We start from the raw sequence: 576,716 nt of genomic DNA on the forward strand, positions 1-576,716 counted from the left end.
TTGTTTTTTTGTCTTTGAAACTCTATCTCTCCCTCTGTTTCAAATGATAGCTTTGCTGGATAGAGTATTCTTGGTTGTAGATTTTTCCCATTCAGCACTTTGAATATATCATGACATTTCATTCCAGCTTGTCAAGTGTCTGTTGAGAGATGTGTGGTTAGTTTTATGAGCCTTCCCTTGTAAGTTAAGAACTTCTTTTGTATTGTTGATTTTAAGATTTTGTATTTATTACTATATTTTGTAAATTTAATAATATGTCTTAGTGTTAGCCTACTTTTGTCGATTTTGATGGGAATTCTCTTTGCCTTCTGGATCCGGATGTCTGTTTTTTTTTTAATCCAGAGTAGGGAAGTTTTCATCGATTATTTCCTTAAATAAATTTTTTGCCCCTTTATCCCATTCTTCTTCTTGTACTCACATAATACAAATGTTATTACATTTGTCCATGTAATGTTATTACATTAGTCCATTCTCATGTTCCATAATTTTTCTTTCTCTGTCTGGTTCATTTTAATTATTTTCTATTGTTTTGTCTTCTATATCATTAACTCGTTCCTCTGCTTCTTCTAGCCTTTTGTTCATTGCATCAAGCCTGTTTCCAATCTCAGTTATTGCATTCTTCATTTCTGATTGAATCTTTTTAAAACATATTTATCAATGTGGTAAGGGTCTCCCTGAAGTTTTCCATTCTTTCTCAAGCCGAGATACCACCCCAATGATTGTTGCTTTAAGTTTTCTACCAGGCATGTTACTTATATCTGTTTTTCTTAGATCTCTGCCATGGCCTTAATTTGTTCTTTCATTTGGAATGTTTTCTTCTATCTTGTCATTTTGTCTATGTCTCTGCCTTCTTCTCTGTGCTAGAAAATCCCATTATGTTTCCTGCTACTGAGCATAATGGCTTTATGAAGAAGAGGTTATACATTGTCCAGGGGACAATGTGCTTCAGAGAGAGTCTCTGGTGTGTGTTATGTGCACTCTTATGTTGAGATTTGGGTGCTCTATTCTCAGGCCAATTGTCTGCAGAAGGTCTTCTTGCCTGAAGTGGCCAGTGTTTGGTCTCTGACCTGAATGTGGTGAGTGTTAACTAGGTGTGCTCTGATTTGCTTGTTAAATGAGCTCCGACATACCCTCAATAAGAACTGAGGCCCTGCAAATATCTCTGGTCATGAGACATGGTGTAGGCAAGGGTTTCTGCTGGTCTTCTGGGTCAGGAGCCTGCTGTGCTTGGATTGAGGCAAGCCTGATCAAGAAGGTGAGTCTTGGACTTGTAGTAAGCAGGTTAAGTAAGGGGTTTTGGACTTGTAGTAAGCAGGTTAGTTAGTGTGGGTGCTCTGTTGTTTTCCACAGGTGGTTCTGTGTTCATACTGAGAGAAAGAGGAGGAAAATGTTGCCAGCAAGCTATTTTGTGCCCGGAGAGTTGTGTCTGGGAATGCTGCCTCTAAGGTATGTTCTCCAAGAAGAGCAAATAATCTCCCCTCTGCATTCCACAGGTGCTTTTAGATCACTGTTTCCATGCCGTCTACCCATGGGTTGTGTGCTTGGTTTCTTTCCAGGAGTAGGTCAGTGCCGTCAGTTCTCAATCACAGTCAAGCTCACTGACCTTTAAAACTCCAGGCTTTAATCCCTGCTGGTTGCAAGAACTCACAGAAATCATCCCCTCTTCTTTTCCTAGCCAATATATTTGGGGAAGTGTTCTTGTGCATTTTCTTGTGTGCTCCCCTCTCTCACCTTTCTCTGTGACAATGGCTCCCTTCTCTCCATAGCATCCAGGATCTGTTTCTTCCCGAAACAATATTTCCACACTTCCTACCTTTTTTATGTGGCTTTTTCTTTCCCTTTACGCATGGAGTTTGTTCTGTCCGTCTTCCAGTTGATTTCTTGGGTATTTAGAATTATTTGACAGGTATCTAATCTAATTGTGTTCATGGGACAAGATGAGCATAGGGTCTTCTCAGTTGTCTGTCATCTTCTCTCCCTTGTCTACCTAGCATTTAAAGAAGAGTCAATACCTATTCTCTTCAAACTATCCCAAAAAATATAAGAGGAGGAAGACTTCCAAACTCATTCTATGAGGTCAGCATTGCCCTGCTACCAAAACCATTAACAGACACCACAAGAAAGAGAAATAGAGGCTAGTACTTCTGAGAAACATTGATTAGAAGTACTCCACAAATTCTTGCAAACTGAATCCAACAGTACATTAAAAAATCATTCACAAATATGTTTTTACCTTTTTAATACTGTTTTGGATGCCTTTTTCTTCTTTTTGTTGTCTGATTGTTGTGGGTAGGACTTCCAGTACTATTTTGAATAAAATTGGTGGGAGTGGACATCCTTGTCTTTCTCCTGACCTTAGTGGAAAAGCTCTTAGTTTATCCCCACAAAGGATGATGTTAGTTGTGTCTTTTTCTTAGATGATTTTTTCTTATGTGGAAATATGTTTCTTCTAAACCAGCTTTGTTGAGGTTATTTTTTATCATAAATATATGTTGTTCTTTGTCAAATGCTTTTTCTGCATCTATTCAATGGATCATATGTTTCTTATCCTTTCTTTTATTGATGTGGTATATCATGTTGATTGATTTATGAATATTGAAACACACTTGCAACCCAGGAATACATCCCACTTGATGAATGATTTTTTTAATGTATTGAATTCGGTTTGCTAGTTTTCTCTTCAGAATTTTTGCATCTATGTTTATTAGTGATATTGACCTGTAGCTCTCTTTTTTGGTGGTGTCTATATCTGTTTTTCGTATCAGGGTAATGGTCTCATAGGATGAGTTTGGAAATTTTCCTTCCTTTTCTATTTTTTGGAATAGTTTGAGAAAAATTATTGTTAGATCTTTTATTTATTTATTTATTTATTTATTTATTTTATTGTTAGATCTTTTAAAAATGTTTATTAGACTTGGATGGTGAGGCCATCTGGTCTAGGACTTTTGTTTGTCAGGAATTTAAAAAAAATTTTATTGGAGTTCAGTTTGCCAACATATAGCATAACACCCAGTGCTCATCCCGCTAAGTGCTCCCCTCAGTGCCCATCACCCAGTCATCCCAATCCCCCTCCCACTTCCCCTTCCACTACCCCTTGTTCATTTCCCAGAGTTAGGTGTCTCTCAAGTTTTGTCACCCTCACTGATATTTTGACTCACTTTCTCTCCTTTCCTTTTATTCCCTTTCACTAATTTTTATATTCCCAAAATGAATGAGACCATATAATGTTTGTCCTTCTCCGATTGACTTATTTCACTCAGCATGATACCCTCCAGGTCCCTCCACGTTGAAGTAAATAGTGGGTGTTGGTCATTTCTAATGGCTGAGTAATATTCCATTGTATACATATACCACATCTTCTTTATCCATTCATCTTTCGATGGACACCGAGGCTCCTTCCACAGTTTGGCTATTGTGGACATTGCTGCTATAAACATTGGGGTGCAGGTGTCCTGGCATTTCACTGCATCTGTATCTTTGGGGTAAATCACCAGCAGTGCAATTGCTGGGTTGTAGGGCAGAACTATTTTTCACTCTTTGAGAAACCTCCACAGAATTTTCCAGAGTGGCTGTACCAGTTCACATTCCCACCAAAAGTGCAAGAGGGTTCCCCTTTCTCCACATCCTCTCTGGTGAGTTTTTCCTTCTAGTCATTTTGCTCAGTGCAGAGTGGCCAAAAATAAGTTGTACTTGATAGAAGCGCAAACTCTTCTTACTATAGCATTCCAGCTGTTCTTTCTTTAAATCTAAGACTGAATTCATAGGTTTTCAGGATGATTTGAAAGTTATCTAGGTAAGTTGATGGGGACAGGTGACTTAGGGACCCTACTCTTGGGCATGTCCCTTGTCAGGAATTTTTTGATTACTGATTCAATTTCTTTGCTAGTAATCAGTCTGTTCAAATATTCAATTTTGCCTTGTTTGTTTTAATTGTGTATATGTTCCTAGGAATTTATCAATTTGTTAGCATATAGTTCTTCATGAAACTTTCCTATGATTGTTCATATTTCTGTGGGATTGGTTATTTTTCCACTTTTGTGACTTTATTTATTTTTTTTTAAAGATTTTATTTATTTATTCATGATAGACACAGAGAGAGAGAGGCAGAGACACAGGCAGAGAGAGAAGCAGGCTCCATGCACCGGGAGCCTGACGTGGGATTCGTTCCCGGGTCTCCAGGATCGCGCCCTGGGTCAAAGGCAGGCGCTAAACCACTGCGCCACCCAGGGATCCCGTTTTGTGACTTTATATATTTGAATCCTCTTTTTATATTGATAAATCAGGCTAAAGATTAATGAATTTTGGGAGGAGTAGGGTCCCCAAGTCACCTGACACTAAAAACTTACCTAGATAATTTTCAAATCATCCTGAAAACTACGAATTTGACCTGAGATTTAAAGACAGAAAATCTGAAATGCTACAGAGAGAAGAGTTTGCACTTCTAACAAGGTAGGAAGGTGAGAAAAAAAGGAATCAAGTGGGGGAGGGGCCCCCACGAGGAGCTGGGCTAAGACCGGGTGGTGAAAGCCTCCTGGGACAGGAAAGCCCAGTCCCAGAGAAGCAGGAAATTAAAAAATTTACAACAGATTCTTCCTGGATGGAAAGGCACTTAGCAGGGAAACTGGGCAGAACCACAGGAGGGGTAGTGGAGCCTCCAGGTTCCCAGAGTCACTAACAGAGGAAGTGCACCCCATGGGAGAGCATGCCACAGATGGCAGGACGATCTTGGTAAAGGGCTGGAGCATGCACCCAGCGGGGCCTTGGGAGAAACTCTGGCAGTGGCTGCAGATGGAAGGGGCTGGACCCTTCTGCTTTTGAGAGCCACGGGCTCTGGGAGCTGAATTCCAGCAGCACAGGCCCTGGATCCCAGGGCACCAGGGGACACAGCTCAGGATCCTATGATACCCCCTGGACAGGCAGAGGCGGGGAGGGCACAGGACAGCAAGGACTCTCTTTCCTTGGGCTCCCCCAAACTGTGCAGATCAATGCCCCCAGCCCCCGAGAGCATCCAAGCCAGTGTGGAATGAGAGACTGCAGTAGTTAGTGCAGGAGCTGACTCTAGAGTTGGGGAGCTGGCCGCCGCCAATGTTGTTGTTCCTACTAGTGTCACCGTGCGCCTGGGATGGAGTGGGGCCAACAGAGAACAGGGGCCTCACAGGATAAATAGCTCCCACTGAGCCGTGCACCTAGCAGGAGGCAGGGCTGCTCCCCCAGGGGCACACGCCTGAGGCTCAGCACAGTAGGTCCCTCCCACAGAAGACAAGCTGGGAGGACAGGGGAAGAGCAAGTTCTTGGCCAAGCAGCGCTGGAAAGATCCAGGGGCTGTTGAGGAATTTACAGTATATAGAATCAGAGGATACCCCTCCTTGTTTTTTCTTTTTCTGTTTTTTCTTTCTTTTTTTTCCTTTTTCCAGTACAACTTGTTTTTAGCCACTCTGCATTAAGCAAAATGACTAGAAAGAACTCACCACAAAAGAAAGAATCAGAAACAGTTTTATCTGCCACAGAGTTACAGAATTTGGGTTACAATTCAAAGTCAGAAAACCAATTCAGGAGCACAATTATAAAGCTACTGGTGGCTCTGGAAAAAAGCATAAAGGATTCAAGAGACTTCATGTCTGGAGAATTAATTTTTTAAAAAATTTTTTTAAAATTTTTATTTATTGATGATAGAGAAAGAGAGAGAGAGAGAAGCAGAGACACAGGCAGAGGGAGAAGCAAGCTCCATGCATTGGGAACCCAATGTGGGACTCGATCCCGGGTCTCCAGGATCACGCCCTGGGCCAAAGGCAGGCGCCAAACCGCTGCGCCACCCAGGGATCCCATGACTGGAGAATTTAGATCTAATCAGGCTAAAACCAAAAATCAGTTAAATGAGATGCAATCCAAACTGGAGGTCCTAACAATGAGGGTTAATGAGGTAGAAGAAAGAGTGAGTGACATAGAAGACAAGTTGATGGCAAGGAAGGAAGCTGAGGAAAAAAGATACACACAATTAAAAGACCATGAGGAAAGGTTAAGGGAAAGAAATGACAGCCTCAGAAGGGAAAAAATCTATGTTTAATTGGGGTTCTAGAGGGCACCGAGAGGGACAGAGGGAAGGAGGCATATTTGAACAAATCATAGCTGAGAACTTCCCTAATTTGGGGAGGGAAACAGGCATTCAGATCCAGGAGATAGAGACATCCCCCCACTAAAATCAATAAAAACCGTTAAACACCCTGACATTTAATATTGAAACTTGCAAATTCCAAAGGGAAAAGGAAATCCTTAAAGCAGCAAGAGACAAGAGATCCCTAACTTATAGGGGGAGAACTATTAGATAAATAAGAAATATTAAGGGGGACACTGTAAAAGAAAGAGGACACTCAAAGAAATAATCCACAAAAACAGGGACTGAATGGGTATTATGAATACACTACAATCATATATTTCAATATTAACTCTGAACTCTAATGGGCTTAATGTTCCCATCAAAAGACACAGGGTTTCAGACAGGATAAAAAAGCAAGACCCATCTATTTCCTGAATACAAGAGACACATTTTAGACCTATGGACACCTACAGTCTGAAAATGAAAGGTTGGAGAACCATTTATCATTCAAAAGGTCCTCAAAAGAAAGCAGGGGTAGCAATCCTCATACCACATAAATAAAAGTTTATCCCGAAGACTGTAGTAAGAGATGAAGAGGGACACTGTATCATACTTAAAGGATCTATCCAACAAAAGGACCTAACAATGATGAATATTTATGCCCCGATCGTGGGAGCTGTAAAGTACATCAATCAATTAATAACCAAAGTAAAGACATGCTTAGATAATAATACACTAATAGCAGGAGACTCCAACATGGCGCTTTCTGCAAATGACAGATAATCTAAGCACAACATCTCCAAAGAAAGAGGGCCTTTAAATGATACACTGGATCAGATGGATTTCAGAGATATTTACAGAACTTTACATACAAATGGAAATAAATACACATTCTTCTCAAGTGCACATGGAACTTTCTCCAGAATAAACAACATACGGGTGGCTAATCAGGTCTTAACCGATACCAAAACATTGGGATTGTCCCCTGCATATTTTCAGACCATAATGCTTTGAAACTTGAACTCAATCACAAGAAGAAATTTGGAATAAATTCAAACACATGGAGGTTAAAGAGCATCTTGATAAAAAATGAAAGGGTCAACCATGAAAATAGAGCAGAATTAAAAAGATTCATGGAAACTAATGAGAATGAAGATACAACCATTTAAAATCCTGGGATACAGCAAAAGTAGTCCTGAGAGGGAAATACATCGCCATACAAGCATCCCTCCAAAAATTGGAAAAAAAATCAACAAGTTAACTTTGCAGCTAAAGTAACTGGAGAAAGAACAGTAAATAAAACGTACACCCAGCAGAAGAAGAGAGTTAATAAAGAATCAAGCAGAAGTCAATGAAATAGAGACCAGAAGAACTGTGGAGTAGATCACCAAAATGAGGAGTTGGTTCTTTGAAAGAATTAATAAGATAGATAAACCATTAGCCAGTCTTTTTAAAAAGAAAAGAGAAAAGACTCTAATTAATAAAATCAGGAATGAAAAGGAGAGATCACAACCAATCCCAAGGAAATAAAAACGATTTTAAAAACATATTATGAACAGCTATACACCAATAAATTAGGCAAGCTAGAGGAAATGGATGCATTTCTGCAAAACCACAAACTACCAAAACTGGAATAGGAAGAATTAGAAAACCTGAACAGGCCAATAACCAGGGAGAAAATTGAAGCAGTCATCACAAACATCCCAAGACACAAAGTCCAGGGCCAAATGGCTTCCCAGAGGAATTCTATCAAATGTTTAAAGAAGAAACAATACCTAATCTACTAAAACTGTTCTAAAGAATAGAAAGAGATCCAATACTTCCAAAATCATTCTATGAGACTAGCATCACCTTAGTTCCAAAAACAGACAAAGACCCCACCAAAAAGAAGTATAGACCAATACCCTGATGAACACAGATGCAAAAATTCTCAACAAGATACTAGCCAATAGGATCCAACAGTACATTAAGAAGATTGTTCACCGTGACCAAGTGGGATTTATCCCTGGGGTGCGAGGCTGGTTCAAGACTCATAAAGCAATCAAAGTGATTGATCACATCAACAAGAAAAAAACAAGAACCATATGATCCTCTCAATAGATGCAGAGAAAGCATTTGACAAAAGACAGCATCCATTCCTGATCAAAACTCTTCAGAGTGTATGGATAGATGGATCATTCATCAGAATCTTGAAAGCCATCTACAAAAAGCCCACAGCAAATATCATTCTCAATGGGGAAGCACTGGGAGCCTTTCCCCTAAGATCGGGAACACGACAGGGATGTCCACTCTCACCACTGCTATTCAACATAGTACTAGAAGTCCTTGCCTCAGCAATCAGACAACAAAACGAAATAAAAGGCATCCAAATTGGCAAAGAAGAAGTCAAACTCTCCCTCTTCACAGATGACATGATACTGTAGGTAGAAAACCCAAAAGACTCCACTCCAAGATTGCTAGAACTTATATAGCAATTTGTTAGTGTGGTAGGATACAAAATTAATGCCCAGAAATCAGTGGCATTTCTATACACTAACAATGAGACTGAAGAAAGAGAATTTAAGGAGTCAATCCCATTGACAATTGCACCCAAAAGCATAAGATACCTTGGAATAAACATAACCAGAGAGGTAAAGGATCTATACCCTAAAAGCTACAGAGCACTTCTTAAAGAAACTGAGGAAGACACAAAGATATGGAAAAATATCCCCTGCTCATTTTTTTTTTAAAGATTTTATTTATTTATTCATGATAGTCACACAGAGAGAGAGAGAGAGGCAGAGACACAGGCAGAGGGAGAAGCAGGCTCCATGCAGGGAGCCCGATGCGGGACTCGATCCCGGGTCTCCAGGATCGCGCCCTGGGCCAAAGGCAGGCGCCAAACCGCTGCGCCACCCAGGGATCCCTCCCCTGCTCATTGATTGGAAGAATTAATATTGTGAAAATGTTAATGCTACCCAGGGCAATTTACACATTTAATGCATTCCCTATGAAAATACCATGGACTTTCTTCAGAGAGTTGGAACAAATCATCTTAAGATTTGTGTGGAATCAGAAAAGACCCAAAACACCAGTGGAATATTGAAAAAGAAAACCATAGCCAGGGGCATCACAATGCCAGATTTCAAGTTGTACTAGAAAGGTGTGATCATCAAGACAGTGTGGTAGTGGCACAAAAACAGACACATAGATCAATGTAACAAAATAGAGAACCCAGGATGGGCCCTCAACTCTATGGACACCTAATATTTAACAAAGCAGGAAAGACTATCCACTGGGGAAAGGACCGTCTCTTCAGTGTATGGTGCTGGGAAAATTGTACAGCCACATGCAGAAGAATGATGGTAGAGCAGTCTCTTACACCAGACACAAAGATCAACTCAAAATGGATGAAAGATCTAAATGTGAGACAAGAATCCATCAAAATCCTAGAGGAGAACACAGGCAGCATCCTTTTTGACCTTGGCCACAGCAGCTTCTTGTAAGATACATCTATGAAATCAAGGGAAACCAAAGGAAAAATGAACTATTGGGACTTCATCAAGATAAAAAGTTTCGGGATCCCTGGGTGGCGCAGCGGTTTGGCGCCTGTCTTTGGCCCAGGGCGCGATCTTGGAGACCCGGGATCGAGTCCCACGTCGGGCTCCCGGTGCATGGAGCCTGCTTCTCCCTCTGCCTGTGTCTCTGCCTCTCTCTCTCTCTGTGACTATCATAAATAAATAAAAAAATATTAAAGTTAAAAAAAAAGATAAAAAGTTTCTGCATAGCCAAAGAAACAGTCAACACAAGTAAAAGAGAACCTACAGAATTGGAGAAGATATTAGCAAATGAAATATCAGATATACTGCTAGTATCCAGAAACTATAAATAACTTAGTAAAGTCAACAGCAAAGAAACAAACAATCCAGTCATGAAATGGGCAAAAGACTTGAATAGATATTTCACAGCAGAAGACATAGACATGGCCAACATGCACATGAGAAAATGCTCCACATCACTGGCCATCAGGGAAATACAAATCAAAACCACAATGAGATACCACCTCACACCAGTGAGAATGGGGAAAATTAACAAGACAGGAAACAACAAATGTTGGAGAGAACTTGGAGAAAGGGGAACCCTCTTGCACTGTTGGTGGTAATGTGAAACTGGTACAGCCACTCTGGAAAACTCAGTGGAAGTTCCTCAAAGAGTGAAATATAGAGCTACCCTACAGCCCAGCCATTGCGCTGCTGGGGATTTACCCCAAAGATACAGATGCAGTGAAATGGCAGGAGACCTGCACCCCAATGTTTATAGCAACAATGTCCACAATAACCAAATTGTGGAAGGAGCCTCGGTGTCCATCGAAAGATGAATGGATAAAGAAGATGTGGTTTATGTATACAATGGAATATTACTCAGCCATTAGAAATGACAAATACCCACCACTTGCTTCAACGTGGATGGAACTGGAGGGTATTATGCTGAGTGAAGTAAGTCAATCGGAGAAGGACAAACATATGTTCTCATTCATTTGGGGAATATAAATAATAGTGAAAGGGAATATAAGGGAAGGGAGAAGAAATGTGTGGGAAATATCAGAAAGGGAGACAGAACATAAAGACTCCTAACTCTGGGAAGCGAACTAGGGGTGGTGGAATGGGAGGAGGGCGGGGTTGGGGGTGAATGGGTGACGGGCACTGAGGGGGGCACTTGACGGGATGAGCACTGGCTGTTATTCTGTATGTTGGTAAATTGAATACCAATAAAAAATAAATTTATTATCAAAAAAATAAAAGAGTGAGTTTTTTGGTAAAAAATATACAAAAAATTAAAAAAATAAAGTTGCACCGTATAACATAAAAAAGGAATTCATTTTTCAGCTTCTTTCATAATTTCATAATTAAGTATGTATTTTAAATATATCAAAGTGGGAAAATAAAAGCAATCTTTAAAAAAAATTCTCAAAATGTCCAACTATATAATGACATGTGAAAGAAAATATTTGAAAAGTTGAAAAAAAGATTAATATATTTTATTGTTCTTTTTCAACGAACCAACTCCTGGTTTCATTGATATGTTTTTTTTAAGTTTCTACATCCTGTATTTGTTCTCCAACCTGTATTATTTCCTTCACTCTGCTGGTTTTATGTTTTGTTTGTTGTCATTTTTCTAGCATCTTTGTAAGGCTAGGTTTTTTGAGATATTTCTTTCTTCTTGAGATAAGCCTATTTTCTATAAATTTGTCTCTTAGAATCGCTTTTACTGTACCCTGGTGTTTTTGGACAGTTATATTTTCTTTTGTTTCCATTTACTTTTTAATTTCTTATTTTATTTCCTGGCTGAATCATTCATTGTTTAGTAGAATGTTGTTTAACCCCCATTTATTTGTGCTCGTTCCAGATTTTTTTCCTGTGGTTGACTTCTAGTTTTATACTGTTGTGGTCAGAGATGATGCATGTATGACTTTTGTCTTCTATATTTTGTTGAAGCTTTTTTGTGGCCTAATATGTGATCTTATCTGAAGAATATTTTGTGTGCACTTGAACGATTATGTGTTCTGCTCTTTTAGGATAAATCCAAGCACAGTCTTTAGTCACAGCAGTTTCGTACATCCCCATCCAGCAGTGATATTCGTATTAAGATAACTTTGGAGTTTAAAGATGTCTCAATACCCTCTTCTCTTATATTATTTCTTAGGATAAAACAAAATGTAGAGAAGAGGGATGGGCAGGAAAACTTAGCCAAATGAGTCTATCTCACAAACTCTTAAGGAATTCCTTCTAAGAAATATATAAAAGGAGCACACAGTCTTCATGAAGCCCCATTCAGGGATATGGCTGAATATGTTCCCCAACATGGGGAGGTCTTTATGTACTGAAACAGAAATTATTGTGTTTATACATCCCAGCTTCCTCTCTTGCCCCATGTTACTGTAATGTAGTTTTATCACAACTTTACCCAGGTAAGGGAAAGATTATGATCTACTCGTGCCATGCCATATTGAGGAAACATAAAATGGAGATAAAGTCAAGATATTAGCCATAATTTCTGGAGTTTAAAATATTTTTATTAATAAAAACATACAATAATCAAACATAAGATTGCTTAGTACCCAAGCACACAGCCTGCATGGCTGCCACAGAAAGAGAGTCCCATTGGCTTAGAGCAGAGAATCCTCTATGTGGCTATGCTAACTCAAACAATTCTCGAGTATCTCCAGGTGCATAACAGAGTTGTATATGAGAGATTGCTCATGATCATAGCCTTGAAGCTATGGCTCTGGAGCAAGAACTAATATAAATTAGAGGAAAAACCAGGCGTTCCTCTACAGGACTAAAAGAAGGGGGCACAAACATAAGACTAATAGAGACTAAAGCTTAATATACTGTCCTATAATTTCTTTAAACAGTGACATAAAATTTTATCAATCCCTTCATTGCAGTTTCCTTTTCCCAACACACAAAAAAGGAGTCAGTTTCTGAAACTACTTTCCCACTGTAACCTTCTGTCAAAAAACAGGAATGGACACCACTAGGGACTTTCTTCCTCTTCTTGTTCAGCAATACAATGAAAACAGCACTGCATACAACATATTTATAAGGTAATGTCCAACACAACTACTTGCACTGACCTCAGAAAACATCTCCTGGAAGGGAAGGAGAGTTTCTTAACAGTTAACAAAATAGCCTCTTTCCCCCTGCCCTACCACCAGAAAAAGGAAATGGAAGGTAAAACCAGTGTTTGAGAATCAAAGAAATATCCTGTCACTGGTATAAATTCTATCCTTTTCCATCCCACTTTCGTCCTTATCTATATTATTTTAAAGTACAGTAAGAAGGGAAAAAGAAAAATGTAACTGGTAAAGTTGAACTGGCCAAAGCCTGAAGGGCTCTGGGAAATTGCCATTGTGTTTCCAACAATTTTACATGTAAAGTGATCCAAATAAAGTTAGAATAAGGCAAAATTCACCTTTAGAAACAATGGATTGTGCCTACATATTCATTTGGGCCCTTCTGTGGTTCAAGTCTGGAAACAGATGAGAATCCTACAGTTAGTAATAAAGTGAATGTGGGGGAAGGAAGAGAAGAAATAATATTATGTCTTGTGACCACTCTTCAATTATCCTTCTTATTGACTCAAATTTAGCTCTTTGTGACCCAGGAAGTCTAATTTTCTCCTTTTTCTTGGGTAAATTAGGGTACAAGAGTTATTATCATAGTGATGATCATAGTACTTTGTTGTTCATTTAAGGATCTCCCATTATTTTTGCCAGTGTCTATTAATGAGATCCTCACACTTTTGTGAGGTAGATTTTTAGATCCCCATTTTGTAGATGGGTTAACTGAGGCACAAAGAGGTGATGTGACTTGCCCAAGGTCAATGACGTGAGAAACAGGAAAAATATGGAGAGAGGTAATTTAGGGTAGCACCTGTATTGTAGAAAGCCACACTTATCAGTGAGAAAAAGTGCTAAGTGTTTCTTTTGATTGGACACACCTACTCTCTTCTGTGTTCATCTGTCTCTATAAGTATTAGTACACTGTGAAGTATCAATAATTTCTCTTTGCTTATTCAATGTTGGGTCAATTTCCAATGTTGGTTCTTGAGAAAACTTTTTTTGGGAGCAGGATAGACTCCAAGTTCCTGGAACTTAGAACGCAGAAATTCCAAATTCCTGAATTTTGCAGATCACTTGGTCTCAAAGAGCTGTTAGAGTTCCGAAAATGTTACTATTATGTATTTAAACACTATGCTCTAGCTGTTTCTCACAGTCACAGGTTAACAATCAAGATGCCACTATACATGTATACTGGAATTGAACAATTAAGTATATGGATAGCAGAGTGTGGGAGCCAGGTCTCTCACTGTTGGATTGGGAGGCTATAGAAAAACAAAGGTAAAAATTTAGAATGAACCATTGGTAATGGATTGGAGTTGACGACATCAGTATAAGCTCATGTTCAGCTTAATAAAGATATGGATGATTACAGATAGAACATTTCTAGATATGTGTATACATGGGTCATTGTACATACATATATTTCTTTGCTCTGTCAGTTGAGATAACCTATAAGCAACAATGGCCAAAAGCAACAAGCATACTTAATGTTCAGGTCTTGGTTTCTAACAAAATTCTCTAGTAAAAGGAATCAGTACGCCTTAAATAACTGGTTGCTTATAGAAGTGGATAAAAAATATGAGTAAATTAGATCATTTTGTAGTGCTAGAAGATAAGGATGTGCTAAAAAAATTGATAAGGGCATGTGAAAAGGACTCAAGTGTCAACCCAAAAGAGTGTCCAATGGTCAAAGCTGGAACAATTGAGAAACGAAATAAATTTGTATTGGATTTATAACTTAAAGTATAAAATAAATATCAAAGGATCCCTACTAAAACAAATAAATAATTTCATGAATAAGTATATGAGTGAGAAAAGACAAATATTTCATGCAAAGAATTCCAAATAATTTATGTAGATACTCACTCAAGGATGTGGTGCATAATGCACCAATGTTTAAGTGTAGGCTTCATATAGTGACTTCCTTCCAAAAAGTATAGCATGGAGATGGGGACAGGAAAGGTACAGAGGAGAAATCTGGCAAACACCATTTCAGCCAGATGATCAATGTTAGCATCAAGAGTGTAAGTCATGCTAATATAATGTGATGCAAAGGGCAGTTTACCTGTATAATCTTCTTCCCCCCAAACCCATAACCTCAGTTTAATCATGATTTGTCATCAGACAAATCTAAACTGTGAGACATACTCTTCAAAACCTTCAAGGTCATAGGAAACAAGGGAAGTCTGAGAAATTGTCACAACCAAGAGAAGCCTCAGGACGTATGACTATTAAATGTGATGTGCTATCCTTAATAGGATCCTAGAACAGAATAAGGAAATTAGGTGAAACTCAGGCAATCTGAATAAAGTTCAGATTTTAGTTAAAAATAATAATGTATCAATATTGCTTTATTACTTGTAACAAATGTAGCATACTAATGAAAGATGTTAATAATAGAGACAACTAGATATGGGTTATAGTGAAACTCTCTGTACTATCTCCACAATTTTCTATAAATCTAAAACAGTTCTAAAGTTAAAAAATTATTTAAGAAGATCTTATACCATATGATTTTAATCATGTGGAATTTAAAAAACAAAACAGATGAACATATGTGAGGCAGGGGAAAGAGAGGGAAACAAACCATAAGGGACTCTTAAAGACAGAGAACAAACTGAGGGTTGATGGAAGGAGGTGGTGGGGGATGGGCTAGATGGATGATGGATATTAAAGAGGGCACTTGTTATGATAAGCACTCAGTGTTGTATGCAAGTGATGAATAATTGACTTCTATTGCTGAAACCAATATTGCACTGTATGTTAACTAACTAGAATTTAAATAAAAATTTTAAATAGGAAAAAATCAATGCAAATAAGTTTTACAAGCCTAAATCTCAAAACCCTTTTTTTCTTATCATAATTCACTCCACCTAATCTACCCAACCAGTTCACATTTTTCATAGTTTTTCCTGAATTTTTCAATCATAATTATCAATCATCTGCAGATGGACAGATTCCACTGCAGCAAATCCCAGAATATTATCCAACCTTATCATACAAGGCCATTTTCCATACCTTAGGCAACTGTCCACATAATGGTCCTTTGATAGCATGGGCACAGTAAATTAAATTAATTCCAATTGTTACCTAAGATAGTTCCTTTCCATCTTGCTGTTTATTTAGCAAAGTTATATGTGGTTTTGGTGCAGTATTGGATTGTACTCTATTTGGATCCCTGTACTCTATGAAGTACTCTAAATGCATTTAGACATATTTCCTAAAGAATATGCAAAGAATTGGAAGTATTTTATCATTATTTAGAGGGGAGAGGTCAATAAGAATAGGGTTGGAAATGTTTCGTAACAATAAACAATAAAGCGTGAACAAAGTCCTACATTATTTTGAATGGAAAAAATTGAATAAAGGCTTAAGGATGTCAGGGATACCAATATTTAGAATCTTAACTTGATCATCTTAGTTAATACAACAGTATGATTGATAGCCTTTATTTATTAGTAGATTATATGCTCAATGCAAAAGATCCTGAGGTCTGAGGAGCACTGTTCAGTTATGAACTTTGGAAAAGCAGACTCAGGATCAATTCTCTGGAGAAAATGGGTAAGCCCTTTGACTCTACTGTGAAATACCACATCAACTACTCAATTATAAGCTTAAATTCACTTGTTATGGAAATTCACAATCTGTCTTACAGCTACATAGAAGTTACCTTTAACAGACTGGTCCTAGGTATTTCCTAGGGCTTTATCAATTAATTTACAGTGGGAACTTGCATACTAAAAGTCAGAGGAAAGCCTATAACAAAATAGCAATAGTATTAAACAATAGTATTAAACAATATATATCATTTGAAAAATACACAGCCCTTGAATTTATGAGGGTTTGTGGTCTGGAAATACACTATAAGATGAAACCAGGTAAATCAAATCTGAGATATTATAGAAAGTGTTTGAATAGAAAAATTGTGTGCCTAATGTTATATGTCAATGGCCACAAGCACATTTTACTTACTGTTTAATCAACTGTAAATGATATACTATGAGTGGTCTAAAGTTTTCTGAAATAAAACATGAAATTGGATAAATACTGCATCCAATCATGTACAATTTTCTTTAATTTAGTTTTACAATATGATCCCTGGGAGAATGGGTATGCAGATATATAAGGCCTCAATGAAATATCTGCAGAAAGAATATGACCCATATATGTTTCATCTGTAAAATATGAACGATGTGTAGGACTAAGTTATTAATAAGATCCCTTTTTGGTACTAGAATTTTTCTATTTAGTCAGAATGGATGGTCTTGGGAGGTAGTAACCTAAAGTATTCACGCAGGGACTTGAATATCTACCAAGGAAAAGGGGTTCAATATGAAGACAACCTTTAGATCAGAGGCTGAATTTAAAGATAAATGAAGCAAAGCCCTCCTTGCCCCCAGGTAGAGGAAGTATGCCATGTGGAGGTAGATCTGAGGTCCAGGGCCTGGAACAGAGTTTTATGCCCAGAGACTGTTATGAAACAGTCTAGTTGGGTAACCAAACATGTATATTATGTAACCTGCCATAACAGCTACTGAAATGCTTAAGTGTTCATAGCACTTGCAGGACATCAAATGGCTTTTTGAGTCAGTTCTCCCTAAAATCCTTGTATAATCCATTTGAAATACAGGAATTCACGGTAATCATGCCATGGAATGAACACATTTGGTTTTCTTCCACCCCTTACCTCTGTATAACATGGCCCCAGTGTGTGATTTCTCATCATGCAATATGCTTATAGCAGTTGCTTTATGTAAACAAAAGAGTAAACAGTACAGTGCAACCTCTCCAGACATTCTCAACAGGCTGCCATTTGAATGGGGTCTGTGATTACAGTACTTTTGATATCCTATCCAAATAAATGTCCCCTCTATTGTCAGAATGATCCTGCTTTTGCTTGTTCCTATCCTTGCCCAACATAGTCTCCTGGAACACTTTTCTCCCTACTGGTGTGTCACTGTGCTTTGAATATTTATTTGTTCAAATTTAACATAATAGAGACGGTAACTGTGCAGCCAAATTGTTATCCTGAAGGAAGAGGAAGAAAAGAGGAGGAGAAGTAAGAGTAGTAGATCATTTCATTCTTTTTGATGGACTTGAGAAGAAGCACCAGCACTGTCTGAAAACTAAACTGTAAGAACAAATAGGATTAGATTTATAAAACCTTTGAGTTGGTCAGCTTATTCACTGAGAATGTGCCCTATATTCAGGACACAAATCCCTATAAAACTTACCAACCAACTAAATTGTTATGTCTTTTTTTCTGTTTAGGAACTTAAAAAAATAGTCATTTTAAGACACTACCAACCACTTTTAAGTACTGGTTCAAAAAAAAGGATAAGAATTCTAGAAAATAAGAGGAAAAAAATGGAATAAAAATGAGTGCATGTTTGTTTACAGCCTTGAGTTTTATTCTTATTTTGTTTTGGTAGGAAACTGTCTTATCATAGAGCAAAGGTGGGGTGGGGGAGTGGAGGGCAACTATGAGTTATGCACTGGAATTCAACCCATGGAAGGCTGAAAAATCAGGAGACTGGACAGTGGAGAGATGAATGTGGAATATGAGGAACCCCCATGGAATGGAAGATCATCTATCTTTCCCTACTGTCTCATCAACCTGGCTTAGTGAGTTGCTCTTACTTCATTTCCGAGGCAAGCTGAAGTCAAAGAAGAAAAGATGGTTAATGATCTCATTGTGCATGCATGCACATGCACAAAAAAAGACCAGTGCAGCTCCTCTAGTGCAGTCTATGCTGCTCACATGGTGTCATGGCGCCTGCGGTGCAAGGATAGGTGGTCAGAGCGAGAAAAGCTACGGTTGCAGCCTGTGCACTGGAAGGGCTTGATGCCAGTGTGCTTGCGAAAATGGCGGGTGAGCTCATCTGAACGAGCAAATTTCCAGGAGCAGCCATCCCAGGTGCATTTATAAGGCTTCTCTCCTAAAAGGGGGAATATGACAAAATGAAAGGAGTCAGAGAAGAGATGCTTGGATACTGGAAAGAGAACAGAGTATATAACCCTTTATCAAGGCTTTGGTCAAAATTTGTGGCAATCACTTTGAAGAAATGCTCTCTACCCTTATAGTAATACTAAAGAGAAGCCAACATGGCAGAAAGGAAACCACGTAGGTGCTGGTTGAAACAGACCTTTGCGTGTATTCTGGCTCTACTACATACTGGCTGTGTGACCTTAAATACGTCACTTCTCCCTGGTAGTCTGTTTTCTCATCTCTAAAGGGGGAAAAATATCTCACAGGATGTTTGAAACATCTTTTTATTTATTTATTTTTATCACAGTAAGCAATAAAACTTGGATCCAGGTCAGCCCCGGTGGCTCAGCGGTTTAGCGCCACCTTCAGCCCAGGGCCTGATCCTGGAGACCAGGGATCCAGTCCCATGTTGGGCTCCAAGCATGGAGCCTGCTTCCCCCTCCTCCTGTCTCTCTCTCTCTCTCTCTCTGTGCGCCTCTCATGAATAAATAAATAAAGTCTTAAAAAAAAACTTGAATCCAAACCCAGGCCTCTGTTACTTTTCACTATACCACATTATAGTAACCATTACTTCTCTTCTAATAGCTCCTAATCAATACTCAAAAATTAAACCATATACATAGAAAGAATGTGGTTCACTAGAATGGGCCCTCTGTTAAGGCTATAGGACTTCTTCTATGTAAGGTCAGACACTCAGGGGAATGGAATGGAATTAGAAAAAGCTCATCAAATTTGAAATAGCTCCATCCTTAGTATCTTTAGGTTGCATCTGATTTATGTATGAAATATGTATGCTCCAGATAGAAAGCTAAATGCAATAAAAGTAACATAAAAAACATTAACACAGTATGACCCCATTATGTTATATAGATCACACATCACATTTGGGATAAAGGTAATATCAATATTCTTAAGGGTAATTTATGAGAAATGATTACCAGTGAATGAATATGTGGAAAATGAGGATCAGAGAAGCAGAAAAATAACATTTCCTTTTTTTACCACCTTTCTGTATTGTTTGAATGTTTTAAAATTCATGATATTGTATCTTATAATAAAAATTTTAAAATTAAAATTTTAAAATAGATAAAAATCTCCCTACAGGGAGATTGATGGTTGGAAGTTGGTGATGAAGTAGGAGGACCCTAGGCTCACTTTGTCCAATGAATACAACTGGATAACCATCAAAACATGCTGAATAGCCTAGAAATTGACCTGAGGACTGGTAGAAAAAATGTCCTTAACTAAAGTTAGAGAAGAGACCACATTGAAGAAGGTAGAAAGTGAGAAGGGAGTTTGAGAGAGAAACGAATTGTGGCTGCTGTGGTGGAGAGGGATCCATGGCTATGGAGAAGGGCAAAAGTCTGACTAACACACAGGGGAGCACACAGGGAAAACAAATCCCCACAGCAATTGTCTTGGAAAACAAGAGGGATGGAATTTCCTGAGTTTTGCAACAAGCGGGGCTTAAAACTTGGAGTTTTAAAGGTCAGTGGACTTGGATGGCATAGAGCCTAGTGGGCACTGGGGCTGCTCCTAGAAAGAAGGCAGGCAAACAACCAATGGACATACAGCACAGAAACAATGACTAGAAGAGTGCTTAGGGCACAGACTGGGGAGGTTATTTACTCATCTCAGAGCCTATCCCAGAGTGGCAGTGTTTATAGAGAGACCCCTCTGGGAACAAAGGAACTGGCTGGTACCATTTCCTTCTCCTATCCCTCAACATAAGCACAAAGCCATCTGTGAGAACCAGCACAGTGCTTATACTCTGTATTTAACTGGCTTTTACCAAACCCCACCACCCCATGCTTTGGTGGAACCATCCCTTTCAGTCTAGCTTGCCTTAGTCCTAGCATAGTGGACCCCTTATCCCCAGAAGACTGCCTCAAAACCCTGCTCACATTGTGTCTCCCATTTTGTGAGTTTTGCAAAGACTTGGTTCCAGTAGCAGTGGTGACAGGTCTCATTTCACAATCAGTCCAGAGATAGATAGTTAAAAAGTACCACGTTCAAGCCATGGACCAAACACTCCCCACAACAGGTAAGAGAGCCTCTACAGACAACTGGCCTAAGGAATAAAATGGCCAGGACAAACAGCAGAGAACACACAGCACATAATAGAGACACTCTAGGAAGTGTGATGACCTAGGGAACATAGAACACCACAGATCAGAGCACTATACGGGACCTGTTCTTCATAGGCCATTACCTTCAAGAACAAGAGACATAGCTGACTTTCCTAATACAGAGAACAGACACAGAGACTTAGACAAAATGAGAAGACAGAGAAATTTATCCCAAATGAAAGGACAGGATAAGCCCACAGCTAGAGATTTAAGCAAAACAGATATAAGTAACATGCCTGATAAGGAATTTAAAATAACAATCATAAGGATACTCACTGTGCTTGAGGAAAGAGTGGAAGATATAAGTGAGACCCATAACACAGAGATAAGGAATAACATAGCAGAGATAAGGGCTCAATACATGAAATGAGAAACATGCTTGATGGAAAGAACTGCAGGCTGGAAGAAGCAGAGGAACAAAATAGTGACCTAGAATATAGAGTAATAGATAGTAATCAAGCTGAACAAAAGAGAGCAAAAAGGAATTATATAAAATGAGAATAGACTTAGGGAGCTCAGTGACTACATTAGACATAATAACATTCATATAATAGGAGTTCCCAGAAGAAGAGAGAGAAAAGGAACAGAAACTTTATTTGAAGAAATAACAGCTGAAAACTTCCCTAATTTGGGAAGAAAACAGCTATCCAGATCAAGGAGGCACAAAGAACTCCCATCAAAATCAATAAAGCAGTCAGATTGAACACCAATAAAAAATAAATTTATTATTTAAAAAATCAATAAAGGAGATCCACACCAAAACAAATGGTAATTATATTTGCAAAATTCAGTTATAAAGAAACATTCTTAAAGCAGCAAGACAAAAGAGGATAGTAAGTAACAAGGACAAATCCATAAGACTAGCAGAAAATTTTTCAACAGAAACTTTGCAAGTCAGAGGGCATGATATATTCAAACTGCTGATGGTGAAAATATGTAGACAGAAATGCTCTGTGGGGAACCAGCTGCAGAGCTTATCTGAGGACTGAATCCCATAGTCTTTTGCACACTGGGGATACATGAGGTCCTGAATTGACACACTGACTGTTGACCACATTATTCTCCAAATATAGCTCGTCCACTCCCCCTCCTTGAGCCGATAGCCTATTCTTTTACCATTTTTTATTGGAGTTCAATTTGCCAACATATGGCATAATACCCAGTGCTGATCCCACCAAGTGCCCCCCTCAGTGCCCATCACCCAGTCACCCCAACCCCCCACCCACTTCCCTTTCCACTACCCCTTGTTCATTTCCCAGAGTTAGGTGTCTCTCATGTTTTGTCACCCTCACTGATAGTTTTGCTCATTTTCTCTCCTTTCCCCTTTATTCCCTTTCACTATTTTTTATATTCCCCAAATGAACGAGACCATATAATGTTTGTCCTTCTCCAATTGACTTATTTCACTCAGCATAATACTCTTTTACCATTTGAAGTAAACACATTTTTCTCTGCTTCCCAAAGTTAATCATTCCTATAGCCAAACTGCTAGCTCTCTTAATAAAAACTGGAGGAGACAAAACCTTGGGGTGCAAGTCCAAGTCCTAGTCTAAATCCAAGTCTTGGTCCCCCTGTCCCCCAGACTAAAATTCAGTGAGACTCTGAGTCTTTCTTCATATTGTCGCTTCCAACTATCCTGGCTCCATGGCATCTAATGAGCAAGGCTATCATTTAGAATAGAAGGAAAGATAAAGCATTTCCCAGACAAACAAAAGCTAAAAAGTTCCTGACCACTAAACTAATTCTGCAAGAAATATTAAAGGGGATACTTTGAGTGGAAAAGAGAGACTCAGAAGGATAGCCTGAAGATAGGAAACACAAAAGCAATAACAATGAGTATTTTTTTAAAAAATGAGGCAATGAACTGACAAAATAAAAGGATATAATATATGATAAAACCTACCCAAAATGTGGGGAGCAAAGGAGTGACAAATAGGTTCAAACTTAAATGACAATCAACTTAATATAGATATGCAGAAAAGGTTATACATAAACCTAATGGTGACTATATATCAAAACCCATCTGTAAGTTGGGGGAAGATGGGAGAGGAGTAGGAGGACCCTAGGCTCACCTCATCCCATGAACACAACCAGATAACCATCAAATCATCCTAAAAACCCAGAAATAGACCTTAAGACTGTCAGAAAAACTCCACAATATATGAAGGGAGAGAGGAAGCAACATCAAAGAAGGTAGAAAGTATGGGGACATGGTTTAGGGGAGAAATGGATTCCAGGAGCTGTGGAGGGGAGGGAACCATGGTTGCAGAGCAAGTGTGAGAGAGAGAGGAGCACACTGGCGAACATGCAAGAGTGTTTCCCAAAGACGCTGTCTTGGAAAAAAGGAGAGGGGTTGCAACTCGTGAGTTCTTGCAATCAGTGGAGCTTAACGCATGAGTTTTAAAGGACATCAGGCTTGGATGGTATAGACCTGAGAAGGCACTGCACTGCTCCAGGAGAATAGGCAGATAAATAACCCAGAGAGAGATAGCATGGAAACCGTGATCTGAAGAGTGCCTGTGGCACATGGAGAGGAGATAACTCACTCTTCTTGGAGTATGTCCCTCAGAGGCAGCATTCTCAGAGACATCTCTCTGGGCAAAAGGAGTTGGCTGATGCCATTTCCCTTTTCTGCCCTGGCAGCATAAACAGAGCCTCCTGTGGGAAGCAGTGCAGTACTGACACAGGCTGCCTAACTAGCATACACCAGGTCTTATACCCCTACACTCTGGTGGGACAGCCCTTTGGAGTCATGCTTGTCTGAGAGCCAGTGCAGCAGACTCCCACCTCTAGAACACCAACACAAACCCTTGCCCACACCATGTTTCCTAACCAGAGAGCTTTGCATGGCCTCAATTCTAGTATAGGTGGTGATAGGTCTCATTTCATATGCAGATCAGAGCATACCAAGTTAAAACTTGCCAGAATCAGGCTAGGGACCAAACATTGTCCTTAGTAGACAAGAAGAACCTGTGTACACAATTGACTTAATGGATAGAGCAGCCAAAACACAACAACACAACAGCAGAACACATGCAGTGGACACCAGACACTCCTGGAAGTATCAGACCCTCGGCACTACATGACTTCCACATAGTTCAAGGAACAGGAGAAATAACTTGCTTTTCTAACACACAGAAGCAGAGATGTAGACAAAATGCAAGGACAGAGGAAATTATCCCAAATGAAGGAACAAGTTGAAGACACAGGCAGAGATCTAAGTGAAACAGATATAAGTAATATGCCTAATGGAGAATTTACAATGCCAAACAGAAGGACACACATTGAGCTTGAGAAAAAGCATACAGGAATCAGTGAGACCCTCACCACAGAGATAAAAGATGTAAAAAAAAAAAAAGAATAAGAGATGAAATGATGCCATGAGATTAGATATAAACAAGATGCAAGGGAGAGCAGACTGAAAGCAGCAGAGGAAAAGATTATAAACCTAGAAGACAAAGTAATGGAAAGTGATTAAGCTGACCAAAAAGAGAGAAGGAAGAATTACAGAACATGGGAATAGACATAGGGAATTCAGTGACTCCATCAGATATAATAACATTTGTAATATAAGGAGTCCCAGTTGAAGTAACGAAAAAAAGGGGCACAAAATTTACTTGAAGCAATAATAGTTGAACATTCCCTAATCTGGGGAAGGAAACAGATATTCAGATTCAGGAGACACAGAGAACTCCCATCAAAATCAACAAAATCTGGCCATCAACAAGACATTTTGTACTTAAATTTGTGAAATATAGTGACAAAGAAAATAATCTTAAAAGCATTAAGAAAAAACAATCCTTAACATACAAAGGAAAACACAGGTTAACTGGAGATTTCTCAACAGAATGTGGCAAGGTAGAAGGAAATGGCATGGTATATTCAAAGTGCTGAAAGGGAAAATTCTGCAGCTAAGAATGCTCTGTCCAGCAAGTCTATCATTCATAATACAAGTAGAGAAAAATAATTTCCCACACAAATAAAAACAAAAGGATTTTGTGACCACAAAACCAGCCATGCAGGATACATAAAAGAAACTTTTGAGTTAAAAGGAGAGACCAAAAGCAACAAAGACAAGAATGGATTAGAGAAAATTTTTAGAAACAATGTAAAAGAAGTAATAAAATAGCAATAAATATATATCTATCAATAATTACTTTGAATGTCAATGTAATAAATGCTCCAATCAAAAGACATAGGATGTCAGAATGTATAAAAAGAACAAGACCCATCTATATGCTGCCTGCAAGAGACTCATTAGAGGCTGAAGGACACTTGCAGATTGAAAGTGAGGGGACAGAGAAATATTTTTCATGCAAATGAAGGTCAAAAGAAAGCCAGAATAGCAATACTTATATCAGACAAACTAGATTTATTTTTTTTTTTTTTTTTTTTTTTTTGACAAACTAGATTTAAAACAAATACTGTAACAAGACAAATAAGGGCACTATACAATCAAAAAGAGTAAATCAAACAAGAAGATAGAAAAGTGGAAATATATATAAACCCAATATGGGAGAACCCAAATATATAAAACAATTAATGACAAACAGAACCAATTGACAATAATGCAATAATAGTCTTTAACACCACTCTTATACCAATGGGCATATCAAATAAACAGAAAATCACTGAAGAACCAATAGCTTTGAATGACTCACTGGATCAGATGGACTCAACAGATATGTTCAGAACATTTCTTCCTAAAACAGTAAAACACACATTCTTTTCAAGCACACAGGGAACATTCTACAGAATAAATCACACACTAAGTCACACAACAGGCCTCAACAAATACAAAGAAACTTAAATCATATTATGGACCTTTTCCTGCCACAACTGTATGAAACTAGAAGTAAATAACAAAAAACTCTGGAAAGACCATAGGGTGTCCAGGTAGTTCATTTGGTTAAGTGTTTGCCTTCAGCTCAGCTTTTTTCCCCCTGGTGTCAGCCTCCCTGATCAGCAAAGTAAGCTTCTCCCTCTGCCCCTCCCCTGCCACTCATGCTCTTGCTCTTTCTGTCATAAATAAATAAATGGTCTTGAAAAAATCTGGAAAAATAAAAAATACAAGGTTATACAACATTGCACTAAAAAATGAATGGATCAGAGGGCGGGGCAAGATGGTGAAGGGTAGGGTCCCCAAGTCACCTGTGCCCACCAACTTACCTAGATAACTTTCAAATCATCCTGAAAAACTACGAATTCGACCTGAGATTTAAAGAGAGAACAGCTGGAATGCTACAGAGAAAAAGGTTTGCGCTTCTAACAAATTAGGAAGGCGGAAAAAAATAAAAAAGAATCAAGTGGGGGAGGCCTCCCCCCCCCCCCACCCCCCCCGCGAGGAGCCGGGCTAAGGCCGGGCAGCGAAAACTTCCTGGGACAGGAAAGCCCAGTCCCAGAGAAGCAGGAATTTTAAAAATCCGCCTCAGATTCTTCCCAGACAGAAAGGCACTTAGCAGGGAAATCGAGCAGAACTGCAGGAAGGGCAGTGGAGCCTCCAGTCTCCCAGAGTCACTAACAGAGGACGTGCACCCAGGGGAGAGCGCGCCACAGACTGCAGGCCAAGGACTGTAAAGGGCTGGAGCACACGCCCTGCAGGGCCTCGGGAGAAGCTCTGGTGTTGGCTCCAGGCGGAGGGGGCTGTGCCCTGCTGCTTTCAGAAGCCGCAGCCCCAGGAGCACGATTCCAGCAGCACAGGCTCCGGATCCCAGGGTGCAGACACAGCCCAGGATCCTACACTCCCCGCGGGACAGGGGGGAGGTGGGGAGGGCACAGGACAGCGAGGACTCCCCTGCTACCCGGTGCCCCCAAGCTGTGCAGATCAGCAACCCCCGCCCCAGAGCATCCAGGCCAGTGTGGACTGGGAAACTGTGGTAGTTACTGTGGGAGATGACTCTAGAGCTGGAGAGCTGGACGCCGCCAGTGATGTGTTCCTCCTGGTGTAACCCTATGCCTGGTATAGAGAGGGGACGCCAGGAAAATGGGCCTCAGGGGGTAAACAATTCCCGCTGAGCCCAGCACTTGGCGGGGGCAGGGCAGATCCCTGCCCCCTACACACCTAAGAATGAGCACAGCGGAACCCACCCACAGAAGACCAACCAGAAGGACAGGGGAAGAGGAATTTCTTTCTTTCTTTCTTTCTTTCTTTCTTTCTTTCTTTCTTTCTTTCTTTCTTTCTTTCTTTCTTTCTTTCTTCTTTCTTTTCTTTCTTTTTTCTTTTTGGAAGAGCAAGTTCTTGACCGAGCAACACTGGAAAGCTCTAGGGGAAGTCGAGGGATTTACAGTATATAGAAACAGAGGGTACCCCTCCTTTTCCAGTACAACTCGTTTTTGGCCACTCTGCACTGAACAAAATGACTAGAAAGAAAAACTCACCCCAAAAGAAAGAACCAGAAAAAGTACTCTCTGGCATAGAGTTACAGAATTTGGATTACAATTCGATGTCACAAACCCAATTCAGAAGCACAATTATAAAGCTACTGGGGGCTCTGGAGAAAAGCATAAAGGATTCAAGAGACTTCATGACTGCAGAATTTAGATCTAATCAGGCCAAAATAAAAATCAATTAAATGAGATGCAATCCAAACTGCAGGTCCTAATGATGAGGGTTAATGAGGTAGAAGAAAGAGTGAGTGAACATAGAAGACAAGTTGATGGCAAGGAAGGAAGCTGAGGAAAAAAGAGACAAATAATTAAAAGACCATGAGGAAAGGTTAAGGGAAATGACAGCCTCAGAAAGAAAAATCTATGTTTAATTGGGGTTCCAGAGGACGCTGAAAGGGACAGAGATTCAGAAAGCATATTTGAACAAATCATAGCTGAGAACTTCCCTAATTTGGGAAGGGAAACAGATCCAGGAGATAGAGAGGTACCCCCCTAAAATCAATAAAAGCTGTTCAACACCTGGACATTTAATAGTGACACTTGCAAATTCCAAAAATAAAGAGAAAATCCTTAAAACAGCAAGAGATAAGAGATCAAACTCTCCCTCTTTGCAGATGATATGATACTGTCCATAGAAAACCCAAAAGACTCCACCCCAAGATTGCTAGAATTCATACAGCAATTTGGCAGTGTGGCAGGATACAAAATCAATGCCCAGAAATCAGTGGCATTTCTATACACTAACAATGAGACTGAAGAAAGAGAAATTCAGGAGTCAATCCCATTGACAATTGCATCTAAAAGCATAAGATACCTAGGAATAAACCTAACCAGAGAGGTAAAGGATCTATACCCTAAAAACTACAGAATACTTCTGAAAGAACTTGAGGAAGACACAAAGAGATGGAAAAATATTCCATGCTCCTGGATTGGAATAATTAATATTGTGAAAATATCAATGCTACCCAGGGCGATTTACACATTTAATGCAATCCCTATCAAAATACCATGGAATTTCTTCAGAGAGTTGGAACAAATCATTTTAAGATTTGTGTGGAATCAGAAAAGACTCCGAATAGCCAAGGGAATATTGAAAAAGAAAATCAGAGCCAGGGGCATCACAATGCCTGATTTCAAGCTGTGCTACTAAGCTGTGACCATCAAGACAGTATAATACTGGCACAAAAGAAGACACTTAGATCAATGGGACCAAATAGAGAATCCAGAAGTGGACCCTCAACTCTATGGTCAAATAGTATTCAACAAAGCAGGAAAGACTATCCACTGGTAAAAGGACAGTCTCTTCAATAAACGGTGCTGGGAAACTTGGACAGCCATGTGCAGGAGAATGAAACTAGACCATTCTCTTACACCATACACAAAGATAAACTCAAAATGGATGAAAGATCCAAATGTAAGACAAAAATCCATCAAAATCCTAGAGGAGAACACAGGCAGCACCCTTTTTGAACTTGGCCACAGCAACTTCTTGCAAGATACATCTATGAAGGCAAGGGAAGCAATAGCAAAAATGAACTATTGAGACTTCATCAAGATAAAAAGGTTTTGCACAGCAAAAGAAACAGTCAGCAAAACTAAAAGACAACCTACAGAATGGGAGAAGATATTTGCAAATGACCTATCAGATAAAGGGCTAGTATCCAAGATCTATAAAGAACTTTTTAAACTCAACAGCAAAGAAACAAACAATCCAATCATGAAATGGGTAAAAGAATGAACAGAAATTTCACCAAAGAAGATATACACATGGCCATCAAGCACATGAGAAAATGCTCAGCAACACTTGCCATCAGGGAAATACAAATCAAAACCACAATGAGATACCACCTCACACCAGTTAGAATGGGGAAAATTAACAAGGCAGGAAACAAGAAATGTTGGAGAGGATGTGGAGAAAGGGGAACCCTCTTGCACTGTTGGTGGGAATGTGAACTGCTACAGCCACTCTGCAAAACTACGTGGAGGTTCCTCATAGTGTTAAAAATAGAACTACTCTATGACTCAGCAATTGCACTGCTGGGGATTTACCCCAAAGATACAGATGCAGTGAAACACCGGACACCTGCACCCCAATGTTTATAGTAGCAATGTGCACAATAGCCAAACTGTTGAAAGAGCCTTGGTGTCCATTGAAAGATGAATGGATAAAGAAGATGTGGTATATGTATACAATGGAAAATTACTCAGCCATTAAAAAAGACAAATACCATTTGCTTCGACGTGGATAGAACTGGAGGGCATTATGCTGTGTGAAGTAAGTCAATCCGAGAAGGACAAACATTATATGGTCTTATTCAGTTGGGGAATATAAAAAAAATAGTGAAAGGGAATAAAGGGAAAAGGAGAGAAAATGAGTGGGAAATATCAGTGAGGGTGACAGAACATGAGAGACTCCTCCCTCTGCCTGTGTCTCTGCCTCTCTCTCTTTCTCTCTCTGTGACTATCATAAATAAATAAAAATTAAAAAAAAAAAAAGAACATGAGAGACTCCTAACTCTGGGAAACGAACAAGGGGTAGTGGATGGGGAGGTGGGTGGGGGGATGGGTGACTGGGTGACGAACAAGGGGTAGTGGATGGGGAGGTGGGTGGGGGGATGGGTGACTGGGTAATGGGCACTGAGGGGGCACTTGACGGGATGAGCACTGGTGGTTATGCTATATGTTTGCAAATCAAACTCCAATAAAAATATACAAAAACAAAACAAAACAAAAGAATGTGTCAATCAGAAAATAAAAGAAGTAAAAAATATAGGGAAACAAATGGAAATGTAAACACTACACTCTAAAAATTTTGTATCCAGCCAAAATGGTACAAGAGGAAAATATACAGAAATACACGCCTACCTCAAGAAGAAAGAAATATCTCCAACAGCCTAACCTCACACCTGAAAAAGCCATAAAAAAGAACAGGAAAGCCTAAAGGCAGTAGAAGGAATAAAATAATAAAGATCAGATGATATAGAAACTAAAAAAAGAACATTAAAATGATAAAGAAAACAAAGAGATGACTTTTTGAAAATATTAATGAAATTGATAAACCCCCTAGCCAGAGTTATTAAAAAGAAAATCAAGAGGATGCACATAAATAAAATCACAAATAAGAGAGGAGAAATAACAACCAATACCACAGAAATACAAAGTATTATAATAGAATATTATAAATAAGTACATGCCAACAATCTGAAAGAAATGGATAAATTTCTAGAAACACATAAACTACAAAATGAAACCAGAAGAAATAGAAAGCTTGAGCAGCCTAATAACCAGCAAAAATTGAATCAGTAATAAAATAAACTGTATAATTAAAATATATATAATAAATTATATATATAATTTATATATCTCAGCCATAAAAACATGAAATCTTGTCATTTGCAATGAAATGGATGGAGCTAGAGAGTATTATGCTAAGCAAAATAAGTCAGAGAAAGACAAATATCATATGATTTCATTCATATGTGGAAAGAAACATTTAAGAAACAAATGAGTAAAGAGGGAGGACAAAAGAGAGAGGCAAACCAAAAAACAAACCCTCAGCTATAGAGAAAAAATTGATGGTTACCAGAGGAGAGGTGGGGTTGGATGAGTAAAAGATGTAATGGGAATTAAGAACTGCACTTGTTGTGATGAGTCTTGTGTGATGTACATTGTTGATGAATCATTGTATTGTACACCTGAAACTTAATATAACACTGAATATTAATCATACTTTAAAATAAAAATATATAAAATGATATATATATATAATATATTATATATATAAATAATTGTGATTACTAGGGGCTGGTGGGGTGTTAATAAGGGGCACAAAGTATCAGTTTTGTAGAATATATAAGTCCTGGAGATCTAATGTAAAACAATCTGACTATACTTAAAAATGTTATACTGTATACTTGAAGTTTGTTAAGAGGGTAGAACGTAGGTGTTCCCATCAGTAAAAAAGTAACTATGAAGTAAGAAATATGTTATTTAGATTGATCGTTGTGAATATTTCACAATGTGTACATATATCAAATTAACAAATTGCATATATTAAATATGTACAATTTCATTTATTTTTAAAACTTTTAATTTAAATTCCACTTAGTTAACATAGTGCAATGTTAGTTCCAGGTGTACAATATAATGATTCAGCACTTTATACAACACCTGGTGCTTATCACAAGTGCACTCCTTAATCCCCATCACCTATTTAACCCATCCACCCCCCACCTCCTGTCTGGTAACAATCAGTTTGTCCTCCATAGTTAAGAATGTGTTTCTTTGGGGCATCTGGGTGGCTCAGTTAGTTAAGCATCTGTCCTCAGCTCAGGTAGTGATCCCAGGGTCCTAGGATTGGAGCCCTACCTTGGGCTCTCTGCTCAATAGGGAGTCTGCTTCTCCCTCTCTTTCTGCCTGCCACTCCTGCTTGTGCTCTGTCAAATAAATAAAATCTTTTTTTTAAAGTGTGTTTCTTCATTTGCTTCTCTCTTATTTTCCCCTATGTTCATTTGTTTTGTTTCTTAAATTCCACATAAGTGAAATCATATGGTATTTGCCTTTCTTCGCCTTACTTTGTTTAATACCCTCTAGCTCCAACCACATCACTGCAAATAGCAAGATTTCATTCTATTTTTTTTTCTGTTTAGATGTTTATTATTTTTATATATAGAGAGAGGAATTTTCAGAGATTGAAGATGTTCTCTGAGATGTCCTCGGTACCAAGTAAAGTGGCAAGGACAGCATTTACCAAGTTACCAATTCATTTTCAATTTTCAAAGCTCAAAGGAGCCTCAATGTTATCTAGTGCAATCCTTTCATATTCTGGTTGAGGAGACTGAGGCCAAACAGGCAGAGGGACTTTCAAGGCAGCACCATTGATTGGTGAGGCCAAACAGGCAGAGGGACTTTCAAGGCAGCACCATTGATTGGAGACAGAGCCAGGTCTTGAACTCAGGTCTCCTAGGTATCTAATAAAAACTCATTAAATAGAATAAAACCATACCAATAGAATTACTTACAAAGCACTGCGCAAACTCCCTATGTAAGGTGCTCCAAAAATGCTTTGATAAGAGTTTTAAAGCAGGTTCAAAGTTGTTAACTCATTTTTCAACTTGTCCCACAGATTTCATTCTATTTTAAAGTTAAGTAATATTCCATTGTGTATATATATATCTTCTGAATCCATTCATCAGCCAGCGGACACTTGGGCTAGCTCCATAATGTGGCTATTGTTGATAATGCCTCTATAACCATCATGGTGCACATATTCATTTGAATTAGTATTTTTGTATTATTTGCTTAAATACTTAGTAGTGTGATTGCTTAACCATAGGGTAATTCTATTTTAAATTTTAAAGAACCTCCATACTGTTTCCCAGAGTGGCTGCACCAGTTTGTATTCCCACCAATGGTGCAGGAGTGCTCCCTTTTCTCCACATCCTTGCCACATCTTTAGTTTCTTGTGCTGTTGATTTTAGCCATTCTGACAGAGGTAAGATGCTATTTCATTGTAGTTTTGATTTTCACTTCTTTGATGATGAATGATTTTGAGTATGTTTTCACGTGTCTGGTTGGTCATCTATATGTCTTCTTTGGAAAAAAAAATGTCTATTCCTGACTTCTGCCCATTTTTAAATTGGATTATTCATTGTTTGCAAATATCTTCTCTCATTCTGTAGGCTGCCCTTTAGGTTTGTTGATTATTTCCGTCACTGTGTAGAAGCTTTTTATTTTGATGTAGTCCCAATAGTTTGTCTTTGCTTTTGTTTCCCTTGCCTCAGGAGACATACCAAGTTAAGAAGTTATTACGGCTGAGGTCAAAGAGTTTACTGCCTATACTCTCTTCGAGGATTTTGGTGGTTTCTTTTATCACATTTAGGTCTTTGGACAACTTTGTATTTATTTTTGTGTATGTTGGAAGCTAGTGGTCCAGTTCCATTCTTCTGTATGTGTCTGCCCAGTTTTCCCAACACCATTTGTTGAAAAGGCTATTTCCCATTGTATATCCTTTCTTTTTTTGTTGAAGGTAATTAATTGCCCATACAGTTGTGGGTTCATTTCTGGGTTTTCTATTCTGTTCTACTAATCTATGTGTCTATCTTTTGTGTGACACTGTCGTGATCACTATGGCTTTGTAGTATAACTTAAGTCTGGAATTGTGATTCCTTTAGCTTTGCTTTTCTTTTTCAAGGTTGCTTTGGCTCTTCAAGGTCTTGTGTGGTTCTACACAAATTTTAGGAATGTTTATTCTAACTCTGTGAAAAATGGTGTTGGAATTTTGATATGAATGAATTACATTAAATGTGAGATTTCTTTGGGTAGTATAGACATTTTAACAATATTTGTTCTTTCAATTCATTTTGATGGAATGTCTTTTCATTTATTTCTGCTATCTTCAATTTCTTTCATGAATGTTTATCATTTTCACAGTACAAGTCTTTCACCTCTTTGCTACGTTTATTCCTATGTATCTTATTTGTTTTGGTGCAATTGTAAATGGATTGTTTTGTTAATTTCTTTTTCTATTGCTTCATTATTGGCGTGTAGAAATGCAACAGTTTCTGTACATCATTTTTTTTATCCTGTGACTTTGCCCAATTTGTTTATCAATTCTAACAGCTTTTTTTTGTGGAGACTTATTTTCTATATAAAGTGTCATATCATCTGCAAATAGGGAAAGTTTTACTTTCTCCTTGATGATTTGGATGCCTTTTCTTTTCTTGTCTGATTCTTGTGGCTAAGATTTACAGTATTATGTTAAGTAAGAGTGGTATTAGTGAACATTCCTGTCTTCTTTCTGACAGTAGAGGAAAACCTCTCAGTTTTTCCTCATTAAGGATGATATTAGATATGGGTTTCTCATATATGGTCTTTATTATGTTGAGGTATGTTTCCTCTAACCCTACTTTGTGGGCTTTTATCACAAACGGATGTTGTACTTTGTCCAATCATTTTTCTGCACCTATTGAAATCCTATATTGTATCCTTTCTTTTATTAGTGTGGTATATCATGTTGATTGATTTGTTAATATGAAGCACCGTTTTAAGCCAGGAATAAATCCCACTTGATTGTGGTGAATGATTTTTTAATGTAATGTTGGATTCAGTTTGCTAGTATTTTATGAGAATTTTTGCATCTATGTTCATCAGGGATATTGGCCTATTTTTTTTTTTTTATTGATGACTTTATCTGGTTTTGGTAACAGGGTAATACTGGCCTTGTAAGATGAATTTGGAAGTTTTCCATCCTTTTCTAATTTTTTTGGAGTAGTTTGAGAAGAATAGGTATTAACTCTTCTTAAATGTTTTATAGATATCTCCTGTTTAGCCATCTTGTCTTGGAGTTTTGTTTGTTGGCAGTTTTTTTTTTTTATTAATGATTCAATTTCTATCCTGGTTATTGCTCTGTTCAAGTTGTCAGTTTCTTACTATTTCTGTTTTTGTAGTTTTTATGACCTTAGCAACTTATCCATTTGTTCCAGGTTGTCCAATTTCTGGGCATATTGTTTTTCATAACATTTTCTTAAAATAGTTTATATTTCTGTGGTGTTGGTCATTATTTTTCTTCTCTCATTTGTGATTTTTAAAATCTGAGTCCTTTCCCTTTTTGATGAGTCTGGCTAGAGTTTTATCAATTTCATTATTTTTTCAAAGAACCAGTTCTTTGTTTCATTGATCTGTTCTATGCATTTTAAAGTTTTTTTTATCATTTATTTCTGCTCTAATCTTTTATTTCTTTCCTTGTGCTGGCTTTGGCTTTGTTTTTCTTATCCTAGCTCCTTTAGGTGTAAGGTTGAGTTGTTTATTTTAGATTTTCTTGCTTCTTGAGATAGGCCTATATTGCTATATACTTTCCTCTTAAGGCTGCTTTTGCTGCATCTCAAAGGTTTTGGACCATTGTTTTCATTTTCATTTGTTTCTATTTATTTTAAAATTTATTCTTGGATTTTCTGGTTGATCCATTCATTGTTTAGTAGCATGTTGTTTCATCTCCATGTATTTATGTGCTCTCCATATGTTTTTCATAGGGTTGACTTCTAGTTTCATAGCATTGTCATGAGAAAAATTGCATGGTATGGTTTAAATCTTTTCATATGTATTGATGTCCTGTTTTGTGACCTAATATATGATCTATTCTGGAAAATGTTCCAAGTGAAATTGAAAAGAATGTGTATTTTGCCGTTTTAGGATGAAATCTTCTGAATATATCTGGTAAGTCCACTTGGTACAGTGTGTCATTCAAAGCCATTGTTTCTTTGTTAATTTTCTGTTTAGTTCCTCTGCCCATTGATGTAAATAGGATGTTAAAGTCCTCTACTGTTATTGTTTTATTATCAATTAGTCCTTTTATATTTGTTATTGTTTTATATATTTGTGTGCTCCCATATTGGGTGCAAAAATGTTTACAATTGTTACATCTTCTTGTTGGATTGTCATCTTTATTATATATTGCCCTTATTTGTGTCCTGTTAAAGTCTTTGTTTTAAATCTACTTTGTCTAATGTAAGTATTGACATTTTGGCTTTCCTTTGATATCCATGTGCATAAAAAATTTTCTCTGTCCCCTGAAAGTCTGCAGGTGCCTGTAGGTCTAAAATGAGTTTTGTGTAAGCAGCAAATAGATGGGTCTTTTTAAAACTCCATTCTGACATGTTATATCTTTTGATTGGAGCATTTAGTCCATTTACATTCAAAGTAATTATTGATAGGTATGTATTTAGTGCCATTTTATTACTTGTTTTGTCCTTGTTTCTGGATATTTTCTCTGATCTTCTCTTGTCTTTGTCACTTTTGACCTCTCCTTTGTACTCAGTGAGTCCCCTTTAATATTTCCTGCACATCAGGTTTAGTAGCCCCGAATTATGTTAGTTCCTATTTTTCCAGGAAATTCTTTTTTAAAAAGTTTTTTTAATTCCAGTTAGTTACCATATACATAATATTTGTTTTAGGTATAAAAAATAGTGATTCAGTGCTTCCATACAACACCAGGTGCTCATCAGAACACGTGCACTCCTTAATCCTTATCACCTGTTTAACCCATGTCCCTACCCACTTCCACTTTGGTAACGATTAGTTTGTTCTCTACAGTTAAGGGTTTGGTTTTTTTTAGGTTGCCTCTCTCTTTCTTTTTTCCCTTTTGCTCAGTTGTTTAATTTCTTAAATTCCCAATCACATGGTATTTATTTTTCTGTGCATATCTAATTTTGGTTAGCATATGCCTCTCTAGTTACATCCATGCAATTGGCAATGGCAACATTGCCATTTTTTAAAAAAGAGTTGAGGGGATCCCTGGGTGGCGCAGCGGTTTAGCGCCTGCCTTTGGCCCAGGGCGCGATCCTGGAGTCCCGGGATCGAATCCCACATCGGGCTTCCTGTGCATGGAGCCTGCTTCTCCCTCTGCCTATGTCTCTGCCTCTCTCTCTCTCTCTCTGTGTGACTAGCATAAATAAATTTAAAAAAAGAGTTGACCAATATTCATTCACATATATATGGAATATATATATTTATGGGATATATATGGAATATATATACATGGATTTATATTCTTTGTTTTCCTTCTTCTTCCTCTCAAATGTAGGGTTAGATTTTATGGCCTGGGTAAGGTATATATATGCCTGGTATCCTTCAGTTTAGAGAACTCTCCAGAGGGTTAGATTTAGGGTTAACTTTAGAGTGAGGGGTTAGGAATAGTGTTAGGGTCTAGCATTAGGGTTAAGCTGTTAGTGGTTTATATTAATGAAAGCAGATACTTGAATGACAGTTTATACACAGTCTCAATGTGTTAAAACACAAGGCCCTTCCCTTATGCTACTATGCATCCATTTACAAACACACCTATATTAATGAAAGAGGCTATGTAAACGAGAGATTATATACAGTGTAGTTTCTGTGAGGTAAGGACAGGGATCTTCCCATATGCTTCTAACATATGTTTATAAATACTTATATTTTAATGAAAGAAGTTGTTACCTGAAACATGCAAAACACACAATTTAGTTTCATTCAGATAAGAATAGGTGTATTCACCCATGCTTCTACATATACATTTTAAAACACATATAGATCAATAAAGAAGTTATTACTTAAATGATGCATAGTTTCAATGAGTTCAGCATATTCCCATATTCCTCTGTTGGTATGTGTAGAAACTTTTAATGAAAAAAGATGATACTTGAAAGACAGATTATACATAGTGTGGTTTCAGAGTGTTAAATATGTGGATATTCCTATACACTTCTACACATACATTTACAAACACCTGCATTTTATTCAAAAAAGACTATTAGTTGAAGGATGCATTACACACATGGTAGTTACAATGAGTTAAGCATAGAGCTATTCTCATATCTTTCTACACATAACTTTACATACACTTATATCTTAATGCAATTAGATGTTACTTGACAGAAGGTTTATACACAGTGTGTTTTCCATGTGTTAAACATGGAGCTATTCCAAAAAGTTTCTTTTTAAAAAAATTTAAATTGAAGTTAGTTAACATTCAGTGTAATATTAGTTTCAGGTGTACAATACAGTGACTCTATACTTACATACAACTTGGGTGTTCATCACGATAAGTGTGCTCCTTAATCCCCATCACAAGTTTAACCTATCCTCCCACCCACCTGCCCCCTGGGAACCATCAATTTTTTCTCTATAGTTAAGAGTCTGTTTCTTGCTTTGCCTCTCTCTTTTTTCCCCTTATTATTATTTCTTGTTTTTTTTTTATTTAAATTCACATATGAATGAAATCATATATTTGTCTTTCTATGGCTGGATTATTTCACATTTCACAATATGCTCTAGCTCCATCCCCATCATTGCAAATGGTAAGATTTCATTTTTTTAAAGATTTTATTTATTTATTCATGAGAGACACACAGAGAGAAGCAGAGACACAGGCAGAGGGAGAAGCAGACTCCATGCAGAAAGCCTGATGTGGGACTTCAGGAACTCCAGGATCACGCCCTGAGCTGAAGGTAGACGCTTAACCGCTGAGCCACCCAGGTGTCCTGCAAGATTTCATTCTTTATTATGATTGCATATTATATATATATATATATATATATATATATATATATATATATATATATAACTTCTTCTTTATCCATTCATCAGTTGATGAACATTTGGGCTCTTTCCATAACTTGGCTATTGTTGACAATGCTGCTATAAGCATCAGGGTACATATACCACATTTGACCTGTATTTTTGTATCCTGTGGGTAAATACCTAGTACTGCAAGTGCTTGATCATAGAATATTTTTATTTTTGACTTTTTAAGGAAGCTCTATACTGTTTTGCAAAGTGGCCGCACCAGTTTGCATTCCCACTAACAGTGCAACAGGATTGCAGAACAGGATTCCCCTTTTCCTGCATCCTGGCTAACACCTGTTGTTCCCTGTGTTGTTAATTTTAGCCATCCTGACAGGTGTTAGGTGATATCTCATTGTAGTTTTTATTTGTATTTCCCTAATGATCAGTGATGTTGAGCATGTTTTCATGTTTGTTGGCCATCTGTATGTCTTCTTTGCAAAAATGTCTATTCATGTGTTCTGGCCATTTTTTAAAGCTGGATTTCTTGTGTTTTGGGTGTTGAGTTTTAGAAGTTCTTTGCAAGTGTCAGATACCAATCCTTTATCAGATATGTTATTTGCAAATATCTTCTCCCATTGCATAGGTTGCTTTTTAGTTTTATTATTTCCTTTACTGTGCAGAAGACTCATTTTTGATGAATCCTAACACTTTATTTATGATTTTGTTTCCCTTGCCTTTAAGTAAGAAGTTTTTATGGTTGATGGCAAAGTAATTACTTCCTGTGTTCTTCTTGAGGATTTTTTTTTCTTCTTGAGGATTTTGAGTCTCACATTTAGGTCTTTCATCCATTTTGAATTTATTTTTGTGTGTGTGGTGCAATAAAGTGGTTCAGTTTTATTCTTTTGCATGGTGCTATCCAATTATTGTTTGGGAAACTCTTTTTCCCTCTTATTCTGGATATAGCCTTTCTGGATAGAGTATTCTTGGTTGCAGATTTTTCCCATTCAGCACTTTAAATATATCATTCCACTCCTTTCTGGTTTGCCACACTTCTGTTGAGAAATCCCTGGTTATTCTTATGGGTTTTCCCATGTATGCTAAGAACTTCTCTTTATCTTGCTGTTTTTAAGGTTTTTTATTTATCACTATATTTTTCAAATGTATTTACAATATATCTTTGTGTTGGCCTTCTTTTGTTGATTTTGATGGGAGTTCTCTGTGCCTGCTGGATCTGAATGTCTGTTTCTTTTTCCAGATTAGGGAAGTCTTCAGCTATTGTCTTCAAATAAATTTTCTGCCCTCCTTTCTCTCTGTGCTTCTTATGGGACCCCTATAATAATTTCTATTATGTTTAACAGAGTCACTGAGTTCCACAAGTCTATTCTCATGTTGTTGCATAATTCTTCCTCTCTTTGTTCAGCTTCATTACTTTCCATTATTTTGTCTTGTAGGTCACTAATTCATTCCTCTGCTTCTTCCATCCTGCTGTTCATTGCATCAAGCATGTTTTTAATATCATTTATTGTACTCTTCATCTCTGATTGATTCTTTTTTAACTCTTTTGTCTCTGTGGTAAGTGCCTGACTGATTATTTGTACACATTTCTCAAGCCCAGTGTGTATCCTTATGATTATTCCTTTAAATCCTCCATCAGTCATTTTACTTGTATCTGTTTCACTTAGATCTCTGGATTTGGCCTTATCTTTTTCTTTCTTTTGGGATAAATTCCTCCATGTGTGAATTATATCATGCCTTTTTCTCTGTGTTAGAAAAGTCAGTTATGTCTCCTGATTCTGGAAGTAATGGTCCTATGAAGAGGCCATGTAGTGTAAGGGCCTGGTACTTCAGAGAGTGCATCTGGTGTGTCATGCATGCACACTGCTCTTGTATTTCATCTGCCTATCCTTCACGCCAGCCATCTGTAGAGATTCTCCTTGCCTGCTGTGAGTAGTGTTTGGTTCTTGCCTTGAATGTGGTGAGTTTTAGTTGTGCTTGTTCTGCTTGTAAAATGAGATCTGTCACTACCTTTATTGGAACCGAGGCCCTGCAGCACTCTCTGGTCAGAAGATGTGGTGTAGGCAGGTGTTTGTGCTGTTTTTATTGGGGAAGGACTGAGGCAAGTGTGACTGTAAAGGGCATTGCCACCAGTCTGTGGGGATGTGGATCTTTGTATATGCAAGTTAGGCAGTGTGCCCTGTGCTGCTTTCTGCAGGTGACTTTGTGTTTATGCTGAGGGGTGAGTGAAGGAAATGGTACCTACCACCTCCATTGCTCCTAGAGAGGTATATCTGTGAATGCTGCCTCTCAGGGACATTGAGAAGAGCAAATAATATCCTCACTATGTGCCCTCAGTGCTCTTGATATCACCGTTTCCATGCTGTCTGCCCTCAGGTGTTTTGCCTGCCTTTTCTCTAGAAGAGCAGTGTCCTTTGTGCTATATCTCAGCCAAGCCTTCTGGCCTTTAAAACTCTAGGCTCAAAGCCCTTTTGGATGTAAGAACTCAGGAAATTCATCCCCTCTCATTATCCAAGCCAATGGCTTTGGATAAACGTTTCCTTGTGTATTCCCCTGTGTGATGTTCTTTTAACCTTTCTATGTGACTATGGCTCTTTTCCCTCTGCAACACCAGGAATCCATTTCTCCCCAAGCCACATCTCCACACTTTATACCTTCTTTGATATGGCTTTGCCTTTCCCTTTAGTTGTGTAGTTTGTTTTGTATGTCTTCAGGTCTATTTCTGGGACATTTAGGATGATTTGATAGTTGCTTGTGTTCAAGGGGCAAGGTGAGCCTAGGGTCTTCCTGCTCCACCACCACCGTTCTCTACCTCAAATATATACAATTTTAATTCTCAACTATAATTCATCAAAGTTGGTGGGGAAAAGAATTAATCAAGACAAAAAGCCTAATGGGGGTGGCAGTGAGATTGGAACTGAGAGAACCTTAATAATAGCTAATATTTGTTGAGTGTTTCCTATATGCCAGATATTATTCTAAGCATTTCACACTATTATATCCCTAGATAAGGAAGCTCAGGCAGAAAATGGTGAAGTAACATTCTGCTAATGATGGCAGACTAGGATGTCAAATCCAGACAGTGTAGCTTTACAGTATATGTTCTTGGCCATCATGTCTACATACTCAGTTAAAAGGAAAACACCTACTTGAAGGATGAAATAACATAAATTTGGAAACAAATAACTGAGGGCATAAAAGAATGTTAAAAATCAATGATCCATTTTGAGTAAAGGTTATTGGGTGATGCCATTATTAAAAACTAGAACTTGAAAGTTATATTTAATAGAAATTTCTGTATCTGCATATCCTGCTTTGTATAATTGTAAGCTCAGTGGAGATGAACAGCTGTACTGTATGCTAGAGGTGGTACCCAAATAAACACAAACTTCATGGTTCTCTGCTGAGAGAGTGTCTACCAAATACAGGATATTATTCTCTAGGATCTGTTGCAATGAACCCTAATCTTTGGAATTCAATGAAGCAGGCATTTCTGCAGTTACTACAGTTCCAAGGAGCCTGTGGAATACCACGAATAGAGAAATGTATGCCTTGGTTGCATACCAAGGTTTGATTCCCACTTACTGTATTGATCATTGGAAAACTCTATTTCTGTAATGGACACCTCTGTCCATTAAACTCCTCAAAACATAAATCTGAATGTTATCAGTGTATCCTCAATCATCAATATACTTCCTTTTCTTCACGTCCACTTCCAATATACTAGTCAGGTTTTCATCATTTTTTGCCTGGATCCCTGTAGTCGCTTCTTAAGTGGTCTTTCTTCCCTCCACTCTTACATTTGAATGCTTCTACCACCAATCACTGTACTCAGTATTACCTAGCTATGCTGAATTTGTCAGTTATTAAAAGAAGGCAAGCTTATTTCCATATCACATCTTTTGTACTCTGCCTAGCAAAGAACACTCTTTCCTCAATCTTTGGCATACCTGGCTCCTTCTCATGTTGATTAAATTATTCAATGTATGACCCTTGTTTAAATCTTTATTTGAAAATTAAAAAACATTTATTAGGTAGTTGGGGAAATGTGATATTAATGAATATTATATTGAAGTGGTAGTGTTAAGATGGTGGAGAAGTAAGCAGACATGGGACTTTCCTTGTCCCTTGAACATAACTGTATTGAGGTCAGATAACGTGGAACACCAAGGAAATCTATCTGAGGATTTGAATAAGTATTTCCACAGTTGGACAAAGAAAACATGGCAAGTGTGTGATGTGTGTAAAGGAATTGGGGGAGAAAAGGTGCTGTGCTGTGCAGGGCAGGGAACCCTTTCCATGGGGAAAGAAAAGGGGGAGAGGGGTTGAGAGAGTGCAGCATTCAGTTCTCACAAGAAGAAAACCTCTTGGACTATAGACTGGGGAGCTAGGGAACTGTCTGGGGCAGGTTTTTTGCAAACAGTGATTGTAGATCAAACTCTGAACTTTTGAAAGTACTGGACTTTTCCCAGAGGGGAGCTGTAGCATGTGCTTCTGGAGAGAAGTTGGGCTATGCCCCAGAAGCACATCCAAAGTGGTGTAAGGATCTCAGGGGTTGCACTGGGAGAAATCATTTCCCCTTTCTGGAGTACTTTTGAAAGAGGGTGTATTGACTCTCCGAGGACAAAAGACCATGCAGGCACCAGCTAATGGCCTTTCACTGGCAAGTGTCTAAGGCACTGCAGTGGTGGATAAACAGCCGCTTCTTTTCGTGTTTCCACAGCATAGAATCCAGGCACTGCACAGGCAGGGGAATGTTTTTCTGGGGCAATGGGCACTAGTCAGAACACAGCAATCCTCTAATCCAGAGGAAGGAGCAGACCCAAGTAGATCTGGCTCCTTTAAGATCTGGAGTTTTGAATCCAAACCTGGAGCCACAGATAAAACACAGATTTGGAGTTTTGAATCCCACCCTCACAAGAGTTAAATATAGATGATGGCTCCAGGCATGCTTGATGGCCTTGGCTTTTCTGTGAGGGCTTCCTGAACAGCTTTGGGTGTGAGAACAGCTTTGGGTGTGAGATCTGTGAGATCTGAACAGCTTTTGGGTGTGAGAGATTTGGGACCAGAGAGTGGGGGCGGGGGGGGGGGGTTCGCCATCTTACCCTTGTTACCAACCCAGTGTGGGACATCAGCAGCACTTGGTGGAGGTGGAAGCTGTGCACCACCCTGTGCTTTAGAAGTGCTTTTCTTTTACTGGGGCAGGATTGACTGATCCAGAACAATGGATTTCCCCTCAAAAGAGCAGCAAAGGCAGCACTCTGCATCCACCAACTCTACTGAACATACATTGCCTCACAGCATCCTCTCCAGTTGTGGTGGAAATAGGACCAGACTCTATTTTCTCTTTTTCTCTCCTCTTGTTTCCTTTATTCCTTTTCTCCTTTGGAATCAGGCTTATAGCTATTTGTTGTTGTTTTTTTTTTTTTACATTTCTCTCTCTCTCTCTCTCTCTCACTTTTTTTTTGGATCAGACTTCTTTTTTTCTTTTTCTTTTCTGTATTTTTTTTTCATTCCTTTCCTTTGGAATCAGCTTATAGGATTTTTGATTGTCTAGGCTTTTTTTTTTCGTCCCCTTTCCTTTTCCCTTTTCTCCTATTTGTGGAGCAGTCTTTTCCTTTCTTTTTTTCTCTTCTTTCTTTCTTTCTTCCCTTCTTTTTATTTTTTTTAAACAATCAAATCAAAGCACACCTAGATAAAGGCCCAAACATTCCCACAAAGTAAGCAAGGAGGAACTCTGTAGAGGACATACTAGTGGGAAAGAGCAGCCAAAACACAACAGCAGAGCGCACACAGCATACACGAGAAACACATCTTGAAGTGCCAGGACCTGGACAGTGTATGACCCCTTCTTAATATAGCATTACTCTGAGGTGCAAGAAAAATAACAAGCTTTTACATCATGCAAAAGATAGAAACTTAGCCAAGATGACAAAACAGGAATTCTATCCAAAAGAAAGGTCAAGAAAATATCCCAGCAAAGGACATGCTCAGAGCAGATATGGGCAATATATCTGAAAAGAATTTAGACTGACAGCTGTAGGATCCCTACGTAAACCTGAAAAAGGCCTAGAAGACATCAGAGAAATGCTTTCTGCAGGGATAAAGACTTAAAACTAGCCAGGATGATACAAAAAATGCTACAACTGAGATGCAAAACAGACTGAATATAATCAGCACAAGGAATGAAGAAGCAAAGGAGAGGATAGATGATATAGAAGATAAAACAGTTGAAAATAATGAAGCTGAAGAGAAGGGGGAAAGAAAAGAATTAGATCAGGAAGGTAGAATTATGGAATTCAGTGATTCCATAAAGCAAAAAAAAAAATCTGTATCATAGGAGTCCCAGAAGAAGAGCAGGAAAAGGGGGCAGAAGACTTATTTGAACAAATTATAATTGAGAACTACCCTAATCTGGGGAAAGAAATGGGCATTCATGTCCATGATGCACAGAAAACTCCCCTCAAAATCAACAAAAACAAGTCAGTACCATGACATATTAGAGTAAAACTTGCAAAACACAAAGATATAGAGAAGAGAGAATTCTAAAAGAAGTTTGGGATAAAAAGTGATTAACCTACAAGGGTAGACTTCTAAGGCTGGCAACAGACTTATCCACAGAGACCTAGCGAGCCAGAAAGCACTGTCATGATATATTCAACATGCTAACTGGGAAAAATCTGCAGCCAAGAATACTTTATCCATCAAGGCTGTCATTCAGAATAGAAAGAAAGATAAAGAGTTTCCAAGACAAACATATACTAAAGGAGTTCATGAACACTAAACCAACCCTGTGAGAAATATTAAAGGGGATCTTTTGAATGGAAAGTGAGACTAAAAGCAACAAAAACTAAAAAAGGAACAGAGATAAACTACAGAAACAGCAACTTGACAATACAAGGACACTAAACTCTTATCTTTCAGTAATTACTCTGAATATAAATAGACTAAATGCTACAATCAAAAGACATAGGGTATCAGAATGGATTAAAAAAACAAGATTCATCAATATGCTGGCTTACAAGAGAACTATTTTAGAGCCAAAGACACCTCCAGATTGAAAGTGAGGGGATGGAGAAGCATGTATCATGCTAATGGACATCAAAAGAAAGTTGGAGTAGCTATCCTTATATCAGACAAACTATATTTTATTTATTTATTTTAATAATAAATTTATTTTTTATTGGTGTTCAATTTGCCAACATATGGAATAACACCCAGTGCTCATCCCGTCAAGTGCCCCCCTCAGTGCCCGTCACCCATTCACCCCCACCCCCCGCCCTCCTCCCCTTCCACCACCCCTAGTTCGTTTCCTAGAGTTAGGAGTCTTCCATGTTCTGTCTCCCTTTCTGATATTTCCCACTTATTTTTTCTCCTTTCCCCTTTATTCCCTTTCACTATTATTTATATTCCCCAAATGAATGAGACCATATAATGACAAACTATATTTTAAACCAAAGACTGTAATAACAGATGAGGAAGGATACTATAACATAATGAAGAGGTCTACCCAACAAGAAGATCTAACAATTGTAAATATTTATGTCTCTAACTTGGGAGCAGCCAATATATAAAACAATTAATAGTAAACTTAAAGAAACTCGTTTATAATAATACAATAATAGTAGAGTACTTTAACACCTCACTCACAGCAATGGACAGATCATCTAAGCAGAAGATCAACAAGGAAACAAGGACTTTGAAAGACATACTGAACCAGATGGACATAACAGATATATCCAGAGCATTTCATCCTAAAGCAGCAGAATACACATTCTTTTTGAGTGTACATGGAGCATTCTTCAGAATAGATCACATACTGGTTCACAAATCAGGACTCGACCAATACCAAAAGACTGAGATTATAACATGCATATTTTTAGGCCACAATGCTTTAAAATTTGAACTCAATCACAAGAAAAAATTTGGAAAGACCACAAATATATGGAGGTTAAATAACATTCTACTAATGAATAAATAGGTAAACCAGGAAAATTAAAGAATTAAAAAATATATAGAAGCAAATGAAAATGAAAACATGACAGTTCAAAACCTTTGGGATGCAGCAAAGCCTATCCTAAGAGGGAAGTATATAGGAATATAGGACATTCTCAAGAAACAAGAAAAGTCTCAAATATACAACCTAATCTTACATCTAAAGGATCTGGAAAAAGAACAGCAAATTAAGCCTAAATCCAGCAGAAGAAGGGAAATAATAAAGATTAGAAGATAAATCAATGATATAGCAATAAAAAAAAAACCCCAGTAGAACAGATCAACAAAACTAGGAGCTGGTTCTTTAAAAGAATTAGAAAAACTGATAAAGCCCTAGCCAGACTTATCAAAAACAAAAGATAAAGGATCCAAATAAATAAAATCATGAGTGAAAGAGGAGAGACCACAACCAACACTGAAGAAATACAATTATAAGAGAGTATTATGAGTAAATACATGCTAACAAATTAGGCAATCTGGAAGAAATTGATAAATTCCTAGAAACATATAAATGATCAAAACTGAAACAGGAAGAAATAGAAAACCTGAGCAGACCCATAATGAACAAATAAATAGAATCAGTACTAAAAAAATTTCCCAATAAACAAGAGTCCAGCCTGGATGGTTTCCAGGGGAATGCTATCAAACATTTAAGGAAGATTTAGCACTTATTTTTCTGAAACTCTTCCAATAAATATAAATGGGAGGAAAACTTCCAAACTCTTTCTGTGAGACCAGCATTACCTTGATCCCACAACTGGACAAAGACCCCACTAAAAGAAGAATTACAGACCAATATCCCTGATGAACATGGATGCCAAAATTCTCACCAAGATACTAGCTAATCCAAGAGTACATTAAAAGGATTATTCTCCACGACCAAGTGGGATTTATTCCGTGGCTTTAGAGGTGGTTCAACAATTGAGAATCAACCATCCTGATGCACCACATTAATAAAGGAAAGGATAAGAACCACATGATCATATCAATAGATGCAGAAAAAGCATTTGAAAAAATATAGCATTCTTACTTGATAAATCCTGAACAAAGTAGTGATATAGAGAACATACCTCAACATAAAGGCCATATATGAGAGACCACTCCAATATCATCCTCAAAGGAGAAAACCTGACAACGTTTCCCTTAAGGTCGGGAATATGACAGGGATGTCTATTCTCACCACTGTTGTTCAACATAGTACTGGAAGTCATAGTCTCACCAATCAGACACAAAAAACAAATAGAAGGAAACCAAATCAGCAAAGAAGAAGTCTAACTTTAACTCTTTTCAGACAACATGATATTCTTTAGAAAACTCAAAACACTCCACCAAAAAAAAAATGCTGGAACTGATACAGGAATTTAGCAAAGTCACAGGATTTAAATTTGATACACAGAAGTTGCTGCATTTCTATACATTAACAATGAGGCATCAGGAAGAGAAATCAAGGAATTGAACCCATTTACAATTGTGCCAGAAATAATGAGATATCTAGAAATAAACCTAACCAAAGAGGTAAAAAAAATCTGTGTTCTGATAACTATAGATCATTTATGAAAGAAATTGAGGAGGACACAAAGAAATGGAAAAATATTCCATGTACATGGATTGGAAAAACAAATAATGTTAAAATGTCTATATTACCCAGGGTAATCCACACATTCTATGCAATCCCTATAAAAATAACACCAGCATTTTTCACAGAGCTTGAATAAATAATTTTAAAATGTGTATGGAACCAGAAAAGACCCCAAATAGCCAAAGGAATGTTGAAAAAGAGCCAAAGCTGGAGGCATCACAGTTTTAGACTTCAAGTTGTATTACAAAGCTATAATCATCAAGACAGTAGGGTTCTGACACAAAAACAGACACATAGATCCATGGAACAGAATAGAGAACCCAGAAATGGACCCTTGACTCTATGGACAACAAAACTTCAACAAAGCAGGAAAGACTATCCAATGGAATAAAGACATTCTCTTTAACAAACGGTGTTGGGAAAATTGTACAACAACATGCAGAGGAGTGGAACTGGACTACTTCATTACAACATACTTAAAAATAAATTCAAAATGAATGAAAGACCTAATTCTGAGATAGGAATCCATCAAGACCCTAGAGGAGAACATAGGCAGCAACCTCTTTGACCTTGGCCACAGCAAGTTCTTGTTAGACACGTCTCCAGAGGTAAGGGGGGGGGGGGAAGCAAACATGAACTATTGGGACTTCACCAGGATAAAAAGTTTTTGCACACCAAAGGAAACAATCAACACAACTAAAATGCAACCTAGGGAATAGGAGAAGATATTTTCAAACGACTTATGATATAAAGGGCTGGTATCTGAAATATATAAAGAACTTATGAAATGGAACACCCAAGAAACAAAAATCCAATCAAGAAATGGAAGAAGAGGTACGCCTGGGTGGCTCAGTGGTTGAGCATCTGCCTTTGGCTCAGGGTGTGATCCCCAAGTACTGTGATCAAGTCCCACATCGGGCTTCCTGCATGGAGCCTGCTTCTCTGTCTCTCTCTCTCTCTCTCTCTCTCTCTCTCTCTCTCTGTGTGTGTGTCTATCATGAATAAATAAATAAAATCTTTAAAAAAATGGAAGAAAACATGAACAGACATTTCTCCAATGAGACATATAATAGAATGGCTAATAGAAACATGAAAAGATGCTCAACACTTGGTGTTAAATGCATCTGATAAATTATTGAACACTATATCTGAAATTAATGATGTACTGTATATTGGCTTATTGAATTTTAATTAGAAATAAAGGGATCCCTGGGTGGCGCAGCGGTTTGGCGCCTGCCTTTGGCCCAGGGCGCGATCCTGGAGACCTGGGATCGAGTCCCGCATCGGGCTCCCTGCGTGGAGCCTGCTTCTCCCTTGCCTGCCTCTCTCTCTCTCTATCGTGAATAAATAAATAAAATATTAAAAAATAAAATAAAAAATAAAAAGTAAAGATGTTCAATGTCGCTGATCATCAGGGAAATACATATCAAAACTACAATAAGGTAATACCTCACACCAGCCAGAATGGCTAAAATTAACAACTCAAGAAACAACAGATGTCAATAATGATGTAGAGAAAGAGGAACCCTTTTACACTGTTGTTGGGAAAGCAAACTGATGCAGCCAGTCTGCAAAATAGTGTGGAGGTTCCTCAAAATGTTAAAAACAGATATACCCTATGACCCAGCAATTGTACTACTTGTTACTTATCAAAAACATACAAAAATAGTGATTTGAAGGGGCACATGCACCCCAATGTTCATACCAGCAATGCCCACAATAGCCAAAATATGGAAAGAGCCCAGACATCCATTGACAGATGAATGGATAAAGAAGAGGTAATATAAATATATATACAATGGAATATTACTCAGCCATCAGAAAGAACATAATCTTGCCATTTGCAACAATCTGGATTGAACTAGATTGTATTATGGTAAGCAAAATATGTAAGTTAGAGAAAGACAAATACCATATGATTTCACTCATGTGGAATTTAGGAAACAAAACAAATGAACATAAGAGAAGGGAAGGAAAAATAAATAAGGTAAAAACAGAGAGGTAAGCCATAAGAGACTTTTAACTATAGGGAACAAATCTGGGGTTACTGAAGGGGAAGTGAGTGGATGGATGGGATAATTGGGAGCAGAGCATTAAGTAGGGCACTTGATGTTATGAGTATTGGGTATTATATACAACTGATGAATCACTAAATTATACCACTGAAACTAATAATATAGTACATGTTAACTAATTTGAACCTAAAAAAGGAAAAGAAATATGATATTGATATTAAGAAAAACCAATATCAAGGAATTTTTATGTGATAGTAATCTTATACCTTTTTATAAAATTCCTTATGACTAAGATGATATGATGTCTGGAATTTGTTCCGAAATAATACAGAGAGTGGGGGAATCAGTAAGGATGTGAAGAAACAAAGTTGGCTATATACTGATATAATTATGAATGCTGGGTGAAGGATACATGATAGCCTAGTAAACTATTCTACTTTTACAAGTTGAAAATTTAAGTTTAATTACTTAATATATATTTATACATGCATACACACACACACACACACACACGTATTTGTGTGTAAGCGGAATCAGCCTGCACTCTACATGAAGGAGAAGCAAATAAAATATCAATAAGAAAAGTGTCACAGGAATGTTGTGACCGTGCAGCCTGGAAGTTGGTTACCTGTTCAGAGCTTCAGGGCACAGCATCTATGATTCTGGTTTCTTCTACACAAATCCTAACACAACAAATATAATGCAGTGCATGTTTACAAGAAAGGAAGGCCCCTTATCCATTGTGTCCAAGCCTCAATTCTGAGCTGAATGATTGGGGAAGAAGGAGTCTCCAAAGTAGAGGGTAAAAACTAATGACTGACAATCTACATCTGGCCCATACACAGGTTTCTTTGAGTCCCTGGTGCTATAATAATTTTTTAATTATATGCCAACATTCAAAATCTAGAACATTTCACATAAAATTTTGATTTTTCTTTTATTTGTATATTTATTATTGGAGTTTGATTTGCCAACATATAGTATAACACCCAGTGTTTATCCCATCAAGTGCCCCCCTCAGTGCCTGTCACAATCTTGATTTATTTTTGGTTTTCTTCAAAATTTCGGAAATTTGGTAATAATTAGTTGAATTTGAATGACAGTTCTCTTTCAGAGGGCGCAGTGCCCTTCAGTTGGCAGAATCTCCATCAGGTTCGCTTTACTTAACATTATTTTTAATATGCACATTTTCCCCTAGTGAACAAAGGTGTGTTACAGGTTGGTGGATTATGTTTAGCTCCAAAATCCTGCTTTAATTTCACTTAATTTAAATTGCCTTTGTGCTTTTCCATACTCGGTAAAACCTGTGGGGCTCTGGTAACAAGGGAAGGAGTGATGTCTTAGTCTTAGTATATGTCTTAGATGCTTAATCTTAGTATAAGTGTTATAACTTCCTGATTAGAAAGACCCATGAGTGTTAAATGGGGATAATTCCTATTCGAAAGACACAAGACTTAGTGTTTTCCTAGGCTGGTTTTTTAAAAAGCTACACTTGAGTAGGAACAAGACATAAGGGTAATCCATTAACGAAGCTTGTGTCCATGAGTATAAATGAATCAGTCTTTGTTTCAAGATTTTCCTCTCTTCCTATCTCTCACAGTCTCTCTCTCTTTCTCTCTCTCTCTGAGTGTGTGTGTGTGTGTGTGTGTGTGTGTGTGTTGGTGATGAGGTGGAAGTATGCAGACCTGTATGGATTCTGCGGTGGGCTTTCAGGTGGGAGCTTTTGGTGTACACTTTGCTGCATCCTGCAAAATCACATTGGTGAATCCGTCTTCTCTTCAACTCAAGAGACTCTTCTCCCTGCATTTGGGTCATTGCTGATGGTCTGAGCAAAGAAAGAGAGGACCAAAAAATGATTTTACCATGGAAGCTAAATAAATGGACTTGAATACAGCGGATCACTTCATATATGCATTTAATTTATGCCAATTTAAGAGTAGGCCTTCAAGAAAAGAAATAATTGAAATAGTTCAAGCAATTCCCTCAAGTAGGCCATTCTCAGTAAGTGCAGGTTCCAGGAGGTGGTAATGCTTCCTTGGGTGATTTCTGTTCCCAGTGTGAGCATTTCACTCTAACAAGACTCATTTTTGTGTTTATATAAATGTATTTTTTCATATTACATGGTTCTTAAAATGCATGACAACTATCTAATTAGTCTTAACATTGGAAGATAAGGGTGCTATAAACTTACAGAGAGAAACAATATGCAACTGTACTTTATGGGAAATTTATAGATTTTTCAAGAGCAAAATTGGTGGTCTAGACAATTGGTATATAACTCTGCTATAACATGCATGTCCATGCACATGTGTTCATTCAAACTCATGCCTTTGCCAGGAAGGCAATTTACCTATATTTTGTTATCCTTAAATGTTTACTATTGTATCTGAGACTTTGTTCCACTTTTACCAGACACACACACACACACACACACACACACACACATATACAGACAGATCCGAAGTAAAGACAAAAGTACTCACTCTTGCTGCAGTCCCTGAATACCCTGTAAAGCCGAAGATCCACTCTCAATTGTACTCTCCTCACTGTCACTTGGGATATCCAGTGAAGACATGGAGGTGGGGTCAACTTTCACTAAAAGCAAAGAAAAAGAGCAGTGTGGGCTACAAATATATGTACCTCTGCAATCATTCTCAGGATTCCCAGTTTGGCACACAATAAGAAGTAGCAGCAAGATAGAGAAATAGATAAAAAGCAAAGATGAAAGAAGTACATTTGTATGGAAGGAAGAAAAGAACATTTACAATTTTTAACATAGCTAAAATTCCTTTGAGAGAAAGATAATAAGGAGCATTCTTATGCTCCTGGAATGAGCTCACTGGAAAGAGCTTCTCTAGGATAATGAATTAAATAGGATAGGGTTTGGGTATGATTTAACTATCTCCAACCCCTAAAACAAGGGTCTCCCAAAAAGTCAGACTCAATGTGTATTTGTTGAGCTGAACTTTCTGAATAGTTTGCTGGCTGTCTGAAGATTAATGCCTAGGTTCACCTCAGAGATGGAAACATCTCCTTTGGCTTTTGTGTCCCTAAATGGAAATGAGCCAATGAGATGAAATGCATACCTAGTAGCTAGTAGGTACTTGATACATGTTGACATCCTTCCCTTCAACCTATTTTGGGAGAAGCCCTCAAATATTTATTATCAACCACTGATGTTTCAGATCCCTAACAAAACTCAGTTTTTGAGTTTGACCCAATGGGCACCAGTCTTCTAGATCTAGTTAAAGCTTAAAATTTTCTATATAGAAGAAACTTAAAGGTAGCAATAAGGCAGGGGGTGGTGTGGAATATTTGGCTAGTACATTTGCCTCCATACACTGATTGTGTATCACTCACTAAAAAGTTTTAAGCATACATCTCAATATGTATGTGTGTCTCTGTATGTGTGCACGTATGCTACAAATGTACTAGCATACTAAAATTTTGTGTACATTATGAAAAACAAAAGGAACATGCAAAGGGTGAGAGAACAGGAATAGAAATGTTGACACTTTCTTCTTGTGCTATTGTTTTGTATACATTCCTTACTCCCTCACCTCCCAACCGAGGTGTAAACATACCATTTTAGAGACTATTGGGCTAAAATGGTTTTAGTTTAAAATTACATTGAAATGTTTAAAATTTATTTTGTTTATTTAGAGTGCTCTAGTTGACTGATGGATATTATGATAGCAATTCAAAGCCCTATCAAATCATTGCTTGATGCTATCACTACCTTGATATCAGCAAATTCTCAGGGAATTTTATTTTCCCATTTCCTTTTTTGTTTGTCTCTCTCTTCCCATATGACAACTGATACCGAAATTTTAATTAACCCTTTCAGGGGAATCTCAAAAACAAGACTGCTATAAACACACTTATTACCACAATTAACCACTAGCAGATTGGTATTTTTATTCAGAAAAACACTACAGAGTCTCAGTTTTTCAGTCTCCTACATTTGGTGATGGAATGATTACAATGTATTGAATTTCAAAGACAGACAACTATTAAAATTATTTTTCTATACTGAGCTAAGATCTGATTTTTAGTCATTTCCACCCATATATCTCCTTTTTGGTCTTTTTAATTCATGCTAAATATTTATGAGCTCCTTGTTTGACATGTGTTTGAAATGTCTCACTATCCTGATTTTCTCTTCTGATTATACTCCAACTTCCCAATGTCCTTCCTAAGGCACAACATCCAAAACTGATTGCAATTCTATAGCTTTGGTGAAGCTAAATATTTTGAACCACTTCAGAGGCCATATGATTTTCTTTGATCATTTTCAATTACAAACTAAAATAGATACATCTCCATGATAGGAAGTGGGTGGCTGGGAGATAGTGGTGAAAAGGGGACTTAATTTATTCTTTTCTGAATTTTGAACTTATTTCTAAGATTAAATAATAAGGAAGATTACAGCATTTGAACTCTCTCCTGTACAGATTTTCAAGTTTGTTCATCAAATTATTTGTTGCAAGACAACTATTAACTACCACTGTGTTAAGTTCTCTGAAGATGCACAAAGGGAAAAAAAGATAGTTTTGTCCTTGAGGAATTTACAATTTAGTTGGGAAGAATGCCCATACACTTGTAACACAGGCAAATAAAAAAGTAAAATGCAAAGTTATAGATGCGAAGTTGAAGGGAGCACAGGGAAGATGGCAATATTTCAAAGAACACTATTTTACCTGTAGGGAAGAGAAAAGATATGGTACTGGGAGAGGGAGTTGCTAAGGCTGGCTACATATGTAGAACTAGAAATATTCTCAAGTTTTCCACAAAAGCATTCCTAATGACATAGACAAACACATTTTCCTAGAAAGTCCTAGGGTGTGTACCTTAATAAGCTTAAAACTATTTTTGGAATTTGTGTTTTATCTTAAAAGTCTATTCAAATTGTACATTTTCCCTAATAAAATCATATTTTTAAAATATAAAATATTTTAAATTACTTATTATCAAACAACATACAGGTTCCAGGAAGATACATAGTATTTCACTCGAAAATATGTACACCCTAATTTGAGAAGCATGTACTAAACAAAAGAGCATCACTGTACATTCTTAAGCACTGAAGAGACATGATAAAAACATTATTTATAAATAGTTACTCTTGAAGCTGTGTGCAAGAATAGAGGGAGTGAAAAGAGATAGGAGATAGGATAATCCTAAAAGAGAATAAATGGAGGAAGGTAATATCCAGGAAAGAGGCAAACTGATGCTTACCTGATCCAGCATTTTTGCCATCTGCTCCAATGAGTGGGATTGTAATGGCTGCAGGGCCCCCATCTGCAGGCAAAGTAGTAAACACCATGGGCAGTGACTGTATCACTACTGGGATGGTCTTCAGGCCACCCGATTTATTTGGCAGCCTGACTGAGGGGATAGTATGGATCACATGTAAGATATGCTGGCCACCAGTGCTCTGAGAGGAGGCCAGGATAGAGCCTGGAGTCAAAACAGTAGGGGTATTTGCTGATATGCTTGTGTCAGATGTTGAAGTGGACACTACAAGTGTCTGGAGAGCAGGCTGTGGCTTGGGGGGATGTACTGGAGCTTGCAGCATGCTGGCAGGCTGGAGAGGAGCCTTGGGCTTGTGAAAAGAGAGGTCAACTGGTTCCACCTGGGGCAGATTGAAATCATTAGCCAGAAGTTCTTCTGGGGGCTCAATCTTGATGTCAGCAATGAGTGCTGGGTTCTCCATAGGACTGGCATCCGGGAATGGTGGAGATGTCATCTTCTCTCTTTTTGCTGACTTTGGAGGATTTCTGATATGAATAGAGCCAGTGACCTTAAATAAGTAAATAAATGAAAGGTGGAAAATAATCAATACCCTGAAGAAGAGACATGTGAACAATGAAAGCAAGAAATCTGTATTTTCTTCTTATGAACAGAATATATAGGGAGTTGAGAGAAATGAGGCAGGAGTATGAGGAAAAAAGAAGGGAAACTTTACTTAACACTAGTACCAGGCACTGTATCAGGCAATTGATACAAATTATTTCATTTAATCTTTATAATAATCCTGCAAGATTACTTAAAGTCAATATTTTCTTAATATAAATGTATTATGCTAAGCTCTGTGAGGGCAAATGTAAGTGTCTACTCATGAAGTGCATACTAACATACTAATTATAATGATAGAATAATGTGAATAGCTTAAAAGTCATGCCATAATAAGTGATGAAGCAGACATGTAAGTAAGGCATTTTAGAAAAAGAAAAGGGAATAATTCATTCTGTCTAAACAAGAGAGAGGGTTTCAGTGAGGAAGAGCTATTATATATGGATCTTAGAGAGTTGATGGGAATTCTCAGGCAGAGAAGGGATAAGAGATATTCCTGTCTGCAGAGATATAACAACAGACAATATGCTTAGAGAATACTGATACAGTATTATCAGTTGTACTATATGCAAAGCCGAAATATCCAACTTTTAAATTAAAAAGTATGAATTAAATGATCAATTTAGAGGTAATATATGTTTTTAAAAACCCACAAAACACAAAACCCATTGTTCGCATATCATACATCTGCAGTGCTTCTTATCACTAGCCTGAGACTTGGGGACTGAGGCTAACCACTGCAAAGAAGTTCATGCTACCTGCTGCGAAATGACTAATAAACCATCCTTTTTATGTCTGAAAAAAAACCTCACAAAACTGCAACCTAATTAAAAATTTCGTAAAAAATCCATTAATATAAAGGTCTATGATACTGTGAACTGTGTATGTCATTGCCAAACAACACACTGGACCCTGAAAATGGTCTTACAAATAGTGGTGTTACTTTAGCCAGTTGACAAAACAAGATCTCATTCTCTATCATGATTAGATTTGAGTTAGAAGAGTTTTAAATTATGAGAAATGAGAATTTAGTTTTGAATTATAAGAAATTAGTTTTGAATTATGAGAAATGTTTAGTAATGCACCTCTGACACAGAATAAAACTATCCTTTACTTTTGCATATTTGGAATATGATAGAAAGTTGAGTTTGAAGAAAGGCTATGTGATAAAATATAATTGTTTCAAAGAGGGGAATGACATGTGCAGAGCTATTTTGGAGAATTAACTAGCTCCTCAATGAAAGCGGAATAAGACTGCATTCAAAGGGACCATAAAGAAAGAGGGAAGATAATGGTGACACATTTATGAGATCATTGGGAAAATTTGGCTAGATATTGGATGATGTTAAATAATTATTGTTAATGTTTGTAGATTTGATATAGATTGTTGGAAGATGGCGGTGGAGTAGGAAGACCCTAGGCTCTCCTTGTACCATGGATACAACTAGATAATTATCAAATCATTCTAAATACACAAGGAATTGACCTGAAGATTATCAGAACAAATTCCACAACTAAAGGTAGAGAAGAGGCCACATCAAAGAAAGTAGGAAGGGTGGAGATGTGGTTTGGGAGAGAAACAGATTGTGGTTGCTGAAGTGGGGAGGGAGCAACAGTCATGGAGGAGGGTGAGAGACAGACAAAGTCACAGGGAGTGCACAGATAGCAATTGTCTTAGAAAGTGAGAGGAACTGAATTTTGTGACTTCTGTCAGCCAATGGAACTTAAAGTCTGTGGTTTTAAAGGTCAGTGGGCTTGGCTGGGATAGAGTCTGGATGGCATTGTACTGCTCTTGGGAAGAAGGCAGGAAAATAACTCATGGAAATAGAGCATGGAAACAGTGACTGTTTTTTCTTCTCATGCACAGAATATATAGGGAGTTGAGAGAAGTAAGGGAAGAGTATGAAGAAAAGAGGGAAACTTTACTGAACACTAGGAAGGATATTTGCTCATTTTGAAGTACATCCCACAAAGGCAGTGTTCATGGAAGAGACCCTCTGGTAACAAAGGGAACTGGCTGGAGCCATTTCCCACACCTACTCTTCAGCATAAGCACAGGGCAACCTACAAGAACAAGCCCAGCACAAATGCTCACTGCTTAACTAGTCTAAACCAAGGCCCCATGCTCCAGAAAATGTCCCCTCTCAGTCTTTCCTGCTTCAGTCCCAGCACTGTAGGCCCCCTTCCCTAGAAGACAGGCACAAATTCTTGCTCATACCCTGTCCCCCAACTCAGGAGATTTGCAGAGCCTAGGATCCAGGCATGGTGATGACAACTCTCATTTCACAAGCAGACCAGAGTACACTTAGTTAAAATGCCACATTCATCCCAGAGGCCAAATATTTTCCCACAACAGGCAAAGAGAGCCTCTGAAACTATTGGCCTGAAGGATAAAGCAGCCGAGATAAAACAGCAATGCACATGCAAAACACATCAGAGACACTTCAAGATGTGCCAGGCCTTGGGGAACAGAAGACTACACAGTATGGCACTACAAGTGACTGTCTGAAAGTAGGCAACACAAAAGCAATAAAAATGAATACTTCTGTAAAAAAGAAGTCAAGGAACTCACAAAAGAATGGATGCAAAATGTGACAAAATTTACCTCAAAGATGGTGAAACGAGTAAAGAATGAGTTCAAATTTAAATAACCAACAGCTTCATACAAACTGCTATATGCAGAAATGGTTATATACAAACTTAATGGTACCCATACACTGAAGAAACTAATAAATATGCAAAGAGCAGAGAGAAAGAAATCCAAATACACCACTAAAGAAATCCAGCAAAACATGGAAGAGAGAAAAGAAAGGATCAGAGAAAACCTTCAGAAATAACCACATAATAAATAATAAAATGACAACGAACACATATCTATTAATGATTGTTTTGAATATAAATGGATTAAATGCCCCAGTAAAAAAAATAAGGTGACAGAATGGATAAATAAACAAGACCCATTTATATGCTGCCTACCAGCATAGACTCAATTTAGATTTAAAGACAACTGCATATTGAAAGTGAGGGGACTAAGGAATATCTATCATGCAAATGGATGTCAAAAGAAAGCTGTAGTAGCAATATTTATGTTGGATAAACTAGATATTAAAACAAACACTTGAACAAAAGACAAAAAAGGACACTACATAATAATAAAGAGGAAAATCCAACAAGAACATAAAACAATTGTAAATATTAATGCACCCAATATGAGAGCACCCATATACATAAAAAAATTAATAACAAACATAAGGGAGCTAATTGATAATAATACAATAATGGTAGGGGACTTTAACACCCCTTTTATAGCAATCGACAGATCATCTGAACAGAAGATCAACAAGAAACAATGGTTTTGAATGACAAACTGGAATAGAAGGACTTAACAGATATATTCAGAACATGCCATTCTAAAACAGTAGAATAGACATTATTTTCAAGTGCACAAGGAACATTATCCAGAATAGGTCACAAAACAAACCTCAAGAAATCCAAGAATATCAAAGAAATACCATGCAATCATTTCTGATCACAATGCTATGAAACTACAAGAAAAACTATGGAAAGAGCATAAATATATGGAGATCAAGTAACATACCACTAAACAATGAATGGGTCAACCAGGAAATAAAAGAAGAAATAAAATGTATATAAAAATGAAAACACAGGGGGAGGAGCAAGATGGCGGAAGAGTAGGGTCCCCAAATCACCTGTCTCCACCAAACTACCTAGAAAACCTTCAAATTATCCTGAAAATCTATGAATTCGGCCTGAGATTTAAAGAGAGACCAGCTGGAATGCAACAGTGAGAAGAGTTCGCGCTTCTATCAAGGTAGGAAGACGGGGAAAAAGAAATAAAGAAACAAAGGCCTCCAACGGGGAGGGGCCCCGCGAGGAGCCGGGCTGAGGCCGGGGCGAGTGTCCCCAGGACAGGAGAGCCCCGTCCCGGAGGAGCAGGAGCTGCACCAACCTTCCCGGGCGGAAAGGGGCTCTCGGGGAGTTGGAGCAGGACCCAGGAGGGCAGGGATGCCCTCGGGCTCCCGGGGACAGTAACAGAGCAACTGCGCGCCCAGGAGAGTGCGCCGAGCTCCCTAAGGGCTGCAGCGCGCACGGCGGGACCGGAGCAGCTCGGAGGGGCTCGGGGGCGGCTCCGTGGAGGGGGCTGCGCGGCCCCGGGAGCAGCTCGGAGGGGCTCGGGCAGAGGAAGAGGCTCCGTGCGGAGGGGGCTGCGCGGTTCCAGGAGCAGCTCGGAGGGGCTCGGGCGGCGGCTCCGCGGAGGGGGCTGCGCGGCCCGGGAGCGCGAATCCACCAGCGCAGGCTCCGGAGCACAGGGCGCCGGGACACAGCCCAGGATCCCGCCTCCTCCGGGACAGGCAGAGACCGGGAGGGCCCAGGACAGCAAGGACGCTCCTGCCCCGAGCTGAGCAGATCAGCGGCCCCGCCCCGGAGCCTCCAGGCCCTGCAGACGGAGAGCTCCGGAGCTGAATCCAGGTTTCCAGAGCTGCCCCGCCACTGGGGCTGTTCCTCCTGCGGCCTCACGGGGTAAACAACCCCCACTGAGCCCTGCACCAGGCAGGGGCACAGCAGCTCCCCCAACTGCTAACACCTGAAAATCAGCACAACAGGCCCCTCCCCCAGAAGATCAGCTAGACTGACAACTTCCAGGAGAAGCCAAGGGACTTAAAGAACACAGAATCAGAAGATACTCCCCTGTGGTTCTTTTTTTTTTTTTTTTTTTTTTGTTTTTGTTTTTGTTTTGTTTTGCTTTTTGATTTGTTTCCTTCCCCCACCCCCTTTTTTTCTCCTTTCTTTTTCTTTCTCTTTTTCTTCTTTTTTTTTCTCGTTTTTTTTTTCTTTTCTTCCCTTTTTTTTCTCTTTCTCTTTTCTTTCCTTCTTTCTCTCCTCTCTTTTTCTCTTTTTCCCAATACAATTTGCTTTTGGCCACTCTGCACTGAGCAAAATGACTAGAAGGAAAACCTCACCTCAAAAGAAAGAATCAGAAACAGTCCTCTCTCCCACAGAGTTACAAAATCTGGATTACAATTCAATGTCAGAAAGCCAATTCAGAAGCACTATTATACAGCTACTGGTGGCTCTAGAAAAAAGTATAAAGGACTCAAGAGACTTCATGACTGCAGAATTTAGAGCTAATCAGGCAGAAATTAAAAATCAATTGAATGAGATGCAATCCAAACTAGAAGTCCTAACGACGAGGGTTAACGAGGTGGAAGAACGAGTGAGTGACCTAGAAGACAAGTTGATAGCAAAGAGGGAAACTGAGGAAAAAAGAGACAAACAATTAAAAGACCATGAAGATAGATTAAGGGAAATAAACGACAGCCTGAGGAAGAAAAACCTACGTTTAATTGGGGTTCCCGAGGGCGCCGAAAGGGACAGAGGGCCAGAATATGTATTTGAACAAATTCTAGCTGAAAACTTTCCTAATCTGGGAAGGGAAACAGGCATTCAGATCCAGGAAATAGAGAGATCCCCCCCTAAAATCAATAAAAACCGTTCAACACCTCGACATTTAATTGTGAAGCTTGCAAATTCCAAAGATAAGGAGAAGATCCTTAAAGCAGCAAGAGACAAGAAATCCCTGACTTTTATGGGGAGGAGTATTAGGGTAACAGCAGACCTCTCCACAGAGACCTGGCAGGCCAGAAAGGGCTGGCAGGATATATTCAGGGTCCTAAATGAGAAGAACATGCAACCAAGAATACTTTATCCAGCAAGGCTCTCATTCAAAATGGAAGGAGAGATAAAGAGCTTCCAAGACAGGCAGCAACTAAAAGAATATGTGACCTCCAAACCAGCTCTGCAAGAAATTTTAAGGGGGACTCTTAAAATTCCCCTTTAAGAAGAAGTTCAGTGGAACAGTCCACAAAAACAAAGACTGAATAGATATCATGATGACACTAAACTCATATCTCTCAATAGTAACTCTGAATGTGAACGGGCTTAATGACCCCATCAAAAGGCGCAGGGTTTCAGACTGGATAAAAAAGCAGGACCCATCTATTTGCTGTCTACAAGAGACTCATTTTAGACAGAAGGACACCTACAGCCTGAAAATAAAAGGTTGGAGAACCATTTACCATTCGAATGGTCCTCAAAAGAAAGCAGGGGTAGCCATCCTTATATCAGATAAACTAAAATTTACCCCAAAGACTGTAGTGAGAGATGAAGAGGGACACTATATCATACTTAAAGGATCTATTCAACAAGAGGACTTAACAATCCTCAATATATATGCTCCGAATGTGGGAGCTGCCAAATATATAAATCAATTATTAACCAAAGTGAAGAAATACTTAGATAATAATACACTTATACTTGGTGACTTCAATCTAGCTCTTTCTATACTCGATAGGTCTTCTAAGCAAAACATCTCCAAAGAAACGAGAGCTTTAAATGATACACTGGACCAGATGGATTTCACAGATATCTACAGAACTTTACATCCAAACTCAACCGAATACACATTCTTCTCAAGCGCACATGGAACTTTCTCCAGAATAGACCACATATTGGGTCACAAATCGGGTCTGAACCGATACCAAAAGATTGGGATTGTCCCCTGCATATTCTCGGACCATAATGCCTTGAAATTAGAACTAAATCACAACAAGAAGTTTGGAAGGACCTCAAACACATGGAGGTTAAGGACCATCCTGCTAAAAGATAAAAGGGTCAACCAGGAAATTAAGGAAGAATTAAAAAGATTCATGGAAACTAATGAGAATGAAGATACAACCGTTCAAAATCTTTGGGATGCAGCAAAAGCAGTCCTAAGGGGGAAATACATGGCAATACAAGCATCCATTCAAAAACTGGAAAGAACTAAAATACAAAAGCTAACCTTACACATAAAGGAGCTAGAGAAAAAACAGCAAATAGATCCTACACCCAAGAGAAGAAGGGAGTTAATAAAGATTCGAGCAGAACTCAACGAAATCGAGACCAGAAGAACTGTGGAACAGATCAACAGAACCAGGAGTTGGTTCTTTGAAAGAATTAATAAGATAGATAAACCATTAGCCAGCCTTATTAAAAAGAAGAGAGAGAAGACTCAAATTAATAAAATCATGAATGAGAAAGGAGAGATCACTACCAACACCAAGGAAATACAAACGATTTTAAAAACATATTATGAACAGCTATACGCCAATAAATTAAGCAATCTAGAAGAAATGGACGCATTCCTGGAAAGCCACAAACTACCAAAACTGGAACAGGAAGAAATAGAAAACCTGAACAGGCCAATAACCAGGGAGGAAATTGAAGCAGTCATCAAAAACCTCCCAAGACACAAGAGTCCAGGGCCAGATGGCTTCCCAGGAGAATTTTATCAAACGTTTAAAGAAGAAATCATACCTATTCTCCTAAAGCTGTTTGGAAAGATAGAAAGAGATGGAGTACTTCCAAATTCGTTCTATGAAGCCAGCATCACCTTAATTCCAAAGCCAGACAAAGACCCCGCCAAAAAGGAGAATTACAGACCAATATCCCTGATGAACATGGATGCAAAAATTCTCAACAAGATACTGGCCAATAGGATCCAACAGTACATTAAGAAAATTATTCACCATGACCAAGTAGGATTTATCCCTGGGACACAAGGCTGGTTCAACACCCGTAAAACAATCAATGTGATTCATCATATCAGCAAGAGAAAAACCAAGAACCATATGATCCTCTCATTGGATGCAGAGAAAGCATTTGACAAAATACAGCATCCATTCTTGATCAAAACTCTTCAGAGTGTAGGGATAGAGGGAACATTCCTCGACATCTTAAAAGCCATCTACGAAAAGCCCACAGCAAATATCATTCTCAATGGGGAAGCACTGGGAGCCTTTCCCCTAAGATCAGGAACAAGACAGGGATGTCCACTCTCACCACTGCTAGTCAACATAGTACTGGAAGTCCTAGCCTCAGCAATCAGACAACAAAAAGACATTAAAGGCATTCAAATTGGCAAAGAAGAAGTCAAACTCTCCCTCTTCGCCGATGACATGATACTCTACATAGAAAACCCAAAAGTCTCCACCCCAAGATTGCTAGAACTCATACAGCAATTTGGTAGCGTGGCAGGATACAAAATCAATGCCCAGAAATCAGTGGCGTTTCTATACACTAACAATGAGACTGAAGAAAGAGAAATTAAGGAGTCAATCCCATTTACAATTGCACCCAAAAGCATAAGATACCTAGGAATAAACCTCACCAAAGATGTAAAGGATCTATACCCTCAAAACTATAGAACACTTCTGAAAGAAATTGAGGAAGACACAAAGAGATGGAAAAATATTCCATGCTCATGGATTGGCAGAATTAATATTGTGAAAATGTCAATGTTACCCAGGGCAATATACACGTTTAATGCAATCCCTATCAAAATACCATGGACTTTCTTCAGAGAGTTAGAACAAATTATTTTAAGATTTGTGTGGAATCAGAAAAGACCCCGAATAGCCAGGGGAATTTTAAAAAAGAAAACCATATCTGGGGGCATCACAATGCCAGATTTCAAGTTGTACTACAAAGCTGTGGTCATCAAGACAGTGTGGTACTGGCACAAAAACAGACACATAGATCAGTGGAACAGAATAGAGAATCCAGAAGTGGACCCTGAACTTTATGGGCAACTAATATTCGATAAAGGAGGAAAGACTATCCATTGGAAGAAAGACAGTCTCTTCAATAAATGGTGCTGGGAAAATTGGACATCCACATGCAGAAGAATGAAACTAGACCACTCTCTTTCACCATACACAAAGATAAACTCAAAATGGATGAAAGATCTAAATGTGAGACAAGATTCCATCAAAATCCTAGAGAAGAACACAGGCAACACCCTTTTTGAACTCGGCCATAGTAACTTCTTGCAAGATACATCCACGAAGGCAAAAGAAACAAAAGCAAAAATGAACTATTGGGACTTCATCAAGATAAGAAGCTTTTGCACAGCAAAGGATACAGTCAACAAAACTCAAAGACAACCTACAGAATGGGAGAATATATTTGCAAATGACATATCAGATAAAGGGCTAGTTTCCAAGATCTATAAAGAACTTATTAAACTCAACACCAAAGAAACAAACAATCCAATCATGAAATGGGCAAAAGACATGAACAGAAATCTCACAGAGGAAGACATAGACATGGCCAACATGCATATGAGAAAATGCTCTGCATCACTTGCCATCAGGGAAATACAAATGAAAACTACAATGAGATACCACCTCACACCAGTGAGAATGGGGAAAATTAACAAGGCAGGAAACAACAAATGTTGGAGAGGATGCGGAGAAAAGGGAACCCTCTTACACTGTTGGTGGGAATGTGAACTGGTGCAGCCACTCTGGAAAACTGTGTGGAGGTTCCTCAAAGAGTTAAAAATATACCTGCCCTACGACCCAGCAATTGCACTGTTGGGGATTTACCCCAAAGATACAAATGCAATGAAACGCCGGGACACATGCACCCCGATGTTTCTAGCAGCAATGGCCACGATAGCCAAACTGTGGAAGGAGCCTCGGTGTCCAACGAAAGATGAATGGATAAAGAAGATGTGGTTTATGTATACAATGGAATATTACTCAGCTATTAGAAATGACAAATACCCACCATTTGCTTCAACGTGGATGGAACTGGAGGGTATTATGCTGAGTGAAGTAAGTCAGTCAGAGAAGGACAAACATTATATGTTCTCATTCATTTGGGGAATATAAATAATAGTGAAAGGGAAAATAAGGGAAGGGAGAAGAAATGTGTGGGAAATATCAGAAAGGGAGACAGAACATAAAGACTGCTAACTCTGGGAAACGAACTAGGGGTGGTAGAAGGGGAGGAGGGCGGGGGGTGGGAGTGAATGGGTGACGGGCACTGGGTGTTATTCTGTATGTTAGTAAATTGAACACCAATAAAAAAATAAATTAAAAAAAAAATGAAAACACAATTGTCCAAACTCTTTGGGATGCAGCAAATCACTTCTACGAGGGAAATTTATAGCAATATAGGCCTACCTCAAAAAACAAGAAAATTCTCAAGTCAATACCTAACCTTACACGTTAAAAATCTAGAAGAAAGAAAACAAACAAAGCCTGAAACCAGAACAAATAAGGAAATAGTAAAGATTAGAGCAGAAATGAATGACATAGAAAACAAACAGAACAGGTCAATGAAACCAGGTGATTATTTGAAAATAATCAATATAATTGAACCTCTAGCCAGACATATCAAGAAAAAAGAGAAAAGTCAAATAAAATCACAAATGATAGAGGAGAAATAATGAACAACACCACATAAATACAAATCATTATAAGAGAATATTATGAAAAACTATGTACCAACAAATTGGAAAAACTGGAAGAAATGGATAAATTCCTAGAAACATAAAAATGACCAAGACTGAAAGAGGAAGAAACAGAAAATTTGAATGGAGCAATATCCAGCAAAGAAGTTGAATTGATATTCAAAAAACTCCCAACAAACAAAAGTCCAGGAACAGAGGGCTCACAGAGGAATTCCTCCAAACATTTAAAGAGTTAATAAGAAAGATACTAGGGGAAGAGTTAAGATGCCAGAGTAGTAGGAGGACCCTATGCTTGCCTGGTCCCTTGAACACAGCTAGATAAACATCAAATCCTTTTGAACACTCAGGAAAATCATCTCAGGACTGAGAACAAGTTGCACAACTAGAGGGAGAAAAGAGGCTACATCATGGAAGGTAGGAGATACAGAGATATGATTTGAAGGAGAAAATATTTGCCAGTGCTGCAGAGGGGATGGAACCTTGATCAGAAAGAGAGAGAGAGAGAGAAAGAGAGAGAGCGAAAAGAGCACAGGGCACTGTACAAGAAAAACACTTCCCCAAAACCACTTATAGGGAAAAGAAGAGGGGATGATTATTACAAGATTTTTAAGCAGTGGAGCTCAAACTAAAGTTTTAAAAGTCTGCAACATCAGGTGGAGCCTGGCAGGTGTAGAGGTGCTTCTGTGGAGAAGGAAGGCAGAGGCCTAGGAACAGACAGCATGGTCTGAGGATCCTCTGCATCGTACTGGGAGAGACAGTTCCCATGCTTGGAATGCATTTGGTAGAGGTGGCTCTGCTTCTCCAGGGACAAAAAAGCCTATGGGTGCCACTGAGATGCTCCATTCATTAACATAGGAGCAGAGATACCTGCTGAGGGCAGCTAACCTGGATTCCAGCTTTTTGCTGCACTTGACCATAAACTCCAAGCCCCTGTGGTTCTTGTGATTGCCCTTATGGGACAAAGCAGCACTAGCCATAGTGTGGTGAAACCATTCCCTAGAGGACCAGGATGGGTCCCTGCTGTACCAGGTCCCTAAAATTTGGAGTTTTAACACCCAGCCAATGTTCCTGAAATAAAACACAGAAGCACTGGATGGCCAGGAGGGCAGACAGATCAGACACAGACAGGGTAGAGGCAGGGAACTGAAGGGGCCCTGGGACACACAAGTGCAGATTGTTTGCTCTTCAGTGAGGGATTCCTGAATAGGTAGGCATGAACTCCCATGTCTGGGGACAAGAGAGCTGGCTGATGTGGTTTTCCCCCTGCCCATTAACACTGACAGACTTAAGTGTGCATTATAGCATCTAGCATCTACAATGGAGATTTGAGCTACTTAGACCAAGTCCTGTCCTCTTTCCCAGCTTCCTTCAGTTGCTGCTGAACTAGGACAAGTATGCCTGAGATCCAGAATAACAGTCCCTCCTGCAGAATACCACCACAAACCTCCTACACGCACCAAGTCTACTGACCATAGAGTGCTGCAAAGCTTTACCTCTCAGGGAAATGGGATCTAGATTCTTTTAACAATTAAAGCAGAGCACACCTCGTTAGAACTCACTACACACTGGACAAGGTCAAAACACTCTCCACTGCAGGTAAGGAGAAACTCTGCCGAGGACTGACCTGAGGGAAAGAATAGCCAAAACAAAACAGCAGAGCACATTCAGTGTACACCAGAAACACTCCTTAAAGTGCCAGGCCCTAGACAGTATAGGACTTTTCTTAGTATATCCATTACTCTCAATAGCAGGAAACATAACAGGGTTTCACAACACACAGAAGACAGAGACCTAGACAAGATGCCAAGATGGAGGAATTCACCCCAAAAGAAAACAAGATTAGTTCTGGCCACTGATCTAATACAAACAGATATAATTAATATGCCTGAACCAGAATTTAAAGCAATAATTAGAAAGATACTAGCTGGACTTGAGAAGAGCATAGAAACACCAGGGAGTTCCTTATCACAGAGACAAAAGACTAAAAACTAGTCAGGCCAAAATAAAAAATGCTATAGCTGAGATCCAAAATGAACTGTATGTAATGATCACGAGGATGGAAGAAGCAGAGAAAGGAAGAAGTGATAAAGAGGATAAAATTATGGAAACAAATGAAACCAAAAAGAAGAGGGAGGAAAATATTGGATCACAGAAGTAGATGAATGGTACTCAGTGCCTCCATTAAACATAACATTCCTAACAGAGGAATGTCAGACGGAGAGGGAAAATGGAGCAGAAAGTTTCTTTGAACAAATTGTAGCTGAAAACGTCCCTAATCTGGGAAGGAAGCAGGTATCCAAATCCAGCAGACAAAGAGAATTCCCATTAAAATCAATGAAAACAGGTGAATAGAAAGACATATGGTAGTAAAATTTGCAAACTACAGATATAAGGAGCATTTTTGAGGGCACGTAATGTGATGAGCACTGAGTGTTATACACAACTGATGAATTACTGAAAACTACATCTGAAACTAATGATGTATTATATGTTAGCTAATTGAATTTATATTTAAAAAATACAGAGATAAGGAAAAAATCCTGAAAGCAACAACTGAAAAAAGAACCCTAAACTACAAAGGAAGAAAAATCAGATTCACAGCAGATCTATCCACAGAAACTTGGCCAGCCAAAAGACAGTGGAATGATATAGTTAACCTGTGAATGGGAAAAATCTTTAGCAAGCAATATTTTATCCAGCAAGGATGTCATTTAGAATAGAAGGAGAGGTAAAGAGTTTCCAAGACAAATAAAAACTAAAGGGATTTGTGAACACTAAATAAGCCCTGCAAGAAATATTAGAGGAGACTCTTTGAGTGAGAAACAAAGACCAAGAGCAACACAGAATAGAACCAAAGAGCAATACAAACTAAACCAAAGAAAATTTCCAGAAGCAACGACATTATATAACATAAAATGGCAATGAATTCATATATATTAATAATTACTCTGGATATAAATGGGTTCATTGCTTCAATCAAAAGGCATAGGGTATCAAAATGGATTTTTTTTACTGCGACTTTATTATTTTTTTATTGGAGTTCAATTAGCCAACATATAGCATAACACCCAGTGCTCATCCCATCAAGTGCCCCCATCACCCAGTACCGCCAGCCTCCGACCACCACGTTTCCATCACCCCTTGTTCATTTCCCAGAGTTAGGAGTCTTTCATGTTCTGTCTCCCTCTCTGATATTTCCCACTCATTTTCTCTACTTTCCCCTTTATTCCCTTTCACTATTTTTTACATTCCTCAAATGAATGAGACCATATAATGTTTGGCCTTCTCCGATTGACTTATTTCACTCAGCATGATACCCTCCAAGTCCATCCACATCCAGGCAAAAATGGGTATTTGTCGTTTGTAATGGCTGAATAATATTCCATTGTATACATAGACCACATCTTCTTTATCCATTCATCTTTTGATGGACACCGAGGCTCCTTCCACAGTTTCGCTACTGTGGGCATTGCTGCTATAAACATCGGGGTGCAGGTGTCCCGGCGTTTCACTGCATCTGTATCTTAGGGGTAAATCCCCAGCAGTGCAATTGCTGGGTTGTAGGGCAGATATATTTTTAACTCTTTGAGGAACCTCCACACAGTTTTCCAGAGTGGCTGCACCAGTTCACATTCTCACCAACAGTGCAAGAGGGTTCCCCTTTCTCTACATCCTCTCCAACATTTGTTGTTTCCTGCTTTGTTAATTTTCCCCATTCTCACTGGTGTGAGGTGGTATCACATTGTGGTTTTGATTGGTATTTCCCTGATGGCAAGTGATGTGGAGCATTTTCTCATGTGCTTGATGGCCACGTCTATGTCTTCCTCAGTGAAATTTCTGTTCCTGTCTTTTGCCCATTTCATGATTGGATTGTTTGTTTCTTTGCTGTTGAGTTGAATAAGTTCTTTATAGATCTTGGATACTAGCTCTTTATCTGATACGTCATTTGCTAATATCTTCTCCCATTCTGTGGGTTGTCTTTTAGTTTTGTTGACTGTATCTTTTCTGTGCAAAAGCTTCTTATCTTGATGAAGTCCCAATAGTTCATTTTTGCTTTTGTTTCTCTTGCCGTCATGGATGTATCCTGCAAGAAGTAACTGTGGCCAAGTTCAAAGATGGTGTTGCCTGTGTTCTCCTCTAGGATTTTGATGGAATGTTGTCTCACATTTAGATATTTCATCCATTTTGAGTTTATCTTTGTGTATGGTGAAAGAGAGTGGTCTACTTTCATTCTTCTGCATGTGGATGTCCAATTTTCCCAGCACCATTTATTGAAGAGACTGTCTTTCTTCCAATGGATAGTCTTTCCTCCTTTGTCGAATATTAGTTGATGATAAAGTTGAGGGTCCACTTCTGGGATCTTTATTCTGTTCCAATTATCTATGTGTCTGTTTTTGTGCCAGTACCACACTGTCTTGATGACCACAGCTTTGTAGTAGAACCTGAAATCTGGCATTGTGATGCCCCCAGCTATGCTTTTCTTTTTTAAAACTCCCCTGGCTATTTGGGGTCTTTTCTGATTCCACACAAATCTTAACATGATTTATTCCAACTCTCTGAAGAAAGTCCATGGTATTTTGATAGGGATTGCATTAAACATGTAAATTGCCCTGGGTAGCATTGACATTTTCACAATATTAATTCTTGCAATCCATGAGCATGGGATATTTTTCCATCTCTTTGTGTCTTCCTAAATTTCTTTCAGAAGTGTTCTGTAGTTTTTAGGGTATAGATCCTTTACCTCTTTGGTTAGGTTTATTCCTAGGTATCTCATGCTTTTGGGTACAATTGTCAATGGGATTGACTCCTTAATTTCTCTTTCTTCAGTCTCATTGTTAGTGTATAGAAATGCCACTGATTTCTGGGCATTGATTTTGTATCCTGCCACACTGCCAAATTGCTGTATGAGTTCTTGCAATCTTGCGGTGGAGGCTTTTGGGTTTTCTATGTAGAGTATCACATCATCGGCGAAGAGGGAGAGTTTGACTTCTTCTTTGCCAATTTGAATGCCTTTAATGTCTTTTTGTTGTCTGATTTCTGAGGCTAGGACTTCCAGTACTATGTTGAATATCAGTGGTGAGAGTGGACATCCCTGTCTTGTTCCTGATCTTAGGGGAAAGGCTTCTAGTGCTTCCCTATTGAGAATGATATTTGCTGTGGGCTTTTCGTAGATGGCTGTTAAGATGCTGAGCAATGTTGCCTCTATCCCTACACTCTGAAGAGTTTTGATCAGGAATGGATGCTGTCTTTTGTCAAATGCTTTCTCTGCATCTAATGAGAGGATCCTATGGTTCTTGGTTTTTCTCTTGCTGATATGATGAATCACATTGATTGTTTTATGAGGGTTGAACCAGTCTTGCATCCCGGGGATAAATCCTACTTGGTCATGGTGAATAATTTTCTTAATGTACTGTTGGATCCTATTGGCCAGTATCTTGTTGAGGATTTTTGCATCGATGTTCATCAGGGATATTGGTCTGTAATTCTCCTTTTTGGTGGGGTCTTTGTCTGGTTTTGGAATTAAGGTGATGCTGGCCTCATAGAACGAATTTGGAAGTACTCCATCTCTTTCTATCTTTCCAAACAGCTTTAGGAGAATAGGTATGGTTTCTTCTTTAAACATTTGATAGAATTCCCCTGGGAAGCCATCTGGCCCTGGACTTTTGTGTCTTGAGGGGTTTTTAATGACTGCTTCAATTTCCTCCCTTGTTATTGGCCTGTTCAGGTTTTCTATTTCTTCCTGTTCCAATTTTGTTAACTTGTGGTTTTTCAGAAATGCATCCATTTTTTCTAGATTGCCTAATTTATTGGCGTATAGCTGCTCATAATTAGTTTTTAAGATCATTTGTACTTCCTTGGTATTGGTGGTGATCTCTCCTTTCTCATTCATGATTTTATTAATTTCAGTCTTCTCTCTCTTTTTTTAAAATAAGGCTGGCTAATGGTTTATCTATCTTATTAATTCTTTCAAAGAACCAACTCCTGGTTTTGTTGATCTGTTCCACAGTTCTTCTGGTCTCTATTTCATTGGGTTCTTTTCAAATCTTTATTACTCTCTTCTTCTGCTGGGTGTAGGATCTATTTGCTGTTTTTCTCCAGCTCCTTTAGGTGAAAGGTTAAGCTTCTGTATTGAGTTCTTTCCAGTTTTTGGATGGATGCTTGTATTGCGATGTATTTCCCCCTCAGGACTTCTTTGGCTGTATCTCAAAGATTTTGAATGGTTGTATCTTCATTCTCATTAGTTTCCATGAATCTTTTAAATTATTTTCTAATTTCCTGGTTCACCCTTTCATCTTTTAACAGGATGGTCCTTAACCTCCGTGTGTTTGAAATCCTTCCAAACTTCTTCTTGTGATTTAGTTCTAATTTCAAAGCATTATTGTCTGAAAATATGCAGGGGACACTCCCAATCTTTTGGTGTCAGTTAAGACCTGATTTGTGACCCAGTATGTGGTCTATTCTGGAGAAAGTTCCATGTGCACTTGAGAAGAATGTTTATTCAGTTGCATTCGGTTGTACAGTTCTGTAGATATCTGTGGAATCCATCTGGTCCAGTGTATCATTTAAAGCTCTTGTTTCATTGGAGATGTTTTGCTTAGAAGACCTGTCGATTGTAGAAAGTGCTACATTGAAGTCATCAAGTATAAGCGTATTATTTTCTATGTCTTAACTTTAGTTATTGATTGATTGATATACTTGGCAGCTCCCACATTTGGGGCATACATATTCATGATTGTTAGGTCCTCTTGTTGGATATGGTGTCCCTCTTCTTCTCTCACTACAATCTTTGGGATCAACTTTAATTTATCTGATATAAGGATGGCTACCCCTGCTTTCTTTTGAGGACCATTTGAATGGTAAATATTTCTCCAACCTTTTACTTTGAGGGAGTAGGAGTAGGTGTCCTTATGTCTAAAATTAGTCTCTTGCAGACAGCAAATAGATGGGTTTTGCTTTTTTATCCAGTCAGAAACCCTGCACCTTTTGATGGGGTCATTAAGCACGTTCACCTTCAGAGTTACTATTAAAAGATATGAATTTAGTGTCATCATGATACCTACTCAGTCCCTCTTTTTGTGGATTGTTCCCTTGGACTTCTTTCTGTTGCAGAATCCCCCTTAGTATTTCTTGCAGAGCTGGCTTGGTGGTCACATATTCATTCAGTTTCTGCCTATCTTGGAAGCTCTTTATCTCCTCCTCTATTCTGAATGAGAGCCTTGATGGATAAAGTATCTTGGCTGCAGGTTATTCTCATTTAGGACTATGAATATATCCTTCCAGCCCTTTCTGGCCTTCCAGGTCTGTGGAGAGTTCTGCTATTAATCTAATATTTCTCCCCATGAAAGTTAGAGATTTCTTGTCTTTTGCTGCTTTAAGGAATTTATCTTTATCTTTGGAATTTGCAATTTTCTCTTTTAAATGTCGAGGTGTTGAGCAGTTTTTATTGATTTTTTGGGGGCGAATCTATCTCCTGGATCTGAATGCCTGTTTCCCTTCCCAAGTTAGGAAAGTTCTCAGCTGTGATTTGTCCAAATACATATTCAGTCCTCTGTCCCTTTCGGCACCCTTGGGAACCCCAATTAAACATAGATTTTTCCTTCTGACGCTTTCATTTATTTCCTTTAACCTATCCTCATGATCTTTTGTTTTTCTCTTTTTTCCTCAGTTTCCCTCCTTACCATCAACCTGTCTTCTATGTCACTCACTTGTTCTTCTACCTCGTTAACCCTCGTCGTTAGGACCTCCAGTTTGGATCGAATCTCATTTATTCGATTTTTAATTTCTGCCTGATTAGATCTAAATTCTGCAGTCATGACATCTCTTGAATCCTTTATGCTTTTTTCTAGAGCCACCAGTAGCTTTATAATTGTGCTTCTGATTTGGCTTTCTGACATTGAATTGTAATCCAGATTTTGTAACTCTGTGGGATAGAGGACTGTTTCTGATTCTTTCTTTTTAGGTGAATTTTTCCTTCTAGTCATTTTGCTCAGTGCAGAGTGGCCAAAAACAAGTTGTAATTGATAGAAGCACAAACTCTTCTCACTGTAGCATTCCAGCTGTTCTCTCTTTAAATCTCAGACTAAATTCGTAGGTTTTCAGGATGATTTGAAAGTTATCTAGGTAATTTGGTGGGGACATGTGCTCAAAATGGATTTAAAAAGAAAACCCCAAGATCTATCTATATGCTGCCTAAAAAAGACTCATTTTAGACATAAAGACGCATTAAGATGGAAAATTAGAGCATGGAGAACCATCTATCATGTTAATTGATGTCGAAAGAAGCCTGGAGTAGAAGAATCACCTGCGTTACTCAGTTTGTTGAGTGTCTGACTTGTGATTTCAGCTCAGATCATGATCTCATTGTTCGTGAGATTGAGCTCTGTATCATTCTATGGGCTAGGTGGGGAATCTGCTTTGAGAATTCTCTCCCTCTGCCCTTCTCCTCACTTATGCACACATGAGTGCACACTCTCTCTAAAATGAATTGTGGGCAGCCCAGGTGGCTCAGCAGTTTAGCGCCACCTTCAGCTCAGGGCCTGATCCTGGAGACCCAGGATTGAGTCCCATGTCAGGCTCCTTGCATAGAGCCTGCTTCTCCCTCTGTCTGTGTCTCTGCCTCTCTCTCTCTCTCTCTGTGTGTGTGTGTGTGTCTCAGGAATAAATAAATAAAATCTTTGAAAAAAATAAAAGTTTTTTAAAAAGATATTTTTAAATAAAAAAAGTTGATATAGCCATACTTATATCAGACAAATTAGATTTTAAACCAAAAACTGTAAATAGAGATGATGAGGTAAAAAAGGACATTATATAATAATAAAGGAGTCTGTCCGATAGGTTATTTAACAGTTGCAAATACTCATGCATCCAGCTTGAACCACCCAAACATATAAATGAATAATAACAAACATAGATAATCTTATTGATAACAATACAATAAGAGTAGGAGTCTTTAACACCTCATTTATAGCAATGGAAAGATCATCTAAGCAAGAAATCAATAGGAACCAATGGCTTTGAACAACACACTGGACTAGATAAACATAACAGATATATTCAGAACATTTTATCCTATAGCAGCAGAATACATATTCTTATTATTTTTATTTTTTTAAACATTTATTTACTTATTTATTTATTCATAGACACACACACACACACACACACAGACGCAGAGACACAGGTAGAGGGAGAAGCAGGGTCCATGCATGTAGCCCAACATGGGACTCAATCCCAGGTCCCCAGGATCATGCCCTGGACCAAAGTCAGCACTAAACCGCTGAGCCACCCAGGCTGCCCTTATTTATTTTTTTTAAAGTAGGCTCCATGCCTAGCATGGAACTTCAACTGTGCTTGAACTCATGACCCTGAGATTAAGACCTGAGCTGAGATCAAGAGCCAGATGTTTAATTGACTGAGCCACTCAGGCCCCTCACACATTCTTTTCAAGTGCACATGGAAAATTATCCAAAATAGATCACATACTGGGTCATAAATCAGGCCTCAAGAACTACTAAATGATTCTGATCATACCATGCATATTGTCAGGTGACAACACTATGAAATTTGAAGGCAACCACAAGAAAAACTTGGAAAGACCACAAATACATGTAGGTGAAAGAACATCTGACTAAGGAATGAATGGGTTAACCAGAAAAGTAAAGAATACATTAAAGTATATGAAGAGAGAGGAGTTATGATGGCAGAGGAGTAGGGAACACTAAGTTTATCTGGTTTCTGGAATTCAGCTAGATATCAAACCATTCTAAACACCTACAAAATCAATCAGAGATCTGAGAAAAGAAATGCTGCAATTCCACAAATAGAAAAGTGACCACATTTTGGAACTTAGGAGGTGCAGAGCCTTGAATCCAGGACGATATATCAGAGGAAATGGTAGTGGGGCAGGAGCTGACTTAAGGAGGCTACTGTAAATTATTATGAGCAGTAGAGCACAAAATCTGAACTTTTATAAGCCTGGTACAGTGCGGGGCACATCCCTGGCCTTAAAGTGCTTAGGTGGTGAAGTAGAGCAGAATCCCAGGTGGGATAGCATGGTCTCAAGATCCTTGGGGTCACAAGAAGAATGGGGGTGCCTGTGTATAGCAGAGTTTCCAGGCATCAGAGTGGAAAAGCCAGCTGAAAACAGTGAGTCTATGCTCTGGCTTTTTGCTTGGTGATGCCATATATTGTGAACCATTACATAGTCACACCGCTAGTCTCCTGGCAGGGGCCCAGCAGAAGGCCGAAGCATGGTGAGAGCTCTCCCTCCTCTGGGAGGAACAGTGCAGGTCTATATACCCCAGGTGTCCATAAAATTTGGAGACTTAAAATTCAACTGTATGCCTGAGATGAAAATGCCTGGTCAATGTTGGGTGAACACAGAGTTTGGACAGAAACCAACAAGACTGAAGTAATTGAATGCTTTTCTGCATGAGCTTACTGAAGAGTGGGAGGTAAGAGTGGGAGGAATTTTCAGCTCTGGAGCTAGAAAGTAGGGCATGGCTATTTTCATTCCCTCCATTAATGCTGAAAGTATTGAAGGGGGGGGAGCTAAACAGCACCACAGTGGAATCCAGAGCCACTTACACTGAGCTCTGCCCCCTGGCAAGGAAGTTGGATTTCCATCAGGGCAACAACACCTGAGAATCAGCAGAATAGGCCCCTCCCCTGGAAGGCCAGCAGGAACAACTGGATAGCACCAAGTTTACCAATCATAGCAAACTGCAAAAATTCAGTTCTTGGAAAACAGTATATAACATTTGTAGTGTTTTTATTTTAATTCTTTAATCTTTCATTTTTATATTTTTGCAGCTATGTTCTTATTTTTTTCAATTCTTTTAAAATTTTTATTTTATATATATGTTATTTATATATTATTTTTGGTTTATGTTCATTGTATTTTATTTTATTTTCATATATATATGAGTTTTTTTTCCTATTTTGGGATCTAATTTCTTATAAGAAGGAAACCAAAATACAATGAGGATCTATTTCTTATTTTTCCTGTTTTATTTCTGGTATGATTTTTTTCATATTTATTTTGTTTTTGTTTTATTCTAGTTTGTTTTGTTAATTATTTTCTGTTGCTGTTGATATTGTTGTCTTTTCTCTATCTTCTTTTCTACACATAATAACGAGATGGAGAAATTCATCACAAAAGAGAGAACAGGAGGTAGTACTGCCAGGGATTTAATCAATATGGATATAAGTAAGAGGTCTGAACTAGTATTTAAAAAAAGGACTATAAAGATACTAGCTGGGATTGCAAAAAGCATAGAAGACAGTAGAGGAATCACTTACTGTAGAAAATAATAACTAAATGTAATCAGGCCAAAATTTAAAATGCTATTGCTGAGATGCAGTCATAAATGGAGGTTCTAACAGAATAAATGAGGTAAAAGAGAGTGATATAGAAGACAAAATGATGGAAAATAAAGGTGGACAGGTTACAGAAAGACAAACACTGGATTACAAAGGGAAACTTCGAGAAGTTAGGGATTTCATACAGTGAAATAATATCTAGATAACAGGGGTCCCAGAAGATAAAGAAGGGGCAGAAGTTTTATTTGAATTTATTACAGCTGAGAATTTCCCTATATAGGAAAGGAAATAGGCATTCAAGTCCAGGAGGCACAGAGAAACCCCTCCTCAAATTCAATAAACATAGGTTGACACCTCAACATATAATAATGAAGCTTGTATATTTCAGTGATAAAGAGAAAATCATGGAAGCAGATTGGAACAAGAGTTTCTAAACCTAAATGGGTAGAAACATAATGATGGCAGAAGATCTGTCCACATACACTTGGCAGGCTAGAAAGCACTGGCATGATATATTCAATGTGGTAAATGGGAAGAATATGCAAACTATCCAGCAAAGCTGTCATTCCGAATAGAAGGAAAGATAAAGAGTTTCCAGAACAAACAAAAACTAAAGGAATTAATCAACACTAAAAGAACCCCACAAGAAATATTAAAGGGCATCCTTTGAGCAGAGAGAGATCCCCAAAGAACCAAAGACCAGAAAGGAAGAGAGACAATCTGAAGAAACAGCAACTTTATGGGTAGGTAATACAATGGCACTAAATTCATAACTTTCAATAATTACCCTGAATGTAAATATACTCAATGCTCCAAACAAAAGACATAGAATATCAGAATAGATTAAAAAATATCAGAATGGTATTAAAACATTATCAGAATGGATTAAAACACAAGATCCATCAACATGATATCTACAAGAGAGACCAATTATAGAACCAACAAAACCTCCATATTGAAAGTGAGGTGGTAGAGAACAATTTATCATGTTAATGGACAAGAAATAAAGCTGGAGTAGCTATCCTTACATCAGACAAACAGGATTTTAAACCAAAGACTAATAAGAGATGATAAAAGGCACTATAACATAATAAAAAATATCTATCCAACAAGAAGATCTAACAATTGAAAATGTTTATGCTCATAATTTGGGAGCAGCAAAATATATAAAGCAATAACAAACCTAAAGATACTCATTATAATAATAAAATAATACTAGGGGACTTTAACACCCCACTCACAGTAATGTACAGATCATCTAAGCAGAAGATCAACAAGGAAACAAGGGCCTTGAATGACATACTGGACCAGATGGACTTAATAGATATATTCAGAGCATTTAATCATAAAGCAAGAGAATACACATTCTTTTCCAGAGCACGTGGAACAGTCTTCAAAATAGATCACATACTGTGTCACAAATCAGGTCTCAACCAGCACAAAAAGATTGGTCATGCATATTTTCAGAACACAATGTTTTAAAACTTGAACTCAATCACAAGAAAAAAATTTGGAAACACCACAAATACATGGAAGTTAAAACACATCCGATTAAACAATGAATGGGTCAACCAGGAAATTAAGGAATTGAAAAAATACATGGAAGCAAATGAAAATGGAAACATGTTATTTCAGAAACTTTGGGATGGAGCAATGGCAGTCCTAAGAGAGAAGTATACAGTAATATAGGCTTTTCTCAAAAAACACTCACAAGTATACTCCTTAATCCCCATCACCTATTTAACCCAACCTCCCCTCTGGTTACCATCAGTTTCCTCTCTATAATTAAGAGTCTGTTTCTTGGCTTGCCTCTTTATTTTTCCCTTATGATCATTTCTTTGTGTTTTTTTTTCTTAAATTTCACATATGAGTGTAATCATATGGTATTTGTCTTTCTCTGACTGACTTATTTCGCTTAGTGTACTTTCAAGCTCTATCCATGCCATTGCAAATGTCAAGATTTCATTATTTTTATGCCTGAATAATATTTCATTGTATATATGTATACTACTTCTTCTTTATTCTTGGTCAATGGACACTTTGGGGGAAAGAAAGAATATCTGCATGTAAAAATGCTGAGTAGATGTATACTAATTTTTATTTTGAAACGGTTTTTCTTAAGATGCAATTTACTGTCATAAATTCATACATTTAAATATAAAATAAATAAAATAGCTCTTATTTAGAAATTGAAAGCAGGAAAGCAAGGCTAGAAATAAAATGAAAGAAGAAAATACCCCAGACAGTACAACAGGTGGAAAACAGAGGAAAGTATTTTTATGGTAGTAAAATAAAGCTTAGTCCCCTAAGCAGAAAGAGGAAAGCTGCTCTTGTACGCAGATCCTTCTAGTTTGTTCTAGGTTTAAACTAATCATTTTCATGTGTGGGCACACAAATACACACACACACACACACACACACACAGTCATAGTTTAAGTCAATAAGTCAGTTAGCTTTCTGAAACCCCAATTCTTCTCCAATGAGGAATCACGTGTTTACGTATTAGAGGATGGAGAAGTAGTTGGAGTTGAGAATTATTAAAAGTAGAGCTAACCTAAACCTAGAGGGATTTCAAATTTTACATCACCACCATATCAATAGCATCCAGAAATATAGTACCATGAGACAAAAGAATTCATCAATTTGTACAAACTAATGAAATAGGCAAGCCTAAAGGCTTAGGAGAAAATATCAAGCATGGCAGCAGCTGCATTCAGGTAAAATAATGTTAGACATGTATATATGTATTTTGTATGTATGTATGTGCATATATTGATTAGTACCTAGCATGATAATATGGAAAAATTATTACCTAGCACAAAACTATGAAACATATAAAATATAATATGGTGAAACACTTTTTCTTTCTCAAAGCATCTAAGGTTGTTTTGGGGTGTTGCATTACTATATATTAGAAATACATGTATAACACACTGTAGTGGGCTGAATGGTGTTCCCCCAAAATATATGTCCACATCCTAATCCCCAGAACCCATGAATATTACTTTATTTGGAAATAGTCTTTGTAGATATAATTAAGGATCTTGAGGAGATTATCCTGGATTATTTGGGTGGGCCCTAAATTCAATGACAACTGTCCTTAAACAGGTACACAGAGCAGAGACACACAGAGAGACACAGAGGAGAAAGTTATGTGAAGATGAAGATAGACACTGGAGTGCTGAGTCTACAAGCCAAGGAACACCTGCATTCACCAGGAGGTGGAAGTGGCAAGAAACATATTCTCTCTTAGGACCTTGGAAGGGATCATGGCAATGATACAAATTTGGACTTCTGGACTCTAGAACTATGAGAGAATACATTTATCCTGTTTTAAGCCACCAATTGGTGGTAATTTGTTGCAGTAACTCTAGGAAACCAATATGCCACATCAAACCTAGATTATAGGCATTTATTTTTAGCTGCACTAATCTCCTAAAAGTAAGTAAATAATATGCATAATAAGGATGTATCAGAAATTGTGTAAGGGGCACATAAATAATTGAAGTTTCAAAGACAAAAATTATCACTGTAAAATTTACATAAAGTTGTTGATGACTAGAGAACAAGTAATAAGCAGAGCCACATGAGTAACTGGTATAGATAATTTAGCATTCTGGGAACTCAAGTTCAAGTAGTTATCAGTGTAAGTTTTATGGAAGAGATGGAATTGAAATTTGGGCCCTGAGAAAAGTTGGGATTTGGTAAATTAGACAGGCTGATTGAAGGATGTTCCAGGCAGAAAGAATGGTGTGGGAAAAGGTGTCACTGAGAATCTTTTAGAAATATATGACTTTAGAACTTAAACCTGAGCAAAATGGGACTTCCACATCTAATGCAGAGTGTTTGCCTGTTAAATAAAAACAATCCTTGTTCTGGGTGTGCCCAAGGTCACAGTTTTCTTATGTAAAATGGGAATATTAATAATACCTATCTGTGATGATTAATTTTGTGTCAATTTGGGTGGATCACAGTCCTCAGATATTTGGTCAAACATTATTCTGAATGTTTCTGTGAAGATGTTTTTTAGGTGAAATTAACATTTTTAAAAAGATTTTATTTATTTATGTGACATAGAGATAGAGATAGATAGAGATAGAGATAGAGATAGAGATAGAGATGAGAGAGAGAGAGAGAGAGAGAGAGAGAACCAGTATACAAGCAGGAGGAGGGGCAAGGGAGAGGGAGAGCGGGAGCCCAATGCAGGGCTCTATCCCAGGACCCTGGGATTATGACCTGAACCAAAGCCAGGTGCTTAGCTGACTGAGACACCCAGGTGCTCCTGAAATTAACATTTAAATCACTGGACTTTGAGTAAAGCCAAATACCCTCCATAATGTGGGTTGGCCTCATTAAGTCATTTGAAGGCCTTAAAAAAATAAAGACTGAACTCCTACAAGCAGGAAAGAACTCTTCCAGATAACTGCCATTGGAACTGCAATTCTTCCCTGGCTCTCCAATCTGTCAGCCTACCCCCTATTAAATTTTGGATTCATCAGAATTCTACAGTCATGTGATCAAATTCCTTAACATCTCTTTCTCTCTCAATAGCTATGTAGATTGATAGATATAGATATATTTTTATTTTATATATAAAGATATATATGATTAATATATTGTTATTTATATCTATAGAGATATATATTATATATATATATATATATATACACATACATACATATAGAGAGACACAGATTGAGACATTACACATTCTGTTGGTTCTGTTTCTTTGGAGAACTCTAATATAGTATCCAACAGAGTTATTATGAAGATTAAATAAGACAATGTATTTAATCTTCAGAGTGCCTGAAATAGGAACAGTGTTAGGCAAATGGTTACTATTGTCTACCAAAGTGTCTAACTTGCCCCTACAGCATTGATTCCAGAGGCTAGATTTCTTTTAGGCCAGATCTATTCTGTATTCAGACCTGAAACCTTGTTTTCAGGAACTTCCTAGAAACCTTCCTTCCTCCTTTCATCCCTTTTCAGTTTCCAACACTTTGCTAGGGGAAAAAATGAGCTTTAGCTCATTAATGATTACCAAGTACTCAACATTATTATGGCTCAATATTTCTATCTCATTTTCCTGATAACTGACCTCTTTAAAGACATGCATTGAGCCACCTTCTGAATTAAGTTGGACTTCCAAGTTGTTTATGAGTTGATCCAGACCTGGAAAAAAGACAAGGGAAACACAATTTTAGAATAAGATCTAATCTATATGCATACAGTATGCCATTTACCTTTGGTTATACCTGTTTGCATTCTATGAACATCATCTTTCAAGACTTACTAGATTTTGAGAAGTTGGTGTTTGGACAACATTCTAATTTGTATATTCTACTCATCAAGATGGTCTTGGCTTGTCCACAACAATGTTAACTGCTCCCCACAAATCCTATATATATGAGAATCTACTTCTTCCAACCTCTTCAACCAGCCCCTACCTGCAAAGGATCCTATATGGATATTTACCCTAATGAGCTTTTTAACACATTATCACCAAACCTCTCTAAGGAAGTATTTTCTGTCTATCTCTCTTTTTTTTAAATTTATTTATGATAGTCACAGAGAGAGAAAGAGAGAGAGGCAGAGACATAGGCAGAGGGAGAAGCAGGCTTCATGCACCGGGAGCCCGATGTGGGATTCCCATCCCGGGTCTCCAGGATCGTGCCCTGGGCCAAAGGTAGGCGCTAAACTGCTGCGCCACCCAGGGATCCCTCTGTCTATCTCTCTTAAACAAGCTAGGTGGGGTTAATATAAGCAGTCTTCTATTTGCCTGTTCATTTGTCTTTCTATAAATAGAGAAACTTGGTGGCCCTATTATGCTGCCCTACACCATCATAATCATTCCTACCAGAAGCATCTACCAGCACTTGTTCAATCAGATTTCCTTTGATCTATCTACAGTTAATCTCACTAAAGAGGAAAACATAGCACCAGGAAGATAAATCCACAATTTGTTATAATTTAGTTGGTCAAATTTTGGATTAGTTTAAGTGTCTCCAAATCAATTACAATTAGTTTCCTCATTTATGACCTGATTGTATTTCAAAAGATAGTCCATCAATCAGTTAATTGCTTTTAATGTCAAATACATTTACCCATAAAAGTATTCATTTTATAGGTCACTTCACAATAGCCATTTAATATCTAATGTAGTTAAAATACAACAAATAGACAATGAGCAAAGACACAAAAGTATAATACACACAAAAAAGCAAAAAAATATAAAAATTATTTATTTATTTATTTATTGAATGTCAGGAATTGAAACCAGTCTTAATTTGATGGCGATAACACACAAAGAATCTTCTATTGGGATAATGAGGAAAATTCTGATTCACTATTAAAGAGTTTGGAGAATTTTGACACGTTAAAATAGCTCCAATTTAGCTAAGAGTGTAATATGCTAAGTAAAATAAGTCAATCAGAGAAAGAAAAATACCATATGATTTCACTTATATATGGAATTTGAGAAACAAAACAGATGAACATATGGGAGGAGGATAAAGAGAGGGAAACAAACCATAAGAGACTCTTAATTAGAGAACAAAATGAGGGCTGATGGAGGGCAGGGGGTGGGAGATGGGCTAGATGGGTAATGGGCATAAAGGAGGGCATTTGTTATGATGAACACTGGATGTTGTATGTAAGTGATGAACCACTGAGTTCTACTCCTGAACTAATACTGCATTGTATGCTAACTATAATTTACATAATCATTTGGAAAATAAAATTTAAAAAATAGCTCCAATTTTATCTCAAAACACATGAATTTTCTTTTCTTTGATCCAAGTGTGTGAATAGAACTGCCCACATATATATCCATCATTTTTTTTAATTTTTTTTAATTTATTTTTTATTGGTGTTCAATTTACTAACATACAGAATAACCCCCAGTGCCCGTCACCCATTCACTCCCACCCCCCGCCCTCCTCCCCTTCTACCACCCCTAGTTCGTTTCCCAGAGTTAGCAGTCTTTACGTTCTGTCTCCCTTTCTGATATTTCCCACACATTTCTTCTCCCTTCCCTTATATTCCCTTTCACTATTATTTATATTCCCCAAATGAATGAGAACATATAATGTTTGTCCTTCTCCGACTGACTTACTTCACTCAGCATAATACCATCAAGTTCCATCCACATTGAAGCAAATGGTGGGTATTTGTCATTTCTAATAGCTGAGTAATATTCCATTGTATACATAAACCACAACTTCTTTATCCATTCATCTTTCGTTGGACACCGAGGCTCCTTCCACAGTTTGGCTACCGTGGCCATTGCTGCTATAAACATCGGGGTGCAGGTGTCCTGGCGTTTCATTGCATTTGTATCTTTGGGGTAAATCCCCACAGTGCAATTGCTGGGTCGTAGGGCAGGTATATTTTTAACTGTTTGAGGAACCTCCACACAGTTTTCCAGAGTGGCTGCACCAGTTCACATTCCCACCAACAGTGTAAGAGGGTTCCCTTTTCTCCGCATCCCCTCCAACATTGGTTGTTTCCTGCCTTGTTAATTTGCCCCATTCTCACCGGTGTGAGGTGGTATCTCATTGTGGTTTTGATTTGTATTTCCCTGATGGCAAGTGATGCAGAGCATTTTCTCATATGCATGTTGGCCATGTCTATGTCTTCCTCTGTGAGATTTCTGTTCATGTCTTTTGCCCATTTCATGATTGGATTGTTTGTTTCTTTGGTGTTGAGTTTAATAAGTTCTTTATAGATCTTGGAAACTAGCCCTTTATCTGATAGGTCACTTGCAAATATCTTCTCCCATTCTGTAGGTTGTCTTTGAGTTTTGTTGACTGTATCCTTTGCTGTGCAAAAGCTTCTTATCTTGATGAAGTCCCAATAGTTCATTTTTGCTTTTGTTTCTTTTGCCTTCCTGGATGTACCTTGCAAGAAGTTACTATGGCCAAGTTCAAAAAGGGTGTTGCTTGTGTTCTTCTCTAGGATTTTGATGGAATCTTGTCTCACATTTAGATCTTTCATCCATTTTGAGTTTACCTTTGTGTATGGTGAAAGAGAGTGGTCTAGTTTCATTCTTCTGCATGTGGATGTCCAATTTTCCCAGCACCATTTATTGAAGAGACTGTCTTTCTTCCAATGGATAGTCTTTCCTCCTTTATCGAATATTAGTTGCCCATAAAGTTCAGGGTCCACTTCTGGATTCTCTATTCTGTTCCATTGATCTATGTGTCTGTTTTTGTGCCAGTACCACACTGTCTTGATGACCACAGCTTTGTAGTACAACCTGAAATCTGGCATTCTGATGCCCCCAGATATGGTTTTCATTTTAAAATTCCTCTGGCTATACGGGGTCTTTTCTGATTCCACACAAATCTTAAAATAATTTGTTCTAACTCTCTGAAGAAAGTCCATGGTATTTTGATAGGGATTGCATTAAACGTGTAAATTGCCCTGGGTAACATTACATTTTCACAATATTAATTCTGCCAATCCATGAGGATGGAATATTTTTCCATCTCTTTGTGCCTTCCTCAATTTCTTTCAGAAGTGTTCTATAGTTTTTAGCGTATAGATCCTTTACCTCTTTGGTCAGGTTTATTCCTAGGTATCTTATGCTTTTGGGTGCAATTGTAAATGGGATTGACTCCTTAATTTCTCTTTTTTCAGTCCCATTGTTAGTGTATAGAAATGCCACTGACTTCTGGGCATTGATTTTGTATCCTGCCACGCTACCGAATTGCTGTATGAGTTCTAGCAATCTTGGGGTGGAGACTTTTGGGTTTTCTATGTAGAGTATCATGTCATCGGCGAAGAGGGAGAGTTTGACTTCTTCTTTGCCAATTTGAATGCCTTTAATGTCTTTTTGTTGTCTGATTGCTGAGGCTAGGACTTCCAGTACTATGTTGAACAGCAGTGGTGAGAGTGGACATCCCTGTCTTGTTCCTGATCTTAGGGGAAAGGCTCCCAGTGCTTCCCCATTGAGAATGATATTTGCTGTGGGCTTTTCATAGATGGCTTTTAAGATGTCGAGGAATGTTCCCTCTATCCCTACACTCTGAAGAGTTTTGATCAGGAATGGATGCTGTCTTTTGTCAAATGCTTTCTCTGCATCCAATGAGAGGATCATATGGTTCTTGGTTTTTCTCTTGCTGATATGATGAATCACATTGATTGTTTTACGGGTGTTGAACCAGCCTTGTGTTCCAGGGATAAATCCTACTTGGTCATGGTGAATAATTTTCTTAATGTATTGTTGGATCCTATTGGCCAGTATCTTGTTGAGAATTTTTGCATCCATGTTCATCAGGGATATTGGTCTGTAATTCTCCTTTTTGGTAGGGTCTTTGTCTGGTTTTGGAATTAAGGTGATGCTGGCCTCATAGAACGAATTTGGAAGTACTCCATCTCTTTCTATCTTTCCAAACAGCTTTAGGAGAATAGGTATGGTTTCTTCTTTAAACGTTTGATAAAATTCCCCTGGGAAGCCATCTGGCCCTGGACTCTTGTGTCTTGGGAGGTTTTTGATGACTGCTTCAATTTCCTCCCTGGTTATTGGCCTGTTCAGGTTTTCTATTTCTTCCTGTTCCAGTTTTGGTAGTTTCTGGCTTTCCAGGAATGCGTCCATTTCTTCTAGATTGCCTAATTTATTGGCGTATAGCTGTTCATAATATGTTTTTAAAATCGTTTGTATTTCCTTGGTGTTGGTAGTGATCTCTCCTTTCTCATTCATGATTTTATTAATTTGAGTCTTCTCTCTCTTCTTTTTAATAAGGCTGGCTAATGGTTTATCTATCTTATTAATTCTTTCAAAGAACCAACTCCTGGTTCTGTTGATCTGTCCCACAGTTCTTCTGGTCTCAATTTCATTGAGTTCTGCTCGAATCTTTATTAACTCCCTTCTTCTCTTGGGTGTAGGATCTATTTGCTGTTTTTTCTCTAGCTCCTTTATGTGTAAGGTTAGCTTTTGTATTTGAGTTCTTTCCAGTTTTTGAATGGATGCTTGTATTGTGATGTATTTCCCCCTTAGGACTGCTTTTGCTGCATCCCAAAGATTTTGAATGGTTTTATCTTCATTCTCATTAGTTTCCATGAATCTTTTTAATTCTTCCTTAATTTCCTGGTTCACCCTTTTATCTTTTAGCAGGATGGTCCTTAACCGCCATGTGTTTGAGGTCCTTCCAAACTTCTTGTTGTGATTTAGTTCTAATTTCAAGGCATTATGGTCTGAGAATATGCAGGGGACAATCCCAATCTTTTGGTATCGGTTCAGACCCGATTTGTGACCCAATATGTGGTCTATTCTGGAGAAAGTTCCATGTGCGCTTGAGAAGAATGTGTATTCAGTTGAGTTTGGATGTAAAGTTCTGTAGATATCTGTGAAATCCATCTGGTCCAGTGTATCATTTAAAGCTCTCGTTTCTTTGGGGATGTTGTGCTTAGAAGATCTATCGAGTATAGAAAGAGCTAGATTGAAGTCTCCAAGTATAAGTGTATTATTATCTAAGTATTTCTTCACTTTGGTTAATAATTGATTTATATATTTGGCAGCTCCCACATTCGGGGCATATATATTGAGGATTGTTAAGTCCTCTTGTTGAATAGATCCTTTAAGTATGATATAGTGTCCCTCTTCATCTCTCACTACAGTCTTTGTGGTAAATTTTAGTTTGTCTGATATAAGGATAGCTACCCCTGCTTTCTTTTGAGGACCATTCGAATGGTAAATGGTTCTCCAACCTTTTATTTTCAGGCTGTAGGTGTCCTTCTGTCTAAAATGAGTCTCTTGTAGACAGCAAATAGATGGGTCCTGCTTTTTTATCCAGTTTGAAACCCTGCGCCTTTTGATGGGGTCATTAAGCCCGTTCACATTCAGAGTTACTATTGAGAGATATAAGTTTAGTGTCATCATGATATCTATTCAGTCCTTGTTTTTGTGGACTGTTCCACTGAACTTCTTCTTAAAGGGGAATTTTAAGAGTCCCCCTTAAAATTTCTTGCAGAGCTGTTTTGGAGGTCACATATTCTTTTAGTTGCTCCCTGTCTTGGAAGCTCTTTATCTCTCCTTCCATTTTGAATGAGAGCCTTGCTGGAGAAAGTATTCTTGGTTGCATGTTCTTCTCATTGAGGACCCTGAATATATCCTGCCAGCCGTTTCTGGCCTGCCAGGTCTCTGTGGAGAGGTCTGCTGTTACCCTAATACTCCTCCCCATAAAAGTCAGGGATTTCTTGTCTCTTGTTGCTTTAAGGATCTTCTCTTTATCTTTGGAATTTGCAAGCTTCACTATTAAATGTCGAGGTGTTGAACGGTTTTTATTGATTTTAGGGGGGGATCTCTCTATTTCCTGGATCTGAATGCCTGTTTCCCTTCCCAGATTAGGAAAGTTTTTAGCTAGAATTTGTTCAAATACATATTCTGGACCTCTGTCCCTTTCGGCGCCCTCGGGAACCCCAATTAAACGTAGGTTTTTCTTTCTCAGGCTGTCGTTTATTTCCCTTAATCTATCTTCATGGTCTTTTAATTGTTCGTCTCTTTTTTCCTCAGTTTCCCTCTTTGCTATCAACTTGTCTTCTAGGTCACTCACTCGTTCTTCCACCTCATTAACCCTCGTCGTTAGGACTTCTAGTTTGGATTGCATCTCATTCAGTTGATTTTTAATTTCTGCCTGATTAGCTCTAAATTCTGCAGTCATGAAGTCTCTTGAGTCCTTTATGCTTTTTTCTAGAGCGGCCAGTAGCTGTATAATAGTGCTTCTGAATTGGCTTTCTGACATTGAATTGTAATCCAGGTTTTGTAACTCTGTGGGAGAGAGGACTGTTTCTGATTCTTTCTTTTGAGGTGAGGTTTTCCTTCTAGTCATTTTGCTCAGTGCAGAGTGGCCAAAAGCAAGTTGTATTGGGAAAAAGAGAAAAAGAGAGGAGAGAAAGAAGGAAAGAAAAGAGAAAGAGAAAAAAAGGGAAGGAAAAAAAAAAAGAAGAAAAAGAGAAAAAGAAAGGAGACAAAAACGGGGCGGGGGAAGGAAACAAATCAAAAAGCAAAAAAAAAAAAAAAAAAAAAAGAACCACGGGGAGTATCTTCTGATTCTGTGTACTTTAAGTCCCTTGGCTTCTCCTGGAAGTTGTCAATCTAGCTGGTGTTCTGGGGGAGGGGCCTGTTGTGTTGATTTTCAGGTGTTAGCAGTTGGGGGAGCTGCTGTGCCCCTGCCTGGTGCAGGGCTCAGTGGGGGTTGTTTACCCTGTGAGGCCGCAGGAGGAACAGCCCCAGTGGCGGTGCCAGCTCTGGAAACCTGGATTCAGCTCCGGCAGGAACTCCGGCGCTCTCCGTCTGCAGGGCCTGGAGGCTCCGGGGCGGGGCCGCTGATCTGCTCAGCTGGGGCAGGAGCGTCCTTGCTGTCCTGGGCCCTCCTGGCCTCTGCCTGTCCCGGGGGGAGGCCGGATCCTGGGCTGTGTCCCGGCGCCCTGTGCTCCGGAGCCTGCGCTGTTGGATTCGCACTCCCGGGCCGCGCAACCCCCTCCTTGGAGCTGCCGCCCGAGCCCCTCCGAGCTGCTCCTGGAACCGCGCAGCCCCCTCTGCACGGAGCCTCTTCCTCTGCCCGAGCCCCTCGGAGCTGCTCCCGGGGCCGCGCAGCCCCCTCCGCGGAGCCGCCGCCTGAACCCCTCCGAGCTGCTCCGGGTCCCACCGGGTCCCGCCGTGCGCGCTGCAGCCCTTAGGGAGCTCGGCGCACTCTCCCGGGGCGCAGGTGTCTGGTCTGTTACTGTCCCGGGGAGCCTGAGGGCATCCCCACCCTCCTGGGTCCTGCTCCAACTCCCCGCGAGACCCTTTCCGCCCGGGAAGGTTGGTGCAGCTCCTGCTTCTCCGGGACGGGGCTCTCCTGTCCTGGGGACACTCGCCCCGGCCTCAGCCCGGCTCCTCGCGGGGCCCCTCCCCCTTGGAGGCCTTTGTTTCTTTATTTCTTTTTCCCCGTCTTCCTACCTTGATAGAAGCGCGAACTCTTCTCACTGTAGCATTCCAGGTGTTCTCTCTTTAATTCTCAGGCCGAATTCATAGATTTTCAGGATAATTTGAAGGTTTTCTAGGTAATTTGGTGGAGACAGGTGATTTCGGGACCCTACTCTTCTGCCATCTTGCTCCTCCCCTATATCCATCATTTATCAAGTATTTACTGATATAATTACTATGTGTCAGAGGTTATGCTAGGGACATTTTTATCAGTTTGGGATCTGAATCAACCAGACATAGAGTCAGCAAGTATTGCAGAGAGCACTGACCTGAGAGTTAGATACCCAGGGATTATATCCTATGATATTTGTCAAGGCATTTTTCTGTAAGCCACAACTTTTCCATCTAGAATTAAAAGATTTCAAACTTTTCTGTAGAGTCCTAAGGCTTCTGTGAAGCCTCTTGGGGGGTGAGGTCAGGGTTAGTAGAGGAAGAAGTATATTAGGGAATAAGCATGGAAGTCAGGCACAGAAAAATCCAATTTCCATTAGCCTAAGTTCTTTGCAAACAGAGATTTTCATCTTTGATATATGTTCTACTGATGTATTTCAAGAGCTTAGAACAGTACTTTGCACATGGTAGGTGTTCAAACACATCTGAAGGTTTTTGATGAGTGACAGAAAAGGAGAATGAAGAAACATGTCTTCTCAAGTACAGGAATTGGACAAAGGTGAGAAAGAATGAAAGAAAATTAGAAGAATTGCCCCCCTCAGTGCCCGTCACCCATTCACTTGAGGGGATGAGCACTGGGTGTTATTCTGTAAGTTGGCAAAGTGAACACCAATAAAAAATAAATTTATTATAAAAAAAGAAAAAGAAAATTAGAAGAATTGTTTATAAGAGATGCTTGAGGTGTAATTACCTAAGAAATATGAAGTGCCAGAGAAGGCAGCATTTTCTGATTTCAAGAAGGGAAAAAGGAGGTGTGATGGTAGAAAAAGAATGTTAGATCAGATGACTGTCATACAGTCCACGGGGCGGGGGGGGGGGCACCATGAAGCTCTGAGGGTTTGTTTGGTTGCTGCCAGAAACATTTGTAGGAGAGAATGGAGTAAATTTGGTTCTTCCTGTCCATTCACATATCCTTTTACCAGACCTCATCATTTTTAGCCAGACCAACTTAAAAAAGCCATTTCCTATCTGGTCTTCTTCAATTTCTATGGCTTATAAGGCTGAGGAAGTAAAATGGCTTTGACAAGATATTGAGTCCCTGTAAGTCTAAGATTTTTCACCTCTCAGGGGTGCAGTGGTGGTGGAGTACCAATTTAATAGGGTTAATATGAGGATTCCATGAACTAGTACATGGAAATATACTTAAAATAATTCTTGTCATATAAAAAGTTCTCAATATAATTAGCTATTATTATCATCACTATCATTATTATAGTTGATGGCCAGAATCTTTAGCTTAGGCATTAAGCAAGTCTTTCCTACTCAATGCGCTCATAAACCTTTCCACATTTTATGTTTATAATCTCAATTTTTAGCACCACCATCAACCTAGTCTCATTCTAAAAACCTCAGAGTCAGCCACCTTTGACTTTCATCTCCAGCCAACTGGCTATCAGTTGCAATTAATTCTACAGCAGAAATATCTTTTAAAGCAGTCCTTCATCATCTTCTAGTCACTTGTCTTTCTAATCCATATTCCACATTGCTAAGTATGGTTAAAAGGTGTGGACTCTAGAGTGAGTGCCTGGCTCTATAACTTCCTTTTTTTGAATATTTTATTTATTTATTTTAGAGAAAGGCAAGAATGGCAAAGGGAGATGGAGAGAGAGAATCTCAAGCAGCCTCCCTGATGAGTGTGGTGGCCAAAGTGTAGCGCAGTCCCAAAACCCTAGACCATCACCCGAGCTGAAATCAAGAGTCAAGAGTGTGATGCTTAACAGACTGAGCCACCCAGGTCTGCCCCCCACCCCACTCTGTAACTTCTTAACAACGAGACCTTGGACAAGTTTTTTCCACCTCCCTGTGTCTATTTCCATATCTGTAAAATGGGAATAATAATAGTACCAGTTTATACAGTTGTCATAAGGATTTATCAAATTAATATGTATTCAAGTATTTACAACATTTCCTGGCACAAAGAGACATTGTCTATCTGTTTCCCTGACCATCATGTAAGCTTCTCAAAAGTTAACTAGTAACTATTACATACCTTCCTTTGTAGCTTTTAGCAGAGTATCTCCTCTGCTAATTAATATGCTATTAGTGTCCGATGTGCTAATTAATGTTCAATGAATGGATGATAATGGGAATAAAGAAGGTTATTTAACAGCAAATATAATATTGTAATATTAAATAATGCTAATATTATTTAACAGCAATAATCAAAGAGTATGGATAATACATCTGGCCCCGCCCCTACCACCAATATTTTAGTCAAATAACATAAGGGAGATAGCTGACAATTAGGAATGTCTCAGCCATTTCTCCTTAGTATCCTCTCACTTGAAGAACAGCCAAATTGGAATAGCCATTAAATGACTCTAAGATAACTCTGAACAACATTCTAAATGTTGGGGAGAGTACATATAGGGAAAGCTATCCAAAAAGTATGTAACCACTTTCTTTAAAAAATGTTTTAATATTTAGTCAGCCAAAATTTAAAACTGAAGGAAATTTGGGCCTAGAGAATAGTCTCAAAGAAAGCTCAGTTTTCTATTTTAAAAAAAGAGGAATTTTTAAGCCTTTTGCTTTTCTCTAGATTTGGAGCTGCTACTCGTCTGAGATCAGACAGCTGCACAGAAGCTATGAAGAAAGTGGTGAGGACAAGTGCAAAAGGATGTAAGGTATGTCCTGGGTCATGGAGATATGAATTAAACAGTCAGGAGGGTTTCATAAATGCAGAACACCTACTTTAGATAATAACTGTCTTTCTGTCTGGAAGCTGGACTGTTTGGTCCTTCTCCTGAGGTAGTACTGGAGGAGGACATAGAGGAGGAGATAAGGAGGATTGAGCCTCATCCACAGCAGGTCAATGTCTCATATATGCAGAACATCAAAACCATATTCCAGGGACTATGATCATAGAAATTTGACATGATTATTTTACCTTTGTCATAGTCCCAGGATTACTTTGTTATCAAAGTGGCATTTTCCACAGCAATCTGTTTTGTTAAAGTGAACAGTTCCTTTAACTTATATGAGTAGAGGAGAGGTGGGGCAAGATGGCAGAGGAGGAGGGGTCCTCAACTCACCTGGGCCCACCAACTTATATAGATAATTTACAAATCATCCTGAACACCTACGAATTCGGCCTGAGATATATTTATTTATTATTTTTATTAGAGATCAATTTGCCAACATATAGCATAAGACCCAGAGCTCATCCTGTCAAATGCCCCCTCAGTACCTGTCACCCAGTCACTCCAACCCCCCACCCACCTCCCTATCCACCACCATTTGTTCATTTCCAAGAGTTAGGTATCTCTCATTTTCTGTCACCCTCACTGATATTTCCCACTCATTTTTTCTTCTTTCCCCTTTATTCCCTTTAACTTTATTCCCTTGGATACTAGCGCATTATCAGATTTTTCCCCTATTCCCCTTCTTCCCTTGTTATATTCCCCAAACGAATGAGACCATATAATGTTTGTACTTCTCCAACTGACTTACTTCACTCAATAATACCCTCCAGTTCCATCCACGTTGAAGCAAATGGTGGGTATCTGTCATTTCTAATGGATGAGTAATATTTCATTGTATACATATAAACCACATCCTCAGGATCCCTGGGTGGCGCAGCGGTTTGGCGCCTGCCTTTGGCCCAGGGCGCGATTCTGGAGACCCGGGATCGAATCCCACATCGGGCTCCTAGTGCGTGGAGCCTGCTTCTCCCTCTGCCTGTGTCTCTGCCTCTCTCTCTTTCTCTCTGTGTGACTATCATAAATAAATAAAAATTTAAAAAATTTTTTAAAAAAATAAACCACATCCTCTTTATCCATTCATCTTTTGATGGACACTGAGGCTCCTTCCACAGTTTGGCTATTGTGGACATTGCTGCTATAAACATAGGGGTGCAGGTGTTCCGGCGTTTCACTGCATCTGTATCTTTGGGGTAAATCCCCAGCAGTGCAATTGCTGGGTTGTAGGGCAGATCGTTTTTAACTCTTTGAGGAACCTCCACACAGTTTTCAGGAGTGGATACACCAGTTCATATTTCCACAAATAGTGCAAGAGGGTCCCCTTTCTCCACATCCTCTCCAACATTTGTTATTTCCTCCTGTCTTGTTAATTTTCACCATTCTCATTGGTGTGAGGTGGTATCTCATTGTGGTTTTGATTTGTATTTCCCTGATGACCAGTGATGCGGAGCATTTTCCCATGTGCTTGTTGGCCATGTCTATGTCTTTCCCTGTGAAATTTCTGTTCATGCTTTTTGCCCATTTCATGATTGGATTGTTTGTTTCTTTGCTGTTGAGTTTAAAAAGTTCTTTATAAATCTTGGATACTAGCCCTTTATCAGATATGTCATTTTGCAAATATCTTCTCCCATTCTGTAGGTTGTCTTTTAGTTTTGTTGACTGTTTCTTTTGCTGTACAGAAGCTTTTTAACTTGACTAAACCCCAATAGTTCATTTTTGCTTTTCTTTCCCTTGCCTTCATCGATGTATTTCGCAAGAAGTTGCTGTGGCCAAGCTCAAAATGGGTGTTGCCTGTGCTTTCCTCTAGGAATGTGATGAATACTTTTTTAAAAAATATTTTATTTATTCGAGAGAGGGAGAGAGAGAGAGAGAGAGAGAGACAGGCAGAGAGAGAAGCAGGCTCCATGCAGGAAGCCTGATGCGGGACTCATTCCCAGGACTCCAGAATCACGCCCTGAGCCAAAGACAGGTGCTAAACCACTGAGCAACCCAGGGATCCCCGAAAGTGATGAATTCTTGTCTCACATTTAGATCTGCCATCCATTTTGAGTTTACCTTTGTGTGTGGTGTAAGAGAATGGTATAGTTTCATTCTTCTGTACATGGCTGTGCAATTTCCCCAGCATCATTTATTGAAGAGACTGTCCTTTCCCCAGTGGATAGTCTTTCTTGATTTGTTGAATATTAGTTGACCATAGAGTTGAGGGCCCATTTCTGGGTTCTCTATTCTGTTCCATTGGTTTATGTGTCTGTTTTTATAGCAGTACCACAGTGTCTTGATGATCACAGCTCTATAGTACAATTTGAAATCCAGCATTGTGATGCCCCCCGCCCCGGCTCTGGTTTTCCTTTTCAATATTCCCCCGGGGTTTCGGGGTCTTTTCTGATTCCACACAAACCTTAAGATGATTTCTTCCAACTCTCTGAAGAAAGTCCATGGTATCTTGATAGGTATTGCATTAAATGTGTATATTGCCCTGTGTAGCATTGACATTTTCACAGTATTAATTCTTCCAATCCATGAGCATGGAATATTTTTCCATCTCTTTGTGTCTTCCTCCATTTCTTTCAGAAGTGTTCTGTAGTTTTTAGGGTATAGATTCCTTATTCCTAGGTATCTTATCCTTTTGGGTGTAATTGTAAATGGTATTGACTCCTTAATTTCTCTTTCTTCAGTTTCATTATTAGTGTATAGATATACTACTGATTTCTGGCATTGATTTTGTATCCTGCCACACTGCCGAATTGCTGCATGAGTTATATCAATCTTGGGGTGGAGTTTTTGGGTTTTCTACATACAGTATCATGTCATCTGCAAAGAGGAAGAGTTTAACTTCTTCATTGCCAATTTGAATGCCTTTTATTTTTTTGTTGTTGTTTGATTGTTGAGGCTAGGACTTCTAGTATTGTGTTGGATAACAGTGGTGGGAGTGGACATCCAAGTCATGTTCCTGATCTTAGGGGAAAAGCTGTCAGTTTTTCCCCATTGAGAATGATATTTGCTGTGGGCTTTTTGTAGATGGCTTTTAAGATGCTGAGGAATGTTCCCTCTATCCCTACACTCTGAGGAGATGTGACCAGGAATGGATGCCGTATTTTGTCAAATAATTTCCCTGCATCTATTGAAAGAATCATGTGGTTGGGTTTTTTCTTGTTGATATGATCAATCACAGTGTTTGCTTTATGATTGTTGAACTAGCCTTGCATCCCAGGGATAAATCCCACTTGGTCATGGTGAATAATCTTCCTAAGGTACCGGTGGATCCTACTGGCTAGTATCTTGTTGAGAATTTTTGCATCTGTGTTCATCAGGGATATTGGTCAATAATTCTCCTTTTTGCTGGGGTTTGTCTGGTTTTGGAATTAACGTGATGCTTGCTTCATAGAACGAGTTTGGAAGTATTCCATCCCTTTCTATTTTTCAGAACAGCTATAGTAGAAAAAGTATTATTTCTTCCTTAAACATTTGAAGGAATTCCCCAGAGAGGCCATCTGGTCCTTGGCTTTTGTGTCTCGGGAGGTTTTTGATGACTGCTTCAAAGTCCTCCCTGGTTATTGGCCTGTTCAGGTTTCCTATTTCTTCCTGTTCCAGTTTTGGTTTGTGGTTTTCCGGAGATGCATCCATTTCTTCTAGATTGCCTATTATATTGGTGTATAACTTCTCATAATACGTTTTAAAAATTGTTGTATTTCCTTGGTATTGGCTGTGATTTCATTCATCATTTTATGAATTAGAGTCTTTTCTCTTTTGTTTTTAATAAGGCTGGCTAATGGTTTATCTATCTTATTAATTCTTTCAAAGAACAAACTCTTGGTTTTGTTTATCTGTTCTACAGTTCTTCTGGTCTTTATTTCATTGAGTTCTACTCGAGTCTTTATTAACTCTATTCTTCTGCTTGGTGTAGGTTTTATTTGCTGTTCTTTCTCCAGTTCCTTTAGGTGCAATTTTAGCTTGTGTATTTCAGTTTTTCCCAAATTTTTGTGGGATGCTTGTATTAAGATGTATTTCCCTCTCACGACTGCTTTTCTTGTATCCCAAAGATTTTGAATGGTTGTATCTTCATTCTCATTAGTTTCCATGAATATTTTTAATTCTTCTCTAATTTCCAGGTTGACCCTTTCATCTTTTAGCAGGGGGATCTTTCATCTCCATGTATTTGAATTTCTTCCAAATTTCTTCTTGTGATTTAGTTCAAATTTCAAAGCATTATGATCTGAAAATATGCATGGGATAATCCCAATCTTTTGGTATCACAAGACCTGATTTGTGACTAGGACGTGGTTTATTCTGGAGAAAGTTCCATGTGCACTTGAGAAGAATGTGTATTCAGTTGCATTTGGATGTAAAGTTCTGTAAATATCTGTGAAATCCATCTGGTTCACTGTATCATTTAAATCTTTTTCTTTGGACATGTTGTGCTTAGAAGATCTGTCATTTGCAGAAATCTTCGTGTTAAATTCTCCCACTATTAGTGTATTATCTAAGTATGTCTTTACTTTGGTTATTAATTGATTGATATACTTGGCAGCCCCCACATTAGGGGCATATATATTCATGACTGTTACCACTTCTTGTTCGATAGATGCTGTAAGTATGATATAGTGTCCCTCTTCATCTCTTACTACAGTCTTGGGGATAAACTTTAATTTATCTGATATGAGGATTGCTACCCCAGCTTTCTTTTGAGGACATTAGAGTGGTAAATCGTTCTTCAACCTTTCATTTTCAGGCTAGAGGTGTCTTTAAGTCTCAAATGAGTCTCTTGTAGACAGCAAAGAGATGGGTCTTGTTTTTTTGACCAGTCTGAAACCCTACATCTTTTGATGGGATCATTAAGCCCATTCACGTTCAAAGTTACTATTGAAGTATATGAATGTAGTGTCATCATGATACTATTCAGTCCCTGTTTTTGTGGATTGTTCCCTTGAACTTCCTCTTTCTATTACAGAATCCTCCTTAGTATTTCTAGCAGAGCTGGCTTTGTGGTCACAAATTCTTTCAGTTTCTGCCTATCTTGGAAGCTCTTTCTCTCTCCTATTCTGAATGAGAGCCTTGCTGGATAAAGTCTTCTTGGCTGCATGTTCTTCTCATTTAGGACCCTGAATATATCCTGCCAGCCCTTTCTGGCATGCCAGGTCTCTGTGGAGCGGTCTGCTGTTAATCTAATATTTCTCCCCATATAAGTTAGGGATCTCTTATCTCTTGCTGTTTTAAAGGTTTTCTCTTTGTCTTTGGAATTTGCAAGTTTCAGTATTAAATATCAAGGTGTTGAATGGTTTCTATTGATTTTAAGGGGGATTTCTCTATCTCCTGTATCTGAATGCCTGTTTCCCTCCCCCAATTAGGGAAGTCCTCAGCTATGATTTGTTCAAATATACTTTCTGGTCCTCTGTCTCTTTTGGTGCCCACTGGAACCCTAGTTAAATGTAGATTTTTTTTCCTTCTGAGTCTGTCATTTATTTCCCTTAGCATTTCCTCTTGGTCCTTTCATTGTTTTTCTCTTTTTTCCTCAGCTTCCTCCATTGCCATCAACTTGTCTTCTATGTCACTCACTCTTTCTACCTCATTAACCACCATCGTTAGGACCTCCAGTTTGGATTGCATCTCATTTGATTAGTTTTTAATTTTGGCCTGATTAGATCTAAAGTCTGCAGTCATGAAGTCTCTGTTTATGCTTTATTTAGAGCCACGAGTAGCTTTATAATTGTGCTTCTGAATTGGCTTTGTGACATCGAATTGTAATCCAAATTCTGTAACTCTGTGGCAGAGAGTACTGTTTCTGATTCTTTGTTTCATGGTGAGTTCTTATTTCTAGTCATTTTGCTCAGTACAGAGTGGTCAAAACGAGTTGTACTGGAAAAAGGAAGAAAAAAAAAAAACAAGGAGGGAAATACTCTGGTTCTATATACTGTAAATCCCTTGCCTTCCCCTGGAGCTTTCCAGCACTGCTCGGCCAAGAACTTGCTCTTCCCCTGTCCTTCCAGCTGGTCTTCTGGAGAGTGGCCTGCTATGCTGATTCTCAGTCGCATGCACCACTCAGTGGGAGTTGTTTACCCTGTGAGGTCCCTGTTCCCTGGTGGCCCCATTCTGTCCCAGGTACAGGGTGACATCAGGAGGAACAACAACACTGGCAATGGCCAGCCTTCCAGCTCTGGAGTCAGCTCCTGCAGTAACTACCACCGTCTCCCAGTCCACACTGGCCTGGGATGTTCCCGGGGGTGGTGGGCACTGATCTGTACAACGTGGGGGTGCCCAGCAGCAGGAGAGTCCTTCCTGTCCTGTGCCCTCCCTGCCTCCGTCTATCTCGGGGGAAGCGCAGGATCCTGGGCTGTGTCCCCTGGTGCCCTGGAATCTAGGGCCTGTGCTGCTGGTTGTGCTCCCAGGGCCCTGGTTCCCAAAGGCAGCAGGGTGCAGCCCGCTCCTCCCAGAGCCGCTGCCTGAGCCTCTACTGAGGCCCTGTGAGTGCGCATCCAGCCCTTTACTAGGCTTGGTCCACAGTCTGTGGCATGCTCTCCCTGGGCACAATTCCTCTGTTAGTGACCCCAGTAACCTGGAAGCTCCATTGCCCTTCGTGCAGTTCTTCCTGGTTTCCCTGCTAAGGGCCTTTCCATCTGGGAAGAATCCAGTGCAGATTCTTAAAGTTCCTGCCTCATCTGGGACTGGGCTTTCCTGTCCCGGAGGCTTTCACCTCCTGGCCTTAGCCCAGCTCCTTGCAGGGGCCCCTCCCCACTTGATTCTTTTTTATTTTGTTTCCTACCCTCCTACCTTGTTAGATGTGCAAACACTTCTCTCTGTAGTGTTCCAGCTATTCTCTCCTTAAATATCAGGTTGAATTCATAGGTTTTCAGGATTATTTGAAAGTTATCTAGGTAAGTTGGTGGGGACAGGTGATGTGGGGACCCTACTCCTCTGCCATCTTACCCTGCCGGCTCGCCCTGAGATTTAAAGAGAGAATAACCAGAACGCAACAGAGAGGAGGGTTTTCGCTTCTAACAAGAATCATCTAGGGGGAAATTTACTTGGGTCATGGTTGATATTCTTGACTCAGCCTGCTCATACAGCCACTCTACACTGAACAAAATGGCTAGAAAAAAGAACTTATCACAAAAGAAAGAATCAGAAACAGCACTCTCTTCCACAGAGTTACAAAATTTGGATTACAATTCAATGTCACAAAGCCAATTCAGAAGCACAATTATAAAGCTACTGATGGCTCTGGAAGACAGCATGAAGGACTCAAGAGACTTCATGACTGCAGAATTTAGATCGAATCAGGCTAGAACTAAAAATGAATTAAATGAGATGTAATCCAAACTGGAGGTCCTAATGACGGTGCTTAATGAGGTAGAAGAAAGAGTAAGTGACATAGAAGAGAAGTAGATGGCAAGGAAGGAAGCCGAGGAGAGAAGAGAAAAACAATGAAAAAACCAAGAGGAAAGGTTAAGGGAAATAAATGATACCCTCAAAGGAAGAATCTATGTATAATTGGGGTTCTAGAAAAGGCCCAGATGGATAGAGGGCCAGAAACCATATTTGAACATATCATAGCTGAGAAATTCCCTAATTTGTGAGGGAAACAGGCATTTGGATACTGGAGATAGAGGGTGCACCCCCCCCAAATCAATAAAAACTCTTTGAAATCTCCATCTTTAATACTGAAACTTGCAAATTCAAAGATAGACAGAAAATCCTTAAAGAAGAGAAAGAAAAGAGATTCTTAACTTATATGGGAAGAAAAATCTGATTAACAGCATACTTCTCCACAAAGACCTGGAAGGCCAGAAAATGCTTGCAGGACATATTCAGGGTTCTAAATGAGAAAAACATGCGGCCAAGAAGACTTTATCCAGCAAGGCTCTCATTCAGAACAGAAGGAGAGATAAAGAGCTTCCAAGATAGGCAGAAACTGAAAGAATATGTGACCACCAAACCAGATTTGAAAGAAATAGTAAGGGGGGGCCAGTAAAAGAAAGAGGAAGCCCAAAGAAATAATCCACAAAACAGGGAATGAATAGATATTACGATGACACTAAATTCATATCGTTCGAAAGTTACTCTGAATGTGAGTGGGCTAAAAGATCCCATCAAAAGATGCAGGGTTTCAGACTGGATGAAAAATCAAGACCCATCTATTCACTGTCTACAAGAGACTCATTTGAGACCTAAGTACACCTACAGCCTGAAAATGAAAGGGTGAAGAACAATTTACCATTCAAATGTCCTCAAAAGAAAGCTGGGGTAGCAATCCTCATATCAGGTAAATTAAAGTTTATCCCCAAGACTGTAGTAAGAGATGAAGAGGGACACTATATCATACTTACAGCATCTATCGAACAAGAAGTGGTAACAATCATGAATATTTATGCCCCTAATGTGGGGGCTGCCAAGTATATCAATCAATTAATAACCAAAGTAAAGACATACTTAGATAATACACTAATAGTAGGGGACTTTAACATGGCACTTTCTTCAAATGACAGATATTCTAAGCACAACATCTCCAAAAAAACAAAGGCTTTAAATGATACACTGGACCAAATGGATTTCACAGATATTTATAGAATTTTACATCCAAATGCAACCGAATACACATTCTTCTCAAGTGCACATGGAATTTTCCCCAGAATAGACCACATACTGGGTCACAAATCAGGTCTTAACTGATTCCAAAAGATTGGGATCATCCCCTGCATATTTTCAGACCACTAGGTTTTGAAACTTGAACTCAATCACAAGAAGAAAACTTGGAAGAAACTCAAGCAGTGGAGGTTAAAGAGCATCCTGCTAAAAGATGTATGGGTCAACCAGGAAATTAGAGAAGAATTAAAAAGATTCATGGAAACTAATGAAAATGAATATACAACCACTCAAAATTTTGGGGATACAGAAAAAGTGGTCCTAGGAGGGAAATACATCCCAATACAAGCATCCCCCATAAAATTGGAAAAAACTCCAATACACAAGGTAACCTTGAACCTAAAGGGGCTGGAGAAAGAGCAGCAAATAAAACCTAACCCAAGCAGAAAGAGAGAGCTAATAAATATTCCAGCAGAACTCAGTGAAATAGAGACCAGAGAACTGGAAAACAGATCAACAAAACCAGGAGTTGGTTCTTGAAAAGAATAAGATAGATAAACCATTAGGTAGTAACATTAAAAAGAAAAAAAGACTCTAATTAATAAAATCGGGAATGAAACTGGAGAGATCACAACCAATACCAAGGAAATAAAGGATTTTAAAACATATGCCAATAAATAGCTGCTCTATGCCAATAAATTAGGCAATCAAGAAGTAATGGATGCATTTCTGGAAAACCACAAACTACCAAACTGGAACAGGAAGAAATAGAAAACCTGAACAGGCTAATAACCAGAGAGGAAATTGAAGCAGTCATCAAAAACCTCCCAAGACACAAAAGTCCCGGGCCAGATAGCTTCCCAGGTCAATTTTATCAAACATTCAAAGAAGAAACAATACCTATTCTACTAAAGCTGTTTTGAAAGATAGAAAGGGACACAATACTTCCAAACCCATCTCATTAGGCCAGCATTATCTTAATTCCAATACCAAAGACCCCACCCAAAAGGAGAATTATAGACCAATATCCCTGATGTATACAGATGCAAAAATTCTCAACAAGGTACTAGCCAATAGGATCCAACCGTACATTAAGAAGATTATTCACCATGATCATGGGGGATTTATCCCCAGGATGCAAGGGTGGTTCAACACTTGTAAAACTATCAATGTGATAGATCTCATCAACAAGGGAAAAAACAAGAACCATATGATCCTCTCAAGAGATGCAGAGAAAGCATTTGATAAAATACGGCCTCCATTCCTGATCAAAACTCTTCGGAAAAAAAGAAAGAAACTCTTCAGAGCCTAAGGATAGACGGTACATTCCTCAGCATCTTAAAAGCCATCTATGAAAAGCCCACAGCAAATATCATTCTCAATGGGGAAACACTGGCAGTATTTCCCCTAAGATCAGGAACGGAACATGGATGTCCACTCTCACCACTGCTTTTCAACATAGTACTAGAAGTCCTAGCCTCAGCAATCAGACAACAAAGGGAAGTAAAAGCTTTCAAATTGGCAAAGAAGTAGGCAAACCGTCCCTCTTTTCAGATCACATGATACTGTACATAGAAAACCTAAAAGATTCCACCCCAAGATTGCTACAACTCATACAGCAATGTGGCAGTGTGGCAGGATACAAAATGAATGCCAGAAATCAGTGGCATTTCTATATACTAACAATGAAACTGAAGAAAGCGAATTTAAGGAGTCAATCCAATTGACAAATGCACCCAAAAGCATAAGATACCTAGGAATAAACCTAACCAAGGAGGTAAAGATGTATACTCTAAAAATTAGAGAACACTTCTGAAGGATACTGAGGAAGACACAAAGAGATGGGAAAATATTCCATGCTCATGGATTGGAAGATTTAATGTTGTGAAAATGTCTTTGCTACACAGGGCAATTTACACGTTCAATGCAATGCCTATGAAAATGCCTTGGACTTTCTTCACAGAGTTGGAACAAATCATCTTAAGATTTGTGTGGAATTAAAGAAAACCAGAGCCTAGAGCATCACAATGTTGGTTTTCAGGTTGGACTACAAAGCTGTGATCATCAGGACACTGTGGTACTGGCACAAAAACAGACACATAGATAAATGGAACAGAGCAGAGAATCCAGAAATGGGCCCTCAACTTTATGGTCAACTAATATTCAATAAAGGTCAACTAATATTTGACAGAGCAGGAAAGTGTATCCACTGGAAAAAGGACAGTCTCTTCATTAAATGGTGCTGGGAAAATTGGACAGCCACATGCAGAAGAATGAAACTAGACTATTCTCTTACACCATACACAAAGATAAACTCAAAATGGATGGCAGTTCTAAATGTGAGACAATAATCCATCAAATCCTAGAGGAGAACACAAGCAACACCCTTTTTGAACTTGTCCACTGCCACTTCTTGCAGGATACATCTATGAAGGCAAGGGAAACAAAAGCAAAAATAAATTACTGGGACTTCATCAAGATAAAAACTTCTGCACAGCAAAAGTACCAGTCAACAAAACTAAAAGACAACCTACAGAATGGGAGAAGATATTTGCAAATGACCTATCAGATAAATGGTTAGTATCCAAGATCTATAAAGAACTTTTTAAACTCAAAAGCAAAGAAATAAAGAATCGAATCATGAAATGGGCAAAAGACATGAACAGTAATTTCATAGCAGAAGACATAGACATGGACAACAAGCACATGAGAAAATCCTCCACATCACTTGCCATCAGGGAAATACAAATTGAAACCACAATGAGATACGACCTCACACCAGTGAGAATGGTGAAAACTAAAAAGACAGGAAACAACAAATGTTGGACAAGATGTGGAGAAAGGGGAACCCTCTTGCATTGTTGGTGGGAATGTGTACTGGTAGTGCCAGTCTGGAACACTGTGTGGAGTTTCCTCAGAGTTAAAAATAGATCTGCCCTATGACTCAGCAATTGCACCCCTGTGGAATTACTCTGAAGATACAGATGCAGTGAAAAGCTGAGACTCTTGCACCCCAATGTTTATAGCAACATTGTACACAATAGCAAAATTGTGGAATGAGCCTCTGTGTCCACTGAAATGAATTGATAAAGAAGATGTGGGTATGTGTATATATATATGTACATCCATACACACACACACACACATATATATATATATATATATATATATATATATATACACATACATACAATGGAATATTACTTATCATTAGAAAGGATGAATACCCACTATTTGCTTGGACGTAGATGGAACTGGAGGGTATTATACTGAGTGAAATATGTCAATAGGTGATGGACGAACATTATATGATTTCACTCAAATGGGGAATATAAAAAGTAATGTAAGGGATTGAAGGGGAAAGGAGACAATATGAGCGGGAAAAATCAGAGAGGGTGACAAAACACGAGAGACTCCTAACTCTTGGAAATGAACTAGGGGTAGTGGAAGGGGAGTTGCGCAGGAGGATGGCTGACTGGGTGACGGGCACTGAGGGGGGCCGTTGAGAGGGTGAGCACTCGGTGTTATAGTATATGTTGGCTATTCCAACTCCAATAAAAAAAAGTTACATGAGTAAATGTTTGGCTAACAAACTCTTTGTTGAGCTGAGAAGGGGAAAACGTTATCTACGGTTAAAGTCAGCAATTAAACTTTAAGTTGCAAACCAAGGATGAGTCATTGGGGCCTACAACTTCAAAATCTAGCAAATCATTGGGGACCCTAAGAGACTTAAGAAGGTACCTATTGTCTAAACAAGATAGAGCATTTGGACAATACAAATAATAATTCCTCATGTGTATCTACCTAGCTTTACAGTAAGGACATAGTTTTTAGACATCATTCCCATTTCATAGATAATGAATTTGAAGGCCCAAGGTCACATAGTTTAGAAGTGATGGAATCAGAACTGGAATTCTTATCCTCTGACTCAAATTATCATGCTCCTTCACTACTTTCCAATATCCTGAATCTGGTAAGGATCTTCTTTTAAAAAAAAAACAAACAAAACAAGACAGCTGTCTGCCAAAGGAATTTTTTTTTTTTGCCAAAGGAATTTTAAGGACAACATACCAATCATTTTGGAAGATCTCGAGCAGATATCATTCACTTTCAACCTCTGATCTATAAGAAATGCTTGAAGTATTGGAAAATGAAAAACAGTATTTTAGAGTTTTTAAATTGTAAGCATTTTTAAAGTATTACCTGTATCTTTATTATTAGAAAAAGAAAAAGAACAACAAGAATACACATGTATTTTCAGACTGTTTAACTGTATAACTTCCAGGAGAATAGAAAGTACTTTTGGGATGGGCCTCTGGGAAAACTTTCAGGCTACTCTGCAGCATGACACTAACAATAGAATCGTGATAAAAGAACAATAATTACCAATATTCATTGAGTACTTACTATGTACTAGGTTCTGCTCTGTTAAAAGAACAAATACTTGTATTAGTTTATTTAATCTTCATAGTTCTGAGTGGGCACATTATTTTTTCATTTTTAAAATGGGGAAACTGAAGCACAGAAAGATAAATAGCTTATCGCAAAAATCACCCAGCTAGCAAATGGCAGAATTGAGATTTGAACCATAGCAGTCTAGAGCTATAATGAAGCTATAACTATCTTTGACCTGAGAGCCAGTGAGATCCCCAGCTTCTGCTGAATCAGATCACATAATAGAGAGTAAGTGCTGAAAACAAACTACCTAATAAAAGAGGATTGCAAGATCCTCATTTCCCCCAAACAGGGTCACATCTATCTCTTCAGGAACCATTGGAAAACCCAAACCCAGAGAAGCCCCACATATGGCATCTCAGCAGTTAGCTCACTATTATTTTAAAAGTATGTTATATAAATATAGCCTTAGAGTTTTAACTAGTCCCCTTATCTTGTACCCCCATCAAAAGGTAAATTTATTTTTAAATAATATGAACCTTACATGCAATAAACTGACAGAATGTTTATTAAAAGTGCTATAATTAAAGAAGGCCCTGTGAAAAAAATGGGAATATCTTTTAACTAGGATCTAGGAAACCTGGGTTCTAGTCCAGGCTCCACTGTTATCTAGCAGTGTCATCTGAGTAAACTACTTAGCCCTTTTCAGGTCAGTTCCAGTTATAATATTATATGATATATAATTCTATGAGAAAAATATACAAGGAAGATCTAGAATACCTTTCCAAATTTCTGCTTAATCTGTAAAGTTGAATTCAAGAAAAAATATAACAGTTATGTTTTTCTTAATACTATTAAGAAACAAACTGTGTGAACAGTTTGTGTTCTCTACAAACCATGAGGTAAACTTGAGTGCCTAAAAGCATTTTTAATGCTTTTTTAATAGCATTAAAAATCTCTTTTATTATGTATAATTTCAAATGCATACAAAAGTAAAGATGATCTCCCATATATTATGTGAGCTCATGGAAAGTTGTTTCATCTGTATCCCAACGCAATTCTCCCTACACCAATGGGTATTTTTAAGCAAATCCTAGATATCATAGTATCCATTCTTATGGCATTTCCAATAGGACATATTTAATCTTCACAATCCCTGTGAGGTAGGTACTATTGTTGATTCAGTTATACACATGAGGAAATAGGGGGTCAGAGAGATTAAGTAATCCCAAGGCCATATAACTGGTAAATTATTGGGATTTGAATCCAGGGGCAGTATCTGATAACAAAGCTTTCTTTACCCCTTAAAATCCTTGCTACTATCCTGCAGTTTGGAATAGTTTGATGATGTTGAAGATCATAATAATGGAGGCGATTTCATACCTTAGCAGTGAGCTCTATGATTAAACAGTTGCAGAGAGTATTAAAGGATTCTCATTAATCATGATGTTAACCATCAAACAAAACCTTTAGGAATACAGAGCTCTAGCATGGCGTTAAGGCATCAGTTTAGAAAAAGGACAAAAAGCCATAGTAGTATAAGTTCACTGCTTTACAACATCATTTAAAATGTCACACAATTCACTTAATACACCATTATTTCATGTAATAGTCTCCTTCAACAAATTAAACTTGGTGCCACTGCAGCAACCAAAAAGAAAGTACAACAATACAGTGGTCCTTGTCCATGGTTGTTAGTATAACAGGTGCTTAAGGATATAGGTTTTATCTCTTTTTTTAAAAAAATTTATTATTTATTTATTTATTTATTTATTTATTTATTTATTTATTTATTTATGAGAGAGAGAGAGAGAGAGAGAGAGAGAGAGAGGCAGAGACACAGGCAGAGAGGGAAAAAGGCTTCCTGCAAGGAGCCTGATGTGGGACTGGATCCAGGATTCTGGGATCACGCCCTGAGCTGAAGGCAGATGCCCAACCACTGAGTCACCCAGGCGTCCCGAGACTTCATCTCTTGAATGGCATTTCCACTCACTGCCTGGACTCAGAACCACCAAGTCAAGAAGTTCTAGAAGAGTCCTGGGCCATCTCAATTTGTAGGACCCCAAGAGGTCAGGGTTTTTGTTTTGTTTTTGTTTTTGTTTGTTCCAAGAGGTCAGGTTAATAAAGGAACCAATAATCATCAAGACTATATATTGATTATTGTTTTTCAAGGCTACATATTGATTCTAGAATATAGCTACAAAATCTAGAGGAACTACATAGTATTTATTTATCAGAACTAGTTCTAAAAAACAAGAAAATAAATTCACACCATACATTCCCATTCTAATTTAAGATGAAACAACATGATAATTGACAGCACAGAAAGAAACAAAAAGCTAGGATAATCAGCCCCAAATAATTAAAAGTTAACTATATACTCAACAATGTGAAAATCTTTCTGAGGACACTGCTCCTTGTTTGTGAGTATTTCAAGGGGAAATAAAATGGAAGAGGAATGCAGAAAAAGTGAGAGATGCTCTAGAGGAATAAAGGATCAATTTTTTAAAATAAGAAAAATGATGCTAGGTCAAGAAATTTGCGTGGTTACACTCAGAAAAAAAGGGAAGTAGAGAAAAGGCTGTCCTGATAACTATCTTTAAAGGCACATGTTAGGAATTTGGAGAAATCAGAACTGTTATATTATTATATTCAATGAGATTAGTGTCCTTATAAGAAGAGACACCAGAGAACTCACTCTTTTTCTCTAGGAGCACAGAGAAGAGGTTATGTGAGCATACATGACAAAGATAGCCTTCTGCAAGCCAGGAAAAGGGTTCTTATCAGAACCTGGTTGTGCTGGCACCCTGATCTTACAAGGTTTTTATTGCTGTTACAAACAACACTGCAGAAGTTGGGAAATATATTAAATGCTATTCAGTAGAAGACTGTTTAATAAATTGTGGCTTATTCACATGCAGTTAACCCTTGAACAGTGAAGGAGTTAGGGGAGCTGATCCCTGCACAGTCAAAAATCCACATATAATGTTTGACTCCCAAAAACTTAACTACTAAGAGCCTACTGTTGACCAGAAGCCTTACCAACAGTATAAATAGCTAACACATATTTTGTATGTGTATTACATAAAGTATTCTTACAATAAAGCTAGAAAAAATAAAATAGTATTAAGAAAATCATAAGGAAGGGGGGGCACCTGGGTGCCCCAGTCATTTGAGTGTTCAACTCTTGATTTTGACTCAGGTCATGATCTCAGGGTTGTGAGATAGAGCCCTGCATGGGGCTCCATGTTGAGCATGAAGCCTGCAATGGATTCTTTCTCCTTCTCTCTCTGCCCCACCTCCCCACTTGTATGCATGCTTGCTCACTCTCTCTCTGTCTCTCTAAAAAAAATAAAAGAAAATACATTTATAGTACTGTACTGTATTTATCCAAAAAATCCATGTATAAATGGATTCACACATTTCAAACCCATGTTGTTCAAGGGTCAACTATAATGAAAAAGTATACAGTCACACAAAAGAATTTAGGTATTTCTTTACATCAGATATGTAAAGGTCTCCAAAGTATATTTTCAAGTAGACAAAGCAAAGTGTAGAGCAATATGCAGAGAGTCTTACTAAGTGTGTATAAAAGTGAAGGGGAAGAAAAAATGTAGACATTTACTCATTTTTTGATATGCATAAAATAATTGTGGAAGCATCTCTAACAAACATAACTTTAGTTGCCTCCAGTGAGGCAAAATGAGTGTCTAGGGGACAGGAATAAGAGGGTGACTCATTACTGTATATGCTTTTGTATCTTTTGACTTTTAAGCAATGCGGAATACATAACCAATTTAAATACAGTTTTAAATGAAAATTTTAACAATTTAGGGCAAACAAAACGTGTGTGAGCTGTTTTTGGTCTGTAGGCTAATTGTACTTCTGGACTAAGTTAAGGTGGTGATAGAATAAAAAAGAAAGGAACTGATGCTAGATACAAAGGGAAAAATACTAATACTTGGCAACAAGGTAGATAAGGAAACTGAGGAAGAGAGAAAAGTTGATGCCAGTATTTTGTGCATGGAGTACGGGAACCACAACAACCATATTTCCCCCACTGTTTACTACACTGTCATTTATTCTTCTAAATGCTTTATAAAATTAACACTGTTTTTCCTTACTGCAACCTTATGTGGTAGTCTCTATTAGTAACATGAATTCACCAATCAGAAAACTCAAGTGCAGAGCTTAAATAACCTCATTAAGATTATGACAATGATAAGTTGCACAACCAGGGAAATGAAAAGTAGGGGTTTGGAATGATGGTTGGGGGAAGAGTCAAGAGTGATGATGAATTCTATTTTAGAAATGATGCATTAAGGAGGGCATGTGATATGATGAATGCTGGCTGTTATACTATATATTGGCAAGTTGAATTTAAATAAAAAAAAAGAAGTGATGTGTTTGAGGTTACAATAAAATGATCAAAATGCCAGTGATTTGATACCTGTATTGCATCAAATACCTAGATTTGGCTATAGTGTTAGGTTGTATCTTCTTAATTTAAAATGTTTAATAATTCCAGAGTTTAGTTTGCCCACATTACATGTATTTAAAGTACAAGATAATATCTTTTCGTTTATTACACAAAGCACCTAGCATGTTATTTAAATATTTAAATAACAGCATCCTGTCCCACTACTCTAACTTCTTCTCCAAACATACAAGGAACATTTAAATAAAATAAATTACTAAAAGTAACAAAAATGATGAGACTTTCCACTTGTGAAATATGTATTAGAAGTCAGGCACTAGGTCCAAGAGTAAAACTTTTGGCTTCTATTTATGATCACAAATTACCATGTTATTTTAGAGGTGAGGAAGCTAAGCCTAGATAATAAAGCTTAGTTGGGGATAGTATATAAAACAGAAACTCAACTTCAGGTATAAAACCCAAACTGAGAGGTGCCTGGGTGGCTCAGTCGGTTAAGCCTCTGACTCTTGGTTTTGGCTCAGGTCATGATCTCAGGGTCCTGGGATGCAGCCCTACCTCAGGCTTGAGCTCATCAGAGAGTCTGCTGGAGATTCTCTCTCCCTCTCCCTTTGGCCCTCCTCTCTCCTCCACCCCCCATATATAAATAAATAAATAAATAAATAAATAAATAAATAAATAAATAAATCTTTAAAAAATCCAAATTGAAAACATTATTACATGAGCATCAGAAAGTAAATCAAACAAGTTCTCACTTTCTTTGGGTAAACTAGTGTGCTTGATATGACAGTTACTCATTAGCACTCTACTTTGTAATAAGACAGCAAATATACTAGATGATCATCTAGATATCAAAATTTCCCAATCAAAATTTCCTTCATTGACAAAAACATGACTTTTTGGAGCTAAATTTTAGAAGGTTATCTAAAAATAGGTATTGGGTGTTTACATAGGAAAAATAATTGGGTATTTTGAAAATGCAATCATAGTACATGTCCTTTTTCTGTCTGAAAAGGGGGTAGGGGCTTAGACATCTACACAAGTGACCATAATACAGGGAAGAGAGTAGTGCAAATTTCAGATAATGCAGGTAAAGTGATATGGAAACTGAAAAGAGTTAATTTCTCTATCAGGGAAATTTTCATATAAATGGCATTTGATTTGGGATTAATAATTGAAGGAATAACAAATAGTGGTTTAAGGAAAAAGTCATGAATATAAGCACATTATAAGACAGTTCATTTATGGTAAATATCAGCTGAGCAGAATAGTGGTGTACAATGTCTAAGGAATAGTTGAAGAGATAAAGCTTGATGTGGGTATCAAGGACTAAAATAGGACCTGAAGAATGAATGCAGTTTAGATGGGTGGGAGCAGGCAAAAAAAAAGACATTGAAGACATTTAAGACTTAAGACATTAGGATATTCAATAAGGAATAGAAAATGAGTTTTTAACAAATTTCTCAGTGCCTGACACATAGTATAGCAACATATATTTCCTAAATGTTATATAGCCAAAGATAATCTTCTTATTATTCATCAATTTAAGTGAAGTTATAAACTACAACTGACTCAAGGCAAGGGTGAATATATAAATACGTCAAATAATAATGATGCCCCTGCCAGAACAATAAAGAATACATAGTTGATCTTTATTACCACCACACACACAATCTGGAGAAAGGAATTAAGACTGGGCCAGGCTTGGTTTACTTAGTTATTGGAATTCAATTAGTTGAACCAACAAGGGCCTCATCTCAGAAATGCATATTCTAGAAAGATGGGAGGTTGGGGAGGGGGGAAGAAAGTGGTAGTGGTGATCTGGTTCACCTTTTTTAATCCAATTTTCTTTCCAATGTAGCTTGAAAGCCTACACTAGAAGGACCTATAAGCTCCCCAGAGCTCTGGAAGTAGAGTCATTAACCAGCTTGGTCTTGAGGATGGATTGGATGTACACATCACTTTTGCTTTTGTGTTTATATTTCTCTCCTTCCTCTTATCTGCTCCCTGCCCTCCAAACTAACCTGAAGACAGTTTATAGCCCATTCTCTGTGTCCCCAAGAGTCACTGAAATTTAACAACCCTCATATACAAGGGTTTCCCCCCAAATTCTGAAGAATGGGATGAGGTCACTTGTGAGTCACTGGTTCTTGTTGTCCAAAGGTCCTGTTGGCTATATCATCCTGGTTAAGTTGCCAGAAGAATGAGGGTGAAAGGCAGGGTAGTGGCCCTTGCTCTCAGAAGTGCTAACGTCCAGTGGGCACAATGTTAAATCAGAAGCAAATAAAACCTGTGTTCTAGCTTCAGCCTTAGGGCAAGCTAATTCAATCTTCTGAAGTCTCCTTTCATCCCATCTGCAAGGAGTTTTAAAAACAGAGAAACACTAATTCTATCAGTAGTGCTCCAGTCAGAGTCTCAAACTGAATAGGAAAATAAAGTAAGACTAAGAAGTACATGCAACCTCTATCACATACACTATAGTATTTAATCCACTCCAATATCTTTTAAAATGGAATTATCAATCCGCATTCTCTAGAGGAGAAAAGCAGTGCTCAGGGTCATGCAGCTAATAAGCAAGGGCGTGATCCTGGAGTCCTAAGGTTCAAGGGTTCAAGTCCTGAATCAGGCCCCCTACATGGTGCCTCTCTCTCTCTCTCTCTCTCATAAATAAATAAATAAAATCTTAAAAAAATAAATAAATTCAAATTTAGAGATTATTGTCTTGGTTCAGTTATCTCATTGAGTGACATCAGATAGGTGCTTAATAAATGTTTTTCTTCAAAATAAAGACAATACCAAAGGAAATAAGGGATCATTCTCCTGGCCATCTGTTTGGATTTATTTTTCCAAAGAATAAATTTATTTTGCGATTAATATTTCCTTGAATTCTTAGAATTAAGAAAAAAAAAGCCCACAAAAAAGACAGCTTTTCCAAGCGACCACTGCAAGTCGATTTGCTACAGCAACCTTAGCAATTCAGTCCAATCTTCCATCTACAGGGAGGACAACTCCCTTGGCCTAGACTTAGAGAGCCAGGGCAGGACCTAAGCTCCTCCTCTAACCAAGCTCAGCCCTCGCTTAAAGAGCCCGCATGCCCAAAGCAGCCTCCACCCAGGAGCTGCCCCTGGGGTCCCACCGCTCAGTACCCTCAGTAGCCCCAGCTAGAAACTTAACACCCTCCCCGTTCCTCTTTCCTTTTCAAAGCATCTCTAGGTACCCGCTACTGCTTAGGGGGTTACTTGGGAACGTTGGCCTTCTAAACCCTGTTCACTCTCTCACTGCAACTTTGGCTGCGTAGGGTTAAGTCAAAGACAAACCTCTCCTTAAGGAGAAAGGAGATTGCCTAGGGGCATACTAAATTAGACAAATCCATCCATTCTTGCTCCTCATTCATTTCTCCCTTGAGTCTCCCCCAAAGTGCTTCTCCCCTTCCTAGCTGCTCCTTGCTTAGCCCATTAGCAAAGCCATTTTTCCTTTGAGTTTCATTTGATTCCACATAGTGTTCATACCCTTTGTTCCCCAAACCTCCTCTCCGATGCTAAAACCTATAGAGGTATGGGGGTGGAGGACAGAATCTAGATCCAGGAGTCGGGAATTTGTGGGTTCTAACTCTGGAGTCACTTACCATTCATGTCGCTAGCTGATGACTCCAGAAGTCCGGAGCTCATGCTGTTTTCTTAGAGGCTCATACTCCAAGCTGATCACAAGACAGCTGTTTCCCTCACACCCTCCCCTGTCAGCACACCAGGCGACTAGCTCTCACCTTCTCTTTCTCGGATCCCCACCTCCTCTTTATCTCCTGGCTGGAAAATCGAGGGGTGAGAGGCAGAGCAAAGGGAGTCAATTCAGACACAGCTGGGCTACCCTTAAAAAAGGGGGAAACAAAGCCGTTAAATATCCAACCCTAAACTCAGGGGGTGGGGATAGGTTAGCAAAGCAGACGTCCTAAAAAGAATCTTCCCCCTGCTTCCAATGCAGATCTTTTCTCTGGTTAAAAATAAAGTGAGTTCCCCAGGTCAAAGTGGCCAAGGCTGAGGATCCTCCGTTTCCCTTTCACCTCTGCTAGTTCAGCTCCAGCCAAGCCCACTCTCCACCCATCTCCGAATTCCACACACCCTTGAAAAGAGGACTAGGGTAGGAGCTAAGAAAATCAAGCCAAGTCCCCAAATACTACTTGAATACAAAGTTGAGGCAGTGGATTCCTTCAAGACAGAAACCCAGGAGAAGATAATTCAAGGGGATCCCTTTACTACTGCAGTTGACGCCACACAGCCCAGCGCCTTGCTTTAAAAAAAGGCCGGGGGCAGGTTTTAGCATCGGAGAGGAGGGTTGGGGAACAAATGTCTACGTTTGGTGGAAACATGTAAGGGCACCCCCATCTCACGGGAGAGAGTTCAGTGAAAAATGGGTTGTCTGGGGCGAGATTTCTTAAAGACAATCTAAGTTGTCCCATTAGGAACCTCGCACTTATGTGAGTCAGAACCAAAAGTGCTCGCTGGGCGACCTGAGTGGATGGGGTGACTCTGAATCCCGTCAGGCTAGACTGTCATGAGGGTGGAGTTACTTAAATGGAGCAGGCAAGCAGCTGGAGAGTGTACTGGGAGGTGGAGATGGGTGGGGCTGAGAACTGTCAGGGAGAAGGGAGGGGGTGGGGCAGGGCCCTGGCTGGGAGTTCTGGCTTGCCCTTGGTGGTCTCCTCAGTCTCAAGCAGCAGCAGGTGTAACTCAGGCCAATTTCACTTCCTTATCATCTCAGGAAGAGGCTTACAAGCACACAGCTTGATCACTATCTTTTCTAGTTAAGCTAACTCACCAGGGGAGGATGAAAGGGATGTGAGATTTGGGGGGTGGAGGATAAGGGAAGGAAGTGAAGGTGAAAGAATGGGTGGGGAACGAAAATGGAAGGAACTGTGAATAGAGAAAGCTCCTTTAGTCTCTCAGATACCAGACCTCTAAGAATAATAGAGTTCTCAATGCCTTGAGAGTGCCTCTCAGTGAAGCATTGGTAAAGATCCTTGCAGAGCTGGATCCATAGGATAACAGCCACATTTCCAGGATTTCTTTGTCCTTGCCTGAAAGTCGCTCTCTAACTCATTTTAATAGGAAGCCAGAAATTCACAAGCAACCACAAGCTCTTTTCAGTGCCTTTTTTCTACCACAATTCTTTTAGAGGGGAGGAAAGAGAAGAGAAAGAAACAAAGTAGAGGGAGGGAGAAAGCAGAGGAACAGAATAAATAATAATAGCTACTGTGTATTCAATACCTAATAGGGGAAGTTACTGGGCCAGGTGCTTTTACATTCATCATTTCTCATTTCTTTTTTTTTTTAAGATTTTATTTATTTATTCATGAGAGACAGAGACAGAGACAGCAGAGAAGCAGGCTCCATGCAGGGATCCCAATGTGGGACTTGATCCCAGGACTCCAGGATTGCGCCCTGGGCTGAAGGCAGGCACTAAACCGCTGAACCACCCAGGGATCCCTTCACATTTATTTCTGATATCAACCCTGGAGTGTAGGTATTATACTCTCCAGGATCCTATTTTTTTCCAAATAAGGAAATTGAGATTCAGAGCCCAGTACTTCCCAACACATATATGCCCACTTCCTTAATATTTCTACCTGAACGTCTTCTAATCATCTTATCTCTTCTTAGTTTGCACCAAACTCTCTGTTCTCCCTGCTGTAGTTCACCACCTAACTACTTGAATGGAATCATCATGCACCTCAGAAACTAAAGCAGCACCTTGAGAATTATCTTTAATCTGCTGTGATCTGGAGTCTACCTACCTCTCAAGCAGCAGAGCTCTTGCTGCTTACCTGCATTACAAATCCCTAAGAATGCCAGGCTTGTTCCATCCTCTATACTTTGACTCATCTTGCTTTCTTTGTCTGAAATGGCCTAAGATCTTTCCCCACACATCCCAGAGGACAGTGTTAAGTTTATTACCAGAAAAAAATAAGGATATTTTGGAGAAAGAAATCTAGTTAAATGAGGAGGAGAAAGCCTGGGAGGAGATTGTGGGAGAAAAACAATGACAATTTACAAACCATACAACCTTGTGTAAGTGACTCTACTCCTCTATAAGTCAATTTCCTCATCTATCTTTTTTAAAGGTATATTGTTAGTTCCAGGACTTCTCAGAGTTGTCAAAATGATTAGATAAGATACAGAAATGGCTTTACAGTGAAATTAATGAAGCTTGAGCTTCAGAACCCCTCATTTGAATGAGCTCTTTTCAAGACTCTGGGAAGGACCAGTGTGTTTTTCTTAAAGATGGTCTCCAAAGCTATATAAGCTTCAGGCCTCACAAAAACTGGAGATGCCTCTGACGAGATTATACTCTACAAAACACAGTGACTAGCACAAAGAAAGCACTCAATAAAGGATAATTATTATCCTTAGCAATGGCAGCTCTTAAATCTACTAGCCATAGAGTCTCTTTCTGGCCATATATATTGGGAATATGCCTCCATGTTTCCCATAACTGCCATCCTTGTATATATGAATAGACTAACTTATAAAATTAATAACTAAATTGCTTAATTTAAACATTCAGAGGGATCCCTGGGTGGCTCAGCAGTTTAGCACCTGCCTTTGGCCCAGGGTGCGATCCTGGGGTCCCAGAATCGAGTCCCACGTCGGGCTCCTGGCATGGAACCTGCTTATCCCTCTGCCTGTGTCTCTGCCCGCCTCCCTCTCTCTCTCTCTCTCTATGTCTATCATAAATAATAAAAAAGCATTCAGAGACATGATTAAATTCAGCTTAGGAATGGCCAATGGGTAAGGAGTAGATGACAGGGTATGAAATTCTCCTAGTAGAGCACCTTCCTAGGCAATCTCTAGGAGGCCTGCTAAAACTTTCATAATTTTAGTTGTACTCAGGCTGATAACTTTATGAGCAAAGACCTTGGCTAGTGGTGTGTGTGTGTGTGTGTGTGTGTGTGTGTGTGTGTGTTGGGGCTAGGAGGTTGGGTATGCATGGATTTTTCACACTAGATCTAGATGATACCACACCTATAAATTGGAGGAGGAAAGAGGCTTAGCAAACAAGCCAAACCAGAAAAACTGGGAACCTCAGCCTCATCTGTAGTAAAGGAATAACATGCTTGGCCTGCTCCCCAAAATGTATATTCCTGAGTCAGGGAAGGATCCTATTTAGTGTAAAAGAAAAAGATTTGCATTCTTGCTTTCATATTAAACAATAAATATATAAGATTGCCTAAGGAAATGTATAAAGAGAAAAGGAACTTCTTAATCACTGAGTTACTCCAGAGAGACACAGGCCCCGTATGTCCCCAAAAGGTAGGTTCATGTTCATCATCCTTGCATTATCACAAGCAGGTCTCACATCCCTACCAGGGGAGTTGTGTCCATTTCCCACTGTTTCTCAAACTAATGGGAGATTGGTTTTCATTCTTATGCCCATTGCAGTCTTATCACTTCCCTCAGAAAGTGAAATGGGAAAAAAAGAAGTAGGGCACTGTGTCTTCGGTGCTTGCTTTTTTTTTATAAAGATTTTACTTATGGGATCCCTGGGTGGCGCAGCGGTTTGGCGCCTGCCTTTGGCCCAGGGCGCGATCCTGGAGACCCGGGATCGAATCCCACGTCGGGCTCCCGGTGCATGGAGCCTGCTTCTCCCTCTGCCTGTGTCTCTGCCTCTCTCTCTCTCTCTCTCTCTCTCTCTCTGTGACTATCATAAATAAATAAAAAAATTAAAAAAAAAAAAGATTTTACTTATTTATTCATGAGAGACACAGGGAGAGAGAGAGACAGAGACAGAGACACAGGCAGAGGGAGAAGCAGGCTCCTCGAAGGGAGCCCGATGTGGGACTCCATCCTGCATCCTGGGATCAGACCTGAACCGAAGGCAGGTGCCCAACCGCTGAGCGATCCAGGTGTCCCTCTTTGCTGCTTTCTTAAAACATATCCACTAAGTTACATATTGAAGTACTGCACCCTTACTCTTTCCTTCCTCTGCTCCTGTATTATAGTAGTCCTTTCCTCTCAAGTCAATATCACAAATGTAGTTGAAGCAGCCTACCATGAAGCTACAATGACAGGACATTACCTTCTTAAGTCAGGCTAGTAGTGAATTTAAAAGAGTAAGGCAGAGAAATTAGCAGTAGTAATTCACTCCCTAAGGTGAGATAAATGATTTGATCTTGGAAGAAAGTCTAATTAGTATGTCATAGGAATTGAGGCAACTACATCTGTTTCCATGGTCAAAACACAAAGCTGGACCTGCCAGGGCAATGTGAACAACAGGTTGAAAGAATATAAACAAATATGCTGAATATAAAACATTGGAGACGAGGTATTCATCTATTCACAGAATGTTGTTGTAGGAAGGGCCTAAAGAGGTTATTTCACCTAGTATTTTTCAACATGTGGTATGCATACTAATAGCAGAAAAAGGATTGTCTTAGACGGTATACAGATAAATATTTTCTAATAGTGTGCATTTATTTTTATGCTTGTCTTCTATTTATAAGAGTAAAACTTACTGTCTCTTTATGGTAATGCTATTTTTAAATTTAAATTACAGTTGGTTAACATACAATGTAATATTAGTTTCAGGTTCAACACTTCTGTACAACACCTGGTGCTCATCACATAGGTGTACTCTTTAATCCCCATCACCTGTTTAATACATCCCCCCAACCACTTCCCCTCTGGTAACCATCAGTTTGTTCTCTATAGTTAAGAGTCTGTTTCTTGGTTTGCCTCTCTCTCTTTTTTTCCTCTTTGCTCATTTGTTTTGTTTCTTAAATTCCACATATGAATGAAATCATATGGCATTTGTCTTTGACTGATTCAGCCACTCCAGAAAACAGTATGGAGATTCCTCAAAAAGTTAAAAATAGAAATACCCTATGATCCAGCAATTGCATGACTAGATATTTACTGAAAGAACACAAAAATACTCATTCAAAGGGATACATACACCTTGATGTTTATAGCAACATTACTATGGAAACAGCCCAAGTGCCATCAACTGATAAATGGATAAAGAAGATGTGTGTATATACATATATATACACACATACATATACAGGGGGATATTAATCATAAAGAAGTATGAAATCTTGCCATTTGTAATGACATGGATGGACATAGTGCTACGTTTGATAATCTTACTAAAATAAATCAGTTTATTTAAGGAACCATATTAAGTACATAATGATACAGGTGATACACAGATAGTCTAAATCATGAAAGTGAAATGTAAATAATTACACTTTAGTAAACAATGGCTGAATGCAATTCTCCTCCCAATCTAGGAGTTCCTGTATTAGTCACCTTGGTTTAGAGTCTAACCCACGAATCAATGAATATTAGCAAGCCTGCCTCATCCTCCTGTGCCTATGGCAGAATTGCTAATAGGACATAGAAGTTTTCCACTGGTCCCAGATGAAATTTTATACTCTTTCTGAACCTACTTCAACAGGAAGTTTTCCTTGAACCTCTATTTTGGGCTAAGGGGCCCTTTCCTAGCCCTGATAGCACTCCGACAATACTCCTCTCATGAAGCTGACCACATTATAGTACACCTATTTTTTTATATAATGATCTCATACATTTGCCTGTCAGTTCCTTGATGTCAGGAGTTCAGTCATCAGTAGTTCCGATCGTCTTTATACTTTTAACTCTGAGCATATGCTTTTTATATGACAAGTACCCAATAAAAGTATGTAGAATTGAATAATTTAGAAACACAATGGCTGGGTGTGTATACTGGCTTCACCATTTACTAGCTGTGTGACCTTGGGCAAGTTATTTAACATATCTGGGGTTTGGTGTCTGTATAACATATGAATAATAATAGTACCTAACTCATAGGATATTCAGAGGATTATTTTTTTTAAAGATTTTATTTATTTATTTATTTATTTATTTATTTATTTATTTATTCATGAGAGAGAGAGAGAGAGAGAGAGAGAGGCAGGCACAGTCACAGGCAGAGGGAGAAGCAGGCTCCAAGCAGGGAGCCTGACACAGGACCTGATCCTGGATCAGGCCCGGGGCTGAAGGCAGCGCCAAATTGCTGAGCCACCCGGGGTGCCTAAAGGATTATTTTTTAACATAATACATGTACATGTAGCATACTTAGAACTGTATTTGACACAGAGTAAGCAGTATATAAAAATAAACTTTTATTATTTTGAACTGAAAAATGCCTCCTTGAGAATTCTATTAATCCTGGGATTGGTCTCTGGAGAAACACAAAGCAAGGCTACTTCTTCCATGTCATGGCTTCTCACATATCTCACTTTCTTTTCTCTCCCTTAAATATCTGTTTAATCCATATACTCCCTACATGTTTTCTTGGTTAATCAGAGTGAAATTATAAGGACTCCCAGGTGAAGCATGTTATTTCACAGAGGCCAAAGTGCTTTCCCATCCTGATAGCCAGGTAAAAAGTGCGAGTATAAATATCTCTATTACCAGAAAACCAGAGTTGAGGCAAAAGTCATCCCTCATTTAAATATAATAATGAAAAATTGGAAATAATCCAAACATATAGAAAATATTGGGAAGCTAAATTATAGTATATACATATGATAGATTATACAACCATTAAAATGTAAGTTTTTCAATAATTCTCAGTGGCAATGAAAAATATTTATGAAATACTGTTAAGGGTAAAAACAAGACACATAAATACATTTGCATTTACATTATCATATAAATTTTGTTTGACATACATGCCACATATTCTTAACAGAAAAAAACGCACATTTTAGTATTAAAAAAGGATACCAGAAGAGTTTGGGAGATGGCAGCAAAGGAGCAGGATCCTAGACTCACCTTGTCCTATGAACACAAATATATAACTACTAAATCATCTAAAACATCACAGAATACAACCTGAAAATTGATGCATTGAACTTGAGAACTAAAGGGAGAGAAAAGGCCACATCAAGGAAGGGAGGATTTGTTTTAGGGGAGAAATGAATGGTGGGTGCTGTTAAGGGAATGGAGCAATGGTTGTGGAGAAGGGTGAGAGAGAGAAACATACAGGGGAACACACAAGGAAGAGGATCCCCAAAACCATTGGCTTTGAAAACAAGAGGGGCTGAATTTTGTGAATTCTTGCAACCAGTGGGGCTTAAAATATGGAATTTTAATGTCAGCAGGTTAGGCTGAGACTGAGCTCAGAGGGCACAACACTGCACCTAGAGAGAAAGAAGGAAAACAAGATGGGGCAGACATCATGGAACCAGTGATCTGAAGAATGCCTGGGGTATTCTGGGACTGAGAATACTTGCTATTCTCAGAACTTCTCCCTGAGAGGTAGCCTTCCCAGTGACACCTCTCCAGGAAGAAAGGAGGCGGCTGGTGGCATTTCTGCACCGCCACTGAGCATGAACACAGAGCCACCTGTGGGAAGAAGTACAGCAAGGACATGGCTGCCTAACTAGCTTACACCAAGTCTCACACCTTTGCACTCTAGTGGGAGTGCCCTTCTTGGTCACACTTGCTACAGACTCAGTGAGGCAGGCTTCAGCCCCAGAAGATGAGCACAAACTCCTGCCAACACCACATCTCCTGATCAAAGAGTTTTTGCAGGGCCTCAGTTCTGGAGTAAGTGGTGTCAAGTCTCATTTTATAAGCAGACCACAGCAAACCTAATTTAAACTTACCATATTCAGGCCAGGGACCGAACACAGCAGGTAAGGAGAGCCTCTGCATATGAGTGGCCAGAGGGATAGAACAGGCAAAACAAAGCAGTAGAGCATGCATAGCACACGTTGGAGACACTCTCTGAAATTCCAGGCCCTGAGCACTACATGACATCTTCTTAAGGCCATTAATTTCAGGAGCATGAGACATAACTTGCTTTTCTTACACAAGGAAGAAGGAAGAGACATTGACAAAATGCAAAGAGGGAGGAATCTATCCCAAATGAAAGAATAAGGAGGCCACAGACACAGTTCTAAACAAAAGAGATATAAATGAACATGCCTGATGGAGAATATAAAGCAACAATCATAAGGGTGCTCACTGGGATTCAGGAAAAAATAAAAGACAGCAGGGAGACATAAAAGAGTTAGAAAAGAATCAATTGGAGATGAAGAATGCAATAAACAAGATGCAATAAACAAGAAGAATGCAATAAACAAAATAGGTTTAATACGATGAACAGCAGACTGGAAGAAGCAAAGGAACAAATTGGTGACCTAGAAGACAAACGAATGGAAAGTAATGAAACAAAACAAAAGAGAGAAAAAATAAGTATGCAATATGAGATTGGACTCAGGGAACTCAGTAACTCTTAAAGGGCTCCCAAAAGAAGAGAGAAAAATAGGGAGCAGAAAATTTATTTGAAGAAATAATAGTTGAAAATCTCACTAATCTGCATAAGGGAACAGACATCCAAACCCAGGAGGCACAGAGAACTCTCACTGAAATCAACAAAAGCAGGCCAATACCAAGACATATTGACATTATTGCAAAATATTTGCAATATTGACATATTGCAAAATATAGTGATAAAGAAAAAGTCTTGAAAGCATCCAGAAAAAATAAGTCCTTAGTTTATAAGGGAAAACCCATAAGGCTAGCTGCAGATTTCTCAGTAGAAACTTGACAAACCATAAGAAATAGGCATGATATAATCAAAACACTGAATGGGAAAGATTTGTGCCCAAGAAAACTACCCAGTAAGGCTAATGTTCAGAATAGAAGGAGAGATAGTCTCCAAGACAAAAAAAATAAAGGAGTTTGTGACCACTAAACCAGCCCTGTGAAGAAAAATGAAAGGGGACACTTTGAGGGGAAAGGAGAGACCAAAAGTGACAAAGACAAGAAAAGATCAGAGAAAATCTCCAGAAACAACTTCAAAACAAGTAATAAAGTGGCATGTATCTATCAGAAAGTACTTTGAATGTAAATGGACTAAATGCTCTAATCAAAACACATAGGTTATAAGATGGATAAGAAAAAAAAAAGACCCATCTATACACTGCCGAGGAGAGACACATTTTTGACTTGAAGACACCTGAAGATCGAGAGGATGAGGGATGAGAGTGAGAGGATGTGGAAACATTTATCATGTGAACAGATGTCAAAATAAAGCTGGAGTAGAAATACTTGTATCCGACAAACTACATTTTAAAACAAAGATTGTAACAAGAGATGCTCTTCATCTATAACACCATAGCAGTATAACATAATAAAGGGGAACATCAAACAAAAAGATATAACAATTGTAAATATTTATGTCTTCAACTTGCAAGTACCCAAATATATAAAACAATAACAAACAGAAAGGAACTAATTAACAATAATAAAATAGTAGGGTATATTAACATTCTTGTTCCATCAATGGGACAGATCATCCGGACAGAAAATGAACAAGGAAACAATGGCTTTAAAAGATACGCTGGACCAGATGGACTTAACAGATATATTCAGAGTACTCCACCCTAAAGTAGCAGAATGCACATTCTTTTCAAGTGCACATGGGGCATTCTCCAGAATAGATCACATATTGGGTCACAAATCAGGCCTCAATAAACACAAAAAGTTTAAAATCATACCGTACACCTTTTCTGATCACAATGCTATGAAATTTGAAGTCAAGAACAAGAAAAAACTTGGAAAGACCACCAATAAATGGAGATTAAAAAACATGCTACACAGGGGCACCTGGGTGACTCAGTAAGTGTCGGACTTTGGCTCAGGTCATGATTTCAGGGTCCTGAGATTGAGACCTGGGTCATGCTCCTCATTGACTAAGGAGTCTACTTGTCCCTCTGTCCCTCCTCCCACTCATGCACACTCTCTTAAATAAATAAATAAATAAATAAATCTTTTAAAAATGTTACTAAAGAATAAATGAGTCAACAAGGAAATCAAAGAAGAAATAATAAAATTATGCAGAAACAAATGAAAATGAAAATACTATGGTCCTAAAGTTTTGGGATACAACAGCAGAAGTACTTAGAAGGAATTATATAGCAATACAGGCCTAACTCAAGAAGTAAGAAAAATCTCAAATAAACTGCCTATGCCTACCCCTAAAGAAGTTCAGAAAAGAATTAAAAAATTATCATAAAACCAGAAGAAGGAAGGAAATAATAAAACATAGGGCAGAAATAAATGAAGTAGAAACTAAAAAACAAAAATAGAACAGTATCAATGAAATCAGGAGCTGGATATTTGAAAAAATAATAAAATTGAAAAATTTCTACCCAGACTTAGCAAAAAAGAAAGAAGACCCAAATAAATAAAATCACAAATGAGAGAGAATAACAACCAATACCACAAAAATACAAATAATTGTAAGAGAATATTATGAAATACTCTGGGCAAACAAATCAACAACCTGAAAGAAATTAATGAGTTCCTTGAAACACACAAACTACTAGAACTGAAACAGGAAGAAATAGAAAATGAGAACGGACTGATAACTAGCAACAATATTGAACCAGTAATAAAAAATCTCACAACAAACAAAAGGGCCAGATGACTTCACAGGTGAATTCTAAACATTTAAAAGAATTAATACCAATTCTTCTCAAATAATTCTAAAAAATAGAAAAGGAAGGAAAACTTCCAAATTTATTCTATGAGGCCAGCATTACACTGATACTGGACCAGATAAAAACTCCATTAGAAGAGAGACCTATAGGCCAATATTCCTGATGAACATAGATACAAAATTCTCAAAAAATACTAGCAAGCTGAAACCCACAGTATATTTAAAAAAAATCATTCACCAGAATCAAATGGGATTAATTCCTGGGCTGCAAAGGTGGTTCAATATTCATAAATGAATCAATATGACACACCACATTAATGAAAAAATGGACATTCAGTGGAAACAGAAAAAGAAATAGAATGGATGACAAAGTAGGACATACATTCATGATAAAAAAAAGAAGCCTTCAACAATTAGGCTTAGAGGGAATGTACCTCAGGATAATAAAGCCCATATATGAAAAACCCATGGGGAACACCATCCTCAATGGAGAAATACTAAAAGATTTTTCTCTTCAGGTCAGAAACAAGACAAAGATGTCCACTATCACTACTGTTATTTAACATACTATGGGATGTCATAGCCAGAGCAATCAGAGAATAAAAAGAAATAAAAAGCATCTAAACGAGCAAGGAGGAAGTCAAACTTTCACTATGTAATACGACATGATTCTCTATATAGAAAACCCAAAAGACTTCACCAAAACCTGCTATAAATGAAAAGCAAATTAAATAAAGTCACAGGATACAAAATCAATGTAAAGAAATTTCTTGCATTTCCGTACAACAATAATGAAGCAGCAGAAAGAAAAATCACAGAATTCATCCCATTTACAATTGCACCAAACACCATATGACCACCTAGGAAGAAACCTAACCAAAGAAGGGAATGACTTGTACCTTGAAAACTATTAAAAAAAACTGATGAAGTAATTGAAGATAACACAAAGAAATGGAAAGACATTCTGTGCTAATGGATCAGAAGGACAAAGGCTGTGAAAATGTCTATACTACCCAAAGCAATCTACATATGTGATGTAGACCCTATCAAAATACCAAGTGCAAGGGAGCAATGAAGATGGCAGAGGAGTAGAGGACCCTAAGTTCCTTTGTCCCTAAAAATCAGATAGTTATCAAATCATTCTGAACACCTGCAAAATCACTTGAAGATCCAAAAAAAAAGAAAAGAAAAGAAAAAAAAAAGAAATGTTGCAATTTTACAAATAGAAAAATGACCACGTGGGGCACTTGGGTGGCTCAGTGTTTGAGCGTCTGCCTTTGTCTTGGGTCGTGATCCCAGGGTCCTGGAATTGATTCTTGCATCGGGGTCCCTGCAGGAAGCCTGCTTCTCCCTCTACATATATCTCTGCCTCTCTCTGTGTGTCTCCCATGAATAAATCAATAAAATTTAAAAAAAAAGAAAAGAAAGAAAAAGAAAAGTGACCACTTTTTGGAAGGTAAGAGGTGTGGAGACCTGAATTCAGAGGATATATTGGAGGATAGGGCAGCAGGGAGGGAGCTAGCCTAAAGAGGCTACCACAAATTATTATATGCAGCAGAACACAAAATCTTAAGTTTTAGAAGTCTATTATAGTAGGGGACGTCCCTGGCTTAAAGGTGCTCAGGTGGCAAAGCTGGGCAGAATCCCAGGTGGAACAGTGTAGTTTCAGGATATCCAGGGTCACAAGAATAACAGGGGTGCCTGAGTACAGCTGGGTTCCCAGGCATCAGAGTGGGGAAACCAGCTGAAAACAGAGTCTAGGCACCAGCTTTCTGCTTGGTGTTGCCATAAACTGCAAATCACTGCAGGGTTGCAGCACTGCTCTCCTGGCAGGGACCCAGCAAAAGGCAGAAGCTTGGCAAGAACTTTCCTCCCCTAGGAGGAAGACTGTGGGTCTATACCCCAGGAGTCCATACAATTTAGAGACTTGAACCTCAGTTGCATGGCTGAGATAAAACTGCTCAGGCCAGGGCTGCGTGAACACTGAATTCAGATGGAAAACAGGGAGACAGGGGTGATTGACGGTGATTGACTGCTTTTCTAGGAGGGCTCACTGAAGAGTAGGTGGCACAGATTTTCAGGTCTGGGGCTAGAGAGTGGGATGTCACCATATTCATCCCCCTATAGGTGCTGAAAGCCTTTAGGGATTAAAACAGCACCACATAATGGAATCCAGAGCTACTTACACTGAGCTCTGAACCCTGGCAAAAGAGGTGAGTTTCCACCAGGGAAAGGGCACCTGAGAATTGTGCAACAGGCCCCTCTCCCAGAAGACCAGCAGGAACCAACAAAATTTCAGTTCTTGGGGAAAACAGTATATAGTATCTGTGGTTTTATTTTTTTTATTCTTTAGTCTTTCAGTTTTATTTTTGTAGCTATTTTCTTATTTTTATTTTATTTTTTAAAAAATATTTATTTATCTAACAGAGAAAGATAGAGACCAAAAGCAAGGGAGCTACAGAGGGAGAGGGACAAACAGAATACCCACTGAGCAGGAACCCAAAAGTTAGACTCAATCTCAGGACCCTGGGAACATGACCCAAGCCGAAGGCAGACACTTAACTGACTGAACCATCTAGGTGCCCATAAATTTTTATTTTTATACATACTTTATGCATATATTTTAGTTTCCTTTCCTTTCTTTTTATCACACACACAGACACACACACACAAACACACACGCACACACAATCTTTTGTATTTTGGGATCTAGTTTCCTTTAACAAGCAGACCAAAATATACCCAGGATTTAGTTTTTTGTTTTGATTTGTTTTCTGATTGACTTTCTCTTATTTTGTTTTGTTTCTATTCTCTTCTGGTTTAGTTTGATTTTTTTTTTCTGATGTTGTTGTTATTATTGTCTTTTATTCTTTTCTTCCTTTTCCTTCTATTATTTTCTGGATATAATGACAAGACAGAGAAATTCAACCTAAAAGAAGAACAGGAGGGACTCCTGGGTGGCTCAGCAGTTCAGCGTCTGCTTTTGGCTCAGGGCATAATCCTGGGGTCCTGGTATTGAGTCCCACATTGAGCTGCCTGCATGAGACCTGTTTTACCTCCCTCTGCCTGTGTCTCTGCCTCTCTCTGTGTGTCTCTCATGAATAAATAAATAAAAACTTTTTTTTAAAAAAAGGAAAGAACAGGAGGTAGAATTCACTGCTAGGGATTTAATCATATAGACATAAGTAAGATGTCTGAACTAGAATTTAAAACAGTAATTATAAACTCACTGAGCTTGAAAAACGCATAGAAAACATTAGAGAATCCCTTAATGTAGGAAAGAACTAAAATCTAATCAGACTGAAATTTAAAAGTGCTTTTATGGAGATGCAGTCACAAATGGAGGTTTTAACAGTGAGGATGAATGAGGCAGAGAAGAATCGGTGATATAGAAGACAAAATAGTGGAAAATAACAAAGGTGAACAGAAGACAGAAAGACAAACACTGGAGTACAAAGGGAGACTTCAAGGAATCAGCAACCCCATAATGTGAAATAATATCCAGATAATAGGGGTCCCAGAAGATGACAAGAAGCGGTGGCCAGAAGGTTAGTTTGAAGAAATTAGAGCTGAAAACTTCCCTCATCTGGGGAAGGAAATAGGCATTCAAGTCTAGGAGGTACAGAGAAACCCCCTCAAAATAAATTAAAATAGGTCAACACCTTGACATATAATAGTGGCATTTGCCCATCTCAGGGTAAAGAGAAAATCCTGAAAGCAACTGCAGACAAGAGGTCCTTAACGTACAAGGGTAGAGATATGAGGCTGGCAGTAGACTTCTCAACAAAGACCTGGGAGGGCAGAAAGTACTGGCATGATATATTCAATGTGCTAAAGAGGAATAATATGCAGCCAAGAATATTTTATCCAGCAAGGCTGCATTTAGAATAGGAGGAGAGGGGCAGGGCAAGATAGTGGAGGAGTAGGGGTCCTCAAGTCACCTGGTCCCACCAACTTACCTAGATAACTTTCAAACCATCCTGAACACCTATGAATTCAACCTGAGATTTAAAGAGAGAACAGCCACAATGCTACAAAGAGAAGGGTATTCGCTTCTAACAAGGTAGGAAGGCAGAAAATAAAATAAAGTAAAAAAGAATCAAGTGGGCGAGGGGCACTGTGAGGAGCCGGGCTAAAGCCTCCAAGACAGGAAAGCCCAGGCCTGGAGAAACGGGAACTTTAAAAATCAGCACCGGATTCTTCCTGGACAGAAAAGCGCTTAGCAGGGAAATCGGGCAAAATCGCAGGAGGGGCAGTGAAGCCTCCAGTCTCCTGGAGTCACTAATAGAGGAAGTGTGCCTTGTGGAAAGTGCACCACAAACCATGGACAGATTTCGGTAAAGGGCTGGAGCGCACACCTGGCAGGGCACCTGGGAGAAGTGAGTCGGTTAGGCTAGGTGGACAGCTCCGGACGGAGGAGTCTGTACCCTGCTGCCTTCCAGAGCCACGGCCCCAGGAGCACAATTCCAACAAAAAAGGGCCCCAATCCCAGGGCGACAGCGGACACAGCCCACGATCCTGCACTCCCCACAGGACAGGTGGAAACGGACAGGGCATAGGACAGCAAGGGCTCTCCTGCTACCGGGTGCCCCCAAGCTGTGCAGATCAGTGCACCCGCGCCAAACTGGGAGCATCTAGGCCATTGTGGACTGGGAGACTGCATTAGTTACTAGCAGGGAGCTGAATCCAGAGCTGGAAATCTGGCCACTGCCAGTGTTGCTTTTCCTCCTTGTTTCACCTTGTGCCTGGGAGAGGCAGGGCCACCAGGGAACAGAAGCCTTACAGGGTAAACATCTCCCACTGAGCCTGATATCTGGCAGGGGGCAGGCATCTCCCCCAGGTACACACACCTGAGAATCAGCGCAGCAGACCCCACCAACAGAAGACCAGCTGGAAGAACAGGAGAAGAGCAAATTCTTGACAAAACAGCACTAGAAAGCTCCAAAGCTCCAGGGGAAGTTGAGGGAATTACAGTATATAAAACTAGAGGGTACCACTCCTATTTTTTTCTTCCTTTTACCAGTACAACTCATTTTTATATTAGACTGTAAATTTCCAATTCTTTTCTCTCTTTTCCCACCTTAACTACAATATTTTACCACCTCTTCATTTTTAAGTTTCTTACTTTTTGACTTTCACATTTCTACAACTACAGGTCTTAGATATATTTCTCACTTCTAGATTCCCTTCGATGTACTCAACTTAATTTTGGGAGATATAAAGATATGTTTTTTTGTGTGTGTTTTTGTTTTCTCTGCCTGATTTTGTTCTACAATAGTGGAAGTTAATACCTTCTAAAACATGACAAGCATGCACCCAGAACCAAGTGGTATACCATGCTGGTTCATTCTGTGAGATTATATTCTCTCTTCATTTCCATTCTGCCCTGCTCTTTTATCTCATTTATGATTTGGTGGTCAATGGTGGGGCTCTCTACAAGTATTTCTGGTTTATATAATTTTGGAACTGAGCATCTTCTAACATATACAACTTAATATACTCAGAACCAAGAGGATCACCCTCTAGAACTCCTTTATAGACTACATCCTCCCTCCACAACAGCTTCATCAACACCACCATTTCCCAGTCCCCCCATTTTTCTTTTTTCTTTTTTTGCTTCTTCTTTGAGATTACTGGCCTTTTGTTTAAAATTTGTTTTTCACTTGATGATGTTGTTTTATTTCATACTGATCTTTGTTTTCAATTTCTGGACTCTGACCTTGTCAGAATCATCTAGGATGAAATTCACTTAGGTCGTGGTTGATATTCTTGACTCAGTCCACTCATACAGGCACTCTGCACTGAGAAAAATGACTAGAAGGAAGAACACACCACAAAAGAAAAAAATCAGAAAAAGTACTCTCTCCCATGGAGTTACAGAATTTGGACTCCAATTCGACGTCAGAAAGCCAATTCAGAAGCACAATCATAAAGCTACTGGTGGATCTAGGAAAAAAAGCATAAAAGAGTCAAAAGACTTCATGACCACAGAATTTAGACCTATCAGACTGAAAGTAAAAATCAATGAAATGAAATGCAATCCAAACTGGAGGTCCTAAATATGAGGGTAACGAGGTAGAAGAACGAGTGAGTGACATAGAAGAAGAGTTGATGGCAAGGAAGGAAGCAGAGGAAAAAAAGAGAAAAACAATTAAAAGATCATGAGGATAGGCTAAGGGAAATAAATGACAGCCTAAGAAGGAAAAATACACGTTTAATTGGGGTTTCAGAGGATGCTGAAAGGGACAGAGGATCAGAAAGCGTATTTGAACAAATCATAGCAGAGAACTTCCCTAACTTGGGAAGGAAAAAGGGCATTCAGATCCAGGAGATAAAGAAATTACCCCTAAAAACAATAAAAACCATTCAACACCCTGACATTTAATAGTGAAACCTGCAAATTCCAAAGATAAAGAGAAAATCCTTAAAGCAGCAAGAGACAAGAGATCGCTAAACTTTATGGGGAGAATTATTAGGTTAAGAGCAGACCTCTCCACAGAGACCTGGCAGGCCAAAAAGGGCTCTCAGGATATATTCAGGGTCCTAAATGAAGAGAACATGCAGCCAAGAATACTTTATCCAGCAATGCTCTCATTCAGAATAGAAGGAGAGATAAAGAGCTTCCAAGATAGGCAGAAACTGAAAGAATATGTGACCACCAAACCAGCTCTACAAGAAATATTAGGGGAACTCTGTAAAAGAAAGAGGAAGTCCAAAGAAATAATCCACAAACACAGGGACTCAATAGATATCATGATGACACTAAATCCATATCTTTCAATAGTAACTCTGAACGTGAATGGGCTTAATCACCCCATCAAAGGTGCAGGGTTTCAGACTGGATAAAAAAGCAAGACCCATCTATTTTCTGTCTACAAGAGACTCATTTTAGACAGAAGGACACCTACAGCCTGAAAATAAAAGGTTGGAGAACCATTTACCATTCAAATAGTCCTCAAAAGAAAGCAGGGGTAGCCATCCTTATATCAGATAAATTAAAATTTATCCCAAAGACTGTAGTAAGAGATGAAGAGGGACACTATATCATACTTAAAGGGTCTATCCAACAAGAGGACTTAGCAATCATGAATATTTATGCCACAAATGTGAGACCTGCCAAGTATACCAATCAATTAATAACCAAAGTTAAGAAATACTTAGATAATAATACAATGTACTTGGAGACTTGAATATGGCACTTTTTACAATTGATATGTCTTCTAAACACAAAATCTCCAAACAGAAAAAGCATTAAATGACACAGGGGACCAGATGGATTTCACAGATATTTACAGTAATTTACATCCAAACGCAACTGAATACACATTCTTCTCAAGTGCACATGGAACTTTCTCCAGAATAGACCACATACTACGTCACAAATCAGGCCTTAACCGATACAAAAAAATTGGGATCATCCCCTGCATATTTTTGGACGATAATGCTTTGAAACTAGAACTAAAACACAAGAAAAAGTTTGGAAGGATTTCAGACACATGTAAGGTAAAGAGCATCCTGCTAAAAGATTAAAGGGTCAACCAGGAAATTAGAGAAGAATTAAAAAGATTCATGGAAACTAATGAGAATGAAGATACCCAGTTCAAAATATTTGGGATACAGCAAAAGCAGTCCTGAGGGGAAAATACATCTCAATACAAGCATCCATCAAAAACTGGAAAGAACTCAAATACAAAAGCTAACTTTGCACCTAAAGGAGCTGGAGAAAAAACAGCAAATAAATCCTATGCCAAGCAGAAGAGAATTAATAACGATTTGAGCAGAACTCCATGAAATAGAGACCAGAAGAACTGTGGAACAGATTAACAAAACCAGGAGTTGGTTCTTTGAAAGAATTAATAAGATAGATAAACTATTAGCCAGCCTTATTAAAAAGAAGAGAGAAAAGACACAAATTAATAAAATCATGAATGAGAAAGGAGAGATCACCACCACCGCCAAGGAAATACAAACTAGAAAACCTGAACAGTCCGATAATCAAGGAGGAAATTGAAGCAGTCATCAAAAACCTTCCAAGATACAAAAGTCCAGGGCCAGATGGCTTCCCAGGGGGAATTCTATCAAATGTTTAAAGAAGAAACTATACCTATTCTACTAAAACTGTTCCGAAAGATAGAAAGAGATGAAGTACTTCCAAATTCGTTCTATGAGGCCAGCATCACCTTAATTCTAAAACCAGAGAAAGACCCCACCAAATTACAGACCAATATCCCTGATGAACATGGATGCAAAAATTCTCAACAAGAACTAGCCAATAGGATCCAAAAATACATTAAGAAAATTATTCACCATGACCAAGTAGGATTTATTCGTTCTATGAGGCCAGCATCACCTTAATTCTAAAACCAGAGAAAGACCCCACCAAATTACAGACCAATATCCCTGATGAACATGGATGCAAAAATTCTCAACAAGAACTAGCCAATAGGATCCAAAAATACATTAAGAAAATTATTCACCATGACCAAGTAGGATTTATTCGTTCTATGAGGCCAGCATCACCTTAATTCTAAAACCAGAGAAAGACCCCACCAAATTACAGACCAATATCCCTGATGAACATGGATGCAAAAATTCTCAACAAGAACTAGCCAATAGGATCCAAAAATACATTAAGAAAATTATTCACCATGACCAAGTAGGATTTATTCCTGGGACACAAGGCTGGTTCAACACTCATAAAACAATCAATGTGCTTCATCATATCAGCAAGAGAAAAACCAAGAACCATATGATCCTCTCATTAGATGCAGAGAATGCATTTGACAGAATACAGGATCCATTCCTGATCAAGACTCTTCAGGGTGTAGGGATACAGGGAACAATTCTCAGCATCTTAAAAGCCATCCACGAAAAGCCCACAGCAAATATCATTCTCAGTGGGGAAGCACTGGGAGCCTTTCCCCTAAGATCAGGAACGACACAGGGATGTCCACTCTCACCACTGCTATTCAACATAGTACTAGAAGTCCTAGCCTCACAAATCAGGCAACAACAATAAATTAAAGGCATTCAAATTGGCGAAGAAGAAGTGAAACTCTCCCTCTTCGCAGATGACATGATACTGTACCTAGAAAACGCAAAAGACTCCACCCCAAGATTGCTAGAACTCATACAGCAATTTGGCAGCGTGGCAGGATACAAAATCAATGCCCAGAAATCAATGGCATTTCTCTACACTAACAATGAGACTGAAGAAAGAGAAACTAAGGCTTCAATCCCATTGACAATTGCACCCAAAAGCATAAGATACATAGGAATAAACTGAACCAAAGAAGTAAAGGATCTATACCCTAAAAACTACAGAACACTTCTGAAAGAAATTGAGGAAGACACAAAGAGATGAAAAATCATTCCATGCTCATGGATTGGAAGATGTAATATTGTGAAAATGTCCATGGTACCCAGGTTGATTTACACATTTAATGCAATACCAATCAAAATACCATGGACTTTCTTTAGAGAGTTGGAACAAATCATCTTAAGATATGTGTGGAATCAGAAAAGACCCCGAAGAGCCAGGGGAATATTAAAAAGGAAAACCAGAGCCGGGGGCATCACAATGCCAGATTTCAGGTTGTACTACAAAGCTGTGGTCATCAAGACAGTGTGGTTCTGGCACTAAAACAGACACATAGATCAATGGAACAGAATAGAGAACCCAGAAGTGGACCCTGAACTTATGGTCAACTAATATTCGATAAAGGAGGAAAGACTATCCATTGGAAGAAAGACAGTCTCTTCAATAAATGGTGCTGGGAAAATTGGACATCCACATGCAGAAGAATGAAAGTAGACCACTCTCTTGCACCATACACAAAGATAAACTCAAAATGGATGAAAGATCTAAAAGTGAGACAATATTCTATGAAAATCCTAGAGGAGAACACAGGAAACACCCTTTTTGAACTCAGCCACAGTAAGTTCTTGCAAGATACATCCATGAAGGCAAGAGAGACAAAAGCAAAAATGAACTATTGGGACTTCATCAAGATAAGGAGCTTTTGCACAGCAAAGGATATAGTCAACAAAACTAAAGACAACCTACAGAATGGGTGAAGATATTTGCAAATGACGTATCAGATAAAGGGCTAGTTTCCAAGATCTATAAAGAACTTATTAAACTCAGCACCAAAGAAACAAACAATCCAATCATGAAATGGGCAAAAGACATGAAAAGAAATCTCACAGAGGAAGACACAGACATGGCCAACATGCATATGAGAAAATGCTCTGCATCACTGTCCATCAGGGAAATACAAATCAAAACCACAATGAGATACCACCTCACACCAGTGAGAATGGGAAAAATGAACAAAGCAGGAAACCACAAATGTTGGAGAGGATGCGGAGAAAAGGGAACCCTCTTACACTGTTGGTGGGAATGTGAAATGGTGCAGCCACTCTGGCAAGCTGTGTGGAGGTTCCTCAAAGAGTTAAAAATAAACCTGCCCTACGACCCAGCAATTGCGGTGTTGGGGATTTACCCCAAAGATTCAGATGCAATGAAACACCGGGACACCTGCACCCTGATGTTTATAGCAGCAATGTCCACAATAGCCAAACTGTGGAAGGAGCCTCGGTGTCCATCGAAAGATGAATGGATAAAGAAGATGTGGTTTATGTATACAATGGAATATTACTCAGCCATTAGAAATAACAAATACCCACCATTTGCTTCGATGTGGATGGAACTGGAGGGTATTATGCTGAGTGAAGTAAGTCAATCGGAGAAGGACAAATATTATATGGTCTCATTTATTTGGGGAATATAAATAATAGTGAAAGGGAATATAAGGGAAGGGAGAAGAAATCTATGGGAAATATCAGAAAGGGAGACAGAACATAAAGACTCCTAACTATGAGAAATGAACTAGGGGTTGGTGGAAGGGGAGGAGGGCGGGGGATGGGGGTGAATGGGTGATGGGCACTGAGGGGGGCACTTGATGGGATGAGCACTGTGTGTTATTCTGTATGTTGGCAAAGTGAACACCAATAAAAATATATTTATTATAAAAAAATATAAAAATGAAACTGGACCACTGTCTTATACCATATACAAAAATAAACTCCAAGTGGATGGAAGACCTAAGTGTTGACAGGGGGCCATCAAAATCCTAGGGAAGAATTTGCTGACCTAAGCCTCAGCAACTCCTCGATAGTCACATTTCCAAGGGCAAGAGAAACAAAAGCAAAAATGAACTATTTGGGCTTCATCAAGATAAAAGTTTTTGCACAGCAAAATAAGTAGTAAAGAAAACTAAAGGGCAACATACAGAACGATAGAATATTTTGCAAGTGACATCATATAAAAGGCTAGTATCAAAAAATGCATAAAGAACTTATCAAACTCAACACCCAAATGCCAAAAAATTCAGTCATAAAATGTGCAGGGGATAAGAACATATGTTTCTCCAAAGAAGATATACAAAGTGAGTAACAGACATATGACAAACTGTTCAACATCACTCAGCATCAGGGAAATCCAAATCCAAACCGTAATGAGATACCACTTGACACCAGACAGAATGGCTAAAATGAAAACTCATGAAACAACAGATGGTTGGCAAGGATGTGGGGAATTCTCTTACACTGTTAGTGGAAAGCAAACTTGTGCAGCCACTCTGCAGAACAGTTTGGAGGTTCCTCAAAAAGTGAAAAATAGAAATATCCTACAATCCAGCAATAGCACTATGGTGTATTTACCCAAATTATAGAAAATACAGATTCTAAGAGGTAAAGGCACCCCAATGTTTATAGCAGCATTATCAACTATAGCTAAACTATGGAGAGAACTCAAGTGTCCATTTATTCATGAATGAATAAAGAAAATAAAGAAGAGGAGATATGTAATATATATATATATATATATATATATATATATTATTCAGCCATCAAGAAAGAATAATACCTGTCATTTGCAATGGCATTGATGGAGTGAAATAAATCTTCCAGAGAAAGACAAATACTATATGATATCATGCATATGTGGAATTTGAGAAACAACAGAACAAGGGGGAAAAAGAGAGGAAGAGAGTAGGAGACCAAGAAACAGACTCAACTATAGAGGACCAACTGATGGTTATGAATGGGGACATGGCGAGGGGAAGGGTTAAACAGATGATGGGATATAAAGAGGGCATTTGTTGTGATGAGCACAGGGTGTTGTATGTAAGTGTTGAATCACCTATATTTTTATTTTACTTAAATTAAATTAACATATAGTGTATTATTAGTTTCAAAGGTAGAATTCAGTGATTCATCAGTTGCATCTTAACACCCAGTGCTCATTACATGACATGCCCTTCTTAATGTCCACCATCCAGTAGCCCCATACTCCCACCCCCTCCCCTTCAGCGACCTTCAGTTTCTTATGATTAAGAGTGTCTTATGGTTTGTCTCCCTCTCTGATTTTTCTTGTTTTATTTTTTCCCTCCCTCCCCTATGCTTTGCTGTTTTGTTTCTTAAATTCCACATATGAATGAAATCATATGATAATTGTCATTCTCTGATTGATTTACTTCGCTTAGCATAATATCCTCTAGTTCCATCCATATCATTGCAAATGGCAATATTTCATTTATTTTATGGTTGAGTTGTATTCCATTATATATGTCATATATATATGATTTATATCATATTCTATTAAATCATATATATCATATATATATGATTTATTTTTCACATTTTCCAGTATACAGTAGTATTCCATTATATATATATATATATATATATATATATATATATATATCACATTTTCTTTATTCATTTATCTGTCAATAGACATCTGGGCTCTTTCCATAGTTTGGCTATTGTGGAAATTGCTGCTATAAACATTGGTGTGCAGGTGCCCCTTGAGATCATTATATTTGCATCTTTGGGATAAATACCTAGTAGTGCAATTGCTGGGTCATAGGGTAAATCTATTTTCAAGTATTTGAGGAACCTCCATACTGTTTGCCAGAGTGACTGTACTAGTTTGCATTCCCACCAACAGTGTAAAAGGGTTCCCCTTTCTCAGCATCCTCTCCAACATCTGTCAATTATTCACTTATTAATTGTAGCCCTTCTGAATCACCTATATTTTAATCCTAAAACTAATATTACACTGCATGTTAACTAACTGGAATTTAAATAGATACTAAAAAATGTTTTTCTATAATGAATGTGCATTACTTTTATAATTGGAACAGCAGTTAAGTTGGACATAGGTTTATAGTTGTAGACGTGTGAAAAATTATGGCAATTTTATTTTCTTTATTATCTCTATTGTCCACATTTTCTATAACTAATTTGTATTAATTTTATAATTTGATTAAAATAGTATAAATCATAAATTAGCATCTTATCATAACTCTCACTTGCCTGAATCACATCAGATTAAAGAAAAGTTACTCACATAGCATATATATGTAACAGTGCCATTGAATCCCTTACAATCATTTCTTACCTAGAATATCAAAATACTTCCTAATTGGTTTCCCTTTCTCCTATAGCTCTCATACACTGCAGCTATAATTGATCATTCTAAAATCAGAAATTCCTCAGTGGTGGCTCATTGCCCTCAGGATAAAAGCTAAAATCTTGGGCACCTGGGTGGCTCAGTCTGTTAAGTGTCTGCCTTCAGCTCAGGTCATGATCCCAGGGTCCTAGGATTGAGTCCTACATTAGACTCCCTGCTCAGCAGGGACTCTGCTTCTCCCTATTCATCTGTCCGTCTCTCCTGCCCGTGCTGTCTCTCTCTTGTGCTTTCTCTCAAACAAATAAAATCTTTAAAAATAAAAGTGAAAATCTTTTAGCATGGCCTATAAGAAAGGTCTTCATAAATGGCTCATACTTTACCCCCTAGCCTCAGCCAGGATTTGCCACCTGCTCAGGACAATGCTTTGAAACCGATGTACAGAAATTGTCCCTCCCATGCTTACACATTTGGCAGAATAATTTTCCTTATTTGCAATAATTGCAATTTGTAATTAGATATGTTGTGTATTTGTGTTAATTTTTTAGAAAGATTTTGTTTATTTATTTGAGAGAGAGACAGAGAGCATGAGCAGGTGGGGAGGAGGAGGGGCAAAAGAAGAGGCACAAGCAGACTCCCTGCTGTTCAGGGAGCCCAACAGGGGCTTGATCCCAGGACCCCAAGATCATGACCTGAAGCAAAGTTAGATGCTCCACTAAGTCACCTAGGTGCCCTTGTGTGAATTTTTTTATACTAGTCTCTCCCACTAGATGTCTTTCTCTTTTTTTAAAAAAATATTTTATTTATTTATTCCTGAGAGACACAGAGAGAGAGAGGCAGAGACATAGGCAGAGAGAGAAGCAGGCCCCCTGTAAGGATCCCGATGCGGGACTCTATTTAGGACCCTGAGATCATGCCCTGAACATGCTCAACTGCTGAGCCACCCAGGGGTCCCTAGATGTCTTTCTTTGAAGATAGAATACAGGTCACTGTGACACATGTATGTAATCCAGTTTTTGTAGGAAAGTAGTTGCTCAGTATATATTCATTTACTTTGCTGACTGGCCTCCTGAATAAAATTCTCATTTGCCTTTTGTTTAAATGCAGTGTTCATCTTTGATTCCTCTGATCTAAAAGGTCCTGAATATGCCTAGATGGCAAGACATCATAATAGTGGGGGTAGAATGAAGTGGAATATATTTTTCACATCCATGATAATTAGGGAAAAACCTTCGGGCTGGAGCAGCCTGGGTGGCTCAGCGGTTTAAGCACCTGTCTTCAGCCCAGGGCCTGATCCTGGAGTCCCAAGATCGAGTCCCACGTCGGGCTCCCTGCATGGAGCCTGCTTTTCCCTCTGTCTGTGTCGCTGCCTCTCTCTCTCTTTCTCTCTCTCTCTATCATGAATGAATGAATGGGATCTTAAAAAAAAAAACCTTCGGGCTGAAATTAGTCTAAATTTATTTAATAATAATAACAATATCTTAATCGTGAATGGGACATAATTACTGCTCTAAACACTTCACGTGTAGTAAGACATTTACTTCCTGCAAGAACCCTAAAAGTATCATTATCATCATTTTACAGAGAAGGAAATTGAGGCAGAAAGAATGTCAGTAACCTTGTCAAGATGACATAGCATATCACCCTTTCAGTTATCTTAACTGCATTTGGATCCAAAGAACATGGGACATACTCCAAGATATTCAGAAATATGTTCTAGAAATTTGAACAAGGAACTATTTTAAACCTGCACAAGTTTTACCAAATGACAGTCCTTTTCACATGTTCACATTTGTCCTTGGCCACACTGTTGGAATGAGAACACAGAAGTCTCATCTAATGACCTCAGTATAAGTGATGCTGAAGGCACTATTCAGTGATGACTAAAAGGTTATTTGCTGTGGAATTATTTTGTATTTAGATTTTGCTTTAAAACTAGTCCTAAAAATTCCAGCCTATAGTATTGTTCCCATTTTAGAATGTCTGAAATGCATGTGTTTGTAAAGTAGTGTCTTGCACAGAATAAAGATTTTGTGACAGTTCTTAATACTCTAGTATGTCATGGTTCTCACACTTGAGTGTGCATTGGATCACCTGAAGGACTTGTTAAAACATAGATTGTAGGGTTCAAACCCTACAATTTCTGAATTAGAGCATAGTTGCCCCCTCTCCCACCCCCCGTTTTCAGGTCTAGCAGGTTCCCAGGTGATGCTGATGCTGATATTCTGAGCACCATATTGGAGAACTAATGATCTAGGTTTTGCTCATTAGGGTAATGGAAACATAAATCTTATTAGCCCATGATTGCTCTACAGGTGTTAAAAACCAACATTTGGAGCAGCTCCCTAATCCAAAGGAAGTACTTTTTCCCATCTTCAGAACAAAGAGTGCTTTTAGTATTAATTTTTAAAAACATTCCATTTAATAGAAGCAGCTAATAATAATGGCTATACTCCCGGACGACACCCGAGAAAAGGTGCTACAGACTCTGGGCGCCCTCCTGGCCACCTGCTGGGACCGCTACCACCAGGACCCCCAGCTCAGCAGGATACTGGTCAGCCTGCAGGCTGAGTACCAGGCTGTGGCCGCCCTGGAGCTCCGAGATGGCGAGGATGAGAGATACTTCTGGGAGCTGCTGGGCTCTATCAACAGCTTACTGAAGGAGCTGAGATGAGGCTGCTCCCTAATGCAGGGACCGGACTGGGACATCAGTGAGGCTGGCGGGCACCAGCTGGGGTGGGCTTCTCGGGGTACACTGGCCAGGAGGGAGGACTTCCCTACTGGGGTTGCACACCATCCGGGCCGTGCTGGCTTGGCCATTAAATGGAGGTATGAGGGCCAAAAAAAATTTTTTTTTCTCTCAGAACTTTATTAGGTGGAGATTGGGCAAAAGAGAAAACCCCTGAAACAGTTGCCCACCTGGTTCAGGACAACTGGAATAGAGCCTTTGCTTAGAGACGTGCTCTCACTGAGGTGAAGGCATATCTTTGATTTTTTTTTAAGGGAGCAGACTGACTGAACATCTCTGAGCACAACTTCAGACTGTTTTAAAAACGGTCAGCCAGAGGAAGGCAGGTCTCTTGGGGACAAGACCAGAAGCAGAAACCTCTGCTCTATATGAAGACAAACAGGTGCCACTTTCATGTTGGGCAGGAAAGTATCTGCTATTCCCAGATCAAGATTTGGTAGGAGAGGAACATGACAAACGACAAGAGGACCAGTTTCTCAAGAAGAGAGGGCTTAAAGTAATTACACAGGGAAGGAAACTCAAATAATGGCTTACAAAGGAGCAAGATAAGTCGTGATTCTTCATTGGTACCTGACCCCAGTACCCAAACTGCCTTAAACCTGCCCTTCCAGACAGTGCTCCCAGCTGCCCGCTGGCTAGGAGGCTCTACAGAAGGCCTGAAGGCAGAAGTAGGAAAGGGCTTATTTGCTACAGCCAAAAGGGGCTTGAGTCGGGAAGGCAGACCTGGCTAAGAGTAGCAGCTGTACTCCCACACTCCCAAGACTTCATACTCCCCTGCTAGGCAGTTTATAGATATTACCTCATATATTCCTCAATACAACACTCAGAGTCCCATTTTGTCCTGTGTAGAAGCTGAAGGCCCAATGATGAACAACATGGCTGAAGACAAAGGTGGCTCTAAACACAACTGGGGAGAATAAATAAAAATAACAACAATAACAACAATAGGGCAACATTAAAGGAACACTGTCATAAGCCCTAAAGTGGTTTTATTTAATCCATGCAACATCCTCACAGTTAATATCCCAGTCTTATACCCAAAGTACATGCCCCCCAATGTTCAGAGTCAGTCTCAAACTAATGTTCATTTTGAATTGGGTGGATGGAAAACAGCAATATGAGTGGAATAAGGAAAGGATACTGAGAAATGGCTGGAGGTCAGTGGGCATTCTCACACTGGTCCCCTTCTGAATGTCCCTGGAGTCTAGCTTTATGAAGGCTAAGGATCACACTTTTTTTTCTTTTATCGAGCTTATTTTTAGTGTGAGGAAAATTAAACATAAATCTGGAAGCTTTAGTAGTGGTCTATTCCCAGTTGCTAATTCCTAAGGCTTAGGGCCACTCAAGTTTTATCATTGACCTGTCTGCATAGAACATCTGGCAGGCTCACTTCTCCTGCTAGAGAAGCAGTAATAATGTGCCACTAATGATCTGTGTTTAATGATTCACATTCCTAAGAGAGGTCTCCAAACAGCTTTATGTTCCTTTCATGGTCTATTGCAGCTAGAGCCTAAAAAACAATCATTTGGGGAAACCTGGGTGGCTCGGTTGGTTAAATTTCTGTCTTCAGCTCAGGTCATGATCTCAGGGTTCTGGGATTGAGCCTGGCGTTGGGCTCCCTGCTCAGCAGGGAATCTTCTTCTCCCTCTGCCTCTCTCTCTCTCTCTCTCTCTCTTGCTCTCTCGCTCTCTCACTCTCTCTCTCTCTCTCAAATAAATAAAATGCCAAAAAAATAAAAATTAAAAATCATTTGGCCAAGGCCTCATGTTCCTTAAAGACATAGAATTTTATCTGTTGCCCTTATTGACAAATCACAGCATTGAAAGATTTCATCATACAAATTCAAATGTAGAACCCATAGTTGGACCACAGCTCACACTACTTTTGATATTCATATATACAAAGAGATTTTTAAGTATCTTGTGAATAGCTTTGTATTATGCATGCTTATTAAAAATGTCATTCTGATTATCATGATAATTTAAATTGCCAGTTTTGGGGAACACTATCTTTTGTATTTCACTTTAAAAAATTCTTCGAGAATTTCAACAAAAAGTAGTTCAATTCCTTTGACCACTGTGAGGTCTGGGTACATGCAATTACCTCCTTCCCTAAACTAACACTAGATTCTTTAATTCCATGTCTCAACTCTCTCAAAGTGAAAGCCTAACCTAATCTTCTCAATCCCTTTTGTAGTTGTACAAACCTATACGGACAGCTTCTGAAAAGGAGGTTTACTTCCTAATTTTTCTAGGGTTAAATTAAGAGTAACATTTTTCACTGGACTTCCAACATTTTTTACTATTTATAACTTATTACAGTTAAGGTGAAAAAAAACAATTTTGTGTATAAGGAAACATGTTGTATTAACTTTTTAAAATTCAATTGCAATTAACATACAGTATATAGTAGTTTCAGGTGTACAACAGAATGATTCAACAATTCTAAGCATTTCTCAGTACTCATCAAAATAAGTGTACTCTTAACCCCTTTATCTATGTTACCCATTACCCTCTCATTTCCCCTCTGGCATCCACAAGTTAGTTCTCTGTACTTAAAAGTCTGCTTTTTAGCAATCTACACAACAAAATCCCTGACAAAATACCAACAGCATTTTTCACAGAGTTAGAACAAATAATCCTAAAATTTTTTTTAAATTTTTATTTATTTATGATAGTTACAGAGAGAGAGAGAGGGAGGCAGAGACACAGGCAGAGGGAGAAGCAGGCTCCATGCACCGGGAGCCCGATGTGGGATTCGATTCCGGGTCTCCAGGATCGCGCCCTGGGCCAAAGGCAGGCGCCAAACCGCTGCGCCACCCAGGGATCCCAATAATCCTAAAATTTGTATGGAAATACAAAAGACCCGAAGTAGACAAAGCAATCTTGAAAAAGAGAAGCAAACTGGAGACATCACAATTCCAAACTTCAAGTTATATTCCAAAGATGTAGTGATCAAAACAGCATGGTACTAGAACAAAAATAGATCAATAGGACAGAATAGAAAATCCAGAAGTAAACCCACAACTCTCTGGTCAATTAACATTTGACAAAATAGGAAAGAATATCCAACAGTGAAAATAATGTCTTGTCAACAAATGGTGTTGGGAAAACTGGACAGCAACATGAAAAGAATGAAACTGGACCACTCTCTCACACTATTCAGAACACAAATTTAAATTAGATTAAATTAATATTTTTAGTAATAAATTTATTTTTTATTGGTGTTCAATTTGCCAATATACAGAATAACACCCAGTGCTCATCCCGTCAAGTGCCCCCCTCAGTGCCCGTCACCCATTCACCCCCACCCCCACCCTCCTCCCCTTCCACCACCCCTGGTCTGTTTCCCAGAGTTAGGAGTCTTTATGTTCTGTCTCCCTTTCTGGTATTTCCTACCCATTTCTTCTCCCTTCCCATCTATTCCCTTTCACTATTATTTATATTCCCCAAATGAATGAGAACATATAATGTTTGTCCTTCTCCGATTGACTTATTTCACTCAGCATAATACCCTCCAGTTCCATCCAAATAAGGTATGGAATTTAATAAGAATTCAATATGTATTGAATAAGAAAATAAATTAGACCATTTTAAACATGTTATGGCTATTCTTTGACAATATTTTGACAAAATTGTATAATGTAGTTTAAAGTATTTAAGTATGTTAATACAACATTCATTAAATGATGGCACATAGATGTATGTTTTTAAATTTTCAATCACAATAATGGTATTTATGTTGATTTCTGATTCTTTGATTTTGATGACTAAATTAACACTAAACCTTCATTGTAAATAAAAATATGTATTAAAGAATATTACATATTCTCCTATATTAAAAATTTTACAATTGTTTAAAGAAAAAGATTAAAGACCTAAGTGTGAGAATAAAGCCACAAAAATCCTAGAAGAGAACACAGGCAGTAACCTCTGTGACATCAGCCGCAGCAACATCTTTTTAGATATGTCTCCTGAGAAACAAAAGCAGGGCACCTGGGTGGTTCAGTAGGGTAAGCATCTGCCTTCAGCTCAGATCATGATGCCGGGATCCTGGGATCAAGCCCTGCATTGAGCTCCCTGCTCAGCGAGGAGCCTGCTTCTCCCTCTACTAGTCTACCAGTTTCACTAGTAGAATTTAGAGATTCATCACTTACACATAAACAGTGCTCATCACAAGTGTCTTTCTCAATATCCATTACCAATTAACTCATGTCCCTGCCCACCTCTCCTTCAGCAAACCTCACTTTGTTCTCTACAGTTAAGAGTCTGTTTCTTGGTTTGTCTCTCTCTCTCTCTTTTTCCTCTTAGGTTCATCTGTTTCCTAAATTCAACGTAACAGTGAAATCATATGGTATTTGATTGATTGATCTCACTGACTTATTTTGCATAGCATAATACTGTCTAACTCCCTCCTTGTCATTGCAAATGGCAAAATTCCATCTTTTTTGATGGCAGCCAATAATTTGGCTATTATTGATAATGTTGCTATAAACATTGGAGTGCATGTGCCCGTTGGAATCAGTATTTTTGTATCTTTTGGATAAATACCTAGTAGTTCAATTGGTAGATTAGAGGGTAATTCTATTTTTACTTTTTTGAGGAACTTTCCACTTTCCACTTTCCAGAGTGGCTGCATGAGTTTGCATTCCCACCAACAATATAAGATATTCCCTTTCCTCTGCATCCTTGCCAACATCTGTTTTTTCCTGTGCTGTTAATTTTAGCCATGTTGAGAGGTATGAGGTGATATCTCATTGTAGTATTGATTTGTATTTCCCTGATGATGAGTGATGTTGAGCATCTTTTCATATGTCTGTAAGTCATTTATGTGTTTTCTTTGGAGAAACATCTATTCATGTCTTCTGCTGATTTTCTTTTATTATTTTTAAAAAGATTTTATTTATTTATTTGAGAGAGAGAGCGGAAGCAGAGGGAGAGGGACAAGGAGACTCCTCGCTGAGCACAGAACCTGATGTGGGACTCAATCTCATGACCCTGAGATCATGACCTGAGCCAAAATTAAGAGTTGGATGCTTAATCAACTGAGCCTCCCATGTGCTCCTCTTCTGCCCATTTGTTAACTGGACTATTTGTTTTGGGGATGTTGAGTTTGATAGGGTCTTTATAGATTTTGGATACTAACCCTTTATCTGATGTCAGTTGCAAATATTTTCACTTATTTCAAAAGTGGGCTTTTAGATTTGATGATTTTTCCTTTGCTGTGCAGCAGCTGTTTATCTTGAAAAAGTCCCAATAGTTTATTTTTTTCTTTTATTTCTCTTGCCTCCAGAGACATATCTAGTAGGAAGTTGCTACAGCTGATGACAAAGAGGTTATTGCTTGTGTTCTTCTCTATGATTTTGATGGTTTCCTGTCTCACATTTAGGTCTTTCATTCATTTTGAATTTACTTTTGTGAATGGTATATGAAAGTGGTCTGGTTTCATTCTTTTGCATGCTGTTGTCCAATTTTCCCAGCACCATTTGTTGAAGCGACTGTCTTTTTTTTCCATTGGATATTCTTTTCTACTTTGTCAAGGATTAGTTGATCATAGAATTGTGGATATATTCCTGACTTCTCTATTCTGTTCCATGGATCTATGTGTTTGCTTTTTCTTGTGCCAGTACCATACTGCCTTGATGACTATAGCTTTGTAATATAGCTTGAAGTCTGGAATTATGATGTCTCCAGTTTGCTTTTCTTTTTCAAGATTACTTTGGCTATTCAAAGTCTTTGGCGGTTCCATTCAAATTTTAAGATTATTTGTGCTACCTCTGTGAAAAATGCTCATGTTATTTTGATAGAGATTGCATCAAATGTGTAGATTTTCTTGAGTAGTATAGACATCTTAACAATATTTTTCTTCCAATCTATAAGAATGGAAGGCTTTTCCATTCCTTTGTGTCCTGTTTAGTTTCTTTCACAAGTGTTCTACAGTTGTCAGAGTACACATCTTCTTCCTCTTTGGTTAGGTTAATTCCTATATATCTTATGGTTTTTGGTATGATTCCTTGGTTTATCTCCCTGCTGTTTCATTACTGGTATATAGAAATGCAAGAGATTTTTGTGCATTGATTTTGTGCATTGAGATACAAGTTTTGTATCTTGCGACTTTATTGAATTTGTGTATCAGTTTTAGCCATTTCTTAGTGGAGTCTTTCATGTTACATGGAGTATCATATCATCAGTGAATATTGAACGTTTACTTCCTTGCAGACATGGATGCCTTTTATTTCTTTTTGTTGCCTGATTGATGAGGTGAAGACTTCCAGTACTATGTTAAATAACTGTGATGATAGGGGATATCCCTGTCTTGTTTCTGACCACAGAGGAAAAACTGTCAGTTTTTCATCATTGAGGATGATATTAGCTCTTGGTCTGTCATATATGGCCTTTATGATGTTGAGATATGTTCCTTCTCTCTCAATTTTGTTGTCTCTTTTTTAAATAAAAAATGCATACTTTATTTTGTCAAAAATTTTTTCTGCATCTATTGAGAGGATTGTATTGTTCTTATCCTTTCTTTTATTAATGTCGTATCTTATGTTGATTGATTTGTGAATATTGAACCCCCTTTGCAGCTGAGAAATAAATCCTACTTGATCATGGTGAATGATTCTTTTAATATATTGTTGTATTTTGTTTGCTAGTATTTTGTTGAGAATTTTTGCATCCATGTTCATCAGGGTTATTGGTGTATAATTTTCCTTTCTGGCAGAGTCTTTGTCATTATCTAGCCTGATAGAATGAGTTTGGAAGTTACCCTTCCATTTCTACTTTTGGAACATTTTCAGATTAGTTATTAACTCTTCTTTAAATGTTTGGTAGAATCCTCCTGGGAAGTAATCTGGTCCTAGACTTTTGTTTGTTGGGAGATTTTTGATTACTGATTTGATTTCTTTGCTGATTATCAGTCTATTCACTTTTTCTATTTCTTTCTGTTTTAGTTTTGGTAGTTTGTATGTTTCTAGGAATTTATCCATTTCTTTCAGTTTCCCCAATATGTTGGCACATAGTTTTTCATAATATTCTCTCACAATTGTATTTCTATGATGTTGGTTGTGATCTTTCCTCTCTTGTTTGTTATTGTATTTACTTGGTTCTTTTTTCTTTTTGATAAATGTGGCTGGCATTTTATCAATTTTATTAATTCTTTCAAAGTATCAGCTCCTGGTTTCATTGATCCATTCTAATTTTTGTTTGTTTGTTTCTATATCATTCATTTCTCCTGTAATCTTTATTATCTTAGTTCTTCTGGTTTTAGGTCCCATTTGTTGTTCTTTTTGATGCTCTTTTAGGTGTAAGGTTATGTTGCATATTGGGATTCCTCTTGCTTCTTGAGGTAGGCCTATATTGCTGTATTATTCCTTATTATGACTGCTTTTGCTACATTGCAAAGGTTTTGGACCATTGTGTTTTCATTTTCATTTGTTTCCATTAAAATTCTTTAATTTCCTGGATAACCATTCATTCTTTAGTAGGGTATTCTTCTAACCTCCATGTATTTTTGGTCTTTTCAATTTTTTTTCTTGTGGTTGACATCAAGTTTCATAGCATTGTATTTGGAATATGTGTATGGTATGATATCATTTTTTTGTACTCATTGAGGCCTGATTTGTGACCCAATGTGATGTATTTTGGCGAATGTCCCATGTGCATTTGAAAAGAATGTGTATTCTGCTGCTTTAGGATGAAATGTTCTGAATATATCTAATATATCTGTGAAGTCAATCCAACACTTATTAAGGAAACTGAACAGGTCATAAATATATATAAAAAATGTTCCATGCTCATGAATTTGAAGAAAATATTGTTAAGATGTGTATACTACCCAACTTTGAGTACATCTGTTAAGTCCACAAGGAAACAAGCCATTTCTCCCTTGTCTTATTTTCTGCTTAGATGACCCGTCCATTGCAGTAAATGTGGTGTTAATATCCCTTATTATTATTTTATTATTATCAATGAGTTCCTTTATGTTAGTTATTGTTTAATATATTTGGGTACTCCCAAGGTGGGACATACATATTTACTATTGTTAGATCTTCTTGTGGGATAGACCTCTTTATTATGATACAGTGCCCTTCTTCATCTCTTGTTGCAGTCTTTGGTTTAAAAATATAGTTCATCTGATATAAGTATGGCTACACTGGCTTTCTTTTGACAACCATTAGCATGATAGATGGTTCTTCATTCTCTCACTTTCAGTCTGCAGATATCTTTAGGTCTAAAATGAATGTCTTACTGGCAGCATATAATTCGGTCTTGTTTATTCTTACTCATTCTAACACCTTATGTCTTTTGATTGGGGCATTTAGTTAATTTACATTCAGAGTGATTTCTGATAGATTTTAATTTAGTGCCATTGTGTTACTTGTCAAGTCATTGTTTTAATGGATTTTCTCTGTTCCTTTCTTGTTTTCCACTTTTACTCTTTTTTTCCCCCAAAGAATCCCCTTTAAAATTTCTTGCAAGCCTGGTTTAGTGTTCACGAATTCCTTTACTTTTTACTTGTCTGGTAAACTATGTCTCCTATTCTGAATGACAGTCTTGTTGGGTCAAGTAGTCTTGTCTGTATATTTTTCCCATTAAAAATTTTTACAGATTTTTATTTATTTTATTAATGAAAAGCAGAGATAGAGAGAGAGAGAGAGAGGCAGAGACACAGGCAGAGGGAAAAACAGGCTCCATGCAGGGAGCCCGACATGGGACTCGATCCCGGGACTCCAGGATAATGCCCTGGGCAGAAGGCGGTGCTAAGCCGCTGAGCCACCCGGGCTGCCCTATTTTTCCCATTAAGCACATTTAATTTATCATGCCACTGCCTTCTGGCCTGCCATGTTTCTGTGGAGAAATGTGTCATTAAGCTTATTTGTTTTGCCTTATAGGTTAGGGAGTTCTTTTGTCTTGCTGCTTTTAGGATTTTTTTCCTTATCTCTATATTTTGTAAATTTGACAATATATCTTGGTCCTGCTTTTGTTGATTTTAATGAAAGTTTTCTGTGCCTCCTGCATTTGGATGTGTTTCCTTCCCCAGATTAGACTAGTTTTCAGCTATAATTTACTCAAGTAAGCCTTTTGTCTCCTTTTGACTATCTTCTCAAATTCCTGTGATACAAATGTTATTATACTTTATGGAGCCACTGAGTTCTCTAAGTCCACATTTGTGATAAAGTATTTTTCTTTCCCTCTTGAGCTTCATTATTTCCATCATTTATATTTTATATCACTTATTTGTTTATCTTCTTCTTCCATCCTTGTGGTCATTATATACACTTGGTTTCATATTTTGGTTATAGCATAAATTTTACCCTGACTAGTTTTTAGGACTTTTATATATGTGTTAAGGTACTTCCTGGGGTCTTCTATGCTTTTCTCATGTCCAACCAGTATCATTATGATTGTTGTTTTAAATTCTGGATCAGGCATATTACTTATGTCTGTTTCTATTAGCTTCCCGGCTGCGACCTTTTCTTGTTCTTTCTTTGGGGATGAATTCCTCTGTCTTGGCATTTTGTCTAGGTCTCTGTATCCACTTGTGTGTTTGGAAAATCTGTTATGTTTCCTGCTCCTAAGAGTAATGGCTTTATGAAGAAGAGATTATATACTGTCCAGGGTCTGGCACTTCAGGAAACTTTTTTGGTGTATGCTATGCGCACTCCACTCCTGTGTTTTGGTTACTCTTTCCCTCAGGTCAGTCCTTTGCAGAGTTTTCCCTTGCCTGAAGTAGGGATTATTTGGTCTTGGCCAGAGTGTGGTGAGTTTAACTAGGTGTGCTCTGGTCTGCTTTTTTGAAGAGACCTGATGCTGTTTCCATTAGAGTTTAAACTTTGCAGAACTCTATGGTCAGTAGACATGTTGCATGCAGGTTTTTTTTTTAAAAAATTCTGGTCTTCTGGGGGATCTCACAAGAAAAACATGTCCCCCTGAGCTCCACATTGGCCATGGTGTGGACCTCTAAAACTCCAGTCTTTGAGCTCTTATGTTTGTAAGAATTCAAGATTATTAGCATGTCTCATTTTCCCAGTCAATGGATTTTGGGACATGTTTTTCTTGTGAGATCCCTTGTGCACTCTTCTCTCTTTCTCTCTCACACTTTTTGTCACTCTCACCTCTCACCATGATCAGGGCTCCCTCCACTTCACAGCACCCATGATTCTTTTCTCTCCTAAATCACATCTCCACACCTTCTTCCTTGTACAATGTGGCATCTTCTCTTTCTTTAGTTGTACAGTTTGTTCTGTCAGTCCCCAGATCAATTTCTTGGGTGTTCAGAAAGACTGGCTATTTATCTAGCTGGGTTAGAGTGATGAGGAAGTTCAGGGCCCTCCTATTATTCTGTCATCTTAGCTCTCCGTATTTATTCATCTACTGATGGACACTGAACTTGCTTCCATATTTTAGCTATTGTAAATAATGCTTCAATAATCATAGAGATGCATAGTTTTTTGTTTTTGTTATTTTTTAAATTTTTATTTATTTATGATAGTCACAGAGAGAGAGAGAGAGAGAGAGAGAGAGAGAGAGAGAGAGAGGCAGAGACACAGGCAGAGGGAGAAGCAGGCTCCATGCACCGGGAGCCTGACGTGGGATTCGATCCCGGGTCTCTAGGATCGCGCCCTGGGCCAAAGGCAGGCGCCAGACCGCTGCGCCACCCAGGGATCCCAGTTTTTTGTTTTTTTAAAGAATGTATTTATTTATTCATGAGAGACACACACACACAGAGGGAGAGAGAGAGAGAGAGAGAGAGAGGCATAGAGACACAGGCAGAGGGAGAAGTAGGCTTCATGTAGGGAGCCCAACGTGGGACTCGATCCTGGGTCTCCAGGATTAGGCCCTGGGCTGAAGGCAGTGCTAAGCTGCTGAGCCATCTGGGCTGCCCTATATATCTTTTTGAATTGATGCTTTATTTATTTTTTTAAGATTTTATTTATTTATTCATGAGAGAAGAGACATAGGCAGAGGGAGAAGCAGGATCCCAGGGAGCCTGATGCAGGACTCTATCCCAGGACCCTGGGATCATGACCAGAGCCAAAGGCAGAGGCTCAATCACTGAGCCACCCAGGTGCCCCAATGTTTTGTTTTCTTTGTGTAAATATCCAGTAGTAGAATTACCTGCATCATATGGTAATTCTATTTTTAATCTTTTTTTGGAAACTCCATACTGTTTTCTGTAGTTGCTGCATCAGTTTGCATTCCCACCAATAGTGCACAAGTGTCCCTTTTTCTCCACATCCTCACAAATACTTATTATTTCTTTTTTTTTATTTTAGCTATTCTGCCAGATGTAAAATAACATCTCTTTGTGGTTTTAATTAGAATTTCCCCGATGATTAGGACACCTTTTCATGGCCCTGTTTACCATGTGTATGTCTTCTTTGGAAATATATCTATTCAGGTCCTTCACCCATTGTTTTATTTGGATTAGTTTTTTTCTTGGTGTTGAGTTGCATAAGTTCTTTAGGTAAATTAGATATTTACCTGTTCTCAGATATATCACTTGAAAATACCTTCTCCCTTTCAGTAGGTTGCCTTTGTGTGTGTGTGTGTGTGTGTGTTTGGTTTCCTTCACTGTACAGAAGCTTTTCATTTTGGAGTAGTCCCAATAATTTAATTTTGCTTTTGATTCCTTTGCCTGAGAAGACATATGTTGAAAAATGTTTCTGTGGCTGTTATCAAAGAAATTACTGCCTATCTTTTCTTCTAGGAATTTTATGACTTCAGGTGACACACTGAGGTCTATAACTCATTTGTGTGTGTGTGTGTGTGTGTGTGTGTGTGTGTGCGTGTATGGCATAAGGAAGTGATCTGGTTTAATTTTTTTTTGCACAAGTTTGTCTTTAATTTTTAGCACCATTTGTTGAAGAGACTGTCATTTCCTCATTGCATATTTCTACTTCCTTTGTCATAGATTAATTGATCATAAAATCATGGGCTTATTTCTGGGCTTTCTATTCTGTTCCATTGATCTATGTGATTATGTTTGTATTAGCACAATAACGGTTTGGTTACTACAGGTTTGTAGTATATCTTGAAATCTGGAATTGTGATAACAAACACCTGCTTTGTACTTTTTCAAGATTGCTTTGGCTATTTGGGGACTTTTGTGGTTCCATATAAGTTTAGGATTATTTGTTCTAGTTCTGTTTAAAAGTTTTTTGGTATTTTGATAGGGATTGCATTGAATCTGGAAATTGCTATGTGCAGTATAGCCATATCATCAATGTGGTTCCTCGAAACCATGAACACGGCATACCTTTCCATTTGTGTGCTCTTCAGTTTCATTCATGAATGTTTTCTAGCTTTTGAAGTACAGGTCTTTCACCTCCTTGGTTAAGTTTATCCCTTCGTATTTTATTCTTTTGATGAAATTGTCAATGAGGTGCTTTTCTTAGTTTCTCTTTCTGCTACTTTGTGGATAGAAATGAAACAATTTCTGTATATTAATTTTGCATCCTGCATCTTTACTGAACTCATTTATCAGTTCTAGTAGGTTTTTGGTGGAGTTTTTCAGGTTTTCTATATATAGTATCAAGTCATCTGCAAATAGTGAAAGTTTTACTTCTTCCTTCCTATTTGAATTTTTATTTCTTTTTCTTTTGTGATTGCTGTGGCCTGGACTTTCAGTAATAGTGGTGAGAGTGTACATCCTTGTCCTCTTATTGATTTTAGAAAAAAAAATCCCTCAGGTTTTCACCATTGTCAACATTGTTAACTGTGGGTTTTTCATATGTAGTCTTTATTATGTTGAGATATGTTCCCTCTCCATCTGCTTTGTTGAGGGCTTTTATTATGAATGGATGTTGTAGCTTGTCAAATACTTTTCTGAATCTATTGAAATGATCATATGGTTTATATCCTTTCTCTTGTTAATGTTGTGTATCACTTTGATTTGTGAATATTGAATCATCTTTGCATCCCTGTTAAAAATCCTACTTGACTGTGCTGGATGATTTTTTAAATGTTTTATAAATTCCAGTTAGTTAACATATAGTGTAATATTAGTTTGAGGTATACAATATGCTGATTCAACACTTACACACAATACCTAGTGCTCATTGCAATAAGTGTACTCCTTAATTCTCATCACTTATTTAACTCATCCCCCATCCAGCTTCCCTCTGATAACCAACAGTTTTCTCTATAGTTGTATTTGTTTATTGGGCCCCTGGGTGGCTCAGTAAGTTAAGGAACCAACTCTTGATTTTGGCTCAGGTCATGATCTCATGGTCCTGTGATTGAGCCCTGCATCAGACTCCACATTCAGCACGGAGTCTGCTTTAGGATTCTCTCTCTCCCTCTTCTTCTGCCCTTCCCTCTGCTTTCTCTCTCTCCCTCTCTAAATTAAATAAGTAAATCTTAAAAAAAGAGTATGTTTAATGTATTGTTGGATTTGATTTGCTACCATTTTGTTGAGAATTTTTGCATCTATGTTCATCAGAGATATTGACCTATGGTTTCTCTTCTTCTGTAATGTCTTTATCTGATTTTGATATCTGGGCAATGCTGGCCACTTGGAATGAATTCGGAATCTTTCTTTGCTCTTCTAATTTGGAATATTTAAATAGATGTTAACTCTTCTTTTTTTTTCTTTATTTATTTATGATAGTCACACAGAAAGAGAGAGAGAGAGAGAGAGAGAGAGAGAGGCAGAGACATAGGCAGAGGGAGAAGCAGGCTCCATGCACCGGGAGCCCGATGTGGGATTCGATCCCGGGTCTCCAGGATCGCACCCTGGGCCAAAGGCAGGCGTCAAACCCCTGCGCCACCCAGGGATCCCTCTTCTTTAAATATTAGGTAGAATGCAATGTTAGGTAGAATGCACCTGTGAAGCTATCTGATCCTGGACTTTTGCTTGTTCAGAGGTCTTGTTTGTTTGTTTTTTTTTTCAAATTACTGTTTCAATTTCCTTGCTATTAATCAGTCTGTTCAAATTTTCTTTTCTTCCTAATACAGTTTTGGAAGGTTATACTTTCTGGGATTTATTATTTTTTTAAATTTAATTTTTTAAGATTAAATTCAATTTAGTTAACATAATATATTATTAGTATCAGAGACATAATTTAGTGATTCATCAGTTGCATATAATACAAAGTACTCATTACATCAAGTGGATTCTTTAATTCCCATCACCAAATTACCCCATCCCCCTACCCACCTACCTTTTAACAACCCTCAGTTTGTTTCCTAGAGTTCAGGAACTCTTATGGTTTGCCTTCCTCTGTTTTCATCTTATTTTAGTTTTCCTTCATTCCCCTATATTCATCTGTTTTGTTTCTTAAATTCCACATATGAAGGAAATCATATGATATTTATCTTTCCCTGACTGACTTATTTCCCTTAGCATAATACCCTCTAGTTCCATCCATGTTACTGCAAATGGCAAGATTTCATTCTTTTTGATGGCTGAATAATATTCCATTGTAAAAATATACCACCTCTTTTTTATCCATTCATCTGTCAATGGATATCTGGGCTCTTTCCATAGTTTGGTTATTGTTCATATTGCTGTTATTAACATTGAGGTGCATGTGACCCTTCAAATAGCTATGTTTGTATCCTTTGTATAAATACCTAGTAGTGCAATTGCTGGGTCCTAGGGTACTTCTATTTAACTTTTTGAGGAACTTCCATATTATTTTCCAGAGTGGCTGCACCATTTTGCATTCCCACCAACATTGTAAGAGGATTTCCCTTTTTCGGCATCCTTGCCAACATCTGTTGTCTCCTGAATTTTCAGTTAGGTCATTTTGACCAGTGTGAAATGATATATCATTTTAGTTTTGATTTGTATTTACCTGATTATGAGTGATGTTCATAATTTTTTATGAGTCTATTAGCCATTTAGAGGTCTTCTTTGGAGAAATACCTGTTCATCTCTTCCACGCATTTCTTGACTGGATTTTCCATTTCTGGGGAAGTTGAGTTTGATAAGTTGTCTGTAGATTTTGGATACTGACCTTTATTTTTTTTAAGATTTATTTATTCATGAGAGACACAGAGGGTAAGAGAGGCAAAGACACAGGCAGAGGGAGAAGCAGGATCTTCACAGGGAGCCTGATATGGGACTGGATCCTGGATCCTGGGATCATACCCTGAGCCAAAGGCAGACACTCAACCTCTGAGACACCCAGGCATCCCTGGATACTAACCTTTAATCTGATGTGTCATTTGTGAATAATTTCTCCCATTTTGTAGTTTGCATTTTAATTTTCTTGACAGTTTCCTTTGCTATGCAAAAGCTTTTTATCCTGATAAAGTCCCAATTGTTCATTTTTGCTTTTGTTTCCCTTGCACTTTTCATCTGGAGACATGCCTAGCAAAAGGTTGCTATGGGCCAGGTTGAAAAGGTTGCCAACTGTGTTCTACTATAGGATTTTAATAGATTCTTGTTTCACATTTAGGTCTTTTCTTCCATTTTGAGTTGATTTTTGTGTATGGTGTAAGACAGTGATCCAGTTTTATTCTTCTGTTAGGTCCATCCAATTTTCCCATTTGTTGAAGAGACTCTTCTTTTCCATTGTATATTCTTTCCTGCTTTTGAAGATTAGTTGACCATAGAGTTGAGGGTCTATTTCTGGGTTTTCTATTCTGTTCCATTGATCTATGTGTCTGTTTTTGTGCCAGTACAATACTGTTTCGATGATTACAATTTTGTAATACACCTTGAAATCTGGAATTGTGATGCCTCCAGTTTTGCTTTTCTTTTTAAACATTCCTTTGGCTATTCGGGGTCTTATCTGGTTCCATGTAAATTTTGGGATTGTTTGTTTCAGCTCTGTAAAAAAAAAAAAACGCTGATAGTATTTTGAGAGAAATTGCAGTGAATGTTTAGATTACTTTAGGTAGGATAGCCATTTTAACAATATTTGTTCTTCCAGGGATCCCTGGGTGGCTCAGCGATTTAGCGCCTGTCTTCGGCCCAGGGTGTGATCCTGCAGTCCCAGGATCGAGCCCCACGTCAGGCTCCCCACATGGAGCCTGCTTCTCCTTCTGCCTGTGTCTCTACCTCTTTCTCTCTCTCTCGCTCTGTGTCTCATGAATAAATAAATAAAATCTTTAAAAAAAACAATATTTGCTCTTCAATCCATGAGCATGGATATTTTTTCATTTCTTTGGGTCTTCCTCAATTTCTTTCATAAGTGTTGTATAGCTTTCAGAGTACAGAATCTCTATTATTTAGTTAAGTTTATTCCTAGATATCTTATGGTTTTTGGTGGAATTCTAAACAAGATTGATTCTTCAAATTCTCTTTCTTGGTTGGACACACAAGATGGCAGAAGAGTAGGGTCCCCAAGTCACCTGTCCCCACCAAATTACATAGATAACCTTAAAATCATCCTGAAAATCTAGGAATTCGGCTTGAGATTTAAAGAGAGAACAGCTGGAATGCTACAGTGAGAAGAGTTCACGCTTCTATCAAGGTAGGAAGACAGGGAAAAAGAAATAAAGAAACAAAAGGCATCCAAGGGGGAGGGGCCCCGCGAGGAGCCCGGCTAAGGCCAGGGCGAGTGCCCCCAGGACAGGAAAGCACGAAGTGCCCCAGGACAGGAAAGCACCATCCTGGAGAAGCAGGAGCTTCACCAATCTTCCCGGACAGAAAGGGGCTCTCAGGGAGTTAGAGCAAGAACCCAGGAGGGCAGGGATGCCCTCAGGCTCCCTGGGACACTAACAGACACCTGCGTCCGGGGAGAGTGCGCTGAGCTCCCTAAAGAGCTGCAGCGCGGCAGGGTTGGACCCGGGAGCAGCTTGGAGGGGCTTGGGCGGAGGCCCTGCGCAGTGTTTTTTTTTCTTTTTTTCTTCCTTTTTTCTTTTTCTCTTTTCTTCCCTTCTTTCTCTCCTCTTTTTCTCCTTTTCCCAATACAACTTGTTTTTGGCCACTCTGCACTAAGCAAAATGACTAGAAGGAAAACCTCATCTCAAAAGAAAGAATCAGAAACAGTCCTCTCTCCCACAGAGTTACAAAATCTGGATTACAATTCAAGGTCAGAAAGCCAATTCAGAAGCACTATTATACAGCTACTGGTGGCTCTAGAAAAAAGCATAAAGGACTCAAGAGACTTCATGACTGCAGAATTTAGATCCAATCAGGCAGAAATTAAAAATCAATTGAATGAGATGCAATCCAAACTAGAAGTCCTAACGACGAGGGTTAACAAGGTGGAAGAATGAGTGAGTGACATAGAAGACAAGTTGATGGTAAAGAGGGAAACTGAGGAAAAAAGAGACAAACAATTAAAAGACCATGAAGATAGATTAAGGGAAATAAACGACAGCCTGAGGAAGAAAAACCTACGTTTAATTGGGGTTCCCGAGGGTGCCGAAAGGAACAGAGGGCCAGAATATGTATTTGAACAAATCATAGCTGAAAACTTCCCTAATCTGGGAAGGGAAACAGGCATTCAGATCCAGGAGATAGAGACATACCCCCCTAAAATCAATAAAAACCATTCAACACCTCGACATTTAATAGTTAAGCTTGCAAATTCCAAAGATAAAGAGAAGATCCTTAAGGCAGCAAGACACAAGAAATCCCTGACTTTTATGGGGAAGAGTATGAGGGTAACAGCAGACCTCTCCACAGAGGCCTGGCAGACCAGAAAGGGCAGGCAGGATATGTTCAGGGTCCTAAATGCGAAAAACATGCAACGAAGAATACCTTATCCAGCAAGGCTCTCATTCAGAATGGAAGGAGAGATCAAGAGCTTCCAAGACAGGCAGGAGCTGAAAGAATATGTGACCTCCAAACCAGCTCTGCAAGAAATTTTAAGGGGGACTCTTAAAATTCCCCTTTAAGAAGAAGTCCAGTGGAACAATCCAGAAAAACAAGGACTGAATAGATATCATGATGACACTAAACTCATATATTTCAATAGTAACTCTGAACGTGAATGGGCTTAATGACCCCATTAAAAGGCACAGGGTGTCAGGCTGGATAAAAAAGCTGGACCCATCTATTTGCTGTCTACAAGAGACTCATTGTAGACATAAGGACACCTACAGCCTGAAAATAAAAGGTTGGAGAACCATTTACCATTCAAATGATCCTCAAAAGAAAGCAGGGGTAGCCATCTTTATATAAGATAAACTAAAATTTACCCCAAAGACTGTAGTGAGAGATGAAGAGGGACACTATATCATACTTAAAGGATCTATCCAACAAGAGGACTTAACAATCCTCAATATATATGCCCCGAATATGGGAGTTCCCAAATAGATCAATCAATTAATAACCAAAGTGAAGAAGTACTTAGATAATAATACACCTATACTTGGTGACTTCAATCTAGCGCTTTTGACACTTGATAGGTCTTCTAAACACAACATCTCCAAAGGAATGAGAGCTTTAAATGATACACTGGACCAGATGGATTTCACAGATATCTACAGAACTTTACATCCAAACTCAACTGAATACACATTCTTCTCAAGTGCACGTGGAACTTTCTCCAGAATAGACCACATACTGGGTCACAAATCAGGTATGAACCGATACCAAAAGATTGGGATTGTCCCCTGCATATTCTCAGACCATAATGCCTTGAAATTAGAACTAAATCACAACAAGAAGTTTGGAAGGACTTCAAACACGTGGAGGTTAAGGACCATCCTGCTAAAAGATGAAAGGGTCAACCAGGAAATTAAGGAAGAATTAAAAAGATTCATGGAAACTAATGAGAATGAAGATACAACCGGTCAAAATCTTTGGGATGCAGCAAAAGCAGTCCTAAGGGGATGCAATACAAGCATCCATTCAGGGGATCCCTGGGTAGCGCAGCGGTTTGGTGCCTGCCTTTGGCCCAGGGCGCGATCCTGGAGACCCGGGATCGAATCCCACATCAGGCTCCCGGTGCATGGAGCCTGATTCTCCCTCTGCCTGTGTCTCAGCTTCTCTCTCTCTCTGTGTGTGACTATCATAAAATTTAAAAAAAATTTTAAAAATTAAAGAAAAACAAACATCCATTCAAAAACTGAAAACTGAAAAGAACTCAAATACAAAAGCTAACCTTACACCTAAAGGAGCTAGAGAAAAAACAGCAAATAGATCCTACACCCAGCAGAAAGAAAGTTAATAAAGATTCAATAGAACTCAACGAAATCGAGACCAGAAGAACTGTGGAACAGGTCAACAAAACCAGGAGTTGGTTCTTTGAAAGAATTAATAAGATAGATAAACCCTTAGCCAGCCTTATTAAAAAGAAGAGAGAGAAGACTCAAATTAATAAAATCATGAATGAGAAAGGAGAGATCACTACCAACACCAAGGAAATACAAACGATTTTAAAAACATATTATGAACAGCTATACGTCAATAAATTAGGCAATCTAGAAGAAATGGACGCATTCCTGGAAAGCCAGAAACTACCAAAACTGGAACAGGAAGAAATAGAAAACCTGAACAGGCCAATAACCAGGGAGGAAATTGAAGCAGTCATCAAAAACCTCCCAAGCACAAAAGTTCAGAGCCAGGTGGCTTCCCAGGGGAATTCTATCAAATGTTTAGAGAAGAAACCCTACCTATTCTACTAAAGCTGTTTGGAAAGATAGAAAGAGATGGAGTACTTCCAAATTCGTTCTATGAGGCCAGCATCACCTTAATTACAAAACCAGAGAAAGACCCCACCAAAAAGGAGAATTACAGACCAATATCCCTGATGAACATGGATGCAAAAATTCTCAACAAGATACTAGCCAATAGGATCTAACAATACATTAAGAAAATTATTCACCATGACCAAGTAGGATTTATCCCCGGGACACAAGGCTGGTTCAACACTCGTAAAGCAATCAATGTGATAGATCATATCAATAAGAGAAAAACCAAGAACCATATGATCCTCTCATTAGATGCAGAGAAAGCATTTGACAAAAGATAGCATCCATTCCTGATCAAAACTCTTCAGAGTGTAGGGATAGAAGGAACATTCCTCAGCATCTTAAAAGCCATCTATGAAAAGCCCACAGCAAATATCATTCTCAATGGGGAAGCACTGGGAGCCTTTCCCTAAGATCAGGAACCAGACAGAGATGTCCACTCTCATCACTGCTATTCAACATAGTACTGGAAGTCCTAGCCTCAGCAATCAGACAACAAAAAGACATTAAAGGCATTCAAATTGCCAAAGAAGAAGTCAAAATCTCCCTCTTCACTGATGCCATGATACTCTACATAGAAAACCCAAAAGCCTCCACCCCAAGATTGCTAGAACTCATACAGCAATTTGGTAGCGTGGCAGGATACAAAATTAATGCCCAGAAATCAGTGGCATTTCTATACACTAACAATGAGGCTGAAGAAAGAAATTAAGGAGTCAATCCCATTTACAATTGCACCCAAAAGCATAAGATACCTAGGAATAAACCTAACCAAAGAGGTAAAGGATCTATACCCTAAAGACTATAGAACACTTCTGAAAGAAATTGAGGAAGACACAAAGAGATGGAAAATTTTCCATGCTCTTGGATTGGAAGAATTAATATTGTGAAAATGTCAATGTTACCCAGGGCAATTTACACGTTTAATGCTATCCCTATCAAAATACCATGGACTTTCTTCAGAGAGTTGGAACAAATCATCTTAAGATTTGTGTGGAATCAGTAAAGACTCCGAATAGTCAGGGGAATTTTAAAAAAGAAAACCGTATCTGGGGGCATCACAATGCCAGATTTCAGGTTGTACTACAAAGCTGTGGTCATGAAGACAGTGTGGTACTGGCACAAAAACAGACACATAGATCAATGGAACAGAATAGAGAACCCAGAAGTGGACCGTGAACTTTATGGTCAACTAATATTCGATAAAGGAGGAAAGACTATCCACTGGAAGAAAGACAGTCTCTTCAATAAATGGTGCTGGGAAAGTTGGACATCCACATGCAGAAGAATGAAACTAGACCACTCTCTTTCACCATACACAAAGATAAACTCAAAATGGATGAAAGATCTAAATGTGAGACAAGATTCCATCAAAATCCTAGAGGAGAACACAGGAACACTCTTTTTGAACTCGGCTACAGTAACCTCTTGCAAGATACATCCACGAAGGCAAAAGAAACAAAAGCAAAAATGAACTATTGGGACTTCAAGATAAGAAGCTTTTTGGTATCCCTGGGTGGCGCAGCGGTTTGGCGCCTGCCTTTGGCCCAGGGCGCGATCCGGGAGACCCTGAATCGAATCCCACGTCGGGCTCCCTGTGCATGGAGCCTGCTTCTATCTCTGCCTGTGTCTCTGCCTCTCTCTCTTTCTCTGTGTGACTATCATAAATAAATAAAAATTTAAAAAAAAGATAAGAAGCTTTTGCACAGCAAAGGATACAGTCAACAAAACTAAAAGACAACCTACAGAATGGGTGAAGATATTTGCAAATGACGTATCAGATAAAGGGCTAGTTTCCAAGATCTATAAAGAACTTATTAAACTCAGCACCAAAGAAACAAAGAATCCTCATGAAATTGGATAAAGACATGAAGAGAAATCTCACAGAGGAAGACATAGACATGGCCAACATGCACATGAGAAAATGTTCTGCATCACTTGCCATCAGGGAAATACAAATCAAAACCACAATGAGATACCACCTTACACCAGTGAGAATGGGGAAAATTAACAAAGCAAGAAACCACAGAAGTTGGAGAAGATGTGGAGAAAAGGGAACCCTCTTGCACTGTTGGTGGAAATGTGAACTGGTGCAGCCACTCTGGAACTGTGTGGAGGTTCCTCAAAGAGTTAAAAATAGATCTGCCCTACGACCCAGCAATTGCACTGTTGGGGATTTACCCCAAAGATAAAGATGCAATGAAACGCTGGGACACCTGTACCCCGTGTTTATGTAGCAATGTCCACAATAGCCAAACTGTGGAAGGAGCCTCGGCGTCCATCGAAAGATGAATGGGTAAAGAAGATGTGGTTTATGTATACAATGGAATATTACTCAGCCATTAGAAATGACAAATACCCACCATTTGCTTCAACGTGGATGGAACTGGAGGGTATTATGCTGAGTGAAATAAGCTAATCAGAGAAGGACAAACATTATATGGTCTCATTCAGTTGGGTAGTATAAATAATAGTGAAAGGGAATAGATGGGAAGGGAGAAGAAATGGGTAGTAAATATCAGAAAGGGAGACAGAACATAAAGACTCCTAACTCTGGGAAACGAACCAGGGGTGGTAGAAGGGGAGGAGGGTGGGGGTAGGGGAATGGGTGACGGGCACTGCGTGGGGTACTTGATGGGTTGAGCACTGGGTGTTATTCTGTATGTTGGCAAATTGATCACCAATAAAAAATAAATTTATTATTAAAAAAGCAAATTCTCTTTCTTCTGTCTCATTATATAGAAATGGAACTGACTTGTATGGATTGATTTTATATCCTGTGACTTTGCTGAATTCCTGTATCAGTGCTAGCAATTTTTTGGTGGATTCTTTTGGATTTTCTAAAGAGTATCATGTCATCTGAGAAGAGTGAAGGATGGACATCTTCTTTGCTGATTTGGATGCCTTTATTTCTTTGTGTTGTCTGATCGGTGAGGTTAGGACTTCCAGTACTATGTTGAACAGTAGTGAGATTCAACATCCCTGTCATGTTCCTGACCTCAAGGGGAAAGCGCTCAGTTTTTCCCAGCTGAGGATGATGGGTCTTTCTTATATGGCTTTTATGATGTTGAGGTATGTTAACCTCTTTCTCCACAAGGTGAAGGTTTTGTTTTTTTTTAATCAAGAAAGGATGCTGTATTTTGTCAAATGCCTTTTACTGCAACTATTGAGAAAAGCATATGTGTCTTGTCCTTTCTTCTTTTAATATGGTGTATCACACTGATTGGTTTGTGAATGTTCAACCAACCCAGCAGCCAAGGAACAAATCCAAATTGGTCATGGTTAAAAATCCTTTTAATGTACTATTAGATCCTAACTTGGTGAGAATTTCTGCTTCCATATTCATCAGGAATATTAGTCTGTAATTCTTCTTTTTATTGGGTCTTAGTTTGGGGATCAAGGTAATGTTGAACTCATAGAATGAGTTTAGAAGTTTTTCTTCCATTCTATTTTTTGGAACAGTTTCAGAAGAATAGATATCAATTCTTCTTAAATATTTGGTTGATTCCCTGGGAAGCCATCTGGCCCTGGACTATTGTTAATTGGGAGATTTTTGATTATTGATTTAAATATTTTGCTGGATATGGGTCTGTTCAGCTTTTCTATTTCTTCCTTTTTTAGTTTTTGTAGTTTATGCATTTTTAGGAATTTATAAATTTCTTCTAGATTGCCTAATTTATTGGAATATAATTGCTCATAATATTCTCTTTCAATTGTTGCTATTTCTTCAGTGTTGGTTGTGATCTCTACTCTTTCATTCATTTTATTTGTTTGGGTCCTTTCCCTTTTCTTTTTTATATTTCTGGCTATGGGTTTATCAATCTTATTAAGTCTTTCAAAGAGCCAGGTCCTAGTTTCATTGATCTGTTCTACCATTTGTTTGTTTTTTAAATTTCCTTATCATTGATGTCTGCCCTAATCTTTATCATTTCTCTTCTCTTGCTGGATTTAGGATTTATTTGCTGTTTTCTTTTCCAGCATCTTTAAATGTAGGGTTAATTTGTGTATTTGAGACTTTTCTTGCTTCTTGAGAAAGGCCTGTGCTGCTATGTACTTTCCTCTTAGACCTCCTTTGCTGCATTCTGAAGGTTTTGAACTATGGTGTTTTTTTTTTCTTTTTTAAATCACATTTCTTTTTTTAAGGTTTTATTTATTTATTCATGAGAGAAACAGAGAGAGGCAGAGACATAGGTATAGGGAGAAGCAGGCTCCCCACAGGAAACACAATGTGGGACTCAATCCCAGGACTTCAGGATTATGTCTTGAACAGAGGATAGATGCTTAACCACTGAGCTCCCCAGGTTCCCTGAACTATGGTGTTTTCATTTTCATTTTCATCCATATATTTGTTAAATTCTTCTTTAATTTCCTGTTGACCTAATCATTCTTTAGAAGAATACTTTCTGAACTCCATGTATCTTTGGTCCTTCCAAATATATTCTTATTCTTGACTTCAAGTTTCATAGTGTTGTGGTCTGAAAATATGCATGGTATAATCTCATTCTTTTTGTATGGTATGATAACTGATTTGTGACCCAGTGTGTGATTACTCTGGAGAATGTTTTGTGTACATCCAATAGAATGCATATTTTCCTACATTAGGATGAAATACTCTGGATAAATCTCTTAAGTCCATCTGATCCAGTGTGTCATTCAAAGCCCTTTTTGTTGATCTTCTGCTTAGATTATCTGTCCATTTCTGTGATTGAGGTGTTAAAGTCCCTTATTATTAATGTATTATTACCACTGAGTTTCTTTAAGTTTGTAATTAGTTGGTTTATATATTTGGCTGCTCTTAAGTTAGGGGCACAAATATTTACAATTGTTAGATTTTCTTCTTGGATAGAACCCTTTATTATGACATAATTTCCTTCTTCATGTCTTATTACAGTGTTTGACTTAAAATCTATCTGATATAAGGATGGCTACTCCAGCTTTCTTTTGATGTGCATTAAGCATGATAAATAGTTCTCCAACCCCTCATTTTCAGTCTGGAGTTGTGTTTGGGTCTGAAGAGAATCTCTTGTAACCAGCATATCAATGAGTCTTCCTTTTATATCCAATTTGATACCCAGTGTCTTTTGATTGTAGCTTTTAGTCCATTTACATTCAGAGTTGTTACTGAAAGATATGAATTTAGTGCCATTGTACAACCTGTTAAATCACTGTTCCTGTAGATTGTTCTTTTTTAATTTTAATATTTTTTATTAAGGGCTATAAAAATATCCAGAAAGATAAATAAATGTGATGCAATGATATATGTTCTAATATGAAGAACTTTCTTTCAGTACATTGTTTCTCTTCACAATGGCCTTCAAATCACAGGAGGCAGTGATTCCATGCTATTTCCTCTTCTTTTATTACACACTGCAGAATTTCTGAATCAGTATCTCGTCCTTAGTCTTCTCATTTATAAATCAAGTTCATTTTCAATCCATTGTTTAGAGGGAGCGTATTTTCTTCTGTTCCACAAAGAGGGCTTTTGTTTTCACTGTAAGAGAAAAATGAGTTGTAGCAGAGAACTAAAAACATCACCATTTCTAAATAAAAATACCTATCAGACTACAAGTACTCTCCTTTTTCTTATTTTACTATTCCTCTGACACGGGGATGGAGCAGATTTGCAAACTCAGTTGCTCAATCCCAGAGGCCAGAGAAACCAATTGGGTCATAATATAAGAACGTGAGTTTCTCCCATAGTCGGCTTCTCTTAGTGTTGAAGGAGTAACCTGTTCCAGCTTGGCTCAGCATTTTCACCAGAATGGTTTTTGACTTGCTCTTGGCAAAGGTGACCGCGGACAGGAACATGGTGACAACACCCCCCAGATTGTTCGGTTTTCATCGTTGTTACTTTTGGGCTCTCTCTCCACTCAAAGGTTCCCCTTTAATATATTTTTTTGCAGAGCTATTTTATTGTTAACAAATTACTTTAGTTTTTCTTCATCCTATAAACTCATCTTTCCTTCAATTCTGGATGACATCTTTGCTGGATAGAGTATTTGTGGATGCATATTTTCCCATTTAGCAAGTTGAATATGTCATGATAGTCCTTTCTGGCCTACCAGGTCTCTGTGGACAGGTCTGCTGCCAGCCTTATGTGTTTAACCTTGTAGTTTAAGGATCTGTTGTCCTGCACTGCTTTCAGGATTTTCTCTTTATGTTTGTAATTTGAAAGCTTCACTATAATACGTCAAGTTATTTATCTATTTTTGTTGATTTTGATGGGTATTCTCTGTGCCTCCAGGATTTGAATGCTTGTTTCCTTCCCCAGATTAGGGAAATATTCAGCTATAATTTGTTCAGCTAAACCTTCTGCCATTTTCTCCTGCTCCTCATCTTCTGGGACCACAGTAATACTGATATTATCTTGCTTTAGGGAATCACAGAGTTTCCTCAGTCTACTTTTGTGATCTAATATATTTCCTTCCCTTTGCTTTTCAGCTTCATTATTTTATATAATTTTATCTTCTATATCACTGATGTAGTCATTTGCTTCCTTTATTCTTGTTTTTATTGCCTTTACCTGGGGCTGAATTTCAGTAATAGCATTTTTAATTTCAGCCAACTAGGTTTTAGCTCTTTTGTCTCTACAGTAAAGGATTCTCTAGTGTTTTCTATGCTTTTTTTCAAGCCCAGCTTGTATTTTTATAATTGTTGTTTTCAATTTAATTCAGACATCCTACTTATATCTGTATTGATTATTTCCCTGGTAGTGAGTACTACCTCCTATTCTTTCTTTTGGATTGAATTTCTCTGTCCTGTCATTTTGTTCAGAAAAGATGAAAAAGGGTTAAAAAAACAACAGAAACAAAAACAACAATAAGTACAACAGAACCCCCCCAAAACTTAGATCCTGCCTGTGCTTTGGTCTGCTTGTTAAGAAACTAGGTTCCAGGATTCCTGGGTGGCTCAGCAGTTGAGCACCTGCCTTTGGCCCAGGGTGTGATTCTGAGGTCCTGGGATTGGGTCCCACATTGGGCTGCCTGCATGGGGCCTGCTTCTCCCTCTTCCTGTGTTTCTGCCTCTCTCTCTCTCTCTCTCTCTCTCTGTTTCTCATGGATAAATAAACAAAATATTTTTTTTAAAAAAAGAAACTAGGTTCCAAAATAAGAAGGAAATAAAGATATGTATGTATGAGTATATAAACTTATATTTATATAGCACATATATACACACATATATAATAAAATATAATTAAAGGAAAAATATATATAGTATATATAAAAATTAAAAAGTAATAAAAATGATTTAAAAATAAAGTTACTGAACAAATAATACTAACTGCTAAAGAATAAAAGCATCAAGAATGTTACATACTGTTTCCCCAAGAGCCGAAGCTTTGCAGCCCTCTATGCTCAGTAAACTTGGCAAGAGTGAGTTATTTGTGTTGGTATTCTGTGGGAGGGGACTTTTGTGCTGATTCTTAGGTGGTCTTGCCCTAGTGCAAATGCACCTCCAGTGTGCTGAGAGGCAGGGCTTGGTGTAAGCTCTTTGGACTTGGCCAGGTGGCTCTGTTTTGCTCCCTGAATGCTCTCAGCACTGATAGGCAGGATGAATATGGCCGTGCCCTTCTCTCTACCCCTAGAGCTGAAAATTTGCATCCTCCTTCAGTGAGCCCTCACAGAAAAGCAGTCAGTCACTCTTGTCTCCCTGGTTTCTGTCAGAACTCTGTGTCCACTCAGCCTGTGATCATGTGACTGAGCTTCAAAACTCCAAATTATATGGACTCCTGGGGTGTGGATCTGCACTGTTCCTAGGAGGGGAGTTTTGCCAAGCATCTGCCTTTTGCTGGGCCCCTGCCAGGAAAGAAGTTGCATGACTGTGCAGCAGTGCGAAGTTTGTGGCAACACAGGCACAAAGCTGGCACCTAGACTGCTGTGTTGGATACTAACTCTTTATTGGATATGTCATTTGCACATATCTTCTCCCATGACATAGGTTGACTTTTAATTTTTTTATTGTTTCCTTCACCATGCAGAAGCTTTTCATTTTGAAGTAGTCCCAATAGTTTATTTTTGCTTTTGTTTCCCTTAACTAAGGAGACATATCTAGAATGAAATTGCTGTAGCTGATGTCAAAGAGATTACTGCCTGTGTTCTCCTCTATGATTTTGATAGTTTCATGTCTCACGTTTAGGTATTTAATCCATTTTGAATTTATTTTTGTGTATGGTGTAAGAAATTGGTTTAGTTTTATTCTTTTCCAAATTGTCCAGTTTTCCCAAGACCACTTGTTGAAAGGACATTTTTCCCCCATTGGATAGTCTTTTCTGCTTTTTTAAAGATTTATTTGTTTTAGAAAGACATAAAGCAGGGCAGAGGGAGAGAATCTTTCGCACAGACTCCCTGCTGTGTGGGTAACCCCTTGTGGGACTAGATAACATGACCTATGAGATTATGACCTGAGCCACAAACAAGAGTCAGACGTTTTAGCCCACAGAGCCATGCAGGTGCCCTTTTCCTGCTTTGTCAAACATTAATTGTCCATATAATTGTAGGTGTATTTCTGGCTTTCTAATACACCCTACGGTCCCAAACCCATACACCCTCCTCTCCACCCTGCCTTCAGACAAAACTTGGTATATGGTATTATATTTAAAAGACACCTTTTTCAGCTTGTCTTTACCACCCAAGAGCCAAGACCTTTTCGTCTTTGAATGGATGGACCCCGAGAAAGGCATCAATGGCCAGTTCACCTGGACTCAACTACCACAAGGATTCAGTAATTCACCGACCATCTTTGATGAGGCCTTACACGAAGACTTGGGTGAGTTCCGTTCGGAGCACACTCATTTGACCTTATTGCAATATGTAGATGATATCCTGTTGGCAGCGGAGGACCAGGACACATGCCTGCGAGGCACCAAGCACTTGCTCCAGACCATAGTGGCTCTAGGATACTGGGCCTCAGCTAAAAAAACCCAGATCTGCAGAACATAGGTGAGCTACCTAGGGTACAAATTAAAGGATGGACAAACATGGTTGATGGATGCACAGAAGGAAACCGTCCTGAGGATCCCACAGCCACAAACCGTTTGCTAGGTACGTGAATTCCTGGGGTCAGCAGGGTTCTGTCGATTATGGATTCCGGGTTTGCCGAGATGGCCAGATCCCTCTATGAGGCCACCAGGCACCACCAAAATTTTGAATGGACAGAGGCCATAAACAAAGCCTTTAATGACCTTAAACAGGCCTTGCTCTGCCCTGCCTCTCAGGTTGCCTGACCTAACCAAGCCCTTCTACCTGTATGTGGACAAGAAAGACAGGGTGGCAAAAGGGGTCCTTGTCCAGTACCTAGGTCCCTGGAAGAGACCCATAGCCTATCTCTCCAAAAAGCTGGACACGGTGGCTGCTAGATGGCCCCCATGCTTAAAAATTATTGCCACGGTGGCCACTATGGTCAAGGACGCAGAAAAGCTGGCGATGGGGCAAGAACTGCAGGTTAGCACCCCACATGCTATTGAAGGGGTACTCAAACAGCCCCCAGACCGCTGGATCAGCAATGCCCGTCTGACCCATTATCAGAGCCTACTGCTAAACCCCACCAGAATTTTATTCAAACCACCAACAACCCTGAATCCAGCAACGCTACTCTCTAACCCAGACTGGGAACCCCCTCTGCATGACTGTCAAGAAATTTTGGCACAGGTGCACAGAATCAGAGCTGATCTCCAGGACCAGCCACTGCCAAATGCTGACGTCACCTGGTACACAGACGGCAGTAGTTTTGTCCGAGAAGGAATCAGATAGGTGGGGGCAGCCATAACCATGGAAACGGAGACTAGCTGGGCAGAGCCATTGGCAGCCAGAACATCGGCTCAACGGGCAGAACTGATCACACTGGCCAAAGCACTAACCATGGGAGAAGGTAAACGAATAAACATTTACACCGACAGCAGATACGCCTTTGCCACCGCTCATATCCACGGAGCCCTTTACACAGAGAGAGAGGGCTTCTGACAGCAGAAGGAAAGACTATTAAAAACAAAACAGATATCCTTGAACTCCTGAGGGCCCTCTGGCTGCCCAAGGCACTAGCTATCATCCATTGTCCGGGACACAGAAAGGCAGATACACCAGTAGCCAGGGGAAACTGGCTAGCCGATTGAAAAGCAAAGGAGGTGGCCCTTTCGGTGACCCAAGTCTTAACAACCATGCTACCTGATCCAGGGGCACTGACCCTGCCGGACACCCCCAACTATACTGATGCTGACTTACACTAGATCAAACGCTTGCCTATGACCCAATGCTTGCGTGGCTGGTGGAGGGCCACAGACTCCAGCATCATCCTGCCAGAGGAACTAGGATGATGAATCCTATCCAAAATGCATTGGAGTACTCATATGGGAACAAGAAAGATGGAAGACCTCATACGACATGCAAAGATCACTATTAAAGACTCTCAAGCAAAGATCGAGCAGATTGTGACAAGCTGCCATGCATGCCAATTAACTAATGCCACTGCCCATGGATCTAACCCGGGTACCCAGCTCCGGTGGAACCACCCAGGAGCCTACTGGGAAGTGGACTTCACTGAAGTAAAACCTAGAAAATACGGATACAGGTATTTACTAGTGTTTGTAGATACTTTTTCAGGATGGACAGAGGCATTTCCCACCAAACATGAAACCGCACAGACTGTGACCAAGAAACTGCTGGAAGACATCTTACCAAGGTATGGTTTTCCTGTTAAGATTGGATCAGACAATGGACCAGGATTTGTCTGTAAGGTAACACAGGGAGTGGCACTAGTACTTGGGGGCAGATTGGAAATTGCATTGTGCATATAGGCCTCAAAGCTCAGGACAGGTAGAAAGGATGAACAGAACATTAAAGGAGACCTTAACTAAATTAGCCCTGGAAACTGGCAGGGACTGGGTGACTCTCCTCCCCTTCACCCTATATAGGGTACGAAACTCCCCATATAAGATGGGACTTACCCCTACGAGATCATGTTCAGTATTCCTCCACCTATTATCCCCAATTTAAAACCTGAGGTGCTTGCTGAATTTGATGATCACCAACTCCTTTTCTCCCTCCAAATGTTACAACGAACCCATGAACAGGTGTGGCCTAAGCTGAGGGCCCTCTACGAGACTGGGCCACGGCCTGACTCCCATCGATATCGACCAGGCGATTGGGTGTACGTGTGGAGACACCAACAGCAGATGCTCTAACCTTGCTGGAAAAGACCCTACATTGTGATCCTGACTACACCCACTGCTCTCAAGGTTGACGGAATAACTCCCTGGGTCCACTACACCCACGTCCAGCCAGCTGATCCACATGCCGTCCTCAAGGACTTTGTTCCAGTATGGAAGAGTCAGCCCGACAAGGACAATCCCCTAAAGCTAAGGCTGTGTCACTCCCACTTACCCCGCTAATATTACTTGCACTGTATCCCCTTGTGGCTAAGACCAACCCTCACCAAGCCCAATCTTACCTGATCTTATTGGCTCTGCTATGACATCTGGCTTCCCTTCTATGAGGGAATCGTGATATTGGGTCAGTACAATACAACCTCTGACCCTAATACCTGTAGATGGCATCAAAGGACTCAAGGATTCACTTTACAATCAGTGTCAGGCCAGGGACTCTGTATAGGCACTCCCTCACCCCAATATCAGTCCCTATGTAATGATACAAGATCAATATCTAGCCTAGACTGCCATCTACCTCCTCAAGACAGTTGGTGGGCATGTTCTACCGGCCTTACCCCCTGTTTTTATGGTCAGATTCTAAATCAGACAAAGGGCTTCTGTGTGCCGGTTCAACTACTCCCTAGAATCATCTACCATTTAGATGAGCAGGTACTTCAGTGATGGACCCGGGTACCCACAGGCGAAATAAACGAGAACCTATCTCTGCTGTCACCATCGCCACCCTACTAGGAATTGGTTTAGCTGGCACAGGAACAGGTATTGCCTCACTAGCCACCCAGGCTTCCCACTACAGTAGCCTTAGGGCTGCCATTGATATAGACCTAGAGAGCATAGAGGCTTCCATTACCCACCTCCAAGAATCCCTAACATCTTTATCTGAAATGGTGCTCCAAAACAGGAGGGGGTTAGATCTAGTTTTTCTACAACAAGAAGGAGTCTGTGCTGCCCTAAATGAAGAATGCTGTTTCTACACTGACCACTCAGGGATAGTCTGGGAATCTATGGCAAAAGTCAGAGAAGGTTTGGCTAGACGTAAACAGGAGCGAGAACAGCAACAAGGTTGGTTCAAATCCTGGTTCAATCATTCCCACTGGCTCACTCTGAGACCAGCCTGGACCCATGATTGGGTCCTTACTTAGGTTCCTCTGAGAGGGGGAAATGTGGAGGCTGAGAAAATTAAGGCCATTCCACCTCAAGTTTAGCATTAGCACAAGTACAGCCATCTCAGGCCCCTGTGAATAAGAGCCGAACTTTAAAGGAAAAAACGCAGAATGCCCTTGACAAAGAGTCCCATATCAGAATGAAAACAGAGCTCAGAACACCCTTGACAGAGACAGAAAATCCCATATTGGAATGAAAACAAATTTTAAGAAACTCCCCCACTCTTTCCCCCCCATTGGAATGAAAAAATTCTTCCACCCCTTCTGAAAATCCCCTAGACCAGCCCATAAAAATCCAGCTGTAACCCACATCAGGGTCCAAGTCCCTGCTCCGCTGTGTGGGGTATACTTTGACCCAAGCTCGAGCTTGTTAATAATAAACCCTTGTGTTCTTGCATTGGTGTCGGCTCCTTGGTGGTTTCTCTGATTCGAAATCTTGGGAACAACAGTATGTTCCCTCTAAACCTACTTTGTTGAGGTTTTTATGATGAATGGATGTTGTACTTTGTCACATGATTCTTTGTGCATCTATTTATGTATGATGGTCATATGGTTTTCATCCTTTCTGTTATCGTTGCTATATATCATGATGACTGATTTGTGAATATGGAACCATCCTTGCATCTCAGGAATAAATCCCACTTGATTATGGCTGAATTAATTTTTAAATTACTACTGTATTCAGTTTGCTAATATTTTGTTGAAGATTTTTGCACCTATGTTTATCAGAGATTTTGGTCTGTAGTTCTCTTCTTTTGTTGTTGGCTTTATCTGGTTTTGGTATCAGGGTACTGCTGGTCTTATAGAATATTTGAAAGTCTTTCTTTCTTTCTTTCTTTCTTTCTTTCTTTCTTTCTTTCTTTCTTTCTTTCTTTCTTCTTTTCTTTCTTCTTCTTTCTCTTCCTCTTCCTCTTCTTTTGGAATAGTTTGTAAAGAATGGTATTTTATCTTCTTTAAATTATTGGTAGAATTTCCCTATGAAACTATGTGTTTCTGGAATTTCTTTTGTTGGGAGTTTTGTGATTACAGATTCCATTTCTTTTCTGGTAATCAGTCTGTTCAAGTTTTCTGTTTCTTTCTGTTTCAGTTTTGGTAGGTTATATAATTTATCCATTTCTACTAAGTTGTCCAATTTGTTGACATAATTGTTTATAATATATCTTATGATTGTTTCTATTTCTGTAGTGTTAGTTGTTATTTCTCCTCCTTCATTTGTGTATTTGTTTATTTGAGTCCTTCCTTTTTTTGGGGGATGAATCTGGATAAAGGTTTATCAATTCTGTAGATCTTTTCAAAGAACCATCTCTGAGTTTCATTTATCTGTGCTACTGTGTTTTTAGTTTCTATATAATTTATTTCTGCTTTAGTCTTTAGTAGTTCCTTCCTTCTGCTAGCTTTCCATTTTCTTTGTTCTTTTTCCAGCACCTTTTGGTGTAAGGTTAAGTTGTTTCTTTGAGATTTTTCTTGCCTTGTGAGATAGGATTGCATTACTATACACTTCCCTCTTTGAATTGCTTTTGCTGCATCCCAAGGATTTTGAGCTGATGTTTTAGTTTGTTTTTTATAATATTAGTTATTCTATTCTATTCTATTCTATTCTATTCTATTCTATTCTATTCTAATGTATTCTATTCTAGTTTTATGTGTGCTACGTGTGGTGTGTGTGTTGTTTCAGTGTTGTTATTTGTTTTTGTGGTGTTAATTGTGTGTGGCGTGTGTGTGGTATATGCTGCATGCATGGAATTTGTGTGCTGTGTGTTACATTTTGGAGTGTGTGCGTGGTGTTTGTGTGTACATGTGGTTTGTGTGTTTTTTTTTTATTTTATTTATTTTATTTTATTTTATTTTTTTTCTTTAGCATTTATTGGTTTGTGTGTTATATACATTCTTTGTGTGTTTTGTTTGGTGTGTGCACTGTTTGCATACCATATTGTGGAGTGTGTGAGGTATGTGTGTATTGTGTGTGTGGTATATATGCACTTTCTATGTATTTATTGTGTGGTTTGTGGTATATTTGTGGTGTATATGTACTGTGAGTTCTATATATGTGGTTTACATGTGTTATGTATGCAGTGTGTGGCTAGTATAGCTGTCTTTTATGTATGTTTTATAAATTGTGTGTTTGAATGTTGTTGGGATGATGTGTGTGTTTTTGTAGTATATATTTGGTGTGTGTTTTGGATATGTGGTGCGTATGTGATGTGTGGGTGCTTTGTGTGTGCAGTATGGATAGTATATGTGTATATTATATATGTGTGAAGGGTATGGGATAAATTTCTGTGTATGTATGCACTCTGTGTGTGTGGTGTATGGTGTATATTAGGTGTGTGTCGATATAATGTGTTTGTGTGATGTATGTGTGATTTGTGGATTATGTTTTTATTTTATTTCATTTTATTTTGTTAAATTTATATTTTAATTCCATTGTCATTAACATATAGTGCTATATTAGTTTCAGGTGTACAATATTGTGATTCAACAATTATCCAGTGCTCATCATGATAAGCGTAATCTTTAATCCCCATCACATATTTCACCCAGCCCCCACCCACCTACAGTATGTTCTCTTGTTCAGCTTCTTCTCTTCAATTAAGAATCTGTTTTGTGGTTTATATCTCTTTTATTTTCCTTTTCTCATTTGTTTTATTAATTAAATTCCACATATGAATGAAATATATGTTATTTGTCTTTCAGTGGCTGATTAGTCTGCTTAGCATTATACTCTCTACTTCCATCCATGTTGTTGCAAATGGCAAGAATTCATTGTATTTATGGCTGAATATATATATATTATATATATATTATATATATATTGCAAAGTGAATTTGATTTAACAAATCAAATGTGATTTAAACAGATATAAACAGATAAATGAAACTCAGACAAATTTCAGAAATTGAATTATATATATAAAATCATATATATATATATATATATATATATATCCTACATATATATCCTACATCTTCTTTTTCCATTCATCAATCGATGGACACTTGGGCTGCTTCCATAATTGGGCTATTGTAAATAATGTAAATTTGTAATCAGTGCTGCTACAAACAAGGTTGCACGTATACCTTTGTGTATTTTGTTGGTAGGTACTGAGTAGTGTGATTATTGGATCATAAGATAGCTCTACTTAAATAATTTGAGTAAACTCCATACTGTCTTCAACAGTGGTTTCATCAGTTTGCATTCTCAACAACAATGCATGAGGGTTCCTTTTTCTCCACATCCTTCCCAACATCTGTTGTTTCTTATGTTGATTTTAGCCATCTGACAGGTGTGAGCTGATATCTCATTGTAGTTTTATTTTACATTTCCCTGATGATGAGTGATGCTGAGCATCTTTTCATGTGTCTTTTGGCCATCTGGATGTCTTCTTTCTTTATTTTTTTTTTTTTGGATGTCTTCTTTAGAGAGGTGTCTGTTCATGTCCTTTGTCCATTTTAAAATTAGATTATTTGTTTTTGGGTATTGAATTATATCAATTGTTTCTATAATTTGGATAAAATAACTTATCAAATATGTAATTTACAAATATCTTCTTCTATTCCATAGGTTGAATTTAAGTTTTGTTTATTGTTTCCTTCACTGTTCAGAAACACTTTGCTTTGATGTAGTCCCAATAGTTTATTTTTGCTTTTATTTCCCTTGCTTCAGGAGAGGTGTCTACAACAATGTCGCTACAGCTGATGCCAGAGAAATTACTGTCTATGTTCTCTCCCAGCATTTTTATGGTTTCAGGCCTTACATCTAGGTCTTTGATCCACGTTGAATTATTTTTGTGTATGGCTAAGAACGTGGTCCAGTTTCATTCTTTTGCATGTAGCTGACCAGATATGACCAGATTTCCCAGCATAATTTATTGAAGAGACTTTCTCTCATTCTTTCCTCCTTTTTTGAAGATTATCACCATATAATTGTGGATTTATTTCTAGGTTTTCTATTCTGTTCCAGTGATCTATGTATCTATTTCTGTGCCAGTACCATATTGTTTGGTTACTACATCTTTATAGTATAACTTGGATTCTGGTATTGTGATACCTCTAGTATTGTGGGTTTTTTGTTTGTTGTTGTTTTTTAAGACTGCTTTGGTTATTCAAAGTCTTTTATGGTTCCATACACATTTTAGGATTCTTTGTTCTATCTCTGTGGAAAATGCTATTGATATTTTGACAGGGATTGAATTAAACCTGTAGATTGCCTAAGGTAATATGGGAACTTTAATAATATTTGTTCTTCCAATCCATGTGCATGGGATATCTTTCCATTTCCTTAAGTCATCTTTAATTTCTTTCTTCAGTATTTTATGGTTTTCAAAGTACAGTTGTTTCACCTCTTTGGCTAGGTTTATTCTAGGTATTTTATTATTTTGGTGCAATTGTAAATGGTATTATCCTTTTTAATTTCTCTTCTTGTTGCTTCATTTTTAGTATGTACAAATGTAATGGATTTCTCTGTATTGATTTTGTATTGTAAGATTTTTCTGAATTCACTCATCAGTTCTAGTAGTTTTGTTTTGTTTTGGTGGAGTCTTCAGGGTTTTCTATACATAGTATCATGTCACTTGCAAATAGTGGAAGTTTTACTTCTTCCTTACCTATTTGGATGCCTTTTATTTCTTTTTGTTTTCAGATTGCTGTGGGTAGGACATAGGTACACTATGTTGAATGAAAGTCATGATAGTGAACCTCCTTGCCTTGTTGCTGAACTTACAGGAAAAGTTCTTTGTTTTTCCCATTGAGTATGGTATTAACTGTGGGCTTTTTCATGTAAAGCCTGAATTATGTTGAAGTATGTTCCCCTCTAAATTTATTTTGTTGATTTTTTTTACTATAAATTGATGTTGTAATTTGTTATATCCTTCTGCATCTATTGAAAAGATTATATGGGTTTCATTCTTTGTCTTATTGATGTGGCATATCACATTGATTTGTGAACATTCAACTACTTTTGACAGGAATAAATCCCACTTCATGTGGTGAATATTATTTTTTAAAGTATTGTTATTTTTCCCTATTTTGTTGACAATTTTTGCATTTATGTTCATCAGAGATGTTGGCCTGAATTTCTCTTTTTTGGTTATGTCTTTATTGGTTTTGGTATCAGGGTAATACTGACCTCACGAATGAATTTGGACATTTTCTTTCCTCTTCTATGTTTTGGAATAGTTTGAGAAATTTAGATGTTAACTCTTCTTTAAATGTTGGTAAAATTCATGTGCATAGCCATCTGGTCCTGGAGTTTTCTTTGTTGGGAATTTTGTTATTACTCATTCACTTTCCTTGCTGGTTAATGATCTCTAAAATTTTTCTATTTCTTTATGTTTCAGTTTTGGTAGGTTTTTATAAAAAAATATTTATTTATTCATGAGAGACACAGAGAGAGGCAGAGACATAGGCAGAGGGAGAAGCAGGCTCCCTGCAGGGAGCCTGATCCAGAACTCAATCCCAGGACCCTGGGATCATGACCTGAACCAAAGGCAGATGATCAACCACTGAGCCAGGTGCCTAGTAGTTTATTTGGTTGTAAAAAATTATTCATTTCTAAGGTTAGGTTATTTATTTGAGACTTCCCTTGTTTCTTGAGGTATGCTTGTATTGCTATAAACTTCCTTCTTAGAACCATTTTTGGTGCATCCCAATATTTTGGATCTTTGTGTTTTCATGTTCTTTTGCTGATTTGTTTCTGATTTGCTCTTTGATTCCTTAATTGATCTATTCATTGTCTAGGAACATGTTCTTTAACCTCCATGTATTTGCCCTTTTTCCATATCATTATTTTCTAGTTTCATAGTGTTGTCATAAAAATGTATGGTATCATTTCCGTCTTTTTTAACATGTTAAGATATGTTTTTTGGTCTCATGTGTGTTCTATTCTGGATAATGTCTCATGTGCACTTGAAAAGAATGTATTTTTATGTTTTAGGATGCAATGATCTGAATATGTCTGTTAGATCTATCTGGCCTATTGTGTCATTCAAAGCCACTGTTTCCTTGTTGATTTTCTGTTTAGGTGATCTTTCCATCAATGTATGGGAGGGACGTTAAGGTCCTCTACTGTTATTGTATTGGTATAGAGTAGCTCCCTTACATTTGTTATTTGCAGTTTTATGTATTTGAGTGTTCTCATGTTGGGTGCATAAATATTTACAATTGGTTAAACCTTCTTGTTAGATTCCCCCTTTATTATTATGTAGTGTCCTTCTTTGTCTCTTGTTATAGACTTTGTTTTAATGTCTTTTTATTGTCCAATATAAATATTGCTACCCTGGCTTTCTTTTGATGTCCATTTGCATGAGAAACATTTCTCCATCCCCTCACTTTCAATCTTTACATGCCTTTGGGTCTGAAATGAGTCTCTTGTAGGCAGCATATAGATGGATTTTTTCTTTTTCTTTTTAAAAAGATTTTACTTATTTATTTAGGAAAGACACAGAGACACAGGCAGTAGGAGAAGCAGGCTCCCTGTGGGGCGTCTGATGTGAGACTCGATCACAGGACCCCGGGATCACACCCTGAGCCGAAGGCAGATGCTCAACCACTGAGCTACCCAGGAGTCCCTGGATTTTTTTTCTTTTAAAGATTTTATTTATTCATTTATTAGAGAGAGAACAAGTGGGTGGAGGGACAGAGTGAGAGAGAAGCAGACTCCTCACTGAGCAAGGAGCCAGATATGGGGGCTCGATCTCAGGACTCTGGAATCAAGACCTGAGCTGAAAGCAGACACTTAACCAACTGAGCCACCCAAGTGCCCTGGATTTTTTTTTTATCTACTTCATCACCTTATGTCTGGATATGATTTGGAATGTTTCTTCCATGTATGTTCAAAGTAATTATTGATAGGTATGTATTCAGTACCATTTCGTTACTTGTTTTGTGGTTGTTTTTGTAGTTTCTCTGGTACTTTCTTACCTTCTCTTTCTTGTGGTTTTATGGTGTTATTTAGTGATGTACTTGAATTCCTTGTCTTTATTCTTTGCATATATATTGCTGGGGATTTTTTCCCACAAAACACAGAAAGCTTTATTCATCCACAGAGAAAGGCCGGCTCATGTTATTATGCTGCCATCTTGGGCTTTTGCCAGTTCTCTCTCAATTTGTTTCTGTTCATCCTGCTTCTCTTTCTCTTCAGCTGCTATCTTCCTTTCCTCTTCTGCCTGAGGTTTTAGGTAACTGTAGCATTTGGCTCCATTGGCCACACCAAGGAACAGGACAGAGTAGCATTTGAACTTGATGAGCAAACAGACCTGCATGAGTGATACCATCTTGTCCATTGCTATTACTGGTCTTTGTTTTGCGATTACTGTTAGGTTTGTAGATAATATCTTCATATTAGCAGTCTATATTAAGTATTGTCACAAGTTTGAACCCACTATTTAATACTCTCTCTGCCAAATTTTAGTTATATGGTCCCATAATTTACATACTTTTATTTTACAAATGACGTTTTTTTGTGAATTGAAGTTTTTCAGTTATACTTATTTTTCAGACTTTCACTTATGGTCTTTCAGCTATGTCTCTCGCACTGGAAAGTAGCGGCCTTATTAAGAAGAAGTACTGTAGTGCTCTGCCATGTAGTTTCCTCTGTTCACCAGAACCTGGCACTTCAGATGTGTCTCCTATATGTAATGCATGTGCCCTGCTGTGGTGGTGATCCACTTTTTCCTTCAGCGCATCATCTGCAATGGCTCTCTTCACCAGTTGTGGGCAGTGTTTTGTCCTGCTGTTGTTAATGCGCTAATCCAAGGATGTCTTAGGCTTGAGATGAGTCAGAACAGGTGTTTTCCAGAGATACAGCAGCACCAACCTGCATCCCCTGAGAAGCTTTCCTTTGTGGGTGGGACGTGCAGTCAGACCAGTTGTCTGCCTCAAATCCACTGCTGGGGCCTCACTGGTGTGTGTTATCTTTCCCTTTCTCCCAAGTAGGAGTGTCTTTGGAATAGGAATGCTGCTCAGCACTTTAGGGGCTGCTTGTATACTGCCAGGCCTGTGGTACAACCCTGTTTAGGTCCCAGCCAACAGTGTATTTGGAGAGGGCGGATCCTTGGAGGTACAGTGCAGGGTGGTGTGGAGGGGTGGCAATGCTAACAAGCTTTGTGTACCTCAGGAGGGGTCCTGCAGCACTGGGACTGAAGCGGCCAGTTGAGCTCCACAGAAGCATAGCACAGGTGGTGCAGCAGAGGAACAATGGCAGCCCCACTAACCCACACAAAAGTATGATCTAGCATAAGAAGATTTTAAAAATGAAACCCATCTGTATAACTAGCTATTTGTCTTTTCCCCTCATTACACTGCCTTCCACATAACTGTCATTCAATTCAAATTTGTTCAATGAAGAGTGTTTAAGAAGTTTACAATACCTCACAATATGACCTAAATCCAATTCTCACATTAGCTGTATTTCCACATCAACTATGCACAAATTTAAGTTTTGCATTGTTTTTCTCCGTATTTCTGATCTGAGTTGTCAGTTTAATAAAACCTTCACTAACCTAGAATAAATGCAGTTAGTGACCTATTTTTTATCTCATTTGGTACATTACAAAAGAGTATCAGTTTGGCATGTAAATGGGTACAAAGACTTCACAAGTTGTTGTGATATAACCAAACAGATATATGCCAAGTCATTGATTTAAAGCGGAACCCCTTTATATTATGTCAAATATGAAAACATCTCCATTTTCTTCTTTTACCTTTTGGGTTTGTGGTTGAGATAGGAGTGGCAAGACTGTGTGGAGGCTCCTCAAAGAGTTAAAAATAGAACTACCCTACGACCTAGCAATTGCACTGCTGGAGATTTACCCCAAAGATACACATGCAGTGAAATGGCAGGACACCTGCACCCCAATGTTTATAGCAGCAATGTCCACAATAGCCAAACTGTGGAAGGACCCTTGGTGTCCATCGAAAGATGAATGGATAAAGAAGATGTGATATATATATATATATATATATATATATATATACACAATAGAATATTACTCAGCCATTAGAAACAATGAATACCCACCATTTGCTTCAACATGGATAGAACTGGAGGGTATTATGCTGAGTGAAGTAAGTCAATCGGAGGACAAACATTATATGGTTTCATTCATTTGGGAAATATAAAAAATAGTGAAAGGGAATAAAGGAGAAGGGAGAGAAAATGAGTGGGAAATATCAGTGAGGATGACAGAACATGAGAGAGTTCTAACTCTGGGAAATGAACAAGGGGTGGTGGAAAGGGAGGTGGGCGGGGGGTTGGAGTGACTGGGTGATGGGCATTGAGGGGAGCACTTGATTGGATGAGCACTGGATGTTATGCTATATGTTGGCAAATCGAACTCCAATAAAAATTATCTTTGTTTATCTTTGTGTATGGTGTAAGAGAATGGTCTAGTTTCATTCTTCTGCACATGGCTGTCCAATTGTTCAAGCACCATTTTCGAATAGACTGTCCTTTTTCCAGTGGATAGTCTTTCCTGCTTTGTTGAATATTAGTTGAACATAGAGTTGAGGGCCCATTTCTGGGTCTCTATTTTGTTCCATGGATCTATGTGTCTGTTTTTGTGCCAGTACCACACTGTCTTGATGATCACAGCTTTGTACTATAACTTGAAATCCAGCATTGTGATGCCCCCAGCTATGGTTTTTTTTTTCAATATTCCCCTGGCTTTTCTGATTCCACACAGATCAATAAATTTTTCATTCATTTGTTCAGCACTGTAGATAGTGAAAAAAGTCCCTTATGGAAGTTAGCTTTTAGTCAAGGGAAACAGATAATCAACAATATAGAATAGGTCAGAGAAAATAATAGAATATAGTAGGGATGGAGAGTGCTGGAGAGGGTGTTAGCATTTTATATAATCCTGTTTGGGGAGGTAATATTTGAAAAGAGTTCTAAAAGAAAGGAGAAAGTGAGCCATGTGGATATTGCAGGGAAGAGGAATACAGGCAGAGGAAATAACATTCAAAATGCCTGTGGCTTGGCCAAGGTGAATGGGGAAAGGTCATAGGATATGAGGTCAGAGAGGGTACAAAAGCCAAATAATATAGTTTCTTGTATACCAGATAAGTAATTTGGCTTTCAGTTTCAGTGAGATGGGAAGTTACTGGAGACCTTTGAGCAGAGGACTGACATGATCTGACGTAGGTTATAATAGGATCGCTCTGGATGGTGTATTAGGAATAAGTTTTGAGGGGCAAAGAAAGAGGAGGCAGTCCAGTTAAGAAGTTATTATAATACACCAGGGGATAGATGGTGGTAGTTCAGACTGGGGTGATATGTGGATGGTGGGGAGAATCAGTTGGCTTTTGGATATTCTGTTTTGTAATGTTAGAGTCAATAGCATTTGCTGGTGTATTTAATACATGTGAGATATAATGATGACTCTAAGGTTTTTGGCCTGATCAACTGTAAGAAGTTGCAATTTACTGAAAAGGAGAGGGCTATGAGGAACAGGTTGGTGAGAACTATGGGAAATTTGAATTTTGCTTTGGCTAGGTTAAGAAAGGGATAAGTTAAGATAAACAGGTGAAGATGAATAGTGCTCATGTCTTCCCTAGAGCCAGATCAAGTTTACCTGACTTAGGTGTTTTCTGAGGTAACATTCAAAATATAATACCAAAATTAATAACAATGATAAAAATTACTGCAATTAATTGAATAGAAAATATGTACCAGACACTGTGGGAACTTTATATGCATGATCTTATATTTCATCTTTCTCCAGACCATAAAAGTGAAAATTACGTTTCCTTTTTTTCAGAAAATATACCTGAGGTTCAGAGAGTTTAAACATCCTGGGCAAGAAATGACACTGTGCTGCTAAATGCCATGTATATCATACTCAAAGATCAGTATTGTATTTCTACTCTTGCCCATAAACTAGATTTAAACCATCCCTGCTATAGTATGATTTGTTGAATTTTATATTTGGGGAAATGAATATTACAGAAGGGAAAAGTTAATGCCTGACACTGGCAGTGATTCATATTTAAAGATACCGTAGTCCAGAGAAGGATTCCCTCATTAAAAAAAACTGCTGATAAAAATAAACAAGAGGAAAGATAGCAAAATTCACAAATACATAGAAATTAAATGACACAAAGCTGCACAGCCAATCGATCAAAACAGAAATAAAAAAGGACATTAACAATATTGAGACAAATAAAAATAGAAACACAACATCCCGAAATGTATGGGATGCAGATAAGACAGTTTAAAAAATAAGTTTATATGGATAAAGAAGATGTGGTTTATGTATACAATGGAATATTACTCAGCCATTAGAAATGACAAATACCCACCATTTGCTTCAACGTGGATGGAACTGGAGGGTAGTATGCTGAGTGAAATAAGTCAATCGGAGAAGGACAAACATTATATGTTCTCATTCATTGGGGAATATAAATAATAGTGAAAGGGAATAGAAGGGAAGAGAGAAGAAATGTGTGGGAAATATCAGAAAGGGAGACAGAACATAAAGACTCCTAACTCTGGGAAACGAACTAGGGGTGGTGGAAGGGGAGGAGGGCGGGGGGTGGGGGTGAATGGGTGACGGGCACTGAGGGGGGCACTTGACGGGATGAGCACTGGGTGTTATTCTGTATGTTGGCAAATTGAACACCAATAAGAAATAAATTTATTATTAAAAAAAGAAAAAAATAAGTTTATAGCCATAAACACATACTTCAAAAAAAAAAAAAGATAGATCTCAGAATGTCTGAGTGGCTCAGTAGTTGAGCGTCTGCCTTCCTCTCAGGACATGATCCCGGGGTCCCAGGATCGATTCCGGCATCGGGTTCCCTGCATGGAGCTTGCTTCTCCCTCTGCCTGTGTCTCCTTCTCTCTTTCTTTCTGTGTCTCTCATGAATAAATAAATAAAATCTTTTTTAAAAAAGGTAGATCTCAAACAACCTAACATTATACATCTCAAGGAACTAGAAAAAGAGAAACCAACTAGCTCCAAATTTATCAGGAAGGAATAAATAGTAAAGATTAGAGCATATATAAGTAAAATAGAAAATGAAGGGGATCCCTGGGTGGCTCAGCAGTTTAGCGCCTGACTTTTGCCTGGGGCGTGATCCTGGAGTTCCGGGATCGAGTCCCACATCGGGCTGCCTGCATGGAGCCTGCTTCTCCCTCTGCCTGTGTCTCTGCCTCTCTCTCTCTCTCTTTCTCTCCCTCTCTCTGTGCGTCTCATGAATAAATAAATCAAATCCTTTAAAGAAAAGAAATTGAAAAACACAATAAAGATGATTAATAAAACTGAGTTGTTTCTTTTGAAAGAAAAACAAGGGATCCCAGGGTGGCGCAGTGGTTTGGCGCCTGCCTTTGGCCCAGGGCGCGATCCTGGAGACTCAGTATCGAATCCCACCTCGGGCTCCCGGTGCATGCAGCCTGCTTCTCCCTCTATGTCTCTGCCTCTCTCTCTCTCTCTCTGTGTGACTATCATAAATAAATAAAAAAAAAGAAAAACAAAATTGACAAATCTTTAACTAAACTAACCAAGAAAATAAGAGAGAGGATTTGAATAAGTAAATTTAAAGTAAAAGAGGGGATATTACAACTGGTATCACAGAAATACAAAAGATCATAAAAGATTATTATTAAAAATTATACAACAACAAATTGGAAAACCTAGAAGTGGAGAAATTTTTAGAAACATACAAGCTACCAAATCTGAATCATGAATAAATAGAAAATATAGATAGAACAATAATGAGAGAGGATATTAAATCAGTATACAAAAACTCCTCCTAAAAGGATAATTTAGGACCAGGTAATTTCACTGGTGTGTTCTACCAAATATTTAAAGAATTAATGTCAATCCTTTTCTACTCTTCCAAAAATTGAAGAGAAGGTAACACTCTCAAACTCATTTCATGATGCCATAATTATCTTGCTACCAAGGGCAGGTAATAACACTACAAAAGAAGGAGGAATTAAGTTGGTGGAGGAGTAGGGGGATCCTGAGCTTGTCCTGTCCCTTGAAACCATGTAGATCAATATGCAATTATTTTGAACAACTAGAGATATGATCTGAGGATTAAGAAAACAATGCATAGTAGGAGGTAGAGAATGTGGCAGATGTGAGATTTGGTGCTGTGAACTGGGGGAGAGGAAAGAATGGGGCTCTCAAGGGGAGTGAGCAGGAGAGAGTTCAGTGAGGAGGGATCACACAGTAACCCTCAGTGAGGAGATCCTCTGGGTCTAACTGGGAGAGATCATTCTCCTCCCCAGAGTACATTTGGAAGAGAATATTTTGCCTTTCCGAGGACAAAAGGTCAACTGGGGGCCATTGGGTAGCACTCAACAGCAAGGACAGAAATGTGCAGAGTTCAAATTACCTAACAGACTTTCAGTGTGAGCTACAATACATTGAAACCTTTCTGTGTCCACCGAGCTGGTGCTTTTCTGAGACAGAACTGAGCAGAGAGCAGAAACAAGGGATGACTGCAGATAACTTGGCTGCTGCTTTTCACTCTCATGCCACAATAGATTCGAGTCTCTGTGTGACTGCATTTCTGTAACAGAATAGCATAGGGAATTGAGTCGCATATGGATGGCCTATAACCTGATTCCAGCCTTTCTCTGAGTGTTAAAGTAAATTCTAGCTTTCATGTGTGAACTGTGTGACTGTTTTCTGGGACAGGATGGTGCTGGGAATACCATGAGGCCCTCTTCCTCCTCCCGTACCTTGCCAAGTCCTTAGAACTTAGAATTTTGAATCTCAGCCAGAGATAAAATATAGGAGATCTGTGGCACCAGTTAATGCACACACCTCAGGAACAGATAGGTTAAGGGCAGAGAACTGATGGAAGCCTGGGACATAGGAAATTGCTTGCTTTTCTGTAAGGACCTCCTAAACAACAGTAGCCAAGAGTTCCTCACCCTGGGGACAGGGTGATTCCATATTCTTCCTCCTCCACCACCTCTGCTTCCAATCCACTCCCCCAAGCAAAATCAAACTTCAGAGAGAAACACAGTGCCATCAGTGGAGGCTGGGGTCCTCCACTCAACTCTGCATCTGACAGCGGCATATAAAAAAGGGCAAGATAGCTCCTAAGCCAGCCCAGGAGGCCTCTTCCACAGAAGGCTCTTAGAATGTACCAAGTCTACTGATTAACGAATGCTCCAAAACATAAGATTCTGATGGAAATATGACCAGCAGTGTTTCTTTTTTCTCTCTCATTTTTTGGTGTGTGTGTGTGTGTGTGTGTGTGTGTGTGTATAGTCATTTGTAGTCTTCTTTGTTTCCTTCTCTTATTTTTTGGATCAAGTTTATTTCTTTTTTCTTTTTTCTTCTTTCCTTATCCTTTTACCTCATTTCCTTCTTATTCTTTGGCATCACGCTTACAGTTTTTTGTTTGTTTCCATTTTTGTTCCTTTTTATTCTCTTCCCTTGGACAGGCTTTTCTTTTTCTTCTACTTTTGTCTTTTGAAGGCTTATCTTTTTAAAAAATATTTTACTTATTTATTCATGAGAGACACACAGAGAGAGAGAAGCAGAGACACAGGCAGAGGGAGAATCAGGCTCCATGCGGGACCCCAATGTGGGACTCGATCCTGGGCCTCCAGGAACACTCCTTGGGCCGAAGTGCTAAACCACTAAGCCACAGGGGTTTCCCTGCAGGCTTATCTTAACAAACATATCAAAGCACACTTAGTTAGAGGCAAAAATACTCCACACTATAAGCAAGGAGGAAACCTAGAGGATGGACCAGGGAAAGAACAGAAAAAACACACCAGCAGAATGTACACAATATATAGCAGAAACACTTCCCAAAGTTTGTTGTTATTTTTGTTGTTGCATTTTTTAATTTTTGTCTCTTTCTTTCTTCTCTGGGCAAAATGACATGGAGAACTTCATTCCAAAAGAAAGACCAAGAGGTAATACTTCCAGGGACTTAATAAATACAGATAAAACTAAGACGTGTGAAGTAGAATTTAAAACAACCCAGGCACCTGAATGGCTCAGTTCATTAGGCTTCTGCCTTTGGCTCAGGTCATGATCCTGAGGTCCTGGGATTGAGCCCCATGTTGGGCTTCTTGCTTAATAGGGAGCTGGCTTCTCCCTCTCCCTCTGCCCCTCAGCCCTGCTTGTGCTCTCTCTCACTCAATCTCAAATAAATAAATCTTTTAAAAAACAATGATATTAAAGATACAAGCTGGGATCGAAAAAGAATAGAAGACAGTAGAAAAAAGCCCTTATGGCAGAAATAAAAGAACTAAAACCTAGTCAGGCCAAAATTAAAAATATTCTTACTGAGATTCAGTTGCAAGTGAAGGCCAGAAAAACAAAGATGAATGAAGCAGAATAGAGAGTCAGTGATATAGAAGACAAAATGATGAAAAATATGAAAGCTGAAAAGAAGAGGGAAAGAAAATTATTAGATCACAAAGGTAGACTGAGGAAACTCAGTGATTACCTAAAGCAAAATAATATCAGTATTATAAGAGTCCCAGAGGATGAAGAGAAGGACAGAGGGGCAGAAGGTTTAACCAAAAAATTATAGCTGAGAATTTCCCTAATCTGTGGAAGGAAACAAGCATTCATGTAAAGTAGCAAAACATGCATTCTTTTTGAGTACATGGAACATTCTCCAGAGTAATCACATACTGGGTCACAAATCAGGTATCAAAGCATGCAAAAAGATTGCATATTATCAGGTCACAATACTATGAAACTTGAAGTCAAGTACAAGAATATAAATGGAAGGACCACAAATACATGGAAGCTAGAGAGTATCCTACTAAAGAATGAATAGGGGAGCGCTAAGTTGGCGTGGGGCCTGCATGGGATGCCTGGACGGTTCTGGAGGCAGTGGGGAAAACTATGCTCAGGATGCTGGTGCCCAGAGCTCAGCGGCAGGGGAGGGAAAGATGGCAGAAGAGTAGGTGCCTTAACTCTACAGGCCCCACCAACTTACCTAGATTATGGTCAAATCATCCTGAAAACCTATAAATTTAACCTGAGATTTATTTTTTTAAAGATTTTATTTATTTACTCATGAGAAACAGAGAGGCAGAGACACAGGCAGAGGGAGAAGCAGGCTTCATGCAGGGAGCCTGATGTGGGACTCGATCCCGGGACTCCAGGATCAGGCCCTGGGCTGAAGGCAGCACTAAACCGCTGAGCCACCTGGGCTGCCCTAACCTGAGATTTAAAGAGAGAATAGCTGGACTGCTACAGAGAGAAGGGTTTTCACTTCAAACAAGAATCATCTAAGGTGAAACTTACTAGGTCGTGGTTGATATTCTTGATGCAGCCCACTCATACAGCCAATCTGCACTGAGCAAAATGATTGGAAAGAAGGACTCACCACAAAGGAAAAAATCAGAAGCAGTACTCTGTGCCACAGAGTTACAGAATCTGGAATAAAATTGAATGTCAGAAAGCCAAAAGAAGAGCACAATTTTAAAGCTACTGGAGGCTCTAGAAAAAAACATAAAGGAATCAAGAGACATCATGACTGCAGAATTTAGAGCTAATCAGGCTGAAACTAAAAATCAATTAAATGAGATGCAATCCAAACTGGAGGTCCTAATGACGAGGGTTAATGAGGTCCAAGAAAGAGTGAGGGACATAGAAGACAAGTTGAGCTCAAGGAATGAAGCTGAAGAAAAACAGAAAAGCAATTAAAGACCATGAGAAAAGGTTAAGGGAAATAAATGACAGCCTCAGATAGAAAAATCTACATAAACTGGGGTTCCAGAGGGTGCTGAGAGGGAGAGAGGGCCAGAAAGCAAATTTGGACAAATCATAGCTGAGAACTTCCCAAATTTGGGGAAGGAAATAGGCATTCAGATCGAGGAGATGGAGAGGTACCTCCTAAAATCAATAAAAACAATTCAACACCTCAACATTTAACAGTGAAACTTGCAAATTCCAAAGATAAAGAGAAAATCCTTAAAGCAGCAAGAGACAAGACATCCCTAACTTATTTGGGGAGAAATATTAGATTAAAGCACACCTCTCCATGAAGACCTGTCAGGCAAGAAAGGGTTGGCAGGATATATTGAGGGTTGGAAATGAGAAGAAAATGCACCAAGAAGACTATATCCAGCAACGCTTTCACTCAGAATAGAAGGAGAGATAAAGAGCTTCCAAGATAGGCAGAAACTGAAACCAGCCTCTGCAAAAATTGTTAAGGGGGTCTCTGTAAAAGACAGAGGATACCCAAAAATACAAACCACAAAAACAGGGACTGAATAGGTATTATGATGACAGTAAATTTGTATCTTGCAATAGTAACTCTGAATGTGAGTGGGCTTACTGATCCCATCAAAAGGCCCAGGGTTTCAGACTGGATAAAAAAACAAAACCCATCTATATGCTGTCTACAAGAGACTCATTCTAGACCTAAGGACACCTACAGTCTGAAAATAAAAGGTTATCATTCAAAAGGTCCTCAAAAAAAGACTATCCACTGGAAGAAAGACAGTCTCGTCAATAAATGGTGCTGGGAAAATTGGACATTCACATGCAGAAGAATGAAACTAGACCACTCACTTTCACCATACACAAAGATAAACTCAAAATGGATGAAAGATCTAAATGTGAGACAAGAGTCCATCAAAATCCTAGAGGAGAACACAGGCAACACCTTTTTTGAACTTGGCCACAGTAACTTCTTCCAAGATACATCCACGAAGGCAGGAGAAACAAAAACAAAAATGAACTATTGGGACTTCATCAAGATAAGAAGCTTTTGCATTGCAAAGGATACAGTCAAAAAACTAAAAGACAATCTACAGAATGGGAGAAGATATTTGCAAAGGACGTATCAGATAAATGGCTAGTTTCCAAGATCTATAAAGAACTTATTAAACTCAGCACCAAAGAAACAAACAATCCAATCATGAAACGGACAAAAGACATGAACAGAAATCTCACAGAGGAAGACATAGACATGGCAAATAAGCACATGAGAAAATGCTCTGCATCACTTGTCATAAGGGAAATACAAATCAAAACCACAATGAGATACCACCTCACACCAGTGAGAAAGGGGCAAATTAACAAGGCAGGCAACCACAAATTTTGGAGAGGATGTGGAGAAAGGGTAACCTTACTGTACGGTTTTTTGGAATGGGAACTGGTGCAGCCACTCTGGAAAACTGTGTGGAGGTTCCTCAAAGAGTAAAAAATACCTCTGCCCTACAACCCAGCTATTACATTGCTGGGGATTTACCCCAATGATACAGATACAATGAAACTCTGGGGCACCTGCACCCCAATGTTTCTAGCAGCCATGTCCACAATAGCCAAAGTGTGGAAGGAGCCTTGGTGTCCATCGAAAGATGATTGGATAAAGAAGATGTGGTTTATGTATACAATGGAATATTACCTAGTCGTTAGAAATGACAAATACACACCATTTGCTTCGACATGGATGGAACTTGAGGGTACTATGCTGAGTGAAGTAAGTCATTCGGAGAAGGACCAACATTATATGGTCTCATTCTTTTGGGGAATATAAAATATAGTGAAAGGGAATAAAGGGGAAAGGAGAAAAATGAGTGGGAAATATCAGAAATGGAAACAGAATATGAGAGACTCCTACCTCTGGGAAAAGAACTAGGTGTGGTGGAAGGGGAGGTGGGTGGGGGTGGGGGTGACTGGGTGACAGGCACTGAGGGAGGCACTTGATGGGAGGAGCACTGGGTGTTATTCTATATGTTGCCAAATTGAACACCAAAAAACAATAAATTTACATAAAAAATACCATGGGCTTTTTGCTGTGAGTTGGAACAAATCATCTTAAGATTTCAGTGGAATCAGAAAAGACCCCGAAGAGCCAGGGGAATTTAAAAAAAGAAAACCATAGCTGGGGGCATCACAGTGCCACATTTCAGGTTGTACTACAAAGCTGTGGTCGTCAAGACAGTGTGGTACTGGCATAAAAACAGAAACAGAGATCAATGGAACAGAATAGAGAATCCAGAAGTGGACCCTCAACTTTATGGTCAACTAATATTCGATAAAGGAGGAAAGACTATCCACTGGAAGAAAGACAGTCTCTTCAATAAATGGTGCTGGGAAAGTTGGACATCCACATGCAGAAGAATGAAACTAGACCACTCTCTTTCACCATACACAAAGATAAACTCAAAATGGATGAAAGATCTAAATGTGAGACAAGATTCCATCAAAATCCTAGAGGAGAACACAGGCAACACCCTTTTTGAACTTGGCCCCAGTAACTTCTTGCAAGATACACCCATGACGGCAAAAGAAACAAAAGCAAAAATGAACTATTGGGACTTCATCAAGATAAGAAGCTTTTGCACAGCAAAGGATACAGTCAACAAAACTAAAAGACAACCTACAGAATGGGAGAAGATATTTGCAAATGACATATCAGATAAAGGGCTAGTTTCCAAGATATATAAAAACTTATTAAACTCAACAGCAAAGAAACAAACAATCCAATCATGAAATGGGCAAAAGACATGAAGAGAAATCTCACAGAGGAAGACGTAGACACGGCAGCATGCACATGAGAAAATGCTCTGCATCACCTGCCATCAGGGAAATACCAATCAAAACCACAATGAGATACCACCTCACACCAGTGAGAATGGGGAAAATTAACAAGGCAGGAATCCACAAATGTTGGAGAGGTTGCGGAGAAAAGGGAACCCTCTTACACTGTTGGTGGGAATGTAAAATGGTGCAGCCACTCTGGAAAACTGTGTGGAGGTTCCTCAAAGGGTTAAAAATAGATCTGCCCTAGGATCCAGCAATTGCACTGCTGGGGATTTACCCCAAAGGTACAGATGCAATGAAACGCTGGGACACCTGCACCCCGATGTTTCTAGCAGCAATGTCCACAATAGCCAAACTGTGGAAGGAGCCTCGGTGTCCATCGAAAGATGAATGGATAAAGTAGATGTAGTTTATGTATACAATGGAATATTACTCATCCATTAGAAATGACAAATACCGGCCATTTGCTTCGACATAGATGGAACTGGAGGGTATTATGCTGAGTGAAATAAGTCAATCGGAGAAGGACAAACATTATATGGCCTCATTCATTTGGGGAATATAAATAATAGTGAAAGGGAATAGAGGGGAAGGCAGGAGAAATGTGTGGGAAATATCAGAAAGGGAGACAGAACATAAAGACTCCTAACTCTGGGAAATGAACTAAGGGTGGTAGAAGGGGAGGAGGGCGGGGGGTGGGGGTGACTGGGTGGCGGGCACTGAGGGGCGCACTTGACGGGATGAGCACTGGGTGTTATTCTGTATGTTGGCAAATTGAACACCAATAAAAAATAAATTTATTATTAAAAAAAGAAAAGAAAAAGAAAATCAGATCTAGGGGCATCAGAATGTCGGATATTAAGTTGTACTACAAATTTGTGATCATCAAGACAGTGTGGTACTGGCTCAGAAACAGACACATAGATCAATGGAACATAATAGAAAATCCAGAAAGGGACTCTCAACTTTATGTTTAACTAATATTCGACAAAGCATAGAAGTTATCCACTGGAAAAAATTGGAATCCACATGCAGAAGAATGAAACTAGACCATTCTCTTACAGCATGCTCAAAGATAAACCCAAAATGGATGAGAGATCTAAATGTGCGACAAGAATCCATCAAAACCCTAGAGAAGAACACAGGCAACACCCTTTTAACTTGGCCACAGCAACTTCTTGCAATGTACATCTATGAAGGCAAGGGAAACAAATGGGAAAATGAACTATTGGGACTTCATCAAGATAAAAATATTCTGCACAGCAAAAGAAACAGTCAACAAAACTTAAAGACAACCTACAGAATGGGAGAAGATATTTGCAAAGGACATATCAGATAAAGGGCTAGTATCCAAGATCTATAAAGAACTTATTAAACTCAACAGCAACGAAACAAACAATCCAATCATGAAATGAGCAAGAGACATGCCCAGAAATTTCACAGAGGAAGACATAGACATGGCTAACAAGCACATGGGAAAATGCTCTGCATCACTCGCCATCCAGGAAATACAAATCAAAACCACAGTGACGTACCACCTCATATCAGTGAGAATGGTGAAAATTAACAATACAGGAAACAACAAATGTTGGAGAGGATGTGGAGAAAGAGGAACCCTCTTGCACTGTGGTTGGGAATGGGAACACTGGTACAGCCACTCTGGAAAACTGCGTGTAGGTTCCTCATAGATTTAAAAATAGACCTACCCTTCGACTCAGCAATTGCAGTCCTGGGGATTTATCCCACTGATACAGATGCAGGGAAACGGCAGGTTCCTGCACCCCAAAGTTTATAGCAGCAATGTCCACAATAACCAAACTGTGGAAGGAGCCTCGGTGTCCATCGAAAGATGAATGGATAAAGAAGATGTGGTATAAACATATTCAACACTATATTACTTCCCCATTTGATACGATGAATAGCCACCATTTGCTTCAGTGTGGATGGAACTGGAGGGTATTATCCTGAGTGAAGTAAGTCAATCAGAGAAAGAGAAACCTTGTATGGTTTCATTCATTCGGGGAATATAAAAATTAGTGAAAGGGATTAAAGGGGAAAGGAGAGAAAATGAGTGGGAAATATCATAAAGAGTGACAGAACATGAGAGACTCCTAACCCTGGGTATGAAGAAGGGGTAGTGAAAGGGGAGGTGGGCGGGTGGATGGCATGAGTGGGTGATGGGCATTGAGGAGAACACTGATGGGATGAGCATTGGGTGTTATGCTATATGTTGGCAAATCAACCTCCAATAAGTAGATATACACACACTGTAAAAGAATGATAGGTCAACAACAAAATTAAAGAAGAATTTATTTACATTTATTTTAAAAGATTTTATTTATTTATCCATGAGACACAGAGAGAGAGATAGAGGCAGATACATAGGAAGATAGAGATGCAGGCTGCATGCAGGTATCCCAGTGCAGGACTCGATCCTAGGATTCCAGGATCACACCCCGAGCCTAAGGCAAATGCTCAACTGCTCAAGCTACCCAGGCGTTCCTAAAGAAGAATTTAAAAAATACATGGAAGCATATGTAAATGAAAACATGAGAGTTCAAAACTTTTGGGATTCAGCAAAGCAGTTCCCAAAGGGAAATATATAGCAATGGAGGCCTTCCTCAAGAAACAAGAAATGTCTCCAATATACAAATTAACCTTACATTTAAAGGTGCTGGAAAAAGAACAGGAAATAAAGCCTAATCCAGCTGGAGAAATGATAAAGATTAGAGCAGAAATCAATGACAGAAATAAAAAAATAGAACAGATCAATGAATGTAGGAGCTCTTTCCCTGAAAGTGTTAATAGGATTGATAAACCTCTATGCAAACTTATCAAAAAGAAAAGACAAAGGCCCCAAATGAATGAAACACATGAATGAAAGAGGAAAGTTCACAACAACACCAAAGAAAGAAATACAAATAATTACAAGAGAATACTATGACAAATTTTATGTCAACCAATTATGCAATCTAGAAGAAATGAATATATTTCTAGAAACATATAAACTACCAAAACTGAAACAGGAAGGAATAGAAAACCTGAACAGACTGACAACCAGCAACTTAATTAAATCGTACTGGTTTAATTAAAAATTAATTTTTGGGATCCCTGGGTGGCGCAGCGGTTTGGCGCCTGCCTTTGGCCCAGGGCGCGATCCTGGAGACCCGGGATCGAGTCCCACGTCGGGCTTCCGGTGCATGGAGCCTGCTTCTCCCTCTGCCTGTGTCTCTGCCTCTCTCTCTCTCTCACTGTGTGCCTATCATAAATAAATAAAAAAATTAAAAAAAAAAATAAAAATAAAAATTAATTTTTTAAAAATTAAAAGTCTCCACTAAAACAAAATTTCAGGACCTAATGGCTTCTTGGAGAATTATACCGAATATTTTAAGAAGAATTAATACTTATTCTCCTGAAACTTTCCAAAAAATAGAAATAGGAGGAAAACTTTCAAACTCATTCTATGAGGCCAGCATTACCTTGATCCCAAAACCAGACAAAGATCCCACTAAAACTATTACAGACCAATATCCCTGATGGACATGGACATAAAAATACTCACCAACATACTAGCTAATCAGATCCAAGAGTCCATTAAAAGGATTATTCACCACGATCAAGTGGAATTTATTCCTGGGATGCAGGGGTGGTTCTATATCCACAAATCAATCAGTATGATATGACACATTCATATAGAAAGGACAAAATCATATGATCAACTCAATAGATGCAGATAAATCGTTTGACAAAATACAGCATCCTTTCTTGATAAAATCCCTCTGCCATTTAGTTATAGAGGGGACATATAACAACATCATAAAAGCCCTATATGAAAGCCTCACAACAAATATCATCCTCAATGGGGAAAAATGCCGAGAGCATTCCTCTAAGGTCAGGAATATGACAAGGATATCCACTCAGCACTATTGCTTAACATAGTACTGGATGTCCTAGCCTCAGTAATCAGACAACAAAAAGAATAAAAGGCATTCAAATCATCAAAGAAAAAGTCAAACCTTTACTCTTCTCTATGTACAAAACCTGAGAGACTCCACTAAAAATTTGCTAGTACTGATATAGGAGTTCAGCAAAGTTTCAGAATATAAAATCAATGCACAGAAGTCAGTTTAATTTCTATATACTAAGAATGAAGGAGAAGAAAGAGAAATTAAGGAATCAATCCAATTTACAATTGTACCAAAACCATAAGTTAACTAGGAATAAACCTAACCAAAGAGATAAAGAAAGGATCTGTCCTCTGAAAACTATAAAAGTTATGAAAGAAATTGAGGAAGACACAAAGCAATAAATAAATCCATGCTCAGAGATTAGAAGAACAAATATTGTTAAAATGTTTATGCTAACCAAAGCAATCTACACATTCAATGCAACCCCTATCAAAATAAGATCATCATTTTCACAGAGGTGAAATAATCTTAACATTTATATGGAACCAGAAAAGACTTAGAATAGCCAGAGGAATTTTGAAACAAAACCAAAGCTGGGGGCATCACAATTCCATACTTCAAGGTGTATTACAAAGCCCTAATCATCAAGACAGTATGGTACTGACACAAAAACAGATAGATCAATGAAACAGAATAGATAACCCTGAAATGGACCCTCAATCCTAAGATCAACTAATCTTCAACAAACCAGGAAAGAACATCCCAGGAAAAGAGACAGTCTATTCAACAAATGGTATTGAAAAAATTGGACAGCCACATGCAGACGAATGAAACTGAACCACTTGCTTACATCTTACAGAAAAATAAAATGGATTAAAGACCTAAATGTGAGACAGGAATACATCAAAATCATAGAGAGGAACACAGTCATCAAGCTCTTTGACCTTGGCTGTAGCAGGCTTGATAGACATGTCTTCAGATGCAAGGGAAACAAAAGCAAAAATGAACTTTTAGGATTTCATCAAGATAAAACCTTTTGTTGTTTTTTTATATATAAATTTATTTTTTATTGGTGTTCAATTTGCCAACATAGAATAACACCCAGTGCTCATCCCATCAAGTGCCCCCTCAGTGCCTGCCACCCAGTCACCCCCACCCCCTGCCCACCTCCCCTTCTACCACCCCTAGTTCATTTCCCAGAGTTAGGAGTCTCTCATGTTCTGTCTCCCTATCTGATATTTCCCACTCATTTTTTCTCCTTTCCCCTTTATTCCCTTTCACTATTTTTTATATTCCCCAAATTAATGAGACCATATAATGTTGGTTCTTCTCTGATTGACTTCTTTCACTCAGCATAATACCCTCCAGTTCCATCCACGTTGAAGCAAATGGTGGGTATTTGTCGTTTCTAATGGCTAAGTAATATTCCATTAAGATACAGACCTTTTGCACAGCAAAAAATCTTTGACAAAACTAAAAGACAACCTATAGAATCAGAGAAGATATTTGCATTTGTCTTATCAGATAAAGGTCTTGTATCCATAATATATAAGAACTTATCAAATTTAACAACCCAAAATTAAAAAAATCAAGTCAAGAAATGGGCAGAAGACAGGAACAGACAATTCTCCAAAGAAGACATACACATGGACAAGAGGCACATGAAATAATGATCCACATCACTTGGAATCAGGGAAATCCAAATCAAAACCACAATGAGATACCACCTCCCAGAGAAAGGAGAACCCTTTTCCCCTGTTGGTGGGAATACAAAGTCTGGAAAACAGGATATAGTTTCTTCAAAAAGTTAAAAATAGAGCTACCCTACGACCCAGAAATTTCACTAGTAGGTATTTATCTGAAGGAATCAAATATAGGGATTCAAAGGGGCACATTCACCCCAATGTTTATAGCAGCAATGTCCACTATAGCCAAACTATGGAAAGAGCTCAGATGTATATCAACAGATGAATGGATAAAGAAGAGGTTATATATATATATATATATATATATATATATATATATATATATAATGGAATATTACTCAGCCATCAAAAATAATGAAATCTTACCATTTGCAATGATGTGGGTAGAACTAGATGGTATTATGCTAAGGGAAATAAGTCAGTCAGAGGAAGACAAATATCATGATTCACCTTATAGGTGGAATTTAAGAAACAAAACAGATGAACATAGGGTAAAGGAAAGAAAAATAAAATAACAGAGAGAGAGGGAAAGTATAAGAGACTCTTAATTCTAGGAAACAAACTGAGGGTTGCTTGAAGGGTTGTGAGTTGAGGGATGGGATTATTGGGTGATGGGTATTATGGAATGCACTTGATGTAATGAGCACTGAGTGTTATATACAACTTATGAATCACTAAATTCTACACCTGAAACTAATAGTACACTACATGTTCACTAAATTGAATTAAAACTTTAAAAAATACTGTTGTCATAGAAATGAATAACATTAAGAACACTACACAAAAGAAAAGTACTAGGCAGTATCACTGTGAATATAGATACAAAGACTCTCAAAATACTCCCAAACTTAAATCATCATCACGTGAAAAGAGCATGCATCATGATCAAGTGGGATACACCTCCTATGATGCAAAGGAAATGAATCAGTGTGATAAACCGTAGTGAAAAAATAAATGATAAATTCACATGATTATCTTGACGGATAATGAAAGGCATATTTCAACACTCTTTCATGATAAAAACACTCCTGGGAATTAGATATATGAGAATCTTACTTCAATGCAATAAACGCTATAAATGAAAAGCCCACAGCTAACACTGTATTTGATAGTGAAATGTTGAAAACTTTTCCTTCAAGATCAGTCACCAGACAAGGGTGCCTGGTATGTACAATTCCTATTCAACATGGTCCTGGAAGCCCTAACCAAAACAATCTGGTCAGAAAAAGAAAAGATGTTCAAATAAGAGACAAAGAAATAAAATTGTCTCTCCTTGCAGATGATGTAATGTTATACATAGACACACCTTAAGGACTCTGCCAAAAAGTTGTTAGAAATATATAAACAAATTCAAGATACAAAAACAACATGCAAAAATCAGTTGTAAAAAAACTCTACTGTATTTTATATAATAACAATAAACTATATGAAAAATAACACTCCATTAACTGCAGCATTAAAAGCAATTAAATACTTAAGAATGCACTTTATCAAAAAGGTGAAAGATCTGTACACTCAAAACTATACAATATTGATGAAAAAATTGAAGCAGATGTAAATAATTGGAAAGATATCCCATATTTATGGGTCAAAAGAATTAATAGTGTTAACATGTCTGTACAATTCATAACCTCCCATAGATTCAATGCAATTCTTGTGAAGATTCTGATGGCATTTTTAATAGAAATAGGAAAAAGTAATCCTAAAATTTATACACAAACACAAAAGACCCTGAATATCCAAGCAATCTTTACAAAAAACGATGAGGTGAGGCATCACACATTCTGATTTCAAACTATATTACAAAACTATAGTAAACAAAACAGTTTGGTACTCGCATAAAAAAGACACATAAAACAATGCGAAAGGGGGATCCCTGGGTGGCGCAGCGGTTTGGCGCCTGCCTTTGGCCCAGGGCGCGATCCTGGAGACCCGGGATCGAATCCCACATCGGGCTCCCGGTGCATGGAGCCTGCTTCTCCCTCTGCCTGTGTCTCTGCCTCTCTCTCTCTCTCTGTGACTATCATGAATAAATAAATAAAATCTTTAAAAAAAAAAAAAAAAAAAAAAAAAACAAAAAAAAACAATGCGAAAGAATTGAGATCCCAGAAGTAAACCCATGTATATATATTCAACCTTATTTGACAAGAAAGCCAGAAATATTCAGTGGGAAAGATAGTCTCTTCACTAATTGTGTTAGGGAAAATTAATTTTCACATGCAAAAGAATAAAAATGAACCCCCATCTTACACCACTCATAAAAATGAACTTGCAATGGATTAAAGACATAAATGTAAGGCCTTAAACCATAAATCTCCTAGAATACATAGGGACAAAGCTCCTTGACATTGAGCTCCAGTGCAGCACTGGTGTGTGTATATATATTTATTAGCACAATAAATTTAGTTAACCCATCTACCATGTAACATAGTTATCATATCTTCGTGTGTGTGTGTGTGTGTGTGTGTGTGTGCTGAGAAACTTTAAGATCTGCTCTCTTAACAAGTTTCTAGTATACAACATAGTATTAAGTATAGTCACATGCTGTCCGTTATATCCCCAGAAAGTACTCATCTTATAAATGGGAATTTGCAGCATTTGGCAATGAATTTGTGGATATGACAGCAAATGCATAAGTGACAAAAGCAAAGTAAACAGATGAGACTATATCAAACTAAAAAGTTTATGAACAGCAAAATAAATAAATGAAAAGGCAACCTATGAAATGAGATAAAATATTCTGATGAGGGCTTAATATCCAAAATATCTAAGGAAATCATGCAGCTGAATATCTGAAACAAGCAAAAATTAATGCAATTTAAAAATGATCAACAAAATTGGTGGTGGGACCACGATGTCCATCGAAAGATGAATGGATAAAGAAGATGTATATATATACAATAGAATATTACTCAGCCATTAGAAACGACGAATACCCACCATTTGCTTCAACGTGGATGGAACTGAAGTGTATTATGCTGAGTGAAGTAAATCAATCAGAGAAGGACAAACATTCATTCATATGGGGAATATAAAAAATAGTGAAAGGGATTAAAGGGGAAAGGAGACAAAATGAGTGGCAAATATCAGAGGGGGTGATGGAACATGAGACCCTCCTAACTCTGAGAAACAAACAAAGGGTAGTGGAAGGGGAGGTGGGCGGGGGGACGGGGTGACTGGTGACAGGCACTGAGGAGGGCACTTGACAGGATAAGCACTGGGTGTTATACATATGTTGGCAAATCAAACTCCAGTAAAGAATATGCAAAAATATGATAATAAAATAAAAATGATCAGATGACCTGAATAACCATTTTTCCAGAGAAGATACCATGTGGCCAACAGATACATGATTTCACTAATCATTAGTGAAATTCAACTCAGAACCACAATGAAATGTCACCTCACACCTGTTGGAATAGCTGTCATCAAAAAGATAAGAGATAATAAATGTTGGCAAAAATGTGGAGAAAGGGCAACCCTTGTGCACTGTTGGTGGGAATGTAAATTGGTACAGCTACTATGGAATACACTTCAGGTTTCTAAAAAAAACTAAAAATTAAACTATGGTATATTTCAGTAATTCCATTTCTGTGTTTATATCTGAAGGAAATGAAATCATCTCGAAGAGACATGTACAACCCCATATTCATTGCAGCCTTATTTACAATAGCAGAGACAAAGAAACAACCTAAGTGTCCATCAACAGATGAAAGGATAAAGACAATGTGTGTGTGTGTGGGGTCCAATAAGGTAGTTTATTTTTTTAAGATTTTACTTATTTATTCATAAGAGACACACAGAGAGAGGCAGGTACATAGGCAGAGGGAGAAGCAGGCTCCATGTGTGGAGCCTGATGTAGGACTCGATTCTAGGACCCCAGGATCATGACCTGAGCTAAAGGCAGATGCTCAACCACTGAGCCACCCAGGTGCCCCAAGAGGTAGTTTAAAAAGATCCCGAACTCACCTCTTTCCACAGACACACCATATCTATGACATATATGGATTATTTACCTCTGAAAGAGATTTGAAAACTATATGAACTGCTCTCCACAACAAAGGATAATAGGACCACATTGAATTGGGTATGGGAGGTGGAAACATGGTTCTTCAAAAAACAAAACAAACAAACAAACAAACAAAAAAAACCACCTTCAGTGCAGCACCAAACAGTAAAGAGGTATCTAACCAGATAGGCACTTTTCTCAGAGGAGTGAAGAGTTGATGTCTTATATTAGGCACCCTGGCCTTTGGGGTTTGCAACAGAAAGATGAACCCCCCCCCCAGAATATCCAGCTTGGAAAACCAATGGGGCTGACATCAGGGGTCCCCAGGTGCTGTAGTAAACAGATTCCCCTCTTGGCAGGCTTGGATGTGGTCCTGCTCATCCTAAGACACAGGTAAAAAAGAATAGGTTTTTAAAATGTGCCTAGAGTATATGTGAGGGAAATTAATTTACTGATCTAGGGCATAGATGGTGGGGGGAGCAGTTGACAAGCTCCCTAGACACAGAGGTGCTGGTGGACATCATTGGTGCTAGGTTCACATAGCCTGCTATGGGGATGCATGGGAGCAAATGGTGGCAGCATTGCTAAGGCCAGACAGCATGAGACAGTTGCACTAGTCCTCATTCTCTGGCTGGGATGGGAGAACATGAATGGTTGGGGAGTTCTCTTGTTCCCTGGCTAAAATCTGCACTTGTAGATGGTTGTGAAACTGCCTTCCCTTGGTTGGGGCTGATGTGCATTTGTAGTAGTGGCATTCTCCTGCTCCAAGTCTAAAACTGACATGTATGGAAAGACAAAGCACTTTCCCACTGCATTTCTGAAGCCCATGAATATGAGCAGCCAAGACATTTTCCAGCTTTCTTTCTGAAGCCAGTGAGTATGACCCACCTCCTACATTTTACAGATACCTTGCTAAAGCCAGTGAATGAGCACACCCAATTCATACAGGGGACACTACTTGATCACCTGGCCCTGGTGGTCAGAAGGGATGGCATTTCAGAGCTCTACAGAACTATAACAATTAGGACAGTGCTTGGCAGTCCACCACATGCAGGGCACTCCACATACAGCAGATGGAAACTCACCTCCAGTCTTCCTATGAAAAAGGCCTCTTTACTTATCCTGGAGCTTCAGGCTCAAGGACAGGCTTCAGATTACCCACATATCTAGTGGTTAACAAGATGCCAAAAAGAGAACATAAGCAGAGAGAAACTACACTTGAACCCACATTTACACCTCACTACAGCTCAATGAGACCTCCCAGAAATAAGATTATACATACACCTGAAGCTCAGATTTTCACAACTATTCTCCAGGGGACACTTGAAGTTCTCCAGATCTGGAGGCTAGCAGGAATTACAATTGAAGCACCACTGGACTATAGATATTTGCATACTTTAAGACCTTCTGACTGAGGGCCTGGCTTCCAACCACCCTGAAACTAGGTATTAAATGAGATCACTCACATTGAGTCACTAACAGGTACATTCTCAACAACAGGGGTATATCAAGCATAAATGATGCAGTTTAGACAATCACAGTACCAAAAGGCACCAAGAGCTAGGACAAGGGGGATCCCTGGGTGACTCAGCAACTCAGTGGTTTAGCGCCTGCCTTTGGCCCAGGGTGCGATCCTGGAGTCCCGGGATTGAGTCCCACGTCAGGCTTCCGGCATGGAGCCTGCCTCTCCCTCCTCCTGTGTCTTTGTCTCTCTCTCTCTCTCTCTCTCTCCTCTCTCTCTGTGTGTCTATCATAAATAAATAAATAAACCTTTAAAAAAAGAGCTAGGACAAGTTAAAATGAGAAGGATCATAAGCTCCATAATATTACTCATTCAAGAGTGGGAGAGGTAGCTATTGTATCTAATACATAGAAACAAAGACAGAGATTCAAAAAACATAGAAATATATTTTAAAAACCACAAGACAGAGGGAGCGGGGCAAGATGGCGGAAGAGTAGGGTCCCCAAATCATCTGTCCCCACCAAATTACCTAGATAACCTTCAAATCATCCTGAAAATCTACTAATTCGGCCTGAGATTTAAAGAGAGAACAGCTGGAATGCTACCGTGAGAAGAGTTCATGCTTCTATCAAGGTTGGAAGACGGGGAAAAAAGAAAGAAACAAAAGGCATCCAAGGGGGAGGGGCCCCGCGAGGAGCCGGGCTAAGGCCGGGGCGAGTGTCCCCAGGATAGGAAAACTCCGTCCCAGAGAAGGAGGAGCTTCACCAATCTTCCCGGGTGGAAAGGTGCCCGCAGGGAGTTAGAGCAGGACCCCAGGAGGGCGGGGATGCCCTCGGGCTCCCTGGGACGCTAACAGACACAAGCACGCCCAGGAGAGTCCTCCGGGCTCCCAAAAGGGCTGCAGCGTGCACAAATTGACCTGGGAGCAGATCAGAGGGGCTCAGGTGGCGGCTCTGCGCGGAGGGGGCTGTACGGCACCGGGAGCAGCTCGGCGGCGGCGGCTCCAGGAGAGGAAGAGGCTCCGTGCGGAGGGGGCTGTGCGGCTACGGGAGCAGCATGAAGGGGCTCCGGTGGCTGCTCTGGGGAGAGGCGGCTGCGCGGCCTGGAGCGCGAATCCAACAGCGCAGTCCCTGGAGCACAGGGCGCCAGGACACAGCCCAGGATCCGGCCTCCCCCGGGACAGAGAGGCCGGGAGAGCCCAGGACAGCAAGGACGCTCCTGCCCCGAGCTGAGCAGATCAGCGGCCCCACCCCGGAGCCACCAGGCCCTGCAGACAAGAGCTCCGGAGTTCCTGCAGGGGCTGAATCCAGGTTTCCAGAGCTGGCCTCTGCCACTGGGGTTGTTCCTCCTGGGGCCTCACAGGGTAAACAACCCCCACTGAGCCCTGCACCAGGCAGGGGGCAGAGCAGCTCCAACAAGTGCTAACACCTGAAAATCAGCACAACAGGACCCTCCCCCAGAAGACCAGCTAGACAGACAAGTTCCAGGGGAAGTCAAGGGACTTAAACTATACAGAAACAGAAGATACTCCCCCGTGTTTTGTTTTGCTTTTTTGATTTCTCATTGCTTCCCCCACCCTTTTCTTTCCCCTTTATTTCTTTTTCTTCTCTTTTTTCCTTTTTTCTTCCTTTTTTCTTTTTTCTTTTTCTCTTTTCTTTCCTTCTTTCTCTCCTCTCTTTTTCTCCTTTTCCCAATACAACTTGTTTTGGCCACTCTACACTGAGCAAAATGACTAGAAGGAAAACCTCACCTCAAAAGAAAGAATCAGAAACAGTATTCTCTCCCACAGAGTTACAAAATCTGGATTACAATTCACTGTCAGAAAGCCCATTCAGAAGCACTATTATACAGCTACTGGTGGCTCTAGAAAAAAGCATAAAGGACTCAAGAGACTTCATGACTGCAGAATTTAGATCCAATCAGGCAGAAATTAAAAATCAATTGAATGAGATGCAATCCAAACTAGAAGTCCTAACGACGAGGGTTAACAAGGTGGAAGAACGAGTGAGTGACATAGAAGACAAGTTGATGGCAAAGAGGGAAACTGAGGAAAAAAGAGGCAAACAATTAAAAGACCATGAAGATAGATTAAGGGAAAAAAACGACAGCCTGAGGAAGAAAAACCTACGTTTAATTGGGGTACCCGAGTGCGCGGATAGGGACAGAGGGACAGAATATGTATTTGAACAAATCATAGCTGAAAACTTTCCTAATCTGGGAAGGGAAACAGGCATTCAGATCCAGGAAATAGAGAGATCCCCCCGAAAATCAATAAAAACCGTCCAACACCTCGACATTTAATAGTTAAGCTTGCAAATTCCAAAGATAAAGAGAAGATCCTTAAAGCAGCAAGAGACAAGAAATCCCTGACTTTTATGGGGAGGAATATTAGGGTAACAGCAGACCTCTCCACAGAGACCTGGCAGGCCAGAAAGGGCCGGCAGGATATATTCAGGGTCCTAAATGAGAAGCACATGCAACCAAGAATACTTTATCCATAAAGGCTCTCATTCAAAATGGAAGGAGAGATAAAGAGCTTCCAAGACAGGCAGGAACTGAAAGAATATGTGACCTCCAAACCAGCTCTGCAAGAAATTTTAAGGGGGACTCTTAAAATTCCCCTTTAAGAAGAAGTTCAGTGGAACAATCCACAAAAACAAGGACTGAATAGATATCATGATGACACTAAACTCATATTTTTCAAAAGTAACTCTGAATGTGAACGGGCTTAATGACCCCATCAAAAGGCGCAGGGTGTCAGAATGGATAAAAAAGCAGGACTATTTGATGTCTACAAGAGACTCATTTGAGACAGAAGGACTCCTACAGCCTGAAAATAAAAGGTTGGAGAACCATTTACCATTCAAATGGTCCTCAAAAGAAAGCAGGGGTAGCCATCCTTATATCACATAAACTAAAATTTACCCCGAAGACTGTAGTGAGAGATGAAGAGGGACATTATATCATACTTAAAGGATCTATCCAACAAGAGGACTTAATAATCCTCAATATATATGCCCTCAATGTGGGAGCTGCCAAATATTTAAATCAATTAATAACCAAAGTGAAGAAATACTTAGATAATAATACACTTATACTTGGTGACTTCAATCTAGCTCTTTTACCTTCGATAGGTCTTCTAAGCACAACATCTCCAAAGAAACGAGAGCTTTAAATGATACACTGGACCAGATGGATTTCACAGATATCTACAGAACTTTACATCCAAACTCAACTGAATATACATTCTTCTCACGTGCACATGGAACTTTCTCAAGAATAGACCACATACTGGGTCACAAATCAGGTATGAACCGATACCAAAAAATTGGGATCGTCCCCTGCATATTCTCAGACCATAATGCCTTGAAATTAGAACTACATCACAAAAAGAAGTTTGGAAGGACCTCAAATACGTGGAGGTTAACGACCATCCTGCTAAAACATGAAAGAGTCAACCAGGAAATTAAGGAAGAATTAAAAAGATTCATGGAAACTAATGAGAATGAAGATACAACCGGTCAAAATCTTTGGCATGCAGCAAAAGCAGTCCTAACGGGGAAATACATCGCAATACAAGCATCCATCCAAAAAGTGGAAAGAACTGAAATACAAAAGCTAACCTTACACCTAAAGGAGCTAGAGAAAAAACAGTATATGGACCCTACACCCAGCAGAAGAAGAGAGTTAAGATTTGAGCAGAACTCAACGAATTCGAGACCAGAAGAACTGTGGAACAGATCAACAGAACCAGGAGTTGGTTCTTCGAAAGAATTAATAAGATAGATAAACCATTAGCTAACCTTATTAAAAAGAAGAGAGACAAGATTCAAATTAATAAAATCATGAATGAGAAAGGAGAGATCACTACCAACACCAAGGAAATACAAACGGTTTTAAAAACATATTATGAACAGCTATACGCCAATAAATTAGGCAATCTAGAAGAAATGGACACATTCCTGGAAAGCCACAAACTACCAAAACTGGAACAGGAAGAAATAGAAAACCTGAACAGGCCAATAACCAGGGAGGAAATTGAAGCAGTCATCAAAAACCTCCCAAGACACAAGATTCCAGGGCCAGATGGCTTCCCAGGGGTATTCTATCAAACGTTTAAAGAAGAAACCATACCTATTCTACTAAAGCTGTTTGGAAAGATAGAAAGAGATGGAGTACTTCCAAACTCGTTCTATGAGGCCAGTATCAGCTTAATTCCAAAACCAGACAAAGACTCCACCTAAAAGGAGAATTATAGACCAATATCCCTGATGAACATGGATGCAAAAATTCTTGACAAGATACTAGCCAATAGTATTCAACAGTACATTAAGAAAATTATTCACCATGACCAAGTAGGATTTATCCCCGGGACATAAGGCTGGTTCAACACTCATAAAACAATCAATGTGATTCATCATATCAGCAAGAGAAAAACGAAGAACCATATGATCCTCTCATTAGATGCAGAGAAAGCATTTGACAAAATACAGCATCCATTCCTAGACCACTCTCTTTCACCATACACAAAGATAAACTCAAAATGGATGAAAGATCTACATGTGAGACAAGAGTCCATCAAAATCCTAGAGGAGAACACAGGCAACACCATCTTTGAACTCGGCCCCAGTAACTTCTTGCAAGATACATCCACGAAGGCAAAAGAAACAAAAGCAAAAATGAACTATTGGGACTTCATCAAGATAAGAAGCTTTTGCACAGCAAAGGATACAGTCAACAAAACTAAAAGACAATTTACAGAATGGGAGAAGATATTTGCAAATGACCTATCAGATAAAGGGCTAGTTTCCAAGATTTATAAAGAACTTATTAAACTCAACACCAAAGAAACAAACAATCCAATCATGAAATGGGCAAAAGACATGAACAGAAATAGGAAGGAACTACCCTATGACCCAGCAATTGCACTACTATGTGTTTATTCAAAGGATACAAAAATAGTGATTCAAAGGGACACATGCATCCCAATATTTATTGCAGCAGTAGAGCCAAAACATGTAAAGAGTCCAAATGTCCATTGACTGATGAATGGATAAAGAAGATGCATGTAGGGATCCCTGGGTTTTGCAGCGGTTTGGCGCCTGCCTTTGGCCCAGGCACGATCCTGGAGACCCGGGATCGAATCCCACGTCGGGCTCCCGGTGCATGGAGCCTGCTTCTCCCTCCGCCTATGTCTCTGCCTCTCTCTCTCTCTCTCTGTGTGACTATCATAAATAATAAATTAAAAAAAGAAGATGCATGTATATAAAATGGAATATCACTCATCCATTAAAAAGAATGAAATTGGATCACTTTTTACACTACAGACAGTAGTAAACTCAAAATGTATTTAACATCTAAATGTGAGAACTAAAACCATAAAAATCATAGAAGTGAGCAGAGTTACTAACTTCTGTGACATTGGCTGCAGAAACTTTTTTCTAGATACATCTCCTGAAGCAAGGGAATCAAAGAAAAAATAAGCTATTGGAACTTCATCAAAATGAAGAATTAATATTGTGAAAATGTCAATGTTACCCAGGGCAATTTACACGTTTAATGCAATCCCTATCAAAATACCATGGACTTTCTTCAGAGAGTTAGAACAAATTATTTTAAGATTTGTGTGGAATCAGAAAAGACCCCGAATAGCCAGGGGAGTTTTAAAAAAGAAAACCATATCTGGGGGCACCACAATGCCAGATTTCAGGTTGTACTACAAAGCTGTGGTCATCAAGACAGTGTGGTTCTGGCACAAAAACAGACACATAGATCAATGGAACAGAATAGAGAACCCAGAAGTGGACCGTGAACTTTATGGTCAACTAATATTCGATAAAGGAGGAAAGATTATCCACTGGAAGAAAGACAGTCTCTTCAATAAATGGTGCTGGAAAAATTGGACATCCACATGCAGAAGAATGAAACTAGACCATCAAAATGAAAAGCATGTGCAGAGTGAAGAAAATAATCAACTAAACTAAAAGTAACCTAGGAATGGGAAAAGATATTTGGAAATGATATATCCATTTAAGGGCTGTATCCAAAATATATAAAGAATGTATACAACTCAACACCCCTAGACAAATAATCCATTTAATAAATGGGCAGAAGACACGAACAGACATTTCTCCAGTGAAGACATCCAGGTGGCCAAAAGACACATGAGAAGGAGAAGGTGCACAACATCTCTTCCTATGAGAGGAATGCAAATCAAAATGATTAGAAGATATCTTCTCACACCTGTCAGACTGGCTAAGGTCAGCAACCTAAGATACAACAGGTGTTAGCCAGGATGTGAAGAATGGAAACACTCATGCACTGTTGGTGGGAATACAAAGTGGTGTAGCCAGTGTGGAAAACGATATAGAGGTTCCTCAAATGATAGAGGTTCCTCCTAAAGTTAAAAAGTATAACTACTGAATAATCTCGCAATCACAATAGTGGATATTCACCCAAAAATACAAAAATAGTAAGTCAAGGAATACATGCACTCCTATGTTTATAGCGGCATTATTTACAATGGCCAAATTGTGGAAGTAGCTCATGCGTCCATTTATTAATGAATAAAGAAGATGTGTTATACACATGCACACAGGAATATTATTTAGCCATGAAAAAAGAATGAAATATTGCCATTTGCAATGAAATGGCTGGATCTAGAGAGTACAATATTAAGTAAAATATGTAAAAGATAAATACCATACTATTTCACTCTTACGTTAAATTTAAGAAACAAAACAAATGAGCAAAAGGAAGGAGAGAGGGAGAGAAACCAAGAATCAGTCTCTTAATTATAAACAAAACAGCAGATGTTTACCAGAGTGGAGAGGTAGATGAATGGTTTAAGTAGATCATCAGGATTAGTGAGTGTGCTTTTTGTGATGAGCACTAGGTGTTGAATGGAACTGCTGAATTGTTGTATTTTACACCTGAAACTAATAAAACACTCTGTTGCCAAAAATAGGGGAAAAAAGAAAAAATACGATAACATACGGTGTCAGAAATCCAGAACTAAAAAATACCTCCAACATTCTTAAGAGCAGGTTTAGACAAGAGTATTAGATACATATTATCAATATGAAAATCATTGTCTAAATGTACTCCACATATTTTATCTCATTTATTTTCCATTTGTGTGACATCCTTATTTTTACAACTGAGAAAATATAGACTTAAGGTAAGTCATCTGGCAAAAGGCATTCAGCTAATAAATAGTGAGACCAGGTTTGGAATCCATATTTTACTGGCTCCCAAACTTTTTCACCTTTGTATGTTGACCTCTAAATGTAACTTGTCCAAATTTTGTTATTTTTTTATCTGAGTTTTACCTCATCAAATAGACTATAAGCCATGATTGAGTTCTCTTTCTCATTTTTACTATAATCCATAGAATAAGGTAGGGCACATAACAAACTTTAATTATGTTCTATTAAGTGGCCTGTAAACTTTGGTCATGTTCCTACTTTTTGTTGGACAAGGAACCGAAAATAATGAAGCATGATTATCTTAATGATAATAAAAATTATCAAATTTTATTCAAAATATGGCCAGGGAATAGACTACCACCACTTATTTGCAGATACAAATACTGAGTCCATAAAATTTTATTGAGCATCTACTAAGTGTAAGGCACAGTATAATTGACACTTACCAAGATAACTGTCCTATCTCCCACACTCTTGGCAGTGATTTTCAAGGTATTTAAGTGGGGGAATTTCCCTAAAGTATGGAAGCTTACACTTAAGACCATATTCATTCAGCATAATTAACTGCTTTCTGAAGTAAGCTACAAATTACATCAAAGTTATAAAGGTGCGCTAATGAAAGTCACTATGTGCTGGCTGGGGAGTGGTTTCTATCTAAACCTAAAGTTCAGACAATACACATGACTTTTCTTTAAGAATCATCCTACTGGTGTAACTGGATGACAGGCCCTGAGGAGGACACTTGATGGGATGAGCACTGGGTGTACTATGTTGCGAAATCGTACTTCAATAAAAAAAAAAGCTAATGAAGGCAGAAACATAAGATAAATTACAATTATACTTTTCTGTCTTTGTGTAAAGAATGTGTAGGTTAGAATAATTGAACTTTCAGGAACTTCAACCTTGAGATTTACAATCAGATGAAAGCAAAAAGACTAGGGACAGACATACCAAAAACAAAACATGATATAAATAGACAAGGAAGCAAGTCCTGCCCACCCAGAGACCTTCTTTTCCCTCCTTCTCTCCACTTACTTTTATTCTTTTTCTCTGACTTCAGCCTACCCTTCCTCCAGCCTCTTCCTTTCCAGATATTTTCTCTTATCCTTTCCCCTTCCTTCTCTTTCACCCATTTTCCCTTGAATATCTCTTTCACAGTTTTAGAAAGAAAGCTTTATGTTTATTGGGTCTGAATATATTGTTTTTCTTATGTCCATGTCATACTTAAGTCACACTGTTCAAAACTCAGCAGGATTCTGGAAAAATATGCAAAGGTCAAACTCTAATACTCCCTTGGAAATACACTCTCTAAAACTCAGAATTTACTCCCTCTTGGGCTTCAAAGTGGAGAAGATGAACCATACTCACTTTCTCTCTGAACTTCATAAAAAAGAGGAGAAGAAAGTCCCTGAGGGCCTAGTGGGAGGAGGCAAGAATGAATGACCAACATCATTTTGCTGGGGCTGGCAACAGCTCTCATCCAACGGCCTAGGGGATCACAGAAATATCTGCAGAGCTGATATAAATGGAGGACCTAGAGATCACTTTTCCTTTTCTTCCTTCTCCTCAGTCCTTCATACATGCATCAGGAGTACAGAAAACTAGCTGGATGCTTGGTCGGATGCCTGGAATAGGTCCTCCCTTAAGAAGAGCCACTGCACAAATGTCAGCTGGACAGTTTGCAGTAGTGTTATTTAAAAAGTACAAAGGAATCAACAAAACTTCTTATATTACAAAGGCAAACAATGAAAAACTGAGCCTTAAAGAGGGCCATCACTGGAGGTTGAACACACCTGGGCATCCTGCCTAAAGCTGGGTACTCTTGGCATCAGGGTTGGTTGTAAAATGGAATTGGGTGGCATAAAAGGAGAAAAGGGAGGCCATTCTGCTGGCATCCAGAATTTTCACTTTAGAGGAGATTAGGGGCAATAAGCTGGGTTGGAAAGGAGGTAGGGAGACTAAAAGACTTGTCTTGAAGTTGCAATTATATTGTAAGAGTACTGTGTTACAGATCATTTAAATATAAAATTTTAAGTGATCCCTTCACTTACACTTCTTACAAGATTAAGAAAATATCAATTAGCCACTTAAAATAATGTATTAATATTATTACTATTCTTATTCTATTTGCTATGGTTAAGGGGCACAGTCAAAAGTTATGGAGGTATCACCCCTTGGTACATAGAATTGGGGTGGAATGCTTAGTGGGGAGACTGAGGCATCCAAGGTAGCCAAACAACCAAACAAAGGATAAGAGTGTGAATAGTCAAATTCAAGGGGCGGGGAGGATGGCAGAGGAGTAGGGTCCCCAAGTCACCTGTCCCCACCAAGTTACCTAGATAACCTTCAAATCATCCTGAAAACCTACGAATTTGACCTGATATTTAAAGACAGAACAGCTGGAATGCTACAGAGAGAACAGTTTTCGCTTCTACCAACATAGGAAGGTGGAAAAAAAAAAAAGAATCAAGTGGGGGAGGGGCCCCGTAGGAGCCAGCTAAGGCCAGGTGGTGAGAGCCTCCGGGACAGGAAAGCCCAGTCCTGGAGAAGCGGGAACTTTAAAAGTCCACACCGGATTCTTCCCAGATGGAAAGGTGCTCAGCAGGGAAACCAGGCAGAACTGCAGGAGTTCCAAGTTCCCCAAGTAACTGATAGAGGAAGTGCGCCCCGGGGGAGAGCGCGTCACAGACTGTTGGCCAAGCTGGGTAAAGGGCTGGAGCGCACGCTAGGTGGGGCCTGGGGGAGAAGCTCAGGCAGCGGCTCCGGTGGAGGGGCCTGTGCCCTGCTGTCTGCAGGAGCTGCGGCAGCAGGAGCGTGATTCCAGCAGCACAGGCCCAAGATCCCAGGGCTCTGAGCAGACACAGCCCAGGATCCTGTGGTCCCCCTGGGACAGGCAGAGGCAGGGAGTGCACAGGACAGCAAGGACGCTCCTACCACTGGGCGTCCCCAAGCTGTGCAGAGCAGCACCCCATACCGAGGGTGCATCCAGGCCAGTGTGGACTGGGAGTCTGCATTAGTAACTGCAGGAGCTGACTCCAGAGGTGGAGAGATGGTCGCCCCCAGTGTTGTTTTTCCTCCTGGCGTCACCCTGTGCCAGGGATGAAGTGGGACCACTAGGGAACAGGGGCCTTACAGGATAAACAGCTCCCACTGAGCCGTGCACGGACCTGAGAATCAGGACAGCAGGGCCCTCCCCCAGAAGACCAGCTGGAAGGACAGGGGAAGAGCAAGTTCTTGGCCGAGCAGGGCTGGAAAGCTCCAGGGGAAGTCTAGGGATTTACAGAATATAGAACCAGAGAATACCCCTCCTTGATTTTATTTTTGTTTTTGTTTTTTTCCTTTTTCTTCCTTTTATCAATACAACTCGTTTTTAGCCACTCTGCACTGAGCAAAATGACTAGAAAGAACTCACCATGAAAGAAAGAATCAGAAACAGTACTCTCTCCCACAGAGTTACAGAATTTGGATTACAATTCGATGTCAGAAAGCCAATTCAGAAGCACAATTATAAAGCTACTGGGGGCGCTGAAAAAAAGCATAAACAAGTCAAGAGACTTCATGACTGCAGAATTTAAACCTAATTAGGCCAAAGTTAAAAATCAATTAAATTAGATGCAATCCAAACTGGAGGTCCTAATGACAAGGGTTAATGAGGTAGAAGAAAGAGTGAGTGACATGGAAGACAAGTTGATGGCAAGGAAGGAAGCTGAGGAAAAAAGAGAAAAACAATTAAAAGACCATGAGGAAAGGTTAAGGGAAATAAATGACAGCCTCAGAGGGAAAAATCTACGTTTAATTGGGGTTCCAGAAGGCGCCGAGAGGGACAGAGGAAAAGAAGGCATATTTGAACAAATCATAGCTGAGAACTTCCCTAAATTGGGGAGGGAAACAGGCATTCAGATCCAGGAGATAGAGAGATACCCTCATAAAATCAATAAAAACCGATCAACAATTCTACATTTAATAGTGAAACTTGCAAATTCCAAAGATAAAGAGAACATCCTTAAAGCAGCAAGAGACAAGAGATCCCTAACTTATATGGGGAGAAATATTAGATTAACGGCAGACCTCTCCACAGAGACCTGGCAGGCCAGAAAGGGCTGGAAGGATATATTCAGGGTCCTAAATGAGAACATGCAGCCAAGAATACTTTATCCAGCAGAGATCTCATTCAGAATAGGAGAGAGAAAGAGTTTCCAAAATAGGCAGAAATTGAAAGAATATGTGACCACCAAACCATCTCTGAGGGGAGTATTAAGGGGGGCTCTGTAAAAGAAAGAGGATGCCCAAAGAAATAATCCACAAAACAGGGACTGAATAGGTATTATAATGACACTAAATTCATTTCTTTCAATAGTAACTCTGAACGTGAATGTGCTTAATCATCAAATCAAAAGACACAGGGTTTCAGACCGGATAAAAAAACAAGACCCATCTATTTGCTGTCTACAAGAGACTCATTTTAGACCTAAGGACACCCACAGCCTGAAAATGAAAGTTTGGAGAACCATTTATCATTCAAATGGTCCTTGAAAGAAAGCAAGGGTAGCTATCCTCATATCAGATAAACTAAAGTTTATCCCAAAGACTGTAGTAAGAGATGAAGAGGGACACTATATCATACTTAAAGGATCTATCCAACAAGAGGACCTAACAATCATGAATATTTATGCCCCTAATGTGGGAGCTGCCAAGTATATCAATCAATTAATAACAAAGTAAAGACATACTTAGAAAATAATACACTAATACAATACACTGAACAAGTTGTACTGGAAAAAGTAAGGAAAAGGGGAAGAATAAAAGGGGGGAAACAAACAAGAAACAAAAAATAAGGAGGGGTATCCTTTGATTCTATATATTGTAAGTCCCTTGACTTCCCCTGGAGTATTTCAGGGCTGCTAGCTTAAGAACTTGCTCTTCCCCTGTCCTTCCAGCTGGTTCTCGGGGAGGGGCCTGCTGTGCTGATGTTCAGGTGTGTGCACCTGGGGGAGCTACCACCCCCTGCCAGGTGCACGGTTCAGTGAGAGGTGTTTATCCTGTGAAGTCCTTGCTCCCTGGCTATCCTGCTTATTAGTCCCAGGCACAAGGTGACACCAGGAGGAACAACAACAGTGGTGGTGCCCAGCTCTCCAGCCCTGGTGTCAGCTCCAGCAGTAACTACTGCAGTCTCCCAGTCCACAGGGGCCTGGATGCTCCGGGGCGAGGGTCGCTGTTCTGCACAGCTCCGGGGTGCCTAGCGGTAGGAGCGTCCTCGCTGTCCTGTGTCCTTCCGACCTCTGCCTGTCCCAAGGGGAGTGCCAGATCCTGAGCTGTGTCCCCTGTCGCCTTCTGCTCCAGGGCCTGCGTCATTGGCATCGTGCTCCTGGGCCACGCAGAGCCCTCTGCACGGAGCTGCCGCCTGAGCCACAACCTGGGCTTCTCCCGGGTTCCGCTGGGCACATGCTCCAGCCCCTTAGGGAGCTAGACCTGCGGTGTGTGGCGTGCTCTCCCCTGGGGCGCACTTCCTCTGTTAGTGACCCCGAGAACCTGGGGGCCCCACTGCCCCTCCTGGGATCCTGCCCAAGTTCCCTGTGAACACCTTTCTGTCCAGGAAGATTGGTAAAGTTCCTGCTTCTCCGCGACTGGGCTTTCCTGTCCTGGAGGCACTTGCCGCCAGGCCTTTGCCCTGCTCCTCTTGGGGGCGCCTCCTCCTTGGATGCTTTTTTATTTTTATTTTTTTCTGTCTTCCTACCTTGTTAGAAGCATGAACTCTTCTCATTGTAGGATTCCAGCTGTTCTCTTTAAATCTCAGGCTGAATTTGTAGGTTTTAAGGATGATTTGAAATTTATCTAGGCAAGTTGGTGACTTGGGGTTCCTACTCTTCTGCCATCTTGCCCCACCTCCTGTTTATCTTTCAATGTGAAATTTTCATTTTATTTATTTCTTTTTCCCTTTTCAAATAATCTATCAACTCTTTATGTCTTTTATTAACTCTCATTTAAAAAAATATTTTTGGCTTCCGTTCACGTTATTTGAATACATATACATATATGTTTTGTTTTCTTTACAATTTTGGGATTTAGTGTGTTTTAATACACAGACCAATATAAATTCATGGACAAGTAGATGACCCTTTTTTTGACAAATCCATGATATTATATTCTCTCTCTCTTCCCCCCTCTTTTCTTCCATTTTTTTTCTTTGGCCTTTTCTTTTGCTTTGTGACTTCATCAGATTTGTCTAGTGTGTATTTTGCTAGGGTTGCCACTGATAGTTTTTTATTCTGTTCACACACTCATGCATTCTTCTCTGGACAAAATGACTAGAAGGAGGAATTCATAAAAAGAAAGGAACCAGAGGTATACTCCCTGCCACAGATCAAGTTGATATGGATTTAAGTAAAATAGCAGAGATTTAATTGAAGACAATAATAATAAGATTACCGAGTGGGGCTTGAAGTAAAAGCATAAAAAACATTAAAAATCTTTTAGTGAAGAAATGAGATCTAATCGAGCTGAAGTAAAAAATACTGTGAGATGCAATCTAAATTGAATGCTATGGTAGCTAGGGTAAATGAGGCAGAAAGGGAGTAAATTACATAGAATAAAATTGATGGAAAGGAAGGAAGCTGAGGAAAATAGAGAAAAACGACTAATTGCCCATGAGGAGAGGCTTTGAGAAATCAGTGACACCACAAAAAGAACCAATATCAGAATTATGAGTGACTGAGGGTGAAAGGAGAGAGAGAGTGGACCAGAAGTTATATTTGAGCAAAAAATAGCTAGAACTTCCCTAACTTGAGGAAGGAAACAAGCATACAAGTCCAAGAAGTAGAGAGGACCCCTCCCAAAATAAAAAATAGACCAACACCCTGACATATAATATTGAAACTTGCAAATGTTAGAGATCAAGAGAAAATCCTGAAAGCAGCTCAAGACAAGAGATTCCTAAAATACAGAAGGAGAAATATTAGACTGACAGCAGACCTATTCACATAGACATGACTGGCCAGAAAAGGCTGGCATGATATATACAGGTTACTAAATGAGAAAAACATGCACCCATGAATATGTTAATCCAGCAAAACTACCATTCAGAATGGAAGGGAAGATACAGAGCTTCCAGGACAGACAGAAACTGAAAGAATATGTGACCAAGCCAGGCCTGAAGAAATATTAAGGGGGATCTTATAAATGAAGAGGGAGCCCAGAAGTAACATAGATAGAAACAGAGACAATCTACAGAAAAGGAGACTTTACAGGTAATATAATGGCACTAAATTCATATCTTTCAAAAGTTACTCTAAATGTAAATGGGCTAAATGTTCTAATCAAAAGACACAGGATACCAGATTATACAAAAAAGCAAGACCCATCCATATGCTGTCTACAAGAGACTCATTTTAGAAACTAAAGACACTCCCACACTGAACATGAGGGGGTGGAGAACTATTTACCCTGTGAATGGACCTCATAAGAAAGCTGGGGTAGCAATCCATACATAAAGCAAATTAGATTTTAAATGAAAGACTGTAGTAAGAGATGAAGAGGGACACTACATCATACTTAAACTGTCTATAAAGCAAGAAGATATAACAGTTATAAATATTTCTGCTACTAATGTGGGAGTAGCCAATTATATGAATCAATTAATAACAAGAAGTAAAGAAACAGATTGATAATAATACAAGGGGATTTCAATAGCCCACTCACAGCAATGTTTAGATCATCTAAGCAGAAGAACAAAAAAGAAACAAAGGCTTTGAATGACACACCAGACCAGATGGACTTTATAGATATACACAACATTCCATCCTAAAGCAACAGGATGCACATTCAGTTCAACTTCACATGGAACTTTCTCCAGAATAGATCACATACTGGGTCACAAATCAGGACTCAACTGATAAAAAAGATTGGTATTTTTTCCAGAATATTTTCAGACCACCAAGTTTTGAAACTTGAACTCAATCACAAGAGGAAATTTGGAAGGAATGCAAACACTTGGAAGTTAAACAGCATCCTACTACAGGATGAATGGGACAACCAGGAAATTAGAGTGGAATTTAAAAGAACATGCAAACTAATGAAAAGGAAAGCACAACTGTTCAAAACCATTGGAATACAGCAAAGGCGGTTGTTAGAGGGAAGTACATTTCAATATAAGCCTTTTTCAAAAAATTATAAAAATTTCAAATACACAAGCTAACCTATACCAAAAGGATCTGGAGAAAGAACAGCAAATAATGCCTAAACAGAGCAGAAGAAGAGAAATAATAAAAATTTGAGCAGAAATCAATGAAATGGAAATGAGAAGAACAGTAGAGTAAGTCAGCGAAACTAGGAGCTGGATCTCTGGAAGAATTAATAAGACATGAACTGCTAGCCAGACTTATTTTAATAAGAAGAAAGTACCCAAGTTAATAAAATTATGAATTAAAGAGGAGAGATCATGACCAACACAAGGAAATACAAATCACTTTAAGAACATATTATGAGCAACTATATGCCAACTAGTTAGGAAATATGGAAGAAATGGATGCATTACTGGAAACTTATAAACTTCTAAAACTAAAAAAGGAATACATAGAAAACCTGAAAAGACCAATAACTATAGAGGAAATTGAAAGAGTAATAAAAAACCTCCAAAAAAACCCAAGGGTCCAGGGCTGGATGGCTTCCCAGGGGAATTCTACCAAAAATTTAAAGAACAAATAGCTATTTTTCTGAAGGTATTTCAAAAAAGAAAAATGGAAGGAAAACTTTCAAACTCATTCTCTGAGGCCAGAATTACGTTCATCCCAAAACCAAACAAAGATCCCTCCAAAAAGTAGAATTAGAGACCAATATCCCTGAAGAATATGGATGCAAAGATTTTCATCAAGATACTAACCAATAGGATTTAACAGTACATTAAAAGTATTATTCACTAAAACCAAATGGGATTTTTTCCTGGGATGCAAGTCTGGTTCAACATTCAAAAATCAACCAACATGATAGATCGCATAAAAAAAAGAATGGATAAGAACCATATGACCCACTCAATTGATACAGAGAAAAGCATTTGACAAATAGAACATCCTTTCTTGATTAAAACTCTTCAAAGTGTAGGGATAGAGGGAACATTCCTCAGTATCTTAAAAGCCATCTAGGAAAAGCCCACATTGAATAGCATTCTCAATGGAGAAAAAATGAGAACCTTTCCTCTAGGGTCAGGAACACAACAGGGATGTCCACTCTCACCAGTTATTCAACATAGTACTAGAAGTCCTAGCCTCAGCAACCAGACAACAATAATAAATAAAAGGCATTCAAATTGGCCAAGAAGAAGTCAAATGTTCCCTCTTCACAGATAACATGATACTGTATAGAGAAAACCCAAAGATTGCTAGAACTCATAGAGCAATTCAGCAATGTGGCAGGATACAAAATCAATGCACAGAAAGCAGTGATATTTTTGTACACTAACAATGAGACTGAAGAAAGAGAAAGTAAGGAATTGATCCCATTTATAATTGCACTAAAAACCATAAGCACCTGGGGGTAAACCTAAACAAAGAGGTAAAGGATCTTTACAAACTACCAAACACTTCTGAAAGAAATTGAGGAAGACACAAAGAGATGGAAAAACGTTCCATGCTCATGGATTGGAAGAATAAATATTGTGAAAATGTATATGCTACCCAGAGCAATCTACAAACTCAATGCAATCCTTATCAAACTATCATTGACATTTTTCACAGAGCTGGAACAAATAATCCTAAAATTTGTATGGAACTGGAAAAGACCTCAAATATCCAGTGAAATATTTAAAAAGAAAATGAAAGCTGGGGGCATCACAATGCCTGACTTCAAGCTGTATTATGAAGCTATGATAATCAAGATAGCATGGTTCTGGGACAAAAACAGACACATAAATCAATGGAACAGAATAGAGAACCCAGAAATGACTCTCAACTCTGTGGTCAACTAATCTTCGATGAATTTGGAATGAATATCCAATGGAAAAAAAGACAGTTTCTTCAGTATATGGTGCTGGGAAATTGGACAGCCACATACAGAAAAATAAAACTGGAATCTTTTTTTACCTCAACTAGAGCAACTTCTTGTAAGCCAAGTTTCCAAATGCAAGAGAAAGGGAAAGAAAAATGAACTATTGGGACTTCATCGAGATAAAAACTTCTGCCCAGCAAAAGAAATAGTCAACAAAACTAAAAGGCAACTTATGGAATGGGAGAAGATATTTGCAAACAAAATATCAGATAAAGGGCTACTATCTAAGATCTATAAAGAATTTATCAAGCTCAATCCCCCAAACCCCAAATAATTCAATCAAGAAATGGGCAGAAGATATTAAGAGACATTTCTCCAAATAAGACATACAAATATTAAGCAGATATATGAAAACAATGTTCCATAGCACTTGGCATCGGGGAAATACAAATCAAAACCCCAATGAGAAACCACTTTACACCAGTTAGAATGGCGACAATTAACAAGATAGGAAACAACAAATATTGGCAAGGATTTGGAGAAAGGTTGGTGGGAATGCAAGCTGCTATAGTCACTCTGGAAAACTTTATGTAATTTCATCAAGAAGTTAAAAATAGAACTGTCTGTGACTCAGCAATTATACTGCTGGGTATTTACCCCAAAGATACAGATTTAGTGAAATGAAGGGGCACCTTCACCCCAATGTTCCTAGCAGCAATGTAGACAGTAGCCAAACTATGGATGGAGCCACAATGTCCTTTGGCAGATGATTGGATGAAGAAGATGTGAGATAGATAGATAAAATGGAATATTACTCAGCCATAAGAAAGGATGAATACCTACCATTTATATAGATGTGGATGGACCTGGAAGGTATTATGCTGAGTGAAATAAGTCAACTGGAGAAAGGCAATTATCATATGGTTTCACTCTATGCATTATATCAGAAATAGTACAAGGGACCATATGGGAAGAAGGGGAAAATCAATGGGGGAAATCAAAGAGGGAGACAAATCATGAGACACTCTTAACTCTGGGAAACAAACTGAGGGTTACTGCAGGGGAGGTGGATGGGTGGGGGGATGTGGTCAATGGGTGATGGGCATTAAACAGGGCAGGTGATGTGATGAGCACTGGGTGTTATATGCAACTCATATATTATTGAAAACTACATCTGAAACTGATGATGTACTTTATGTTGGCTAATTGAATTTAAATTTAAAAAGTATACTTGAGGAATAAATAGATTAGGAGAGGTAAAAGAATGGATCAGAGTGCTGGAAGAAAGAATATAGGAAAGCAACCAAGCTGAAAAGGAAAAAGAAAAAAAACGTACTAAGAAAAGTAAGAATAGTTTAAAGTAACAGAAATTTTATCAACTGTATTAGCATTTGCATTACATGGATCCAAGAAGAGATATAAAAAGAGACAGAAAATTTATTTGAATAAATAGTAGCTGAAAACTTCCCTACTCTGGATAAGGAAACATACATTCAGATACAGGAGACAAAAAAAGCCCCCAACAAAATCATCCCAAGGTGTTGCACTCCAAGAATATAATTAAAATGGCAAATGTAGTGATAGAGAATTTTAAAAGCAGCAAGAGAAAACAAAGGGTTACATATTAGGAAAACCACATAAGGCTATCAGCTGATTTTTCAACAGAAACTTTCTGGGACAGAATGCTGTGGTTTAATATATTTTAAGTCCTGGGGGAGAGAAAAAAAGCCTTTGACAAGAATATTTACCTAGCAATGTTATCATTTAGAATACAAGGAGAGAGAGTTTCCCAGATGAACAAAATTTAAAGAATTTCATCACCACTAATCTGCCTTAAAGGGATTAAATTAAATCCCCCTTTTATAGGGAAAAATGGCCATAAGTAGAATTAAGAAAATAATGAAAGGGAATTTTTTCCACAGGTAAATATAAACATAATAAAAGTAGATTAATCATTTATAACACCAAGTACAGGGGTTAATGTGCAAATGTAGTGAAATCAATTATGTTTATAAAAATCTGTCAAGGGACTCACAAAATAAAAGGGTGTAAAATATGACATGATATATATAGACATAGGTGGGGTGGAATAAAAATCGACTGCTTCAAAATGGATTTAACTTAAGCAACCATCAACCTAATATAGACTTCTAAAAGCATAAAGATATTATGTATGAGCCTAGTGGTCAACAATAGTAAAAATCTGATATGTAAAACATAAAGAGAAATGAATGAAAGCATATTACTAAGGAAAACCATCAAATCAGAAATGAGGAGAGGAAGAGAAGAAAAAAACCCAGAAGAGTACAAAAATAATGGTAAAACAAGTAACAAAAACGCAATAAGTACACATCTATCAATAATTTCTTTGAATGAATGAAATCATATGGTATGTCTTTCTTGACTGACTTATTTTGCTTATCATAATACTCTCTAGCTCCATTCATGTCATTTCAAATGGCAAGATTTCATTCTTTGTTATGGCTAGTAATATGGAATTTAAGAAACAAAGCAAAGAGAAAAGGAAAGACAGTGAGAGGCAATCCAAGAAATTGAGGGGATGTTGATTGGGGATGGGTTAAATAGCTGATGGGGATTAAGGAGTGAATTTATGATGAGCACCAGATGTTGTATGGAAGTGTTCAACTACTATATTTTACACCTGAAACTAATATTACACTGTATGTTAACAAAGTGGAATTTAAATTACTTAAAAAATAATATATTTGAGTGTATGTGGAGTAAATGTGACAACCAAAGACAAAGGGTGACTGAATGGATAAAAAGTTGACCTCTATACATGCTGCCTACAGTATACTCACATCAGACCTAAATACATAGGTGATTAAAAGTGAAGTGATGAAAAAACACCAGACAAATGGCAGCAGAAAGCAAGCTGCAGTAGTAATATTTATGTTGGATAAAATATGTATTAAAACAAGGACTGTAACAAAAGACAAAGATATTACATAATGATAAATGTATCATTTCAACAAAAGGATATAACAATTGCAAATATCTATGCACCTAACATAGAAGCACCTAAATACATATGGCAAATATTAACAAACATAAAGGGAGAAATTGACAATACAGTAATAGCATGGGTCTTTAACACATCATTTATATCAATGAGTACATCAACCAGACAAAATCAACAAAGAAATACTGCCTTTGAACAACACATTATACCAGGTGGTCTTAACACATTTATACAGAACATTATATCACCAAACAGAAGAGTACACAATATGTTCAACTCCACATGGAACATTCTTCAAACTAGATCATGTTAGGCCATAAAACAAGTCTCAATACATTTAAGAAGACTGAAATTATATCACACATTTTTTACCACAACAATATAAAACTAGAAGCCAATTACAAGGGAAAAAACTGGTAACAAAAACAAAAACGTGTGGATGATAAACAATATGATACTAAACAACCAATGACTTAATTGAGAAATCAGAGAGAAAATAAAAAATATAGGGATACAGATAAAATGCAAACATAAGGGTCTGAAATCTTTGGGACTGTACTGACAATAGTAAGAGGGAAATTTATAGTAGTACAGGTCTACTTCAAGAAACAAGAATCTTCTTAAATAAGCAATCTAATGTTACACCTAAAGGAATGAGAAAAAGAATAAACAATTCTCAAAGTTAGTAGAAGGCAAAAAATAGTAAAGAACAGAACAAAAATACATGGAATAGAAATTAAACAAAAACAATATAATAGATCAATGAAAGGTTGAGCTAGTTCTTTGAAAAAATAAGCAAAATTAATCAAACTCTATCCAGATTCATCAAAGAAAAAAAAGGGAGTGGATCCAAGTAAATAAAATAAAAAATGAAAGGGGAGAAGTAACAACCCACTGCACAGAAATACAAAGGATTACAAAAGACTACAAAGAATTAAATGCTACTTGAGCTAAGATGGTGGTATAGCAGGAGGATTCTAGTGTTGCCTAGTCCCTCAAACATAGATGCATAAGTATTATATCATTCTGTATACTCAAGAAATCAATATGAACACTGATAGAACATACTGCACAGATAAAGGAAGAGAAGAGGCCACTTCAAGATAGGTAGGAAGAGTGGAGACTTGGTTTAGGGGAAAATCGGATCTCAGATGTTGTGGATGTGAGGGAGCTTTGGCTCAAGAGAAAGGCAAGAGAGTGGAGCACACAGGGATACACACAAAGGGAGCACTTTCTCAAAGCCATTGACTGGTAGAATGAGAGGAGCTGAATTTTCTGAGTTTTTGCAACCAGAGGGGCACAAAGACTGGAGTTTTAGAGGTCCTCATGTTTGGTTGGGATAGAGACATGAGGATGCTGTCCTGCTCCTGGAGAAGAGATAGGCAAACAATCCTGGTGCAGACTGTATGATTTTAGGAGAGCTGGAGGAGCATGAGGAGAGACTGTTTGTACTTTATGAAGCACATCTGTGAGAGGTGGCATTATCTCTCTGGGGATAAAAGAACCAGCAAGCACAATTTCTTTCCCATGCTCTGCAGCATAGGTGCAGACACCTGCTGAGGGCCATTAAATTGTACACTGGCTGTTTAGCCTGTTTGCTCCAAATCCCACACCCTTGAACTCTGGCAAAACTGCTCTTCTGGGTCAAAGCAGCATTAGTCCAGTGAAAGGGATTATAAGGGAAAGGAGGGGAAAAGAGTGAGAAAAATTAGAGAGGGAAACAAAACATGAGAGACTCCTAACTCTGGGAAACAAACAAAGGATTGTGGAAGGGAAGGTGGGTGGGGGGTTGGGGTAACTTGGTGATGAGCACTGAGGAGGGCACTTGATGGGATGTGCACTGGGTGTTATACTATATGTTGGCAAATTGAACTTCAATAAAAACAAATATAACAAATAAAAAAGCTGCATCAGTCCAAGTGTGGCAAGACTCTTTCCCAGAGGCCCACCATAGATCCCTGCCACACTAGGTCCCTGAAGTTAGGAATTTTAAAAGTCAGCAGGCCTCGCTAAGGAAGAGACCAACATGCACCAACCCAGATAGTGTGAAATCAGTCATCTCAAAAACTACCTGTGAGGTACAAGGGGGAATTATTTGCTCCTCTAAAAGTGCTTCCCGGAGAGCAGCAAGAGTGGACTCCCCTATCAAGAGACAAAAGAGTGGGCTCCTGACATTTGCCTACTCTGCTCCTCAGCCTAAACCAACTTCAGCAAACAGCACAGCACCAACACTGGTTCCCTAACCTGCTTATACCAAGTCCTGTACTGGTGCACTTTGCTGGGCTGCTTTTCTCTGCCAAGTATGACTAAAAATAACACAGCAGACCCCTCCCCCAGAAGACCAGCACAAACAGCCTGCACATACCATGTCTACTGAACATAAAGTTCTGCAAAGCTTCAGTTCTACTGGAAATAGCATCAGTCTCTATTAGCAAACAGACTAGAGCACAACAAGTTAAAACTCATCACACTCTGGCCAAGGTCCAAGCACTCCCACTGTAACCAAGGAGAAACTATGCAGACAACTGACCTGAGGGATAAAGCACTGAAAACACAGCAGCAGAGTGCATACACCACACACCAGAGGCATATTGTGAGTGCCAGACCCTGGATGGTATAAGTCCTTTTCTTGATAAAGCCACTACTCTCAGGAGCAGGAACCATAACAGGCTTTCCTAACACAGAGAAGAAGAGAAATGACCTAAACAAAAAGCAAAGACAGAGGAATTCATCCCAAAAGAAAGAACAAGGAAAGGCCATAGCCAGGGATCCAACTGAAACAGATATAATTAATATGCCTGATCCAAAATTTAAAGCAAGGATCATAAGGATGCTACCTGGGGTTGAGAAAAGCATAGAAGACATCAGGGAGACATTTACCATAGAGGAAAAAAACCAATCAGGCCAAAAAGAAAAATGCAAAAAATAGGATTTGAAACCAACTGGCTGTAAAGATAACAAGGATGGAAGAAGCAGAGGAACAAAGAAGTAATATAAAAGATAGAATTATGGAAAATAATGAAGGTGAACAAAAGAGGGAAAAAAATCTTCAATTAAAAAAGTAGACTTAGGGATCCCTGGGTGGCGCAGCGGTTTGGCGCCTGCCTTTGGCCCAGGGCACGATCCTGGAGACCCGGGATCGAATCCCACGTCGGGCTCCCGGTGCATGGAGCCTGCTTCTCCCTCTGCCTGTGTCTCTGCCTCTGTCTCCCTCTCTCTGTGTGACTATCATAAATAAATAAAAATTAAAAAAAAAGAAATAAAAAAGTAGACTTAGAGAACTCAGTGACTCCATTGAATGTAACAACATTCATATCATAGAAGTTGCAAAATAAAAAGAGAGAGAAAGGAAGGCAGAAGGTTTATTTGAGGAACTTATAGTGAAAACTTCCCTAATCTGGAGAAGGAAACAGACTTCCAAATCCAAGAGGCACAAAGAACTCCCATCAAAATCAACAGGAGCATGCCAACACCAAGACATATTGTAGTTAAATTTGCAAAATATAGTGATGATGAAAAACTTCTAAAAGCAGCATGACAAAAGAAGTCTATGACTTACACAGGAAGATCAATAAGGTTAGGATCAGGTCTTTCCACAGAAACATGTCAAACCAGAAGGGAGTGGAAAATACATTCAATGTGCTGAAAGGGAAAAATCTGCAGCCAAGAATATTCTATCCAGGAAGACTATCATTCAGAATAGAAAGAGGATAAAGCATTTCCCAGACAAACAAATACTAAAGGAGTCTGTAACCACTAAATAAGTCCTGCAAAAATCATTAAAGGGAACTCTTAAAGCAGGAAGGAGAGACCAAATAAAAAAGACTAGAAAGAAAGAGAGAAAATCTTCAGAAGTGACAAAACAAGTAATACAGTGCCACTAAATACATATCTATCAATAATTACTCTCAATGTAAATGGAGTAAATATTCCAATCAAAAGATGCAGGGTGTCAGAATGGACAAAACAAGACCCATCTATATGCTTCCCATAAGACTAAATTTATTCCTAAGAATATCTACAGATTGAAAGTGAGGGGATGGAGAAATACTTATCATGTACATGTACTTCAAAAGAAAATGGAGTACCAACACCAATATTGGACAAAGTAGACTATGAACCAAAGATTGCAACAAGATGAAAAAGGGCACTATATCATAACCAAGAAGACTATCCAACAAGAAGTAACAGTTTTAAATATAAATGCCCACAACATGGTATCACCCAAATATATGAAACAATTAATAACAAAAAATTTAAAAACTCACTGATGATAGTACAGCTAGGGGACTCTAACATCATATATATGTATCAATGGACAGATCATCTATGCAGATCAACAAGGAAATAATGGCTTTGAATGACACACTGGACCAGATGGACTTCACAAATATATTCAGAACATTTCAACCTAAAGCAGCAGAATACTCATTCTTGTCATGTTCACATGGGACAGTCCCCAATAGATCACATACTATGTCACAAATCAGGCTTAATCAAACCCAAAAAGATTGAGATGATACCATGCATACTTTCTGACTTCAACACAATGATACTAGAAGGAAACAACAAGAAAAAGATTTGAAAGACCACAAACATAGGGAGAATGAAGAACATCTTATTAAAGGATGAAAGGGACAAACAGGAAATTAAAGAAGAAATGAAAAATGTATGTAGAAACACATGAAAATAAAAACATGATGGCTCAAAACCTTTGTGATACAGCAAAAATGGTCAAAAGAGGGAAATATATAACAATACAGGCCTACCTCGGGAAGCAAGAAATATCTCAAAAAAAAAAAAAAAAGAAAAAAGAAAACAAGCTAAACTTACATCTAAAAAGGAGCTGAAAAAAGAACAAGAAATGAAGACTAAACCCAGCAGAAGAAGGGAAAGAATAGATAGTAGGGCAGAAATAAATGAAACAGAAACAACAACAGCAACAAAAATAAAGCAGAACTGATCAATGCAAACAGGAGCTGTTTCTTTGAAAAAATTAATAAAATTGATAAACCCCTAGCCAGACATATCAAAAAGAAAAGTGAAGGAACTCAGAGAAATAACATAACAAATAAGAGAGGAGAAATCAAAACCAACACCACAAAAATATAAACAATTATAGAACATTATGAAAAATTATATGCCACCTAATCAACAATCTGGAAGCAACGGATGAACTTCTAGAAATATATAAGGTACCAAAATGGAAACAGGAAGAAGTACACAACTTGAACAAACTGATATCCAGCAAAGAAATTGAACTGGTAATCAAAAATGCCCCAACAAACAAAAGTCAGGGCCAGATGGCTTCTCAGGGGAATTCTACCAAACATATAAAGAAGAGTTAATACCTATTATTATATACTATTCAAAAAAAATGAAAATGGAAGGGTAAATCCAAACTTGTTCTATAAGGCTATCATTACCCTGATTCTAAAACTGGACAAAGACTCTACTAAAATAGAGAACTATAAGCCAATATCCCTGATGAACACGGATGTAAAAATTCTCAGCAAAATAGTAGCAAATTAAATCCAACAGTATATTATTATTTTTTTATAAATTTATTTTTTATTGGTGTTCAATTTGCCAACATATAGAATAACATCCAGTGCTCATCCCAACAAGTGCCCTCCTCAGTGCTCATCACCCAGTCACCCCATCCCCCTGCCCACCTCACCTTACACTACCCCTCAGTGCCTGTCACCCAGTCACCCTCACACCCCGCCCACCTCCCCTTACACCACCCCTAGTTCGTTTCCCAAAGTTAGGAGTCTCTCATGTTCTGTCTCCCTTTCTGATATTTCCCACTCATTTTTCTCCTTTCCCCTTTATTCCCTTTTATTATTTTTTATATTCCCCAAAAGAATGAGACCATATAATGTTTGTCCTTCTCTGATTGACTTATTTCACTCAGCATAATACCCTCCAGTTCCATCCACGTCGAAGCAAATGGTGGGTATTTGTCGTTTCTAATGGCTGAGTAATATTCCATTTTATACATATACCACATCTTCTTTATCCAATCATCTTTCGATGGACACCAAGGCTCCTTCCACAGTTTGGCTATTGTGGACATTGCTGCTAGAAACATCGGGGTGCAGGTGTCCCGGCATTTCACTGCATCTGTATCTTTGGGGTAAATCCCCAGCAGTGCAATTTCTGGGTCGTAGGGCAGATCTATTTTTAACTCTTTGAGTTAACAGTTTTCCAGAGTGGCTGTACCAGTTCATATTCCCACCAACAGTGCAAGAGGGTTCCCCTTTCTCCACATCCTCTCCAACATTTGTTGTTTCCTGCCTTGTTAATTTTCCCCATTCCCACTGGTGTGAGGTGGTATCTCATTGTGGTTTTGATTTGTATTTCCCTGTTGGCCAGTGCTGCAGAGCATTTTCTCATGTGCTTATTGGCCATGTCTATGTCTTCCTCTGTGAGATTTCTCTTCATGTCTTTTGCCCATTTCATGATTGGATTGTTTATTTCTTTGCTGTTGAGTTTAATAAGTTCTATCAAAATACCATGGACTTTCTTCAGAGAGTTGGAACAAATTATCTTAAGATATGTGTGGAATCAGAAAAGACTCTGCATAGCCATGGGAATATTAAAATAGAAAACCATAGCTGGGGGCATCATAATGCCCAATTTCAGGATGTACTACAAAGTTGTGGTCATCAAGACAGTGTGGTACTGGCACAAAAACAGACACATAGATCAATTGAACAGAATAGAGAATCCAGAAGTGGACTCTCAACCTTATGGTCAACCAATATTCGACAAAGGAGGAAAGACTATCCACTGGGAAAAAGTCTTTTCAATAAATGGTGCTGGGAACATTGGACATCCACATGCAGAAGAATGAAACTAGACCACTCTCTTTCACCATACACAAAGAGAAACTCAAAATGGATGAAAGATCTAAATGTGAGACAACATTCCATCAAAATCCTAGTTAGATACTAGCTCAAAGTTTGGTGAGCGGGTGCCACGCGCAGGCACAAGCATTCCTACTTGGCAGCTTTCAACTGGGCTTTCACTAAATGGGGGGAGGCAGAAGCTATCTGAACAGAGGAGTGCATGTGAAATGGAAAGGCTATACACGGAAGTGTGAGAAACAAACGTTCCTTCCATGGCTCTATCCATACCCTCTTCCAGAAACGCATGACACCGTCTATCAAAGGTAAGTGTGGAGTATCGAGGGACATGTGATATACTTCCCTCTAAGATACAAGTGTTCCGTGGGGGCAGCTCCTGAAAACCGCAGATAGTAGGGAGTAGGAACTTATGTCCACAGTAGCTGTGGAGACGCAATGGAAATACACTGTACTGAATTCTCCGAGAGAAGCATTCCTGGAATGCAGATTTCAACTAGCCTGGAGCATATGTGAGTCAGAACCTAGGTCCAGGTTAGTTTACGAGGTGCCGTTGAAATGTGCTCTTCTTAATTCAGAGAACCAAGCAGTCGTGCAGTGCAACTTCCCTCCAGCCCATCACAGCCGGGAGGAAGAAGCTACCTACACAACCCGCCGAGGTGGAATGGAAATGCCACCTGGTTCACTGAAATGCTCTATGCTTCACGGTGACAAAGAAGCGTTCTTCGAGTGCATTACAGTATCCTCTCAAATACCGGCATGAGAACATAGACGAAGAGGGGTGGAGACTCGTAGGCAGTGCGCTCTACAGAACTTGAGACACAAGCGATCCTTGAAGGCTGCCTCTAACAAGCTTCCCTAAGAAAGGAGGTAGAAACGACATCAGTGTAGGTGACGGGACCCAGGGAAGAGGAGAACACAGGCAACAACACCCTTTTTGAACTCGGCCACAGTAACTTCTTGCAGGATACATCCATGAAGGCAAGAGAAACAAAAGCAAAAATGAACTATTGGGACTTCATCAAGTAAGAAGCTTCTTCACAGCAAAAGAAACAGTCAACAAAACTAAAATACAACCTACAGAATGGGAGAAGATATTTGCAAATGACGTATCAGATCAAGGACTAGTATCCAAGATCCATGCATTTTTTTTTAATTCGTTTTTAATTTCCTGGTTGGCCCATTCATTCTTTAGTAGGATGTTCTTTAACCTGCATGTATATGTATTTGTGGTCTTTCCAAATTTCTTTCTGTAGTTGACTTCAAGTTTCATAGCACTGTGGTCTGAAAATATGCATGGTATGAACTCGGTCTCTTTGTACTTGTTGAGGCTTGACTAGTGACCCAGTATAAGATCTATTCTGTAAAATGTTCCATGTACACTTGAAAAGAATGTGTATTCTGCTGCCTTAGGATGAAATGAAGTCCTATTTATGAAGTCCATTTGGTCTAGTATGTCATTCAAAGCCCTTGTTTACTTGTTGAATCTCTGCTTTGATGATCTGTCCATTGCTGTGAGTGGGGTGTTACTGTCCTTACTATTATTGTATTATTATCAATGAGTTTCTTCAAGTTTGTTATTAATTGGTTTACACAATTGGTTACTCCCAAGTTAGGAGTATAAATATTTACAATTGTTAGATCTTCTTGTTGGATAGACCCCTTTATGATGATATAATGTCCTTCTTCACTTATTACAGTCTGGTTTAAAATTTGGTTTGTCTGATTTAAGAATGTCTACTTCAGCTTTCTTTTGATGTCCACTGGCATGATAAATAGTTCTTCACACACCCCACTTTCAATCTGGAGGTGTCTTTTGCTCTAAAATGAGTCTTTTGTAAGTGGCATATGGATGTTTTTTTTTAATCCATTCTGATACCCTATGTCTTTTGATTGGAGCATTTAGTCCATTTACATTCAAAGTAATTATTGAAAGATATGAATTTACTGCCACTTTATTACCTGTAAATTCACTGTTCTTGTAGATTGCTTCTTCCTTTCTGGTCTTCATTACCTTGGGACTCTGCTCAAAGATTTCCTTTAATCTTTCTTGCAGGGCTAGTTTAGTATTCACAAATACTTTTAGTTTTTGTCCTGGAAACTATTTCTTTTTCTATTCTGAATGACAGCCTTGCTGGATCAAGTATTCTTGGCTGCATATTTTTCCCATTTAGCACATTGAATATATCATGTCAATCCTTTCTGGCCTGGCAGGTCTCTGGAGACCGGTCTGCTGCCAGCCTTATGTCTACCCTTGTAAGTTAAAGAGCTCTTGTCCTGATCTGCTTTCAGGGTTTTCACTTTATCTCTGTAATTTGCAAGCTTCACTATAATATGTTGAGTTGTTGAACTATTTTGAAGGATTTTAAGGGGGATGCTCTGTGCCTCCTGAACTTAAATGCCTGTTACCTCCTCCAGATGGGAAGCTCTCAGCTATAATTTGTTCAAATAAACCTGCCACTTTTTCCCTGGTCTCCATCTTCTGTGACTCCTATAATGCACATTTTATTTCATTTTATGGAATCATTGGGTACCCTAAGTGTACCTTCTTAATCTAATAGTTTCTGTTCTCTCTTTTTCCAGCTTCCTTATTTTTCATAGTTTTATCTCTCCTGCTTCATTTCTTTTCCTTATGGCCTCCACTTGGGACAGCATCCTGGTTATAACATTTTAAACTTCAGCCAGACTGGATTTTAGTTCTTTTAACTATACAGTAAGGGATTCTCTGGTGTCTTCTACACTTTTTTTCAAGCCCAGCTAGTATCTTTATAATTGTTGTTTTAAATTCTAGATCAGATATCATACTTATATCCATATTGATTAAATCCCTTGTGGTGAGTACTACCTCTTGTTCTTTCTTTTAGGGTGAATTTCTCTGTCTCATCATTTTGTCCAGAAAAGAAAAGAAGAAAAAAAGGAAAAAAAATAACCAATACAACAACAACAGAACCCCCCAAACTTAGATCCTCAGTTTCTTTTAGTGTGCTTGTTAAAATAAACTGATCCTAAAATAAGAAAGAAAAAGTATACATCCATTATATATAAATTAAAAATAATAAAGAATAGAAAAAATAAGAAAATAAGTGAAAAAATATTAACATACCAAAGAATAAAAATACAAAGAATGCTATATAATGTTTTCCCCAAGAGCTGAAGCTTTGTAGCCCTCTATGATTTTTAAATTTGGTGGAGTGAGGTCTCTACTGGTCTTCTGAGGTGGAGCCTGTTGTGCTGGTTCTCAGGCGGACTTGCCATAGTGGAATTGTGCGTTTAGTATGCACAGTGGCAGGGCTCAGTGCAAGAGGCTCTAGGCTCTACTAGGTGGTGTTGTGTTGCTCCCTTAAGGCGTTCAGCACTGACGGGTGGATAAATATGGCTGTGCCTGGCTTTCTCATCCTGGAATTGAAAATTTGCACCTCTACTCTTCATTGAGCCCTCACAGAAAAGCAATCACTCTAGTCTCCCTGGTTTCCATCAGAACTTTATGTTCACCCTGCCTGTGACCAAGCATTTAGATCTCAGGCATGCAACTGAGTTTCAAAACTCCAAATGTTAGCGAATCCAGTGACTCCTGTGGTGCAGACCCATGCTGTTCCTCCCAGAGAGAGGCAGTGTCTTGCCATACTTCTGCTATTTACTAGACCCCTCCCAGGAAAGCGACTCCTGGACAGTGCAGCAGTTCTCAGTTTATGGCAACACAGAGCAGAAGCCAGCTCCTAGACTCAGTGTTCTCAGTCAGCTTCCCTGCTCCTATGCCTGTAAAATACTGCTACACTCAGGCACCACCTGTTCTTTTTGAGATCCCAAGGATCCTGAAACCATGCCGTCAGACCTGGTATGCTGCCACTCTTCACAACCTAAGCACCTTTAAATCAGGCACATACCCCTCTGTAGCCAACTTCTAAAAGTCACATTTTTGCACACTTTTGCTTAAGATACTTTTCAGTAGCCCTCTTAAACAGGCTCCCTTCCCTCAGCCACATCCTCAGCTATATCACACTATATCCAAATCTCCAAATCTGGATGCCTGGGTGGATCAGTGGTTGAGCATCTTGCCTTCAACTCAGGTCGTGATTCCAGGGTCCTGGGATCGAGTCTCACATCAAGGCTCCCCACAGGGCCTGCTTCTCCCTCTGCCTATGTCTCTGTCTCTCTTTCTGTGTCTCTCATAAATAAATAAAATCTTTAAAACAAAACAAAACAAAAACAAATCTCCGTATCTCCAGCCTTCCAAATGGTGGTCACTTTCCGACTTGTAGACTTGCAGTATTTGTTTTCTCAGATCTCCAACTGATTTATCTGGTGTTCAGAATAATCTGATAAATGTCTAGTTGTATTTGTGATATCAGATGAACATAGGGTCCCCCTACTCCTCCTCCATCTTAATTCTTCCTTCAGACCAGACATACACACACACACACACACACAAATGAAATTTTGCATTTGCAACAACATGGATGGAGGTAAAGAGTATTATACAAAGGAAAATAATTCAGTTAGAGAAACATAAATACCATGTGATTTCACCTATATGTGAAATCTTATGACTTTCAGAAACTAAAATGATGAACATAGTACAAAAAAAACCCCACAAACCAAAAACAGGTGCAAACCAGAAAACAGATTGTTAACTATAGAAAACAAATTGAGGGTTACTAGAGAAGTAGGGGGGGGGGATGTATTAAATAGGCGATGGGCACTAAAGGAAAACTTGTGATGTGCACTGCTTGTGGTATGTAAGTGATGAATCACCAAAATCGACACCCGAAAATACTACACTCAATGTTAACTAACTGGAATTTAAATAACATAAAGACTCATTTTTTTGCCTCTATTTTATTATTTTATTTTATTTTATTATTTTATTTTATTTTTTTAGTTGATTATAGTGGGTGCATGCATTTTATTTTATTTTTTTAAAAATAAATTTATTTTTAATGGTATTCAATTTGCCAACAAACAGAATAACACCCAGTGCTCATCCCGTCAAGGTGCCCAGCTCAGTGCCCGTCACCCATTCACCCACACCCCCCCCCACCGCCCTCCTCCCCTTCCACCAACCCTAGTTCATTTCCCAGAGTTAGCAGTCATTATGTTCTGTCTCCCTTTCTGATACTTACTACCCATTTCTTCTCCCTTCCCTTCTATTCCCTTTCACTATTACTTATGTACCCCAAATGAATGAGATCATATAATGTTTGTCCTTCTCCGATTGACTTATTTCACTCAGCATAAGACCCTCCAGTTCCATCCACGTCAAAGCAAATGGTGGGTATTTGTCATTTCTAATGGCTGAGTAATATTCCGTTGTATACACAAACCACATCTCCTTATCCATTCATCTATCAATGGACACCGAGGCTCCTTCCACGGTTTGGCTATTGTGGACATTGCTGCTAGAAACATCGGGGTGCAGGTGTCCCGGCGTTTCATTGAATTTGCATCTTTGGGGTAAATCCCCAGCAGTGCAATTGCTGGGTCATAGGGCAGGTCTATTTCTAACTCTTTGAGGAACCTCCACACAGTTTTCCAGAGTGGCTGCACCAGTTCATATTCCCACCAACAGTGTAAGAGGATTCCCTTTTCTCCGCATCCTCTCCAACATTTGTCGTTTCCTGCCTTGTTAATTTTCCCCATTCCCACTGGTGTGAGGTGGTATCTCATTGTGGTTTTGATTTGTATTTCCCTGATGGCAAGTGATGCAGAGCATTTTCTCATATGCATGTTGGCCATGTCTATGTCTTCCTCTGTGAGATTTCTCTTCATGTCTTTTGCCCATTTCATGATTGGATTGTTTGTTTCTTTGCAGTTGAGTTTAAGAACTTCTTTATAGATCTTGGAAACTAGCGCTTTATCTGATACTTCATTTGCAAATATCTTCTCCCATTGTGTAGGTTGTCTTTTAGTTTTGTTGACTGTATCCTTTGCTGGGCAAAAGCTTCTTATCTTGATGAAGTCCCAATAATTCATTTTTGCTTTTGTTTCTTTTGCCTTCGTGGATGTATCTTGCAAGAAGTTACTGTGGCCGAGATCAAAAAGAGTAATGCCTGTGTTCTCCTCTAGGATTTTGATGGAATCTTGTCTCACATTTAGATCTTTCATCCATTTTGAGTTTATCTTTGTGAATGGTGCAAGAGAGTGGTCTACTTTCATTCTTCTGCATGTGGATGTCCAATTTTCCCAGGACCATTTATTGAAGAGACTGTCTTTCTTCCAGTGGATAGTCTTTCCTCCTTTATTGAATATTAGTTAACCATAAAGTTGAGGGTCCACTTCTGGATTCTCTCTTCTATTCCATTGATCTATGTGTCTGTTTTTGTGCCAGTACCACACTGTCTTGATGACCACAGCTTTGTAGTACAACCTGAAATCTGGCATTGTGATGCCCCAAGCTATGTTTTTTTTTTAATTCCCCTGGCTATGCAGGGGCTTTTCTGATTCCACAGAAATCTTAAAATAATTTGTTCTGACTCTCTGAAGAAAGTCCATGGTATTTTGATAGGGATTGCATTAAACGTGTAAATTGCCCTGGGTAACATTACATTTTCACAATATTAATTCTGCCAATCCATGAGCATGGAATATTTTTCCATCTCTTTGTGTCTTCCTCAATTGCTTTCAGAAGTGTTCTATAGTTTTGAGGGTAGAGATCCTTTACCTCTGTCGTTAGGTTTATTCCTAGGTATCTTATGCTTTTGGGTTCAATTGTAAATGAGATTGACTCTTTAAATTCTCTTTCTTCAGTCTCATTGTTAGTGTAGAGAAATGCCACTGACTTCTGGGCATTGATTTTGTATCCTGCCACGCTGCCAAATTGCTGTATGAATTCTAGCAATCTCGGGGTGGAGGCTTTTTGGTTTTTTAAGTAGAGTATCACATCATCGGTGGAGAGGGAGAGTTTGACTTCTTCTTTGGCAATTTGCATACCTTTAATGTCTTTTTGTTGTCTGATTGCTGAGGCTAGGACTTCCAGTACTATGTTGAATAGCAGTGGTGAGAGTGGACATCCCTTTCTTGTTCCTGATCTTAGTGGAAAGGCTCCCAGTGCTTCCCCATTGAGAATGATATTTGCTGTGGGCTTTCGTAGATGGCTTTAAGATGTTGAGGAATGTTCCCTCTATCCCTACACTCTGAAGAGTCATGATCAGGAATGGATGCTGTATTTCTTCAAATGCTTTCTCTGCATCTATGGAGAGGATCATATGGTTCTTGTTTTTTCTTTTGTTGATATGATCAATCACATTGATTGCTTTACAAGTGTTGAAGCAGTCTTGTGTCTCGGGAATAAATCCTACTTGGTCATGGTGAATAATCTTAATATACTGTTGGATCCTATTGGCGAGTATCTTGTTGAGAATTTTTGCATCCATGTTCATCAGGGATATTGGTCTATAATTCTCCTTTTAGGTGGAGTCTTTGTCTGGTTTTGGAATTAAGGTGATGCCGGCCTCATAGAACAAATTTGGAAGTACTCCATCTCTTTCTATCTTTCCAAACAGCTTTAGTAGAATAGGTATGGTTTCTTCTTTAAACGTTTGATAGAATTCCCCAGGGAAGCCATCTGGCCTGGACTTTTGTGTCTTGGGAGGTTTTTGATGACTGCTTCAATTTACTCCCTGGTTGTTGGCCTGTTCCGGTTTTCTATTTCTACCTGTTCCAGTTTTGGTAGTTTGTGGCTTTCCAGGAATGCGTCCATTTCTTCTAGTTTGCCTAATTTATTGGCGTATAGCCGTTCATAATATGTTTTTAAAATCGTTTGTATTTCCTTGGTGTCGGTAGTGATCTCTCCTTTCTCATTCATGATTTTATTAATTTGAGTCTTCTCTCTCTTCTTTTTAATAAGGCTGGCTAATGGTTTATCTATCTTATTAATTCTTTCAAAGAACCAACTCCTGGTTTTGTTGATCTGTTCCACAGTTCTTCTGGTCTCGATTTCATTGAGTTCTGCTCGAACACTTATTAACTCTCTTCTTTGGCTGAGTGTGGGATCTATTTGCTGTTTTTTGTCCAACTCCTTTAGATAGAAGGTTAGCTTTCATTTTTAAGTTCTTTCCCGTTTTTAGATGGATGATTGTATTGCAGTGTATTTCCCCCTCAGGACTGCTTTTGCTGCATCCCAAAGATTTTGAACCGTTGTATTTTCATTCTCTTTAGTTTCCATGAATCTTTTTAATTCTTCCTTAATTTCCTAGTTGATTCTTTCATCTTTTAGTGGGATGGTCCTTAACCTCCACGTGTTTGAGGTCCTTCCAAACTTCTTGTTGTGATTTAGTTCTAATTTCAAGGCATTATGGTCTGAGAATATGCAGGGGATAATCTCAATCTTTTGGTATTGGTTCAGACCCGATTTGTGACCCATTATGTGGTCTATTCTGGATAAAGTTCCATGTGCACTTGAGATGAATGTGTATTCAGTTGAGTTTGGATGTAAAGTTCTGTAGATATCTGTGAAATCCATCTGGTCCACTGTATCATTTAAAGCTCTTGTTTCTTTGGAGATGTTGTGTTTAGAAGACCTACCTAGTGTAGAAAGCACTAGATTGAAGTCACCAAGTATAACTGTATTATTATCTAAGTATGTCTTAACTTTGGTTATTAATTGATTCATCTATTTGTCAGCTCCCACATTCCGGGCATATATATTGAGGATTGTTAAGTCCTCTTGTTGGATAGATCCTTTAAGTATGATATAATGTCCCTCTTCATCTCTCACTACAGTCTTCGGGGTAAATTTTAGTTTATCTGATATAAGGATGGCTACCCCTGCTTTCTTTTGAGGACCATTTGAATGGTCAATGGTTCTCCAACCTTTTATTTTCAGGCTGTAGGTGTCCATCTGTCTAAAATGAGTCTCTTCTCGGCAGCAAATAGATGGGTCCTGCTTTTTTATCCAGTCTGAAACCCTGTGCCTTTTGATGGGGTCATTAAGCCAGTTCACATTCAGAGTTACCTTTGAAAGATACGAGTTTAGTGTCATCATGATATCTATTCAGTCCTTGTTTTTGTGGATTGTTCCACTGAACTTCTTCTTAAAGGGGAATTTTAAGAGCCCCCTTAAAGTTTCTTGCAGAGCTAGTTTGGAGGTCACATATTCTTTTAGTTCCTGCCTGTCTTGGAAGCTCTTTATCTCTCCTTCCATTCTGAATGAGAGCCTTGCTGGATAAAGTATTTTTGGTTACATATTTTTCTCATTTAGGACCTGAATATATCCTGTCAGCCCTTTCTGGCCTGCCAGGTCTTTGTGGAGTGGTCTGCTCTTACCCTAATACTCCTCCCCGTAAAATTCAGGGATTTCTTGTCTCTTGCTGCTTTAAGGATCTTTTCCTTATCTTTGGAATTTGCAAGCTTAACTATTAAATGTTGAGGTGTTGAATGGTTTTTATTGATTTTAGGGGGGTATGTCTCTATCTCCTGGATCTGAATGCCTGTTTCCCTTCCCAGATTAGGAAAGTTTTCAGCTATGATTTGTTCAAATACATATTCTGGACCTCTGTCCCTTTCCGCGCCCTTGGGAACCCCAATTAAACATAGGTTTTTCTTCCTCATGCTGTCATTTATTTTCCTTAATCTATCCTCATGGTCTTTTAATTGTACGTGTCTTTTTTCCTCAGTTTCCCTCTTTGCCATCAGCTTGTCTTCTATGTCACTCACTCGTTCTTCCACCTCATTAACCCTCGTCGTTAGGACTTCTAGTTTGGATTGCATCTCAGTCAATTGATTTTTAATTTCTGCCTGATTAGATCTAAATTCTGCAGTCATGAAGTCTCTTGAGTTCTTTATGCTTTTTTCTAGAGCCACAAATAGCTGTATAATAGTGCTTCTGAATTGGTTTTCTGATATTGAAGTGTAATCCAAATTTTGTAACTCTCTGGGAAAAAGGACTGTTTCTGATTCTTTCTTTTGAGGTGAGGTTTTCCTTCTAGTCATTTTGCTCAGTGCAGAGTGGCCAAAAACAAGTTGTATTTGGAAGAGGAATAAAAGAGAGGAGAGAAAGAAGGAAAGAAAAGAGAAAAAGAAAAAAGAAAAAAGGAAGAAAAAAAGAGAAGAAAAAGAGAAAGAAAAAGAAAGAAAGGAAAAAAAAGGGTGGGGGAAGCAAACAGAAATCAAAAAGAAAAAAAAACACGGGGGAGTATCTTCTGATTCTGTTTACTTTAAGTCCCTTGACTTCCTCTGGAACTTGTCTGTCTAGCTGGTCTTCTGGGGGAGGGGCCTCTTGTGCTGATTTTCACATGTTAGAACTTGAGGGAGCTGCTCTGTCCCCTGCCTGGTGCAGGGCTCAGTGGGGGTTGTTTTCCCTGCGATGCCCCAAGAGGAACAACCACAGCGGTGGCGGCCACCTCTGGAGCCCTGGATTTAGCTCCCACAGTAACTACAGAGCTCTCTGTCTGCAGGGGCCTGGATGCTCCGGGCGGGGCGCTGATCTCAGCTTGGGCAGGAGCGTCCTTGCTGTCGTGTGCCCTCCTGGCCTCTGCCTGTCCGGGGGGAGGTCGGATTCTTGGCTATGTCCCCGGCGCCCTGTGCTCCTGGGCCTGTGCTGTTGGATTCGTGCTCCTGGCCGGACAGCCCCCTCTCCTCTGAGCCACTGCCTGATCCCTTCCGAGCTCCTCCAGGAGCCGCCACGCAGCCCCCTCCGCGCAGAACCCCTTCCTCTGCCGCAGCCGCCTCCAAGATGCTCCCGGGGCCGTGCAGCCCCCTCTCTGCGGAGCCGCTGCCCGAGCCCCTCCGAGCTGCTCCGGGGTCCAGCCGTGCATGCTGCAGCCCTTAGGGAGCTCGGTGCACTCTCCTGGGCGCTCAGGTGTCTGTTAGTGTCCCCGGGAGCCTGAGGGCATCCCCTCTCCTCCTGGGGTCCTGCTCTAACTCCCTGGGAGCGCCATTCAGCCAGGGAAGATTGGTGAAGCTCCTGCTCCTGGGGACGCTCGCCCAGGCCTTAGCCCAGCTCCTCACGGGGCCCCTCCCCCTTGGATGCCTTTTGTTTCTTTATTTCTTTTTTCTCCCATCTTCCTACCTTGGTAGAAGCCTGAACTCTTCTCACTGTAGCATTCCAGCTGTTCTCTCTTTAAATCTCAGGCCAAATTCGTAGATTTTCAGGATGATTTTAAGGTTATCTAGGTAATTTGGTGGGGACAGGTGACTTGGGGACCCTACTCTTCCGCCATCTTGCCCCTCCCACCAAGACTCCTAACTCTGGGAAACGAACTAGGGGTAGTGCAAGGGGAGGAGGGCAGGGGTGGGGGTGAATGGGTGATGGGCACTGAGGGGGGCACTTGACGGGATAAGCACTGGGTGTTATTCTGTATGTTGGCAATTTGAACACCAATAAAAAATAAATTTATTATTAAAAAATAAAAAAAGTTTTAAAAAGGAAACATAAAAAATATTTGCTGATAATGTGAAATTCCTACAAACATGCAACCTTCTAAAACTGAATTGGGAAGAAATAGAAAATTCAAACAGACCAATTACTAGTAACAAAATTGAATCAGTAATTAGAAAACTTCTAAGAACCAAAAGTCCAGGGCTAGAAGGATGCACTAGAAGGATTCAGGCCTACCAAACATTTAAAGAAGAGTTAATACCTGTTCTCTTTAATCCAAGAAAGTTAAGAGGAAGGAAAGCTTTCAAATACATTTTATGAGGCTAGAATTACTCTGATACCAAAGCCAAACAAGAACACCAGAAAAAGAAAATTATAATATTCCTGAGTAAATATGTATACAAAAATCCTCAACAAAATATTAACAAACTGCATTCAGTAATTGAACATTAAACATAAGGATTATACACTCTGATCAAGTTGGATGCAAAGAGGGTGCAACAACTACAAATAAATGAATCTGATACATCACATTAACATGAGAAAAAATAAAAATTATATAATCATCTTGATATGTGCAGTTAAAGTATGTAACAAAATTCATCATATGTTTATGATAAAAATTCTCAATATACTTACTGCCTTTTAGGAAACATATCTCTGCATTATGAAGGCCATATATGAAAAACCCACAGGTAGCATCATACTCAATGATGAAAAACAGAACATTTCCTTCAAGATAAGAACCAGAATAATAAGGATGTCCACTCTTTCCACTTTTATTCAACAGAGTAATGGAAGTCCTAGCAATGGAAATCAAACAAGGAAAAGAAATAAAAAGTATCCAAATTTGCAAGAAGTAGATTATTCACTATTTTCAGATAACATGATTATACATGCAGAAAACCCTAAAATATCTGTAAAAACACTACCAGAAGTAATAAATGAATCAATAAGTTTGTCAGATACAAAATTAATATACAGATACCTGTTGCATTCCTATACACTAATCACAAATTAGCAGAAAGAGAAATTAAGAAAGCAATTGTATTTACAATAGCAACTAAAAGAATAAAATACCTAGGAATAAACTTAATTACAGAGGTGAAAGACCTATACTCAGAAAACTACAAAACATTGGCAAAAGAAAAAAATGAAGACAACATAAACGAATACAACCAAATTCCATGCTTATGAATTGGAAAAATTAATATTGTCAAAATGTTCATACTACTCAAAGCAATCTACAGATTCAATGTAATCCCTATCAAAATACAAATACTATTTATCATAGAACTAGAGCAAATATCCCTAAAATTTGTATGGAACCATGAAAGACCTGAATAGCCAATGCAATCTTGACAAAGAACAAAGCTGAGGGTATCATAATTCCAGACATCAAGATATACTATAAAGCTATAATAATTAAAGCCATATTAAACTGACATTAACATAGAAACATAGATTGATGGAACAGAATACAGAACCCCCAAATAAGCCCAATATGATCAACTCATTTATGAATAAAAGGCAGTAATATAAAGGGGAAAAGACAGTTTCTTCCATAAATGGTGCTGGGGAAACCGGTCACCTACATGCAAAAGAATGAAGGTGGACCACTTTCTTACACAATACACAAAAGTAAACTAAAAATGGATTGAAATCCTAAATATGAGACAGAAAACCATACAACTCCAAGAAGGAAATAGGCCATAATCGCATTTACATGCCCTTAGCAACATTTTTCTATGTATGTCTCTTCAGGCATCAAAAACAAAAGTACATGTCAACTCTTGGGACTACACCAAAATAAGAATCTTTGGTAAGGTGAAGGAAATTATCAACAAAACAAAAAGGTAACCTACTTAATGGGAAAAGATATTTTCAAACAACATACCTAATAAGGGGTTAATATCCAAAATATATAAAGAACTTATACAACTCAATACCAAAAAAACCCAAATTATCTTATTTAAAAAATGGGCAGAGGACCTTAACAGACATTTTTCCAAAGATATACAAAGAGCCAACAGACATATGAAAAGATGTTCAACATCACTAATTATAGGGGAATGTAAATCAAAACCAAAATGAGCTATCACCTTATATGTGTCAGAATGGCTACCATCAAAAAGACAAGAGTTAACAAGTGTTGGAGAGGATGTGGAAAAAAAGGAACTCTCCCGCACTATTGGTGGGAATGTAAATTGATGCAGACCCTAAAAAACAGTATGAAGATTCCTCAATAAATTTAAAAAAGAAAAAAGAAGCATAAGAAGTGATCCAGTAATTCCACAACTGGTTATGTACTGAAAGAAAAATTTTAAAAAATTTCTAAAAATTTTTTTATTGGAGTTCAATTTGCCAACTTACAGTAAACACCCAGTGCTCATCCCACCAAGTGCCCCATTCAGTGCCCATCACCAAGTAAACTCAACCCGTACAAACTTCCCTTTCCACTACCCCTAGTTCATTTCTTAGAGTTAGGTGTATCTTCTTTTGTCACCCTCACTGGTATTTTCACTCATTTTCTCTCCTTTCCCTTTATTCCATTTCACTAAATTTTATATTCCCCAAATGAATGAGACCATATACTGTTTGTCCTTCTCCGATTGACTTATTTTACTCAGCATAATACCCTCCATGTCCATCCACGTTGAAGCAAATGGTAGGTATTTCTTGTTTCTAATGGCTGTCATTTCTAATGGCTGTCGTTTCTAATATTCCATTGTATACATATACCACATCTTCTTTATCCATCCATCTTTCGATGGATGCCGAGGCTCCTTCCACAGTTTGGCTATTGTGGACATTGTTGCTATAAACATCAGGGTGCAGGTGTCCCCACATTTCACTGCATCTGTATCTTTGGAGTAAATCCCCAGCAGTGCAGTTGTGGGTGGTAGGGCACTTCTTTTTTTTTAATAATATATTTATTTTTATTGGTGTTCAATTTGCCAACATATAAAATAACACCCAGTGCTCATCCCGTCAAGTGCCCCCGCCAGTGCCCACCACCCAGTCACCCCTCGCCCTCCTCCCCTTCCACCACCCCTAGTTCGTTTCCCAGAGTTAGGAGTCTTCCATGTTCTGTCTCCCTTTCTGATATTTCCTACCCATTTCTTCTCCCTTCCCCTCTATTCCCTTTCACTATTATCTATATTCCCCAAATGAATGAGAACATACACTGTTTGTCCTTCTCTGATTGACTTATTTCACTCAGCCTAATACCCTCCAGTTCCATCACGTTGAAGCAAATGGTGGGTATTTGTCATTTCTAATGGCTGGGTAATATTCCATTGTATAATACATAAACCACATCTTCTTTATCCATTCATCTTTCGATGGACACCGAGGCTCCTTCCACAGTTTGGCTATTGTGGCCATTGCTGCTAGAAACATCGGGGTGCAGGTGTCCCGGTGTTTCATTGCATCTGTATCTTTGGGGTAAATCCCCAGCAGTGCAATTGCTGGGTTGGAGGGCAGGTCTATTTTTAACTCTTTGAGGAACCTCCACACAGTTTTCCAGAGTGGCTGCACCATTTCCCATTCCCACCAACAGTGTAAGAGGGTTCCCTTTTCTCCACATCCTCTCCCAACATTTGTGTTTTCCTGCTTTGTTAATTTTCCCCATTCTCATTGGTGTGAGGTGGTATCTCATTGTGGTTTTGAGGGAACCTTCTAGAGGTAGAAATGTTCTATTTCTCAATCTGATGACAGGAATTTTCACCTTATAAATTTACTTTATAAGTAGATTTTTACTTTACTAGATTATTCACTTGTGTTTTTGGTACTTTTCTCTATACATAAATATTTCCTGTTTTTTTTAATATTTCCTGTTTTAATAAAAGATTAAAAGTAAAATTTCCATAGCAATTAAAAAGGACAAATACTTGAGTTCAGCAAAATTAAGAGAATATCTACAGTAGAAATAGAATACTTCTAGGAATTTGATATCTAAAAGTTAAAATCACAAATGCAATATGTGATAACAGAAATTTAAAAAAACACAAGGAGACATGATCACAATATAGGGTTACAGCCACCAGAGTCTTGGAAAATTTATGAAAACCAAATATAAAGCCTTAAAAATAGAATGGAAACCTGAAGTATAATTTTCACAAGAAACATTCTACTCTGTAACAAAAAGTAATATAAATGGGTTAGTATACCCAATAGAGCAGTGGAAAAGAGTCAAGTCAGTGTTAGCAAAATGACAGATTTCATATGTCATCAAAGTTGTCCTGCAAAAGCTTCTGTGTTTAATGGATAAACAAAATATTAAATTCATCCTAATGCATGAAGGACAGTGTTATAATAGTCAAATCAGAGTATGAAAGATAAATACCATATGATTTTACTCATATGTGGAATCTAAAGATAATGAATAAACAAGTAAAAAGAAGAACCAGAGCAAACTGATGGTTACCAGATGGGAGTAGGGTAGGAGGATGAGCAAAATGGGTGAAGGTGAGTGGGAGTTCCAAGATTCCAGTTATGGAATAAATAGGTCATGTAAATAAAAGGTACAGCATAAAGAACATAGTCAACGATATTGTAATAGCATTGTATGGTGACAGATGGTAACTAAATCTGTGGTAAGTAGGGCATATTGTATAAACTTGTCAAATTACTATGGTATACATCGAGAACCAATGTAATATTGTGTGAAAACTTTACACAAAACAATAAAAAATAGGGGATCCCTGGGTGGCTCAGCAGTTTAGCATCTGCCTTCGGCCCAGGGCATGGTCTTGGGGTCCCGGGATCGAGTCCCACATCAGGCTCCCTGCATGGAGCTTGCTTCTCCCTCTGCCTGTGTCTCTGCCTCTCTCTCTCTCTCTCTCTCTCTCTGTCTCTCATGAATAAATAAATAAAATATTTTTAAAAAACAATTAAAAAATAAATTATCCTGTAAAACACACACACACACACAAACACACACTCCTTTGTCTCATATGACTACAGCAGTATTCATTTTCCACATCAGTAAATATTCTTGATATGTCTTACAAACCCCAAAGTACTAGAAAGCCAGCTCCCACTAGAAAGTGCTGTACTTTTAAATTATTGTAAATGCAATTAATTTTGTATCCATTTGAAATATATGTTCTACAAATAAAAACAAGAGAATATGGCTGTGGAGTAGGAGAACCCTAAGCCCACCCTGACCCATAAAGGCAACTAGACAACTGTCAAATCATCCAAAATACCCTAGAAATTGACCAGAATATAGACTGTGGGACCCAGGAAATCTAACAAAAATCCCCTACCCCTGGACAAGCAGAGCAGGACTAACTCCATTTTGTGCTACACCTGCCATCTCATGTAAAACCCCCCACATGACCTGCCTATTGTTTAAGGCATTCCCTCACCCTAGTTTAGCTATTAAGCACACCCTTATCAGAAACTAGTACACATAGGAATGCGGGACCTCTGACCTTTAACCGCCAAGGAATGAAAACCCCTCTTTTGCCTGCCAAACCTGCGCGCCAGTTCTAACCAGAATAATAGGCTAGTTCAAACGGTCACTATAAGGTGAATCGTAATTCAATTGGCCACCTGCGTGTGGACCAACATGATTGTGCAACTTTCTGCGTATGTTACAATCTCATTGGCCACTGGCCCCTATAACACTGCTGTGCTTCTTAGTCTCAGGGTCCAAGTCCCTGCTCTGTTGTATGGAGTATACTTGGACCCAAGCTCGAGCTTGTAAATAAACCCTCATGTACTTGCATCGGTGTCGGCTCCTTGGTGGTTTCTCGGATTCCCAATCTTGGGCACAAGACAGAACAAACTCCACAATTAATGGGACAGAAGAGGCTGCAACCAGTGAAGCTTAAAGCCTGGAGTTTTAAAGGTTAGTGGACTTGGCTGGGATAAAGCACAGCGGGCACTGCATTGATCCCGGAGAGTAGGTAGGCAAACAACAGGGGGGCAGACAGCATGGAAACAGCAATCTGAAAAGTGCCTGGGGCACAGAGTAGAGAGATTATCTGCCCTTCTCAGAGTGCATTCCTGAGAGTCAGCATTCATAGAGACACTGTTCTGGCAACAAAGGGGCTGCCCAGAGCCATTTCCTTCCCCAACCCCTCAACATAAACAGAGGAATCTACAAGGAATCAGTGAAGCATCTACACTGACATACACCTTGTATACACCAAGATCTAGCTCCCCCCACACACACACTGTAGTGAGACTGCCCTAATCAGTCAGACTTGCCTCAATCCCAGAGAGACAGGCCTCTCCCACAGAAGCCCAACACAAAGCTTTGCCCACAACATGTCTCTGGACTATAAGAACTACAGAGCCTCATTTCTGGTGAAGGTGGTTTTAGGACTCATTTCAAAGGCAGACATGAGCACACCTAGTTAAAGTTCACCCCATTCAGGCCAGGAACCAAACACTGCCCACAGCAGGCAAGGAGAGCCCTTACAGACAGTTGGCCTGAAGGACAGAGTAGCCAATACATAACAGCGGAGTGCACACATGACACACCAGAAACACTCCCTGGAGTACCAGGCCCTAGGCACTAAATCATCTCTTTTTCATAAGGCCATTACTTTCAGGAGCAGGATATGTAACTGACTTTTCTTTTAAAAAAAGGTTTAAATTTTTATTTAAATTCTAGTTAGTCAACATATAGTGTAATACTAGTTTCAGGAATAAAATTTAGTGATTCATCACTTGCATATAACAGTCAGTGCTCATCATAACAAGTGCCCTCCTTAATAGCCATTGCCCATTTAGCCCAGCCCCCCCAACCACCTCCCATTGAGCAACCCTGTTGTTCCTTATAGTCAAGAGTCTGTATTATGATTTGCCTCACTTTTTCTTTTTTCTTTCTCCTATGTTCATCTGTTTTGTTTCCAAAATTTCACATGTAAGTGAAATCATATGGTATTTGTCCTCTGACTGACTTATTTCACATAGCAAAACACACTCTAGCTTCATCCATGTCATTGCAAATAGCAAGATTTCATTCTTTTTTTATGGCTGAGTAATATTCCATTGCATATATGCCACATCCCTTTTTTTCCTTTTATCCTTTTAAGGTTTTATTTAAATTCATGTTAGTTACCATATAGTGAAATATTAGTCTCATGGGCATTCACTTGCATATAACATCCAGTCCTCATTACAAGTGCCGTCCTAGGACGCCTGGGTGGCTCAGTGGTTTAGTGCCTGCCTTTGGCCCAGGTCATGATCCTGGAGTCCTGGGATCGAGTCCCACATTGGGCTCCCTGTGTGGAGCCTGCGTGGAGCCTGCTTCTCCCTCTGCCTATGTCTCTGCCTCTGTGTGTGTGTGTGTGTGTGTGTGTCTCTCATGAATAAATAAAATCTTTAAAAAAGAAAACAAGTGCCTTCCTTAATGTCCATCATCCATTTACCCCATCCCCACCCCTATATTCCATCTAGCAACCCTGAGTTTGTTCCCAGTTGCTAACAATCTCTTATGAATTGCCTCTCTCTGTATTTTTATCTTATTTTCTTTTTCCTTACTTTTCCTATGTTCATCTGTTTTGTTTCATAAATTCTACGAGTGAAGTCATATGCTATTTGTCTTTCACCAAATGACTTATTTCACTTAGCATAATACACTTTAGTTCCATCTATATCATTGCAAATGGCAAGATTTCAGTTTTTGATGGCTGAGTAGTATTTCATTTTCATTCATATATTTTATATCTATATTTATATCTATATTTATATATATTTATCTACACTGGCTACCTATACGATTTATGTATTTATATATTTTATAAATATATATTTATATATTTATATATATATGCATTCATTAGTTGATGGGAAGTTGGGCTTTTTCAATAATTTGACTTTTGTCTCTAATGCTACTATAAACACTGGGATGCATATGCCCCTTCAAATCAGTATTATTGTATCCTTTGGGTAAATACCTAGTAGTACAAATGCTGGGTTATAGTGTAGCTCTATTTTTAGCATTCTGATGAAACTCCTTACTGTTTTCCACAGTGACTGCAACAATTTGCACTCACATCGATGGTGGAAGAGGGTTCCCTTTCTCCGAATCCTCTCCAACATCTGTTGTTTCCTGTGTTATTAATTTTAGCCATTCTGACAGGTATGATATTATTTTTGTGTATGGTGTAAGAAAGTGCTCCAGTTTCACTCTTTTGTATGTTGCTGTCCAGTTTTCCCAACACCATTTGTTGAAGAGACTATCTTTTTGAAAGTGGTACTTTTTCCTGCTTTATTGAAGATTAGTTGACCATAAGGTTGAGGCTCCATTTCTGGGTTTTCTATTCTGTTCCATTGATCTATGTGTCTGTTTTTGTCTCAGTTCCATACGGTCTTGATGACTCCAGCTTTCAAATATAGCTTGAAATCAGGAATTGTGATGCCTCAAGCTTTGTTTTTTTTTTTTCAAGATTGCTTTGGCTCTTCAGCATCTTTTGTGCTTCCATACAAAGTTTAGGATTATTTGTTATAGCTTTGTGAAAAATGATGGTTTTAGTTTTGCATTAAATGTGTAGATTGCTTTGCATAGTATAGACATTTCACAATATTTGTTCTTCAAATCCTTGAGCATAAGATGTTTTTCCATATTTTTTGGTGTCATCTTCAGTTTCATTCATAAGTATTCTATGGTTTTCAGTATACAGACATTTTACCTCTTTGGTTAGGTTTATTCCTAGGTATTTCATAATTTTTCATGCAGAGGTAAATGGGATTGATTCCCGATTTCTCTTTCTACTGCTTAATTATTCATATATAAAAATGCAACAACTTTCTGAATGTTTTTTTTTTTTATCCTGTGAATTTACTGACTTTTTTTTTTATCAGTTCTAGCAATTTTTTGGTGGAATCTTTCAGGTTTTCTATATAGAGTATCACGTCCTCCATGAATAGTGAAAGTTTGACTCCTTCCTTGCTGATTTGGATGCCTTTTATTTTTGTTGTTGTTGTCAGATTGCTGAGACTAGGACTTGCAGTACTATGTTACATAACGATAGTAAGAGTGGATATCCCTGTCTTGTTCCTGACTGCTGACGAAAAGCTCTCAGTTTTTCCCGATTGAGGATGATATATTTGCTGTGGATCTTTTGCATATGCCTTTTATGATGTTGATGTAGGCTCTCTCTACCCCTACTTTGTTGAGGGTTTTGTTTTTTTAATCAAGAATGGATGCTGTACTTTTTCAAATGTTTTCTCTGAATCTATTGACAGGATCATATGGTTCTTATTCTTTCTTTTATTAATTAGGTATATCACATTGATTGATTTGTGAATATTGAACCACCATTTCAAGCCAGGAATAAATCTCATTTTTCCTTTTTTAAAAAGATTTTATTTATTTATTCATGAGAGACACACAGAGAGAGGCAGATACCTAGGCAGAGGGAGAAGCAGGCTCTCTGTGTGGAGCCTGATGCAGGATTCAATCCCAGGATACCAGGATCACAACCTGAGCCAAAGGCAGATGCTCAACCATTGAACTACCCAGGTGCCCCTAAATCTGACTTTTCATGGTGAATGATAGTTTTAATGTATTGTTGGATTTGGATTGCTAGTAGTTTGTTGAGAATTTTTGCATCTGTGTTCATCAAGGTTATTGGCCTGTACTTGTCCTTTTTAGTTGAGTTTTACTCTGGTTTGGGGTTCATTGTAACACCTTGTGGAATGAGTTTGTTTTCCTTCCATTTCTATTTTTTCAAAGAGTTAGAGTAGAATAGGTATTAACTCTTTTTAAATGTTTGGTAGACATCTCCTGGGAAGCTATCTAGCTCTGGATTTTTGTTTTTTGGGAGATTCTTGATTACTGATGCAATTTCTCTGCTGGATATGAATCTATTCAAATTTTCTATTTTTTCCTGTTTCACTTTTGGTGGTTTATATGTTTCTAGGAATTCATTCATTTCTTCCAGATTGTATGATTTTTTGGCATATAATTTTTCATAACATTCTCTTATAATTGACTGTATTTCTGTGGTGTTGTTTGTGATCTTTCCTCTCTCATTCATGATTTTATTTATTTAGGTCTTCTCTCTCTCCCTCTTTTTTTTTTTGGTACACCTAGCTAAGAGCTTATCAATTTTAATACTTCTTTCAAAGAACCAGTTCTTAGTTTCATTGATCTAGTCTACTGGGGTTTTGTGTGTGTGTGTGTGTGTGTGTGTGTGTGTGTATCATTTATATCTGCTCTGATCTTCATTATTCCCCTTCTGCTGGCTTTAGGCTTCATTTGTTGCTCTTTCTCTAGCTCCTTTAGGTATGTATTTAGGTTGGGTATTTGATATTTTTCTTGCTTCTTGAGGCAGGCTTATATTGCCATATACTTCCTTCTTTTTTTAATTTTTATTATATATATATATATATATCATACTTCCTTCTTAAGGCAACTTTTGATGCATCCCATTTTGGACAGTTCTGTTTTCAATTTCATTTGTATCCATGTATTTCTTAATTTCTTCTTTAATTTCCTGGTTAACTCATTCATTCCTTAGTAGGATTGTCTTTACCCTCAATGTATTTGTGGTCTTTCCATTTTTTTTTTCTTGAGATTGACTTCAAGTTTCATAATATTTTGGTCTGTGAAGCCATCTGACTCTGGACTTCTTTGGTGGTTTTTTTATTACTAATTTAGTTTCTTTCCTGGTTATCTGACAGTTCAAGTTTTCTATGTCTTCTTGTTTCAGTTTTGTTAATTTATATGTTCCTAGGAATTTATCCATTTCTTCCAGATTGTCCAATTTGTTAGCATATCACTTTTCATAATATTTCCTCATAATTCTTTTTTATTTCTGTGATGTTGGCTGTCATTTCTTGGCTATCATTTGTGATTTAATTTATTTGTGTCCTTTCTCATTTCTTTTGATAAATCTACCTAGAGGTTTATCAATTTAACCAATTTTTTTCAAGGAACCAGCTCATTCTTTCATTGATCTCTGTTTTCATTTGTTGGTTTGGTTTTAGTCTCTACATTATTTATTTCTGCTCAAATATTTATTATTTCCTTCCTTCTGGCTTTAGGCTTCATTTGTTGCTCTTTTTCTAGCTCATTTAGGTGTAAGGTTAGTTTGTTTATTTCAGATTTTTCCTCCTTAAAGGATGACTCAAGTGGACATAATTCCCTCTTAGCACTGCTTTTGCTACATCCAAAAGGATTTGGAATGTTCTTTTTTGTTTTCATTTGTTTCCATGTATTATTTTTTTTTCTTTGATTTCCGGGTTGACACATTCATTGTTTAATAGAATGTCATTTAACTTCTAGGTATTTGTAGTCTTTCCAAATTTTGTCTTGTGGTTGACTTCACATTTCATAGCAATGTGGTCAGAAAAAAATGCATAATATCATCTAAATCTTTTTGTATTTGTTGAGGTGGATGGAGCTAGAAAGTATTATGCTAAGTGAAATAAGTCAGACAGAGAAAGACAAATACCATATATTTTCACACAGATGTGGAATTTAAGAAACAAAACAAAAGAGCATAGGGAAAAAAGCAAACCAAGAAACAGACTCTTAACTATACCGAACAAACTGATGCTTACTAGAGGGGATGGATTAAATAGGTGATGGAGATTAAGGAGTGTACCTGCTGTGATAAGCACCAGGTGTTGTATGGAGTTTTGAACCTGAAACTAATAACACTGCTGTATGTTAACTAACCTGAATTTAAATAAAAAGAAAATAGAAAACTGGAGTAGCAATACTTCTTTCAGACAAACTAGACTTTAAAACAAAGACTGTAGGGATCCCTGGGTGGCGCAGCGGTTTAGCGCCTGCCTTTGGCCCAGGGCGCGATCCTGGAGACCCGGGATCGAATCCCACGTCGGGCTCCTGGTGCATGAGCCTGCTTCTCCCTCTGCCTATGTCTCTGCCCCCCTCTCTCTCTCTGTGACTATCACAAATAAATAAAAATTTAAAAAAAAATAAAAAATAAAACAAAGACTGTAACAAGAGATGAAAAGAGCATTATATTATAATAAAGGGTCTATCCAACAAAAAGATCTAACAATTGTAAATACTTATTCCCCCCACATAGTAACACCCAAACATATAAAAACAATTAAACATAAAGGAACTAATTAATAATAATACAATAATATTAGGAGAATTTTCCACCCACTTGCATCAATGGACAGATAATCTAAACAATAAATGACCAAGGAAAGAATGGCTTTGAATGATACGTTGGGCCAGATATATTAAACAGATATATTCAGAACATTCCATCCTAAAATAGCAGAATACATGTTATTTTCAAGCGTACATGTAACATTCTCCAGAATAGATCATATGTTAAGTTACAAAACAGGCTAAATACAAAAGACTAAAGTCATACTGTGAATCTTTTCTTACCATGTCACCATGAAACTAGAAGTCAGCCACAAGGCAAAATCTGGAAAGACCACAAATATGTGGAGGTTAAATAACATGCTACTAAACAATGAATGGGTCAACCAAGAAATAAAAAAATAAAATAAAAAATACATGGACACAAATGAAAATGAAAGAAAAATGGTCCAAAAACCTTTGATGTAGCAAAAGCGGTCATAAGAGGGAAGTAAATAGCAATACAGCCCTACCTCAAGATACAAGAAAAATCTCAAAGAAATCACCTAACCTTACAGCAAAAGCAGCTAGAAAATAACAAGAAGTGAAGCCTAAATCTAGCAGAAGGAAGGAAATAATGAAGATTAGAGCAGAAATAAATGATATAGAGACTAAAGAAAACCCCAATAGAACATATTAATGAAAGCAAGAGTTGGTTCTTTGAAAAAAAAAATAAAACTGATAAACCTTTTTGGAGTGCCTTGGTGGCTAAGTTAGTTAAATGTATTCCTTCAGCTCAGGTCATGCTGGGTTTCTGGGGTGGAGCCCCATGTCAGGCTCCCTGCTCAGAAAGGAGTCTCTCTCCCTCTCTCTCTGCCCCTCTCCCCATTCATGCTCGCCATTCTCTCTCTCTCTCAAGAAATAAATAAAAATATTTTAAAAAATAATAACAATAAAAATAAATTGATAAACCTCTAGCCAGACTGATCAAAAAGAAAAGACAGAACCCAAATAAATTAAATGATAAATGAGGGCAGAAAAATAACAACTAACACCACAGAAATACAAAGAATTATGAGAGAATATAATGAAAAACTTTATGCCAACAAATTGGACAATCTAGAAGAAATGGATAAATTCCGAGAAACATATAAAGTACTAAAACTGAAAGAGGAAGAATAGAAAACTTGAACAGACCAATAACCAGCAAAGAAATTGAATCAATAATCAGAAAAAATTCCAAACAAAGAAAAATCCATGGCCAGGTTGTTTCACAGGTGAATTCTTCCAAACATTTAAAGAAGTGTTAATATGTTTTGTTCTCAAACTATTCCAGCTTTGCACAGTGGCAGTATAATAGTCAATGAAGTTTAGCCATGGCTCAATTATTGCTAATTGAAAACTATTCCAAAAATAGAAAATGAATGAAAACTCCCAAATTCATTCTGTGAGACCAGCATTACCCTAATACCAAAGCCAGATAATGACTCTGCTAATAAAGTAATACAGGCTGACATTCCTGATGAACATGAGTGGAACAATCCCAATAAAATACTAGGAGACAGAATCCAATGATATCTTCAACTCATAATGATCAAGTGGGACTTATACTTCAGTTGCAAGGGTGGTTCAATATACATAAATTAGTCAAAATGATACACCACATTATTAAAAGAAAAGAGCCTCAGGAAGGGGGAAATTGGGAGGGCTGGAAAAAGTATTCAAAGAAATAATGGCTGGAAATTCTCCAAATTCAGTTGTCTGGTTCAACGCCACTTCTCAACAGGCCAGGCTTCATCTTCACACCCAGGTGTCAGTTGGTGGTGTCTTTATCCCTAGGACTCAGAAACTCTCTGAATTTCTTAGTAGCCTGCTTCAAAGCTCAGTCATGCTTATTGGTGGACAGTCTCTCTATTCAAATGTTCTGTGTCTTTAGCTTGGGTTTCCCCTCCTTCTTGATGTTAGCATTAAGACCTCTAAAGTCTCCACTCACCTTTCTTAAAGTCATATGTCGAGCTATTGGCATCCTGCATCCTCAGCCCATAATCCTTTGGTAGCTGCTTTTTGCCTACATGTCCCACATCCAGTTGTAGTTTCTATTTCTGAAGATTTGTCTTCTGGATTGGGAGCTAACAAGATTTCTACATCACTCAAGAGTCCAGGTCATCCCCTTTGGTTTTCTAAATAATCACCATCTCCACCAGCATCAACCTGAGTCCTGGCAGGATTGTTGGTTCAGTGCCCACAGGAAGTAAACTGAAATTGGAACTGAAACACTCCAACATCCATTTCTTCAATGTGGAGCTGATGGAAGCCATCCTCAATTACTGTATGCTCTATACTATATACCCCTCTTTCAATGCAAAGCTTGAGGACAAGCTTTCCTTCTGCCAAGGGACACCTACCTCAGCAGTTTGGAGCTCCAAGTTCATGAGAACTTCTTGCTCTTGGGACCCAATCTCAATTAGTCTGAACACTGAGGAAGGAGCAGTCATGGTTCAAGGAGTGGATGACACTAGAGCTGGGACTGCCCCTGCTCCTGCCCTTATGGTGGTCCAGAGGCTGTGGCCACTTTGCCTTCATTCCCATAAGGGCCTCCTCCATATGAACACTAGTCACTGCAGGGTCTGGCACCTGAAGACATGCCTGACCATAAGACACCTTCCCCACTTTCCTCCTCCTCCTCCCCCCCATGATACTTCATGTTATCTTTGCAGCTGTCAGCCTTACTCTGGGAAGCTCAACCCTGGCTCCCTCCCTGCCTGCTGCTAGAATAAACTTCAGTGAAGTGGGAAAGCATGAGCAGTATCCAGTCATCACAGAGATCAAAGCATCCTGTTCAACATTAAACATGAAGTTAGTTGTAAAAAACAACAAAATGCCAACAATATATGATCCTTTCAATAGAGGCAGAAAAAGCATTTGCAAAATATGACATCCATTCGTGATAGAAAACTTTCAACAGGGACACCTGAGTGGCTCAGTGGTTGAGCATCTGCCTTTGGCTCAGGGTGTGATCCCAGAGTCCCAGGATCGAGTCCCACATTAGGCTTCCTGTATGGAGCCTGCTTCTCTCTCTGCCTCTCTCTCTCTCTCATACATAATGAATAAATAAATAAATAAATAAATAAATAAATAAATAAATTTTTAAATAAAAATTTAAAAAAAGAAAACCTGCAACAAAGCAGGTTTAGAAGGAACATACCTCAAAATAATAAAGGCCATATGCAAAAAAAACCCACAGCTAATATCATACTCAATGGGGAAAAATTGCTTTTTGTCAATGGTCAGGGATGTCCATTCTCACCACTGTATTTAATGTAGTATTGGATATCTTAGCCACAGCAGTCAAACAACAAAAAGAAACAAAAGGCATTCAAATTTGTAAGTAAGAAGTTAAACTTTCATTATTTGCAAGAAGACATGAGACTATATAGTAAACCCTAATGACTCCCACAAAAAATTGCTAGAACTGATGCAAGAATTCAGTAAAATCACAGGATACAAAATCAATGTACAGAAATCTTTTGCATTTCTATACACCAATAATGAAGCAACAGAAAGTACAATTAAGGATTCTATCCCCATTTATAATTGCAGTGAAAAAGATTAAGATACATAGGAATAAACCTATCTGAAGAGGTGAAATATCTGTACTCTGAAAATTAAAAACACTGATTAAATAAATTGAAGATGATACAAACATCATGGAAAAACATTTCATGCTCATGGATTGGAAGAACAAATACTGTTAAAATTTCTATACTACCCAAAGAAATCTACATATTTAATTCAGTCCCTATCAAAATATTACCAGCATTTTTCACAGAGCTATTACAAACAATCTTAAAATTTGTATGGAGCCACAGAAGACCCTGCATAGCCAAAACAACCTTGAAAAATAAAAGAATAGAAACGCCAGAAATGAACCCTCAACTCTATGGCCATTTAATCTTTGAGGAGCAGGAAAGAACGCCCAATGGGAAAAATGTATCTCCAAGAAATGATGTTATGAGGGCCATGGGGATGGGGAGGCAATGGTGCCAGCGGTGTCCAGGCTGCAGGCTGGGGCTGGGGCAGGGCTCCGGTGCTGTCAAAGCCGGTGTTCTGCCAGTACCTGAGCCTCTTGTGGCTCTATCCAGTGCTCACCAAAGCGGCCACCAGACTTTCATAAATAGTACAGCATGCTCCCGGTGTTGCCAGCTTCAGCAGCAATTAAGTGAGTGACATTTTGTCAGCACTTGGGAACTTCCTGGCCCAGATGATTGAGAAGAAGCACGGAAAATGAAAACTGCTTTCAAAAGCTAGATGACAGTGGGCCTCTCAGGTATGCCATTTATAGGGGAGAGACACAGCTGTTATTGTTGTCCAGATAAGGAGAATCTTCTGGCCAGCACTGCACATGAACTGCAAGTCTGGACCCCAGCGCAGTTTATCAATGTCAACTACATCCCTTTGCAGGCAAGAACCACTGTCCTTGGTCAACCTGTGGAAGAGGAACCTGAACTCTGGAAAAGAAGCACTGGTATCCAGGCTGGATCACTGCAAGCCAAGGCCACATGACACATCTTCCTCATCAGGCACTCCCAGTACCACGTGGATGCCTCCCTGGAAAAGGACCGTACACTGACACCCGTGGGTCCTGAACAGGCTAAACTAACTGGGATCCAACTTGCAAGCATGGGGTTGAAGTTTAATAAAAGTGTCCATTCATCCATGACTTGAGCGGTAGAAACCACTGACATCACCAGCAAGCACCTGCCAAGTGTCTGCAAGGTCAGCACAGACCTGCTGAGGGAAGGTGCCCCCATGTAGCCCAACCCGCCCATGTCCCACTGGAAGCTGGAGGCTGTGTATTATGAAGACAGAGCCTGGATCAAGGCCGCCTTCCAGAACTACATTCACTGGGCAGACACCAAGCAACAGAAGGACAGTTATGAGACTTTCATCTGCCATGCGAACGTCATCCGCCACAGCGTGCGTGCAATTGTAAATGGGATTGACTCCTTAATTTCTCTTTCTTCAGTCTCATTGTTAGTGTAGAGAAATGCCACTGACTTCTGGGCATTGATTTTGTATCCTGCCACACTGCCAAATTGATGTATGAGTTCTAGCCATCTTGGGGTGGAGTCTTTTGGGTTGTCTATATAGAGTATCATGTCATCGGCAAAGAGGGAGAGTTTGACTTCTTCTTTGCCAATTCGAATGCCTTTTTGTTGTCTGATTGCTGAGGCTAGAACTTCCAGTACTATGTTGGATAGCACTGGTGAGAGTGGACATCCCTGTCTTGTTCCTGATCTTACGGGGAAGGCTGCCAGTGCTTCCCCATTGAGAATGATATTTGCTGTGGGCTTTTCATAGATGGCTTTTAAGATGCTGAGGAATGTTCCCTCTATCCCTACACTCTGAAGAGTTTTGATCAGGAATGGACGCTGTATTTTGTCAAATGCTTTCTCTACATCTAATGAGAGGATCCTATGGTTCTTGGTTTTTCTCTTGGTGATATGATGAATCACATTGATTGTTTTACGAGTGTTGAACCAGCCTTGTGTCCCAGGAATAAATCCTACTTGGTCATGGTGAATAATTTTCTTAATGTACTCTTGGATACTATTCGCTAGTGTCTTGTGGAGAATTTTGCATCCATTTTCATCAGAGATGTTGGTCTATCATTCTCCTTTTTGGTGGGGTCTTTGTCTGGTTTTGGAATTAAGGTGATGCTGGCCTCATAGAACAAATTTGGAAGTACTCCATCACTTTCTATCTTTCCAAACAGCTTTAGTAGAATAGGTATGGTTTCTTCTTTAAACATTTGATAGAATTCCCCTGGGAAGCCATCTGGCCTGGACTATTGTATCTTGGGAGGTTTTTGATGACTGCTGCAATTTCCTCCCTGGTTATTGGCCTGTTCAGGTTTTCTATTTCTTCCTGTTCCTGTTTTGGTAGTTTGTGGCTTTCCAGAAATGCGTCCATTTCTTCTAGGACGCAGAACTCCTGCGTCTAAAGGTGCTGGACAAAAAACAGCAAATAGATTCTACACCCAGCAGAAGAAGAGAGTTAATAAAGGTTCGAGCAGAACTCAATGAAATCGAGACCAGAAGAACTGTGGAACAGATCAACCAAACCAGGAGTTGGTTCTTTGAAAGAATGAATAAGATAGATAAACCATAAGCTTCTTAGAAGACCTATGGAGTGTTGAAAATGCTAGATTGAAGTCACCAAGTATAAATGTATTATTATCTAAGTATGTATTAACTTTGATTATTAATTGATTGATATTTGGCAGCTCCCACATTCAGGGCATGTATATTGAGGATTGTTAAGTCCTCTTGTTGAATAGATCCTTTAAATATGAGATAGTGTCCCTCTTCATCTCTCACTACAGTATTCGGGGTAAATTTTAGTTTATCTGATATAAGGATGACTACCCCTGCTTTCTTTTGAGGACCATTTGAATGGTCAATGGTTCTCCAATCTTTTATTTTTAGGCTGTAGGTGTCCTTCTGTCTAAAATGAGTCTCTTGTAGACAGCAAATAGATGGGTCCTGCTTTTTTATCCAGTCTGACACCCTGCGCCTTTTGATGGGGTCATTAAGCCCATTCACGTTCAGAGTTACTATTGAAAGATAGTTTAGTGTCATCATGATGTCTATTCAGTCCCTGTTTTTGTGGATTGTTCCATTGGACTTCTTCTTAAAGGGGAATTCTCAGAGTCCCCCTTAAAATTTCTTGCAGAGCTGGTTTGGAGGTCACATATTCTTTCAGTTCCTGCCTGTCTTGGGAGCTCTTTATCTCTCCTTCCATTCTGAATGAGAGCCTTGGTGGATAAAGTATTCTTGGTTGCATTTTTCTCTCATTTAGGACCCTGAATATATCCTGCCAGCCCTTTCTGACCTGCCAGGTCTCTGTGGAGAGGTCTGCTGTTAATCTGATACTCCTCCCCATATAAGTTAGGGATTTCTTTTCTCTTGCTGCTTTAAGGATCTTCTCCTTATCTTTGGAATTTGCAAGCTTCACTATTAAATGTGGAGGTATTGAATGGTTTTTATTGATTTTAGCGGGGGTTCTATTTCCTGGATCTGAATGCCTGTTTCCCTTCCCAGATTAGGAAATTTTTCAGCTATGATTTGTTCAAATACATATTCTGATCTCTGTCCCTTTTGGCGCCCTCGGGAACCCCAATTAAACATAGATTTTTTTCCTCAGGCTGTCACTTATTTCCCTTAATCTATCCTCATGGTCTTTTGTCTCTTTTTTCCTCAGTTTTCCTCTTTGCCATCAACTTGTCTTCTATGTCACTCACTCATTCTTCCACCTTGTTAACCCTCATCGTTAGGACTTCTAGTTTGGATTGCATCTCATTCAATTGATTTTTAAGTTCTGCCTGATTAGATCTAAATTCTGCAGTCATGATTTCTCTTGAGTCCTTTATGCTTTTTTCTAACGCCACCAGTAGGTTTATTTTTTTATAATAAATTAATTTTTTTTGGTGTTCGAGTTGCCAACATACAGAAGCTTCATAATAGTGCTTCTGAATTGCCTTTCTGACATTGAATTGTAATCCAGATTTTGTAACTCTGTGGGAGAGAGGACTGTTTCTGATTCTTTCTTTTGAGGTGAGGTTTTCCTTCTAGTCATTTTGCTCAGTGCAGAGTGGCCAAAAACAAGTTGTATTGGGAAAATGAGAAAAAGAGAGGAGAGAAAGAAGGAAAGAAAAAAGGAAGAAAAAAAGAAAAAAGAGAAGAGAAAGAGACAGAAAAAGAAACAAAGGAAATAAAAAAAGGTGGGGGAATCAAACAGAAATTAAAAAGCAAAAAAAAAAAAAAAAAAAAAAAAAAAACCAACCAAACAAACACACGGGGGAGTATCTTCTGATTCTGTATACTGTAAGTCCCTTGACTTCCCCTGGAACTTGTCCGTCTAGCTGGTCTTCTGGAGGAAGGGCCTGTTGTGCTGATTTTCAGGTGTTAGCACTTGGGGGAGCTGCTCAGCCTTCTTCCTGGGGCAGGGCTCAGTGGGGGTTGTTTACCCTGTGAGGCCTCAGGAGGAACAACCACGGTGGCGGCGGCGGCCAGCTCTGGAGCCCTGGATTCAGCTCCCGCAGTAACTACAGAGCTCTCAGTCTGCAGGGGCCAGGATGCTCCGGGGGCGGGGCCGCTGATCTGCTCAGCTCGGGGCAGGAGCGTCCTTGTTGTCCTGGGCCCTCCTGGCCTCTGCCTGTCCCAGGGTGAGGCCGGATCCTGGGCTCTGTCCCTGCCGCCCTGTACTCCGCGGCCAGCACTGCTGGATTCACGCTCCCGGCGCACAGCCCCCTCTCTGCGGAGCCTAGGCCCGAGTCCCTCCGAGCTGCTCCTGGGTTCAGCCATGTGCACGCTGCAGTCCTTTAGGGAGCTTGGCGCACTCTCCCTGGTGCGCAGTTGCTCTGTTAGTGTCCCAGGGAGCCTGAGGGCATCCCCGCTCTTCCTGTGGTCCTTCTCTAACTCCCTGCGAGTGCCTACGTGCCCGGGAAGACTGGTGAAGCTCCTATTCTCAGGGATGGAGCTTTCCTTTCCTGGGGACACTCGCTGCGGCATAGCCCGGCTTCTCGCGGGGCTCCTCCCCCTTGGATGCCCTTTGTTTCTTTATTTCTCCCCCCGCCCCGTCTTCCTACCTTGATAGAAGCGCGAACTCTTCTCACGGTAGCATTCCAGCTGTTCTATCTTTAAATCTCAGGCAGAATTCGTAGATTTTCAGGATGATTTGAAGGTTATCTAGGTAATTTGGTGGGGACAGGTGATTTGGGGACCCTACTCTTCCGCCATCTTGCCCCTCCCTCCTCTATTCATTTCTTTTTCCCATTTCATGATAGGATTGTTTGTTTCTTTGCTGTGGAGTTTATTAGGTTCTTTATAGATCTTGGATACTAGCCCTTTATCTGATACGTCATTTGTAAATACCTTCTCCCATTCTGTAGGTTGCCTTTTAGTTTTGTTGGCTCTTTCCTTGGCTGTGCAGAAGCTTTTTATCTTGATGAAGTCCAATACTTCATTTTTGCTTTTGTTTCTCTTGCCTTCATGCTTGTATCTTGCAAGAAGGTGCTGTGGGAAAGTTCAAAAAGGGTTTTACCTGTGTTCTTCTCCAGGATTCCGATGGAATCTTGTATCACATTTAGATCTTTCATCCATTTTGAGTTTATCTTTGTGTATGGTGAAAGAGAGTGGTCTAGTTTCATTCTTCTGCATGTGGATGTCCAATTTTCCCAGCACCATTTATTATAGAGACTGTCTTTTTTCCAGTGGATAGTCTTTCCTGCTTTGTCGAATATTAGCTGATCATAAAGATGAGGGTGCACTTCTGGATTCTCTATTCTGTTCTATTGATATATGTATCTTTCTTAAAGATTTATTTATTTATTCATAATAGACACACACACACACACAGAGGCAAAGACACAGCCGGAGGGAGGAACAGGCTCCATGGCAGGAGCTTGATGTGGGACTCCTTCCCAGGACTCCAGGATTGCACCTTGGGCCAAAGGCAGGCGCGAAACAGCTGAGCCACCCAGGGATCCACTATGTGTCTGATTTTGTGCCAGTAACACACTGTCTTGATGACCACAGCTTTGTAGTACAACCTGAAATCTGGCATTGTGATGCCCCCAGCTACAGTTTTCTTTTTTATATTCCCCTGGCTTTTCGGGGTCTTTTCTGATTCCACATAAATCTTAAGATGATGTGTTCCAATACCCTGAAGTAAGTCCATGGGATTTTGATAGGTATTGCATTAAATGTGTAAATTGCCCTGAGTAGCATTGACATTTTCACAATATTAATTTTTCCAATCCATGAGCATCGAATATTTTTCTCTTTGTGCCTTCCTCAATGTCTTTCAGTAGTGTTTTGTAGTTTTTAGTGTACAGATCCTTTACCTCTTTGGTTAGGTTTATTCCTAGGTATCTTATGCTTTTGGGTACCATTATAAAAGGGATTGGCTCCTTAATTTATCTTTCTTCAGTCTCATTGTTAGTGTATAGAAATGCCACTGATTTCTAGGCATTGATTTTGTATCCTGCCACGAAGTCGAATTGCTGTATGAGTTCTAGCAAACGTGGGGGTGGAATCTCTGGGGTTTTCTACGTACTTCATGTCATCCACGAAGAGAAAGAGTTTGACTTCTTCTAGCCAATTTGAATGCCTTTTATTTCTTTTTGTTGCCTGATTGCTGAGGCTAGGACTTCTAGTACTATGTTGAATAGCAGTGGTGAGAGTGGACATCCCTGTCTTGTTCCTGATCTTAGGGGAAAGGCTCCCAGTGCTTCCCCACTGAGAATTATATTTGCTGTGGGCTTTTCTTAGATGGCTTTTAAGATGTTGAGGAATGTTCCCTCTATCCCTACACTCTGAAGAGTCTTGATCAGGAATGAATGCTGTCTTTTGTCAAATGCTTTCTCTGCATGTATTAAGAGGATCATATGGTTCTTTTTGTTTTCTCTTGCTGATATGATCTATCCCATTGATTGCCCTACAAGTGTTGAAGCAGCCTTGCATGCCAGAGATAAATCCCACTTGGTCATGGGGTATAATCTTCTTAATGTATTGTTGGATCCTATTGGCTAGTAACTTGTTTATAATTTTTGCATATGTTTTCATGAGGGATATTGGTCTATAATTCTCCATTTCGGTGGGGTCTTTCTCTGGTTTTGGAATTAAGGTGATGCTGGCCTCATAGAACGAGCTTGGAAGTACTCCATCTCTTTCTATCTTTCTGAACAGCTTTAGTAGAATAGGTTTTGTTTCTTCTTTAAACGTTTGATAGAATTCCTATGGGAAACCACCTGGCCCTGGACTTTTGTGCCTTGGTAGGTTTTTGATGAGTGCTTCAATTTCCTCCCTGGTAATTGACCTGTTCATGTTTTGTCTCTCTTCCTATTACAGTTTTGGTAGTTTGTGTTTCTCCAGAAATGCGTCCATTTCTTCTAGATTGCCTAATTTATCGGCGTATAGCTGCTCATAATATGTGTTTAAAATCGTTTCTATTTCCTTTGTATTGCTGATGATCTCTTCTTTCTCATTCAAGATTTATTAATTTGAGTCTTTTCTCTCTTCTTTTTAATAAGGCTGACTAATGCTTTATCTATCTTATTAATTCTTTCAAAGAACCAACTCCTGGTTTTGTTAATCTGTTCCACAGTTCTGGTCTCTCTTTCATTGAGTTCTGCTCAAATCTTCATTAACTCTCTTCTTCTGCTGGGTGTAGGTTTTATTTGCTGTTCCTTCTCCATCTCCTTTAGGTGTAGGGTTAGCCTGTGTGTTTGAGTTCTTTCCAGTTTTTGATGGATGCTTATATTGCGATGTATTTCCCCCTCAGGACTCTTTTGCTGTATCCCAAAGATTTTGAAGGTCGTATCTTCATTCTCATTAGTTTCCATGAATCTATTTAATTCTTCCCTATTTTCCTGGTTGACACTTTCATCTTTTATCAGGATAGTCCTTAACCTCCATGTGTTTTAAATCCTTCCAAACTTCTTCTTCTGGTTTAGTTCTAGCTTCACAGCATTATGGTCTGAAATATGTAGGGACTATCCCAATCTTTTGGTATCAGTTAAGACCGTATTTGTGACCCAGTATATGGTCTATTCTGGAGAAAGTTCCATGTGCATTGTGAAGAATGTGTATTTAGTTGAGTTTGGATGTAAAGTTCTGTAAATATCTGTGAAATACATCTGATGCAGCAGTGTATCATTGAAAGCTCTTCTTTCTTTGGAGATGTTGTGCTTAGAAGATCTATAGATTGTAGAAAGCACCATGTTCAACTCTCCCGGTTTAAGTGTATTATTATCTAAGTATGTCTTAAGTTTGGTTATTGATTGATTTATATACTTGGCAGCTCCCATATTTGGGGTATAAATATTCATGATTGTTAGGTCCTCTTTTTGGATAGATCCTTTAAGTATGATATAGTGTCCCTCTTCATTTCTTACTACAGTCTTTGGGATAAACTTTAATTCATCTGATATGAGAATGGCTACCCCTGCTTTCTTTTCAGGACCATTTGAATGGCAAATTGTTTTCCAACCTTTTATTGTCAGGCTGTCAATGTCCTTAGGTCTAAAATGAGTTTCTTGTAGATCGCAAATAGATGGGTCTTGTTCTTTTATCCAGTCTGAAACCCGGCACCTTTGGATGGGGTCATTAAGCCCATTCACATTCAGAGTTACTATTGAAAGATATGAATTTGGGATCCCTGGGTGGCGCAGTGGTTTGGCGCCTGCCTTTGGCCCAGGGCGCGATCCTGGAGACCCGGGATCGAATCCCATATTGGGCTCCTGGTGCATGGAGCCTGCTTCTCCCTCTGCCTATGTCTCTGCCTCTCTCTCTCTCTCTCTGTGACTGTCATAAATAAATAAAAATTAAAAAAAAGAAAGATATGAATTTAGTGTCATCATAATACCTATTCAGTCCCTTTTTTGTGGAGTTTTTCTTTGGGCTTCCTCTTTCTTTTACAGAGTCCCCCTTAATATTTCTTCTAGAGCTGGTTTGGTGGTAACATATTTCAGTTTTTGGCTATCTTGGAAGCTCTTTATCTCTCCTATTCTGAATGAGAGTGTTGCTGGATAAAGTATTCTTGGCTGCAGGTTCTTCTCATTTATGACCCTGAATATATCCTGCCATCCTTTTCTGGCCTGCCAGTTCTCTGTGGATAGGTTTCCTGTTAAGCTAATACTTCTCCCCATAAAGGTTATGGATCTCTTGTCTCTTTCTGCTTTAAGGATCATTTCTGGAGAAGGGGGCAAGATGGCAGAAGAGTAGGTGGCCCAAGTCACCTGTTCCCACCAAATTACCTAGATAACCTTCAAATCATCCTGAAAATCTACGAATTCGCCCTGAGATTAAAGAGAGAACAGCTGGAATGCTACAGTGAGAAGAGTCACGCTTCTATCAAGGTAGGAAGACGGGAAAAAAGAAATAAAGAAACAAAAGGCATCCAAGGGGGAGGGGCGAGTGCCCCCAGGACAGGAAAGCACCCTCCGGGAAAAACAGGGGGTTCACCAATCTTCCTGGGCAGAAAGGCGCTAGCAGGGAGTTAGCGCAGGATCCCAGGAGGGTGGGGATGCCCTCAGGCTCCCAGGGACACTAACATAGCACCTGCGACCTGGGGAGAGCGCGTCACACCCCATGGACAAGCTCCTGAAAGGGCTGCAGCGCTCATGGATGGACCCGGGGGCAGCTGGGAGGCAGCTCAGGTGGGGTTCCCCGCTGAGGGGTCTGCGCGGCCCGGGAGTAGCTCAGAAGCAGCTCCGGCAGAGGCTCCAGCAGAGGCTCTGTGTGGAAGGGTCTGCGGGGCCAGGAGTGGGAATCCAACAGCACAGGCCCAGGAGCACAGGGTGCTGGGGACACAGCCCAAGATCCCGCGCTCATCCCAGGACAGGCTGAAGACAGGAGGACACAGACAGCAAGGACACTCCTGCCCCAAGCTGAGCAGATCAGTGGCCCCGCCCCCGGAGCATCCAAGCCCCTGTAGGCTGAGAGCTCCTTAGTTACTTCCGAGCTGAATCCAGGGCTCCAGCACTGGCTGCCACCACTGTGGTTGTTCCTCCTTGGGCCTCACAGGGTAAACAATCCCCACTAAGTCTCACAGTGTACTCACCGGATAAGCAGCTTAACATCTTTTACTGAGCCCTGAACCGGGCAGGGGGCTGAGCAGCAACCCCAGGTGCTAACACATGAAAATCAGCACAGCATGCCCCTCTCGCAGAAGACCAGCTAGACAGACAGGGAAAAAACAAATTATTGACCAAACAGCACTGAAAGTTTCTGTGGCAGTCGCGGGACTAACAGTACACAGAATCAGAGGATACTTCCCCTTGTTTTTTTGGTTTTAAATTTCCGTTTGCTTGCCAGCCCCCCTTTTTTCCTTTTTTCTTCTCTCTTTTTTCTTTTTTTTCTGTTTTTTCTTCCTTTTCTCTTTTTTCTTTTTTTTTCTTTCCTTCTTTCGCTTCTCTCTTTTTCTCCTTTTCCCAATACAACTTGTTTTTGGCCACTCTGCACTAAGCAAAATGACTAGAAGAAAACCTCACCTCAAAAGAAAGAATCAAAAACAGTCCTCTCTCCCACAGAGTTACAAAATCTGGATTACAATTCAATGTCAGAAAGCCAATTCAGAAGCACTATTATACAGCTACTGGTGGCTCTAGAAAAAAGCATAAAGGACTCAAGAGACTTCATGACTGCAGAATTTAGATCCAATCAGGCAGAAATTAAAAATCAATTGAATGAGATGCAATCCAAACTAGAAGTCCTAACGACGAGGGTTAACAAGGTGGAAGAACGAGTGAGTGACATAGAAGGCAAGTTGATGGCAAAGAGGGAAACTGAGGAAAAAAGAGACAAACAAAAGATCATGAGGATAGATTAAGGGAAATAAATGACAGCCTGAGAAAGAAAAACCTACATTTAATTGGGGTTCCCGAGGGCACCGAAAGGGCCAGAGGGCCAGAGAATGACCCCACCAAAAAGGAGAATTACAGACCGATATCCCTGATGAACATGGATGCAAAAATTCTCAACAAGATACAAGCCAATTGGATCCAACAGTACATTAAGAAATCTATTCACCATGACCAAGTAGGATTTATCCCCGGGACACTAGGCTGGTTCAACACTGGTAAAACAATCAATGTGATTCATCATATCAGCAAGAGAAAAACCAAGAACCATATGATCCTCTCAATAGATGCAGAGAAACCATTCGACAAAATACAGCATCCATTCCTGATCAGGACTCTTCAGAGTGTAGGGATAGTGGGAATATTCCTCAGCATCTTAAAAGCCATCTACAAAAAGCCCACAGCAAATATCATTCTCAATGGGGAAGCACTGGGGGATCCCTGGTGGCGCAGCGGTTTGGCGCCTGCCTTTGGCCCAGGGCGTGATCCTGGAGACCCGGGATCGAATCCCACATCGGGCTCCCGGTGCATGGAGCCTGCTTCTCCCTCTGCCTGTGTCTCTGCCTCTCTCTCTCTCTCTCTGTAACTATCATAAATAAATAAAAATTAAAAAAAAATGGGGAAGCACTGGGAGCCTTTCCCCTAAGATCAGGTTCGAGACAGGGATGTCCACTCTCACCACTGTTATTCAACATAGTATTAGGAGTCCTAGCTTCAGCAATCAGACAACAAAAAGACATTAAAGGCATTCGAATTGGCAAAGAAGAAGTCAAAGTCTCCCTCTTGCCGATGACATGGTACTTTACATAGAAAACCCAAAAGACTACACCCCTAGATTGCTAGAACTCATACAGTAATTTTGCAGTGTGGCAGGATACAAAATCAATGCCCAGAAATCAGTGGCATTTATATACACTAACAATGAGCCTGAAGAAAGAGAAATTAAGGAGTCAATCCCATTTACGATTGCACCCAAAAACATAAGATACCTAGGAATAAACCTAACCAGAGGTAAGGGATCTAACCCTAAAAACTATAGAACATTTCTGAAAGAAATTGAGGAAGACACAAAGAGATGGAAAAATATCCATGCTCATGGATTGGAAGAATTAATATTGTGAAAAGGCAATGTTACCCAGGGCAATTTACACGTTTAATGCAATCCCTATCAAAGTCCATGGACTTTCTTCAGAGAGTTGGAACAAATCATTTTAAGATTTGTGTGGAATCAGAAAAGACCCCGAATAGCCAGGGGAATTTTAAAAAAGAAAAGTATAGCTCGGGGCATCACAATATCAGATTTCAGGTTGTACTACAAAGCTGTGGTCATCAAGACATTGTGGTACTGGCACAAAAACAGACACATAGATCAATGGAACAGAATAGAGAACCCAGCAGTGGACCCCCAACTTTATGGTCAACTAATATTTGATAAAGGAGGAAAGACTATCCATGGGAAGAAAGACAGTCTCTTCAATAAATGGTGCTGGGAAAATTGGACATCCACATGCAGAAGAATGAAAGTAGACCACTCTCTTTCACCATACACAAAGATAAACTCAAAATGGATGAAAGATCTAAATGTGAGACAAGATTCCATCAAAATCCTAGAGGAGAACACAGGCAACACCCTTTTTGAACTTGGCCACAGTAACTTCTTGCAAGATACATCTACGAAGGCAAAAGAAACAAAAGCAAAAATGAATTATTGGGACTTCATCAAGATAAGAAGCTTTTGCACAGCAAAGGATACAGTGAACAAAACTACAAGACAACCTACAGAATGGGAGAAGATATTTGCAAATGACGTATCAGATAAAGGGCTAGTCTCCAAGATCTAGAAAGAACTTATTAAACTCAACAGCAAAGACACAAACAATCCAATCACTAAATGGGCAAAAGACATGAACAGAAATCTCACAGAGGAAGACATAGACATGGCCAACACGCACATGAGAAAATGCTCTAAATCACTTGCCATCAGGGTATTACAAATGAAAACCACAATGAGACACCACCCCACACCAGTGAGAATGGGGAAAATTAACAAGGCAGGAAAATGTTGGAGAGGATGCGGAGAGAAGGGAACCCTCTTACACTGTTGGTGGGAGTGTGAACTGGTGCAGCCACTGTGGAAAACTGGGTGGAGGTTCCTCAAAGAGTTAAAAATAGACCTTTCCTGTGACCCAGCAATTGCACTGCTTGGGATTTACCCCAAAGATGGAGATGCAATGAAATGCCGGGACACCTGCATCCCGATGTTTATACCAGCAATGTCCACAATAGCCAAACTGTGGAAGGAGCCTTGGCGTCCTTCGAAAGATGAATGGATAAAGGTGTGGTTTATGTATACAGTGGAATATGACTCAGCCATTAGAAATGATAAATACCCACCATTTGCTTCAACATGGTTGGAACTGGAGGGTATTATGCTGAGTGAAATAAGTCAATCGGAGAAGGACAAACATTATATGTTCTCATTCATTTGGGGAATATAAATAATAGTGAAAGGGAATAGAAGGGAAGGGAGAAGAATTGGGTAGGAAATATCAGAAAGGGAGACAGGACATGAAGACTCCTAACTCTGGGAAATGAACTAGGGGTATGGAAGGGGAGGAGGGCGGCGGTGTGGGTGATTGGTTGGTGGGCACTGAGGGGGGCACTTGGCGTGGTAAGCACTGGGTGTTGTTCTGTATGTTGGGAAATTGACCACCAATAAAAAATAAATTTATTATTTAAAAAAGGATCATTTCTTTATCTTTGGAATGTGCAAGTTTCACTATTAAATATCGGGGTGTTTAACGGTTTTTATTGATTTTAGCGCGATCTCTCTATCTCCTGCATCTGAATGCTTGTTTCCCTTCCCAAGTTAGGGAAGTTCTCTGCTATGATTTGTACAAGTACACTTTCTGGACCTCTGTCCTTTTCGACACCCTCTGCAACCCCAGCTAAACGTAGATTTTTCTTTCTGGGGCTGTCATTTCTTTCCCTTTCCCTTTCCTCATGATCTTTTAATTGTTTTTCAATTTTTTTCCCTCAGCTTCCTTCCTTGCCATCAACCTGTCTTCTATGTCACTCACTTGTTCTTCTACCTCCTTACCTGTCATCATTAGGACCTCCAGTTTGGATTGCATCTCATTTAATTGATTTTTAATTTCAGCCTGATTAGATCTAAATTCTGCAGTCATGAAGTCTCTTGAATCCTTTATGCTTTTTTCCCCCAGAGCCACCAGTAGCTTTATAATTGTGCTTCTGAATTGGCTTTGTGACATTGAATTGTAAATCAAATTCTGTAACTATGTGGGATAGAGGACTCTTTCTGATTCTGTCTTTTGTGGTGAGTTCCTCCTTCTAGTCATTTTTCTCAGTGCAGAGTGGCTAAAAAGTTGTACTGGAAAAAAGAGAAAAAGAGGAAAAAAATGAAAAAAGGGAGGGGGGACAAACAAAGAACAAAAAACAAAGAGGTGTATCCTCTGATTATATGTACTGTAAGTCCCTAGATTTCCCCTGGAACTTTCCAGTGCTTCTTGGTCAAGAACTTGCTCTTCCCCTGTCCTTCCACCTGGTCTTCAGGGGAGGTGCTTGCTGTGCTGATTCTCAGGTGTGTGTGCCTGGGGGAGCTGCCCCGCCCCCTGCTACGTCCAGGGCGCATTCGGCGCTGTTTATCCTTTAAGGCCTCTGCTCCCTGGCGGCCCCAATCTGTCCCAGGTATAACGCGACACCAGGAGGAACAACAGCAGTGGTGGCAGCCAGCTCTCCAGCGCTGGAGTCAGCTCCAGCAGTAACTACTGCAGTCTCCCAGTTCCCAGGGTCCTGGATGCTCCGGGGCGGTGGCACTGTTCTGCACAGCTGGCAGCTGCCCAGTGGTCTGAATGCCCTCGCTGTCCTCGCTGTCCTGTGACCTCCCGTCCTCTGCCTGTCTCAGTGCAGGAGTGCGGGATCTTGGGATATGTCCCCCAGCGCCTTTGCTCTGGGGCCTGCACCACTGGAATCATGCTCCCAGGGTCCCGCAGCCCTCTCCGTGCGAAGCCGCCACCTGCGCCACTGCCTGAGCTGCTCCCAGGGCTGCGCAGAGCAGCCACCTGAACCGCAGCCTGGGCTACTCTCCGGACCCCACCAGGGGTGCACTCCAGCCCTTTTGGGAGCTCGGCCTGTGGTGTGTGGAATGCTCTCCCTTGGGGCACAGTTCCTCTTTTAGTGACCGTGGGAGCCTGAAGGCATCACTGCCCCTCCTGGGATCTTGCCTGAGCTCCCTGGGAGCGCCTTTCCTTCTGGGAAGATTCGTAAAGTTCCTTCTTTTCAGAGACTGGGCTTTCCTGTCCTGGAGGCTCTTGCCGCCCCGCTTAGCCCGGCTCCTCATGGGGGCACCTCCCCCTGGATGCTTTTTTACTTGTTTATTTTTTTTCTCTCTTCCTGCCTTGGTGGAAGCCGAAGTCTTCTCATTGTAACATTCCAGCTGTTCTCTCTTTAAATCTCAGGCCAAATTTGTAGGGTTTCAGGATGATATGAAAGTTATCTAGGTAAATTGGTGGGGACAAGTGACTTGGGATTCTACCTTTCCACCATCTTGCCCTGCCTCACAGCCAAATGTTGTAAGAGACTAATGAAACAGTCACCCCAGCACAAACAATAGTCATCTCTGTAAAATAATGGATCCCTTCCTGCCCTTACTGTGTAGAGTCTCCTGCAGATTCAATGAAGTACCTATTAAGATTCCAATAGCATTTTTTTCTTACAGAAACAGAAGAAACAATCCTACAATTCATATGAAACAACAAAAAACCCTGAACAGTCAAAACAATCCTGAGAAAGAACATCAAAATTAGAGACATTTTTTTTTTAAAAAAGCATAGTATTGGCATAAAAGTAGACACATAGTTAAATGGAACAGAAATGAGAACCAGGAAATAAACTCCAGCAATTCTGTGAACTAATATTGAACAAGGCAGCCAAGAATGGAGATAGTCCATTTATCCTGCTTTTCTCTCTTTTAATAGAGAAAAGACTGTTCAATAACAATCAAGAAAACTGCATATTCACAAGAAGAATGAAACTAGACCTCTAACACCATTCACAAAAATTAACTTGAAATGTATTAAATGCTTAAATGTAAAATGTGAATTCATAAAACTCTGAAAAGAGAAACACAAAGGGAAAAAAACAACAATTTCATGGATATGGAATCCAAAATACAAGCAATAGAAGCAAAAATAAACATGTATAACTAAATCAAACTAAAAAGATTCTGCACAGCAAAACAAGCAAAAAACAAACAGCAGGGCAGCCCCAGTGGCTCAGCATTTTAGCCCTGCCATCGGCCCAGGGCTGATCCTGGAGACCCAGGATTGAGTCCCATGTCGGGCTCCCTGCATGGAGCCTGCTTCTCCCTCTGCCTGTGTCTCTGCCTCTCTCCCTCTCTCATGAATAAATAAATAATAAAATATTTATTAAAAAAACAGCAAAAATGAAGGAAGCATACAGAATAGAAGAATATATTCACAAACCACATGTCCAGTAAAGGGTTATTATTCAAAATATATAAAAAACTGGTACAGCCACTCTGGAAAAACAGTGTGGAGGTTCCTCAAGAAGTTAAAAATAGAGATACTCTACAACCCAGCAATTGCACTACTGGGTATTTACCCCCCAAATGCTGATGTAGTGAAATGCCAGGACACCTGCACCCCAGTGTTCATAATAGCAATGTACACAATAGCCAAACTGTGGAAGATGCCTCGATGTCCTTCGATAGGTGAATGAATAAAGAAAATGTGATATATATATATATTCAGCCACCAGAAAGGATGAATACCCACCATTTGCTTCGACGTGGATGCAACTGGAGGGTATTATGATGCTGAGTGAAGTCAGTCAGAGAAGGACAATCATCATATGTTCTTACTCATACAAGGAATATAAGAAAGAGTGAAAGGGATTATAAGGGAAAAGGGGGGAACTGAGTGGGAAAAATTAGATAGGGAGACAAACCATGAGAGAGTCCTAACTTGGGAAATAACCAAGTGGTTATGGAAAGTGAAGTGGGCAAGGGGATGGGGTAACTGGGTATCAGGCACTTGATGGGATGAGCACTGGGTGTTATACTATACCTCAAAAAATTAAAAAGATTACTACCATATGATCTCAAAATTCCACTTCTGGGTATAATTTTGAAAATGGAATCATTATCTTGAAGAGATATCTGGACCCTTGTGATTATTGCAGCATTATTTTCAATTGGAAAGACATGGAAAGAACCTAATATAGATCAACAGATGAATGGATAAAGAAAGTACACACAAAGGAATATTATTCAGCTACAAAAAAGAAGAAACTTCCTGCCCTCTGTGACAACATGGATGGACCATAAGAACATTATGCTAAATTAATCAGAGACAGAAAAATACTGTATGATATCACATTTATGTAGAACCTTTTTAAAAAAATCCTAGAAATAGAGAGCAGATCGGTGGTTGCCATGGATGGGAGATGAGGGGGAAATGGGTAAAGATATTAGAAGGGTACATGTTTTTATTGATAAGATGAATACATTCTGATGATGTAATGTATAGCATGGTGAGTATAGTTTACAATATTGTACTGTTTTGGAGAGCTATTAAAGGGGCAAATCTTAGGGGTGACTGGGTGACTCAGTGGGTTAAATGTCTGCCTTCAGCTCAGGTCATGATCCCAGATTCTTGGGATAGAGTCCCACATCAGGCTCCCTGCTCAGTGAGGAGCCTGCTTCTCCCTCCCTCTCTCTGCCCTTACCCCCTGCTCATTTTTGCTCTCTCTCTCTCTACAATAATCTTTTAAAAAAGAGTAAATCTTATAAGTTCTCACTCTACACATACAAAATGGGACTATGTGAAGTGTGAAGTAAGTGTTCATTAATCTTATTGTGATATATAGAGATAGATGATAGATGATAGATAGATAGATGATAGATAGATAGATAATCTCACACTTAGATCCTCCAACATGAGAAAGCCCATTCTCTCTTCAGGGCCTTGCACTTATTTCTCTGCCTGGAACACTGTTCTCTCCAGCTTTTGTCTTGTTGGTTTGTTCTTTTATTTCAGATATCAATTCAAATGTCCGCTCTTCATGGAAGCCTGATCACCCTAAGTGGTCCTATGTAATCATTCTCTTTCATTATACCTTGTTAATTTCCTTCATAATAGATTTCACAGTTCGTATTACTGTGTTTGTTCATTCACTAATTTTCTATTTATTTTGTTCTCTCTCTTCCCCCATTAGACTTCCAGTTCCAAAACTGTTGGGACAAAATATGTTTTGCTCATGCACTACCCTAGCACCTAGATTTAGTGCCTGGCATTTAGTCATAATAAGTATTTATTAAATAAATATGTAAATAAGTTAAAAATAACTGATCAGAATGCCTTTCAGTAAATATTTAATATGTTTGATGTTAATCTACCTAATTTTCTATAAATGTCCAAATGATATATTTAATATCCTTCATAGGAAATGTACACACAGAAATGACCTTTACCCATTCCTCTACCAAATTATCTCTATCATTTCACCTAATTATATAATCTGAGTTGACAAAAACCTTATCTATTCCTACTCTCTATGCAATGTATATATACATTCTACAACAGTAACAAGTTATTTGCGTGCTCTTGCTAAATGTTTCTAGACAAGTGTAAGTAATTTTTAATCAACCGATTTCACCATTACTTTTGATTATTTTTTCTTGTTCTGATTAGATGATTTCACTTAATCTGTTTTTGAGCTCATTGACTCTTTCTTCTTCTTGGTCAAATCTGCTATTATTCTTAGTTCAATCACAGCATCCTTCAGCTCCAAAATTACTGTTTGGATCTTTATATAGTTTCTCTTTATCAGATTCCTTGTTTTGTTCTTGTATTGTTTTCCTGATTTCATTACATCATTTATATGTGTTCTCGTGAAGCTCCCTGACCATCTTTTGAGGGTGTTATGGTGAGTGAAATAAGTCAATCGGAGAAGGACAATCATCATATGGCTTCACTCATATGGGGAATATAAGAAATATTGAAAGGGAAGAAAAAGAAAGGGATTATAAAGGAAAGGAGGGGAACTGAGTGGGAAAAATTAGGGAGAGAGACAAACCATGGGAGACTTCCTAACTTGGGAAATAAACAAAGAGTTGCAGAAGGTGAGGTGGGTGGGGGGATGGAGTAACTAGGTGACAGGCACTGTGGAGGGCACTTGATGGGATGAGCACTGGGTGTTATACTATATTTTGGCAAATTGAACTTAAATAAAAACAAATATAAAAAAATAAAATCGCAATGGAAATTTTTGAAGAAAAATTATTCTAAAACTCATTTGGAATATTAATAGATCATCAATGGAGATAAAAATTTTGAAAAAATACGTAGGAAGTTTCATATCTCCTGATTTAAAAACTTTGTACAAATTTACAGAAATCAAAACAGCGTGGCAGTGACATAAAGACAAATAGACCAATGGAACTGAATAGAGAGCCTAGAAATAAACACTTGCCTATATGGTCAAATTGTTTTAAATTAAATTAGAGTCCAAAAACCACTCAATAGGAAAAGGACAGTTTCTTCAGCAAATGGTTTTGGGAATGCAGTATATCCACGTACAAAAGAATGGAATTGGACACTTACCTTACATTGTATACAAAAATTTAAATCAAAAGGAATTAAAGACTAAAATATCGTACCTATAACTAGAAAACTCTAGGAGAAAAGGTAGGGAAAATCTTCATAGCATTGGGCTTCACAATGATTTCTTGATATAACACCAAAAGCTCAGGCAACAAAAACAAAAATCGACAGACGGAATTACATCAAACTTTAAAATGTTGTTGCATCAAAGCATGCAATCAATAAAGGAAAACATCCACCCAGAGAATGGGACAAAACATTTGAAAAACATATTATATTAAGCACTCTCAAAACTCAAAAATCAAATAACTCGATTCAAAATATACAAGAGATTAGCATCACAGAGCATAACATATTCCTCTTTCCTTCTCTCCTTTTTATTGACTTATAATTAATATAAAACATTGTATTAGTTTCCGATGTAAATCATAGTGAATTGACCAATGTGTACATTGCAAAATGATCACCTCAAAAAGTCTGGCTAACATCTAGTACTATATAAAGTTAATACAATATTAATGACTATATTCCTCACGCTGTATATATATCCCCATGACTTGTTTATTTTATAACTGGAAGTTTATGCTTCTAGAACCCCTTCAACCATTTTGTGTCCCTCAACCAGCCTTCCTTCTTAGTGATTTTGATAGATGTCATGTGATATCTCACTGTGGGTTTGATTCATATTTCCTTGATGATTAGTAGTGTTAAACATCTTTACTTGTACCTCTTGGTCATCTGTATGTCTTTCAAAAAATGTTTAGTGAGATCCTTTGCTCATTTTTCCATGGATTGGTGTTTCCCTGTTATTGAGGTATATGAGTTTGTTATATATTTTGGATATTAAGCCCTTATAGGATATGTGATTTGCAAATATTCTCTCCCATCTACCCAGTTGTCTTTTCTTTTTGTTGATGGTTTTCTTCACTGTGCAGAACCTTTTTAGTTTGATATAGTACCATTTATTTGTTTTTGCTTTTGTTTCCATTGCCTTTGGCATCAGATTTTCAAAATGGTTAAGACCATTATCATGGAGTTTACTACTGATGTTACTTCCAGGAGATTTATTGTTTCAGGCCTCACATTCAAGCTTTTTTGGTTTTGTTTTTGTTTTCATATTCAAGTTTTAATCCATTTTAAGTCAATCATTTTGGGTTAATTTTTGTATATAAGGGTAAGATTGTGATCTAGTTCCATTCCTTTGCACGCAGCTGTCCAGTTTTCTGAGCACCATTTATCGAACAGTGTGTCATTTCCTCATTGTATAGTCATGCCTCTACTGCCATATATTTATTGACCATGCTAGCATAGGTTTATTACTGGATTCTCTGTTTTGTCCCATTGATCTATGTGCTTTCTTTCTTGCCAATACCATGTTTGGATTACTATGGCTTGTTTGAATAGTTTGAAACAGGGAACATACCTCTGATTTTCTTCCTTTTACCCAAGATTGTTTGGCTACTTATGGTCTTTTTTGGTTCCACAAATTTTAGAATTATTTGTTCTAGTTCTGTGATAAAAAATTCATTGGAATTTTGATAGGCATTTCATTGGCTCTGTAGATTGCCTTGAAAAGTATGGACCTGAATAATATTAATTCTTCTAATCCATAGTACAGAATACATTTCCATTTATTGCTGTCTTGTTTAATTTCTTCATCAATATCTTATAGTTTTCAGGATATAAGTCTTTCACATCCTCAGTTAGATTTATTCCTAGATATTTGCTGTATTTGATGTAATTGTAAACTGAATTATTTTCTTGATTATATATTTTTTCTATTGCTGCATAGAAATGTAACAGATTTTTGCAAATTATTTTTGTATTCTGCAACTTTGGTAAATTCAGTTCATTAGTCCTAACTTTTCTCTGGTGGATTTTTTAGGAATTTCATAGTTTCCTGTCATCTGTAAATAGTGACAGTTTTAACTCTTCTTTTCCAGTTTGGATACCTTTTGCCTTTGTTTGTTTGTTTGTTTGTTTTGCCTAATTTCTGTGGCTAGGCCTTCCAATACTATGCTTAATAGAAGTGGGAATAGTAATCCTTATTTGTTTGTACTGTTGATGGAAAAGCTCTCAGCTTTTCACTATTGAGCATGATACTAGCTGTGAGTTTACATTGCCCTTTATTATTCTGAAGTATGTTCTTTCTATATCCACTTTGTTGAGACTTTTTATTCTAAATTGATGTTAAATTCTGTCAAATCATTTTTGTGCATCTATTCAGATGATCATATAATTTTTATCTTTTGTTAATGTGCTATGTCACATTGATATGCAAATGTTGAAACATCCTCACATCCTTGGAGTAGTTCCCACTTGATGACATGTAATCCTTTCAATGTATTTCTGAGTTCAGTTTGCCAATCTTTTGATGAGGATTTATGCATCTATATTCATCAGGATTATTGCCCTGTAATTTCTTTTTTGTTATCCTCTTGTCTAGTTTTGGTATGAAAGTAATTCTGGCCTGTTAAAATTAGTGGAAGTTTTCTGTCCTCTTGAAAACTTTAAAAGAATTTGAGAAGGATAGGTATTAAATTATTTTTTGAATATTTGATAGAATTCACCAGTGAAGACTACTGGTCCAAGACTTTTCTTTGTTGAGAGATTTTTGATTGCTGATTTAATCTCTTTACTATTAGTTAGTTATTCAGATTTTCTATTTCATCCCGATTCAGTCTTGGAAGATTATAGGTTTCTAAAAATTTATCCATTTCTCCTTTGTTGTCCAACTTGTTGGCATATGATTGCTCATGGTAGTCTCATAATCCTTTGTATTTCTATGGTATCAGTTGTAACTTCTTGTGTTTCATTTCTGACTTTATTTATGAGAGCACTCGTTTTTTTGTGGCCAGTCAAATTAAAGACATGCCAATTTTGTTCTTCCCAAAGAATCAGTTCTTGCTTTCGCTGATCTTTTCTATTGTATTTTTAGTCTTTAATATTTTTTCCACTCTGATCTTTATTTCCTTCATTCTACTAACTTTGGGTTTTATTTTTTTCTACTTATTTTCGGTGTTAAAATTAGGTTATTTATTTGAGACTTTTCTTGTTTCTTAAGGTAGGCCGGTATTGCTGATCTTCCCACACAGAACCACTTTTGCTGCATCCCACAGTTTTTGATTGCTCAAATTTTTGTTTTCATTTGTTCCCAGGGTCTTATTTTTACTTCTCCTTTGAATTCTTCAATGACTCAGTAGTTTTTTAATAACATGTTAATCTACATTTCTGTAATTTTTCCAGTTTTCTTCTTGTCACTGATTTCTTTTTTTCATACCATTGTGGCCAGAAGAGATGTTTGATATGATTTTAGTATTCTTTGATTTTGTAAGACTTCTGTCCTGGCTTCATTTGTGATCATTCCTGAACAATACTCCATGTTCACTTGCGAAAACAAAATGTGTATTCTGCTGCTTTTAGATACAATGTTCTACATATATATATATTAAGTACATCAGGTCTAATACGTCATATAAGGCCAATATTTCCTTATTGATTCTTTGCCTGGATAATCTATCCGTTGTTGTAAGTGGGGGTATAAAAGCCCGCTACTATTATTGTATTGCTGTCAAATTTCCCTTGTAGGAATGTTAATCTTGCCTTATATATTTTGGTGCTCCTTTATTTGGTGCATATATATTTATAAATGTTATATATTCCGGATGGATTGAGTTTTTTATTATTTCTAATTTCCTCCTTTGTCTTTTATTACACACATTGTTTCAAAGAATATTTCATCTGATATGAGTAGAGCTAAACAAGCTTTACTTTCATTTACATTTGCATGGAATACATTTCTGTCCTCTCACTTTCAATCTATATGTGAAACTGAAGTGAGTCTCTTGTAGGTAGAATATTGATGAGTCTTGTATTTTTTTAAAAATCTATCCAATTAACTGTATGAGTTTTAATCAGAAAATTTAATTTACATTTAAAATACAGCAATTCGGTAGCGTGGCAGGATACAAAATCAATGCCCAGAAATCAGTGGCATTTCTATACACTAACAATGAGACTGAAGAAAGAGAAATTAAGGAGTCAATCCCATTTACAATTGCACCCGAAAGCATAAGATACCTAGGAATAACCTAACCAAAGATGTAAAGGATCTATACCCTCAAAACTATAGAACACTTCTGAAAGAAATTGAGGAAGACACAAAGAGATGGAAAAATATTCCATGCTCATGGATTGGCAGAATTAATATTGTGAAAATGTCAATGTTACCCAGGGCAATTTACACGTTTAATGCAATCCCTATCAAAATACCATGGACTTTCTTCAGAGAGTTAGAACAAATTATTTTAAGATTTGTGTGGAATCAGAAAAGACCCCGAATACCCAGGGGAATTTTAAAAAAGAAAACCATATCTGGGGGCATCACAATGCCAGATTTCAGGTTGTACTACAAAGCTGTGGTCATCAAGACAGTGTGGTACTGGCACAAAAACAGACACATAGATCAATGGAACAGAATAGAGACTCCAGAAGTGGACCCTCAACTTTATGGTCAACTAATACTCGATAAAGGAGGAAAGACTATCCATTGGAAGAAAGACAGTCTCTTCAATAAATGGTGCTGGGAAAATTGGACATCCACATGCAGAAGAATGAAAGTAGACCACTCTCTTGCACCATACACAAAGATAAACTCAAAATGGATGAAAGATCTAAATGTGAGACAAGATTCCATCAAAATCCTAGAGAAGAACACAGGCAACACCCTTTTTGAACTCGGCCACAGTAACTTCTTGCAAGATACATCCACGAAGGCAAAAGAAACAAAAGCAAAAATGAACTATTGGGACTTCATCAAGATAAGAAGCTTTTGCACAGCAAAGGATACAGTCAACAAAACTCAAAGACAACCTACAGAATGGGAGAAGATATTTGCAAATGACATATCAGATAAAGGGCTAGTTTCCAAGATCTATAAAGAACTTATTAAACTCAACACCAAAGAAACAAACAATCCAATCATGAAATGGGCAAAAGACATGAAGAGAAATCTCACAGAGGAAGACATAGACATGGCCAACATGCATATGAGAAAATGCTCTGCATCACTTGCCATCAGGGAAATACAAATCAAAACCACAATGAGATACCACCTCACACCAGTGAGAATGGGGAAAATTAACAAGGCAGGAAACAACAAATGTTGGAGACTATGCGGAGAAAAGGGAACCCTCTTACACTGTTGGTGGGAATGTGAACTGGTGCAGCCACTCTGGAAAACTGTGTGGAGGTTCCTCAAAGAGTTAAAAATAGATCTGCCCTATGACCCAGCAATTGCACTGTTGGGGATTTACCCCAAAGATACAGATGCAATGAAACGCAGGGACACCTGTACCCCGATGTTTATAGCAGCAATGTCCACAATAGCCAAACTGTGGAAGGAGCCTTGGTGTCCATCGAAAGATGAGTGGATAAAGAAGATGTGGTTTATGTATACAATGAAATATTACTCAGCTATTAGAAATGACAAATACCCACCATTTGCTTCAACGTGGATGGAACTGGAGGGTATTATGCTGAGTGAAGTAAGTCAGTCGGAGAAGGACAAACATTATATGTTCTCATTCATTTGGGGAATATAAATAATAGTGAAAGGGAATATAAGGGAAGGGAGAAGAAATGTGTGGGAAATATCAGAAAGGGAGACAGAACGTAAAGACTGCTAACTCTGGGAAACGAACTAGGGGTGGTAGAAGGGGAGGAGGGTGGGGGGTGGGAGTGAATGGGTGACGGGCACTGGGCATTATTCTGTATGTTAGTAAATTGAACACCAATAAAAATAAATTAAAAAAAATAAATGAAATAAAATAAATAATGATAAATATGTACCTATTTCCATTTTGTTAGTTATTTTCTGGCTGTTTTTATAATCCCTCTCTCTTTTTTTCTTTCCTTTTCTCTTCCTTGGTGGTATAATGCATTTCTTTTATGTTATGCTTAGATTCTCTTCTCAATTTTCTTTGTGCATTTACTGTTAAGTTTTTGCTTTGGACTTACCATGAGGGTCACATATATCAATATATGTATAAAACAGTGGATTCTAGGTTGATAAAAACTTTATGAACACATTACAAAACCTTACATTTTTACTCCCCAGGAACTCAGAGAGTTTCAAATAAAATAAACAAAAAGAGACCCACACCAAGATACATTATTATTAAAATGCCAAAAGTTAAAGCTAAAAAGAAATCCTAAAAGCAGCAAGAGAAAAGTAATATAGATTTCCTTGAATACAAGGGAAACCTCATAGGCCAGTACAAGATTTTTTAGCAGAAATTTTGTAGGCCAAATAGAGTAGCATAACATATCAAAGTGCTGAAAGGAATATACTTCCAATAAGAATATTCTACCTGGCAAGCTTATCAATCAGAATTGAAAAAGAAGTAAAGAGATTTCCATATTTAAAAAAAGCTAAAGGAATTAATCACCACTAAACCTGCATTACAAGAATGTTGAGGGAACTTTTTCCTAGCTGAGAGTAAATGGCACTAATAAAATTCATAACGAAAACATATGAAAGTAAAAATCCAACTAGAAAAGGCAAATATATAGTAAAGGTAGTAGACAGATCACTTATAAAGCTACTATGAAGGTTAAAGGACAAACATAGTAAAATTAAAATTAAAATAAGTACTTAATGAATACATACAATTTTTTAAAAAGGTAAAATATGACATAAAAAATCAAAGATAATAAAAAGAATCCCAGAGGTTCCTGGGTGGCTCCATAGGTTAAGCCTACAACTCTTGATTTCAGCTCATGTCATGATCTCAGGGTTGGGAGATCAAGCCTGTGTAGGGCTCCATGCTCAGCATGGAATCTGTTTCTCTCTCCACTCATCTGCTCTGCCCCTCCCTGAGTTCATGAACTCACTCTCTCTCTCTCAAATAAATAAATAAATATCTTTAAATAGAAAAGGAATCTTAAAGACAGCCAAGAAAAAGAAAATGTTAAAGAAGAGTGTAATTACCATCAGGCTATCAGTCAGTTTCTCAGCAGAAATCACACAGGCCAGGAGAGAGTGGAGTAGAATATTAAAAATGCTGAAAGATGAAAATGCCAGCCAGGAATATTCTATGGCAAAGTTAACCTTCATATATGAAAGAGAAATACTCTCTTAGGTAAACAAAAGCTGAGGGAGTTCATCACTGCTACACTTGATTTGTAAGAAATGTAAAAAGGAATTATTCAAGCTAAAATGAAAATACATTAATCAGTGACATGCAATCATTCAAAAGAATACAACACGCTAAGTATGAAAAAATACTCTGATTTAGGAAACTCTATTTCATAAGATGATGTGTTAAGCAATTGACTATAGTATTAAACATTAAAGGAAAAGAGTATTAAAAATAACTATTGCTACTGTGATTTGTTAAGAATTACACAACATAAAAAGAGGTGATGTGATATTAAAATATGAAAGGAAAAAAGAAAAGGGTAGAACCACTGTATATGATAGAAGATTAGTTGCTATGAGCATAAAATGGATATGTCATAAAATCTAAAACATGTTATGTAAATTTCATGGTAACAAATCAAAAATCTAGAATAGATGTAGGAGAGATTTTCTTTTAAAAAAAGGAAACAGCATATCGCAATGCAAAGTCAACAATTTACAAGGGTAAGAAGAATCACAGAAAAAAAAAACACAATAAAAATACAAAATGGGAGGAGGAGCTAAAGTGGCAGCATAGTAAGAAGACCTTAGGCCTATTTCACTCTTCAAACATAAATAGGTAACTATCAAATCATTCAGAATACCAGAGAAGTCAACCTGAGGACTGACAGAACAAATTCTACAACTAAAGGAAGAGAAGGTAGGAAGTGCAGATACGTGGTTTGGGGTAGAAAGGGATTGTGGGTGCTGTGGAGAAGTGTCGTAATCAAGGAGAAAGGCAATAAAGAAAGGAACACACAGGGGAACTCACAAAGAGAACAATTGCCAAAGCCATTGCCTGGGAAAACAAGAGGGGCTGATTTTCATGAGTTCCTGCACCCAGTGGGACTTGAAGACTGGAATTATATTATATTATATTATTTTATATTATATTTTATTTTATTTTATTTTATTTATTTATTTTATTTTGAAATACTTTCTCACCATATCTTTTTGTTTGTTTTTTTGTTTTGTTTTTATTGATGTTCGATTTGCTAACATATAGTATAACACCCAGTGCTCATCCCATCAAGTGCCCTCCTCAGCACCCATCACCCAGTTTCCCTAACCCCTCACCCACCTCCCCTTCTGCAACCCTTTGTTTGTTTCCCAGAGTTAGGAATCTCTCATGGTTTGTCTCCCTCTCTAATTTTTCCCAATCAGTCCCCCTTCTTTCCCTTTTAATCCCTTTCAGTTTTAAAGGTTGGCAGGTTTGGCAGGATAGATCCCTGAGACCACTGCCCAACTCCTGGAGAGAAGGAAGGCAAATAACCTGGGGACAGATGACATGGAAATAGTGATCTGAGGAATGCTAGGGGCACACATATGGGAGACTATTTGAACTTGGAGCTCATCCCTGAGAGGCAGTGTTCCTGGAGATGACTCTACAGGGAAAAAGGAGCTGGGTGACACCATTTTCCTCACCTTCAGCATAAACACAGAGTCATCTGAGGTAAACAGCACAATGCTTATACTGCCTGTATAATCTGCTTGTGCCAAGTCCCACACACAAGGTATATGGCAGTACTGCCCTTCTTAGTCAAATTTACCTCAGTCCAAGAAACAGTAGGCCCCTTCCCTCTAGAAATCACTGCCCACACCATGTCTCATGAACATAGTTCTGAAGAACTTCAGTTATAGGTAAGTAGCATCAGGTCTCATTTAACAAACAGAGCACACATAGTTAAAACTCACCACTTTCTGTCCAAGGACCACATAGTGACCATTGCAGATAAGGAGAGCCTCTGGATATGGCAGGCATGAAATATACCAGCCAAAATACAACATCAGAATGCATGCAGCACACACCAGACACATGCCCTGAAGAATCAGGCCCTGGACACTATATGAGTTATTCTATATATAGTCTTTAGTCTCAGAAGCAGGAAGCATAACAGGATTTTCTAACACAGAGAAGAAAATAGAGACTTAGATAAAATGCCATGACAGAGCAATTTATCCCAAATGAAAGAACAAGATAAGATAATAGCTGGGTATCTAAGCAAAGCAGATAGAAGTAACATGCCTGATGGAGATTTAAACCAACAATGATAAACATACATGCTGGGCTAAGAAAAGAATGAAAGACCTCAGGAAGATCCTTACAATAGAAATAAAAGAGTTATAAAACAATCAGTCAAAAATGAAAATTACAATAATGAAGATTCAAAACAGATGATGCAATAAACACAGGATGGAAGAATCAGAGGATTGAATAAGTGATATAGAAGATAAAGTAATGGAAAATTAATGAAGCATAACAAAAAAGAAAAATTATGGAAAACATGAATAGATTTAAGGAATTAAATGATTCCATGAAATGTAATAACATCCATATTATAGGAGTCCTAGAATAAGAAAAGAAAGGAGGGATCCCTGGGTGGCGCAGTGGTTTGGCGCCTGCCTTTGGCCCAGGGCGTGATCCTGGAGACCCGGGATCGAATCCCACGTCGGCCTCCCGGTCCATGGAGCCTGCTTCTCCCTCTGCCTGTGTCTCTGCCTCTCTCTCTCTCTCTCTCTCTCCCTGTGTGACTATCATAAATAAGTAAAAATTTTAAAAAAAGGAAAAGAAAAGAAAGGAAGTAGAAAATGTATTTGAGGAAATTAGTGCTGAAAACTTCTCTAATCTGGGGAAAGAAACAGACTTCCAAATCTAGGAGGCACATAGAACTCCCATCAATATAAAAAAAGCAGGCCACCTTCAAGACATATTGCAATTAAATTTGCAAAATATAGCAATAAAGAAAAAAATCCTAAAAATAGTAAAAAAGAAAAAAAGAAGTCTCTAACTTACAAGGGAAGACTCATAAGGCTAGCTGCAGATGTCTCAACAGAAATGTAGCAAACCAGAAGAGAGTGGCATGATATATCAAAGGTACTGAATGGGAAAAATCTGCAGCCAAGAATACTCTATCCAGCAAGGCTATTGTTCAGAATACAAGGAGAGATAAAAAGTTTCCCAGACCAATAAAAGCTAAATGAATTCACGACCACTAAACTGGTCCTGCAATAAATATTAAAGGGACTCTTTGAGTGGAAAAGAAGGGAAAAAAGTGACAAAGACAAGAAAGGAACAGAGAAAATCTCCAGAAACGATGACAAAATAAGTAATAAAATGGCACAATTCATACCTATCAATAACTACTCTTAAAGTAAATGGACATTCCAATCAAAAGACACAGGGTATGAGAAGGCATAAAAACAAAAACAAGACCCATCTATATACACTGCCTACACGAGATTCCTTTCAAACCTGAAGACACCTGTAGATTGAAAGTGAGGAGATGGAGAAACATTTATCATGCAAATGAACATCAAAAGAAAGCTGGAGTAACAGTATTTATACCAGCTTTTAAAGCAAAGACTACAACAAAGGATGAAGAAGGGCACAATATCATAATAAATGGGACTATCCAGGGGGAGGAGATGACAGAAAAGTAGTGGGATCTGGGACTTTCTTCATCCTTTGAATACAGCTGTATGAAGTTAGATCACTTGGAACACCCAGAAATCGATGTAAGGATTAGAAGACGTATCTCCATGGTTGGAGGGAGACAGTAATACAGATGCAAGATGCATGGAAGTGAATGGGGAAGAGATCAGCCCAGGGGGCTCAGCGGTTTAGCTCCACCTTCAGCCCAGGGTGTGATCCTGGAGACCCAAGATCCAGTCCCACATCAGGCTCCCTGCATGGAGCCTGCTTCTCCCTCTGCCTGTGTCTCTTCCTCTCTCTCTCTCTCTCTCTCTCTATCTCTCTCTCTCATGAATAAATAAATAAAATCTTAAAAAAAAAGAATTGGGGAAGAGAAAAGCTGCCATGCTCCAAAGGGAAGGGAGCCTTTTTCACAGGGAGAGAAAGAAAGAGGGGTTTAGAGAATGTGGCATTGGGTCTACACAAGAAGAAAATCTCTCCAGACCAGAGACTGGGGAGCAAGAGGAACTGAGAATGGGAGGTTATTTTCAGTTTGTGGAGATAAAACTCTGAGGTTTGGGAAGTGCGTGAGTTTTGTCAAAGTGGAACTATGGTGCATGCTCCTGGGGAGGAGGACACTGGCTGGAGAGTGCACAGCACAAAGTGGTGCAGGGATTTCCTGGTCACATTGGGAAAGAACATCCCACCTTCCTGGAGTACCTTTGGAAGAGGGTATATATCTTCTCTAAGGACAAAAGATTGTGCAGGCGCCAGCAAATAACCTTCCATCAGCAGGGGACAGAGGTGTTCACAGAGGGTGGATAACCTGGTCACCGTTTTTCCAGGTTCTATACCATAGATTCAAAGCACCACACAAATGTGGGACTGTCTTTTTCTGGAAAAGGACACTGGACACAGCACAGCAGATAGGCTCTACTCCAGAAGAGGGAATGGATCCATATAGTGCAGGGTCTTTTAAGATTAGTAATCTGGAGGGGGGGCAAGATGGTGCAGGAGTAGGGTCCCCAAGTCACCTGTCCCCATCAACTTACCTAGATAACTTTCAAATCATCCTGAAAACCTACGAATTCGACATGAGATTTAAAGAGAGAACAGCTGGAACGTTACAGAGAGGAGTTTGTGCTTCTAACAAGGTAAGAAGACAGAAAAAAAAAAGAATCAAGTGGGGGAGGGGCCCCCACTAGGAGCAGGGCTAAGGCCGGGCAGCGAGAGCTTCCAGGAAAGGAAAGCCAAGTTCTTGAAAAGCAGGAACTTTAAAAATCTGCACCAGATTCTTCCTGGATGGAAAGGTGCTTAGCAGGGAACTCAGGCAGAACCACAAGAGGGGCAGTGGAGCCTCCAGTCTCATGGAGTCACTAACACAGGAAGTGCACCTGGGGGACAGCTTGCCACACACCGCAGTCGGAGCTCGGGAGAGGGCTGAAGGGCACACCCTGTGGAGCCTCGGGGAGAAGCTCAGGCGGCAGATCCTGGCGGAGGGGGCTCTGCCCAGCTGCCTTCAGGAGCCCGGTCCCAGGAGCAGGATTCCAGCAGCGTATGCCCTGGATTCCAGGGCGCGGGGGAACGAGTTCCCCAGGAAGAGGCAGAGACAAGAAGGGCACAGGACAGCAAGGACGCTCCTGCCACCAGGTGCCCCCAAGCTGTGCAGTTCAGCACCCCCGCTGACTGAGCATCCAGGCCAGCGCGAACTGGAAGCTTCGGTAGTTACTGCGGGAGCTGACTCCAGAGCTGGAGAGCTGGCTGCCGCCAGTAGTGTTGTCCCTTGTGGTGTCTCCTGTGCCTGGGATGGAGCGGGGCCACAAGGGAACAGGGGCCTCACAGGAAAAACAGCTCCCACTGAGCCCTGCAACTTGCAGGGTGTGTGGCAGCACCTCAAGGTGCACACACCTGAGAATAAGCACAGCAGGCCCCTCAACCAGAAGACCAGCTGGAAGGATAGGGGAAGAGCATGTTCTTGACCGAGCAGCACAGGAAAGCTCCAGGGAAAGTCGAGGGATTTACAGTATATAGAACCAGAGGATACTCGTTTTTGCTGTTGTTGTTGTTGTTGTTGTTTCTTTTTTCTTTATTTCCTTTTTTCTTTCTTCCTTTTTCAAGTACAACTCATTTTTAGCCACTATGTACTGAGCAAAATGACTAGAAACAAGAACTCACCACAAAAGAAAGAATCAGGAACAGTACTCTGCCACAGAGTTACAGAATTTGGATTACAATTCAATGTCAGAAAACCAATTCAGGAACATGATTATAAAGCTCCTGGTGGCTCTGGAAAAAAAAGCATAAAGGATATAAGAGACTTCATGACTGCAGAATTTAGATCTAATCAGGCCGAAATTAAAAATCAATTAAAATAGATGCAATTCAAATTGGAGGTCCTAATGATGGTGGTTAAAAAGGGAGAAGAAAGAATGAGTGACATACAAGACAAGTTGATGGCAAGGAAGGAAGCTGAGGAAAAAAGAGAAAAAAACATTAAAAGACCATGAGCAAAGGACAAGGGAAATAAATGACAACCTCAGAAGGAAAAATCTTTGTTTAATTGGGGTTCCAAAGGGCGCTGAAAGGGACAAAGGACCAGAAGGCATATTTGAAAAAATCATAGCTGAGAACATCCCTAATTTGGGGAGGGAAACAGGCATTCAGATCCAGGAGATAGATCCCCTGTAAAAACAATAAAAACTGTTCAACACCTCAACATTTAATAGTGAAACTTGCAAATTCCAAAGATAAAGAGAAGATACTTAAACAGCAAGAGACAAGAGACCCCTAATTATATGGGGAGAAATATTGGATTAATGGCAGACCTCTCCACAGAGCTCTGGCAGGCCAAAAAGGGCTGACAGGAAAAATTCAGGGTCCTAAATGAGAAGAACATGCAGCCAAGAAGACTCTATCAAGCAAGGCTCACATTTAGAATAGAAAAGAGATAAAGAGCTCCCAAGATAGGCAGAAACTGAAAGAATATGTGACCACCAAACCAGCTCTGCAAGAAATATTGAAGGAGGCCCTCTAAAGAAAGAGGAAGCCCAAAGATAAACCATAAAAACAGAGAATGAATAAATATTATGATGACACTAAATTAATATCTATCAATAGTAACTCTAAACATGAATGGGCTTAATGATCCCATCAAAAGGTCCAGGGTTTCAGACTGGATAAAAAAGCAAAACCCATATATTTGCTGTCTACAAGAGACTCATATTAGACCTAAGGACATCTCCGCCTGAAAATGAAAAGTTACAGAACCATTTACCATTCAAATGGTCCTCAAAGAAAGCAGGAGTAGCAATCCTCAAATCAGATAAAATATAGCTTATCCCAAAGACTATAGCAAGAGATGAAGTGGGACACTATATCATACTTAAAGGATCTATCCAACAAGAGGACCTAACAATCATGAATATTTATGCTCCTAATGGGCAAGCTGCCAAGTATATCAATCAATTAATAACCAAAGTTAAGACATACTTAGATAATAATACACTTGTACTGGGAGACTTCAAGACAGCACTTTTTGCAAATGACAGATATACTAAGCACAACATCTCCAAAGAAACAAGACCTTTAAATGATACACTGAACCGGATGGATTCCACAGATATTTACAGAACTTTACATCCAAATGCAACTGAATACACATTCTTCTCAAGTGCACATGGAACTTTCTCCAGAATAGACCACATATTGGGTAACAAAACAGGTCTTAACTGATACCAAAAGACTGGGATTATCCCCTGCATATTTTCAGACAATAATGCTTTGAAACTTGAACTCAATCACAAGTAGAAATTTGGAAGAAATTCAAACACGTGGAGGTGAAGGACCCCCCTGCTAAGAGATGAAAGGGTCAACCAGGAAATTAGAGAAAAATTAAAAAATTCATGGAAACTAATGAGAATAAAGATATAACTGTTCATAATCTTTGGGATAAAGCAAAAGCATCCCTGAGAGGGAAATACATGGCAATACAAGAATCCCTCAAAAAAACTGGAAAAAAAAAACTCAACTACACAAACTAACCTTCCACCTAAAGGAACTAAAGAAAGAACAACAAATAAAAACTACACCCAGCAGAAGAGAGTTAATAAATATTCGAGCAGAAGTCAATGAAATAGAGATCAGAAAAACTGTAGAACCGATAAACAAAACCTGGACTTGGTTCTCTGAAAGAATTAATAATGTAGATAAACCATTAGCCAGCCCTATTAAAAAACAAAAGAGGAAAGACTCCAATTAATAAAATCACGAATGAAAAAAGAGACATCACAACCAATGCCAAGGAGGTACAAAGGATTTAAAAAACATATTATTAGCTGCTAATCACTAATAAATCAGGGCATCCAGAAAAAATGGTCACATTGCTGAAAAACCACAAACTACCAAAATTGGAACAGGAAGAAACAGAAAACCTGAACAGGCCAATAAACATGGAGGAAATGTAAGCAGTTATCAAAAACCTCCCAAAACACAAGAGTCCTGGGCCAGATGGCTTCCCAGGGGAATTCTATCAAATGTTTAAAGAAAAAATATACCTATTCTAATAAAGTTGTTCCAAAAGAGAGAAAGGGATGAAATACTTCCAAACTCGTTTTATGAGGCTAGCATCACATTAATTCCAAAACCATACAAAGACCCTGACAAAGAGTAGAATTCTAGACCAATATCCCTGATGAACACAGATGCAAAAATTCTCAACAATATACTAGCCAATAATATCCAACAGTGCATTAAGAAGATTATTCAACATGATCAACTGGTATTTATTCCCAGGTTGCAATGCTGGTTCAATACTTGTAAAGCAATCAACGCGATAGATCATATCAAAAAGAGAAAAAACAAGAACCATATAATCCTCTCAATAGATGCAGAGAAATCATTTGACAAAAGACAGCATCCATTCCTAATCAAGACTCTTCAGAGTGTAGGGATAGAGGGAAAAGCCATCTATGAAAACCCCACAGCAAATATCATTCTCCATGGGGAAACACTGGGAGCCTTTCCCCTAAGATCAGGAACACGACAGGGATATCCACTCTCACCACTGCTATTCAACATAAAACTCGAAGTCCTAGCCTCAGCAATCGGACAAGAAAAAAAAGAAATAAAACGCATTCAAATTGGCAAAGAGGAAGTCAAACTCTCCCTCTTCGCAGATGACACGAGAGTGTACATAGACAACCCAAAAGACTCCACCCCAAGATTGCTAGAACTCATATAGCAATTCGGCAGTGTGGCAGGATACAACATCAATGCCCAGAAATCAGTACAATTTCTATACACTAACAATTAGACCTAAGAAAGAAATTAAGGAGTCAATCCCATTTACAATGGCACCCAAAAACATAACATACCTAGGAATAAACCTAACCAAAGAGGTAAAGGATCTATACCCTAAAAACTACAGAACACTTCTGAAACAAATTGTGGAATACACAAAGACATGGAAAAATACTCCATGCTCATGGATTGGAAGAATTAATGTTGTGAAAATGTCAATGCTACCCAGGGCAATTTACACATTTAATGCAATCCCTATTAAAATACCATGGACTTTCTTCAGAGTTGGAACATATCATCTTAAGGTTTGTGTGGAATCAGAAAAGACCCCAAATAGCCAGGGGAATATTGAAAAAGAAAACCAGAGCCAGGGGCATCACAATGCCAGAATTCAGGTTGTACTACAAAGCTGTGATCATCAAGACAGTGTGGTACTGGCACAGAAACAGACACATACATCAATGGAACAAAATAGAGAATCCAGAAGTGGACCCTCAACTCTGTAGTCAACTAATATTTCACAAAGCAGGAAAGACTGTCCATTGGAAAAAAGACAGTCTCTTCAATAAATGGTGCTGGGAAAATAGGAATTCCACATGCAAAAGAATGAGACAAGACCATTCTCTTACACTATATACAAATATAAACTCAAAATGGATGAAAGATCTAAATGTGAGACAAGATTCCATGAAAATCCTAGAGGAGAACACAAGCAACACCCTTTTTGAACTTGGCCACAGCAACTTCTTGCAAGATACAAACATGAAGGCAAGGGAAACCAAAGTAAAAATGAATTATAGGGACTTTATCAAGATAAGAAGTTCTGCACAGCAAAAGAAACAGACAATAAAACTAATAGACAACCTACAGAATGGGAGAAGATACTTGCAAATAACATATCTGATAAGGGCTAGTATCCCCGATCTACAAAGAACTTATTAAACTCAACAGCAAAGAAACAAACAATCCAATCATGAAATGGGCAAAAGACATGAACAAATTACACAGAGGAAGACATAAACATGGCCAACAAGCACATGATAATATGCTCTGCATCACTGGCCGTCATGGAGATACAAATCAAAACCACAATGAGATACTGCCTCACCCCTGTGAGAATGGTGAAAATTAACAAGACTGGAACCAACAAATGTTGGAGAGGATGTGGAGAAAGGAGTACCCTCTTGCACTGCTGGTGGGAATGTGAACTGGTGCAGCCACTCTGGAAAACTGGGTGGAGGTTCCTCAAAGAGTTAAAAGTAGAAATACCATATAACCCAGCAATTGCACTGCTGGGGATTTACTCCAAAGATACAGATGCAGTGAAACGCTGGGACACCTGCACCCCAAAGTTTATAGCAGCAATGTCCACAGTAGCCAAGCAGTGGAAGGGGCCTCGGTGTCCATCAAAAGATGAATGGATAAAGAAGTTGTGGTAAATGTACACAATGGAATTTACTCAGCCATTAGAAATGACAAATACCCACCCTTTGCTTCAGTGTGTATAGAACTGGAGGGTATTATGCTGAGTGAAGTAAGTCAATCGGAGAAGGACAACATTGTATGGTCTCATTCATTTGGAGACTGTAAAAAATAGTGAAAGGGAATAAAGGGGAAAGGAGAAAAATGAGTGGGAAATATCAGAAAGGGAGACAGAATATGAGAGACTCCTAACTCTGGGATAGGAACTAGGTGTGGTGGAAGGGGAGGAGGGCGGGGGGTGTGGGTGAATGTGTGACGGGCACTGAGGGGGGCACTTGACGGGATGAGCACTGGGTGTTATTCTGTATGTTGGTAAATTGAACACCAATAAAAAATAAATGTATTTTAAAAAAATAGAAAGAAAGTACAAGCCAAATTATTTTCGCTGGTAGAACTGACAAACCAAAAAAGTAATTAAAATAAGAAACTTGGGGGGATCCCTGGGTGGCGCAGTGGTTTGGCGCCTGCCTTTGGCCCAGGGCGCGATCCTGGAGACCCGGGATCGAATCCCACGTCGGGCTCCCGGTGCATGGAGCCTGCTTCTCCCTCTGCCTGTGTCTCTGCCTCTCTCTCTCTCTCTCTCTCTATCATAAATAAATAAAAATTTAAAAAAAAAAGAAAAAAAAAAGAAACTTGGTTATTGATTAAAACAGGTAAGTTAAAAAAAAAAAGAACTGTGCTTCATCTACCAGTAATTCATGTGTTTATTATCTGCCTCAGAAGCCAGGGTTGGAGCAAGAACTTTAGCTATGGATGGTAATGCTTTTGCCATTATTCCTAATTTTTGAGAACAGCAAACCCTATTTGACCACTCACTTCAGCATGTGTGTTCCTGCTATTTTGAAGTAATCAAATTCTGTGCATGGTATACTACCAGAGCTGCAACCAGTTATGGACTTGAACTTCTGGTGAAGTTGAAAGCAAGAGTCCCTGACCACAAGGAAAACAACAACAACAAAAAGGTCTAAAAAGTACTGATTAGTGATATTTAAAAAAAAGTCTTGCTTTCAGCTTTCAGTAGTTAATATTTTTTTGTTTTAAATTAATAATTGGATATGGTTGATTTATATGGGGTTTAAACTGTGGAACTTTCATGTTTACTGTAATTTGGTCTAAAATATTTTTTTACTTAGTAACCAGTGCGTTGGATAATGTGGTTAGCAACACACCAGCAACTATTTAGAAGTGTTATAAAATTTCATGATTTGAGTATTGGGAAAGTGAATTCAGATCCTACTCTAAAAGCATATTCACATATTAAAAGATTCAGGCAAGGATCTGTGTACAGGAGTAATCTGCAGATACTTGCCATAAACCTGATTTGCAGTGATCTTTCAGCAGTTCTGCAAAATATGGTATTCCCAAGTAAAGTCCTTGCTTTTGGTAAATTGTTTGACCCAGTTATTAATGAAGAATATGGATTTGAAAATTTTTGTTGGTTTTTTACTTTTTATTTATTTTATTTTTTATTTGTTTATTTTTTATTTTTTTTGGGGGGGGAATTCAATTTGCCAACATATAGCGTAACACCCAGTACTCATCGCGCCAAGTGCTCCAATCAGTGCCATCACCCAGTCACCCCAAACCCCCGCCCACCTCCCTTTCCACTACCCCTTGTTCATTTCCCAGAGTTAGGGGTCTCTCATGCCTTGTCACTGTAACTGATATTTTCACTCATTTTCTCTCCTTTCCCTTTATTCCCTTTCACTACTTTTTATATTCCCCAAATGAATAAGACCATATAATGATTGTCCTTCTCCAATTGACTTCTTTCAATTTGTCTTTCTCCCATTGACTTACTTCCCTCAGCATAATACCCTCCAGGTCCATCCACATTGAAGCAAATGGTGGGTATTTGTCGTTTCTAATGGATGAGTAACATTCCATTGTATACATAGACCACATCTTCTTCACCCATTCATCTTTTGATGGACACCTGGGTTCCTTCCACAGTTTGGCTATTGTGGACATTGCTGCTAGAAACATCGGAGTACAGGTGTCCCAGCGTTTCACTGCATCTGTATCTTTGGGGTAAATCCCCAGCAGCGTAATTGCTGGGTCATAGGGCAGATCTATTTTTAACTCTTTGAGGAACCTCCACACAGTTTTCCAGAGTGGCCCCACCAGTTCACATTCCCACCAACAGTGCAAGAGGGTTCCCCTTCTCCACATCCTCTCCAACATTTGTTGGTTCCTGTCTTAATTTTCCCCATTCTCACTGTTGTGAGGTGGTATCTCATTGTGGTTTTGATTTGTATTTCCCTGATGGCCAGTGATGCGGAGCATTTTCTCATGTGCTTGATGGCCATGTCTATGTCTTCCTCTGTGAGATTTTTGTTCATGTCTTTTGCCCATTTCATGATTGGATTGTTTCTTTGCTGTTGAGTTTAATAAGTTCTTTCTAGATCCTGGATACTAGCCCTTAATCTGATAGGCCATTTGCAAATATCTTCCCCCATTCTGTAGGTTGTCTTTTAGTTTTGTTGACTGCTTCTTTGGCTGTGCAGAAGCTTTTTATCTTGATGAAGTCCCAATAATTCATTTTTGCTTGTTTCCCTTGCGTTTATGGATGTATCTGGCAAGAAGTTGCTGTGGCTAACCTCAAAAAGGGTGTTGCCTGTTTTCTCCTCTAGGATTCCAATGGAATCTTGTCGCACATTTAGATATTTCATCCATTTTGAATTTATATTTGTGTATAGTGTAAGAGAATGGTCTAGTTTCATTCTTCTGCATGTGGATGTCCAATTTTCCCAGCACCATATATTGAAGAGACTGTCTTTCTTCCTGTAATTAGTTTACACTTTTTGCCCAATATTAGTTGACCATAAAACTGAGGGCCCATTTCTGGGTTATCAATTCTGTTCCATTGATCTGTGTGTCTGTTTTTGTGCCAGTACCACACTGTCTTGATGACCACAGCTTTGAAGTACAACCTGAATTCTGGCATTGTGATGCCCCCAGCTATGATTTTTTTTTAATATTTCCTGGCTATTCGGGATATTTTCTGATTCCACACAAATCTTAAGATGATTTGCTCCAACTCTCTGAAGAAAGTATATGGTATTTTGATAAGAATTGCATTAAATGTGTAAATTCCCTGGGTAGCATTGATATATTCACAATATTAATTCTTCTAATCCATGAGCATGGAATATTTTTCCATCTCTTTCTGTTTTCCTCCATTTCTTTCAGAAGTGTTCTGTACTTTTTAGGGTATAGATCCTTTACCTCTTCGGTTAGGTTTCTTCCTAGGTATCTTATGCTTTTGGGTGCCATTGTAAATGGGAATGACTACTTACTTACTCTTTCTTCAGCCTGATTGTTAGGGTATAAAAATGCCACTGATTTCTGGGCATTGATTTTGTATACTGACACACTGCCAAATTGCTGTTTGAGCTCTAGCAATCTTGGGTTGGAGTCTTTTGTGTTTTCTAAGTACACTATCATGTCGTCTGCAAAAAGGGATAGATTGACTTCCTCTTGCGAATTTCAATGGCTTTTATTTCTTTTTGTTGCCTGATTGCTGAGGCTAGGACTTCTAGTAGTATGTTGAAAACCAGTGGTGAGAGTGGACATCCCTGTCTTGTTTCTGATCTTAGGGGAAAGGCTCCCAGTGTTTCCTCATTGAGAATGATATTTGCTGTGGGCTTTTCGTAGATGGTTTTTAAGATGCTGAGGAATGTGCCCTCTATCCCTACACTCTGAAGCGTCTTGATCAGGAATGGATGCTGTCTTTTGTCAAATGCTTTCTCTGCATCTATTGAGAGGATCATATGGTTCTTGTTTTTTCTCTTGTTGATATGATCTATCACGTTGATTGCTTTACGAGTGTTGAACCAGCCTTGAATCCCAGGGATAAATCCCACTTGGTCAAGGTGAATAATCTTCTTAATGTACTCTTGGATCCTATTGGCTAGTATCTTGTTGAGAATTTTTGCATCTGTGTTCATCAGGGATATTGGTCTATAATTTTCCTTTTGGGTGGGGTCTTTGACTGGTTTTGGAATTAAGGTGATGCTGGACTCATAGAACAAGTTTGGAAGTATTCCATCTCTTTCTATCTTTCAGAACAGCTTTAGTAGATTAGGTATGGTTTCTTCTTTAAACATTTGATACATTTCCCCTGGGAAGCCATTTGGCCCTGGACTTTTGTGTCTTGGGAGGTTTTGATGACTGCTTCAATTTCCTTCCTTGTTATCAGCCTGTTCAGGTTTCCTATTTCTTCCTGTGCCAGTTTTGGTAGTTTGTGGTTTTCCAGAAATGCGTCCATTTCTTCAAGATTGCCTAATTTATTGGCATATTGCTGCTCATAAGAAGTTTTCAAAAATGTTTGTATTTCCTTGGTATTATTGGTGGTGATCTCACCTTTTTCATTCATGATTTTATTACTTTGAGTCTTTTCTCTTTTGTTTTTAATAAGGCTGCCTAATGGTTTACCTATTAATTCTTTCAAAGAACCAACTCCTGTTTTTTTTATCTGTTCTACAAGTATTATGGTCTCTATTTCATTGAGTTCTGCTCAAATCTTTATTAACTCTCTTATTCTGCTGGGTGTAGGATCTAATTGCTGTTCTTTCTCCACTTAATTTAGGTTCAAGGTTAGCTTTTGTACTTGAGTTCTTTCCAGTTTTTTTGATGGATGCTTGTATGGTGATGTATTTCCCTCTCAGGACTGCTTTTGCTGTATCCCAAAATTTTGAATGGTTGTATCTTCATTCTCATTAGTTTCCATGAATCTGTTTAATTTTTCTCTATTTTCCTGGTTGACATTTTCATTCCTGGTTGACCCTTTCATCTTTTAGCAGGATGCTCTTTAACTTCCATGGGTTTGAATTTCTTCCAAACTTCTTCTGATTTAGTTCTAGTTTAGTTCTAGTTTCAAAACATTATGGTCTGAAAATATGCAGGGGAGAAGCCCAATTTTTGGTATCAGTTAAGACCTGATTTGTGACCCAGTATGTGGTCTATTCTTGAGAAAGCTCCATGTGCACTGGAGAAGAATGTGTCCTCAGTTGCATTTGGATGTAAAGTTGTGTAAATATCTGTGAAATCCATCTGGTCCAGTGTATCATTTAAGGCTCTTGTTTCTTTGGAGATGCTGTGCTTAGAAGATATGTCAATTACAGAAAGTTCTGTGTTCAAGTCTCCCAGTACAAGTATATTATTATCTAAGTATGTCATAACTTTGGTTATTAATTAATTGATATACTTGGCAGCTCCCACGTTAGGGGCATAAATATTCATAATTTTAGCCCCTCTTGTTGCATAGATTCTTTAAGTATGATATAGTGTCCCTCTTCATCTCTTACTACAGTCTTTGGAATAAACTTTAATTCATCTGATATGAGGATGGCTACCCCTGCTTTCCTTTGAGGACCATTTGAATGGTGAATGTTTCTCCAACCTTTCATTTTCAGGATGTCGGTGTCCTTAGATCTAAAATGAGTCTCTTGCAGACAGCAAATAGATGGGTCTTGCTTTTTTATCCAGTCTGAAATCCTGCGGCTTTTGATGGGGTCATTATGCCCATTCACGTTCAGAGTTACTATTGAAAGATATGAATTTAGTGTCATAATAATATCTATTCAGTCCCTGTTTTTGTGGATTGCTTCCTTGGACTTCCTCTTTCTTTTACAGAGTCCACTTTAATATTTCTTGCAGAGCTGGTTTGGTGGTCACATATTCTTTTAGTTTCTGCCTATCTTGGAAGCTCTTTATCTCTCCTTCTATTCTGAATGAGAGCCTTGCTGGATACAGTATTCTTGGCTGCAAGTTCTTCTTATTTAGGACCCTGAATATATCCTGCCAGGCCTTTCTGGCCTGCCAGGTCTCTGTAGAGAGGTCTACTGTTAACCTAATACTTCTTCCCATAAAGGTTAGGCCTCTTGCCTCTTGCTGCTTTAAGTTTCTCTTTATCTTTGGAATTTGCAATTTTCACTATTAAATGTCAGGGTCTTGAACAGTTTTTATTGATTTTAGGGGAGGATCTCTTTCTCCTGGATCTGAGTGCCTCTTTCCCTTCCCACGTTAGGGAAGTTCTCAGCTATGATTTGTTGAACTCCTCATGATCTTTTATTTTTTTTATAAATTTTTATTTATTTATGATAGTCACAGAGAGAGAGAGAGAGGCAGAGACACAGGCAGAGGGAGAAGCAGGCTCCATGCACCGGTAGCCCGACGTGGGATTCGATCCCAGGTCTTCAGGATCGCGCCCTGGGCCAAAGGCAGGCACCAAACCGCTGCACCACCCAGGGATCCCTCCTCATGATCTCTTAATTGTTGTTCTCTTTTTTCCTCAGCTTCCTCCCTTGCCATCAACTTGTCTTCTATGTCACTCAGTCTTTCTTCTACCTCCTTAACCCTCATCATTAAGACCTCCAGTTTGGATTGCATCTCATTTAATTGACTTTAATTTTGGCCTGATTAGATCTAAATTCTGCAGTCATGAAGTCTCTTGAGTCCTTCATGCTTTTTTCCAAAGCTACCAGTTGCTTTATAATTGTGCATTTGAGTTGGCTTTGTGACATCGAATTGTAATCCAAATTCTGTAACTCTGTGGGAGAAAGTACTCTTTCTGATTTTTCTTTTATGGTGAATTCTTCCTTCTAGTCATTTTGTTCAGTGCAGAGTGGCTAAAAACAAGTTGTACTGGAAAAAGGAAGGAAAAAGCGGAACAAAAGGGAAAACAAAAAAACAAAAAAGACAAAACAAAACAAAACACAAGGAGGTGTATCATCTGATTCTATATAGTATAAGTCCCTCGACTTCCCCTGAAGCTTTCCAACGGCTATATTAATAACTTGCTCTTCCCCTGGCCTTCCAGCTGGTTCTGGGGGAGGGGCCTGCAGCGCTGATTCTCAGGCGTGTGCACCTCACCCCCTGCCAGGTGCAGGGTTCAGTGGGAGCTGTTTATCCTGTGAGGCCCCTGCTCCTTGGCAGCCTCACTTAGTCCCAGGCACAAGGTGACACCAGGAGGGACAACAACAGTGGCGGTGGCCATCTCTCAAGCCCTAAAGTTAGCTCTAGCAGTAACTACTGCAGTCTCCCATTCCGCAGGGCCCTGGATGCTCTGGGGGTGGGGGGCGCTGATATGCACAGCTCAGGGGTGCCTGGTGGTACCAGCGTCCTCACTGTCCTGTGTCCTCCCAGCCTCCGCCTGTCCCAAGGGGAGTGCTCAATCCTGAGCTGTGTCCCCTGTTGCTTTCTGCTCCGGAGCCTGAGCCACTGGACTCGTGCTCCCAGGATTGCACAGCCCCGTTTGCATGGAGCCACCACTTGAGCCACCGCCTGGGCTGCTCCCGTGGCTGCACAGTGCATGTGCTCCAGCCCTTTACAGAACTCGGCCTGAGGTGTGGTGTGCTTTCCCTTGAGGCACACTTCCTCTGTTAGTGACCCCGGCAACCTGGTGGCTCCACTGCCCCTCCTGGGATCCTGCCCAAATTTCCTGTGAACACCATTCCATCCAGGAAGATTGTTAAAATTCCTCCTTCTCCAGGACTGGGCTTTCCTGTCCTGGAGGCACTGGCCGCTTGGTCTTAGCCTGGCTCCTCGGGGGGCCCCTCCCACTTGGATGCTTTTTTATTTATTTATTTTTCTATCTTCCTACCTTGATAGAAGTGTGAACTCTCCTCACTGTAGCATTCCAGCTGTTATCTCTTTAAATCTCAGGCTGAATTCATAGGTTTTCAGGATGATTTTAAAGTCATCTAGGTAAGTTGGTGGGGACAGGTGACTTGGGGATCCTACTCTTCTGCGATCTTCTTCTCACCCTCGAGAATCTGTTTTAATATTGTGTTTTGGCCTCTGATTATTTATAGGTTTTATAAATTTTAGAATCAATTTCTCTTTAAGGTGGCTCAGATTTTTCAATTCTTGTGCACATAAAATTGAGTTGAATTTCATTTTGCCATTTTTTCTTTATCCAAATTTTGCGTTAAAGCTTCATAGAGTAACTGCATCCTGTTCAGACACTGTAGTCGAAATTTTTGAAACTGTGTTGTGTGCACTAAAAGTAGGAATAACAATGTCTAAGCTAATTAAGGTCACACTTCGGTGAAACCCTTAAAGTCCAAATCTTCTTGATATTGTTAATTGTACCCTTTCCTGGTTAGTTTCTTCTGGACTGTCCATACTTCTTACTGACAGTTACCTTTTAAATTTTGCACACATTGAGATCAAATTGGGCCTCCACTGTGCCAATTCCTATTTCCTCTTGTGTTTTAACTGTGAACTAACAATATAAGGTTAACATTAGCATCAAGTAGTGCATACATATGTGTTCATTTGCTTGATTCAATTTGTTGTGACCTTATCAGTTTGGAATTGGAATTGCACCATTTCGTAGACAAAGGAAACTTAGTATATTGCTTTCAGAAGAGTGTTGAAAAACTGCATTGTTTTAATTTTTTTAAACTGTTAAAAAAGACTAAAACATTCTTTCAAAAGAGGCATCTAAATGTGTTACTAAGTTTCTATACGGCTTAGGTTTTGTAACCAATAAAAAAGCTGTATAAAAATAAGGTAAACCATATCAATGAACTAGGAGTTGGTTCTTCAAAGAATTAGTAAGATTGATAACCCCTAGCCAAACTTAGTAAAAAGAAAACAAAGGAACCAAATAAATAAAATCACAAATGACAGATCACAACCAACACCACAAAATTACAAACAATTATAAGAGAATACTATGAAAAATTATATGCTAACAAATTCGGCAATCTTGAAGAAATGGATAACTTCATGGAAACATATACAGTACCAAAACTGAAACAGGAATAAATAGATAACCTGAACAGATCCATAACCAGCACACAAATTGAATCAGTAATCAAAAATCTCCCAACAACAAGTGTCCAGGGCCTGATGGCTAGCCAGGAGAATTCAACCAAGCATTTAAATAAATATTAATGTCTCTTTTTTTTCTGAAGCTATTCCAAAAATAGAGAGAAAGAAATGGAAGAAAAACTTCCAAACTCATTCTATGAGGCCAGCATTACCTTGATTTCAAAACCATAGATCCTGTTAAAAAGAATTACAGATGAATATTCTTGAAGATCATGAATGCAAAAATTCCCAGTAAGATACAAGCTAATTAAACATAACAGTACTTTAAAAAGATTATGCACCATTACCAAGTGGGATTTATTCCTGGGCTACAGGGGGTAGTTCAGTATCTGCAAATCTATCAATGTGATACACCACATTAATAAGAGAAAGGTTAAGAACCATATGATCCTATCGATAGATACAGAAAATGCACTTGGGAATTAACAAGGCAGGAAACAACAAATGTTGGAGAGGATGCAGAGAAAGGGGTACCCTCTTGCACTGTTGGTGGGAATGTGAACAAGTGAACTCTGGAAAACTGTGTGGAGGTTCCTCAAAGAGTTAAAAATAGATCTGCACTATGACCCAGCAATTGCACTTTGGGGATTTACCCCAAAGATACAGATGCAATGAAACGCCGGGACACCTGCACCCCGATGTTTATAGCAGCAATGTCCACAATAGCCAAACTGTGGAAGGAGCCTCGGTGTCCATCGAAAGATGAATGGATAAAGAAGATGTGGTTTATGTATACAATGGAATATTACTCAGCGATTAGAAACGACAAATACCCACCATTTGCTTCGACGTGGATGGAACTTGAGGGTATTATGCTGAGTGAAATAATTCAATCGGAGAAGGACCAATGTTATATGGTTTCATTCATTTTGGGTATATAAAAAATAGTGAAAGGGAATAAAGGGGAAAGGAGAAAAAATGAGTGGGAAATATCAGAAAGGGAGACAGAACATGAGAGACTCCTAAGTCTGGGAAATGAACAAGGGGTGATAGAAAGGGAGGTGGGCAGGGGGTAGGGGTGACTGGGTGACGGGCACTGAGGGGGGCACTTGATGCGATGAGCACTGGGTGTTACTGTATATGTTGGCAAATTGAACTCCAATAAAGAAATTAATTAATTGAGGGAGGGGCAAGATGGCGGAAGAGTAGGGTCTCTAAATCACCTGTCTCCACCAAATTACCTAGAAAACCTTCAAATTATCCTGAAAATCTATGAATTCGGCCTGAGAATTAAAGAGAGAACACCTGGAATGCTAAAGTGAGAAGAGTTTGCGCTTCTATCAAGGTAGGAAGACGAGAAAAAAGAAATAAAGAAACAAAGTCATCCAAGGGGGAGGGGCCCCGCGAGGAGCCGGGCTGAAGCCAGTGCGAGTGTCCCCAGGACAGGAGAGCCCCGTTCCGGAGACGCAGGAGCTGCACCAACCTTCCCGGACGGAAAGGGGCTCGCAGGGAGTTGGAGCAGGACCCAGGAGGGCGAGGATGCCCTCGGGTTCGCTGGGACAGTAACAGAGCAACGGCGCGCCCAGGAGAGTGCGCCGAGCTCCCTAAGGGCTGGAGCGCGCACGGCGGGACCCAGCAGCTCGGAGAGACTCGGGCGGCGGCTCCGCGGAGGGGGCTGCGCGGCCCCGGGAGCAGCTCGGAGGGGCTTGGGCAGAGGAAGAGGCTCCGCGCGGAGGGGGCTGCGCGGTTCCAGGAGCAGCTCAGGGGTGCTCGGGCGGCGGCTCCGCGGAGGGGGCTGCGCGGCCGGGAGCGCGAATCAAACAGCGCAGGCCCCGGAGCACAGGGCGCCGGGACACAGCCCAGGATCCAGCCTCCCCCGGGACAGGCAGAGGCCTGGAGGGCCCAGGACAGCAAGGACGCTCCTGCCCCGAGCTGAGCAGATAGATCAGCGGCCCCGCCCCGGAGCCTCCAGGCCCTGCAGACTGAGAGCTCCGGAGTTCCTGCCGGAGCTGAATCCAGGTTTCCAGAGCTGGCCCCGCCACTGGGGTTGTTCCTCCTGCGGCCTCACGGGGTAAACAACCCCCACTGAGCCCTGCACCAGGCAGGGGCACAGCAGCTCCCCCAACTGCTAACACCTGAAAATCAGCACAGCAGGCACCTCCCCCAGAACACCAGCTAGACGGACAACTTCTAGGAGAAGACAAGGGACTTAAAGTACACAGAATCAGAAAATACTCCCCCGTGGTTCTTTTTTTTTCTGTTCTGTTTTGTTTTGTTTTGCTTTTTGATTTGTTTCCTTCCTCCACCCCCTTTTTTTCTCCTTTCTTTTTCTTTCTCTTTTTCTTCTTTTTTTTTCGTTTTTTTTCTTCCTTTTTTTTCTCTTTCTCTTTTCTTTCTACTTTCTCTCCTCTCTTTTTCTCCTTTTCCCAATACAACTTGCTTTTGGCCACTCTAAACTGAGCAAAATGACTAGAAGGAAAACCTCACCTCAAAAGAAAGAATCAGAAACAGTCCTCTCTCCCACACAGTTACAAAATCTGGATTACAATTCAATGTCAGAAAGCCAATTCAGAAGCACTATTATACAGCTACTGGTGGCTCTAGAAAAAAGCATAAAGGACTCAAGAGACTTCATGACTGCAGAATTTAGAGCTAATCAGGCAGAAATTAAAAATCAATTGAATGAGATGCAATCCAAACTAGAAGTCCTAACGACGAGGGTTAATGAGGTGGAAGAACGAGTGAGTGACATAGAAGACAAGTTGATAGCAAAGAGGGAAACTGAGGAAAAAAGAGACAAACAATTAAAAGACCATGAAGATAGATTAAGGGAAATAAACGACAGCCTGAGGAAGAAAAACCTACGTTTAATTGGTGTTCCCGAGGGCGCCGAAAAGAACAGAGGGACAGAATATGTATTTGAACAAATTCTAGCTGAAAACTTTCCTAATCTGGGAAGGGAAACAGGCATTTAGATCCAGGAAATAGAGAGATCCCCCTGAAAATCAATAAAAACCGTTCAACACCTCGACATTTAATAGTGAAGCTTGCAAATTCCAAAGATAAAGAGAAGATCCTTAAAGCAGCAAGAGACAAGAAATCCCTGACTTTTATGGGGAGGAGTATTAGGGTAACAGCAGACCTCTCCACAGATAACTGGCAGGCCAGAAAGGGCTGGCAGGATATATTCAGGGTCCTAAAGGAGAAGAACATGCAACCAAGAATACTTTATGCAGCAAGGCTCTCATTCAAAATGGAAGGAGAGATAAAGAGCTTCCAAGACAGGCAGCAACTAAAAGAATAAGTGACCTCCAAACTAGCTCTGCAAGAAATTTTAAGGGGGACTCTTAAAATTCCCCTTTAAGAAGAAGTTCAGTGGAACAATCCACAAAAACAAGGACTGAATAGATATCATGATGACACTAAACTCATATCTCTCAATAGTAACTCTGACCATGAACGGGCTTAATGACCCCATCAAAAGGCGCAGGGTTTCAGACTGGATAAAAAAGCAGGACCCATCTATTTGCTGTCTACAAGAGACTCATTTTAGACAGAAGGACACCTACAGCCTGAAAATAAAAGGTTGGAGAACCATTTACCATTCGAATGGTCCTCAAAAGAAAGCAGGGGTAAGCCATCCTTATATCAGATAAACTAAAATTTACCCCAAAGACTGTAGTGAGAGATGAAGAGGGACACTATATCATACTTAAAGGATCTATTCAACAAGAGGACTTAACAATCCTCAATATATATGCCCCGAATGTGGGAGCTGCCAAATATATAAATCAATTATTAACCAAAGTGAAGAAATATTTAGATAATAATACACTTATACTTGGTGACTTCAATCTAGCTCTTTCTATACTCGATAGGTCTTCTAAGCACAACATCTACAAAGAAACGAGAGCTTTAAATGATACACTGGACCAGATGGATTTCACAGATATCTATAGAACTTTACATCCAAACTCAACTGAATACACATTCTTCTCAAGTGCACATGGAACTTTCTCCAGAATATACCACATATTGGGTCAGAAATCGGGTCTGAACCGATACCAAAAGATTGGGATCGTCCCCTGCATATTCTCAGACCATAATGCCTTGAAATTAGAACTAAATCACACAAGAAGTTTGGAAGGACCTCAAACACGTGGAGGTTAAGGACCATCCTGCTAAAAGATGAAAGGGTCAACCAGGAAATTAAGGAAGAATTAAAAATATTCATGGAAACTAATAAGAATGAAGATACAACCATTCAAAATCTTTGGGATGCAGCAAAAGCAGTCCTAAGGGGGAAATACATCGCAATACAAGCATACATTCAAAAACTGGAAAGAACTCAAATACAAAAGCTAACCTTAGAAATAAAGGAGCTAGAGAAAAAACAGCAAATAGATCCTACACCCAAGAGAAGAAGGGAGTTAATAAAGATTCGAGCAGAACTCAACGAAATCGAGACCAGAAGAACTGTGGAACAGATCAACAAAACCAGGAGTTGGTTCTTTGAAAGAATTAATAAGATAGATAAACCATTAGCCAGCCTTATTAAAAAGAAGACAGAGAAGACTCAAATTAATAAAATCATGAATGAGAAAGGAGAGATCACTACCAACACCAAGGAAATACAAACGATTTTAAAAACATTTTATGAACACCTATACGCCAATAAATTAGGCAATCTAGAAGAAATGGACGCATTCCTGGAAAGCCACAAACTACCAAAACTGGAACAGGAAGAAATAGAAAACCTGAACAGCCCAATAACCAGGGAGGAAGTTGAAGCAGTCATCAAAAACCTCCCAAGACACAAGAGTCCAGGGCCAGATGGCTTCCCAGGGGAATTTTATCAAACGTTTAAAGAAGAAACCATACATATTCTCCTAAAGCTGTTTGGAAAGATAGAAAGAGATGGAGTACTTCCAAATTTGTTCTATGAGGCCAGCATCACCTTAATTCCAAAACCAGACAAAGACCCCACCAAAAAGGAGAATTACAGACCAATATCCCTGATGAACATGGATGCAAAAATCCTCAACAAGATACTGGCCAATAGGATCCAACAGTACATTAAGAAAATTATTCACCATGACCAAGTAGGATTTATCCCTGGAACACAAGGCTGGTTCAACACCCGTAAAACAATCAATGTGATTCATCATATCAGCAAGAGAAAAACCAAGAACCATATGATCCTCTCATTAGATGCAGAGAAAGCATTTGACAAAATACAGCATCCATTCCTGATCAAAACTCTTCAGAGTGTAGGGATAGAGGGAACATTCCTCGACATCTTAAAAGCCATCTATGAAAAGCCCACAGCAAATATCATTCTCAATGGGGAAACACTGGGAGCCTTTCCCCTAAGATCAGGAACAAGACAGGGATGTCCACTCTCACCACTGCTATTCAACAGAGTACTAGAAGTCCTAGCCTCAGCAATCAGACAACAAAAAGACATTAAAGGCATGCAAATTGGCAAAGAAGAAGTCAAACTCTCCCTCTTCGCCGATGACATGATACTCTACATAGAAAACCCAAAAACCTCCACCCCAAGATTGCTAGAACTCATACAGCAATTCGGTAGCGTGGAAGGATACAAAATCAATGCCCCGAAATCAGTGGCATTTCTATACACTAACAATGAGACTGAATAAAGAGAAATTAAGGAGTCAATCCCATTTACAATTGCACCCAAAAGCATAAGATACCTAGGAATAAACCTCACCAAAGATGTAAAGGATCTATACCCTAAAAACTATAGAACACTTCTGAAAGAAATTGAGGAAGACACAAAGAGATGGAAAAATATTCCATGCTCATGGATTGGCAGAATTAATATTGTGAAAATGTCAATATTACCTAGGGCAATATACACGTTTAATGCAATCTCTATCAAAATACCATGGACTTTCTTCAGAGAGTTGGAACAAATTATTTTAAGATTTGTGTGGAATCAGAAAAGACCCCGAATAGCCAGGGGAATTTTAAAAAAGAAAACCATATCTGGGGGCATCACAATGCCAGATTTCAGGTTGTAGTACAAAGCTGTGGTCATCAAGACAGTGTGGTACTGGCACAAAAAGAGACACATAGATCAGTGGAACAGAACAGAGAACCCAGAAGTGGACCCTGAACTTTATGGTCAACTAATATTCGATAAAGGAGGAAAGACTATCCATGGGAAGAAAGACAGTCTCTTCAATAAATGGTGCTGGGAAAATTGGACATCCACATGCAGAAGAATGAAAGTAGACCACTCTCTTTCACCATACACAAAGATAAACTCAAAATGGATGAAAGATCTAAATGTGAGACAAGATTCCATCAAAATCCTAGAGAAGAACACAGGCAACACCCGTTTTGAACTCGGCCACAGTAACTTCTTGCAAGATACATCCAGGAAGGCAAAAGAAACAAAAGCAAAAATGAACTTTTGGGACTTCATCAAGATAAGAAGCTTTTGCACAGCAAAGGATACAGTCAACAAAACTCAAAGACAACCTACAGAATGGGAGAAGATATTTGCAAATGAAGTATCAGATAAAGGGCTAGTTTGCAAGATCTATAAAGAACTTATTAAACTCAACACCAAAGAAACAAACAATCCAATCATGAAATGGGCAAAAGACATGAAGAGAAATCTCACAGAGGAAGACATAGACATGGCCAACATGCATATGAGAAAATGCTCTGCATCACTTGCCATCAGGGAAATACAAATCAAAACCACAATGAGATACCACCTCACACCGGTGAGAATGGGGCAAATTAACAAGGCAGGAAACAACAAATGTTGGAGGGGATGCGGAGAAAAGGGAACCCTCTTACACTGTTGGTGGGAATGTGAACTGGTGCAGCCACTCTGGAAAACTGTGTGGAGGTTCCTCAAAGAGTTAAAAATAGACCTGCCCTACGACCCAGCAATTGCACTGTTGGGGATTTACCCCAAAGATACAGATGCAGTGAAACGCCGGGACACCTGCACCCCGATGTTTATAGCAGCAATGGCCACGATAGCCAAACTGTGGAAGGAGCCTCGGTGTCCAACGAAAGATGAATGGATAAAGAAGATGTGGTTTATGTATACAATGGAATATTACTCAGCCATTAGAAATGACAAATACCCACCATTTGCTTCAACGTGGATGGAACTGGAGGGTATTATGCTGAGTGAAGTAAGTCAGTCGGAGAAGGACAAACATTATATGTTCTCATTCATTTGGGGAATATAAATAATAGTGAAAGGGAATATAAGGGAAGGGAGAAGAAATGTGTGGGAAATATCAGAAAGGGAGACAGAACGTAAAGACTGCTAACTCTGGGAAACGAACTAGGGGTGGTAGAAGGGGAGGAGGGCGGGGAGTGGGAGTGAATGGGTGACGGGCACTGGGGGTTATTCTGTATGTTAGTAAATTGAACACCAATAAAAAATAAATTAAAAAAAAAGAAATAAGTCAATCGGAAAAGGAAAAAAAAAACTCATACAAAACATAAATTCAAAATGGATGAAGGACCTCAATATGAGACAAGAATCCATTAAAATCCTCAACAAAATTACAGGCAGCAACACTGCTGACCTTAGGCACAGCAAACTCTTACTAGACACATTGAAGGAGGCAAGGGAAACAAAAGCAAAAATGAACTACTGGGATTCAATTAAGATAAAAATCTTCTGCTTTTCAAGGGTAATAATCAATAAAACTAAAAAGAAACTATGGAAAGAAAGAAGATTTTGCAAATGTACATCAGATAAAGGGCTAGTATCCAAAATTTCTAAATACTTTATTAAACTCAAAATCCAAAAAATGAAAAATCCAGTTAAGAAATGGGCAGAAGACTTAAACAAATACTTTTCCAAGGAAAGCACACAAATGGTTAACAGACACATCAAAAAACGCTCAACATCAATCAGCATCAGGGAAATACAAATCAAATCAACAATGAGATAAAACCTCGCACTGATCAGAATGGTTAAAATTATCAACTCAGGAATACCTGGGTGGCTCAGTGGTTGAGCATCTGCCTTCGGCTCAGGGCATGATCCCGGAGTCCCCGGATTGAGTCCCACATCGGGCTTCCTGCATGAAGCCTGCTTCTCCCTCTATCTATGTCTCTGCCTCTCTCTCTCTGTTTCTCTCATGAATAAATAAATAAAATCTTAAAAAAATAAAATTATCAACTCAGGAAACAATGAATGTTGGCAAGGTTGTAGACCAAGAGGAATCCTTTAACACAGTTGCTGGGAATGCAAAGTGGTGCAGTCACTCCATTTGCTTCAACGTGGATGGAACTGGAGGGTATTATGCTGAGTGAAATAAGTCAATAAATAAGTCAATCGGAGAAGGACAAACAAAAAAACAAAAAAAAAAGAATGTTCTCATTCATTTGGGGAATATAAATAATAGTGAAAGGGAATAGAAGGGAAGGGAGAAGAAATGGGTAGGAAATATCAGAAAGGGAGGCAGAACATAAAGACTCCTAACTCTGGGAAACAAACTATGGGTGGTGGAAGGGGAGGAGGGTGGGGGTTGGGGGTGAATGGGTGACGGGCACTGAGGGGGGCACTTGACGGGATGAGCACTGGGTGTTATTCTGTATGTTGGCAAATTGAACGCCAATAAAAAATAAATTTATTATTAAAAAAAATAAAGTAGCTGTCTGTAACAATTTCTCTCCCCTGCCCCTCACCATAAACACAAAGCTACCTGCAGTAAGCAACACAGTGACCACACTGATTGCACTGCCTACTTATGCCAGGCCCACACCATTGCTTTCAGGATGCACTGGCTTTCTTTGTCAAGTTTTGCTTCAGTCCCAGTACAAAGGTCCCTTTCCCCAGAAAACCAGAAGAAACCTTTCCCCATACCATGTCTCCCAGCCAGAGAGTTCTGAAGGGCTTCAGGTCTAGTCAAAGTAGTATTAGGTCACATTTAACAAGCACACCAGAGCACATCTGGCTAAATCTCACCACATTTTGGCCAAGGACCAAACATTGCCCACTGCAGACAAGGAGAGCCTCTACAGATGACTGGCCTGAGGGACAGGGTATCCAAAATACAATAGCAGAGTGCACACATCACAGAACAGAAACATTTCCTGAAGCTCCAGATCCTTTACACTACATGACGTCTTCTTCATATCACTCTCAAGGCGCAGGAAACCTAACAGGCTTTTCTAAAACAGAAGAGAGTTAGACAAAATGCCAAGATGGAGGAGTTAATTCCAAATGAGAAAACAACATAAGGTAACACCCAGAGAATTAAAAGGAACAGATAGAAGTTACATGCCTGATGGAGAATTTAAAGCAACAATCATAAGGATAATTGCCGAGCTTGATAAAAGAATAGATTTCAGGGAGGCCCAGACTGCAGCAATGGAAGAGTTAAAAAAGAATCAGTCAGAAATGAAAAATGCAACTATTCCTGAAATTGGGAATAGCCTTGATGTAATGAAGACAAGGCTGGATGAAGTAGAGAAGCAATTAAGTGATACAGAGGACAAAACAATGGAAAATAATGAAGCTAAACAAAAAAGAGAAAAAAATATCGAATATAAGAATAGACTTGCAACTCAGCGACTCGAAGAAATGTAATAGCATTCATATTAAAGGAGTTTCAGTAAAAAGAGAGACAAGATGGGGCAGATAATGTATTTGAGGAAATAAAATCTGAAAATTTCCCTAATCTGCGGAAGGAAATAGACACCCAGATCCAGGAGACACAGAGAACGCCCATCAAAATCAACAAAAGCAGCACAACACAAACACATACTATAATAAATTTTCAAAATATAATGATAAGGAAATCCCAAAAGCAGTAGGACAAAACAAGTCCCCAACTTACAAGAGAAAACCCATAAGGCTAGCTACCCTGTCTCAACAGCAACTTGGCAAGCCAGAAGGGAGTTGCATGATATATTCAAATTGCAGAATGGAAAATATATGCAGGAAAGAATACTCTTTCCAGCAAGGCTATCATTCAGAATAGAAGGAGACATAAAGATTTTCCCAGACAAACAAAAACTGAAAAGGTTCATGACCAATAAACCAGCTCTGCAAGAAATAATCAAGAGGACTCTTTGAGTGGAAAGGTAAGACCAGAACTCACAAAGACAAAAATATAACAGATAAAATCTCCAGAAACAATGACAATACAAGTAATAAGATGGCACTAAGTACATATCTATTACTCCTTATTCGGAGTGTAAATGGACTAAATGTGCCACTCAAAAGACATAGGCTGTCAGGATGGCTAAAACAAAAACAAGACCACCTATATGCTGCCTACAAGAGACTTATATGAGACTAAAAACATGTGGAGATTGAAAGTGAGAGGATGGAAAACAAATTATCACACAAATATTCAACAAAAGAAAGCTGGAGTACCAATACATATATCAGAAAAATTAGATTTCAAACCAACAAGAACGACATTATATCATAATAAAGGGGACTCTCCAACAAAAAGATCTAACAATTGTAAATGTTTATTCCCCCAACATGAGAGAATGCAAATATGTAAAACAATTAATAACAAACATAAAGGAGCTTGATAATAATACAATAGTCAGGGATTTTAACACCTCCACTTACATCAATGGACAGATCACCTAAGCAGAAAATCATCAAGGAAACAATGACTTTGAATGACAAAATGGACCAGATGGACAAAACAGATATACTCAGAACATTTCATCCTAAATTAGCAGCAGAATACATATTCTTTTCAAATGTGCATGGGATGTCATCCAGAATAGAACACATACTAGGCCACAAATCAGGCCACAGTAAGTACACAAAAATTAAGATCAGACAAGGCACATTTTCTGACCACAATTATGAAACTTGAAGTCAAATACAAGGAAAAATTGGGGAAGACCATAAATACATGGAGATTAAAGAATATACTACTAAAGAATGAATGGGTCAACCAGGAAATTAAAGAAACAATTTAAAAATACATGGAAAGATAGGATACATTCCAAGATGGCAGAAGAGTAGGAGACCTTAGTTTTGTCTGGTCCCAGGAATTCAGCTAGATGTCTACCAAATCATTCTGAACACCTGTAAACTCAACCAGAGATCTAAGAAAAGAATAGCTATGACTCTATAAATAGAAAAGTGACCACTTTTTGCAAGGTAGGAGGTACAGAAAAGTGAATCATAGGCGGTATATGGGAAGACAGACTGTACAGGAGGGAGCCTCAATCAGGCATCACTGGAAATTGATATGTCAGTGGAGCACAAAATCATAACTTTTAAAAGTCAGCTCTGGTGAGGGACGTCCCTGACTGAAGGATGCTCAAGTGATGAAGCAGGGCAGAATCCTATGTGAGACAGTGTAGTCTCAGGATCCCTGGGGTCACAGGAAGACTGCGGGGTTCCTGACTGCAGCAGAGTTCCCAGGCATCAGAGCAGGGAAGCTGGCTATAATCAATGAGCCCAGGCGTGGGCTCCCAGCTCAAGGTTGCCATATATCAGGAACTGCAGCACGGTTGGGTGACTGCTCTGAGTAGGGGCCCAGGAAGTGGCAGAACCACCATGAGGACACCCTTCCCTCCTTCAGGAAGAGTGGTGCAGGGACATACCACAGAAGTTTGCAGGGTTTGGAGACTCAAAAAGGGGTCACATGCCTGAGATAGAAACACACCCGGTCACAGGCTGGGTGAGCACAGAGTGCAGACAGAGACCAGGGAGACAGGAGTTATTGACTGCTTTTCTCTGAGGGTGCATGGTGGACTGGGCCCCCAAGCTTTGGATCCTGGGCTGTAAATTGGGAGACTGCCATTTTCATTCTCATCCTCTAAAGCTTTCGGGGAACAAAGGCCACATAAAGCAATTGAGAGCAGCTTACTTAGCCTGGCTCCCTAGTAAGGCAATTCCTCCTGGGGTAAATAGTATATAGAAATCATGGTTTATTTCCCATGATTCTTTAGTCTTTCAAATTTAATTTTTTTCTATTTCCTTTTTTTAAAGATTTCATTTATTTATTCATGAGACACACACAGAGAGAGAGAGAGAGAGAGAGAGAGAGGCAGAGACACAGGCAGAGGGAGAAGCAGGCTCCATGCAGGGAGCTTGATGTGGGACTTGATCCCAGGACTCCAGGATCATACCCTGGGCCAAAGGCAGACACTAAACCACAGAGCCACCCAGGGATCCCCTTTCTTTCCTTTTTTTAACCAACTTTTTATCAATTCTTTTTAAAAATCTTTTTTCATCTTCTTTTTTACATTTATATTCTATCCTTTCATTGTATTTAATGATATATATATATATATATATATATATATATATATGTGTGTGTGTGTGTGTGTGTGTGTGTGTGTGTGTTTTTCTTTCTTTACAATTTTGGGATGCAGCTTCTTCTAACAACAGAGCAAAATACAGACAGAATCTAGGGTATGCCTCTGTTCTCTTCACCTGTCTGATCGTATTCTATCTTTTTTTCTTTTTGTTTTGTTAATGTTTTATTTAATTTTAATCTTTAATGTTACACTCTATCATTTCAATGTATTTAATTTTATTTATATATATTTTTTTCTTTACAAATTTAGGATGTGGCTTCTTCTAATAAACAGACCAAAATACACTCAGGATATAGTGTATTGCTCTGTTCTGTTTACCTGGCTGTTTATATACCTTCTTTTTTTGTGTGTGTGTTTTAATTTTCACTTTTAAACTTACATTTTACCCTTTCAATGTATTTAATTTCATTTCTGTACATATATAAGTTTTTCATTCATTACAATTTTAGGACCTAGTTGTCTAACAAATAGACAAAAATGCACACATGATCCAGTGTATTGCTCTGTTCTCTTCATTTGTATTATTATATTCTTTTTTTATTTTGATTTTCTTTCTTGATTTCAGGTCTCTTCTGATTAGTGTATATTTCTCTGGGGTCGTTGCTGCCATTTTAGTTGTTCTTTTTTCCATCTATTCTTCTCTGGACAGAATAACAAAACATAAAATTCACATCAAAAAGGAACAAGAGGGAGTACTGACTGTCAGGGACCTAAGCAGTATGAACATAAGGAAGATGGCATAATTAGAGTTCAAAATAATGATTATAAAGATACTAGCTGGCCTGGAAAAAAGCACAGAAAACACTAGAGAAACACTTTCTGGAGAAATAAAAGAAATAAAATCTAATCAGGTAGAAATAAAAAAGGCTACTAAAAAGATGCAATAAAAATGGAGTCTCTAACTGCTAGAATAAATGAAGAAGAAGAGAGAATTAGTGATATAGAAGACAAAATGATGGAGAATAAAGTAGTTGAAAAAAAAAGATAAACAACTACTGGATCACAAGGGCAGAATTCAAGAGGTAAGGGATACCATAAGGCAAAACAATATAAGAATAATTGGGATCCCAGAAGAAGAGAAAAGGGAGAGAGGAGCAGAAGGTATATTGAAGCAAATTATAAGGGAGAACTTGCCTAATTTGGGAAAGGAAACAGGTACTCAAGTACACGAGGCACAGAGAACCAAACATTGAAATCAATAAAAATAGGTCAATACCTTGACATATAATAGTGAAACTTGCAACTCTCAGAGGCAAAGAGAAAATCCTGAAAGCAGCTCATAGAAAAGCAGTCCATAACCTACAAGTGCAGAAATATCAGACTGGCAGTGGACCTATCCAAAGAGACTTGGCAGTAAAGAAAGGAATGGCATGATATACTCAGGATGCTAAATTTAAAAATATACAGCCAAGAATACTTTATCCAGCTAGGATTTCATTCAAAATAGAAGGAGAGATAAAATGCTTCCAGGACAAATAGAAAGTAAAATAATTTGTGATCACCAAACTAGCCCTAGAAGAAATATTAAAAGGGATCCTTTAACTGATGAGAGAGCTCAAAAGTAAGAGACCAAAAAGGACCAGAGACATTATACAGAAATAAAGGCTTTACAAGTAATACAATGGCACTAAACTCCTATTTTTCAATAGTTACTCTGAATGTAAATGGGCTAAATGTCCCAAACAAAATAATAATAGTAATAATAATAATAATAATAATAATAATAATAATAATGTATCAGATTGGATAAAAGCAAGGCCAATCAAAATGCTGTCACAGGAGACTCAATTTAGACACAAAGACACCACCCAGATTGAAAGTGATGGAGTGAAAAACTATTTATCATGATAATGGACATCAAAAGACAGGTGGGTTGGAAATCCTTATATCAGACATATTAGATTTTAAACTAAAGATTATAATAAGAGATGAGGAACAATACTACATAATAATTAAAGGGTCTATTCAACAAGAAGATCTAAAAACTGTAAATATTTATGCCCCCAACATGGGAGAAGGCAATTATATAAACCAACTAATAATAAAACTAAAGAAACGTATTGATAATAATAAAATAATCATAAGTGAATTTAACAGCACACTCATCGGAATGTACACATAATCCAAGTAGAAGACCAAAAAAGAAACAAGGGATTTGAATGCCACAATGGACCAGATGGACTTCACAGATATATTCAGAACATTCCATCCTAAAATAACAGAATACACATTTTCCTTGACTGCATATGGAATATTCTCCAGAAGAGATCACATACTCAGTCATAAATCAAGTCTCAAATAGGACGAAAAGACTGGAATTATTTCTTGCATATTTTCAGACCACAAGGCTCTGGAACTGGAATTCAGTCTGAAGAGGAAATTTGGAAAAAACTTAAATACAGGGAGGCTAAAGAGCATCCTAAAGAATGAATGGGTCAACCAGGAAACTAAAGAAGAACTTTTTAAAATTCATGAAAACAAATGACTATGAAAACACAACTGTTCAAAAACGTTGGGATGCAGCAAAGGCACTCCAAAAAGATAAGTGTATAGCAACACAAGACTTTCTCAAGAAACAGAAATGTCTCAAATACACAACCTATCCTTACATTTAAAGAAGCTGGAGAAAGAAAAGCTATAAGACTAAACCTAGTAGGAGAAGAGAAATAATAAAAATTAGAGCAGAAATCAAAGAAATAGAAACCAAAAGAACAGTAGAATGGATCAATAAAACTAAAAGCTGATTTTTTTTAGCACTTATTTATTTTTTTAAAAAAAGTGTTTATTTATTCATGAGAGATGCAGAGAGAAAGCAGAGACACAGACAGAGGGAGAAGAGAAGCAGTAGAATGTGGGGAGCCCGATATGGGATTTGATCCCAGGACCTTGGTATCACACCCTGAGCCAAAAGCAGACCCACAACCACTGAGCCACCCAGGCATCCTTGATCATTTTTTTATAATAAATTTATTTTTTATTGGTGTTCAATTTACCAACATACAGAATAACACCCAGAGCTCATCCTGACAAGTGCCCCCCTCAGTGCCCATCACCCATTCACCCTCAACCCCCGCCCTCCTCCCCTTCCATCACCCCTAGTTCGTTTCCCAGAGTTAGAAGTCTTTATGTTCTGTCTCCCTTTCTGATATTTCCCACACATTTCTTCTCCCTTCCCTTCTATTTCCTTTCACTATTATTTATATTCCCCAAATGAATGAGGACATATAATGTTTGTCCTTCTCCGATTGACTTATTTCACTCAGCATAATACCCTCCAGTTCCATCCACGTCAAAGCAAATGGTGGGTATTTGTCATTTCTAATAGCTGAGTAATATTCCATTGTATACATAAACCAGGTCTTCTTTATCCATTCATCTTTCGATGGACACCGAGGCTCCTTCCATAGTTTGGCTATTGTGGACATTGCTGCTATAAACATCGGGGTGCAGGAGTCCCGGCATTTCACTGCATCTGTATCTTTGGGGTAAATCCCCAACACTGCAATTGCTGTGTCGTAGGGCAGGTATATTTTTAACTCTTTGAGGAACCTCCACACAGTTTTCCAGAGTGGCTGCACCAGTTCATATTCCCACAAACTGTGTAAGAGGGTTCCCTTTTGGAGACAGTATTTGTAAGTGACATATCAGATAAAGGGCTAGTATACAAGTTCTATAAAGAATTTATCAAACTTAACACCCAAAAAACAAAAGTCGAGTCAAAAAATGGGCAGAAGAGCCAGTACCCCATTGTCTTGATGACCACAGCTTTGTAGTACAACCTGAAATCTGGCATTATGATGCCCTCAGCTATGGTTTTCTTCTTTAAAATTCCCCTGGCTATTCGGGGTATTTCTGATTCCACACAAATCTTAAAATAATTTGTTCTAACTCTCTGAAAAAGTCCATGGTATTTTGATAGGGATTGCATTAAACGTGTAAATTGCCCTGGGTAACATTGACATTTTCAAAATATTAATTCTGCCAATCCATGAGCATGGAATATTTTTCCATCTCTTTGTGTCTTCCTCAATTTCTTTCAGAAGCGTTCTATAGTTTTTAGGGTATAGATCCTTTACTGCTTTGGTTAGGTTTATTCCTAGGTATCTTATGCTTTTGGGTGCAATTGTAAATGGGATTGACTCCTTAGTTTCTCTTTCTTCAGTCTCATTGTTAGTGTATATAAATGCCACTGACTTTTGGGCATTGATTTTCTTTATCCCAAAGATTCAGATGCAATGAAATGCCTGGACACCTGCACTCTGATGTTTATAGCAGCAATGTCCACAATATCCAAACTGTGGAAGGAGCCTCGGTGTCCATCAAAAGGTGAATGGATAAAGAAGATGTGGTATATGTGTACAATGGAATGTTATTCAGCCATTAGAAACGACAAATACCCACCATTTGCTTCGACGTGGATGGAACGGGAGGGTATTATGCTGAGTGAAATAAGTCTATCGTAGAAGGACAAACATTATATGGTCTCATTCATTTGGGGAATGTAAATAATAGTGAAAAGGAATAAAGGGGAAAGGAGAAAAAATAAGTGGGAAATATCAGAAAGGGATACAGAACATGGAAGACTCTAACTCTGGGAAACGAACTAGGGGTGGTGGAAGGGGAGGAGGGTAGGGGGTGGGAGTGATTGGGTGGCAGGCCCTGGGTGGGCACTTGACGGGATGAGCACTGGGTGTTATTCTATATGTTGGCAAATTGAACACCAATAAAAAAAATTTATTGTAAAAAAGAGAAATGGGCAGAAGACATGAACAGACATTTCTCCAAAGAAGACATATAAATGGCAACAAGCACATAAAATTTTGTTACACATCACTTGTCACCAGGGAAATCCAAATAAGAACCACAATGAGATGCCTCTTAGACACCAATTAGAATGGCTAAAATTAACAACACAGGAAATAACTAATGTTGTCAAGAATGTGGAGAAAAGGGAACACTCTTGCACTGTTGGAGGGAATGCAAGCTGGTATAGCCTCTCTGGAAAACAGCATGGAGGTTTTTCAAGATGTTAAAAAATAGTGCTATCCATGACCTAGCAATTGGACTCCTGGATATTTACCCTACAGATACAGATGTAATGAAACAAAGGGGTACCTACACCCCAATGTTTTTAGCAGCAATGTACTCGAGAGCCAAACGAAAAGAAGTTGAGGTGTTCCTTGACAGATGAATGGATAAAGAATATTTGGTGTATATATATATAATGGAATACTACTCAGCCATCAGAAAGGATGAATACCTACCATTCACTTCGACATGGCGGCAACTGGAGGCTATTATGGTGAGTGAAATAAGTCAACTGGAGAAATACAATTATCAGATGATTTTACTCATGTGTGAAATATATGAAATAGTGTAAGGGGCCATAAGGGAAAGAGAGGAAATGGAAGGGGGAAAAATACACAGGATGACAAACCACAAGAGACACTTAACTCTGGGAAACAAATTGAGGGTTGCTGAAGTGAAGGTGGGTGGGTGGATAGGGTAACTTGGTGACAGGCATTAAAAAGGGCACGTGATGGGATGAGCACTGGGTGTTACACGCATCTGATGTGTTACTGAAAATGGCATCTCAAACTAATGATGTACTTACTATATATGTTGACAAATTGAATTTAAATTAAAAGATTGATGAATCACTGACTTACACCTCTGAAATAAAAAATACATTATATGTTAATTAATTAAATTAAATTAAATTAAATTAAAAGTTTAAAAAGTACCTTAAATAAAAAGAAAAATTTACAACAGTCAATTGAGATTTATTACTGGGCTCAATGATGGTTCAATATTTGCAAATCCATCAATACAATATACGACATTAATTTTTTAAAAAGGGACAAAACGCATATGATCCATTCAATAAATGTAAAAAATAATAAATTTCTGAAAGTAGCACATACATTCATGATTAACAAAAGCCAACAAAGTAGTGTGAGAGTCAACATATTTTAACATAATAAGGTCCATATATGAAAATCCCACAGCTAAAATCATCCTCAATGTGGAAAAACTGAGGGCTCTCCCTGTAAGGTCAGGAACACAGCAGGGATGTCTGCTCTCACCACTATTGTTCAACATAGTACTGGAATTCCTAGACTCACCAATAATACAACAAAATGAAATAAAACACATCCATCAGCAAGGAATAAGTCAAATTCCACTATTTGCAGATGGCATATTTATGTAGAGAAGCTGAAGGACTCCAACAAAAAATTACTAGAACTGACAAACAAATTCAGTAAAGTTGCAGGATACAAAATCAATATACAAATGTCTGGTGTTATCTCTCTAATCAATAATAAAGTCCCAAAAATAGAAATCAAGGAGTTGATCTCATGTATAGGTACACCAGACCATACAATTCCTACAAATAACCGAACCAAAGAGGTAAATGTCCTGTACTCTGAAGAGTAGAAAACATTGATGAAGGTTACTGAAGATAACACAAAGACATGGAAATATATTCCATGCTCATGGACTGGAATTTTAAATTATTTATATTACCCAAAGCAATTTACACGATTTTTTTGTTTTGTTTTTAACTATTATTTTTAGTTTTTTAAATTTTTTTATTGGAGTTCAATTTGACAACATATAGCAACCCAGTGCTCATCCCGCCCAGTGCCCCTTTCATTGCCCATCACCCAGTCACCCCAACCCCCCGCCCTCCTCACCTTCCACTACCCCTTGTTCATTTCTCAGAGTTAGGTGTCTCTCATATTTTGTCACCCTCACTGATATTTTCACTCATTTTCTCTCCTTTCCCTTTATTCCCTTTCACAAATTTTTATATTCCCCAAATGAATGAGACCATATAATGTTTGTCCTTTTCCGATTGACTTATTTCACTCAGGAAAATACCCTCCAGGACCATCCATGTCGAAGCAAATGGTGGGTATTTGTCGTTTCTAATGGCTGAGTAATATTCCATTGTATACATAAATCACATCTTCTTTATCCATTCATCTTTTGAGGGACACCGAGGCTCCTTCCACAGTTTCGCTATTGTGGACACTGCTGCTATAAACATCAGGGTGCAGGTGTCCGGGCATTTCACTGCATCTGTATCTTTGGGGTAAATCCCCAGCAGTGCAATTGCTGTGTCGTAGGGCAGATGTATATTGAATTTTTGAGGAATCTCCACACAGTTTTCCAGAGTGGCTGTACCAGTTCACATTCCAACCAACAGTGCAAGAGGATTCCCCTTCCTCCACAGCCTCTCCAACATTTGTTGCTTCCTGTCTTGTTAACTTTCCCCATTCTCACTGGAGTGAGGTGGTATCTCATTGTGGTTTTGATTTGTATTTCCCTGATGGCAAGTGATGCGGAGCATTTTCTCATGTGCTTGTTAGCCATGTCTATGTCTTCTTCTGTGAGATTTCTGTTCATGTCTTTTGCCTATTTCATGATTGGATTGTTTGTTTCTTTGCTGTTGAGTTTAGTAAGTTCTTTACAGCTCTTGGATACTAGCCCTTTATCTGATATGTCATTTGCAAATATCTTCTCCCATTCTGTAGGTTATCTTTTAGACTTGTGGACTGTTTCTTTGGCTCTGAGGAAGATTCTTATCTTGATGAAGTCCCAGTAATTCATTTTTGCTTTGGTTTCCACTGCCTTGATGGATGTATCTTGCAAGAAGTTGCTGTTGCCAAGTTCCAAAAGGGTGTTGCCTGTATTCTCCTCTAGGATTTTGATGGAATCTTGTCTCACATTTAGATCTTTCATCCATTTTGAGTTTATCTTTGTGTATGGTGTAAGAGAATGGTCTAGTTTCATTCTTCTGCATGTGGATGTCCAATGTTCCCAGCACCATTTATTGAAGAGACTGTCTTTTTTCCAGTGGATAGTCTTTCCTCCTTTGTTGAATATTAGTTGACCATAAAGTTGAAGATTCTGGATTCTCTATTCTGTTCCATTGATCTATGTGTCTGTTTCTGTGCCAGGACCACATTGTTTCGATGAACTCATCTTTGTAGTACAATTTGAAATCAGGCATTGTGATTCCCCCCGCTATGGTTTTCTTTAATATTCCCCTGGATATTCGGGGTCATTTCTGATTGCACACAAATCTTAAGATGATTTGTTGCAACTCTCTGAAGGAAGTTCATGGTATTTTGAAAGGAATTGCCTTAAATGTGTAAATTTCCCTGGGTAGCATGGACATTTTCATAATATTAATTCTTCCAATCCATGAGCATGGAATATTTTTCCATCTCTTTGTGTCTTCCTCAATTTCTTTCAGAAGCGTTCTGTACTTTATAAGAAGATCCTATAGATCCTTTACTTCTTTGATTAGGTTTATTCCTAGGTCTATTATGCTTTTAGATGCAATTATAAATGGGATTGACTCCTTAATTTCTCTTTCTTCAGTCTCATTGTTAGTGTGTAGAAATGCCACTGGTTTCGGGGCATTAACTTTCTATCCTGCCACACTGCCGAATTGCTGTATGAGTTCTAGCAATCTTAGGGTGGAGTCTCCTGGGTTTTCTATGTACAATATCATGCCATGGGCAAAGAGGAAGAGTTTGACTTGTTTTTTGCCAATTTGAGTGCCTTATATTTATTTTGTTGTTGTTGTTGTTGTTGACTGATTGCTGAGGCTAGGACCTCCACTACTATGTTTATATTTGTTTTTTTTTAATAATAAATTTATTTTTTATTGGTGTTCAATTTGCCAACATACAGAATAACACCCAGTGCTCATCCCGTCAAGTGCCCCCCTCAGTGCTCATCACCCATTCACCCCCACTCACCCCCCTCCTCCCCTTCCATCACCCCTAGTTCGTTTCCCAGAGTTAGGAGTCTTTATGTTTTGAATCATTTTCTGATATTTCCCACACATTTCTTCTCCCTTTCCTTATATTCCCTTTCACTATTATTTATATTCCCCAAATGAATGAGAACATACAATATTTGTCCTTCTCCGATTGACTTATTTCACTCAGCATAATACCTTCCAATTCCATCCACGTTGAAGCAAATGGTGGGTATTTGTCGTTTCTAATGGCTGAGTAATATTCCATTGTATACATAAACCACATCTTTATCCATTCATCTTTCGAAGGACACCAAGGCTCCTTCCACAGTTCGGCTATTGTGGACATTGCTGCTATAAACATTGGGGTGCAGGTGTCCCGGCGTTTCATTGCATCTGAATCTTTGGGAAAAATCCCCAACAGTGCAATTGCTGGGTCGTAGGGCAGGTCTATTTTTAACTCTTTGAGGAACCTCCACACAGTTTTCCACAGTGGCTGCACCAGTTCACATTCCCAGCAACAGTGCAAGAGGGTTCCACTTCTCCGCATCCTCTCCAACATTTGTTGTTTCCTGCCTTGTTAATGTTCCCCATTCTCACTGGTGTGAGGTGGTATCTCATTGTGGTTTTGATTTGTATTTCCCTGATGGCAAGTGATGCAGAGCATTTTCTCATGTGCATGTTGGCCATGTCTATGTCTTCTTCTGTGAGATTTCTGTTCATGTCTTTTGCCCATTTCATGATTGGACTGTTTGTTTCTTCGGTGTTGAGTTTAATAAGTTATTTATAGATCTTGGAAACTAGCCCTTTATCTGATACGTCATTTGCAAATATCTTCTCCCATTCTGTAGGTTGTCTTTTAGTTTTGTTGACTGTATCCTTTGCTGTGCAAAAGCTTCTTATCTTGATGAAGTCCCAATAGTTCATTTTTGCTTTTGTTTCTTTTGCCTTCCTGGATGTACCTTGCAAGAAGTTACTGTGGCCAAGTTCAAAAAGGGTGTTGCCTGTGTTCTCCTCTAGGATTTTGATGGAATCTTGTCTCACATTTAAATCTTTCATCCATTTTGAGTTTATTTTTGTGTATGGTGAAAGAGAGTGGTCTAGTTTCATTCTTCTGCATGTGGATGTCCAATTTTCCCAGCACCATTTATTGAAGAGACTGTCTTTCTTCCAATGAATAGTCTTTAATCCTTTATGGAATATTAGTTGACCATAAAGTTCAGGGTCTACTTCTGGGTTTTCTATTCTGTTCCATTGATCTATGTGTCTGTTTTTCTGCCAGTACCACACTGTCTTGATGACCGCAGGTTTGTAGTATAACCTGAAATCTGGCATTGTGATGCCCCCAGATATGGTTTTCTTTTTTAAAATTCCCCTGGCCTTTTGGGGTCTTTTCTGATTCCACACAAATCTTAAAATAATTTGTTCTAACTCTCTGAAGCAAGTCCATGGTATTTTGATAGGGATTGCATTAAACGTGTATATTGCCCTGGGTAACATTGACATTTTCACAATATTAATTCTGCCAATCCATGAGCATGAAATATTTTTCCATCTCTTTGTGTCTTCCTCAATTTCTTTCAGAAGTGTTCTATAGTCTTTAGGGTATGATCCTTTACCTCTTTGGTTAGGTTTACTATTAGGTATCTTATGCATTTGGGTGCAATTGTAAATGGGATTGACTCCTTAATTTCTCTTTCTTCAGTCTTATTGTTAGTGTATAGAAATGCCATTGATTTCTGGGCATTGATTTTGTATCCTGCCATGCTGCCAAATTGCTGTGTGAGTTCTAGGAATCTTGGGGTGAAGGCTTTTGGGATTTTATGTAGAGTATCATGTCATTGGCGAAGAGGGAGAGTTTGACTTCTTCTTTGCCAATTTGAATGCCTTTAATGTCTTTTTCTTGTCTAATTGCTGTGGCTAGGACTTCCAATACTATGTTGAATAGCAGTGGTGAGAGTGGACATCCCTGTCTTGTTCCTGATCTTAGGGGAAAGGCTCCCAGTGCTTCCCCATTGAGAATGATATTTTCTATGGGCCTTTCATAGATGGCTTTTAAGATGTCGAGGAATGTACCCTCTATCCCTACACTCTGAAGAGTTATGATCAGGTATGGATGCTGTATTGTGTCAAATGCTTTCTCTGCATCTAATGAGAGGATCATATGGTTCTTGGTTTTTCTCTTGCTGATATGATGAATCACATTGATTGTTTTACGAGTGTTGAACCAGCCTTGCATCCCGGGGATAAATCCCAGTTGGTCATGGTGAATAATCTTCTTAATATACTGTTGGATCCTATTGACCAGTATCTTGTTGAGAATTTTTGCATCTGTGTTCATCAGGGACATTGGTCTATAATTCTCCTTTTTATTGGGGTCTTTGTCTGGTTTTGGAATAAAGGTAATGCTGGCCTCATTGAACGAGTTTGGAAATACTCCATCTTTTTCTATCTTTCCGAAGATGTTTAGTAGAATAGGTATGGTTTTTTTCTTTAAACGTTTGATAGAATTCCCCTGCGAAGCCATCTAACCCTGGACTTTTGTGTCTTGGGAGGTTTTTGATGACTGCTCCAATTTCTTCCCTGGTTATCGGCCTGTTCACCCTTTCTGTTTCTTCCAGTTGCAGTTTTGGTAGTCTGTGGTTTTCCGAAATGTGTCCATTTCTTCTAGATTGCTTAATTTATTGGGGTATAGCTGCTCATAATAAGTTTTTAAAATCGTATTGTATTTCCTTGGTGTTGGTGGTGATCTCTCCTTTCTTATTCATGGTTTTATTAATTTGAGTCTTTTGTCTCTTCTTTTTAATAAGGCTGGCTAATGGCTTATCTTTCTTATTAATTCTTTCAAGGAACCAACTCCTGGTTTTGTTGATCTGTTCCACAGTCCTTCTGGTCTCTATTTCATTGAGTTCTGCCCAAATCTTTATTAATTCTCTTCTTCTGCTGGGTGTAGGATCTAGTTGCTGTTTTTTCTCTAGCTCCTTTAGGTGCAAGGTTAGCTTTTGTATTTGAGTTCTTTCCAGTTTTTGGATAGATGCTTGATTTGCGATGTATTTCCCCCTCAGGACTGCTTTGCTGTATCCCAAAGATTTTGAAGGGTTGTATCTTCATTCTCATTAGTTTCAATGAATGTTTTTAATTTTCCCCTAATTTACTGGTTAACCCTTTCATCTTTAAGCAGGATGGTCCTTAACCTCCACATGTCTGAAATCCTTCCAAACTTCTCCTTGTGATTTAGTTCTACTTTCAAAGCATTATGGTCTGAAAATATGCAGGGGACGATCTCAATCTTTTGGTATCAGTTAATACCTCATTTGTGATCTAATATGTGGTCTATTCTGGAGAATGTTCCCTGAGCACTTGAGAAGAATGTGTATTCTGTTGCGTTTGGATGTAAATTTCTGTAAACATCTGTGAAATCCATCTGGTCCAGTGTATCTTTTAAAGCTCTTGTTTCTTTGGAGATGTGGTGCTTAGTAGACCTGTCGATTATAGAAAGCGCTAGATTCAAGCCACCAAGTATAAGTGTATTTTTATCAAAGTATGTTTTAACTTTGCTTATTAACTGATTGTTATACTTGGCAGCTCCCACATTCGGGGCATAAATATTCATGATTGTTAGTTCTTCTTGTTGGATAGATCCTTTAAGTATGATATAATAGTGTCCCTCTTCATCTCTTACTGCAGTCTTTGGGACTGTCCTTCTAACTGGTCTTCTGAGGGAGGGGCCTGCTGTGTTGATTATCAGGTGTGTGCATCTGAGAGAGCTGCCCAGCCTCCTGCCAGGTGCATGGCTCAGTGGGAGCTGTTTATGATGTGAGGCCCCTGCTCAGTCCCGGGCACAAGGTGATACCAGTATGAAGAACAGTGACGGTGGCCAGCTCTCCAACTCTGGAGTCAGCTCCCACAGTAACTACCGCAGCTCTCAGTTCGCAGGGGCCTGGATGCTCCCGGGGCTTGGGGGCGCGGATCTGCATACTTTGAGGCCACCCGGCAGTAGGAGCGTCCTTGCTGTCCTGTGTCCTCCCGGCCTCTGTCTCTCCCGGGGGGGGCGCGGGATCTTGGGCTGTGTCCCCCAGCGCCCTGGGCTCTGGGGCCTGCTCCGCTGGAATTGTGCTCCTGGAACCGCAGCCCCCTTTATGCGCAGCCATCGCTGGAGCCACCGCCCGAGCTGCCCCCAGGGCGGCACAGCCCCCTCCCCACGGAGCCGCTGCCTGAGCCGCTGCCCGAGCTGATCGGGGCCCACCTGGCACGTGCTCCTGTCCTTCTGCCCTTTAGGGAGCTCGGCCTGTGGTGTGATTCGGCTCTCTCCAGGGGTGCAGTTTCTCTGTTAGTGCCCCTGGGATCCTGAGGGCATTCCTGCCCCTCCTGCGGTCCTGCCCAAGCTCCCTTCAAGCGCCTTTGGGCCCCAGAGGATTGGTAAAGCTCCTGCTTCCCCGAGACTGGGCTTTCCTGTCCTGGGAACACTTGCTGCCAGGCCTTAGCCCCGCTCCTCGCGGGGGCCCCTCCGCCTTGGATGCTTTTTTTCTTTCTTTCTTTACTTTTTTTTCCCCATCTTCCTACCTTGATAGAAGCGCAAACTCTTCTCACTGTAGCATTCCAGCTGTTCTCTCTTTAAATCTCAGACAGAATTCGTAGGTTTTCAGGTTGATTTGAAAGTTATCTAGGTAAGTTGGTGGGGACGGTGACTTGGGGACCCTACTCTTCCGCCATCTTGCCCTGCCTCCCCAATCTACACGATTATTACAATCCTTTTCAAAATACCAACAGCATTTTTCACAGAGCTAGTACAGACAATCTGAAAATTCTATGGAAGCCCAAATGACCCTAAATAGCCAAAGCAACCTTGTAGAAGAAAAGCAAAGCTGGAGGCATCACAATTTCAGACTTCAAGCTATATTACAAAGCTGTACTTCTCAAAACAGTATGGCACTGGCACAAAAATAGAGGCACAGATCAATAGAAAGAATGGACAACCCAGAAATTAATCCATAACTATACGGTTAATTATTCTTCCATAAATCAGGAAACAATATCCAATGGGAATGTAGCTGGACAGCTACATTCAAAGTATTAAAGTGGACCACTTTGTTATACCATCCACAAAAATAAATTCAAACTGGACAAAAGGCCTAAATGTGAGATGGGAAACCATTAAAATCCTAGAGAATAATACAGGTAGCAACCCCTTTGACATCAGTCATAGCAACTTCTTACTAGTTATGTCACATGAGGCAAGGAAACAAAAGTAAAAATGAACTTTTGGGATGTTACCAAGATAAAAAGCTTCTGTACATCAAAGTAAATAATCAACAAAAATAAAGGCAACCCACAGTATGGAAGAAGATATTTCCAAATGACATATCTGATAAAAGGTTAGTATCCAAGTTATAGAAAACATTTATCAAACTCAACATGTCAAAAATAAATATCCAGTTAAGAAATTTGCATAAGAAAAAAATTTAAAAAAAGAAATTGGCATAAGACATTAATAGACATTTTTCCAAAGAAGACATCAGATGGCCAATAGACACATGAAAAGATACTCAACATCACAAGGGAAATACAAATCAAAACTATAATGGGCTATCACCTCACACCTGTCAGAATGGCTAAAATTAACACAAGAAACAACAAGTGTGGGCAAGAAGGTGGAGAAAGGGGAACACTCTTACACTGTTGATGGGAATGCCTACTGGTCCAGCCACTCTGGAAAACAGTACTACAGAGTTTCTTCAAAAAGTTAAAAGTAGAACTACCCTTCTGTCCAGAGACTGGACTACGAGGTATTTACCCAAGGGACACCAAAATACTAATTTGAAGGGATACATGCACCCAGGTGTTTATAGCATCATTAGCAACAATAGCCAAATTATGGAAAGAGCCCAAATACCCACTGACTGATCAATGGATAAAAAGATGTGGTGTATATATATATATATATGTATATGTATGTGTATATATATATATATGTATATGTATGTGTATATATATGTATATATATATATATACAGTAGAATACTACTCAGCTATCAAAAAATAAAATATTGCTATTTGCAACAATGTGGATGGAGCTAGAAAGTATTATGCTAAGCAAAATCTGTCAGTGAAAGAAAGATAAATACTATATGGTTTCGTCTATATGTGGAATTTAAGGAACAAAACAATCATATGGGGGGGGTCATGGGGCACCTGGGTAGCTCAGTTTGTTGGATGTCTGACTTTTGATTTTGACTCAGGTCCTGACCTCAGGGTGCTAGGATCTAGCCCTGCATTAGGCCCTGCACTCAGTGGGGTATCTGCTTCAGGATTCTCTCTCTCCCTCTGTCTCTGTCCCTCCTCCTGCTGATACACTATCTCTTTCTCTCTTTCTCTCTGTCTCTCAAATGAATGAATAAATCTTAAAAAAAAGCATTGTGGTCAGAAAATATGCCTGGTATGTCTTCAATCTTTTTGAATTTGTTGAGGTCTGTTTTGTGACCTACTCTATGATCTATTCTTGAGGATGTTGCATGTGTACTTGTAAAGAATGTGTATTCTGCTTATTTTTAGGATGAAATGTAATGCATCTGTTAAATCCATCTGTTCCAGTGTCATTCAAAGCCATTGTGACCTTGTTTATTTTCTGTTTAGATGATCTGCCTAATGATGTGAGTGGTGTTTTAAATTCCACTGTTGTTATATTATATTATCGGTGAGTTTCTTTGTTATTAACTGTTTTATGTATTTATATACTCCTATGTTGGGTGCATCAATATTTATAATTATTATAGTTTCTTGTTGCATTGTCCCTTTTATTATTATATAGTGTTCTTCTTTGTCTCTTGTTATAATCTTTCTTTTAAAGTCCATTTTGTCCAATATAAGTATTACTACTCTGGCTTTCTTTTGAATTACATTTGCATGATAGATGTTTCTCCATCCTTTAACTTCCAATTTGCAGGTGTCTTTGGGTATAAAATAGGTCTCTTGTAGATAGCATATAGTTGAATCTTGAGTTTTCTTGAGTTGAATCTTGAGTTTTTATCCATTCTGTCACCCTATGTCTTTTGTAAAAAGAGTTTATTTATTTGAGAGAGAGCATGTGAGTGTGCACAAGTGAGGGTGGGGCAGAGGGATAAGCTGACTCTTCCTTGAGCAGGGAGCCCCCTATTCAGGGTTGGATCCCAGGACCCTGGGATCATGACCTAAGCCAAACTCAGGTACTCATCAACAGTAGTTAGGAGCAGTTACAACCCACAGCGTGTGCTAGCCACTATGAGTCTGTGGCTGGTCAGGCACATAAGGGTACTTGGGGGCATGCAGCTGAGTACATCATGTGATGGCATGTGGGGGCACACAGTTGCGTGCAGTGAGATGTATATGGGTAGCAAATGGTAGCAACTGTGCATCTGGTAACTGGATGGGGTTTATGTGCAGGTTTAATAACATTTGCCCTGAGCCCAGACTCGTGGCTGGGAGATTTGGAGAGGGCAAGTCCTTAGGAGAACTTGTGGGCATGGCACTCTGCTTGTGGGTTAGGTAGAAAGTGTCTGTGCAGCCCAGCCTACAGCAGGTGTCTCTCTATTTATACCAGGAGTTGGGGAAGGAAAATGGTGCCTGCCATCTCGCATGTTTTAGAAGTCCCTCGACATATTCTGAGATAAGTATAAACAGATCTGTCTCCCATTTGCTGCTGACATTATATAAAGTGCCACTTTTATGTTGCCTCTCTGTGCAGTCTGCTGTCTCTTTAAGGGCAGAGACCCAGGTATCACTTATCCTTCCCACTAGCCTACTACTGTGTCAGCTAACATGTATTCATTTGTTTGTTTTTGTTTGTTTCTTTTAAAATTCCAGTTTCTTAATGAATAGTACAAAATTAGTTTCAGTGTACAATTAAGTGATTCAACACATACATACAACTACCTGGTACTCATCAACAAAAAGAGTACTGGTTAATCCCCATCACCCATTTAATCCATTCCCCCACCTCTCCTCTGATAATCATCACTTTGTTCTCTATAGTTAAGGCTTTGAAACTAGAAGTCAGCCACAGGAAAATAAATGTGGAAAAAACAGAAATACATGGAGGTTAAACAACATGCTACGAAACATGGAAGGAAAATAAAGAAAAAATTAAAAAGTACATGTAAACAATGAAAATGAAAACACAATAGTCCAAAATCTCTGGGATGCAACTAAAGTGGTTGTAGGTGGGAAGTATATAGCAATAGAGGCATACCTCAAGAAGCAAGAAAAATCCTAAATAAACAACCTAACCTTACAGCTAAAGAAGCTAGAAAAAGAACAACAAATGAAGCCTAAATCCAGAAGAAGGGGGTTCATTACCCTGATACCAAAACCAGATAAAGACAACACCAAAGAAAGAGAACCATAGGCAAATATCTCTGATAAACCAGATGTAAAAATTCTCAATAAAATAAAGCATACCAAATCCAACAATACATTAAAAACTTATTCACCACATTATGTGGCATTTACTCTTGGGTTGCAAGAGTGGTTCAATATCTGCAAATCAATCAACATGATACACCACATTAATAAAAGAAAGGAAAAGAACCATATGATCCTTTCAGTAGATGAAGAAAAAGCATTTGACAAGGTACAACAGCCATTCATAGTAAAAACAAAAGAAAACAAAAAGAAAAACCACCTCAACGAAGTAAGTTTAGAGTGAACATACCTCAATATGATGAAGGGCATTTATGAAAAACTCACAGTTTTTTTATAATAAATTTATTTTTTATTGGTGTTCAGTTTGCCAACTTACAGAATAACACCCAGTGCTCATCCCGTCGAGTGCTCCCCTCAGTGCCCGTCACCCATTCACCCCCACTCCCCGCCCTCCTCCCCCCCCACCACCCCCAGTTTGTTTCCCAGAGTTAGGAGTCTTTATTTTCCGTCTCCCTTTCTGATATTTCCCACACACTTCTTCTCCCTTCCCTTATATTCCCTTTCACTATTATCTATATTCCCCAAATGAATGAGAACATATAATGTTTGTCCTTCTCCGATTGACTTACTTCACTCAGCATAATACCCTCCAGTTCCATCCATGGAAAAACTCACAGTTAATGTCATCCTAAATAGGGAAACCTGAAAGCTTTCCCTTGATTATCAGGAAGAAGTCAGGGATGTTCACTCTCATCATTGCTACTTAACATAGTAATGAAGTCCTAGCCGCAGCAATCAGACAACTAACAGAAATAAAAAATATCCAAGTCAGCAAAGAAAAAGTCAAACTTTCACTATTTCCAGATGACATATTATATATAGAAAACCTTGAATAACTTCATCAAAGAACTGCAAGAATTGATAAATGAATTCAGTAATATCACAGGATACAAAAATCAATGTACAGAAATCTGTTGCATTTATATACAACAAATAAGGAGGATTAAGAGTACACTAAACCTTGATGATCTCTGAGAAATGTAAGGAATTTTTGAATTATTATATTACACACCTGAAACTAATATAACACTATGTTAATTACATTTCAATAAAAAAACCAGAAAAGTTAAAACCTTTAAACAATAAAATATATAAACAGAATTTTAAAAATAACCCACTATAAAGGGATGGAGGTGTATTAAAAGGGCAGAGAAGCCAATCTAAAAGAGTTCCCAATTATTCCCAGCCAAAGCTGGAATGATTTGAGGAACAAATAGATAACAATAGTGTTGGAGTATAACAAAGAATAAAACAAATCTCCATGAGTCCAAACTAATATACATGAATGATTGAATAAATGACTATTTGGGAATACAAGGGGAAATATTTCTTAAAGAAAAATTCCAATTAACAAATGGAGAAAGAGAATTGGAAGGAGAAAAAAAACCAATACTCCTCAGAAAATGGACAGGTAAGATATATTAACTGGGTAGATTACTATCAGGCTGTTAAATGAGACATCTAGATTCATATATGTCAACAGGGATAAGTCACAAATCACATTTTTTTAGTAAAAACAAGTTGCAAAAAGACAAGTAGAGTATGATTTTTTTTTACATAAAGGTTTAAAATTTCAAATAATACTATATGTTTTTGTGGACACATTCATATGTATTAAAATTACCAACACCATATGGATGAGAATAATAAATATAAAATTTAGGATAGTGATTATCTCGTTATAGGCAGAGGAAATAGATCAGAAGAGTAGAGCTTTAGTGGTGTCTGTAATATTTACTTTTTTTTATTTTAGAGCAATGTAGTAAATAAAGGAAGATATTGGTATTTAGGCATTAAGATGATAGAGTACTAAGGGGATCCTATGCTTGCCTCATCCCTTGAACACAGGCAGATAAATATCAAATCATTCTGAACACCCAAGAAATCAATCTGAGGGCTGAAAGAACAAACTGCACAACTAGAGGGAGAAAGAGGCCACATCATAGAAGGTAGGAAGTACAGAGATGTGATTTGGGGGAGAAAATAATCACAAGTCCTATGGAAGTGAAGGAGCCCTAATCATGGGGCATGATAAGGGGGGTAGTTACCAGCATTCAGGGGATTGCAAAAGAAATTCCCTAAAACCACGGACTAGGAAAACGAGAGGGGCTGATTATTGAAGTTTTTATAAGTAGTGGAGCTCAAAGTCTGAAGTTTTAGAACTCTGCACCATCACAAGGTAGAGCCTCGCAGGCATAACAGTATTCCTGTGGAGGAGGATAGAGGCCCAGGAGCAGAAAGCATGATCTCAGGATCTGCTGGGTAGCACCTCGAGAGACAGTTTCATTTTTGGAGTGCATTTGGGAGAGGTGGGACTGCCTCTCAGGGAACAAAAGAGCCAGCAGTTACCATTGTGCTGCCCTGTTCATTAGCATAGGCACAGAGGCATCTGCTGAGGGTAGCTAACCTGGATGCTGGCTTTTTGTTGCACTTTACCATAAACTCCAAGCCCCTACACCTTCACGTGACTGTCCTTCTGGGACAACATGACATCAGCCATAGAGCAGAGAGATGCTCCCCAGAGGATCACTGTAGGTCCATATCGCAATAGGTCTCTAAAATTTGGAGTTGTGAAACATAGCCAACATGTCTGAGATAAAACACAGGAGCACTGCATCACTGGGTAGACAGATGACTACAATACATACTGGGTGAAGGCAGGGATCTGAGAGATTCTTTGCTCTTCTGTGAAGGCGTCCTGAACAGCAGGGGGTACAAACTGCCCTCTCAGGGAATAAGAGAGTGGGCTGATGCCATGTTTATCCTCCCACCCATTAGCACAAACAGGCTTCAGTGAGCAGCAGAGCACCCAAAATGGAGGCTTGGACCACTTACACCAAGCCCCACCCATCTGCACTGTACTGGTGCTTTTTAATAGGGTGAGCATGCCTGAGAGCCAGAACAGCAGAGGGTCCCTCCCCCAGAAGACCAGTACAACCACCCCACACACATACCCCACATCTACAGACAATAGAGTGCTGCAAAACATCAGCTCTAATGGAAATTGGATCCAGCCTCTTTTAACAAGTAGACCAAAACACACCTAGGTAAGACTTGCCACGTAGTGGACAAAGTCCAAATACTCCCTACTGCAGGCAAGGAGACACTCTGCAGAGGACTGACCTGAGGGAAAGAGTAGCCAAAACACAACAGCAGAGTATACTCGTGTATACACCAGAAACACTTTCTGAAGTGCCAGGACCTGGTCAATATATAACATCTTAATAGAGCCATTACTCTCAGGAGCAGGAAACATAACAGGCTTTCCTAATACACAGAAGACAGAGACCTAAGGGAAATGCCAAGATGGAGGAATTCATCCCAAAAGAAAGAACAAGAAAAGGTCATGGCCAGAGATCTAATCAAAACAGATATAAGTAATATGCCTGATCTAGAATTGAAAACAATCATAAGGGGCACCTCAGTGGCTCAGTTGATTGAGCTTCTGCCTTTGGCTCAGGTCATGATCCCAGGTCCTGGGATTGAGGCCCCAGATTCTGGGATTGAGCCCCGCATAATAGAGCTCTCTGCTCAGTGGGGAGCCTGCTTCTCCTTCTCCCTCTCCCTCTGACAATGCCCCTGCTTGTGCACTCTCTCTGAGAGAAAGGAAAGGAGAGAAAAGGAAAAGTCTTTTAAAAAATCATGAAGATACTAGCTGGGCTGAGAAAAATCACAGGAGACACCATGGAGTCCCTTAGCACAGAGGTAAAATAACTAAAAACCATTTGGGCCAAAATTAAAAATGCTATAACCAAGATGTTAAACTGATTGAACATAATGAACACAAGGATAGAAAAAAAAGAATAAATGAGTGTAAAAAGATAAAATTATGAAAAATAATGAAGCTGAGAAGAAGATTGAAAAAATATTGGATTATGAATGTAGAATTAGAGAATTCAGTGACTTCATAAAGCATAATACCATTCAAATCATAGAAATCTCAGAAGAAGAGAGGGGGAAAAGGGGCAGAAGGTTTATCTCAGGAAATTACAGCTGAAAACTTCCCCTAATCTGGGGAAAGAAACAAACATGCGAATCCAGGAGGCACAGAGAACTCCCATCAAAATCAACAAAAGCAGACCAACACCAAGACACGTCATAGTAAAATTTACATAATACAGAGATAAGGAAAACATCCGAAGAGCAGTAAGAGAAAAGAAATCTCTAACTTTTAAGGGAAGAAAAATCAGCATAATAGCAGATTTATCAACAGTAACTTGGCAGGCTAGGGAGTAGCATGATATATTCAACAAGCTGAATGAGAAAAAATATGCAGCCAAGAACATTCAATGCTGTCATTCAGAATAGAGGGAGAGATAAAGAGTTTTCTTTTTTTTTTTTTTTTTTTTTTTTTTTGATAAAGAGTTTTCCAAACAAAAACTAAAGGAGTTCATGATTGCTAAACTAGCCCTGCAAGACATATTAAATGGGAAACTTTGAGTGGGAAAGAAAGACCAACAGTAACAAAGACTAAAAAGGAAAAAAAGAAAATCTCCAGAAACGATGACTTTACAGGTAATACAACAGCACTAAATTCATATGTATTAGTAATCACTATGAATGTAAATGGACTAAATGCTCCACCCAAAAGACATAGGCTGTCAGAATGGATTAAAGTAACAAGATCCATCTATATGCTGCATATATGACTCACTTTTGACCTAAACACTTATACAGACTGAAAGTAAAGGGATGGAGAACCATTTATCATGCTAACAGATGTCAAAAGAAAGCTGGAATACCCACACTTATATCAGAAAAACTAGATCTTTAAACCAAAGACTGTAACAAGAGATAAAAAAGGACACTATATCACAATAAAGGGGTCTATCCAACATGAAGGCCTAACAATTGTAAATATTTATGTCACCAACTTGAGACCACCCAAATAGACAAATCAATTAATAACAAATATAAAGAAACTCATTGATAATACAATAATAGTAGGGAATTTAACACATATACCCCTTGCATCAATGGACAGATAATCTAAGCAGAAAATCAACAGGGAAATAGTGGCTTCAAAAGAACAGTGGACCAGATGGACCTAACACATATATTCAAAACATTCCATCCAAAAACAGTGGACTACATATGCTCTTAAAGTACACTCAGACATTCTCCAGAATACATAACATGTTACACCACAAAACAAGTCTCAACAAATTCCAAAAGACTGAAATCATATCATACATCTTTTCCAACCACAACAGTATGAAACTATAAATCAACCACAAGAAAAAATCTGGAAAGAATATAAATATATAGAGGTTAAATGACATGCTACTAAACAATGAATATGTAAACCAAGAAATTAAAGAGGAAATAAAAAAATACATGGAGGCAAATGAAGATGAAAACACAACTGGTCCCAAATCATTGGAATGCAGCAAAAGTGATTTTAAGATGAAAGATTATAGCAATATAAGCCTATCTCAAGAAAAAAATCTTAAACATCCTAACCTTACACATAAAAGAGGTAGAAACAGAAAAACAAAATAAATGCAAAGCCAGTAGAAGAAAGGACATAATAAAAACTAGAGTAGCAATAATTGAAATGGAGACTAAAACACTACAGAACAGGTCAATGAAACGAGGAGTTGATTCTTTAAAAAGATCAGCAAAATTGAAAACCATTAGCCAGATTTATCAAAAAAAAAAAAGAGACAGCTTAAATAAATATAAACCAGAAATAAATGGGGATAAACAACAACCACCACCTTGGAAATACAAAAGATTATTAAATATGTTATGAAAAACTACATGCCAACATACTGGACAAACTAAAAGAAATGGAAATTAACTAATCACACACGCAAAAAAAATTCAAAGAAAACAAAAGCCCAGACCAGATGGCTTCACAGGTGAATTCTACCAAACCTTAAAAGAAGAGTTAATATAAATTCTTCTCAAACTATTCCAAAAAAAAGAAGAGGAAGGAAAGCTTCCAAATTCATTGTACCAAACCAGCATTACCTTGATATCAAAATCAGATAAAGACAGTAAAACAAAAAAAGAAAGAAGGAAAACTGAAGACCAAAATTACTGATGAACACAGATGCAAATATTCTCAACAAAATATTAGCAAACTGAATCCAAAAATACAGTCTAAAAAATCATCTGCCACAATCAAGTTGGATTTATTCCTGGGATGTAAGGGGGTTCAATATTCACAAAGTAATCAAAGTGATACATCACTTTAACAAGAAAAATGATAAAACATCAAATTATCATGTAAATAGATGCAGAAAGACCATTTGACAAAGTACAACATCCATTAAGTATAAAAACTCTCAACAAAATCGGTTTAGAGAGACTTGAACACAGTGATTTCTACAATCGATAGATCTTCAAAGCACAACATCTCCAAAGAAACAAGAGCTTCAAATGATACACTGGAGCAGATGGATTTCACAGATATTTACAGAACTTTACATCCAAACGCAACTGAATACACATTCTTCTCAGGTGCACAGGGAACTTTCTCCAGAATAGACCACATACTGGGTAACAAATCAGGTCTTAACCGATACCAAAAGATTGGGATCATACCCTGCATATTTTCAGACCATAATGTTTTGAACCTAGACCTAAACCACAAGAAGTTTGGAAGGATTTCAAACACGTGGAGGTTAAGGACCATCCTGCTAAAACATGAAAGGGTAAACCAGGAAATTAGAGAAGAATTAAAAAGATTCATGGAAACTAATGAGAATGAAGAAACAACCATCAAAAATCCTCAGGATACAGCAAAAGCAGTCCTGAGGGGGAAATACATCACAAAAAAAAGCATTCCTCAAAAACCTGGAAAGAACTCAAATACAAAAGCTAACCTTGCACCTAAAGGAGCTGGAGAGACAACAGCAAATTAAACCTTTACCCAGCAGAAGAAGACAATTAATAAAAATTCGAGCAGAACTCAATGAAATAGAGAACAGAAGAACTGTAGAACAGATGAACAAAACCAGGAGTTGGTTCTTTGAAAGAATTAATAAGATAGATAAATCATTAGCAAGCCTTATTAAAAAGAAGAGACAAAAGACTCAAATTAATCATGAATGAGAAAGGAGAGATCACTACCAACACCAAGGAAATACAAACAATTTTAAAACTTCTTATGAGCAGCAATATGCCAATAAATTAGGCAACCTAGAAGAAATGGACACATTTCTGGAAAACCACAAACTACCAAAACTGGAAAAGGAAGAAATAGAAAACCTGAACTGGCCAATAACCAGGGAGGAAATTGAAGCAGTCATCAAAACCTCCGAAGACACAGAAATCCAGGGCCAGATGGCTTCCCAGGGGAATTCTATCAAACGTTTCAAGAAGAAACCATACCTATTCTACTAAAGCTGTTTGGAAAGATAGAAAGAGATGGAATACTTCCAAGCTTGTTCTATGAGGCCAGCATCACCCTCATTCCAAAATCAGACAAATACCCCACCAAAAAGGAGAATTATAGACCAATATCCCTGATGAACACAATGCAAAAATTCTCAACAAGATACTAGCCAATAGGATTCAACAATATATTAAGAAGATTATTCACCATGACAAGTGGGATTTATCCCCGGGATGCAAGGCTGGTTCAACACTCGTAAAGCAATCAATGTGATTCATCATATCAGCAAGAGAAAAACCAAGAACCATATGATCCTCTCAATAGATGCAGAGAAAACATTTGACACAATACAGCATCCATTGCTGATGAAAACTCTTCAGAGTGTAGGGATAGAGGGAACATTTCTCAACATCTTAAAAGCCATCTACAAAAAGCCCACAGCAAATATCATTCTCAATGGGGAAACACTGGGAACCTTTCCCCTAAGATCAGGAACAAGACAGGGATGTCCACTCTCACCACTGCTATTCAACATAGTACTAGAAATCCTAGCCTCAGCAATCAGACAATAAAAAGAAATAAAAGGCATTCAAATTGGCAAAGAAGAAGTGAAACTCTCCCTCTTCGCAGATGACATGATACAGTACATAGAAACTCAAAAGACAACCCCTCCCCCGGCAGATTGCTAGAACTCATACAGTAATTCAGCATTGTGGCAGGATACAAAATCAATGCCCAGAAATCAGTGGCAGTCCTATACACTAACAATGAGACTGAAGAAAGAGAAATTAAGGAGCCAATCCCATTTACAATTGCACCCAAAAGCATAGGATACCTAGGAATAAACCTGACCAATGAAGTAAAGGATCTATACCCTAAAAACTACAGAACACTTCTGAAAGAAATTGAGGAAGACACAAAGAGATGGAAAAATATTCCATGCTCATGGATTGGAAGAATTACTATTGTGAAAATGTCAATGTTACCCAGGGCAATTAACACATTTAATGCAATTCCGATCAAAATACTAGGACTTTCTTCAGAGAGTTGGAACAAATCATCTTAAGATTTGTGTGGAATCAGAAAAGACCCCGAATAGTCAGGGGAATATTAAAGAAGAAAACCATAGCTGGGGGAATCACAATGCCAGATTTCAGGTTGTACTACAAAGCTGTGGTCATCAAGACAGTGTGGTACTGCCACAAAAACAGACACATAGATCAATTGAAAAGAATAGAGAATCCAGAAGTGGACCCTCAATTTTATGGTCAAGTAATATTCGACAAAGCATCAAAGACTATCCACTGGAAAGAAGACCATCTCACCTGCACCCCAATGTTTATAGCAGCAATGTCCACAATAGCCAAACTGTGGAAGGAGCCACAGTGTCCATCAAAAGATGAATGGATGAAGAAGATGTGGTATATGTATACCATGGCATATTACTCAGCCATTAGAAACGACAAATACCCACCATTTGCTTCGATGTGGATGGACCTGGAGGGTATTATGCTGAGTGCAATAAGTCAATCGGAATAGGACAAACATTATATGGTCTCATTCATTTGGGGAATATAACATTTAGTGAAAGGGAATAAAGGGAATGGCGATAAAATGAGTGAAAATATCAATGAGGGTAACAAAACATGAGAGACACCTAACTCTGGGAAATGAACAAGTGGTAGTGGAAAGGGAGGTGGGCGAGGGGTTGGGGTGACTGGGCGATGGGCACTGAGGGGGGTTCTTGGCGGGATGAGCACTGGGTGTTATGCTATATGTTGGCAAATTGAAGTCCAATAAAAAAATTTTAAAAAAGAGAGAGAAGATACCTCAACTTAATAAAAACCACATGTGAAAAACCCACATCTAACATAATACCCAATAATGAAAAACTGAGGGCTTTTCCTCTAAGATCAGGAACAAGACACATATGTACACTCTCACCATTCTTATTCAACATGGTATTGGAAGTCCTAACCCCAGCAGTCAGACAAGAAAAGGAAGTAAAAGGCATCCAAATTGGTAAGGAAGAAGTAAAATTTTCAATATTTGTAGATAACATGATGCTATATATAGAAAATCTAAACACTCCACAAAAAAAAAAAACTGCTAAAGCTGATAAATTAATTCAGCAATATCACAGGATACAAAATCCATATACAAAAATTTGTAGCATTTCTATACACTAATAATGAATTAGCAGAACATGAAATTAACAATCCTATTTTCAATTGCACCATAAATATCTAGGAATAAACTAAACCAAGGACATGAAAGACCTGTCCTCTAAAAACTGTAAAACATTGATAAAAAAACACTGATGATACAAACAAATGGAAACATATTCTATGCTAGTGGATTGGGAGAAAAACCATTGATAAAATGTCCATATTACCCACATAAATCTACAGATCTAATGCAACCCTTATCATAATACCAAAAGGATCTTTAACAGAACTAGTACAACCAATCCTAAAATTTGTATGGGAGCACAAAAGATACCAATAGCCAAAAGAATCTTGAAAGAGAAGAAAACTGAAGGTAACACAATCCCAGATTTCAAGATACAGCACAAAAATGTAGTAATTAAAACACTATCATTCTGGCACAAATATAGATGCATAGGTCAATGGAACAGAGTAGAGAGCCCAGAAATAAATCCAAGATTGTATAGTCTATTCATCTATTACATGGGTGGTAGGAATATAAATGGGGGAAAAGGAATCTTATGAACAAATGGTGTTGGGAAAATTAGACAGCTACATGCAAAAGAATGAAACTGGACCATTTTTTTATACCATAACAAAAAGAAACTCAAAATGGATTAAAGACCTAAATGAGAAACCTGAAGCCATAAAATTCATAGAGGAAAACATAGGCAGTAATTTATTTGACATCAGCCATAGAAACATTTTTCTAGATATATCTCCCAAGGCAAGGGAAACAAAAGCAAAAATGAACTATTGGGACTATACCAAAATAAAAAGCTTATTTTTAAAAAGATTCTATTTATTTATTCATGAGAGAGAGAGAGAGAGAGAGAGAGAGAGAGAGAGGCAGAGACACAGCCAGAGGGAGAAGCAGGCTCCCGGGTCTCCAGGATCACAACCTGGGCCAAAGGTGGTGCTAAACCACTGAGCCACCCGGGCTGCCCATCAAAATAAAAAAGCTTTTGCCCAGCAAAGTAAACAGTCGACAAAACAAAAGACAACCTAACAAATGGGAATAGATATTTGCAAATAATATATCCAATAAGGGGTTAATATCCAAAATATATAAAGAACTTCTATAATTCAACAACAAAAAACAAATAATGCAAGTAAAAATAGGCAGAAGATATAAACAGACATTTTTCCGAAGAAGATATACAGATGTCCAACAGACATATGAAAAGATGCTCAACACCACTAATCATCCAGGAAATGCACAATGTCACCTCAAGGATGTCAGGATGGTGAAATTCAAAACGCAAGAAAAAAACAAGTGTTGATGAGGATTTGGTGAAAAAGAAACCCTCATGCACTGTTAGTGTGCATGCAAGCTGTGGAAAACAATATGGAGGTTCCTCAAAAATATAAAAATAAAATTAACAGATAATTCAGTAATTCCACTACTGGGTATTAACCCAAAGAAAATGGAAGCACAAATTTGAAAAGATACATGCATACCTATGTTATCGAAGCATTATTTACAATATTGAAGATATGGAAGCAACCCAAATATCATCAATAGATAAATAAAGAAGCAATGGAATATTTATACAATAGAATATTACTCCACCATAAAAGCATGAAATCTTCCCATTTACAACAATATGAATGTATCTAGAGGGGAAAATGCTAAGTGAGATAAGTCAATCAGAGAGGGACAAATACCATATGATTTCAATGGTATGTGGAATTTAAGAAACAAAACCAACAAGCAAAGGGGGAAAAAAGAAAGAGACAAACTAAGAAAGACTTGTAGAGAATGCACTAATAGTTACTAGAGGTGAGGTGAGTGGGGGAATGGGTTAAATCCCTGATGGGGATTGGGGCATGCAATTGTTGTGATGAGTATCAGGTGTTGTGTGGAAGTGTTAAGTCACTGTACTGTACACCTGAATCTAATATTGTGCTGTATGTTAGCATATTAACTGGAATTTCAATAAAAACTTTTTTAAAGCACAGGGGAAAAAGAAGACACTGATCTATGTGCCTGTGTTGTGCCAGTACCACACTGTCTTGATGATCACAGCTTAGATCAATGGAACAGAATAGAGAATCTATAAGTGGACCCTCAACTCTATGGTCAAATAATATTCGACAAAGCAGGAAAGACTATCCAATGGAAAAAGGCAGTCCTTTCAATAAATGGTGCTGGGAACATTGGACAGCCACGTGCAAAAGAATGAAACTGGACCACGCTCTTACACCATACACAAAGATAAAATAAAAATGAATGAAAGATATAAATCTGAGACAAAAATCCATCAAAATCCTAGAGAAGAACACAGGCAACACCCTTTCTGAACTTGGGCACAGCAACTTCTTACAAGATACATCCATGAAGGCAACGGAAACAAAAGCAAAAATGAATTATTGGGACTTCATCAAGATAAAAAAGCTTCTGCACGGCAAAAGAAACAGTCAACAAAACTAAAAGACTACAGAATGGGAGAAGATATTTGCAAATGACGTATCAGATAAAGGGCTAGTATCTAAGATCTATAAAGAGCTTATTAAACTCAACAGCAAAGAAACAAACAATCCAATCATGATATGGGCAAAAGACATGAAGAGAAATCTCACAGAGGAAGACATAGACATGGCCAACAAGCACATGAGAAAATGCTCCGCATCACTGGCCATCAGGGAAATACAAATCAAAACCACAATGAGATCCCACCTCACCCCTGTGAGACTGGGGGAAATTAACAAGGCAGGAAACAACAAATGTTGAAGAGGATGTGGAGAAAGGGGAACCCTATCGCACTGTTGGTGGGAATGTGAACTGGTACAGCCACTCTGGAAAACTGTGTGGAGGTTCCTCAAAGAGTTAAAAATAGACCTGCCCTACAACCCAGCAATTGCACTGCTGGGGATTTACCCCAAAGATACAGATGCAGTGAAACGCTGGGACACCTGTACCCCAATGTTTACAGCAGCAATGTCCACAATAGCCAAACTGTGGAAAGAGCCTCGGTGTGCATCGAAAGATGAATGGATAAAGAAGATGTGGTATATATATATATATATACACACATACACACACACAGGATGGAATATTACTCAGCCATTAGAAATGATGAATACCCATAATTTGCTTCAACATGGATAGAACTGGAGGGTATTATGCTGAGTGAAGTAAGTCAATCAGAGAAGGACAAACATATGGTTTCACTTATATGGGGAATATTAAAAATTAAAGGGATTATAGGGGAAAGGAGAGAAAGTGAGCGGGAAAAATCAGAGAAGGTGACAGAACATCAGAGACTCCTAACTCTGGGAAATGAACAAGGGGTAGTGGAAGGGGAGGTGGGTGGGGGGATAGGGTGACTGGGTGATGGGCACTGAGGGGGGCACTGGACGGGATGAGCACTGGGTGTTATACTATATGTTGGCAAATCAAACTTCAATAAAAAATATACAAAAAAGGAGACAAACAAAAAAGAAGACTCTTAAAAATAGACATTCAATATACATCTGCTCTACGACGCAGCAATTGCACTGCTGGGGATTTACCCCAAAGATACAGATGCAATGAAACGCTGGGACACCTGCACCCCGATGTTTATAGCAGCAATGGCCACAATAGCCAAACTGTGGAAGGAGCCTTGGTGTCCATCGAAAGATGAGTGGATAAAGAAGATGTGGTTTATGTATACAATGGAATATTACTCAGCCATTAGAAATGACAAGTACCCACCTTTTGCTTCAACGTGGATGGAACTGGAGGGTATTATGCTGAGTGAAATAAGTCAATCGGAGAAGGACAAACAGTGTATGTTCTCATTCATTTGGGGAATATAAATAATAGTGAAAGGGAATATAAGGGAAGGGAGAAGAAATGTGTGGGAAATATCAGAAAGGGAGACATAACATTAAGACTCCTAACTCTGGGAAACGAACTAGGGGTGGTAGAAGGGGAGGAGGGCAGGGGGTGGGTGTGAATGGGTGATGGGCACTAAGGGTTATTCTGTATGTTGGTAAATTGAACACCAATAAAAAATAAATTAAAAAAAAAGACAATATAGCCAGAGAAAACTGAAAAAAATTTGAAGTTAGCACTAACTCTTAGCTACTTATGGCTACTATTATACGCATAGCACAGCTACAAAAGAAGACTGCAACTGTGTAGATTCCAATGATGTTTAGAGAGTCTTCTCCTGCAAGTTCTCAACTGTCATAGTCTCTAGCCATCAAATTACATCAAGTAATCTATTAACTCAGTGCACCTTGAGTCGTAGGGTCTGGTAAAGTATAGTTTGAAAGATGTCTCTGTGGAAAGTCTTGAATTGCCTACTTCATATAGCCAGTAAGTTGACATGTACCCACCTCACATTGGAGATGGAGGACTCAATCCCCTTCGGAAATAGCTGCTGTGCTTCAGGCCCTAAAGAGAATATGTTGACTTCATTTACCTCTCACTCTCCAACTCCAAATATCATTTCCAACTATCTGAATCAGCTTCACTTCTCTCTTTTGAATGAATAAAAACTATGAATGCTGGAATCTATTGCCTCAGAGCTCTTCAAAGCTTTCATGTACTAGTTATGAAACATTTCCAGCCAAAACAACTTAAAACGATTTTCAAGGAAATTTAAAAATAAATATAGTAATAATTCAGCAAAACAATGTGGTAGTCAGATCAGACAAAAGCTCCACGGAGGGGATCTCTGGGTGGCTCAGTGGTTTGGCTCCTGCCATCCGCCCAGGGCGTGATCCTGGAGTCCCAGGACCGAGGCCCCAGATCGGACTCCCTGCATGGAGCCTGCTCCTCCCTCTGCCGGTGTCTCGGCCTCTCTCTCTCCGTGTTTCTCATTAATAAATAAATAAAATCTTTAGAAAAGAAAAAAAAAGCTCCATGGAGATCCCCACAGGCTGAAGTGATGCAGACAAAGCAATTCAATATCATGGAATTACTTCAAGAAGCAAATTACAGAGGTGTAGGATATAAGTACAGCGTGGAAATGAGGAGCTAGGTTTAAGTCTAGACTCTACCACTTACTAGTTGTATAACCCTAAGAAAATCACTTAACATTTTTAAGCCTCAATATGTTCATCTTTAAAAAAATAACAAAATAAAAACAGAAACATTGGGATTAATAAACTTTGATATTCTCTAGATTTTTCCTACACAGAATGTTATCCATCCAGAAGTATTTGCATCACCCAGAAACTTGTTAGAAATGTAGAATCTGGGGCACCTGGGTGGCTCAGTCAGTTAAGCAGCTGGGATAGAGCCCAAAATTGGGCTTCCTTCTCAGCAGGGAGTCTACTTCTCCCTCTGCCCCTCTCCCTCCACTCTTGCTCTGTCTCTTGCTTTCTCTCTTTCTCACATAAATAAATAAAATCTTTTAAAAAAGAAATGTAGAATCTCCTCAGATCTCATTCCTGGCTTTCTGACTCAAAATCTGAATTGCAAGGAGATCTGCAGGTGATTTACATACATTAAAGTTTGAGCAGTGCTGACTTAGGTGATGTGGAGGGGAAATGACAGAATTTGTATAATTTCTTGAGGAAAAAAAAAAGGAAAAAAAATTGAGGAAATTAGGAGGCCAAAATTGGGAGTAGGTATGAATGAGGGCTTAAAAAATATAGAAAAGTCTTGGAACTATTACTGCGAGGTTGGATAAAAGAATGGGAAGCACTCAGGATGTCTCCTCTGAGATTAGAAAGCCTGGTTCTACAGTGAACCTAATCCAAGTATGTATATATATATATATATGTATTTTGACTATAATTGACACACAACATTACATTAGTTTCAGGTGTACAGCCTAGTGAATTGACGGGTTTATATATTGTATTTTTTAAAGGAGAAGGAATAAGAGGGGAGAGCAAATATACAAATACTACCATTTACTGACTGAACATTACATGATAGGAACTTTTTATGTGTTATATAGCCATCATAACAATTTTACCAAATAGATGTTGTCAAGAATTTAGAACAGTGTCTTGCATATAGTAATTGCTCAAAAAATGTTAACTGCTATTGTCATTTGCAATAAATACTGTCTTAACCTGCTAACTAAAGGAGGTAGAGGAAGGAAAGCGAGATCCAAATTGACAGACCCATTTTATTCACTTATTGCAACGTCAAAGAGGAATGTTAAAGCAAACTAACATTTGACCATATTTCAAATGCTCTAAGTAAAATTCCTCTTTCTAGGAAGTTGTCTGGCTTTTGCTCTAAGTTCTTTCCACTTCACTCTGAAGAGTGTAGATTCTTACCCTGAAAATAAATGACTCTTATCTTGAGGAAGTCAAGATAATTCTACTTATAAAAGGCAAAGAAAATCCCAAGAAGAGGCAACAGGACCTCGACAGAAAAATTGGATTCCTTTGGAAGTAATCCATCCCAGGATCTTGAGAAAAGTTTCATCCAGGACAGCTTACTTTGGTACTTTTGTAATAGGAGAAGCTTCCCTCTCAACATCCTCTAGGACTAGCAATCCCTGCACCCCAAAGCTCTGGGCTGAAAGTGGAATCCTTCGATACCAACTGCCACTTTGATAAGGAGTATCAGGAAGAGAACTTTAAAGTCATCGAAAAAAAATTGAAACATGAAGTGTCCCAAGCCTCAACTGGGAACCACAAAACTTGAAAAGTTCCTGTAATTCAAGGGAATCTAAGAAAGGGGAACACAGTAAATCCCTCTCATCCTATCTAATTCTAAAGCCCAGTCATTACATTTATGAATGAAACTTTTGCTACTTCTCTAGTACTAGACATATCACTATCAGCTGCTTTACTTTAGACTTCCCCCTCCTTTTTTAAAGATTTTATTTATTTATTCATGAGAGATACAGAGAGAGAGGCAGAGACAGAGGCAGAGGGAGAAGCAGATTCTCTTAAGGGAGCCCGATGCAGGACTCAATCCCAGGACCCCGGGATCATGACCAGAGCCAAAGGCAGATGCTCAAACCCTGAGCCACCCAGGCGTCCCTAGACTTCCCCCCTTTTCATACAGGACTGTTAACTCTTTAAAGATGTACTCACTAGGCCCCGTTCACTGGCCTTTAGGCCTTTATATAATAAATGACTAGGTGATTTTAAGCTACTGGAGAAAGAATGGGATTCAAAATGAAAAAAAAAAAAAGCTAAGGAAGGGTGTTCAGGCAATTTTGGCCTCAAATTGCTTGGCATGGTAATAGGAATAGATCTATCACAGGAAAGGACCAGGCTACTGGGCATGCACTGAACCCTGCAAACTCCCAAAATAACAGGACTTACCCTGGTAAGCAGATCAGACAGGTCAGGCCTGCAGTAGATTGTGAGACCTCCAAGAGAATGCAGGAAGCTACCACAAAGTGAGTAGGGCCAAAATAATGTTTAGTACAGGGGGCACATTTGGAAGTATCTGCTCCACAGGTAATGATCCCCTCTCTGATAATTTAAAAAGGCATGCTCCTAGCTTATACTACATGACCCTTGCATTCTGGCAAGAGCTGGTTTCTTTAGGTATAGGCAACTGACTTGAGCCAGGTCTATCAGTCCTTAGTTTTCTGTGACTTGGGAATTAGACTAAGAGAGCCAGCTATTACCTTTCCATGTAACCAAACTGTAACATATGAACTCAGGAGATAAAGAAGCTATCTCTTGCCCACTGTCTGTTTTAATCTGCTAAGAGAGAAGGAATAAGCAGATATGAAAAGGGAAGCAAATATGAGACACATAAATAAAACCAGCTAATGTTCCCAACAACTCCCCGTTTATTCCTAAGGTCCAGTGACATTTCTCGTGCACTTAAACTAGCTCCAGATGGGTCTTGTCCTTTTCAATCAAAGAAAATAAATAAATAAATAAATAAATAAATAAATAAATAAATAAATAACCTAAATGGGTAGATGCTGCTCAGTTCCTGGTAACTGTCACCATGCAGCAGTATAGGCCCAGTGATGCCATACATTGAAAGTTTCTCAAGAAAGCTGCACATCTATATTTAACATGATATCATCTACATTTTATACACTGGTAATGAAATCAAATTTTAGGAAGCCACGGTTCAAAACAAAGTGTATCTGTGGCTTGAATATGGTTTGTGGGCCTTTGAGTTGTGACCATAGTCAGCAAGCTGTAGCTTTACCTGTTGCTTCCTTACTTCGTAGATCTTCCATCTGTTACTATCTTTTTCAAATGCATCTATGTATTCAGGGCATTACACTGCTAGCAAGGCCTAGAGTTAGTGACCCATTTTGATCTATTTCCTTCTTGGTTTTGCTGACTAGCTAGCTAAAGATATAATGATTAAAAATGTGGATTTGGAACCAAGCTACCTGGGTTCAAATTCAAAGTTCTGTCAATTATTATCAGAGTTTTCCCAGTATCCTTACAGGTATGGTCAGCGATCTGGCATGCTGTAATTTCTCCATTTATAAAATGGAAATAATAAATCCAGTGTTTATAATAGTACCTGTCACATTTATTATTATTGTTTTAGTTGCTTTATTATTACTAATTATTAATTATTGCTTGATTGCCTGAATAGTAGCCATTTTTAGCAGTCTGGACTACCCAGAAAGTACAGGCCTCACTCCTTTTCCCTGATCTTCAATGACTCTTGAAGCTCAATGAGTACTCAGGTTTGTGTCTACCTTCTAGCCCCAGTAATTTTGCTGGTCTATATTGACTGATCCTCCATGCCAAATATGGCTCTAGTTTCTCTTTAGCACTGGAGGCAGCTGTTTATGCAATCCCTAAGGTTTTGAATAATAAAGAATGAATATGGGGAAGGGGAAGTACTCCTAATACTATACTTATAAAAAACAGAGACTCCTTTATTTATGGTTGTGTCCTGGATTCTGTCTATCTCTTCAGTCTTTTTTCCTGCCACAGTACCAGAACCTCCTCATGCTCCAGCCATAATGAAACACTCACTATTTCCTAAACACACCATCTCTCTGGAATCTTCATTCATTTACATATAATGTTTCTTCAATCTACAATGCCCTTTTCTTTCTCTACTTTCCTACCTTGAAAAACCATATCTATCCTTTAAGACTCAAACATCACCTCTTCCAGCAAGTCTCTGACCCCTTCACCTCAGTGACCCCACATCTTTCCTGTTCATGTTAATAATTTTACTTGTCAGTTTCCCAATTTCTCTTTCCTTTAGTATATTCAACTACCCTCTAACCCTCAGTGTCTTTATCTACAAAATGGGAATAACCCTATTGTGAGTTTTTTTTAAGATTTTATTTATTTATTCATGAGAGACACACAGAGAGAGGCAGAAACATAGACAGAGGGAGAAGCAGGCTCACCCCCAAAGAACCCAATGCCAGAGGATCCCTGACCCCAGGGTCACGCCCTGAAGGCAGATGCTCAATTGCAGAGCCATCCAGGCATCCCCCTATTGTGAGTTTAAATGAGAAGCATGCAAAGGGCTTAGCACAATCCCTAGCGGATAGTAAGGGATCAACAAATACTGGATGTTAGCTAGAGCTTTCCCTGTCTCCCAGATGAGCTTCAGGGCGAGTTTGAAGTTTTATATTTTTGTATTCTCAACCTGTAGCACAGAGCTAGCTACATAGATGGTTCTCAGGGCATGCATGCTGAATGAGTAAATGAGATGAATGAATGAATGTTGCTTCTCCCTTCCAAAATCATCTGCCTTACATAAATCGAAATGGTTAATATAGATAGCCAGGTTTAAATGAGTCAAAGATGCAGATCACATTCTGCTAGAGCAAAAAAAAAAAAAAAAAAACAAAGAAAAACAAAACAAAACAAAAAAAACAGCAAACAACAACAAAACACCCTGAACCTTTTAAAACATTTTCTGCTCTACTACCATGCCACTGCTGACCAGAAAAAAAGTACCCCGAGCTCAGAAAGTTATATGAAAGACCAGTTTTCCAAGGAAGAGAATACTAGCCATCTCAGCATCAGGTGACACTAGCTATATAATAACATTCTTTGGGATCCCTGGGTGGCTCAGCAATTGAGAGTCTGCCTTCAGCTCAGGGCATGATCCCAGAGTCCCAGGGTCAAGTCCCACATCAGGTTCCTTGCAGGGAGCCTGCTTCTCCCTCTGTGTATGTCTCTGCCTCTCTCTGTGTGTTTCTCATGAATAAATAAAATCTTAAAAAAAACTTTCTTTGAGACCTAGCTGTTTCCCCGAGACACTATGGAGGAAGAATATTGACACTGCTGCTTCTCCAGCAGCTACTATTGTCTCACCTATATTATCATCACAGGCAGAGTTCCCTAACCTTGCCCTTTCATTAACCCTACTTCATCCTCCACTAACCCACATTATGCTGATGTTCATTACCTGCCTTTGGTTATATGGTTCTTCCTGCTTAGAATACCCTTTCTCATCCACTCAGGCAATCCAGACCCTACCTATACTTCAAGGTGCAGCTAAGCTCCACAGAGAAAATAACACTTGATTTGGATATCATGATATTCACAGGAGCTTACCAAAAAGAGAAAAATGGAGTAGAAGGAAAGGTGAAGGTGGGGTAGTTCATGTTATAAGAGGGAGGATATTTCTAGAAATTCTAATAGCATAAATGAAGCATGGTGTTTGTGAAAGACCATGGTATGTTCAAGTAGTAGCAGTTTGTTTAATGTGGCTCCTGTGATGAGGAAAAGTTATAGGCAATAAACATGAAAGGTAGTTGATGACAAACTGAAGTGTCTTACTAAAATAAGACACTTTTTTTATTGGAGTTCAATTTGCCAACATATAGCATAACACCCAGGGCTAAAGGCAAGGATTTAATCTGATAAGTTAAGGGGAATCTTTAAAGGATTCTGAACATAGGACTGGCAAGATAAAAATATATATTTTAGAAATATCCTAATATATAAAGTCCTTGTTAGTTTGATAGGAATGCCACAACAAAGTACTGAAAATTGAGTAGCTTAAACAGAAATTTTCTGTTACAGTCCCAGAGGCTAGAGGTCTAAGATAAAGGTGTCAACAGAATGAATTTCTTCTGAAGGCTGTAAGAGAAGACTCTTTTCTAGGTCTCTCTCCTTGACACGCAGATGGCTTTCTCCCTATACTTCTTCATATCATCTTCCCTCTATTGTGAGCTGTCTTTGCATCCAAAATTCCCCTTTTTACAAGGACACAAATCATATTAGATTAGGGCCTGTCCTAATGACCTTATTTTAACTTGATTATGTCTTTAAATACCCTTTCTCCAAATACGGTCTTACTCTGTGGTATTATGCATTAAAACTGAAAAATGTTTTGAGGACATAATTTCACCTATAACAAAAGCCATAGAGATTAGAGGCAGATAAAAATGACAGTAAAAGAGCTATTTTAATGGGCCAGATCAGACATATTGAAAAATTAGGCAAAGACACTACAAGTTGAGGTGAAGAGCCTACAAATTTCCAAGAAGCAAAATCTGGAAGATGAAGAGAAGAAAGAGTAATAGATGACTCTAGACTTCATTGTTTAGTTGATTATGTGACTGACAGGGATAGAAATGGGAGTGAAGGGTTTAATAATGAATTCAGTTTTAGACATATTAAGTATGAGGTGTCAAGATGTCCACTCAACAGATAAATGGGTAGGTTCAGTCTCAGGAAAAACATTCAGCTTAGAGATGCAATTTGTCATATAGGCCATGATCAGATTATAAATGACAGTTGAAACTCTTCAGTGGATGAGATAATACACACACACACACACACACACATGTTATAGAATGGTTAGAGAAGAGAATGAAAACAATAGTCAGTAGGCAGCCCGGGTGGCTCAGCGGTTTAGCGCAGTCTTCCGCCCAGGGAGTTATCCTGGACACCCGGGATGGAGACCCACATCAGGCTCCCTGCATGGAGCCTGCTTCTCCCTCTGCCTGTTTCTCTCTCTCTCTCTCTCTCTCTCATAAATAAATAAATAAATAAATAAATAAATAAATAAATAATCTTTAAAAAAAGAAAAAAAACAATAGTCAGAGAAGTAGGTAGAAATTCAATATAGAGTATTGTCATGGAAGTCAAGAAAGGGAAGGTTTTAAGGAATGATGGAATGAATGCACAACAGCTTCAAGTATACTAGAGTCAACTATGTTGAAAACCTAAAAAGAGAAAGCAATGGACATGACATTTAGGAGATCTTCAGGTAGATTTGGCAAAAGTAATTTCAGCAGTGATTTAAATAGAAACTGAAGAAAAATGGAGTGGTCATTTGAGTGAGTGTTGTCAAAGAAAGATTGATTTAGATCAGGGAAAGAATGTGCTTGCAAGCTGAAGATCAGGCAGTATAGCATAATAGTCAAGGCACAGACTTTGTAGAACTTGGGTTCAAATCTTAGTTCTGCCACTTACTAGATGTGTAAACTTGGGAAAGTTGCTTGATTTTTCTGTGTGCCAACTTCCCTAGCTCAAAAATGGGTAAAATAATACTACTTACTTCATAAAATTGTTATGAGCTTTGTATGAATTGATATACAGAAAGTGTTCAATAGAGGGCTTGGCACAGAGCAAATCTTCAATAAATAGGTGGAGACAGTTGGTTGGGTGGGAGAACCAAAGAAGAAAAATAAAGGAAGATAGGAGAGAAGGAAGTTCATGGAACAACTTCTCAGAAGATATAGAAGAAAATGGATCCTCTTCCACTTACTAGCTGTGTGACCTTGGGTAAAGCACTTTACTTTTCATTAGATTTTTAGGGCCTTAGTTTCTTCATCTGTAAAATGGAAATGACAATATTGCCTATCTTACAAGATTATTATGAAAATTCAATGAAATGATACATGAAACACACCTCCCCACCGGGAAGGACTTGGGAAGGATAGTGAATAACCTAGAAGAGATTATGTGTGGCAGTGAGACGGAAAGCTTAAAAAAAAAGTTTCCAAATCAATAATTTTCACCATTTCATAATAGACTAAAGTAGTGCTACAAAATCTTATGTTTTCCTTAAAAGTTTAAGCATTATTCAAGTGTTAATAAATTATGATTTTTATTAAAGTACATGGGAAAGACTTTTAGTATTTAAGAAGTTTAAAATGTGTTCAAAACTGTTTTCAGATAATTACGTTATAAAACAATGGTTAGTATGAAATTAATTTATACTAGTTGACATGAATCCAGCAATAAGCTTTCTAAGATTTTTAAAGAAGGATTGAATTCAAAGCATTAAAACATAAATCATCTTGTGCTAAGATGAACAACTGAAGATTCATCCTCCTTAATAGAGTAGAATTCTAAATAATATAATTGTTGATTATTTACTTTTTTAAAAAATGGCTTCCTATGTGGAATTGGAATTGGGGGTCTTCCTAAGTCACTCAGAATAAAATACAGAGTGTTTACAAGGTCCTGTAAAATCTGACCCTCTCTCTCTGACCTCATGTCCTACCACTCTCCTTTTCACTCCAGTGACATGAGCCTTCTTGCTATCTTTTTTAACACAACAAACCTTTGCAAATTCTATTTCCTCTGTCTAGAACACTTTTTGCTCAGGTGTTCTCATGGCTGGCTCTCTCACTTCATTCAGATATATTCATAAATATTACCACATCAAAGAAGCTTTCCTCAACTACTCTATATCACAGAGCTCTCCCTAATTCCAAGTGCTTTATGTCCATATCCCAGTACAACAAAGACCTTTATTGTTTGTCTTTCCCCTTAACTAACACAGCCTCATTAGAATATAATCTCCAAGAGTGCAGGGGCTTTGTTTTGTGTACTGCTATATATCCCCAGAGTTTTGTGCACTGATAGCACTGAGTAAATTCTCAATATTTGTTGAATTAATTAATGAACAACATAACACAATGTACTTTTGTGTTGATACCCTTGTCTATCATAGCTCCCTACTTTTGAAGGCTAAGCAACAACTGGAAGGACTCAGACCAAAGTAAATATGGGACAAGGCATTCTAGTCTAGCCTCACCCCCAGATCGATGCATTCATTCCAGAAGGGGAATTGGGGGTCAAAACTACTCTTAGTAAAATACGGAGAAAAGAGAGCATGCAAAGTATCCTCTGCCATTATCTCTCATAAACCTCTTTTGCCTCCACATAGACAAAAATTCTCCACAATCCCAAGAAGCAGAATAAATGACACCAAACAATTTAAATTGCTCTGAGGAAGACACTTGAAGCCCTTGGAGAAGGATTTCTATTGTTTTCCTGTAGTACTTGTTGGTGAGTTCACAAACTTTTCATTACCCTAGAAAGAGAATAATATTTCAGCAATGATATTTTATGACAGCTAAGAACTGCCTAGTTCTCATATCCTGCAACTAGAAACTCAACCAAAGGAAAACAAACCAACATTAACACAAAGTGACAGTCAAATGTTAAAATGGAAGAACAGCAGTTCTTAACATATTTCATGCATACCAAATGCAGGAAGCTGGCAATGAAATCAACACATAGTTTCTTCTCTACCCTCCATGCAAGGGTGTGGATAGCAGAGTTAGGTGTGTATGATATGTACAAGTGACTCTTGGCGGTGGGACAAGACTGTACTCCCACTGATGAAAGTTACTAGAAGAGTTCCAGCTGAATTCATGTTTCCTGTGTTTTAAGTAACCATTGGCCAGAGACTTTAGGGAGAAATAACCCTAAGTTAAGTTTTCTTCATTATCTGGATCGGGTGAAATCAATACAACCATTCAAAATAAGCTTGTTTTGAGGTTTGGAAAACCAATTGAAGAAAGAGGGCAAAGAAGAAGGTGCTTTAGCTAAATGTTGCTTAGAAAATCTAGAATTTAAAAAAAAAAAAAAAGAAAATCTAGAATTTGACACATGCCCTTGATGGGAATTAGCACTGGGGATGCAATGAAACCTAGCACACTAAAGAAGGGAGGTGTTCTGTGCCTTGCAATTAATACCAGAGGCAGCTGGACTGGTAAACTGCAGAACACTGGGAGCCATGGTATTCCCCTGACCAAACAGAAACTTTCAGAATGAAATACAAACCCTAAAAGCTCAAACAACACGTTTTCATCACTATGACCTTTGAGATATAACCAGGCTCCATCTAGTCCTGCTACTCTCCCTAAAAATAAACAGGAGAGAGAAAAAATGGGCAAGATATCACTGGTCTGTATCAGGCTTTCTAACAAATCACCATACAAATTGTTCTATTTAATAGCAGAAGGGAGCTGGTGAAGTCCTCCTCCTCAACAAAATCTTCCAGACTGGACATGAGCATGGTAATGACAGATCACCCAAGATAGCTTTAACTTCTCCATTAACACATCCAGCCCCTCTCTCTTTGCATGTTGTTTTGACTTGAGTTCCTCTTTTCAAGCTATATCTCCCAGTTACTTGGGCTTGGACATATTGATGTATGTTACTAAAGGAAAGACAATAAACATGAACCATTGGATCTTTAACATGACAGATACTTAGTAAATGTTGGAATCAAATTCAACATGAATTTCTATATCCTACAAAGAAAATTTGGTCACCAATCAGTTAAAGGATTCAGTGACCATTGTACATGGTCTTGACATATTATAGACACCACTCAGCAGCAGGAACAACCACAGGCAATAAATCTTGCATTGAATAAATATTTGCAGAATGAATAAATTTTTTCAAGCCATCTTCACAGCCATGTCACCTCTCAGGAAACAGAGAATTTGCCCCTTCAGCTAAAACCTTAGAGTAAATTGACTTTGCAGTTAACTAATGTGCAACTTGGCAACATTGCCCAAGGTGCTCCTCCTGCAAATCAACTGGACTTTAGAACCATTTTTGGAGGCTAGTATGAGAAAGAAAAAGCTGTCCTCACCACACAAATTCCCCCAAAACACGTAGTGTCAGTATGGTGAGTCAATGTCATCCTTCCCCAAATTGAATTTCCAGCAGAGATTTCCCTCGGTTGAACTAGTGTACTGTCCCTTTAAGAAGTCAGGCAAGATGGAGCCCTCCCAGCTCACAGCTAGAGGCTTTAAGCAACCAGAAGGGGATGCTGAAGAGTGACACGAAGAAAGAATGCCTGGAGGGGGTAAGTCGAGGCTCTAATAACAGGAGGGGAAATCAAGGCTCTATCAGTGCAGCCGTCCAACTGTGAGCACCTATCCCGTGGGTGGCAGTTTCCATAGGCTCTAAAGCACCACCCTTCCCTCCCTCCCCTCCCCACCCCTTTCCCCAACCCACTCTGCTCCACCTTCTGTATCCTCCTTGAAAGTCTCCTTTGGTAAGATGGCTCCTTTGCAGCATAGCGGGAGACCCCCAGTGACGGTGGCAAAAGAAAGGAGAAGGGGTGGGCAGGCAAAATAAAAGACTTACTTTAGGATTCTGCACCTCCGAAGGCATCCTCTGCTCCCAGCCCTGGGCCAGGGCCGATGGGGCGGGGCCCGGGTTGAGCTGGTGGACTCGCGGTCCTCGCTCCCTGGTACTACAAATGCAGTTCAGTGGAGAGTTAGAGAGAATGGGCACCGGACTAGGGCCGGTGTTTACTCGATTTTAATTATCTCAAAAGGAGACAGAAGGGTTCAAGAGAGTTGACCGGGGATAAGAGTGGAAGTGAGCTCTAAAACTCCTTTTTGTTTCTTTTTTGTGTAGGTCCCCCGCCGGGCATTAGCAACATCAGGGGTATTGGTTTTCTTTTTCCTTCCTTTTGGTTTCTCCCAACTGCCCGTCCCAGACCCCACCCAGCGGCTCCACCCCATCCACTGCTACACATTCTGTCAATCACCAGCCCCTTTAAAGCTGCATCGCACATCTTGGGTTTTTGTCTCTATTTGGCGGGCACACAGAATCACAGTCTTCTTGCCTTACAACAATCCTCTGACTCTTCTGCTGAGTTTAGGAAGCTGAGGTTAGCTGCTAGTGGCGGTTTCCCTTCCCCTTCTGCCCCAAGTGTGCACAGTGGGTTCCACCCAAACGCCTGGGCTAGCCGGGCCACTGTCAAATCACCAAGAAAGTTACTGCGGCGCCCTCATTGGTACCGCACAGTTTCTGGACCTATGTCCCTATAACAGATATCTGCTGTCCTTGGGCCTCTACCTTCTGCCTGTCCCAAAGTGCTCAGTCTTCTGTCTCTCATCTGTGTAAGCCTCCAGGTTTCACACTAGAATGGGGAAAGAGGGTGGGGAAATGGGTTTCATGCCTCTAACTCACGCAAAACAGCAATAACACCACTGCCTCACTCCAAAATTAGGCAACTCGAAATCAAAGGGCCCTGAAGTCCCATCCACAAATATTATTGGAATTCCACAATGACTTATCAGAAATCACATTTAATGCCATTCTCCATTCTAGTTAATTGCAACACCTGGTTGCTCAGGCCAAAAATCTTGGAGCCATCCTTCACTCCTCTTTTTCTCTCATATAAATACATCTAATTTTTTTAACTATTAAATCTGTTCAGTAAAGACAGTTTCTGTGATGACTCTCCCACTAGTGTATAATCTCATTAAGAGCAGGGACTTCTATTTTGACCTCTGATATATTCTCAGCATATTGAACGGTGGTTGACATATAGTAGAGGCTCAATTAATATTTGCTCAAAGAATGATTGAAGGCAATATCTTCTGGAATCTGAGTATTATCTGTTTTTAAACAACAAACACCTGAAACTAATAAAACATTGTATGCTATAATTTGATTAAAAAAAGAATAACACAGACAAAAATACAAAAAGAACCAACCAACCAAATAAAGAAGGCAGTAAAGGGAGACACACCTGTTTTGAACCATTTGCCTCGTCTATTCTCCCTTAGAACATTCATCTGGATACCTTGCCTCAGGGCTGAGTTCCAATGGTAGTTGCAGCAGTGACTTAATGGCAGTGTACTTTTAGGTTGGCTTCTAGGGTTGATTGCTGATGGTTGTGTTCTTAGTTCTGTCCAAGTCAGTGCTAGGGTGTATAGTTCTTGAAGGCATGGTTCCTCTGAATTAATAGAATCTGTGCCTCTAGATGTGTTTCTTACTTTGAAGTCAGATTATTTATATATGCACTCTCATGCCTCCAAAGATGCATCAATTCATTTGATTCCCACAACCTCAGTATGAAGTAGGCATTATTATCCTTATATTATAGGTGAGAAAACAAAAACCCAGAGAGTAGAGTGACTTGCCAAAACTCACACCCATATGAAATGGTAAAGCTGGTATTTGAGCCCAAGTAGTATAGCTCCAGATATACACACTTACCCACTACACTACACTGTATTTCCTAAACTAAACTTATACTCAGTCATGATATTGGGAGGATCAGACAACCCAGTTGCCAGATGTTAATTGGTTAAAGACAAAGGGAAGCAGCTGAAATTAGGGACATTTGTTACATAAAGCAAGAAGGAGTAATCCTGTAAGCTGTGATCTTGATACAAGGTCATGGGGGCAGCCATTTCCCTTTCCCACTTGGAAGGACCTAGGGCTCTTTAGCCTCAAGAAGAGAAAACTCAGAAGGGCAAAATTTCTGTGTTTTAGTCTTGTCTTAAGCTGACATTGGCATGTCCCTGATGACTTATCCATCATGTGTCTCAACCTCTGCTATCTGCCTGCTATAAGCAGGCTATTAGCTATTCAGCTTGGCCCAATTCTTTGGACTTCTGGCCATGGATAACAGATACCTTTAGTTAGGTTCCTGCCTATACCTGAGCATGATCTCATGAAAGGTTTAAAAGACTATTAGTACAGTACTAAGCATTGTGAAACATAGGCAAAAAAGGGGAGCTATATATAGTATTAAAGGTTGGAAGTTTCTTGTATACCACTTATTTGCTGTTTGACTACATGAAAGATTGTATGCAACAACATCATATTCTGCATTGTACAATGAGGAGATTGAATTAATAGTGACCAAGGGCTCCTTCTAATTCAGAAATTCTCTGTCAGTTCCATCGATCATGTCACTGATGGCAGAAAGTTCTTATGACAGGAAAAGGCTTGCTGGGGGCAGGTGAACATAGTTTCTTAATCCCATTTCTCTTAATATTAAATTTTAGCAGGTACCACATGAATGGAATGGGTGCCCAATTAACAAGACTTACCTTCTTTGGAACTGGTTTGAAACCATAGGTTCTACTGTAATGGCTATGTTTGGATTCTGTGATATATAAACCTTCCCTATTGGCCATAAGAATTTATTCCAGGGAAAGATCCCTGACCCAACTGGGACAATAAGTTTCTTTTTCCAGGGAACGTGACATTTTTATTTTAAAATTCCCCTGGCTATTCAGGGTCTTTTCTGATTCCACACAAATCTTAAAATAACTTGTTCTAACTCTCTGAAGAGAGTCCATGCTATTTTGATAGGGAGTGCATTAAACATGTAAATTGCCCTGGGTGACATTGACATTTTCACAATATAAATTCTGCCAATCCATGAGCATGGAATATTTTTCCATCTCTTTGTGTCTTCTCAATTTCTTTCAGAAGGGATCTATAGTTTTTAGGGTATAGATCCTTTACCTCTTTGGTCAGGTTTATTCCTAGGTATCTTATGCTTTTGGGTGCACTTGTAAATGGGATTGACTCCTTAAGTTCTCTTTCTTCAGTCTCATTGTTAGTGTATAGAAATGCCACTGATTTCTGGGCATTGATTTTGTATCCTGCAGTGCTACCAAATTGCTGTATGAGTTCTAGCAATCTTGGGGTGGAGGCTTTTGGGTTTTCAATGTAGAGTATCATGTCATCGGCGAAGAGGGAGAGTTTCACTTCTTCTTTGCCACTTTGAATGCCTTTAGTGTCTTTTTGTTGTCTGATTGCTGAGGCTAGGACTTCCAGTACTATGTTGAATAGCAGTGGTGAGAGGGGACATCCCTGTCTTGTTCCTGATCTTAGGGGAAAGGCTCCCAGTGCTTCCCCATTGAGAATGATATTTGCTGTGGGCTTTTCATAGATGGCTTTTCAGATGTTGAGGAATGTTCCCTCTATCCCTACACTCTGAAGAGTTTTGATCAGGAATGGACGCTGTATTTTGTCAAATGCTTTCTCTGCATCTAATGAGAGGATCATATGGTTCTTGGTTTGTCTCTTGCTGATATGATGAATCACATTGATTGCTTTACGAGTATTGAACCAGCCTTGTGTACCGGGGATAAATCCTACTTGGTCATGGTGAATAATTTTCTTAATGTGTTGTTGGATCCTATTGGCTAGTATCTTGTTGAGAATTTTTGCATCCATGTTCATCAGGGATATTGGTCTGTAATTCTCCTTTTTGGTGGGGTCCTTGTTTGGTTTTGGAATTAAGGTGATGCTGGCCTCATAGAACGAATTTGGAAGTACTCCATCTCTTTTTATCTTTCCAAACAGCTTTAGTAGAATAGGTATGGTTTCTTTAAACATTTGATAGAATTCCTCAGGGAAGCCATCTGGCCCTGGACTTTTGTGTATTGGGAGGTTTTTGATGACTGCTTCAAATTCCTCCCTGGTTATTGGCCTGTTCAGGTTTTCTATTTCTTCCTGTTCCAGTTTTGGTAGTTTGTGGCTTTCCAGAAATGCGTCCTTTTCTTCTAGATTGCCTAATTTATTGGCCTATAGCTGTTCATAATATGTTTTAAAATCATTTGTATATCCTTGGTGTTGGTAGTGATCTCTCCTTTCTCATTCATGATTTTATTAATTTGAGTCTTTTGTCTCTTCTTTTTAATAAGACTGGCTAATGGTTTGTCTATCTTATTAATTCTTTCAAAAAACCAAATCCTGGTTTTGTTGATCTGTTCTTCAGTTCTTCTGGTCTCTATTTCATTGAGTTCTTCTCAAAACTTTATTAACTCTCTTCTTCTGCTGGGTGTAGGATCTTTTTGCTTTATTTCTCCAGCTCCTTTAGGTGCAAGGCTAGCTTTTGTATTTGAGTTCTTTCCAGTTTTTGGATGGATGCTTGTATTGCAATGTATTTCCCCCTCAGGAATGCTTTGCTGTATCCCAAAGATTGGGTACAATTGTAAATGGGATTGACTCCTTAATTTCTCTTTCTTCAGTCTCATTGTTAATATATAGAAATGCCACTGATTTCTGGGCGTTGATTTTGTATCCTGCCACATTGCATATTTGCTGTATCAGTCTAGCACTCTTAGGTGGAGTCTTTTGGGTTTTCTACGTACACTATCTTGTCATCTGCAAAGAGGCAGAGTTTCAGTTCTTCTTTGCCAATTTTCATGCCTTTTATTTTATTGTTGTCTGTTTGCTGTGGCAAGGAAATCTAGTACTATGTGAATAGCAGTGGTGAGAATGGATATCCCTGTCGTGTTCCTGATCTTAGGGGAAAGGCTCCCAGTGTTTCCCCATTGAGAATGATATTTGCTGTGGGCTTTTTGTAGATGGCTTTTAAGATGCTGAGGAATGTTCCCTCTATCCCTACACTCTGAAGAGATTTGATCAGAAATGGATGCTGTCTTTTGTCAAATGCTTTCTGTGCATCTATGAGAGGATCATATGGTTCTTGATTTTTCTCCTTTTGATATGGTCTCTTACGTTATTGCTCTACGAGTGTTGAACCAGCCTTGCATCCTGGGGATAAATCACACTTCATCATGGTGAATAATCTTCTTCATGTACTGTTGGATCCTATTGGCTAGTATCTTGTTGAGAATTTTTGTATCTATGTTCATCAGGGATATTGGTCTATAATTCTCTTATTCGGTGGGGTCTTTGACTGGTTTTGGAATTAAGGTGATGCTAGCCTCATTAAACAAGTTTGAAAGCATTCTATCCCTTTCTATCCTTCAGAACAGCTTTAGTAGAATAGGTATTGTTTCTTTAATCGTTTGATAGAAGTCCCCTTGGAAGCCATCTGGCCCTGGAATTTTGTTTCTCAGGTGATTATTGATGACCACTTCAATTTCCTCCAGGTTATTGGCCTGTTCACGTTTTATATTTTTTACTGTTCCAGTTTTGGTAGTTTGTTGATTTCCCGAAATCTGTCCATTTTTTTCTAGATTGCTTAATTTATTGGCATATAGCTGCTAATAAGAAGTTTTTAAAATCGCTTGTGTTTCCTTTGTATTAATTTTGACCTCTCCTATTTCATTTATGATTTTATTAATTTGAGTCTTCTCTCTCTTCTTTTTAATAAGGCTGGCTAAGGGTTTATCTATCTTATTAATTATTTCAAAGAACCAACTCCTGGTTTTGTTGATATGTTCCACAGTTCTTCTGGTCTCTATTTCATTGAGTTCTGGTCGAATCTTTATTAACTCTCTTCTACTTGGTGTAGGTTTTATTTGGTGTTCATTCTCTAGTTTCTTTAGGTGTTAGATTAGCTTGTATATTTATGTTTTTTCCAATTTTTTGAGGGATGCTTCTATTGTGATGTATATCCCTCTCAGGACTGCTTTTGCTGTATTCCAAAGATTTTGAATGGTTGTGTCTTCATTTTCATTATTTTCCATGAGTGTTTTAATTTTTCTCTAATTTCCTGGTTGACCCATTCATCTTTTAGCAGGATATTTCTTAACCTCCACATGTTTGAGTTTCTTACAAATTTCTTCTTATGATTGATTTCCAGTTCCAAAGTACTATGGTCTGAAAATATGCAGGAAACAATCCCATGCTTCTGGTATCTGTTGAGTGCTGATTGTGACCCAGTATGTGGCCTATTCTGGAGAAAGTTCCATGTGAACTTGAGAAGAATGTGTGTTCAGTTTCGTTCAGATGCAAAGTTCTGTATATATCTGTATATATCTGTGAAATCCATCTCATCCAGTGTATCATTTAAAGCTCTTGTGTCTTTGGAGATGTTGTGCTTAGAATATCCATCATTTGCAGGAAGTACCATATTGAAGTCTCCTAATATTAATGTATTTTTATCTATGTATGTCTTTACTTTGGTAATTAATTGAGTGATATACTTGGCATCTCCCATATTGGGGTATAAATATTCATGATTGTTAGGGCCTCTTGTTGTATTGACCATTAAGTATGATGTAGTCTCCCTCTCTGTCTCTTACTACAGTCTTTGGAATAAACTCTAATTTACCTGATATAAGATTGCTATCTGACATTTATTTGAGGACCATATGAACAGTAAATGGCACTCCAACCTTTCATTTTCAGGCTGGAGGTGTCCTTAGGCCTAAAAGGTGTGTCTTGTAGATAGCAAATAGATGGGTCTTCCTTTTTTATCCAGTCTGAAACCTTGCATCTGTTGATGGGATCATTTAGCCCATTCACGTTCAGAGTTACTATTGAAGGATATGAATTTACTGTCATCATAATACCTACTCATTCTCTCTTTTTGTGGCCTATTCCTTTATGCTTCCTCTTTGTTTTACAGGGTCCTCTTTAATATTTCTTGCAGAGCTGGTTTAGTGGTCACATATGCTTTTAGTTTCTGTCTCTCTTGGAAGCTTGTAATGTCTCCTTCTATTCTGAATGAAAGCCTTGCTGGATATATTATTCTTGGCTGCATGTTCTTCTCATTTAGGACCTTGAATATATCCTGCCAGCCCTTTCTAGCCTGCCAGGTCTCTGTAGAGAGGTCTGCTGTTAATCTAATATTTCTCCCCATATAAGTTAGGGATCTCTTGTCTCTTGCTGCTTTAAGGATTTTCCCTTTGTCTTTGGAATTTGCAAGTTTCACTATTAGATGTTGAGGTGTTGAATGGTTTTTATTGATTTTAGGGGGAACCTGTCTATCTCCTGGATCTGAATGCCTGTCTCCCTTCCCCAGTTAGGGAAGTTCTCAGCTATGATTTGTTCAAATACATATTCTGGACCTCTGTCCCTCTTGGCGCTCTCTGGAACCCCAATTATTCATAGATTTTTTCCTTCTGAGGCTATCATTTATTTCCCTTAACCTTTCCTCATGGTCTTTTAATTGTTTTGCTTTTTTTCTCTCAGCTTCCTTGTTTGCCATCAACTTCTCTGTTACTCTTCTACCTTATTAACCCTCCTCATTAGGACCTCCAGTTTGGATTGCATCTCATTTAATTGATTTTTAATTTTGGCCCAATTAGATCAAAATTCTGCAGTCATGAAATCTCTTGATTGCTTTATCCTTTTTTCTAGAGCCACCAGTAGATTTATAATTGTGCTTCTGAATTGGCTTTGTGACATTGAATTGTAATCCAAATTCTGTAACTCTGTGGGAGAGAGTATTGTTTCTGATTCTTTCTTTTGTGGTGAGTTCTTTTAGTCATTTTGCTCATTGCAGAGTGGCTATATGAGCAGGCTGAGTCAAGAATATCAACCACGACCTAAGTAAAGTTCACCCTAGGTGATTCCTCTGGTTCTATATAGTGTAAATCCTTCGACTTTGCTTGGAGCTTTCCAGTGTGGCTTAGTGAAGAACTTGCTTTCCTCCTGTACTTCCAGCTTGTCTAGTGGGGTAGGGGCTGCTGTGCTGATTCTCAGGAGTTGGCACCTGGGGGAGCTGCCCCACCCACTGCAGGGTGCCATGCTCAGTGGTAGCTGTTTACCTCATGAGGCCTCTGTACCCTGGTGGCCCCGCCCCTCCCAGAGACATGGTGAAATTAGGATGAACACAACACTTGTGGCAGCCAGCTCTCCAGCCCTGTAATCAGCTTCCCGCAGTAATTACCACAGTCTGTCAGTCTGCCCTGGTGTAGATGCTCTCAGGCTAGTGGGAAGTGCTGATCTGCACATCTTGGGGGCACCCACGGCAGGAGAGTTCTTGCTGTCCTGTGCCCTCCCCACTTCCGCCTGTCCCAGTTGGAGGGCAAGATCCTGGGTTCTGTCTGCTTGATGCGGTGGGATTTGGGGCCCAGGCCTGCTGGAATCATGCTCCCGGCGTGGGGCTCCCGTAGGCAGCAGACCACAGACCCTCCATCCAAGCCGCCCGCCTTACTGATCAGGTTCTCCTGGATGCCCCACTGGGCGCACACTCCAGCCCTTTACCAAGATCGCCCCACAGTCTGTTGCATGCATTACCCCGGGGTGCATTTCCTCTATTATTGACTCTGGGAAAAAGGAGGCTCCACTGCCCCTCCTCTGATTCTGCTCTATTTCCCTTCTAAGCGCCTTTGTGTCTGGGAAGAATCTGGTGCAGATTTTTTAAAGTTCCTGTTTCTTCGGGACTGGCCTTTCCTGTCCTGGAGACTTTCATAGCCTGGCTTTAGCATGGCTCCTCTCAAGGCCCCTCGCCCATTTGATTCTTTTTTGTTTTATTTTCTTTTTCCGTCTTCCTATCTTGTTAGAAGCGAAAAACTTCTCTCTGTAGCGTTCCAGCTGTTCCCTCTTTAAATCTCAGGTCGAATTCATAGGTTTTCATGATGGTTTGAAAGTAATCTAGGTAAGTTGATGGGGCCAGGTGAGTTGAGGACCCCTACTTCTCCACCATCTTTGCCAGAGAATATCCCCAGTCTTTGGATTAAAATAAAATTTATCAAAGGCGAGGCAAAGTGGCGGAAGAATAGGATCCCCAAGTCACCTGTCCCCCCAAATTACCTAGATAAACTTCAAGTCATCTTAAAAACATACGAATTCGGCTTCAGATTTAAAGAGAGAACAGCTGGAATGCTACAGTGGGAAGAGTTCATGCTTCTATCAAGGTAGGAAGACGGGGAAAAAAATAAAAGGCATCGAAGGGGGTAGGGGCCCCGTGAAGAGCCGGGCTAAGGCTGCTGCGAGTGCCCCCAGGACAGGAAAGCCCCAAGAAAGCCCCATCCAGGAGAAGCAGGGAATTCACCCATCTTCTCAGATGGAAAGGCACTCGCAGGGAGTTGGAGCAGGAACCCAGGAGGGGCGGGGATGCCCTCAGCTCCCAGGGACACTAACAGAATACCTGCGCCCTGGGGAGAGCTGCCACACCCCGCGGCCGAGCTCCCTAAAGGGCTGCAGCGCCCCCACAGCTCGACCCAGGAGCAGCTTGGAGGCGGCTCATGTGGTGGCTCCACACGGAGGGAGCTGCGCGGCCTGGGAGCAGCTCGGGGGCGGCTCCGGCAGAGGCTCTGTGCAGAGGGAGCTGCGCGTCCGGGAGCAGTTCCAACAGCGCAGGCCCGGGAGCACCGGGCACCGGAGACACAGCCCAAGATCCAGCGCTCCCCCCGGGACAGGCAGAAGCCAGGAGGGCACAGGACAGCAAGGACATTCCTGCCTCTGGGCGGCCCCAAGCTGAGCAGATCAGCGGCCCCGCCCCCGGAGCATCCAGGCCCCTGCAGACTAAGAGCACCATAGTTACTTCAGGAGCTGACTCCAGGGCTGGAGATCTGGCTGCTGCTACTGTTGTTTTTCCTCCAGGTGCCTCCCAGGATAAACAATCCCCACTGAGCTTCACAGTGTCCTCATAGGATACGAAGGTAAAACAACGTTCACAGAGCCCTGCAACAGGCAGGGGGCTGAGCAGCTCCCCCAAGTGCTAACACCTGAAACAGCACAGCAGGCCCCTCACCCAAAAGACCAGCTAGACGGACAGGGGAAAAACAAATTACTGACCAAGCAGCACTGGAAAGTTCCAGGGGAAATAGAAGATTTTACAGTATACAAAATCAAAGGATACTCCCCCTTGTTTTTTATTTTTTGATTTCTGTTTGCTTCCGCCCCCCTTATTACTTTTCTTCTTTTTTTCTTTTTTTCACTTTTTTTCCTTTCTTTTCTTCTTTCTCTTCTCTCTTTTCTCCTTTTCCCAATACAACATGTTTTTCTCTACTCTGCACTGAGCAAAAGGACTAGAAGGAAAAACTCACCTTAAAAGAAAGAATCAGAAACAGTCCTCTCTCCCACAGAGTTACAAAATTTGGATTACAATTCAATGTCACAAAGCCAATTCAGAAGCACGAATATAAAGCTACTGTTGGCTCTAGAAAAAAGCATAAAGGACTCAAGAGACGTCATGACTGCAGAATTTAGACCTAATCAGGCAGAAATTAAAAATCAATTAAATGAGATGCAATCCAAACCGGAGGTCCTAACGACGAGGGTTAATGAGGTGAAAGAACGAGTGAGTGACATAGAAGACAAGTTGATGGTAAAGAGGGAAACTGAGGAAAAAAGAGACAAAGAAGTAAAAGATATTAGGATAGATTAAGGGAAATAAATGACAGCCTGAGGAAGAAAAATCTACATTTAATTGAGGTTCCCGAGGGTGCCAAAAGGGACAGAGGTCCAGAATATGTATTTGAACAAATCATAGCTGAAAACTTTCCTAATCTGGAAAGGGAAACAGGCATTCAGATCCAGGAAATAGATTCCCCCCTCAAAAATAAAAACCGCTCAACACCTCGACATTTCATAGTGAAGCTTCCAAATTCCAAAGATAAAGAGAAGATCCTTAAAGCAGCAGGAGACAAGAAATCTCTAACTTTTATGGGGAGAAATAGTAGATTAACAGCAGACCTCTCCATAGAGACCTGTCAGGCCAGAAAGGGCTGGCAGGATATATTCAGGGTCCTAAATGAGAAGAACATGCAGCCAAGAATCCTTTATCCAGCAAGGTTATCATTCAAAATAGAAGGAGAGATAAAGAGTTTCCAAGATAGACAGAAACTGAAAGAATATATGACCACCAAACTGGCTCTGCAAGAAATATTAAGGGGGATGATGTAAAAGAAAGAGGAAGTCCAAGGAAACAATCCACAAAAACGGACTGAATAGGTATCATGATGACACTAAATTCATGTCTTTCAATAGAAACTCTGAACGTGAATGGGCATAATAACCCCATCAAAAGGCACAGGGTTTCACTGGATAAAAAAGCAAGACCCATCTATTTGCTATCTACTAGAGACTCATTTTCGACGTAAGGACACCTACAGCCTAAAAATAAAAGGTCGGGGAACCATTTACCATTCAAATGGTCCTCAAAAGAAGCAGTGGTAGCCATCCTTATATCAGATAAATAAAAAATTATCCCAAAGACTGTAGTGAGAGATGAAGAGGGACACTATATCATACTTAAAGGATCTATCCAAGAAGAGAACTTAACAGTCATCACTATATATGCCCCGAATGTTGGACCTGACAAATATATCAATCAATTAATAACCAAAGTTAAGACATACTTAGATAACAATACACTTATACTTGGTGACTTCAATCTAGTGCTTTCTACAATCGATAGGTTTTGTAAGCACAACATCTCCAAAGAAACAAGAGCTCTAAATGATACCTGCACCAGATGGATTTCACAGATATCTACAGAACTTTATATCCAAACACAACTGAATAAAATTCTTCTCAAGTGCACATGGAACTTTCTCCAGAAGAGACCACATACTGGGTCACAAATCAGGTCTTAACCGATACCAAAAGAGTGGGATCGTCCCCTGCGTATTCTCATACCATAATGCTTTGAAAATAGAACTAAATCACAAGAAGTTTGGAAGGATTTCAAACAAATGGAGGTTAAGGACCATCCTCCTAAAAGATGAAAGGGTCAATCAGGAAATTAAGGAAGAATTAAAAAGATTCATGGAAACTAATGAGAATGAAGACACAACCGTTCAAAATCTTTGGGATGCAGCAAAAGCAGACCTAAGGAGGAGATACATTGCAAAACGAGCAACCATCCAAAAAATGGAAAGAACTTAAAAACAAAAGCTAACCTTACACCTAAAGGAGCTACAGAAAGAACAGCATAGATCCTACACCCAGCAGCAGAAGAGAGTTAATACAGATTCGAGCAGAACTCAATGAAATAGAGACCAGAAAAATTGTGGAACAGATCAACAAAACCAGGAGTTGGTTCTTTGAAAGAATTAATAAGATAGATAAACCCTTTGCCAGCCTTATTAAAAAGAAGAGAGAGAAGACTCAAATTAATAAAATCATGAATGAGAAAGGAGAGATGACTACCAACACCAAGGAAATAGAAACGATTTTAAAACGTATTATGAACAGCTATTTGCCAATAAATTAGGCAAACTAGAAGAAATGGAAGCATTTCTGGAATATCACAAAGTACCAAAACTGGAACTGGAAGAAATAGAAAACCTGAACAGGCCAATAACCAGGGAGGAAATTGAAGCAGTCATCAAAAACCTCCCAAGACACAAAAGTCCATGGCCAGATGGCTTCCCAGGGGGAATTCTATCAAACGTTTAAAGAAGAAACCATACCTATTCTACTAAAGTCATTCGGGAAGATAGAAAGAGATGGAATACTTCCAAGCTCGTTCTATGAGGCCAGCATCACCTTAATATCATTCTCAATGGGGAAGCATTGGGAGCCCTTCCCCTGAGATCAGGAAGAAGACCGGTCATCGGCGAAGAGGGAGAGTTTGACTTCTTCTTTGCCAATTTGAATGCCTTTAATGTCTTTTTGTTGTCTGATTGCTGAGGCTAGGACTTCCAGTACTATGTTGAATAGCAGTGGTGAGAGTGGACATCCCTGTCTTGTTCCTGATTTTAGGGGAAAGGCTCCTAGTGTTTCCCCATTGAGAATGATATTTGCTGTGGGCTTTTCATAGATGGCTTTTAAGATGTCGAGGAATGTTCCCTCTATCCCTACACTCTGAAGAGTTTTGATCAGGAATGGATGCTGTATTTTGTCAAATGCTTTCTCTGCATCTAATGAGAGGATCATATGGTTCTTGGTTTTTCTCTTGCTGATATGATGAATCACATTGATTGTTTTATGGGTGTTGAACCGGCCTTGTGTCCCAGGGATAAATCCTACTTGGTCATGGTGAATAATTTTCTTAATGTGTTGTTGGATCCTATTGGCTAGTATCTTGTTGAGAATTTTTGCATCCATGTTCATCAGGGATATTGGTCTGTAATTCTCCTTTTTGGTGGGGTCTTTGTCTGGTTTTGGAATTAAGGTGATGCTGGCCTCATAGAACGAATTTGGAAGTACTCCATCTCTTTCTATCTTTCCAAACAGCTTTAGGAGAATAGGTATGGTTTCTTCTTTAAACGTTTGATAAAATTCCCCTGGGAAGCCATCTGGCCCTGGACTCTTGTGTCTTGGGAGGTTTTTGATGACTGCTTCAATTTCCTCCCTGGTTATTGGCCTGTTCAGGTTTTCTATTTCTTCCTGTTCCAGTTTTGGTAGTTTGTGGCTTTCCAGGAATGCGTCCATTTCTTCTAGATTGCCTAATTTATTGGCATATAGCTGTTCATAATATGTTTTTAAAATCGTTTGTATTTCCTTGGTGTTGGTAGTGATCTCTCCTTTCTCATTCATGATTTTATTAATTTGCGTCTTCTCTCTCTTCTTTTTAATAAGGCTGGCTAATGGTTTATCTATCTTATTAATTCTTTCAAAGAACCAACTCCTGGTTCTGTTGATCTGTTCCACAGTTCTTCTGGTCTCGATTTCGTTGAGTTCTGCTCGAATCTTTATTAACTCCCTTCTTCTCTTGGGTGTAGGATCTATTTGCTGTTTTTTCTCTAGCTCCTTTATGTGTAAGGTTAGTTTTTGTATTTGAGTCCTTCCAGTTTTTGAATGGATGCTTCTATTGCGATGTATTTCCCCCTTAGGACTGCTTTTGCTGCATCCCAAAGATTTTGAACGGTTGTATCTTCATTCTCATTAGTTTCCATGAATCTTTTTAATTCTTCCTTAATTTCCTGGTTGACCCTTTCATCTTTTAGCAGGATGGTCCTTAACCTCCACGTGTTTGAGGTCCTTCCAAACTTCTTGTGATTTAGTTCTAATTTCAAGGCATTATGGTCTGAGAATATGCAGGGGACAATCCCAATCTTTTGGTATCGGTTCAGACCCGATTTGTGACCCAATATATGGTCTATTCTGGAGAAAGTTCTATGTGCACTTGAGAAGAATGTGTATTCAGTTGAGTTTGGATGTAAAGTTCTGTAGATATCTGTGAAATCCATCTGGTCCAGTGTATCATTTAAAGCTCTCGTTTCTTTGGAGATGTAGTCTCCCCACTGCTATTCAACATAGTACTAGAAATCCTAGCCTCAGCAATCAGACAACAAAAAGAAATAAAAGGCATTCAAATTAGCAAAGAAGTGAAACTCTCTCTCTTTGCCAATGACATGATACTCTATATAGAAAAGCTAAAAGACTCCACCCAAGGTTGCTAGAACTCATACAGCAATTTGGTAGCGTGGCAGGATACAAAATCAATGCCCAGAAGTCAGTGGCATTTCTATACACTAACAATGAGACTGAAGAAAGAGAAACTAAGGAGCCAATCCCATTTACAATTGCACCCAAAAGCATAAGATGCCTAGGAATAAACCTGACCAATGAGGTAAAGAATGTATACTCTAAAAACTACAGAACACTTCTGAAAGAAATTGAGGAAGACACAAAGAGATGGAAAAATATTCCATGGTCATGGATTGGAAGAATTAATATTGTGAAAATGTCAATGTTATGCGGGGCAATTTACACGTTTAATGCAATTCCTATCAAAATACCATGGACTTTCTTCAGAGAATTGGAACAATCTATTTAAGGTTTGTGTGGAATCAGAAAAGACCCCGAATAGCCAGGGGAATATTAAAAAAAGAAAACCATATCTGGGGGCATCACAATTCCAGATTTCAGGTTATACTACAAAGCTGTGGTCATCAAGGCAGTGATACTGGCACAAAGACAGACACATAGATCAATGGAACAGAATAGAGAATCCAGAAGTGGACCCTCAACCTTATGGTCAACTAATATTCGACAAAGGAGAAAGTCTATCTACTGGAAAAAAAGACAGTCTCTTCAATAAATGGTGCTAGGAAAATTGGACATCCACATGCAGAAGAATGAAACTAGACCACTCTCTTTCACCATACACAAAGATAAACCCAAAATGGATGAAAGATCTAAATGTGATAGAAGATTCCATCAAAATCCTAGAGGGAACACAGGCAACACCCTTTATGAACTCAGCCACAGTAACTTTTTGCAAGATACATCCATGAAGGCAAGAGAAACAAAAGCAAAAGTGAACTATTGGGACTTCATCAAGATAAGAAGCTTTTGCACAGCAAAGGATACAGTGAACAAAACTAAAAGACAACCTACAGAATGGGAGAAGATATTTGCAAATGACGTATCAGATAAAGGGCTAGTTTCCACGATCTATAGATAACTTATTAAACTCAACACCAAAGAAACAAACAATCCAATCATGAAATGGGTAAAAGAGATGAAGAGAAATCTCACAGAGGACGACATAGACATGGCCAACAAGCACATGAGAAAATGCTCTGCATCACTTGCCATCAGGGAAAGACAAATCAAAATCACAATGAGATACCACCTCACCCCAGTGAGAATGGGGAAAATTAACAAGGCAGGAAACCAGAAATGTTGGAGAGGATGTGCAGAAAGGGGAACAGTCTTCCATTGTTGGTGGGAATGTGAACTGGTGCAGCCACTCTGGAAAACTGTGTGGAGTTTCATCAAAGAGTTAAAAATAGATGTGCCCTACGACCCAGCAATTGCACTGCTGGGGATTTACCCGAAAGATACAGATGCAATGAAACGCTGGGACACCTGCACCCCGATGTTTATAGTAGCATTGTCCACAATAGCCAAACTGTGGAAGGAGCCTTGGTGTCCATCGAAATAGGAATGGATAAAGGAGATGTGGTTTATGTATACAATGGGATATTACTCAGCCATTAGAAACGAGAAATACCCACCAGTTTCTTCGAAGTGGATGGTACTGGAGGGTATTATGCTGTGTGACGTAAGTCAATTGGATAAGAGCAAACATTATATGTTCTCATTCATTTGCAGAATATAAAAAATAGTGAAAGGGAATAAAGGTGAAAGGAGAAAATATGAGTGGGAAATATCAGAAAGGGAGACAGAACATGAGAGACTCCTAATTCTGGGAAACGAACTAGGGGTGGTGTAACGGGAGGGGGTTGGGGGGGTGGTGGTGACTGGGTGACAGGCACTGAGGGGGGCACTTGATGGGATGAACACTGGGTGTTATTATATATGTTGGCAAATTGAACACCAATAAAAATATATTTATTAAAAAATAAAATTAAAATATAATTTATCTCATACGAATATTGCTACCGCAGCTTATTTTTTTTTTAATTGCAGCTTATTTTTTTGAGGACTATTTGAATTGTATGGTTCTCCACCCCCTCATTTTTAGTCTTTTGTTGTCCTTTTGGTCTAAAATGAGTCATCTGTAGACCCAGTATAGATGCTTCTTGCTTTTTATCCAATCTGATACCCTGTGTCTTTTGATGGGATCCTTTAGCCCATTGACATTCAGAGTAACTTCTGAAAGGTATTAATTTAGTGTAGTAATCTTATTACTTATACATTCCCTGTTTCTGTGTACTGTTTATTTGGGGTCTCTCTTTCACTTACCGGGTCCCCCTTAGTATTTCTCACAGAGCTGGTTTGGTGGTCACATATTCTTTTAGTTTCTGCCTATCCTGGAGGCTCTTTATCTCTCCTTCCATTCTGAATGACAGCCTTGCTGGTTAAAGAATTCTTGGTAGCATGTTTTTCTTGTTAGTACCTTGAATATATCATGCCAGTCCTTTCTGGTCTGCCATGTCTCTGTAGATAGGTCTGCTGTTAATCTGATATTTCCCCCCATGGAAGTTAGGAATCTCTTGCGTTGAGCTGCTTTTAGGAATTTCTCTTTATGTCTGAAATTTGGAAGCTTCACCATTATATGTCAGGATGCTGATGCATTTTTGTTGATTTTAGCGGAGGTCCTCTCTATCTCTTGGATCTGTATGTCTGTTGCCTTCCTCAGATTAGGGAAGTTATCAGCTCCGATATGTTCAAATATACTTTCTGGTCCTCTCTCTTTACATCCCCTGAAATCCTCATAAGACAAATATTATTCTTTCTCAAACTATCACTTATTTCCCAGAGCCTCCCCTCATGGGCTCTTAGTTGTTTTTTCTTTTTTCCTCAGCTTCATTCCTTTTTATCAACTTGTCTTCTATGTCACTCACTCTGTCTTCTGCCTCATTAACCCTAGCTTTTACTGCATCCAGTATAGGCAGCATCTGTTTAAAGTATTCTGAATTTCGGCCTAATTAGATCTCAATTCTGCAGTAAAAGTATCTCTAGAGTCTTTTATACTTTTTTCAAGAGCCACCAGTAATTTTGTAATTGCATTCTCAATTGTTTTTCTGACATGTTACTTAAATCTATATCCATAGATCTGTGGCAGATAGTATAATTTCTGCTTCTTTTTTTAGTGAGTTCTTCCTTCTAGTCATTTTTTTCCAGTGCAGAATGGATATATGAATAAGCACAGTCAAAAATATCAACCACAACCCATACAAATACACATAGTAAAATACACATAGACAATTCCAAAGAGGTCAGGGACCAGAAAATAAAAGAAAAAAGAAAAGAAAGACCACAAAAGTGAAAAATGAATTCAAAAAAATAGTAAAATTTTTAAAAAGGGTTGAGAGGAAGTGGTAGAGGAGAGAGAATATAGTCTCCCAGAGTGAAACAAGACAGTGATCTTGGTCCTGTATATATTTTGTTCTGTATGTTAGGAGGGGCTAAATTCCAAATTTATATAAACCAGCAAAACTTATATAAACAACAGCAGGAAAAAGAGCAAAAACAAGAAGACAAATGGGGGGGGGCTTGGAAAGGAAAAGAGAATATACTCTCACAGAATGGACCAACAAAGTGCTCTACTTGGTTCTGAATGTATTTTGGTCCATATGTTAAAGATTTATTTGTTTATTAATGAGAGAGAGAGAGAGAGAGAGAGAGACAGGCAGAGGGAGAAGGAGGCTCCCCACAGGGAGCCTGATGCCGGACTAGATCCCAGATCCCAGGATCATGACCTGAGCCAAAGGCAGATGCTCAACCACTGAGCCACCCAGGCGTCCCCTGATCCATATACTAGAATGTACTAATTTGTAAAATCATAAAATAAGACAAAAGCATTCCCCATAACTTATATTTCTAAAAAATTAAATGGAATATGTTGAAAGGAATCCAGAAATGAAGAACATGGGATATTTGAGATGTAATTGTAAAAATATGAAAGTCAAAAAGGGAAAAACTTAAAAATGAAGAGTTGATAAAAGAATGTCATTAAGGAAGAAAAAATATTGAAAGAATATTGAAAATTTTAAATCTGAAATATAAGCAAATCATAAGGAAGAAAATCTTGAGTTCCACATATTATTTTCCCTCAGTCCTGGAGCTTTCAGGGCTTCTTGGTCAGCAACTTGCTTTTCCCGTTCTTTCCAGCTGGTCTTCTTGGGGAGGGGCCTGGTTCGCTGATTTTGGTGTGTCTGTGCCTGGGCGGAGATGCCCTGCCCCTTGCCAGGTGGCTACCTTTGTGTAACCTGTTTGTCCTATGAGGCCGTTGTTCCCTAGAGGCCGATGTTTCTCCAGGGTGAAAGGAGAAAAAAAATAGTGGTGCCCAGATCTCCAGCCCTGGAGCCAAGAGCTCCCAGCCTGTACCGAACTGCAGTGTCTTGGTGCACACTGGCTCAGATCCTCCTGGGGACAGGCACGGGGCATTGATTCATACAATTGGGAGGACTCGGGTTGACAGAACTTTCCCTATCTTTTTCACTCCCTGGCTCTGCCTCTCCAGGAGAGAATAGAGGATATCCCCCTTCTGTCCACTGCCAGTCCCTGGGGCAGAGAGTGCTCAGCCACCTGACTGCACACCTGGTCTGCCTCTCCCAGATGCCCCAGGAGGGTTGCTGCTTTCCAGTCCTTTATGGGGACCTAGGACACCATCAGTCCCTTGATGTGACCATGGTTTGCAGTTTATGTCACAAGTTGAATTTTCCCAGGTGACTCTGTGTTTCCAAGAATACTGAGACTTCATTGCCCCTCCTGTGATTCTGCCCTATGTCACCACTGAGCACTTTTCAGGGGAAGGCTCTCTCAGGAGCAGATTTCTAAAGGTCTGGATTGTGTGCTTTACATCTTTCCTGCAGCGGCTTACAAAGTTTCCCTCCCCCTGCCATTTGTCTTCCAATATATCCCCTCCATTTCTCTTCTCCACACTCCTACCTTGTAAGAAGCAATCACTTTTCTCTCTGTAGGGTTCCATCTGTTCTTTTTATATCTCAGGTTGAATTCATAGGTGTTCAAGATGGTTTGAAAGTTATCTAGTTACGTTTGGGGAACCAGGTAAAACAAAGACCCCTAATTCTCCACCCTCTTGCCTCCCCCTTGCATTTTGGTTTTCTTGGTTCTTTTTTTTTTGCAAAAACTTATTATATTGATGAAGTCCTGATAGTTCATTTTTGCTTTTAATCCCTTCCCATTAGAGATCTCTCTAGAAGTTGCTGTGGCAACTTGATTTTTGTGTATGATGTATGAAAGTAGTGCAGTTTCATTCTTCTGCATGTAGCTGTCCAATTTTCCCAACACCATTTGTTGGAAAGACAGTCTTTTATCCACTGGCTATTCTTTACTGCTTTGTTGAAGATTACTTGACCATATGGGTTGATTACTTGACCGTATGTTGAGGGTCCATTTGTGGCTTCTCTATTCTTTTCCACTGATCTATGTGCTTGTTTTTATATTAGTACCATACTGTCTTGATTAAAGCTTTGTAAAACACCTTGAAGTCCATAAATGTGGCACCCCCTCCTTTGGTTTTCTTTTTTAAAAATACTTTGTCTATTTAGGTTCTTTTGTAGTTCCATACAAATTTTAGGACTGTTTGTGGCAGCTATGTGACAAATTCTAATAGTATTTTGATAGGGACTGCATTGAATGTGTAGATTACTTTAGGTAGCATAGATATTATAACAATATTTATTCTTCCAATCCATGAACATACAATATTTTTCCATTTTTTTGTGTCTTCCTCAATTTCTCTCCTAAGTATTCTATGCTTTTCAATGTACATATCTTTTACCCCTTTGCTTAGGTTTATTCCTGGGTATCTTATAGTTTTTGTTGCAATTGTAAATGGGGTCAATTCTTTGATTTCTCTTTCTGCTGCTTCCTTTATAGTGTATAGAAATGCAACAGACTTCCATGCATTGATTTTATATCCCAAGATTAAGCTTAATTCCTGTATCAGTTATTACATTTTTTGAGTGGTCTTTTGGGTTTCCTAAATAGAGTATCATGTTGTCTGGAAAGAGTGAAAGTTTGACTTCTTTGCTGATTTGAATGCCTTTTATATCTTTTTGCTGGTGATTGCTGTGGCTAGTACTTCCAGTACTATGATGTACAACAGAGGTGATCATGGCTATCCTCTTCAATATTATATAGTGTCCTTCTTCATCTCTTCTTACAGTCTTTTGTTTAACATTTAGTTTGTGTAATATTAGGATGGCTTCTCCAGCTTTTGATGCCCATTAGCATTATAAATCATTCCCCACTCCTTACGTTCAATCTGGAGGTTTTTTTGGGTCTAAAATTAGTCCCTTTTAAGCAGCATATCAATGGGTCCTTTTTAATATACCCTATGTCCCATAGGGTACCCATAGGTACCCTATGTCCTTTTATGAATATTTTGTTTATTTGAGAGATAGAGATAGAGACAGAGAGAGAAAGAGGCAGAGAGAGCACAAGCAGGAGTGGAGGAGAGGGGCAGAGGAAGAGGGAGAAACGGACTTCCCGCTAAGCAGGGATCCCAATGTAGGTATCCATCCCAGGACCTGGGATCAAGACCTTAGCCAAAGGCAGAGGCTGACTGAGATATCCAGGAGCCCTGATACCCTATGTCTTTTGATTAGAGCATTGAGTCCATTTACATTCACAGTAATTATTGAAAGATATGAGTTTAATACCATTTTATTAACTGTAAATTCGAAATTTCTATAGATTGTCTCTGTTTCCTTTTGTTCTTTGATAACTTTGGTCTCTCTTTCCAATAAAAGAGTCTCCATTAATATTTCTTACAGGGCAAGTTTAGTGTTCACTAACGAATTCTTTTCGCTTTTGTTTGTCTTGGAAACGATTTATCTCTCCTCATGTGAATAATAGCCTTGATGGATAAAGATTCTGGGTTGCATATTTTTCTCATTTAAAACGTTGACTATATCTTGCTAGTCTTTTGTGGCCTCCCAGGCCTCTGTGGATGGCTCTGCTGCCAATCTTATGTATCTAGTCTTGTACATTAAGGATCTCTTGTCCAAGCAGTTTTCAAGGTTTTCTCTTTATCTTTATAACATGCAAATTTAACTAAAATATTTCATACTACTGCTGTATGTTTGTTGATTTTGTTGGGACTGCTCTGTGCCTATTGCATTTGTTTGTTTGTTTTTTACATATGTTATTTAAATTCAATTTGCCAACATATAGTATAGCACCCAGTGCTCATCCCATCAGGTGCCCTCCTCAGTGCTCGTCACTTAGTTACCCCATGCCCCCACAGACCTCCCCTTCCACAACCTTTTGTTTGTGTCCCAAAGTTAGGAGTCTCTTATGGTTTGTTTACCTCTCTAATTTTTCCCCGCTTAGTTCCCCCCTTCCCTTAAAATCCCATTTACTATTTCTTATATTCCACAGATGAGTGAAACCATATGATGATCGTCCTTCTCCAATTAACTTACTGCACTCAGCATAATACCCTACAGTTCCATCCATATTGAAGCAAATGGTGAGTATTTGTCTCTTCTGATGGCTGAATAATATTCCATTGTGTGTGTGTGTGTGTGTGTGTGTGTACACCTTCTTTATTAATCTGCTGAAGGACATTGGGGCTACTTCTACACTTGGGCTATTGTGGACATTCCTGCTATGAACATTGGGGTGCAGGTGTCCTACCACTTCACTACATCAGTATCTATGGGGTAAATACCCAGTAGTACAATTGCTCGGTGGTAGGGTAATTCTATTTTTAACTTCTTGAGGAACCTCCACACTGTTTTCCAGAGTGGCTGTACAAGTATGCATTCCCACCAACAGTGCAAGAGGGTTCCTTTTTCTCCACATTCTCTCCAACATTTGTTGTTTCCTGTCTTGTTGATTTCCGCCATACTCACTGCTGTGAGGTGGTAACTCACTGAGGTTTTGATTTGTATTTCCTTGATGACAAGTGATGTGGAGCATTTCTTCATGTGCTTCTTAGCCATGTGTATGTCTTCTTTGGTGAAATTTCTGCTCATATCTTCTGCCCATTTCATTATTGGATTTTTTGTTTCTTGAGTGTTGAGTTTAATAAGTTCTTTATACATCTTGGATACTAGCCCTTTGTCTGATGTGTCATTTGCAAATATCTTCTCCCATTCTGTAGGTTGTCTTTTAGTTTTGTTGACTGTTTCTTTGGCTGTGCAGAAGCTTTTTACCCTTGTTAAGTCCCACTACATCATTTTTGCTTTTGTTTCCCTTGTCTTCATAGATGCATCTTGCAAGAAGTTACTGTGGCCAAGTTCAAAAAGGGTGTTGCCTGTATTCCCCTCTAGCATTTCGATGGATTGTTGTCTCACATTTAGATTTTTCAACCATTTTGAGTTTACCATTGTGTATGGTGTAAGATAATGGTTCAGTTTCATTGTTCTGCACATGGCTGATCAATTTTGTCAACACCATTTATTGAAGAGACTCTCCTTTTTCCAGCGGATATTCTTTCCTGCTTTGTCCCTTTTTAGTTGACCATAGAGTTGAGGGCTCATTTCTGGGTTCTCTATTCTGTTCCATTGATCCATGTGTCTGTTTTTGTGCCAGTACCATACGGTCTTGATAATCACAGTTTCGTGATACAGAGTAAAATCTGGCATTGTGATGCCTCCAGCTTTGGTTTTCTTTTTCAATATTTCTCTGCCTATTTGGGACCTTTGATGATTCCATAGAAATCTTAAGATTATTTGTCCCAAGTCTGTGAAGAAAGTCCATGTTATTTTGATAGGGATTACATTGAATGTAAATTACCCTGGGTAACACAGACATTTTCACAAAATTTAGACTTCCAATCCATGAGCATAGAATGGTTGTTTTCCATCTCTCTGTGTCTTCTTCAGTTTTTTTCAGAAGTGTTCTGTAGTTTTTAGGGTATATTTACTTTACCTCTTTGGTTAGGTTTATTCCTAGGTTTCCTTTTATGAGTGCAATTGTAAATGGGATTGATTCCTTAATTTCTCTTTCTTCAGGCTCCTTGTTAGTGTACAGAAATGCCACTGATTTCTGGGCATTGATTTTGTATCCTGCCACATTGCTGAATTGCTGTATGAGTTCTAGAAATCTTGGGGTGGAGTCTATTACATTTTCTATATACAGTATCAAATCATCTGTGAAGAGGGAGAGTTTTACTTCTTTTCTTTCCCCAATTTGAGTGCCTTTTTTATTGTTGTTGTCTGATTGCTGAGGCTAGGACTTTTAGTACTATGTTGAATAACAGTGGTGAGAGTGGATATTTCTGTAGTGTTCCTGATCTTAGGGGAAAGGCTCTCAGTTTTTGGCCATTGAGAATGATATTTGCTGTGGGCTTTTCAAAAAACGCTTTTAAGATATTGACTATCCCTATAATTTGAAGAGTTTTAATCAGGAATCAATGCTGTATTTTGTCAAATGATTTCTCTGCATCTAATGAGAGGATCATATGGTTCTTGGTTTTTCTCTTGTTGATATGATCTATCACAAGTGTTGAACCAGCTTTGCATCCCCGGGATAAATTCCACTTGGTTGTGGTGAAGAATCTTCTTAATGTATTGTTGGATCCTATTGGCTAGTATCTTGGTGAGAATTTTTGCATCTGTGTTCATCAGGGATATTGGTCTGGAATTCTTTTAAGCAGGGTCTTTGTCTGGCTTTCGAATCAAGATAATGCTGGCCTCATACAACAAGTTTGGAAGTATCCCTTCCCTTTCTATCCTTCAGAACAGCTTTAATAGAATAGGTATTATTTCTTCTTAAATGTTTGATAGAATTCCCCTGGGAAGGCATCTGGCCCTGGACTTTTGTCTTGGGAGGTTTTGATGACTGCTTCAATTTCCTCCCTGGTTATCACCCTGTTCAGGTTTTCTGTTTCTTCCTGTTCCAGTTTTGGTTGTTTGTGGTTTTCCAGAAATGCATCCATTTCTTCTAGATTGCCTAATTTATTGGCATATAGCTGCTTATAAGAAGTTTTTAAAATTGTTTGTATTTCCTTTGTATTAGTTTTGATCTCTCCTATTTCATTCATGATTTTATTAATTTGAGTCTTTTCTCTTTTCTTTTTAATAAGGCTGGCTAATGGTTTATCTATCTTATAAATTCTTTCAAAGAACCAACTCCTGGTTTTGTTGATCTGTTCTGCAGGTATTCTGGTCTCTATTTCATTGAGTTCTGCTCAAATCTTTATTAACTCTCTTCTGCTTGGTGTAGGTTTTATTTGCTGTTCTTTCCTTTAGGTGCAAGGTTAGCTTGTGTATTTGAGCTTTTTCCAATTTTTTGAGGGATGCTTGTATTGGGATGTGTTTCCTTCTGAGGACTGCTTTTACTGTATCCCAAAGATTTTGAACAGTTTTATCTTCATTTTCATTAGTTTCCATGAATATTTTTATTCTTTAATTTCCTGGTTGACCCATTCATCTTTTAGCAGGATGGTCTTTAACCTCCATGTGTTTGAGTTTCTTCCAAATTTCTTCTTGTGCTTGATTTCAAGTTTCAAAGCATCATGGTCTGAAAATATGCAGGGGACAATCCCAATCTTTTGGTATCGGTTGAGACCTGATTTGTGACCCAGTATGTGGTGTCTTCTGGAGAAAGTCCCATGTGCACTTGAGAGGAATTCAGTTGTGTTCAGATGCAAAGTTCTGTAAATATCTGTGAAATCCATCTGATCCAGTGTATCATTTACAGCTCTTGTTTCTTTGGAGATGTTTTGCTTAGAAGATCTTAGACAGTTATTCTTGTAAGCCTCTGGACAGTTGGTGGATAAGACACAGAATTACCTTGCTATCCCTCCACCAAGAGTGTACCTGGGAAAACTTGACCCAATAGGTAACTGAATGACTGGGGAGCTATAACCTCCCTTCCTCCTTCTCTCTGTAACAGCACTCTAGCCCATCTTAAGGTTTACATTGCTTCAAGTTAACACACTGCTTACTTCCTGACCTAAGGCCCTTGATCTGTAACAGAGGTAATTTACTTTCTCTGAGACTTGCAGACCATTGGCCTTGAGGAGTGAAGAATTAAAACTTTCCAAGTCCACAGAGCCTAGCAAGTCTGTTTGGAGCTGCCTTGGCCTTCCCGATGACCCTAGCAATTTCTTTTAGCAAAATGTTTTTCTTTCTTTCAGGTCACATAAATGATTTTACTTACCTCCCTTTGTATATCTGTAGAACTTGCCCTCCTTTGTAGAAAGAACAGAGTACTCCTGCACATCACGAAACAAGAACCAACCCCTCTCACAATCACTGAGCACTGAGGTAATGTTTGTAGCTGGTATCATCATTCTGCTCATAATCAAGAAATATTATTTCATTCAATCGTGAAATTTAAGAAACAAAACAGATAAACATAGGGGCAGCGAACAAAAAATAAGATTAAAACAGAGAGGGAGGTAAACCATAAGAGACTCTATAGTTAAGAAAACAAACTGAGGGTTGCTGGAGTGGAGGTAGTTGGGGGATGGGCTAGCTGGGTGATGGGTATTAAAAAGGGCACTTGTTGGCAGGAGCCCTGGGTGTTATATGTAAGTGATGAATCACTAAATTCTATTGCAACCAATACTATACTATATGTTAACTTGAATTATAAAATAAAATAAATAAGATAAATAAAATGTTGCAAGGCACTGCACTTCATTTGATGATGAACTACCCTAAAGACCTTCAAAAGGCCCTCCCTGGGTCAGGCATAAATCTTGTGGTTGCCTTTTGGAGAAGAGTCCGTCTTCTCTATAGCTTTCTGGCCTCCTGAATAAAGCTCAATTTCCTTTCGAATCAAAACTAGTCTCTTGAGGAATGGTCTTTCAGGAAACAGGCAACCAACTTGGATTTGGTAACATCTCCAGGTTACTTTGATGATTTTCTTTTAGATTGTTGATTCCCATTCCCTACTCTAGATCCCTACGAAATCCATAGTCTGGACCATGAATAACAGCCCAGTTAGCTGAGGCCCAGACTGGGACCTACTTCCAGTAATCCCCAACTATAATTTTGACAGTCATATACGTCCAAAAACAGCTTAGAAGTCACTTATCACCCATTCATACCTTTGTACAATGATAATTGCTGGAGTAATTGCATTCTCATTGGACTTGGTGATTTGGAATTCTGGCTCTTGACTTCCAGCCTGTCTCTCCCCAGTTCCAGTAGACTTTAGTTCATTCCCTCTCCCAACCTACTTTTTAAGAACTTCCAGCATGCCTCACACCTGGGTTATAACAATTCTACAATTACAATATTATGCTATTGCAATTCTACTATAACAAATAGAATATGACAATTCTATAAATCAGTATTATTTTTGTCTCATAAAGAAAAGTTGACAATATAATATTGTTTGCAACATAAAGCATTCTTGAAATGGCCCTTTTTTCTAAGCCACCTTACAGTGAAATTTCATATGCTAACTTCATAATATTTCTACTCAGCACAAAAAGTTAAGATTTTAACTCTCTTGATGCCTCTTCTTTTTTAATATATTTCAATAACTTGATATAGCTTTTTCATATCATTTATTCATTCAAGGAAAATTCAGTGAACACTAGTGTTATAGTTATGCTAGGTGTTGATAATAAGAAAATAATTTTGAAGAGCATTTGCATAATAGTATTGTAGGATACTAGCTTCAGATGTTAACTGATGCTCAAAGAACAAAGAATTATATTTTCAAGTGGGCTTGCTTTTTGAAACTTTTCAATATAAGCTAGCAAATAAAAGGTTTTGACAAGTCCAGAAGTAGAAAACAAAAACTGTTTAAGAGTAGAAAGAAAACATTTTCCTTTTCACTGATTAGCAGCCTCTCCCAAAGCTCTCATTCTCTCCAACAGTTTTTCTTTAACTGTTGAGAAGCCCTAGTAGTGAATTTAATGTCTAATTATTGTCAGAATGAGCAGTTTAGTGTCAACTGTGTTAAGATTAAGACTCATATTTGGCAGATCATTTCCATCATGACATATGCATGGAAGTAATGGAAGTCAGTGCATGGGAGCCAGAATAAGATACCTTCAGAACCTTAAGAAAATGTATTGGACAAGATCAGAAAAGCAGGATTTAATTTAATTTAATTTAATTTAATTTAATTTAATTTAATTTTAAATATTTTATTTATTCATGAGAGACAGAGAGAGAAAGAGAGAGAGAGAGAGAGAGAGAGAGAGAGAGAGAGAGATACACATGGGCAGAGGGAAAAGCAGATAAGCAGGCTTCCTGAGAGGAGCCTGATGTGGGACTTGATCCTAGGACCCCAGGATCATGACTTGAGCCAAAGGCAGATACTCAACCACTGATCCACTCAGGTGCCCAGAAAAGCAGAATTTTAAATCTGACCAAAGCATATTACAGATGAAGCTGTAAAACAATTAAGCTTGGGGACTTAGTGTAACATATATCCATATGTATATCCATATGTATACGTGCATATATGTACTCATGCACACAAATATGTAAATGGATTTCCGAAAAAACTATATTATTATATGAAAATATCTGTGATTACTACTGTTGACAAAGTCACCAGGTAATGTTAATGTTGCTTTCATTCATAGTTAATTGAAAGAAACGCTACCTTTCACTTGCAGGTTAAGAGAAATATTTTTTTTTTTTTCTGCAATGAAGCAAAGACTCCAGCCAGGTTCAGCAGCCTTGAAATAGGTGTTATACTTGGTTCTATGATTCAAATTTAAAGTGACAGGACCTTGAGCGTAGTGACAGACAATTGTCTTTTTTATGAATTCCATCCTGATGAATTAGAGGCAAAATAGAGCCTAACATAACAGTTGAATTTATCAGAGTCCACCTTAGCTAAAATAGCTTTATCACTAATCACTACTAGTCACTCTCTAGTTCACTATACTGTTTCATTGTCTTGATAGCAATTGTCATTATTTAAATGTTCTGTTATTGTTACTTAGTTTTTTGCTATCTCCACGAAAATGTAAAAATCTACGATAGGAATGCTGTCTTGTTCATTGTTGCATTCCCCATGCCTAGAACAAAGCCTACTACAGGCAACCACTGCATACTTGTTGAATAAATGAACAAAAACATGAATGACTATGCTGAAGGAAATAACCACCAGGCTATCATCTCAAGATGACTTCTTTTTTTTTTCATTTGTTTTTATTTGTTTGATTTGCCAACATATAGTATAACACCCAGTGCTCATGCTATCAAGTGCTCTCCTCAGTGCCTGTCACCCAGTTACCCCAACCCCCCACCTACCTCCCCTTCAGCTACCCTTAGTTTGTTTCGCAGTTAGGAGTCTCTCATGTTTTGTTACCCTCTCTAATTTTTCCCACTCATTTTCCCTCCTTTCCCTTATAATCCCTTTTACTATTTCTTATATTCCCCATATAGTGAAACCATATGATGATTGTCCTTCTCCGATTGACTTACTCACCATAATACCCTCCAGTTCTGTCCACGTGGAAGCAAATGGTGAGTATTCGTACTTTCTGATGGCTAATACTCCATTGTATATATATGCCACATTTTCTTTATTCATTCATCTGTTGAAGGACATCGAGGCTCCTTCCAGTTTGGCTATTGTGGACTTTGCTGCCATAAACATTGGGGTGCAGGTGTCCTGGAATTTCACTACATCTGTATCTTTGGGGTAAATACCCAGTAGTGCAATTGCTGGGTCATAGGGTAGCTCTATTTTTAACTCTTTGAGGAACATCCACACAGTTCTCCAGAGTGGCTGTACCAGTTTGCATTCCCACCAACAGTGCAAGAAGGTTCCCCTTCTCCACATCCTCTCCAACATCTGTTGTTTCTTGTCTTGTTAATAACTTTTATTATTTCTAACATACCTGAATCTCATTGCTGACACTTTCTCCATTTATGCTGCCAAAAATGCTCTTTTCTAAGAAACAGAAACAGGAACAAATTTAGGGGATTGAGGAAATCATGGCACTTTCAGGGACAATCCTATGACTGACTTTCTGAGAACATAAGGAAAATTCTTGCTTTGAAATGGTTGTCGTTACCATTTGAATACATGAAAATGAAAATGTTTTGTTTCTGACTGGGTGAGTAGAAACCCGTGTAAGATAGTTATTGAGGGCCTGTGGCCAATTATCAGTAAGTTGACCCAAGTATCAGCTACTCCAACTAACTGTAAAGTATCTAAATGGCTATCTTCTACCTTCTAGAACTTACTCAAAAGTCTATGGAAGTGTGATGATAAACACTGTTGTACACATCCAACCCCTCAGTACCCCCAAATGTAACCCTCTTGTGCCCCACTCCTGGGGAACAAACATAATATGACTCTCTGACTTCCTGGGATTATATTTAATAATTAATAGCTTATGCTTTGTCTTTAGCTCCAGAAGTTAAGTATCCCATTGGACAAACTTATCTTGAGCTCTTGGGTCAGGCTCTTTTACGATTCCTGAGAAAGTAGTAGGCTCCAAGGGCAGAGATAGGTTCAACACATCCCCTTTAGCTTCAGCTGTGTCTTAAGTAATCCAGAGATGTCACTGCGAGGTGCAGGGGAAAGAGTCTCTGGTGCTTTCCAAATGGTTTTTCTTTGACAGCCAATGTGAACTTGTATGTATTCTGACAAGTTTTACACACCCTTCTCCTGAAACTGCTTTAATAAAAATAATATGTACATGATACATACCAAATATATACCTATAGTGGTATGTTTGCAGAGGAAGCAGTTTTGCCCTTCCATCTGGCTATCAAAGCTGGAAGACAGAGCTAATGGTTATCTCTTAGGAGGCAGTGGAAGACAGAGCTAACGGCTATCTCTTAGAAGGCATAGTAATTGAATCCTTCCCCAGATCCCAGGAAAGTGTAAGATATACAATCAACTCTAAGAGCATATTTCTAATCCAAATCTAAAAACATTGAGACACACACTCTTACCAGAATTACACAGTGCATTAGAACCATTAGTGACGCAACAAGGAAGTAAGAAGAGTAAGATTCATAGCTGTGATTCAAAACAAATCTTCCTTAGCTAAAAGGATGGAGGAGAGGAAAATGACAATTTGTCTTTTCTATCTATATTTTTATCACTCTGAGAAGTGATTCAGTCTGCTCTGTGTGGATTTTAAGCATGCAGAATCTTGAAATTTTGCAGCAGCAGTTCAGTTTAGACTTGCTCCTACAAACTGTTGCTTCCGGTATACTAGGCATAGGTGTTGATAATTTGTCATCCCTCCAAAAACTTCATTCAAGTCTTGGTGCAATTGAGACTAACCAGCATATATTCCACTGGTGATGGTTTGGATCAAAGGGAATAGTCCTTTGGTTGTAAAGTGTGGACACTAGGCTTGGAAGTTGAAAAGTAGGCAGTGACTTTTGCTTTAAGATTGAAATAAGCTTGCACATTGCCAGACACCTTGGGATCACTTCATTGGAAACTACAACTAATCAGTCAGTTGGTGGTCCATCAGTGATGGACTGGTGGTCTATCAATCCATCTGTTGGCCTCTGCCACAAACTTATCTTACAGAGACTGTAAGGAAGAATCAGGAGAAGCACACTACTTGGTTCCCCTAACTAGTCTTCTGAGGAGAAATCAAAATAGAACCATATATTGACACACTATGAAAAACCTGTCAGATGAGGAAGGGTTTGAATCAGATGCAATATAACCATTCAGCTTGACTCTATCCCTATAGACCTTCTAAAAGGAAACCCTTATCAAACAAGAGAAGACCCGAAAACAGAAACTCTGGGAAGTCCTGGGATGACAACACCCACAGTCATGGGAAGCTCTGAACTCAACCTGGATTATAAAGCAGGAGTCATAAACCTAATGCACACAGGAGCCAGGCAGATAACATATATGAATGAAATGGGACAAATGGAAATTGTAGCAAATTGAATTTATTTAGGTTTTTTAATTTTAATTTCAGTATACTTAATGCACAGTGATGTATTAGTTTAAGGTATACAATATAGTGATTTAAAAAATTCTATATATTATTTGGTGTTTATCATGAAAAGTGTACTCTCTAATTCCCATCAGCTATTTAGCCAATCTCCCCACCCACCTCCCCTCTGGTAACCATCCGTTTTTTTCTCTACAGTTAAGAGTCTGTTTCTTGGTTAATTTCTCTTTTTATTCATTTTTTTGTTTATTAAATTCCACGTTTGAGTGAAATCATATGGTATTTGTCTTCTCTTATTGACTTATTTTACTTAGCATTATATTCTGTAGCTCCATCCATGTCATTGAAAATGGCAAGATTTCATTCTTTTTATGGCTGAATAATATTCTATTATGTATATATACCACATCTTCCTTATCCATTCATCTATTGATGGACACTTGGGCTGCTTCCATTATTTGGCTATTGTAAATAATGCTGCAATAAACATAGGGGGGCATGCATCACTTTGTATTAGTGTTTTTGGTATTTTGGGGGTAAATATCCAGGACTGCTATTACTGGATCATAGTATAGTTCTATTTTTAACTGTTTGAAGAACTTTGATATTATTTTCTAAAGTGGTTGCACCAATTTGCATTCCCAACAGTGCATGGGGGCTCCTTTTTATCCATATGCTTGCTAACACTTGTTTCTTGTGTACTTCTTTTAGCCATTATGAAAGGTGTGAGGTGATATCTTATTGTAGTTTTGGTTTGCATTTCCCAGATGAATTATGTTGAGCATTTTTACATATGCCTGTTGGCCATCTGTAGGCCTTCTTTGGAGAAATGTCTGTTCATGTCTTTTGTCCATTTTTTGAAATTTTTATTTTTATTTATTTTATTTAAATTCAATTAGCCAACATATAGTACATCATTAGTTTCATTAATTTATCAATTGTGTACAATACCCAGGGCTCATCACATCATATTCCCTCCTTAATTGCAGTCACCCAATTGCCCCATTCCACCACCCACTTCCCCTTCAGCTATCCTCAGTTTGTTTCCATAGTAAGGAATCTCTCAAGGTTTTTCTCACTCTCTGATGACTTCCCATTCAGTTTTCCTTCCCTTCCTGTCTGCCCATTTTTAATTTTATCTGTATTTTTGGCTCTAAAATTGCTTAAGTTCTTTATATGTTTTGGGAACTAATTCTTTTTTTTTTTAAAGATTTATTTATTTATTTATTTATGATAGAGAGAGAGAGAGAAGCAGAGACACAGGCAGAGGGAGAAGCAGGCTCCATCCCGGGAGCCTGACGTGGGATTCGATCCTGGGTCTCCAGGATCGTGCCCCGGGCCAAAGGCAGGCGCTAAACCACTGCGCCACCCAGGGATCCCGGGAACTAATTCTTTATAATACATGTCATTTGAAAATATTTTCTCCGGGGATCCCTGGGTGGCTCAGCGGTTTAGCGCCTGCCTTTGGCCCAGGGTGCGATCCTGGAGTCCCGGGATCGAGTCCCACATCGGGCTCCCAGCATGGAGCCTGCTTCTCCCTCCTCCTGTGTCTCTGCCTCTGTCTGTCTCTCTCTCTCTCTATCATAAATAAATAAATAAATAAATAAATAAATAAATAAATAAATCTTTTTTAAAAAAGAAAATATTTTCTCCTATTACATAGGTTATCTTTAGTTTTATTGATTACTTCCATCACTGTGACTTTTGAAGCTTTTATTTTTATTTAGTCCCAATAGTATATTTTTGCTTTTATTTCTCTTCCCTCAGGAGACATATTTAGAAAAATGTTGCTATGTTTGATATCCAGAGACATTTCTGCTTTTGTCCTTTCCTATGATTTATATGGTTTCAGGTCTCACATTAAAGGCTTTAAGTCATCTTGAGTTTCTTTTCTGTATGGTGTAAGAAAGTGCTTGGGTTTCATTCTTTTGCATGTTGTTGTACAGTTTTCCTGACAGTGTTGACTTTTTCCCATTGGATATTCTTGCCACTTCTGTCAAAGACAAGTTGACCATATAATTGTGGGTTTATTTCTGTTCTTTCTATTCTGTTCTATTGATCTATGTGTCTAATTTTATGCCAGTACCATATGGTTTTGATTACTACATCTTTGTAATATAACTTGAAATCTGGAATTCTGATACCTCCAGTTTTGTTCTTTTTCAAGATTGCTTTGGCTATTCTGAGTCTTTTGTGGTTCTGTACAAATTTTAAGATTGTTCTAGTTCTGTGAAAAAAGCTCTTGGCATTTTGATAGAGATTGCATTAAATGTGTAGATTGCTTTCGGTAGCATAGGCAGTTTGACAACATTTGTTCTTCCAATCAATGAGCATGGACTGTCTTTCAATAAATCTTTATTTTAAAATTTTATTTTATTTAAATACAATGAACATATAGTGTATCATTAGTTTCAGAGGCAGAGTTCAGTTATTCATCACTTGCATAAAACACCAAGTGCTCATGCTTTCCTTAATGGCCATCACTCATTTACTTCAACCCACTACCAACCTCCCTTCCAGCAACCCTCAGTTTGTTTCCAATAGTTATGAATCTCTTATGGTTTATCTCCCTCTCTGAATTTGTCTTATTTTATTTTTGCCTCCCTTCCCCTATGATCCTCTGTTTTGTTTCTTAAATTCCACACATGAGTAAAATAATTTGATAATTATCTTTCTCTGATTGTCATAATACCATCTAGTTCCATCCAGTGATCTATGTGTCTCTTACTGTGTCAGTACCATGCTGTCTTGATGATTACAGCTTTGTAATACATCTTGAACTCCAGAATTGTGATACCACCAGCTTTGGTTTTCTTTTTCAACATTCCTCTGGCTATTCAGGGTCTTTTCTTTGTCCATACACATTTTAGGATTATTTGTTCCAGTTCTGTGAAAAATGCTGATGGTATATTGCTATGGATTGCATTGAGTGTGTAGATTGTTCTGGGTAGTATAGACATTTCAACAGTATTTGTTTTTCCAGTCTACAAGCATGCAATGTTTTTCCAATTCATTTTGTCTTCCACAATTTCATTCTTAAGTGTTCTAAGCTTACAGAATACAGATCCTTTACTTCTTTGGTTAGGTTTATTCCTAAGTATTGTATAGTTTTTGGTGGAACTGCAATTGGGATCGATAGTTTCTATTTCTTCCATCTCATTGTTACTGTATAGTCAGAAAACGGACTTCTGTGCATTGATTTTATATCCTGATACTTTGCTAAATTCCTTCATGAGATCTAGCAATTTTGGGGTGGAGTTTGTTTGTTTGTTTTCTGCATTACGTCTCATGTCATCTACAGAGTGAGAGTCTGACTTCTTCTTTGCTGATTTTGATGGCTTGTATTTCTTTTTGTTGTCTGATTGCTGAGGCTAGGACTTCTAGTACTATGTTTAACAACAGTGATGAGAGTGGACATCCCTGTTGTGTTCCTGACCTTAGGGGAAAAGCGCTCAGATTTTCCCCTTTGAGAATGATATTCACTGTGGGTTTTTGACATAGGGCTTTCATGATATTGAGGTATTTTCTCTCTATCCCTACACTGTGGAGAGTTTTAGTCAAGAAAGGATGCTGTATTTTGTCAAATGCTTTTTCTGCATCAACTGAGAGAATCATATGGTTTTTGTCCTTTTTTATTTTAAATGTGATGTATAACACTGATTCGCAGATGTTGAAACAGGCTTGCAGCCCAGGAATAAATCCCACTTTGTTGGGGTGAATAATCCTTTTAATGTACTGTTGGATCATATTGGCTAGTGTCTTGGTGAGAATTTTTGCATCCATGTTTATCAGGGATATTGGTCTGTAATTCTCCTTTTGGGTGTTGTCTTTGCTTTTGGGATCGTGGTAATGTTGGCCTCATAGAATGAGTTTGGAAGTACTCCTTCCATTTCTATTTTTTGAAACAACTTCAGAAAAATAGGTTATTAGTTCTTTAAATGTTTGGTAGAATTCCACTGGAAACAATCCAGGCTGGACTCTTGTTTGTTGGGAGAGTTTTGATTACTGATTCTATTTCCTTGCTGATTGTGGGTCTGTTCAGGTTTTCTATTTCTTTCCATTTTAGTTTTGGCAGTGATTATGTTTCTAGGAATGAATCCATTTTTTCCAGACTGCCTAATTTGTTAGCATATGGTTGCTCATAATATATTCTTATAATTGTTTGTATTTCTTTGGTATTGGTTGTGATTTTTTCTTTCATTTGTGATTTTATTTATTTGGGTTCTTTCCCTTTTATTTTTGATAAGTCTGGCTAGGGGTTTATCGATCCTATTAACTCATTCAAAGGATCAGCTCCTAGTTTCATTCATCTGTTCTACTGTTATTTGGCTTTTCTGCTGTAATCTTTATTATTTTTCATCTCCTGCTGTATTTACACTTTATTTGCCATTCTTTTCCCAGATCCTTTAAGTGTAAGGTTAGGTTGTATATTTGAGACTTCTGTTGTTTAAGAAAGGCCAATGTTGCTATATACTTTCCACTTAAGACTGCTTTTGCTGCATCCCAGAGGTTCTGAATTGCTGTTTTCATTTTCATTTGTTTCCATAAATTTTTAAAATCCTTAATTTCCTGGATGATTCATTCATTCTTTAATAGGATGTTCTTTAACTTCCATATATTTGCATTCCTTCCATACATTCTCTTGTAATTGAATTCATGTTTGAAAGCATTATCATCTGAAAATATGCAGGGAATAATCCCAATGTTTCTGTACTGATTGAGACTTGATTTTTGACCCAGTATGTGATCTAATTGGGAGCATGTTCTATGTGCAGTTGAGAAGAATGTGTACTCAGTTGCTTTAGGATGAAATGCTCTGAATACATTTGTGAAGTACATCTGGTCCACTGTGTCATTTAAAGCCCTTGTTTCCTTGTCGATCTTCTCCTTTGATGATCTGTCCATTGCTGTGAGTGGGATTTTAAAATTCCCTACTATGTTTGTATTATTATCAATGTGTTTAATTTTGTTATTAAGTTGGCTTATATAATTGCCTGCTTCTGTTAGGAGCATAGGTATTTATAATTGTTAGATCTCCTTTTGGATAGACCCTTTAACCAAGACAAAGTGTTCCTCTTCATCTCTTATTACAGTCTTTGGGGCAGCCTGGGTGGCTCAGCGGTTTAGTGCCACCTTCAGCCCAGGGCGTGATCCTGGAGACCCAGGATCGAGTCCCATGTCAGGTCATGGAGCTTGCTTCTCCCTCTGCCTGTGTCTCTGCCTTTCTCTGTGTGTCTCTCATGAATAAATAAATAAAACCTTTTTAAAAAATAAAAATAAATAAAATCTAATTTGACTGATATATGGATTGCTATCCCAGCTTTCTTTTGATATTGATTAGCATGATAAATTATTCCCACCCCCTCACTTTCAATCTGGAGGTGTCTTTGGGTCTAAAATGAGCCTCTTTTAAACAGCATATCAGTGGGTCTTCTCTTTTTCTTAAATCCAATCTGATACCCTGTGTCTTTTGATTGGAGCACTGAGTACATTTACATTCAGAGTAATTATTGAAAGATATTAATTTAGTGCCATTGTATTACCTGTAAAATCTCTGTTTTTGTAGATTGTCTCTGTTCCTCTGGTGTTTGTTACTTTTGGACTCTCTTTTTGCTTACAGGAGCCCCTTTAATATTTCTTACAGGGCTGTTTTAATGTTCACAAATTCCTTTAGTTTCTGTTTGTCCTGAAAATACTTTATCTCTCCTTCTATTGTGAATGACAGCCTTGATGGATAAAGTATTTTTTGCTGTATATTTTTCATATTAGCCACCTTGAATATATCATCCCAGTCCTTTCTGGCCTGCTCGGTCTCTGTGGACAGGTCTGCTGCTAGCCTCATGTGTGTACCCTCGTAGGTTAAGGACCTCTTATCCTGAGCTGCTTTCAGGATTTTTCCTTTATCTCTTGTATTTGTAAGTTTCACTATTATATGTCATTTTTTACCTATTTTTATTGATTTTGAGGAGGGTTCTCTGTGTCTTCTGGCCTGGAATGTTTCCTTAACCAGATTAGGGATATTCTCAGTTATAATTTGTTCAAATAAACCTTCTGCCCTTCAATTTCCTATTCTTCTGGTACCTCTATTATTTTAATATTGCTTCACTTTATGGTATTTGCTAATCTCTCAAATCCTCCCGTCATGATCCAGGAGTTGTTTTTCTCTCTTTTACTCAGCTTCCTTATTCTCCATCATTTTGTCTTCTATATCACTTGCTCTCTCTTCTGCCACATTTATCCTAGCACTTAGAGCCTGTATTTTTTTACTGCATCTCAGTAATACCATTTATAATTTCAGCCTAATTAGATTTTAGCTGTTTTCTATCTCCAGTCAGGGATTCTCTAGTGTCTTATTTGCTTTTTTCAATCCTTGCTAGTAACTTTATAATCATTGTTTTGAATTATAGTTCTGACATCTTACTTATATATGTGTTGATTAAATCCCTGGCAGTGAGTACTGCCTCCTGTTCTTACTTTTGGGATGAGTTTCTCCATCTCATCATTATGTCCAGAGAAGAACAGATGAAAGAGAGAGAAAATATAAAAATGGCAAGAACGCTAGAAAATACAAACAAATCAGAAGAAAATAGAAACAATAGAAACAAAAGAAATAAGAAAACATCAAACAAGAAGTAAAAGAGAACAAAACAATAAGCTAGATCCTAGGTGTATTTTGGTCTGTTTTTTAGAAGCAAGTAATTCCCAGAATAGGGAAGAAAGAAAATCTTCTATATATACACAAAAATAGAATTGAATACAATGTAGGGAGACTGAAAATGAAAATATATATCACATAAACATAAAAGTAAATATTTTAAAAAGACTTAAAAATAGAAGTGATAAAATAAAGAAATAATTGTATAGAAAAACTTAACTGAAAATCTAAAGAATAATAATTTAAAAAACCCCACAGGGACACCTGGGTGGCTCAGAGGTTGATCATCTGCCTTTGGCTCAGGGTGTGATCCTGGGGTCCTGGGATCAAGTCCCCTATTGGGCCTGCTTCTCCCTCTGCCTATGTCTCTGCTTCTCTGTATGTGTCTCTCATGAATAAATAAATAAAATCTTAAAAAAGAACACCACAAACTCTATGTACTGTTTTCCCAAAGAGCTGAATTTTTGCAGTTTTCTATGGTCAATAAACTTGGTGTTAGCTGGATATTCCTGCTGGTCTTCTGAGGGAGGGACCTGTTGTGCTGATTCTCAGGTGTCTTTGCCATGGTGGAATTGCAAAACCCTTGCCAGAGGTCTGGGCTCAGGATAAGCTGCTCTAGATTGCACTACATGGTGCTGTTTTGGTCCCTGAAGGCTTTCAGAACTGATGCAAGGAATGAAACTGGCAACACCCCAATTTCTAACCCTGGAGATGAAAGTTCATACCTCCCACTCTTCAGTGCAGTCAATCACTCTTATCTCCCTGATTTCGGTCTGAATTTTGTATTCACTCAGCTTGTGATTGACTTTTTTTTTTTTTTAATCCCAGGGACACCCCTTTCAAATATCCAAGCTTCAGAGACTCTTGTAGTGTGGACCCATGCTGTTCCTCCTCGGGGAGGGAGGTTGGTCTTCCTGCCCTTCTGGCTTTTGCTGGGCCCCTGCTCAGAGAGTAGTCCCCCAATTGTGTAGGGGTACACAATTTATGGCAATACCAAACAGAAAGCCAGCACTTAGACTGTGTTTACAGCCAGATTCCTTGTTCTGATGCTTGGGAATTCAGCTGTACTCAGCACCATCATTCTTTTTGTGACCCCAGGGATCCTGAGGCCACACAATCCTACCTGGGATTCTGCTTCACTTTGCCACCTGAGCACCTTTCAGGCAGGTCTTGTTCATAAACATGTATGTAATGGCTCATCATTACCAATGACACCAATTCCTTGGAATGTTTTTAAATATTTTCAGTAAATATCCATCATCTTTTTTTCTCACCTCCTTTCTTCCTTTCCTTAGTTCCCTTCTTTAGCATATATACAATGACTGTCTACTGTGTCAAGTGTTCTAATAATACTAGAGATATGTCAAGTAAATGTATACATGATGATTATGGATAAAGGTAAGGGCTTTGCCATCATTATTTAACATCATGCTAGAGATCCTAGCCATAGCAATCAGACAAAAAATAAATAAATAAAAGGTATCCAAATTGGCAAGGAAGAAGTCAAAGTGTCACTTTTTGCAGATGGCATGATACTCTATATAGAAAACCTGACAGACTCCAACAAAAACCTGCTAGAACTGATGTATGAATTTAATAAAGCCACAAAGTAAAAACCATTGTAGAGAAATCTGTTGCATCTATACACACAGTAATGAAGCAGAAGAAAGTGAAATGAAGGAATCAATCCCATTTACAATTGCACCAAAAACAACATGATATTTAGGAATAAGCCTAGCCAAAGAGGTTAAGGACCTAAACTCAGAAAATGATAAAACATTGATGAAAGAAATTGAAGATGATACAAAGAAATGGAAATACATTGAATGTACATGGATTGGAAAAACAAATATTGTTAAAATGTCCATAATACCAAAAGCAATCTATACATTTAATGAAATCCCAATCAAAATACCATCAGCATTTTACACAAAACTAGAAAAAAACTATCCTAAACTTTGTATGGAACCACAAAAGACCCCAAATGGCCAAAGTAATCTTGAGAAAGAAAGGCACAGCTGGAGGCATCACAATTCCAGACTTCATGTTATATTTCAAAGCTCTAGTAATCAAAACAGTATGGTAATGACACGCAAATAGACAGATCAATGGAACAGAAAACTGAAAAATAAACCTACAATTATACAGTCAATTAATCTTTAACAAAGCAGTAAAGAATATCTAATGGGAAAAAGACTGTCTCTGGACGCCTGGGTGGCTCAGCAGTTGAGCGTTTGCCTTTGGCTTAGGGCGTGATCCAGATTCCAGGGATCAAGTCCCACGTCGGGCTCCTTGCATGGAGCCTGCTTCTCCCTCTGCCTATGTCTCTGCCTCTCTTCCTGTGTCTCTCATGAATGAATGAATAAAATCTTTAAAGAAAAAAAGGAAAAAGACTGTCTCTATAATAAATAGTATTGGGAATATTGGACAGGTACATGCAAAAGTATGAAACTGAGCAACTTTCTTACACCACACACAAAACAAACACAAAATGGATTAAAGATCTAGATGTGAGACATGAAATGCAAATATCCTAGAAGAGAACACAGAGAGTAATTTCTCTGACATTGGCTGTAGCAACTTCTTTCTAGATATGTCTCCTGAGGCAAGAGAAGCAAAAGCAAAAATAAACTACTAGTACTATATCAAAGTAAAAGGCCTAAGTACAGCAAAGGAAACAATCAACAAAACTAAAAGGTAACCTACAGAATGGGAGAAGATATTTATAGTGACATATTTGACATATATCTAAAATACATAAAGAACTCATGCAGCTCAAAACCCCAAAAAACCAATCCATTTAAAAAATGGGCAGAGGACATGAACAGACATTTCTCCAAAGAAGACATATAGATGGGCTACAGACCTATGAAAATATGCTCAATATAACTCATTATCAAAGAAATACAAATCCAAACTACAATGACATATTGCCTCACACTTGTCAGAATAGTTAAAATCAAAAACACAATAAACAAGTGTTGGTGAGGATGTGGAGAAAAAGGAACCCTCTTGCACTGTTGGTTGGAATGCAAAATGATTTAGCCACTGTGGAAAATAGTATAGGAGTTCCTCAAACAGTTAAAAATAGAATACCCTATGATTCAGTTATGGCACTACTGGGTATTTACAAAAAATTATAATAACACTAATTCTAAGGGATACATGCACCTCTACATTTATTGCAACATTATTTATAATAGTAAAGGTTCCAGAACAGCACACATGTCCATCAATTGATGAACTGATAAAGACATTGTGTGCATATAAAAATAGACACACAAATCTTACCATTTGCAATGACACGGATGGAGCTATAGAGTATTATGCTAAGTGAATAAGTTAGCTAGAGAAAGGCAAATTCCATATGATTTCACTCATATGTATAATTTAAGAAACAAAAGGAATGAGAAAAGGGGAAAAAAGAGAGACAAACCAAAAAACATACTTTTACCTAGAGAATAAAATGATGATTACTGAGGGAAGTTGTTAGGTATGGGAGAAGTAGGTGATAGGGATTAATGAGTACACTTATAATAATGTATAGAATTGTTGAATACTGTACACCTAAAGCTAATATAACACTGTACATTAACTATACTGGAATGAAAAAAACTTAATTTAAAAAAGTAAATTTTTATATAAAAAGCAAAAAGAGTGGGAGGGGTAAGGGGCAGAAATTTTGAATGCTATCAAAGTTAAGTTGTTATTAGTTTTGAGGAGACTAACATAACTATACTAGCTTTGAAGCATATGTCATAAAAACAAAAAAAAGAAAAAAAGCTATAGAACATAGAGAAAAGACAAAGACAAATAAACCAAACCATTTCACTACAAATACATTATCAAACCGCTGAGAAAGACGGCATATAAAGAAAGAACAAGAGAACTACAAAAAACACAGAAAATTGTTAAAAATGGAAATCATGTTTGTATCTATGAAAAGATATTTTTTAAAGATTTATTTATTTATGAGAGAGACCAAGAGAGAGGCAGAGACATAGGCAGAGGGAGAAGCAGGCTCCCTGAGGAAAGCTTGACATGGGACTTGATCCCAGATTCTGGGATTATGCCCTGAGCCAAAGGCAGATGTTCAACCACTGAGCCATCCAGGCATCCCTATGAAAAGATATGTTTTATGTTTTATGAAGCATGAATAGGAAAGATATGTTAAATATAAATGGATAAATTCAATAATCAATGAATATAGAGTAGCTGAATAGAAAACAACAAAAATAAAAGATCCAACTCTCTGTTATATACTGAAGGCTGATCTTAGATTTATAAACACATAAATCTGAAAATGAAAGGAGAGCAAAGTTATTCCATGCAAATGTTAAGGACAAGTGTTAACAAAAACAGGAGGGATGGCTATATTTAGACAAAATACACATTAAGTCAGTGTATCACAAGAGAAATCAAAGTTCATTATACAATGATAAAAAGTGAACTCAATAAAATGATATACCAATTATAAATATATGCGCCCAACATCAGAGTTCCTAAGTATATAAAGAAAATGTTGACATATGAAGAGAAAAATAGCAAAATATTTGCATTAAAAGACTTAAAGATCCCACTTTCAATAACTGATAGATTATCTGAACAGAAAATCTATAATAAATAGACTTGCACAATACTATAGACCAAGTAGACTTATCATACATATCCAGAATATTCCACCCAATAACAGAATACACATTCCTATCCAGCATACACAAGTCATTCTCTAAGATGGATCACATACTAGGTCAAAGAGCAAGAATAAACAACAACTATTAGGTCAAATAAAATAACAAAAGGTAATAAACATATATTTCTAGACAAACCAAAAATAAAACACAACATACCAAAACCTATGGGATGCAACAAAAGCAGTAATTAAAGGAAAATTTATATACACCTACACTTAAAAAAAATCTCAAATAAACAACCTAACTATATCTTGAGACTTCAAAAAAGAAAAATTCAGCACAAAATAAGCAGAAGGAAAAAAATAAGGATGAAAGTACAAATAATCAAATACAGATTCAAAATTTTAAAAGTAAAAAAAAATCAAGCAAAATAAGAGTTGTGTTTCTCTTGAAAATATAAACAATTCCCATCTCGTCTTCAAGGCTAACTAAAAGAGAACTCAAAAACAATCAGAAATTTCAAAGGAGATTATTTCTGATTTAACAGAAATCTAAAAATTCCTAAGTGATTAATCATTAACAATAATATACTAATAATTTAAACAACATAGATAAAAAACAATTCCTATAAACATAGCATACAAAAATTAAATGGAAAAGAAACTGAAAGCTTCAACACCCTAATAATAATCATTGCGATAGTATCAATAACCAAAAAAATCTTCCAACAAAGCCCAGAACTGTATGTTTTCCAGGTGGATTCTATTAAACACTTAAATGATAATATCAATACTTTTTTCAACTCTTCCAAAATTATAAAGAAAGATGTAATAATTCTGAACTCATTTTAGAGTATGAGAGGAACATGGGAGCACAGTAGGATGACCCTAGGCTCACCTTCTCCCATAAACACAACTAGATAACTATCAAATCATCCTAAATACCCTAGGAATAGACCTGAAGACTAAAAGAATAAACTCTACAACTAAAGGGAGAGAAGAGGCCACATCAAAGAAAGTAGATAATGTGGAGATGTGGTTTAGGAGAGAAACACACTGGAGGTGCTCCGGAGGTGAGGGAGCTATGTCATGGAGAAGGGCGAGAGAAAGAGAAAAGCATACAAGGAAAATGCTTCACCAAAGCCACTGGCTTGGAAACCGAGAAGGATGAAGTTTGTGAGTTCTTACAGTTAGTGGGGCTTAAAGCATGGAGTTTTAATGGCCAGTGCACTTGACTGGGCTAGACCCTGGAGGGTACTGCCCTACGCCTGGAGAGCAGGCAAACAATCCTGAGGCAGATAGCATTCAAACGGTGATCTGAAGAGTGCCTGGAGCACACAGTGGGGAAAATACTGGTTCTTCTCAGAGCATATAACTGAGAGACAGCATTGACAGAGATGCCTCTCTGAGAACAAAGATGCTGGTCAATGCCATTTCCCTCTACTGCCCCTCAGCATAAAGACAGAGTCACCTGCAAGAAGCAGTGCAGCACCAACACTGGTTGCCTAACTTGCTACAGTAAGACCCATCCCCTGCACTCTGGTGGACCTACCCTTCCCTGTCACTCCTGCCTATGTCCCAGTGTGGTGGGGTTCTCCTCCAGGAGATCAGAACAAACCCCCGCCTAAATCATATCTCCTGACCAGAGAGTTCTGCATGGTCTCAGTTCTAGTAAAAATAGTATCAGGTCTTATTTCACAAGCAGATCAGAACACACCTAGTTAAAATGTGCCACATTCAGGCCAGGGACCAAACATTGTCCACAGCGGGCAAGGAGAACCTTTGTAGATGACTAAAGGACAGAGCAGCCAGAACACAATAGCAGAGCACACACAGCATACACGGAGATACTTCCTGGAGGGCCTGGCCCTGGGCACTACATGATCTTTTCTTCATAAGGCCATGTCTTTCAGGAGCTGGAGACAACTGGATTCTCTAACACTCAGAAGGCAGACATTTAGACATAATATGGAGTAATTTGTCCCAAATGGAAGAAGATAAGGCCACAGCCAGAGATCCAGGTTGAGATATAAGTAATATGCCTGATGGAGAATTTGGAGCAACCATCATAAGGATACTCACTAGATTTGAGAAAAGAATGAAAGACATAAATGAGACCCTTACCACAGAGGGGAAAAAAAAGAGTTAAAAATCAATATAAGGGGTGAGAAGTTAAGATGGTAGAGGATAAGCTGAATATCTTATCTGTTTGTCTTATCCCTGCAATACAGCTAGATAGCTGTCAAATCATTCTGAGCACATGAGAAATCTACTGGAATTCTGAGAAAACAAATGCTGCAAGTATACAAGTAGTAAAGTGACCACTGTTTAGAAGGTTGGAGGTGCAGCGACTGTGAATCCAGTGTGATGTAGCTGAGATTACTGTGGCAGGGGAGGCTAGTACAAAGTATTAAAGGCAGTAGAGTACAAAATCAGAGATTTATAAGTATGCTACAGTGGGGGCATGCCTGGCTTAAAGGTACTTGGGGAGGGGGGGCACGTGGTTGGCTCAGATGATTAAGCCTCTGACTCTTGGTTTTGGTTCAGGTCATGATCTCAGGGTCCTTAGATGGAGCCCTGTATCAGGCTCCATGTTCAGCATGGAGTCTGCTTGGGATTCTCTCCCTCTGCCACTTGTCCTCACCCTGCTCTCTCTCGCTTGATCTCTCTCTCTCTCTCTGTAAATAATTAATTAATAAAGGTGCTCAGGTGGCAAAGCATGGCAGAATCACAGGTGTGACCGAATGATCTGAGGATCCCCTGGATTGCAAGGAAAATAGGTGGTGCCTAAGTGTCACACAGATCCCAGGCACAGGAGCCTAGAAGCTGGCTAAGAATAGTGAGACTAGGTGCCCATTTTCCACTTTGTGTTGCCATCAATTGCAAGCTGCTGCACACTGTGTGACTGCTTCCTGGAACAGGTTCAGCAAAAGGTAGAAGCAAGGGGAGACCACCCCCACCCCCAACCACCAGGAAGAGCACAGGTTCACACCACAGGAGCTCGTAAAATTTGGTTTTCAAACTCAGTCATGTGCCTGAGATAAAAATGTTCAGACACAGGCAGGGTGAACAAAGACTTCTGCTGGAAAAGAGTGAGACAAGACAGGTGATTGATTACACTTCTAGGAGGACTTACTGAAGAGTAGAGGATGTGAACTTTCAGCCCCAGGCTAATTTGCTGGGCAGAGCAATATCCTTCCCAACCATTAGTGATAAAAGTCTTCAGGGACCATTTAATGGAGTCAGGAACTCCTTATACTAAGTCCTGTCTCCCTGTGCACTGGAGACATTTCCACTAGGGCAAATCCACCTGTGAATCAGTGCAACAGGCCCCTCCCCCAGAAGACCAGCATAAACAACAAGCTCCCATCAAGTTTACCGACCATAGCAGGCTGCAAAGCTTCAGCTCCAGGGCAAAGAGTATGTAGCATTCTTTGTATTTTCACTTTAGTGAAATATTTTTTCTTTTTTCCCTTTTTTACAATTCTAAGTTTTAATTTTGATTTTATATATACTTCATATATTTTTAAATTTGTCATTTCACTTCATTTCATTGTATTATATTTTATTTATTTTTACATGTATATATGTTTTTCTTTTTTCATATTTTGGGATCTAGTATTTTTTAACAAACAGACCAAAACACATCCAGGATCTAATTTGTTGTTATTGCTGTAGTTTTATTTTTATTCTTTTTTTTTTCTGGACAAACTGACAAGAAAGGGAAATTAACCTCAAAAGAAAGAACAGGAGGTACTAGTCACAGCCAGGAATTTAATCAATATGGATATAAGTATGATGTCTGAACTAGAATTTAAGACAACAGGGGAGGAGGGGCAAGATGGCGGAAGAGTACGGTCCCCAAATCACCTGTCCCCACCAAATTACCTAGATAACCTTCAAATCATCCTGAAAATCTACAAATTCGGCCTGAGATTTAAAGAGAGAACAGCTGAAACGCTACAGTGAGAAGAGTTCGTGCTTCTATCAAGGTATGAAGACGGGGAAAAAGAAATAAAGAAACAAAAGGCATCCAAAGGGGAGGAGCCCCGTGAGGAGCCTGGCTAAGGCCGGGGCGAGTGCCCCCAGGACAGGAGAGCCCCGTCCCGGAGAAATAGGAGCTGCACCAATCTTCCCGGCGGAAAGGCGCCCGCAGGGAGTTAGAGCAGGACCCCAGGAGGGTGGGGATGCCCTCAGACTCCCTGGGACGCTAACAGACACCTGCGCACCCAGGAGAGTGCGCCGAGCTCCCTAAAGGGCTGCAGAGCGCACACGTTGACCTGGGAGCAGCTCGGAGGGGGCTGCGCGGCTCCTGCAGAGGAAGAGGCTCCGCGCGGAGGGGGTGGGCGGCTCCGGGAGCAGCTCGGAGAGGCTCGGGCAGCGGCTCCGCGGAGAGGCGGCTGCGTGGCTGGGAGCGCGAATCCAACAGCGCAGGTCCCAGAGCACAGGGCGCCGGGACACAGCCCAGGATCCGGCCTCCCCCGGAGACAGGCAGAGGTCAGGAGGGCCCAGGACAGCAAGGACGCTCCTGCCCCGAGCTGAGCAGATCATCGGCCCCGCCCCGAGCCTCCAGGCCCTGCAGAAGGAGAGCTTCGTAGTTACTGCGGGGGCTGAATCCAGGTTTCCAGAGCTGCCACAGCCACTGGGGTTGTTCCTCCTGGGACCTCACAGGGTAAACAACCCCCACTGAGCCCTGCACCAGGCAGAGGGCAGAGCAGCTCCCCAAGGGCTAACACCTGAAAATCAGCACAACAGGCCCCTCCCCCAGAAGACCAGCTAGACGGACAAGTTCCAGGGGAAGTCAAGGGACTTACAATATACAGAATCAGAAGATACTCCCCCGAGTTTTTTTTTTTTTTTTTTTTGCTTTTTGATTTGTTTGCTTCCCCCACCACTTTTTTCCTTTCTTTTTCTTTCTCTTTTTATTCTTTTTTTCTTTTTTCTTCCTTTTCTCTTTTTCTCTTTTCTTTCCTTCTTTCTCTCCTCTCTTTTTCTCCTTTTCCCAATACAACTTGTTTTTGGCCACTCTGCACTGAGCAAAATGACTAGAAGGAAAACCTCACCTCAAAAGAAAGAATCAGAAACAGTCCTCTCTCCCACAGAGTTACAAAATCTGGATTACAATTCAATGTCAGAAAGCCAGTTCAGAAGCACTATTATACAGCTACTGGTGGCTCTAGAAAAAAGCATAAAGGACTCACGAGACTTCATGACTGCAGAATTTAGATCCAATCAGGCAGAAATTAAAAATCAATTGAATGAGATGCAATCCAAACTAGAAGTCCTAACGACGAGGGTTAACGAGGTGGAAGAACGAGTGAGTGACATAGAAGACAAGTTGATGGCAAAGAGGGAAACTGAGGAAAAAAGAGACAGACAATTAAAAGACCATGAAGACAGATTAAGGGAAATAAAGGACAGCCTGAGGAAGAAAAACCTACGTTTAATTGGGGTTCCCAAGGGCGCCAAAAGGGACAGAGGGCCAGAATATGTATTTGAACAAATCCTAGCTGAAAACTTTCCTAATCTGGGAAGGGAAACAGGCATTCAGATCCAGGAAATAGAGAGATCCCCCCTAAAATCAATAAAAACCGTTCAACACCTCGACATCTAATAGTGAAGCTTGCAAATTCCAAAGATAAAGAGAAGATCCTTAAAGTAGCAAGAGACAAGAAATCCCTGACTTTTATGGGGAGGAATATTAGGGAAACAGCAGACCTCTCCACAGAGACCTGGCAAGCCAGGAAAGGCTGGCAGGATATATTCAGGGTCCTAAATGAGAAGAACATGCAACCAAGAATACTTTATGCAGCAAGGCTCTCATTCAAAATGGAAGGAGAGATAAAGAGCTTCCAAGACAGGCAGGAACTGAAAGAATAAGTGACCTCCAAACCAGCTCTGCAATAAATTTTAAGGGGGACTCTGAAAATTCCCCTTTAAGAAGAAGTTCAGTGGAACAATCCACAAAAACAAGGACTGAATAGATATCATGATGACACTAAACTCATATCTGTCAATAGTAACTCAGAACGTGAACGGGCTTAAAGACCCCATAAAAAGGCGCAGGGTTTCAGACTGGATAAAAAAACAGGACCCATCTATTTGCTGTCTACAAGAGACTCATTTTAGACAGAAGGACACCTACAGCCTGAAAATAAAAGGTTGGAGAACAATTTACCATTCAAATGGTCCTCAAAAGAAAGCAGGGGTAGCCATCCTTATATCAGATAAACTAAAATTTACCCCGAAGACTGAAGTGAGAGATGAAGAGGGACACTATCTCATACTTAAAGGACTATCCAACAAGAGGACTTAACAATCCTCAATATATATGCCCCAAATGTGGGAGCTGCCAAATATTTAAACCAATTAATAACCAAAGTGAAGAAATACTTAGATAATAATACACTTATACTTGGTGACTTCAATCTAGCTCTTTCTACCCTCGATAGGTCTTTTTTTTAATAAATTAATTTTTTATTGGTGTTCAATTTACCAACATACAAAATAACATCCAGTGCTCATCCCGTCAAGTGTCCCCCTCAGTGCCCGTCACCTATTCACCCCCACCCCCCGCCCTCCTCCCCTTCCACCACCCCTAGTTCATTTCCCAGACTTAGGAGTCTTTATGTTCCGTCTCTCTTTCTGATATTTCCCACACATTTCTTCTCCCTTCCCTTATATTCCCTTTCAAGATTATTTATATTCCCCAAATGAATGAGAACGTACACTGTTCTTCTCCGATTGACTTAATTCACTCAGCATAATACCCTCCAGTTCCAAACACGTTGAAGCAAATGGTGGGTATTTGTCGTTTCTAATGGCTGAGTAATATTCCATTGTATACATAAACCACATCTTCTTTATCCACTCATCTTTTGATGGACACCGAGGCTCCTTCCACAGTTTGGCTATTGTGGACATTGCTGCTAGAAACATTGGGGTGCAGGTGTCCCGGCGTTTCATTGCATCTGAATCTTTGGGGTAAATCCCCAACAGTGCAATTGCTGGGTCGTAGGGCAGGTCTATTTTTAACTCTCTGAAGAACCTCCATACAGTTTTCCAGAGTGGCTGTACCAGTTCACATTCCCACCAACAGTGTAAGAAGGTTCCCTTTTCTCCGTATCCTCTCCAACATTTGTTGTTTCCTGCCTTGTTAATTTTCCCCATTCGCACTGGTGTGAGGTGGTATCTCATTGTGGTTTTGATTTGTATTTCCCTGATGGCAAGTGATGCAGAGCATTTTCTCATGTGCATATTGGCCATGTCTATGTCTTCCTCTGTGAGATTTCTCTTCATGTCTTTTGCCCATCTCATGATTGGACTGTTTGTTTCTTTGGTGTTGAGTTTAATAGGTTCTTTATAGATCTTAGAAACTAGCCCTTTATCTGATACATCATTTGCAAATATCTTCTCCCATTCTGTAGGTTGTCTTTGAGTTTTGTTGACTGTATCCTTTCCTGTGCAAAAGCTTCTTATCTTGATGAAGTCCCAATAGTTCATTTTTGCTTTTGTTTCTTTTGCCTTCGTGGATGTATCTTGCAAGAAGATACTGTGGTCAAGTTCAAAAGGGTGTTGCCTGTGTTCTCCTCTAGGATTTTGATGGAATCTTGTCTCACACTTAGATCTTTCATCCATTTTGAGTTTATCTTTGTGTATGGTGAAAGAGAGTGGTCTAGTTTTATTCTTCTGCATGTGGATGTCCAATTTTCCCAACACCATTTATTGAAGAGACTGTCTTTCTTTCAATGGATAGTCTTTCCTCCTTTATCGAATATTAGTTGATCATAAAGTTCAGGGTCCACTTCTGGTTTCTCTATTCTGTTCCATTGATCTATGTGTCTTTTTTGTGCCAGTACCACACTGTCTTGATGACCACAGCTTTGTAGTACAACCTGAAATCTGGCATTGTGATGCCACTAGCTATGGTTTTCTTTTTTAAAATTCCCTTGGCTATTCGGGGTCTTTCCTGATTCCACACAAATCTTAAACTAATTTGTTCTAACTCTCTGAAGAAAGTCCATGGTATTTTGATAGGGATTGCATTAAACGTGTAAATTGCCCTGGGGAACATTGACATTTTCACAATATTAATTCTGCCAATCCATGAGCATGGAATATTTTTCCATCTCTTTGTGTCTTCCTCAATTTCTTTCAGAAATGTTCTAGTTTTTAGGGTATAGATCCTTTACCTCTTTGGTTTTTATTCTTAGGTATCTTATCCTTTTGGGTGCAATTGTAAATGGGATTGACTCTTTAATTTCTCTTTCTTCAGTCTCTTTCTAGTATATAGAAATGCCATTGATTTCTGGGCATTGATTTTGTATCCTGCCATGCTACCAAATTGCTGTATGAGTTCTAGCAATCTTGGGGTGGAGGCTTTTGGGTTTTTTATGTAGAGTATCATGTCATCGGTGAAGAGGGAGTGTTTGACTACTTCTTTGCCAATTTGAATGCCTAAATGTCTTTTTAATGTCTGATTGCTGAGGCTAGGACTTCCAATACTATATTGAATTGCAGTGGTGAGAGTGGACATCCCTGTCTTGTTCCTGATCTTAGGGGAAAGGCTCCCAGTGATTCCCCATTGAGAATGATATTTGCTGTGGGCTTTTTGTGGATGGTTTTTAAGATGTTGAGGAAAGTTCCCTCTATCCCTACACTCTGAAGAGTTTTGATCAGGAATGGATGCTGTATTTTGTCAAATGCTTTCTTTGCATCTAATGAGAGAATCATATGGTTCTTGGTTTTTCTCTTGCTGATATGATGAATCACCTTGATTGTTTTACGAGTGTTGAACCGGCCTTGTGTCCCAGAGATAAATCCTACTTGGTCATGGTGAATAATTTTCTTAATGTGTTGTTGGATCCTATTGGCTAGTATCTTGTTGAGAATTTTTGCATCCATGTTCATCAGGGATATTGGTCTGTAATTCTCCTTTTTGGTGGGGTCTTTGTCTGGTTTTGGAATTAAGGTGATGCTGGCCTCATAGAACGAATTTGGAAGTACTCCATCTCTTTCTATCTTTCCAAACAGCTTTAGGAGAATAGGTATGGTTTCTTCTTTAAACGTTTGATAAAATTCCCCTGGGAAGCCATCTGGCCCTGGACTCTTGTGTCTTGGGAGGTTTTTGAGGACTGCTTCAATTTCCTCCCTGGTTATTGGCCTGTTTTCTATTTCTTCCTGTTCCAGTTTTGGTAGTTTGTGGCTTTCCAGGAATGCGTCCATTTCTTCTAGTTTGCCTAATTTATTGGCATATAGCTATTCATAATATGTTTTTAAAATCGTTTGTATTTCCTTGGTGTTGGTAGTGATCTCTCCCTTTTCATTCATGATTTTATTAATTGGAGTCTTCTCTCTCTTCTTTTTAATCAGGTTAGCTAATGGTTTATCTCTCTTTCAAAGAACCAACTCCTGGTTCTGTTGATCTGTTCCACAGTTCTTCTGGTCTTGATTTCGTTGAGTTCTCATCAAATTTTAATTATATCTCTTCTTCTGCTGGGTGTAGGGTCCATGTGCTGTTTTTTCTCTAGCTCCTTTATGTGTGTTAGCTTTTGTATTTGAGTTCTTTCCAGTTTTTGAATGGATTCCTGTATTGCGATGTATTCCCCCCTCAGGACTGCTTTTGCTGCCTCCCAAGGATTTTGATCGGTTGTATCTTCATTCTCATTAGTTTCCATGAATCTTTTTAATTCTTCCTTAATTTCCTGGTTGACCCTTTCATCTTTTAGCAGGATGGTCCTTAACCTCCACGTGTTTGTGGTCCTTCCAAACTTCCTGTTGTGATTTAGTTCTAATTTCAAGGCATTATGGTCTGAGAATATACAGGGGATGATCCCAATCTTTTGGTGTCGGTTCAGACCCAATTTGTGACCCAGTATGTGGTCTGTTCTGGAGAAAGTTCCATGTGCACTTGAGAAGAATGTGTATTCAGTTGAGTTTGGATGTAAAGTTCTGTAGATATCTGTGAAATCCATCCATTCATGATAAAAACTCTCAACAAAGTAGGTTTAGAGGGAGTATAATTTCAACCTAATAAAGGCCATCTATGAATTTCACATAGGAAGACATAGGCATGGCCAACAAGCATATAAGAAAATGTTCTGCATCACTTGCCATCAGGGAAATACAAATCAAAACCACAATGAGATACCACCTTACACCAGTGAGAATGGGGAAAATTAACAAGGCAGGAAACCACAAATGTTAGAGAGGATGTGGAGAAAGGGAAACCCTCCTGCACTGTTGGTGGGAATGTGAACTGGTGCAGCCACTCTGGAAAACTGTGTGGAGGTTCCTCAAAGGGTTAAAAATAGACCTGCCCTACGACCCAGCAATTGCACTGCTGGGGATTTACCCCAAAGATACAGATGCAATAAAACGCTGGGACACCTGTACCCCGATATTTATAGCAGCAATGTCCACAATAGTCAAACTGTGGAAGGAGCCTTGGTGTCCATCGAAAGATGAGTGGATAAAGAAGATGTGGTTTATGTATACAATGGAATATTACTCAGCCATTAGAAACGACAAATACCCACCATTTGCTTCGACGTGGATGGTCATGGAGGGTATTATGCTGAGTGAAATAAGTCAATCGGAGAAGGACAAACATTATATGGTCTCATTCATTTGGGGAATATAAAAAATAGTGAAAGGGAATAAAGGGGAAAGGAGAAAAAATGGGTGGGAAATATCAGAAAGGGAGACAGAACATGAGAGATTCCTAACGCTGTGAAATGAACTAGGGTGGAAGGGGAGGTGGGAGGGGGGTGGGGGTGACTGGGTGACAGGCACTGAGGTGGGCGCTTGATGGGATGAACACTGGATGTTATTCTATATGTTGGCAAATTGAACAATAAAAAATAAATTTATTAAAAAAAATAAAGGCCATCTATGAAAAACCCACACCTAATAACATCCTCAATGGGGAAATAATAAATGCTTTTCTCCTAGGGTTAGGAACAAGTCAAGGATATCCACTTTTCCTCCTATTTTAAAAGGGCCCAAAGAAGGAGAGGTTAATTTATGCTCACAGTAACCCAATTCTGGGGGGAACATCATAAATACTGAAAAGCTGTTTAAATTTGATTTAAATTCTTCAAGCTGGAATTTTATTTTATCCTCAATCTGCTGTTCATTGTATACTGTAATAAAGCTTTTTATTCCATGTGCCAAAGCCCCAGTGAAAACAGGAGTAAGACCGGTAAACAAGCATGTGGTTTACTATTTGCACAGTAACCAACACAGTGGGAATATCACAAGTACAACACCTGGGTGCACCTCAAACTCTCCATTCTGAGTGGACTTTTATTTTTTTATTTTTAAAGATTTTATTTATTTACTCATGAGAGACACACACACAGAGAAAGAGAGAGAGAGACAGAGACAGAGACAGGCAGAGACACAGGCAGAGGGAGAAGTAGGCTTCATGCAGGGAGCCCGACACGGGACTCAATCCCAGGACTCCAGGATCACGCCCTGGGCTGAAGGCAGGCACTAAACCGCTGAGCCACCCAGGTATTTTTTTTTTTAAGATTTTATTTTTATTTATTTATTTATTTATTTATTTATTTATTTATTTATTTATTTATTTATGAGAGACACAGAGAGAGCGGAGTGGGCTTTTAAATTCAGGAAGGCCATATAATTTAAAGGTTAAAGTTAAGTGCACAAGCTATGGTGTTAGATTACCTAAGTTCAAATCACAGTCTCACCGCTACTGCATAATTGGGCAAATTTTTTATTCTCTCTGGGTCCAGTTTCTCTCTGGGTCCATCTAAAACAATGGACGAGATAGTACTTACCTCAAAAAGTTCATGTGAAGATTAAATAATAATCTTCATAAAGCATTTATAGGCTGACACTTAGTAAATACTCAACTAAAGAAAGCAGTGTTTCCATTTGGCAACTCATATAAATTTTTATGATAACCTATTGAGGTAGAAAATAAACCTGATTGAAACTGGGAAAAGCTGGCTCCCTATGTAAATCACTTCCCATACTTTATGATTATGGTTTCTATTTCTAACATATTACTTATAAATAGAAGCCTCCTAGTCATTATGTTTGTCTACAACTGTGCTTCACAAACTTTTATATCACTTTGAGAATCAGTGGTCTACACTATATATACTTTACTTAGTATAATGCCTTCAACTTATCATAATTAACTTAAGTGAATATATGTTGTCCTACTCCTTCTTATACTCTACATTTCCTCTTTCCCTAAAGCAGTGGTTCCTGAAGTATAGTCCCTGGATCAGTAGGATCGATATCAGATTCACCTCCAAACTTCTGAGAAATGCAGATTTCTGGGCTCCACCCCACCTACAGAATTGAAACTCAGTGATGCGTGTGGGGTAGCAGTGTGTCTTAACGATTCCCTTTCAAGTGATTCTGATGCCTGCTCAAGTTTGAAAATTATTGCCCTAGCCTACTAACATCACTAACATAGTCTATAAAAAGCATCATTTCATTCTATCACTAATCCCATAATTTTCACATCTCTGGTTTTTATTTCATCTTTCCATTTCTGTGTATATGCTTTCACTGTGCACTTGTGTTTAATTCAGTTTCTAGGCAGTTATATATTTGGACAGATATCTATTTCAAAACATTTTTTTGTATTCAGTGACAAAAAAGACTGGCTGGTCATTACAATGATAAAGATTAAGCCAAATCAGAACCTTATTTTTCTAATCTTTCATTCTTTTATGCATTCTGTAAGTCCAAGTTGTAACTAGAATCTGAGCAAAGGTTAGACCAAGAGCAAATAATGATAAAAGCATATTTTTTTCATTCTCATCTAATTTAATGTCTATAATCTCTATCTGTTCACTTTCTAAAAAAGCAAAAAGCAAAAAACCCACTTTTGTGTAGTTCCTTCAAATCTCACCCCAGATATTGAAGATAATGAGAACATGTCAAATCATGACTCATATTAGTCACAGAACAGACCTCCAGTTCATTTGCTTTTTTCATTCTCCTAAATATTAAGATAAAGAATAAGAAAATCTACTAAGAAACTCCCTTTTTGCAGAGGGTTAATACAACTGTTGATAAAATTAGTTCCATGAGCTTTTATTTTTTAAAGATTTTATTTATTTATTCATGAGAAACACAGAGAGAGAGGTAGAGACACAGGCAGAGGGAGAAGCAGGCTCTCTGTAGGGAGCCTGATGTGGAACTCGATCCCAGGATTCTGGGATAATGACCTGAACCAAAGGCAGATGCTCAACCACTGAGCCACCCAGGCACCCCTGTTCCATGAGCTTTTAAATGAGAATTTTAATCTACGTAATGTAGGCTACCTAAAAACCATGTTCTTCACTGCTTAGTGAAAACTGTTTCTCTCACCTGGGGATGGTAAGATTGGGAAAGGTGAGGTTCTGTTGGTCTGAATATTTCTTCATGACATAGAGACAAGGGACATGAGATGAATATACTGTGCCATAGATTCCCTAAATGCATTTGTGTTCTGTTATGACATCCATGGAAGCTGAAAAAATTAGGGTTTTCAGTAATTCTAGTTAGTACTGCCAAGCTCCATTTCTCCGAGTTTACAATGCTTCATTTTTTCTTTAGGGGATGAAATAAAGCAAAACTTATTGAAAAAAAATTTACTACTACTTGACTAGCATAATGAAGTCATTTCCCATTAGGTGTAATGTAATATATAAAATTAACCATTCCTGGATCATAGAGAAAGACTTGTATCTCATAAACCTTATCTCTTTTCTCTCAACTTTTTTTATTCATGCCTTCTCCAGCTGCATCCTGAAAGAGACTTTTCAACACACCTCAGGTCTACATTGTTGCCACAGCTTCCCTAACTGCCACCAGTCAGGCCATACAGTCTAGGTTAATTTTCTTTCAAAATTCCTTTCACATAATTCCCCTCCCCAAAAGCCTATAATGGTTTCTTATTTCTTATCACATTATACCTAAACACCTCTACCTATCTTAAAGGCTATAATCTGGCTATACCCTTCCTATCTAACTTTATTATGTAATATTTCCCAAGAAGCAGATACCCTCCCATAGGGTAAACGTGAAATTCATTTGCTCTTTCTTAGGGAAAGCTGAAGAAATAAGGAAAAGAAAAACAGACGCTGAAATCCCTAACAGCCTTAGTTTATTTATAATTGACGGTAAGGAATATTTTTAATGCATGCTGAGAAAACAGTAATATTCCAAACTTGCAGGTTACTATCTGATAAGGAATACAAGATGATGTTGGGAAAGGCTCTGGCAAACACAACTATTAGAACCAGGTTATCAGAACACATACTATTAAGAATCTTGTTATCAGAACACTTATATATCACATAATTTTATGTCCCATCAAGCCCATGAACAGCTCATCTTCTAACTTTTTACTGGCTATTTTAGTTAATAGCAGTCAAGGTTGAACATTAAAACTAGAGAGTGAGGAAGAAATACAGAAGTGGTAAGCATTACATTTCAGAGCCTACATATAGGAATATAATATTAAGATTAATTAAGAAACAGTATTTCAAAAAAAATTGGAACATTTAGCCATGTTTAGCTCATGAGAAGACACTGCTTTGGTCCATCCACCCTTTCCAGCTTTTCAAAGTGTTTTCTGGCATTGCGGATGTTGATCAGAGTAGCTGCGGAAGCTGAGGGTAGGGGTGGAGGAGATACCCAAGAGAATAAGTACAGGCAGCCAAAGGAATGTCTAATAAAAACAAATAAATAAACAAAAGAGAGCCAAATCTCTCAATATATGTCATAGGGAACATATAGGAATAGGAAGTCCCATGTTAATCATGACTTAATTTTTCTGAATAAGAAGATTTATTTATATTTTAAATATAACATTTCCAAAATAAAATTTCAAATTCTTTTGGTTTGGTTTACTTGTAGAATAAAACTCATCATCTTATGTTGTATTTTAATATTAACCTAAGGGTAGGAAAAGCATGTGGGTTAGAGATAATTTAAACCTCGGGGAACATCCTAGAAATACTGCTAGAACCTTTATCTCAGTAGTTATGATGGATATGACTACTATGGCATGGAAGTACCAAATACCTTCCTTTGTGCCCAGAACACAAATACAGGAATATGGTACTTAGGAATACAGAATTACATATAAAATGATTCAACATTTAATAGTTCAGAACTTTTATTAATCTTTTAAAAATATTTACTGTATGAAGCACATAAGTCATACATTTGGGTTCTTTTTTCTTTAAAATCCCTAGATTTAATAACTTGATTTTTTAATTACCATGAAGAAAAAAACAAAATACCCTAGAGTCTAAATTATTCTTAAGTTTCAGAATATAAGTCTACAAAACAAAAAAAAATTACACTAGTGCTAAAATAGCTTTCTTTATTGTAGTAAATAATACATAACAAAAAAATTCCTGTTTTAACCATTTCAAAATATACAGGTCAATGAAATTAAGTATATTCACAATGCTATGCAACCATCCCCACTTTTTTATTATATAATAAAGTACTAGCTCTATGGCAATTAGTTTAAAGAATATGGCTATAAACCTAAACCTATGTCAGTTAAGTTTGAACTTACGAATGGATGGATCAGACATCACGACCATCACGTAAGTGTTGGATGTAAAGATGTCAATGAAAGCAGCAAAGTTAGAGTTCCTGACTTCCATGCTCTGAAAAGAAGCAGCTAGCTTGCTATAGCAGAAATGAGAAAAAGAAGTAAAGAACATAAAATAAAAGCAACATAAAACATTCTTACCTTTTATGTTAAACATTTTATAGCATTACACTTTGATTCCCCACTTCATTAAGACAGTTAATCACTAACCTTACTTTGTTTTCCAAGGGAATGCTAATGCTGAATTTAGTATGTTTTGGAAAGTGACTTTAGAATTTAGACTAGGAAAGTAGATTAGAACTTGATATTGACTGTGAAATGGGCTTAGACCTAGGTCCATGTTGAAATATGTTATAAAAGGCTTCTTTAATATTTAAGAAGCTTAAGTTGAAATTTTCCTATAATTGTGATTAATAACTGTATTTTTTAATGTTAGTTATATTGATTATATCAATTCAAGAAATGATCCCATTTCTTCAAAACCAAACAAGGTAATTATATTTGCATGTAATTTGCTATTGCTTCTTAAAAATGTAGGCATAAATATGCCAGCAAGTCTCAGAGTGTGCTAAGGCATATAAAGAATAAACTTATACCTATTCTATTGTCTGGACATCAAAATTTTACCAGGATAAGAATTTTGCTTATTAAATCTTTACTAAATTATAATGTTCCACCATTCTTTTCTTTCTGTATTCACAATGTTAAGATTCAAACTGTATTTTATCAAAGGTGAGACAACAGGATTAGGCATTTCCAGAATCTATTCTGTACTATTCCTGAATCATTACCTCACTATTTTAATTACTATAGTAAATCTTATTATTTGGTGGGGTAAATTCTCCTTTGTTCTTTTTCAAAACTCTCTTGGACACGTTCTGTTTATTTCTTCCTAAATGGTATCAAGTATCTTGAAAGGGTATTCTGCTTAGATATTTTTCACATGCTGCTTATCAGTTGAGTTTGCATTAAAGGACAGTGACTTTCACCTCAATTTTAGGCTCCCTTAGAGGTTAGCTTTCTTTTTTATTAAATGATCTATTCTGTATATGTAAGTTCAGTCTAGTATAGTTATTTGAACTTCCAAAAAATGACAATAATTTCTTTCCAGATATGAATAAATCACACAACTAGATGTTGGCAAACTGAATTTAAAATTTAAAAAATTAATCAATTAGTCAATCAATCACACAAGATCTCTTACCTGCAACTCAGCTTAAACTGCTTAATAATGTTGCTGATTTTCTCAAATCTGTGGGCATCACGCTGCTCTTTACACTGATAGTGAGAAATCACCTATGAAAAAGAGCAATGCCCCTAAATATGCAATGTAATCATATCACTCTCTGCTACTTGCATCTCAAGGCAGACCCTTGTCAGTCTCTTGGTCACTTTGATTTTCAGGGTAGACTTGGCATCTGGCTTACTCTCTCTCCTTTTCTCCTATATGCCAATATTCTGTATAATTTCAACATTCCTATGGATAACCCACACAGTAGTGTTTGGCTACAATTTTATTAGAGCATTAAAGTATTATCTGTTTTGGTTCAGTGCTGTTCTTCCTCATTTACTTTAATCATATGTTTATCTTATTTTGGTATTTCACAGCATGTTTTTTGATTAAATAAGTACAAATTATAAAAGAAAAAATATAAAACTTTTAGCTGTTCTTTAGATGTACTTAATGTATTGATTTTAGTGAAAACTGTAACTAAGTGACTTTTGGTATTACATTTAAAAATCTTCAGTATGCATTATGTAAGCCTTCACTTGTTCCTGCCTCTTTCTTATCAGTACCCTCTCCATCCTCCATCCTCCAGGTGAGCATCCCATGGGTGCTGAAGCATTTACTTTGAAATAGAGTGTTCATAGGACCATGAAGTATAAAACAGGATTTTTTCCAGAGCTACCTGCATAGGCCGCTAGGAATAATGGAATAAGACCATGGTTCTATTTTGTTGGTTTTTAGAACTGAGGGCATGGTTATGAGGAATGGCCAGAGACATACTGCACTGCTACAGGTCTAATTCTTGGACTGGCTCAAGACAGAAAAGAGTGAAAACACTTGCCAAGAATAAATGTTGAGGTTTAAAGGCGATCAGATACACTGTAGTTCCAATCACAAATGACTGGCTATACAGCAGCATTATAACCACGACCTGTGAGGTAGCTTCCAGGAAACCAAAGTCTTTGGGTTCTAGAGGGAACCTTTGGATTCCAGAGGTTACAAAGATGCAATTTAAAAGAACTGATGGGGGAATCCCTGGGTGGCTCAGCGGTTTAGCACCTGCCTTTGGCCCAGGGCATGATCCTGGAGTCCCAGGTTCGAGTCGTACATTGGGCTCCCTGCATGGAGCCTGCTTATCCCTCTGCCTGTGTCTCTGTCTCTCAAGAATAAATAAATAAAAATATTTTTAAAAATAAATAAAATAAAAGAACTGATGGGAGGGCAACACCCTCCCTGGAGCCTGTGGCTTAATTTGACTCAACACTGGAAACCTCACCCACACTGGACATGGACAGGATTGACAGCTCTTTCCCAATTCTGTGCATGGTGGTACGCGGCTGTTATTTTGTGGAGCAATCTGCCTGGTTAATTCCTATAATGAACAAGACTCTGGCATGCTAACTAGTTATATGACCCCTAAGCTAGGAGCACCCAAATACACAAAGCAGTTAATAGCAAACATAAAGGAACTAATGAATAATACAATAGCAGTAGGGGACTTTACATAACACATCAATGGACAGATCATATAAACAGAAAATCAATAAGGAAACAATGGCTTGGCTTTCAAAGACATAATGGAACAGATGGATTTAACAGATATATTCAGAACATTCCATCCTAAAACAACAGAATACACATTCTTCTCAAATGCATGCAGAACAATTTCTAGAAGAGATCACATATTATCCCACCAAACAAACCACAAAGAATTCAAGAATATCAAAATCACACCACGCATGTTTTCTGACCACAATGCTATGAAACTAGAAGTCAACCACAAGAAAAAAATGGGAAAGACCACAAATACATGGAGATTAAATAACATACTACTAAACAATGAATGGGTCAACCAAGAAATCAAAGAAGAAATTAAAAAGTATCAGAAAATAAATGAAAATGAAAACACAATGGTCCAAAACCTCCAGGATGCAGCAAAACCAGCTGTAAGAGGGAAGTTTATAGCATTACAAGCCTACCTCAAGAAGAAAAATATCAAACAAGCTAACTCTACACATAAAAGAGGTAAAGAACAAACAATGAACAAAACTTAAACCATCATATCTTCTTTATCCATCCATCAGAAGGAAGGAAATAATAAAAATTAGAGCAGAAATAAATGATACGGAAAATTTTAAAAATAATAGAACAGATCAATGAAACCAGAAGCTGGTTCTTTAAAAAAGTTAATAAAATTGACAAAACTCTAAGCCAGACTTACCAAGGAAAAAAAGAGAAAGGAGCCAAATAAATAAAGTCATAAATGAAAAGGAAATAACCACCATGCAAACAATCATATGAGGATATTATGCAAAACTATATGCCAACAAACTGTACAACCCAGAAGAAATGGATGAATTCCTAGAAACATATACACTATCAAAACTGAAACAGGAAGAAATAAAAACCTTGAATAGATTGATAACCAGCAAAGAAACTGAATCAGGAATCAAAAATCACCCAACAAACAAAAGTTCAAGGCCAGATAGCTTTACAGGTGAATTCCACTAAACCTTTAAAGAAGAGTTAATGCCTATTCTCAAAGTATTCCAAAAAATAGAAAAGGAGGAAAAATTTCCAAATTCATTCTATGAGGTATTACCCTGATACCAAAATCACATAAAGACACCAATAAAAAAGAGAACTACAGGTCAATATTCCTGATGAACACAGATGCAAAAATTACCAACAGAATACAATCAAACCAAATTCAACAATACATTAAAAAATCATTCACCATGATCAAGCAAGATTTATTCCTGGGTTACAAGATTATTCAATAATTGCAAATCAATCAACATGATACATCACATAAATAAAAGAAAGGGTAAAAACTATATGCAGAAAAAGCATCTGACAAAGTACATCAATTTATTTAAAAAAATCCTAAAAAAAAATCCTCAACAAAGTAGGTTTAGAGAGAACATATCTCAATATAATAAAGGCCATACATGAAATATCCACAGCTAACATCATCCTTAACGGAGAAAAACTGAGAGCTTTCCCCCTAAGGTCAGGAACAAGACAAGGATATCCACTCACACCACTTTTATTCAACGTAGCACTGGAAGTCCTAGCCACAGTAATCAGACAACAAAAAGAAATAAAAGGCATCCAAATTGGTAAGGAAGAAGTAAAACATTCATGATTGGCAGAGGACATGATGATATACATATATATCACAAAAGAATCCACCAAAAAGCTGCTAAAACTGATAAATTCATTAAAGTTGCAGGATACAAAATCAGCATGCAGAAATCCCTTGAACATCTATTCACCAGTAATGAAGCAGCAGAAAGAGAAATTACAAAAGCAATAGCATTTACAATTGCAACAAAAATAAAAAAAATGCCTGGGAATAAACCTAACCAAAGAGGTGAATGACCTGTACTCTGGAAACAATAAAATGTTGAAGATAACACAAAGAAATGGAAAAACACTGCATGCTCATGGATTGGAAGAGAAAATATTGTTAGAATTTCCATACTACCCAAAGCAATCTACATATTTAATGAAATCTCTATCAACATACCAACAGCATTTTTCACAGAACTAGAAGAAGCTACTTTAATATTTGTATGGAACCACAAAAGACCTTGAATAGACAAAGCAATCTTGAAAAAGGAAAGCAAAGCTGGAGGCATCATAATTCTGGACTTCACACAAAGCTGTAGTGATCAAAACAGTGTAGTAATGGCACCAAGCAGACACAGAGATAAACAGAACAGGAAATCCATGAATAAACCTACAATTATATGGTCAGTTAATCTTTGACAAAGAAGGAAAAAACATCTATTTGGGAAAAAAACCAGTCTCTTCAACAAATGGTGTTGGGAAACCTGGGTAGTATCATGCAAAAGAATAAAACTGAACCACTTTCATATACCACACACAAAATGGATAACGAACCTAATGTGAGACCTGTAACCATAAAAATCCTAGAAGAGAACATAAGCAGTTAACTTCCTTGACATTGGTCATACAAACTTGTTTCTAGAAATGACTCGCAATACAAGGGAAGCAAAAGCAAAAATAAACTACTGGAAAAATGTTAAAATTAAAAGCTTCTGCACAGCAAAGGAAACAAACCAGCAAAACTAAAAAGCAAACTATGGAATGGGAGATGATATTTGCAAATGACATATCTGATAAAGGATTAATACCCTCAAAATATAAAGAACTTATACAACCCAACACCCAAAAAGTGAATAATCCAGTTAAGAAACAGGCAGATGACATGAACAGACATTTCTCCAAAGACATACAGATGGGCAACAGACATATGAGAAGATGCCTAACATCATCATCAGGAAAATACAAATCAAAACTACAATGAGATATCACCTCACACCTGTTACAATGGCTAAAATGAACAGCATAAGAAACAACAGATGTTAGTGAGGATGTGGAGAAAAAAGAACTTTCTTGTACTGGTGCAAACTGGTGCAGCCACTTTGGAAAACAGTATGGAGGTTCCTCAAAAATTTAAGAATAGAACTACCTTATGATCCAGTAATTGCACTACTGGGTATTTACCCAAATAATACAAGAATGCTAAATTTATAGCAGCATTATTTACAATAGCTAAGATATGGAAGCAGCCCAAGAGTCCATCAATTGAAGAATGAATAAGATGTCACACACACACACACACACACACACACACACACACACACAGAGGAATATTACTCAACCATAAAAGAGAATGAAATCTTGCCATTTGCAATGACATGGATGGAGTTTCAGAGTACTATACTAAGCATAATGTCACTCAGAAAAAGACAAATACCATGATTTTACTCACATGTGGAACTTAAGAAACAAAACACACAAAGGGAAAATGTAAGAAAGTGAGAATGATAAATCAAGAAACATACTTTTAATTATAGAAAAAAAACTGATGGTTACTAGAGGGCAGATGGGTGGGGAGATGGATTCAATAGATGATGGGGATTAAGGGAGTACAGTTGTGGTGGTGGGCATAAGGTGATGTATGAATTGTTGAATCACTATGTTGTATACCTGAAACTAATATAACATGTATGTTAACAGGAATTAAAATAAACATTCTAAAAATTATGAATAAAATAATAAACATAAAAAATAATAAAAATCTTAACTAAGGGATTACCACCTCAGAGGATTTACTATTTACAAATGAACTTATTAATTATGGACACCCATGTCAGCTAAAAATATTTCCCCTAACACATTCAGATTTCAATAAAATCACATATTTCCTACAGGCTGAATATTCAGATATAAAGTTTCCAGCAGGAAGCAAAAGTGAGTCACTCACCAGAAGAAAATTTACAGGGCAATTTACTGGAACCATGGGAAACTTTCAAAAGGTAATTTCTAGACCAATGGTGGAACAGGTTCCCCTTGCTTGACTTCAACCCCCTCAGTGAAAATGGTCTATCATAACTAATCTTGGTCTTCAAGAGAAACCAAAGCCACCTGTTACTGTTAGTGAGGAATAGGGAGCTTATATTAGGTTAGATCACAGAGATTACTCTATGATCATATGTGGTGGAATACCGCTGAAAGCAGGATTCTGCTATGCCATGTACACCAAGATGATCAGAATAGCTCACTTGTTTGTTGTGATTCACATTAGTAGCAAAAGAAGATGCAGGGTAGTATAATTGCAAGCAAGTGACCCCTGCCAGTGAGCTGAGGCAGAAAGACACTCCTGGTTAGGACTCCTTGCCATAGCTCTACCACTTAGAAACAAGTATGACTCACAAACATGGCTACAGTTATAAATGTTTTCACAAAGGAAGGGGGAAAATTATAGTCTGCATTCTCTGCCCTCTGTTGTTATAATAGCAGAAGGGACCAACATTTATTAGTTTGCCGACTATATGCTAAGCTTTGCATTAGGGCTTAACATTCTTACCTTGTCCCCTTTTAACTCACACAATAAACTTAAGACATAGATATATCATCTCCATTTTATAGAAGAGGAACGAAGCTCAGATAGATTTAGAAATGTGTTTTAATAAGTCAATCAAAGAAAGACAATTTTCATATGGTTTTATTCATATGTAGAATATAAGAAACAGCACAGAGGATCATATGGGAAGGGAGGGAAAATGGAATGGGAAGTCATCAGGGAGGGAGAAAAATCATGAAAGACTCTTAACTACAGGAAACAAATTGAGGGTTGCTGGAGGGGAAGTGGGTGGGGGGATGGGGTAAATGGGTAATGGGCATTAAGGAGGGCATGTGAGGTCAGCCCCGGTGGCTCAGCGGTTTAGTGCCACCTTCAGCCCAGGGCCTGATCCTAGAGACCTGGGACTGAGTCCCACGTCAGGCTCCCTGCATGGAGCCTGCTCCTCCCTCTGCCTATGTTTGTCTGTCTCTCTGTCATGAATGAATAAATAAAATTTTAAAAAAAAGGACGGCATGTGATGTGATGAACACTGGGTGCTATATGCAAGTGATGAACACTACATCTGAAACTAATGATGTACTATATGTTGGCTAACTGAATTTAAATGAAAAAAATGCTTCTATATTCATTAATGTTAGTTGAAAAACAAAGAAACATGTTTTATTTTTAAAGGTTTAATATTTATTCATAAGAGACACAGAGAGAAGGCAGATACATAGGCAGAAGGAGAAGCAGGCTCCCTCTGGGGAGCCTGGTACGGGACTCGATCCCTGGACCCCAGGATCATGCCCTGAACTGAAGGCATATGCTCAACTGCTGAGCCACCCAGGTGTCCCAAGAAGTGTTTTTTAAAATCACCAGGCATTGGTAGAGCTCAGAAACAAATTATTTACTGTGGGTTGCTCTTAGAGTTGTATTTATTAAACTGATCAATTACTTATGCAGTGCTTTGTGACATCTCAAATTAGTTTGTTACTACTGTTCTTTTTTTTTAATTTATTTTTATTTATGATAGTCACACACACAGAGAGAGAGAGAGAGAGAGAGAGAGAGAGAGGCAGAGACACAGGCAGAGAGAGAAGCAGGCTCCATGCACTGGGAGCCTGACGTGGGATTCGATCCCGGGTCTCCAGGATCGCGCCCTGGGCCAAAGGCAGGCGCTAAACCGCTGCGCCACCCAGGGATCCTGTTACTACTGTTCTTTAAAATTTTACTTATAATATTGCATTCCCCTCAGTAGGTACTATAGTTAAGCTAAATTTATATAAGAAAAACAAAAATACCAAGGTGCCTCTTCCCCTTCTACCTCTCCATCTGACTTCTTAGCTATGTCACTGAGATGACCATTACACCTCTTCCATGTTAAAAGTCTTCAAATCAGTCTTTTGGAGAAAGGAGTGGGATGAGACTTTTCTCACAAGGATAATACCCCTCATTTCATAATAAAAGTCAATAGAAAATTAGGAATCCTTTAACACAAATGATATTAGCACAAATAATCTAAACTTTATAATAAGACATACTTATAAAATCTAAGATTTACTAACTACTAAAGAGCTACATAGCAAAGGACTTCTTTCAGGTCACTTGTTGACAATACTACTTTGTAAATAAGGTTATACATGCTGATGTAGTGACAAAAGGGAAAAAGGTTCTTCCTATAAGTAGCAACATGTTGTTCTCTGTTCCTGGACAGAAGTAGTGAGTGTGAAGTACATCTGCAGAGCAGAAAGCAGAAAGTTCTCACCAGAAAAGTAGCTCGTTCAAACAAAAGCACTTCATCCGCCTCAATAATTTCAGCAAAATTCCTTAGGTTCATTTCCAGCTGCTGAACATTGGGAATCAGCTGATAGACAATGCTGGACCAAGCCTAACAGAACAGAAGCACAGTGTAATATTACTAACAGGTAGCCAGTCTTGGACCTCTGCAAATGAGTAAGTACACTGTAACATATGGACAGCAAAATATGATAGTGAGTCCCAAACACTTAACAACTATGATATAACACAAATGAGTAGATGAAGCTAATACTTGATTTTTTTATCCTTCAGTAGGAATTTTTTAAAGTTTCAAACATTTATAAAATGCTGGAGAAACTTCTTTCCATTGATAATTTAAAAAAAATAATAATTTAATTCCATCATGTCTGCCTTAGGAATAGTTGAAAACTCTGGTTTACTGGGCCAAATAAAAAGTTTCCAATCCAGCCATTCAACAAATATTTAAATCCAATAATGTAGACTGCTCAAAAGATCAGAACTTAACAATTCTACATTTACCATAAATCTGAGAATAGATTTTGTAAAAAAAATCAGAGTCACATGGAAAAATGGCCCCTCCCCTCAATGGGATAACATACAAAAGAAATTACAAGAGAAATTAGTGGCATTATCATTCCAAAAGTTTTATTGTCAGTTATATAATTATTGATCCAATTGAATTAAAAATGGTCCATTGTGTGTCTCCCTAAAACTGACTTCATCCAGAGAAGTATGACGAATGAAAGGAGTTGGAATTAACCATACCCTCCCTCTATTCTCTTAAAGCTTTTTTATTTGCATTTCCATTGTAATAATTCCTTCCAATTGTCTAGTAAGCTTTACAATGTTCTCCTCTCCCCTACTAGAGGGCAGGAACCTGGTCTTAGTAATTTGTGTGTCCAAAAACATCAAGCAGATATGCAATGAGTGCTTGTAGAATAAAACAATATAAAAATTTAAGTCAGCTCTACGCAACATTGATGTAAGAGATAGTAGTGCTATGTCTTTGTTCCAATTAAGTTTTATTACTTAAGCATGGGGGTTCAGGTTCCAAGTTCCCAGGTCGGTGTTAATGTCACTGCTGAATTTACCTTGGAGAAGGCACCAAAGCTAACCACAGCAGAGACATTGTCACTCACAGCAGTGTTGTGATTAGCCAATTGTCTTTGGTCGTGTTATGTATTGCCATCCTTCACACCGCAGTTGGTTCTTATCAGTGCGTCATGTCCATCCTTATTCACGGTTACCTGTTCTATGGGAATAAGGCTTTGAGAGAAATTCGGCCCAAATTAATCTAGAGCAGTATTTCCTAGACAGGTATCTCAAAATGATCTGTTATTAGAGTGAGGCTGGGTCAACATAATATTGGGGAAAAATGAATTAGGTTAAAAAATAAATCAATGGCTATTTTTAATGTTCATTGGTTTTTCTCCTTGGCAAATCAGGTTTCTGTGCTTCTCTGGTTGTAGGTACTTGTCAGATGCAGTTGATACTGAGGCTGTAGCTACCAGCGACAGAGAAGGATGCTTTCCCACCCAGAGTCAGACTTGTCAACGGATACTAGCAGCAGTCTGAAGGAAAGGTCGACTGACCACAAGAGGACCCCAAAGAGGGCAGTTTTTCAAATCACTAGATCTCGTTGGAGAAAGGGCAGCAGGATAAGGAGCCTATGTGCCAATAAGGTAATTTCAGCTTAGTCTGTAACACAGCTATTGTTGTAACCTCTATAACAACTGCAAGCAATGTGGTATCCATTCCAGCAATGGAAAAAATTCCTGGTTGAAAAGAATGCTAGTCCCCAATTTGGCATGAAAGTTGAAGCTATCATATACTAGGCAAAATGTGTCTCATTATGAGACTCCCTTCTCCAGTCTCTTCTCTATTGTTATTCTATTGCCATCCAAACTGAGGCAGACTAGTTTATATCCTAAAGAGGTATCTGAATATTAGATACAGCTCCAATCAGCATTGAGACCACAACAGGTCACAATGGATGATGGCAGTGAAACCTCTGCTGTCACAAAACATCAGTATCAAATTAATCATCATAAAACTGGCTAATTCAGTGTGACTTGGTAAGTATCTCAACACAATCTAAGATCAAAATAAAAATCTCTTAAGGTTAAATTTGATGTTTTTCAAAAAGTTTATTGTAGATAATTTCTTTTTTTTATTCAACTCATCTAAATAGGTATTACAGAGTTTAAAATCTTTTACTTTTGACAATACTCTTTTTAGCTCTTTTTCATGTTCTTAAAATGAGGGATCTCAGGGAAACATACACACCTTATAGAGAGTTTCATCCCAGATAGATGTTCGGAAACAAGCACATTCCAATGGGCGAGACAAGCGCCTCAGATCTTCTTCTCGCTCTTTAAAAATCTGAATTAAAAAGTCCACGTATAGATCAGAATATAACAGCTCTTCTCTTTCATTGCAAAATCTGAGATGTAATTATTTCAGTGTATCTTAAACAGGAGCATTTCCTCTGAGGAATTTTTTAGCGTGTACATTACTTCATGAACTAGGACGGCAGAAGTTATTTCAGGTCAGGTCTAAAAGTACAACAGCTACTAGAATTCTCCAGGCTTCTGGTGTTTGTGTGAGTACTCACTGAGAGCACTGTGATGGGAAAAAAATTTTACCATACAGAGTAATGTTACATTCCAAATCACCTATCTGCGTCATTTTAAGATAGTGATATTGTAACTTAAAATACTTTAACCTTTGTAGATATATTTCTCTCACACAAATATGTGCATACACTCATATATGTTAATTCTGAATGGACTGTATTTATTTGGCTATATAGATATAACCCCCACACACACAATCTATTTATCTTGGATACGTTATCTATGTATATATGCCCACATACACTTTGAAGAATATCTATTTGTACAAATATATATACACAGATATTTTCGATGACTGGGTAGATTTATAGTGAGTGTGTGTACACACTGTGATGGTTAATTTTATATATCAATGTGGCTAGGCCACAATATCCAGACATCTGGTCAAATACCAGTTAGATCTTGCTGTGAGGGGTTTTTAAATAAGATTAATATTTATATTAGTAGACTAAGTAAAGCACATTCCCCTCCATGATGTGGGTTGGCTTTATGCAATCAACTGAAGGCCTTAAGAGAAAAAAAAACGCCATCCCACAGAAACCGGGAATTTTACCTCCAGCCTGACTTCTAACTCATGATACAACAATTACTCTTTCTTGTGTCTCCAGCCTACTAGCCTGCCCTGCAAAATTTAGACTTGCCAGTCTCAATAATTGTATAAGTCAACTCTTTAAAAACAAACCAGTCAATCAGCCAATCCCTCTCCCCTCACCTTGACCACACACACACACACACACACACACACACACACACACACACTTACTGGCTCTGTTTATCTGGGGATCCCATACACACACAGAGAAGTATCTATCTAGCTTGAAATTGATATTTGGGGAAGTGCCCTAGTCACTTTGACTTCTAGACTTGGAAGTTTGAATCTTTACTGAAATGGAGTATACTTTTACTAATTAGGCTTAGAATTCCACAAAAAACATTAATGTATCTTTGAGGATATATAAGCATTTAGAAAATGGTAAGTTGATTAATAAAAAGTAATTTAAAAAATCCATAAGGACCTCATTTATTGGAATGCTCTGTTTTTCTACTGCAAATTTGGCCAGGGAATGAAATGATTTTTAAAAGAAACAGAGGGATCCCTGGGTGGCGCAGCGGTTTGGCGCCTGCCTTTGGCCCAGGGTGCGATCCTGGAGACCCAGGATCGAGTCCCACATCGGGCTCCCGGTGCATGGAGCCTGCTTCTCCCTCTGCCTGTGTCTCTGCCTCTCTCTCTCTCTGTGACTATCATAAATAAATAAAAATTAAAAAAAAATAAAAATAAAAGAAACAGAACAGAAAACAAAAAAACAGCAAGAATAACAGTAACACAGCCCTCAAAATCTCAAAACCCAACCTACACACAGAATTTTCTGCTGAATTACAACAGAATTAATACTTAGTGGGAAAAAGAGAGATTGAACGAAAAAATACTACTCAAAACTACTAATTTTCAGAGTCAAATACAGAACCCTGTGAAATCATTTGTGAAAGCCTGTAAGCTTACTTTAGAAACACCAAATCATACCCAAACACTGAAATACTGGAGGCAATACTATAACTAGTTACAGAAAAAAAGTATTCCTGACCACAGCTGTTACCAAAAAAAATCCTTTAAATAAAGAGGTATCCTTGTACTCCTAGGCTCCAACTCAAAAAGGAACTGAATTCTTCTACATCACCAAAATATTCTAAAACTGCTTTTCTTACCTTAGAGGATCTTCTCTTTCAGCTTAGACTTTAAAATCAAATCCTTTTTATACTGCATAAACTAAAGATGGACTATATTTGTTACTTGCCAGTCCTGGGTCTCATAGCTAGCTAGCTAGGAATCTTCTCTTTCTACTGTGTCTTCTTTGGTTTAAATTTACATATACTAATCCACATGCTATAAAAGAAGGCAAAGATACCATATCAGTGTAATTAAAGGGGACATGGCAGTGAGCTTAATACAATATGATTGGTACTCCCATTGGTGCATATGTATTTCCTAAGGCAACCCAGTGATAGCTTTAACCTTTCTTCATCTCACCTCTGGTGGGTCTTCCAGCCTGGACAATAACTACCTATTCTGAAGGACAATAAAATGGGCAGCAAACAGAAGGATATATAAAGAAGGCTATAAATGGAGAAGGTAGTGGAGTAGGAGGATACTAAGCTTTGTCCCACAGACATGCATAGATAACAGCCACATGAGTGCCACCAACCCAAAAAATGGCCCAAAGACTGGAAAACAGACTTTCCACAGTTAAAGAAAAGAGAACACATTGAAAAGGGCAGGAGGGGCAGAGATGTGGGGAACCAAACTCTCAGCTAGACTAACCACAAATGGGAGGGATACTACAAGAATGAAGAAGGGAAAGGGGCATGCCTGGGTGGCTCAGTGGTTGAGCATGTGCCTTCAGCTCAGGGAGTGATCCTGGAGTCCTGGGATGGAGTCCCACAACAAGATCTCTGTGGGGAGCCTGCTTCTCCCTCTGCCTATGTCTCTGCCACTGTCTCTCTATGTCTCTCGTGAATAAATAAATAACATCTTAAAAAAAGAAGGGAAAGGAACAGACCCCTCAGTAGGTACCCCACTTAGATATACTAGGATGCAGTAGAAAGATGAGCCCCAATAACATTTGGCTTTGAAAACATGCAGGGCTTAACTTTGTGAATTTTTGTAACCAGAGAGTTTAACCTCATGTAAAATCAGCTGGCTCAGCTCTGGGAGAGGTGAAACACAATAGGAGACTAAATCTTCATCCTCAAAGAGCCAGCATATCAAACATCTCCACTGAAATACAGCATAAAAGCAGCAGTGTGAAAAGTGCCTAGGGTACACAAGAAAGAGACTTATTTACTAATCTCAGAACATGTGAAAGAGGGCAAGGGATCTTTAAGAAACTTTTCCAAGAACAAAAGAACTGGTGAGCACCATTTCTCTCCACACCTCCAGCCTAGATAGCTGGACACTTGCAGAAAACACCATGAACACTCTCCGCTTTCCTTGCTAACACTATGCACCTTGCCACCACAATCTCCTGCATATCAATCCTATCCAATCTCCCCTACACAGCAGTAGTCTCTCTAAGTCAGCTCCTGCATGTCTTATCCTGCAAGAAGCCATGGAAAGGGCCAGAACCACTCCAAAGTGACTCCTGTCTTAGGGAGAGGAGAAGATAATAAATACAGCCCTAGCAGCCAAACATTGTAACTGGTAGTGCAAATATAGTGTCTTGTCAAACAGTACATCGGCAGCCCCTGCAGGAATCTGGCCTGATTCTTGGCCCCAAACACCAACAAAAACCTCTCAGGGGACAAGGCAGAGAGGGCGCCCTGCAGGTAGGTGCTATCTCAGCCCTAACGGACATATCGATGGCAGAGAGCTGGTTTGTTTGCAGACTCTGTCCACCAACGAAAGCCTCTCAGTAGACAATGCAAGGAGAGCACCCAGCAGTTTGGTGCTACTGTAGACCCTGTAAACAAACCTGACCACTGAAACCATCCAATGATAAGCCCACAACAGCCTCAGACTGGCCCCTTAACAGCACAGGGACCAAATCCTACCCAGTGTGTGTGCAACAGGTAAGGTGGACCATTGCAGCATACTGATCTGAAGGCAAACACAGCTCAAACAGAAGAGTAGGGTTCATACAATACACACAGAAGAAACTCCTGAAGCACCTGGTTCTGTTAAACAGGGGATATTGTGCTACAGGCCACCATGGGACTTTTTCCTCATAGAACCATTACTTTCAATATTGGGAAACATAACCGATGTTCCTAATACATAGAAACAAACACAGAAAGTTAGATAAAATGAGGAGACAGAGGAATATGTGCCAAATGAGAAAACAGTACAAAACAACAGCAAAACAGCTAAATGAAACAATGATAAGCAATATGCATGATACGGTCATAAAGATACTGGATTTCAGAAAAAGAGTGGAAGATCTTAGTGACACCCTCAACAGAGGGACAGAAAAGCAAATAAGAAATGAAGGACTCAATAACTAAAATTAAAAATACATGAGAGGGAATCAATAGCAGATTAAAGGAGGCAGAAGAATGGATCAGAGAGCTGGAAGACAATAGTTAATGGAAAGCAACCAAACTAAATAGGGAAAAAAAAGGGTAATAAAAAATAATAATAGGTTAGGGAAGCTGCAATATCATCAAGTGTAGTAACACTTACATTATGGGGATTCCAGGAGAAAGAGAGAAGGGGGCAGAAAATTTTTTTGAAGAAATAATAGCTGAAAAATTCCTTAATCTGGAGAAAGAAACAGATATCCAGATCCAGGAGACACAGAGAGCACCCCCCAAAAAACAACCTGAGGGAGTCCACACCAAAACACATAAAAATTAAAATGGAGTGGGATGCCTGGGTTGTTTGGTGGTTTGGTGTCTGCCTTAGGCTCAGGGTATGATCCTGGTCTGGGGATCAGGTCCCACATCGGGCTCCCTGCAAGGAGCCTGCTTCTCCCTCTGTCTGTGTTTCTGCCTCTCTGTGTGTCTCTCATGAATAAGTAAAATATTTTTAAAAAATTAAAATGGAAAAAAGTAGTAATAAAGAGAGAATTTTTAAAGCAGCATGAGAAAAATTATATACAAAGGAAATCCCGTAAGTTTTTCAGCAGAAACTTGGCAGACCAGAAGGCAGTGGCAGGACATATTCAAAGTACTAAAAGGAAAAAATCTACAACCAAGAATACTTTACCAAACATAATGAAAGTAGTAAACTATAATCACTTACAAAACCAGTATGGAGGTTAAACACAAAAGGAATAAAGTCAATTGCATCTATAAAAATCAGTCTATGGATTTAGAAATTAAAAAGATGAGGCAGCTCCAGTGGCTCAGCGGTTTAGCGCCGCCTGTAGCCCAGGGCGTGATCCTGGAGACCTTGTGTGTGTGTCTCTCATGAATAAATAAATAAATCTTAAAAAAAAGAATAAAATCTTAAAAAAAGAAAAAGATGTAAATTATGACATACACATAAAACACTGTTTTTTTTACATTGTTTCTTTAAGATTTTATTTATCTAATCATGAGAGACACAGAGAGAGAGAGAGGCAGAGGCACAGGCAGAGAGAGAAGCAGGCTCCATGCAGGGAGCCCTACGTGGGACTCGATCCCAGGTCTCTAGGATCACGCTCTGGGCCGAAGGCGGCGCTAAACTGCTAAGCCACCCGGGCTGCCCTCACATAAAACATTGTTGAAGGGACATAAAAATTTAGTACTTTGAGAATGGGTGCAAACTTAAATGACCATCTACTTGATATAGACTGCTATAGGCATGTTATATATGAGCTTAATGGTAACCATAAATCAAATACCTGTAATAGATAACCAAAAAAAAAAGAAAGGAATCCAAACATATCATTAAAGAAAGCCATCAAACCACACAGAAAGAGAGCAAGAGAAGAAAAAAATACAGATAAAACTATAAAAACTTTGTAAAACAAAATGACAATAAGTACATATTAATCAATAATTACTTTGAATTTAAATGGACTAAGTACTACAATCAAAAGACACAGGGTGAATGAATGTATAAAAAGCAAGACCCATCTTTATGCTGCCTACAAGAGACTCACTTCATACCTAAAGACATATGCAGGTTGAACATGAAGGGATGGAAAAACATTTACCATGCAAATGGAAATGAAAACAAAGATGGAATAGCAATGCTTTACATAAGACAAAATAGACTTTAAAACACTGTAACAAAGAAACAACGAAGCACACTACATTATGACAAAGGGAACAATCCAACAAGAGGATAGAACAATTATAAATATGTACTCAACACAGGAGTGCCTAAATACAAGGAGAAACATAAACACAGAGGTGCCTGGATGGCTCAGTGGGTTGAATATCGGACTCTTGGTTTAGGCTCAGGTCATAATCTCAGGGTTGTGAGACTGAGCCCTGCATCAGCCTCCACGTGGAGCTTGCTTAGGATTCTCTCTCTCCCTCTGCAACACCCCCCCCCATACTCATGCTCTTGCTCTCTTTAAAAATAAAAGAAACATAAACACATAAACACAAAGACAAGTATTGAGAGTAATAAAATAATAAAATAACAGTAGGGGACTTCAACACCCCCACTTGCATCAATGGATATTTTATCCAGACAGAAAAACACCAAAAAACAGTGGCTTTGAACATTGGACCAGATGTAACAGATATATTCAGAACATTCCATCCAAAAACAGAATATACTCTTCTAAAGTATACATGAAACATTCTCCAGAATACATCATGATATGCCACAAAACAAGTCTCAGTAAATTAAAAAAGAGTGAAAGCATATCATGCATGTTTTCTAACCACAATAGTACAAAACTAGAAATCAATCACAAGAAAAAAATCTGGAAAAAAGACAAATACATGAAGGCTAAATGACATGGTAATAGAGAGTGAATGGGTCAACCAAGAAATAAAAGATGAAGTAAAAAAAAAACATGGAGATAAATGAAAATGAAAACACAATGATCCAAAATATCTGGAATACAACAAAATAGTTATAAAAGGGAAGATAATCGCAACACAGACCTATCTCAAGAAGCAGGAAAAATCTCAGATACACAACCCAAACCTTACACTTACAAGAACTAGAGGGGTGCAGGATGGATTAGTTGGTTGGGCATCCAACTCTTGGTTTCAGCTCAGGTTGTGATCTCAATAAGGAATAAAACCCTACAATTCTTTACCCTCCTCCCTCCTCTTCCCCCTCTCCTCCTCCCAAACTTGTGCTCTCTCTAAAAGAAATAAGTAAAATCTAAAAAAAATTAATAAAGGAACTAGAAAAAATGCTCAAAGGCAATTAAAAAGAAGTAATAAAGACTAGAGCAGAAATAAAATAGTGACTAGAAAAAAAAACAACAGTATAGGTCAATGAAACTAGGAGCTAGTTCTTCAAAAAGCACAACAGAATTGATAAACCTTAAGCCAGACTTATCCAGAAAAAAAAAACAGGAATCAAATAAATAAAACCACCAATGAAAGAGAATAAAATCAACATCACAGAAATATAAGTGATTATAAGACACTACTATAAGAACTTACAGGCAAACAAACTGAACAACCTAGAAGAAATGGATAAATTCCAAAAAACATGTAATTTCACAAAACGCAGTGAGGAAGAAATGGAAAATATGAACAGACTAGCAACAGACTAGCAATGCAAGTGAATCTGTAATCAATTAAAATCCCAATAACAAAAAAGTGCAGGATGAGATGTTTCACAGTTGAATTCTACCAAACATTTAAAGAAGAGTTAATATTTATTCTTCTCAAACTATTAAAAAAAATAGATGGGGAAGGAACACTCCCAAATTCATTTTATGAGGCCAGCATTTCCTTGATACCAAAACCACATAAAAACACTACAGAAAAGGGACACCTGAGTGGCTCAGTGGTTTAAGCACCTGCCTTTGGCTCAGGGCATGATCCTGGGGTCCTACAATGGAGTCCTGCATCGGGCTCCCCTCAGGGAGCCTGCTTCTCTCTCAGCCAATGTCTCTGCCTCTCTTGTGAATAAATAAAATCTTAAAAAAACATTACAGAAAAGAAAACTACAGGCAAAATTACTGATGAACACAGATGCAAAAATCCTCAAATAAAATATTAACAAACTGAATCTAACAATACATTAAAAATGTATTTATGTAATGTAATGTAATACATCATTCACCATAATCAAGTGGCATTCATTTCTGGGATGCAAGGGTGGTTTAATATTTGCAAATCAATGTGACATTTCACATTAGTAAGAGAAAGAAGAACTATATGATCATTCCAATAGTTGCAGTCAAAGCATCTGACAAAATATAGTATCGATTCATGATAAAAACTCTCAATGGAGTAGGTTGAGAGGAAACACACTTCAACATAATAAAGGCCATACATGAAATACTCAAAGCTAACATCATTCTCAATGTTGCAAAACTGAGAACTTTCCTCTATGATCAGGAACAAGACAAGGATGTCTACTCTCCTACTTTTATTCAACGCAGTATTGGAAGTCTTAGGCAGAGCAATCAAACAAGAAAAAGAAATAAAAGACATCCATATTGGTAAGGCAGAAGTAAGACTTTCACTATTGATGACATGAAACTACATAGCGAAATCCAAAAGAATCCACAAAAAACTACTAGAACTGATAAATTCAGTTAAGTTTCAAGATACAAAATTAATATACAGAAATCTATTGCATTTTTATATAATAATAATAATAATGAAGAAGAAGGAGAAATTAAGAAAATAATCCCATTTATATTTGCACCAAAAAATAAAATTCATAGGAGTAAACTTAACCAAGGAGGTGAAAAACCTGTACTCTGAAAACTGTAACACATTGAAGAAGGAAACTGAAGATGACACTAACAAATGGAAAAGATATTCCGCGCTCATGAATTGGAAGAACAAATATTGTTGAAATGTCCAAATTACCTAACGCAATCTACAGATTTAATGCAATCCTATCAAAATACCAACAGGATTTTTAACAAAACTAGAACAAATAATCCTAAAATTTATATGGAACCACAGAATACCCCAAATAGTCCAAGCAATATTGAAGAAGAAGAAAACCAGAGGTATCAGAATCCGAGATTTCAATATACATTACAAAGTTATAGTAATCCAAACAGTACGGTACTGGCACAAAAACAGACACGTAGATCCATGGAACAGAATACAGCACAAATACACCCATGTTTATATGATCAATTAATGTACCATAACAGAGGCAAGAATATACAATAGAAAATAGTTTCTTCAACAAATTTTGTTGGGAAAATTGGGCAGCAACATATGAAAGAATGAAACTGAACCACCTTCTTCCATGATACACAAAAATGAACTCAAAATGGATTAAAGACCTAAATGTGAGACCTGAAATCATAAAATTCCTAAAAGAAAACAGAGGCAGTGATTTCTTTGATATTGGCCATAGAAACATTTTTCTAGATAAGTTTGTTCTGGCAAGAGACACAAAGGCAAAATCAAATTATTGGGACTACACAAAAATAAAAAGCTTTTGCACAGTACAGGAAACCATCAACAAAACAAAAAGGCAACCTACCAAATGGAAGAAAATATTTGCAAATGATATATCTAATAGAGTTAGTATCTAAAATATATAAAGAATTTAAACAATTCAAGCCCCCAAAAAACAAATAATCTAATTTAAGGAATGGGTAGAGGATCTGAATAGACATTTTTCCAAAGAAGACAGACATACTGATGGAAACACATGCAAAAAGATGTTCAAAAAAAAAAAAAAACAAAAAAAAAAAACAAAAAGATGTTCAGCATCACTAACCATCAAGGAAGTATAAAATAAAACGAGAACATGGTACCTCTTTACACCTCTCAGAACAGCTAAGCTAAACTCTCAGAATGGCTAAACTAAAAAAGCAAAAAATAACAAGTGTTGATGAGGATGTGAAGAAAAAGGTATACTCCTGGTGGGAATGCATATTTGTGCAGCCACTGTGGAAAAAAGTATGGAGGTTCCCGAAAATATTAAAAATAGATTTACCACAGGATCCAGTAATTCCACTACTGGGTATTTACACAAAGAAAAGAAAAATACAAATGCAAAAAGATATATGGGTCCCTATATTGCAGCATTATTTATAACAGCCAAGATATAGATGCAACCCAAGTGTGCATCCATAGATGAATGGATAAAGAAGATATGTTATATACACACATACACACATGCAGTATTATTCAGCCATAAAAATGAATAAGATTTTACCATTTTCAAGAACATGGATCAACCTAGAGAGTATAATGCTAAGTGAAATAAGTCAGAGAAACATATAAACCATATGACTTCACTAGCTTGTGGAATTTAAGAAACAAAACAAAGCAATACACAGAAAAAAAAAGAGGGACAAACAAGAAAACAGACTCTTAAATACAGGAACAAACTCCTGGTGACACAGAGGAGGGGTGGAGAAATGGATGAAATAGATAAAGGGGATTAAGAAAACACTTATCTTGGTAAGCAGTAAGAACTATATAGAACTGGTGAATCATTATACAGTACATCTGAAATATAACATTATATGTTAATTTTACTCAAATAAAAAACAAAAAAAATGCTTAATGATATCACATTGACAAGTTCCTTACCTAAATCTGAAAAATATTTGCCAAATGGGTATATTACTCTTATGATGGAAAATTGATGAGTATTTTTAAGAACATGACAGAACTTTACTTATGCTGAGATTTATTCTTCCTGAAAATAATCATACTATTTACCTATATCTCTACAAAAGAAATTCAGAAAGCAAGTCAACCATTTCATGCAGCATCCTTTATGTTTCTTACCAGGTCCCGTTGGTCCTCCTGTACCAGATCCATTTTGTGTACCAAGCAAAAGATTTTGGCATCTGGAGAATTCTGCAGAATGGCCTCTAGGCATGATTGGTAATAGTGCATATCCTTTTCCAGTTCACGGCTTTCCACATCAAACACATATATCAGAACTTCCACATTTCGGAAGATGTTGTCTCGTTGGCTAGTGAAATAATTTTCCATGAAGGTATCCTGTCTAGTAGGAAAAAAACATCTAGGTAATAAACAAGTCCTCAGTTTAGTCACTCCTACTTACAATTTATTTTTGTTGGTTTAATCAATGTGAAAGATAATCTTAAAGCTTCAAATTAATAGGCAAATAATAGTAAACTGGTACAGCTTCACCTTCTTAGCTCTATGTTTTTGTCCCTCTTTCTTTTATTTAAATTCAATTTGCCAAGATAGTGTAACAACCAATACTCATCTCATCATGTGCCCTCTTTAATGCCCGTCATCCAGTTACCCTATGTCCCCGTCCACCTCCCCTTCTGCAACAACCCTTTATTTCCCAAACCACAATGAGATACCACCTCACACCAGTGAGAATGGGGAAAATTAACAAGGCAGGAAACCACAAATGATGGAGAGGATGAGGAGAAAAGGGAACCCTCTTACACTGTTGGTGGGAATGTGAAATGGTGCAGCCACTCTGGAAAGCTGTGTGGAGGTTCCTCAAAGAGTTAAAAATAGACCTGCCCTATGACCCAGCAATTGCACTGCTGGGGATTTACCCCAAAGATACAGATGTAATGAAACACTGGGACACCTGCACCCTGATGTTTCTAGCAGCAATATCCACAACAGCCAAACTGTGGAAGGAGCCTCGGTGTCCATCGAAAGATGAATGGATAAAGAAGATGTGGTTTATGTATACAATGGAATATTACTCAGCCATTAGAAATGACAAATACCCACCATTTGCTTCAACATGGATGGAACTGGAGGCTATTATATGCTGAATGAAATAAGTCAATCGGAGAAGGACAAACATTATATGGTCTCATTCATTTGGGGAATATAAATAATAGTGAAAGGGAATAGAAGGGAAGGAAGAAGAAATGGGTAGGAAATATCAGAAAGGGAGACATAACATTAAGACTCCTAACTCTGGGAAACGAACTAGGGGTGGTGGAAGGGGAGGAGGGCGGGGGGTGGGGGTGAATGGGTGACGGGCACTGAGGGGGGCACTTGACGGGATGAACACTGGGTGTTATTCTGTATGTTGGCAAATTGAACACCAATAAAAAATAAATTTATTATTAAAAAAAAAGGAATCTCTCACGGTTTGTCCTAATTTTTCGCCGCTCAGTTTTTCCACTTCCCTTATGGTCTCTTTCACTACTCACCTTCTTAGTTCTTGAGCCACACCTTGCACCACCCTTTGACCCTCTCCTTGTGTTCCAAATACACTTTGACCTCTCTCAGTTCCACTGGCCTGTAGTATATCCACTAAGGGGGCATTTATATATGCAATTTACTCTGTTTCACATGCTATTCCCCTATACCTACATCTAATTAACTCCTACTTGTCCCTTTAGAGTTCAGTTTAATCCATATTTCCTCACAGAAACCATTTCCAACCTTTTTTTAAAAAAAAAGATTTTACTTATTCACAAGAGACAGAGAGAGGCAGAGACAGGAGAAGCAGGCTCCGTGCAAGAAGCCCAATATGGGACCTGATCCCAGGACGCTGGGATCACGCTCTGACCCAAAGGCTCAACCACTGAGCCACCCAGGCATCCCTCTAATGTCTCTATCTTGAGCAAATCCAGTCACCACAGGCTTTTATACCATTACATTTTTGTTATTTTTAACACTTAACCACAAGTGTGATGTTACATGTGTTTGTGAGTTTTTAATGAATGGAATTCATTTCCCTAAAGTGTAAGTTCCATGAAGGCAAGGACCAGGTCTATTACTGTCCACCACTGTTTCCTAGCTTTAAGCAAAGAGTCTTCCATAGGGTAGTAGGTGCTCAGTGAATATTTATTGAATAAATAACTAGTCAATACTACTTTAAACTATATGGAAATGACTTCAAGATAGCTTTTTAGCAGTTTTGTTCTTTGATCCCTAGGCTGTGTGCTGCTTCCCAGAAGTTCTCAATTACCAAGCACCCAGCAAAAAAAATTACTTTTGTTGAAATTTAAGAAATAAAACAAATGAGCAAAGGAAAAAGAAAGAGAGATACAGAGAGAGAAACCAACAAATAGACTCTTGAAAACAAACTGATGGTTAGTGGAGGGGAGGGGATAGGTGATATAGGTGATGAGGATTAAGGAGTGCACTTATCATGATGAGCACCAGGTATTGTATGGAATTGTTGAATCACTATATTGTACACCTGAAATTAATATAATATTGTATATTAACTATACTGGAATTAAAAACATAAATTTTTAAAAAGTAGTTTTGTCATGAAAAAGAGAAATCATGAACCTAGCTTTTAGTCTTGTACTTTGCTATTAATTAGCTGTGTGACCTTTGGGAATTCTTAGTATCACTGTACTCAGCTGCCTTACCTGCAAATTTAATGATAATATCTTAGGGCCTAAAACCAAGAAACTGGGACTAATCTCTTGAAAGAGATTACAGAATTAGAAAAATGATAAGGAGGAAGGATTTGTATAGAGAGAGCTGCTAGAGCATCAAGTGACCCATCTGATAGCAATAATGGGTCATTTTCTTCTAGAATATTTGGCTATTTCATTATTCTTTCAACAAATAACTCATTGAGCCCTTGTTCCATGGTTGGTTCTATGCTAGGAGCTAGTAAACACTGAGCTAACAATAAATTTTGTGAGGAACTTTGCTATGCACCTATATGTCATTTACTTAATCATTAAAACAACCCTATCATTTAGTATCATCATTATCCCTATTGTATAGATGAAGAAACTGGCTCAGAGAGTTTAAATGATCTATATAAGATAACACAGCTAACAGAGCTGTGCTACAAATCCCAATCTAACTCCAGAGTCGAGGGTCCTAACCACCATGCACTACACACTGTTGCTGCAGCATGGAGACACAAATAGCCATAGGGTAAGGAGCAATACCTACATATAAGCACAGTGAATGTGCATTTGTGATGGAATACTCTAGAACTACCTCAGCCATGAAAGAAAAAACTGTTTCCTATCCCTCCAACAGTTGGTAACTCAGCTAGAGAATATATGGTTAGGGCTGATCCACAGTGCTTAGATTGCCTGGAGATTGAAATAATAAAGAATGAGGTGATATGGTATGATGGCTAAGAGCTCAATATTGGTATTATGCCACTTGAGATAAAAAAAAAACTAATTTCTTCACCTGCAAAAGAGGGAGATAATCTTTCCCATACTACAGATACCTAGACACAGCTTGTGTTAGTACTGATGAAATATGTCAGAGTAGGCATTTTCACAATTACATAAAAGTCAGAGATCTTTATTTAACCAAGTGCCAATTCTGAAGCAATTTCTATCAAATGTATCTATCACAAATGATAGCTACTGTAATGTATTTTCCATGCTGATTATACTAGATGCCATGGTTACTGCCACTGGCCCCACAAACAAGCAGATAGTACTTACCCACCACAGTCCCACAGGTTCAATACCAGGTTTCCCAGAAATCGAACATGAGAATGTTCTACATCAACTGGAAGACAAATATGACAAATCTAGTAATTGTAGCATGTAAGGTGAATTTCAAAATAAGCAAAGAACTAACCCATGGAATTTAGAAGGACCAAAGTGGAGTGAAATGCTCAAAGCTACAAGGTGACTTTCAGTTTAGTAACAAGGTGGGCACCTAAACTACTCTGAGCTATAGAACTGGCTCTCAATGTAAGTCATTTTACATTTTGGTTTAGTGCTTAGAGCAGAAACAATCTCCAATTATAATATTGATGTTAAAATTTCAACATGTAAGACAGAGACATATACCATGTAATAGCTCTTTACTAAACCGCCAACACCCTCCACAAAAATTTAAACTATGACAACAAACACCAAATACAAAACAAGCATAAAACATAACCTAACTTGTTCCCTCTACTGGTTTCCCTATTTCAGTTAATGACCCTATCATTGTCCCATTTCAGGAGAAGTGGTTATTTTTGACTCTGTGTTCACATTCATTGCTATTCCTTTGTAATTTCTCGATCCACTTGTTTTACAACATGCCACTAACAATAAGGAAGGCCTTTACTTCTTAAGCCTACACAACTACAATAGCTCCATAATTACCTCCCACCAGGAAGCCTTACCCACTTTACTTCATCCTACAGGCTACTCTCAGATTCATCTTCTTAACACTACTTTGAACATGTCACTCCCCATTCAAAAATCTTTCAGTGGTTCCTCCATGCCTAGAGGGGGGCATTCAAGGTCCTTCAAATTTGGCTTCCAATCTACCCTTATATTCCCCAGTGAGTCACATGAATAAAGACTTTTGTTCCAGTCCAATTTGGTTTATTCATAGTCCTCCCCAACCCCACTACCTCCCCAACACCCAATATACCTTACATCAGGGGTCGCAAACTTGCTAATATGGGCCAGGCCAGTAAATTTGCAAAAGCAAAGATGACCATGTACAGAAAGTAAACATCCATCCGAGAGGATGATAGAGTGGGTGGCAATGAGTAATTCTAGCTTATTTGTCAGGCAGGAATGTGGGATCAAGATGATGTCTTTACATCTTTCAATAGTAGTGGGAAACCATTTTTTTATAGAAACTTTTACATATTAATAATTAATTCCAATTTTTCTAAAACATTGTACAGGTCAAACAAAACATATCTGGAGACCTTATCCAGTTTATAGACTGCCTGTTTGCGACCTCTGCCTTACACTTCCCTCCCCACTCTATACTTTGCCTACTCTGTTCATCTGCCTAGAAAATCCTCCCCACCTTTCTTTTGAAGTTATATTCATCTATTAAGACCCAGTGTAAATTCACTGCCTCTAAAAGCCCTACCTGGCCACCCCCACTTACCGTCATCACTCCCTCTGAATTCAATCAAACATTTATTAAGCATCTACTCTCTGCCAGGCACCAAAAATCACAAGGAGGAATAATGAAAGTTCTTATCCTGAAAATTTCTTAAAGTCTAGCAATTATCATTTTTACAATTTATTGCAACAATCATACAGTGGGGTTTCTTCTATTACTATCTTGAATCTATTGCTTAAATTGACTGCTATCTAACTTTTGTGCAATTTTATCTTCTTATAGCCTAGATCATAAGCAGCAAAGCATTAAAACATGGGCATTAAAAAAAAACATGGGCATTGGAGTCAAACAGTTCTTAGTTTGAATACCAGCTGTACCTCTCTCTGTGACCTTGGGCAAGTCACTTAACCTCGAGTATTAGCTTCCTTCTCTATTACAAAAGGTGGAAGACATGCTATTGACCTCACAGGATTGCTGTGAGGATTGAAGGCGTTATTATACTTAAAGTGCCTGGCACGTAGTAGGTGCTCAAACTACTTCCCTTCTCCCCTTACTTCCCCCTCCTTGGAAAAGGAATCATATCTTACATGTCTTTGTATTTCCAACAGAGTCTACGAGAGAGTAGGTGCTGAAACTGCTATTAATTTGAAGACTATGTAAACGGTCTAGTACTAAAAAAAAAATGGAAAGAAGTACTACTGAGAAAGGGAAAGACAATAACAAAAGTGACAGGATTCAGTGACTGTTTAGATATGAAGCACATGGGATAGAAATCTGGTTTCTACTCCCATATCAAAGAAATTGTTCTCATCAAATGACCAATGGCCCATTACCAAATCCAGTGGACATTCTGGTCCTTGTCTTACTTTCTGCAGCATGACACTGTTGACTACTCTCTTCTCAAAAAATTCTCTTCTCTTGGCCTCTGATATCATACCTATAACCTCTCTGGTATATCTTCCTATTCTTCTTTCTGTCCCTTAAATGTTGGTGCTCTTCAGGATTTCACCTTTGGCTACCTACTTTTCTCTATACTTTTCCCCCAGGTAAGATAATCTATTCATGTTATTTTATTTACCTTTTGGATACTGATAACTCATAAATGTTTATCTCTAACACAGATGTCTCTCTGCCTTTCTGAAACATATATTGAACATCTTCACTTGAATAATGCATAAGTATCCCAAACTCAGTGCATCCACATATAACTCATCTCCCCATTTTTCCTACAAAATCTATTCTTCTTTAGTCTTCTCCATCTCAGTGAATTTAACCAGTTGCCTTAGCCAAAACCTTATTTTGATCCTTGAGTCTCTTTCCTCCACTATTCCATGCAAACCTATCAACAAGTCCTACTGACACTATCTCTTAAATACCCAAATGCATTTGCTTCTGAATATACTACCACTACCCTAACTCAAGTTAAGATCCCATCATCTCTTACCTAGTCTACTAAAATAGTTTTATAACTTGTCAACTTGTTTCTATCCTTGCCTCCCTCCAATCTATCCTCAATATTAGATATAATCATCTCTCCAAAATGAAGATTTTACTCCATTATTCTTTAAAAAGAAAAAAAGTCTCTGTGCATATTCACATATGTATACACCCTGAAAAAAAGGCCAGAAGGACAATCTCAAACTACTAATGGTGGTTGTCCCCAGGAAGCAGGCCTGAGAATGAGGGAAGGAGCAGACTTTCTACACTTCTGCAATGTCCGAATTTTTCACAAGTTTTACTTTTGTAATTAAAATTGAAAATTAAAAATAATAAAATCTGACATGTCAATTTTCCATTTAAAATTCCTTATGGACTGCTACCCATAGAGTTCAAACTACTTGACTTAGTTTATAAGGCATTCTATGATCTAACCACCATGCTCTGTCTTCCTTTTTAGTCTCATGTCTCCTGTATGGCCCTCTGGCTCTCCTAATCTTCCTGTCCTGCTGTCAAAAGAGCAACTGAAAAGAACTAGAACAGAGCTTTAGGAAATCACATACACTTATGGAGCAGAAAGAAGAAAATATTTTTTAAAGGGGTAGACATGGTTAAAGATAAAGGAAGAAAACCAGAGTGATAAAGCATTAAATAAAAGCCAAGGAAACAGAGAATTTTGAGAAGGTAGGAAATCTGGGAGCTGTCAACAGTGTTTGTGACTAAAATACTTCATAATCACATTTTTATTGACAAGTTTACTATTCCAACAAACAGATTTTAACAGCCCACTAATAAATTAATTGTATCATCATTTTGTACCCTTACCTCAAATTTTAAAACACAGTAGGCTCTAAGTTTAACAAAATATAATTGGATTTTTTTCAGCAATGACAACTAGAAAACACTAAAACATTAAAGGTAATATATTTTAGAAGTACTCTTTTTGCTAATTTTAAAGAAAATTAGCAACTGCATTAGAAGGAACAGTAAATAAAAATCAATGCACTATATGTATTTTCAAATAGTCTATAAATTTAGCAGTAGAACCCAGACCTTTCTTCAGCAATGACAAATTAGCTAATGATACATTAAAGCAATAAATCCAACATATTTTAAAGCACACTTTTACTACTTTTAAGGAAATACAGTAATTGTTATCAACGTATATCAATATATCAATTAAGACAAAAGCCCCGTCTTACTCAGTGCCTGGCATACAGGACGGTCCAGAAAAGCACTTGTTGAATAAATGGGACTGTTTAAATGTATAGGGTTCATATAATTTGCAAGATTCTGTTCATAATTTTTTAATGATGCTGCTAGATTACTTCAAAACTATTTCAAGTAGCTTGAACAGTTCTGAAATTTGGGTTGCATAACTATTCACTAGACTCAAGGTAGTAAATCAACTCTGCTGATCAGCCAAAAATATAAATTGACTAGAAAATTGACTGTTGCTTCAGTAAAATGTACAGAATTTAAAACACAGAGAAAGAAATCCTCCAGGAATGGTGGCTATGGCACAATGGATAGAGCAGGAGCATAGAGCGACAATCCAGCTCTAACGCCTGTTAGTTGAGTAAGCTCAACTTCCAGGTCATCTATCAAAATGAAGTTAACATAACAACTAAAGTAAATAAAAAAGCATATAATAAACAGAAGCTTCCTCTAATCTACTAAAACCATATGACTATTAGATCCAGATTTTTAACTTGGGAGAATAGAAAAACAATTAAAATCTAGCAAACCAAGATATAAAGAAGTTTAGACAGGTACTTTCTAGAAGGAAGTCTCTCAAGGCATGACAGGCTATAGGATGCTGTCCTGACCAAAATTTTTGAAGAATGACTTAGATGAAAACTAGATGAGATGGTTATCAAATGTACAAAATGCACGAAGCTAGGAAGAATAGCTAACATATCAGATGAGATAATAAGCACATAAAATGAAAATAGATCTAATCTCTTTTTCTACAGATAAGGAAACTAAGGCCCTGAGAAATAATGAGTTTCCCTGGACTTCACAGCTAACAAACAGTGGGTATAGAACACAGGTGCTAAAACAAAACTGAATAATTCAATAGAGATAAGAATTTATTCTTAGATTCAAAATATTAGCTGCACAAGAATCAGAAAAATTATGTCTTAATAACAATGTATGTGAAAAGGATTTTTTTTAGTATGACTCAGAATAATTAAAGCCACTCCAAAAAATAAAGCATAGGGGACTACACTGTGCTAACAGCAGCGTGAGGCCTAGAATAAGAGATATAATAGTCTTACTCTGCCCTGATCATATCACACTTTTATTCAAGTCTCAGCACTTTTAGAAAAATACACATTCAAAGTCTTTAAAATGTTTCAAAATGATGTCATATGAGGAATAAAGGGAGGAACTGGAGATGTTTAAATTAAGAAAGATAAGATTTGGGAAGCAAGGATGGCTAGGATAGACCAAGACATTAATCATACTCAAATATTTGTAGAGACTCAAAGGAACAGAAAGTGGACCAGCTAACAGAGATAAAGGAAAAGAGATCCAGGGTTCTAACTAAGAAATAGCTTTCTAACCATTAAAGCTGCCCCAACTATAAGAGTATATACTCCAAGCACTTTATGAACCAAAATGAGGTCTCCTTCTTTATATCCAGGGTATAATGCAGAAGTTGTTTTTAAAATGTTTGTTTTTCTTGGAACCAGAGTGAGATACCCTATGAAGTAGTGGGTGACTTGTCCCTAAAAGTGTTCAAGATGCTAGAAAACCAAATCAGAAATATTTAAAAGCCAGTAGGGCTTTCATCACTGAGAGGCCAAGGACCATAGCAGAATCCAGAAATGCCTGGATGCTATAAAACAAAATGGCATTACAGTATATAGACAGAAGAGATCTCCTAGAAGAACAGATCCACTGGACTCACAGCTATGTAAGCCCAGTTAGCCCATATTAAGAAGCCAGATTTAACATTCAAGCAATAAAGTGCAATGAAACATTTCTCAAGTTAAAGCTGGAACTCCAGTGAGAACATCTATGTGTATCTAGGAAGAGAAGCAGCAGAGTACACATCAAGTTAACCTCCCACCCACAGCTCTCTGACCCAGAATCTACCTTTTAATGAAGACTAGAACTAACTATAGCTTTAAAAAAATCTTAGATTTTATTGTTATGCTTGTTACTACCTATCAATTAATTTCCCTTTCTATAATAAATTAAAAACAACCCCCCTCAAAAAAACAAATAAGCAAACAAAAGGGTCCCTAAGTTTGTTTAATAAAGAGCAGAATAAAAAAAAACAAGTTGGACAAGAGTACCCCATTTGGTAAACAACCTAGAAAGAACCTCCCCAAGAGAGCAAGCAGTAATAACCAGAATTCGGCCACACGCCTCTGAAATGAAAAAAAACAGGGAAAACATGCTCCAAAACAATTCTCTCAACCTCTGCATCCCTAAGTTACTGCAATCAAGTGTTTTATGTACATTATTAATAGTTAAGATCACCTGATTTTACAATAAGATAAAACATCTTACTTGTTGCACCAAGGCGACGTGTGTCTCTGGCAATATAATTTGCAAAGATAATAGATCTCATGCTGGTCTTACCAGACCCACTTTTACCCATCAACAGCACCTAAGGACAAAGTAAGAAGAAACAACAAAGTTAGAAATCTAGAGCAAATCAAATCTAAAGAGATCTATTTCTTTTGTACTTGATGTTTTACTGAAGTGACAGTACCAACAACCTGTTGCAGATACCTATAACTACTAGTTCCCTGACCAATGGTAAATGCAGAGATACCTAAAGTTCCTGGAGCCAGGCACTTACCTGTCATGGGTCACACATATTCTTTGCAATAAATTCACATGAATTTATTATGCTAACCATTACACATTATCATATATTCAGAACTATGTTAGAGAAATAACAACTTGAGGAAATCGAATACTGATCTCTCATAATCTTTTTTTTAATTTTTTTTATTTTTTTATGATAGTCACACAGAGAGAGAGAGGCAGAGACATAGGCAGAGGGAGAAGCAGGCTCCATGCACCGGGAGCCCGACGTGGGACTCGATCCCGGGTCTCCAGGATCGCGCCCTGGGCCAAAGGCAGGCGCTAAACCGCTGTGCCACCCAGGGATCCCCTGATCTCTCATAATCTAATGTGTCATGCACTGAACTACCTGGCAGGGAATTTCATTATAACTGAAAGTTCTTCCCTCTACTCAAGGTCAAACTTTCCACTTCTGCCCTTAATCTCATCCCTTCTACTTACTCTGATTTTATTCATTAACTACTCTGAATCTTTTTTCTTTTTCTTTTTTAAAGATTTTATTTATTCATGAGACATACACACACACACACACACACACACACACACACACACAGGGAGTGGGGGAGAGGGAGAGAGGCAGAGACACAGGCAGAGGGAGAAGCAGGCTCCATGCAGGGAGCCCTACGTGGGACTCGATCCCAGGTCTTCAGGATCAGGCCCTGGGCCGAAGGCGGCGCTAAACCGCTGAGCCACCTGGGCTGCCCTCTTTTTTTTCTTTTTAAGTTTCCCATGGCCTACAAGATCAAGTCCTTAAACTACATATAAAACCTTTCTTGATCTGGCTTTTCTACTCCTCTGCCCTCACCTCCTGACCCTCCTGGCCTAGAACTTACAGAGCCCAGCCATACTGAACTGAATCCCTTTATAACCCTTCTTACTGCTCCCAGAACTCTAGGGAGCCAGTTCTGTCTTTGCTTCATGGTGCACTCTCTGCTAGTAGCTTTCCATTCCTTTTTCTTCCTTCAGTTAAGTTCCACTTATCCCTCAAGACTTGGTTCAGTAACCATCTCCCCAAGAAGCTTCTCTAACCCCAATTCCCTAGGTTGGCTTAGGTGTATCTCACCTCTTTCCTCCCATGGCACTCCTATAGCATTGCAAAGGTCATAATGCACTGCAGTTATCTGGGATTTTTTTTTTTTTGTTCTGCTTCTCACAAGACTCTGAGTTCTTGGAAGGGCAGGGAGAATCCCCTTTCTATCTCCAGTGCCTAACATATAACAGATGGTTAAAAATATGTTCATCAAAAGAATAAGAAAGCTATCTAAACAAAGATATAAAACAAGCCAGTTTTTAATGATGAGAACTGTCCAATGGAAAAGGTGGCCTTATGAAGGCAAACAGCCTTCATGTCAACATCAGCACCTAATAAAAACAGAAAACACCTATCAAAGATACCTTACACTAGGAGGGAATTGGTTGAGGTGACTTTTTAGCCTTTTCAAACTTTAACATTTATGGACTATAGTTCCAATTACCTTGCTTTTCAAATGAAGGGGTTACAGGTTGTATCTTCAGTCCCAAGGATTTTTTTTAAAGTTCTAATTACAAATTAGAATACAGGGAATATTAATGAAAGTATACTTTACTCAGGCTCAATTTAATCTAGTCATTTAGACACATAACTTTATCTAAGGAAATGTTACTGACAAGTCAGTCAAAGTAGTTAAAAATTGTTTTATTCTTGGGCAGCCTGGGTGGCTCAGCGGTTTAGCACCACCTTCAGCCCAAGGCCTGATCCTGGAGACCCGGGACTCAGTCCCATGTTAGGCTCCCTACATGGAACCTGCTTCTCCCTCTGCCTGCCTGTCTGTCTCTCTCTCTGTGTATCTCATGAATAAATAAATAAAATATGTTTTTAAAATTGTTTTATTCTTAATCACATAGCAATTTCTGGTATTTTTAGCTATGCTTGTTGACAGCATTTTTAGATAGGATTATCAAGAACATTCCTTTAGGAAATTAAGTTATATAACTGAATTTAAGGGTAAATATGGCATATTTCTTCTGTTTTTTTTTTAACAAATCTTCAACTGCTTATGAAAGAGTAACCAACGATAATTGCGTTAAGCACTAATGTACTTAAGTGCTTCACATTTACTCATTTAAACTTCATAACAACCCTATGAGATAGGTAATATTATTATCTCCATTTTACAAATAAAGAAACTAAAAGCCACAAAGATTTACTCCAGAATTGTGCCCTTATTGATTCTGCCTAAACCCCAAGGTAAGGCACAGTACCATAAGAACATAAGGGAGGGGTGCCTGGCAGCACAGGCATGATCTCAGGGTCCTGGTGATCAAACCCCATGTAGGGCTCCCTGCTCAGTGGGGAATCTCCTTTCTCCTTCTCCCTCTGCCCCTCCCTCTCCTCATGCTTGTTCTCTCTCTCTCTCTCTCTCTCTCTGTCTCAATTAAATAAATAAAATCTTAAAAAAAAGAGCACAAGGGAAGGAATGCTCAATTCCACCTGGAAAACTCAAAGATCTTATATAGGTAACACTTAAGTTGGGTTCTACATAAATGTGCAGGAAGAGGCCTGCAGTGTAGTATTTGTGCATGGCTTGCACAAAATGCAAATTAATTTGTAAATTTGGAGAAAAACAGATTCTCTTTGGCTATAATAGGGTGGTACAGGGGTCACAGATCAGTTTAGTCAGGAACAGATTTTTAAAGGGCATTCTATACTATGGAATCATTTCAATTTTATTCTATGGTTTTGGTAAAGTTATGAAAAGGTCTTAAGTATGTGACTGACCCAATTAGATTTAAATAGTAGAAAAATCAAATCTGATAGCAAAGATGAAGACAAGAGTCAAAGAGAACACATAGAGGATTCCTGTAATGGTCCAGGAAAGATGGTATATATAAACCACAAATATATTTCCTGAATTGTAACTTCTTACCTTTACTTTCATGTATCTGGAGTACGTAATATGTCTTACCTTTTTCTTCATGGCTGTATTTGGTAGTACCCACCTGCAGATATAAACCAAAAGACAGTTTCCAGGGTCCATTGCCTTAGATTGGAATTTAAAAAATAAATAAATGTGGAGGTACAAAAGAACATGTTTAGCACAACAGCTGAGTACAGCTGTGTGTATGAACTCAGTTAAAGTGGCTCTTGTTTTCCTAAATTATAAAACTGGGTTCAAGCTCCCTATCCCCTAATTACAATACTCAGGATATGACTCCTAAGACGACTAGCCTAGTAATATAAATGAGCGAAAAAAATTCAAGATTCAATTTTTTTTACCATCCTAAAGAATTTATCAAAGTAACATATACAAGTGCTTTAATAAGCCAAAAAATATTACCTTATTTGATTGTCCTCTATTATTTTTAAGTTAGCCTATTTTTAAAATCTGGAAGTATGTTTAGCCAGCTGTCCTTCCAAGTCAGATTGCACTCCTTACAGGTACAAGGTATACACAATACAAATCTCAAATTCAGGTACAAAGAGGCACTGAAAGCACTTTTCAAGCCACTGTTCTCTGCCCCAGAAATACCAACCTTTTCCCTAGTCTTATCCTCGACATGATGTTAAATCTCCTATACTGATAATTCAAAGGAACTCAGAACTACCTTCTCAAATAGAATACCCCCCAAAAAACCTCAGGACTGATATCAAGCCCACCCCAAATGCTGTTTCTACCCAGTTAACCGCCAACCAGTCCTCTTGCCAGTTTATCCTGTCACCAAAAGCATGAAATCAATCAACCTTAAGGGTAAATGAAAGCAATTTATCATAGGTGGGGTGTTCTAATTCACAATATTATCTTCAGTTAGAACCCACCGCCTTTCAGGTTTGACATAACAAACTTCACCCACCCAAGCGATCCTTCTGGTTCCCCTATGGGAGGATCCATTCTTGGCCCCAGATTCTCTTTCTCCGTTTTTCTCTCAGAGTCAGATTCTTCCATCGTGCAACAAGTCCTTTCCAGTTCTTTCTAAACCGCAGTACTCTTTTCCTTTCTTTTTCTTTTCCTTGTTCACACCCTCAGTCGCCTATTTTTATTGCCTGTGGCCGCTAGGCCTGCTCTATTCTTGCCTCCGCCTTTGTCCACTGGGGGACTGTTTTCCCCACGGTTACCTTAACCTCTTCGAACTTGGCCTCAAGGCAGAGCCGATTTGGCCAGCTCAAAGGCTAAATGATTTGGTGGTTCAGAGGAAAAGACGGGGGATGAGTGGGAAAGGGGGAGGGGTCGTGTCGAGTTTGGGCCTCAGGCCCAAAACGCAAAGGTGACTTCCCCCGCAAAGAGGTGGGGACGGCGGAGGTGGCAGAAAGAGCAGACCCGTGCGGTAGGCACCAAGAGCCAAACGCTTCCGCCGGCTTATTGTTACCGAGCCTGGTCGCCGGAGAGCGTCCGCCGTTAGCGGCAGTTACAACCTAACCGCCAGCCCTGCAGGATCCCAGGTACCTCACCGCAGGCACGGACTGCAGGACAGGATCACGTGGGCACCTGCCGTAAACCCGGACTCCGTCACGTGACTGCTGCTACCCAAGGGGCGGGTGAACTGGGAAGAATACCATAGAGACTGTGCGGGGGAAAGATAGAGTGCCGCCAGTCGCCGTCATGTGCTTCCAGCTCTCCCTAGGCCTTGAGCCGGTGGGGAGCTAGCTACCAGTATTTAGTCGCTTTCTTAATGGGCCTTCTTGGCCCAGCCTGTCAGGCACACAGAATTAAAGGGGAAGTTTTCAATTTCAGAACTTAAAGGCTAGCCTTTGAATGTGTGTGTGTGTATGTGTGTGTGTGTGTGCGGTGGTCATCGTGGTGGTGGTGGTTTTTAACTGCTATTTTATCCTTAACATTTTTTGGTGAGGAAGGCCAAGCATTGTTTTTGTCTTCCTGTTAAGTCTTTGTATTCCTGTTTTTTATTACTAGTTCCTGTAACCAGACTTGTAATGAAATGAATTAATATATCCAAAGTGATTACAACTGTATTCTTCCACATACTAAGCACACAATGAAAGTTATTGCTGGGGCCAGGGATTTGTTGGGAATTTTAGGACACATATTCATCTCCCCACTTGTTTAAAACTGGAAGTAAGGTAAATAAATTCTCATAGATCACAGCATGAAGACAGTAAAGTCTAGAATTGATAACTGAAGGGCTATTGTTAGGTATTTACATACTATAGATATAGAGACCTCCAAATAAAATGGCCAAAAAAATTCAAAGTTGTTGCTTCAGGAGAGGAGCAGGGGATAGGAAATGAGAGGACTAATGCTTCTCATCTTAAGTCCCTTTGTACTCTATCATCAATCATCTACCTACCTGTAGGTAGATGTATCATGTATATATGTTATTTAGTAAGAAAGGAAAGGAAAAAAAATGATGGAAGGGAGGGAGGGAGGAAGACAAGTAAGAAGGGAAGGGAAACTGGATAGAACCAGGATGTTATCTGATTCAAGATTTCCCCAGTTGCAGGGCAGCACAGGTGGCTCAGTGGTTTAGCACCACCTTTGGTCCAGGGCCTGATCCTTGGAGACCCAGGATCGAGTCCCATGTCAGGCTCCGTGATTGGAGCCTACTTCTCCCTCTGCCCCTCTCTCTATATAGATAGATAGATAGATATAGATATATATCATGAATAAATAAATTCTTAGAAAAAGAAAGCCTTTGAAAAAAAGATTTCCTCAGTTGTGGTTCTATATGGTCTCTTCTCATCAGAACTGCCATGCCTTAAGAAAAATTTATTTTATTCTGATCACAGCTTCCTTAGCCCTATCACTCCCTAGTCTCCTCTTTCCTTTCTATGAGCTGCCCCTAAACAAGCTCTTGTTCTAGTTTTTTTTAATGTGGTGAAATATTTTGAGCCCCAAACCATGAAAACACTTTAGATTAATTACCCTCCATACCAGACAGTGAAAACACATTCTGATGTAAAGCAGTGAAAGCAGACTTTATTCAAGAACTACTGACAATAGTGGGGAAAGCTGAGCTCTATTCCAATATGCACAGAGGTAATTGGGCCTTTTATTTATTTTTAAAAGATTTTATTTAGTTACTTATTTTAAAGAGAGAGAGAAGGAAGGAGAGAGTGCAGGGAGAGGAGCAGAGGGAGAGACACAAGCAGTCTCTATGCTGAGTGCAGAGCCCCATACAGGGCTTGATCCCTGAGGTTAGGACCTGAGCTGAAATCAAGAGTCGGAGGTTTAACCGACTAAGCTACCCAGGAGCCCCAATTGGGCCTTTTAAAGGGACAATGAGGAAGAGGGGAAGAACTAGGCCTCATTTGAGTCAGAGAAATGAAAAATTATAAAAGGTTGTTCAGAGTAAATATAATTAAGCTGTTTGTTAGCTGACAGTTATCAAAGTTAGGAATCTTCCTTCCCACAGAGACTTGAAAAAAAAAGCCCTATCCTTCCTGGGATGGCTCTCAAGTCCTTGAAAAAGACACTTCTGAGTTTTAAGAAATACATATTCACAATTGTAAGCCCTTTATAGTAAATGATATGAGAAAAGTAGGTCAGGGGCCTACCATGAGTCTAGAACAAACAGTAAATTATCTTTGCTGTGTTGAGTTTTCTCAGTCAGGCATTTTAGTGGAAGGTTGGGATCTACAGAGAGCTGGAGGTTAATCCTAGGGGTATGGTGAGTCTCTTGGTGCAGAGGTTTGGACAAAGTTATGTGCTGAGAGGTCTGCTGTTCTCATTAATCCATTTTCTACAATCTCTCTGTTCTTCCCTACTCTTCTTCTATTTTTATTCCAGCTGTTATTATATCTGGTCTGGATAATTGCAATAGACTGCTAAGTGATTTTCCTACAGTGACAGCTCCAAAGTTGTTAGGAGTGGGAGGAATAATCTTCATCAGTCATCTCACCCCCCAAAAAGTATTCATTGGAAGTAATACGTGCACGTTATGTAAAGGCAGCTTTCAAACATATCCTCCAGCCTGCACTACCACTAGGCATCACCAGCCAAATTGTTCCCTTACACTGTTCTATTATAGAAATTCACTGTCTTTCTGTTGCCAGTCTCCCTTTTGACCCTTCCAAACAATCACATTTATCTACCCAGTGTGACTATTTCCCTCAAGGTCCATGAAGAACAGATGAAGAAAGGGAGAGGGAAGGGATGAAGAAGAAAAGAGGGAGAAGTGAGGAGATGAGAAGAGGGAAGAGAAAGAGAAGAAAGGAGAAGATAAAGAGGAGTAGAAGGATGGGAGTGGAAGAAAGGGATTTGAAAAAAGATAGACGAAATTAGCCAGATTAAGAGTTAATTCCAAAGTAGTTGAATAAGACTGTTGATACATTGCATTTCTATATGGTCTGAAGGTTGAGATTCTGATTTCCACCCAGCCATCCTGGACTGCTTATTTTCACATTTTCATCGAAGAATCTTAGAGATAAAAAATAAACTTTGTGTTAAAATAATTTTTAGCTTTAATTATACATACTTTCCAAAAAGTGTTGGTTAAACTCTGCAGAGTTATTCATGCATCCATTTAGTAAATATTTATTGAGCAGCCATTCAGTTCCAGAAACTATAGACACTACATATACAAACTTCTATTTCCAGTCCTACCGCATGTCAGATGTTTATATCTGACACTTCAGCACCACTATACTCATATACACATACACACACACATACAAATACATTATCATTTTGTCTATCCAGATCCCACACCATATTTTTTTCAACATCCATCTCAGCAAGAAAAAGTAATAGACCCCTAAGATCCAGTAAGATATGTTTCCTTATACTCCTTAAATTCATTCTAGTCACTTTTATCCTCAACCACATCCATGGATGCCCAATTTGAAACTGTCCCTCATAATTTCCCTCTCCTTTGTTTTCTCCACTCCCCTTTCTTTCTGTTTCCATAGCTCACTGATGTTTACCAGAAACCCATGAGCTTCTTCCTCCTATTATTTTGAAACAGACTAGAATTTTCCGTTCCTCTCAACAAGGCTGGCCCTCAGAGGAAACTATTTTACCAGAGGCTAACTTGCTGGGTTTTATCAGCGTATAGCTTACCTGAGGAAAGGGAAATAAACAACTCCAGCCCACTTTTTGACAGCTCTTTCTTTCCATTCCCACCCCTTTTTTTGAAATGTCAGGAAATAATCTTCCAGTTAACTAGACTTACGGATTTGATTAATGAAATTCTAAAGGAGGGACTTCTGGTTTCATACCCAACATGTAAGGACCCTAGGAGTTTCCACTCCATACAAACAAGTAAAAGCCCGAACAAGCTGAAAAATCAACAAATCTTAGATTTATCAGAGAAGTGACGTCACAGGACAAACTACTATCCCTAAAACTGGAAAGAAAAGCAGATGGATATGGAGAATGATAACTCCTTAGAGAAGAAAACCATACACAGAAACATCTGTAGGAACCACGATCAGGATAGAAAAACCTAAACTGTAGTTGACAATTTGTTGGAGGATCAATGTGGCCAAGTCTGAGAGTTAAAAACTCCAAAGCAGCACAGAGAGAAGTCTCCACACCTTTGTGAATTTTACCTCCGGGAACTCTACTAGTTCTTCACAGTATCAGAGAAAATTATCTTCCTGCTACTGGAAGTGAGGTTTGAAGTGCCCATTTTGAAAAAAAAAAAAACTGGAATTTTCTGTTCTCAACAAGGCTGGCCCTCAGAGGAAACTATTTTACCAGAGGCTAACTTGCTGGGTTTTATCAGTGCATAGCCTGATACAAAAGTCCAGCCCACTTTAGACATACTTTTCCCACCCAGAGGAAGAAAAAGCCTGAGAAGCACTGGTAAAGATCACAGTCTAGAGACACAGGTTCAACAAAGATAGACATAATCATAGAACTATATATTGTAGCCCCTCAAATGCACACATGCATTCATAACACCACACTACTGAAAACCTATTTGCCAAAGTCCCTTTCACCTCTACATTATGTCCACCTTTCAAAAAAATTACAAGTCATACAAAAAGGCAAAAACAAAGTTTGAAGAGACAGATAAAGGATCATAACCAGAGTCAGATAATGGCAAAAATTCTAGAAAACTGAATTGTGAATTTAAAATAACTATGATTAATATGCAAACGACTCTAATGGAAAAAAGCAGACAACATACAATAACTGATAAGTGATGTAAACAGAGATGGAAATTCTATGAAAGAAGAAAAAAGAAATGTGTGAAATAAAACCACTGTAATAGAAATAAGAATGCCTTGGTTGGACTCATTAGTAGACAAGACACAGCTGAAGAAAGAATCTCTGACCTTGAAGATATGTAAAAGAAACTTCCAAAACTGAAAAGTAAATATTAAAAAGACAAAAAAATAGAAGGATGTGGGATAACAAAAAAGGTAAAATATGCATAATGGGAATACCAGAAGGAGAAGAAAAAGAGAAAGGAACAAAAACAATATTTGAAGGAATAATGATCGAGAATTTCCCCCAACTTAATGTCAGTCATCATGTCACAGATTCAGGAACCTCATAGAAAATGAAGCAGGATAAATGCCAATAAAAGGGAAAAAAACTATATGTATGGTTTAAGAAAACGATCCAGTTTCATTCTTCTACACGTGGCTGTCCAGTGTTCCCAGCACTGTTTATTGAAGTGACTGTCTTTTTTCCATTGGATATTCTTTCCTGCGTTGCTGAAGATCACTTGATCATTGGGTTGAGGGTCCATACTAAATGTGAGACAGGAATCCATCAAAATGCTAGAGGAGAACACAGACAGCAACCTCTTTGACCTCAGCTATAGCAACTCCTTGCTAGACACGTCTCCAAAGGCAAGGGAAAGAAAAGCAAAAATGAACTATTGGTATTTCATCAAGAAAAAAAGCTCCTGCACAGCTAAGGAACAGTCAACAAAACCAAAAGACAACCTATGAAATGGGAGAAGATATTTGCAAATAACATACCAGATAAAGGGCTAGTCTCCAAGATCTATAAAGAACTTATTGAATTCAACACCCAAAAACCAAAGAGTCCAGTCAAGAAATCGGCAGAAGACATGAACAGATATTTCTCCAAAGAAAACATACAAATGGCCAACAGACACATGAAAAAATGTTCCACATCACTAGATATCAGGGAAATATAAATCAAAACTACAATGAGAAACCACCTCACGCCAGTCAGAATGGCTAAAATTAACAAGAGAGGAAACAACAAATGTTAGAGAGGATGTGGAGAAAGGGGAACCCTCTTACACTGTTGGTGGGAATGCAAGCTGGTACAGCTACTCTGGAAAATGGTATGGAGGTTCCTAATGAACTTAAAAATAGAGCTACTTTATGACCCAACGATTGTAAACTAGGCGTTTACCCCAAATATACAAATGTAGTGATCAGAAGGGGCACCTGCACCACAATATTCATAGCAGTAATGTCCACAATATACAAACTGTGGAAAAAGCCATAATGTCCATCAACAGATGAATGGATAGGGCAGCCCGAGTGGCTCAGTGGTTTAGCGCTGCCTTCAGCCCAGGGCCTGACCCTGGAGACCCGGGATCGAGTCCCACGTCAGGCTCCCTGCATGGAGCCTGCATCTTCCTCTGCCTGTGTCTCTGCCTCTCTCTCACTCTCCCTCACTCTCTCTCTCTCCCTTTCTCTCTGTGTGTGTGGCTCTTATGAATAAATAAATAAAATCTTTAAAAAAAACCCAGATGTATGGATAAAGGAGAAGTTATGTATATATCAGCCATCAGAAAGGATTAATACCGGAACGCCTTTGGCTCGGGTCGTGATCCCAGGGTCCTGGGATTGAGTCCCTCATCAGTCTCCCTTCAAGGAGCCTGCTTCTCCCTCTGCTTATGTCTCGGTCTCTCTTTCTGTGTCTCATTAGTAAATAAATAAAATCTTTTTTTAAAAAAAGAATGAGGAACCTCCACACAGTTTTCCAGAGTGGCTGCACCAGTTCACATTCCCACCAACAGTGTATGAGGGTTCCCTTTTCTCCACATCCTCTCCAACATTTGTTGTTTCCTGCCGTGTTAATTTTCCCCATTCTCACTGATGTGAGGTGGTATCTCATTGTGGTTTTGATTTGTATTTCCCTGATGGCAAGTGATGCAGAGCATTTTCTCATATGCATGTTGGCCATGTCTATGTCTTCCTCTGTGAGATTTCTGTTCATGTCTTTTGCCCATTTCATGATTGGATTGTTTGTTTCTTTGGTGTTGAGTTTAAGAAGTTCTTTATAGATCTTGGAAACTAGCCCTTTATCTGATATGTCATTTGCAAATATCTTCTCCCATTCTGTAGGTTGTCTTTGAGTTTTGTTGACTGTATCCTTTGCTGTGCAAAAGCTTCTTATCTTGATGAAGTCCCAATAATTCATTTTTGCTTTTGTTTCTTTTGCCTTCGTGGATGTATCTTGCAAGAAGTTACTATGGCCGAGTTCAAAAAGGGTGTTTCCTGTGTTCTTCTCTAGGATTTTGATGGAATCTTGTCTCACATTGAGATCTTTCATCTGTGGAGGTTCCTCAAACAGTTAAAAATATACCTGCCCTACGACCCAGCAATTGCACTGTTGGGGATTTACCCCAAAGAAACAAATGCAATGAAACGCCGGGACACCTGCACCCCGATGTTTATAGCAGCAATGGCCACGATAGCCAAACTGTGGAAGGAGCCTCGGTGTCCAACGAAAGATGAATGTATAAAGAAGATGTGGTTTATGTATACAATGGAATATTACTCAGCTATTAGAAATGACAAATACCCACCATTTGCTTCAACGTGGATGGAACTGGAGGGTATTATGCTGAGTGAAGTAAGTCAGTCGGAGAAGGACAAACATTATATGTTCTCATTCATTTGGGGAATATAAATAATAGTGAAAGGGAATATAAGGGAATGGAGAAGAAATGTGTGGGAAATATCAGAAAGGGAGACAGAACATAAAGACTGCTAACTCTGGGAAGCGAACTAGGGGTGGTAGAAGGGGAGGAGGGCGGGGGGTGGGAGTGAATGGGTGACGGGCACTGGGGGTTATTCTGTATGTTAGTAAATTGAACACCAATAAAAAATAAATTAAAAAAAAATAAAAAAAGAATGAATACCTGCCACTTTCATTGACATGGATGGAACTGGAGGGTATTATGCTGAGCAAAATGAGTGAGAGAGGGACAATTATCATACAATTATCATATAGTCATTCATATGTGGAACATAAGAAATAGCACACTCATATGTGGAATATGAGAAACAGCACAGGATCATAAGGGAGTGAAAACTGAAGGGGAAGTTATCAGAGAGGGAGAAAAAACATGAGAGACTTAACTATAGGAGATAAACTGAAGGAAGATTTATATTTCTTATACTTACTTGCTTTAGGAGATAACAGTTTATTCAAAATAATAATGGTAGCAAAGATAGTAGAGTAATAGGACACCCTAGGCTTGCCTAGTCACTTGACCACAGCCACATAAATATTAAATAATTCTGAATACTCAGGAAATAAATCCAAGGACTGAAAAAAATAAACTGCACAATTAGAAGGAGAGAAGAGGCCACATTGTGGAATTTAGGAGGTGTAGAGACCTGATTTGGGGGAATAAATGGATCATAGATGCTGCAGAGGGGAGAGATCCCTGGTCATGGAGAGAGGAGAGAGGGCAGGGGGTGGGGCACCCAGGAGATCACATAAGGAAAACACTTCCCCAAAGTGGGGGAATGAATGCATACTGGGAAAATCAGAGGGGCTGATTTTTGTGAGGATTTACAATGAGTGGGGCTCAAAGACTGGAGTTTTAGAGGTCCATGGGCATGACAGATGTGGACCCCTGAGGGTACTGCAGTGGTCCTGTAGAGAAGAAGGGCAGAAGCCCAGTAGCAGACAGCTAAGCTGAGGATCCCCTGGGATGCACTGGGAGAGATGGTTCCCCTTTCTTCAGCATATACGGGAGAGGTGGCATTGTTTCTCTTAGGACAAAAGAGCCAGTGGGCACCATTACCTTCTTTTCCTATCTCTTAGCATAGATGCAGAGATACCTGCTAAGGGCAGCTAACCTGGACACTGGCTTCTTGCTACACTTTTCTCAAAAACCCAAGCTCCTGCACTTTGGTGCAGATATTCTTCTGGGTCAAACCTACATCAGTCCCAGTGCAGACAGACATTCTCTCAGAGGACCAGTGCATTTCCATGCCATGTCATATCCCTAAAATTTGAAGTTGTACAACTCAGCTGGCCTGCCTAGAATAGAACAAAGGTGCACTCTGTTGCTGGGCATGCAGACAGCCTGGACACAGACAGGGTGAAGGCAGAGATCTGAGGGATGTCTGGGACACACGAGAGGAGATTGCTCACTCTTCTGAGAGGGTCCCCAGACAGCAATGGACATGAAATCCCCTCTCCAGGGAAGAGGAGAGGACTGTCACAATTTCCTTCCCTGCCCCTCAGAATATAGTAACTTCAGTAAGCAGCATAGACAGCACCAACAGTGAGGGCTTAAACCACTTACACCAAGCCATGTCCCCCAAGTGCTCTGCAGGTGTTGCTTTTCTCTGGCAAGTGTGCCTGAGAACCAGAGCAGTAAGCCCCTCCCCCCAGAAGACCAGCACAAATACCCTGCACACATCATGTCTACTGACCATAGAGTTTTGCAAAGCTTCAGTTCTAGTGGAAATAGCATCAGGTCTCTTTTAACAAGCAGACCAGAGCACACTTAATCAAAACTCACCACACTCTGGTCAAGGTCCAAATACTCCCCACAGCACGCAAGGAGAAACTGCGGAGGACTGATCTGAGGGAAAGAGTAGCCAAAACTGCAGCAGAATGTATACGGCATTTGCAAGAGACAATTCCTGACATGCCAGGTGCTTCACAGTGTAAGACCTCTTCAAAAAGCCAATACTCTCAGTAGCAAGAAATATTATAGATTTTCCTAACACAGAGAAGGTAGAGGCCTAAACAAAATGCCAAGATGGGGGAATTCATCCCAAAAGAAAGAACAATAAAAAGTCACAGCCAGATGTGTCACATACACACAGAGAAAGGCAAAATCTCAGGTGTGACACCATGGTTTGAGGATCCCCTGAGTCACAAGAAAAATGGGTGGCATCTAAGGGCTGCACTATTCCCAGGCATAGGAGCATGGAAGCCAGCAGAAAACAACGAGTCTAGGTGCCACCTTCTGCTCTGTATTACCACAAAATTTGAACCACTCAGTCACGTGACCACTTTTGTGGGATGGGTCCAGCAAACAGCAGAAGTGTAAGTGACAAAGACTGTACCTAGCCTCAGCAATCAGAAAACAAAAAGAGATAAAAGGCATCCAAATTGGCAGAGAAGAAGTCTAACTTTCATTATTTGCAGAGGACATAATACCATATATAGGAAACCCTAAGGACTCCACCAAAAATTTGCTAGAACTGATATATGAATTCAGGAGTCTCAGGATACAAAATCAACATACAGAAAACTGTTGCATTTCTATACACTCATAATGAAGCAGTAGAAAGAGAACTTAAAGATTCAGTCTCATTTACAATTGCACTGAAAACTTTAAGATAACTAGGAATAAACCTAACCAAAGAAGTAAAAGATCTATTCTCTGAAAACTACAGAACACTTACAAAGTAATTGAAGATAACACACACACACACACACACACACACACACACAATGGAAAAACATCCCATGCTCAGGTATTGGAAGAACATATATTATTAAGATGTTTATATCACCCAAAGCAACCTACACATTTAATGCAATCCCTCTCAAAATGCCACCAGCATTTTTCACAGACATAGAAGATACAACCTTAAATTTTGTATATGGAAGCACAAAGGATCCAGAATAGCCAAAGTAATCTTGCAAAAGCAAAGCAAAACTGGGACATCACAATTCCCAACTTCAAGCAACATAACAAAGCTGTAGTGATCAAGATGGTATGGTACTGGTACAAAGACAGACACATAGATCAATGGAACAGGATGGAAACCCATAAATAAACCCTTATGTAAATGGTCAACTTATCTTCAACAAAGCAAGAAGGAACATCCAATGGGGAAAAAAGGGTCTCTTCAATAAATGGTGTTGGGAAAACTGGACAGGCACATGCAAAAGAATGAAATGACCACTTTCTCACACCACACACAAAAATAAATTCAAAATGTATGAAAGACCTAAATATGAGCCAAGAAACTATCCAAATGCTAGAGAAGAACACAGGCAGCAATCTCTTTGACCTCAACATCAGCAACTTCTTACTAGACACATCACAGGAAGCACAGGAATCAAAAGTAAAAATGAAGTCTTTGGATTTCGTCAAGATTAGATGCTTATGCACAGCAAGGAAAACAATAAAAAAAAAAACCCTAAAAGGCAATCTTCAGAATGGGAGAACTTATTTGCAAATGACATACTAATAAAGGGTCAGTATCCAAAATCTATAAAGAACTTATCAAACTCAACACCCAAAGTCAAATAATCCAGTTAAGAAATGGAAATGAACAAGAGGTAGTGGAAGGCAAGGCGGGCAGGGAGATGGGGTTGACTGGGTGATGGGCACTGAGGAGGGCACTTGATGGGATGAGCACTGGGTGTCGTACTATATGTTGGCAAATCGAACTTCAATTATGAATAGACACTTTTCCAAAGAAGACATCCAGATGGCTAACAGACACATGAAAAGATGGTCAATATCACTCATCATCAGGGAAATACAAATCAAAACCACAGTGATATACCACATCACCCTGTCAGAATGGCTAAAATTAACAACACAAGAAAAAACAGATTTTGGAGAAGATATAGAGAAAGGGGAACACTTTTACACTATTTGTGGGAATGCAAACTGATGCAAGGAGTTTGGAGAACATTTTGAAGTTTCCTCAGAAAGTTAACAATTGAACTACCCTATGACCCAGCAATTGTACTACTAGGTATTTACACAAAGGATGCAAAAATACTGATTTAAAGGGACACATGCACCCTGATGTTTATAGCAGCATTTTCAACAATAGCCAAGTTATGGAAGGAACCCAAATGTCCATCTCTTGATTAATGGATATAGAAGAAGTGGTACATGTATATGAGGGAATATTAATTCAGCCATCAAAAAGAATGAAATCTTGCCTTTCGCAATAATGTTGATGGAGCTAGAGTGTGTTATGCTAAGCAAAATAAGTCTGTCAGAGAAAGAAAAATACTACATGATTTCTCTAATGTGTGGAATTTAAGAAACAAAACAGGTGAACATATGGAAAGGGAAGAAAAAGAGTAGTAAGCCAGAAGAGACTCTTAACTATAGAGAAAAAAATTGAGGGTTGATGGAGGCATGCTTGGTGGGGAATGAGCTAAATGGGTGATGGGTATTAAGGGTATTAAGCAGTTAGGTATTAAGGAGAGCACTTGTGATGAACACTGGGTGTTATATGTAAGTGATGAATTGCTAAATTCTACTGACGACAACAGTATTATACTATATGTTTACTAGGTGGAATTTTAAAACAATTTGAAAAATTTTAAATATAGCATACCTCAAAATAAAAAAAAATAACAAGAGACTATGAAGGACACTATATAATCATAAACTCAACAAAGCAATAAGAATGTATATCAACTGCAAAGATTTACAAACCCAATGTGGGAGCACCCAAATATGTAAAGCATCTAATAACAAACATAACAATAGTAATATATAGGTGGTTTAAATGGAACATTGGACCAGATAGATCTAACAGCTATATACAGAACACTCCATCCTAAAAGAGCAGAATATACATTACTTTCAAGTGCACATGGAGCATTCTGCAGGACAGACACATATTAGGCCACAAATAAAGTCTCCACAAATTCAAAAAGATTGAGTTCATACCATGCATCTTTTATGACCATAAGACTATGAAACTAGAAATAGATCACAGGAGAAGTTTTGGAAAGTACACAAATACATGGAAGTTAAATATCATGTTATTAAACAATGAATGGATCAAATACAAAATTAAAGAGGAAATAAAAAATACATTGGAACAAGTGAAAATGAAATCACAATGGTCAAAAATCTTCAGGATGCAGTAAAAGCTGTTCTAAGAAGGCAGTTTCTAACAATACAGGTATATCTCAAGAAGCAAGAAAAAGCTCAAATAAACAACCAAGCTCTACATCTACATGAGCTAAAAAAAGAAGTCAAACAAACTCAATACCAGTTGAACAAAGGAAATAATAAAGATTAGAGCAGAAACAATATAGAAACTAAATAAATAGAGCAGAACAATAAAACTAGGAGCTGGTTCTCTGAAAAGATTAACAAAATGGATACTTTAGGCAAACTCATCAATAGAAAAAAGAGAGAGGACTCAAATAAATAAAGGCAGAAATCAAAGAGGAGAAATAGCAATGAACACCACAGAAACACAAAGTTTTGTAAGAGAAATTTATGAAAAATTACATGCTCAAAATTTGAACAGCCTAGAAGAAATTAATAAATTCATAGAAATATGTAACCTATGAAAACTGAATCAGGAAGAAATAGAAAATTTGAACAGATTTATTATCAGCAAGAAAATTGAATAAAAAAACTAACAAAAATCAAGGAACAGATTATTTCACAGGTAAATTCTACCAAACATTTAAAAAAGGGTTAATAGATAGGATGAGCACTGGGTGTTATGCTATGTGTTGACAAATCGAACTCCAATAAAAAATATATACAAAAAAAATGAGAAGCACATCAGGCCCCAGGAACAGAGCTTCCAGCAAACGCATGGCTGGCAGATTTAGGAAGGATGGTCTGGCACATGCTCCTTCGAGGCTCATGTCTTCTTGGGTGGGGACAGGAGGTCGCCAGCAGGCAGCTCTGTGCTCCCACCTGCTGTGTTCTTCGCTGCACTTTGCCTAGGAGCAGGGTGGAGTTCAGCAAAGGGGAACACCTGTCCTTCTGCATCTAACTAGGGTTAAGAGCTGCTACTTTAATACAGTCACAGTCAGACACTGCAGATGCTGCTCAAGCAATTCAGAGGAAGCCTCTCCAAAATCAAACACATTGACACATAGACCATTTTGAGCTGAAGACAGTCAAGAACCTGCAGGCTCAAGAGAAACTGTGGCCCATCCCTTAACTACCTAGAAGAATCTAATGAGAGTTATTATCAGAGATAAATATTATCTGAGTGACCCATCTGTTTGGCAGGGCAAACATCTAATTACCAAACATTATGATTGCCCTGTGAACTGCCCTCCTCACCTTCTGGGCCCTCATCCCATTCCGTAGCTCACGATGGCACAGATACCTCATTTTAACCTTTCTGACATGGAATCTTTCATGGGTGGGGAGTTCCTGTACCGATGAAATAAAATCTGATTTTTCTCCTGTTCATCTGTCTCATGTCAAGTTAATTTTGAGAGCAGCTGGAAGAATCTATGAAAGGTTAGGTAAAATTCCTCCTCCACAACATTGCCATTATGGATTTATACCCAAAATGTATGAGAAATAAATAAATGAATAAAAATACAAGATTAAAAAAAAAAGGTTAACACTCTACTCAAATTATTGTAAAAAGTAGAAGAGGAGGAAAAATTTCCAAATTCATTCTATGAGGCCAGAATTATTCTGACCCTAAAGCCAGACAAAGACACCACAAAAAAAAAAAAGAGAACTATGGGCCAATATATCAGGTAAACCTAGATGCAAATATTCTTAACAAAACGGCAAACCAAATGAAACAACCTACTTCTGAAAATTATTCAGTTCAGTTTCACAACATATAGCATAACACCCAATGCTCATTTCGTCAAGTGCCACTCTCAGTGCCTGTCACCCAGTCACTCGAAACCGCCACACACCTCCCTTTCCATCACCCCTTGTTCATTTTCCAGAGTTAGGTGTCTCTCATGTTCTGTCACCCTCTCTGATATTTCCCATTCATTTTCTCTCCTTTCCCCTTTATTCCCTTTCACTAACTTCTATATTCCCCAAACGAATGAGACCATATACTGTTTGTTCTTCTCCGATTGACTTACTTCACTCAGCATAATACCCTCCAGGACCATCCACGTTGAAGGAAACGGGGGGTATTCATACTTTCAGATGGATGAGTAATATTCCATTGTATACATACACCACATCTTTACCGATTCATCTTTTGATGGACACCAAGGCTCCTTCCAAGTTTGGCTATTGTGGACATTGCTGCTTTAAACATTGGGGTGCAGGTGTCCTGCCGTTTCACTACATCTGTATCTTTGGGATAAATCCACAGCAGTACAATTACTGGATGGTAGGGCATCTATTTTTTCACTCTTTGAGGAACCTCCACACAGTTTTCCAGAGTGGCTGCACTAGTTCACATTTCCACCAACAGTGCAAGAGGGTTCCTGTTTCTCCACATGCTCTCCAACACTTGCTGTTTCCTACCTTGTTAATTTCACAATTCTCACTGGTGTGAGGTGGTATCTCATTGTGGTTTTGATTTGTATTTCCCTGATGGCCAGTGATCTGGAGCATTTTCTCATGTGGTTGTTGGCCATGTCTGTCTTCCTCTGTGAAATTTCTGTTCTTGTCTTTTGCCCATTTTTTAAAATAAAATAATTTTTTATTGGTGTTCAATTTACCAACATACAGAATAACACCCAGTGCTCATCCTGTCAAGTGTCCCCCTCAGTGCGGGTCACCCACTCACCCCCACCCCCCGCCCTCCGCCCCTTCTACCAACCCTAGTTCGTTTCCCAGAGTTAGGAGTCTTTATATTCTGTCTTCCTTTCTGATATTTCCCAAACATTTCTTCCCGCTTCCATTATATTCCCATTCAGTATTATTTATATTCCCCAAATGAATGAGAACATACACTGCTTGTCCTTCTCCGATTTACTTCACTCAGCATAATACCCTCTAGTTCCATCCACGTTGAAGCAAATGGTGGGTGTTTGTCATTTCTAATGGCTGAGTAATATTCCATTGTATACATAAACCACATCTTCTTTATCCATTCATCTTTCGATGGACACCGAGGCTCCTTCCACAGTTTGGCTATTGTGAACTTTGCTGCTAGAAACATCGGGGTGCAGGTGTCCCGGCGTTTCATTGCATCTGAATCTTTGGGGTAAATCCCCAACAGTGCAACTGCTGGGTCGTACGGCAGGTCTATTTTTAACTCTTTGAGGAACCTCCACACAGTTTTCCAGAGTGGCTGCACCAGTTCACATTCCCACCAACAGTGTAAGAGGGTTCCCTTTTCTCTGCATCCTCTCCAACATTTGTTGTTTCCTGCCTTGTTAATTTTCCCCACTCTCACTGGTGTGAGGTGGTATCTCATTGTGGTTTTGATTTGTATTTCCCTGATGGCAAGTGATGCAGAGCATTTTCTCATGCGCATGTTGGCCATGTCTATGTCTTCCTCTGTGAGATTTCTGTTCATGTCTTTTGCTCATTTCATGATTGGATTGTTTGTTTCTTTGGTGTTGAGTTTAAGAAGTTCTTTATAGATCTTGGAAACTAGCCCTTTATCTGATACGTCATTTGCAAATATCATCTCCCATTCTGTAGGTTGTCTTTTAGTTTTGTTGACTGTATCCTTTGCTGTGCAAAAGCTTCTTATCTTGATGAAGTCCCAATAGTTCATTTTTGCTTTTGTTTCTTTTGCGTTGGTGGAAGTATCTTGAGGAAGTTACTGTGGCCAAGTTCAAAAAGGGTGTTGCCTGTGTTCTCCACTAGGATTTTGATGGAATCTTGTCTCACATTTAGATCTTTCATCCATTTTGAGTTTATCTTTGTGTATGGTGAAAGAGAGTGGTCTAGTTTCATTCTTCTGCATGTGACTGTCCAATTTTCCCAGCACCCTTTATTGAAGAGACCGTCTTGCTTCCAATGGATAGTCTTTCCTCCTTTATTGAATATTAGTTGACCATAAAGTTCAGGGTCCACTTCTGGGTTCTCTATTCTGTTCCATTGATCTATGTGTCTGTTTTTGTGCCAGTACCACACTGTCTTGATGACCACAGGTTTGTAGTACAACCTGAAATCTGGCATTGTGATGCCCCCAGCTATGGTTTCCTATTTTAAAATTACCCTGGCTATTCGGGGTCTTTTCTGATTCCACACAAATCTTAAAATAATTTGTTCTAACTCTCTGAAGAAAGTCCATGGTATTTTGATAGGGATTGCATTAAACGTGTAAATTGCCCTGGGGATCATTGACATTTTCACAATATTATTTCCGCCTATCCATGAGCATGGAATGTTTTTCCATCTCTTTGTGTCTTCCTCAATTTCTTTCAGAAGTGTTCTATAGTTTTTAGGGTATAGATCCTTCACCTCTTTGGTTAGGTTTATTCCTAGGTATCTTATGCTTTTGGGTGCAATTGTAAATGGGATTGACTCCTGAATTTCTCTTTCTTCAGTCTCATTGTTAGTGTATAGAAATGCCACTGATTTCTGGGCATTGATTTTGTATCCTGCCACGCTACCAAATTGCTGAATGAGTTCTAGCAATCTTGGGGTGGAGGCTTTTGGGTTTTCTATGTAGAGTATCATGTCATCGGCGAAGAGGGAGAGTTTGACTTCTTCTTTGCCAAATTGAATGCCTTTAATGTCTTTTTGTTGTCTGATTGCTGAGGCTAGGACTTCCAGTACTATGTTGAATAGCAGTGGTGAGAGTGGACATCCCTGTCTTGTTCCTGATCTTAGGGGAAAGGCTCCCAGTGCTTCCCCATTGAGAATGATATTTGCTGTGGGCTTTTCGTAGATGGTTTTTAAGATCTCGAGGAATGTTCCTTCTATCCCTGCACTCTGAAGAGTTTTGATCAGGAATGGATGCTGTATTTTGTCAAACGCTTTCTCTGCATCTTATGAGAGGATCATATGGTTCTTGGTTTTTCCCTTGCTGATATGATGAATCACATTGATTGCTTTACGAGTGTTCAACCAGCCTTGTGTCCTGGGGATAAATCCTACTTGGTCATGGTGAATAGATTTCTTAATGTACTGTTGGATCTTATTGGCTAGTATCTTGTTGATATTTTTTGAATTCATGTTCATCAGGGATATTGGTCTATAATTCTCCTTTTTGGTTGCATCTTGTCTGGTTTTGGAATTAAGGTGATTGCAGCCTCATAGAATGAATTTGGAAGTACTCCATCTCTTTCTATCTTTCCAAACAGCTTTAGTAGAATAGGTATGGTTTCTTCTTTAAACGTTTGATAGAATTCCCCTGGGAAGCCATCTGGCCCTGGACTTTTGTGTCTTGGGAGGTTTTTGAGGACTGCTTCAATTTCCTCCCTGGTTATTGGCCTGTTCAGGTTTTGTATTTCTTCCTGTTCCAGTTTTGGTAGTTTGTGGCTTTCCAGGAATGCATCCATTTCTTCTAGATTGCCTAATTTATTGGCATATAGCTGTTCATAATATGTTTTTAAAATCGTTTGTATTTCCTTGGTGTTGGTAGTTATCTCTCCTTTCTCATTTATGATTTTATTAATTTGAGTCTTCTCTCTCTTCTTTGTAATAAGGCTGGCTAATGGTTTATCTATCTTATAATTCTTTCAAAGAACCAACTCCTGGTTTTGTTGATCTGTTCCACAGTTCTTCTGGGCTCTATTTCATTGAGTTCTGCTTGAATCTTTATTAACTCTCTTCTTCTGCTGGGTGTAGGATCTCTTTGCTGTTTTTTCTCTAGCTCCTTTAGGTGTAAGGTTACTTTTGCATTTGAGTCCTTTCCAGTTTTTGGATGGATGCTTGTATTGCAATGTATTTCCCCCTCAAGACTGCTTTTGCTGCATCACAAAGATTTTGAACGGTTGTGTCTTCATTCTCATTAGTTTCCCTGAATCTTTTTAATTCTTCCTTAATTTCCTGGTTGACCCTTTCATCTTTTAGCAAGATGGTCCTTAACCTCCACGTGTTTGAAGTCCTTCCAAAATTCTTGTTGTGATTTATTTCCAATTTCAAGGCATTATGGTCTGAGAATATGCAGGGGACGATCCCAATCTTTTGGTATCAGTTCAGACCCGATTTGTGACCCAGTATGTGGTCTATTCTGGAGATAGTTCCATGTGCACTTGAGAAGAATGTGTATTCAGTTGAGTTTGGATGTAAAGTTCTGTAGATATCTGTGAAATCCATCTGGTCCAGTGTATCATTTAAAGCTCTCGTTTCTTTGGAGATGTTGTGTATAGAAGACCTATCGAGTATAAAAAGCACTAGATTGAATTCACCAAGTATAAGTGTATTATTATCTAAGTATTTCTTCACTTTGGTTATTAGTTGATTGATATATTTGGCAGCTCCCACATTCGGGGCATGTATATTGAGGATTGTTAAGTGCTCTTGTTTGATAGATCCTTTAAGTATGATATAGTGTCCCTCTTCTTCTCTCACTACAGTCTTCGGGGTAAATTTTAGTTTATCTGATATAAGGATGGCTACCTCTGCTTTCTTTTGAGGACCATTTGAATGGTAAATGGTTCCAACGTTTTATTTTCAGGCTGTAGGTGTCGTTCTATCTAAGATGAGTCTCTTGTGGACAGCAAATAGATGGGCCCTGCTTTTTTATCCAGTCTGAAACCCTGTGCCTTTTGATGGGGTCATTAAGCCCATTCACGTTCAGAGTTACTATAGAAAGATATGAGTTTAGTGTCATCATGATAACTATTCAGTCCCTGTTTTTGTGGATTGTTCCACTGGACTTACCTTAAAGGGGAATTTTAAGAGTCCCCCTTAAAATTTCTTGCAGAGCTGGTTTGGAGGTCACATATTCTTTCAGTTCCTACCTGTCTTGGAAACTCTTATCTCTCCTTCCATTTTGAATGAGAGCCTTGCTGCATAAAGTATTCTTGGTTGCATGTTCTTCTCATTGAGGACCCTGAATATATCCTGCCAGCCCTTTCTGGCCTGCCAGGTCTCTGTGGAGAGGTCTGCTGTTATCCTAATTCTCCTCCCCATAAAAGTCAGGGATTTCTTGTCTCTTGCTGCTTTAAGGATCTTCTCTTTATCTTTGGAATTTGCAAGCTTAACTATTAAATGTCGAGGTGTTGAACTTTTTTTTTTTTAATTTTAGGGGGGATCTCTCTAATTCCCGGATCTGAATGCCTGTTTCCCTTCCCAGATTAGGAAAGTTTTCAGCTATGATTTGTTCAAATACATATTCTGGCCCTCTGGCCCTTTCCACACCCTTGGGAACCCCAATTAAACATAGGTTTTTCTTCTCAGGCTGTCGTTTATTTCCAATAATCTATCGTCATGATCTTTTAATTGTCTCTTTTCCCTCAGTTTCCCTCTTTGCCATCAACTTGTCTTCTATGTCACTCACTCGTTCTTCCATCTCGTTAACCCTCATCGTTACGACCTCTAGTTTGGATTGCATCTCATTCAATTGATTTTTAATTTCTGCCTGATTAGATCTAAATTCTGCAGTCATGAAGTCTCTTGAGTCCTTTATGCTTTTTTCTAGAGCCAACAGTAGCTTTATAATAGTGCTTCTGATTTGGCTTTCTGGCATGGAATTGTAATCCAGATTTTGTAACTCTGTGGGAGAGAGGATTGTTTCTGATTCTTTCTTTTGAGGTGAGGTTTTCCTTCTAGTCATTTTGCTCAGTGCAGAGTGGCCAAAAACAAGCTGTATTGGGAAAAGGAGAAAAAGAGAGGAGAGAAAGAAGGAAATATAAGAGAAAAAGGAAAAAGGAAGAAAAAAAGAGATGGAAAAGAAAGTAAGGAAAAAAACGGTGGAGGAAGCAAACAGAAATCCAAAAGCAAAAACAAAAAACAAAAAACAAAAACAACAAAATAAAACAAAACAAAACAAAAACAACCAAAAAACCTCGGGGGAGTATTTTCTGATTCTGTATACTGTAAGTCCCTTGACTTCCCCTGGAACTTGTCCGTCTAGCTGTTCTTCTGGGGGAGGGGTCTGTTGTGCTGATTTTCAGGTGTTAGCACTTGGGGGAGCTGCTCTACCCTCTGCCTGGTGCAGGGCTCAGTGGGGGTTGTTTACCCCGTGTGGCCCTGGAGGAGCAACCCCAGTGGGGGCAGCCAGCTCTGGAGCCCTGGATTCAGCTCCCGCAGTAACTATGGAGGTCTCAGTCTGTAGGGGCGTGGATGCTCCAGGGTCGGGGCCGCTCATCTGCTCAGCTCCGGGCAGGAGAGTCCTTGCGGTCCTGGGCCTTCCTGGCTTCTGCCTGTCCTGGGGGGAGGCTGGATCCTGGGCTGTTTCCCCGGCGCACAATTCTCCCTGGCCTGCGCTGTTGGATTCGCGCTCCCGTTTGTGCAGCTGCTTCTCTGTGGAGCCTCTGCCCGAGCCCCTCCGAGCTGCTCCCGGAGCCGCCTTGGCATGGAGCCTCTTCCTCCAGAGCCGCCTCCAAGCTGCTCCCGGGGCCTGCAGCCCCCTCTCCGCGGAGCTGCCGCCCGAGCCCCTCAGAGCTGCTCCCGGGTCCAGCCGGGTGTGCTATAGTCCTTTAGGGAGCTGGGCGCACTCTCCGTGGTGCGCTGTTGCTCTGTTAGTGTCCCAGGGAGCCTGAGGGCATCCCCGCCCTTCCTGGGGTCCTGCTCTAACTCCCTGTGAGCCCCTTTCCGCCCGGGAAGATTGGTGAAGGTCCTGCTTCTCTGGGACGGAGTTTTCCTGTCCTGGGGACACTCGCCCTGGCCTTAGCCCGGCTCCTCGCGGGGCCCCTCCCCCTTGGATGCCTTTTGTTTCTTTCATTCTCCCCCCCACTCTTGTCTTCCTACCTTGATAGAAGCGCTAACTCTTCTCACTGTAGCATTCCATCTGTTCTTTCTTTAAATCTCAGGCCGAATTCGTAGATTTTCAGGATGATTTGAAGGTTATCTAGGTAATTTGGTGGGGACAGGTGATTTGGGGACCTTTCTTTTCTGCCATCTTGCCCCTCCTCCCAACAACCCATTTTTTAAAAAGATTTTATTTATTCATGAGAAAGGCACAGACACAGGCTGAGGAAGAAGCCAGCTCCATGCAAGGGGCGCAATGTGGGACTCCATTCCGGGACTGGGATCATGCCCTGAGCTGAAGGCAGATGCTCAACTGCTGAGTCAACCAGGCATTCCTTGCAACAGCCCATTTTAAAAAGTCATTCATAATGACCAAGGGGGTTTTAGTCTTAGAATGCAAACATCGGTCAGTACTTGCAAATTAATCAACATGATACATCACATCAACAAAAAAAGGTAAATACTATATGACCATCTCAATCGATGCATAAAAATTGTTTGACAAACCATAACATCTACTGATAATAAAAACCCTCAACAAAGTAGGTGTATGTTTTTTTTTAATGCAACACTTTATTGAACTTTCAACAGCTATCAGGTGCTTAGAGCTGAGGGTGGGCACCTTCCCCTGGGGAAGGAGACCTTCCTGTCCTTTAGGGGAAAGCTGAAGTCACATGGGAGTGCGGGTGCTAGAGTCCCCAGTTTGGAGATTGTGAGGGGTCCAAATGGGGGCAGATGTCCTGAGGTTGGGGCCTGAGAGGCAGTTCTGAGGACAGCAGACCTGACCTGGACCTGCAGCTTAGGGGTTCCTGCGCTGGGTCTCAGCAGGTCAGCTGGACCCTGTCCTCTGGCCCACTGGTCTAGGTGATTGACTGATAGAGACCCAGGATGTGGAGGATCTTGTCTCCTAGTGTGGGTGAGTGTGTGGCCCAGCAGCCTGTCCCTGTTGCCCCTGCCCTGGTGTGTCCTATTTTCCCAGTGCTGTCCTAGGTCAGCGACCTAGATTTGTGGGGCACACCATGTCCCCGGAGGCCACATCCTGCTTTGAGAGGGTCACTGAGTCTTGGGGCAGAATCCAGAACTGGTCAGAGCCAGGAGAGGCTCAATCCCATCAGTCTTCATTCTGACCCTGGTGGGGTTCTTGTTGACACTGCCTCCCTAGAGCCTGGGGAGAGGCCAGCCTAGGTCATAATGGGTCAGAGATTTTGCCAGGTGTATGTGTGGGCACCCTACAGGAAGGACAGTAAGATGAGGCAGGGCAACAGAATAAGGTCATATATGAAAAACTCACTTCTAACATCAGAGTCAATGTTGAAAAACTAAGAGCATTTCCTCTAAAATCAGGAACAAGACTAGGATGTCCATTCTCACCAGTTTTATTCAACATGATGTTGGAAGTCCTAGCCACAGCAATCAGAACAAACAAAGAAACAAAAGGCATTTGAATGGGAAAAGAAGAGGTAAAATTTTCACTATTTGCAGATTACATGATACTATATATAGACAACCCTAAAGACTCCATCAAAACCTACTGGAATTGATCGCGAATTTTATAAGGTTGCAGGAACAACAGAAACATACAGAACATATAGGAACATACAGAAATCCATTCCATTTCTGTACATGAATAATGAAACAGCAGAAAGAGAAATTAAGAAATAAACCCAGTTACAACTGCATCAAAAATAATAATGAAGAGACCCCTGGGTGGCTTAGTGGTTGAGCATCTGCCTTCCACTCAGGTCATGATCCCAGGGTCCTGGGATTGAGTCCCACATTGGGCTCCTCATGGGGAGCCTGCTTCTCCCTCTGCTTATGTCTCTGCCTCTCTCTCTGTGTCTCTTACAAATAAATAAAATCTTTAAAAAATAATAATGTACTTACGAATAACTTAACAAAGGAGGTGAAAACCTGTACTCTTAACACCATAAAACATTGGGGAAAGAAATTGAAGAAGATACATAAAAAATGGAAAGACATTCTATATTCATGTGATGGAAGAACACATATTGTTAAAATGTCTATACTACCCAAAGGATCCCTATAAAAATATCAACCACTTTTTTCACAGAACTAGAACAAAAAAAAATCCTAAGATTTATATGAAACTACCAAAGACCCCAATTGTCAAACAATTTTGAAAAAGAAAACAAAGCTGAAGGTATCATAATTTCAGACTTCAAACAATATTACAAAGCTATAGTAATCAAAAAGCCAAAAGAATGGTACTGGAACAAAAATAGGCACATAGACCAATAGGACAGAATGGAAAACTCAGAAATAAACCCAGAATTATATGGTCAATTAATCTTTGAAAAAGCATGAAGAATATCCAATGGGAAAATGTCTCTTCAACAAACGGTGCTGTGAAAACTGGACAGCTTACATGCAAAAGAATGACACTGGACCATTTTCTATCACCATGCACAAAAATAAATTAAAAATGGATTAAAGACTTAAATGTGAGACAAGACACCATTAAAATTCTTGAAGAGAGCATAGGCAGTAATGGTCTTTGACACCAGCTGTAGCAACATTTTTCTACGTGTATCTCCCGAAGCAAAGGAAATAAAAGAAAAAATAAATGATTGAGACTACATCAAAATAAAAAGCTTCTGCACTGTGAAGGAAACAAGCAACAAAACTAAAAGGCAACCTATTGAATGGAAGAATACGTTTGCAAATGACAGCCAATAAAGGGTTAGGATCCAAAATATATAAAGAACTTATAAAACTCAACACCCCCAAAAACAAATAATCCTGTTTAAAAAATGGGCAGAAGACATGAACAGACATTTCTCCAAAGAAAACATCCACATGGCCAGCAGGTACACGAATGCACACTCAGTATTACTCATCATCAGGAAAATGCAAATCAAATCTACAACATCACCTCACATCTATCAGAATGGATAAAGTGAAAAACAAAAGAAACAACAAATGCTGGCTGAAGAGATTATAGAGTAAAAGGAACCCTCATTCACTGTTGGAGGGAATGCAAACTGGTGCAGCTACTCTGCAAAACAGTATGGAGTTCCTCAAAATTTAAAAATAGAAACAATAGTACAATCCAGTAATCACACTACTGGGTATTTACCCAAAAAATAGAAAAATGCTAATTGAAAGATATACATAAACCCTTCTGCTTATAGCAGCATTATTTAAAATAGTCAAATTATAAAAGGAGCCCAAATGTCCATTGTTAGATAAATGGATCTAGAATATATGTTATATATACACAATGGAATATTATTCAACCATAAGAAATTATGAAATCTTACCATTTGCAACATGGATGGAGCTAGAGACTATAATGGTAAGTGAAATTAGTAAGAGAAAGAAAAATACCATATGATTTCACTCGCATGTAGAATTTAAGAAACAAAAAAAAATGAGCAAAGGAAGAGAGAGAGAGAGACTCTTTTTAAAAAAAAGATTTTATTTATTGATTCATGAGAGACACAGAGAGAGAGGCAGAGACATAGACAGAGAGAGAAGCAGGCTCCATGCAGGCAGCCTGATGTGGGACTTGATCCTGGGACTCTAGGGCTACACCCTGGGCGAAAGGCAGATGTTTAACTACTGAGCCATCCAGGGATCCCCGAGAGACTCTTAATTACAGAGAGCAAACTGATGGTTACCAGAAGGGCGGTGAGTGGGGGGATAATTAAAATGGGTGATGGGGATTAAGGAGTGCACTTGTTGTGATGAACACTGGGTGATAAATGGAATTGTATCACTGGAAACTAATATAACACTGTATGATATACTGGAATTAAAAAAAAAGAACTCGAGAGGAGGGGCAAGAAGGCTGAAGAGTAGGGTCCCCAAATCAACTGTCCCCACTAAATTACCTAGATAACCTTCAAATCATCCTGAAAAATCTACGAATTCGGCCTGAGATTTAAAGAGATACCAGCTGGAATGCTACAGTGAGAAGAGTTCTATCAAGGTAGGAAGACGGGGGGGGGGGGGGAGAAATAAAGAAACAAAAGGCATCCAAGGGGGAGGGGCCCCGCGAGGAGCCGGGCTAAGACCGGGCGAGTGCCCCTAGGACAGGAAAGCTCCGTCCCAGAGAAGCAGGAGCTGCACCAATCTTCCTGGGCGTAAAGGCATCGCAGGCAGTTAGAGCAGGACCGCAGGAGGGCGGGGATGCCCTCAGGCTCCCTGGGACACTAACAGACACCTGCGTGCCCAGGAGAGTGCGCCATACCCCACGGCCGAGCTCCCTAAAAGACTGCAGTGCCCACGGCTGGACCTGGAGCAGCTCAGAGGGGCTCGGGCGGTGGCTTTGTGCGGACGGGGCTGCGCGGCCGGGAGCAGCTCGGAGGCGGATCCGGCAGAGGAAGAGGCTCAGTGTGGAGGGGGCTGCGCGGCTCCAGGAGCAACTCGGGGGGCTTGGACGGCGGCTCCACAGAGGGGTCTGTGCGGCCAGGAGCGCTAATCCAACAACGCAGGCCCCAGAGCACAGGGCGCTGGGACACAGCCCAGGATCCGGCCTCCCCACCCGGGACAGGCAGAGGCCGGGAGGGCCCAGGACCGCAAGGATGCTCCTGCCCCAAGCTGAGCAGATCAGCGGCCCCGCCCCGGAGCATCCAGGTCCTGCGGACAGGGAGCTCTGTAGTTCCTGTGGGAGCTGAATCCAGGGCTCCAGAGCTGGCTGCCCCACTGGGGTTGTTCCTCCAGGGGCCTCACGGGGTAAACAATCCCCACTGACCCCTGCACCAGGAAGGGGGCAGAGCAGCTCCCCCAAGTGCTAACATCTGAAAATCAGCACAACAGGCCCCTCCCCCAGGAGACCAGTTAGACAGACAAGTTCCAGGGGAGGTCAAGGGACTTAAAGTATACAGAATCAGAAGATACTCCACCGTGGTTTTTTTTTCTTTTTGATTTCTGTTTGCTTCCCCCACCCTTCTTTTTCCTTTCTTTCTCTTTTTCTTCTCTTTTTTCTTTTTTCTTCCTTTCTTCTTTTTTCTTTTTCTCTTTTCTTTCCTTCTTTCTCTCCTCTCTTTTTCTCCTTTTCCCAATACAACTTGTTTTTGGCCACTCTGCACTGAGCAAAATGACTAGAAGGAAAACCTCACCTCAAAAGAAAGAATCAGAAACAGTCCTCTCTCCCATACAGTTACAAAATCTGGATTACAATTCAATGTCAGAAAGCCAATTCAGTAGCACTATTATAAAGCTACTGGTGGCTCTAGAAAAAAGCATAAAGGACTCAAGAGACTTCATGACTGCAGAATTTAGATCCAATCAGGCAGAAATTAAAAATCAGTTGAATGAGATGCAATCCAAACTAGAAGTCCTAACGACGAGGGTTAACAAGGTGGAAGAACGAGTGAGTGACATAGAAGGCAAGTTGATGGCAAAGAGGGAAGCTGAGGAAAAAAGAGACAAACAAAAAGATCATGAGGATAGATTAAGGGAAATAAATGACAGCCTGAGAAAGAAAAACCTATGTTTAATTGGGGTTCCCGAGGGCGCCGAAAGGGCCAGAGGGCCAGAATATGTATTTGAACAAATCATAGCTGAAAACTTTCCTAATCTGGGAAGGGAAACAGGCATTCAGATCCAGGAATTAGAGAGATCCCGCCCTAAAATCAATAAAAACCGTTCAACACCTCGACATTCAATAGTTAAGCTTGCAAATTCCAAAGATAAAGAGAAGATACTTAAAGCAACAAGAGACAAGAAATCCCTGACTTTAATGGGGAGGAGTATGATGGTAACAGCAGACCTCTCCACAGAGACCTGGCAGGCCAGAAAGGGCTGGCAGGATATATTCAGGGTTCTAAATGAGAAGAACATGCAACGAAGAATACTTTATGCAGCAAGGCTCTCATTCAAAATGGAAGGAGAGATAAAGAGCTTACAAGACAGGCAGGAACTAAAAGAATATGTGACCTCCAACCAGCTCTGCAAGAAATTTTAAGGGGGACTCTTAAAATTCCCCTTTAGAAGAAGTTCAGTGGAACAATCCACAAAAAAAGGACTGAATAGATATCATGATGCCACTAAACTCATATCTCTCAATAGTAACTCTGAACGTGAAGGGCTTAATGACCCCATCAAAAGGCGCAGGGTTTCAGACTGGATAAAAAAGCAGAACCCATCTATTTGCTGTCTACAAGAGATTCATTTTAGACATAAGGACACCTACAGCCTAAAAATAAAAGGTTGGAGAACCATTACCATTCAAATGGTCCTCAAAAGAAAGCAGGGGTAGCCATCTGCATATCAGATAAACCAAAATTTACCCCAAAGACTGTAGTGAGAGATGAAGAGGGACACTATATCATACTTAAAGGATATATCCAACAAGACGACTTAACAATCCTCAATATACATGCCCCGAATGTGGGAGATCCCAAATATATCAATCAATTAATAACCAAAGTTAAGGCATACTTAGATAATAATACACTTATACTTGGTGAATTCAATGTAACTCTTTCTATACTCGATAGATCTTCTAAGCACAACATCTCCAAAGAAACGGGAGCTTTAAATGATACACTGGACCAGATGGATTTCACAGATATCTACAGAACTTTACATCCAAACTCAACTGAATACACATTCTTCTCAAGTACACATGGAACGTTCTCCAGAATAGACCACATACTGGGTCACAAAACAGGTATGAACCGATACCAAAAGATTGGGATCGTCCCCTGCATATTCTCAGACCATAATGCCTTGAAATTGGAACTAAATCACAACAAGAATTTTGGAAGGACCTCAAACACATGGAGGTTAAGGACCATCCTACTAAAACATGAAAGGGTCAACCAGGAAATTAAGGAAGAATTAAAAAGATGCATGGAAACTAATGAGAATGAAGATAAAACCATTCAAAATCTTTGGGACGCAGCAAAAGCAGTCCTAAGGGGGAAATACATCACAATACAAGCATCCATTCAAAAACTGGAAAGAACTCAAATACAAAAGCTAACCTTACTCCTAAAGGAGCTAGAGAAAAAACAGCAGATAGATCCTACACCCAGCAGAAAAAGAGAGTTAATGAAGATTCAAGCAGAACTCAATGAAATCAAGACCAGAAGAACTGTGGAACAGATCAACAAAACCAGGAGTTGGTTCTTTGAAAGAATTAATAAGACAGATAAACCATTAGCCAGCCTTAATAAAAAGAAGAGAGAGAAGACTCAAATTAATAAAATCATGAATGAGAAAGGAGAGATCACTACCAACACCAAGGAAATACAAACGATTTTAAAAACATATTATGAACAGCTATATGCCAATAAATTAGGCAATCTAGAAGAAATGGACGCATTCCTGGAAAGCCACAAACTACCAAAACAGGAACAGGAAGAAATACAAAACCTGAACAGGCCAATAACCAGGGAGGAAATTGAAGCAGTCCTCAAAAACCTCCCAAGACACAAAAGTCCAGGGCCAGATGGCATCCTTGGGGAATTCTATCAAACGTTTAAAGAAGAAACCACACCTATTCTACTAAAGCTGTTTGGAAAGATAGAAAGAGATGGAGTACTTCCAAATTCATTCTATGAGGCCAGCATCACCTCAATTCCAAAACCCGACAAAGACCCCACCAAAAAGGAGAATTACATACAATATCCCTGATGAACATGGATACAAAAATTATCAACAAGATACTAGCCAATAGGATCCCATAATACATTAAGATAATTATTCACCATGACCAAGTAGGATTTATCCCCGGGACACAAGGCTGGTTCAACACTCGTAAAGCAATCAATGTGATTCATCATATCAGCAAGAGAAAAACCAAGAACCATATGATCCTCTCATTAGATGCAGAGAAAGCATTTGACAAAATACAGCATCCATTCCTGATCAAAACTCTTCAGAGCGTAGGGATAGAGGGAACATTCCTCGACATCTTAAAAGCCATCTATGAAAAGCCCACAGCAAATATCATTCTCAATGGGGAAGCACTGGGAGCCTTTCCCCTAAGATCAGGAACAAGACAGGGATGTCCACTCTCACCACTGCTATTCAACATAGTACTGGAAGTCCTAGCCTCAGCAATCAGACAACAAAAAGACATTAAAGGCATCCATTCATCTTTCGATGCACACTGAGGCTCCTTCCACAGTTTGGCTATTGTGGACATTGCTGCTATAAACATTGGGATGCAGGTGTCCTGCCATTTCACTGAATCTGTATCTTTGGGGTATATACCCAGCAGGGCAATTGCTGGGCCATAGGAAAACTCTATTTTTAACCCTTTGAGAAACCTCCACACAGTTTTCCAGAGTGGCTGCACCAGTTCACATTCCCACCAACAGTGCAAGAGGGTTCCACTTTCTGCACATCCTAACCAACATTTGTTGTTTCCTGCCTTGTTAATTTTCACCATTCTCACTATTGTGAGGTGGTATCTCATTGTGGTTTTGATTTGTATTTCCCTGATGGCAAGTGATGCAGAGCATTTTCTCATGTGGTTGTTGGCCATGTCTATGTCTTCCTCTGTGAAATTTCTGTTCATGTCTTTTGCCCATTTCATGATGGGATTGTTTCTTTGCTGTTGAGTTTAATAAGTTCTTTATGAATCATGGATACTAGCCCTTTATCTCATATGTCACTTGCAAATATCTCTCCCATTCTGTAGGTTGTCTTTTAGTTCTGTTGACTATTTCTTTTGCTGTGCAAAAGCTTTTTATCTTGATGAAGTCCCAATAATTCATTTTTGCTTTTATTTCGCTTGCCTTCATGGACGTATCTTGCAAGAAGTTGCTGTGGCCAAGTTCAAAAACGGTGTTGCCTGTGTTCTCCTCTAGGATTTTGAAAGAATCTTGTCTCACATTTAGATCCTTCATCCATTTTGAGTTTTCCTTTGTGTATGGTGTAGGAGAATGGTCTAGTTTCCTTTTTCTGCACGGGACTATCCAATTTTCCCAGAACTATTGAAGAGACTGTCCTCTTTTTCAGTGGATAATGTTTCCTGCTTTGTCAAATGTTAGCTGACCATGGAGTTGAGTGAGTGCCCATTTCTGGATTTTCTAAATCTTCCCTTGATCTATGTGTCTGCTTTTGTGCCAGTACCACACTGTCTTGATGACCACAGCTCTGTAGTACAACCTGAAATCCAGAATTGTGAGTCTCCCAATTGTGTCATTTTTTTTTCAAAATTCCCCTGGCTATTCGGGGTCTTTTCTGATTCCACACAAATGTTAAGATGATTTGATCCAACTCTCTGAAGAAAGTCCATGGTATTGAGATAGGAATTGCATTAAATGTGTAAATTGCCCTGGGTAACATTAACATTTTCACAATATTAATTCTTCCAATCCATGAGCATGGAATATTTTTCCATCTCTTTGTGTCTTCCTCAATTTCTTTCAGAAGTGTTCTATAGTTTTTAGGGTATAGATCCTTTACCTCTTTGGTTAGGTTTATTCCTAGGTATATTATGCTTTGGGAAGCAATTGTAAATGTGACTGACTCCTTCATTTCTCTTTCTTCAGTCTCATTTGCAATGTATAGACTATACACTAGTCCTATGTTGAATAGCAGTGATGAGAGAGGACATCCCTGTCGTGTTTCTTTTTTTTTTTTTCTCCTGTCGTGTTCCTGATCTTAGGCGACAGGCTCCCAGTGTTGCCCCATTGAGAATGATATTTGCTGTGGGCTTTTCTTTTTATTATAAATTTATTTTTTATTGGTGTTCAATTTGTCAACATATAGAATAACACCCAATGCTCATCCCGTCAAGTGCCCACCTCAGTGCCTGTCACCCAGTCACCCTCACCCCTTGCCCACCTCCCCTTCCACCACCCCTATTTTGTTTCCCAGAGTTAGGAGTCTTTCATGTTCTGTCTCCCTTTCTGATATTTTCCACTTATTTTTCTCCTTTCCCCTTTATTCCCTTTCACTATTTTTTATATTCCCCAAATGAATGAGACTGTATAATGTTTGTCCTTCTCTGATTGACTTATTTCACTCAGCATAATACCCTCCAGTTCCATCCACGTCGAAGCAAATGGTGGGTATTTCTCATCTCTAAAAGCTGAGTAATATTCCATTGTATACATATACCACATCTTCTTTATCCAATCATCTTTCGATGCACACTGCGGCTCCTTCCACAGTTTGGCTATTGTGGACATTGCTGCTAGAAACATCGGGGTGCAGGTGTCCCGGCATTTCATTGCATCTGTATCTTTGGGGTAAATCCCCAGCAATGCAATTGCTGGGTCATAGGGCAGATCTATTTTTAACTCTTTGAGGAACCTCCACACAGTTTTCCAGAGTGGCTGGACCAGTTCACATTCTTTTGGTTTTGTTTAAGACCTGATTTGTGACCCAGTAGGCGGTCTATTCTGGAGAAAGTTCCATTTGCCCTGGAGAAGTATGTTTATTCAGTTGTGTTTGGATGTAGATTTCTGGAAATATCTGTGAAATCCATCTGGTCCAGCGTATCATTTATAGCTTCTGTTTCTATGGAGATGTTGTTCTTAGAAAATCTGTCATTTACAGAAAGTGCTGTGTTAAAGTATCCCTGTATTAGGGTATTATTATCTAAGCATATCTTAACTTTGGTTATTAATTGATAAATATACTTGGCACCTCCCACATTAGGGTCATAAATATTCATGAATCTTAGGTCCTCTTGTTGGATAGATCCTTTAAGTATGACATAGTGTCTCTCTTCATCTCTTACTACAGTCTTTGGGGTAAAATTTTATTTATTTGATATGAGGATTGCTACCCCTTCTTTCTTTTGAGGACCATTTGAATGGTGAATGGTTCTCCAAACTTTTATTTTTAAGGTTGTAGGTGTCCTTAGGTCTAAAATGAATCTCTTGTAGACTGCAAATAGATGGGTTTTGCTTTTTTATCAAGTCTGAAACCCTGCACCTTTTGATGGGATCATTAAGCCCATTCACGTTCAGAGTTACTATTGAAAGATATGAATTTAGTGTCATCATAATACCTTTCAGTCCCTGTTTTTGTGCATTGTTTCCTTGGACTTCCTCTTTCTTCTACAGAGTTCCCCTAATATTTCTAGCAGAGCTGGTTTGGTGGTCACATATTCTTTCAGTTTCTGCCTCTCTTGGAAGCTCTTTATCTCTCCTTATATTCTGAATGAGAGCCTTGCTGGATAAAGTATTCTTGGCTGCATGTTCTTCTCATTTAGGACCCTGAATATATCCTGCCAGCTCTTTCTGGCCTGCCAGGTCTCTGTGGAGAGGTCTGCTATTAATCTAATATTTCTCCCCATATGAGTTAGGGATATCTTGTCTCTTGCTGCTTTAAGGATTTTCTCTTTATCTTTGGAATTTGCAAGTTTCACCTTTAAATTTCGAGGTGTTTAAAAGCTTTTATTGATTTTAGGTGGGGATCTCTCTATCTCCTGGATCTGAATGCCTGTTTCCCTCCCCAAAGTTAGGGAAATTCTCAGCTATTATTTGTTCAAATACACTTTCTGGTCCTCTGTCCCTTTCGGTGCCTTCTGGAAACTCAATTAAAGGTAGATTTTTTCCTTCTGAGGCTGTCATTCATTTCCCTTAACCTTTTCTCATAATCTTTTAATTGTTTTTCTCTTTTTTTTTCAGCTTCCTTCCTTGCCATCAACTTGTCTTCTATGTCACTCACTCGTTCTTCTACCTCATTAACCCTCATCGTTAGGACCTCCTGTTTGGATTGCATCTAATTTAATTGATTTTTAATTTTGGCCTGATTAGATCTAGGTTCTGCATTCTTGAATTCTCTTGAATCCTTTATGCCTTTTTCTGGACCCACCAGTAGCTTTATAATTGTGCTTCTGAATTGGTTTTCGGACATCGAATTGTATTCCAAATTCTGTAACTCTGTGGGAGAGAGTACTGTTTCAGATTCTTTCTTTTTTGGTGAGTTCTTTCCAGTCATTTTCCTCAGTGTAGAGTGGCTAAAGACAAGTTGTACTGGAAAAAGGAAGGAATAAAATTGAAAAAAAAAAGGGGGGGGGAAACATACAAAGAACCAAAAACAAATCTATACAAAACAAAACAAAACAATAACAACCACAACAAAAAACAAGGAGGGGTATCCTCTGATTCTATATACCATAAGTCCCTCGACTTCCCCTGGAGCTTTCCATTGCTTCTCGGTCAAGACCTTGCTCTTCCCCTGTCCTTCCAGCTGGTCTTCTGGGGGAAGGGGCCTCCTGTGCTGATTCTGAGGTATGTGTGCACTTGGAGGAGCTTTCCCGCCCCCTGCCAGGTGCCGGATTCAGTGGGAGCTGTTTATCCTGTGAGGCCCCTCTTCCCTGGTGGTCCTGCTCAGTCCCAGGCACACCGTGACACAGGGAGGAACAACAAGACTGGCGGCGGCCAGCTTTCTAGCCCTAGAGTCTGCTCCCCCAGTAAGTACCACAGTCCCATTCTGCACTGGCCTGGATATTCCGGGCATAGGGTGTGGGGGGGCGCTGATCTGCACAGCTCAGCGGTGCCCGCCTGCAGGAGCCTCCTCGCTGTTCTGTGTCCTTCCAGCCTCTGCTTGTCCTGTGGGAAGTGCAGGGTCCTGGGCTGTGTCCTCCCATCGCCCTAGGCATAGGGCCTGAGCCACCACTTGAGCTGCTCCCAAAGCCATGCAGCCCCCTCTGCGTGGAGCCGCCATCTGAGCTGCTCCCATGGCCCTGCCGGGCACATGCTGCAGCCCTCTACTGCGCTCGGCCCGTGGGGTGTAGCGCCTTCTTCCCCGGGGCCCATATCCTCTGTTAGAGACCCCGGAAACCTGGGGGCTCCACTGTCCCTCCTGGTATCCGTCCTGAGTTCCCTGCAGGCTCCTTTCTGTCCCAGAAGATTGTGAAAGTTCCTGCTTCTCTGGGACTGGACTTTCCTGTCCTGGAGGCTCTCAGCACCCGGCCTTAGCCCAGGTCCTTTTGGGGCCTCGCCCCACTGGGTGCTTTTCTAATTATTTTTTTTCCATCTTTCTTCCTTGTTAGAAGTGCAAACTCTTCTCACTGTAGCATTCCAGCTATTCTCTCATTAAATCTCAGGCCGAATTCATAGATTTTTCAGGATGATTTGAAAGTCATCTAGGTGAGTTGGTGGGGACAGGAGACTTGGGGGCCCTACTCTTCTGCCATCTTGCCAGAAAAAAGCTGCCCCCTTCTTTTATCTCATTTAGGTTTTGGTGGTCAATATTGGGGTCCTCTACAAGTATTTCTGGTTTATATAAATTTGGGAATGAGCGTCATCTAACATACAGAAATTAATATACTCAGAAACAAGAGTATCACCCTTTAGAACCCCTCAGGTAGACTACATTCTCACTTCACTACAACTTCTTCACCACAATCATCTCCAGTCCCCCACTTTTTTTCTCCTTCTTTCCTTTTTCTTTTCTTTTTATTTTTCTTTCTCTTCTTTGGGAATTCCTGGCCTTTTATTTTTTACTACTTTGTTTTAAAATTTGTTTTTCACTTTAGTTGTCCTTTTATTTATTTCATTCTGATCTCTGTTATCAATTTCTGATCCCGGATGTGGGCAGAATCATCTAGGATAAAATTTACTTAGGTCATGGTTATATTCTTGATGCAGCCTGCTCATACAGTCAGTCTGCACTGATCAAAATGACTAGAAAGAAGAACTCACCATAAAAGAAAGAATCAGAAACAGTACTCTCTGCCACAGAGTTACATAGTTTGGATTACAATTTGATGTCCAAAAAACCAATTCAGAAGCACAAATATAAAGCAATGGGTGGCTCGGGAAAAAACCATAAAGGATTCCAGAGACTTCATGACTGAAGAGTTTAGATCTAATCAGGCTGAAATTAAAAATCAATTAAATGAGATTCAATTCAAACTGGAGGTCCTAAGAATGAGGGTTAATGAGGTATAAGAACGAGTGAATGACATAGAAGACAAGTTGATGGCAAGGAACGAAGCTGAGGTAAAAAGAGAAAAACAATTAAAAGACCATGGGGAAATGATAAAGGAAATGAATGACAGCCTCAGAAGGAAAAATCTATGTATAATTGGGGTTCCAGAGGGCCCTGAGAGGGACAGAGGGCTGGAAAATACTATGAACAAATCAAAGGTGAGAACATCCCTAATTTGTGGAGGGAAACAGGCATTCAAATCAAGGAGATAGAGAAGTCCCCCGAAAATCAAAAAAACTGTTCAACACCTCGACATTTAATAGTGAAACTTGCAAATTTCAAAGATAAAGAGAAAATCCTTAAAGCAGTAAGAGACAAGAAATCCCTAACTCATATGGGGAGAAATATTGGATTAATAGCACACCTCTCCACAGAAAGCTGGCTGGCCAGAAAGGCTTGCAGGATATATTCAGGGTCCTAAATGAGAAGAACATGCAGCCAAGAATACTTTATCCAGCAAGGCTCTCATTCAAAATAGAAGGAGAGATAAAGAGCTTCCAAGATAGGCAGAAACTGAAAGAATCTGTGACCACCAAACCAGCTCTACAAAAAAATTAAGGGGGACTCTGTAAAAGAAAGAAGAAGTCCAAGGAAACAATGCACAAAAACAGGGACTGAATAGGTATTATGATGACACTAAATTCATATCTTTCAATAGTAACTCTGAACGTGAATGGGCTTAATGATCCCATCAAAAGGCGCAGGGTTTCAGATTGGGTAAAAAAGCAAGACCCATTTTCTGTCTGCAAGAGACTCATTTTAGACCTAAAGACACATGCAGTCTGAAAATAAAAGTTTGGAGAACCATTTACCATTCAAATGGTCCTCAAAGATAGCAGGGATAGGAATCCTATATCAGATAAACTAAAGTTTACCCCAAAGACTATAGTAAGAGATGAAGAGAGACGCTATATCATACTTAAAGGATATATCCAACCAGAGAACATAACAATCATGAATATTTATGCCCCTAATGCGGGAGCTGCCAAGTATATCAATCAATTAATAACCAAAGTAAAGAGATATTTAGATACTAATACACTAACACTGAGAAACTTCAACACGGTGCTTTCTGCAAATGACAGATATTCTAAGCACAACATTTCCAAATAAAGAAAAGCTTTAAATGATACACTCGACCAGATGGATTTCACAGATATTTACAGAACTTTACATCCAAACGCAACTGAATACACATTGTTCTCAAGTGCAAATGGATCTTTCTCCAAAAGAGACCACATACTGGGTCTCAAATCAGATCTCAACTGATACCAAAGATTGGGATTATCCCCTCCATATTTTCAAACCATAATGCTTTGGAACTTGAACTCAATCGCAAGAAGAAATTTGGCAGAAACTCAAACACATGAAGGTTAAAGAGCATCCTGCTAGAAGATGAAAGCATCTTGGATCCCTTGGTGGCTCAGTGGTTTAGGGCCTGCCTTCAGGCCAAGGCATTATCCCAGAGTCCCAGGATCGAGTCCCGCATTTGGCTCCCTGCATGGAGCCTGCTTTTTCCTATGCCTCTGTTTCTGCCTCCTTCTCTCAGTCTGTGTCTCTCATGAATAAAAAATAAAATCTTTATAAAAAAATGAAAGGGTCAACCAGGAAATTAGAGAAGAATTTAAAAGATTCATAGAAACTAATGAAAATGAAGATACAATATTTCAAAATCTTTGGGATACAGCAAAACTGTCCTAAGATGGAAATACATTGCAATAGAAGCATCCCTCACAAAATTGGAAAAAACTCAAATAAACAAGCTAACCCTGCACCTATAGAAACTGGAGAAAGAACAGCAAATAAAATCTACACCCAGCAGAAGAAGAGGGGTAATAAAGTTTAGAGCAGAACTCAATGAAATAGAGACCAGAACTGTAGAACAGATCAACAAAACCATAAGTTGGTTCTTACAAAGAATTAGTAAGATAGATTTACCATTACCCAGCCTCATTAAAAACAAAAGAGAAAAGACTCAAACTACTAAAATCATGAATGAAAAAGGAGAGATTACCACCAATACCAAGGAAATACAAACGATATTAAAAACATATTATGAGCAGCTATACGCCAATAAATTAGGCAATCTAGAAGAAATGGACGCATATCTGGAAAACCACAAACTACTAAACTAGAACAGGAAGATATAGATACACTGAACTGGCTGATAAAGAGGGAGGAAATTGAAGCAATCCTCAAAAACCTCCCAAGACACAAAAGTCCAGGGCCAGATGGCTTCCCAGGGGAATTCTATCAAACGTTTAAAGAAGAAACAATTCCTATTCTACTAAAGCTGTTCCAAAGGACAGAAAGGGATGGAATACTTCCAAACTCATTCTATAAGGACAGCAAAAAGGAGAATTTTAGGCCAATATCCCTGATGAACAGAGATGCAAAAATTCTCAACAAGATACTAGCCAATAGCATTCAATAGTACATTAAGGAGATTATTCACCATGACCAATGGGATTTGTCCCTGGGATGCAAGGCTGGTTTAACACTCATAAAACCATAAATGTGATAGATCATAGCAACAGGAAGAAACAAGAAACATATGATTCACTCAATAGATGCAGAGAACGCATTTGACAAAAGACAGCATCCATTTCTGATCAAAACTCTTCAGAGTATTTGGATAGTGGGAACATTCCTCAGCATCTTAAAAGCCATCTACAAAAAGCCCATAGCAAATATCATTCTCATTGGGGCAACACTGGGAGCCTTTCCCCCAAGGTCAGGAACATGACAGGGATGTCAACTCTCACCACTGCCATTCAAGATAGGACTAGAAGTCCTAGCCTCTGGAATCAGACAACAAAAAGAAGTAAAAGGCATTTAAATTGGCAAAGAGGAAGTCAAACTTTCCCTCTTCATAGATGACATGATACTGTACATAGAAAACCCAAAAGACTCCACCAAGGATTGCTCGAACTCATACAGCAACTCGGCAGTGTGGCAGGATACAAAATCAAAGTGCAGAAATTAGTGGCATTTCTAGACCTTAACAATGAAACTGAAGAAAGAGAAATGAAGGAGTCAATGCAATTTATACTTGTACCCAAAAGCATAAGATACCTAGGAATAAACCTAACCAAAGAGGTAAAGGATCTATACCCTAAAAACTATAGAAAACATCTGAAAGAAATGGAGGAAGACACAAAGAGATCGAAAAATATTCCATGTTCATGCACTGGAAGAAATAATATTGTTAAACTGTCTATGCTACCCAGGGCAGTTTACACGTTCAATGCAATCCCTATCAAAATAGCATGGACTTTCTTCCGAGAGTTCGATCAAATAATCTTAAGATTCATGTGGAATCAGAAAAGACCCTGAATAGCCAGGGGAATATTTAAAAAGAAAACCAGAGCTGGGGAAATCACAATGCCAGATTTTAAGGTTTAGTACAAAGCATGATCATTAAGACAGTGTGGTACTGGCAAAAAATAGACAGATCAACGGAAGGTAATATAGAACACAGAAATGGGCCCTCAACTTTATGGTCAGCTAATATTTGACAAAGCAGGAAAGAATATCCACTGTAAAGGACAGTCTCTTCAATAAATGGTGCTGAGAAAATTGGAAAGCCACATGCAGAAGAATGATACTAAACCATTCTATTACACCATATACAAAGATAAACTGAAAATTAATGAAAGATCTAAATGTGAGACAAGAATCCATCAAAATCCTAGAGGATAACACAGGCAACACACGTTTTGAACTTGGCCACAGCAGCTTCTGCAAGATACATTTATGAAGGCAAAGGAAAGAAAAGCATAAATGAATTATTGGAACTTTATCAACATAAAAACTTCTGCACAGCCAAAGAAATAGTCAACAAAACTAAAAGACAGCCTACAGAATGGGAGAAGATATTTGCAAATGACCTATCAGATAAAGGGCTAGTATCTAAGATCTATAAAGAACTTATTAAATTCAACTGCAAAGAAACAAACAATCCATTCAAGAAATGGCAAAATACATGAACAGAAATTTCACAGAGGAAGACATAGACATGGCCAACACGCACATGAGAAAATGCTCTGCATCACTTGCCATCAGGGAAATACAAATAAAAACCACAATGAGATACCACCTCACACCAGTGAGAATGGTGAAAATTAACAAGACCCGAAACAACAAATGTTGGAGAGGATGTGGAGAAAAGGCATCCCTCTTGCACTGTTGGTGGGAATATGAACTGGTACAGCCACTCTGGAAAACTGTGTGGAGGTTCCTCAAAGAGTTAAAAATAGAACTGCCCTATGACTCAGCAATGGCAGTGCTGGGGATGTACCCCAAAGATTGTACCCCACAGAGTCAGTGAAATGGCAGGACACCTGTACCCCATTTTTAAAAAAGATTTTATGTATTTAATTTTGAGAGACACACACAGAATGAGAGAGAGAGAGAGAGAGAGAAAGGCAGAGGCAGAGGCAGAGGCAGAGGGAGAAGCAGGCTCCATGGAGGGAGCCTGATGTGGGACTTGGTCCTGGGTCTCCAGAATCAGGCCTGGGCTGTAGCCAGCACTAAACCACTGAGCCACCAAGGGCTCCCCCACTCCAATGTTTATAGCAGCATTCTACACAGTAGCTAAACTGTGGGAAGAGCCTCGATGTCCATCGAAAGATGAATTGATAAAGATGTGTGTGTGTGTATGTGTGTGTGTGTGTGTGTGTGTGTGTGTATATATATATATATAGTGTTTTGGGTGTTGAGTATGATATATATATATATATATATACATACATATATATATATATATATATATATATACACACACACAATAGAATATTATTCATCCATTAGAAATGTCAAACACCCACCATTTGCTTCAACATGGATAGAACTGAGGGTTTTATGCTGAGTGAAGTAAGTCAATTGGAGAAGGGCAAACATTATATGGTCTCATTCATTTGGGGAATATAAAAAATAGTGAAAGGGAATAAAGGGGAAAGGAGTGAAAATGAATGGGAAATATCAGTGAGGGTGACAGAAAAGGAGAGACTCCTAACTCTGGGAAATGAACAAGGGGTAGTGGAAAGGGAGGTGGGTGGGGGGATGGGTACCTCAGTGACGGGCTCTGAGGGGGGCACTTTTTGGGATGATCCCTGTGTGTTATGCTACATGTTGGCAAATGCAACTCAAATAAAAATATTTTTAAAAATCTAAAAAAAATTCCAGATATGATTGAAATTGTATATTTGTCTTTCTCTGAATAACTGATTTTGCTTAGCATACTACCCTGTATTCCATCCTTGTCATTTCAGATGACAAGGTTGCATTTTATTTTATGGCTGAGTATTATTTCATTCCATATCTATAACCACTTCTTTGCCCGTTCATTTGCCTACAGATATCTGGGATTTTTCCACATTTTGGCTATTGAGCACATTGTTGCTATAAACACTGGGGTGTGTGTGCCTCTTCAAATACTATATTTGTATCCATTGGATAAATGTCTAGAAGTGTAATTAATGGGTCATAGTGTAGTTCTATGTTTAATTCTTCGAAGAATCTCTATATTGTTTGCCATAATGGCTACACCAGTTAGCATACCCACTAAGAGTGTAAGAAGGCTTCCCTTTCTCTGCATCCTCCCAAATAGTTGTTTCCTGAGATGTGAATTTTAGCCATTCTGATGAGTGTGAGATGGTATCTCATGGTTTTGATTTGTATTTCTCTGAAGCCAAGTGATGTGGAGCATTTTTTTTCATGTATCTGTTAACCTTTGGAGAAATGTCTGTTCATTACTTCTGTCCATTGATTGATGTATTTATTTTTTGTGTTTTGGGTGTTGAGTATGATAAATTCTTTATAGATTTTGGATACTACCCCATTATCTGAAAAGTCATTTGCAAATATCTTTTCCCATTCTCTAGGTTGCCTTTTAGTTTTGTGATTATTTCCTTTGTCTTACAAAAGCTTTTTATCCTGATGATGTCCCAATAGTTCATTTTTGGTTTTGTTTCTCTTGCCTCTGGAGATGTGTCTAGCAAGAAGTTGCTGTGGCCAAGGTCAAAGAGATTTCTGCCTCCTGCATTTTGATGGACTGCTGCCTCACATGATATTTTTCATCTCTTTTGAATTTACTTTTGTGTTTAGTGTAAGAAAGTGGTCCAGTTTTATTCTTCTGCATGTAGTTGTCCAATTTTCCCGACACCATTTGTTGAAGAGTCTTTTTTCCATTGGATATTATTGCCTGCTTTGTCAAAGATTAGTTGACCATAGTTTAGGTTCCATTTTTGTGTTCTCTATTCTGTCCCATTGATCTCATGTCTGTTTGTGTGCCAGTACCGTCCGTACTGTCTTGATGAATACAACTTTGTAATATAGCTTGAAGTCTGGAAATGTGATGCCTCCAGCTTTTTCTTTTACAAAACTATTTTGGTTGACAATATCTGTTATGTCCTTCATGTGCAGTGGATTTCCTTCTTGATCACTTGCTTATTATTAGCAATGAGTTTCTTTAAGTTGGTTATTGATTTATATACTTAACTCTTCCAAGATTATGGGCATAAATATTTACAACTTTTAGGTCTTCTTGTTTGATAGACCCCTTTATTATTATATAGTGTCCTTCTCCATCTCTTATCAACATCTTTGGTTTAAAATCTAGTTTGATATGAGGACAACTACTCCAACTTTCTTTTGATGCCCATTAGCATGATAAATGGATTTCCACCCCCTCACTTTTAATCTGGAGGTGTCTTTGTGTCTAAAATGAGTCTCCTGTAAGCATCGTATTGATAGGTCCTGTTTTTTAAAATCCATTCTAATAACCTACTTCTTGTGATTAGAGCATTTAGTCCATTTACATTTAGAGTAATTACTGAAAGACATTAATTTAGTGTCATTGGGGAGGCAGGGCAAGATGGCGGAAGAATAGGGTCCCCAAGTCACGGTTACCACCAAATTACCTAGATAACCTTCAAATCATCCTGAAAATCTACGAATTCGGCCTGAGATTTAAAGAGAGAACAGCTGGAATGCTTCAGTGAGAAGAGTTCACGCTTCTATCAAGGTAGGAAGACGGGGAAAAAAAGAAATAATGAAACAAAAGGCATCCAAGGGGGAGGGGCTTCGCAAGGAGCTGGGCTAAGGCCAGGCTAGTGTCCCTAGGACAGGAAAACCCCGCCTGGAGAAGCAGGAGTTTCACCAATATTCCCGGACAGAAAGGCACCGAAGGGAGTTAGAGCAGGATCCCAGGAGGGGCGGGGATGCCCTCAGGCTCCCAGGGGCACTAACAGAGCACATGCGCCCCGGGGAGAGCCCGCCGAGCTCCCTAAAGGGCTGCAGCGCGCGCACAGCAGGGCCCGGAAGCAGCTCAGAGGCGGCTCCAGCAGAGGCTCCTCCTGGATGGGGCTGCGCTGCCAGGAACATGAATCCAACAGCGCAGGCCTGGGAGCACAGGGCGCCAGGGACACAGCCCAGGATCTGGCGCTCCCTCTGGGACAGGCAGAAGCCAGGAGGGCACAAGACAGCAAGGACACTCCTGCCCTTAGCTGAGCAGTTCAGCGGCCCCTCCCCCAGAACATCCAGGCCCCTGCAAACTGAGAGCTCTGTAGTAACAGCAGGAGCTGAATCCACGGCTCCAGAGCTGGCCGCTGCCACTGCTGTTCTTCCTCCTGGGGCCTCACAGGATAAACAAGCCCCACTGAGCATCACAGTGGCCTCGCCAGATCAACAGCTTAAACATCTTTCACTGAGCCCTGCGTCGGGCAGGGGGCTGAGCAGCTCCACCAAGTGCTAACACCGGAAAATCAGTACAGCACCTTCCCCCAGAAGACCAGCTAGACGGACAGGGGAAAAACAAATTATTAACCAAGCAGCACCAGAAAGTTCCACGGGAAGTCGAGGGATTTACAGTATACAGAATCAGAGGATACTCCCCATTGTTTTTTAGTTTTTTTGATTTCTGTTTGCTACCCCCACTTTTTTCTTTTTTCTTTTCTTCTCTTCTTTTCCCTTTTCATCTTTTTTTTTCTTTTTTCTTATTCTATTCTTCTTACTCTTATCTCTTTTTCTCCTTTTCCCAATACAACTTGTTTTTGGCCACTCTGCACTGAGCAAAATGACTTGAAGGAAAACCTCACCTCAAAAGAAGAATAAAAAATAGTCCTCTCTCCCACAGAGTTACAAAATTTGGATTACAATTCAATGTCAGAAAGCCAATTCAGAAGCACTATTATAAAGCTACTGGTGGCTCTAGAAAAAAGCATAAAGGACTCAAGAGACTTCATGACTGCAGAATTTAAATCTAATCAGGCAAAAATTAAAAATCAATTGAATGAGATGCAATCCAAACTAGAAGTCCTAACGATGAGGGTTAATGCGGTGGAAGAATGAGTGAGTGACATAGAAGACAATTGATGGCAAAGAGGGAAACTGAGGAAAAGAGAGACAAACAATTAAAAGATCATGAGAATAGATTAAGGGAAGTAAGTGATAGCTTGAGGAAGAAAAATCTACATTTAATTGCAGTTCCCAAGGGCGCTGAAAGGGCCAGAGGTCCAGAATATGTATTTGAACAAATCACAGCTGAAAACTTCCCTAATCTGGGAAGGGAAACAGGCATTCAGATCCAGGAAATAGAGAGATCCCCCCTAAAATCAATAAAAACTGTTCAACACCTTGAAATTTAATAGTGAAGCTTGCAAATCCCAAAGATAAAGAGAAGATCCTTAAAGCAGCAAGAGACAAGATATCCCTAACTTATATGGGGAGAATTATCAGATTAACAGCAGACCTCTCCACAGACACCTGGCAGGCCAGAAAGGGCTGGCAGGATATATTCAAGGTCCTAAATGAGAAAAACATGCAACCAAGAATACTTTATCCAGCAAGGCTCTCATTCAAAATAGTAGGAGAGATAAAGAGCTTCCAAGACAGGCAGGAACTAAAAGAATATGTGACCTCCAAACCAGCTCTACAACAAATTTTAAGGGGGACTCTTAAAATTCCCCTTTAAGAAGAAGTTCAGTGGAAGAATCCACAGAAACAGGGACTGAATAGACATCATGATGACACTAATATCATGTCTTTCAATAGTAACTCTGAACGTGAACGCACTTAATGACCCCATCAAAAGGCGCAGGGTTTCAGACTGGATAAAAAAGCAGGACCCATCTATTTGCTGTCTACAAGAGACTCATTTTAGACAGAAGGACACCTACAATCTGAAAATAAAAGGTTGGAGAACCATGTACCATTCAAATGGTCCTCAAAACAAAGAGGGGGTAGCCATCCTTATATCAGATAAACTAAAATTTATCCTGAAGACTATAGTGAGAGATAAAGAGGGACACTATATCACACTTAAAGGATCTATCCAAGAGGACTTAACAATCATCAATATATATGCCCCAAATGTGGGAGCTGCCAAATAGATCAATCAATTAATAACCAAAGTGAAGACAAACTGAGATAATAATACACTTATACTTCGTGACTTCAATCTAGCACTTTCTACACTCGATAGGTTGTCTAAGCACAACATCTCCAAAGACACAAGAGCTTTAAATGATACACTGGCCGAGATGGATTTCACAGATATCTACAGAACTTTACGTACAAACGCAACTGAATACACATTCTTCTCAAGTGCACATGGAACTTTCTCCAGAATAGACCACATACTGGGTCACAAGTCAGGTCTGAACTGATACCAAAAGATTGGGATCGTCCCCTGCATATTCTCAGACCATAATGCCTTGAAATTAGAACTACATGATAAGAAGAAGTTTGGAAGGATTTCAAACACGTGGAGGTTAAGGACCATCCGGCTAAAAGATGAAAGGGTCAACCAGGAAATTAAGGAAGAATTAAAAAGATTCATGGAAAATAATGAGAATGAAGATACAACCGTTCAAAATCTTTCGGATGCAGCAAAAGCTGTCCTGAGGGGGAAATACATCGCAATACAAGCATCCATCCTAAAACTGGAGAACTCAAATACCTAAGTTAACCTTACACCTAAAGGAGCTAGAGAAAAAAAAACAGCAAGTAGATCCTACACCCAGCAGAAGAAGAGAGTTAATAAAGATTCAAGCAGAACTTAACGAAATCGAGACCAGAAGAACTGTGGAACAGATCAACAAAACCAGGATCTTTGGTTCTTTGAAAGATTTAATAATATAGATAAACCATTAGCCAGCCTTATTAAAAAGAAGAGAGAGAAGACTCGAATTAATAAAATCATGAATGAGAAAGGAGAGATCACTACCAACACCAAGGAGATACAAACGATTTTAAAAACATATTATGAACAGCTAAACGACAATAAATTAGGTAATCTAGAGAAATGGATGCATTTCTGGAAAACCACCAACTACCAAAACTGGAACAGGTAGAAATAGAAAACCTGAACAGGCCAATAACCAGGGAGGAAATTGAAGCAGTCATCAAAAACCTCCCAGACACAAAAGTCCATGGCCAGATGGCATCCTTGGGGAATTCTATCAAACGTTTAAAGAAGAAACCATACCTATGCTACTAAAGCTGTTTGGAAAGAGAGAAAGAGATGGAGTACTTCAAAACTCGTTCTATGAGGCCAGCATCACCTTAATTCCAAAACCAGACAACGACCCAACAAAAAGGAGAATTATAGACCAAAATCCCTGATGAGCATGGATGCAAAAATTCTCAACAAGATACTAGCCAATATGATACAACAGTACATTAAGAAATCTATTCACCATGACCAAGTAGGATTTATCCCCGGGAGGCAAGGCTGGTTCAACACTCATAAAACAATCAATGTGCTTCCTCATATCAGCAAGAGAAAAACCAAGAACCATATGATCCTCTCATTAGATGCAGAGAAAGCATTTGACAAAACACAGCATCCATTCCTGATCAAAACTCTTCAGAGTGTAGGATAGAGGGAACATTCCTCAACATCTGAAAAGCCATCTACAAAAAGCCCACAGCAAATACAATTCGCAATGGGGAAGCACTGGGAGCCTTTCCACTAAGATCAGGAACAAGACAAGGATGTCCACTCTCACCACTGCTACTCAACATAGTACTAGAAATCCTAGCCTCAGCAATCAGACAACAAAAAAATAAAAGGCATTCAATTTGGCAAATACAAAGTCAAACTCTCCGTCTTTGCCGATGACATGATACTCTACAACTCTACATAGAAAACCCAAAAGCCTCCACCCCAAGATAGCTAGAATTCATACAGCAATTCAGCAATGTGGCAGGATACAAAATCAATGCCCAGAAGTCAGTGGCATTTCTGTGCACTAACAATGAGACTGAAGAAAGAGAAACTAAGGAGTCAATCCCATTGACAATTGCACCCAAAAGCATAAGATACCTAGGAATAAACCTAACCAAAGAGGTAAAGGATCTATACCCTAAAAACTATAGAACACTTCTGAAAGAAATTGAGGAAGACACAAAGAGATGGAAAAATATTCCATGCTCATGGATTAGCAGAATTAATATTGTGAAAATATCAATGTTACCCAGGGCAATTTACACGTTTAATGCAATCCCTATCAAAATACCATGGACTTTCTTCAGAGAGTTGGAACTAATTATTTTATGATTTGTGTGGAATCAGAAAAGACCCCTAATAGCCTGGGGAATTTTAAAAAAGAAAAGCATAGCTGGGGGCATCACAATGCCAGATTTCAGGTTGTACTACAAAGCTGTGGTCATCAAGACAGCGTGGTACTGGCACAAAAACAGACACACTGATCAATGGAACAGAATAGAGAGTCCAGAAGTGGACCCTCAACTTTATGGTGAACTAATATTCGACAAAGGAGGAACTACTAACCACTGGAAAAAAAGACAGTCCCTTCAATAAATGGTGCTGAGAAAATTGGACATCCACATGCAGAAGAATGAAACTAGACCACTCTCTTACACTATACACAAAGATAAACTCAAAATGGATGAAAGATCTAAATGTGAGACAAGATTCCATCAAAATCCTAGAGGAGAACACAGGCAACACCCTTTTTGAACTTGGCCACAGTAACTTCTTGCAAGATACATCCACGAAGGCAAGAGAAACAAAAGCAAAAATGAACTATTGGGACTTCATCAAGATAAGAAGCTTTTGCACAGCAAAGGATACAGTCAACAAAACTAAAAGACAACCCACAGAATGGGAGAAGATATTTGCAAATGACATATCAGATAAAGGGCTAGTTTCCAAGATCTATAAAGAACTTATTTAACTCAACAGCAATGAAACAAACAATCCAGTTATGAAATGGGCAAAAGACATGAACAGAAATCTCACAGAGGAAGACATAGACACGGCCAACATGCACATGAGAAAATGCTCTGCATCACTGTCCATCAGGGAAATACAAATCAAAACCACAATGAGATACCACCTCACACCAGTGAGAATGGGGAACATTAACAAGGCAGGAAACCACAAATGTTGGAGAGGATGTGAGAAAGGGGAACCTTCTTGCACTGTTGGTGGGAATGTGAGCTGGTGGAGCCACTCTGGAAAACTATGTGGAGGTTCCTCAAAGAGTTAAAAATAGATCTGCCCTACGACCCAGCAATTGCACTATTGGGTATTTACCCCAAAGATACAGATGCAATGAAATGCCGGGACACCTGCACCCCGATGTTTATAGCAGCATTGTTCACAATAGCCAACCTGTGGAAGGAGCCTCAGTGTCCATCGAAAGACGAATGGATAAAGAAGAAGTGGTCTATGTATACAATGGAATATTATTCAGCCATTAGAAACGACAAATACCCACCATTTGGCTCGATGTGAAGAGAACTTGAGGGTATAATGCTGAGTGAAATAAGTCAATCAGAGAAGCACAAAAATTATATGTTCTCATGCATTTGGGCATATAAAAAATAGTGAAGGGGAATAAAGGGGGAAAGGAGAAAAAATAAGTGGGAAATATCAGAAAGGGAGACAGAACATGAAAGCCTCTAACTCTGAGAAACGAACTAGGGGTGGTGGAAGGCGAGGTGTTCGGGGGGGTGGGGGTGACTGTGTGACGGGCACTGAGGTCGGCACTTGACGGGATGAGTACTGGGTGTTATTCTGTATGTTCACAATTTGAACACCAATAAAAAATAAATTTATTATAAAAAGGATAGAAAAACTCTAGGATAATAAAGGCTGTTTAAGGGCAAAATAAAAAAAAAAAGAAATGGAAAGCAAAGTTCCAAATTCCTCCTATGAGGCCATCATTACCTTGGTTCCAAACTACGCACAGACGTCTATAAAAGCAAAATCACAGATTAATATCCCTGATGAATACAGATGCAAAATTTCTCACCAAGATACTACCTAAAGGAATTACAACAATACATTAAAATGATTATTTATTATGACCAAATGGGACTTATTTGTGGGTTAGAGGGGTGGTTCAATATTGGCAAATCAATCAACGTGATAGAACATATTAATAAAAAAGAAAGGATAAGAACCATATAATCCCCTCAATAGATGCAAAAAAATTCACAATATATAGCATTCTTTCTTATTAAAAACCCTTAGAGGGACTCCTGGGTTCCTCGGTGGTTGAGCATCTGCCTTCAGCTCATGGCGTGATCCTCGGGTCTGGGATCGAGTCCCACATCAGGCTCTTTTCAGAGAGCCTGCTTCTCCCTCTGCCTGTGTCTCTCCCTCTCTATTTCTCATGAATAAATAAATAAAATCTAAAAAAGACCCTTAGAAAATAAGGATAGAGAGAACATACCTCAATATCATAAAGACCGTATATAAAAGACACAGCTAATATCATTTTCAATGGGGGAAAAATGAGAGCTTTCCCCCTAAGGTCAGGAACAAGGCAGGGATGTCCACTATCACCACTATTGTTCAACCGAGTACTGGAAGTCTTCACCTCAGGAATCAGAAACAAAGAGAAATATAAGCATCTAAACTGGCAAGGGAGATGTAAAACATTTACTCTTTGTAGAGCACATGATACTCTGTAGAAAATCCTAAGGACTCCACCAAAAAAATTCTAGAACTGATACAGAAATTCAGCAAAATTGGATATAAAATGAATGCACATAACTCTGTTACACTGCTATACACTAATAATGAAATAGCAGAAAGAGAAATCAAGGAATTGATCCCATTTAAATTACACTAACAATCATAATATACCTAGGAAGAAATATAACCAAGGGTGTAAAAGATCTATAGAACACTTATGAAACAAATTGAGAAAGAAAAAGGAATGGAAAAACATTCCATGCTCATGGATTCATAGAAAGTATATTGTGAAAATGTCTATTATACCTAAAGCAATCTAGACATTCAATTCAATATCTATCAAAATACCACCAGCGGTATTCACAGAGCTAGAATAAACAATCCTAAAATTTGTATGGAACCAGAAAATACCCTGAATAGCCAAAGGATTGTTGTAAAATAAAACCAAAGCCAGGGTCATCACAATTCTGGACTTTAAGCTATATTACAAAGCTGTTAATCATCAAGCCAGTATGGTTCTGGCACAAAAATAGACACATAGATCAATTAAACAGAATAAAGAACCCAGGATTGGACCTTCAACTCTATATGGCCAGCTAATCTTTGACAAAGCAGGATAGAATATACAATGGAAAATAGCCCCTTAAAAAATGGTGTTGGGAAAACTGGACAGCAACATGCTAAATAATGAAACTAGTCCACTTTCTCTAGATCATACACAAAAATAAATTCAAAATGGATGAAAGACCTCAATGTGAGACAGGAATCCATCAAAATCCCAGAGAAGAAGACAAGCAGCAACCTCTCTGATCTCAGCCAGAACTTCTTACTAGACATGTCTCTGGAGACAAGGGAAACAAAAGCAAAAATGAACTATTGGGACTTCATGAAGATAAAAAAAAAACTTCTGCATAGGAAAGGAAACAATCAACAAAACGAAAAGGCAGCCAGGGAAATAGGAGATGATTTTTGCAAATGAACATATGGATTAAGGGTTAGTATGCAACATCAATAAAAACTTATTAAACTCCATACCTCAAATATTTAAAAAAAAATCTAGGTGAGAAATGACAGAAGACATGAACAGACATTTCTCAAAGAAAGACTTGCAAATAAGTAACAGGCACATGAAAAAATGCTCAATATTACTAATCACCAGTGAAATACAAATCAAAACTGCATTGAAATAGTACCTCACACTGGTCAGAATGGGTAATATTAACAACTCAGGAAACGAGATGTTGGCGAGGTTTCAGAGAAAGGGGAAACTTCTTAAATGGTTGGTGGATGTGCAGCCATTCTGGAAACGATATGAAGGTTCCTCAAAAAGTTAAAAGTAGAATTAACCTATGACCCAGCAATTTAAGTACTAGGTATTTATCCAAAGGATATAAAAATAGTGACTAAAAGTGTATATCAACTCCAATGTTTATAGCACCACTATTCACAATATCTTAAATATGCATAAAAACAAATGTCCTTTTACTGATGAATGCATAAAGAATACATGAGATATATTCCAACCATCAAAAAGAATGATGTCAGTCAGAGAAATAAAATAGTATATGGTTTCATTCACATATGAAATTTAAAAACAAAACAGATCAACATAGGGGTAGGGAAAAAATAAAGTAAGATAAAAACAAAGAGGGAGACCATAAGAGAATCTTAACTATAAGGAACAAATTAAGGGTTGCTGGAGGGGAGGTGGATGGGAGAATGGGGTAATTGGGTGGTGGGCATTAAGGAGGGCACTTATAATGAGCACTGGATGTTGTACACAACTTATGAATCACAAAATTCAACACCTGGAAATAATACTACACCATATGTTAATTAACTTGAATTTAAAATAAATCTTGAAAAAAAACTTCTCTCTTCTTAAGAAACTTGAGACATAAAATCCTAAAAACATGGAAGGATTCATTAGTAGAAATTTACCATCCATAAGCACCAGGTGACTTCATCCCCATAAATGTGTTCTGAAGAAGGCAGAGGGTTAGCACAACTGGGAGTAAGCATTCCGAGGTAGATAATCATAAAGTTATTAAAGTGAAAAAAATCCTATATTCATACTTTTCATGTAAAGGTATCATGTCAAAAAGACTACTCAGTGACTTCTAAAGAAGTCTTATAACATTTCAAGAATATCTATATTGGGAATGCACTCAAGTGAAGAAGTGATATTTTAATGGGCTTGTTGCTGTTCAGATATCTTTACTGTGATGTTCAGATTAAATAATTTCTTAGTTTCTTCAACTGTTATTATTTTGTTTTTACACTTTTAAGTTCTAGTCAGTTAACTATTATTAATTTTAATTAATGTTAATTAAATTTTAATTTTAGTATTATTAGTAAATAAATTTAGTAATATTAGTTTAAGGTGTGAGATATAGTGATTCAACACTTCCAGACATCTGGTCAGTGCACATGACAAGCACATTCCTTAATCTTTATCATTCATTCATTCATTCATTCATTCATTCACTTATTTATAGTTTCTTCTTTTTTAATTTTTATCTAAATTGAAATTTGTTAATATCTACTTATATTAATCTCATGTCTACAATTTAGTGATTCAACACTTACATACAACACACGGTACTCATCACAAGTGTCTTCCTTAATATCCATCACATATTTAAAGCATCCCCCTAGCCCTCTCCCCTTTGGTAACCAAAAATTTGTGTGAAGTGATATCTTTTTTTTTTTTTTATTGGTGTTCAATTTACTAACATACAGAATAACACCCAGTGCCCGTCACCCATTCACTCCCACCCCCCGCCCTCCTCCCCTTCTACCACCCCTAGTTCGTTTCCCAGAGTTAGCAGTCTTTACGTTCTGTCTCCCTTTCTGATATTTCCCACACATTTCTTCTCCCTTCCCTTATTTTCCCTTTCACTATTATTTATATTCCCCAAATGAATGAGAACATATAATGTTTGTCCTTCTCCGACTGACTTACTTCACTCAGCATAATACCCTCCAGTTCCATCCATGTTGAAGCAAATGGTGGGTATTTGTCATTTCTAATAGCTGAGTAATATTCCATTGTATACATAAACCACATCTTCTTTATCCATTCATCTTTCGTTGGACACCGAAGTGATATCTTATTATACTTTTGAATTTATTTCCTTTTTCATCATCTTTCTTACGATTTTTTGTATATTTTTATAGGAGTTCGATTTGCCAGCATATGGTATAACACCCAGTGCTCATCCCATCAAGTGCCCTCCTCAGTGCCTGTCACCCTGTCACCTCATCCCCCTGCCATCGCTCCTTCCACTACCCCCTGTTCTTTTCGTAGAGTTAGGAGATTCTCATGTTCTGTCACCCTCTCAATATTTCCCACTCATTTTCTCTCCTTTCCCCTATAATCCCTTTCACTATTTTTTATATTCCCTGTATGAGAGAAACCATATAATGTTTGTCTTTCTCCGATTGACATTTCACTCAACATAATACCATCCAGTTCCATCCACATTGAAGCAAATGGTGGGTATTCATTGTTTCTAATGGCTGAGTAATATTCCATTGTATATATAGACTACATCTTCTTTATCCATTCATCTTTTGAGGCACATCAAGGCTTACTCTGCAGTTTGGCTATTGTGGACATAGCTGCTATAAACATTGGGGTGCAGGTGTCTCGGTTTTTCACTGCATCTATATCTTTGGGGTAAATCCCAAGTAGTGAAATTTCTGGGTCATAGGGTAGCTCTATTTTTACTCTTTGAGGAACCTCCACAGTTTTCCAGAGTGGCTCCATCAGTTCACATTCCCACCAACAGTGCAAGAGGGTTCCCCCTTCTCCACATCCTCTCCAACATTTGTTGTTTCCTGTCTTGTTAATTTTCACCATTCTCACTGGTGTGAGGTAGTATTTTGATTTGTATTTCCCTCATGGCAAGTGATGTGGGCATTATCTCATGTGCTTGTGGGTCATGTCTTCTTTGGTGAAATTTATTTTCATGTCTTTTGCCCATTTCACGATTGGATTGTTTGTTTCTTTACTGTTGAGTTTAAAAACTTTATAGATCTTGGACACTAGCCCTTTATCTGGTACGTCATTTGCAAATATCTTCTCCCATTCTGTAGGTTGTCTTTTAGTTTTGACTGTTTCTTTGGCTGTGCAGAAGCTTGTTATCTTGAAGTCCCAATAGTTCATTTTTGCTTTTGTTTCCCTTGTCTTCATAGATGTATCTTGCAAGAAGTTGCTGTGGCCAAGTTCAAAAAGGGTGTTGCCTGTGTTCTCCTCTAGGATTTTGATGGAATCTTGTCTCACATTTAGATCTTTCATCCATTTTGAGTTTCTTTTTGTGTCTGGTGTAAGAGAGTGGTCTAGTTTCATTCTTCTGCACGTGGCTGTCCAATTTTCCCAGCATCATTTATCGAAGAGACTGTCCTTTTTCCAGTGGATAGTTTTTCCTGCTTTGTCGAATATTAGTTAACCATAGAGTTGAGGACCCATTTCTGGGTTCTCTATTCTGTTCCATTGATCGATGTGTCTGTTTTTGTGCCAGTACCATACTGTCTTGAGGATCACAGCTTTGTAGTATAAATTGGAATCCTGCATTGTGATGCTCCAGCTCTGGTTTTATTTTTCAATATTCCCCTGGCTATTCAGGATCTTTTCTGATTCCACACAAATATTAAGATGATTTGTTCCAACTCTCTGAAGAAAGTCCATGGTATTTTGATAGGAATTGCATTAAATGTGTAAATTGCCCTGGGTAACATTGACATTTTCACAATATTAATTCTTCCAATCCATGAGCATGGAATATTTTTTCCATCTCTTTGTGTCTTCCTCAATTTCTTTCAGAAGTGTTCTGTAGTTTTTAGGGTATAGATCCTTTACCTCTCTGGTTAGGTTTATTCCTAGGTATCTTATGCTTTTGGGTGCAATTGTCAATGGGATTGACTCCTTAAATTCTCTTTCTTCAGTCTCATTGTTAGTGTATAGAAATGCCACTGATTTCTGGGCATTGATTTTGTATCCTGCCACATTGCTGAATTGCTGTATGAGTTCTAGCAATCTTAGGGTGGAGTCTTTTGGGTTTTCTACATAGAGTATCATGTCATCTGCAAAGAGGGAGAGTTTGACTTCTTTTCCAATTTGAGTGCCTTTTATTTCTTTTTGTTGTTTGATTGCTGAGGCTAGGACTTCTAGTATTATGTTGAATAGCAGTGGTGAGAGTGGCCATCTCTGTCGTGTTCCTGATCTTAGGAGAAAGGCTCTCAGTTTTTCCCCATTGAGAATGATATTTGCTGTGGGATTTTCATAGATGGCTTTTAAGATGCTGAGGAATGTTTCCTCTATCCCTACACTCTGAAGACTTTTTATATGGAATGAATGCTGTATTTTGTCAAATGCTTTCTCTGCATCTATTGAGAGGATCATATGGTTCTTGTTTTTTCTCTTGTTGATGTGATCTATCACATTGATTGTTTTACAAATTTGAACCAACCTTGCATCTCAGGAATAAATCCCATGTGGTCATGGTGAATAATTTTCTTAATGTAATGTTGGATCCTAATGGCTAGTAACTTGTTGAGAATTTTTGCATCTCTGTTCATCAGGGGTATTGGTATATAATATTCCTTTTTGGTGGGTTATTTGTCTGGTTTTGCAATTGAGGTGATGCTGGCCTCATAGAGAGTTTGGAAGTATTCCATCCCTTTCTGTCCTTTGGAACAGCTTTAGTGGAATAGGTATTGTTTATTCTTTAAACGTTTGATAGAATTACCCTGGGAAGCCATCTGGCTCTGGACTTTGCCTCTTGGGAGGATTTGAATGACTGCTTCAATTTCCTCCCTGGTTATTGGCCTGTTGCAGTTTTGTGTTGATTCCTGTTCCAGTTTTGGTAATTTGTGGTTTTTCAGAAGTGCATCCACTTCTCGATTGCGTAATGTGTTGGCATATAACTGCTCATAATATGTTTTAAAAATTGTATTTCCTTGGTATTGGTTGTAACTTCTCTTCTTTCATTTGTGATTTTATTAATTTTAGTCTTTTTATTTTTAATAAGACTGGCTAACACTTTATGTGTGTTATTAATTCTTTCCAAGAACCTACTCCTGGTTTTGTTGATCTGTTCTACAGTTCTTCTTGTCTCTATTTCATTGAGTTCTGGTTGAATCTTTATTAACTCTCTTCTTCTGGTGTGTGTAGGTTTTATTTGCTGTTCTTTCTCCAATTCCTTTAGGTGCAAGGTTAGCTTTTATATTTGAATTTTTCCAATTTTTTGAGGGATGTTTGCATTGCAATATATTTCCCTCTTAGAACTGCTTCTGCTGTATCCTAAATATTTTTTAAGACTTTCTTTTTTTTAATTTTTATTTATTTATGATAGTCACACAGAGAGAGAGAGAGGCAGAGACACAGGCAGAGGGAGGAGCAGGCTCCATGCACCGGGAGCCCGATGTAGGACTCGATCCCTGGTCTCCAGGATCGCGCCCCGGGCCAAAGACAGGCGCTAAACTGCTGCGCCACCCAGGGATCCCCATCCTAAATATTTTGAATGGTTGTATCTTCATTCTCATTAGTTTCCATGAATCTTTCTATTTCTTCCCTAATTTCCTGGTTTACCCATTCATCTTTTAGCCAGATGCTCTTTAACCTCCACGTGTTTGAGTTTCTTCCAAATTTCTTCTGGTTATTGAATTCTAGTTTCAAAGCATTATGGTCTGAAAATATGCAGGGGAAAATCCCAATATTTTGGTATCGGTTGAGACCTGATTTTGACCCAGTATGTGGTCTATTCTGGAGAAAGTTCCATGTGCACTTGAGAATACTGTTTATTTAGTTGTGCTTGGTTGGAAAGTTCTGTATGTATCTGTGAAATCCACTCGTCCAGTGAATCATTTAAAGCTATTGTTTCTTTGGTGATGTGCTTAGAATGTCTGTCATTTCCAAACGTGCCGCGTTGAAGTTTTCTACTATTAGTGTATTATTATCTAAATATCTCTTTACTTTGCTTATTATTTGATTGATATACTTGGCAGCTCCCACATTAGGGGCATAAATATTCATGATTGTTAGGTCTTCTTTTGGGATAGACCCTTTAATTATGATATGGTGTCCCTCTTAATCTCTTACTACAGTCTTTGTGATAATCTTTAATTTATCTGGTATGAGGTTTGCTACCCCTGCTTTCTTTTGAGGACCATTTGAATGGTAAATGTTTCTCCAACCTTTCATTTTCAGGCTGGAGGTGTCCTTAGGTAAAATGAGTCTCTTGTAGACAGGAAATAGATGGGTATTGCTTTTTTATCCAGTCGAAACCCTGTGTCTTTTGATTCATCATTAAGCCCATTCATGTTCAGAGTAATACTGAAAGATTTAATTTTAGTGTCATAGTAATACCTATGACAGTCTATCCCTGTTTTTGTGGATTGTTTCTTTGGGCTTCCTCTTTCTTTTTCAGAGTCCCCCTTAATATTTCTGGCAGAGCCGGTTTGGTGGTCACATATTCTTTCAGTTTCTGCCTCTCTTGGAAGCTCTTTATCTCTCCTTATATTCTGAATGAGAGCCTTGCTGGATAGAGTATTCTTGGCTGCATGCTCTTCTCATTTAGGACCCTGAATATATCCTGCCAGCTCTTTCTGGCCTGCCAGGTCTCTGTGGAGAGGTCTGCTATTAATCAAATATTTCTCCCCATATAAGTTACGAATCTATTGTCTCTTGCTGCTTTAAGGATTTTCTCTTTATCCTTGGAATTTGTAAGTCATTATTAAATTTTGAGGTGTTGAATGGTTTTTATTCATTTGGGGGGAGAACCTCTCTATCTCCTGGGTCTGAGTGCCTATTTCCCTCCCCAAATTAGGGAAGTTCTCAACTATGATTTGTGCAAATATGCTTTCTGGCCCTCTGTGCCTCTTGGCATTCTCTGGAACCCCAATTATATGTAGATTTTTCCTTCTGAGGCTATCATTTATTTCCCTTAACCTTTCTTCATGATCTTTTAATTGTTTTTCTCTTTTTTTCCTCAGCTTCCTTCCTTGCCATCAACTCGTCTTCTATGTGACTCACTCTTTCTTCCACCTCATTAGCTCTCATTGTTAGGACCTCCAGTTTGGATGGCATTTGATTTAATTAATTTTTTATTTCAGCCTGATTAGATCTAAATTCTGCAGTTATGAAGTCTTTTGAAAACCTATGATCTTTTCTAGAGCCACCAGTAGCTTTATAATTGTACTTCTGAATTGGCTTTCTTACGTCAAATTGTAATCCAAATTATGTAACTCTGTGGCAAGGAGTGCTGTTTCAGATTCTTGTGTGGTGAGTTCTTCCTTCTAGTCATTTTGTCCCATGCAGAGTGGTTGTATGAGCAGACTGAGTCAAAAATATCAACCATGACCTAAGTAAATTTCACCCTTGATGATTCTGTCAAGGTCAGACACCAGGAAAAGAAAACAAAGATCAGAATGAAATAAAAGTAAGGACCCTAAGGTGAAAAACAAATTTTAAAACAAAGTAGTAAAAAATAGAAGGGCAAGAATCCCAAAGAAAAAGAAAAAAAAAGAGAACAAAGCAAAAGTAAAGAGAAAAAAAGAAAAAAAGAAAAAGAAGAAAAATTTGTAATGGGAGATGGTGGTGGTGATGTAGTTGTAGCGGAGGGAGACTGTAGTCTATCTGAGGTGTCCTTGAGGGTGATCCTCTTGAGTGTACTAACTTTTGTATGTTAGAAGATGCTCAGTCCCAAATTTATATAAACCATAAATATTTGTAGAGAGTCCCAACATTTATCACCAAAACATAAATGAGTTAAAAGAAGGGGGTAGAATGGAGATGAAGAGAGAATATAATCTCATAGAATGAACCAGCATGGTATACCACTTGTTTCTGAGTACATGCTGGTTATGTTTTAGAAGGTATTAACTTTTGCCATTGTAGAACAAAATGAGGCAGAGAAAACAAAAAACAGAAAACAAAACAAAACAAAAAAACCAGATCTCGTATGTCTCTCAAAATAGTTGAGTATGTTGAAGGGAATCTAGAAGTGAAAATATATCTAAGACATGTAATTGTAGAAATATGAAAATCAAAAAGGAAGAAACTTAAAAATAAATAGGTGGTAAAATATTGTAGTTAAGGTTGGAAAAGAGAAAAAATATTGGAGATTTTTACTCTGATATAAAAACTAGTTGTACTGGAAAAAGGGGAAGACAAAGGAGGGGTACCCTCTAGTTCTATATACTACAAATCCCTTGACTTCCCCTGGAGCTTTCCAGTGTTGGTTGGTCAAGAACTTGCTCTTCTCCTGTTCTTCCAGGTGGTCTTCTGGGGGGAGGGGCCTGCTGTGCTGATTCTCAGATGTCTTTGCCTGGAGGGAGATGCCCTGCCCGGCCCCCTGCCAGGTGCTGAGCTCAGTGGAAGCTGTTTCTCCTGTGAGGCCTTTGTTCCCTGGTGGCCCTGCCTCTCCCAGGCACAAGGTGAAACACAGGAAAAAAACTATGGCGGTGGCCAGATCTCCATGTCTGGAGTCAGCTCCCCAATAGTAACTAATGCAGTCTCCCAGTCCACACTGGCCTAGATGCTCCCAGGGCGGGTGCGGGTGCACTGATCTGCACAGCTTGGGGGTGCCTGGTGCCAGGAGATTCATCCCTGTCCTTTGCCCTCCCCGCTTCTGCCTGTCCTGGGGGTAGTGAAGGATCATGGATTTTGTCTGCTTGGGTGCCCTGGGATCCGGAGCCCTGTGCTGCTGGAATCATGCTCCTAGGGCGGTGGCTCCCAAAGGCAGCAAGGCACAGACACACCTCCGTGTGGGGCCGCCCACCTAACTGATTGGCTTCTCCCAGATGCCTTGCCAGGTGCGTGCTCCAGCTCTTTATGGAGATTCAGATTTTGGTGTGCTTTCCCCTGGTGCACTTCCTCTATTAGTGACTCCGGGAAACTGGAGGCTTCACTGCTCCTCTTGCAATTCTGCCCGATTTCCCTGCTAAGCACTTTTCTGTCTGGGAAGAATCCAGTGTGGATTTTTAAATTTCCCACTTCTCAGGGGCTGGGCTTTCCTGTCCTGGAGGCTTTTGCCTGACTGGCTTTAGCCTGGCTCCTGGCAGTGCCCCTCCCCTATTTGATTCTTTTTTTTTATTTTTTTCTGCCTTTCTACCTGGCTAGAAGTGAAAACCATTCTCTCTGTAGCATTCCGGCTGTTCTCTCTTTAAATCTCAGGTCGAATTCGTAGGTGTTCAGGATGATTTGAAAGTTATCTAGGTAAGTTGGTAGGACCAGGTAAGTTGAGGCCCCTACTCCTCTGACATCTTGCCCTGCCTCATTCTCCTTTTCTATTCTGAATGATAGCCTTGCTGGATACGATATTCTTGGCTGCAGATTTTTCCTATTCAGCACTTTGAGTATATCATAGCTCTCCTTTTGTTTTTCCAAATTTCTGTCAAAAAATTCTGTAGCTAGCCTCATGAGTGTTCCCTTGTAACTAGGGACCTCTTTTTTCTTTCTGCTTTTATGATTCTTTTTATTGGTATATTTTTCAAATTTAATTACATGTTTCAGTGTTAGCCTGCCCGTGTTGATTTTGATGTACCTCCTGGATCTGGATGTCTGTTTTCTTCCCCAGAGTAGAGAAGTTTCATCAAATATATTTTTGCCCCTGTTTCTCTCTTTTCTCCTTCCTGGATTCCTACAATATGAATATTCCTTTTGATAGAGTCACTCAGTTCCCTAAATCTATTCTCATGTTGCATTATTCTTTCTCTCTGTTTTCAGCTTGTTTCACATAATTTTGTCTTCTGTGTCAGTAACTAGTTACTCTTCTTCTTCCAGCCTGCAGTTCATTGCACGCAACATGTTTCCAATGTCATTTATTACACTCTTCTTCTGATGGATACTCTTTTAACTGTTTTATATCTGTTGCAATGGTCTCAGTGATGTCTTCTACTCTTTTCTAAAGCTCAGTGAGTATCCCTATGATTGTTGCTTTGAATTCTCCATCAAGCATGTTACTTATATCTTTTTTGGCTTTGCCCTTATCTTATTCTTCCTTTTGGTATAAATTTCTCCATCTTGGCATCTTGTCTAAGTTTCTTCCTTCTTCTCTGTATTAGAAAAAACAGCTATATCTCCTGCTCCTAAACATAATGGCCTTATGAAAAAAAAGTCATATAGTGCCCAGAGCCTGGTGCTTCAGGGAGTACCTCTGTTGTGTGCTGTGTGTGCTCCACTGCTGTGTTTTGACTCTCTATCTTTCAGGCCAGTCATCTGCAGAGGCTCCCCTCATCGGCTGTATGCAGTGTTTGGTTCCCAGCCTGAATGTGGAGTATTTTAACTAGATGTGGTTGGATTTCCTTGTGAAATTAGGCCTGACACTACTAACATCAGAACTGAGGTCCTGCTGAACTGTCTGGTCAGGAAATGTTGTGTGGGAAGGAGTTTGTTCTGGTCTTTTAGGGGAGATGACTGCCATGCTGGGACTGTGGGAGGCTTCCCTGAGAAGGGCAGTCCCACCAGGGTGCAGGTACGTGGGGCTTGGTGTATACAAGTTAGACTTTAAGTGTCATAGCTGTGCTGCTTCCTGCAAGTGGTTCTGTGTTTATGTTGAGGTGGGGGTGGGGAATGGCACCAGCCAACTCCTTTGTTTCTGGAGAGATGTCTCTGTGACTGTTGTCTTTCTGGAGTCATTCTGATAAGAGCCAATAATCTCCCCAGTGTATGCCCCAGGTGTTCTTCACATTACTGTTTCCAAGCTTTCTCCATGCTGTTTGTCTCTCTTCTATCCAGGAGCAGTGCAGTCGCCTTGAGGCCTTATTCTTGCCAAGGTCTGCTGACCTTTAAAACTCCAGTTTTTAAGCCTCACTGTTTGGAAAAACTCATGAAATTCAGCCCCTCTTGTTTTCTTTCTTTTTTTGTGTTTGTTTTTTTAATAATAAATTTATTTTTTATTGGTGTTCAATTTGCCAATATACAGAACAACACCCAGTGCTCATCCCGTCAACCCCTCTTGTTTTCCAAGACAATTGCTTGGGGAAACATTCTCCTTATACATTTCCCTGAAAGCTCCTCTCTCTCTTGCCCTTTATTACAACTCTGTTCCCTCCATAGTATCCATGATCTATTTCTCCCCTAAAGCATATCTCTGCACTTCCTACCTTCTTGAATGTGGCCTCTTTTCTCCCTTTATTTTTTTCCGCATATAATAAATACTTTATTAGCCAATTGCAAAGATGCAAGAAAAACATTTAAACAGAATGTTTTATTGACTTTAAGTCAGCTGGGAACAAAAACCTGTATTTATGTTCTAAGACATTTTATCTCATTGGGAAAAAAAAGATAAATGTTATATTAGAGATTTTTGACTTTCATGTGTTTGCTGCTCTGGGTTGAGAAAACGTTCAGCTCTTCCCTGAAAGATGTGTTTCAGTATTACAACTCATCAACAAAGGTGTATGTCCCAAATTTCCACTTGCTGCCATTGACTTCTGACCAGAAACAAACTTCTTTGCAGCATTCACGATATCAGTATCAGCTACGGAATCAATCTGCTGAAGGACTGTGGCTGGCGGCATGTACGACCCAGCAACCAGCACCTGGGACCCGACTTCATCTAGGAACCCCTCAGAAGACTCCACTGACATTAGGTAGGCAGCTTTCAGCTTGTTCTTGGCAACTTGGACATCTACACTGGAAAGGTTTCCTTGAGCAACTGTTTTTACTTGATTATAGGCAGCCTTGATAACATCTCCAGCTGCAGCAGCCTGTGAGATGGTGTAAATCCCAAAGAGTCCAGAATCAGAGTAACTGGCATTAAAAGCAGAAACATCAAATGGCTGGTGAACTCCCTTGGCAACAGCCTGGTATAGGGAACTGGTGGGATTGCTGCCCCTCTTGACATGTGGTCCAGCACCAAGGACATACTGGAGAACACTAAATGCATTTGCTTCTGTACTTCCTGTAGCAGCACCTTCTGCTACAAGAGCTGCATGAACAAGACTGTCTCCATTCTGCTCTCGGATTTCACCTCCACGGTATCTGGCCTTTGCACCAGGTAAACCAAGCCTGCCCCTCATGTTGAGAAACTGTTCCACAACTTGCTTTAGAACAGGGTGACTCACACCAAGTCCAATAAAAGCCATTCTTGCACTTGTGAAATGGTTCTGAACATAGTAATGCAACTCATCTGGTGTCACTTTTCCAATCCTGTAGTCAGGACATATAGGGAATTAGCCAAGGAATTTCGGTAAGCTGCAGCATGCAAATTTTCAAGGACATGAGCCTGTGGGTTCTAAAAAGCCACAGCTTTGTCAATCCCTGAAGGGCAGCCGTCCCAATGATGAAATTCTGGTGATGTGGTGACATTGAGCAGAACTCCATTAGAATATCAACATCATCCCACAGGCATTCCACAGTGTAGGCCGTATTTTCCCTGGTTGAAGTCACACTTAATTTACCACCAACTGCTTCAATTCCACGGGTTATCTTGAAAGATGAAGCTCCTTTTTTAGTCAAACTGGATGCAAGACGAAGCAAATGAGAGGTTCCTAAGTGGTTGGAGTCCTCATATCTACTGCCTGCTTTAATAAACCAATTCTTGATGCAGGAGCATAGTTTTCCAGAGAAGCAATGACTAAGCCATTTGGTAATTTGGTAAACTCAAGGTTCTGAGGATGTAAAGGCACTCCTGCAGGGGCAGCTGTGGCTTTCACTTTGGGAGCAACTTTCAGGGAATAAAATCTTGAGACGGACCCGGCTCTCCTTAGCAGCTTCATGGCTCAAGATTGCTCTGCTCCACAGGACCCGCCGGCTTGAAGGACTCTTTTCTCCCTTTAGTTGTAGGCTTTGTTTTGTCAGACTTCAGGTCATTTTCAGGGGTATTTAGGATGATTTGAGAGTTGTATAATTGTGGTGATGGGACAAGAGAGCATAGGATTCTCCTATTCTGCTGCCATCTTAGTCTCACCTATTCTATTGTAATTCTGCTAATTGTTTTGCTTTGTATTATACTATGGACTTGAGTGGTATTTCAGTAGTTATGAATAGACTAGAACAATATAAATAGGGAAATGGCAATAATTAGAAAACTGCGACATTAATTCCAAATAGAAAGTGAACAACTATGCAGGTGAATTGGCCAAGTTTTCCATTTGTAAGGGTAAAATGGTTTCATGTTCTTTGTTCAATAAAGAGGAAGGAGGTCATTTTATCTTCACCCTATCTTCTTTAGAGTATTGCCTTGAAACATAATAGGCTTACTAAGATGCCTGGCCTTTGAATTTTACAGTGCAAAGTCATGGGTCTTGTGACCTGTGGAACTATAAATATATACCTCTGAATGTTTTCACAAGGTATACAGAATACATTTATGAGGTGCAAGTATATGTCTCTCAAGATGGTAAGAAAAGTTTCAACTTTCTAAATCGTTCTTTTTTCTAAGTTCCTATATACAGTGTGTGAAATTCTATGCTGATGTTATTCAAGTTTTTGTGCTACTTCTACATGAATGCAAATCTGTAATGCTTACTAATAAATTGTGTTGAGGATCTTTTGTTGGCAAGATTATTTTATTTCTCCAACAAGCTCTGCTAATCTGCTACAAGAGGTTGGTGTGAGACAATTCAAAATTATCTACTTCCCAGGTTTCTTGGTGATACAGAAGTTAGTAACTGGTTAAATTTATAATTAATATGTATATTCGCTAATACTTAAGTGAAATATTTTTATAAAAATACAACTGCATGCAATATTTCCATTTTTCAGGAAAAAGAGTAGTTTTATCCCAAAGGAGTGATATTTTTTTCTTTTGGTCTCCAAACCTCTTTGTGCTTCTTAAGTAGATTTTCTGTGGGCTATAACTATTGATGTTTACTCTATTGGAAATTGAAACTGAGAAGTATTTTATTGTTTACTTTTTGGCTTATTTGAAGACAGTAATAGTAAATGATGTATACACTGAATGTTAATATCTTAGTGATATGAAATTAATTCTGATCTTCTTTATCTACTGACACTAATCCTAAAATAAAGTGTCAGCCTGTTTTAAAATATGAATGACTATAATGAAGGATAAAATTTGGGAGTGAATTTTATTTATCTTAGTTTACAATACTTGAGCTTGAAAAACTATGAAATATTTTAAAATCTTAACAAAATTTGCTCCAGTTTGATCGCCTTATTTTCTTGATTTACTGTTTACTGACTTCACCTACAATGTCAAAGGTTACTCTGGGGTGGTGTGTGTGTGTGTGTGTGTGTGTGTGTGTGTAATCTGACTAGATAGCAAAGATTTTGTGTCTTACCAGAAAAAACTTCTATGGTTTATGATGATATTCATTTTTTAAGATTTTATTTATTTATTCATGAGAGACACAGAGAGAGGAGAGACATAGGCAGAGGAGAAGCAGGCTTCCTGCGGGTAGCCTGATGTGGGACTTGATCCCAGGACCTCGGGATCACAACTTGAGCCAAAGGAAGATGCTCAACCACTGAGCCACCCAGGTTATCCTATGGTGATTTTCTTTTGTTTGTTTTTTTAAAAAGATTTTATTTATTTATTAATGAGAGACAGAAAGAGAGAGAGAGAGAGAAGCAGAGACATAGGCAGAGGGAGAAGCAGGCTCCATGCAGGCAGTCCGATGTGGGACTCGATCCCAGGACTCCAGGATCATGCACTGAACCAAAGGCAGATGTTCAACCAACCTATGGCGATTTTCTTATGTCTCTGTCTAAGAAAAGAGAAATTCTCTTTACAATCATCATATCTTCTATGTTTATTTTTAAATATTTTATTATCACTTTAAAATGACTAGCAAAGTACTGTTTCTCAGGCAATCATTATCCAATTCCTATCTTAAGCATTCAAATCTTCTGACATCTTTTGATTTTCTCCTGCCCAAAATTGACTCAATATTGAATAAAATAAAATAAAACTGTTGGGATATCTTTTGCAACTAAAACTGCTCCTTCATGTCATAAAAAGAGAAATGCTTAAAATAATTAGGTTTATTTAATATGTTACTATCAATGAGATGCATGGGATGTGATGTCAGATAAGAAGTGTTGCTTAGTCTTCCCTAGTATAAATGTATATGGGTCAACTATCAATAGAAATATTTCAGAAGTGTATGCTGCATGGGAAGTTTCTAGAAATTTATCAGTGTCTTCACTGTCCATGATATGTTTCTATTTATCAGAGTCCTGGTACTGTTTTGCCTGATATTAGGCAACAAAAATACAGATTTAATTTTAATCTGATTTACAGATCAGTTTTAATATATAGATCTATTCCAGACTATCTTAATCTGTTTACATGGTATTGTTGATAAATTCTTGGCATATTCTACAATATGCTTATTATATTCATGGTATAATTGTCTCAGAATTATTAATTAATTATTATTAATTTGGATCTCAAGATATTTTCCTGTGTAAATATTGCTCATCCATTAAAAAATTGTGGTAAAATATCCGTAACATAAAATTTACCATCTTAACCATTTTTAAGTGTAATTCAGTAGTATTATTTACATTCATGTGCTACCATCCTCACCATCCATCCAAAGAACACTTTTTAACCTGTGAAACTGAAATTCCATATATATTAAGCAGTTTATTCCCAGTCCTTGGCTACTACCATTCTACTTTCTGTCTCTATGAATTTGATTATTCTAGATACCTCATATAAGTGGAATCATATGATATCTATCTTTTACTGAATGGGTTACTTTACTCACCATAATGTAAACAAGTTTCAACTATATTGTAGCATGTGTCACAATTTCCTTTCTAAGCCTGAATATTATTGCATTATATGTTTATACCACATTTTGTTTAATCATTCATCCATCAGTGGGCACTTGGTTTGCTTCCCCTTTTTGGCTATTGTGAATAATGATACTATGATCATGGGTATACAAAAATCTCTTAGAGTACCTGTTTTCAATTCTTCTGTGTATATACCCAAAAGTAGAATTGTGGAATTATATAGTAATTCCATTTAATTATTTATTTTTTAATTTAAATTCAATTAACCAACATATAGATGTACTATATGTATTACATGTAGTAATTAAGTAATTGTAAATGTAGAGTTTAGTAATTCATCAGTTGCATATAAGACCCAATGCTTGGGAATGAACAAGAGTAGAGTTTAGTAATTCATCAGTTGCATATAAGACCCAATGCTTGGGAATGAACAAGGGTTAGTGGAAAGGGAGGTGGGCGGGGGGATGGGGTGACTGGGTGACAGGCACTAAGGGGGGCACTTGACGGGATGAGCACTGGGTGTTATACTATATGTTGGCAAATTGAACTGCAATTAAAAATATACAAAAAACCCAGTTCTCAGCACATCAGATGCCCTCCTTAAATTTTTTTTAGCAACTGTCATGCTGTTTTCCATCATGACTACACCATTTTATATTCTCATTGGCAGTGCACAAGGATTCCAATTTCTCCACATCCTCAACAACCCTTGTTATTTTCTGTTGTGTTTTTTTGTAATATCCATCCTAATTGGTGTAAAATTATATTTCATTGTGATTTTCATTTCAGTTACACAATGGTTAGTGATGTTGAGCACCTATTCATGTGCTTATTGGTCAGTTGTGTATTATTGTTGGAGAAATGTCTATTGCTTTTCTGTTTTTAATTGAGTTTTAAGCCCTTTGCTCACCTTTTTTTAAAAGATTTTGTTCATTTATTCATGAGAGACCCAGAAAGAGAGAGGCAGAGACACAGGCAGAGGAAGAAGCAGGCTCCATGCAGAAAGCCTAATGAGGAACTTGATCCTGGGACCCGAGGACCACAACCAGGCCAAGGGCAGATGCTCAACCGCTGCACCAGCCAGGCATCCCATTTTTTAATTGAGTTTTTTGTTGCTGAGTTCTAGGAATTATTTATATATTCTTGATACTAATCTCTCACCAGATATATGATTTGCAGACCTTTCTCCCATTCTATAGATTGCCTTTCCAGTCTGTTGATTGTGTCATTTGATGCACCAAAGTTTTGAATTTTAATGTGATATGATTTATTTTTTTGTTGCCTTTACTTTTGGAATCATAGCCAAGAAATTCTTAAATTTAATAAATTTATTTTATGTAAAATAAATTTGTTTTTAAAAAGATTGTATGTATTTATTCATGACAGACACAGAGAGAGAGGCACAGATGTAGGCAGAGAGAGAAGCAGAGAGAGAAGCAGGCTCCACAGGGAGTCTGATGTGGGACTCAATCCCAGGACTCCAAGATCATGCCCTGGACCAAAGGCAGGTGCTTAACCGCTGAGCCATCCAGGCGTCCCTGTAAAATAAATTTGCAAATTAAACTATAAATCCAATATCATGGAATATATACCTGTTTTCTTCTAAGAATTTTATAATTTTAGGTCTTATGTGCAGGTTTTTTGAATAAATTTTTGCATATGGTTAAGGTAAGGGTCCAACTTCATTCTTTTGCATATGGATATCCAGTTCTTCCATCATTTGTTCATAAGACTGTTCTTTTCATATTGAGTGGTCTTGGCACCCTTTCAAAAATCATTATACCATATATGTCAGGGTTTATTTCTGGACTCTATTCTATTACATTGATCTATATGTCTCTATGCTGTTTTGATTACTGTAACTTTGTAGGACATTGAAATCAGGAAGTGGGGCATCTCAACTTTGTCCTTTTTTTCAAGATTGTTTTGATGATTTAGGTTCCCTTGAGATTTCATATAAATTTTAGCATGGGATTTTCAATTTCCAGAAATAACACTACTGGGATTTTGGAAGAGATTGTAGTAAATTAATAGATTGGTTTAGATAATGTTGACATGTTTACAATATTGTCTTTCAATCCATAGAAAGAAAATGGCCTTCCATATATTGGTGTATTCTTTAATTTCTTTCCACAATATATTGAGGTTCTCAGGTGTATATCTTTTGTAGTTCTCAGGTGTATATCTTTTGTATCCTTGGTTAAGTTTATCCTTAAGTATTTTATTCTTTTTTAAATGCTTTTGTAAATAGAATTGTTTTCTCAAATATCTTTTCAGATTATTCATTGTTAATATATATAGACGCAATGATTTTTGTGTGTTGATTTTGTACCTTGTAGTTTTCCTGAATCCATTTGTTAGTTTTAACAGTCCGTGTGTGTGTGTGTGTGTGTGTGTGTGTGTGTGTGTGTGTGTGTGTTTGGTGGGGGCTGTTAGGGTTTTCCACATATAAGAAATAAATGTTTTCTATGAAGAGAGATCATTTTACTTATCTTTCAAATTTGGATTTTTTTTTCTTTTTGCCTAATTTCTCTGGCTAAGACTTCCAGTACTATGCTGCGTAGAGGTGGTGAAAGCAGACATTCTTGTGTTGTCCCTGATTATAGAAGAAAAATTTCAGTCCTTTACCATTAAGTAAGATGTATGGTCTTTTTGTATATGGTCTTTATTATGTTGAGACAGTCTCCTTCTATTTACAATTTAAATATTTTGATCATGAAAGGGTGTTCAGTTTTGTCAAATATTTTTTCCTGCATCATTTGGGATGATCATGTGGGTTTTTTTTCATTTCTTTTTTTCATTTTGTTTTTTTTTATTTCATTGTTCATGTGGTATATTTTAGTGATTGAGATTTTTATGTTTAATCATCTTTGAATTTCACAAATAAATCTCACTTGGTCATGGTGTATAATCTTTTTAATGTGCTGTCGATATTTTTGACATTTCCCTTTTTTATAAAGGATTTTATTTATTTATTCATGGGAGACACAGAGAAAGAGGCAGAGACACAGGAGGAAAGAGAAACAGGCTCCCCATAGGGACCCCGAGGTGGGACTCAGTCCCAGAACCCTGGGATCATGCCCTGAGCTGAAGGCAGGTGCTCATCCATTGAGCCACCCAGTGTCCCCTTTTTTGACATTTCTAAGCAAGTTTTAATAAACACTCAAAGAACAAGTAATTTCAATCTTATATAAACTCTGAGAAAAGAAAAATAGGAAACACTAACTCATTTATGAAAGTAGACTAATCAAGACATCAAAACCAAAGGGACGATGATAAATTATACACTAAACTGACTCATAAACATAGATTTTAAAATATTAAATAAAATATTATCAAATTTAATCCTGCAGTGAATAAGAAAATAGCATACAATGACCGACCTATAGGAAGACAAGGCTGATTTAACATTAAGCAATCTATTAGTATAATTTGCCACATTAACCAACTAAGGGAGAAAAACTATAAGCTCTTCTTTTTTTGTGCTGTTGAATTTTGTTTGCTATTGTGTTGTTGAGAATTTTTGTATCAATGTTCATCGAAAATATTGATCTGTAATTTTTTATAGTGTCTTTGGCTATTGCTGGGTCATAGGGCAGATCTATTTTTAACGCTTTGAGGAACCTCCACACAGTTTTCCAGAGTGGCTGCACCAGTTCCCATTCCCACCAACAGTTGCAAGATGGTTCCCTTTTCCTCATATCCTCTCCCAACATTTGTTGTTTCCTGCCTTGTTAATGTTCCCCAATCTCACTGGTGTGAGGTGGTATCTCATTGTGGTTTTGATTTGTATTTCCCTGATAGCAAGTGATGCGGAGCATTCTCTCATGTGCTTGTTGGCCATGTCTATGTCTTCCTTATTGAAATTTAGTTTATCTAATTTTTAGCATATAATTGTTAATAATAGTCTCATATATTTATGTAATCTGTTGTAATGTCCACTCTTAATTTCAGATTTAAGTTATCTGGATTTTTGCTGTTTTTTTCTTAATATAGCTAAAGGTTGTCAATTTTCTTATCTTTTTAAAAAACCAACTCTTGGCTTCATTGATTTTCTCTGATTTTTTTCTTTATCTCTTCTTTCATTTATTCTTTCTCTCCTTCTTATATCTTTGGGTTTATTTTCTCCCCCCCCCCCGCTTTAATTCCTTAAGGTATAAAGTTATATTGTTTATTTGAGATCACCAGTCTTTTCTTATTTATTTTTATTTTTTTAAAGATTTTATTTATTTATTCATGAGCGACACACAGAGAGAGGCAGAGACACAGGCAGAGGGAGAAGCAGGCCCCATGCAGGGAGCCCAATGTAGGACTCGATCTCGGGTCTCCAGGATCATGCCCTGGGCTGAAGGCAGGCACTAAACCACTGAGCCATCCAGGGATTTCCACCCCCCAGTCTTTTTTTTATGTGAGTGCTTGGAGCCATAAATTACCCTCTGAGCACTGTGTTTGCTGCATCCCAGGCATTAGTTTTGTTATGTTGTGTTTTATTTAATTTGTTTCAAGATATATTCCAATTCACTTGTGATTTCTTCTTTGGCCCACTGATTAAGGATGTGTTAATTTCCATGTATTGTGAATTTTCTAGTTTTCTTTCTGCTATTGATTTCTAGTTCCACTCCTTTTGATTAAAAAATACCTTGTAAAATTTCAATCTTTTAAGATTCATTTTGTGGCCTAAGTCTATTTTGGAGAATGTTTCGTGTGCACTTGAAAAAAAAAAAAAAACATGTACTATCCTATTGTTTGATGGAGTATTCTGTGTTATCCATCTATCTTTATAATTTAAATGTAATGTTAATTGCCACCTTTTCAAAAAGTAAATTCATTTTTTTAGATAATTTAATAATTGTTTGAATTGACTTTATTATCGTGTTTTGAATTCCACAAAACACAACGAATTGCCATTTTAGCTTCATTATTCTTGTTACGACCTTTCACCAGATCTTTTACTTTTGAAAATTATTAGTAACAAATTAACCACAGCCATTTTATCTTGTCATCTACAAAAGTTTTTTTTCTTTGTTGTTTCATTTATAGAGTGAAGGCAGAGTAGATTTAGCATAATTCCTAAGAGCCTTAGTATTTTCAGAACAGTTAAGTGAGCACTGGCTTTAATTTAATGCCATCAGCTTCATTAACCTCTAACAAGAGGGTCAGCCTGTCCTTTGAAGTTTTGAAGCCAGAAATCTAGCTATGAAAGTTCTAGATGGCATCATCTTCCACTAGAAGACTGTTGTGTCTGCATTGATAATCTTTTTTTTAGTGTCGTCACCTTTATTATCTTAGCTAAATTTTCTACATAACTTGTTGCAGCCTCTACACCAGAATTTGCTGCTTGACTTTGCATTTTTATGTTATAGAGATGGCATCTTTCTTTAAGCCTCATGAATCAACCTTTGCTAGCTTCAAACTTTTCTTCTGAAAAAAAAAACAAAAACAAACTTTTCTTCTGTAGTTTCCTCACATCTCTCAGCCAGATGTGAAGAAAAGTTGAAGAAAGGGCCTTTCTCTGGATTAGGCTGTGGCTTAAAAGAATGTTGTGGCTGGTTTGATCCTCTATCCAGACCACTAAAACTTTCTCCATATCAGCAATAAGGCTGTTTCATTTTCTTAATCATTCATGTGATCACTGGAGTAACACTTTTCATTTCCTTCAAGAATATTTTCTTTTCATTAATAAGTTGGCTATGTGACACAAAAGGCCTAACTTTCTGCCTATCTTGATTTTTGACATGCATTCCTCACAAAGCTTAATCACTTCTAGCTATTTATTTATTTATTTATTTATTTATTTATTTAGTATTTATTTATTTAAAGATTTATTCATTTATTCATGGGGTGGGGGGCAGACATATAGGCAGAGGGAGAAGCAGGCTCCTCACAGGGAGCCCAATGTGGGACTTGATCCCGGATCCTGGGATCATGCCCTGAGCTGAAGGCAGATGCCCAACCACTGAGTCACCCAGACATCCCTAGCTTTTGATTTATAGGGAAAGACATGCTACTTTTCCTTTTAAAGTAGGTTAATTGGTCTAATTTCAGTATTTTCGTGTCTCAGGGAGTAGGGAGGCCCAAGAGAGGTGGGAGACAAGCTTTGGTGGAGCAGTCAGAACAAACACAACATTTACAGATTAAGTTCACCATCCTATATAGGTAGGTCCATCATAGCCTAAAACAATTACAACAGTAACATCAAAGATCATCATACCAAATATAATAATAATGAAAATGTTTGAAATATTGAAAGAATTGCCAAAATGTGAAACAGATGGGAAATGAGCAAATGCTGTTAGAAAAAAAATGGCCCCGATAGACCATTGCTCAATGTAGGGCTGTCACAAACCTTCTATTGGTAAAACAAACTAGTAAACAAACAAAAAAAAAACAGCACAATGTCTGCAAAGTGTGAAAAAAGGAGGTATGCATATATTTATTTGATCTTCTTGGGGCTCTTCATCTTAAAGTGAGATGGCCATCTGCTTGCTATCTTTATAATCATGGAGGAAACTGAAGCTGGGCTTAGGGGGCAACATGATGGAAAGAAGGCTGAATAACTGAGTTCCAAGTTTTAAACACACATTTGTTACTTCTTCTTTTCAAAAGCTCCTTCATGAGTGTGCAGTGACCAGTGTTGCTGGTAATGGTGACAGTGGCACACTTGCAACTCTTATTGCCAGTATTAGTTTTGACAGCTAGCACATATACAAAGTCACCTCAGCTCATTCTGAGTATTGCAAAGAGTGAGGCTATAGGTTTGGAATGATTGGGAGGAAGCCAAGTCATCTCCTAGAAAGCTTGAGTTAGCGAATGTCACTGCCCCCAGGTGCCACCTGGTGGCCCAACAACACCTTCCTCTTTTCTCAGTCTTTGCTCTGAAAACTCATTGGAGACCAGTAAAGCTGTTCCCAACACTGCCAAGAGTGAAGAAACTGGAGCCTCAGATCCTGAACCTGCCCTTCCCTTACTCCTCACCCTTCCCTGTCCTTGCCATCCTTCTTAAACCTTGCATTCCTGCTACTCCCCTCAACCCTGTCCTGTCATGGATAACCCAGAATTCTATCTGGTTGTCATTTTTGAACCCGGACTTTTAGCCACACTGCCATCAGCCTATTGTTCCCATCAGCTGTTGTTGCTGCCTCTGTTGCCTTCTTGGTAAAGTTAGTATTCAAAGACCTGAAAAGCAAATCCTTCAAATCCTTAGAAAGAATCCATCTTTGGCAAAATGTCCTATTGGGTAATTTTAATGTTGCTCAAAAAAAAAAAAAAATAAAGACTCAGCATTTAGATTATCTTTACAATGCTATGGTACCATTTCATCCTTTTGTCTTCCTGGCAGGATGATGCATCTGTATTTGTGAAGTAGCCTGTGTTCTACAAAGCAGGTTTCCTCATTTACTACCAGGAAAAAAAAGTGCTAGGCAAAAGCTAGATTTCAAAAATACGTAAACTTAAAAAAAAAAATTAAGACATAAAAATAATGAAAAAAAAGAGTGCCTGGAATGAATAACCATCAGATGAAACTTTTTCCAAAAAAGGATACTAAAAGTGACACACTAGTTGGAGAAAATGATTACTAGTCTTCTTCACAGTGCCCCACCTTCCCTATCAAGTACATGTCTTTGAAGCATATTTAGCAGCAAAGATAGCAAATCAAAGGCAGTTTGCCTACAGGTACAGAACTGTGGCTTCTTGAAGAATTAGAGAAAGGAATAACTGATAGATGAGTTTGACAAAAATACTGTTAGTGTACTTACAGATGAAGAAAAGATGAAATCTCTTTGAAGAAAGGCAAATAAAAGAACTATGTAAATGTTACCTACAATAACTGACTTTCTCATTCAAGACAACGCTCAAATTGAGGTTACAAATGCAAGTCAGGATCAGTGGATGATGACGTTAGCTTAGATTAACATAATCCTGTACCATCCATATATTTTCTCATTTTGCTCAACATAAAAGTGTGTATCCAAATAATTACAGGAAAAAAACATCATTTACAAATTTAGTGAGAAGAAAGCAAGCAGCAAACATAAAGGAAAGTATATCTATCAACTGTACACTAGGTCTGACAATAAGTGCTTTCAAGAAGTGCTTTACAAAGTTTCAGTTAATGTAGTGAATGGTGAATATCACTTGCTCCCCCAAAAACTGACTTTGAAGCCCCCCAAGGGGCAGATTAATAATATCCATGAAAGAACTGATGATGCCATCAGTGAATAAGAAAGAGTTTAGGAGAGCAGCAGCCATGAAGGAGTCGCTTGCAGTACCAGGATACTGGTGAAAAGGAAAAGCAGAAGCAAGAAATTATCCTGAAGATCTGCCTTTATCTGAATGAGCTGAGGTAACTAAAGAAGGTCCATGCCTTATCACTGCTTTTACCAACCAGAGCAGAAAGTTCAGAAAAAAATCAAGTAGTTTCAAAGCTCAAGTTGCAGCAGAAAATTCAGGTTCAGGTAGAGGAAGATGACAGTGGAGTAGGAGGACCTTCGGCTTGCCTTGCCCCACAAACAACTAGATAACTATCCAGTCATCCTAAGTACCCCAGAAATACACCTAAAGTCTGACAGAACAACCTCCATAACTAAAGGGAGAGAAGAGGAAGGGCACAGATGTGGTTTAGGGGAAAAATGGATCACAGCTGCTGTGGAAGGGAGGGAGTTCTGGATTTAGAGAAGGGAAAAAGACAGAGGAGCACACATACAAGAAGAATGTTTCCCCCAAGCAACTGGTTCGGAAAATAATGGTCTGAATTTCATGAGTTCTTGCAACAAGGAGGGCTTATAGCCTGGAGTATTAAAGGTCAGCAGGCTTAGTTGGGATAGAGACCAAAAGGCATTGCAATGCTTCTGGAGAGAAAGCAGGCAAACCACCCGGGAGTACACAGCTTGGAAACAGTGACCTACAGAATGCCTGAAGCACACACTTGAAGATCATTAACTATTCTCAGAGTGCCTCCCTGAGGGGCAGCATTCACAGAGACACTTCTCTAGAAACAAAGGAGTGAGCTGGTGCCATTTCCCTCCCCTGCCCCACAGCATAAACACAGAGAAGGAAGCAGCATGTCTCTGGCATGGCTGCCTAACTTGCATACACCAAGTCCCAGCCCCTGCACGCTGAGGAGACTGCCCTTTTCAGGCAAACTTCCTTCAATCCCAGTGTTGTGGGCCCCTCCTACAGAAGAGCAACACAAACCCTTACCCACATCATGTCTCCAGACCATAGAGTTTTGTAGGGCCTCTGGTAGGGATGGTGACAGGTCTCATCTCATAAGCAGATCAGAGCACACCCAGTTGAAACTCATCACATTCAGGCTAGGGACCAAACACTGCACACAGCAGACAAGGAGAGCTTTTGCAGATGACTGGTCTGAAGGATAGAGCAGTCAAAGCAAAACAGTGGAGCACACATAGCACACAATAGAGGCACTCCCTGAAGTACCAGGCCCTGGACACTACATGACTTCTTCATAAGGCCATTACTTTCAAAAGCAGGAGACAAATGTATTTTCTAACACAGAGAAGATGGCAGAGACTTAGGCAAACTTCTAAGACAGAGAAATGTATCCCAAATGAAAGAATCAGATAAGGGCACTGTCACAGATCTAAGCAAAATAAATATAAGTAACATGCCTGATGGAGAATTTAAGGCAATAACCATTAAGGGTGTTTACTGGGCTTGAGAAAAGAAGACATCAGTGATATCATTACCACAGAGATAGAAGAGTTAAAGGAGAATCTATCAGAGATGAAGAGTGAAATAAATGAGATTGGAAACAGACTTGAGGCAATGAACAGCAGGCTGGAAGAAGTAGAGGAACAAATTAGTGACCTAGAAGAGAATTTAATGGAAAGTAATGGAGCTCAACAAAAGAAAGAAACAAGTATTATGCAACATGTGAATAGACTTGAGGTATTCAGTGACTCCATCAACATAATAACATTCATATTATAGGAGTCCAAGAAGAAGAGGAAAGAGAAAAAGTGGCAAAAAATTTATTTGAGGAAAATATAGCTGAAAACTTCCTTAATCTGAGGAAGGAAATGGACATCCAGATCCAGGAGGCATATAGAACTCCCACAAAGTCAACAAAAAGAGTTCAACACCAAGATATATTGTAATTAAATTTGCAAAAATATACTGACAAAAAATATCTTAAGAGCAGCAAGACAAAAGAAGTCTTTAAATTACAAAAGAAAACCCATAAAGATAGCTGGAGATTTTTTCAACAGAAACTTGGCAAGCCAGAAGAAAGTGGGTTGATATATTCAACATAAGGAAAGGAAAAATAAGTAGCTAAGACTACCCTATCAAGCAAGGCAATCATTTAGAATAGAAGGAGAGATAAAAAGTTTTCCAAACAAAAAATTAAAGTGTTTATAACCATTAAACCAGCCCTGCAACAAATATTAAAAGGGACTCTTTGAGTGCAAAAGAGATATCAAAAGTGACAAAGACAGGAAGGGATCAGATAAAATTTCCAGAATCAATGACAAAACAAGTAATAAAATGGGATTAAATTCATATCTACCAATAATTGCTTTGAATATAAATGGACCAAACACTCCAGTCAAAAGTCATAGGGTGTCAGAATGTTTTAAAAAGACCCATCTATATGCTTACAAGAGACTCATCTTAAAGACACAAGCAGATCCAAAGTGGGGGAAGGAAAATTGTTTATCATGTGAATAGATGTGAAAAGAAAGTGGGATACCCTCCAGTGCAATATAAGAAATAGTAAAAGGGAAAGGAGGGAAACTGAGTGGGGAAAAATTAGAGAGGAAGACAAACCATGAGAGACTCCTAACTCTGGGAAACAAATGAAGGGTTGCAGAAGGGGAGGTGGGTGGGGGGATGGGGTAACTGGGTGATGGGCATTAAGGAGGGCACATGATGAGACAAGCATTGGTTGATATATTTTATATTGGCAAATTGAATTTAAATAAAATATAAAACAAAAAAGAAAGCTGTAGTAGCAGTACCAGACAGACTAGACTTTAAAGAAAAGACTATAACAAGAGATAAACAAGAGTACTATATAAAAATAAAGGTACAACGCAACAAGAATATAACAATTTAAGTGCTTATTCATCCAACATGGGAACACCCAACTATATACAACAATAACCAATATAAAGGAATTAATCAATAATGATGCTATAATATTAGGGGACTTTACCACTCACTCACATGAATGGACATATCGTCTAAACAGAAATTCAATGAGGAAACAAAGGCTTTGAATGACACACTGGACCAGATGGACTTAACAGATATATTCAGAACATTCCATCCTAAAACAGCAGAATGCGAATTCTCTTCAAGTGCACATAGAACATTCTCCAAGGTAGATCACAAAACAGGGTTCAACAAATATAAAAAGATTGAGGTCATACCATGCAACTTTTCAGAACACAATGCTATGAAACTAGAAAGTCAGGCAGAAGAAAAAAATCTGGAAAACCACAAATACATGTAGGTTAAATAACATGTGATTAAACATTGAATCAGGCAATCACAAAATCAGAGAGGAAATCAAAAATTACATGGAAACAAATGAAAATGAAAACACAATGGTCCAAAACCCCTGGAATGCAGGAAAAGTGATCCTAAGAGAGAAGTATGTGACAATATAGGCCTACTTGAAGAAGTAAGAAAAATCTCAAATAAACCACCAATCTTAAACCTAAGGAGCTAGGAAAAGAATGACGAATGAAGCTGAAAGCCAGTAGAAGGAAGGAAATGGTAATGATTAGAGAAGAAATAAATGATACAGAAACATAAAAAAAAAAACAATAGAAGAGATCAATGAACCAGGAGCTGGTTCTTTGGAAAAAAAAATTGTAAACCTCTAGGCAGGTTTTTCTAAAAGACAAAAGGACCCAAATAATAAAATCACAAATGAAAGAGGAGAAATAACACCACCACAGAAACACAAACAATTATGAGAGAATATTATGAATAACTATATGCCAACAAATTGGGACAGCCTGGAAGAAATGGGTAAATTCATATAAATATGTAAACAACAAAACACCATGAAAAACTCATAGCTAATATCATCCTTAATGGAGAAAACCTGAGAGTTTTTCTCTATGGTCAGGACCATATGAGAGTGGATATAAAGGTCATGTCCACTCTCACCACTATTCTTTAACATAGTACTGGAAGTCCTAGCCACAGCAATCAGACAACAACAACAACAACAACAACAACAGACATCTAAGTCAGCACTGAAGATGTAAAACTTTTACTATTTGCAGATCATGAAAGACTATATTGAAAACCTGAATGACTCTACCAAAAAATTTCTAGAACTGATACATGAATTCAGTAAGGTCTCAGGATACAAATCTATATACAGAAATCTGTTGCACTTCTATATACCAATAAAAAAGCAAGAGAAATTAAGGAATCTATCCTATTTACAATTACACCCCAAACAAGAAGATACCTAGGAATAAAGCTAACAAAAGAAGTGGAAGACCTGTACTTTGAAAAGCACTGATGGAAGAATTTGAAGATGACACAAAGAAATGGAAAGACATTCCATGTTCATGGATTGGAAGAACAAATACTGTTAAAGTATCTATACTGTCCAAAGCAATCTACACGTTTAAAGGAATCCCTGTCAAAATCCCAACAGCATTTTTCCGAGAGCTAGAACAAATAGTCCTAAAATTTGCGTATGGAATCACAAAAGACCTCAAATAGCCAAAGAAACCTTGAAAAAGAACAGAAAACTGGAGGTGTCAGAATTCCAGACTTCAACTATATTACAAAACTGTTGTAATCAAAACAGTATGGTACCTGGACAAAAATAAAAAAAAGACATCTATGGTCAACTAATCTTTGATAAAGTACAAAAGACTATCCAGTGGGAAAATTTTTCAACAAATAGTGTTAGGAAAACTGGACAGCAACATGCAAAAGAATGAAACTAGACCACTTTCTTACACCATACACAAAAATAAATTCAAAATGTATTAAAGACCTGAATGTGTGACATGAAACCCTGAAAATCTTAGAGGAAAACATAGGCAGTAACCTCTGATATCAACCATAGGAACTGCTTTCTAGATAGGGCTCTGCAAGGGAAACAAAAGCAAAAATGAAGTATAGGGACTACATCAAAATAAAAAGTTCCTATATAGTGAAGGAAACAATCTACAAAACTAAAAGGCAACCTATGGAATGAGAGATGATATTTGCAAATGACATATCTGATAAAGGGTTAGTATTCAAAATATATAAAGAACTTATCAAACTCAATCTCCAAAAAATGAATAATCCAATTAAAAATGGGCAGAAGACATGAATAGACACTTTTCCAAAGAAGACATCCAGATGGATGGGAAGATGCTCAACATTAACTGACCATTAGGGAAATACAAATAAAAACTACAATAAGATACTGCCTCACACCTGTCAGAGATAGCTAAAATTATTAAACACAGAAAACAACAGATACTGGTGAGGATGTGGAGAAAGGGCAACTCTCTTCCAGTGTTGGAGGGAACGCAAACTGGTGCACCCACTCTGCAAAACATTATGGAGGGCCCTCAAAATGTTAAAAATAGAACTACCCTACAATCAAGCAATTTCATTACTATTTACCCAGATGATACAAAAATACTAATTCAAAAGATTACATGTACCCTGGTATTTATAGATGCCTTATTTACAATAGCCAATTTACAGAAATAACTCATGTCCATTGACTGTTGAATGGATAGTGAAGAGATGGTATATATATATATATACAATGGAATATTATTCAGTCATAGAAAAGAATGAAATCTTGCCATTTGACAGGACATGAATGGAGCTAGAGAGTATTGTGATAAAATGTCAGTCAGAGAAAGCCAAATACCATATGCTCTCACTAGTTTGTGGAATTTTAGAAACAAAACAAATGAGCAAAGGGGAAAAAAGAGAAAAACCAAGAAACATACTCTTAGCTATACAGAACATACTAGTGGTTACCAGAGGGGAGGTGGATGGGGGGGATGGGTTAAACAGGTAATGGGGATTAAGGTGTGCACTTGTTATGAGCACTGGATGATGCATGAAAATGTTGAATCAGTATATCGTACAGCTGAAACTAATATTAAACTGTATGTTCACTAACTGGAATTTAAATAAAAACAAAAATAGAAAGTCTGAACTGTGAAAAATTTGCAGAATAAGTTTACTGTATACACTAGAACATGTAGTTTGTGATAAAAAGTCTTCTGGATTTCACAACATGCTCTTTTGCTTAAAGTGTTATTTGTGAAAAAAGTGAAAACCAAACACTGAGGGCTTATAGCCAGAATATTTTATTAACTCCAAGGTATGATGTCAACTTTGTTTCCCTTTGGTACAGAAGTAGTATCTACAATTACTTTTTTGAATAATATTCTTTGAATGCTCCTTTCAGAATTCAACTTAAATATACAGTTTTGTACATGGTGTAATATACAATAACCAAAAATGTAAACTTTTCAATTGATTTACAATATATTGAGTTCATAGCTTTTGCGTTTTGTAAGGTATTTTTACCCCCATTATTGAAGCCTTTGCAATTAAATATATCCCTAATAATCTATTTTATTCTGGATATATCTTAATATGTTAACATGAAAGGCACAAAAGTATGATTAAATCTAATAAAATAAAGTTTATTTGTATAGAAAGTGTTAAGAGAATTTTGAAATTAGAAAACCAAATGCTTAAATGTTCATTGTTGCTTGTTTTTATTTTTTAGTAAAACACCACTGATACCTTTTGGTTCACAATAGACCACAGGATAAGATCCAAACACCTAAGTAGTATTAGAAAAGCCTTTTGCCTACATTTCTTGCCACTCTTGGCCCTAATATAGCTAAACTGCACTGAAATTCCTACCACTCCTCCAACCACTGCAATTACTTTGTTTATACAGTTACCTCTGTAATCTCCTTTCTTCAGTTACGTGCCTAGCAAATCCCTATTTATTCTTCAAAACTAACTCAAAAGGTATTTTCTTTTCAATGCCTTTCCCAGGAAAAATGTCTCCCCTTTTCCATGGCAACATTACATATATGTTTCATTACATTTGTTATTACAAATATGCAGTTATATGTCTGTCTCCAACTAAACTATTGACTTTTTATCTTTAGCACCTAAGATTGACCTTATGCACATTGGCATTTCCTCAATAAAGTTTTGATAAATGAGAGCATGGAAAGCAAAGATTTGTCATCAGAAAGCTTGGGGTTGATACAAACTTAATTCAAGGGCTTTCAATATACAAACTACAAGTAACTGCTTGGAATTATTTGTCAGTACTGGAACTGGTTGGCAACTGAACAAGGCTGAGAAGTCCAGGATCAGAAAAAGAAAAGTGAAGACCTAAGGGGTAACATTGGTCATTAAAAAAAGAGATATATCTGATGAATGGTGGAAGGGAGATACTTGAACCTCCAGGCTTCAAACATCATGCCTAGTTCTTTATGCATATATACCTTCACATGGCATTTGAGGCTCTTCAAGGCCTGGTTCAGTCTTGCATTTTATGTTTTGTACTCCACCATTTGCTTTCATATGTGAGTATACACTCCAGTAAACAGAATTCCTTTACTTGTAAAATATGTCCTCTCTCCTTAACTTCCATGCTATTATTACTAAGATTTCTTGCCTCTGCTTAAAATGCATAACAAATACCACTGTTCTCATGCAACTTTCCACGATTCTCTACCTGGATTTAAGCTCTACCTCCTCTGTATCAACCTCTCAGTTTATTTAATACTATTCTTGTAGCTGTAGCTAAATGTAGTCTTGTCACCTACCAGGCAGGGTAGGCTGAGGGATTAATGAAGGCCAATCCGGGCAAAGGTGGGCCCAGTAAGGAGGGCAATGTTCCAAAAAGGGAGAAATGGCACTTCAAAGGCCAAAGAGGGAAGTCATCACATCTGGTTGGCTCATACACTGTTGGATGCTCTCCCTCCGAGCAGAGGCTAAGGCACGAGTCTCCTCCTGAAAGCGCCGGTGTCCCTCTTCAGTAAGCCTCCAGAGGCCAGACCGTGGCTTTACATGGGTCCCATTCTGAAGATTGACTGGTGCCTTCTCAAAGCTGCCCAGGAAACAGAGATTGTGGCGGATGGTGTTTTTCCAGCCATTTGGAGCTGTCCAAAAAAAGGGGAAATGCTGTCGGGTGAAATTGTAGATCTCTTGCACATTGAGGCCACAGGGTGGGCTGTTTCTTAATGCCAGGGCAATTAGGTGACTGTAATTGAGTGGAGGCCGGGGCCAGGACTTCCTCTCCTGGCTGTTGCCTTGCCATAGCTTCTGGTTCTGGAAGCACTCCCTTTTGTTAGGGGATTGGAGGGACACAGAGCAGTTGTTCTCTTGTTCCTCGGTTTCTTCTTTTGTGAGCTCCCAGTCACTGGGAGGATAGATGAACCGCTTCTGTGGGGAAGATTTCTTGCTGGAGGAAGCTGTCAGGGATTCCATCACTGTGGCCTTTGAGCAGTTAGACTCATTCTTTGGGAGTGGCTGAGGGTAAGGAAGCATGCTTGTCAGATCCTTTTCTTTACTGGGATTTAGGGTCTCCTGGCTGCCAAGGGGGCACATGATGTTGGGATTTACCCACATCCACAGGTTAGGTTTAGAGTCAGGACCATCTTTGTCTGGACTGGTTCTCCTCTCTTGAGGCACCTTTGGGGGCTCCATTACTCGGAGTCTATATTGGGCAAGGTTCTGCTCAGTTAAGTGGCATTGGTCTGTGGTGGAGGGCAAGAACAATTCATTCCCCATGTCCCAGTCCAGCAGCCCTGGGACCTGGCCATGGAGACTGTACCAGAAATCGGGATTTTTTAGTTTTATGTCCATCTTTAGTAGAGAGGTAGGTAGAGAGAGATTTCTAAAGGGACAGAAATCTCTGAGGTACTTTTCAAAGCCGTTGTTGGGGCACTGTTTTTGATGCCTTATATCTCATCTGGGGACCTTATCAGGAGGCCTGTTAGAAGTACTAGAAAAAGGTGTATGGATACGTCATTGATTGGTGGTCGAACTTGGAGAAGTCTCAGTGTTCTACAACAGAACTCAAAGCAGAAAAGTAACTAAAACAAGCTTTTTAGTAGGAAAAAAAGTTCAAAGTAGAATTCCCGAACTTCTGTTGGAAGCAGGGAGTCCCTGCACAAGGATCTACATGTTTTGAATTATGTGCTAACTAAGGTGATTTGCATAACAAGTTGATGGGCATATCTTTCAACTCTTTCTAGGTTCATTTAATTAGGGAACAAACAGGTGTACAGATCATATTATATTTCTGAGTTGTTCTTAAATGATTTAAAAAATCATTCCACTTTTAAGTGCCTTTTGCCAAGAGCTTTCACATAGATGATCTCAATTGATTCTCATGACAGCCCTGCAAGATAATATAGAGGGTATCATTAACCCCATGTTACAGACAAGGAAACTGAGATCTACAGGATATTTAAGACTACATATCTAAGTAATATAGCTAGATCCACAGTCCAAGTTTTCTAATCCTTTCATTATACCTACTGCTTCTTGATCACATTCAACATACTTTACAAATGAGGCAGCAATATATGTAACCCATATTTTAGAGTAAAGTGGTTAACCATTAGAAGATAATCACCATTAGTCTCAGTTCCATGCTAGAACTCAATCGTGCTGTTATTTTCAACCCTACTCTGAAAACAGCTGGCCTCACTCTCTCCAGGTCACCTTCTCAGGAACTGAGGTTTGAATTATACTGTGAAGACAGTAGGACCAAAAAAGCTATGATGTGCAAGTTCTAAAAACTCCAGAGTTTGGCTCTCCAGTAAGTTAATCCCAAAGCCGTTCTTAGGAAAATGGAAAATAGAAAGATATCACTTGAGTCTGCACAAAATCCACCTATAAAGTATGTGATTTTGTTAAAACCATAACACAAGAATATACCTCAAAAATATCCAACAAATGTCAACAAAACCTACTGGAGGGACATACTAATTCCCCTATTGTTTTCCCACTCTCTTGTCCTATTCTATTCAAAAGAATCCTCCATTCTGCCAGAGTGATGTTTTACTATATATATATTATATATATATATATATATATATATATATATGGTAAATATATATAATATATATATGTCTAATATATATGTGCATATATACACACACATGTATGTATATATGTAAAGTTTAATAATAACACAATCAACTGGGACACCTGGATGGCTCAGTGGTTGAGTATCTGCCTTTGGCTCAGGGCATGGTCCCAGAGTCCTAGGATCAAGTCCCACATTGGGCTCCCTGCGAGGAGTCTGCTTCTCCCTCTGCTTATGTCTCTGCCTCTCTCTCTCTCTCTTTCTGTGTCTCTCATGAATAAATAAGTAAAATATTTTAGAAAACAACACCATCAACTTAATACTTACTAAATGTTCTAAGCACTATATATAATATAACTCACTAATACTCAAAACAACACTATGAAATAGGTACTCTTATTATTCTCCCTTTACAAAGGAAATATAAGGAACAAAAACCCTAGGTCACACAGTGAGTAGAAAGCAGAACTGAGTTCAAATCTAGGCAGCTTGTCTGCAGAGCACGTTTTTGTTCACTATTCTGATCTCTTCTGTTTCTTTTTTTTTATTCATGAGAGACACACACACACAGAGAAAGGCAGAGACACAGGCAGAGGGAGAAGCAGGCTCCACGCAGGGAGCCCGATGTGGGACTTGATCCCAGGTCTCCTTGATCATGCCCTTAGCTGAAGGCAGAGGCTCAACCACTGAGCTACCCAGGCGTCCCTCTTCTGTTTCTCTACTACAAAATAGAATATGACTTAATGCAGCATAAAAGGCCCTCCAGAATACTACTTCCTTTTACCTTTCCAAACTAATTTATCACTTCAGCATCCTTGCTCCATACTTCACATCCTAGAAACACTGAATTTCTGGGATTTTCACACTCTGCTCCCATCATTTGTCTGTTTTCTTGCTCAGGTTGGCACTTCTACCTGGATGACCTACTCTCATTTGCCTTGGTTTGGCTAAATTCTACTCATCTTTTAAGACTCAAGAAACCTTTTCTAATAAAAATGTTGCTTCTACCTTTCCATAGGGAGAGGATTAATGGATGCCCTTTCCCAGTGGAGCACTGACCTGAGTAAAGCATAGGACTAGCCTGAAATAATCAGCTTATTATGACGATTCCAGAGAGTCTGGTATCATTTTGGTTCTCAGTAGTCCTTTATCCCATAAATGGGAACTCTGGTGTTACAAAATTTCTCTTTTATTTTCACCAAGGAACACAATCCAATCTTTAGAGACTGGCTAGTAAAACCAGGCTATCATTGTGTATTTTATTTCTTTGCACCTCATTAAAGCATTTACTATATAGGTATTGGTCATCTACTGTGTTTCAAGCATATGTAATAGGTCTGGCAGATCAGTAAGACACAACTCGAGAGAATACCATAGCTTAACAGAGGAAGACAGACAAGTAAAGAAAAAATTATAGTACAGTATAATGAGTGCTAGACACTATACTAGGACAGAATAGAGAAGGAAAACCTAACCCAAATAATAGAAATTAGAAGTGTTCCCCCATAGGAGTTGCTTGACCTAAGATTTAAAAATATGTAACCTAAGAGTAGAGACATGGGGAACAGGCTATCACGTGGCAACCAAATGCTTGGTAACTTGTTTCTTAAGTGTGCTTTAAAAAAGGAGGCTGGAGACTTTTGCATTTGCTTAGGAAAAATATTTAAACTCATATTTGTGGGTGAGTATCCTGACTTTCAGGCTCCCATCCATTCCAAGTGTTAATATAGGTAAAAGTGTTAGTGATTGATGAAATCAATTAATAAGCAAGACAGGTACAACAACATAATCAGTTGGAAAAAGTGGAGAGACATAATAACCCTAGAAATGTATTTTCCAGGGGCACCTGGGTGGCTTGGTGGTTGAGCATCTGCCTCGCTGCAGGGAGCCTGCTTCTCCCTTTGCCAATGTCTCTGCCTTTCTCTGTGTATCTCATGAATAAATAAATAAAATCTTAAAAAAAGAAATATATTTTCCCGTGTATGTTTATGTTTGTTCTCTCTTTTACACACAGACATACACAATAATGGCCCAACAGCAGCAGCAACAGAAGTAACACTTTTGCATGCCATCAATTTCCAAAAGCATTTCTGTGCCCAGACTTTGGTCTCTACTAAAAGAACTTACAAGGAGAGTAGTTGATACATGTTTTGGGAAAGAAAAAAAATCAGATACATCTAATAAATAAATCCTTTTTTTACAAACAAAAAAGGTTTCAAGAATGTCAGTGCCAGTATTAACAGGATGCAAAGTCAACTTTCAGGGGCTCTTGCTACCAAACTGTGACTTTTTGACACATATATTATGATTAATTGAAACTGATTTAATCTGTAAAGGGCCATGAGTACACAATAGTATCTCAAATTCTTTTAAAATGTAATTACAACCAAAAAAGAGCAAATGCCATAGGATATTGAAATTTTCCTGTTTTTATATAGGAAACTCTCAAATGTTCATGGGCATTTTTTTCTTTTTTTAAATTTTATTTTTTTAATTTTAATTTTAATTCTTTATTTTTATAAATTTATTTTTATGGGTTTTTTCATTTTAAGTCAATGTTTATAAAGTATAGATAATGTATTTATTTCTATTGGAGGGTAAGCAGGAAAGAATGCATGAGAAACAATGAGTAAACTATATGTGTTTCCAGAAAAGAGGTACCACACCAATGGGTACTGCATATAGTTGTAAGCTGTCTGAGCTGTTTCCAAACCATACAAACTGATGCTGGGGATATATTAATCCATAGGAAGTGCTTCTTTCTAATTCATAAACAGGAGCCATCCAGTTGCCTTGTGGCCACAACTCACATTTTCTTAAAGAGGCCAACTTTTTTCCTAATTCACACATAGACCATCATCCATATATATCTAGTAAAACAGAGTAGCACGAATGGTCAAACATAATAATAATCAGGCAGAAATAGGTCCAACAAGCTTTTGCAGGATGGCTAAAATTATAGTGAAAAGAAGAGAACTACCTAGGAAGACTCAATGTCTAATCTTCTAGGAAATGAATTATTTAGAAAGTCCTACTAATTATAATAAAATACAAATAAACAATAAACTTTAATAGTACTAACAAACTAGTAAGTATAGCAAAAATACGGGATAATAGGTACTACCAACACGCAAAAATTAAGAAATGTTTATTCTTGTTAAAGACAAGTTAAACAAAAAATTAACACTCCATGACAGATAACCAGAAATGACATGAAATAACAAACAAAACATTATTATTAAAAGGATTTTAGCCAATGTCTCATAGTTAAGATTGAACTATGTCCTACAAGACCCCAAAGAACCAATTATTGATGACCCATACTCTGTTACCTCAGCTTTTCCAAGATGATATTTCTCGTTTCCTCTCAATTGAGTGAGATTATTTAGATCCTAAGAAAATGTAAAAATAATAAAATTACTGAAATTGTAGTAATATATCAAGAGAAGTGTAACACCTTAAAAAGGAAAAATGTAAGGGTAGAAATAAAGAATAAATAAACCCTGGTATTCATATTTTAGAATAGGCTTAAATGTAAGACCATGAATATATCTGTAATCATTGCATTTGTGTAGGTTTCAAATGCTATTCACGCTGACTGAAGTGTTTACAAAAAATTCATGTTAAATTTTCAATTACAGTTTAAAACTTTTAGGAAATTTAATTCTTCAATTGATAAGGAATATTCAGATTATCAATAAAATCAATTTTAAAAGTAAAGGATCTAAACCCTAAAAACTATAGAAAACTTTTGAAAGAAATAGAGGAAGACACAAAGAGATGGAAAAATATTCCATGCTCATGGATTGGCAGAATTAATATTGTGAAAATGTCAATGTTACCCAGGGCAATTTACACGTTTAATGAAATCCCTAGCAAAATACCATGGACTTTCTTCAGAGAGTTGGATCAAATTATTTTAGATTTGTGTGGAATCAGAAAAGACCCCACATAGCCAGGGGAATTTTAAAAAAGAAAACCATATCTGGGGGCATCACAATGCCAGATTTCAGGTTGTACTACAAAGCTGTGGTCAACAAGACAGTGTGGTACGGGCACAAAAACAGACACTTAGATCAATGGAACAGAACAGAGAACCCAGAAGTGGACCCTCAACTTTATGGTCAACTAATATTCGATAAAGGAGGAAAGACTATCCATTGGAAGAAAGACAGTCTCTTCAATAAATGGTGCTGGGAAATTGGACATCCACATTCAGAAGAATGAATCTAGACCACTCTCTTTCACCATACACAAAGATAAATTCAAAATGGATGAAAGATCTAAATGTGAGACAAGATTCCATCAAAATCCTAGAGGAAAACACAGGCAACACCCTTTTTGAACTCGGCCACAGTAACTTCTTGCAAGATACATCCACGAAGGCAAAAGAAACAAAAGCAAAAATGAACTATTGGGATTTCATCAAGATAAGAAGCTTTTGCACAGCAAAGGACACAGTCAACAAAACTAAAAGACAACCTACAGAATGGGAGAAGATATTTGCAAGTGACCTATCAGATAAAGGGCTAGTTTCAAAGATCTATAAAGAACTTATTAAACTCCACAGCAAAGACACAAACAATCCAATCATGAAATGGGCAAAAGACATGAAGAGAAATCTCACAGAGGAAGACATAGACATGGCCAACATGCACATGAGAAAATGCTCTGCATCACTTGCCATCAGGGAAATACAAATCAAAACCACAATGAGATACCACCTCACACCAGTGAGAATGGGGAAAATTAACAAGGCAGGAAACCACAAATGTTGGAGAGGGTGCAGAGAAAAGGGAACACTCTTTCACTGTTGGTGGGAATGTGAACTGGTGCAGCCACTCTGGAAAACTGTGTGGAGGTTCCTCAAAGAGTTAAAAATAGACCTTCCCTACGACCCAGCAATTGCACTGTTGGGGATTTACCCCAAAGATTCAGATGCAGTGAAATGCCGAGACACCTGCACCCCGATGTTTATAGCAGCAATGTCCACAATAGCCAAACTGTGGAAGGAGCCTCGGTGTCCATCGAAAGATGAATGGATAAAGGAGATGTGGTTTATGTATACAATGGAATATTACTCAGCCATTAGAAACGACAAATACCCACCATTTGCTTCAGTGTGGATGGAACTGGAGGGTATTATGCTGAGTGAAGTAAGTCAATCGGAGAAGGACAAACATTATATGTTCTCATTCATTTGGGGAATATAAATAATAGTGAAAGGGAATATAAGGGAAGGGGGAAGAAATGTGTGGGAAATATCAGAAAGGGAGACAGAACATAAAGACTCCTAACTCTGGGAAACGAACTAGGGGTGGTGGAATGGGAGGAGGGTGGGCGGTGGGGGTGAATGTGTGACGGGTACTGAGGGGGCACTTGACGGGATGAGCACTGGGTGTTATTCTGTATGTTGGTAAATTGAACACCAATAAAAAATAAATTTATTATAAAAAAATAATAATCCTGGAATCCTGGAATGGAGTCCTGCGTCAGGCTCCCTGCAAGGGAGCTCCCTGCAGGGGCTCCCTGCAGCTTCCCCCTCTGCCTATGTCTCTGCCCCTCTCTGTGTGTTACTCATGAATAAATAAAATATTTTAAAAAGTTATGATTAGCTATTTGAATTTAATAAAATCGAGCAGTAAACAAAACACAAGTAGTAGCAAGTATTTCTCTTCATACACAAAACGCACTGAATGCTAAAGAAACATGAAAGATTTTACTATTTTAACACTATTTTCATTAGTTTCTCTTTCCAGCAATCAGATTGACTTTTCAAGCTCCTTCTCACTGTTGAAGACTTTCTCACTTTTCTCACATGAACCAATATCAACAGGTCAATTTTGGGCATTTTTAAGTTTAAAGTAGCTGGGCTTGTTCAAATGGCAAATTGTAGGAGTCTATTGAAATAAATCATTGCCATTTGACCTACCAATTTATCTTTGCTACACTTTACTTCAGTCTCTTCATGTATAAAATGAGATAATAAAAAAACTCTACCTGGAGATCCCTGGGTGGCTCAGTGGTTTAGTGCCTGCCTTTGGCCCAGGGCACTATCCTGGATCGAGTCCCACGTTGGGCTCCCGGCATGGAGTCTGCTTCTCCCTCTGCCTGTGTCTCTGCCTCTCTCTCTCTATGTCTATCATAAATAAATAAAATCTTAAAAAATAAATAAAAAGAAACTCTACCTGAACAAGTTATTGAGAATATAAAATAAAGCAATGTATGTCATTAATGAATGTATAATGTAATATGAAGATCTAGTTTTAATATTTGATACATAAGAAGTTCCATAAATACATGCTTTTATTTATGTTATTATTTTTAAGGGGAACATGTCTTCTAAACATGAATATATAAAACAGAAATCATATTGGAAAACAAATAGAATTTAGTTGAATGACTATTCATGGAATGCTTACTTAATTCGGCAATCATGAGATTGGGTTCTAACTCCTAGTTGGGGAGCTGCAATCTGAGCTCAAAATACCTCAATCTAACAAAACTTTAAGTCTTTATTTCAAAGTTTTGAGAGTTCTGAACTTGTGGGAGCAAAGCACATCTTTATTTGGAATACTTTAAAAATTATTTATTTATTCATTCATGAGAGACATGGAGAGAGAGGCAGAGACACAGGCAGAGGGAGAAGCAGGCTTCATGCGGGGAGCCCGACACTGGACTCAATCCCAGGACTCCAGGATCACGCCCTGGGCTGAAGGCAGACGCTAAACCGCTGAGCCACTGAGGCTGCCTGGAATGCTATTTTTCCAAAGTATTATGAGACACTTTGAAAGTCAATAACCTCTTGTTTATTTTCACTTACTGCTTGTTTTTCTTTCCAAGGGTTCAACCTCAGGTGCCTGGGAAGGGGAAGAGAACTTTCTACAAGACAAAATAAAACATAAAAAAAAATGAAAGCCTTGTCAAGACAGTTACATCCTCTGATGAGTTTCACACAGATTAATGCAAAGAAGCTGTTCTTCTACAATAAGGATTAAGTGACTTGTCAAAAACATACAGACTACAGAGAGATTAGGGTCAGGATGTTTTACACAATCTCAGCTGTTTTCTGTTATTCTGAAAAGGACAAGTCACACCAGCATATGTATATTTTTTAAACATATATTATAGCCAGGTCAATACAGCACAATGGTTTCATAAACTTTGGTAACCCTCTTCTCTTTGCTCCAAACATATAAGAAATAATGAATAAAATTACATAGAGAGACAGACCATAAAAGATAGTCAAGATCAAACATAAGAAAAATATCTCATTAGACCAGAAATACAAAATAATGAGTTGAACTGAAGCCACTGGTTTGTTGGACTTTGGATTATCAATTGGGAAATGGAAGTCAAGCATTTGGTTTTTCTGGAGGAAACAAGACCTAAAGTCAAGGACCAGGGGGACACCTGGGTGGCTCAGTGGTCGAGTGTCCACCTTTAGCTCGGGTCATGATGCTGGGGTCGTGGGATCAAGTCCCACATCAGGCTCCCCACAGGGAGCCTGCTTCTCCCTCTAGCTCTGTCTCTGCCTCTCGCTGTGTGTATCTCATGAATAAATAAATAAAATATTTTTAAAAATCTTAAAGAAAAAAGTCAAGGACTAGGGCAGGGCTACCTCTGCTTGTAAAAGGAAGCTGAAAAACATAGCTGCCAAACCCTGGCAAGCTGCAGGTCAGAGAAAGAAGAATATCACATAAAATCTTGCAACCAGATGCCAGGTCACACTATTCACTATCTATGGTAAATGGTTCTATTGAATCTCCTTGGATTTGTGGTATCCTCGGTAATGTCACACAGTAGTAACTCAAAATTGCCATTCTGAGATCTAATAATAAATCGAGGCCTAGAGTACTGGGAGGAAACAACTCAAAAACTTCTTGATAGGGATGGGTAAGCTTAGGCTCATGAAGAGAGGTAGTTGAGATGCAGGGAACAGAAATCTTTCATTTAAATTAAGCTGAAAACTAAAATCTTAAAATACATGAAGAAATTTAATAACAAGAACAATTAACAACCAAACGATTAATCCACTCCAGACAGTAATAATATTATGGAATTACCTGGAAAATAAAATGTTTAGGACACTCAAACAGATAAAGAGTTAACATATTAAAAAATGTAGATAATGAGGGGCACCTGGTTGGCTCAGTTGGTTGAGTATCGACTCTTGATTTCAGCTCAGATCATGATCTCAGGGTCATGAAATGGAGCCCTGAGTGGGGCTCTGAGCTAGGTGTGGAATATGCTTAAGATTCTCTCCTTCTGTCTCCTTTGCCCCTCCCTGCCATGTCCCCCATCAAATATGCGCGTGCTCTCTCTCTCACTCTCTCTCTAAAAAATTATACACACACACACACACACACACACACACACACACACAATGAAAAAAACTGGTAGAGTTAAGGGACACCTGGGTGGCTCAGTGGTTGAGCATCTGCCTTCGACTCAGGGTGTGATCCCAGGGTCCGGTGATCAAGTTCCCCATAGGGCTCCTCACAGGGAGCCTGTTTCTCCCTCTGCCTGTGTCTCTGCCTCTCTCTGTGTGTCTCTCATGAATAAATAAAATCTTAAAAAAAAGAACTGGTAGAGATGAAAAAGAAACTATATGCCACTGAGATGATCAAGCTTTGTTACATAGCTAGACTTCAGAAGTGTGTGTGCCTAGCTATAAAAAAGAGAATTAATTCCCACTACCCTGCAGCAGTGAGAAAGTCATAGATATTGATGCTCAAACATGCTGTGTTGGAAGCAGGTTAACTACTGAAGCTAAGACTTTAATTGGTAAAGCCAGAGGGAAGACATAGAACCCCTGGTTCACTTACAAAGTAACAATGACAATGGAGAGTATAGCCCAAATAGAGTCAAATCTAGATGGAAAATTTGGAGATGTAGATTAATATGATGTTTCATTCTTTTGAAGTAATCCTAACTATTCATTGTGACATACAGTGAGATGGTTGAGCGGTCAGCTCTGCCTCAAAGGGTGCTGAGAGCTCCTTCCAGGAAGTTTACCAGAAGGTTCTAAAGCATTATCAAAGGTTTTTTTAAATTAAGAAATAATTTACATACATTGAAATGCATAGAAAATACATATTCAATTTGATGAATTTTGACAATTGTATACAGCCATGTAACCACCATCCAAAATAAGATGTGGAACATTTCTATCACCAAGAGGGTCTTCTCATTCCCTTTCCAGTCCATCTTTACTTACCCTTGCAACTACTTTCTGTCTTCTACATCATAAATTACTTGTGCCTGTACTTGTACTTTATGTAAAAAGAACTATATAATAATGGTGGTAGTAGTAGTAGTAGTAGTAGTAGTAGTAGTAGTAGTAGTAGTGATTGGCGCATCTGGGTGACTCAGTCAATTAAGTGTCCTCCTTCGGCTCAGGTCATGATTCCAGGGTCCTGGGATGGAGCCCCACATAGGGCTTCCTGCTCAGCAGGGAGTCTGTTTGTCCCTCTCCTTCTTGAGTTTTCTCTCTCTCTCAAATAAATAAAAATAGTAATAAAAATAATAAAGCAATAATCTTAAGAGCTACTATTAAAAAGCTTCCTTCTAAAGGAAGGTCAACTAGATTGGAAGCAGGCAATAATGGATGCTAGAAATATTTACACACACTGAAGTAAAACTGTCAATCTGGATCTTTGTACCCAACTAATCAAGTATGAGGGCAAAATAAAGACATTTTCAGTCTTTAGTCAGTTATTCACCTACATCATGTCATTACAAACACATATAAGCCATGTATTTTAGCAATAAGGGAAGTGAAGCCAGAGGAAAAATATAGGGAATAAAAGGGAACCAATGATGATCAAAGCAACTGATAAACGGCTTAATATGACTGTAATATTATAACTGATTTTTGTATTTCAAAAGGAAAACTAAAATTCTATATAAAAAAAAGAAGAGGTACAGTGGGTAGTTCAAGCATACTAAAGCTTTGCTCCAGTTAAGAGGACAGAAATACTGAATGACTGCAGACTTTCTTAGAACATTTTATAGATATATGTATATATCTAAAATATTTAAGGACAAACAGTAAGAATATAAATATAATATATAGCATTCAAATCAGCATAACAATGTGACAAAGCCAGAAAGCTGATGTTAACCAAAGACAAACAAAAAAGAGTAGAAATGAGTTAAAATATAACAATAAGCTTAATAATTTTAAACAAATTGACCCCACCTAACAAAGATTGTCATAATAGTTTTCTTTTGTAATCCAGTTATATACTATTTATAAGAACTATACCTAAAACAAAACCACATGAAAATATTAAAGCATAACCAAATATATAATGCAAAAATAACAAAGTTGGTCTGGCAAAATTAATATTAGGGAAAACAGAATTAAAGGAATAGAAAGCATCAATAATAGAAATACTCCATAATCATAAAAGAAACAATGCACATTGACTTGGATGCATGTCACAATGTGTTAGCACAACAAATGGAGCAAAAACTGACAGAATCACAAGGAAACACATAAATACACAAGCAAGACAGAGAATTATACTACCCTCCATCATAAATAGATGAGGAAGAAAAATAATGACAAAAGCTTTGAAAAATAAAAGCATAGAAGATAAGTCTATATAGAGAGATATGACTCTTCACCCAAAAAATAGAAAATATACATTCATGTCAAGAATTTAAGAAATTCACCACACAGTCGGTCACAAAGAAGTTTCAAAAATTTCAAATAATCTATCTCATATAGACCCTTTCTCTGACCACAGTGCCATTAACCATGAAATATAGGAAAATAATAAAGTAGAACATTGCTTAGAAACTTCAAAATAGCTCCTTACAATCTCATTGGTTAAATAAGAGTTCAAAATGAAAATTACAACATATTCAAACCCAAACAGCAACAGAAACACTATATTCTGAAACTTGTGAAATATACTAAAGCAGTATTTAGGACGGAATTTATAGCCATAAATGAACAATTTTGTTGACAGGTAAAACATAGATTTTTTTTCCACAAATGAAAATAGAAAAACCAACAAAATGAATAAATCTTATTAAAAGACATAAGATAAAATCAAGAGATAGATATACCATATTTACATATTGGATGGTTCAGTATTATACAAATTTTAATATTCTGCAATTTACTCTTAAACTCATTGCCATTCTACTCAAATCCCCAAAGGATTGTTTAAAAAAAACTTTTCAAGTTGATTTTCATATTAAAGGGAGGAGCAAAAGGCCTAGAATACCTAAGGCACAATAAGGAAAATAAAGTGAGGAGTTTGCCTTACCAGTCACCAAGACTTACTGTAAAGCTACAGTAAATTAAGACTGTTATTAAAAGAGGTAAGACAAAAAGGCCCAAGAACTTAAGAATCCAGAAACAAACCTCATCATCATTCTCTAGTCTTTTTCTCCTTAGTACTTATCATTCCTTAGAATGCTATATAATTCTATTATTTATCTTATTTATTGTCTGCCTTCCCAGGTCAATAAAGACAGATTTTGTTGTCTGTGTTTGTTTATGTTTTCAATGAAGAGTGCCTAGAAGAGTGCAGGGCTTAAAGCAGATGAGCAATAAACATCAGCTGAATGAAACAAGAAAAACCTAAATGTGAAAATCAAAACTCAAAATCTTAAAAAAAGACAATCCAGGTGAATAAGTATGTTTATGTACTTGGAGTGAGGAAGAATTTCTTAGAAATACAAACAACAGGGGTGCTTGTGTGGCTCAGTCAGTAAAGTGCCTTTGCCTCCGACATGATCTCAAGGTTCTGGGATAGAGTTCTGCATCAGGCTCCCTGCTCAGCAGGGAGTCAGTCTGCTTGCTCCTCTCCCTCTGCCCCTCACCCCTGTTAATGCTCTCTCTCTTACACTCTGCTCTCTCTCAAATAAATAAATAAAATCTTGTAAAAAAGGAAATACAAAACACATTACAAAAAATTTTAAACTCATGAATACACATACGTCATTATAAACAAAGGTTAAGCTTCACTAGTAATCAGAGAAATGCAAATTAAAACAAAAATAAGGGATCCCTGGGTGGCGCAGCGGTTTAGCGCCTGTCTTTGGCCCAGGGCGCGATCCTGGAGACCCGGGATCGAATCCCACATCGGGCTCCCGGTGCATGGAGCCTACTCCTCCCTCTGCCTGTGTCTCTGCCTCTCTCTCTCTCTCTCTGTGTGACTATCGTAAATAAAAAAAAAAATTAAAAAAAAATAAATAAAACAAAAATAAGATGTTACAAACCATTAGATTAACAATACCTAGTAATTTTGAAGATAGTTGAAACTTACTACCTGAGAATTCTACTTTTTTGTTTGAAAGGTAAAACAAATGAAAACTGGGTAACAATCTAAATGTCCATAGTAGACTGAAAAAATATATATATTAGGGTATGATCATTATAATAGATTATTCTAATATTAGAATAATGTACCAAAGCTACAGAAGTCAATATGGCTTAATTTCAAAAGTATAATTTTAAATGAAAAAGGTGCAAATGAATATATACTTTATGCCATCATTTAAATGAAGTTTTAAAAGCTGCAACACAATGTCATTTTAAATATGTAGATTCAAAAATGTGTAGAGAAAGTTCAAAACTATGCAAAGGGAAAAAACAGAATTATTTTCTAAAAGAGATGAGTATATAAGGGAGTTTCAACTGTGTTTATAATGTGAGAAAAATGAATCAATAATGAGATGCCAATTTACACCCATCATTTTGGCAAAAATTAAGAAACAACATCAAGCTTTGATAAGAAGGGAGGAAACACTCTTATTCACTACTGGGAGTGTAAATTGATGCAGCTGTTTTAAAGGGCAATTTATCAGTGTTTATTAAAAGTCACAATCTGACTAGTCTAAGATTCAGCAATTTTTACTTCTACGTATGTATCCTAGAAAATACTTGTGTGCTTAAGGAAACATGTAAGAGGGTTCTCCTCATAATATTGCTTGGAACACCGAAATATAGCAAAATACTTATGAATATGGAAATAAGTAAACATAGTTACAAAAGGAATACCATGCAGCTTTCACAAAGGATACATTATTTGTAAAAAAGACTGGATGCAATACAGAATTGTTGGTGAAAAAAATTAAGTTGTATAAAGTTACGGTAAACTATGGTTAAACAGAAGGCTGACCGTAGTGAGAAGACTCAAGTGTGGGTAGTGGTGACTAAATGCTTACCTGTAGTGAGGAGGAGGACCCTGATGTAGCAAAGCCGATCATAACTGTGAAAAGAAGTACTTACTATGACGGCACTAACACGAAAATCCATCAATGCAAAAAACACATGCTCGTAAGGCGGAATTCTCCATGCGTCTTCCTGTATGATGAAGAATATGACGTGAGCAAACTGACCCATGGAAAAGAGAAACATCATGATGTGGGCAGGGCTAAATGAAGGCCTGCCAATAGAAATGAGACAGACCCTACGGTAGGCACTCTACCCAGCAGCCTACTTGAATGATAAAGAGGACCCTTATGTGGGGAAGGCTGTCCATAGACTGCCTATATATTAAAAGGAGAAACACCATTATTGTGGGGAGGCCCGATGAGAGGTCTCCTAATGGAAAAATAAGACCCTGGTGTCAGCAAGAATAAGCATAGGACTCTCCACGTAATAAGGAAGGCCCTGGTATGTACTGAGATGAATAGAGAGCTCCTGGTAGAGACAAATCCTGGTATAGGTATGCCAATAGAGGAGAACTTTTGTGTGAGGGAAACTGTCCAGATGCCTGCTTATACAGAAGAAAGAGACCCTAGTTTGGAAGGGTATAATTAGGAGCCTTCCAATAAAGAATAGAAGAAACCTTGGTGTGGGTGGGACTAACTAGAGGATGCCTGTGGTAACAGGAAGGATTCAATGTAGATGGGGCTGTCCAAAGACTTGCCTGTAATGATAAGGAGGAGGACTCTGCTGTGGTTGGAACTGGCAGAGGTGTTTGACTATATTGATGATCAGTATCCTGAAGTGGTTGAAGCATTAGGGGCCTGTTTGAAAAAATGAGGAAAATCTCTATGTGGTGGAATAAAAATTGAAGCCTGATTGTAGTAATAAAGATAGACATGACCATGTAGAAGATTGCAGATGGAGAATTTAAAGCTTCTCTGGGGACTGGGTTTTAATAATGGAGTGGCAGCTTGCATCAGTTTCTATGTATAAAGCACCTCTGAAATGGATAAACCCAAGATCTGGCTGGGGAATTGTCTTCAAGTATATTAGGAAGACTTTGGTATTAGATTAATGCTGGTCTCATAGAATGAGATAGGGAGTGTGCATTTCTGTTCAATTTTTTGGAAGAGTTTGAGAATAATTGGTCTTAATTTTTCTTTAAATGTTTAGCAGAATTCTCCAGTGAACTGATCTGGTCCAAGGTTATTCTTGTGAGGGTGGTTTTTAAATTAATGATTCAAACTCCTTGCTATTATAGCTATGTTGAGATTTTCTATTTCTTCTCGGTCCAGTCTTGCTAGGTTATGTTTCTACATATTTGTCTATTTAATCTAGGTTATCCAATTTTTTGGCATGGAACTGTTTATAGTATCCTTTTATAGTCCTTTTTTTTAAAAAAAGATTTTACTTATTTATTCATGAGAGACACAGAGAGAGGCAGAGACATAGGCAGAAGGAGAAGCCGACTCCCCACAGGAAGCCCAATATGGGACTCGATCCCAGGACCCCGGGATCATGCCCTGAGCTGAAGGCAGACACTTAACCACTGAGCCATCCAGGCGTCCCTCAATTTGTTCTCTTAATTAAGAGTCTTTGTCATGGATTGCCTCTCTCTCTCTTTCCCTCCCCTTTGTTTTGTTTCTTAAATTCTGCATATGAATAAAATCATATAATATTTGTCTTTTTCTTACCGATTTTGCTGATCATTACACTGTCTAGCTCCATCCATGCAAAAAGATAGATGAGGAATATTCCAGTGTGTGTGTGTATATATATATATATATATATATATATATATATATATATATCACATTTTCCTTATCCATTCATCAGTCATTGGACACTTGGGCTGTTTCCATAAATTAGCTAATGTAGATAAGGCAGTTATAAACATTGGGGTGCGTCATCACTCTGTATTAGCATTTTTTTATTCTTTGGATAAACACATAGTAGTGCAATTGCTGGACCATAGAGTAGTTCTATTTTTAACTTTTTAAGGACTTCCATAGTGTTTTCCAGAGAGGCTTCAATGGTGCATTTTCACCAACAGTGCAAGATGATTCCCTTCACATCCTCGCCAACATCTGTTGTTTCTTGTGTTGTTGATTTTACCCATTCTGACAGGTGTGAGGTAATATCTCATTATAGTTTTGATTTCTATTTCCTTGATGATCAGTGATGTTGAGCATCTTTTCATGTGTCTGTTGGCCATCTAGATGTTTTCTTTGGAAGTGTCTATTCATGTCTTCTGCCCATGTTTTTTTTTTAATTTTTTTATTTTATTTTATTTATTTATGATAGGCACACAGTGAGAGAGAGAGAGAGGCAGAGACACAGGCAGAGGGAGAAGCAGGCTCCATGCACCGGGAGCCCGACGTGGGATTCGATCCCGGGTCTCCAGGATCGCGCCCTGGGCCAAAGGCAGGCGCCAAACCGCTGCGCCACCCAGGGATCCCTTCTGCCCATGTTTTAATTGGATTAGATGTTTTCTCTTGTTTGAGTTTTATAAGTTCTTTATAGATTTTGATTACTAACCCTTTATCAAATATGTCATTTGCAAATATCTTCTCCTATTCCATAGATTGCCTTTTAGTTGTGTTGATTGTTTCCTTTGCTGTGCAGAAGCTTGTCATTTTGATGAATCCTCAGTGGTTTATTTTTGCTTTTATTTTTCTTGCCTCAGGTGACATATCTAGAAAGAAGTTGGCATGGCGATGTCAAAGGGGTTACTGCCTGTGTTCTTCTGTAGGATTTTTATGGTTTCATGTCACACATTTGGGTCTTTTATCCATTTTTAATTTATTTTTGTATATCATATAAGAAAGTGATCCAGTTTCATTCTTTTGCATGTGGGATGTCCAGTTTTCCCAATCCCCTTTGTTGAAAAGACTGTCTTTTTTTCCATTGGATATTCTCTCATGCTTTGTTGAAGACTAATTGACGTGTAGTTGTGGATTTGTTTCTGGGCTTTCTATTCTGTTCTATTATCTATTTGTTTATTTTTGTGCCAGTACGTTACTGTTTTGATCACTACACCTTTGTAGTATACTTTGAAGTCTGGAATTGTGATGCCTCCAGCTTTTCTTTTCTTTTTAAGGTTACTTTGGCTATTCAGGGTTTGTGTGGTTCCATACCAAATTTAGGATTTTTTTTCTAGCTCTGTGAAAAAGGCTGTTGATATTTTGATAGGGATTACATTAAATGTGTAGATTGTTTGGGGTGGTGTAGACATTTTAAAAATATTTGTTCTTCAGATCCATAAGCATGGAATTTCTTTCTATTTCTTTGTGTCATCTTCAAATTCTTTCATTAGGGTTTTAAAATATTCACCGTACAGTGTTTCAACTCTTTGGTTATGTTTATGCCTAGGTAGCTTATGGTTTTTGGTGCAATTATAAATGGGATTCCTTACTTTCTCTTTCTGCTGTTTCATTATTGGTATATAGAGATAAAACAGATGTCTATACACTGATTTTGTATCCTGCAACTTTAATGAATTCTTGTATCAGTTCCAGCACTCTTTTGGTGATATCCTTCAGGTTTTTGCATACACTATCATGTCATCTGCAAATAGTGAAAGTTTTTCTTCTTCCTTGCTGATTTTGATGCTTTTTATTGTCTGATTACTGTGGCTGGTACTTCCAGTACTGTTTTAAAGAACAGTGGTTACAGAGGACATCCTTGTCTTGTTCCTGACCATAGAGGAAAGCTTTATGGTTTTCTCCATTGATGATGATATTAGCTGTGGGTTCTTCATACGTGATCTTTATGATGTTGAGCTATGTTCCCTCGAAACCTACCCTGTTGAGGGTTTTCATCATGAATATATATTGTACTTTGTCAAATGCTTTTTCTGCATCTATTGAAAAGATCATATGGTTTTTATCCTTTCTTTTATTAATGTGGTGTATCATGTTGATTAATTTGGGAATATTGAACCAAAATTACAATCCAGGAATAAATCCCACTTGATTATGATGAATTATTTTTAATGTATTGTTAGATTTGTTATGCTAGTAATTTTTTGACTATTTTTGAATCCATGTTCATCAGGGATATTAGCTTGTATTTCTCTCTTTCTCTCTCTCTCTGTCTCTGTCTCTGTCTCTCTCTGTCTCTCTCTCTCTCTGCAGTGCTCTTATCTGTTTTTGGTATTGGGGTAATGCTGGCATCATAGAATGAATGTGAAAGTTTTCCTTCCTTTTCTATTTGTTGGAATGGTTTGAGAAGAATAGGTATTAACTCTTCTTTAAATGTTTAGTAGAATATGCCAGTGAAACCATCTATCCCTGGACTTTTATTTATTAGGGGTTTTTTGATTGGTGATTCAGTTTCTTTGCTGGTTATCAGTCTGTTCAAGTTTTCTATTACTTCCTATTTCATTTTTGATAGTTCATATGTTTCCAGGAATTTATTAATTTCTTCCAGGTTGTCCAATTTGTTGGCATATAATTTTTCAGAATAGTCTCATAATTGTACTGCTGTGCTGTTGGTTGTTATTTCTCCTCTCTCATTTGTGATCTTATTTATTAGGGTTCCTTGTCTTCTTGAAAAGTCTGGCTAGAGTTTTTATCAATATTATTAATATTTTTCAAAGAACCAACTCTTGGTTTCATTGATATCTTCTATTATTTTTTTAGTTTCTATGTCATTTACAAATTCTGCTCTAATATTTATTATTTCCCTCCTTCTGCTGGCTGTATGCTTCATTTGTTGTTTTTTTCTAGTTCTTTTTAGGTGTAAGGTTAGATCATTAATTTGAGATTTCTTTTCCTGTTTAAAGTATGTCTGTACTGCTATTTACTTCCCGTGCAGGACCACTTTTTATGCATTCCCAAAAGTTTTGCTGTGGGCATCGGTTTCCGCTGCTCTTCTGGGGGAAGGGCCTTTACCACACTTGGACTGAAGAAGCTGGATGCCATTTTCTCATTTTTCAAAAATTAGATTCTTTCTTGCTGAGTTTTGGGATCCTTTATATATTCTGTATATTAGATCATTTTCTAATATATGACATACAAAGATTTTCTCCCATTATGTGGCTTATATTTTAAATTTATTGACAAGATATTCTCTTGTACAGAGTTGCAAATTTTGAAGAGACCAAATTTTCCCATTTTTTCCTTTGTAGCTTATGCTTTTAGTGTCATATCTAAGAATACATTGCTAAATACAAAGTTATAAATATTTACCCATATATTTTTTTAAGAGTTACATAATTTACTGGGAGAAGATAGTGGAGTAGTAGGAAAAGCCTAGGCTTGCCTAATCCCATGAACACAACTAGATAACTATCAAATCATTTTACACACCCCAGAAATCAACCTGAAGACTGACAGAACAAACTCCACAACTAAAGGGAGAGAAGATACATCAAAGAAGGTAGGAAATGCAGAGACATGGTTTGGAGGAGAAATGGATCACATCTTCTGTGGAAGGGATGAATCCAAGGAGGTAGATAAAAGGGAGACAGAAAGGAGCACACAGGGAAATCCACAAGGAAAATGCTTCCTTAAGCCATTGGCTGGGAAAATGAGATGGGATGATTTTCATGGATTCTTGCAATCAGTGGGGCTTAAAGCCAGTTCTAAAGGTTGGAAAGATGTAAGTGTGATATATATATATAATATATATCTATAATATATAATATATATATATATAGTAATATTCCATTGTCTGTGTGTGTGTGTGTGTGTGTGTGTGTGTGTGTGTATCACATCTTCTTTTTCCATTCATCTTACGTTGGACATGGAGGCTCCTTCCACAGTTTGGCTATTTTTTTAATAATAAATTTATTTTTTATTGGTGTTCAATTTGCCAACATACAGAATAACACCCAGTGATAATCCCGTCAAGTGCCCCCTCAGTGCCCGTCACCCATTCACCCCCACCCCCCGCCCTCCTCCCCTTCCACCACCCCTAGTTGGTTTCTCAGAGTTAGGAGTCTTCATGTTCTGTCTCCCTTTCTGATATATCCTACCCATTTCTTCTCCCTTCCCTTCTATTCCCTTTCACTATTATTTATATTCCCCAAATGAATGAGACCATATAATGTTTCTCCTTCTCCGATTGACTTATTTCACTCAGCATAATACCCTCCAGTTCCATCCACGTTGAAGCAAATGGTGGGTATTTGTTATTTCTAATGGCTGAGTAATATTCCATTGTATACATAAACCACATCTTCTTTATCCATTTATCTTTCAATGGACACCGAGGCTCCTTCCACAGTTTGGCTATTGTGGACATTGCTGCTAGAAACATCGGGGTGCAGGTGTCCCGGCGTTTCATTGCATCTGTATCTTTGAGGTAAATCCCCAGCAGTGCAATTGCTGGGTTGTAAGGCAGGTCTATTTTTAACTCTTTGAGGAACCTCCACACAGTTTTCCAGAGTGGCTGCACCAGTTCACATTCCCACCAACAGTGCAAGAGAGTTCCCCTTTCTCCACATCCTCTCCAACATTTGTGGTTTCCTGTCTTGTTGATTTTCCCCATTCTCACTGGTGTGAGGTGGTATCTCATTGTGGTTTTGATTTGTATTTCCCTGATGGCCAGTGATGTGGAGCATTTTCTCATGTGCTTGTTGGCCATGTCTATGTCTTCCTCTGTGAGATTTCTGTTCATGTCTTTTGCCCATTTCATGATTGGATTGTTTGTTTCTTTGCTGTTGAGTTGAATAAGTTCTTTATAGATCTTGGATGCTAGCCCTTTATCTGATAGGTCATTTGCAAATATGTTCTTCCATTCTGTAGGTTGTCTTGTAGTTTTTTTGACTGTTTCTTTTGCAGTGCAGAAGCATTTTATCTTGATGAAGTCCCAATAATTCATTTTTGTTTTTGTTTCCCTTGCCTTCATAGATGTATCTTGCCAGAAGTTGCTGTGGCCAAGGTCAAAAAGGGTGTTGCCTGTGTTCTCCTCTAGGATTTTGATGGATTCTTGTCTCACATTTAGATCTTTCATCCATTTTGAGTTTATCTTTGTGTATGGAATAAGAGACTGGTCTAGTTTCATTCCTCTACACATGGCTGTCCAATTTTCCCAGCCCCATTTATTGAAGAGATTGTCTTTTTTCTCATGGATAGTCTTTCTTGCTTTGTCTAATATTAGTTGACCGTAGAGTTGAGGGCCAATTTCTGGGTTCTCTATTCTGTACCATTGATCTATGTGTCTGTTTTTGTGCCGGGACCACACTGACTTGATGATCACAGCTTTGGAGTACAACTTGAAATCTGGCAAAAAGCATAATATACCTAGGAATAAACCTAACCAAAGAGTTTAAGGATCTATACCCTAAAAACTACAGAACACTTCTGAAAGAAATCGTGGAAGACACAAAGAGATGGAAAAATATTCCATGCTCATGGATTGGAAGAGTTAATATTGTGAAAATGTCAATGCTGCCCAGGGAAATTTACATATTCAATGCATTCCCTATCAAAATACCATGGACTTTCTTGAGAGAGTTGGAACAAATAATCTTACGATTTGTGTAGAATCAGAAAAGACCCTGAATAGCCAGGGGAATTTTGAAAACAAAAACCAGAGCCAGTGGCATCAGAATGCTGGAACTTCCTTTTCAATCAAGCTTCCCTCAGGCTCAGCACAGTGGGCCCCTACCCCAGAAGACCAGCAGAAGTCCCCTTTCATATCAATTCTCTCAACCCAAATTTTTCTGCAGGGTTTCGCTTCTAGTGGAAGTAGCATCAGGTCTAAGTTAACAAACAGACGAGGGCACAACTAGTTAAAACTCACCACATTCTGCCCAAGGACAATACAAGAGTCTCATTTTAGAACTAAAGACACCTGTGAGTTGAATTTGAGGTTATGGAGAAATATTTACCATGCAAATACATAGCAAAAGAAAGCCAGAGTAGCAATACTTATGTTGAAAAAAAACCTAGGCTTTAAAACAAAGACTGTAACAAGAGACAAAAAAGAGCACTATATAATAATAAAGGGGACAATCCAATAAGATGATCCTGCAACTGTAAATATCCATGCACCTAAATATATAAAACAATAACAAACATAAAGAAACTCATTGATAACAATACAATAATAGTAAGAGACTTTAATACCCTACTTACATCAATAAACAGATAATCTAAACAAAATCAATAAGGAAACAATGGCTTTGTATGACACACTGGGCCAGATGGACTTAACAGATATATTCAGAACCTTCCATTCTGAAATAGCAGAATACACATTCTTTTCATGATACATTCTTTTGAATAGATCACATATTAGGTCACAAATCGGGCCTCAAAAGACATGAACAGAAATTTCACAGAGGAAGACATAGACATGGCCAACAAGCACATGAGAAAATGCTCCACATCACTGGCCATCAGGGAAGTACAAATCAAAACCACAATGAGATACCACCTCACACCAGTGAGAATGGGGAAAATTAACAAGACAGGAAACAACAAATGTTGGAGAGGATGTGGAGAAAGGGGAACCCTCTTACACTATTGGTGGAAATGTGAACTGGTATAGCCACTCTAGAAAACTGTGTGGAGGTTCCTCAAAGAGTTAAAAATGGATCTGCCCTATGACCCAGCAATTGCACTCCTGGGGATTTACCCCAAAGATACAGATGCAGTGAAAAGGCAGGACACCTGCACCCCAATGTTTATAGCAGCAATGTCCACAATAGCCAAATTGTGGAAGGAGCCTTGGTGTGCATCGAAAGATTAATGGATAAAGAAGATGTGGTAATTGTACACAATGGAATATTACTGATCCATTAGAAACGACAAATACCCACTATTTGCTTCGATGTGGATGGAACTGGAAGGTATTATGCTGAGTGAAGTAAGTCAATCGGAGAAGGGCAAACATTATATGGTCTCAATCATTTAGGGAATATAAAAAATACTAATGGGGAATACAGGGGAAAGGAGAGAAAATGAGTGGGAAATATCAGTGATGGTGACAGAACGTGAGAGACTCCTAACTCTGGGAAACAAACAAGGGGAAATGGAAAGGGAGGTGGGCGGGGGGGATGGGGTGACTGGGTGATGGGCTTTAAGGAGGACACTTGATGAGATGAGCACTGAGTGTTATGCTATATGTTGGCAAATCGAACTCCAATAAAAAAAAATATACAAAAAAAAAAAAACAACCCAACAACAAACCGGGCCTCAACAAATACAAAAAGATTGAAATCATACCATGCATATTGTCTGACCAAAATTCTATGAAACTAGTATTCAAGCATAAGAAAAAATTTGGAAAGACCACAAATACATGGAGGTTAAACAACATGATACTAAACAATGAATGGGTCAACTAGAAAATGAAAGAAAAAACTTAAAAAAAAATACATGGAAGCAAGTGAAAATGCAAACACAATGGTCTAAAATCTTTGTCATGTAGCACAATTGGCCTAAGAGGGAAGTATATAGCAATACATGTCTACTTTAAGCATCAAGAAAATCTCAAAACGAAACAAAACAAACAAACAAAAAACCCCAACCTAACCTTTACCACTAAAGGAGCTAAAAAAGAACAATGAAGCCTAAAGCAGACATAGGAAGGAAATAATAAAAATTAGATCAGAAATAAATGATATAGAAACTAAAAAAATATTAATGGAACAGATCACTGAAACTAGGAGCTGGTTCTTTGAAAAAATGAATAAAATTGGCAAACTGCCAGCCAGACTTATCAAAAAGGAAAGAGAAAGGACCCAAATTAAAAACAAATCACAAGTGAGAGACGAGAAATAACCAACACCAGAGGAATAGAAACACTTATAAGAGAATATTATGAAAAAGTATATGCCTAAAATTGGACAAACTGGAAGAAATGGACAAATTCCTAGAAACATATAAACTACCAGAACTGAAATAGGAAGAAATAGAAAAGTTGAACAGACCAATAATCAGCCAAAAAATTGAATCAGTACTAAAAAATCTCCCAACAATCAAAAGTCCAGGGCCAGATTGCTTCACAGTCAGATTCTACAAAATATTTAAGGAAGTCTTAATACCTATTATTCTCAAGCTATTGTAAAAAATAAAAAGAAAGGAAAACTTCTGAATTTATTCTATGAGGCCAACATTATCTTGATTCCAAAACCAGGTTAAGACTCCACTAAAAAAGAGAACTACAGGCCAATATCCCTGATGAACACGGACACAAAAATTCTCAACAAAATTCTAGCAAACTGAATCCAACAGTACATTTAAAGAATTATTCACCATGATCAAGTGAGATTGATTCCTGGGTTGCAAGTGTGGTTCAATATTCTCAAATCAATCAATGTGATATACCACATTTATAAAAGAAAGTATAAGAATCATATTATTCTTTCAGTAGTTGCAGGAAAAACACTTGACAAAGTATAACATCCATTCATGATAAAAACTTTTAGCAAAGTAGAGTTAGAGGAAACATACTTCAACACAATAAAGGCCGTATACCCAAAACCCTAATATCATCCTCAATGGAGAACAACTGAGAGCTTGTCCTTTGTGATCAGGGACAAGACAGGGATATTCACTCTCACCATTGTTATTTAACATGTACTAGAAGTCCTAGCCACAGTTTTCAGACAACACAAAGAAATAAAAGGCATCCAAATTGGCAAGGGACTTTCACTGTTTGCAGATGACAAGAGAATATATATATAGAAAACTTGAAAGACTCCACCAAAAAATTGCTAGAACTGATACATGAATCCAGTAAAGTTGCAGAATACAAAATGAATGTACAGAAATCTGTTGCATTTCTGTACACCAATAATGAAACACCAGAAAGAGAAAATAAGGAATCAATCCCATGTACACTTGCACAAAAAAGAAGATACCTAGGCATAATCCTAATCAAAGAGGTGAAAGGTCAGTCTTCTTAAAACTATAAAACACTGATGAAAACATTGAAGATGACACAAAGAAATGGAAAGACATTACATACTCTTGGATCAGAACAAAAATTATTAAAATGTGTATACAACCCAAAGCAATTTACATATTTATTGTAATTACTATCAAAATATCAACACAATTTTTCACAGAGAAAAAATTCCTACATTACCTCTCACTTGTCAGAATGGCTAAAATCAACAATAGGTGATGAGATTTGTGGAGAAAAAAGGAATACTCATGCACTGTCGGGAATGTAAACTGATGCAGCCACTGTGGAAAACAGTATGGAGGTTTCTCAGACAGTAAAAATAGAACTATCCTATGATCATGGAATCAAACTACTGAGTATTTACCCATAGGGTGTGAAAACACTAATTCAAAGAGATACATGCATCCTGAAATTTACAAAAGCATTATTTACAATAGCCAAATTATGGAAGCAGCCGAAGTAACCATCAATTGATGAATGGATAAAGAAGAATTAGTATATATACACAATGGAATATTACTCAGCCATAGAAAAGAATGGAATCTTTCCATTTGCAAGGACATGGATGGAGCTAGAGATATAATGCTAAGTGAAATATGTTAGAGAAAGACTGATACCATATGATTTCACTCATATGTAGAATTTAAGAATCAAATGAGTAAAGGGAAAAAAGAGAAAAAGAGACAAATCAAGAAACAGACTGAAGAAAAAAAGATGGTTATCAAAGGGGAGGTTAGTGGGGGGCTGATTTAAATAGTAATGATGATTAAGGACTGCAGTTGTCCTGATGAGTACTGGATGATGTATGGAATTGTTGAATAGCTATATTGTACATCGGAAGTCAATTTAACACTGTATTTTTGCTAACTGGAATGAAAGTAAAAACTTAAAAATAATGAAAACATGCACTGTAGTATGTATACATAATTGAATAATTTATAATATGTAAGAAAGAACACATTCAATACATAGCTTAAAGGCATTTTATAATATAGGAGAAAGAAATGTCATGTGAGCATATTTATGAAATTATTTAAGGTATATTTTTAAAGGTAGTTTTATTGATTTGGGTGGGTACAATAACTAGAACAGGAACTCTCATTCAAGGCAGTAAAAGTTCTGAGGGCTAGGGAGGTTAGGTGCATTGTAGTTCTATATTAGATATGCAAGCCAAGAGAGTCTATTAAACATAGTAAAATTCAAAGACCTAGAACAATCTCAACGTTTGTAATGCAGACAGGTCCAAGAGTTGGTAATCAGTGAGAGATGGTAGTGTGAGTAAGAGAAGGTCAGTTAAAAGTGAGAATGGCCTGAGGCAGTTGCTGAGAAGAAATTTGGGTGTTTATAGCTCACCTTTACTAGTTTCTGAATTAGTGAATGTGTTTTTGTCTTGCAAGGCTATTTTATAGGGACTGAGGAAGGGTGAAGTGTAAACTGCCACATCTCCCATTTCTCTGTGGCCTTTATTTAGTGATTGCATGTTATGTTCCAATTTTATTCAGTCAAAGGCCCTGATGTATTCTGGGATGCATTTCAGCTGGAGACAGGATTTCCAGACTGTTCTTGTCTTTGCTTTTCCCAGGCATCAGGTATACAGTCTCCTTGGTGCCAGGACCAGTTTTTCCCATGCATAATTTAGCCTAAGGTTTCCCACCACAAAATTTTAAATTAGTTACATAAGATATATATGGATTATTGTCATTATAAAGATTAAGGGACCCTGTCTTAGCCTCCCTTGCCTATTACACATAGTTGGCCTATTATGTAGAAATAGCCTCACTCCTCGATGCTACTTTGGGAGCCACAACTGTGATTAATGTCTCAGCTGAGCACAGACAAGTGTCTGAATTAAATTGTTTCTGTTCACACCTCAGTTACTTCCAACTAAGGCTGAATATGCAATTTCTAGGCTAGAGAACGTCTGAAGGCAGAGTAGTCCCTGCACAAGATCCCTATAGACAAGTAAAGCATTTTAAAATGGAATAACCGGATTAACAATGTGCACATCATCTACATCATCTAGTGTGAGCTGAAATTTTATTTACCTAAATTCCCCCAGAATACATTGATCAAAGTCTCAGTCAACACGTGCTGCGCTATTTCAAACTTGGAAATGTGATAGTCTTGCCCTGCCAGAAGTAGACACTTTGGATGAAAGACAGAGAAGTAGATGTTGTTACCAACCCTAGGATTACCCCTATGATAAGGAAGGTCAATACTTCTATTTTGAAGATGTTTTTTGATTTATATTTGTGCTGAGTTCAGGCAGTTTGGGGCAGGGTAGGCCAGGTGAGTAGGATTGTAAGCATGCAGAATTACGTTGTCACTGTCAAATTTCAGCTAAATAGCTTTAAAAATTAAGTTTGTAAAGCAGGCATTTCAAATGCAATTATGAGGGCTGAAGCATTCATGTAGTACCTGACAAAATCAAGGGAGGTTATGCAAGCATCAAATAGACAAAACCCCAATCTTCAAATTGGCTCACCTATGTTTGGAAAAGCTGCTTTCTCTTCCTTATCTTACTGAAAGATATAGAAGAAACAATTATTCTTTAGTAGATAAATAGGTAAAGAATATGTGGTTAGTGTATACGTATATAAAATTACACAGACATAAAATGGAAGGGTGGTATCTTGCCATTTGTGACAACATGAATGGACCTGAAGAGTGTTATGCTAGTTGAAAGAAGTCAGAGAAAGACACATGCTATATGATTACACTTACATGTGGAATCTAAAAAACATAACAAATGAACAAACAAAATTTGCAGATACAGAGAACAGATTGATAGCTGTCAGAGTGTCAATGTGTTGTAGGTGGACAAAATACATGCAGGGGGTCAATTGTATGGTGATGTATGGTTAACTATACTTATTGTAGTGGTCACTTTGTAGTTTATAAAAATACATCTAAAACTGATGTAATGCAATTTACCAAATGTAATAAATGATTTTTAAAAAAGGCTCCAAAGAAAGCCCTGTATTGTTGTTGGGGTTTGAAATGTCAAGATACATTTGGGCTTTCTTAAATCATATGCAAAATACTGTATATAAATACACACACATTTTATATGGACTGAACTATGTTCCCCAAAATTCATATGTTGAAGCCTTCACTTCCAATGTGACTATATTTGAATATAGGATAGGTAATCAAGGCTATATGAGATCATAAAGGTGGGGCCAGAATAATACTATAATTATTGTATAGTATAATACTATTCTATAATAATACTGATGTCTTTTCATTATAAAAAGACAACAGGCACATAGCTTCACAAAGTAAAAAGCTATTATGTGAGAGCATAGTAAAAAGGTGGTCATTTGCACTTCTTTTCTGTGCCATTTTCTTATAGCAACCATGGGAGACTATTATTTTCTCTGGAGAGAAGAACTATTGCTTTGGGGAAAGTCTCAATGAGATCTGTGAAATGGTAAAGTGATAAAATGTTCACTAGCTTTAAAGATCAGTGTAGGAGTTCTAAATTTGTCAATTACCCTGAACCCTTGAATAAGTTATTTAAGGTATCTAGAACTCACTTTCACCGCATGGGAAAGGAGGAATGTACCTTCTTCACAGAATTATTGTGACTTAGCTAGAGTAATGGGTTTAGAAAATGAAATCATGTCAGTCATCTCTGTGCAAAACCATATGGTGGCTCTCCATTTCACCCAAATTATATCCTAACATTTATACAAGGTCAAAGAGATCCTATGTGATGTGTTCCTCATACCATTTGACCCACATCTACCATTATTTCCTTGGCTCCTTCTGCTCCTTCCAATATCAGCTTCCTTCTTTTCTCCCTGGAAGGTCCCAGGCATAGTTCTGCCTTAAGGCCTATTTTTATTTACTCTAGTTTCCCCTCTTGCTCAGAATGCCACTCAATGAGTATTTGCTTTAACTTCACTTTCTCAATGAAGTCATATTCTGAATATCCTGTTTAACACTTAATCTTTTCATCCACCCAAAGTACACCGTATTCTCATTAGTCATTCTGTATTTCCTTTCCCCCCCATACCATGAGTCATTATTAACACACTATATAACTTACTATTTATAATGTTCATTGTATGTTCATCTTTGCATTTTGTCAAGTTTTTAGTATATTAAAATAGTTATAATTTCAGTGTATTAAAATAATAGCTTGCTTTACATAATAGATATTATTTCCATCTGTATGTTTTTTAAAGATTTTATTTATTTATTTATTCATGAGAGACACACAGAGAGAGAGGCAGAGACACAGGCAGAGACACAGGCAGAGGGAGAAGCAGGCTCCATGCAGGTAGCCTGGTGTGGGACTCGATCCCAGGACTCCAGGATCACAGCTTGAGCTGAAGGCAGATGCTCAACCACTGAGCCACCCAGGTGTCCCTCCATGTGTATGTTTAACTGAATGAAAACGAATTAGGATGAAGATGACTATAAAGGGTAATGGAACTCTATTTTAAGCAAGTCTTGGAAACACTCCTGTCTCTTCCATTGTCCAACATTATAAAAGATACAAAGTTCTAATTTAACTTTTTATTTTGCAATAATTGTAAATTAGCATGAAAGTCTAAGAAATAATTCAAAGGTATCACATATATTCTATACATAATTCTCTAGATGATAAGCTTTTGCAAAACTATAGTATAAATTCATCCTTCTAGAACTTCTGGCAAACTAAATTTAACAATACCTTAAAAGGATCATATCCCATGATCAAGGGGCATTTTATTCCAGGGATGCAAGCATGTTTCAACATCCACAAATCAATTAATATGATATACCACATTAACAAAATGAAGGACTAAAATTAAATAATCATATAAACATCTGAAAAAAAGCATTTGACAAAACATAATATCCCTTCATGATAAAAAAAAACTTTTGCCATTGTGGCTATAGAGAGAACATAACAAAATAAAGGCCATATATGATAAGCCCATAGTCAATGGTGAAAAACTGAAAAGGTTTTTCTCTAAGATCAGGAACTAGACGTAAAGCCTACTATCACCACTTTTATTCAACACGGTACTAGTGAAAGTCCTAGCTGAAGCAATCATGCAGGAAAAATATATAAAAGACATCCAAATTAGAAAGGAAGAAATAAAACATTGTATTTGCAGATGACATATAGAAAAAAATCCTAAAGACTCCACTAAAAATCAAACTGTTAGAATTAATCAGTGAATTCAGTAATGTTGCAAGATACAAAATTAATACCCAAACTTTTCTTCTTCTGGTGAGGAGTTTTAATATCTACTCTTTTAGCAACTTTCAAAACACACAAGACAGTATTGTTAACTATAGTCATCATGCTATGCATTACAACTATAGAAATTATTTATCTTATAACTGGAAGTTCACACTTTTTTAAAAAACTTTTTTAAGATTGATTTATTTATTCATGAGAGACACAGAGGGGCAGAGACACAGGCAGAAGGAGAAGCAGGCTCCTCAAAGAAAGCCTGATGCCGGACTCGATCCTGGATCCCAGTATCACGCCCTGAGCCGAAGGCAGATGCACAACCACTGAGCCACCCAGCCATCCCGGAAGTTTATACCTTTTAACCACATTTACTCATTTTGCTTACTCCCTCAACCTTGCCAACTCTGGCAACCACCTACCCAATCTTAGTATCTATATGGTTATTTCATTTCTTCTTCCTGTTCTTCTTTTTCCTCTCCTGTTCCTCCTCCTCAACCTCCTCCCTCTTTTCCTCCTTCTTCCTCTTCTTCTTCTACTCATTCCATATATAAGTGAGATCATACAGTATATGTCTTCATCTGACTTCTTTCACTTAGAATAACACCCTCAAGGTCCATCCATGTTGTTGCCAATAGCAGGATTCCTTATTTTTTATGGGTGAATAATCATATCTATATACCTTTTAATTATACCAATATACCATTTAATTAATCATATCTATATACCATTTAATTATACCAATATACCGTTTTATTAATCCATTCATTTGTCACTGGACACTGAGGTTGTTTCTTTGTCTTGGATATTGTGTAAAATGCTGCAATGTCCATGGGGGTGAAAATATCTTTTTGATATAGTGATCTTGTTGCCTTCAGATAAATATTTGTAGGTAAAATTGCTGGATTATATGGTAGAACTATAAAATAGTTCTATTTTATTTTGTTTGAGAAACTTCTATACTAATTTCCATAGTGACTGTACCAATTTACATTCCCCAACAACAGTACACAGTGGTTCCCTTTTCTCCATATCATCACTAATACTTGTTAGTTCTTGTCTTTTTAATAATAATTATTCTAGGATAGAGAAGGTGTGATATACATATACAATGGAATATTACTCAAGCATCAAAAAGAAAGAAATCTTGCCATTTGCAGTGACATGGTTGGAACTTGAGCGTATTATGCTAAGCAGAATAAATCAGTCAGAGAAAGACAAATGTATTATTTCACTCATGTATAATTTAAGATACAAAACATGAACATAGGGGAAAGGAAGGAAAAATAAGATAAGACAAAATCAGAGAGGGAGATAAACCATAAGAGACTCTTAACTATAGGAAACAAACTGAGGGTTGCTGGAGGGAAAGGGAGTGGAGGATGGAGTAACTGGGTGATGGGCATTAAGGAAGGCACTTGATAGGGATGCCTGAGTGGCTCAGTAGTTGAGCATCAGCCTTCAGCTCAGGGTGTGGTCCTGGGATCTGAGATCAAGTCCTGCATTGGGCTCCCTGCGAGGTGCCTGCTTCTCCCTCTGCCTATGTCTCAGCTTCTCTCTGTGTCTCCCATGAATAAATAAAAATAAAAATAATCTTTAAAAAAAGTGTTGCACTTTAAAAAAAAAAAGAAAGTCACTTGATGGAAATGAGCACTGGGTGTTATATACAACTGATGAATCACTGAACTCTTCCTCTGAAACTAATAATACACTAAATATTAATTACATTGATTTTAAACGTAAAAAACAAGTTATTCTAACAGATGTGAGGTGATACCTTATCATGGTCTTGATTCCTCCTGATGATAAATGATATTGAGCACCTTTTCATGTATCCATTGGCCATTTGTATGTCTTATTTGGAAAAATGTCTATTCAGATCCTCTACCCACTTTTTAACTTGACAGCTTTATTCTATTGATTTGCAGGAGTTATTTATATATTTTGGATATTAGCCACTTATCAAATATGTGATCTTAAAATATTTTTTCTGAGGTTGCCTTTTCATTTTGTTGATGGTTTCCTTTGCTGTACAGAAGCTTTTTAGCTTGATATATTTCTACTCAATCAGTTTCACTATTAGTGTCAAATCCAAAAACTATCACCAAGACTGCTGTCAAGGAGCTAACTCCCTATATTTTCTTCTAGGAATTGTATAGTTTCAGGTCTTATATTAAAGTTATTCCATTACAAGTTGATTTTTGTGTATAGTGTAAGATAGTGGTCCAGTTTTATGCTTTTGCATGTGACTGTCCAGTTTTCCCAGTATTGTTTATTGAAGAGAATGTCCTTCATCCATTGTATATTCTTGGCTCCTTTGTTGTAAATTAATTCACCATATATATGTAAGTTTATTTCTGGGCTCTCTATTCTGTTTTATTGGTCTATGTGTCTTTGTTTTTGTCAGTGCCACATTGTTTTATTATAGCTTTCTCATTTGTAATATAGTTTGAAACCAAGAAGTGTGATGCCTCCGGCTTTGTTTTTTCTCAGTATTTCTTGGACTATGAAGGTTATTTTGTGGTTTGATACAAATTTTAGGATCGCTCATTCTATTTCTTTTTTAACCAAGAAAAGAATGTTGTTTATATATATATTTTTAGGTTATACATGCTTACAAGTCTTTTTAAAGTTTTTATTTATATTCCAGGTAGTTAACATGCAGTGTAATATTAGTTACAGGTGTACAATATACTCATTCATCACTTCCATACAATACCCAGTGCTCATCACAAGTGCACTCCTTAATCCCCATCACCTGTTTAAACCATCTCCCCACTCACTTTCCTTCTGCTAACCATCGGTTTGCTTTCTATAGTTTTGTTCTCTATAACTAACAATCGGTTTGTCTCTATAGTTTGTTCTCTATGTCTGTTTCTTGGTTTTTCACTCTCTCTTTTTCCTCATTGCTCATTTGGCTTCTTTCTTAAATTCTGCATATGAGTGAAATTGTATGGTATTTGTCTTTTTTTAAATTTTTTATTTATTTATGATAGTCACAGAGAGACAGAGAGAGAGAGAGGCAGAGACACAGGCAGAGGGAGAAGCAGGCTCCATGCACCGGGAGCCCGATGTGGGATTCGATCCCGGGTCTCCAGGATCGTGCCCTGGGCCAAAGGCAGGCACCAAACCGCTGCACCACCCAGGGATCCCCTGTATGGTATTTGTCTTGCTCTGACTTACTTCTTTCACTTAGCATTATACTCTCTAACTCCATACATGTCATGGCAAATGGCAAGATTCCATTTTTTATGGTTGAATATTCCAGTGTGTGTGTGTGTTGTGTGTGTGTGTAACATTTTCTTTATCCATTCACCAATAAATGGACACTTAAGCTGTTTTCATAATTTGCTTATTGTAGATAATGCTGCTATAAACATCACGGTGCATGTATCCCTTTAGGATAGCATCTTTGTATTCTCCTGGTAGTGTGAATGCTAGGTCATAGGATAGTTCTATTTTAAACTTTTTGAGGAATCTCCATACTGTTTTTCACAGTGGCTGCAGCAGTTTGCATTCTCACCAACAGTGCATGGGGTTCTTTTTCTTATACATCCTCACCAACAATTGTTTCTTGTGTTTTTTGATTTTAGCTCTTGTGAGAGATGTGAGGAGATATCTTACTGTAGTTTTGATTTGTATTTCCCTGACGAGGAGTGATGTTGAGGATCTTTCATTTGTCTGTTTGCCACTTGTATGTATTCTTTTTTTAAAATAAATTTATTTTTTATTGGTGTTCAATTTACCAACATACAGAATAATACCCAGTGCTCATCCCATCAAGTGCCCCCCTCAGTGCCCGTCACCCATTCACCCCACCCCCCGTCCTCCCCCACTTCCACCACCCCTAGTTCGTTTCCCAGAGTTAGGAGTCTTTATGTTTTGTCTCCCTTTCTGATATTTCCCACACATTTCTTCCCCCTTCCCTTAAATTCCCTTTCACTATTATTTATATTCCCCAAATGAATGAGAACATATAATGTTTGTCCTTCTCCGATTGACTTACTTCACTCAGCATAATACCCTCCAGTTCCATCCACGTTGAAGCAAATGGTGGGTATTTGTCGTTTCTAATGGCTGAGTAATATTCCATTGTATACATAAACCACATCTTCTTTATCCATTCATCTTTCGATGGACACTGAGGCTCCTTCCACAGTTTGGCTATTGTGGACATTGCTGCTATAAACATTGGGGTGCAGGTGTCCAGCGTTTCATTGCATCTGTATCTTTGGGGTAAATCCCCAACAGTGCAATTGCTGGGTCGTAGGGCAGGTCTATTTTTAACTCTTTGAGGAACCTCCACACAGTTTTCCAGAGTGGCTGTACCAGTTCACATTCCCACCAACAGTGTAAGAGGGTTCCCTTTTCTCTGCATCCTTTCCAACATTTGTCGTTTCCTGCCTTGTTAATTTGCCCCATTCTCACTGGTGTGAGGTGGTATCTCTTTTTTTTTTTTTTTTTTGAGGAGGTATCTCATTGTGGTTTTGATATGTATTTCCCTGATGGCAAGTGATGCAGAGCATTTTCTCATGTGCATGTTGGCCATGTCTATGTCTTCCTCTGTGAGATTTCTCTTCATGTCTTTTGCCCATTTCATGATTGGATTGTTTGTTTCTTTGCTGTTGAGTTTAATAAGTTCTTTATAGATCTTGGAAACTAGCCCTTTATCTGATAGGTCATTTGCAAATATCTTCTCCCATTCTGTAGGTTGTCTTTTAGTTTTGTTGACTGTATCCTTTGCTGTGCAAAAGCTTCTTATCTTGATGAAATCCCAATAGTTCATTTTTGCTTTTGTTTCTTTTGCCTTCGTGGATGTATCTTGCAAGAAGTTACTGTGGCCAAGTTCAAAAAGGGTGTTGCCTGTTTTCTCCTCTAGGATTTTGATGGACTCTTGTCTCACGTTTAGATCTTTCTTCCATTTTGAGTTTATCTTTGTGTATGGTGAAAGAGAGTGGTCTGGTTTCATTCTTCTGCATGTGGATGTCCAATTTTCCCAGCACCATTTATTGTCTTTCTTCCAATGGATAGTCTTTCCTCCTTTATCGAATATTAGTTGGCCATAAAGTTCAGGGTCCACTTCTGGGTTCTCTATTCTGTTCCATTGATCTATGTGTCTGTTTTTGTGCCAGTACCACACTGTCTTGATGACCACAGCTTTGTAGTACAACCTGAAATCTGGCATTGTGATGTCCCCAGCTATGGTTTTCTTTTTTAAAATTCCCCTGGCTATTCGGGGTCTTTTCTGATTCCACACAAATCTTAAAAGCCTCCACCCCAAGATTGCTAGAACTCATACAGCAATTTGGTAGCGTGGCAGGATACAAAATCAATGCCCAGAAATCAGTGGCATTTCTATACACTAACAATGAGACTGAAGAAACAGAAATTAAGGAGTCAATCCCATTTACAATTGCACCCAAAAGCATAAGATACCTAAAAATAAACCTAACCAAAGATGTAAAGGATCTATACCCTAAAAACTATAGAACACTTCTGAAAGGAATTGAGGAAGACACAAAGAGATGGAAAAATATTCCATGCTCATGGATTGGCAGAATTAATATTGTGAAAATGTCAATGTTCCCCAGGGCAATTTACACGTTTAATGCAATCCCTATCAAAATACCACTTGTATGTATTCTTTGGAAAAGTTTCTGTTTATGTCTTCTGCTCATTTTTATTGGATTATTTGGTTTTTGGTGTTGAGTTTTATAAACGATTTATATATTTTGGATACTAAGCTTTTATTGTATATGACATTTGACAATATCTTCTTCCATTCAGTAGATTGCCTTTTAGTTTTGTTGATTGTTTCCTTCACTTTGCAGAAGCTTTTTATTTTGATGTAGTCCCAGTAGTTTATTTTTGCTTTTATTTCCCTTGCCTCAGGAGACATATCTAGAAAAATGTTGCTGTGGCCAATGTCAGAGAGATTACTGCCTATGCACTCTTTAAAGATTTTTAGAGATTTAGGTCTCATATTTAGGTCTTTGATTCATTTGAGTTTATTTTTGTGTATGGTGAAAGAATGTGGCCCAGTTTCATTCTTTTGCATATAGCTGTCCAGTTTTCCCAATACTGTTTGTTAAAGAGACTTTTTCCCACTAGATATTGTTTCCTCCTTTGTCAAAGATTAATTGACAGTATAATTGTGGGTTTATTTCTAGATTTTCTCTTCTGTTCCATTGATCTATTTTCTTTTTTTTTTAGTATGATCTGTCTATTTTCATATCAGAACTATAATGTTTTAATTACTATTGCTTTGTGGTATCACTTGAAACTTGGAATTGTAAAACCCCCAGCTTTGTTTTTTTTTTTCAAGATTGCTTTGGCTATCAGAAGTCTTTTGTGGTTCCTTACCAATTTTAGAATTGTTTTTTTTAGTTCTGTGAATATTCTTTAATTTCTTTCTTTCTTCCTTCCTCTCTTTCTTTCTTTTCTTTCTTTCTCTTTCTTTTGTGTTCAATAATTTAATGTGTACAACACTTGTGTATAAAAAGGTGGGTATAGCACTTTGTGGATGTTCATTCTATTTTTATGAAAAACAATGCCATTGGAATAAATTCTATTTGGTTATTGTGTGAATTTGCTATTTTGTTTTGTTTTGTTTTAATATTAGAGCTCTTTCCATTTTATTTATTTATTTTCTTTTTTCTTAAATTTAAATTCAATTTGCCAACATATAGTAGTACATCATTATTTTCCAATGTAGTTTTTAATATTTCGTAAGTTGGGTATAACACTCGGTGCTTATCACTTCACATGTCCTTTTTAATGCCCGTCACCCAGTTACTCCATCCCCCCACCCACCTCCCCCTCAGTAACCCTCAGTTTGGTATTTTTAAAAATAGATTTCCATTCAAATTTGTGAAGAGTAGAGGACTGTACTTTTATTTTTTCTTTGCTTTTGTTTTTATTTGTCTTTGTCTGATTTTGGTCTTGGAATTAATACTAGCCTTATAAAATGAATTGGTAAGATTTCCCTCCTCTTCTGTGTTTGGGAAGATATTATATCAAACTTACATTTTTTTTCTTTAAATATATGATAGATTTCTCCAATAAAAACATCTGAACAGGAAGGTTTCATTTTCATTAAATTTTCAATTAGTTTATTTTATGGTTATGGAACTCTTCAGTTGGTCTGTTTCATTTCAGTTGAGTTTTGTTATTTTGTGGCTTTGGTAGAATCATTCCATTTATTCTATATTGTTGAATTTGTAAGCATAATGTTTGTAGTATTCTCTTACCATTTTTTTATTTTTTTATTTTTTATTTTTTTTTTATTTATTTATTTTTATTGGTGTTCAATTTACTAACATACAGAATAACACCCAGTGCCCGTCACCCATTCACTCCCACCCCCCGCCCTCCTCCCCTTCTACCACCCCTAGTTCATTTCCCAGAGTTAGCAGTCTTTACGTTCTGTCTCCCTTTCTGATATTTCCCACACATTTCTTCTCCCTTCCCTTATTTTCCCTTTCACTATTATTTATATTCCCCAAATGAATGAGAACATACACTGTTTGTCCTTCTCCGACTGACTTACTTCACTCAGCATAATACCCTCCAGTTCCATCCACGTTGAAGCAAATGGTGGGTATTTGTCATTTCTAATAGCTGAGTAATATTCCATTGTATACATAAACCACATCTTCTTTATCCATTCATCTTTCGTTGGACACCGAGGCTCCTTCCACAGTTTGGCTATAGTGGCCATTGCTGCTAGAAACATCGGGGTGCAGGTGTCCCGGCGTTTCTTACCATTTTTTTAAATGCCTGTGAGTTCTGTAATGATATTCTTTATTCTCTCCCCCTCTCTTCGTCTGTGATATTGAGATAGATATATATTATAAATATGTGATAATATAAATATATAATACACACCTATCTACAAATATATATTTATATATAAAGATATATATAGATATAGATGTATATATAGATATATATTAAATATAGATATAGATATAGATACAGATATATTCCCAGTCTGGATAAAAGTTTATCAACTTTACTTGTCTTTTCAAAAATAAGCTATAAGGATTTGGGGTGCACCTGGGTGGCTCAGTTGGTTGAGTGTCTGCTTTCACCTCAGGTCATGATTCTCAGGTTACTGGGATCAAGCCCAGTGTTGGGCTCTCTGCTCAACTCTCTGCTCAGTGGGGAGTCAGCCTCTGCCTCTCCTCCCACTCATACTGTCTCTTTTAAATGACTAAATAAAATATTTTTTAAAAGTAAGGTTTTGGTTTCATTGTTTTTCTCTATACTTTTTCTGTTTCCAATTTCATTGATTTACAATCCAGTCATATTATCATATTATTATGTTCCTACTGCTTTGAGTTTATTTTGCTTTTCTTTTTTCAGAGTTTTAGGATGGAAGCCTAAGTTATTGATTTGGGGACTTTTTCTAATAGAAGCATTTATTGCTAAAGAAATTCCTTCTCAGCACTGCTTTAGCACTATACCACAAAATTTGTTATGATTTTCCTATTCACTCAATTTTTCAGATTTTTGGATTTCCCTTGACATTCTTTCTTGATCACTCAATTTTTCAGATTTTCGGATTTCCCTTGACCCTCTTTCTTGATCAGTGGATTATTTAGATGTGTGCTGTTTAATGTCCAAATGACGAGATTTTCCTGTTATTGATTTCTAGTTTGATCCCACTGTGGTCAGAGAATATACTTGGGGTAGTCTAAATGGTTTTATTTTTTTTTCCTTAAGATTTGCTTATGGCCCAAGATATGGTCTATCTTTGTAAATGTCCCATGGATACTTGAAGAAAGGATAATGTGCTTCTTTTGGGCAGTGTGTTCTAAATATCAATTAGATCCTGTTGGCTAATTGTGTTATTTAATTTTTCTATACCCTTGCTGATTTTCTGTCTAGTAGTTCTACCAATTTCTGAGAGTAAAGTGAGGAAATACCTAACTATTGTTATGTATTTTTCTGTTTCTCATTTCAGCTTTTCCAAGTTTTGCTTCACATATTTGGCAGCTCTGTGGATTTTTGCATACACATTTAGATTGCTATATCCTCTTGGTGAATTAACCCTTTTATAAGTACATAATGTCTCTTTTTTCTATGGTCATTTTCCTAGTTCTGAAATCTATTTTATGTGATATTAACATAGCCACTCCTGCTTTTTTTAATGTTTGTAATGTTTTTTGCTACTATTCTATGTCCCTGTATTTTAAGTGATTATTTTGTAGATAGCAAATTACTGGATCATGTTTGCAATCCATTCTGCCACATCAGTCTTTTGATTGATGTATTTTATCTATTTATCTTAAATATAATTATTGATATATTTTGGCCTTATTTTGGCTTTCCATTTGATCCCTCTATTTTTTGTTTCCCTGTCCTCTTTTCTTGGCTTTTGTGGGTTTCTTAAATATAGATAGATAGATAGATAGATAGATAGATAGATAGATAGATGATAGATAGATAGATAGATATAAATAGAGAAATCCATTGATTTGTCTGCTGTTTTTATATGTATCTCTTTTTATAATTTTGTTAGTAGATTTTCTAGGTATTTCATTATATGTACATAACAGAGTCTACTGGTATCATTTAATCAGTTCAAGTGCAATACAGAAATCTTACTACCCTTTACATCCTTTTACCCTTTTATGGTTATAAAAAATAATCTTAAGTATTTTTTCTACATACATATAGAAACACATCAAACAGCCTTATCATTTTTGCTTCAACTATCAAACATAATTTAGAAAACTCAAGAAGAGAAGTAAAGTATATTGAATTTACCCATATCTTTGTTTACTATGTAATTTTCCCTACCTTTGATTTTTATTAATTTAAATTCAGTCATCGTTAGTTTCAGATGTAGAGTTCAGTAATTCATCAGTTGCATATAACACCCAGTGCTCATCTTTCTTTTATCATTTACTTTCTGTATAAGAACTTCTTTTTGCCATTCTTTTTTTTAATAATAAATTTATTTTTTTAGTGGTGTTCAATTTGCCAACATACAGAATAACACCCAGTGATCATCCCGTCAAGTGCCCGCCTCAGTGCCCGTCACCCATTCACCCCCACTCCCCCGCCCTCCTCCCCTTCCACCACCCCTAGTTCGTT

At 38.6% G+C, this 576,716-nt stretch overlaps 3 protein-coding genes, 2 long non-coding RNA genes and 4 pseudogenes across 11 annotated transcripts; 3 read left to right on the forward strand and 6 right to left on the reverse strand.

Moving 5' to 3' along the window:
* Positions 1-18,087: 18,087 nt before the first annotated feature.
* On the reverse strand, positions 18,088-359,081 carry KLF8 (KLF transcription factor 8). Its single transcript, XM_072815549.1, has 6 exons — positions 358,736-359,081; positions 82,445-82,518; positions 55,086-55,650; positions 52,331-52,442; positions 51,533-51,672; positions 18,088-18,637 (listed from the first exon to the last, which is right to left on the reverse strand). The coding sequence occupies exons 2-6, from the start codon at positions 82,460-82,462 to the stop codon at positions 18,456-18,458; spliced, it is 1,017 nt and encodes a 338-aa protein (XP_072671650.1). The 5' UTR covers positions 82,463-82,518; positions 358,736-359,081; the 3' UTR covers positions 18,088-18,455.
* Positions 180,177-180,498, reverse strand: LOC140628072 (ATP synthase subunit e, mitochondrial pseudogene; annotated as a pseudogene).
* Positions 255,520-255,601, forward strand: LOC140628987 (U4 spliceosomal RNA; annotated as a pseudogene).
* LOC140628508 (serine/threonine-protein phosphatase PGAM5, mitochondrial pseudogene) lies at positions 258,588-259,228 on the forward strand (annotated as a pseudogene).
* On the forward strand, positions 358,316-439,951 carry LOC140627345 (uncharacterized). Of its 2 annotated transcripts, XR_012026145.1 has the most exons (6): positions 358,316-358,451; positions 380,717-380,807; positions 387,652-387,732; positions 423,513-423,617; positions 427,396-427,608; positions 438,901-439,951. It is a non-coding gene; the product is annotated as an uncharacterized lncRNA (long non-coding RNA). The 2 variants fall into 2 exon arrangements; XR_012026144.1 differs by lacking the exon at positions 423,513-423,617.
* Positions 415,555-453,635, reverse strand: RRAGB (Ras related GTP binding B). 6 transcript variants are annotated; one of them, XM_072815546.1, is made up of 11 exons: positions 453,554-453,635; positions 452,073-452,106; positions 448,825-448,924; positions 444,450-444,533; positions 442,500-442,566; positions 438,898-439,120; positions 428,213-428,308; positions 425,913-426,035; positions 418,243-418,334; positions 417,000-417,115; positions 415,555-416,079 (listed from the first exon to the last, which is right to left on the reverse strand). In XM_072815546.1, exons 2-11 carry the CDS (start codon positions 452,082-452,084, stop codon positions 415,982-415,984), a joined length of 1,011 nt encoding a protein of 336 aa, XP_072671647.1. In that variant the 5' UTR covers positions 452,085-452,106; positions 453,554-453,635; the 3' UTR covers positions 415,555-415,981. The 6 variants fall into 6 exon arrangements, with proteins under 6 accessions (XP_072671647.1, XP_072671644.1, XP_072671646.1 ...); XM_072815543.1 differs by having other exon boundaries at positions 415,555-416,138; positions 452,959-453,629; XM_072815545.1 differs by having other exon boundaries at positions 453,472-453,621.
* A 61,073-nt stretch (positions 453,636-514,708) lies between these two features.
* LOC140627312 (cytochrome b-c1 complex subunit 2, mitochondrial pseudogene) lies at positions 514,709-516,360 on the reverse strand (annotated as a pseudogene).
* A 17,264-nt stretch (positions 516,361-533,624) lies between these two features.
* Positions 533,625-536,768, reverse strand: FOXR2 (forkhead box R2). Its single transcript, XM_072815487.1, has one exon. It carries the CDS (start codon positions 536,142-536,144, stop codon positions 535,197-535,199), a length of 948 nt encoding a protein of 315 aa, XP_072671588.1. The 5' UTR covers positions 536,145-536,768; the 3' UTR covers positions 533,625-535,196.
* A 3,938-nt stretch (positions 536,769-540,706) lies between these two features.
* On the reverse strand, positions 540,707-550,700 carry LOC140627761 (uncharacterized). The gene is made up of 3 exons (XR_012026377.1): positions 550,567-550,700; positions 544,199-544,257; positions 540,707-540,767 (listed from the first exon to the last, which is right to left on the reverse strand). It is a non-coding gene; the product is annotated as an uncharacterized lncRNA (long non-coding RNA).
* Positions 550,701-576,716: the final 26,016 nt, after the last annotated feature.

Source organism: Canis lupus, chromosome X (genome assembly GCF_048164855.1).
Source record: "Canis lupus baileyi chromosome X, mCanLup2.hap1, whole genome shotgun sequence".
Taxonomy (NCBI): Eukaryota; Metazoa; Chordata; class Mammalia; order Carnivora; family Canidae; genus Canis; species Canis lupus.

Bases quoted from the DNA above. Each gene is read 5' to 3' on its own strand.
- KLF8 (XM_072815549.1), bottom strand. The intron at 52,443-55,085 runs GTAAGCATCAGT...CTTTGCTTTTAG, and splicing joins TGGCAAAAATGCTGGATCAG to TGAAAGTTGACCCCACCTCC. The intron at 51,673-52,330 runs GTGAGTACTTTT...TTCTTTGCTCAG, and splicing joins ATTCAGGGACTGCAGCAAGA to ACCATCAGCAATGACCCAAA.
- RRAGB (XM_072815542.1), bottom strand. From the start codon at position 453,050: ATGGAAGAATCTGACTCTGAGAGAAAAACGGAGAAAGAGAATCTGGGG. The intron at 448,925-452,072 runs GTAAGACATATT...CTTTGTCCTTAG, and splicing joins ATACAGCCATGAAGAAAAAG to GTGCTGTTGATGGGTAAAAG. The intron at 444,534-448,824 runs GTAAGATGTTTT...TTTTTTTTTTAG, and splicing joins ACGTCGCCTTGGTGCAACAA to TACTAGACCGTTTACATAGT.
- FOXR2 (XM_072815487.1), bottom strand. From the start codon at position 536,144: ATGGACATAAAACTAAAAAATCCCGATTTCTGGTACAGTCTCCATGGC.